General features: G+C 37.6%; 1 protein-coding gene, 1 long non-coding RNA gene and 1 other non-coding gene across 6 annotated transcripts; 2 read left to right on the top strand and 1 right to left on the bottom strand.

Moving 5' to 3' along the window:
* Nucleotides 1-48,628: 48,628 nt before the first annotated feature.
* ZNF385D (zinc finger protein 385D) lies at nucleotides 48,629-471,146 on the top strand. Of its 4 annotated transcripts, none has more exons than XM_061362716.1 (9): nucleotides 48,629-48,791; nucleotides 138,178-138,456; nucleotides 334,413-334,555; nucleotides 376,668-376,778; nucleotides 410,516-410,678; nucleotides 459,868-460,101; nucleotides 461,987-462,165; nucleotides 463,554-463,655; nucleotides 467,813-471,146. In XM_061362716.1, the coding sequence occupies exons 1-9, from the start codon at nucleotides 48,644-48,646 to the stop codon at nucleotides 468,044-468,046; spliced, it is 1,593 nt and encodes a 530-aa protein (XP_061218700.1). In that variant the 5' UTR covers nucleotides 48,629-48,643; the 3' UTR covers nucleotides 468,047-471,146. The 4 variants fall into 4 exon arrangements, with proteins under 4 accessions (XP_061218700.1, XP_061218701.1, XP_061218703.1 ...); XM_061362717.1 differs by lacking the exon at nucleotides 48,629-48,791 and adding an exon at nucleotides 49,018-49,198; XM_061362719.1 differs by lacking the exons at nucleotides 48,629-48,791; nucleotides 138,178-138,456 and adding an exon at nucleotides 219,757-219,981.
* A 22,567-nt stretch (nucleotides 471,147-493,713) lies between these two features.
* Nucleotides 493,714-500,559, bottom strand: LOC133217333 (uncharacterized). The gene is made up of 2 exons (XR_009726857.1): nucleotides 500,359-500,559; nucleotides 493,714-494,681 (listed from the first exon to the last, which is right to left on the bottom strand). It is a non-coding gene; the product is annotated as an uncharacterized LOC133217333 (long non-coding RNA).
* A 15,583-nt stretch (nucleotides 500,560-516,142) lies between these two features.
* Nucleotides 516,143-516,210, top strand: LOC133217336 (small nucleolar RNA SNORD77). Its single transcript, XR_009726858.1, has one exon. It is a non-coding gene; the product is annotated as a small nucleolar RNA SNORD77 (small nucleolar RNA).
* Nucleotides 516,211-576,716: the final 60,506 nt, after the last annotated feature.

A 576,716-nucleotide genomic window follows, 5' to 3' on the forward strand; every position in this document is an offset into this window, starting at 1 on the left:
AGCCCTTTTGCCTGAAGAAATATTTAAATTATCCAACTCTTTTTTTGGGAATGATCTCAGATTAGGAGGCATCCAGAAGAGGTTTCTTATGGAATTCAGGCAGCATTTACAGCCTGATTAATGCAGAAGTGGCTTACCCCTTCTGAGTCTTTCTGTAATGGTATTACAGTAGCACCTAGGGATCATAGCTCTGTCGGGTTGGTATTATACATATACTGCCCCTTTCCTAATGAGTAGGTGCTCAAATTAGAGAGCTGAAATTTTATCTTTCTTCCTGTTCAGGTTTTGTTGTATCCCTCACTGTCTTGTTCTGAGAGTGGAAGCAGGCTGTCTTGGTCTGTACTTCCTGACCCTTTTTTATGTGGCGTGAAAGTAGAAGATTTTTCGTAGTAATAACATAATCACACTAATACTCTCTGAGTTTTTCATAGCTTCAATAACTCCATGCATTAAAAAGAAAGCAAGGAGGAGGGCTAAAGCTCAGCACAGAGCTGGTGGTCTGGGAGGTTGGTGAATCCTGGTGATTGAGGTAGAGCTTTGGGGAAGGTCACATGGCTCTAACCTGGGATATGCTAAAAGCAATCAGTTCATTGAATAACAAACTCAGTCAAGGAAGCAAGTGAATATATATTAGAAAGTTTATCAACTGAATGCCATTTATTTTCTGTGTCCTTCTGAATTGCGTACTTTGTGAAATCCTGCTTTGATTTTGCAGGACTATTTGTTATGCAACCCTCTGGTTTCTTCCAGTGACTGCTAGTGATTTCATCTTATGCTGTATGAATTTTTAGTAATATACTGGGAATTTTCTTTTTTTTTTCTGTTCTTTAGTTCAGACTGAACAACTCGGAGTGTAGGCTTCCCTAGAGCTTCAGCCATATTATTCTCTTGTTTTTGCTGTTCCATCTCAGCCATAAATTGCATTTTCAGTCGTTTGCTAGCAGTGGGATGAGCTGTTCTTGTCCCTCTTCTTCCCTTCTTCCCACCAGAAGTCTGGTTTCTCTTGTTTGATTTAATATCTTTTCCACTGGTGAGAGTTTATCAGTTTCTTAAGCATTCTGTTATATTTTATTTGCCTTATTGTCTGTCTCACTATTTAATAAGTCTGGCGCAGTGCCTTCCCAATGGCATTCCTATGCCTCCTCTGTGTACAAGGTTTTCAGCAGTTAGTGTGTGTTTTCTTGTTGGTTTCAGTTTGTTTGGGCTGATGGGTTCTTCCCTGCTGTTTGACTGGCACATTGCAGTGATGGCTCTGTCACTTTTCTCCAGCCTGATTATGCGTTTGGTTGTCATATCCTTCCAGAGCTCCAACTATTTTCTAAATGTTAGTCGTGAAGATTTTCCAGTCTCCCCATTAGCTTTCTCACAGGGATGCAAAGTGATTTTTCCCAAGGGCATACTGAATTTTAGGCACTCTAGGCACATACGCACACACACATTTATTATAAAAGCCCTGTGATGTCAAAAACAAATCAATTGGTTATGACAGGGTGACTTCAGGAGTCTCACTGCTCTGCTGCCACAGCTGACCAAGAAATGGGCACTGAGACAGACTGATAACTATCTTATGTGTGCCTGAGATGGGCTTAAATGCTGCTTTTTTTGAAGTGGCACACAGAATGTGAGCCTCCTTAACATTATCGTGACAGCTGTTCCTAAACAAAAGTGACTGTGTACAGAAACACGGTATTATAGACCCACCTGAACACTGACTAATCGTATCCCCCACACCAAGAAGGAGGAACCAGGTTCTATGTAGCAAAACCAGAAATGATAAGCAAGAAAACAAAACTTCCCCAGCACCAAAATGTAAATTCCTGTTCGTGAAGCATTTGCATGCCTGCTTTTCCCACCAGCATGCTGTAGGGAGCAAGGTTTGGGAAGGTGAATGACAGGCAGAAATGATTATATGTTCTCCTTTGAAATCCATAGCAGAACCATATATCTTGAAATGCACAGTATATGAGTGTGATTTGTTTGGACCTGTGGCTCAGATTTCCTGGAGTGAATCTTGCATTATGATCATCCAGGTTCTGCCACACATCATCACGCTCAAATCCTTACTTTGTGAATATGGAAAACAACAGAGTAAGTCACATGGAGAAGTGATGCTATTTGTCTGAAGTGGAGCCCTCTGTAGCCCGGGCAAGTCACTAACCTCCTGCCAAGCTGGTGCAAGTCACATCTTGAGAGATGGATGTGCTGTTTGTGCAGTGAGTGTACTTACAAGTTGAGCTTTGCATGGTAGGTCAAAGCAAGGTGCTGTATGTGGAGGACAGGAAGCATCTGTAAAGGTATCTTTTCTGAGCTTTTTGATTAACAAGTGAATTGAATGCACTCATTTGATCAGTTTATTTCCTGGGCTGATATTTCTTCTTATTCTTATAACCCTTTGCACTTCTTGCTCTTCATTCCAGTGCCTAAACATTTCACTTTCATTTTCCACATAAAACTCCTAGGAGGTAAGGTTGTAGCTGCAACTGAGAAGCCTGGAGCTGGACCCAGCACTGCAGCTATCTTACCAATGTTTTCTGGGAGGGAAGGATCACATCCTTCAATCTCTTCACAGTAGTGCTCCTGATTCAGCCCAAGGTACTATTAACCTTCACTGGGCAATTACATTGTTCTGTTTTTAAGGAAAGTTTTAGTACATCCTATTTTAGCTCCTAAAATGCAAATGTTTTGTGATCTTAACTAAGAGAAGAGAGCAGCTTTTGACAAAAATATTTTTCTCAAAGATTTGGTCAGTGCATTTAAAGGAGTATTCTTAAAAACAGTAAAACTTTTAGGGAAGCCTGGCAGAACTACTTCAGCTTTGTTTCTTAATTTTCCACTTCTGGATTTGCTGATGCTTTAATTTTGATAGTTCTGGATACTTCACAGTGTCTTCATTTCACTAGAAAAGGGATAGGAAAAATGTTTTTCAGGCATCTGTTTAAAATAATATAAATGCTTTTTTCCCTCTTGTTGGGCAGCTAGAAATGTTAATATAGCTGCAGATTGCCAATGCCACTCCCTCTAGAGAACCTCTGTAATAGGTTTTTATTTCTTCCTTGCCTTAGCCTATTTGGATTTCAGTTTTTCCATTGCATAGCTTTGTTTCTACAGTAATAGCAGTTAGCTTATTAGTGGAATTGTCTTTTTTTTTTTTTTTTGTGGCTGCAAAGAAGACAATAGAACAAGGAGTTTCACTGCCAGCAACTTCCTCAATAATAGCTAGAAGCAATATGATTTTCTAGGTCATATAGGGTGGTAAACAGAGGTCTTCAAGAAGACATCTAGATTGCATTGCTGTGGGGTATGAAAGATAGATTCAAACAGGTAGGAAATGGAAGACAGGGGATTCCTACCAGATCAAGTATCTCTAAGAATGGACTTTGCCAGCCTGGGAAATCCATGGCTGCTTTATTCCAGTGTTAAATCTTTGTGTTGTCAGGGGGAAATATACCTATATATCAATGACGTAAACCTCAGTGATGTGCTTCTGAAGACTGGATCATGCACAAGGTTTCTTTTTAACCAAACTTCAAGGTGAATGGCAGACATGAATCTCCTATGCCTGAACTGTAAATTGAGCATATAAGTGAAAATGACCAAATTGAAGGTGAAAGGAGTCTTTGCAACACAATGCACTTCTGCTTTCCAATAGTGATCCAAACAAGGATTAGCACTGAATGTGAGGGCAGAAAAAAAAACCAAACACTTGGAAGTAAAATTTGGAATAAAAACAGTTCCTTAGAGATAATGGAAAATCTCTATTGAAGGAAGGCACTGATGATCAGAAAGGGAGAATAAAAAGAGGGACATGACAAGACATAAACGAAGGTTTCCAGGTGCCATGGTGGGGTGGCACAGGCAGCAACTATGCAAAGTGTTCCCAGACAGAAAGAGTTTCACTTGTTTTTTGAGTGGAAATTTTGAGATGACTGTTAGGTAGAGGCTACTCATCTGTGCATCCTTGGAGCAGCATGAGCTGCCATGGACTTAACCTCTACTGAACATCATAAGCTAAAGCATTAAAAGCAGAACACCTGCATCCTGTTCTCACCTCTGCCTCTAAGTTGCTTCTTAAGTTTGGTTAACTGACACAATTACAATTTCAAAGCTTGGCTTGCTTTTCTATGTTGTATAAGATAGACCCTTTACAAAGCTTGCTTCACTAAAGGTTGTACGTGCAAAGGGATATTATTACATAGTGTGCAGTGGGTAGAAATAATGTGGCTTAAAGTAATTGATTTGTATCTAAAGGATTCATGTGGGAGCTATTTTCAGTACTAATGTTAAGTAGGAACTTCAAAATATATGGACTGATCTTTTTCTATAATTCTTTCATTTGATTCTACTATTGTCAGAATCTTGACAGGCTATCAGTACTCTGTCCAGATTTCTATGAAAAATAACTGTGACATACAAGCATGGAAAGCCTGCTGGGAGGTGGAGGGCAGAGGCAACAAATCTTAAGTCTTTAAAATGTATGCATTGAATAATGCATTCCTATTGCATTGGGATTTCCACCCTTGTTTTAAAATTTCACTTGGTGATAAAAATTGCACCTAGCTGTAATACATTTAATACAATTTTAATAATAAAAAATTGTTATAAAGGTATATGGAATAAAATAGCAGAGGGTTGTAGGATGATATTAACACATTATGTCTTTCATATTGTTTGTTGGAATTGCCACTTGTAATCATAACCATACATTTCCAAAGCCCTACTTGGTTTGAAATAATTTACTGTTGCAAAATCAGTCATGAAAGTTCCTTGATCTCAAAGTTTGTCAGTTTAGAGAATGGAAAAAAATGCCTAGCAAACATAACTGTGCTTAAATGTTTTAGAATATAATAAATAAACTCTTAAATTTACAAGGGCAGATTCAAGAATATGTAAGGTCTATTTGTATAGCTATGACTGGATGCTTTGCACAGAGCAGGTTTGAAACATAGCTTTCTGAGAGTGAATTTCAGTGATTTATTCAAATTGGTTCTCATTCAGTAAAAGTGGTGAAAATTTTTATGTATTCAAATCTGGGCACTGTAAAGAGAATTTTCATGCTCTGACATTTGTAGTAGTCACAGTGCATGACTGCCATATTAAAAAAGAAGCTTACTTTGTATAACAAGGACTTCACAATTTAATCTGCATAGATTTTAAAGACTCATTTTGAATCTTTTATTAAGGAAAAATAAATAAAAGATTATTTTTCTTTAATAAAAGTCAGCCAGTAGTCATGGGTATCTTCACTGCATGCTCTCTTTTAGAAAAAGTATGCCCACACGGTACATAACCAAGACCAAAACGTAAGCTGACTCAAGGCTCACAATCTGACTACTGCTGAGCATGAAGATTTGTATTTCTTCACAGGTGGAAGATTCTAATTTCTCAAACTTAATTTCCCACTAAGTTTCAATTTTGACAGGATTAGTTTTGAGGATGCAGTTGTCTGGACACTTTTCAAAGGAAAAAGAATTAACTGCACTCAGAAGCACAAGTGTCTCATCAGTTTCTAGAATTTCCTGTTGAAGAACTACAAGAAGGTAAATTTGAGACATATGAGGACATAAATTTGAAGGGTGATAGTTATTGACAGCACTAGTCCTATCTGATCACACTGACTGTTCTTCCTATAAATGCTCTTGGGTTTAATCTCCACTGGCAGCCCAGCATGTGGAGTTTTTAGATGTGAATCTATTTGTCCAATGGTATCAGAGGAATAGCTCCTTTATTGCTAAATAGACTTGGGAAAAAATGAAAATGAGCATGTTCTAGCATAATGAATTCTTCTGGCTTCAGCTTCTAATCAAGACTTGGATTTGGGCGGTGTTTGCAAGTTGGTTGCATTCACACTTGCATTCATGTTGCTAGGGATAGGTAATCTTAATATGGCTTCCAACCCCTAATTTCTCTCTTGTGTTTGCCCCCTCACTGTTTTGTGGAAACTCATTAATTTACTTCCTTTCAGTTCTTAACTGTATAAGGAGCTTTATGAAGATCTAAGCTCTGGAGCACTTAGATTTTAGAACTTGTGCCATCCCTGTTTTTGACTAATCTTTTTAATACTCTTGCCTTCATTACGGCATCTGCTCTCAAGGCTTGGAAGGAGACAGTGCTTGGCACTGCATTTCAAATGCACAGAGTAAAAAGAAACTGAATAAATGATCTGTCATAGCTTGGATACTCTTATACTGGGGGGCGGGGGGTGGGGGAGGAGCACAGGGGAAAAAGGCTGTTCCATTGCATTTACCCGTAACAGGGTTTGACAATGCACACAGGGAAAGGACAGCTTAAAACTTGTATGCTTTAGTTATCTTTCTTCAGCCTCCTCATTTATCATTCCACTTAATTTTTTAAATATTTCATTGCATCGCAATAATATGTTTAAAATTCAGCTTGGCATGAAATGCATAAACTGTATTATTAATATCCCATTATTTTATGGTTATACAACAGCAGATTTGAATTGTCACTTTAAATCAGAGATAAGTCAAAGCAAAGATCTTAATAGGCTGCTTAGATCTGTATCTTCACTGAATGAAACAGTAATTTGGCAGTCTCTTCTGCTAAATGTAGTGAGATAGCTAGTTAGTGTGATATGCCCAGGCAAATATATTGTGTTGCAATGATGGAGACAATTCCCTGTGGCAATTACACTGGCAGTTGAGCTGATTCTTCTTGATACACTGATTCAGCGTGTTCTTAATGCTGAGGAGGGAAAATGTGTTTTAGAGGCTTCTAATATGAATTCTAGGAATTGGGCTGAATATCACTTGTCACCCAAGACAGTCTTTCCATGTTCTTATGATATTTATTCTTCTAGTCCATTAAAGTGCCTTTACCATGGAAAGTATCTAGCTAAAATTATATATAAATTGTATGGTATTGGTGAAAATGCTTAGTATTCACAAAAAGCTCCATATATTTAATAGGGAATAGTCCCCATACTTTATAAAGACACCTAAGTTCCATTATTTAGCACTGGTGTTTTTGACAACCAAATATTTTTCCAGATGTCTCACCATCAGCCCTTCTGTACCTCCAGAAAACAGCTACAATACATGTGTTGAGAAAGTGAGCAAACTGTAACACATGGGGTACTTTGAGCTCTCACGGGAACCACATACAAGAGGAATGTGTCTGTCTCATAATACAGAATCACTCTCTATCTCCAGGACTTTGGAGACTAAGGGACTGCAATATCTTGTACATGACCTTGCTTTTAATTTCAGGTGTTTGATTTAGATCACTATTTTGTTAATGTCTTCCAAAGAGAAAAAGTGCTGTTTATTAAAAAAAATAAAATCCATGTTATAAATAATGCGATGGTGTTATTAATGCCGTTAGGGAATATAAACACTTTTTTCAGGTCAGGTAGAATTGCTTACAACAGTAATTCTTCAGACACTACTAAATAAATCAAAATAAATAGAAAGTACCACTGCTGGTCTTCTATTTTCTGCTCAAAAGAGGATGTTTATAGTATGACATTAGCACTTATCCACCTCCTTTAGTTGCTGTCCATGTATGTCAGAAAAATCCAGCCTTCTAGACAGTGAAAGATAAAGATGGAAGGTGAAAAAGAAAGTTCTCTGTGCAAATAAAAGCCTTTTTTTTCCTGACTTATGTATTTTTCATTTACTTAGAGAAATATTTGTGTACTGTGTATGTTCCTGTATTTCAGTTGCTGTTTAAAATGTATTCAATACACATTTTTATTTTAGAAGTACAGTTCTTCCAACAGTATTGGAAAAAAAGCAAATCCCTTAGGAGTAGGCATTACAGAAGACTTGTGACCCTCCTGGGAGTAAAGCAGGAGTTAATACTTCAAATTAGAACTTGAACTTTAGTGAAACCAAAGGCTGTATTTCAAGAATTATAATATTGGAGAGAGGATGATGAATCCATGCTTATAAGTGTTCATATGTGACATGAGGAAAGATCTTACAGATACATACACAAAAAAGAATGGTTTAATGTTGTGTTTCTCTTGTTTCTTTTACTACTTGTGCTTTCACCAAACACTATCTCAGATCTCCCAAACACGATAATCATTTAAGTCTCGCTGTCAAATTAGGAGAACAGCAAGGCAGGGAATAAGTATCATTAAAGTGCTGCCTGTTAAAAGAAGCAATGTAAGCAGCCAGATGGTTGTACTCTAGTCTTAAGCAGTTGTCTTTGGAATTACAGACTTTTTGCTTGTAATATAAGTGCATGCTTTCAACCTCTTCAGATGGTAAAAATATTCAGTTCTACTGGTATACTGTGAAACACACTCAGCAATTGCATTTCTAAATTTTTCTGCATGAAGTACATTAGTGTTACTATTTTAACTGCCTTTGAAAGTGTCCTTAGGAGTCTCTTCTCGAGCAAAAGCCACTTTTTATCAGTGTGTCTGTGGGACACCATTTCATGATTCGTTTTGTACAAAAGGGACAACTCTGTGCCTTGCTTCATGGTACAATCATCCATAAAGCCACCACTCGGCTTTTTCAAGGAAACCTGCACGCTTTCACCCCTGGTGAAGTTCAGATGCATATCCTCATTTCACTCTTGAGGACTTCCCTGTTCTCTGCTGGCAAGCTACTCCAGAAAGCAACATCAAAAAAGAAAGGTACAAAAGGACAAAGGATGAACCCCTGTTCATGCATTCATTGCATTCATTTACCTTCAGTTTAAATACAGGATCTTATCCATCTCTGTAGATGTTATGTCTGTTTCCTTCTACAGACTTAATTACAGGAGAATTTATGTTCAGCTGTTTTGCTGCCTGAAAGCACTCCTGAAATATTCTTGGGTTTTTTGTGAAAGTTTCTGTCTCAATTTCAGCTGGCAAAGCAAGTGGTTTTTAATTTGGGGATTTCCTAAGATTTTGCCCAGGCTATCCACATATCTATGAAATACCAATGGTTTTGCAGTTCTGTGGCCCTATGGGACAGAGGGAGGTACAGCTACAGACATTAGAGAGTTCACAAAGCGAATCTTAATCTTGTTAGAGCTTTCTGGTGGATGATCTCCCTGCTTACTCCTAAGTACTGGTTCATCCGATGCTAAATGTGATCCTCATTTTCTAAAGGAAAGGCCTGTGAATGTACTACAGATGAGCCAGGGCTATATGGAGCCACATGATACCTAAGTTACTTTTCTGCAAGAGACTGTGATTGAAGCTGCATTTCTCTTTAACGTAGGGGTGGACCTGAGAAATGACACTTCCCTGTTGTAGAGATCTTTTTCATCATGCAGGCATTTAATTAACAGTGTTTCCATAACTGTAAAAATGAGTGAAATCTGGTTTTCTGTGGTTTGGGGGGGTTTTTAATTTGATTTTGTCATCTAAGGAGTATAAACTCCCCTTGGAGCTTTCCCTTAGTGGGAGCAGGTATGAGGAGTTTCTTTCTCATATGGGAATTTTAAGGGTTTCTCTATTTTTCATGAAGTTGGTAGGACCCATACTATCTTTCTGGTACTGATCTTTCAAATTCATTTCAGTCAGCAGGCTCAGCATTTATTGAGGGTGACAAATATGCAGGTTGGCACAAACAAGAAGCACTATCATAGTGGAAAAATCTAACAAGAAAGCTTGTGCAAACAGAACCTTTTTAAAGTTTTTTTTTAAGTTTCTTAATGCTAAAGATTTGGATGGGGAGAGGAGAAAAGCTGATAGCCCACTGACAAGTTGAAAATGTCACGCAGCACAATATGCTAGAGTCAGCATACTTGCTGACTTGCATGCTTGTAGAGAATGTCTGATGTGTTCCTTTCCTGGGAAACAGCATTTTAAAAAGTCACTATTTTGCTTCTGGTGTTACCCTGGCCATTAAGCAAGCTCATTTAATTTATTTATGCCTTATTTATAGTGTGTTTGAAGATAAGTTAATGGCCTATTGAATGCTTTGCATTTTAGCTGAGCACATAAATCTTTCCTAATGTTGGGGTATTCTAAGTATTTGAACTTTTTTTTATAGGACCTGAAGTAAACTCCAACTTTGGGGTTTTTTCAGTTGTTTTTTGAACATTAGGTTATGTATTTTAAGTGTTTAGGTATTTTTGCCTAATGAAGTTCTTAGGTATGTTTTTGGGATGTTGTATTCTTCATCTTACAAATGTAACAGTAATTAATAATAATCCAATAATTACGATGACCCTCAACTTTTGGTGAACTTCAGCTATAAGAAATATGAATAAATGTATGTTAACTGGAAAGGAGTTTTTTTAAGTCTGACTGTATATAATTTGTCAATGTAGTAGAAAATCAAATTTAATCTCTATATAATAAATTGAGCTGACATTCCACAAAAAGTTGCCATAGTAGTGACTTAGGCACTGACTCATTACAAAAGTGACTCAGTGACTGTTGCCAGTTTTCATTTGCAAAGACACCTCAGAACCTGCTCTTTTACTTGGAATCACCACTGGTTTGGCCTGGCTATTGAGTACATTTCAGTCTTGTTTCCTTCTCCATTCTCAGCATAAAGTTTCTTCTGCTTTTATGCATAAGGGGAACAGCTTATATGCAGAGTTAGCTTAGTCGGTTTTTTTATTATTATTGTTATCTTTTTTCTGTTCTCCCCCAAAACATCCTTTAAAATGCAGAGCTGGATGACTGGTGGCTCCAGGGCTGTCGCTACATTGCAGCCTTCCCTTCAGATCTACAATGCCAGAAACTCACTGCTATTTCAGCTAGTGTCATACAGGGGCAAACATGAATTAAAGTACAGAGATATCTCCATTATATTGTGCATACAAACTATAAAAGGCCGTTCTACAAATCTGGTTTTGCCATATGTATATTAGCTAAAAGTTTGCCCTGGGGCTCAGCTACAGAACTAGAAATGGCTTTTCCTCACTGGTTTTTTATTATATGCTATTTTTTTCTGCAGAAGAGTTCTTTAAGGCCAGTATTTTCAAAAACCTGATTTATTTGCCTATTATTTGGCTGTCCATCATAGGCCAGCAGTGCTCTCTAGCTCTGAAATATCAGTCCCAATTAAATGCAAATTGAAACACCAAAAATGTTAGCGACAGTTGAAATATAGGCTTTTAACTTTCTGGGGCTCAAGAGTTCAGACTCCTAATATTTTAACATGAGTCAGAAGGCTTCTGTGTGTCAAGTGGATAGGAGACTTCAATTCTGTAGTAGGTTTGGAAATGCCGGTGACTGCCAGCTTGCAGGGATGCATCAAAGTCTTTTGGGAAGTTGCCTCAGTTTTCACAAAGTTTATGTCCTTCAGGCATTGTGGTTTTTAGTCATGAGAGTCCCAGATAATCTTAAGTGACATTTTAGTAAAAACCGTGTCAGAGGATAGAAGTCTGAAAAGAGCTTCCAAAACAGGAAGCAAATGTAATTGTGCAAAATTCGCCAACTTGTGCTGTTTTTTTTATCTGGTTGGGAATTGGGGAGATATTGTGTGATGTTTTTGGTGAGCAATACTAAATTGGCATGACATGTCATTGCACAACTGAACTTTAAATAGCTATGGTGAATAACATGGTCAATTTCAACTTCTCTTTATGATACTCAGATTTCTCAGGGTGGTGTATAATTTTCTTAAATACACTTGTTGTTCATAGGTACTATTTCATTCCAAGTGCTATTATTTATTCTACAGACTGAATAATAAAAAAATTAAAAATCGTATTTGGAATTCTAGCCACATTCCTCAGGCATCAGACTGAGTACGTTATTTTCACTCTCTGAATGAATGAACATAGCTTTTTATTACTTTTTTTCCTCTTCCACTTGCAGAGTCCTCACAAATGAAATCCACACTCACATTCACCTTCTGATGTGCAACTTTACTGGCCTCAAGGCCTCTGGTAAGGAATTCTGGGAATGATGTCACCCTGTGATGAATTGTCCCCTACACCATGTAAAGTAATACCAGGCAGGTGGTGAGATTTATTGGTTATAAAGCTTTCATTAGCAAAGTAAACTTCATTTCTGCAAGGTGCTTCAATGCCTTGTGTGGGTGGCTCATTGTTTTCTCCTGCGTGGGACTTCAGAAATGTTACCCACCTGCAATGTGAAGCACTGTCATGTGCCAAATCCACTGTGCTATATAATACACTGTTATATACATATATGATTAACTCCAGTTTCTTGCAAAAATACTTACCTTTTCCAGTTGTATTAATATGCTCTTTTATATCTCTCCTTCTGCAGGATTGAAACACTTTACTGCCAAATGCTTCTTGTCTTTGATAACACTACTGAAATCTACTGAAGGAGGTTTTATGTTTTTGCAGTGGTTATATGCACATTTTAAATGAAATCAAGGCAACCTCCAAAGAAGATACCAGAAAAAAACCCTTCTCAGTCTTCTTCTCCCCCCTCCCCCCCCCCCCGCCAGCCTTTGTAATAGAATAAGTTTGTCTTTACATGGCTGCATCTTTAGCAGCACTCCTGAAATGATTTTTGGAAACAACATTCTCTGTAAATACTGCATTTGTCATCACAAGCCCTTGCCTCTGAGAAAGCTCACACAAAAAGCAGAGACTCATTGAAATCCTAAGGGGAGAAAATTCAAAAGGGGTTGGGTACAATCATTGTCTCCATTGTGCAATCACTGCTAATAAGAATTCAAGTTAAAATTCAAATGAATGCTTGCAGAAATGTTCACCCATCTCACACATTTTATATAAATATGAGATACATGTTATTTATATACACGATGTAAATAGCATTGGTTTCTTGGCTCTTTTAAAATGGCTCAAAGAAATGGAGTAATCGCTTCAGCTGATGAGGCTTTGCAACATGTAATTTACTATGGATCCCATCACTTTTGAATGTGTTGAGATTATGTTTGATGTATTATTGAAAATGTAACTCCTTCATCTGAATTTCTTCTCAACTCTCAAACAATGAGAACAGTCGCAACAAAGAGAGTAGGAAAAAGAGAGGGAATGAATGTCTTACAAAATAGACAGAATAGCTATCTAATAAACATGCTGGTAAAGAAGTATTTGGATAGGCTGAAGTTGTCCTTTCTTTGTTATACTTTTGTCTCTGTGTATTTTTGTCTCTCTTGCCTTTTGTCTTCTGCTGTACCTTCCTAGAGGTTTACAGGTATTTTTATACGTATATTACTGTTGAACTACTCAAGGGATTCATCTGCATGGAGAGTTATAACAGCCTTTTTTTTACCCCCCCCTCAGCCGTGGAGCATCCACAGTATGGATATCCTCAAGATTCTCTTTACCACCTCAGTGAATGCTGGGGAAGGGAGAGGTGAGTCTCTGCTGCTTTTTTACTCCAGGCTATTCAGAAGGGAAGCCTTTCTTGGGTCACTTCATGTGATCTCCACATGGGTCAGTTTTGTTTCACTGAAAGTGTGTGTTAACCCAACCATGATGAATACTCCCTTTATTACCTCTTACCACCTTGCTGAACTGGGTCAGCAATATTAAGTTACCCTTTCGCTAACAACATTAGGGCAGTTGTAAGAGCTGAGCTGGGATTTATATCACTAAACAAGATACGGTTTGTCTCATCATCTCTATGTTAGGATTGACTGGGGAATTCCTTTCAGGATGTAAAGATGGGCACTTCTTAGCCCACTGCAGTTGGTGTCACAGCTGGCAAAAACATCCCTGAGCTCAGGAGCAACATGATTTCACTCAGCAGAGTGAAAGTTACTTGCAGTTATCTTATGCTTATTTCTTTCTATCTGCCTGTTTGTCACTATTACCCCTAACAGGTATGAAGTTCCATCTTTTCCTCTGTGCTATAACATAATAAATAATTGTGAAAAGCTAGCAGATTTTATGTTATTGAACTAATTTATTGCATTATGCTGTCATGAGCAACGGCATCAGCAAAACCTTTAAAGTAATATTTGAAAAGAGCACAAATGAAGGTTCAGGAATCGCTTCCTAATAGTGCACTTGAAAAAGAGTGATTTTCCAACCAACATCTTCTCCCTGACAGACCATTAACGGCCTAGCAATCTGTGGCAGGAGTACAGCTCTGAGAATTATTATAGCTGCTCTTTTTTCTTTTTATTTTAAGTTTGCCCAAGGAACAAAACCAAGAATGTTAAGGGAAAACCCCAAAGAGAATGGATATTTATTTTTCTTTCCCACAAAACTAAACAAAACCCCAAAGCATATGTTGATTTTAGACTGAGTGGGATGTTTTCCTTTCAATACACAATTAAATACCACATTTAATTTTCAGTTGTACTTAGCTGTTTTTAAATAGGTAAGATGTTAAAGCAAAACATGTTAAGAAATTAGTACAGCATTAAAATGCTCATCAAATGTGTTTGTTGCTAGCCCCAAGGAGGGTGATAAATTCCACCCAAAGTCCCAAGTGCTGTTTCTTGACATTGCATTTTTCCACAAATGTAATCTAGTCTTAATGGACAGAGGCAAAATTCTTGTCTTTAGTATTCTGCATAGGCTCAGACAAAACATTTTCTCTGCAAAGTGCATTCCTATTAGTTACCTTACTCTGTTTCCCTTCTTGACCTCTGTTTTGTTTCACTCTTCTACAGCAGGCTGTCTGGAAAACCACGGTGTGTATTTGTACTTCATAGACTCTAATTAACTTAAGCCATAGTAAAGTAAATGGCTGCGATTAGATATTCCAAGTCTCTACCATACTGGGTTTTTTTCTTGCATAAAATGTTGTTATTATTTTATACCATACAATATATTAGCATCCATTCAAAGTTATAATTAGCTTTAAAAAAAGAGACTTTGGGAGAAAAATAAAAAGAAACTAAGAATCAGTGCACTAACTTACAACCAGATATCTTACTTATTTCTTCCCTTTTCTTTCCTAGCATAAATGCAACCATACTGTACTTCATTAGGGACTGTAGTGGTAGGACAAGGGGTAATGGGTTAAAACTTAAACAGGGGAAGTTTAGATTGGCTATAAGGAGGAAATTCTTTCCTGTTAGGGTAGTGAGGCACTTGGAATAGGTTGTCCAGGGAGGTTGTGAATGCTTCATCCCTGGCAGTGTTCAAGGCTAGGTTGGACAAGGCCTTGGGTAATATGGTTTAGAGCGAGGTGTCCCTGCCCATGGCAGGGGGGTTGGAACTAGATGATCTTGAGGTCCTTTCCAACCTAACTGTTCTATGATTCTATGATTCTATGTATTCAAGAAGGACTTTGAGATCTTCTTGTTAAGACACTCTTGTCTGAGCTTTTACATTTAGTCCATTTGCCTGTTGTAATTTAACCTCAGCTGGCAACTAAACCCACACACCCAGTGGAATGGGGAACTGAAAGAGTAAACTTGAGAAAACTCACAGTTTGAGATAAAGACAGTTTAACAGGTAAAGCAAAGGCTATGCACACAAGCCAAAACAAGGAATTCGTTCCCTGCTTCCCATTGGCAGGCAGGTGTTTAGCCATCTCCAGGAGAGCAGGGCTAACAGTTACTTGAGAAGACAAGTACAGTGTCTGTTCCCTGTCCTTTTTTCTCCAGCTTTATATACTGAGCATCACACCACATGGTCTGGGATATCCCTTGGGTCAGTCGGGTCAGCTGTCCTGGCTGTGTCCCCCCCCAACTTCTTGTGCATCCTCAGCGTGCTCCCTGGTGGGATGGTGTGAGAAGCAGAAAAGCCTTGACTCTGTGCAAGCACTGCTCATCAGTAACTAAAGCATCCCTGCGTTAACAATACTGCTTCAGCACAGATCAAAAACACAGCCCCATACTAGCTATTATGAAGAAAGTTAACTCTATTCCAGCCAAGTCCAGCAAATTACCTTGCATTGAGTGTGGTCATTTGGGTATAACTGAAATGTAACAGTCTACCATCCCAACAGCAACTTTCATTTATATGTGTTTACAGAAAGTAAGTTTTATCAGAAGTTTAGTTTTGTTTCATCATTCGATTATCTGGAAATGTTGATGGCTAGAGAGAGAGACAGGGAGGTCACAACTAGATTAAATATAGTGACCGTCTTTGGCATTTGTGAATAGTCTTCTATCATCAAACTCTAAACTTATTCTATCTGTAGTTCAGTACTTGTATTTTTTCTTTTCCACCTTCTTTCTCCCTCTGGGATATGGTAGTAAATGAAAAGGGCACATAGTTCTGCAAAATCCTTAGATCTGCCTTTCTTAAGGGGCCACAAAGGATGCTTATAGAATTCCAATTTTCCTTTGTTCCTGATAGAAAACCCTTCAGCTTTGTGTTCATGTCTATCACAATTAGTAACAAACTAAACCTCTCCATGGAATACTTAATTTTATCTAAATATGTCACATATTTATTAGTATAGCTGTAATTATATAGTTCTTACAGGGACAGGAAATGGAATACCTGTATAAGTCACTGAATATAGTAAGCAAGCAAGACAAAAGGGAAACCACAACCAAAGAGGATTCTCTGTGCCATCACTCTGAATTCAGTGCCTGCTAGGCAGCTGGATGCCCATTTTTAGAAAATCTTTTCTTCAGGCCCAAATACACATGCTCTCGTATGAACACTGGCAACCAGTACAAAATGTATCAAAATGTGAATTTACATCAGCATGCAGAAGCTCTTTCTTCAGGCTAAGCCCATCTTGAGAAATTCACAAGAGCAGAGAAGTTAGTGCAAAAGGTCTTTTCTGGTTTTTCTACTCTTTAATAATTAAAATAAATACTCCTGTGGGATGAAGCAGTGAGCAGCAGTAACAACTGATAAAAAGTGATATGGTTTGACTACATATGCCATCCCTTCCATACCTATTTTATTCTGCTAATCCTGCAGATGCAATAGAGTGGATTTTTACAGGGTGAAAAGACAGGGGGAATGGGTCTTTCTAAAGCGGGTTTGGCACCACTTTGGTACTTAGATGAAGGTCAGATATTCAGAATGGGCCATCAAGCATCTCCAACTATGACACTTGTGCACAGATTTTTCAAAGAAGTCAGCATCTTGTATGCAGAGTTTGTTCTGATAATCTTATTTGGTTTGGTGGCAAAGCTGAAGCTAAGCTCTTCTGAAAATCTGACTGCTGTAGCCAATTATGTTGACAGAAGCCCAGTTGGTGCATATTGAATTGTGGTTTGGAATGGTCAGAGAAATGGGAATTTTGTGTGTTTCATAGATTTTGAAATTAGTGTAAGAGAAAACTGAGCAGAACAAAGAGCTCATTGCAAACCTCTCTTGTGTATCCTTCTGGAAATCACACCCACAATGTTTAGTCAGTACATTCTTGTCTTCCAATGATAGGGAGACAAACTGAATGGCATTTCACTGTTTGGGTATAATCTTATTCCTTTGAAGAATCACATATAATTTGATATATAAAGAGTGGAAATTCTAAGTCACGAGTGAAATCCAACCCTACTAATATATTGTATATTTTACCATTAAGAATAGAACCAGTTTTGACACTAGTTTTACAAGCACTGGCAAAACAATTGATGTAAAATGAAGGAATGAAAGTTTGTTGCTTCACCAAAAAGTTAAGGATGTAACTATTTTAAAATATACTTTTGTGTTTCTCCAGCCACACTTTCATTTATATATCTGTATGAAGAACGCAGATACGTACCGTGACCAGCAGTACTTTTTCAATTGTGTTGCTTAAACCAAAATGCTACAGTATGTTATAGTGTATGTGTATGTACTTGGCTGCAGTAATTTAAAGAGCTTGAGATAAAGTTAATTCTTTCTCTGAATTCATTTAAGAACATAAGTGACATTCAAATTTACTCTCAGTCCCAGTCATCAAATAAGTTTTTAAAAATGACTGCCAAACATTTTTTTTGTTCGTTTTTTAATAATGATAAAGTAATTAATAAATTTTCTAGTGTCAGTGTTTACAAGACCAAAGTTTTGCAAAAAAAACCCCACCCTAATAATTCATCAAATTTAAAGATATATTGAAATAAAAAAAAAATATATGGAAATATAAACACCTATGCACACACACACATTCCAGAAATGGCATTTGAAAGACTTGCTGCTCTTTCCATCTATTTGCTTTTTGTTGTGGCCAAGCAAAATGTTTGCTGGAATGTTCAAGACCAGAATAAAGATGTTTGTGGGAAAGTCTACAACTCCATATAGGTAATGGTATGATCCACAACAATGACATGAAGGAGAGAAATGAATATACCTTTTATTTGTTTCAACACCTACCCCTTTTTTTGTACTCCAGGATCTTTCTGCACAAACCATAAATTCCAGGGTATATTCCTTAATACCATTTGGGTATGTGCTCATATGCTGGAGGCAAGTGTTAGAGGGAATATAACAGCATAAAAAGGTCCAGCCTTTTTTTTTTAACCAGAAATAAAGACAATACTGTCTAGGCTTTATCTGAAGTTCATTGGGGTTTGGTGGTTTTGTGTTGATTTGGGTTTTCTTGCTTTGGTTGCGTTTTGGGTTTGTTCTTCCCCCCCCCCCCCCCCCCCACTGTTTTATTTCATAGTGTAAGTTTCTAACTATAGACTCAGTCAAAGCCCCACATACATAAGTGGTATGTCAGTTTCTAGATAGTGTATGCTTCCACTGTGACCTATTTTCACGCAGCAAAGTCACTGGATTGATACTCATTCCTAAGTGCAGTATCAAACCAGCAGCAATTTTAAACTCTGAGAGGTGTCTCTTCAGGTGAATGGTTACATAGTAGTGTGTTCCCATTTTAGCCCCTTTATCATCTGGAATGTAGCAACAACTGGATGATAAATGCAGTGGTTTCATTTGAAGAATCCTGTGAAACACAGAGCAAAGTCTAAGTTGTTCATTGCTCTAAAAAAAAATGTGTGAGATTTTGGACAGCCTTGAGTGACATGGTCTAGTGTGAGGTGTCCCTGCCCATGGCAGGGGGGTTGGAGCTAGGTGATCTTAAGGTCCTTTCCAACCCAAATGATTCTACGATTCCATGTTTTTGTAGGTATCTAACTCACACCAAGCAGAGAGGCAGGAAGGATTTGGTTCTTGTGTCTTTCTCAGTAGTCTCTGTTTTCTCCTCGCAAATTTTGGTCCAAATCTAAGCTGCAAGTACGAATTTCAACAGGGAGATGCTGAATATGGCTTGTATGTCCTTATGGATACTGTTTGCAGTATACAGGAAAAGCTACAAAGTTTGTTGGAAAGATAAATTCTTAATAAACAAAACTTTTTCCTTTCCATCGCATTCACAGACTAACCCTCCTAATTTTCTCCTTTTACTATGCAAAGTGACCAGAAATTCTGATCAGATGATTTGCCTCAACCACTGCCAGTTATATTAAGCTAATTATTATGGATTTTATGCCTGTTTGCACCTTCACAGATAATTAAACAATATTAGAGTATTCATTACAAAAGGGATCAGACTGAGTTTGGATTGAGACTCTTGTACTCTTCTTCATGACTAGAGCTGTAGCAAAGATCCCATCTATACACACAACACAGTATTTTGGGAACTGAGATGTTTTTTCCACAGTGCTTTCTCAATAGCAACAAACAGACAGAAATTATAAATAGACAAATATGATTGGATTGTATCTGTCCAATCAGTCATGTTCAGTGGCTAAAAAAAAATTAATCCTCTGTCCAGAGGATTAAAAAACAACAACCAAGAGCAGTCTGAAAGAACTGTGAGTTATTGACTATGAGTTGCATTTATCTTTCCAGCAAGGACTAGAATAAATATTAAGTCAGTTCATAATATGAAGATAATTCTTTCTTTCCACTTGCAGAAATACATTTTTCAATAGTTATTTTAAAAAGGAACCCTTCTGGAATTGAAGTACATGCATTTTTTTTAATTGCCTCTTTTTTTCTTTCACTGGGATCATATTTTTCAGGCCATCTTTATTTCTCATCTTTTTCAAAATAATCATAATCAAACCTTGAAACTTTGTTAATATTCTGTAAACATTAATTTTATTATTCTCCAATCAAACTCTGACTGTTACATACCTTAGTGTGATGCAGAAACCACATAGCAAAGAACAAAGAGAATCTTTAGTATGAGAAGGCAGATTAAAACGATAGCGTTTTGCGTAAAAGATTTAAAAACTGAGCTCTCCTTCAAACTCATGAAATCTATATACAAGATTAAGAGCATTTTACAAAGCCAGGGAATGAAGTAGCCTGAGATGACTTTTAGATCCAGTAAGCACACTGTAAACATCCCTTGGTCATTATATGTTGGTAGAAGAAAGAATAAGCTGAAAACTCTGCTTAAAATGTGGGAAGGATATATATTTAAAAATCTTTTAGAGGTACTAGCAGATGTACTATGAAGAATGATGTCTGGATCAAACTCCTTGCTTCTAAACATTACCCAGTCAAATACAGCTGGCTCTAACAAATTCTGATAAATATTTTAATCTCAGTAAGAAAATGGATGCAGTGGTGTGCAAAATGAACTTATGAGTATCAATAAGATTTTTATGTGCTAATGTATTTTTCTGGAGTGTGGTGGACACAACAGGAAAGAGCCTGCCAGAGGTGTGTGAGCATGTGAGGCACAAAAGGGCTGGTGACAAAGTCAGATACAGCTTAGATGGTGAGGAGGAAGATAAATGCTGACATAAAAACAGAAGCATCTTCATTTGGATTTGCTTTTCCAGAAGGTAACTTGATAGCACTATGTGCTGAGGGGCAGTGCTGCTAGCAGGCTGTGGAAGGAATTGAGAGGGCAGTTGCAGCTGGACTGAAGCTGGACTGTGAAGTACAGGCCTGGATGCCTCACTAGTGTGGCATAGGGTTTTTTGGAGAAGTCACAAGATTTAAGTCTGACATGGATGGATGAGTCCAGAGATTATTCACAGATCCTGTTTAAAGTAAGATTGAAATATGCACCCTATTTTTTTTTCCTATAACATAACAAAAAGTGTGAAGGCAATCTGCATTTTCAGAGCAACCAAACCCTCTTGGCTATGCAGATTATTTTGAATATTGAAGTGTTTTTGCATTTAATGTTATTTCACTTTGTTCACAGTAGTTAAATAAACAGGTTTTTTTTGTTTAAAAATATTTATAGCAGTATACTAGTTGTTGTTTCAAATTTTTTAATGCTTCTGGTTTACTAACACATAAAAAAATAGATCTTTCTGCATGTATTGCTTTTTATATGGGTTCATCTTTTTAATTGTTTAAATAATTTATTCAACATATTTTGACATATGTATAAACTGTTCTTTGTTCTTTGTAATGTCTTACATGAATATACATATTCTAAGCTACCTGAATCCTCTTACCTTACAAATCAAATAGAACGAAGGGATTACGTTAGAGGGCAGTCATGTAAATAAAGCAAGTTTGAATCTGAATACAGTAGAAAATCTCATAACCCTTTCTGAAAGCCAAGGATATAACTGAATGATTTTTTGGCTATACTTAAGTACTTAAGTATTTTTAGAGAATTTTCCCATTAATTTTTGCAATACTCGTTTGGTTAAACACATATATATATATTTGGTTGTTTACTAAATGAAATAGTGTGTAAAGTATGTAAATGATACACACTTTTTTTTTACCTTGATCTTTACTTAAGCCTTTCTCTCCAAAGATAAATACTAAAATAGGTCACAGTATAAAAATAGTATAGTAAGCAACTTAAGGACTAGATTCTGTTTGCAAACTGAGTGGTATAAATCCACACTAACTCCACTGATTTGTGTTAATTAATTATTAATTAATTAATAACACTTGAACTGTGTTATTAATGATTGTGCATATACTGCAGATGAAATGCTAATTCCTCCAAGGTCCTAACAGCAAGGAGCAGAATTTAGCTGGCAAAAAAAATAGAGTGGAAGGAAATGCCTACCTTCTTTCACTCCATCTGCAAATTTCTACTTGCATCCTGCAATGCAGGAGTATCTGACCTTTCAAGCAGACAGATGCCAGGTCTTTTAGGTACCCAAGAGACATACATCTTCAGCTTCCCTCTGAGAGATAACAAAAACTGTGCCCATCATGGAGCTGCAGTGGCCCTCTATCCTATGACTGGCATAGAGCCTCCATATTCTGTTTCACCATATATTACTCTTTCGGTTACATGGATGGATAAGCACCTGTGTTGGAGATGCACAGATTCTGCAGCTGTATTATGTAGAAGTCTGGGCATGCTGCAAAGAGAGCGTTTGGTGAGCCCTTTGGATAGTCAATAAATACTAGAGCAGTTTAAATAACTTGTGCTGTTTTTTGATTCTCTCAGGTGTCCCTGAGTATCAAGTCATGCAGTATATAAAACATGCAGAAGAGGTCCAATAAAAGGGCTGCAATGGAAGGTGAGATCCTCGGACTGCACTAGTCCGAAGGATGAGGTGCCATAGGTAGTCCATGCTAGGCAGCTGTGCCTTGAGGCATAACCCTTACGGAGCTCTTATTTGTTAATCAAACTCTACTTCTTCCCCAGTAGGCCAATAATGTAATGAAAATCCCTGACTTTTAATGTTCTTTTTTATTTGCAACTAATGCCTTCTTCCAGGTTCAGTGCAAGTTTGATTACTTCTTAAGCCATTTATTAAATATAAGGAGCAAAAAACTAAGCCAAAATTTCAGGTTTAGTGATATTTGACAGCTGGAGAAACGCCAAGACTAGCAACTGCCAAGCAGAGGCAGTTCTGAATAGAAGTTTAAAACAAAAAATTGATTTCTGTCAGAAAATCTTTCATAAATCATTTGGTTTGGGGAAACTGAAGCAAAATATTTTTCTCACATCAACTTTGCCAAAATGTGGTCTACTCTTCAGAAATACTTTATCCTTAGAAAACTCAGATTCTTAAGGCTTTTGCATTTAATTGGCATCGAAATTAGGGAAAAAAGTCTAGTACCTAATTAATTTCTTCAAAAACCTGCCAGCTACAGAGCTTTATGAGCAAGCTCAGAGATAGCATAGGGTTTTTTCATCCTCCTATGAGAGGATGCATACTGCTGCGGCGTGCAGTTATTAAGCTTCATCCTCATTGCACAGGTATTCATAATGATACAATTTTCAATCATAGTTTTATGTAACATCACAGAACTTGATGCAGCTGTATTAATACATAGCAATTAAGAATCAAGCCCATCACACACCTCTTACATCTTTTAAGTACTGCTGAAGGAATCCTTCATATAGTTTGTCATCAACAGCAGCATGTGGGTAAGTTTGAATGAGTAATCAAACCTTCCTGATACTAATTCCAAAGTTAATGAAGAAGCAGTCAAAGTAGTAATGGGATGCATGTCAGACTAAGCAAAGCAGTCAGGATATATCTAAGTAGAAAAGCAAAATGATCATTTCATAAGAAATGGCAAAATGTGTGAAAGATTTTTGTGACAAGGAGTACACAAGAATGGGATAATTCAGATAAGCTTTTATTTTCTGCTAAAAAGAATCTCCCTGGTGTCTGCCTTCATTTATCCTTGTATTCTCCAAGTGTGTGTTTTTCACAATCTCTTTGTTGCTGTAATGCTGGTTGATTGAAATTCTCAATTTGTAGGTCTCCTTGAACATGTTTATTCAGGGAATGGGACTTGCACAAAACAATACACTTGTATGAGGCAATCCCATCGCATCAGCCTTCATTATCATTTTTAGATTGTCTAACTGGGATACGTTTCAGTGGTTGCTGTAGTTCCCATACTCGCACAAAATAGCCTCGATTGTTGCATGCCAAGCTTTGATACCACATTTGCCTTAGCTTTCCCATGATGTCTGAATTAGATGAGCATCCAGTGTGCTGCCACAACTGCAACTTTTCTCCACTAATACAATGGGATGTTTTGAGCACAGGAGCTGAGGTCTTTCTTTATATATGTGATACAGCTGTTGGTTTTGGTGGGACTTTTTTCCCTCAATGTATTTTTTAATTTAAATTAAGATGCCATCATTGCTATCGATTTCAAGCTCCTCAGTTTATGCACATGTACAGATTATTGCACTGGTCATTTTCAAAGGAGGATGAAGAGTGTCTGAGTTAGTTTCATATTTTCCACAGCTGGATGATGTGTCTATCCACTCCCCTCTCGGCCACATCACATGCCCGTAAATCTACCATGAGTAATTCTTCTTATGTGGAAACTAATTAACATTTTGAGAACAGATTGCTCGCATTGTCTTGATATTTTTTAAGCAACCAGATGCTTTAATTACTGTGTATACAGTTCTTTTTGCCTGTAGGTTGTTAGATAGCATCACCCGTCACTTTAATTAACAGCATAAAGTTCATTTAAATAGTAAAAGATGAACCAAATTTGTTTAGGAGCCTTTAAATGTAATAGGAATACCTATGCTGAAGGTAAAAACAAAACAAGTTTAATTCAAATCATTCATGCTAGAATATTTAATTAACTTATTTTTTACTGCTACTATTTTTCACGTGAAATTCTCCTACCTTTAATTATTATTCCTTTTTTATTATTCCTTAATTATTATATTCCTTTTGTTTAATTTTATCATGTATATACTAGTACTCTGTGTTGTTTTACTGCAAAATAGATCTAGATCTTCAATAATTACATTCCTGGTGAAAACTGTATTTATTGGTTCTTGTTCTACTATTGTCTACTTTGATTAGATGGTTACTAGTGCCCCATTTGTTCTGACTTTTCCCAAGAAGCTTAACAAACTGGATTTCTATTAAGAAAAAAGATCTCATTGTTAATTACTCTTTTGGTGACAAAAGGCAATAAGTGTTCTTTGAGATCTGGTTTAAAAAGATCCATATACAAAAGCAAAGGCAAGGAGAGTCAAGGCATCAAAACATGAAGACACATATAAGGAATCAGTAAATCATCTGGCTTTCCTCCTAGCCATTATTGGTCATTTTTCCATAGGCAGATTTACTTATGAACAATGTCAGTGTGACTGTATTGTAATCGTTCCTGTATATACTGTCAGCTATAGTGAAATGCAGCACCTTTAGGATGAGAGGGACTTGTTATATCAGACTTCCATCAGAAGCTTTCTGAGATCCAAACACACTGTGTCATTTTTTAATCATCAGTTTTGGTTATAGCACATTCCGAATAGCCAAGACAGATTTTCTCATGAGAGGTATTAAAGAAAAATAAGGAAGAGAGTATTCAATGGAATGTGTCATCAATTAAAATGCCAAACACATGCACAACGAAAGGATTTGATTTGAGGATGGTATTCACATAAAATCAAAAAATAAGATTACAGTCCTTTAAGTAAATGCTATGTTTAATTCATGACATTTGGTTGCACCTTTTTTTCCTTGTCATAGTCTATGACTATTCAAAATATTTTTTCCTACAACCCAGTAAGTTCTTTTCAATTTCATGATGATGAATGTTATAATCTGACCTAACTTTCAGTTCAGTATGTTGTATGGTGCACCGCTATGACTGAAATCATAAAGTGATAAAAACAATTACATTTGCAAGATATATCTTATTTGCTTGTTTTTTCATGGTTTTGTGGTTTTTTTTCCTGTACTTGGTGGACCACTAATAAATAAGAATAGCGGTATCAGTGACATTTGAAGTCTATGTGAACTGTTAATAAGTATTAGAGAAACATAATAAAATGGATACTTCCAGTAGGAAAATCTTGTTTTACCCCCTTCTCTGTCAAATCAGGAGAAAGTGTAACATTAATACCAAACAGGAAGTAAAGAAAAAAAAAACGGATTAGCAAGTGGAACTGAACTTGGGAGCTATCCAGGAGTTCAGCTGTCATACACAAGACTAGGTATGTGCCAGCCAAAAAAGAGAGACCTGTTTCTTGTTCTGTGTATTTGGTTGGTTGTTTTTCTCTATTTCAGGAACCTTTAAAACAAAGAAGCCAAAACCTCTGATATATTGTCTGTTTATGGGCTGACCTGTTTTTTTTTTCATGAGTAATGTCAATACCTATGATATACTGGCACTGGTTCAGTTCCAAAACCAGTCTCTACCTTGGGGATCAGTCAACTACAGACGGTTAAAGGAAGGCTTTCCTTTTTTTGTGATTGCTGGTAAACTTGGTTAAGTGTCAACACCCAAAATTCCCAATGTGGGGTTGCCAGACCATGCTAGTGGTCTGTGAATTAAACCACTACACCACATGATTAGGATGTCAGTTGCTGAGTTAGATAAGACAGTAGCATAAGGTTTAAGACATGTTAATTACCGACAGTGGACAACACAACCTTCTTACTGTTGTGTATGGGGAAAAGAAGTGGGAAATCATAACCAAGGACAGAGCTGCCTGAAGAAGAAGCTGGAACTAAGAATCAACAGGCAAATATGATAGAGGTCCAGACACCAGGGCTCAAGGCTGGGGAGATGGGAGACAAGTCCAGGGTAGGTGCAGATTTTTCAAGCAAAGGAAGACAAGAAGTTAACACAGGAATGACAAAGGGAGATAGAGGCAAAGATCACAGACTGTTTGAGTGGGCTGTGTTGCCAAGATGCTTGTTGTCGGGTCTCAGCACTGTTGTACGAAGTGGGAATTACAGACAAAAGGGCCTTCATCCAAGCTTCAGTCTCATCTGTTGCTTACTCATGCTGAGTCATCACCTAGCTTGTTCTACCTCCTAAACTAACACAGGCTTAAGCTTAACAGTAATTGAAAGGGTAAATGGCTGTAATTTTACAGTATCTTGTAATATTAATAAGCAGAAGCAAAACTCTCTCCACAGAGCATTTTTATGAGGTTCATTTTCATTAAAATTTTTATTATTCTTTTTTTTTTTTTTTTCCATGAAAGAGGCAGGAGCTTTAGCTGCAGAATATGCTATCTAGAAAGCAGATAGCTGGAGACCCTTACTTTTGACAAATTCAGGGTAGTCTGATGTGCCTAAAAGAAACTGAGCAGGATTGAAGAGGGGCAAATAGGAGTGGTTTGAAATTTACCTCATCTCTAAACAAGCTTCAGAGAAATCTTTCTGTCTTTGTAAATCAATTTTTACAAATTAGCCATTTCCAAAGAAGAATAAGCAGCCCTCTCACCCCCTCAAACCACAGATTTAAAACCAATTCTATCTCCATGCAGTTTCTACTAGGATAAAGTCAGTATCAGTCAAAATGCTGCTGGACTTAAATTCATTAGTGCCACTGCTGGCAGTCAGTACTGGGAAAACGCAAACTACTGTAATGCATTGCTGGAGAGTATTCTAAAGATGATGGGATTATTTGTCTTCTGCTAGATGTGAACATTTATCTGCGTGCAGTTTGATCAATTTGGATGGTACTACTGTCACAACCAAAACCCAATGATCTTTATGAAGCGCGGTTTTCTGAGCGATGATTGCCCTGTGTCATACTCACAGTATGGTATGTGCTCTAGAGGCTGACATTACTGTTTTGGACAAACAGATTAAAGATCTTGTTATCTAATACTTGTATTCTCAAGGGCAAATGGATGAATGAATGTTATTTTGGAGGCATACCTTACTTCTGTGTTGGTAAAGCAAACTAATATGAAAAATCTTGTATTGCATTGTTTTCCCCTTACTTCTTCTGCGAGTTGTAACATTCTCTTTTACAGTCAGATTATTTTCTTCAATACTGACTTCAGTGACTTTATATATATATGTACATGTGTGAACTACAAAGAAGGCTCTTATAATTAGGTTTTTTGATGATTTAGAAATTGAAAAATACAAACTGATTGGGAAAAGTACACAACATAGTTCATAGAAAGCAGTAGGTAAATTTACTGTTTTGCTGGGGTTTACATGTTTTAAGTAGAAGTAAAAGAAATGTCTTTTTAATTTCATGAATGGATGAAGAAAACTGCTGTGAGTCACAAAAAATTATTTGATCCAAAGGGCAGCAGGAGAAGCATGGCTGGCCATCATGTTTTTTTCTCAAGACTCTTCTGCTCCATCCTATGCATGTGTCACAGCCATTGATACAGATCTTAAGTACTATTTCAGCAGGTTTTAGAAAACAAAATGCAGGAATGAGAACATTCACTTTGAGATTCCTGACCCCTCCCATCCATTCACTGTTATCTCTGTGACATCTGCCTGTGAATTGCCCTACTGCAGCTCAGTTGAGTGTAAGACACATTCCTTCTTTTCCCAGTCTCAAGTTATCACTGTTTCTGCATAGCTGTAAACAACTGTCTCTGCCCAGCTGAGAGGCAACTGCTTTGAATTGCGGGTACGCGGTTTGCTATACCAAGTTTGATAGTTCTGTGGCTAGTGGGTTTGGGACAGAAGTCTCAAAAAAAAAACAAACAAGAAATGCTATGTGCTGTATTGCAATAGTGCAAACCTCCCTGCAGTTAGCTGTACCCTGCCACTGACCCTCAGTGGGCTCTGATGGACTGTGGGACTGGAGTGCAGGTTGCCAGATGTTATGTACATAAAAATAGCGACATTTTAGCCCATGGACCTCTGCCACCTGCCCCTAAGCTGTTCTGATCTTTTTCTGGGTTTTAAAATTGTCTGCGGATAAGTTAATGTACCTGTCATCTTGCCCCAGTGAGATTTGTGCCTAATCTTTCAGCGGTCTCTCCAGTAATGCTGCTCACATTTTACAGTTTTGATTCTCCCATATAGTAGATTTAGTTTTATTTTTCTGCAGATATTCCCCGGGGCCAAAACAGAAGGAAGGGGAAATCTTTGCTGTAAAAGTCTTATATTTATGAAGCTTATGATGACAGGGAGGGGGAAGATCCTTAAAAAATTGCTTCAGTTGGTTTCAAACCTTTGTTCACTTTTTAAAATGATCTGTGGAACACAGTTTTGTGTCTATAAAGCAAACAAAAAAAAATCTTCTGCTGTTGTTGTTAATAAAGCAGGTGGCTTATCTTTCAAAATCCCATTTTAGCCAGGCAGTGATTTTCAATGAAACCTGACATGTTCATTTTTGCCAGACTTAGCAGCCCCCAAGGCCTGTTGAAAGTCATCTGAAAAAAAAAGCCTCCTTAATAGATCAGTTTGCTGAAGCTGTAGCATGTCCTGTATTTATAGTGATTTAGTTCTTTTACAATTGTAATAGTTGAGCAGCAAGCTAACTCTGGTGAGTTATACAGCATTGAAGAATGATATACCTGGAAACCATTTAGTGAACACCTTTATATATTGGCAACTCTATTTTCATTTTTTTCCGTTTATTCTAGAGAAGTCACTTCAGTATCCAACATACAGACATCTTCAAAGTGGCACTGTTTCTGCATCTGGCTTCTGAAATGCCTATTTTATGTCTAAACTTTGGTACTCGGTGCAGCGTGCTTTTAGAGTTTTCTTGCATGTTTTTAAGTATAATCATCACAATGAGTTCAGTAACTCTGTCTTAATGTGGCTATTGTTCTCTGGCTTCAACAGAGAATTATAAGTTAATTTGATCTGGTTTTTTTTTTAATATATGTTAATATTGTATGAGAGGTTCCATCTCAGGCACACCACAACATGCTCTGGGGAGTTACACCATGATGCGATAATAAATGGTATATCTAGAGTGTCCATGTGGAGTAAGGAACTACTTCATTATGCCAACATCGTGATGAAATAATTTGCTCTTTCATGAATTAAGATAAACTGCGTTTTATAATTTCATTTGGCTTGTTCTGTGTCTGTTGGTTTCTCTGCAGATAAATGTTGACATTCTTCTCCAATGTATAGAGTTTTTTGATCTGATACTTCAGCTCTGTATAAGAAACCACCTACAGAATATATGCATTTGAACTAGCTGAGATCAAGACTAAGCCACCAGGCAACTTTCTTGTTCATATTGTTTTATTTGTCTATCTTGGTTTTGTTTGGCTTTATTTATTTATTTTATTTTTATTACATGCCAGCTGGAACAGCTGTTACCCTCTGGTTTCTTAGGGTATGTACACCTACCTACGTGGTAGTAAATTCTGGACTTTCAAATAGCTTTCTTTATATTCTCGATAATCAACCCAGGAGGATATATTCTTGTACTGCTTTTCATCCAAATTAGTTTTGAGCATGACAAAGACATAGGACTCTTTGAGGCAGATTTGGATTTACTGGAAGGTGAAGAGGCTGGAGCCTTCCTGCTCTTGGGTTGCCACTTGATGCAGACAGCCTGTGGGGGGGGGCTTCTTTGCAGCTCCCAAATTCAAACTGCAGTCAAACCCCTAACTTTACTTATATTTAACTATCTGAGACCTTCTGATCCCCAAAGTACTGCCACACACCTGAGGCTTCCTGTTTATTTATTTAGGTTTACAGTAATTGAACACACAAACATAGCTCTTATGTAAGGGCCATTGCTGATTACAAGTCCTCCTTACTCACAGCAAGGTAATTTACTGCCTGCAGGGCAGGACCCAGGTATTCCCAGCTTCCTGGGTACCTAAATGGCTCATTCCATTCCAGTGCTCATTCACTTGCTGGCCTTTCTCAAGACTGCTGGCAAAAGCACTTATCCAGCAAATGCTTACTCATGTAAGCAATAATACTCTAATTGGAAAGTAAGTGGGGTTTGGAGACATTAGGATTCTTTCTTTTTCTTTAAGTGAGTAAGCACTTGCAGGGCAAAACCCAAGGGCACCAGAAATGATGATAATTTTCTGCATAGTACATTCCCTATTTTTATCCTGAAGTCTGGATCTTTACATAACTTTCTATTAAACTGAGATCTTCCCTTCCTAGACCAGTCAGGAAGCCCAATGGGCAGACATTCTTATGCTTCAAAGCATTTTCTAATGACTCCCTTTTAAAATGAAATGAAACATTAGCCTGAATGATAACTGTGATCTGCCTCTAAGTTCCTTTTAAAGCACTAAATTATATCCTTCCAATGACTGTGTCTTTTCTTCTGTCCCTCTGAATCTCACTTCATGCTTATCAGCTAACTGCTTTAACAAATGTTGGCATTCAGGTTCATTATTTGTTTTAAAATGAGATTGTTTACAAATGTCTTCCCAACACATTACAGCTTATAGGAAATTGTGCTTTTTCATCTCCAAGGATGAAGATGACTGAAAACGTGCCCATGCAGGGGCAGCTTTCCACAAAGACTGAAAGGTAGTTGTCAAAGCAAAAAAAACCTCAACACTAATTCAGTGAGTGGAGGACTGTGGGTTACCCAGGCAGACATCAACTGGTATGCATATGCTTGACTTGCTGCTGCTTCTATTACCACTCTTCTCAATAGCACTCTGACTGCCTTTAAAATAAAGTCCTTTGTAAGAACACTTTCATCTCTCAAACTGTTCTTGTGATTTTACTCTTCTGCTATTTTCCTCTTTCAAGAGTTTATAAAGACTGTTTAACTAAAACTACAGAAACATTAAAGTAAAGAGTAAAGTTTTGTCAAAAATTCGACCTGAAGTAGGCAGGCACACTCCCAGGGATTTCAGCACTTACATTAAGGGTGACTTTAACTGCTTTCACTAAGGACTAGGCATAATGTTCAAACTGTAGCATTTACGGACACTAGGTGTTGGCCTGGGATCTAGAATAAAATTGCTTTTTTTTTTTTCCTAGTCTACTCAAGAATTATTTCACTCTATTTCCAGCTTTATTCCTTTGCAGAAGTAATAAAACCACTGATATAAAACATTCACTAGGTATAAATATATTTCCTGGTATTTGATCATTTTCCTACCTCAACAGCTTTTTAGGCATCATTCACCTGCAAACATTTTGATCCTCTTTTACCTGAATAGAAAAATTAAACCTCTAATACATGAACTCTTCTACATAAAATACCAACTGCAGGCAAATATGTGTTCAGTCGAATCATAAATTGCAAAGCAGGAGTTTATACCGAAGTAAACAAAGGTTCTAGTCCTATCTACATGGTACGCTAGGGAAGCATAGATTACCTCAGATAAAGAAGCAATGTTTTCTTTATACTTGTAGAAATACACTTCATAGGAGCTGCTTATCTAAGGTTTGGTGAGAACAGGTAACTTGGAGTGCCAGGTTGATGACTGGGCTTGGTGTGCTGACACTTTTTCTCCATCTAAAAAGACTTTTCTGGGGGCTCCTTCTGCTTTCACTTTTCTTAGATATGAAACAAGAAGGTGTTCAATATTGGTGGATCCTAAGTAATTCAAAATTTTCTTTTGTTGTTATTACTTTATTGCACATGTGTAGTTCCTCTTTCTCCTACCCAGATTGTATTCTATCCTGAGCTCTGCTGCTTTAAATGGGTATCTGAGGTATGAGGTGATGACATAAGGGTAAAGCATACCCTTACAGCTTAAATACTGTTTTCACATTATTTGAAAATTGTTAAATTGTGATGATAATAAAACTTTATTTATTCCAGGAAACTATAATCTCATCATAGTGTCAGAACTGAGAGGCTATTGTGGCATCTTTCAGACTTTGTTTTCGGTCTTCAGAAAACCAGAAATTTCTATGTGAATTATAACCTTTAAGAAAAGGTTTTAAAATCATTGTAAACCATAATATTTTTCATTTCCATTCTTCCTAAAGAATGCCAACATGAACCAAGGAAGATGTATTTCAATAATGTCCCAATTTGATTTTATCCTCTGACAGTGAAATACAGAGTTTTTCCCAAATTCATTCAGTTTCTTAAATCCCTGAACTATAAACCTATCTGTGAGCCCTGTGTGACTCCAAAATCATACTGTTTGGAGTGACAAAAGAAGCTGTGTTATAAAAGAGACCAGAAAAGTTTAAAGAGAAAAATAAATAGAGAAAAAATAGGTAAAAATGAGTTGTAGTAACACTCTCATATAGCAAAATTTTGAAGAGTAAGAAAAACAAAAGTTGCAGTCAGTGCTAGCAATATCCATCCAGAAAGAGGGACAGTATTTACTTGGCTTTAGTTTTGTCGATGTAAGAAATGCAACCTTGGTCTTCACTTGGTGAGTGGCAAAAATCCTATTGACACTGATAGGGCCAACATGTTGCTCAATGTTTTTCTGATGCAAGCCTCATATGAAAACGAACAAACTGACATTGCATTCAGTAAGAGTTTTGCCACTGATTTCACTGGCAACAGTGTTAGACCTTTTGCCTTTGGGCCTTGAGTCTGAAATCAATGAGATTTCTGCTTCAAATTAGGTCACATACTCCAAACCTAGTCCTGCAGTGGATTTTGTGTCTTGTAGCCTTTATTTATTATTTTGTTATGACTACATCAGAGTCAGATCCATAATCTAGCACAGAAGTGGAACAATTTTCAGTGTACACATTAAGGTGTGCACAGATGTTATGTTGTGTTACAGATTCAATCTATCTGAGCTCAGTTCAGCTATGATGAAGTTTCCATTGCTCTCAGTGAAACAAAAGTAGAAATAAATCTGTCCCCTTTTTTCTTTATCAGAATAAACCCAGGATTTTGTAAGTTAAAAGCTAAAAAGGAACATTTGTTTGATGCCACTTTTCAATTTTGTTTTGAAATAGTTTAACTAATGCAGATTAGTAATCTGTAGCCAAAATTGGTGTTAATAAAGTTGAGCATCTTGTTTGTTGGTTTAAATACTGAAATAAAAATGCTAGAAGCTAGTGATAATCTTGTAATAATGTGACATTTCAATGAGCATTTCAGTCTTGTTTACATGCAAAAACTTTGATGCAATAGAACTCTTTTCAAAGGAAAATATAGCCTAAAGGGTATGCATCATACTTCATTTTAAAAGCCCTAGGAGAACTTCCCACTGAGATTCTTACAAATTATGTTCTTTTTTTTCACAAAGCATCAGTGGAAAAGTACTAAAATGTTGGAATGTAAGAAAAATGTCAGCATTTCTAATGGTTATTCTTCTGTGCGTGTGTATGTGTACTCACAGACCCTGCGACGCCCAACAGCATAAGTTTACGTAATGGAAATTCTATATATATTCATTTGTGGAGTTGCAAGTTGAACATTCTTTACAGAAATAGGTAGCGTTTTAGTATTTTTGTTTTACTTTCAGTGCAATAATTGTCATTGCCATGTTGTTTGAAGACACAGTATGCATTATCAAGTACTTAAGTGGTGTGCTTGGCATTGTACATTAAGAGGATAATATTTAGTTCATTATGATAATTATGGGGGAAAACAAACCCCAGGGAACAGTAAACATCTAACTTGCAAACAAAGACCCACTGGGAAAGAGACTAGACCTGGATTTCCACACAAAAACTTTAAAAAATTGCTTACTGCATTTACATAGCTTGCTTAGGTTATTTATTTTAATTAATCAGTCAGTGCTTGTAGGTTGTTCCCCATTAGCAGGTGTAATTTTCATTTTTCTCTGGGCTCAACACATTTTGCTTTAGTCCTATCTTTTGTATTGCGAGTATATGACCGCTTTCACTTTTATTTTACAAGCAGTAGGAGAAGAGATTAAATTATCTCTGTGTTCTGTAAGGATATGCCATCTCTGAGCACTGAAGCTTGGTGCACATCTCCTGGAGTAGATGTGGATTTGAATAAATAAAGATATACAGTACAGCATTTTAGCAGTATACTTACTGGCACAAAAGCTGTTTGCAGAGTACTGCTGTACCACTTCCAGCCTTGATCCAGCTTCATGTGCTGCTAGGCTGGGTCTCACATTCCTTACTGCCACTGGGTGTAGTATATGTGAAGCCAGCTCAGCTCAGCTGTAGCTCATCTACCTACACAGAATCTATGTAAAAGATAGGAAGCTACCAAAACCATATAAAAATCTTGTTTTCTGTTGAAGAAAGCCATCTCCAATATCTATTTTCCATATTCTGTAGCAAAATTATCTTTGCAGAAGACCTGTACTAACTTCATTGTGCCCTATAGTATATTTAAAAACACATTCACGACATATAAGCCTTACATAAACCTATAAACACCTTAAATCAGAGAGATTCCTCTAAATGTATTTATCAAAAGGTTCTCTGTCTCTACCAGTGTATCTTAGAGAAGATTTCTCTTTCCTGAAAAACATGCTTCAATTAGATTAATGCATAGCTTTATATAAGCCATAGCTGGTTACCCCTTTTAGGAATATTCCAGGAGAGCTGTTGTTTGGATGGCTGTGTCTGTACTTGCTGCTCTGCTACACAAATGTTTTTCACATAGTACCCACTGAGGATTTTTCCAAAACTTACATATGCCAGTTTTTTGAGTGCCTGATAAATAAAAGACCTTCCTGGGATCTTGGACAAAACTCACTTCTGGGTGACTTAGTAGTAAGCCAATGCAAAAATGCCTGGAATTTGTGAAGTAAGGGAAGTGACCCAGGCCATGCTTAGACTGGGAAAAGCTAACAGTACTCTTATGCAAAAGGAAATCCCAATTACTATGCAAAAGGCATGCAGAGCTCCAGTTCGGGTCATGGAACAGTGCATTAAGCTCTACAAACCGTGGAAAACTGTACAAGGTAAGATAAAGGCTAGCATCAAGAAAAGGACAGAGGTATTGCAGCAGATAACATCACTATGCAGGAATTTTAAAGATTTTCTTGACACACATTATGAACCAAGAAGTTGACAAAATCCCCACTTCTGGGGCATAATCCCCAAGAAGAATAGCTAATATTGAAACTTATGTTTGGACTAACCACCTGAGGGAAAAGGTGCACAAGTCAGCTTTGCAAACAAAGTTATGTGAGAAGCACGGTGTGAATGTAGCTTCAGTTCCAGTTTGCAACGAATGTGTGTGCTTCAGTGGAATAGAAGAGTACATGATTTCTGAAAATGAGGAACAGTAGAGAAGAAATTTATCAATTATTTATTAATTTTATCTAGAGTCTCCAGCTCTCCGAGGACACTACTGCAGGAATCCCAAGAGACGTGGGATGAAAAGTAGAGAAAGGCTTTGGGAATTGAAACGGCTAGTAAAATCTGTAGTCATGAGGTACTGTGACAATGCAGATAATATGAACTCCTGGATGGCTTTTGCACATTCCGCAAAAATGTATATATTACAAGGACACTTATATAGGTCTGGACTGTGAATGGACATGGCAGAATGCAGAAACAGAGTATATTTGTACCACACAACTGAAAAGATGGAAGTATTCATTTTTTTGGCTAAGAAAGGAGTTTGTTCCTTCCATAGGGATGACCAAGGATATCAGTTCTTGCAATGTCATTAGGTATTCTATCAGTGGACATGAAAGGATGAGGTAAAACTTTCTTTTCTTACAGGAAGCTGTAAGAATTGCTATTTCCCTAGCTGGAAAGTGTACAGTTAATGACAGGTTGGGTCTATGACAACAAGAGCAGTAAAAAAGCATTATGTATTCAAGAGAAATTTAGGGGAAAATGTGTTAATGTGGTAATGAGATTCATGTGTGGCTGATATATCAAAGACAAATGTCAACTTATCTATTTGTTAATGAATCTATTAAAAGCTTTGTTTATACTTGGTGTTTTTTTCCTCAAGCAGTGTGGATTGTGCAAATACTTCATTAAATGTAGGAGTTGGAGCCAAGTAAACCCTTTTAAATCCAGAATCATGTCAATTAACACAATTTAACTGCATTTTTGATCCACCTCTAGTTTTTTACCATTTCATTTTACATTTTTGGATAAGACCAGAGGTGCATTGAGTAATTCTATGTGACTGAATGACTCTATACATCCTATTTTACTAATAAAAATACAATCTGTGCTCTCAAAATGGCACAGTACCATGGAATATAAGCCCAGCACAAGCACCAAAATCCAAAAGCTTAGTTAGAATGAGTCACTGAAGAAAAGTTGGCATGAACAGCCCAAGATTCCCAAGCTCAAGTGAGTTGTGAGGAGAGAAGAATCCTATTTAAATATGACAACCATTTTGTGTTGAAATATTTTCTAAGATGCGTTTTTCCTACTGCTGAACAGCTACTTTTCAGTACCAATAGTTCAAAGAAATTTGGCTTTCAGTTGAACTAATGAGGCATTATATGTCTAGTTGCAACCTATACGTGTAGGTTTGCCACTTGGACACAAAAATGTTTTGATTGGAGATATTTTTAGAGTATATAATAAGAAATGGAGTTTTATCTACAGCTAGTTTCATAACTCTAGGACAATGTTGTTATTAAGTATAACATGTAGTGCAAACAATTAGCTTGATTTTTTTTCTTTAAAGCAAAAATTTACTAAACTAAATGTGAAAATTGGCAGCAACTGTATCTTTTATTATTTTTTACTGACTAAGAATAACTGCATGAATTTTCAACTTGTGCTCATATGGTCTTTTCAAATAATGAAGGATCAAATGTTAACAAGATGAATTTAATCCTAGATTTTTGACAGCTGTGTCACTAGCACGTGGTCAAGCCTGAATGCAATTCTGTACGAAACAATTTTACAAGTTACAAGCTGGTAAAATGTTATGCATTAAAACCTAAAATTGTAAGTTTTTCCTTCTATTATCTTACTGGTGTACATCTCATTACCTTTGGAAGGCGCATGTGATATCTCTAAGTAATTAGATGAAGGACTTTGGCTATGAAAGTGTTTCTGGGATGGGGTAAAGGATCGATCATATGGTGCCATATGCCTTTGCAAATAGATAAACAATTTTTTTTCCCCTAAGATGAAAAATAATCCTTTTAAGGATTTAAAAAATAGTTACTGAGTATCAGTTGCTGAATATATTTAAATTTTAAGACTACAAGCATTTTTTTATTCATCATCTCAGTTGTTCTGATTCTCTCAAATTCTCTCAAATTCTCTCAAATAACAGAGTGTTTTTAATAGTAAAACCACAAATGTAAAGTTGTTTATATGTCAAATAGTGATTTTTTTTTTAATTTAAACTTTTTCATACCCTCCATAGCTTCTTATAAATCCATGGCATTTGAGCAATTCCAATATCTGTGAAAATCCAGAATTACCACTGAGCAAACAGAATTCCCTGCTGAAAAAAACATGTGATTGAGCACAATGTATTTCTCCAAAGAAACATTGAATTATTCAGTCCTTCTGAACAATGTTAAAATAGTAACTTCAACATAACCTCTCATTTGGTTTTCTCATTATGCTTGCTGAAGTTAATGGGACTATATGCATGCTTAAGCATATACTCTAGAGCTTTCTTTATAGGTTGTAGGTCAGAATGGCAAGGGGATAATATTTAATCAAGGAAACAAGTTTTAGTTCAAACTTCCACTGCACTCTAATAGTGAAGGAAATTATTTAAAATCTGCTGGCACCAAGTCTGTATTCACTATGATTTCAAAACCACAGGATGGTCTATTAAATTTTTCTGGCATGTGAAACTTGGAACATGAAAAATTAAGGGACTGTTCCTACAAATCCGTTGCTTGCAAGAATAAGTACTTACAGGGCTGAGCTGAAAAACCTGAGGTTCCTTCTGAGTTTTCACTGGAAGCCAAGCAAAATCAGGGACTTAGAGTGCAGGCATCCAGCTAGGCACTTAGGTTTTATCTGAGCTCAGACAGGATTCAGATCCAGTCGGTATGTCTGCTTAAAAACCCCTGAGAAAAACAATTTAGCAGGAACTCTTAGAAGCATGCCTAAGGAGTAATAATGAGGTGTCTGCCCCACAAATGTAGCTTAGGCCACTGTTTGAAACCTAATTGCAAATTAAAATATGGCTGAAAAGGGAAACCTCCCTTATAGCTGACAACCTAGTGGTTGAAATACGTCTCTAGAAAGTGACAAATTCTGGTTCAAATACCTTTTCTGCCATTTCAGAGTTAAATCCGTATCTATTTTAGGAGTGAACATTGGTCATCTTTACTGAAGACTCTTCCAAGGAAGCAGCACGTTTTCAGTGTTTCAGCTGACTGTGGGTCATAATTAATATAAGATACATAAATTTTTGTATTAAGAACAATCAACATATTTATGCCATAGGAGAAAAACAAGTTATCATCACTTATTCAGGAAAACCGGTGGGCATTTATTCTTTTGCTCCCTGGAGTATTTCTGTATTTTACTTTTAGCAGTCTCTAAAGAGTTTTGTGAACTGCCAGTTTTCTAACTCTGTAGAGCTGAATCCACCTGTAAAGCAGGTCTTCCCATAGACACACAGCACAAATTATTCTCTTTTAGGAGTTAAATATTTATAATTTAGACATGGTATTCCTTAATTTTGAGTGATTGTGCTATGTTTCAGATATCTGCTATGTATTAGATTGCATCCTTTGTCTTTACTGTGGCAAGTTAACAGACTCCAATAGAAATTAAGGTAAGCTGAGCTTTAGTCAAAACCAAGTTTTGCATCCTTTGATACTTGGATATAGAAAATATTAACACACTCCAAAGCATGGGAACACCACCTAATGATTCATTTGCCTTGGGTTTATCATATTCTTGCTAGGGTCTTCACATTTTTTTGTACAGAAAATTTCAACTATGTGTGGTTTAGAAAATGTGATTAAACTGTACAAAAGTAGGAAAGTTCTATCCTCTGAAACATTATTAAGTGTGACTCCAGTGTTTGCAGATCAATTTGGTGAACTTCCATCTTATTAGGACAAATAACACTTGCATTATTCAACGCGTGCATATGTTTGATCCTGCAGTTCTAACGGGAACATTTATTGAAATCAGTATTATCATTGAAAATGAAAATTTTACAGAATCAGACCAGTATTTTTGGACTTTAATCTAATGTTGGCCTAACTTTAGTATTATACTGTCCAAAATATTTTTGAGAATTATGGGTAAAGCTCCAAGCTTTTTTAAGTCAATTGACTTGATCAGGTGCAGAGGTTCACATAATCGTATTTTTTTCTATTGCAAATCAGGAAATTGTAGAGCAGAATATGACAACTTTTATAAAACATTTCCTTCTGTGTGAATGAATACTTAACACTGCTGCTTAAGAGTGGAAGAACTGACTATAGTGCCAGATGCACCTAAGTCTAAGAGGGTGTTGCATTGTTCTGAAGAACTGCTGAAGCTTTTAATATTCAGGCTTTTTATCTCTAGCCTCCTAAACCAGTGCTGTGCAGAGTGCTTCTAGAAGTGAAGAGGGACTATAGGTATGTGGGCTTGAATTATCAGTATTTCTTTCCTTTTCTGTGTGCAGCTGTGCTGAAATTTGTATTGAGTTTGGCTTCTGAAAACAAATGCATAGGCTCATATTCAGAAACAAAGTCTGGTGTATGTGCTTTACATCTTTGGTTTTGTCAAACCTAGCTTTTTATTCTTGTGCTGTGTTTTGAAGACTGGAGTGCCCTAGAATGATCTTTTGTGCCATTAAATGAAACTCATGCCATGGGGCTCCCATAGGGTAAAACCAACTGTCTTACACATTTTAACTCTCTAACTACCGATAGGAATCTTTGGGGTTGTTTTTTTTTTTTTTATATTAGCATGAGCCAATGAATGATTGAAATGGATAAGAACCACCAACTATTTAAGAAACAAGTAAGTTACACATGATGTATGTAACTCTATATCTATATAAAGAATGCCTTTGAGAGGCACAGGATTATGAAATCCTGAGAGGTTCAGTGTATTTATATTGAAAAATATGAGATGGAAATAGAAACAGAAGAAGGCAGATCTGAAGCACTCCTGTGTGTGTGGTGCTTTTCAGTTTTACTGTAGCTAGACAGAAAATGTAGAAAGACATGCATCATTATTAACAACTCTATTTGTGGTTTGTCAGTCTTTAAAAGTCAGGTAGTTCCATAGTACATATCTGATATATGGCATCTATTTCCATATCCCTTAGTCCCTGGCTGTTAAATCTTAACTTGAAAAAATGTATTGGGAACTCAGGAGGTGTCAAAAATTGAATTGTATTTTTATCTCTAGTCTATAGGAAAGGCAGAGTCTGGTTGTGGCAAGCTGAAGCAACCCTAGGGTGGAATGCTGCTTTTTCCTGGTCAGCAATGTGGCACTGGCTTCTGGGAGCAATGTGTTGTACAGCTCAGCTGTGCACTGGGTAAAATAGTAGCTGCTTCTTTCCTCCTGTCCCCATTTCCTGTCCAGGATGCAAATGTTGTTTTCTTTTTCTCTATTCACGCGGTACTGTGGAAATGTTTATTTTGACCAAGGCCGAAAGATTACATAGGTAAAGGCCAAAATCCATCTGCCTGGTGATAAAGCCCCTCCTGCTGCAGATACAGCTGTGAAGAAGTGCTGAGAACACCCCCCATTTCACATATGCCATCTGTAAGATGTGCCAATCAACTAGGCAGCACATGACCTGACATGCATCATAATTGTGAACATTACCAGCATCTGCTTCTCACTCCAGGATGAGATTATTTTTTCTGGTGTACATGAAGAAAAAACTTCTCACATGGAAAGGGAATACATTGGTTAGCCTCCTGCTTATGGTCTAAATGTCTCCCTTATACCTTTGAAGCCTTTTCTCCACAGGCCAAAAGAGCAGAATTGCAAAAATTCTGTTATTCAAGGCAAATAGGTTACAAAGAGGGTTAAGTAGTCTGTGCCATTGAATTTGTGATAGTTGTCTTTGGCTATGCTGGTTTTAGCACAGTAGCACATCAAAGAAGGAGGAGGCAGTGAGATGAAGGTGTGATGCAGTAATGTTGCAATAACCTAGGAACCCATCAGCATGTTCTGCTAGATGGTCAGGTCATAAGTGTCAATGTACTGGGATTCAGATACTGAATGTGACACAGCTGTGACCATCCCCTCGACTCTGAATGATCCCTGGACACTGCATGGATCCAAGATTAAAAGGAATAGAGAATAAACCCTGAAAAGAAATGGTTCCATTAGGGGCCAATGAAAGCAACAAAGAAACTTGAAGAAGGATGAAGGCAACGGAAATTTGAAGGAATGTTGCTATGTGATGACTACTGGGGAACCAGCCAAAGGAAAAAGAAATAATGTTAGTGATCAGGGATCTCCCATACACCTAACTCCAAAGGAATTTCCTTATTTTGGTTCCATATTCTTCATTGATGTTCCATAGAAGCACAGAAAATGTTTTCCTAAGGTTATATTGGAATGATTGTTAGATACCTACTTATACGTATTTTAAATATTAATGTAGCATCTCTTTCAATAATTAGGTCGCTATTCAAGCAGGGGGAAACAAAGGCCAAATGATGTAATTTTCTGTTTAAAATTAAAAAATCTCTCTTATTCCATGTGGCTTCACGCTAGCACGTTCTCATTTCCAGAATCACAGAAAACAACAGTTTTTGAGTAAAAGCCAGGGGAAAAGCCATATAGTATAGTTGTAGATTTAATAGGTGATAACACTTCCATAACTGTACGAGTTCAGTTACATTAACATGCTACTCAGAAAAGAGGTAGCATAGCCTGTGTTTGATGTGCTTTTAACCACAGCCGTTAGGGTTCAATCCCAGACATCATGTTCAAGCATAACTCCAGTGGAATAGAAAGTAAAACCTTGAATTATAGTAACAGAAACAAAGAACAAATAAACCATTTGCAGTTGCTAGTACCATAAAACCTGTGTGAGGTTTTCTGCAAACTCCTGCAACCTACCATATGCCAGAGGGATGCTACAGATGTTGTGGCTGTTGGCAGGTTGATGCAGAGCCAGGAGAGGTAATATTTCCTTCAGTACCTTCCTCTTGCAGCCCCTGGAAATAGGTTTTCTGTAGTTTCCTACAGACATTTTCCTAGACCAGATTCTATCACCAGTTACATCATGTAAAACGGACTTAAATTTATATAACTACTACTTTTTAAAGTAAAGCACAGCAAATACGTATCTGACACCGTGACAGGGAAACATATTTCTAACAGGGAACACTGAAAAAACAGGTTTTGCAGATCACATAAAATGTATGTCAAAAATGAAGAGATGGGAATTTTCTCTCAAACTGCTAAATTTATTTGATAAGGAATTTGGAAAAAATCAGGGACAATTTCTTTCATTTTGGAAGTAGAAATAAAGAACTCTAAACTTTTTATCATAGCTATTGCTTTGTTAAATTCTGTGGCTGGGGTAATTATAAACTGATTTAGCCCTTTATGACTGGCATTTTAATCTTCTCTCAAGCACCCCTGGGCATACTTTTTCTCTATATTTATTTAAAATCTAACTCTTCAGGGTATCCAGAGCAGAAGTGCTAGCAAATACCTGAAAGCAGTGAGCCCCCTCTTGGGGTCCTGTCTCTTGCATATCTTAAAGATTATCTGGCTTCTGATGCAGCTCTTGAGTAGCATTTCCATTTCATTAGATATTACGAGGAGCCAGGAGGCATCCATGCGATAATTTCATAGCTTTGGAAACAGAAACCTCTTTTACACTGTTTTTCAGTCAGCAAAACTTGACGTACCTAAAAAAGCAGTAACTATTCAGTTTTTCTTCATACTTACTTTTCATAGAATCATAGAATAGTTAGGGTTGGAAAGGACCTTAAGATCATCAAGTTCCAACCCCCCTGCCATGGGCAGGGACACCTCGCTCTAAACCATATTACCCAAGGCCTCGTCCAACCTAGCCTTGAACACTGCCAGGGATGAAGCATTCACAACCTCCCTGGACAACCTATTCCAGTGCCTCACTACCCTAACAGGAAAGAATTTCCTCCTTATATCCAATCTAAACTTCCCCTGTTTAAGTTTTAACCCATTACCCCTTGTCCTACCACTACAGTCCCTAATGAAGAGTCCATCCCCAGCATCCCTATATTCCCACTTCAGATACTGGAAGGCTGCTATGAGGTCTCCACACAGCCTTCTCTTCTCCAGGCTCAACAGCCCCAACTTTCTCAGCCGATCTTCATATGGGAGGTGCTCCAGTCCCCTGATCATCCCCGTGACCCTCCTCTGGACTTGTTCCAACAGTTCCATGTCCTTTCTATGTTGAGGACACCAGAACTGTACACAATACTCCAAGTGAGGTCTCATGAGAGCAGAATAAAGGGGCAGGATCACCTCCTTTGACCTGCTGGTCACGCTCCTTTTGATGCAGCCCAGGATACAGTTGGCTTTCTGGGCTCCAAGCGCACACTGAAGCCAGCTCATGTTCATTTTCTCATTGACCAACACCCCCGAGTCCTTCTCCACAGGGCTGCTCTCAATTTCTTCTCTGCCCAGCCTGTAGCTGTGCCTGGGATTGCTCCGACCCAGGTGTAGGACCTTGCACTTGGCATGGTTAAACTTCATGAGGTTGGCATCAGCCCACCTCACAAGCATGTCAAGGTCCCTGTGGATGGCATTCCTTCCCTGCAGCGTATCAACCGAACCACACAGCTTGGTGTCATCGGCAAAGTTGCTGAGGGCGCACTCAATCCCACTGTCCATGTCAGTGACAAAGATGTTAAACAAGACCTTTCCCAACACTGATCCCTGAGGGACACCACTCGTAACTGGTCTCCAGCCGGACATTGAGCCATTGACCACAACTGTTTGTGTGTGGCCATCCAGCCAGTTCTTTATCCATCGAGTGGTCCATTCATCAAATTGATGTCTCTCCAATTTAGAGACAAGGATGTCGTGTGAGACAGTGTCGAACGCTTTACACAAGTCCAGGTAGATGACATCAACTGCTTTACCATTATTATTTTCTTCAGGAGGCTCCCATTTTATTTGTGAGCTACTAAATGGCGGTACCTGGAAATGCATACTTATATCCCTCCAAATGTTTGCTCATTGGATTACTGAAGTACTTGTACGTGCAGTTTCCTCAGCCTGCTCTAAATTATGTAGTGAAATATTGGAATACGTTAAACATTAATACTAGGGTAAATCAACCTGAGATAATAAACCATGCAGTTTTTCAGCATATTGGATGAAAAGACAAAAATGCGCAGATAACTGTGTCTCACAACAACATCTCAGAGACAGAATTGTGATCCAAATGATTAAATTTGGATCCCTCTGATTAAATTTGAGTAAAAGTTTCAGCGGAATGTACTTTTGGCAGGACATTCAATATCTAATAGGATCATTTAAAATTTAGGCTTCTAGAATAGTAACTGAGATGCTTTAAGGTCAAGGCTTAGAGCTTTACATGTTTATCGCCCCTGGTGCATCTACCTAGAGCCGTCTATTCTTTGGGCTGACCCTCAATTGCTTTTTACAGTCAGCTGAATCAAACTCTGTGTGTCATGAAAAAGGTAGGTACAGTTTATGAATTGTATCATCTGTCCTATCAGCTGGAAATGTATCGTTCATTTCCACTTGCTGGAAAATGACTTTTCTGCTGTTAGGCACAATAACTGAAAGAACAGAGGTACATTGAAAGAACCACAGGCATGGGCATAAAGAACAGAAATGGTGCTTTTTAGTGTGACGTTGTTTCACAGTTACCTACCCTTTTCCCTAGTTTCTAGGAGTAGAACAATATTATACTCAGAAGAAAGATTCTGGGAAGTGAAGTATGCATTGAATTTTGGGACTATGTAACCTGACAATTAAATTTTGCAGATACAAAGATAAGTCACTATTTCTGCTTTATTCAACAGAAAATAGTGGCTGTCTTTTTTTTGTCAAGATTTCAGTACTGAGATCCAACTCCATTGCACATTCCTTTTTATGATGTGCATCTGTGCTTCTAAACTGACCCCCAGCTCTGTGAACGAATTAAAGACCAAGAAGCAAAGAATATGCCTTGTTTAAGGTTTTGCCTTGAAGTTTCCCTCAAACAGCCCCACCCGGTAGTACTCTCATGTTTTTGAGCTGGTGAGCATCCCTGCTGCTCAGCATGCAGGTGCCATATCTTTGCTGAACTTGATGAAAGTGTGTGCACAGCTGCTCCTAACATATAAAAGAAGGAAAACTCAGAAAGATTATACTGAGGGTTACAAAGTTGTAGTGTGGATGGAAGCTGCTATTACCAAGGCAAGAGCCACCATAGTCTAGAACCTGCTCTGTGCCTTCTCTTGTAGCTGGTACCAAAGCCACCTCATTGTTTTTCCAATTACTCCAGCACTGGGAAGCGTAAGAGGAATGTACACAGGCCAACCCAAAGCAATGCATGAATACAGCTGAGGTTGCCATGAAGGAGCAACCTGGGGCAGAGGTCCTGGCTTAGCTGCTTTATCACAGCTTTGCACCTGTGCAAAGCAGAGGAGGGCAGCTGCAGGCAGGTAAGTTAGTCCAGAAAAAGATGCTTGTCTGCTTTGTCTGGTTGGTACAAAATCACTTGCATATTTACGTAACACATTATAACCTGGAAGCATCTTCTGGACGGGCACAGGCTCCTATGTGGAATGTGAAACGATGCTCTGCAAGGAACCAGTGTCATTTTGTGAACTGCTTTTCCACCCCATCTATCTATCCTCTGTTTGCCCAGGTTAGAACATAGATATCATCAGTACCAAACGGCACTAAGAGAAAATTCTTGTCAGTGGTAAATTATGAGGTAAATTATGCTAGCAAGTTTTGTACTGGAAGGCAAGAAGGGACAGAACTGCCTTTGGACTTCTAGATTTGAGCTGGATTGTTATGCTGGACGGAGCTCAAGACTTACAAAATTGAGGTCGTGTCCTCAGACTGACAAGGCAGAAGGTACTGTGTATTCCCCTTTCCAAAGGAAGCAAGTGTAATAATTTCAGCACTGAGAAACGTTACTACTCAAAATTCTTAGGTAAAACAACAGATGCCTAACCAAAAAAGCAAGTATGGCAATGCTCCTATTTGTCAAGGTCTGAATAAGTCAGTTCATTATAAGCAAAATTTAGAACACGCATTCAAATTACCAGTCTGTTTAATGTGTCTATGCGAAGAACATGTTAAACAGAGAGATATGACATCCAAATACTCCTTTGCCAGTGGAAAAACAGCCCCAGGTTAATAAATGAAAACAGTTGTACATCTTTAACATTAGATGAGCAGGAAACATAAACAAGAATAAACAAAAATTAGCCTGCAACTTATAATGCTACCCTAAGGGAATAACAGTAAGATATGTAGAGGTATCACATAACATTTCAGTATCATCACTTTATGGTATCTGTACCTTTTTAGCAGAGGCTGCTCATATTCTCTATAACTCCTTCTGTTGGCATGTTATGAGTAAGTGTGATGGTCTGTTAAATCACAGGTACTACTCCCTGTAATGATATCTAAGAAGATTCTTATGTTTTTCACTGCTTAAAAAAATATTATTAAATGGTAAAATTATTTTTTCAAGAAGGGTTTGCAAATATGTTTTTTCAGCTGTAGAAGTTTCTGAAGAAATACCTCTTTGTGCAAAGACAAATTTAAGACTGTAAGGTCAGTATAAGTCTTTTCTGATTTTTCCTATTTATTAAGCTCATTCTGGAATATTAATCCTACATACAACTATTACAGACTTTTCCTTCTCCTCACTAATTCCTTGTTTAGATGTTATATTTTTATATAATTTGTAAATATTGCTCCATACAAAACTTTTTATACCCTGTTCTTAATTTGCATTCCAACTAATTGCTGTAGGAGTTTCATATTCTTTGCAAAAGGAGAGATATCTGCAGAAGTATTTTCTTTTGTTTTCCTTTCTTCCTCCTCCCCAGTGTAAATACTATTCTAAAAGTACATTTGCCAAAAGACTATTTGCTATAAAAAACATCCCCATGCAGAATAGCAGTGACATGATACACCACAAACCCACTTGTGTAGTCTTTATCAATGACAGCAGAAGCAGGATGAAGTGAAAGAAATAAATATGTGATTTAAATCAGCCATTTGTGTATTTATTTGAGATTCTTCAAGTGAAGATGAATAGCAGGTTTCTAAATGTGATATTATGTGGGTAAGCAAATGAGTCATTATTTGTATTACAGTGCAGTAGAGTTGGGCAAGAGCGACAGTACAAGAGGGAATAAGCAGTCATATCTAACTGTTTATTCTATTACATTCATCACCACGGGCTGTATCTGTACATGTCAGGTCAAGGGCAGTAATCCCTGTTCACATGAATCATTCTCAGTGCTAATGAAAACCATCCTTGATGCAGCGTGCTCAAACACCAACAGCTTCATTGGGTGACAAAATCAGACCTACTCACTTCTGCAAGTCAGAATTCACAGGTGAGGCAGAACGGCTAGGGGGAATTCAGGGTTTAGGATGGAGAACAGATTAGCAGAGCCTGTTGGAGGAGATCAGCACTGAAAATAAGGTGGATAACTTTCAACTGGAGAACAACAGTGCTGTTGCATCATAAGCTGTGTCTCCTTCCCACCTTGGCTGTTCCAGTTTCAAAGCCAGAGCCTCTGTCTCTCTCTCGCAAAAAAAGGCAACTTGGTTCTGAGTCAGTTTCCAAAGAGTAAGTTATAAAGTTATGGTAACAATGAATCATGATTACCTTTCTTCACAAGCTTCTTGGAGTCAGGGAAACAGAGATGGAATATAGTGGCACAGGAAGGAGGCTTTATTTTCCTTTTTTATTTTCCCTTTTCTTCTTTCAGTCAGGGCAAATTCTGCATACATTTTCCCTGTATTTCAAAGTGTCCAGATAAAAAGAAGAATATGCCTGGTCGAAGTGCTGATAGATATAGATACATATGTGGATGAAAAATTAAAAATCAACTGTGGAATACCCTTTCAGGGCTGTGGCGGTGATAGCTGTGATTTGAGGTACAGGTGGATTTATTACCAAGATTACAAACAAAAGCTATGCACATTATTTGTCCTTAGGAAATATACTGCTTTGGCAAATCCCTGGAATACAACTGCACTTCAAACTATCTTTTCTTGCCTGAAAATTGCCAATATTCCCTCTCTCTGTGCCTGTAACTTTTTACTCACAAACCCTAATTTTAGGAGGGCAACAAATTTCAGAGAATGTGATTTCTTACATTGCAACGATGTTTTCACAGAAATTGTGGAGGCCCCATGCCAAAGCAAGGGGTGGAGGCAATGGTGGGGGAGTCCCTGGGACTCTAGCGAGGAAGAAGGGGCTCGGCAGAGGTGAGGCGGGAGGCTGCTATCTCACCACACATGGGCTTGTGGGAAGTGGGAATCTCAGGTTGAGTTACTCATCGTTTTGGAGTCAGGAGTGTGCAGAACCAATGATTTTGATGGCAGGAGGTAACGTACACATGTTTTTCAGGGAAGGTGCTGTGGGAGGACTTGCCGGCGGGCAGGAGGAGGCTTATACCGAGGACTGTCATCTTCTAAGTGTGCAAGCCTTCTGGTGCCCGGAGCCCACCACCACCACCGCCGTTGCTGATGTTCTCCCTCTGCACGGTATGAGCAAGGGGCTGCCGCCGCCGCTCTACCCCTCCCCCGTAGGCGGCGGCGCTCGGACCGGACCGGGCAGGGGGCCAAGGGCAGTCCTACGGTTCCCGGTCCACGGCCGCGGGGTACGCGGGGCGGTGCTGCCCGGGGCTCCGCGCTGCCCGCCCTCGCTGATTGACACCGGGCCGGGCGGAGGCGGGCTCGCCGGGACCGCGCCGCTCCCGCCCGCCGCCGCCGCCGCCTTCGGGCAGCGGGTCCCGCGCTCCACCGCCGGGCTCGGCTGGGCGCGGGGCCGGGCCGGGTCCGCCGCGGTATGGCTGGCTCGCTGGGCAGGGGGGCGGCTTGCTGGCGGATGCGGAGCGCGGTGGGAGGCAGGAAAGAGAAGCCGCCGGGCGGCAAGCCCCAGCCGCGGCACGGTAAGGGGGGCGGCCGCGGCCGGGCTTGGCGGGGCTCACAGCGAAGATGGGACGGGGAGCACCGAGGTCCGAGCGGGTCACCCCCGAGGCTAACTTGCTTGTGACTTGTCTTAGCCGCTGCGCTCTGTTGGGGCAGGGGGATCCTCGTTTCCTTTCCCATACAGCGGGTTGCAAGGGTGGGGAGCTCCCTGCCTCCAAATTCCACCGAGCTGCCCCTCATGGGCTTTATTTACCACGTACCGGGGCTAGGGGAGAGGAAAAGGCTTCGCGTGCATTTTGGCATTTGCTTTGATAGCGGCTTTTTTGATTGTTGCAGAAAGCATTTGCAGCCTGGCAAACGCCAGTGAATCTGGGAAGAGTCCTCGAAATCTTTTTTGGCTTGCATCTGTCTGGTCTGAATGCTTGGGAAACACCGTTAAAAACACTGCTCTTGTCCCCGCTTTACTTGTTCGGGGAGACAGATGCTCTCTTCCAAGGCTATGATGTGCACAAACAGTTCTTTCAAAATCAGATCCTGACTTTGGAAACAGAAGGGAACGGTCTTGCGTGAACTGTTGAAAACAAGTGTTGAGGTTCATGACCTCTTCGTTGTGTGCAGATCGGTGAATGCGGTTACCCAGAGCTAAACCTGTCATGTATAGTTCCCTTACTGTGCCACTTGGCTGTCACTGTAGTCTGCTTTGACTGCTCGTGGATCCGGTCGCAAGTGTCTGGAAATCTCACTAGAATTTGTTCTGAGTGTTCCCTATTGGGAACACTGTAGGGAACAAATAGAGGAACTGTTTGTGTGAGTAAGTGGGTTTGCAGAAGTCTCCCACCTAGCCCCTCAAGGATAAAGTAACAGTTTAAGTTGTGTTTGAGTTCTGCTTGAATCTGTGCTTGTTTGTTGTTGGGTATGTTAGTTTCCAGAGTAACTTTCTGCCTTTTCCAGAGAAAATAATTCGGCTGAAGGAGTAATCTGCGCTCCTCACAAGTACGAAGGGTGCTCTAGTGCATGCAGCAGTCTTGACGACAAAGATGTTGGGATGATGGGAGCCTGGCGTTTTAGGTGACAGTGTTCTGAAAAAGGTGCTTGTTATGAAAATAATAACCCTGAGTGCCTGTCTGAAATGAGAGAAAACTAGAAGTCGCTTCTCCAACCCACTGTCACCCGGGTGTTTCTGAGCTAGAGTGCTTTTGCAGCCACACCTCCTCTTCTATTTTGCTTGTTTGTGCATCTTTCACAAGGCAAAGAGGAAACAGACTAAAAGTCAGAGCGAAGGTTTTGTCAGTGGATGTCAGAAAACCTCTAAAAGAAGTGACTGTGCAGAAAAGGAAGTATAATCCAGTTAGAGAATGGAGGTGGTTCTTTAATAGTTGCAAATATTTATCCTATGAATTCCAAGTGTGATGCTGGTAGTGGGGAATAACAGATGAACAAAAGAGTTGGTGGGATCCCTCTAGGTTATATCCCTGTTATTTGTGGGTGTTACGCAGTGGCTAGGAACATAGACCAAAATCCTGGATGCAGTGAAGTCGGTGAGAATTTTGCCACTGACCTGAGAAGAGCCGTGATTGAACCCACAGACTGCGTGGTGTGAGGTGTCCGGCCAAGTTGAAAACCTTTTCCTGATAGAGCTATGCAATTTTGGCAAAGTTTGTACCACTGCTGTATGCTACTGTGGTCAAAATATTATCAAAGTAGCTCTACCATAAATTAGTTAATTTAGGGAGATATTTTGTAACTGAGTTCTAATTTAGCTTAACAAAAAAGGTGTGGTGTGCTTCAGTCTCTCAGAGTTACTTCTTCCAAATGTTTTGTAAAGTGTCATATGTCACTAAATTCTTGTTTAACTAATTGCTGTAACAACATGGAACACTAAATTCAAATGCAGCGCATACAGTTTGCATCCCAATTAGTTTTCAACTGTACTTTAAGGATAATCATTCTGCTGTGCTGTCTTTGCAAGGTACACTGTCATTATTTATCAGGTCATTTATTATCCTTTAGGAGCTCCAAATGTAAGGCAAAACCAAAATTAGACCTAATTTGTACATTCCTAATACTGATTGTGTTCTACAGGGAGATTTTTGGGGAGAAAGAAAAAAAGTGTAGTATTACTTTAACATGCTTCTTAAATTTTCAAAGTTATGGAAACCCCTGTTTTCCAAGAATGGATTCAGGATTTACCTGAAATGAGATGAATTTCAACTTTTTTAGACAGTATTGATGATTTCATGCAGAAATGGGAAATTTACATAAAATGTTAAAGCTGTAGCATTAGAGGGTTTATAGGTAAGATAAACTTAAAAGTACAAATGTGCTGTGTGAGCTGTCAGCAATATTTAACTGGCAAGTAGACTTACAGGTTTGACTCATGCATGCATGCAATCATCAAAGTGAAGTGAGAACTGTTCACAAGAGAACTGAGAGTTATTGAAAGTATGGAACACTTCTGGGGAAGTAATGTTGTTCTTTCCTATTCTCTCTTTGCTGCAAAACCATTTCAGTGCACCACCAGCCTGTGTTGGTAAAATGTGCCATAGCCCTGTGTATCTGAATGGCACTGTTATGATTGACACCAGCTAAAGACCAGGCACAGTACTTCTGTGTATGTTTGGCTTCAGATACATTTATTTGGGCATCACTTCAGGATCTAAATTGGCAGAGTGCATACGGAGTTGGGAACACCTGAGCAAATCTGCCATTTAACTGAGTCAAGTTACAAATATTTGCCAGCTTTGACATTCTTCTCTTCACCTTTAATATGAGCAATTATGGAGACTATTCTATACTTTTCAAATATTTTAAATACACAATATGAAATTTTCCCTGTGATCTCATGTTCTGAAGTTCTTGGTTTACACTTTTTATAGTTTGTAAAGTACAAGCATTTCTATCCTTTGTGGTCTAGGCAGTAAACAAAGTCTTTGTCAGGATGCAAGCAAAAAGTCAAGATCCTGTTAAGATGATTAATAATAATGGTCTTGTAAAAAGCCTATTTTTAAACAATTTAATGTTGGGTTGGCATTGACACCTTACTTGTAAAGTCTCAAGAGCTTCAAAACCTAGGTGGAAGGCTACAGCCAGAATTCTCTAAGTGGAAGATGCTAATGAGTAGCATCATGGAAACAACAGTGTAAATCAAGTAGTATTTTACTGTGCTACTTAAGAAAACTTAGAAATATTGTATGAAAAAATCTCCCTTGAGGAGTGGATATAAAAAGTTTGTGACTAGAGTTTATGAAACACAAAGGTATTTTCAGTGGTGTCAAGTAATTGAAAACAACGGAGAGAAAGCTTTTTAAAGCTATGTGAAAGTTAGCAATAAAACGATCACCAGTGGAAAACAGAGCAAGTAAATAGTGCCGGATGAACACATGGGAGTGTGCGCATACAAAAGTGATATTTTAGACAGAAAATGATTACTTCTTAATTTATTTGATTTTTTTTTTTTTAAAGAAAATGTTATGAATTTAGGCTGGGGAGCAGAAGTCCTCTGTGCTGCAGCCAGCACAATGAAATCAGTTGGTATTGGGCCTGTACGTTGGATCATGCCCAGGTAGCCTGGATAAATGAATGTCAATTGTAGCAGCACAGCTCTGTTTTTCACCTGGGCCTGCTGACCAGTTTCATTCTTCACCTGTCTAGAGCTGTCACAGAACAGGACAAAAAAATGTTGTCTTGATTTCTGTTTGGTGTTTATTCCACTTGAGTGTAATGAAAAGGCTGTAATGCGGTAAGGACAAAAGTCAGCATATTATCTTTCTAGAGAAGTGGACTCCTCTGACTGTGTTGAACTGGTGGAAGAGCTACATACAGACCTGCACATTGTTTTCGTCTTGCATAAACTTAGATATATACATATATGCTAATTACTTCTGGTTGCTGCTGGACTAGACTAAATCCACACTTGATGGCAGGGAAATAAAGTTGTGCTTGAGTTTTTCGACTTTCAGATGTTCTTATCTTCTTACGTTTCTTCTTGAAACCTTCCAGAACGTACTTCAGTATTTTCTGTCAGCTTCTTCCTTTCTTTTCCCTTCTGTGTCTCCTGGGAAATAATGTTCTTGGTCATATTGAGGTAGTCATAACTAAATCTTCTGTTTTGTTTGAGGCATAGTTTTCAGTGCCTCACTTTTTACACTTGGCTTATTGTAGTATTTGTAAAAGTAACTGTCTGAAATTCATGTAGGCATTTTTTATATATCTATATATATGAATCTAAAAATAGAAGTTGTCTTCTTGAAGCAAATAAACCTCTTTTCTGTGATCAGCTGGAATAATCTGCAGGTAGACTTTAAATCTTAAAGCATTTTTATAGCCTCTATGTTCAGAAAGTGCGAACATTGATGCTATTTCTGCTTAGATCTACTAACACTTTGATGCCTCAGCCACTTTAGGGTCTCACTAGTCAGCGAGTGTGTGTTTGCCACGTGTAATGCAGATCTTGCTGTGAAGGCGTGGCTTTCAGGACAAATAATGGGTTAAGATAAAGGAGTAAAAGAGTTAGTTTACCAAATGTATTTTAACTTGCTTAGCCTTTTCTTTGATGCAAGTGCCAGCTTATACCTCTTAATCAGACTATATAAGTAAGAGGTACAACCTCTTAAAGAACTTTTAAGATTTTAGGACTTAAGTTCCATTCTGTGTATGAGTTGTGTTTGTTTGTTTGTTTGTTTGTTTTGTTTTTAAAATCAGTTCATCATCGTGTTACTCTAAAAAAAGATAATACCCTTCATGGCCAGTAATGGCTGCAATAAAACCAGTAGATACCTCTTACATGCCTGCATGTGCCTTTTCTCCCCTAGGTCACCAGAGAGGTTATTTATGATACTGATAAAGCCTAGCATTATAACTTGCACAATTAGAAGTAATCAGAGCTACTGAACCATGGTTTATTTTAAATTTGAATTTACCATAGAATGAGAAACTCACCATCTAGATCATCTCCAAATACAGTTTTATGATATTCATTTAAATCTAATTTTGGCACAGAAAAGTAGTTAAGAAGCCAAAGACTTCCCCTCCATAACCAGATTTATTTTTCCTGACCTTTTTATTTTTATTTTTTTTTAACAGAAGATTTGGAGAATTTTAAGCACACAGAGGTCATAAATCACTTTGTTGGGAAATGCAAGGTGTGCTTTAAAAGCTGCGGGTGGGGAGATCACTTTCCTGATTATTTGGTTCATGCTGTTTAAAATTGTGAAGCTGGGTGAAATGATTACTCTGACAGAACTATAGACAGTATCTCATTTTAGTACATTCTGAAGTATTTAATATTTTGAGTAGCCCTGGCTCAGGGGCATTTTATACTCGCATCTGGAAGTTTCCAGTGTTAGTATTCAGTTTAGTGTCTCTGCCTTTGTCTTTCCATTTAGCCTTGCCATGATACAACAATGAATCATCTTGTCCATTAACTAAAGTTGGAATGTCTGTTTATGTACTGAATTTGTTTCATCACATCACCATAATAATTGATTGGAACTGTGGCAACTCTGACTGCTTTCCCATATGTATTTGGGCTGGACTTTACCCAGTGCTGTTCTGAGCAGCAGAAGGATAAGCCATCCCAAAACCTGGAATGTCTTTATCCTTTTAGGATTCAACCTCTCTTTCTCATGAAATTGTAGGGCAGCATTTGCATATTTTCTCTGTGTATATGAAATTGGAGAGAGGCTGTAGTATCTCCAATCATACAAAATCATGGCAGAATTGCAATACACATACACGTATAACAGTTAAACCAGGAATATTGTTGCAGGTTTGCTTTGTTGTGTTGTGTTCTGTTGATGGATTTTAAATCAGTGCTAATTAAAATGTTGAAGCATTAAATGAAAAGTAAAACAAAACTATAGTGGCATTCTTTGATTAATAATGTTAATAGAGTGAACAAGTGTCACAGTGCAAACGAAGGGGCCATGTCTCAGGGAGGCTGCAAATTCCCACCTCTTGCCATGTGAGCGGGCTTGCAAATAGTGCTCTGGTTGCTAGTTACAGTGTTTTGAAAATAAATGTCCTTTTATTAACAAATTATTACACTGACTGTACCTTGACTCATTTAATAGCACTAAGCCTTATTTTGTGGTAGTATTATTGAAATGATTTTATTTCCATAAAAAAAACACAAACCAACTTTGTTGCATTTGGAAGGTAAATACTGAAGGATCTGCTAAATAAATAAAACTGAAATGTTGTGTAAAACATACTGTTCTTTTTAAGATGGCTTTGTGATCTTTGTACTGTGATGTCTAAGAATATTTTTGTGTGCTCTCTATGAACAGTCTTCATTAAGAGTTGTTGATGCTGCATTCGTGTGGAAAATACCAAAAAATAGAAACGAGGAGTAGGAATTAGTGGGTAGAACTTTCTCCTGAAGGCAGATTAAAGTGGAACTGTTAGTTTGTGATAACAAACCCAGGAGCCTGTGGAGGGAAGTGAGAAAAAAAGACTTGTTATTGTCAATGACTGCATTGAGCTTTGCTGTACAAACCATTCCAGTTTTTTGTTCAATACTTATCACTCTGAAGCTCTGAAACTGCAGAGCTGTCTAAACTGCTGGCATTTGTAGTGAGGGGGAGGAATGGGAGGTTGAGAAGAGATACTCTTTCTCCAGAAGCTGGATTGAGTAAATTTGCGTAGTATAACCAGGTGTCCTATCAATTTCATCTTTTTGGCTGATAGTCACTGTGGTTTCATGTGGGAGGTCATGGTTGCTCCTAGAAAAGAAGTGGGTGTGAGTAAAGTTTTTTAGGGGGTGAGAGGAGGTTCTGTAATAGGAAGCTGCATATAGAAAGATCAAGGTACCCTTGCGATGCATTTGTATCATCCAGGATTGCAAAACAGATGAGATGCTGTGTTCGGTGGTGGGCAGAATGTTTCTGGGCTTTTGCATCACTTTTTAATACAAGATATCCCAATAATAAAATCTTGACATTATTAGTATACAGCTTATAATGTTCCAGCGTGTGTTTGAGGGAATGAGAATCTTCAATTTTTGTTGAAATCAGAGGTGTGATTTTTTTGCTGTCTAGCTATTTGGAATTTCAAGAGAGATTCAGGTCTCAAATCCATTTAAAAACTGGAGGAACGTGCTTTTTAGAACACACGAAATGCTTTAGGGAAATACGGTCTTTTCCAGTCTGGATGACGTTGGACTTCTATAGATTCTCTGTGTCAGGCTGCTCCCATCCAGGTATTGATTTCAGTTAACATTTAAGTAGCCTGAGGGATGGTCAGTTGTTTGTGTTAATGGTACAGTTGGGTGCAGCCTAAATTGCTTCAAGCCTTTGGCCTACCAAGGCAAGTCCTAATGAATCAAAAATGACCTTACTGCTGGTTTTATTCTTTGTGCAACAGGGGACATCTTGTTATTTTTTACTGGGAAGTGGTAATGGTCTAATCAGTCCAGCAGCAATTTTCATTTATTTTTTATTTATTTCTGTATGTGTATAGTCTTTGTTCCCTGAATGTCCAGGATGAGGAGCTAGATGGGAAAAAGATCACCTTTCAGAAACTGTAGTGACTTGAGTGAGCTTCTGATCTTGGAATGACTTGATTCTGTGTGATCAAGCTATTTGCTGAATGCACTATATCAGTTGGTAAGCTTATTTTCTAGTTTTTTTAATTCTACTGTTTTGCCACTTGTTATGGGTACTGAAACAGACAAATGATCTCACAGAATGGTAATTAAGTGATACCTGAGAGTTTTTCAGAGTTCTGAATAGCTTTGTTCCATTGCAGGGACAGTAGATCTGGAGAGGCATCGTGCATCATGGCTAGCTTTATTTCCCCTCTCTTATTCCTGTAGCACCATGATGGCAAATTGATGGTAGAGAGACATTTTTACCCAATGGTTTTTGTATTCTGCAAACTGAAACTCTACTATTTCTAAGTGTAAAAGGGGAAAGTTGCCAAATTCTGTATTGCATTCTTTCTATGAGTGACAATAATATATGACTTTTTTGTTGTTGTTTTAGTCAAGATAAAATCTTTAGTTTTAGTGAGTTCTGATCATATTCAGCATATTTAATAGAAACCTGAGGAATGAATAAAATAATTGATGTTGGAAGGGTTCTAAGGAACATCTTTAGTCCAGTCTTCTGCTCTGTGTCAGCTGTGAGATCCAATCACTCTGCCAAGGGCTTTCTTCAATCCAGTCCTAAAACCATCCAGGAAAGGAGAATCTACAAAATCTGACAACTGGCTGCTTTTTCACAAGTCGAGATTCAAAATCGAGTCTGCAAACTGGAAAAATGGGAGTTCTAGACAATGGCCCCATCTTCCTAGAAATCAAGCCAAGAGTAAGCGGTGCCAAAATGATTCCACTGATAATCTGAAGTATCACTTGCAGAACACAGTGCAAAATGTCGCATTTTAGGATGTTCCAGAAAAAATAACATGGAAAGCTAACAATTTGCTTATATGGTTCTTGAATAAAGTGATAACTATTACTAGGCTTGCAATTGCTAATCAGAATCCACCTAGAAGAACAGTAACTTTCTAAGAGATACGGAAGTGTATGCCAGCTGTCTGGCCCTGAAGCTATCTGTCGTAAAAATCGAAGTGTGGATAAGATTTTCTGGCAAGAAGGGCCTTGGCAACTTGAGTAATTGAAATATTCCAGTGTAGTTATACAACAGAGATATCTGGTCATTATGATGGAGCTCTGTACCAGAGGCCATTTCACTAGGTTCTGTTAGCAGAAAACTTGTGTGCCTCACTGGCCATGAACCAAACATTCTGCATGTCAGTGGACTCTAATTCTTTAATTCTGAAGCCTGTCTCTGGCTTCTTTGGCAGAGTCTGTAACCCTGATGTTCCAGTTGGATGTGGTCTCACAGCCCTCTCTGGGTCCCACCATGGGGTAGTAACATGGCTGCCTGCTCAGAGGCTCCATGTACCAATGTGCATCACAGTGGGTGGGTTTCTCTGGAAGTCCCCTGTGTCTGTCTTGAGGAATCTGTGAAAGAAGCTGCAGTTACATTTTGTCTTTATGTCCTGGTATCTTCCAAGGAAGCACTTTATAATTTTTGGTATTAACAGCTATTGTCTTACATATCCTAATAATTTCACCTATTTGTTATATTTGATTAATGCTTGTGCAGTCATGTCATAAGATACATTGGATCATGGACACTGTCAATGCACTCAAGGTGAAAGCATTTTCTTTGCTTAGTATTTTAATAATATCATTCATTGAGTTCTGTGACCATTAAAGACTCAGTTTGAAATTTTTCTCCTGCTTGTGTTCTCCTCTCCAACTGTTTGTTGCTGTTATTATTATTTTAACCTGATATCTGATTTTATCTTTTTCCCTCTGCTCTTTGAAGGATTTGTTTTTAACAAGTACATGGGTAAGCGTTTCTCTCAGTACAGGTCTGATTCAGAAATCTTTATTCAGTGGTTTTCCTAGGACCGTACATTCCTAGTAATACTTCAGGTGTCAAAGTTAGGGGAACACGTGGTTTAGAAATGAATTCAGTAAATTCTTTTATGATCTTTCTAATGTAGGGAAAAATTAAGCACTGTATCTGCTATCAAAGTTGTGAAAATTTGGCAGTGGCTGATGATAATGGCAAGGTAGGCTTCCCCTATTCCTAATCTTTAACATGTTTCTTGAGAATTAACACCTGTCCTAAACCACTTGTATTTTTAAATGTGTCTATGTGCAAGTAGGTGTTTATGAAACCAATCTGTGTAGCAGAAGGAATTACAATGAACTAGTAGCTTTTTCAGGAATCTGTGTTCTCTGGCCATAACTTACTGAGCCTTGAATCTGGTGCATTGGAAATGTGCTGTGTGAAGGGTGATATGAAGTTTTCATTGTCAGAACAGCACCACACGGTGCATGTCTGTGTTACCTTGTTTTGTTTGTATGTTTTTGCTATAGAAGAAGATAGCAATAACAGCAGGCACTACTGAGGAGCATGGCTAGGAACTCTGCTGCCATCTGTGTTAGTGCTGTCTGTTCATGTTGTGTGCTAGTTTCCATATGTATAGTTTAGCACCTACTTTCTACAACCAGCCATTGGTAACATATCTGAAAACAGCTGTCATAATGAAAGTCAATGGCAAACAGTCATTTAAGATGTTAATTTACTTATTTTCAATATATATGCTCTTTTTACTTCCCTTTTTTATTTTTTATTTTTTATTTTTTACTTCCTATTACTGTAGACACATTTCGTGAGATACTGCTGCTCATTCCAAATTTAAACTCATCATTTCTGGCTTTGCACATTGTAATAACCTCCACAGCAACCACTGTGATGCCATAAACAGAGGATTTGACTTCAGGTGAAGAATGTAGGCAGTAAAAGCAGAAAAACCCATAAAGGAAAATGTGGGACGATGAGGAGGACAGGGAAAGTGATTATTCTGACTTTCTGGGTAGTGATTCCCATCCTTCCCCCACCAACTTTTTTTATCTTTATTGATAGCTGAGAGAAAATAAATTCTTTTAAAATGTCACAGTGGAACTTTCATTTCAGGCAGTATATTTGAAAAACTATGTAAGCAGTGGGGTCTTATTCTGCATAGGGTTTCTTTTTCTCTCTTTCCATTCATTAAAAAAAAAACAGTTTAGTAAATCTACCGTGGGAGGATAGTTTTGCTGCTGTACTTTTGCCGGGATGTGGCAAGAGAAATTGCATTTGCTGTTCAGAGGACGAAATTAAACTTGCTCTGTCCTGATGATCCACTACTCCTACACCCAGCACATTCCTAGGAAAGGCTTCTGCGTGCTATAGGAGACAGTGCCCTGAATGTGCTTGCACCTGCTCTTGTGCATGAAGAAGCAGGAATAGATTCGGGCCCACGTAGCTCTCAAATTAGAATTAGGTACTGTGTGGAGTGCCTGTGTGTGTGTGTCTGCCTCCTCTCTGAGGTGTCGCTTTTGGAAAGGGAGACTTCAAACATGTCACTTTGCTTATAGAGGTTGAGATTACTTGCCGTTCTGTAACATATTTATACACGCTCAGAAAGGTCAAGGGTCTATGGAGCATTGGGCAGTTGAGGGGTACCCATTTTCAACTTGCATCGTCTCATGTTCAGAATATAGTTGCTAAACTGTAAGATCAGTAAAAAGGAATTGGCAAATGCAGATTCCCATTGTGGCAACTGAAAGGGCAGGCTGTTATTTGTTTACTTGGGTGGCAGTGGGAAAGGCAGCTTATCCCCCACACTTCTTGAGTAATAAAATCTCGCTCTTCAACCACCCATCCAATAGAGATCATGTACATAAACCTCTATTTCTAGGTTTTTGTGCTGCTTTTATAGCCATCCACTCCTTTCTTCTGGGCTGTGGCTTCTCTGTAGCAGCTTCAGGTGGATAAATGCTCAAATGATCTTACGTGCTTACGTAGCACCTTAACTACATGCCTAAAAGATTGCACAGCAGTAAGTACTTTTCTTACAGATTAGAAACTGAATGCATGTCATGCCTATGGAGAAAAAGTTCTTCAATAACATCAGGGAAAACCCAAGGATCAACAAGGATCTCTGTTTTAATATAATACTGATCCTGTGTTCCATAAAGCTTGTTAATGTGGGGAGACTCCCACTATATATATGTATGTATATAAAGTTAGCTCTTTGTATTTGACGATTCCAGCAGTTTTCATTTACATTTCAAAGCCAGAGAGTGACTCAGAGCAGGCCTATCTGTAATTCCTATAGTTCCTCTGTGTGGATGGCTGTTTCTGTAAAACTGACACAGTATGGGCAGTTTCATCAATTTGATTTGTTCCATTTTCTCAGATGAGCCTTTAATCTCCTGCTTACCGATCCCTGATTTATAATCAGATTTGACAGTGATAGGATGGTGGTAAATATCATGATGTGAAAGTCTGTAACAAGATAGTGCTGTCATTTCTTCTCCTTGCTCCTCTGGTGAGGTGAAATTTTATTTGTGAAGTGTGGATAACTGAAGCTTAAACCTGCCAAGTTTCAGGCCATTTTCAGGTCCATCTGTTTACAAGTAATCCTTTTTTTTCCCTCTGGAAAAGGCAAGAAAAAGGGTTATTTGTTGACTTGCTTGGTAATGTTTTGGAAAGCAATTTTATGTCAAGTTGATTAATTATTCTGTTTTCCCATAGGTTGATAACATGCTGATTTCAAGTAAGACCTGAAATAATAGATATGTGATGTGTGCATAATCATTTTGGTTCCTGAATAAAGCCATTCCTGAATGGCTTTAATGCTGTTGATAAAAACCTTGCAGTTAAGGTTTTTAATAACCTTAAGTTTATGAATGAAAATATGATTAATAGCCGTATTAAGCAAAGCCTGTTCATATTTGGACTTGCTTTTTTTTTCCACTGTTTTGTATACATACGTTAGCTGCAAAATTTCTGCATCTATTTTGCTTCCCATCAAAATGGAAGCATCCTTTTTGCTTTTGAAGCCATCCTCTGCATAATCTTAAATCTCAAGTTTTGCCACAAATTAGTTTAGTAAGAAAGTAAGTAAGCTATTCAAAGTATAGAAGGTTAGGGGTATATGAAAAGTGAAATATATACCCAGGTTATGTTAAGCGTAATCTGGGCCTATGGAATAAAACAGTTTTGTCCAATCTATAAGATGGTAGCAATCATTTTCAATTTCAACAAAGAGGGTTTTTTTCTTCAATATTTTTACTTGGTTGTGTCTCCCCTATGCTTTTTATATTCTTATTTATAATTCTGGCATTATCCCATGGTAGCCTGTCTGCCACCAATCTTCCTGTTATCAATCTTGGGAGGCAAAAGACTTTAAATACACTACCATATATTCTCTCTTTCTCTCACTCTCCTTTTCATGATATGCTAATTTCCATGTCTTTGCTGTTCCAGAAATTCTTTCCCCTTTTTAGTCCACATAACCCCAGTTAAATCCAAGCATCACTGTCAAAAGCAAGGATTTAAATGTGATTTCCTTTCCTGCTTAGCCTCTTGCCTTTCATTTTTAGGATTTTGTGTTCCTGCAACCTGCCTGTTTGAAATTCCATCTGGTGTGCTACAGATTCTTCTATTAGATCAATATGAATTATTTGCTGTTGAGATATAGTGCGTAATTTGATTTTCTTAAAGTAATTTGTGGGGTTTTCCATGGGTGTGAAATTCTTCAGGATTTTTCTTAACAATTTTAGTAAGAGTCCAAATTGTCTGGAATTTGGAGCCTGATAAGCCCTAAATTCCATAGCTCCACATGCATCCCTAGGTCACAGTACTGTCACTTTCATTTATGTTTTCTCTGTTTTATGTTTGTTCTGTGCCACTAATTCCAGGAAGACCAAACAGTAAACTTTCTAGGTGTAATTATACAGATAGAACAGAAGAATTTTTCTGAGTGAACCATGCTCCTAACTATACACACCAAATCCAAACTGAAATCACAAGATCTACAGATGTACATAGAATCATAGAAAAGTTAGGGTTGGAAAGGACCTTAAGACCATCTAGTTCCAACCTGCCCTGCCATGGACAGGGGCACCTCAGACTAAACCATGCCACCGAAGGCTCTGTCCAGCCTGGCCTTGAACACTGCCAGGGATGGAGCATTCACAACTTCCTTGAGCAACCCATTCCAGTGCCTCACCACCCTCACGGTAAAGCACTTCCTCCTTATATCCAGTCTAAACTTCCCCTGTTTAACCCATTACCCCTTGTCCTATCACTGCAGTCCCTAATGAAGAGTCCCTCCTCAGCATCCTTATAGGCCCCCTTCAGATACTGGAAGGCTGCTACGAGGTCTCCATCATGTACATCACATAAGTGCTAGTGATGATTCTCCTCATTTGAAGCTGCTGTTTTCACTGATGTGGCTGTGGGATAATGACTTTGATGTTTTGAGTACATGTGACTTGCAGAACTCTGTGGAAGTAGCTGATGCAAAGTGAGAATCTGATTTGGGAGGTGCTCACACTTGCATGTGAGGGTCTACATTAGTGCTCTTCACTGGCAAATGGTAGGAATCCTTTTTTGTTGGGCCAGTGTTTCTGTTTCATCCATGTGTCTTTTGGCTATTCACTGGATATGCTATTACAGAACTTTGAGAGAGATACTGAAAAGTTGTATGCAGTAAATGAGCATTACAATTTCCTTATTAAGCTACTTTTCCCTTTGGCAAGCTTTTCAACTTCAGAGAGTCTATTTCTTCTCCTGCAATTAGAATTAATTTTGTATGTCTTAACAGCCAAGTTAGTTGGAGTAGGATTAAAACTCCACATATGGCAATCACTGAAGGTGAATACTTGGATTGAGCTGTGTCTACCAGCCTTCAATAGTGTCCAACTGACCATAGGGCGGAAGTGAACTCTGAAGTGTGAGGGAATTGCTGTTTGTGCCAGCATGTGAATTGACCTTTAATTATAATTATACATTTTGCAGCTTTAGGTGAAAGGTGGTAAAGACTGCATCAACTGAAAGTGAATTGCCTAGGGTTTTGGAGGTTTATTACTGAGAACAATAGAATCCCAATGAAAATATTAATTCTATATTATATATAATGTATTTATATTTAATATATATCAATTTATAAATTATATATTAATGTATAGGAATAGGGTGCTTGTTGTGTAAAAGAACATGCAAAGTTCTATATGAGAAGGGACACAGCATTGCCTGACTCTTTCAAACACTTACAGGGAGTTTTCTGGCAGTGAGTGAGGAGCTGGTTTTAATGACTTAAACATATAGGGACATGCAGGCAGTGTCTGCACAGTGGCTATTTGCATTTTAGAAATGGGAACAGGTATCCAAGGAATTTACAGAGGGAAGTTAGTAGGCTTTTGACTGTAGAGAAAGGTGTGTGTACTAGGGAAAGGTAGCATCTGTCCAAGTCTTCATGCATAGGGGTTGTATGTTGTTGGCACTTTTTGAAGTTGCTGATTAATAGCTTCTTGAGTAAACAGTTTAATTTTAAAAGTGTGGAATAGTTTTGAATGATGAAATATGAAATATTATAGCAGTCATAAGGAGAGCAGTAGTAAAGGGTATGGTTAAGAAGGAGACAAAACAGTAGAAGCAAAACAACAGAAGTCCCACAGAAGGTTTTAATTCTAGATAAAGGACATGGTACAGCTGAGCTTGCACAGTGTAGTAGGTTTAAAAAGAGATGTGGAGAAGATGCTATATTTAACTGGTTAAAGAAAGCAAAAAGGAGTGTAATATATGATGGTCAGCAGTAATGATCATTCCGGTATAGCAGCTGAAAAAAGGTATTTGACAAGTGTACTAATGACAGACAGAATAAAACAGCAGAGAGAGGCTTTTTTAATCTTTTTAATCCTGGCTCTTAATTGAAGCCAGGAAGCAAAGGAGAATACTGAACTGAAAGTCTTCTGGTATCTGTTCTTTCCCTATGGAAACTTGCAGTTCTCGAAGTAGAAATACAATTATTTTTGAGATATGTAATTCATACAGTGAAAAAGTTGCAGGTTTGTATGTTTGTGGAACTGACCTGATTTGTGGATGAGAAAAGTGAGGGCAGTTTTCCTATATAAAGATCAAATCTCTAGATTAGCTATTGGATTAACAATGAGGTACTTCATTTAGTAATGTTTTATCTAAGAGGACAGAAAATCTTAGACCTGCATCTTTCAATAAGAAAGTTAACATAGAGCAAATAGTGAATGAATAGTGTTTCCCAGTTCTCATCAAGCAACTGATCAGTTCAGGCTGAAAGGGGTGTATGTGTATTGGGGGGTTTCTTTCCTTTTTAATTTTTTTTTTCCTTTTCTCATTTTCCCATATGAGTCCAGAAATACAGATAGTTGGTCTGCACCTGCAACTTCTTGTTGTCTGTGAGTAGATACCACTAAGGATGTCTTTGGAGTTAGTATGATGTTTCGGAAGTTTCAGTGGAAATCGAAGCAGGCACTAGGGGCACTCTTGGATGTTGAAATTGTTGCTGGCAGTGTTGTGAGGAAAGGAAAATTCAAGTAAGAGGCAATAGAATATTGTGATATTGGACAGTAGTAACTCTTTGGGGCATGCCAGGCAGTGCTTGTGTCTAAATCAAAGGACGAAAGGGAAGGTACCTCTTGTGGGAAACTGAAAAGATCAAAGAAAATCCTGAGGGTGTCCATGGTTCTAAAACTGTGTGGAAACAGCAATGTTAGCTGCACTGTGATACTGCTGGAAAGACTGCACACAGTGGTAGTTGCTAGCAGAGTCTTTAGAGACACAAGAAACTACAGCGCAGTAAAATTGCTAGCAGAGCTACCTAAGAGACTGATAGTCAAGGTTAAAATGGCAGATCCCTAGCTGAGACTATGTGACCGCTCACATTACTTGAAAGTGAGACAGTACAGCGCAGGGACTCCAGTAAGTTAGAGGAAGTGGATCCTTTTATTGCCTGCAGCAGCCTTTTGCAGTCTGTGCCACTACCATGCAACTGGCAACACATGGAAGTAATTCATGCCGATCTTCTATGCCTATGCCTCAGCCTACTAATTCTGCTTTTCCTGTTTCCTAGTCCAGATTTCTTTCTCCGGGCAGTCTGAGGCTCCCTAACACTCTTGATTCCCCCCTGTATTTTCCTAGCCCTTCTTCTGTCTTCTAAGCCATTCATATCCAGTAATCTTTTCTGGATTTATGAGCAAACAATATGTTTCCCTAGCCTAATTTTCCCAGAAGTCTTTAGCCATGTTCCCCAAAAAATTCCAGCTAGGACAGACATGGAACTATGAAAAATAGCATTGCAATTAAAGTTAGGCAAAGTTCTAAGCAACGGAAGATGGGGTCTTCCGTACAGCAAATGATGGCAGTGTTAATGTGCAGTGCTATCAGTTCTTCCTGTAATGACAACTCTTGACATATATTGACATTAAAAACACATTGTCAAAAGTTTGAAGGAACAAATTATGCCCAGTGCCCATACCTCAAGAGTCATAGGAGGCATTTGAAAGAAAGGGACTGATGAGGATAGATGGAAATTAAAAATACACTTCTGTCTGATGCTGTTGCTTAATGTTCTTAGATATGGTAGTCAAGGATACTTTGATTAAGGGAAAAAATGCATTCTTTTTTGTCTTTAAAGGATTGTGTGTTTGCTAGTGCTTTGTGGGATTTGTGTAGATACTGTGCAGTACTAATTTTTAAAAGTTAAATTATCACATTGTGCAATTTGAAAAGAGAATTCAGATACAACACATGAACATGCACTGAATTTCCTTTTTGACACTGAGTAAATTCAATTGCAGAGAAATTCAGCATTGAATTGAGGAAGCCATGTTTTATGGTTTTATTTGGACCTCTGTCTTTAATTGAATAAACTACATTTTCTTAAAGCCTTTTTAGAAAATAGAGTTTCTTTGGAATAAGTTTTTATTTTAGTGGATAAGGTATTTCAATGTCATACACAATTGAAGTTGAAATACACATGTGTGTGTGTGTGTATATATATATATATATATATATATAAATATATATATATATGTATGTTGTTACATTTTTATTTCAGACTAATCCTTCCTGGTCGTAGAATAACTGTCTTCTAGAAATAGTTCCTATTTTCAGTGGGAAGTTTGTTTCCAGAATAACTGTTCCACTTCAGGCAGCCTTGTTCTTTCAGACTGAAATATCTTTACACCTGAATTACTTGATGATCTGCATGTCCTTTATTTCTTTTATGCCCTTCACCATTTCAGTGCTGATATTCAGCCAGTTTTGCCCCCTTGTATTTTAATTCATGTGAAGTTAATGTAGCTGGAATAACACAATTTTCAGATCACCATGCTTTGTTCTTTGTTCACAACTACAGTAGTCCAGGGCTCCTAGACCCTCTTCAGAGTGAGGAACAGTGTCCTGGCTATGTGAACACTGAAATGCAAAATTCTTGGCATATTTGGAAGCATGAATAGAGAAATGCAGAAAAGGACCAGGCCTGCTTCAAAAGAAACAAACAAGAAGGGAGCAAGCTAAGAAAGTGTCTTGGGAGGACTGTAGGAATAAAAGCTGTCTCGGTGCCTATATCCTTTGATGAAGTAGAGGGCTAAAAGTGGGCTGATGTGATGAATGTGCCGTGGTTCTGCATTGCCCTGAAACATTTGTCTCAGATGCAGCAAGTTCATTGTGTCCTAAAGGCAGATTTAAGTTGAGCATCTTCCCTTTCTGTTGCCTGGTGCTAAATGTGCCAAGCAGGGAGCTCAGTCATGCCAGTTATGCTTAGCCTCTGGCACGGTTAAAGGCATTCCCATAAGGATGGTGGAGAGAGTGGGCATCCTTTGTCCCCAGGCATGGAGAAGAACAAGCTTAGAATTTGTTCCCTGTTATTTTGTTCCCTGCACTTGCATGGAAAAGCAGACTGAAGTTTTCCAGGGATAAATGAAACAATAGCCTGCGCTGGGATAATTGACTAAGTTTGGAGTGGGTTGGAGCAAAAATGAAAATGGGCACCAGTGTGAGCTTGACCTTCACTGTGGCTACCCTTGCATCGGAGGTATCTCACAAAGGCTGAGTGGAGAATAGCTGAAGTTGCAGCCGAAGATGCTCTCTTAGGAAGTGTCCTGTTTTTCTGTTGGTCTAGCAGGATGAATTGATTCATGCAATGGTCAGATACATGCCAGGAAGGGAATGGGAGTGTATGGTTGGGGGGAAGATGAAGGACTGGCAGCCACATCTAGACTCACTTGGACTGCTTCAGGTATGCAACATTTGGCAACAAATCACGCTCCTGTAGCTGCAAACAGGGCAATAGCACTAGGCATTGTTCATGCCATGTTTTCTTTCCCCTGCCACTAGATCACCTGTTTTTTGCTCCTTTACATTTAAGCCTCTTGAAGGCATGCCTCAGGGCAACGTGCTGGTAATCTGTGGAGCTGTACATCGGAGTGGGTATTGCTGATGCTAATACCTACTCTTCCAATCCAGAACATGTCAGTTATTTTACAAAGGCTCAGTACAAAAAGGCTTTATGATCATCAGAGTGCTAGTAAGGTATGATAGGAATGTCATCAGATATCAAAAGGGAGGGAGAATACATGCACCGTTTATTGATGCTGATACAGAGGGAGACTTGTACTGGAACAATAGTTTTGTATAGAGTATCTTTAAAGCTGTCTTTAAACAGCTCAGGGTAGTGTGACCCTTATGGAGAAAAGTCTAAAATAGCTGTTGAGGATCTGAGACATCTCTGTAAGGAATGAAAGAGGGCAGAGGAGACGCGTGTCTGATCTCAAGCGTAAATGCTAGCAGAAGGCCAAGAAAGCAGATTTAACTGAGGGAAGTACCTGGAAAAGGCAGGGTCAAGCAAGACGGGCATCTGGGCAAAGGTGGAAATAAACAGCTCTTCAATAGACTATACTGTTGATGATGAACATCCCAAGACAACCAAGCACTATGTACTGTGATGAGAACAGGAGGCCAATTAGAGACCACTGAATGATCACATCTGTTTTGCAGCATTTTACCACATAGGAAAGGGAGGCTTTGCCTTCGTGATTTATAACCTATTGACACTAACTTATCAGCAGTCAGAACTCCAGTCATGTTCTGTTACAGCTGTATTGCAGTTTTATATTTTGTTGTTTATATCCAGTTAATAAACTTATTTTTTATCTTGAAAAACATGGTGAAATAATTTCTGAAATGCAGATTCCTCCCAATGACATAAATTCCTAATAATGTGTTTATGTAAAGACAAAACAATAAGGAATCATTTTTCCTGCCATCTACACTCTAGACTCCAACTGGGAACGTATGATGCAGCTCTGACCCAGATTCACTTACCATCTGGACTACCTTTTAGAAACACCCTTTTTAATTGTTAGTAGCATCTATAAAAGCTCTTTAGCTTTGCACCACACACCCCCCCCCCAGTCTGTTAAAGGGGATCTCAGATATAATTGCACAGATTACAGCAAAACACGGCAGACATACATGACACAAACAGCTGTTGCTTCCAAGCTTCCAGCCTTGTCACCCCCAGTTTACTTTCAGTCTTACAAGTACCTAGTTCTCTTTCACTGGAGTAAGCGTAGCTGAGTTTCCCAAGAGCCTGGCTAAATAATCTCACTGCTGCCTTCCTCCATGTTAATACATGGTATTTAGTCAAGCTATGAAGTGCCCTGGGGAAGACCAAGACCTCATTCCTCTCATTAGCCTCAGAAATTCATGGAGAAGGCTAGCAAATGCTGTTAGCGTTCAAACAAAACTAAAAATCTCAAGCGGTTGGTTGTTGTTTCCATGAGATCAGCTATGTGAATTGATGTATCAGAACAGAACTAGTTGGCTGGAGATCAATAGGAAGTGGTGAATTTCCAGATGGTAATGACCACAAAGTTAAGAAACAGCTCTCATGTTAATGGAGTAGCACTGAAAATATGAAGGCATTTTCCCAATGAGATTTTGTTACCACAGTCACAGATGGAGAATGTTAATTTAACCAACGAACCCTTTCTAGCTGACCAAGCCTCAAAGTATTGGTAATTGAAACTGATGTGGCCTATTGTGTACAAGGGGGTTAGACAAAATGTACAGGGGGGTTGTCAAAATGTACAGGGGGGTTGTCAAAATGTACAGGGGGGTACTGCTTAAGTCATAGCTGGTTTAACGAGCTCAGCAGATGTCTTATCAGACAAATACCAGAACAAAACCTCCTAGTGAGGAGAATGGGGGGTTGTACAAGGAGTACTGCTTAAATCATGGCTGGCTTGACAAGCCCAGCAGTTGCCTTATCAGGCAGTACTAAGATAAGGCTTCCTAGCGAAGGGAATAGCCCATTAAACCAGCTAGACATGGACCAGACCCATCCAGCTCCTAAAGAGCATGCGTGAGGACCAGAGGTAAAAAGTTCAAGCCTGAGGAAGACTCGTTTACTTCACCTTGAAGACCCCTACCCACAAGAGGAAGACTACTTACTTCATCTGAAGACCCCTGCCTAAGATCACCAGGAGGCACTGCGCATGCGTGGAGCGCCTTTTAGCTCATTACAATACGAAGCGGGGATAGAATATGAATATGTATAGGCATATTGTGCGACCTAATACCTATGTATGACTTTACAGGATAAATGTAAAAGGAAAACGGCACTGAGGTACGCATGCCTTTTGGAGGACCAATCCCCCGTGCGTCTTCAGCTGAATAAAGCATACCTACTTTACAACTTTAACCAAGTTGTGGAGTCTATTCCGCTATCAGTGACTGATGAAGCTGGTCTAGGAAAACTTTTCATTGCTATTCTCATAACCATTTCCTAGCTCATGAAACACAATGCAACTGCATAACAAAGATGAACATAATTTAATGACTGCTTAATAATGGTGAATATTAGGCTGTACATTGGTAAGCTGGTAAACAGTAGTCTGCAGATTTTGAAGAAATCTATCTTGTAAGGTAAAGAAAAGTCTTTTACAAATACCTGATGTATAACCTGTTTCACTGAATGTCTTAACACAGTTTACTTACCCTCCTTTTGCATTTTTTGCAATATATGAGATATGTATATATACGTATGTAACTTTTCAGTAACGTTATCCTTCTAAATTTTAGATGAACATGTGCAACTGTCTGCTTTTTAGAGAAAAGTGCATGGTTTTATGGTCAGGAGTTGTCAGAAAATTGGCACCTTTGAGTAAAAATTAGATAAAATTCAGAGAAAAATAATTTAAAATATTAACCTTGCATTTTTGTGCATTATAGCTGACTTCATTAGTTATAATCCTTCAGGTAATGAACAAAGGTGATTTGTATGTCTGATCAAGACCAGTGTGACTGGAATTTCGCATTCAAGAATTTTTTTTTTTTCCCTTGCAGCGTCCATAATGCAAGAATTGTTTGGTTTATATTTTTTTCTTTTTTCTTAATCTTTCAAAAGAGTAATTAAGGAATACAATAATCTCCTTGGGAAGGAAAAAAAAAAAAAGGTAAATGCACTACCCTATTTTAGATTGTTGGGTTTATTTAGGAAACTAAGAACTTTGATCTTCTGGACTTTATTCTGTCGGTATTTGGCATCTACCAAGGAGTGCATCCATTATTACCAGTAAATATGAAACACGTATGAGCTACAATGAGGTCACTGAAGAGAAACCAAAGAATTACAGATTCATTTTGCTCTCATTTAAAATGTGAACCCTAAAGTAAATCAAACATTAGGAACTGCCATTGTTTTTCAGGCTCATGAGGTAGAAATCACTGCTTTTTGCTTTCCTGTTGTACATGACATGATTTGCATGTTCATGACGCAGTCTGAGAGGAAAACAAAGTTAGTATTTCAGAACATCTGAAATGAACTAATGTTGTGATTTGTGCCAGATAGGTGCCTGAAGTAATTACAGTGTCAGTGCTTCCTAAGTAGGGTAATGATATGGACCTAAATCTGGTCAGTCTGGAGAAATCTACTTTGATGAACTTTCAAGTCTGTTTAGCTCAGACATATGTTGAAAGATAACCTAACGGGATGTTACTGCAATCTGTTTGTATTTCCCCAAGCTATTGAATATACCATTGCTATAATTATACCGATGATGGTCTGTACAAGTACTGAGACAAAAAGGCCAACGCCTATTGTTTTTATGCATAGTATGAAGCCTAAAGAAAGAATCACTTTCACCTTTGTATTGCGGTATGTTAAGAGCTAAACTTTCTTGGAAATCTTTGTTAAATTTATTTTTGTTCCAGTTAACATAAACTTCTGATCATTGATTTGGGTGTTGAAGGGAGCATAAAAAGAAACAACATAAACAGTTAAACAAGTCAGCTCCTTTCTTTCCCATTCCCCTGGCTTAGCTTAACCCAGACACGTATCCTTAACCCTTCCTAGTCTCAGCTTCCCTTATTTTCAGTGCAGGTTAGGTTCAGTATTCCCTGGATCCTTTGGTGAGATGAAGTGTGGGAAGTGGGGTCACGTACCATAATGGTATATTTCTGCCCTTCTCTGTTTTACTTTTTTCTCTGCCATTCTGTTTTTTAATGTCCTTGTTCTAGAGTGCCATGCACAAGCCAAAATCCCCCTGGGTGTGTCCCTGCCCTGACATGACCTCGCCACAACTGCACTCCCTCAGGGAATCTCCCTTTGGCATGGAGAACCTCCTTCCCAGGCCAAATCTCCACTTGCATTTACAGTGCCATCTCTCTCGTCCCTCATGGCTGCTACTGGCTCTCTTAAACCTCTCGTAAATCTGCACAAGAGTTTTGGGCACAATGGGCTGTTTATGCTGGTTTCGGAGCTGTCTGGAACTGGATGTCACCAGCTCAGAGCTGCCTTCCACACAGGGCACTGCTGCAGCCCTGTTACCAAAACCCTGCCCTGGGTGCCCGGTGCACAGCTGTAGTGCAGATTTTCCTAATCTTGTTTCCAAGTTTTAGTCTGCAAAAACCAGTGCACAGACAGACTTGAACCCACAGTACTGAATTAGGTTAGCTTTTGAAGGAAACGGTTACCTTCAAGGAAGGGCTGTTCGATGAATAGCACACAAAGAAACAAGACTTTGTAAAGAATCGTTTCTTAATTCTTGGTTTTGTGTCTTAGTCCTTGTGTTTCATTAACGTCGGAGTCACCTTTGACCTTAAATAATAAGAGACAGCTGTATTTACTCATGGACTCCTTCAAGATTACTTTTTAGAGGTAAGCAGTATACTCATTTACCTTAAGATGCAGAATGCTTCATGCCCTTATTCCTCCTTTGCTGCCTCTTAATATGTTATTTGCCATGCTGCTGAAATAGACATTTATCTCATTTGGATGGAATGATTTTTCAGTGAGTGGAGGCAACAGAAAGCCTCAGTGCCAGGGAACAGCCACTGTCTTACCTGTATGCTCATATCTTCAGCAGCTGATGGTCATCTCCTGGTCTCTGTAATCTGGCATTTCAGAAAGGGTACAGGTCTGGTTTGCTGACTCAAGATGCACAGCTCTTCTTAGTGCCCCACCTGAAACTTGACAGATGTATCCCAGCTGTGTCATCTAAAGAGCTCAGGACTCAACTAACTGATGCTGGGATTTATAGTTCATCTGTGTGAGCCCAGTAGTGTTGGTTCAGGTTGGGATCTGAAGGCTGAGAAGTGGAGCCCTGGTTAATACTTCCTGCATGTTTAAAAAGCTGTTTGAGTTTGTTTTCTAGGTGGTTGTATTCTAAAATTTATCTTCACTGTAAGGAGAAAAACTGGGATTTGCTGGGATTTGCATGTCTTTTTGGATCCCACGTATTGAGTTGAATGCTTCTGGACTGCAGCTTTTCTAACAGACATATCCTATTCATCTGAACAGAGCAGTTTATTATATAAATTGTCCAAGAACTGTTTTACTCAAAATGAGCTAGCATTCAGGCTTTACATAAGCTGAAGAAAGTATCCTTTTGCAAAGCTGCCTGCAAGTCAGTAGACCAAATTGTGTAAAAAGAGCTTGGTATTTCAATTTAGAATTACATTGAGGATGGAGGGGAAAAGGAGAGATCATTTTGTGCTGAAAGTTATGATTAGGACAAAAATAATTCTAGCATAATAGTCTCCCTTTGGAAAATGGGGTTTCCTTAAAGTCACCCTTCAGCTGAGCCTATCAGAGCTGTCAGTCACAAGAAGAGGCCATTAGACATGAACCTGTCCAGAAGGATTGTAGGTGCACAGACTTTCTGTTTGTATCTTCCATGCAATAAATACCACCACATGTTTTGATTTGATAAATATGAGAACAGTTTAGTCAGAAATGATGAAGCAGTGAATTTCTGAGGTAAGATTCTTGTGTGTGTGGGGAGTGGTGGTGAGTGTGCTACTTGTTCTGAATTCTGTGAAGAGCTTAGATGATATAATTTTTTCTGCCTTGTAACTCATCTGTAGTGTTGTTGAGTTTGGTTTCAGATGTGATGTATATGTGTGATATTGGACATTGCATAGTACTTACATGTTTTGGAGAATCTGTGACTTGACAAGACATCTGCTTATTGAGGTTAGGAGGTTAACTGTGTGTTTTACCCCAAGAGTTTTTCAGCAGTGAAACACTAGGGTCATCTTCATGAAAATAATTATAAATAATGCCAAAGCACTCGTATCTTATTGGAGTAGTATATATCCCAAGGTGATATTTTTAAAAGAGAAATCTCTTTCATATTTGTAATATTTTCTACACTAATTGACTTGGAGGCCTTTATAGTGCTAATTGAAAATGCCAAAAATCTAAATAATAGTATTAATGTACAATAGTTCTCTTTTTCTGTTTTACTACTATTTCTAAATTGCTTTCTTTCTGAATCTTTCTGAATGAAATGGTACTGAAATTGCAATTGCTATTTAGAGAGAGTGAAAAAAGCCAAGCTCAGAATATTTTTGTTGTCTGTGATGGATGCTTGACATCCAGTATTTTTGATATATATAAATAGATGGCAATTGCCACTTACCCATCCTATTTGATCTGACATGCTATCAAACTTGTTCTGGCTGCATGCAGCACAATTTCCACAGAATATGGTGATAGCTTTTGGATTTAGCTTTGAGGGCTTTTGTATTAGTTGCATTTTCTGATTTATTTTAGTAAATGTATTCAAGCCATTAGAAAACGAAGGCTCTCAGATTTATATGTATGTGATCTGAGGAGCAATAACACTTGTCAGTGTAAGGGTGGCCCTCAGCCAACAAAGACTCTTCCTTCGAAAGAGTAACTTGACCAGTGTATGTACTTCAGTTTCAAGAAAGAAGCAACCAAGTATGAGTAGTTGTTTTTTGGTGTGGGTTTGTTGTTGTAGTGGGTTTTTTTCTTTGTTTGTTTTTCCCTAGCTATTGTTACATTCTGTACTGCATATACAATATATCATAGGCAACTTTGACTTCTACAAAGGCAGATGGTTTCTTCTGAGAAGTTTCCCAACTTCCTTTCTTTACTTTCCCTCACTTTTATTTCCCTCAGTCTTCAGTCACTGTCCTGTTCCCTAGTATGTACAAACTCATCATAAGATGAAGACTGTCTTTGGAGTAACAGCCATAATGTACCTTTGTATCTACAGTCTGGCATGGACTGATTGTTTTTTGACAGTTAGATATGTGCAATTTTCAGCAGCCGGTATGTTTTATCCAGTACATTGAGTGCTATTGGAGTGGGCAAAATCAAATAGAGCTAGCACTATACCAGAATAAACTTACACAGGTTATGAGTAGTGGACAAAATAACTGAGAAAATCAACATTTTCTTAAAAAAGAAATAAAAAAAAATTGTCTTGATCCTCAAGATAAACTGCAAAAAAAAAAAAAACCCAAAAAAACCCCAAACCCAACCACCATTAAAAATGAACATCAGTGCTAAAAATAAAATTTCATTAGATATGGAGTGTAACAGTGACATTGGTGTTATGTCAGATTATCGTTTTTCCTGAGTAACGCCTCCTAACTCCCAGCTGTTCTCTAGGTGCTAAGTATTTATTCCTCATGCCTGGGTAATGTATTATGAGTTAATTGCTTCTATCCCTGCTTAAAGTTTTTTCCTGCTCAGTAAGAGTCTAGCTCCCCTTTTCTAATGATTGCCTAATTGCTCTGGAACCCAGCTAATTATATAAGCTAAGTGTTTCCAGAGTTTTACTTAGCTTGATGTTCCTCTGTTTTTCAAGTATGGTCAAAAAGCTTTTGTTTCCTTCAATATTTCTGTTTCTGCTGATGTGAGAGAAAGGTAGTATCTCTGCAAATGCTGCTTCAGCTCTTCTTAATGCACTCTTCTTGCTTGTCCTTGTCTCACCTGGTCAGTAGTTGGAGGTTGTAAAGGTTTTTGAAGGTTGTAAAGACAGATGAGTTGGGGAGAGATTAATTTCATTCATCCTTGAGGCACTTGAAACTTCATCGTGGGGGTCAAACTACTCAACTAGGCTTCCTCTGCAATAGAGAGGAATAGGCACAAGCAAAAGATATTTTTGTTCTTTTATTAAACGGGGGAGAAAAAACAAAGTTTTAACTTGAAAAGGTCCATTTAGTTCATGTTTCTACTTTTCGCTTCAAAAATGAGTGTTTCTGGAGCAGTGTTTCTGCCCAGATCTCCATGATACAGTCTGCATCTGATGACTTACCAAAAACCAAGATGAAGGAAAGGCCCACTGAGTTCTGTGGTACCATTCAGGTGAGTGCATTTAAGTGTAGGAAAGCAGTGACTAGAGAACTAATTACTCTTAAGGATTTAGGAATAGGATGCTGATATTTGTTAGTCTGCATGCAGAACAAAATGTCATTAAAATAGTAATTTTAATGTCTGCATTAGTTGCACTTTGTATCTGACTCTTTAATGCGCTATTATAGTGGACTTTACATACCAGTATTGTTTGCTTTAGTAGCTGACATGTAATTTTGGGTCAAAAATGCTGCACTTAACCTCCTATTATTAATCTTTGAGACTTTTGTATGCTTTCCAAAACTGAATTACGTTTGAATTCTGTGGTAAAGTGTTTTAACTAACCTCTTCCTCATCTGACATTTCAATGTGGCAGGTTTTTTTCTGTGCCTTGGAAAAAAATGACAAACCCAAAAGTTATATGCTAATGTTATTAATTATCATTATACTAAAATGAAGATCAAAGAACTTATACACAACTTGGAATATATTTTGTAATTATTGTAGTAGACAGTGGGTTTTTTTTCAAAACCAATACTCCAGGGTGTCTCCAATTTCTAAACTCAATTAAATGAACTACAGCTCTGTTTTAACAGGTTTGAAAGAGAGACCTGTTCACTCCTCTCTGCATATGATGTTTTTACCTGGAGCCTCAAGAAGACACTTGTGGAGATTAGAATTTGGGCAAGTTAGTTCTCAAAGGGAAAGAAAGAATATACTAAAATATGTCTGTGAAGATTCACTAAAGGTTGCTGAACTTTCTATATTGTGTATTAATATTTGTTTTCAAGTGCTGTGCATTTAAGCTGTGTATTGTTTTTTGGGAAAAAAAAAAGCTCCTGCTTTCCTGGTTATGGTTAGAATGTATTTTCTTGTACTACCAAAGCAAAAACTAAAGATGTAGTAGGTAAGTACCATCAGGAGGTAGAGGTAGGCAAATATGATGTACTTTTGGAAATGCTGCAGAGATTTGAGATGGTTTAGTTCTAAATTATTCAATTTCTAGGCTTGCTTTCCTAGGAATGCAAGTTCATCCATAGAGTAGATTGTAAGAGGCAGTAGCAATTACAAGTATTTTTTAGCGAATGAATATTAGAAGTTCTAAGAGAGTCATGAAACTAATTATACCTTTTTTAAAACATTATGTTTGAGCTACAAATGATTCTGAAATAGTTTTGAATACCTTTAAGTTCATACACTTTTCAAGTACAGAAATTAAATGTTTTGACCTGCAAACACACATCCTATGTGTATACACTGTGCAATTTGTACATAATACAGATCTGATTAATGGTGTAAGTTGATCAGCAAATTTAGTCCCAAACAGAAATATGTGTAATTTAGATGGAAAGTTGCAAATTTTCTTGTATCCTTGGTAAGAAGTAGAAAGGATTTAAGTGATAAATTTGTGTATCTGCTTTTAGCTGATAATCATTTGGAAACTTCAGTGAACTTAATCTGCCAGAGCTATTGTATTTGGAAGTTTATAGAATGCAAGACAAAAAAAATCTATTTCCTGTGACTGTACAATTTAATATAGGGTCATTAATGCTGTCTTTGTTCAGCATATTTTTTCCTCTTCTTTACAATGACATATCATTTTGTGCTTGCGTATTTTTCTTATATGGAAAACTGTTGGGTTTAGTTTCATATCTGATCTGGGAAATGGGAAAATCTTTTCACAAAAGTGTTTGTTTATCCACTTTTCCTACATGCCAGTCTAATAGGTGGTGCAGTTTGAATTGCTGTTATTTTATAGAAGGTCTTTAGAGAGAAGGATTTAAATCTTACGGTCTCATATTCACTTTTTCATTGAAATAAAAAGTAGATAGTTTTGATGGTCTGTTGCTAGTCATAACATTTAGATTAAATGCACTAGAAAATAATCATGCTTGAGATAGAGTGTCCATAGACAGCACATCATGTCGTTCTTTACAACTGTCCTTCCATTTATATTTGTTATTTATTCACCTTCCCCAGCAAGGTCAAGCAAGATGAACTATATTTGAGTCACTAAACGCTCTGGAAGGGGGTTAGTTCAGTGACAGTGCCTCTCTGTTCAACATAGCTGGATTTAAATTTGTTAAAATTCCACATCCTGCATAAAAGCATTTCATGGAAACTGGACAGTTGGACATGGATTTGTTTTGAAATTGTTAGTTTTGCAGTGACTAAGGATGCACTCAAAGATCCACAGTAAGATTTTCCATGTGTATTCCTTGGCAGTTGGTTAACAAAGTGAGATAACCTAGTATGTTAGGACAATTTCAAGGCCTGTGGAACTTAAAGTTAAAGGCCAAGTCATTTTTTGTGCCTCACAAATTGGTGCTTTCATTACCTCTTTGTGAGCAAAGGTTTTCTTCGTTATATTTGTAAGTTACTACTCTTTGTTGCTGGCCTGTAAAAATACTACTATAAAGCAAATAATGTAGACCGAATAGCTCTATGACAGCAGAATTAATAAATGATTCGAAAATCAATTTTTATGATTGATTGGTTGATTGCAGAAAATTAAGCAAAGATGACTTGTTGGCACTCAAGTCAAGTTAGATGATCTCTGTAGCCTTATAACTGCATGTGACTGAACAGTGAAAAGTAAACAAATCAGATCACTTGTAGTCAAAATTAAAATTCCCATTGTATAATGGGCTTTGAATGAGCACTAAAGAGAAAAAGCTGGAAGTAATGCAGTACTTGCTTACCTCTCTTGAAATATTTTCCAAGTCAGCTACCGGGGTAACTTGTGCTGCTCGCAATTCCATTGTCGTGTGATGTTCTGTTGTACTCTTATTCCCTATTTGCATTTTGTTAGCATATGTGGAAACCATAAAAATAGAAACATTTAAAAAAGCACTCAAGCCCATTGTCACAGCTTAGACTAATTACACTTACTCATTTAACATGGCTTTGAATTAATAGCCAGGTTTTATTTGGGTCATTAAATCAGGGACTTTCTTATAAAACACTTGCAAGTTTTAGCAGTTATTTTGAAATGATGTGCAAGATGGACAACTATTAAGATTGCTAATGTCCCTGTGCCACTACTGTGGACCAGAGAAGAGAAGAACATGCCTTTCATGTTCAGGGACAGAGAAAACTACATATATGTCAAATTTCTACTGTAGGTAACTGAGAGCCAGATATTCACATACAGGTACACAGGGTGTTACTTCTCTGTGACGTGTGGCCCCCTGGAATTGTGTGGCATGAATGACACTGCTTCTTTTCTCTTCCCACAGTATTACTTCGATCTCACCACATCCCATGATATTTCAAAGGCGTAAAGAGGTTTTGCCTGGTGCTGATTCGTTTATCATAACTGATTATTTCATCTTCTCATTTTCTCTTGGAACAGTGAACATTTTCCCCAACTTTATTTTTTTTAATATGAAGAGCTCAGAGCACTTTCTACATCCTCTTCTGTGTTTTGTTCTCATCGTGTCTTTCTTGTCTCAGACTGGTTTTACTGGCAGCCTGATGCAGTATAGTGAGGCTGTACTGTGGGTTTCCAGGCAGATGCTTGCTGAAATCAGTGGAAAATTGCAGCCCTCTGAGGCTGTCACATAGCTATTTCTGCTGCTGTGGCCTTCAGGCTTTTGCTTCTGGATGAGAGATCCCTGTGTGCATTTCTGCCAGTGGGCACACGGATGTCCTCTGCTACTCAGTGTGTGTTAGTGTGTTGGAGCTTACTCTACCAGAAGGTTTTGGCAGTACTGTCACTCGTCAGGTTGAGTGAATGCCTCTGTGAAACTTGGGCATGACAGTTACTTGGGGAAGAAGAAAGTAGTCTTTCATTCTCAAATGCTTTTTACGGTTAATAACATCTTAATAAACTTTATTGCACTCATTAACTTAAAAATAACCAAATTTCAGTAACATGTTGTGAAGCAGATAAACTATAAAACCTAGCCATTTTCTTGGGTACTATGAGGTAAGAGCTTTGCTGTTCCATTCAAACTTCAAGCTTTGTGAACAAGGCTACCCCTGTAATCGTAACAAGGTGACCTGAGAATCTTTAAGTTACCCAAAAGCTGCAACATGGTGAAAATCAGATTTTAAGTTAATATTAAATATTTCAGAACTTGTGATGGAGTCAGAATTTTCATAATTCACAGCAGTTCCATTTCCACTGAATGGACAGACTGATGTCAACTCTGTCTTTGAGTGTCATTTATTTTTTGTTCTGTTTTGTTTGTTTGTGAGGGTTTTTTGTTTGATTTTTGTTTCTGTTTGAGTTAATACAATAAAAAGGACAGAGGATTCTTTATGATTTATTTTTAAGTAGATACGATTTATTTTATTGTGTGCCAATTATGATGTTTTCCTTTTCTTTTAGCATTATTGAAGCCCATTGATAAATGATCAGATTCAAACCTGAAATGAAGCTGGTAGCTGAACAGGAGTTAGAGTTTATTCTCCAGCTGAACTCACTTGGACCTTTCCTTTGCCTCACTGTCTTTTCTCTCAGTCCACTGGGCTTTGGGGTGACAGCTTATCACATGGAGAGACTACTTTAGCTTTCTCTGTCACGAGCATTGTAGTTTCAAGCTGAGTGACACTTAAGACAGAATTTGAGTTTTTTTCAGTGCCAGAAACTGGTAGCTGCATATATTTATAATTATGCTGGTGATAAACAAGGATATATGGACACAGAGAAGTACTATTATAACTTCTGTTGGAAGGCGTAGGTGATGTATCCTTAGGCAGATTATATAGTATGAGAAAATACCAGTAAAATCTTAATTAGGTGTGGAGTCTGCTGTTACTCCTGTAAACACACAAATAAAGCCATATTTCTGTTCTGTAGTGTAGCTGTGATGATAACATATGGCCTTCAAGCCTTTAAATTTTTTTTTTTTTTCTGGAAACATTTATGAATCAATACTTAGTCCTTCTGGTAGGGAATAAAACAGCAATTAGGAGCATTCCCTCACCCATTGCCTTTTTTTTTTTCTGTCTCAGCACATAGGCATGTTATTGGTCTAGGTGGGATGAAAAGTGAGCAAGAGCTATTTAGAAAACCTCTTTCAAATACTGGACATGTACCCTATTATGTATTTTTCCTAATATAAAATGTCACTTGCATTAGAGGTTTTTATGTTATTCTGACACTTAGTAGATATATGAGTTTGAAATTAACTAAACTTTTCCCAGCATCCTGATGTGTCCATATTCTTCAGTATTACATAAGGTCTGCATTTTGGAATCCTCATGCATCGAAACACGTATATCTGTACCTAGAGGAAAAGATAGTGTTGTAGGTGCATGTAAATAAAGTGCTAGTATCTGAATATGAGTAATTCTATATCTTGCACTTGCAAGTAGTATGCTTTAGAAGAAATATTTTTCCTTGAAAACTCTGTTTGCATGGATAATTAAGGGGGGGAAAAAAAAGCATCATGGCTGCAGAAACCGTGGAAGGATTTACGTTTGTTCTCAGGTGTTCTTTTGTATTTGAGAACCTCACATGCTGGGCTTCTCTTCATGCTGGGGAAGGTGTGTTTGGGATGGGGGTAGGTGGGGATTCCAGATGAGGTTGTTCAGGGCAGTTACTGCCCGTGCAGGTGCACTTGGCATCCTGGCAGTCACATCAGTAAGAGCAGATAGTAGTTGAGATTAGTCTGCAACCTTTGACTCAGCAGAGTCTCCAAGTGGATCTTTCTCTTCCATCCAGGTATTAATTTTTTGTTAAATTGTATTAAAAATGAAATGTTTTGATAATTTGGTATTTCCCTTGTCTTGGTGTACCTAAAATTTTGTGAAGGTGAGTGATATGGATCTAAGGTATACGACAAAATGTGGTTGTGCAGCATGCTGTTTACAGAGTAGAAATTCTGTTGCAGAAGTTTATTTGTTTTAAATTGTAGGCTTTTAATTAAACAAGCAAAACGAGAATAAAGCCAGGCATTAATGCCGTTACCTATTTTGATATTGAATCCTATTTCAGGTTCCCTGCTTATTTCCAGGCTTTGAGTTGTTGAAGGTTTTCTGTTGATAATACCCAAATGCATCCTAGATACTAACAGGAGTAAACTTGGAGCTTTTGGTAAAAAACAGTGGGAGTTTGTAAACAGGAAGTTTTGGAAACAGGTTGTGAGTGTTAGAATAAGTCTATTAGCTGGATGTTTCTCCAGAAATGATCAATACTTGAAAGTCAGCAGTGCTGAGATTTACATTATTATCTTTAGCTGTTAGACTTTACAAGGTACTGTAATGACTGAAGCAGTTTATGAAGCAGTTTATATCATGTTGCCTCACCTAAAAATCCACTGTGCAGGCTGGAAGGGCTTACTCTCATTTGTCTGAATGGACAGGTGAGGGTTGAAATGGTAGTTGGCAAGGTGCATGGGAAGCTGCATGCGGGCAGACCAGCGCATGGGTAGCTTGAGAATACTCAGGAGATGACAGTCCTGGTCAGACACACCCTGATGCCTCAGCACCCTTTTCCAACCAGATTTGCATATCCCACATGCCCTTGGTTATCATGCTTGTAGTAGGCATGGTTAAAGCCCTTCCCAAATCTTTGCTCGCGAAACCAAGCCATCAATCAATCAATCAATACCAAGTTGCAGGCTGTCCCAATACTCTGAAGACTGAGTTGCCAAGCATTGCACTGGTTTTACGTCCAAGCATAGGGGTTGGAAGCCTAGCTCTGTTTTCCTAGGAAATAAGTTAATGAATAAAAAGGCAGCAGAGTAGTGAGGATGGTGTAGCAAAGCAAAATCTAGGTCGCAGAGTAACAAGAGAATGGTTATGGGAATGACACCTGCTTGTGTTTCTTTGAATGAAGTGGATTTCAGAAGGCAAGAAAATGTGGTTCCCATTGTTCCTCTTGTGCAAAGAGTTAATGATGTTTTAATGAGTTTTGGGTTTTTTCCTTAGTGTCACTTGCAACTCTTTGTTAAGTATTTTGGAAGATGATCTGAGGTTGTGTGGCTGACTGTAAGTGTACCCTGGTGCTTGTAGGGTTGCTTAATGTAAGCTCCAGCAGGTTTCCAGACTGGCTGTTGGAACTGCTGTAAGTTTAACAATTTTTGTTTATTAGAGTTGAAAAATGAGGCAGTAGGAAGCTACATCTCCTCCCCACAGGTGTGCTGCTTTATCCACTGGCATAGAGGGAGTGGGGGGAAAATTGTACCTTAAATGTGGTGTTCAAGATTACTAGACAGAAGCTCTAAAAAGTTAAAATTGGTATCCGGAGGCATGCTAATTGTCTTCTATTCTCCTGTTGAAACGTTCTCACAGTAGCTTAAAATAACATTAAGCGAGGCTCCTGAAAGACTTTTAAATGTGTAGTAGTAATTGTTTGAACTCCAAAAAACTAGGGGGAGATTACAGCAAAAGCCTGCTTTTTATAGCACAGTTGGATACCAAGGCTTTACTCTTGTATGTCTGCTCTGGTCTTTCCATTTACTCATAGAGTTAAGGTATTTACACAGCTGTGAAATAATTTTGAGGTGTATTTATTGAAGATCTTCTCTAAGGATAGCCTCCTGAGGTGGGAAACTTGTTTTCTTGAGAGCCCCAGTGAGATACCAGTTATCACGGGTTCCTTGAGCATCCTTCATCTCGACACAGTGCAGGCTATATAATACACTGAAGTCTGTTAAAGACAGTTTTGAATGGGAACCACATTTGGGCAGCTTTACACAGCAGGGGCAGCTGTTTTAAGGATGCTGAAGTTCACAGTTCTTAACATGACATCTGGGAGGTACTGCATCAAAGCCAGGCCAAGTACATTAAGCGTTAGGGGAAGTATCAGTAAGTGTGTAACCTGCTGTGGACCCTTTTAGAGAGTGCAACATATTTTCCACTCTGCAGCACTAACTGGAGATGTCCTTGTGTTTTATGAGTGCAGATACTGAAATTCTATTTGAGTGTTGTGTAATAGCACAAAGATAGTGGAGAAATCTTGCATTTGTTGCTTCCCATGAACTTTTTTAAGGCCTGCAGTCAATCTGAGTTTCACTATCTCACCAACTGTTCCAGCTTGCTTCAGAATTGTTATGTTCAGCACTTCCACAGCATTTTGCTTTAGTAATGAAACTAAAACTAATAAAACCCAGGCAAAATTCATAATGCAAAAGCTGTTACAGCCTCGTTATATACCACAGCAATAGTTCTGACAACAACTCTATTTGAAGAGTTCCAGATTTGTATTCCAATCTAGTACTGTATTTTCTATGACAAATCTATTAATTACAAGTATGCATTCATGTTCTTCACTAAAGATGATCTATTTATGCTGTCCTAGTGGTAAAGACTTCTGTATTTTGATACTGAAAATCGTGGATTCTTTTCCTTGAGTCACCAGTGAGGCTGTATAGCTAGCATACGTTTAAAAACTGATAAACACCATTTAGATGGCACTGACTTTTTTCTGTCTCTCTCTCTCTCAGCTTCCAAATACATGTTTCTCTTTGAAAAGTGAAATGTAATAATTTGGTGCTTAGAGAAACACCCAAGACAATGTAGAAGCTTGGTGTTCTGATAATTTGATGGTGATGTTAGCTGAAATTTTTCATATCCCTCATGCATAAAATTGTATATGAAACATAATTTGGAACCCTGTATATTATATCATTTGCAGAACAACAGATTTGTGATCAATTATGGATGTTATTGTAACAATTGAATACAAATATGGTGATTTTTTGTTATGGTACTAAGTAAACACTTCCTGCTTCCCCTGCCTTTCTTCTCTCCCTCCTCCCCCATATGGAAAGGATGGTACCACCCAAAATAGAGTCTAGTTAAGATGCATTTTATAAAGAGAAATTGGAAAAGAAAATGGTGTAATGCCATCGATTGTGATATTGGTGGTAACTGAAGGGCAAGTTTGAGGAAGCATTTGTTGTCTTAAGTAGCTCTGCTCATTAAGTTGGACCTAAATGGACTCCTTTGGATCTCTTTGGCAGGAGAGATACAAGAGTTGCTAATGGCTAATGCATGAATGTGTTTTATCCAATAGCTGATGCAGGGGATGATAAAGTTGATTGAAATATATTTGCTGGTTGTAGGCAGAGAAGAATTAATTACAAAGTTTAATTCTTATCTGAAAACTTATACCTTGGAATTTATAGCATGGCTAAAGTTAACTACAGTTTGCTTGAAAAATCGTATGACAAGTGGGAAACTATTAAAGTATGCTCATTTGGAAGCATTTACGAACCAAAATGTCAAATTCTTCTCTTATAGTTTTCTAACTGTACTGCAGAAATACAAAGGTTTAATGTAGACAGATACTGATTTCTCAAGTTTAAATTAAAAAAAACCAAAAAGAACAAGCCAACAACCCAAACCTCAAAAAACTTGAGCGTACACAATCTCTAGCCTTGCAATGGGATCACGGTGGGTACAATGTATTTTAAGTTTGTTATTGTTATATCTAGCTCGTAAACCAGCTTGAAGTAATTCCCACTGACTGCGATGGCTCTTTAGTTATGAGAGCATTGCTAATCAGCTGAAAGCTGTCCTCTTGCTGATTTCTGCCAAGAATTTGTCTTGACAACATCAGATGCTTTTTTCTTTTTTATTCTTTTCAATATATATTTTTGAGCCAGCAAAAACCTTATGAACCATCTTCTGTCATCTGTTGAAGAAACTCAGTTGGTATGACGCTGTGAGTGACTTGTTTACACCAGTAGCAGTAAAACAGTTGGCAGCTCTTGGAATGCTATTCTGTAGTAGTAGGTCATCTTACGGAAGAGAGGGTGTTAGCTAGTTGGGGGAACAGTGAGGGAAGTGTCTTTATTGAGCACAAATATCAGGCCTGCTTTGTTAAATACAGGGTATATTTTCAAGGAATTATTTTATAATTACCTTGATTAGATAAGAAAAAAAGTGCCTGGAACTAATCAAAGAGCTACAATTCATTGGTTTTATAATATTTTCTTTTCCCCCTTGGCATGCAGGTGCTTGGTTTGAGTGTGAGGATGGTGGTGCTTATCTTCTATGAGGTTTGATTAATATCTAACTCTTTGCATCATGGAAGGAGCTAATCAGTTATTCAATTGGCTAATTTGCTCTCAGTTTGATTAGGAATATACTAATCACTTAAATTCAATGTGAAATATGTTTAAGGTTTTTGACTTAAAGTTCCAACCATCTTTAAGGTGGAGAGGTGGGAGGATCTGCTTACTACTACCAGTTTGATGCAGCATTAAGTCTGTGGCAGCTGCAGCCTTTCCAAGAGTACCAGAGAGAAGAGAGAAAGCTCAGAAGCAGATGCTGCAGGACTTGCTGTTATGGGCTGCACTTGAACTTGTGTCCCTGGTGCCTGCTGTTTTTCCTAGTCAAGAGCTCATTTACCTAGTCAAGAGTGAAAGTGAGAAAGCAATATCACCCTTGCTCAGCTGATTACTTCTGTTCTCACTCTTGGGATATCAGTAGGATTTCCATTTTGTAGGTGTGATTTTTTTTTGTGTTTTGTTTTTTTGTTTGGTTGTTGGGTGTTTTTTGTTGTTGTTGTTTTTACATATCCTGACTGTGGAAAATCTTAATTTTAGTATTTAATTTTGCTTCATGACAGATATCACTGAGAAGGTGGCAATATGTGAAATACTGTCACCAGTGGTGTTGAGCTTTTTCTTTACACTGTTGACAGGTACTGCTACTTGGAGAAATGGGGCTGTTTCTCTTCATAGGAGAAGCCTTTGCTGGCCATCCTGTGTTTCCTTTTTCTGTTAATGGTAAAATGCTCTCTCCTAATCAAATTAAAACTTGCTTCCTCTGTTGTTTTTTCTCTTCACTTGATGAGAATTGGACAATGCTTGGCCACTGCTTTTGATATACATAGGTTTTCACTATGTTTGCTCATTTACTGATGCTCAGAGTGTGTTACAGAGCCTGGACTCTATTAAAGTGAATGGCAAGAGGAGATGTACTTGAGCCCTTGTAAACATAATAAAAGTCAGTTAGCTGCAGATATGCAGCTTTATTTATTAATAATGCTTTCTACTGTTACAAATCTGTAGGGATATCTCTGCTATGGCACAAAGGCTGTATTTAAATCCAGATAGGGAAGTAAACTAGAAATTAAGCTATTAAGTCTATATGCTTCCCATTTATGTTGTTGTGTAAATTAATGAAACCAAAGTCAGATGAGCCATCTACTGAAGACATAAGACACCAAACTGCATACCTCAGACAACTTGTTAAAATAAGAATATAATGGACTTTATTACATTAATTACTTTTTGGTTCAAGTTTAAAACCATAAACCAGCATTTTAATTATTATTTAATCGATATTTAATTTCCACTTAAACAATTTTATGCTTTCAGCTCTTAGATGGCTCATCTGTTCACTTGTCCATTGGCTGGCCATGTTTGCAGTGGTAATTGGCTGTATGTTGGTTCAAATAAGAATAAGGCATTTGTAGTTGGAGGCTGAAGGTGTAATAAGGATGGCAACAATATCTGTGAATGTGTTCCCTTTGTTTGTCTTTATATAATGAGTATGGGAATTGATGTATCCCCATCTGCTTCAGTAGATTTAATAGCAGCAGCAGCAAAAATCTTCTTTAAAACAGTGTTTGACTAAAAGCCAACACACGCTGGCCATGTGTTTATCAAAACAGTAAAAAGCCTGGGAGCTGAATGGTAAATATTGTGATCATTGTTTTTTGTATGTCACCTTCTAAAAGGCATTATGAATTTGGCTTGTGGATGATGGAAAAAAGTAATCTTAAAATGCAGGAACATGAATTCTGAAGTAACAATAGTCTTCAGCTGCCTCTGCCTGGAGTAGTTCAAGTTAAATGTTATTTGCAGGCCTTCTCTAGGGAGTGGGCATGCAGAATAGAAGGATACATTTTAATATTTGATGATCATTGAACAACCCTCATTTTTTTCCCACCTTTTGGTAGTATGTGTCTAGACAGAAGGGTAAGTGCAAATTTTACCTTGAACTGAGATTCAAAATGTCTGAGAGTGTTTGTATTTCATTCTCTATTTTAGTCAGATGACCCTCCTAAGTTGAATAGGGCAGACATAGAAAAGCATCACTTTTCCTAGTCAAGGGCTCCTTGACTTTACCTCCAGAAAAGTCTAATGACATTTCCAGAAGGAACCTGATCTTGTTCTGCTCTGTAACTGCAGAAGACTTTGCTAAGATGATGTTCATGACCTTTGATTATTTTTTGGCACAATATCCATGAGGGATTACATTCGTAAGTTGGAGCAAAGTTTAGATGCTTTGGTTTTATGACAGGCCAAAGGGGGTTTTGGGATCAGTGTGTCAAGACAAATCTAGAGAAAGAGAGACTATGGCTAAGCCAAGGCTGCTTCAAGGGCTGGCTGAGCAGTGTTCTGCTTGCAGAAAAAGTATATTGCCAAGCACCCCCCCCCGCCCCCCCCCCTTTGCTATGAATACATAAGATGATATTCCTCTGGGAATATTTGTTTGACTTCATGAATATTTAGTTTGCAGTGTGTTTTGAATGCATTGTTGCCATATTTCCATTTTAAATACTGCTGTTAACAAAAAAGAAAAGAGGATGGCATAATAAGGCAGGGGAGTGTGTGTCTTTATGTATGCTCAATTAGCCTTAGAAACTACTAATTTATGGCCAGATTGTGGCACTAATACTCACAGATGGAGTAGGATATTGTGGAAAGATTCTGCCCAAATGGCTGAGGCTGCAGGCACTTTCTCATTGGAAGGAAAGACAAGGAGAGGATATTCCCAGTGTGATCTGGTAGTGCCTGCAGTGTGGCAAGTCCTCTACCTTTTAACTGCAGTGTTACTAACCATGAAAAACCAACAGTACTCTGGTTCAGACCTTGTATTTCTTCAGCCTGTTCTGCCTGTCAGTAGGGGTGCAGGGTGCTGACGATTCTGATCTTTCCAAAGAGTGTAACAGCTGGGAATCAGACTTGTGCTGTCTCTTGTTACTCTTTCCATGGTATTTCCACAGAGAAAAAAAAAACAAAACAAAACAAACCCCAATGGAATTAAAAACTCCACAACCCTTAAAACCAAATCTGGGCACATCGCATGACTTTCTGGCAAGCACTCAAAAGAGTATTCTGCTTTGTGGCGTTTCTTTCACAGTAAATATGCAGTTGCCTATTGGTGCTCAAATGGCATGTGATAATGAATTTTCCCAGAGAAATGGCAATGCCATCACAGCCTTCTTAATAAAGGGATAGCTTTAGATAACCAGGAGCATATTACTCTTATGTAGAATTAAAAATATATTTCCTGTGGTGTTAGGCTCAAAAAAATGTGAGACTTTCATTAGGTTGTTAATAAATCTGCCTGCTCCTTCTGAAGAGCCAGAGACTGTGCTAATGGCGTTTAAAATGATGCTGACATCAGCCCAGTGTTTCTTGCCATGACTGAAAGAGCAAATAGTTGCCATTTAATTCTAATGCAGTGAGATAGCCTGGAGCTAAATAATACATTTTTGTTAGTAATTATTTAGTAGAATCCCAAAGTGAAAAATAAATTTACATATGACTTGTCTGTTGTTGAGTATCTTTCTCAAAGGGTATATGGGAAAACAGAAGGGAAAATAACTCCCAAGAGGATAGTCTGTTTGCATTATTTCAACTGTTAAAATTATCATAAGCCTTTAAATAAAAATGAAATCTAAATAAGTTACAAGTTTTAAACATTAAGGACTCCTGCATGCAATATTTAACAATATTCCATCAAAGATGCTACCTTTTCATGTGAACGTATGAAGACAAAACCACTTTCCTAGGTCCTTAGGTACAGAACTCCTGTGGTGGTTTTCATTAATATTCAAGTAATTGAACATATGCATTGAAGGCTGTGTGAAATTCCTCCTCTTCTCATTCAGTAAATTGAAAAAAAAAAAAAAAATTACTTACTAATCTTTGTGAATCAATTTTTATATCACTTTAAAATGCAGCACTGGTTGTGTTGGACCTGAAGGCAAAATGCAGTGAAGGTTTGTTTGCAGGTGATGTGAGCCCTACTCTGTGTTATCGTGAGTACTCCAGCCACCACTTCCAGTGTTAGCGTGCTGGAGACCTGTATTCAGTGTGACTCTGGAAAATCCTGAAAACAACTGTACTGATGAGTAAATAGCATTTATCTTTAACAGACTCCTTCAGTGGAAAGTGCTGTTCCTGATTTTTTTACGCTGTATTGCTCTTTATTTTATTTTTGCATCCCTGTGGTTTGGTTCCTCCAAGAATTGTGAAGTTTCTACTCTTGTCCCAGAACTGCAGTGCCTCATTGTCAAATGTTGATGCCACAGTATGTATTAAACAGGATAGCACAATATCACTTTTCTCTGACCCTTCTCACACGTACCGTGTTTCACTGGCTGATAAGCATATCTTACGAGGAAAGACTGGGAGAGCAGGGACTGTTCATAGAATCATAGAATGGTGTGGGTTGGAAGGGTCCTTAAGGATCGTCTAATTTCAACTGCCTTGCCACTGGTAGGGACACCTTTCACTAGACCACGTTGCTCAAAGGCCCATCCAGTCTGGCCTTATTTCAGGGATGAGGCAGCCACAACTTCTCTGGGCAACCTGTTATAGTGTCTCACCACCCTCATAGTGAAAAGTTTTTCCTTATATCTAATCTCAGTCTACCCTCTGTCAATTTAAAGCCATTCCCCCTTGTCTTGTCACTCCACGCCCTTGTATAAAGTCCCTCTCCAGCTTTCTTGTAGGTCCCCCTTAGGTACTGGAAGGTCTCCCTAGAGCCTTCCCTTCTTCAGGCTGAACAAGCCTGACTCTCTCATAGGACAGGTGCTCCAGCCCTTGGAACATCTCTGTGGCCCTCCTCTGGACTTGCTCCAGAAAGTCCTCATCCTTCTTGCACTGGAGGCCCCAGAGCTAAACAGAGTTGTTCAGCCTTGAAAAGAGAAGGCTTGAGGGGGATCTTATCGATATGTATATATAAGTGTGTAAAGAAGATGGAGGCAGGTTCTTTTCAGCGATGTCCAGTGATAGGACCAGAGGCAACAGACACAGGAGGCTCCACATCTGAGCATCAGGGATCTTTTTTTTTTTTCTGTGAGGGTGACCAGACACTGGCACGGGTTTCCTAGGGAGGTTGTGGAATCTTTTATCCTTGAAGGTATTCAGAAACTTCTGAGCATGGTCCTAGGCAGCTGACTGTAGGTGGCCCTGCTTCAGCAGGGGGATTGGACCAGGTAATCTCCAGAGGTCCCTTCCAGCCTCAGCTATTCTGTGATTCTGTGAGATGCTTGATCTGGTGTGTTGCAGCTTTGGCTTTATGGTTGTTTTTTGTTTGTGTTTGAGTTTCAGGCAAAAAAGAGAGGAAGGAAAAAAGGCAGCATTAAAACAAATCTGGCAGGCAGGCCTTGTTTAAGCAGATGGATTGAAAGAGAAGCATAGATAGTCCTTTGGGTTAGCTGAAGCTGTAGACCTTAGTCCTCTGAGAGTGGGGAAGAAGTTAAATCCAGGGCTTCCAAATGAGCTCATGGCCTAGTTTGTCTGATCTAGGCATACTCAGCAGTCGCTGACTGGTACTGGAGAGGCTGCACAGGGACCTCAAGAGTGGGAATACGCACTTGCCAGATCTGAGAGCTGCTGAAGCTGCAGTTGCCTCCAGCTCTTCCTCTGCACATTGACTGTAAATAAATGGGGAGACTAATTATACCCAGTCAGGGTGCAGACTGTCGGTCCCACCATCTCCTTCTTCACCTGCAGCCTACTGTCTGTTACGACTGAGTGGCTAGCTCTTGAATCTGAAGGAAGGCTTACATGAATGTTTTGTATGCTGCTTAGTTCCAGTGTAAATGAGCTTGTCTTTATAGAGACCTTTTTTATTCTTGGGTGCCTTAGTATGCAGCAATGATTGCTCTGTTTTCCCTTAGGAAAGGCGATGAGGATGCTTTTATCTTTCTGAGGCAATCTAATGTAAAGCAGATGAGAAGAATAACAGCAATTATACATGCTTCCTTTGATACCTATTATTTTTATTGCTGATGCTTAAAATTTACACACAGAATAATGTTTCTGTGACTTTGTGTTAAGACTTCTAAAGTTGAGTTTTCATTGGAGATTTTATATTAGTGAGAAGAGCTTTTAATGTGCCTTTGCTAATTTTTTGCAAACTGAACCACACCATTAAAATAGTCTGTTTACAGTGACAAGTGACGGTAAATCAGGTTGTAAAGGCTGCCAAGCTGAAGGTTTTGTTTTTAAATCTTGATTTGGAGTGGCTTATTCTGAGGTGAGTGTGTATGCAGGAGATGGTAGATTCAACCACTTTGAATCTAGCCCTGAACTATGATTCATAGTAATTAGATTATTAACATTTGCTACTAAAATACGTATAACTGTATTTAGCTGCCTTCAGTCTTAAGATGGCCCATTAGCAAGCAGGCAGACCCCAGAACGCTCCCGGAGGTTTCTGAAAAGATGTGGCATTTTATTGTAACACTGAGGAAAGGGGAAGCACAGCATGGTTCAGGCACCTGTAGGATTGTGGCAGTTGATTTTCTTTTAATTGGCTTGCCTTGGGATTGACTTGCTTTCCAAGAGAGTCACATTTGGAGAATAACAGAGCTCGATTGTCCTCAGGTAGTGGCCCTCAGCATAGAGTTGAAGACCTAGTGCTGTTCCCTACTTCATAGGGACAAGTCAGACTTCCAGGGAAAAACTGGGACAGCCCGAGGACTGTTTTACTGTTGCTTCACTAGCCAGCTGCAGTACTTGCTAGGTGTGAGGTGAAGGAATTATCTTTGTCCACTAAAACCCCAGACAACTTAATCCTCCTACACAGTAAAGATGAGAAACAATTCACTTGGGTTTGGTCCCCTGTAGTGAGGCTGCGTGTTACTGCTGACTTGGAAGCGTGGGCTTGCTGATGGTGTGCTGTCACAGGATTGAAATACATTGGCCTTCTCAGTCTGATCTTTACCAAAGGCCAGGAAGATCTGAAAATGGTTGTTCCTTGTCATGGCTAAATTATACGTTGCACAGAATACCTAAGGCTTACTGCTTTAGATATTTTGACTTCTTGACTTGTAAGCATTCAACACCTTGAATCTGTGTTTTTTTCTGAGTTAGGCTTTAATTCACAGAGTAATAAACTTTTTTAAATGGCATGTTACGGGGTTACCATCTAAGGCATGCTTCTCAAGTACATGATTTATGCAGAAGAGTGTTGTTTCTAATTGATTACATGCCTTTCCGCATGCTAGTAATGACTTCATAATTAGAGCAAATAAAAATACATTAGATTTCAACAAGTGGTAAATAGTGCTGCAGGATTAATGGTGATTTACACCAAAGGTGTTAAATCCTCTAAGGAAGTGGAACAAGTAGGTAAATTAATGATATTGAGTGACATCTAATAACTTGAGAAACTGAATTCTGAAAATAGATTAATATAATTATGAGTTTTATCCATGATATGCTGCTAAAAGCCAACGAACTATCAAAAAGAATTCTCTACTGTATAGTGGCATGCTTTCAAGTTATTTCTTTCAGTATGTCTGACAAGCTTTCTGCAGCTAGGCTGAAGTGGTGACTAACTGTGGAAGCCCTCAGCAGCCAACACCTTCCTCTCGAGGTACAGAAAGATGCCATCATTTATCACAGGCTGTACAATGGGTAATGGCTATAGTGAATGAAGTGGTGACCAGTTGCCTTCTCTAGCTGGATGGTGTCATCTCTTAAATGTCTCTGCATGGCATACTTCATGGAGCTGGGATCCTCAAGCTGCATGCAGGTGTATTGGTTTTTCAGGTGCTTGACTACTAGGAAAAGAATTGAAGCACTGGAATTCAGATAAATGGCAAAAAAGGAGTTGTTATTATAAATACCCTTGCTTTTTTATGTATATACTGCCAAACAGTAGAAGCCTGTAGAAACTGAAATATTAGTGTTTTATGCCTTATATGTAAGCTTCCAGTATTCTGCAGGTTTTTGCTGTTGTCATTTGAAGGCTGGTGCTAAAAGGGGAGGGGAATGAAATTATTTCTTAGGCTATTTTCCTTCAACATTTTTCCCCCTCTCCCAAATCTACATAAAGTTTTAGCTATTGTGTTTTGAGGTAGTGCAAGTGGAATCAGGTCAAGACAGCATTCTTAATGTGCGTCAAATCTCCCATCCCACCACAAGAAGAACAATCCTTCAAAATTCTAGGTCCAGACCTTTGTTTCAGGTGGTGTCAAAGTAATTGAGTGTATCTGTATGGAATTGTGTCACTGTTAAATGCAGGAGGTGTATTTGTGACATATTTCAAAGTATTTGCATTGGAAAATACTGGCACATCCAGATGTTTGCTCTATTTTGTTGCTTGTGCCTATGGGAAAATATGATCATGGTTAAATGGCAGATTCTGTTGTTTATCTAGTTCTAACTGGAAAAAATAAATGCATAGGCCTGCTACAGGGCTTTCTCTCTCTAGAATGGCATTTTCTGGCCATACATCTTGCTTGTGCCAAAGGACTCACTGGTGTCCAGAGTAACCCACAACATGACCTTGCCAACGCAGTATAACTCCTTAGTTAGGCTCCTTCAGCCTTGGTCACACAGCGTGGCTCCATTTTTCAGTTGAGGTAAGAGGTTGGAAATACAGCAACAGACCTGTCCAGTTATGTCTGTGTAGGGGGACTGAATGGCTCTTCTGTCTTGCTGGGTTCTGCAGTGTCCCCTCTAAAGACTCATATCACCTGGAGAGAGGTTGAGGGAGCTGGATGCTGCTGCAACTGCTGCCCACTTTCACAACCATCCAGCTAGTACTCACCTTCGGGTATCTGCCTGCTGCCTGCTGTGTTCCACTGTGATACCTTGTTGCAGGAGGTGTTTAAGAGGTCTGATGGAAACTGGAGACTGAAGATGAGAAGATGAGACAGGACAGACCATGTGTTCCAGAGTACCCACTCTAGTTGTTGCTTGGGAATGGGAAAGTGTTACTCAAATAATGTGTTTCCTCTCTTATGCTCAAGGGCACCCTAAAAAAAGAAGGCTGGGACTGTTCTGGAGCTATGGCTTGAAGCAGGATTATTGGGATAAAAATTTACTTCTCAGTGTTTAAGCTGTTTTCTGTTCCAACACCGTTTCTGGGCAGCTGAGATTTCAATCATTTTTAAATACATTTCATCAAGATGCCGTTGAGATGCTTCCTGAGATTTCCTGGTAATTTCATTAAGTAACTCTGCTGTTAGTTATGCCCACATTTTATTTGGATTGACTTTATTAAATGGCCTTTGACTTGGTATTTGAATAGAAAAAGCTGCTTGTGGCATTTGAAAATGTTCAGGTTTGGTTGTTTTGTTTGTGGGATGTTGTTGTTTTTTTTTTTAAGCATGTAATTAAGTTTTATGACCAAACTTGCAGTTATTTCTCCTCTATTTGAGTATGTGTACCTAGAACTGTGTTTGCCTTTTTAGCTCCATTATGTTTGTGTCCATACTTAAAATTCTCTGGAAGTTTTCTCAGGTATCTGGAATATAGCTGTTTTAAAAGGTTCGTTTCATAAAACTGAATTGTTTTTAAAGTGCATGTATGGATTTGCATAGTCAGCTCTCTGGAAGGGGTCTAATCTTTAGTGTTGTTCATGAACAGCGTCTTACACAATTTTGCCTTCTATTCTGATTTGGGGCTTTTAGACAAATAATTTAAATGCCAGATTTACAGTTATTAATGGCCAAGGTTAAGAAAATGAAAGTTTTATGTGCCTGACATTTTTGAACTCCCATGTTCTCAGCAAATCCCAAATCTACTGAGCAGACGTGGTGAAAGTGAGAAACCATTACAAATTAGATTAAAAAAAAGTTAGCATGCTTCAGGCAGGCTGATTATGTGGGCAGTTTTAATGGCTGTTTGATGGTAGGTATGGATTTTATTTCTCTGGCAAAAAGTTGCAGGTACTACAGCCTGGAGTGATTTTGAGCATCAGGATGGGAAATTCATACATTTTTTTGTTTATTTTATAGTGTATTTGGGGAAATAGCCATTAATTTATATTGAATGTTATGGAACAGAATTGAGGGGAAAAACAAATGCAAGTTTTCTGAAACTTCAACTTGTGAAAAATACAGCTAATACACATTTGTGGGAAACAGTAAGTGTGCCTTCTGGTTCTCTGTTTTTTAATACCTAATCTTTGAGGAAAAATGCCATCTTCACAATAAATAGGGAGAAACGGGGAAAAAAATAATCTTAATTTTAAAACTTCCTCTGACCCTTAGCTCATTGTGGAGAATACAGCCTCAACTGTATAATAGACTAATATTTAAATTTACATTGAGCAAAATGTCCTTAACCTTATAGATATTCTTGTGGTCTTGTCTTGAGAGTTGTCTTCCTCATGATTATTTCAGTCTTATTGGAAGATTCCAGACCTTCCTGTGTTTTGTAAAACTAAATTCTTCCAAATGTCCATATAAGACTTTTAAAGTTTCCCAAAGAGGAAGTAACTTTCTTTCACTTGGAGATTTCTGCTTTGTTTCTCAGCTGGTTTTGTCCGTATTTATGTAAATAGTAGCTTCTAAAGACAGACTCTTTTCAAAGCCTTGGCCTGTGGATAAAATCATTAGTACATTCTGAGAAGAATTCCAGAGTTTTCTTACCTTTTTATATATGTATCTACATGTAAAACATGTTTATATATATGTAATCTAACAACTCCTGCAATTATATATGTTTATAATATATATACAAAAGTTAGGAACAATATACATAAATTTAAGAAATTTATACCTAGACAACAAGGTAGACTTCTAATTACTTTAGATAGCATATAAAATATCAGAGAAATGTTACTATTTGGGCCTTTTTGTCTTGCTGTCCAAACAAAATAGACATGCATTTTGTTTGGGCAGCAAACAAAATGTTTTTGTACTTTTCCCGTGTATGTATTATAATATCACAGTATCACAGTATCACAGTATGTTAGAGATTGGAAGGGACCTCAGAAGATCATCTAGTCCAATCCCCCTGCCGGAGCAGGAACACCTAGGTAAGGTTACACAGGAATGTGTCCAGGCGGGTTTTGAATGTCTCCAGAGAAGGAGACTCCACAACCTCCCTGGGCAGCCTGTTCCAGTGTTCTGTCACCCTCACTGAGAAGAAGTTTCTTCTCAAGTTTAAGTGGAACCTCTTGTGTTCCAGTTTGTACCCACTGCCCCTTGTCCTATCATTGTTTGCCACTGAGAAGAGCTTGGCTCCATCCTCGTGACACTCCCCCTTTATATATTTATATACACTAATAAGGTCACCCCTCAATCTCCTCTTCTCCAAACTATAGAGACCCAGCTCCCTTAGTCTTTCCTCATAAGGGAGATGCTCCACTCCCTTAATCATCTTAGTTGCCCTGCGCTGGACTCTCTCCAGCAGGTCCCTGTCCTTCTTAAACTGAGGGGCCCAGAACTGGACACAATATTCCAGATGCGGTCTCACCAGGGCTGAGTAGAGGGGAAGGAGGACTTCTCTCGACCTACTAACCACCCCCCTTCTAATACACCCCAGGATGCCATTGGCCTTCTTGGCCACAAGGGCACAGTGTCGGCTCATGGTCACCCTGTTGTCCACCAGGACCCCCAGGTCCCTCTCCCCTACACTGCTCTCTAACAGGTCGTATGGCCTGCTTTCCCCTTGACTGCCCCTATTAAATACATTTTTCTTATCTTTTTTAAGTGCTATAGTCAGGAAAAATGCTAGATATTAAATCTGATAAAAGGTGAGACAGTATTTTTGTATTTGTATTTATTAAATATAAATATTTTAATTCCATTAATAGATCTGGAATTGAGAATGGTGCTGGAAATTTGGAGAAGGATAGCAGTGATGAGAGCAGCAGTCTGGAGATAAAATTTGATTTAGGAAATAGGTTTTACTATCCCTAACACAGAGCTTGAACCTATATTGATTATAGAAAGTTAGCAGTTTTGGATTTCTACATGGCCTGGTACCGTATTCGGAGTCCCTTGGTTGTCTGCCTATTGTTTTGAAGTACTGTCCTTGTATTAAAACCTTGCTCTGCTATCATCTTTACCCCGTTTTTCTGTTCTTCATCCTTTTGCTGAAAGCATCACTCTGTATAGTGCTAATTTGACTGTTAAGAATAAGCTACATTGCAATGTTTTTAGTACTTTGGTAATATATTATTTACGTATCCCTGACATAAGTACTGTGTGGAACTCCCTTATTGACACCTACACATCAGCATTCCTTCAGTCTTTCTGTGTTCATGCTGTCTGCATATTATGTGTTTAGGTAGTGTTACTGGTATGTGAATCAGGGATATTTTATGATGCAATGCATTGTCCCTCTATATTTATACTACATGTATTTTTTGAGTCTGTCTTCATATGCCCCCTCTTTCTTTATTCTTACAGAAAAATTTATTCATTATCTGTTATATCATTAACTATTACACTTTCCAGGAAAGTATCCTTGCAGTATTCTTGTATTATCCTTGTACAAAGTATCTCCTATAACTTGTTCATTAGTGGTCTTTCCTCTATTATTATTCCATGAAACTCTGCCAATAAAAAGAAATTCTGCATGTCTCACTCATGGGTATCATCATAAAATTAATCAAGATTAATCATATGAATGAGAAAAGAGAATATTTGACCTGCGTTACTCCATAAGTAAGTGAAAATCAGCCAGCTCTCAAATTTTAGTGTCTTCTTTTGGAACCATGAAGGTGTGTTCTTGTGGTGTTGTCTAAAGCTGTGTAGTGTCTTATCCTTTTAGAGCTGATTGTCCTATACTGGTGTTTAAAAAAGCCAAGCAATGTCAGGAATTACTAGGAAGAAGTAGAAAATAAACCAGAACATCATTATGACACTGAATGATTCCGTGGTGTGCCTGTGTGTTCAGTATTAGGGTCAGTTCTGGTCTCCATCTCTCAAAACACATGCAGTAGAAGTGGGGTAGATTCTAAAAAGGCAAGCAAGTATGATCAAGGGTATGCAATGACTTCTGTGCAAGGAGAGTGAATTGGCTTGGACTCTATCTCCCAAAAGAAGGAGCTTATTTTAGAACATTATAAAATTGTAAGTGGCATGGAGAAAATGAATAGGAGAGAAAGAAATATTCACTGTCATGTGTAAGAAAAGAACAAGAGGGAATAAATGAAACTAGCAAGAGCTGGCTTAAAGCGAACAAAAAGAACTACAGTTCAGTGCATAAGCTCCTTGCTGCACGAAGCTGTAGATAGTACCATTTGACATGGGCTTAAGGTATGATTGGAGAGTTTCAAAGAAAAGAAATCCATGAAGTACTCTTTTAAAACAAAAATAAAGCCCACACGAAAACAAACAATGAAGCAAACAAAAAGCACCCTCCAAAGAAACCCCCACAATTTTAACTTTGGAAATCCCCTAACTGCTGGAGACTAAGAGGATATTCAAGGTGTATGTGCTAGGTACTTGCTCTGTTTTGAAACTCTTCTATACGTCCAGTCAACTTCTGTTGTTTCAGACATGCTAGATGAATTTATATCCTCTCTTATACTCTTGTGATCTACAGTAGATTAGCAGATAGAAGAAAATTGCTTTTCCATAGGTTTTATTTTAAAATAATACTTTGTGGAGTGTTTGTGTATATGCATATCCAAAGATACCTAAAAATATGTCCATCAAAACCAAGTGTTACTCCACGCACTTTAGTTTAAAATCACATACCAGGATAGGGATTTGGTTTCCCAAATTCTGAACTTGTAACAGTGATAAAATTCTTTATACTCAAACGAAAACATGCAGAAATCTATTTGGGGCTTTGTGGCATTTGTTTTAAGGCTTTATGATTTAATTTTATAGAAGTATAATTTGAAGTAAAACCTGGATATTTGATGGTATATTTCAAAGACTATGTTCTTTGAAAACACAGGTGGTTCCACCTATTCCATTTGTATAACCCCTGCTTTTAAGTAACACTTTCTGGAAGAGCTTAATAATAGAATTTTGTATTTTCTTCTTTTTATGGCATGCTGTCACTAGACTCTAGCATTTACATTTCTTGTCTGGAAGACAAGAAAGCCTTATCTTTCAGATGCACCAGCAGCGTCATACAGGCATGTAGCAAGAAAACCCTGAAGATCTTACGGTTGTTTTCTTAAGAGCAGTGCTCAGAAAACCATTTTGGTGGTGCTGGAAATGTGCAGGTGTGAGCAACACAATTCAGGATGTCCTTGAAACTGGCCACTTTGCAGAACTTCAGTGCAAAGACCATTTATCAGGTAATCAGCCCAGAAGGTTGTGCAGCTAACATGGTCTCCCAGTCACCTTCCAGTGATAATAAAAGGTCATGAAAGCATTGTACTTTGTACATTGTGTACTGTGAAAAGTGGTAGGATTCTGCATGATTTATTGAAACAGTTGTATCGAAATCATCATTGCAAATTTTAAAAAAAGAGCACTGTCTCATTATATTTTAAGATAAAAATTTGTCAGTGGGTCCTGCTTGTGCATTTCAGTTATTTATAAATTCCCACTGTCTTGAGCTATGCACATAGAAATCATTTTTGCTACAAAAAGGACCAACCAATTCCTTCCCAAGAGGCTTTTGCATGGTAGAAAGCAAAATAAAAAGAAAAAAGAAACACTTACAATACACATCTGTGATATTGTGTAACTTAAATTTCTCTTGCTGCTTGACATTTACTTACCCAGAGTGTATCTCGGAGAATGGTTTGTCATTGTGGGGACATTTTTTTTTAATAAACATGAGTGTGCTAAATGCAAATAACTACATTAGTGTGACATTATTACTGGAGTTTACACACATAAAGCCAGGAATTTCAGAATAATGATTCCCACAAGTATCATAACTTGACTCATTTCTTACGTGAGGTGTACTGTGTTTCTGTTACGCTCTGTAAGCATTGTGTCTTGTTAAACACTGAATGTTGTTTCTGTGGTTGGACCACCACCTTTCTCATATACAGCTTTTGATTTTGCTAAGGTGGTAATTGTCTGTTATAATTTCCTCACCAGTAGTTTAATGTCAGTGAAATAAATACAATGAGAATCCAATGCCCTTCAGTCTGAAACCTCTCTTTCCTCAGAGATTATTTTAACCTGAATGGGACAGTGTCAGGGAGTGAAATCGTGCAGGAGTCCTGACTAAGGGAGGATCGCTCATCAGACCTTCAGTGCAGACTAAGCAGAATGAAATAATTTTGGCTTTTGTATGGTTTGTTGGGTTTTGGTTTTTTGTTTTTTTTTTTTTTTTTCTTAACCCCAGGGCATGTTTTGCCTGGGCATAGTTCACCTTTATGTAGGCAAGAATTATATCTACTATAACTGTTCTGTTAGATTGTTGCAGCATATTCCCGTAATGGGTTTTCAGTTGGCGCAGTGACATTATTTTCTTAGGTGAGATCAATTAACAAAACATGCAAATGCTCTGGAGTTAATTTAATTGAATCTAAATGAACAGTTACGCCAGATTATCTATATTGGCAGGAGGATATGAATCTTTTCCTGAGAAAAGCTGTGTCAGAAATCTTTTCAACCAGAATTACTACCAAATCTTTGAAATAGCAGTTTGAGTGTGTACATAGCTTGCTTGGGAGGAAACTGCAGGTTTGGGGAGAGAGGTATCAACATATTCAGAACTTTTTCTTAGAACAGTGGGAACTCTTTGGAAATCGGATACAGTCAGCACAAAGTGGGTGACTGCAGGAACAGCAGTTTCTTTATGCTTAAGTGTAATATGTGTTTTTCCTTACTTGGCTAAAGTAAATTAAAAAAATGCATTAAATGTACAAAACAAGGTATATTTGCACTCTTGTAGGGTTTGTTTTCAGAAATAAACATCCTTCTAATTGGCAAAGAACACAGTGTTGCTCTGTAATAAGAATGTCATTTTAAGGGCAGGCCCTACAAGACAAAAAATCCTTTAATGCTATTATTAGCAAGTCTTGTAGGTAGGAACAGAGGGCAGGATTGTCAGGCAGTCAGCAAGTGTCTGCAGGTGAATTGTTACAGCAGATACCTAGAAATCTGGCATCAGTTGTATAGATTAGCCCTACACCCTGCAGTATTTAGGCTGTTCAAGGTGGCATCTCCACAGGCTTTTCTGCAGGACAGCTGGCAAAGAAATGTTTTGTTTTCCTGTCTGAAACTAGCCATTCTTCATTGTTCTGCTTTTTGCCCTTTTTTAGTTTTAATGTCTATGAATACTGTAGGTTTTTGTGTATGCACTTGAAGCCAGTTTGCTCAGTTAATCAAATGTCTATTCAAATCTAATTGTCCTGGTACTTTGTGTACATGTATTTGTAAAAAATATCTGAGTGCCTGGTGAATGATGCTCTTTAATGTGTTTCACGTATGTCGAAAACAAACAAAAGGAACTTTTATTAGGCATCCTCCAAGTGAATTAATTCTTGCGCTAAGACATTTTACCCTACGAGTGATTTTTCTTTTAATGATTTATGGCAGTGACTTATATGGAAGTGACTTATTTGAAAGTTCTTTCACCTTAATGACTTCTGTTGGTGGAACAAAGCTCCAGCATCATCAGCATTCTGTGCCTAAACCTGCCATCTGCTGAGGAGCTGCCAGGTACATTAACTCTTGTCAACTTAACAGAGATTTGTTAGAAGAGAAGCTGCCTTCTTTTTAAGAAGTTCAGACTGAGTGTTGACACTTACTCTAAATACTGAATCTACAGGGATTTTCCTGGAGGTAATTTTGAGTGTTTATTAGTTGATTAAAGTAGTTCCCTGTGTCAGTTTCAGTCATGAATTGGCCTTATATGTGTTGGAGTCAGTTTATCACGATGATGGATATTATGGTGCAGCTGAGTGTTTTTCACATAAATTGGAAAGAATGGTTTGGTAATCCCCTTTTACAAGCTGTAACAAAATCCCTCAGAGTAGCTCTGGAAACATGTCCCTCTAATGCAGTAGCACTAAGCAGCTAAATGTTAAATACCATTTTCACCTTCTGTTTTTAAGGCAGGCTGTCAGCTGTGTCAGAACTGTTGTGTGACGCAAGCTCATTTCAATATAAACAGGCATTCTCAGATAATGAAATTTTAAGTGTGTCAAAGATGTAATGACTTGGATATTCATCTGTTTATTGACTAGAAACAGAAGCACTGATTGTAGCAAATAGTAAGTTATTTTGAATTTGTCATACTGAATGAAATGAGAAGTATGTTTCATTTATGAAAATATAATCACAGCAGTGATGAGGTCATGTGCCATACTCCAAGTACATTGTGCTTGGATTTTTAGCAAACAACAGGTCTGACTACTGCTTTTTGCCACCTTTGCCTCTTTTTCCTGTAAGCTCTTCCACATGTGTATGATTTGCCCTGAAAGACTAGGCTTCAACACTTCACTGAATTTGAGTTTCCTTTCTGAAAAGTTATCTATTTCACTGGGTTCTAAGTAATACTTTACTATTTTAATACACAAGTAGAAAGTGGGTTTACTAGTTTGATATGAGTGCAGGAATGTACCTTCAGCTTGGAAGCAAATAAAAAATATTTTTTCTTGTCTTCTGTATACATCTGTAAAATTAGTTACTTTGTGATTAAGTAATTAATTAAAAAAAGAATCGCATTTAAAAACAATGCATGGAAGTTGTGCTAGATTTTTGGACTTAGCATAGAGTGTGAATTCTAATTTCCAGGTGTTTCTCATCACACTTCTTTTATGAGCAGTTGCCATCAATTTAGAATCTGGAAAATTGACCATCTCATAATCATGTTTAATCTGCATTAACTTCATCAACAGTCTTACCTGCCAGATCTTGTTTAGTTAGATAAATTGATGGTTTTGCATAGCTTGATATGGTTTATCTGATGCATAATTTGGATAATTCATGAGTTTTCCTCCTTTTAATCTTGGAAAGCTGGTGATTGGAAGGGCACGTTGGAAAAGGCTTCTTTAGCATATAACTGCTAGATATCTGGCATGTTGATTTGCGTTTGTGTGCATATCGAGCCCCATGGTGTATAGAGGAAGTTTTCTGGAAAAGCAATCCTGGCTACTTCCTCCTCCTGGAATTTCCTATATTCTGGCTTTTCTGGGGCTTCGGTGTATGTTTTGTCCTTTCACAAGTGCAAGTTCTGATGTGCAGGGTTTAGAATTAGGAAAGGTAACCATCCATATCCTATGCATACTGGCCTTCTTCAGGGAAGCCTTTTTAATAATGTTTTGGGGTTTTACAGATAAACACAGAATTTCTGTGCCCTCATTTCTCTAATTTCTTGGTTTTGCCATTCTTCAAATTCCTGTTTGGCTTCTGTAAATTCATGATTGGCAACTCCAGAGATACATGATTAAGATTTTGCTTATCATATGAAGATGGAAAATAAAGCTATTTAGTTTTTCCACTGTTCTTGTTGGAAAATACAGAGTTCTTTAATTTTACATAGTATTAAAAGTTGCATTAATTCTGTCTTCTTTTTTTTTTTTTAATCTCTGTACATTTTGTGATTTGTACAGTCTGTAGCTCTTAAGGCTTTTTTTGTGTTTATTTTACTCTGAGGATTCCATGGGAGTTAGTATCAGAAAGGTCATTCAGGTTTTTACACTACCGTCACCTGAATATTGGATATTAGCAAATTTTGGGTTTACCATTTTCATATTTTCCGTTTATACATTTAAACATGAATGGTCTTTGCCAATTTTGATAGAAGGAAAGGTTGCAACTGTTCTGCAGAAAGTTTCAGAAGTAACAATCTTATTCTTAGATTTGAAGCTCTTTACGCGTTTCTGAGCAATAATCAAGAAGCAGTAGGTCGGAAGTTGATAGGGTGGTGGGAAGCCTTCAGAGGTTATAAAACCTTTTATCAAGAATTTATAATTTTGATAGATTTGCTTAGTAAAAATTGACAAACCAGATCCGTGGCATTCATGAAGGTTCTCCGTATTTCTGTGCTGACTTGTCCTCCAGCCCATATTGTAGACCTGAATCTTCTGCTGACTAAAACTTAATAACTGTATCTTTTTCAGTGAATATTTGGAAAAAAATTAGAGTTTTAAAAATGCATTAATTTATAGATATTTGCACAGTGAATTCCCAAATATTAATTTCATTTAAATGAGAGTTAAATATTCCATCTTTTCTGTATTGCAATACCAGCTACCTTAGAAAATCTTCTTTGTAATGGGCAATACATGGTTTAGACAAAGGAAATGCAGGCACAGAGAAACATTTACTGGTTAAAACTCTTAATGGCTAAAACTTAAATTTCATGTATACACTCTCACTCTTGTTTTCCTTTCCTTCCTCTTTTATCCCCTGCACGATCCCTGAATTACAAATTTTAATACAGTGCTGTGGAGCTGTTCTGGTGTGTGTGGGATTGTTTGTTTGTTTGGTTTGGTTTTTTTGTTTGGGTTTTTTTCCCCTTTTATTTTTAATGAATGTTTATATATGAAGGAAACGAGTATTCCTTTTGCAAGTCTTGGCCTTCTTTATTTGCAAATGGTGGTGGAGACCTACATATAGATGTATTTTAGAGGAGACTGATCCAAGGAGGTGCCTTTGAATCAGCTGCATTTTACATCTATGCCCGTTCCTCTTTATGCCAGCTTTGGGGTTGATGACCAGAGAAGGATGCCATAGTCATTCTGAATCTTTGAAATCATGATTATTTGAAATAGGATTAGGAAGAGGAAGAGAAGGGTCAAATTGAGAACTGCATCATTTTCTGTAGCTCAGTGCTTAAGATACATGAAACGTATTTACCTCTTTCTGTTCTTTTCTGGTGGCATTGCTTTCCCCTCAGATCAGTAATTTGCAGCCATTGCATGACCACACTTGGCAGTTTCATGTGTTGAACAGGATGCAGCAAAAAAGGGATTTCAAAATTGCCTTGAAAATTCAACCAAATTGAGTAAGTGATTGTATTGGTCAGACAGGTAATAGTGAAGCTGCTTTATTGAACTGGTTCTTACCTGTCTTCTCCCTCCTCTTTCCCCCGTTATCTTTTAGGATAAAGAGACTGAGTGCCATTCAATTGGTCTGGAATGGTTACAGTTGTGAGATAATATTGGCTCTTCAGTTTGTTTGCTAAGTAAGGCAGTACTGTACTTGGAGATGTGCTTTACCTATCTGTATCACTCAAATGGTGTGTGAGTGAAGAGGCGTGTAATTGATTTAGCAAGGACGCCCTTTCAAATGCAGCTATATATTTTTCATTAACAATAAATAAATTAAAAGGAATTAATTTTATTCTATATTGTATCATTCTCTTTAGCATTATAAGCTTACTTTCAGATTTATTTCTGAGTATGCAGATTTTTGCAGTGAAACAATATACTGGGGACCTACTCAATTTATATGTGCCTCTAGGAGGAACAGGTTTTTGAGACTTTATTTTGAAGCAAAACTTTTGCGAGTTTTTTGCCAAGATGTTTAAAGGTTTGATGTGATTCAGTCTGATTTACTAGACATATATTTAGATGTTCCCATTGTTTGCATTCTGCAACTAAAGCAGTTTATCACAAAAATCTGTCTTGGTGTTCTCAACGTAAGAAAGATAATCTTCCCAATTGCTCTCCCGACTTGTCAATGTGTGAAGTTTGAAAATGTTCTCAGACATGATATCTGGAGTAATGATATTTTATAAGACAGAAAGCCTGAGTTGTTGGCCAGAGAAAGAGTAATGCTTAACACATGCTGTTTGTGCAAGCATGTGACCATCTTGCAGTACTTCTCCCTTCCTTCCCTTCCCCAAGCCCTGAAGAAATGTGCAGAACTAATTGCAAAGTTTAATCCTTCAAAGACTGGGTCCAATTCTTGTATATATTAATGGTACCGTGTTAGAATGTAATTGGTTTGAACATAATAGTAGAGCAGTGTACTGTGAACATGGTATTTATTGGCCAAGTCTTTTGCAAAGTATTTTCTTTTTCTTTTTTGGAAAGAAAAAAAAAAAACCCAAACCAGAACCCCCCAACCCAACCAAACTCCAAACACATGGATTTTTCATCTCTCTATGTATACTACTTATATTTGTGGATCTCGGGGAATTCATAAACATTTTGGCCTTTTTTCTTTGCTTGTTTCAACTGAAGGATAGTACACGAGGATGATACCATGGATACTAAATTGGTTTTTATAATAAATCTGTGAAGACACAGTAACTGTTTTTTCCCAGCTCTTCTGTTATTATGGAGATGTTTTCCAAACCCAATTCTTTTGCTCATCCTAGAGGGTGGTTTGGCTCTTTTAAATCTGTATTTACTGCTTTATATAAAGTGAAGATACTTGGAATAGATTTTGATGCTTATCTCCTGCAACAGACCTCATAAGTCAACTTTTCAGGCTGACGTTACTTTGCTTGTTCAGCTTGAAGAAGAGAGGATGACCTCATTGCGGTCTAAACTTACTCATGGTGGCAGTGAAAGGCAAGGTGCTGATATCCTCTCTGATGACCAGTGACAGGACATGAGGAAACTCAATCAGGCTCTGTCAGTGGAAGTTTAAATGGGACATTAGGAAAAGGTTCTTCACTGAGAAAATGGTCGATCAGTGGAACAGGCTTCCCAGGGAAGTAGTCATGGCACCAAGCCTATCAGAGTTCAAGAGGTGTCTGGACAATGCCCTTAGTCATATGGTTTAGTTTTAAGTAGTCCTGTGAAGAGCAGGGAGTTGGACTTGGTGATCCCTATGGGTCCTTTCTGACCTGAGATAGTCTACAGTTCTATGATTCTAGTTTGTATAGAAATGGAGGGTGACAGCAGTCATTAGTATTCTGCTAATGACAAACTGGCAATACTGAGCATATTCTGAAGTAACATTTGCAAACTGAGAATCTAGGAAAGGACAGATAGGTTCATAAGAAAAGAAATTTTAGAAACACTGATCAGTATTAGCTTTTCTTTAAGAAAACAAGTCTGAAGTGTAAATGTAAAGTAAGGTAAATATTATCAATGAGTGCTTCTTTGCTCATTAAATCTGGAGAGAATTAATATTTTGGGCATTTTAATCTAAACTGATGTAGCTGCTCAGAGAAACTTTTTGACAGGAATTCTATTCCATGGTTGTTTATCATCCTTATTGTAGAACATCTATCTGCCTTAAATCTACTGTACTTGTCTGTGAAAATGTCACTGCAAATGGATTCTTCTTAATAGCTAGGATACCTGTAATTACTGTATCTAGCTTTAATATAAATGCTTTATGTACTCCGTGTGTCTTCTGCAGAGTAATGTGATTTATTGAAATGTACCAGTGTCTAAAAGCAGGTTTGAAAGTACATTTTACTCCATTTCCAAAGTACCTTATTTCCTAGTTATCTTCAGAGTCATTTCTCTGTGGTAAGTCCCTCAGAAAAACAGACTAGGGGCAGAATCACATAAATTTGGAACACTGGATGGGGTTCAATTATATTGATGTAAGTCCTGATAATCAAACGGACTACTATATAACTGCGAAGTGTTCTGCAGTTCAGAGAATCAGAGGATGTCTGAGGTTGGAAGGCTCCCCCTACAATTGGGTATTTATACAAATTGATAAGATCGCCCCCCTGAGCTTTCTGTTCTAGGTTTATTTTGTGTTCCCCTATTGTTCATCTGTGGGCACTTTTCATACACTTACGTTTTGGTGCTTTATAGCGGTATGTGGAGATCTCAACAGTTATTTTTGGAAACTTTCTCATGGGATATATTATGTAAATCTAAATCCTGAATTGACAGGTAACAACATGTTCACGTTGCTTTAAGCATAAATTGATGAATAGCAACAATGGATAAATAGTGACATTGGGTAAAAATACTGAAATGGTTCTAACTGAAAAAAAAAAAAGCCCAGAGCTTAAAGGAACTGTCTGGCTGTCAGAGATTGAACTTTAATCCTGAAATCACTTCCAGAAAACTGTTTCTGTTGTATTTACAGGAATGATATGATGATGAATGAGCCATATGATGGGTTCCTTTTAAATTACCAGATCAGTGGTAGCCCTGCCTACTTCCCACCAAGGTTCATTAGATCACTCTCTAAGTAAGTTAAAAGTCTTGAAGTGAAAAAAATGCCAAAGAGAAAGTTCTGCTGCCAGTTATTTGAGTGATCATATTCAGTTCAGGTTTGTACAGCTTCTTCGTCAGAAGCCTGTTCTGCCAAACTTGGAACTCATTTGTATAGAAAGCATAAGCAATAACAGAAGGGGATTTTTTTTTTTTTCTTGCACTCAAAGGATGTGTATCTGCCTACATTACCAAGAGCATCAGGAGTAGTTTCAAGGTCCCATCCTTAAAAGTACTGGAAAACGTTAAGAGAGTGAGAGTGGAAGAAGGGCATGGTACATAATATTAAAAAATGAATAGAAAATCTTAACGAGTATGAATTCTGTAGTGTCTGAGAGTCATTATTCTTGCTTCTGCTTTAGATTCATTTGAGCTTCATTGGAAGAGACTTTAACCTCCAGCCACTGTGCTCAACCAAGATGACCCCAGCTTTTTTTGCAGACATTCTAAGTAGTCGAGCAGAAGTATATGAATGTAGTTGTCGCCTTAGAGAATCTGTCACCAACCAAAATTGTAACTATAACTGCATACTATAGCAAGTACATTCTGAGTCTCTAGATAAAGCAAAATATAAAATAGCTTGTATTTTAACTTCATGCAATTCTTCAGTACTGCTTCCTTACATAAGTTGATAAGATATGCATACCTGACAGCTAGAATATTTTTTTCAGTATTGTGTATTTTTTATTTTGTAAATAAAATTTCACTTCATAAGTTAACCCTTTGTCCAGGAATACTTGTTCTCACGCAGCTGATAATAGTTGTTGCTGTCTAGAGAAACTCAAGATCAAACCTGTTAGAGCTGGCTTTATGTGTCTCTCAGTTAACTTGAGTCCCACTCAGACTGGATACAATACCTTGATGAGGAGTAGCTGGTTTGATGATGAGTAGCTGGTTTATTCATGTGCTGCAGTAAGTTCCTCTGTCAGAGGAGTTCACTGTTCTGCTGTGTAACATGTGCATCTTAAGTTCAATGCAACTTCAGTTAATACAATTTACAGCATAGGTGCTGCATAGGTGCTACATAGGTGATGCATTACAGCATCTATATAATCCAGCATGTATATGTATTGTATGCCAGACTCTTACTGATCAAGTTTTGCAAAAATGTTTCATTTATTTTTGCATAGCTTTCCTTCTCAGATTCAGAATGTGAAATAGTATTTTATAAGCTCAGCTTTTTTTTTTTTCATAGAAGTCTGGTCTTGGGTAAACCAAAACCAACTTCAGTTCCCATATTTTTTATTTTGCATGCTAACTATATTTAGGACATTAAATCTTCTGGGCAAATATACAGTCACCCAACAGTGATATGGCCCAGATAATCTACAAGTATGTACAAAAGAAAAGTGTTAAATTTAAAAACATAGACTAATAACTCAGCTGTCAAATTTAACCATAATCCCTGGTTCTCACTTTTCATGTCCTTTGAGATAGTTCAAATATGGTGCTTCTCTCACAGAGTACTGTAATGCACAGTGGAGAAAAGGGAATTCTCCATGGCTGGTGTGCAGCAGCCCCACGGTGCCTGTCACTCTCATGTTTTGCATTGATTTTTTTCATTTGTGCTTTTCTCCTCTTTTTTTTCATCCCATTCTGTTGCTGGAGTTGTCATGCTGAGTTTTTATGCTGTCCAATACCTTTATCACTGCTGAATGCCTGTGTATAGTTTTTGTACCCAGCTGTGGTGAAAGCATGTGCTATTAAGATGCAGAAGAAAGCTGAGGCTTCCTTGCTGAGGCAAACCCTTGAAAAAACCAGAAACTTTGTACAGAAAAGAGAATACGTTTTTGCAGTTGTTAAGAACTTTTTTTGGGGGGGTGGGATTGTGGTTTTTGCTTGCTTATTTGGGTTTTTTGGGGGGGCGGTTGTGTTTGACCTTCACCATCAGTCAGTATCTTCCTTCAGGAATCTGTTCCAGTGTCACAGTCCTAGAATGAGAGTACTGGGAGAGATTTTACTTCCATCCACCTTGTGAATGAGTTCTTATTTCCCAAATTCTGTCTGTGTTTACTGCAGTGCTAAGCTCATTTTTCACAAAAACATAACAAGGAAATATTAAGGATTTTTAAACAGATTATGAATATTGGTGAGTGTGACTGAATGCCAAGACAAAAGGGAGGTAAATCTGTTATGCAAATCTGAAGAATGAATGCAGTATCCTAGTGGTATGGCAGGAAGCGTTTATAAAACCGTATGTATTCAAGATACAGCCCATAATACAGCCTAGTTCTAGTGATCTCTGACAGAAGTATGAAGAAATGACACTTGAGTGACCCTGAGCTGGAGCAGAAATAGAAGAAAAAAACCTCTTACACTGTTATATGAGGAATTCCAACAAATTACTCTGGCCCCAGAGAAGAGCAAAATACTCTTTCTTAGCAGATGCCAGAAAAGATGTTTCTTACTTGACTATGGTTTAGCCTTTCATCTTAGAATGATAGTCTTTCAGACAGTACCATTCATTTATCGTGCTAATTATATGTTTAGCTTGATTTATTCTAACATTCAAATTCTTTAAAGCTTCAACCTAACTAGTTTTTACCCATCTTATATTTGTGTGGGTGATATTTGCATCCCTGTCTTATGGGATCTTCTTTACGGGGCTTTTTTCCACCTTGTCAATTTAATTTTGAATTTAATCTTTGCATCTGATGTGCCTTCCATTCCTTTGTGCTTGATGTAATTTGTCAGTTTAATAGGTATATACTGCATTCTATCATCTAGATGCTAATGAAACTAATGAATAATACTGGGCAGAAAACATCCCAGCACAGCCTGTTAACACATATTTCTCATTTGGAGAAATGACAGTTACAACTTGGTCACTGTTTTCTCATAACTTTAGCATTGATCTCGTAGAAGTTTTCATTTAGACAATTTTTTTCAAAATGGGAAAAAGAATGGAAAAATGGTATCAAGCAGCTTCAAGGTAAGTGTTAGTGTCTGTTTTTCCTCTCTCTGTGAGGCCGCTTACTGCCTGAAGAGGTGTTTTTACATGATTGGTTTTGACACTTTCATGTTGGCTGTTATTCAGCTTTTTGATAATTTTTAGGTACCAAGTTTTGATTATTCTGTGTTCTTCTGCAAGTTGAAATTAAACTAGATTGTATCTCCTTAGTTTTTCATCTTTTCCTTCTTCCTAGTTTTTAGAGGCAGACTTTGTATTTGCCTTTTTTTAGGTATCTTAAACTTTATCTGTCTTCTTTGAATTCTCAAAATTAACAACTCAGACTGTGTGTGGGGGGGTTGGGTTTTGGTGGTTTTATTTTTGTGTGTGTGTGTGTTTTTTTGTGTGTGGTTTGGTTTTTTTTGTTTGTTTTGCTTTGTTTAACAATTCTAGGTCAATAGACAACAGTCTTGTGGCATTACTACCCTAATATTGTTGTGTGCCAGTTGAATTATCATGATTCTCATTTTCCCCTCCTGCTATTATTAATGGGCATAATAACAAAGAATTGAAATGAAATGAAATGGCAGACATTTATTCCCTTGAAATTGTTGAAGGGACTAGCAGTGGTGGTAAATAGAGTTAATTGAATATGGGCAAGTTTGTTTATGGGAGAGCTCAGCCTCTAACGATTCATTCATCGTTGCTCAGTGAGTGAAGGACCATTTTGTGCTCTTGCTAACAAGGAGTTCTCAAATCAAGGCACAGACACTAGATTGTTGTAGTGTTATGAACATTACTAACTATATTTTCACTGTATAAATATTCTCTCCATATGGACTGAGGCTGAGTAAAGCTTATTTGTGCCTCCTATGTCATGGCAATGCAAATCACTATGGAGGACTCCTCACAGGTCTGTTTATTTTCTTTCAAGCCTACGTTGGTTGCTGGTGCAGGTATGAGCTGAAGACCCTCAAAGTGAAGTGTTTTTTTGGCTCAACTCCACAGTCCTTTCTGAGTGTTAAGGGCTCAGAGCAAGAGACGTGTTATAAAGAGACTAGTATCAGTATGTAAACTGCTCTCAGCACCTCTGCTTTGCATGCCTGCAAGTTTTTACTGCACCTGCACTAGTTTTCTTAGCTGGAAGTGATTCCTTGCTTTAGACAAGAACTTGTTTCACAAAGCCCTCTCTCATCGTAGGCTTTGTAGACTGCTGACTATATGCTCTGGGGACAAGCTCTGCTGTTTCCAAAGTCCTCATTAGAATGTCCCACTGTAGAAAGGACACTTGAAATTCAGGTTGCAAAGTATGTTAGGTTATTCTTTTCTTTCCAGTTGTTAATTTTTCCATGTGAACTAGGTCAATTATTAAAGCAAATGGGCAGAGTGTTTGTTAAACTAGGGAGATTCATTCAGTGTGCGGTACCATAATTCTTTGCTTTATTTCTGGTGTTTAACTTTTTCAGAACTGTTTTTATTAGGTTCCACAAAAGACAGTTTAAGTTGATACTTAGTATTTAATTTTTTCCTTGCCAAGCAAGTTCACAGGAAGCAATTGAGTTTCTTGTAAGTTAAAGGTGAGCTACTAAGGTGAGTCAAAACTCCATGACTACTGCAATTTATTAGATAAACCACACAGACTGTGTGAATCCAGGAACATACTATTGCATAAGGCCATGGTTTAATACTCTGATGAAACAGGCGCACTATACTGCTTCCTGTATATTGTGACAGGTTGAATGATGCCTATGCTATTTAAAGTTTCCTTTTAACACCTTGCTTCTATAAAAAAAAATAAATACATGCATGAATGCAGTATAAGTGTATGTCATGGTTTAACCCCAGCCAGACAGCTTGTTCACCCACTCCCCCCCCTTCTTGCCCTCCCCCTACTCCTGGAGGGACGGAGAGGAGAATCGAAAAGAATGCAACTCCCACGGGTTGAGATAAGAACAGTTTAGTAACTAAGGTATGACACAAATCACTACTGCTACCACCAGTAATAGTAATGATAAAGGAAATAACAAGGGAAGAGAATACGAGACCTCATCACTAGCCGACTGATAACTCACCCCCCCCCAGCCCGACCAAGCACCAACCGATACCTCCTCCAGCCCTGCAGTCCAATCTCCCTCCCGGGTAACTCCCAGTTACATCCTGGGCATGACATGCTGTGGTATGGAATACCTCTTTCGTCAGTTTGGGTCAGGTGTCCTGTCTCTGCTTCCTCCCAGCTTCCCTCCTCCCTGTCAGAGCATGAGGCTCACAAAGTCCTTGGCCAAACCAAAACATCAGTGTTTTCAGCTCCGTTCCCAGCCCGAAAGTCAAACCGCAGCACTGCACCAGCTACCAAGAAAGAGAAAAATGACTGCTACTGCTAAACCCAGGACAGTGTAGATTACTAAAAGCTCTTTTTTATGATATAAAGGAAAAAACCCAAACAAATAAAAACAACTACATTAAAATCTGTTACCTGTTTCTTGATAGCACAAACTAACAATCCTCAGTAATAACAAAACCTTTATTATGAATGTGCATTTCATTTCTGTGTTTACAAGTGGCATGCATGAGAATGCATGTATGAACAATAACTATTTTGGGTAAAGATCATAAAATCACAGAATGATTTGGGTTGGAAGGGACCTTAGAGATCATATAGTTCTCACCCTCTTGCCATGGGCAGGGACAACTTCCACTGGACCAGGTTACTCAAAGCATCATCTAACCTGACCTTGAGCATTGCCAGGGACTGGGACATGACCTTCTTTTCTTTTCGTATCTCAAACCATTTACTCTGCAGTGGTTAAAAAAGGATTAAGGTACTGCATGTAATCTTGAGGTGTAAGCCTATTTTATTAGACTATATTAAAAAGTGTAGAAAGCTACTCCCAGACACCTCCCTATATTTTAATGCAGGCAACTGCATTTTGCCCCCATAACTTCCTCTTGCAGTTTTGTTTAGAGACTGCCCACTTAGCTTTCTTTTCTCCATCTTAATAATGGATATGAAAATTTCTCAGTGAGCTGCTTTCAGTAGAACTATGAACATACTGCACTCTGCCTGTTAAGAAATCATTCTCCACAAATCAAAATGAAAGAAACTAGGAAATTGTAGTAAATTAGAATCACTTTACAGTTAAGAATAGGGCTGAAAAAGAAGCTTCTTTTTCTGATGTAGGACTATCTAACTACCCCTTGGAGGCACTAAGTTATTAACATGGTAATGATTTTTCTTTTAATTATGCTGACCAAGCTGTAGGCAGCACAAAAGTTGCCAGCAGTTGGCATTCAAAAGAGTTTTTGAATTACTAAGTGGAAAATTGAAGAGAAATTGCTATTTTACAGTAGAGTGGACCTTTGATTAAATGTTACATGCAATCACCAGTTTTCCCCAAAATGTGTGAAGTGCAACACACTTCAGAAGGTACTGTGCTAGTACAAATATTACTCCTTATGTGAATGTATTTTAAGGGAACATGGCTAATATTGTACTCTCTGGGTTGCTATTCCCACTTTTAACATCACTTCAGATCCTCTCAAAAGAGGAAGAGGAGTAAATAATTGCCAGAAGGAGGAACAGTGCAACCAAGAATATGGCTCAAGTGATTGTATTGATTTCAGTAGAATAATAGGGAACTCAAGAAAGGAAACAACCAACCAAACTCTTGTTTGTAGGAGAACTCAGCACATAGGCAGGATTATATTGCAACATACAGTTAAATATTCTTGAAGTTTAGTAACTTTCTTTTCTTCTGCGGCTTGCTTTTGTCACAGATTTAATATAATTTCATCCAGATTTATGATTTTAGGGAAGAACTATTCTTGGTTCTTTTCTTGATTCATTGGTAAATAATAAGTGGAGGTGTCTTCTAAAAAGGCAGATAAGGGCCTCTTGCTCTTTTGGATCTTTAAATCTATAATGCCAAGGCAGAGGACAAAATGCCTGTCCTTGAAACTTATTGCTAGAATACTCTTTGTGTTCGGTAAGATACATAAAACAAGTGTTATGGTTGCTGTTAAATGCTGACATTGAAGAGGTGATGTTTACTGGGATATATTGGATGTCTCTAAAATTTGAACAGTATGATTTAAATTTCCTTTGATCCTTTTTGTCAGCCTCTAATGTCGATTTAATGTGTTTTAAATCAAATTCCTGGATTCAGAGCAGACTCATTAAAGACTTTTATAATGAAATGTTAGAGCAAGTGAGTTGTGTTTCAACATGAAACAAGGCAAGTCTGAGCTAACCAAGGTTTGTGAACTTGGGCTGAATTGAATATATTCTCCTTAAAGCTTTTTTTTTTATTTTTTTTTATTTTCCTTTTATTTGGAAATAATTTGTAAATCAAACACTTGAAGTTGTGAACCCATAAAAATTAAAGATAAATGTATGCTGAACCCCAAACTCCTGAGTTTCAGTTTCTGAAGAGGATTGATGTTCAGCAGTTCTTGGATTTTCACCAATGCTTTGGAGGTTTTCACATATCCAGTAGAATTTGATTACTGAATTCTAGGTGGAAAATCAAATAAACTTTTGGAGGGTGCCCTTGTGCCTCAGTTGTTGTCTCTGGCCTGTATTTCTGTTATGAAAAAGCAGGAGTTAGAAAGCTGGCATGTCATATTATTCGCTGCTGATGTAAATTCATGTGGCTGTCTTCTCACCCTTCCCCATGAGATTTGGACTTTATGCCTGTGTTGTGAAACCTACATGTCATCCTCGTCTGTCAAGTAACTGCATTTGAAACAGCCTCTCTAGAAGCAGAGTTGCTATTTCTGTAGAAGATGATATTAAGTGCAGCAGTGGTATTGATTTATGCAGAGTCCAGATAACACACTCTGGAAATGCTGCATACAAATAAAATCAAGATGACCCTAATTCAAATTCTTCACTAGAATAGAAACAATGAAGAATCATTTATAGAAATAATTTTATTTCTGTTGAACACCTAAAGTAATTCAGATTGGGGGAAACTCCTGATTGTGGTGTTATTACTGGGTAGAGAGAGGGTAATTGTTTGCTCTGTGTATCTATTTGGGTGTGTGTTGGTCTTTGATAGACGATATTGACAACATTGTGAGCAGAGTTTAGTGTACAATGGGAATGACTGAGAGGAGGCTGGGGAATGATTAATCTGCCAACCTATCCACTCTTAGCTGCCTGCCCCGGAGCAGCATGTTGCACACTCGGTAAAGAGTGAAATGTATGGGAACAGTAGATTGTGAGTCCTTTTGTGTGGCTAATCACCTCTTTGTTCCAGCAGCAGTTTTGATTAGTCCGTGTGTGCAGTTGTTTTAGTTTTCAAATGTTAGGAATGTTTGTTTTTTTCCTTTATAGGGCTGCCTGAGCCTACAAAATCCTGATCTTAACTCTTGTTCCTGTAAAGGCCGCTTCGGTTTTCTACATTTTCTGTACTTGCACAAGTGGGATACATTTGTCCCTCAGTTGAGAAACAAATAGGTGATTTTTATGAGCATTTTCTATTAGCTTTCTATTTTTGTTCCATAATTGTCTTAGAAAAATATTTCCTGTCAAGTACTTACACTCTCTCTATTACTCAGCCTAACTTCTCACTTGTTGGCTCAGTTAATAGAGTGGTTGGGTTGGAAGGAACCTTGGAGCTCATCTAGTTCCAGCTCCCCTGCCATGGGCGGGGACATCTTCCACTAGACCAGGTGTTATACAAAGCCCCATCCAACCTGGCCTTGAACACTGACAGGGATGGGGTAGCCACAACTGTTCCAGTGCCTCACCATCCTCACAATAAAGAACTTCTTCCTAATATCTAATCTAAATCTACCCTCTGTCAGTTTAAAGCCATCGCCCCTTTTCTTATCACTACATGCCTTTGTAAAAGGTGCCCTTTATGCAGTATAATCCTTAAATATCTGAAAAGATACATTTAGCTACAGTTTAAAAAATTCTGACCCACACTGCTTTGGTAACAGCATTCAGCTGTTCTGGAGAATGTTATGTGTTCAAAGCACTCAACACATATTAGCAAATAATCAATTAAAGAACAAAGTATTCTTCCAGCAATGCAGAAGAATGTGCTTAGCACACATTACAGTGCCAATAAATGGATTCCAAATCTCTTTAGCAGATTTAGAGGATGCAATATACTGTTGTCTGTCTTAATCTGACTCAAAATTTTATGGCACAAAATGGGCAAAACCAAATGTAATTTCTTTTGAAGTCCATGTGACTACTGAGAAGTATTTGTATGTTTCTCTTATGTAATGATGTTCTTATGATTAACTATGTTTTAATTATTACTTAGTGATTGCTTTTTAAGAAATTGGAGAAATATCCATGTAAGTTAGACTAAAGTTAGAGCATACTAATTGCAGTTTTTTTGGTTTGATTTGATTTTAAGCTCAATTTGGGCATGATTTTGAGGTTCTTATTCCTTAAGAAGAGATGGTACAAAAAACAAACCATCATGTCAAAGGTTTGTTAATGGTCTAAAAATTTCACTTCAGCCTTTTGTGTTTAGGGTATGCTTAGGATTTGTTGTGCTTCCTATCCAGGAAGCACTAGATTAAAACGATCATGGACTTAACTGCTCTTTATATAGGATATTTGTGGTATTTTTTTCCAACTGAATTCCCAAATGGCAAGATACTGAATAATCTTCTAGTGTAATTTTCCTTTAAAGAGCATGCTAGGAATAGTGTCATGCTAACAAAAAATACTCTGATGTTCAAGTATAAAAAAAAAAGTTGTCAGTTTTCCTTAAAAGCACAATAATAAAGTTGGGTAGACAAGGAAGAGCAGCAGAGCAGAGCGGGGGTTCAAGGAAAGGAGGGAAATCATCCATTAGTATTAGAATCTGTGCTAGATTAGGAGCTCAGAAAGCATGAGTTCAAGTTTCACCTCCTACTTCACTTGGCTGCTGCATGGTTGACTGAAGTGTTTTTGTCCGGATACAGACAGGAATTGTACAAGGTTTACAGATACAGTATACGGCTTTCAAGAGTCACTGCTGGCAGGACTGAGTGTTGTTATGTAAGGTGTTAAGTGTTGTTCTGTACAGTATTTTCCTCAAGCTCCTACAGGTAATGAAAATAAAATAGTGCTTTTATTTTCCCAACTTCACTGCTATTTCCAGTGCTAAAATATTACAGTACTTCATAATGGTCTTTTATTCTAATAATGCATTTAATTTAAAGACACTTCTGCTAAATTTTGAGAGTTCAGGAACTGTTTTGTCTCTGTTGTATCTCTGTAGGTACTTTCTCTCTCTCATTTTTTTTTAGATGGTCCATATTTCCTTTAATATACTTTGAGAAAATAATACTTTTTGTAACGGGAATGAGAGGTCTTTGGGCTTCACAGTAATGCAGTTCTAGATTGCATGTTCTTTTCTGTGTCTTTCTTACTGATAAAGGATTTAAATAGTTATGAATACATCTTAATAAAACTGTTCCTTTTTAAAGGAATTATTTGTTTTGTGTGATAAAGTATTTCTGTGATGAAGAGTTCAGTGTAATGAGTCTGCTTTGAGAAAGAGGGTTGTACCTCGCAGTATGGAAGCAGTTGGGGCTGTTTGAGTAGTGGGTTAGGTGGTGGGACAGGACTGTTCTGCAGCCCTAGTAATCGGTCAGCTCCAGATCCAGCTGTTTGATATAAGGAACTGGGAGGAAGCATGAAATATAAGTGCTCTAGGAATAAAGCTATCTTAGTGGTATTTTGGGGGGGAATCTTTTGTGAGTGATTAGCAACATTCTGTTGGGGTAAACAAATGAGCATAGTGAAAGTGATGTAGAAGTAGAGGAACAAACGTGAAAGTGAGCATGGAAACAAATATGAGAAGCTAATAAGGTTTGATGTGTTGCATAACCAAGGACAAAACATTCGTTAAAGACGTGGACTGTACATATTCTGGCCACATTTAATGCAGAGTTGCTCATAAAGGAGAAATCAAAATCAAATTGAGTAACTGCAGGGAGACAGCCTATGGGACTGTGAAGAAAATGAGTTTTGACTTCATGAGTTTCTGAAAGGTCAGCCTTATGGTGCTCTCCTTTCTCTTTGTTCCTTGGCATAATCCTGAAGTGCAGTTCTAAGGTCTGAATGTCCCACAATTTACAGAGTTACTGTTACTAAAAAGGACACCAAACCATACCACACTAGTGTCTGCAGTGGCAAAGTGGGTTTCCTCTAGTTGCATTTCCCTTTATATATATATGTATATAAATATATGTATGATTTTTTTCCTTTGCCTTCACTGGTGAACCATTAGTAGAGAGGGTTCTTGTTTCATGTAGTGAAAACAGAAAGTCCTTGCATGCATGCTGAGAAATATGACTGGTTATGAAGGTAGTTAAACGTTATCAAGTGATTACCTCCAGGATCCTCTGATTTTCTTACTCCTGCAAATCAGTGGAGCCCAAAAGTTCATCAGAGGGTGAATTTGGCAAAATCAGTGTGAGAGGAGAGCTCAGGGATGAAATAGCTTTGTTCTGTTATACTCTTTTATGCCAGAATTTACCATGTTTGATCGTACATGTTGTCTGGGTTGGTGGTTTTCATGTCTATGGTGAGCAAGAGACTCCTGCAGGCAGAAATAAAAGGATCTTATGTCATCGTTTGTCAGTGCTAATCCCTTTGCTGACAAAATGCTCTCTTGAGTGAAGAACAACCTATGCTGTATTCACAGGTGTGATAAAATATTTTGCCATTGTGAAACTTATATCTAGGGTGTTGGCTGCTTGCTTTCATTTCATACTTTGACCCTTGGGTACTTGTTTTTTCTAGTAGGCTTGTTCTCAGAGAAAATCCAGCTTCCTTCTGATACCTCTTTCACTGGCTTAAATGGTGACAGCATGGGGAGTAGTAGCTGCTTTCTCTCTCACTTTAAACTCGTAAGTGTTGAACATGTGTTAGTAGGTGCTGTACCAATTGGCTGTCATATGAGCACATTCTTGTAGAGAGCAAAATTTGAAATACAGTGATTTAATGTTGCTTAAGCCAGAAGACCCAGAGGCTTTTGCTCTCCTTTCTCATTAAAATTTAAGCTTGTGCAAGGAATGTTGAAGAACTGTTGTCATATTTTTTTTGTGTGAAAAATACTGACTTTGGCCAAGCTCTTAAAGAGAAAATTTCCAGTGTTTTTGACCCCAGATGATTAGCTCAAATGGCCCTGTTGGTAGCTCTTTCAAAAACCTTGGATAGCTAAATCTGGATATATATTTACATATATATTTTATTTTTGTATACATAAGTACATGCAATAAATGATCGTTTCCTGTCCTTTTTGAAGCTACTTATTCCACAAAGAATAAATATTCAACAAGGGTTGAAGCTAGTTGCTAAGACAGAAATAAGTATGCTGTGTGGCAGATGATGTTTCAGAAAAGTCCATGTAGACTCCTAAGTGGTTGGTGGCCATTCAGAATGGTTAACTTCCTAAAGCCATGTGGTTAGTTATTTGTGTGTTATAGATTTTTGAATTCTTTAATACTGAAAAATTGTGTCTGTAACAAAATAGTAAAGATAGAAGTCATAGTGTGTTACAAGGGGAAAACCAACTGCTCCTTCTGCTTACTTCTGGGTAAATACTTTGCAACTCTAATGGACAAATTATTTTCTTTTTTTCTTTTTTATTTTTCTTAAATAAACACAGATCACTGCAAAAAGTCTTGATATAGTAAGAAGTGCCACTGCATTGGTTTGTGTGTGAATTCTTGCAATGAAAGTCTGAGTTTGTTGAACTCTGAGCAGTATGTGGAATGAGATTTAGTGAATGAAGAGCAGTAAGTGCCCTGATTAATAATCAAGGGATTTGTGGAAAGCAGTTGGTGACAGTGAGCGTGTGTTGGTTCCAGATATGTATATATTGTAGGAGCAAGGCGTGCTGAAGTGGAAAACACTGCTATGTGAGATAAGCCATGCCTGTTTGCTTCCTACCAGTGAGTGTTGATTGCAAATGACATCAGTGGGCCAGATTTAAGTAATGCTAAGTAAAAGAATGATGATTTTGTCTAACTTAGGGAAATGAGAGGTTGGATGGAATAGTCTCTTGTGTGCAGTGTCTTAGGGGAAGGTCACTTGTTCAGTTGTTTGGTTTTAGGCTGTGTTTTTGATGGCTTTACTTACTTGCAATATTTACTGTTCGGATGACTGTGACAAAATGAAAATGTGACAAAGATTTCAAATGCATTACCATCAAAATGAAACAAAAGTAAATGAATGTATATTGAAAGGTGTGGCTTTTCTGTTGTCCATAGCACAACAATTTTTCCTTCTATATTTTTCAGGAAAGAAACAAAGGTTTATGATAGAAGTAGTAATATGACATAATATTTACTTCTGTTACCTTACAGATCTTCTCAGGAAACTAAAACCAGCTGATTCATGAAATTAATAATGAATGTATTGTAGCCTTTTGAGTCATACAGTCAACAGTGACGTTTTAGCTCTTGTATCCTTTGTACTTTTTCATCATTAAATGTTTCCCTTTTCTGATTAGAAAAGCTTTGCAGTTCTGCAAAGCTTTTGTCATGTGAGAAGTTCTTAGTCATTCAGGTGATCCCATTAAAATTCACTGAGACTGCTAGTGTGAATAGCCGGGTAGGCTGGGTTTAAATTAATAAAGGTCTCATTTCTGTTCTAGAGTAGAGGTATATCAAACACTGAAAGTGCTTTAAGTGTTCTCTAACCCAGGCTATAAAAGATAGCATAAATTTGGAAAGTGACAGTTTCTATAATGCATGGCAAGAACAGCAGAAATAATGGTGACTACTGAGATGCTGAAATCACAGCATGAATTTTGAGGCAAAAGGAAAATAGGGATCTGATTGCTTTTCTTGCACCATTTGTATTCCAGTGTGCCACTGACTTCAGTGACTGTCACCCTGACTTGCACCTCAATAGAAGTATGTTTATCTTGCCATTTTATGAAAATGTATTCACTTAGATATCTGGTTTTTAATAGAAGGAGCCCCATGTTGTGTAAAGCTCTGTCAGTAGTTGGGGGTCACTACTATCCTTGTATTTAACACTTCTCTAACTTGTCTGAAAAGATGGTTTAGATTGAGGTCTTGTTTATGTCCAGTCAGGTGCAATATTTTAGACTATGAGGTTAATGAGAGAAGGTATTTTTGAGAAAAGTTTTGAAATACCAGGCCATTCAGTATTCTGTTAAGTGTTCTAATCTCTTGTCCTAAAATCATGTTTCAAAATTAGTTAATCCTGAAAATTTCATATATATTTTATTCAGTAGCCTTAAATGACCTTCAGTGCTAACGAGTGTTTAATGCCAAATAAAGCTGTCATTCTGAAAAGTGGTCAGCTAAGTCCCAGGGATTTTATAAACTTATCCTGTGTATAATAGAGTTTAAAAGCTGCTTCATCTGAATCAGCAAGGCTGAAGGAAGAAACTTCATAGTCTTACACAGAGCTTTAAATTCTACCATGCGTGACTTCTCAAAGGTTTTCAACAGCTTTAGCCTACCCTGACAGGTCGGGAGAGATTGCAGATGGCTGGTGGAGCTGGAAATGTTTTACAGACTCAGCAGCAGTACTTTTTGCAGATCACAGTGGCTGAGCAAGTGTTCAGGCTCCCCAAGAGCAGCAGTTCCGGGTCTGTGCTATGAGCACTTGCCGCAAAGTGCTGTACTGCTGCAAAGGTCTCCCAGAGAAAGATGGAGAGAACATGATTTCTGTGTGTTTTGTGGTGTTATTCCCAAACTTTCTGTGGTTCTTTTTCACCAGTGTATTTTTTTTTTTTTTTTTTTTTTTTTTTTAGGACAAAAATGACTTCCAGTCGTGTGAGGATGTTTCAGAAGTAAGCACTGATGCCTTTTAATTATTAGCAACCCATGGTGTAAAGCCTAATAAAAATAATATGGTGGTAGAATCCTGAAGGTGGTGGTCCAAGAAAACTTTGCACAGAAAGGATATATAAATATACATGCATGTTTTTTCTGTAAAACTGAAACACCTTTCTTAGTTTAGAAGCCCATTTTGTATTTCAGCAATGGTAAGACACCATCACTGACTAATGTGTTCAGAAATCTCCTGGGCCTGTCTGGTAATGTTCTAGATTTTGGAAGATATTGCTGGAATATATTGCAAAATCAGCAATTTCAAACAGGGGCTATTTTTACAAGCAAAGTGGGGCAGCAGTGCCTTCTCTGTAGCGCAGCCATGGGCTTGAAGTTTCTAGTTTGCCCATGTTTTCCTCTGTTTCCATATTTTCATTATTGAGCTGCATATGATGAAATTGTAAATAGGTATCATTTAAGAGGTCATGGCTTGATAAAAACTGACAGAAATAATTTCAAGCCCTCCCCTTATACCTTACCCTAAAACCTGTTTTAATGTGTGTAACTTGTAAAAAATATAAGCAAATTGTCCCCAGTCTTCCCTACCCTAATTTTCCATACATGAATTTAATAGAGGAATTAATTACACTCGTGGGGCAGTAATGCAAGGAAGAAGTTACTGCAATAAATATCTCATTGCTCAGTAGGTCCTCTTAGGTCGTGATAGGCTGTGATATATTTTCCTGGACGTATACTCACCCTGTGGGATGATGGCAATCATATATTGAAAACACATTTGCATTCACTAATAATGAATCACCTGAATTTATCCCAATAAAAAAATAAATCATCCCAGTTTCTCTTTTCAGTATTTAGATACCTTTTGCACATTTTTATTTTTGATGCATAAGCATTTTTATAATTGCATTACATCTGGGTGCTGTGATGAAAAGGTTATTAGAGATGTGACACAGACTTTTGTGTTAAAATAATTCCCCAGCTGTGAAAGTGAAGCTCTATGTTGGCCATGTGTGAATGTAACAAAAGAATTTAATTGCTGCTGTAGGATACTGTGTCATCCTAGGGGAACATGAAAAGGTACAGGTATCCCAATTTGTCCTGCAGAATTTTACTGATATATGTCAACGACAGTCTGGTTTGCTAGACATTTATCTCTGTATCCCTAATACTGATGAACAGATTGAAGTAGTTGACGTGAAAGAACATTATAGTAGTGTAAGTAGTATAAGTAATAGAGGAGCCAACCAGGAGCGGTGCCATGCTTGATCTCGTGCTCACCACAGCAGGGAAGGGCTGGTTGGAAATGTGACACTCCAGGGCAGCCTTGGTTACAGCAATCATGAGATGGTAGAGTTCAAGATCCTCAGGACAGTGAGTAGAGCGTGCAGCAAGCTCACTGCCCTGGACTTCAAGAGAGCAGACTTTGGCCTCTTCAGGAGCCTGCTTAGTAAGGTTCCATGGGATGGAGCCCTAGAGGACAGGGGGGCTCAAGACTCTTGGTTGGTCTTCAAGGACCACCTGCTACAAGCTCAGGAGTGTTGTGTCAGACTAGAAGGAAGTGCAGCAGGAGGGCCAGGAGACCTCCTTGGATGGGTAGGGAGCTGCTGAGGAAACTTTGAGGGGAAAAAAGAGGCTTATAAAAGGTGGAAGCAAGGACAGGTGGCCTGGGAAGAATACAAGGATGTTGTCCGGGAAGCTAGGGACCAGGTTAGGAAAGCTAAGGCCCAGTTAGAATTAAACTTGGCTAGGGATGTGAAAGTTAACAGGAAGGGCTTCTATAGGTACATTGTGAAAAAAAGACAAAACTAGCAACAACGTGGGCCCTCTCTGGAAGCTCTCGGGAGAACTGGCTACAATGGATTTGGAGAAGGCTGAGGTTCTGAATGACTTCTTTGCCTCCGTTTTCACTGGCAAAGGGTCTGACTGCACCACCCAAGTCATGGAAAGCAGACGCAGGGGCTGTGAGAATGAACACCTTAGGCCCGCTGTAAGAGAGGATCTGGTTTGAGACCATCTTAACCTAAACGTACACAAATCCGTGGGACCTGATGAAATCCATCTGTGGGTCCTGAAGGAGCTGGTAAATGAAGTTGGTAAGCCACTGTCCATCATATTTGAGAAATCATGGCAGTTGGGTGAAGTTCCTGACGACTGGAAAAAGGGAAATATAATCCCCATTTTCAAGAAGGGGAAAATGGATGACCTGGGGAATTACAGACCAGTCAGTCTCACATCTGTGCCTGGCAAAATCTTGGAGCAGGTTCTCCTGGAAGGCATGATAAGGCACATGAAAATCAACAAGGTGCTTGGTGACAGCCAACATGGCTTCACCAAGGGGAAATCCTGCCTGACCAATTAGGTGGCCCTCTGTGATGGGGCTACAGAACTGATGGACAGGGGTAGAGCAGTTGATGTCATCTACCTGGACTTGTGCAAAGCATTTGACACTGTCCCACACAACATCCTTGTCTCTAAATTGAAGAGACATTAATTTGGTGGATGGACCACTTGGATAAAGAACTGGCTGCATGGCCACACGCAAAGAGTTGTGGTCAATGGCTCAATGTCCAGCTGGAGACCTGTAACGAGTGGTGTCCCTCAGGGGTCAGTGTTGGGACCTGTCTTGTTCAACACCTTTGTCGCTGACACGGACAGTGGGATTGAGTGTGCCCTCAGCAAGTTTGCCGATGACACCAAGCTGTGTGGTTCAGTTAATACACTGGAGGGAAGGAATGCCATCCAGAGGGACCTCGACATGCTTGTGAGGTGGGCTGATGCCAACCTCATGAAGTTTAACCATGCCAAGTGCAAGGTCCTACACCTGGGTCGGAGCAATCCCAGGCACAGCTACAGGCTGGGCAGAGAAGAGATTGAGAGCAGCCCTGCGGAGAAGGACTTGGGGGTGCTGGTCGATGAGAAAATGAACATGAGCTGGCTTCAGTGTGCACTTGCAGCCCAGAAAGCCAACTGTATCCTGGTCTGCATCAAAAGGAGCATGACCAGCAGGTCGAAGGAGGTGATCCTGCCACTGTGTTCTGCTCTTATGAGACCTCACTTGGGGTATTTTGTGTAGTTCTGGTGTCCTCAACATAAAAAGGATGTGGAACTTTTGGAATAAGTCCAGAGGTGGGCCACGAGGATGATCAGGGAACTGGAGCACATCCCGTATGAAGATGGGCTGAGAAAGTTGGGGCTGTTGAGCCTGGAGAAGAGAAGGCTGCGTGGAGACCTCATAGCAGCCTTCCAGTATCTGAAGGGGGCCTATAAGGATGCTGGGGAGGGACTCTTCATTAGGGACTGTAGTGATAGGACAAAGGGTTAAAACTTAAATAGGGGAAGTTTTGACTGGATATAAGGAGGAAGTGCCTCACTGTGAGGCTGGTTAGGTACTGGAACGAGTTTCCCAAGAAAGTGGTAAATGCTCCCTCCCTGGCAGTGTTCAAGACCAGGTTGGACAGAGCCTTGAGTGCCATAGTTTAGTGTGAGGTGTCCCTTCCCATGGCAGCGGGGTTGGAACTAGATGACCTTAAGGTCCTTTCCAACCATAAGTATTCTATGATTCTAATATCAGCCTCTCATACAATAACAAAGAGATTGGCTGTCAAGGCATGAGAGAATAGCCTTGCAATATGTTTATACTTCTCAACTAAAAGTGCGCTGTCTACCACCCCAAAAAATAAAAAAACAGGCTGAAAGCTACCAGAAATTATGTTCTTGTTGCCATGAATGCAGAACTAAATGCATCCTCTTTGTGAAAGAGAATGCAATCTAAAGGTGCAAAACCAAGATAAATGACAGTAACTTTCCCCTGCTCTTACAAAAACATCTGCTAACCTTTCCAAACACAACAGACTCTTACCTTGATGTGTTTGCATTGCTAGGAAGATGATCTGCTCTCCATTAAATTCAACATTAAGCGGCCCAGTGTGTGTAATGAAGCAAGAAAATAATAATGATACAAAATCCTTTCAGTTGTAAATGCTGCCAAATCTACCTGAGTATTTATAATGAGCAGATAAACTGGAAAAAAAAATACTTTTGTGGAAGTATGAATGATAACATTCAAATCAAGCCCTAATTCATCAAGCTTTTTTTATCAAAGGTGTTTGCAAAAGTGCATTTACAAGGAAACAAAATGCTCATTTTTTTGTTTGATCTGGAAATCTCTTTTAATTGAACTAAAATTGAACTAAAATGAACTAGAAAGAGTTCTTTTGCTTTTCTAGGTTCTTCTGCTTTAAATGTCTTTTGTTTAAAAAACATCCACATAACTATTCCGTATAACAAAAGTATTAAAAAAACAAAAGGGAGATTGACTTCTAACTTTTAGCTGGTTTTATATGTGGTAAACATTGCTGTTTCCTAGTGCCTGAGAGGCTTTGAGAATTCAAATCATGAACTCTGGCAATCTTGAGAAGTTATCTTGCAAACTACAGGAAAATAATAACTACTGAAATTGTTTATATGGAAAAAAAGTGCAAACCCAAAATTTTGACATTCCTCTTGAAGGGAAAAGAAATTCTGAGTTTTAGTAATCCCTTGCTTGTGACCTTTTAATTTCCTTTTTTCCACCATGACTACATTTATTGCCAGTTTATTTTATTCAGTGTCTGAAGGCTGCGTTTGATATGCATAACAAAGACTGTAGGGGATGAACTATCTGTCTCAAAATTACCATTCTCTATTCTGCAATGTTTTTTTTGGGGGGAATGTTTTTTTTTTAAGCAGAATTCCCAGAGAGCTTGTTCATGTGACTTGCCTTTTAATTCTTTTTCTGATTCATTTTATAGATGTATTTTCATCAACATATTGCTGAAATACTTAGCCACAGAAGAATAAAAAAGTGATTTGTGTTTCTTAAGAGAGAACTTGTCAATAAAATAGAGACAAACACTGAAAGTTAATTCAGAAAATTACCTACTCGAATACAGTGGTTGCTAGTGGTTGTGTTGGAGTGTTAAGAGCAGAGCTCAGCTGTCTGCAAAAATGAGTTGCTCCGTATGCCCAAAAATCTGGTCATGCTCTTGCTTTCTGCTGAGATATAAAGATTTGGCTGGATGTTTAGTTACTAAGAAAATGAAAGATCTTTTAAGGTGGTACATGCCACTTAGAGGATATCTGGATGACTGGTTGTAGGCTGATTTCACATTAGGGAGTTGATCCAGAGAGGCTGAAAGAGGTGATTTTTACCTATGAAGTCAAAAGTAATATTCTTCTTTCAGAAATATTGTGACCACAGGACTAGGGAAGTGATGGTCCCCCTGTACTCAACACTGGTCATGCAAGTCTTGTGAGGAGTGGCTGAGGGAACTGGGGTTGTTTAGCCTGGAGAAAGGGAAACTCCTTACTGCTCCCTACAGCTACTTGAAAGGAAGATGTAGCAAGGTGGGTGTTAGTCTTTTTTCCCAAAGGAAAAACTGATAGGATAAGAAGAAATAGCCTCAAGTTGCACCAGCATAGGTTTAGACTGGCTTTCAGGAAACATTTAGGGTTGTCAAGCATTGGAATGGGCTGTCCAAGGAAGTGGCGGAGTCACCATTCCTGGAGGTATTTAAAAGATATGTAGATGTGGCTGGGTCATGGTTTAGTGGTAGACTTGGCAATGGTGGGTTAATATTTGGACTTGATGATCTTAAAGGTCTTTTCCAATGTAAATGATTCTGTGATTTTAATTGCAATACCTACAACAATTCTGTAGTTTTGTACAGGTTGTCATCTTTTTCCTTTGCACATCCTTTTTCCTTTGGACCCTACTATATGGTCTTACTTGTACATAGCTCAGAGTTAACTTGAAAAATCTGTTTTTTTTTCCTTTAATATCTGTGCTTACTTCCTGCCTTCTCAGAAATAATGCTTAACCCAAGATTTTGTTTAGTAGAGGCATTCTGAATTGCAAACAACGACTTCTGTGCCTTCCTTTTGGGCCAAGCCAACTCTGCTGTTGACTGGAATTTTGAGGCTGAGTGGAATTCCCAAATACGGAAAGCAAGAATATGGAAAAAAATAATACACTTCAGGGTGCGTAGCAACACCAAATTTTCTTGGTAGGCAGTGTTCATAACTTTGCTAGCTGTGCCTTTTGCCATTTTAACTACTGTCTTCTATACACCATTTGTACCACAAGATACCCCTGTTGGAGAGGAGGGTGAAGCAACGCAAGCAGCTTGCTTTACCTGTGTGGGAAAAGCATCCCTAAGGACCTGGGTACCAGATACATAGCTGGATACATGTCTTTATTTGGCCCTATTTTAGGCAGAAATCTTTGTCTTCACAAGGACCGTCTCTGAAAGCAGACTGAATAAAAAGCAAATGAGCGAGTTTTCATAGCTTGGCTTTGGCTGTAAGTCACCACAGTAGTGCTTCTCAGATTTTAGAAGCTGATGTTTGCAAATTAATTGCTTAGCCTTTAAATAGTTCCAAACCACCCAAAGTGCTCCATTATGTTAGTACAGGCTTGAGAAATAGATATGTATTACTAGCTAATTGAATAACATATGGTGTTGATTAGTGCTTAGCTCTTTATAGAACTCAATTAAAAAAATGACTGCAGTATATTTTGAGACTATGAGATGTCTGTTGGTTGCTTCTGGCATGAGGGAACTGCTGAACCAAGAAATGATGAACTTCTTCTGTTTAGTTCATCTATAAGTTCCTTTAGGAACTCGTGGTGCATGTGACTGTGATGGGAGATAGGCTAGAGTCTGTTCATTTGCAGCAGTAGTGAAATGCAGCCTTTCCTGAAAGATTTAAGTGCTCTCCTGACAAAACAAAACAAAAGCCCAGGCTTTTTTGTTTTCTCTGCTATTGCTTAAGGTATGCAAATATACAGTGACCCTGTTTCAAATGGATAAAGATCTACTCTTATAGGCTTCAGTTTGTAGAGATGCATTTCTTGGGAGGAATCCCAGGACACAGACATTAAGTTGAAAAGGCCTTCAACCTGAAATAACCTCAGTCTCCTCCCCCCTCATCCTTCTCCCTCCTTTCCCTTCCCCCAGCAATAAACATGTGGGAAAACCTGTCTTTATTTCTTTCACTTGATGCAATTTTTGCTCAAGAGATTATTTTCCTCTCAAACTTCACAAAAATTACTGGAGATGATGCTAATTACGATTTTCTTATTATTCACATAGATGATTGAAGTGGTGTAATAGCTCACAGCAGAGATCAGACTGGGAGGAGCTGGAAGAATACAGAAAAACAATAAACAGGAAAACAAGGTGTTTCTCTGTCTGACTTATCTTTTTTTTTTTTTTTTTTTCCCCTTCCTCATAAGCTACCTTTTCTACTGTATCTTTTGTGGATTTTTTGAAGAGAAAATTTCGTAAATAGTGGCTTCAAGCGTGACGTGTGCTTTTTGTGACGGCAACAAGAAATACTGACTTCTGTCTGCAGTTTTGTCACTGACAATTTAGCTCCTGGGTGTATGATCTGACAAACTCTTCCTTTACTGTTTAGAAGCAAGTGATGGTTATTCTTACAGTCCTAAAATTCTTAGTAGAAAAGCCTACAGACAGTGTAAAATTATCTAATGCATATATTTTCCAGGTTTTTGTCAACAGCTTTCATTGTATTGTATGCCATTTTGTATTTATTTTTTATCTGAAGGACAGCAAAATCTGAAAATCTCAGAACAAAGGAGGTCCTGAAAAATCAGTTATTTAAAAAATAAACCCTTTCCAGTCCCAGTAGGTTCCCATTCCCTCATACCTCTTCTGGCTGAAATGACGTTCATTCATCCATCCAGAGAAAACAGATGAGGCCTGCAGTGTATCCTGAAGGTTACTCAGGTCATTTGGGGGGGAGCTGCACTTCAGAGATGCAGTGCTTTTCACTGAGTGCCCTTTCACCGTTTCCACATTGTTGTCCTTCTCATTATGTGCTTGCAACTGCCACAGCAGCAATGTGTAAAGTAGAGCATTCATGACCTAAATTAGTCTGGGCTCAAAACCAGGAGCAGGTGCAACCCTCCTCAGAACCGTAAGGCTGCAGTGTCACCACCACGTCACCCAGTGATAATGGGGGTGGAAGAGGCAAAAGCTATTTTATTTTTGTGTTCATGATCCTTCCCCTGGGCTGTCCTGCCCCCTCCATCCATGTATGAAATAGATGGCAATATGTTCATTTTTAAGCTTCTCCCAGGTACAGGTGTCGAGAGCCTACTTTTTTTTTAATTCAGTGGGGTCAATATTGTGGTTATAAAAGCAAGTTAGTTGTTACTGGTTTCTTGTTAAAGGTGCCACAAGTACCCACTGCAGCAGGGATTTTTACAAAGCAGAAAAGGTAAATAGGGAGTCCTTAGTGTACAGACGCCAGTTTTGGGAAGGCTGCTGTCATATGGGGGCTCACAGTATGGAAGATATTCTTTAAAGGCTAATACAAAGGTCACCCTACTGCCATGGTTGTCACCAACCAGTCACATTCTATCACTTGACAGATACAGCAACATATTTATGAAGTTTGAAGAGATGTAAAGTTTCTAGTTATTGCCAGAAGGGTGTTTGTGTAGCGTGCCTGTAACATTCCCCCGAGATGTGAGAACTGACGAGGTGATAATTAAAGAGAAGATCATGATAAGTCATCGATCTTTTTTTTTTTTTTTCTCCTTTTTTTTTTTTCCTTAAACGTTGTGCTAGCAACAGTTTCTTTGAAAGCAGCTGGTATCTGTTGGTATCTGAAAATTGTGTTTCATTATTGCCTGCAAAAGTTCAGTCCTTTTAACATTTTCAGAGGCTATTATGGCAGGCAGAGTGAGATTCAGCCCATCTAACTTGAGATCTACAGCAGACATCTGCAAAGGAAGAGGAATATATGTGTCTAGGAAAAAAAAAACCCCACCTATGTTTATAATTTTAATCTATTTCACAGGGAGATGACTCTTTCCATAGGCCCTATAAGTGAGATTTACAGTGACTGCAGAGTTTAGGGGTGACTGAGATGAAAGCATCTATACCTCTGATTCCCACTTAAATGTCTTTCACAGTTTTGGAATGAAATATTAGTAATCCCTGAATATTGTAATTATGGGACTTTTCTCCTTTAATGCCTTGTCTGTATTTTTCTATCCTTCAGCTATTACAGGAATGTATTTGTTGTAGCAACCTGTTGGGCAGCACACAGGGAGATATTCCCTAAGATGTACTGTATCATTCGTCAATGGAAGGTGGTCTGCATTGAATACAACTGGCTTGCCTACATAATGGTCTCTTACTATTGGATTCATAAGTCTCTGTTGGTCTCTTAAATGTACCCAACATACTTGAATATTACATGAGCTGGGTCAAAGTCACAGTGACTGGGGCAGTTCTGTGCTTACAAGACAACCTGGAAACAGAACAGTTGTAATACAAATGAGCAAAGCTTCCTTTCAATATCCTTGAATAGAAAGCATGATATTGTCTTGCACTTCAGAAGGTAAGGATTGTTTCATGAGAAGGATGTAATTTCTAATCCCTTACATTCAAGCACATTTCAGAAGAGAAATCCCCAGCAGCCTCTATGTTAGCTATGCCAGCAAGCACCATAATTCGTAGTTGTGCTGCTTTTCCACAGGGGACAGTTTGCTACCTCACAAAGCTATAATGTCATGCAAAGTTCATTTTATTGGTAAGCATCATTGAGCCAAAATTGAGTTCACAATTCCAGAGAAAATAAATGTAAGCATTTATCCACAGTGGTGTTTCAATTGGCTTGAAATTTTGCAGTCTTCATCAGGGTTCCTAAAGGTTGAGAAGTTAGCTTTTTTTGCGGGGGGGAGTTGAGTGGGGGGAGAGAGGGTGGTGGAAGGGGAGGAGAGAAGAGAGGGAAAAGTTACCTGCAAAACTGATGGCTAAGATATGTAACCGTTATAGTCAAGATTAATTCTGTAATGTGGCAGCAGGGAAAGAGGGTTTTCATGTAATGCCTATTGATCAGACTGGTAAGATATAGATAGCAATTAAAAATTGCATTTTAAATTAAGTTTATAATGTTTTCTTCTAACCATTTTCCATGGAATTTTCCAATAGAATAAACTAAGCATTCTTTTCCTTACTCACCAATCAAAATTGCTGCATGAACATTTCAGTCGAAAAAATAAAGTATGCAGTAATGCAGGCACAAACTGAAAGTCTGCTGCTTTGCGAGAGTTAATCTGCAGCTGCATTAATTTAAACAGTGGTGGGTCTTTACAAGATTTCACAAACTTGATGTTTTTCTTCTTTTAAAATGCTAGTTGGAGTTGCAAATCATATTTAAAAAATATACCAGCAAGTTATACTCAGTAGGCTGTCTTCCCCTTTATCCTTTGCTGTCTTTATTTCCTTGTCCTTTAAGGAATATCAGATAGGAAGTACTCAATGTATTAAACTGCTGCTGTTTTTTCAAATTTTTTTGTCTTCATTTTTTGGATTTTTTTTTACCCAATCTGCATACTGAGTACTACTATGTAATGCTGTTTTACAGCACCAGATCAAGTAGTTCGTACAGGTCTGTACTATTTCACCTTAGTCCTTCAGTAATACCATTATATACTCAGAAATGCCTTTGTATCTGTAAAGGAAATGGTAGCAGACTGTAATGTAATATGTCTTCCTGAAACTTTTGTTTTCCTAATTGATACCTGGTCTGCAGTTATCATAAAATCATAGGGTAGTTTGGGTTGGAAATGATCTTAAGATCATTAAGTTCCACACCCCTGCTGTGGATGGGGATGCCTCACACTAGATCATGTCACCCAAGGCTCTGTCCAACCTGGCCTTGAACACCACCAGGGAGGGAGCATTTACCACTTCTTTGAGCAACCCATTCCAGTGCCTCACCACCCTTACAGTAAAGAACTTCTTCCTGAACTTTCCCTGTTTAAGTTTGAGCCCATTATCCCTTGTCCTATCACTGCAGTCCCTAATGAAGAGTCCCTCCCAGGCATACTTATAGGCCCACTTCAGATACTGGAAGGCTGCTATGAGGTCTCCACGCAGCCTTCTTCAGGCTGAACAGCCCCAACTTTCTCAGCCAGTCTTCATATGGGAGGTGTTCCAGTCCCCTGATCATCCTCATGGCCCTCCTCTGGACTTGTTCCAACAGTTCCATGTCTGTTTTATGTTGAGGACACCAGAACTGCACACAATACTCCAAGTGAGGTCTCATGAGAGCAGAGTAGAGGAGCAGGATCATGTCCTTCGACCTGCTGGTCACGCTCCTTTTGATGCAGCCCAGGATACAGTTGGCTTTCTGGGCTGCGAGTGCACACTGAAGCTGGCTCATGTTCATTTTCTCATCCACCAGCACCCCCAAGTCCTTCTCCACAGGGCTGCTCTGAATCTCTTCTTTGCCCAGCCTGTAGCTGTGCCTGGGATTGCTCCGACCCAGGTGTAGGACCTTGCACTTGGCATGGTTAAACTTCATGAGGTTGGCATCAGCCCACCTCACAAGCGTGTCAAGGCCCCTCTGGATGGCATTCCTTCCCTCCAGCCTATCTACTGAACCACACAGCTTGGTGTCATTGGCAAAGCTGCTGAAGGCGCACTCAATCCCACTGTCCATGTCACTGACAAAGATGTTGAATGGGATCTGTCCCAGCACTGGTTCCTGAGGGATACCACTTGTTACTGGTCTCCAGCCGGACTCCAAGCCATTGACCATGACTCTTTGTGTGCGGCCATGCAGCCAGTTCTTTATCCACCAAGTGGTCCATTTATCAAATTGATGTCTCTCCAATTTAGAGACAAGGATGTTGTCTGGGACAGTGTTGAACGCTTTGCACAAATCCAGGTAGATCACATCAGCTGCCTTTCTCCATCCATCAGTTCTGTAGCCCCATCATAGAAAGGCCATCAAATTGATCAGGTGTTATTTGCCCTTAATGAAGAATTATCCCCTTTCTCAAGATTTGGAGACATGTCAGAAGGCAAAAATGTGTTGCAGCTCTAATGCCATCATGGCTTACTAATGAAAGAGAAATCAAATCATAGATGCTCACTTTTTTTGTTTTCAAGGTGGAATTTCCCTTATTACTTTTTTGTGTCTCTGTTGACTGTGCATTTTATAATTGCTTTTTTTCTGGAACAAGATGCAAGACAGAAGTGTTCTATATTCCAAAAATAAGAATCTCATATATTATTAGTCTGTGTTGACTTGCATACTGGAGGGATGCAGTAACATGCTAGTATACTCTATTAGGCTGCCAGCTTATTTGTTTAAATGTTTCAAAAGGAATTAGATATGTGTACACATAGTGTATAAGATTTGTTTAATCTGCTAGATTACATTTGCTTACAAATTTTTACACCTTGGTTAGCAGACACCTTGTATTACAGTAATCTTGTGCCTATATGGCTAGCACTGTATGTCTAGAGGTATGTTTTACTTGTAATTTTAAATTTATACTGCTCTCTAGTGGAGAATAGTTTCAATGCAGAAGTATGTATGTATTAATGTACAGATGTCTATAAACTGGGATTTCTGAAAAGTTACTGTCATCCAGAGCAATTCAGTAAAACTAGTGCTGCTATCATGTTAGAATGTAATCCTTGTAATGCTTTAAAGACTAACATCTAAACTTAAAAATATTTCAGACACATATCTCCAGCAAACTCTGCTGCGTCCTCAGGAGAAACCTCCTCCTTCCATTAGGAGAAATATGCTACATATATACTTTAGAAAACCCTCAAGTTTTCCCCTAAGCTTCCAGTCCCATAGTGTTTTATGGAAGAGTTGTAATTTGTCTATAAAAGTTCCTATCATCTGTTGGTATAATAGGTTTGATTTTATTAAATAAATGCTTTTATGCTGCTTTTTTTTTTTCTTCTTTTTTCCCTCTCTAATTTTGCTTTGGAATGAATTCTTTAGCCTGCTTTCTCATCTCTTGCTGTGGGCAGTTAAAATCCTAGGTAAGAATTGACTACATGCAAAAAAATGGAATAGTAATACCGACTGAACTGGTTGAGTAAGGTTTTAATGTACAGCAAGTGTGGAGCTTTTACAGAACTGGGCCTCTGCTTGCTTTAAAGAAATAAGATTTGTTAGCATAAAAGAACACAATGATAGATAGCAGGAAAATCTGAAAACTGAGATTGGGACAGTTTTGAATATTGGTAGGTGTTAGATTTGCATCTTTAGATAAATTGATCTTTATGATTTGATTGGAAAGCAGTAAATGTGTTTAACTCCTTGGGAGGACTGACAAAATGTTCTGCTGATGAAATTCACAATATTTGAAGCTCTCTCAAGTGATTTGCAGTATTTTGGTGTAATCAGACCTAAATCTGAAGGCCTGTTTAGATTTATTTTTAGATACTGAACCTTGTCTGGATCTGGGATCAAATGAGTCTGTAGCCCATTTTCTTGTGTTGCTGCAATCATCATTTTTGTCTCTAGGTTGACTGATTTGTCAGGTAGAGATCAAATAGTATCATCATATTTAAGTCTGCAGCAATTTTGTCACTCAATGTACCGATTAGATTCTTTGGCTAGACCTTCGTTTATTCACTAAGTCTAGGAGAACAAGCAATTTAAAGTTTCATATGCTATATAAAGGTCTCATCAAGATGCTAAGTTGGTATAAGATTTTGCACTCTGTGAATAGCAAATTAGGCTTGCAATGCACAGAGTACTTCACCTGTTCCATTTCTGCTCACCTTTAATCACAGAAACTCATGTTTACATTGGCTTCACTTGAAGTTTTGCAGATGAGATTATCTTCTCATTTCTTGTAGTTGTTACTGTTTGTTATTAGCTGAATATAAACTAACTACCCATGAATTATAATCCTGGGAGGTTAAGATAAGAAACTAATAGAACATGTTTATTGTTTGTCTTTGAACTATTTTGAATGAGACAAGTTACGAGATGGTTAGATGGGCTTGAAAGCATTCATGGGAATTAGAGAGGGAGTGACTAGGGGTTGCTAAATACCTAATTAATAAACTCGGGAGTGGGGACTATGCATTTATGTTTTGCAGAATAAAATGTAAGGGGGTTATTTTTTCTTCTAGTAATTACAGCACACCAAAGTATGTAAATACGTGAAACCCTGACTAACTCTCTTGCTCCTCACTCCCCCTCCTCCCATTTTTTTTTATTTTTCTTTTTTTGTTTCCCCTCAAAGCATGGGTTTTCCATGGGCTGCAGCTTCCTCTATGGCATGTCTGCCTGCTCTGGTGTAGGGTTTTCCTTGGGGTGCAGGTTGGCTATATGCTTATTGAAGTATTCCGTGTGCTGCAGGGAGACAACCTGTGTCATCATAGCCTTCACTGTGAGCTGGAGAGCAATCTCTGCTCCAGTGCCTGGAGAACGTCCCTCCCCTTCTTTTCTGCTGTCTACAAGGCTGTTTCTCTCTCATGTTTTTGCTTGCAGATGTAGAAATCTTATGTATATTGTTTTGCGTTGCTCATCGCTTATCCCTCTTATGTCTTTTCCCCATAGAAAATATGAAGAAGCCCTGGAGCCCTGATTTACCAGCTGATAACCAATCGTACAATTCAGATTTCACGTCTGTCCCAGACAGAGACGGTGAGAAAGAGTTAGCACCTGATGGCACTGAAGAAAAGAAGGAGAGAGAAAAGAAACACACAAATTTCACTTTGTGTAACGTTTGTAACATTCAGCTGAACTCTGCTGCTCAGGCACAAATCCACTACAATGGCAAGTCCCATCAGAAGAGATTAAAACAGCTCAGCAATGGCAATCTCAAAGGTGATAATGGTAAGCATTAAAATATGTGTACCTTTTTGCCATTTTTTGTTGAGAGAATTGCAGCAATGTGCAGTAGAGTCTATGTATGTGAGTCTAAACGTTTCTTAAATTCAGACAACAAATTTTTTGAACTTAAGACAAAGGCTTCTGGTGACCTCAGGGTGCTTGGTGTCATCCCTAGCGTGAGCATCTGGCAAATAGCTAAAGGTATACTGTCTGTGTTGTTAGAAGTATTTTCGTTTTATGTTTTGCTTACGTGATGATGTTGATTCAGATTCTTTCTCATTTCATTTGCATTTTGATGGTTTTCAGCATAATCAGTGATATTCCATATTTCACGGTCGACTAGAAAGGTTATACTTGCTGGGGGTATGGTTGCTTTTGATGAATGTAAGGTGGTTGCAAAATAAATTGAAACAAATATATTAAACAGAACAAATATATTCCCAAACTCATTTAGCTTTAGTCTGATAATTCAGGTTGAACCCATAGCAAGCATATGTCTGTTCAAAGATCATAACTGAAATCAAACAGAGATGGAACAAAGGTTATTTTGGTTTTAACTGATTTTCTTGGCAGCTTTGGGAAAAGCATTTTATAGTAGGTTGCATGTTTTCCTGTCATCAGAGTGAGTTGTATGCCTCAAAGAAAAATGTTTGTGTCTGCATATACAAAAGTAGATAATAGAGGCAAATGATGGTCCCTGACAGGAAAAAACATTACTGGGTTATAACTTCCTCAATGTCATATGAGGTATAGTCAACTTTGCTACTCTATGGGTAGTTGTACTGTATTGCACTCTGCTTCTACGTACCGTGCCACATAAATAATGGTTTTAATATGATGTACTTAGGACTTTCAGTCTTTCTTCAGACCTCACACTTTGCTTAATATTTTGTGCCATGAGTTGCTTCTTGTCTTCAGAGGGATATGCAGAACATGAGTCCTTAGATAGGTATTTTAATAATCTGTGAGGAATAATGTAGGTATGTTACTGAAGTGTGTTGGATGTGAGTGCTTTCTGTGTAAGAGGTGTATTGCTCATTTCCTTAAAATAAAACAATGAAACAAAACCTCACTGAGCAGCATAAATTATTTTGTGCTTACATGGCAGGACTGTAACATGTGCCACTGTTCATAGCTCAGGCTTATGAGGAATACCACTGCTATTAGTAGGAGCTGTGAAAATGCATAGAGATTGATTTCCTAATTTATTAAAGGTGCAATATGGTTATCCACAAATGAGTTTGTTCTAACCAAATAAACAAAAAGTCTAATGTTAGTGTTATCTTCATTTAAGGTAAAATTTTATCATTATTTTTAGCACAATAATTTTGCTAATGGTAGAGTGTGTTTTTCTCCAGTTCATTTTTCTGCTTTTATCAATGGTAATGAAAGAATTAGTAATTAATCAGTGCTGATATTAGTGTCAGAGGGCTTCAGTCATGCTTCAACATTTCTATTCTGGCAGGGTTTTTTTTTTCCTTCTTAAAAGTATCCCTGCATCATGTGTACCTGCATCCATTTGTAGACTTTGTTTCAAGGTGCAGTTATTTTTTGGGGTTGCCTGAAACTTGAGGCTTTTCGAATCTGACAGATCTTTGAGTATAATCAAAAGTAGCACTTAACTGAGAGAGCTACGTAGGGAAGAGCATAAGGGAATGATATTCCCATGTTACTAGACTTTGATATTTCAGTTTTTTTAAACTGAACATTATCTGAAATAGACACTGATGTTAAATGTTTCTCGCTAGAAGTCAGAACTGTATTGCAGCTGAATGTCTGAGTAACCACCCCTCTCTGCACTTTGAACAGAGACCTTCTTAGAGATCCCTTTTGTAAGTCAAGTAGAAATTGGAACTTGACAGACCTTCCACAGTAAGTTTTCTCAAAACTGGTATTCATGAAATATGGGCAGCGTTTTTTGGACAAATGAACTTTCTGTTGATGAGACCCCAGGAAGCCCAGGCGACACACGACCATGATTAAAAAAAATTATGACTTGACCCTTTCAATTTATCGTGTGCACACAAATGGTGTTTTTTGAATGTCACTGAAGTAACTGTTAAACATGTATGATACAGTTTATTCAATATACCATCATTGGTTGTACATATGTCATTTATGAGAATGGTATTTCTTGTTTAGAGGTATGATCATCACAGAAGACAGCTGTTATGCTCAATGTCCAGGTTAATGGTCTAATACTTCTTGAGATTAAATTTTGCTGTAAATTAAAATTAAGTAAAGGCTCTGCTTTATCAGGTTATCTTCCAAGGCTTCATCATCAGTAGTTTTTCATTATATCTCATGTTGAATGAGTGAAGTGTTTGCACTATGCTCAAGAAAATCCCATTTCCAAATGCAGCAATTCATGGACTGTACTATGGGTTGTATATGCTTTTGAAAAATTGTGTGCTTGCTTGGAACTAACATGTGGAAAGGTTGGGAAAAACACTGGAATTGCGACTTACTGTTTTGCTTTATCTCTGAATTATTCCCATAAAGCAGGACAGGTTTGTGTGTTTCGTATCGCAAGGGCTAATAGAAATGCAGGACTGATTTGTATGGAGCAACAGCCCATGTTTAGTTCCAAAATAATTTGCAATGGAACAAAGGTGGGGTTCAGTTGTATTAGTATTTGACTGTGTAATTAATGCTGTCATCATCTTTGAACTGTGTGAAATAGTATTTACCTGCTAGAAGTAAATAACAGAGCATGCTACTATACTTGAATATCTCTGTGGAATTTCATGAGGTAAGTTACTTAAGCACAAAACCTATTAACATCTGCAAATTTGCAAATAAATAATGTTGCTTTTTACCCCACAATGCACATTTCTTTGCTCCTGTATTGGTATCTGTGCTGAATTTACACAATTCACCAGATTTGCTGTAGAAGGTTTTGCTAGTTGTTTATTTTTTAGCTTGGTAGCTGTATGATACCCACTTGGTTTCTTCCTGGGTGTAGAGCAGCCTCAGAGCAGCACACTTGGCAGACACAAAAATGATGTGAACCCATTGTTTCATGTGTCATTACTTGGTACAGTGATTTGTGATGACTTGACATGACATAGTGAGACATCAGCACTTCTATTACTGAACTGTGTGTGCTTGGGAATAACACAGTTTTCTCTGTTCCTTCTTCCTAATAGTAGCCTCTTATGTCACTTAAAAGGAATTCTTACACTTTTGTCATTACACTCTATAATGTAATCTTCTTAATGGTGATTTTTTGCTTTTCTGCTCTAATACATGCAGTAGCAAGGTGAGAAGGAAGTCAGTCAAGAACTTGAGTAAGTTTGAGGATTAAAAGAGGGCAAAATGAATTTTGTATCTGGTCTGCTGACATTGTACCACTTCTCACAAAACCAGGCTGGAAGCTGTGGGAAGAGGTGGTCTCTTGAGGGAAATGGTTTATTCTGACCAGTAGAAGCAAGACTTGTATTTCTACTGACAGAATGAAAAAATAACTCTGGATGTGAATGTGTGGCAGTACCAGAGAGAAAGCTGATATTTCTAAGACTTTTATGTAAACGAGAATTTCCCCTGTGCTTTCTATTCTGTAAATTGCTGAATCATTGTGAGTGAATGAGGCATGGTTAGGGCAAAACCTAAAGCTGCTTACCTCTGCAATACTTCCTACAATACAGTAGATAACAGGTGGAAAAACAATGGAGATGAGAAATGGCACAAAATTAATAGAAGTCCTTTCACTTTAAAAATTGGTTTCTGAAACATTATGCTTTTAAAACATAGGAGCCAGAGAGGCATTTGGCAGTAGTTTCTTTACCTAGCTCATTGAATTCATAGCCCAAAAGCTGTGCAGTTTAGCAAGTTTCATTTTCTTTTTTTTAAACTAAACCTGCCTACAACTTTCTTTTCAGTGAAATTTCATCTTAAAAAAATCTCATTGTGCTGTGAGCAAGGACAGTGAATGCATGAAAGAAAGGAAAAAAAAAATCAGAATTAAAAAATTCTTTTTATTTACTCCTTGCTAACTTCAAAAAGCAAAACTTAATTCAGCAGGAGATATTATTTAAGAATGAAGAATAATTTGCTACAATTATACTGACATGTACCCTAAAATACGAACAAAATTTGTTTCACACTATTATTTTTTTTAACTGCATTTGGTGGTTGAATGTAGTTTCCTACAACTCTTGAGATAAGAATTTCGTAGTATCAATGCTGTAATTTTTTTTTTTTGCACACTGATCATTGCAGGTATTTAATCTTTTACAATTTTTTTTTTTGTGTTTGTAAATCCTGACTTTTTACTGTCCTGTAGGTAGGAAATCCAGAATACTCACCTAAACCACTTGCAGAGCCTTCTCCTTGCACTTTTTTGTTGCTGGTTATTTTCTAGGTGTGTTGCTACACTTTACACTTCTGCTGTCAAGTTTTTTGGTCATGAAAACTGGCATCTTTGGGGCAGGTAGAATCTTACTTTAAGGTGGTAAATTACAGAGCTACAGCTTTCAGGGAAATGGTGTGACCTGCTTTTTTCATTGCATTAGTCCTCCTTTCAGGACAGAGGATTGGATAAGGCATTGAGTGATGGAGGAATCATCAGACAAAGTGTGTTTTCCTTCAGAAGAAGGGATTCTGTGTTTGTTTCCTGGGAAACAGGCATTGTCACATCAACTTGAGATGTCTCTGGAAATCATGTCTCTTGCAAAGTTTTTTATTTTATTTTATTTTATTTTATTTTTTTTTAATTTTTAATTTTCTGATGCCGAGCCTCATGGCCAGTGAACAGTAACTCCAATATGTGTTATCCTCTTGTTGTAAGCCCCTATTTGTGGGTTATAGATACCAGTATTTTGTAAAGAATCAGAGCAGGTTCCTTCAGGGCATTCTGTAATACTTCCCAAATATCCAAGCTGGAGATCCCTGGACAAGTAGGACTGGCTGAGGGCAGTGTGTTGTCACTTCCACTGCTCTCAGATGTAAATCTTATCATTCCAAAGCACTTGTTTGTTTTGATCATGTTCCTATTCCATTTAGTGAACACAGTTTCTGCTTTTAAGAGCACTTTTACAAGCAAGATATTCTTTTAAAGCACTACTTGTGTTTGCAGAATCTTTTTTTTTTATTATATTTGGAAATTTAATACCCACAATCTGACATTAAAGCTAATCACTAAGTTTTATCACGTGGTAAAATGGGTATCATTGAATGAATTAAGTTCAAGAAAGAGCCAGCTCACACCAACCACATGCATGATGTTCATTATTTCCCTTAATAAGTGCACTAGGATCCACTTGGCTTTGTGAAGACACAAAAAATGATGGGTGGTAATTGTAGACAAACTCTTTACACGTGTGCAAATATCCATTGCAGACTTACTATAGTTAGCTGACTGCTATCTATTGCAAATAAATAGAAAGCGATGTTACTAAATTTTAATACAGACCAATCATAGGTAAACCCTAGCATTGTATCAAGTTGTGAGGAGGCTGGGGAGAATGTTTGATGAGTACACCTGGAGTAACTTCTGTAATGCCATGAAGTCACAAAGGTCATTTATATTTTAGCAATCCTCAAAACATTATTATATATAAATCCATTATTTTGGATTTGGGGAGGAGAAATTCATCATATTTAAACAATTTTTCATGTAGTGTATCTGGTCTACCAAATAGCATGACAGTGAAAAATAATAATAATATAGGAACCTAGAAAAATGTGGTTAATTATGATTAGTTCTTCAGAAGCTGGGGGATAAGTGGAAATTTATGGCTAAATATGCTTAAGGTGGTATTGAAGTTCCTTATTGTTCATCAAGGGCACTTAAGAATATGCTTATGTCCTTTGTTGAAGTATGGTTTTTGTCTCAGCTGGCAAATTCCTTTCCTTTCCATCATTTTAGCTGACATCTGAATAAAACCTGCTGTGGCAGTTAATTATGAAACCATTTCAATTATGTGAAGAGTCGTAACCATCAAGAACATCTGCCTAGGATCTAAACAAACCTCTTAACTGTAGGTTGAAAAAGTTAAAGAGAATTTTTTTTTTTTCTATTTTTCTTCCTGAATGAAAGACTGCACAGGTTCACTTTTTATATCCCCAGCTGTTTATCTTTTGGATACTATCCCAAAGCAGGATGTTTAGAAAGTTGTCTTCATCAAAAGGACATGAATGTTTGTTCATGAGAGATTTCACAACTGTGTTATACAGCTGGAAGAAATAACTGGGTCCTTGCTTTGCTGCCTTCTAGCAAAAGTTTGTAATTGCTATGCTAAGACAATAGGGGCTGGGGTACTTAAAGGTTCCTTCAACATCACACAAAGGTTGCTGTTATATGCAGGTTAAAGGGTGAAAATCTTCACCCACTGTATGCCTGCTTGCTATGTACATTTTATCTTCTTTCATGCTTCCAGTTCTTATTCTATGCATTCCAAATGTTATTCGCTCATAGTTCACTTGTACTTTTTAGACATTTAAGTCTGCATGTCTTCAGGCCTTTATGTTTCTTCTAGATGTACAACACTTTTTCTTCTGTGTTGAAAAATGAATGCCCTTTTAGTCCTCAAATCTGTGCTTAAGATACACTTGCAAAAACCAGGAAATAATGTCATCTTGTTCTCTTTGCACTTCTGCCTAATACCAACATAGTTTCTTCTTAGGGCTTCAGGCTAGATCTATTTGTGTCAATTGGTTTGTCCCTCCATTTTAAAGTTAATACTGTTTTAGGTGTGTTGTCTTAATGTTTTCTGCTGTAGCATGAATATCGATAATCAATACTAAATGAGCTGTGTAAGGTTCAGTTACTCTGGGAGCAATCTGTGTCCGTCTGTGGTGCTTCTGAACTATGCTGAGATGTTGGTCTGCCATTCTTTGCTTCTCCCTGAGTGTGGCACCAGTCTCGTTTCTAAGAGCTGGCATTTGATCTCTTCTTACATGTACAGCTAATAAACTGTTGAAACCTTTTTTGCAGGATCTCCATTGAGTTCTGATTGTATCACGAGGTCCAATATAGATTATGATGACCATGGCTTTCTTCCAGACCTTCTCAGTAACTTGTCATCTTTTAGTATGATGGGATTTCTTTTTTCTTCTGCCTTGGCATCTGGTAGGCTACAAATCATCTACGAGTCATGACAACAGACTAAGTTTATCAACAATTCCCGGTATTAATTTCCTGAGAGCTAGCTTTTCCAATATTCAGTTATTTTCCTTTTTCCTCACTGAGGCTGCAGAAGGAAAATTTTGTATCTCTCGTATGACATGATTTTGTTTAATTTTTAGGATATTACATAATGTAAGGAGAATTTTTTTAAAGTATATCTGAGTAGAAGAAAAATAAAGTACTAGGGACACACATTTGGGTAATGATTTTTCTTATTTATAACTTTTTACTCCTTTGTTTGAAAATATACTGTTTTCCTTGTAGTCACCTCACTGAAAGCTTTAGTTAATTTTTTATCCTCTGACATATTTCACCATAGGAAGAACTATCTCAAGATTAGTGTTTTAAGACCATCTCCAATGAAATTAATTATAAACTCCTGTTGATTTTAAGAGAGGGAGGCACATTCCACACTCCTTTGAGGAATTAATTGATGAATTAATGTTATCACACGTTTATGCCAGTTCAGTTTACATCATCGAGGAAGCACCAATTCTAATCTGCAGTTCACACTATTACTATGGGAGTGAGTTAATTTGTATAATGTCTTTCCTTTGTTTCTCACATTAATGCTTATATGTTATCCTGGCATGAGTCCCCATGCAGACAGGATTGTAGATATGTAGACATCATCAAGAATTCCTCTCAGTTTTCCATATATATGAAATTAGAGAGCTGGAAAGATACACTAATTGTAAGCAAAGCAACTCCCTTTACTAAACTAATTCTATGTCCTGTAATCAAAATTAATTTCTTAAAACTCTTCTCTAGACACTTTATGTCAGGGTAATATGTCTTTGAATTAAACCTTCCTAGTGGGGATAGTATAAAAATTATTATATGGGGTATAACATGAATGTGTGACTTTTTCACTATAAAAGTAATACTGAGGCTTTAGGATCGTAATGACTTTTGGACTAGAACCAAAACCATGACATAATTTCCCTCTGTGCTGGATCCCATGATGTTGTAGAAGAAATGAGAAAGTTAACGAAAAATAATTTTCTGATCATTTTAAGAGCTTTAAGCAATTTCATTTGCAGTTAAGTACAGTGAAAGGAAAACTGGAAATGTCAAAATGACTGACTTGGGTATCTCTGAGTGCAGTTGGTTAGCAATTTTGTGAAAGATTATTCAGAAATGAAGTAGTAGTATTTTTCTTCTGTTGAATCTTTTCTATTTATAATTATTCTTGGGGACTCTTAAATCACCTTTCCACTTTTTTTGCCAAGAGAACCCCATCCTTACCTATGAGTCAAATTCTCATTCCATCACAGTAGAACTAGCAATACTGTTAAGAAGTGCATAAAAATTCCTCTTTCCACTTCCATTCCTGTCCTCAAATTTGGTAGAGTTTTGATTCTCTGCAGCTTATATTGTGAATAGATGTTTTCCCACTGGGGAAAGACAGAGCTTGTCTTTTTCTTGGTCCTCTGTTTTAACTATTTTGATAATATGTCCTAGGTGGTGTGGTTTTTTTTTTTAGTTGTTGTTGTTGCTTTGTGTGTGTGTGTTTTGCTTTTGTTTTGTTTTGTTTTGTTTTTTTCTGTGTTTTTATTTGATAATCAAATGGGAGAATAAACAGTCATTCCATGGTCATAGTTCTGGCTGCGCTTATCTCCATTTTTCTCACTTTTGACTCATTACTAGTCATAAAGCTTTGGTATCATAAAACCACTGATGTATAGTAAAACATGGATGGGTATGCATAGCTGCTTAATCTCAGTAAAATTCCGATTTCAATGCTGCCTTTTTCTCTTTTTGCTTTTGCAAAAATAGTACCTTTAATGTTTTTTTGTTTTCTTCCCTGGAAGAGGTAGCAAAACTCTACTGATAAAATGACAGCATTCTTCTTACCAAAGGCAGTTAAGTACTGTGGAGAAATGCAGTTGAGTTCAAATTGAAATACCACCAGAGGGATGTCCTCAATTAAATACTAATATGTGATACTCTGAAGTATTATTTTTATGTGGTGTAATAAAAATTAGATTTCTTTAAAAGAAGCAGCTAACTTTTTTTGGCGTATTCTCTGACCTCACACCCATAGGACATTATAGTCAAGCCTGTGGGAGTTTTTCTTGTGGAATCGCATACTGGGAAATTTTTCAGTGGTAAGCATAATATTACATTTTCAGTGGATCTATATGGGAAGAATACAAAATAAGGATGTCTGCAAAGAGGTAAATGCCACTCATGTCTTTAGAAAAGGCAAGAACTAGAAGCCAGCCAGTCAATTATCAGTGGCTGAGAAGTATATGGAGCAAGTCTTTATAAAAGCTATTTGAGGGTACATGAAGTAGAGGAAAGTGATTTGGAATATCCAGCACAGATTTACATGCAGACTTTATAGGACCAACTTCATTACTTTCTATGGTGAAGTGTGAATATTTTTGGACTGAAAGTTTTCATCATGGTCCATCATGGTCTCCCGTAGGATTGTTATAGCCAAATTGGTGAGATAGGGGTTGGATGAGTGGAGTACAAAGTAGATTAGAAAATCACCAACTATCAGTTTCAAACTGTCAACGATCAATATTTCACACTCATATAGACAGATGATTGGTTATGGCACTCCCGAAGAACTGATGTGAGGCCAATGCTGTTTAACATCTTCCTGAGTGACCTTGGTGATAAGATGCATTGAAGGCTTACCAACTCTGCAGATAACACTAAATATGGTAAAATCAGTGGTATGATAGTATACAAAGCTTGAAAAAAAAAAAAAATCATAGGAAGCTCAATAAGCTGAAGAGTGCCCCAGCAGTAACCTCATGAAGTTCAACAGATGCAAAGTCATGAGATCCTGTATCTGGAACAAGTCCTGCAACTACAGGCTGGGCACTGACTGGGTGAAGAGTAGCTTTCTGAAAAAGGACCTGGGTGTCCTTGTGGGCAACGAGTTGAACATGATACATGAGCTTTTGTGGAGAGGAAAGCTTGACTGCACACTGGGCTGCATTTGCAAAAGTGTGAATAGCAGTATGAGGGAAGTGATTACCATGTGCTCTGCGCTTTTGTGATCATATGTGGAGTACTGGGCACAGTTTTGGGCCCGAAGTGCAAGAGAGACGTCAACAAAAGGGAGTGAATCTAAGAGAGCATCGCTGAGGCAGTCAGATAGCTGAGCACATGTCTCATGAAGATAAGCTGACAATCTGGTTTTATTTACTGTGAAGAAAGAAGGGCTAATGGGGGATCCTGTTGCAGTCTTCAAATTTTTGAAGGGATTTTAAAGAGAAGATATGGATGTGAGCAGTGAAAGAGCAAGAAGGTATAGTCACAAGTTGCAGCAAGGGAAATTCTGGTTAGGTACAAAAGAGCATTTAGAACCTCACTGTAAAAATGGGTAAGCACTGGAATAAGGTACCCGGAATGGCTGTGGAAATTATTCTCTGGAGATTTTAAGAACTCAGCCTTGGAAGTCAGTTCTGCTTTGAGTAGGAGGTTGGGTAAAATGAATTCCAGAGATCCCTTTCCACCTGAATTATTCTAAGGTTCTGTAGGAAACACACTGGGAAAAAATCTGTTTTAAAGTTTCAGGGGTCTACTTTCTTAATTCTTATCTGGCAGGAGCAAGTTATATACAGCCAAAGGCTTGGATTTTTCTTCATAGCTGTGTGTTTAAAAATAAAAGACAAAGCTCTACTCTGAATGTCAACTTGCTGATGTTATGTGGCAGAAACAAAACAAAGTAAAATCTATATTCTTAGGAAGTCTTTGAGATGTAAAACAAACTCTTGAAGCCTTTTTTAGTATTTTTATTTTTCCATCAAATTGCCTGCAGCAGTCGGAACTGCTGTTGATGCATGTTGCAGTCTATCTAGTTAAAGGTTACAAAATTCTTGTCCTCTAAAAGGGGAAATCTAGGAACAAAGCTACTAGTATACGTAGACCTTGTTTTTCAGACCTTTCTTCTGTTGCTAGTGGTGAGAGAAGGAAGAGGCTAAAGAATGCAGTGAGTAACAACAGATACTGTGTTGTTCGATGATGTATTAAGACAGATTTGATCTTCGTGGCAGACCAATAGACGTTCAGACTTATTTCTCTTAAAAATGCATTAGCTTTTCGTGTAAACCATTGAAGATGTCAACAGTAGACCCTGCCAAAAAAAATTTGTAATGATCAAACAGCTTATTAAAAAAAAAATTCCAGCAATTAATATTGAATTTGTGTTTTCTGGGTTTTGTTTGTGTGGTATTTTGTTCTCACAGATCCCATCTCATCATGAAATTGTTATGATTAATTAAAAAGTAATTTTTTTTTTATGTGGGGGGAAACATGTACATGTTTCTTGAGAATTGTCATTGTAATCTAGTATCAAAACTACTACGCATCAGTAATGGCATATTCCCAATGGCTTAAAATCTTCAAATGTTTAAGGAAAAAACATTGTTGTAATAATTCATTATATTTTATTTGATTTCAACACTGAGTCTTTTGATGTCAGTGACCCTTGTCACAAACAGATGAAATATGCTTGAGAAAGCCAAAGGGAAGATCCTGGAACTGTCAAGCTTTGAAAAATGTATATTATTCAGAATTGCAGCACTGGCATTTAAAGACTGTGAAATAGTCTTTCAAGAACAGTGACAAGCCTCTCTGGTCTTATGAACTCTCAAATTAAAAGATGCTGGAAACAAACAATGCCCTTAGCTAAAAACCTTAACAATTAAATAAGTTTATAGCTGGCATAGAAGTCTTAGTACTACTTAACAAGGAAACATCTTAATTTTTCTGACACTTTATTCTTTTCAAGGAGAAAGGTTTTATTTCAACGAATTTACTCTTTGTGAGATTGGATGTATGTGTAAATAGCTATAAATTATTCTATGTGTTTTGGTACAGGCTGAAAATTTAGACTGATGATTAAACTTACATACCTGTAAATCTCTTTGCGGGGGTAGGGGGAGGAAATTATTAAATAACTTGTTTCTTTTGTGTTTCCTTTGATACTATACACAGACCATCTACAAAATCCATTGACCGCGTTGAGTACTAGAGAGGTTAAATTTGAGCATGTGTACTTCTGAGTACAGTGATTATATATTCATACGCACATATATGCACACACACAAATTATGGCACTGTTTTTTCTTAGTCTGCATACAAATATGCTAGCTCTTGGGCTAGTTTGGAAGAAAATTTTAGTGCTTTGCTCTACTCATCTGTGCCATCTCTATGTTAGGACAGTCAGTCCTGTGTGGTATTCACCAGCTAGTTAGTTTTTAAGCTTTGAAAAATGTAATGAATGATTTTTTTTGCTGAAGACCTTCAGTTATTTCTTTTCTTTTTGAAATAAATTTTCCGAAGAGTGTGTCTTTATTTTGTTGAATCAGAGGCCATATCAATGATGTTTTCAAGGGAACATCAGTAGGAATAAAGCTTCGCAGTCCTTAATGGCTCTGGAAACCTGAGTTGGGTTTCTTCTAATTCAGTTTTATTCACTGATGCTGCAAATATTATAGGCCAGGGAACCTGCTCTTATACAATATGACTAAAGTTTTTTTCCTAAGTTTTTTTTTTTTTTTCCACTGAATGCACTCAGTAAAGCCTCTTACACTTTTAGTGTTTGTATTATGACTGATGTAAACCGATACTTAACAAGAATAGTTTTTACTACTTTTGACAGATATCTAGGAGTATGGTATTTGTTGCTAGGATTACTGAAGCATCATATCTTTATGCAAGATTTTTTTTTTTCCCTCACTGGGAATATGAAGTAGTTACTGTTCAGTGCTATTAAGATATCCCTGGTATATTTTGGTAAAAAACATATCCCTTGCTTTAGCTATTCTTTTTAATTTCTTTGAATAATGATCTTCATAATATGGCTTTCTTCTTTTGCCAACTAACTGTGCGTATTTTGGTGTCATCCTAAAAAGCTTGAGTAATCAAGCTTAGCTGATCCCCAAAGTTACCTGGAAAGAGAGTTGTCACCATGTCTTACTGTTTGTGGATACCCCAAAGATTTCTGGTTAATGTGTTCTGACAGAGTTTCCCATGCTCTGCAGTTCATCTGCTATAGATGTTATGCCATTATAATGTGGTGACTGATGGAGCATGTGCAAACACAGAATGGCAGAACTGGTGAGTTTATAGTGCAGTTTCTGAAGACAAGGTGGGGGGGAATCAAATGATATCTGCTTCATCCTCTATATTCCTTTGATAATAAAGCATTTCACAACATTCTTGAGACCAAAGCAGACAGGAATATGTACACAAAGCACAGCATGGGTTTTTGAAACGTGCTCAGGTTATCTGTTTTGTGTACAAAGTGAGGTGCCTAAGGCTTCTTTTCTCTTGACATTGTGTAAGGTCAAAAACCACCCACTGTGATCCAAAGAAGCCCTACGGGAAAAGCAGGGTATTAGCCATACAGAGGGCAGTAATCAGGCCAACAGCAGCTTCCTACTAGCCCATTTTGCTGAAACAATATGTGAGGTCAGATTCATACTGTTTAATCTCATGGAAAACTTTAGAAGGGCTTGATTCCCATAGATAAGTGCTCTCTCTGATGGTAGAAGGCCTTGTGAACAATGGCGTGAACCCCATAATGAACTTTTATGTAGGGTAAAAGAGGATCAGTACCATGGCATGAGACTAATGATGGGATAGTAAGATTCAGATGGGGCTAGGTCAGTGCTCTTTCATGATTCGTTAGGAAAATGAGGCACAAAAATTAATTTTTATGGGATGGGATTAACTTGAAGAGGTAAAAACAAATAGAGAAAATTTATTAGAATGGGTAAATGAACAACTGTGGGGAAGACTATGGGATAGGTGAGGGAAGTGTTTGTCTTGTATGTCAAAGTAACTGAAAACCTAGCAAAACATGAAATATTTTTTCTTCCTGACCATCTTGAAGTCATTATAGAAATTGCCATTAACTTCCATAGAATTTATATTCCACTTTCATTTAAATGCCTGGTGCTTTTATTTTCTACTCAGATGGTGGGCTCCTTCTGGCAGGTGCCAGCAGGTTGGTGTAAATTACCCATCAGAGAGGGTGACGAGGTGTTTTACAGGCTTCCCAGGAAAGTGGTGGAATCACCATCCCTGGAGAGGTGGTCAAAACCCATGTAGATGATGCAGGTTCTTGGTGGACGTTTCTATCTTCTAAAATAACTGATTGAGCTGCGAAGTTCTCTTATGTCTTTTGGGGGTTTCAACCCGCATTTCTAAAGCATCTTACTATTTTAAATCCAAATATTAAGTGGTTGCCCTGGAATGAATAAATGTATCAAACATTCCATTTTGCCTGTGGAAAAAAACATGCTGCAAGTGAAAGTACAACCTTATGAAGTTTAACCACAACAAGTGCAAGGTCCTACACCTGGGTCGGAGCAATACCAGGCACAGCTACAGGTTGGGCAAAGAAGAGATTCAGAGCAGCCCTGCGGAGAAGGACTTGGGGGTGCTGGTCGATGAGAAAATGAACATGAGCCAGCTTCAGTGTGGGCTTGCAGCCCAGAAAGCCAACTGTATCCTGGGCTGCATCAAAAGGAGCATGACCAGCAGGTCGAAGGAGGTGATCCTGCCCCTCTGCCCTGCTCTCGTGAGACCTCACCTGGAGTATTGTGTGCAGTTCTGGTGTCCTCAACATAAAAAGGACATGGAACTGTTGGAGCAAGTCTAGAGGAGGGCCATGAGGATGATCAGGGGACTGGAGCACCTCCCGTATGAAGAGCGGCTGAAAAAGTTGGGGCTGTTCAGCCTGGAGAAGAGAAGGCTGCGTGGAGACCTCATAGCAGCCTTCCAGTTTATGAAGGGGGCTTATAAGGGTGCTGGGGAGGGACTCTTTGTTAGGAACTGTAGTGATAGGACAAGGGGTAACGGGTTAAAACTTAAATGGGGGGAAGTTTAGATTGGATATAAGGAAGAAATTCTTTCCTGTTAGGGTGATGAGGCACTGGAATGGGTTGCCCAAGGAAGTTGTGAATGCTTCATCCCTGGCAACATTCAAGTCCAGATTGGACAGAGCCTTTGGTGACCTGGTTTAGAGCGAGGTGTCCCTGCCCATGGCAGGAGGGTTGTAACGAGATGATCTTAAGGTCCTTTCCAACCCTAACTATTCTATGATTCTATAATCTGTTTATATTCCAACTTGTTCTTGCATAAAAAAAACATTAACTTCAGTGTGTACAATAACAAGAGCATGATGTGTAGAATGACAATATTATGAAGGAATAAAAAGATACGAATTCTTTGTAGTATGCTACCATTTTCATTCCTCCTTCCTGTCTCCTTTGCCACTCAGACATTTTCTAACAAATTCAGTTAAATAATTCCATCAGAATCTCCCTTTCAGCTTTATTTTTAACTCCCCTAGTAATATTGAAGTGTCAGCAGCCACCAAATTTTCATGGTGTTTACAAAATTGCTGAGAAGTTTACAGGGTTTTTTTTTCTATTAATTTTCCTTTGTGAAGTCCAAAATAACAAGTTTTTATTGTTCAACAGTTGATAGCATCTAAAACCTAGTACTCCCACAGGTATATTAGATCCTAAACTCCTTGGCTTTTTACAATTAGAAAGAAGAATAATGCTGGTGGATATTTCATTTATCTGGCAATTCACTGGTGTCTGAAGCTGCTACTGCCAAACTCTGGAAGCATTTGTCCTCAGTAAATATTTGATCTGTAATTCTTAAAATGCCTTTGGGAGGTGAGATCAGATGTGTAAGAATGTGACTGTGTTTATTTTTTACATGAATCCTGCTGGTAGAATCCTTAGGGATTTGCTGTATTAAAGATATTTATGAGAAAATTGCTCTTGGCTACAGTTTGAAAGGGAGCAATGTAGGACAGGGTATGCAAACTGGGGACTGATCATAGAGAATGGGTAGAGTCTCCTAGATCTAGAGTCCCTTTCTGATACCTAGCACTCAAGCAAATTACGTGAATGTGCAAAAATCTGCAGTCACATTTCCACTTCAACGATTTGCTTGTGTATTACAGTGTCTGAATGTTCATAAGTGACAAAGTATTAGTGCAATTAGTCATGCAGTACATGCACTCAGTATATGCTGTTGTCCATACTTCAGATAAGCCCCTGGCGTGGGCTTATTTGAAGAGCAAGATCTTCAGGCATCAGACTGTTGTATTTGGCCTTTGGTGTGAAACAGATGTTTGCCATTTGTGCGCATGAATACTTCTGTGTTCTTGCAGTCTTCCTGCTTTAAAGGGTAGTACTGGGCAAGAAGATGGTAAGTAAAATCTGGCAAGTTTGTCATAGCAGTTCAGCAGCATGTCTGTGTTGACATTTCCCATGAGTATTAGGTAGTAAAACTGATGAAGCAAGCAGAAAAAGAGGAGTTACAGAATCAAGTATGTGAAGTTTCTTTTGCTAAGGATGTATTTTTCCAGTAAGAAGGAGGAGCTACTTGCCCTCCATTCACTAAGAGATCTCAAGCAATGCAGAAAACTGTTGGACTTGCTTTCAAAGGTCTTCCAAGCTAAAAAGATTCTGTGAACTAGCTGAGGTCTATATAAAAGAATTATTACTAAATCTAACATTTATGTCAATTTTGCTGACCAGAATAGTTGCATACTCTATTAGTAATATACATTTGTTGATTTATAAAAATATATATGCATGTGTGCATACGCATACAGAAGGTTTTAATTAGTTGCTCAGTGTATAAATCTCTGCCCCTTTAAATTTGCTGACTGAAAGATGAAGAATTCCTGCCCTTTGAATGTTCAGCTTTCACAGAGGTTACAGTAAATCTCTTAATCTCCCAAGCACTTATTCTCCGCTGGGTTTTTCACAGGCATTTATCTACAGGACATTCATTTCCAATATGTATTTAAATCCAGGAATAACTATGTGGGCTTTGAGCTATCTGCTTTCATGCACTTGTAATGGCCTTTACCACAGGAACTATGGATGAGCTGAAAGAAAAAATAGGTTCAAGCGCAGTCATATTTGGCTTCCATTTCAGCTTAAACTGAGTCTCTATTTATTCTTGGTGAAGAGGGCATTAAAGAAAACAATTATTTGAGGGTGAGGGAAGGGGAGGAAGGGTGCACAATAAAGGATTCATTCTGGCTTTTAGGAGAACACCGGAGTATCAGGTTTTCATGCTTATATAATGGGACGTAGTTGGATCTATTGGCAGAATTGGGTATGAGGATTTGAAACATATCTTCACACCCAATGCCCCTGAAACAAAATCTGTTAGCATTTTTTTTCTTGTTCCTTACAGGAACTATAGACCAGATTCTTAGATGTAAATGGTCATAACCTCTCATTGTCCTGTAAATACACAGCAACTCACAGTAGCATGCTTTCCCATTACATAGTAAATTATTTGTAGCTAATATGCAAAATGGCCCACTTTTTTGTAATAGAAACTTCATATCAAATTAATTTTATGCTGTGAAAGAAAATGCTGTGTTCTTTAAGTAGTTACAAAGAAGCTGCATCTTGAACTTCTGTCATTTTCTCTGCTGTGCATCACAGAATTTGTTTCAGTTTCATTAAAAGTGTACTTAGGGAAGGCAAGTGGAGGAAATTGAAAGAAACTGTGCAGAGGATGCTTTTAGTTCTGTATTTCCAGCCTGTGTAAAATAACCTGAATTTGACAACTATCTTAAATTGTATCAAAAAATGCGTGTGCTATTGCCAAAGAATATAAATCATAGAATCATATAAAACATAGAATAGTTGTTGGAAAGGACCTTAAGATTATCTAGTTCAAACTCCCCTGCCCTTAAACAGGAGTTTATTCATATTCTTCTGTTGTTCTTTTTTATTTTCCCATCTTGATTTCCTCTCCGGCATCATTCTCCCTTGTAACTGTTCTCTTTCTCCATTCTTCAAGACTTTCACAAATCAGAATTGCAGGATCATTAGGGTTGGAAGGGACCTGTGGAGATCATTCAGTCCAGCCCCCTTCCAGAACAGGGCCACCCAGAGCAAGTTACACAGGAACGTGTCCAGGTGGGTTTTGAATGTCTCCAGAGAGGGAGACTCCACAACCCCCCTGGGCAGCCTGTTCCAGGGCTCTGCCACCCTCAATGTAAAGAAGTTCTTCCTCATGTTGAGGTGAAACTTCTGTGGTTTAGTTTATGGCCATTGCTCTTCATCCTGCCGCGGGGCACCAGTGAAAAGTATAAAGACTTGGAACACTGTTCATTATTTTCTGGTAAATATGCGTAACTTGAGATTTTACCTTTGAAAATGTTCTTACTAGGGAGTGTATAGAGTGATGATGAGCTGTTCAGTAGAAGACAGATTTTTGTATTTCGAAATTGCATGTCTTGGTCTCATGCAGTCCTAGTACTACAAATAAAAATAAATGGGCTAATTATACAGTGATGCTTATTAAACTCTTGAGAAATTCAGTTAGTCCCTCTTTTCTAGTGCTGGAAAAGTCCAACGCAGATGTAAATGTCTGGAGGGATGCTTATTAGGAAGAAAATTCAGGTCAAATTTTGTGAGATGCTGGTTAAGCTTGGACCAAGGAATACCTCAAGGGGAAGTGATGGACTTACACCAGTATCTTGACCTCTCAGGGTGACAGGAAAAAGGAATTGGAAAGGAGGAAGCTAGTCCAGGAAATTGTACTAGTACCAGTTTGAGGTTTAACTTCATAAATTACTGATGTGCATAACCTAAAGAACAGATCATACTTGATCTAATTAAGTCCTATCCAGCTATTTAATAAATAAATGCCTGACCAAATTTACTTAAAACTCTCTGGTGCTAAGAAGAGAATAGCAATAAGCCTGAAACTTGCTTTTTATCTATTTTTCCTCCTTAAGGGATCAAAGCCTTGGCCAACAGTTCTAAACATGTCTCTGATTCAGTAAATTTATACCATGTTGTCTGTTTTCTTACCACATTAAGCAGACACTTGTAAGAGAATGCACAGTATTTCTTTGACCAGGAAAGTATTACCTAATATCACTGCACCTGTTAGATTATTTAAGAAAGAAGCTGTTAAATTGGCCTGTGTGCAACAACCTATCCTTGCACCCCAGATTCCTAGCTAAAAAACTAAAAAAAATTCAAGCTGAAAAAAAGTAATTTAAACATTGGATTACTTTGAAGTGGGAGATTTTAAAACTGGAAATCTGTTCTTTAATAAATTAGTGGTCAATGACTTCTTTTCAAAACCAATGAGTTGTTTGGTCACACCAAGTTCTTGTTTGCTGTAGATTGTTGCACATTGCTGATGAATGTATATGCTTCCTAGCAGTAACATTTCTTAGAAAAGTTGACTATAGCAATAAAGAGAAATTGTCTGTGAAAGAAACTTGCTTGAAACACCATTTAACTTGCAAGCCATAGAGGTTTATGCTGACTGATGGCACATTTAATGATCATGATCATGCGGACCAGAGCCAAGAGAATTCTCCTGTTCAACTTACTGAATTTGTTCTTCATTTCTTAGGACTCTGGATGTTACAACCCTTCCTTTATCTTTCAGTTTTGCAAAGTAAATTTAAGGAAGCAAGATAAAGCCATGCTCTTCAGAATTTGAAACCTAAAAAACTGACTTCTGTTTCTCTTATTGGAAAGCTCATAGATTGAAATGCAAGTTTCTCTTTGTCACTTAGAGATATGGCATTTGAGATTAATTAATTTTCCCAACATTTAATAACTGCATTTTAAATGAGGCCTGTCTTTATGGTTAATTACTGGGAATTTATGGCTGTCTTGACATTTCTAATATACCGCTGATTACAGTGGAATCACTTGCAAACTTGCATACATTTTAAGTTGTTTGCTTATGAGCTGTTTATTCATCCACTTTCATGGGAAATTGCTATAGCAGAGGGGATTGCTGGTACTCAGTATGCTGCTGTATGAATTAGTTTACGTCAGGTTCTCATCTGGCAAATTATCTAATAGTCTAGCAGGCATTTTCATCTACCTGTAATAATGATGGAGAAATTCAGTAGTGTAATAACACTTGTATCCAACCCAAATATAGGTGCGGGGTACGAGACATAGAAGTTTCCTGACTTGTCCAAAATCTTGCAGGGAGTTTCTGGCAACTAGAACTAAAATGAAAAATATCTGATTTATGTTCCAGTTTTGGCTCACCTTTCTTCTGATATTTACAGTCCCAAGCTGACAGGTCTCCACTTACTGGTCTCCAGATTTTCAAAACCTGTGGTACATCTCTTTATGCCCAGCTCTCTGACTGGAATCAAATATATATTTAATTGTAATATTTCTTTTAGAAAATATTAAAGACTTATTTTAGTTCAAGGATTTTTATCCTTTAATAAGTTCCCTCTGATAGTAGTTTCTAAATCTGTGGCTTGTAATACAACGTAAACTTTGATGGTAGCAGGTCTGAGAAGAAAGCAAATTCTGCAGAGAATTATGCTTACATGGATATACTTCTAGGACTGAAAATGGAGTATTCAGCTATGTTTTTTTTCCCCCAAACTTTGACAAAGGAGTGGTTTGTGAGGATACCTGCATGCCTGCTGAAGCTTATTTTTCTGTGAATTTTAGTTTGAGGATTTTCTTACTCATTTGTAAAAAAATACCCCCAAAAAACAGAAAAAACCCCAACCAAAACCCCAGACCCCCTCCCCCGCTGACAAAAAACAACCCAAAACACCAACAAACAAAACTCCACCAAATCAAACAACACCCCACAGAGCTCCCAGAAAACAAATAAACCCCAAACCAAACTTAAGAACTCTTTTTAGTGGGGAAAATGGAATCATTTTAAATCCTTTTAGGACATTAAATAACTTACAGCATAAATGATATGCTGTGTACATTATGTAAAGCATAATAACATAACAAGTACCTCCACCAAGTACAAAATGGAAATTTGCAGTGACACCAGCTCCCCTCATAATGCTTAATTTATAAGTAGTAAAGATGGGGTCATGAAGTGGAAGTTGCACAAGTTTTCAATACTAGCCAAATTCATAAATTATTTTGCTACTCTGAAATATAGTTGAACTCCTTAGGTGCTGAGGGGTACATGCCAAGAAATTATGGTCAAACACTCAGGCTTATGCCAGTGAGCTGTAGTTCCCCTTGCTTCCATCAACCATACGGACCTTTACTGTCTGAGGGTCTTCTGTTATTTCACATGGGCTTCTGTGACTATCACTGTCTTTTTGTTGTTTGTTCATATTGTCACTTTTGCATAGCCCATTTAACTGTAATGGATGGATGGATTTAAAAACCATCTGCAGCTACTATTAATATCACTCTTCAGTGCGTGTATTTCCACAAGGATTTGGTAACAGCTGTTTGAGCAGAACACTTTTTGATTTGCTTCCTTTGAATCTAATTTTACAGTACCATTTCCATTTTTATTTGACTTAGGTAATACTTGTCTATCAGAAAACGTCAATCATAAGATTTTAGGAAAGTATTTTCCAAATGTCCGATAAGGTATTTGAACTTAAAAAGAAAGCACACATTGCGTGCCAGTAATTTAAAATCAAAACTGTTTATTTTACTGTTATTTCTGACAGTAGGTTATTGGAAGTTTTCTGTGTTTCTGTAAAGCTCATTTGTTTTACTTTAATTGTATGTGTGTTCTTCTGGCAAATCAAAGAAATTATTCACTGTAAAGGCTGTACTCAGCATATATTTATTGAAAAATTTAAGATTACTGTTATATTTTAATGACTTCAGTGGTCATATATTATGCGTACAACTTGATTACTGCTTCATGTGTGTTTTACATCTGGGTAGTAGAAAAGCTTTCTGATTAAATAAAAGGTTATACAAACTTGAAACATATGTAGCTTTTAATCAGGCCAGGAAAGCTGAGGCCCAGTTAGAATTGAGTCTGGCCAGGGATGTCAAGGATAACAGAAAGGGCTTCTATAGGTATGTTGCCAATAAAAGACAGACTAGGGATAATGTGGTACCTCTCCAGAATGAAACAGGAGAACTGGCTACCCTGGATTTGCAGAAGGCTGAGGTTCTTAATGATTTCTTTGTCTCAGTCTTCATTGGCAAGTGGTCTGTCTGTGCCACTCAAGTCTTGGAAGACAAATGCGGGGACTGGGAGAATGAAGACCTTAGGCCCACTGTAGGAGAGGATCAGGTTTGAGATCATCTTAGGAACCTGAATGCGCACAGGTCCATGGGACCTGTTGAAATCCATCAGTGGGTCCTGAAGGAGCTGGCAAATAAAGTCGCTAAGCCGCTGGCCATCATATTTGAAAAATCATGGCAGCCAGGTGAAGTTCCCGATGACTGGAAAATGGGAAATATAACCCCCATTTTCAAGAAGGGGAAAATGTATGGTGAGGCACTGGAACAGGTTGCCTAAAGAAGTGGTAAATGCTCCATCGCTGGCAGTGTTCAAGGCCAGACTGGACAGAGCCTTGAGCATCAGGATCTAGTGTGAAGTGTCCCTGTCCATGGCAGTGGGTTTGGAACTAGATGAGCTTAAGGTCCTTTCCAACCCTAACTGTTCTGTGATTCTGTGATTAGAGTTTATTGCTGCAGATAATACCTCCACAGAGACGAAAAGGAAATACTTTGCCCTACATAAATTCTTCTGTTCTGCAGGAAATTCCTTCAGTTAATGTGGTTAAAGTTTGGGATATAATGGAAAGAGACAGTTGTGAAATAGTGGTAACAATGAGCTTTTAACCAGAAGAAGGAGTAAACCAGGTTAAAAATAGATTTTACTATAGTCTTCAGAACCACAGGACACAAAGAAATGAAAAGACTGTGAAAGTTAAGATATTTTCAACAGCTACTTTGGTTGCACAAGTGTCATTCTTGTTTGACTGAAGCAGGCTTGCCATGTTCTAGATGATGTAAAAGTGCTTGGTTTCCATTGGGAACAAGTAACAATGATGTTTTATATTCTCTTTTACCAGGTTATGGTTTTAGATAATCAGTGTATTTTCTATTTATATTGTAGTAAGGAATAATACAAAATTTTCAATTAAAACCCTTCATTTGGTGATGATTATGCAAGCTGAATTAGTTCTTGCTGTTACAGACTGATGGTAAGTGAAGCATTTAGTGCTAGGAAATAGAATCCCAACTTTTCTTGGCTCTCTAAGGATGGTTTGGCAGGTCCCTCTATAGGGTTATTGATCCTTCTTCCTTTGTGACTCACTACCTGGTCAGGCTATTATTTACAGGTTATCTGATACTTATAGTATTTTTGTTTTGGCATTCAGGAACTTACAAAGGGTTCACTGCTTTGAAATGTCTTCATCTTGAAGGGCAAGAAATGTGCAAGATCACTTTCTGAATAGGCTTTCCAAGTATGTCTTTAGTGCGGGATTGTGCTGTGCGTCTTCTACCCTGCAGTCTAAGGTAAATCATGGACTTGGAGAAAAGCTACAAGTGTCTGATACCTTTAATGGGGATTCCGTTTTGAGAGCAGAATATAGCACTGAGTGCATTTTCTCTGAAAATGCATGTGATGATGACATTGCTGGGATCATTTTCCATTTGAGGTTTCTATATTATCCTGAGAGCTGGATTTTTCTTGTTGCCTTCATCATGTTCACTGGGTAGGATTAGTTTTAAGTCAGTATTAGTAATTTGGGTGTACAAATCTAAAATCTCTGAACAAATTGGACATTTCAGGCCAATTGATGTGTGACAAGCCAGTGATTTCCAAAAGTAATACTCTGTGCTGTATATTCTGGTGAATGCTTTACATTTCAGCACTACAAACAGAATTTGGGGGGGAAGCGAATGCTGTTTTACAGACAATTTTTGTAGGATACAGCCATGACTCTGATAAAGCATTGTACTGCTTAAGCTGAGGAAACTGCCCTAGCTGGTTTTCCATTGACATTGGAAATAAAGCTTCTGTATTTAGTACCTTTTTTTTTTTAATTCACAGATTTTATTTTTATTTATTTTTAAATACTAGTCAAAAGACAAAATAATGCAAGTACTTCTTCTGAAGCAGTATTGTCTGTTTTCACCATAGGTGAGCTTGTATCTCTCTGAAAACCAAAGAGCTATTGCAGCAGGATACCTTGTTGAACGAACTATCCGATGTTGTCACTTCTCTTATCATAATAATCATAGCTTCAGCTAGTGAACAACACCACTGAAACAAGAGTTGATTTTTTTTCTAGACTTTATATCATTGCTTGTATCAGACGCTAGGTTGCAGTGCTGCTTCTAGCCTGACCTGAATTTCTTGGTGATTTACAGCTGTTATTATATTAAGGTACCAGCCAGATTACATGAAAATGAAATATGGTTCTAACTGTTTGGGTTTTTTTGACAGGTGAAGTGCTTAACAGTTCTGTATACTAGTCCTATCATTTGGAAGGATCAAAAGAAGCTCAGTAGTCTGAAATTTAACATTATGTCCCATTGAGGGTAAAGTAATCTGTTTTCATGTCACCTAAAACCAACTGATCTATGTCAAAACAGGAGAGAATAATTCCAGGTTTTTGTGCAGAACATACAGGGAAGGATTGTTGACGTCTTGTTTTAAATTTAAATGTGCTTAAGTAATTGATAGCTGTTTATCAATATAAATTAAAAAAAAAGAAAAAGAATTTGCTCCAGTACTTGCAGCAGCACTCTAATTGTGGAAGAGGAGATGAATTTCTGGAGTAAAAGGTAACAGCTTAAAAATGCTGTCATGGCTATCTCTAGCTTTACATAGCTAAAATGCTAAGCCACTCCAGAGAGAGCCTTTGATGACCCATATGCTAATACTTCATGGCCAGCATTACTCCTTATTATCAAGAAATCTAATAACCTTCCTTGGCAGAGGTTGCCATCTTCTCATGTCACCAGTGATCTCTACCAGCAGTTCTGAGTGGGTAGGTTTATTGGAGACCCATGTGTTTTTCCACTGTTCCACAAAGATCTGCCCTGCATGACTTCATTTGGAGTGTGCTTTTGGGAACATCGTATTATTACTTGCCTCACCAAATTTCAAGGATGACTTAAGACTAAATATCACAGTTGAAGTGTTTTTATTTTGTTCACTAGCAATGACTTTCGTGTGACAGCTGCTCTAAGGGTTGTGGAAATAGATGCGTAAACACATAGGAGAATTTATCTCTCTGTAGTCATAAATCAGTCTTCTGGCAGGATTCATTCATGGTTTAGTTTGTTGTTCCTGCTATAGACCTATAACCCCTTGTTAATATTTCTGTCATTGTTTTAAGAAATGGCTTTTCTGAAATGTCGGCAACATTTATATTTTTACTATGCTGTTATATCCCTCTTAATACATTTGGGATCTACCTTCTGTGATTCTCAAAAGCATGCGTTCAAGAGCTATATTTTTGTGTGTAGTGAACAAAATTGTGAATGTCAGAATTCCCAGAGGCGGCACTTCAGTTTGAAAACCAAAACCAAAATAACACCCTACCCCAAAACCAGCAAAAGGTCCTTATCTGGGGAGTTTAAACTAGTTATCTACAGACATTTCCTGAGTATTTTTTTCATCTACCGCTGCAATCCATGTAAGATACATTACCTAAAAGGAAGCAGGCTGAAGAACTGAACTTGGAGACTGATTTTGAAAGGTAAGATGACCTCCCTGTTGAACTAGCTTGCCTGGTTTCTTTTCAGAACATTTTTAATATGAAGAACATGTGAAGTGTAGGTCATGTTTTACGAGAAGTTACTTGATACTTTTTTTCCATGGAACACTTGAAAGGTTTTGCCGGAGTATCGCTTGCTCTGTGCTAATGTTATGCTGTGGCATAAAGAATGATTTTATATGTTTACTTTGTACGTTTACTTTGAGTGCTTCCAGTAGGTGATGAAAGATTTTAATTTTGGGGGAATATGGTTTTCTGTGAAATTCAGTTTTTCAGTAACATCAAGGACACATTAAGGGAATCTCTATTGTGTCTGGAAAGCTGTACAAATTGCAGTCTTCTGGATGTCGTTTTTTGTAACCTAGAGTCAAAGTCAATTTCTGTTTCTCAACTAAGTTTTACACATAGTTAAGTGTAGGTTGACCAGCATCTGACATAAATGTTACCATTCTCTTTATCTTCATCTCCAATTTTAATTAAATGCAGGTGCAAGACTTAACAATTGTTCCCACACAACAAATCCACATGTCACTTCAGAAACGTTTGATGTCTGTTGCGGTTTCCTGTCTTTTTGTGAGAAATGTTTTCCTTAGGAATTAGTGTCTTACGGAGAACCAGTGGAGCTCCAGTATTTGCTGCAGGTTGCAATCCATTGTCCAGCGCTAGAAATCTAATCTCTCTGTAACTGCTGCTTCTGAGTAAATATTTAAGTGACAGATTCTTAAAGAGCAGAACTCATACTACTTGGGATAGAATATATTCTGGATCTTTTCCCTTTCATAATTTTCTACCTGTTCTCCATAATCTGCAACTTTCAAATCTAGTAGGGTTCCTCAGGATTTCGTGGATTTATTTTTGAAGAGCAAATCAAAGATCCTCAGATCAAATGAATGAAATCTCAGACATGTACTGAGTTTTTCTGTATGTGGAAATTAATTTAACCTACAGTGCTTTACATAATTTCATATGAATTATATTTTTGATATATGAATGGGAATTCTTTGTTTTGTGTTTTGTCTTTAAACATGTATGGCAAAGAATTCTCATAATACTTTTTAATGAATTAGAAATATTTCTGCTAAACCTGGCTACCCTTAATGTACTTTTCACTAGACTAAAAAGGGTTATTTATCCTATGTGAAATTTAACCACATATTATGAGCCTGGTTCCAAAAATGGTTAATTTTCACAAAAGTGAGAAAAAGATCTTGCAGTTAATGAGTCTAGTTTTGGCTTCTGAATATAGAATTATATTAAAGTCTTCATTTTAACTTCTTCAGTACTTTTTACTTATTGCATATTTAACTCCCCGCCTTGCATTTGAATGCAGAAAACAAAATGAGTGTATAGAAATACTTAAAAAAAATAAGTATGCCTGAGCATTAGTTGCATTTTCCCCATCTGAAGTCTGAGACAGGAAATTCTTTACAAGCATTAAAATTCTTTTTCTTTAGTATAGTAATAATTCAGATTGTTGCACAGCACACTTTTTAATTTGAACTTTTTACTATTAAGGTAATAGTTCAGTTTTCCTATACCGTATGAACTTGTAGGAAATATCTTGAAATGAAATATAACATCAAGAGCTTTCTGTCTGTGAGAAAACAGGTTTAGAGGTGAGAGTTACCCTCTGTTTTCAACTGGTTCTAGGAATGAAGACTGTTGACTTTTGGTCAAAACTGTAAATACTGTATTCCTGGTTTTGACAAAATTGCTAAATGTTGCAGTATTTATCATTTTATGTGTACGCACATTTATATATATGTATATATGTATAAATGGAATATATGTGTTAATCTAACTCTGTAATGTGTCATGTAATACGCCATAAGAGAAATTATCACATTGAATATCTGTACCTGAATTTGCATGCATTAAATGCTGCCAGTATTCTAAGTTGTGAACAAAATATCCTGTACCTTTGCAGCACTCTGGCCGTCCTTTCACAGCCTCCTTAAAAGACTTACTTAAATTGAGTCAAATCCCTGAGGTTCTGTCTTTAACCAGTGGAGTAATTTGATCTATTTCTGTTATCACGTCAGAAACTTTTAATTTAAAAAAAACCCCAACAAACCAGAGTTCTAAAAATATTTCCAATGCTGCATATAATGAGATTTGCTTTAAATATTCTGCATTGAAAATATGAGCCAAATAATTGACTTGTAATTGAACAGCAGATCACTTCTTCCCTATCTGCAGTGCCACCCAATTGTTCTTGTTTTTCTAATAATACAGATTGCAGGTATAACTGTGAATAACAGAAATGTGCTTTCTCTGTTGCATTTCTCTTGAAGGTTTCGGACTTCGCTAAGATCCAGAATAGTTGTTTCATAACGTATTTTGTTTGATTTTCAGTGTATAATTATGTTAGTATTTTTCTTTCATTTTGTTAAATGCTTTAGTACTTCTAAACCTTTTGTAACTGAATTTAGTTCTTTGTAGAAACTGCGTGCTTCCAAACTCCGACGCTCCTATTCCAAGATCTTACAAAACTGTTATTTCATTATAGCCAAAACTGCAGTTAAATGCTTTTACTTGATGTTTATAAAAGGTGACCCCATTCTGTTGATGTCCTGGTGGTTCATGACAGGTCGACATATGCAGTCTAAGGAAGAGGCTAAACCATTGTTTTTCTTCTACTTCAAGTTTATAAGATTTTATACAAGTATAGATTCAGTCTATAATAGTCTTCTAGGCTTATTATTAACCCTTTAATTTTATTTACAGCCATTAGGCCTTTACATGAAAGCTTTGACTGTGTTTGGTAATTTTTAGATTATTGCTTATTTTCCTCATGCACAGATCTAAAAAATTCTAGTTAACAGATTTTTTCCCACTGGATAACATAGTATTTATGCAACTGGGTATGTTTCTTGCCGGTTGTAACTATTTGCAGGATTTTGATTATAATCTGCTTTCCCGTTAGGTTTGTTAGTCCTTTTAATACTTTAAGAAGATGAATTTTAAACAGAAAAATTTATTTCTCCAAAATAATTGTAGCTGTATAACTTTCTGCTGGAAGAGTTACTGTAGTATCTTCCAGCAAGGAACACATCCTGGATGTGTTCTGTTGTTTTATGCTACCCATGAATATAAAATGGAGGAGACGTGAAACAGCTGGGTCTTGATTGAAAACACTCCTAGTAGAGGGTAGAATAGCTTGAGAAAGTTGTCGTAATTAATTTGATACTGAAATATCTGAGGGAAAGATTTGGTCATGGATCGCAACCCCAGAACAGCTTTCAAACACTGCCTTTACCTAAAGTTCTGTAGGTTCAGTAATGACTGTGGTTGCAAAGTTGAACACTTATAGTAATGAATGAAGTCACTTGGCTGGCAGTCAGCGGCTTTTTATGGCATCTTCCCTTGTTGTGGCATTTTTTGTGACCTGTTAAGTCAGAGATGAAATGATGTGATCCCACGTTTGGTAGTGCCACTCTCTCTTGTTAGGTGTTTAGTATCCATGAGAGGGCACTATAGCATGTATTACAGATGTGTGGAGAAGAGATGCATGGGGAGGCTAAGATAGGCAGCATGTCTTGAAAGACAGATGAAGATAAATCTGCTAAGTGTTTTATGCTGTTAAATTGAAAAACCAAGGCGAGCTACTTTTATTTCTGTAGAAATATGAACAAGTTTAAAATATGCCGAGACCTCACTGTAATTTAATACTAATACGCTCTATGCAACAATTAGCAAGAGAAGATAGTACAGGTTTTTGAAATATTGCTTGTTTTGTATTGCTGGATACTGAAATTATTTAGGAATGTATATTTAACTAATGTATGTCATGATTGGAATGATAGTGAAATGAATGCACCAAATACTCTTGCCTCCTTTTATTTTTCCTGGCTCATTGTCAGCAGAATAAAATAATAATTGTCACTTTTCCTTGTTCTTTCTGAATCCATGCAAACTTAAAATGCAAAAGCTAAGAATCTGACACTGTAAATTTAAATTATGTTAGCATCTGCAGAACTAGATTTTCAGTTTTCCTACATGAGCAAATTAAACCTAATAACATGCCCTCAGCCCCCGAGGGACTGCCATAGCAGCACCAGGCACAAGTAATTTCCATACTGCAGAGCATGAAAGAGTTCTGCTGAGGTGAAATTGAAGCCTGTACCAGGATTTTTTCCTGATGATTACCTGTATCAACTCTCCAGAGAGTACGTTTAAATGCTGAAGCTTAAAGGCTTCCATGTTTTTGAGAGCTGGGAGGCTATCTAACATCAGAGTGTTATTTGTGCACCAGCCCAACTGTTTCAATTACCAATTTATCGCTGGGGAGCAGTAATGGATTTTTAAAGTTTGAAGATAGATCTGAGCTCTTACTCTCAAAAAGAAAACTCAAGATTCCATTAGGAAGATAGTGTAGATGCTGAGCAGCTACATGATTTAACCCTACTGTTTTAGTAGCGCTTATTAATATGCTTTTATAAATCCTGTTAGAGCTGCAATATTGCCCATTCTGCTCACACTGCAATATGGAACTGAAGTCTGTGTGAAAATACTCAAATTGTGTTATTACTCCTATTAGTTTAATGTAATAAAATTACTTTATCCCTACCCTCAGACTCATGGTCCTTTGGCAGACTTAGTAAACAGTTGTGAAAGCCCAAGAATCACATTGTCACCTCTTGAGAGATGAAACATAATATATGTGTTTGTAGTGCATAGTGCCACTCTCGCTCTGTTCCACGATGCACCTAGACAGGCAGTTAATTTTCTGCATGTGCTTACATTAATTTGGGAAGAGCAGGAAGCATTTAAGGTAATTGTCTGAAAAATCTGAAATAATATGTTACTGCATATCAGTGTAATGGGATATATTATTTTGGTATTTTTGTAAATAGCTAATTTGTATTAACTGCCATTAGGAAGTATATTCTTCTAGAGCTCTTTTTCTAACCCTGAGTGCTCCAGATTTACAGCCTGTTTCAAAGGCATCTAAAATATGCCAGTCACAGGAGTTTCATGCGTTGTTTCAAAACTGGAATTTTATAATCCAATATGGAGTGCTCAGGACAAGATAGTTACGTTTACATCCATCATAGTGTGTATCTTACAGCTGGGACACCTGCTCCCCCTGCTCCCTGTGCATGACCAGTGGGAGTTGCTGGAGGAGCCCAGCCTAGGTGTAATGCCAGCCTTGCAGTGCAGGCGTGCTCAGATGTTCTTTTAGTCACCTCCCTGTAGGTTTGAACAACTTCTTTCTTTTTCTTCTTCCTTAATTCTAGGTACAGTTTAGTGAGGGTTGGAGAGGTGTTTTTTCATTTATTTTGTAGGGTGTTTTTTTTTGTTTTGTTTCTTCCAAATAAGGTCTCCATGTCAGATTTCCTTTTGATTTCTATGGACTGGTATTACATTGGGAATACAAAAGAACAGCTGACTGTGACTGGTTTGCTCTAAGAGCTGGATTTCTCTGTAGCCTATCAAATAGCTCTGTTGAGGAGGGTTACCCAAGAGGTGTTTTGTTAGTGCTGCTGCAGGGCTTTTTAAATTATGAGACAGTGTTCTCAGGAATACTGATAAATTTCAGTGACAACTTCAGTAAATCAGAAAAGCCATTTTCAGCTGTTCTTTTAAAGCTGGTGCCTTATTCTTTGTGGGGTTTGGCCATACAAAAGACTCTCTCAGAAGGAAAAAGGTGACTGTCATTTCACAATTCAGAGCATTAAAAGAAATAATAATTTAAGGTTTTGTATCGCTGCTTAATACATTTTAAGAAATATTAGATTAGAATGGTTTATGAAGCTATAATTCCAGCATATCAGTAATTGAGGGTGGGGAAGTGGGATGAATTCTTCAGTATGTTTCTAATACGCATCATGAATCATTTTGTCTAGCTTGTCATCCAGAACTTCAGCTTCAGAGCAGCCTGTTGACAACAGTTCATGTGTTTGAGCCATGTGGCTTAGCAGTATGTGCCAGAGATATTTTTTTTAAAGGTGAAAGATATTTTGCATTTATTTATTTTCATTTTAAGCATGAAGGGATTTGATGTCATAACTGCTTAATTCTGGTTGAAGAAAATGGAGTGCCCCTAATGGGACATTAGGAATTTATGGTATGGTGTTGAAACCAAGATCGTGACTAGCACCACTTCACACCCCGTCTGTGGAAGCAGTTACGTCTGCGGAAGGTCACATCTTTGCCTCCCATCAAGATTTTTGTATAATGCAGAATGTCATTTGTGTTTTTAAAATCAGTATAAAATGTTGACCGTCCTTGGAGTGTGACGGCTACTTTAAAAATTAATATTGTAATTCCTATTTTAGAAACAATTTTGTCCACAGTTGCAGACTCCCTGAATCATACTACTCGGATATCAAATAGTTTATGTGTGTACTTGTGTACTTCAGTTGGTTGAACTGGAAGTATTTTATAGTGCTACATAACGTTTATTTCACTCAGGTAATCTCGTCATGGTCTGCTGTATGTGTCCTCGTTGCAGGTGACAGGAGATATTGGTAAAAAAAATAATTCCTGGATTCAGTGTCAGACACAGTCAGTTATGCTACGTAATGAAATCCCTAATTTCCCCCAGTTAAATGGCTTAATCTTTTTTTTTGTAATTGAAATAATAAAAATAATCATAGGGATGAAATCATGTCTCACTTAACTAAAACTGGACTTCAGTTATTCAAGTTTGAGTTCCTACATGCATGTCTGGAACATGAGGAAGAACTTGTTTGCTGTGAGGGTGGCTGAGCATTGGAATAGGTTGCCCAGAGAGGCTCCTTCCCTGGAGATATTCAAGAGCCATCTGTACACAGTCCTGAGTTATGTGCCCTAGGTGACCTTGATTGAGCAGGGATGTCCAACTAGATAATTTCTGGTGGTCCCTCCCACTCTCAATCATTATGTGATTCTGTGTGATTTATGGCAACAGCAAGTGGAAACTGCTCTATGGCCTAACAGAAATAAAGCCATAAGACTGCCAGTGAAGTGTGATGCACTGTGAGTTTGGGGGTCCTGCCATAACCCACTGGTGAGTCCAACAGCTGAAGTGATACAGAGGACAAAAGCATTACATCACCTTGCGGTGAAAGGGTATCTGAATTGACTTAGGTTTATTCCCAGCATTTTCCTCTTTAGAAAAAAACTCCAGAGAGTGAATGTAACAGCCCTAAAACCTCACGCAGAAGCTATCAGCCCTAAAACCTGGATACAGAAGAGAACTTGTTTGCTGACTTTTTTTTTTTTTTGAGAGAAAATAAAACCAAAATATTCCTTAACTAATTTTTGAGGATATAATTGCTGGTGTGGTTGGTTGTTTTGTTTGGTTTTTTTTTTTGTTTGTTGTTTTTTCGTATTTAGTTCTTTCTGATTTATTTGAATCTTCCATGGTCTTTGCATTAACATTTGCCAAGTAGAGTAAAGCTAAGAAGAACTGTTATAACTAAATACCTGATAAATAAGAATCATTCAGACTGGAACAAACCCATAAATTCTTGTCTCCAGGCAGAAAATAGTCATCCCCTTTAATCTGGTGCTAAGGGACTCTACTCTTGAACGAGAAAGCTGATACCCCATGAAAAAGATATCTGCATGTTTGCTTCTGTTATTGGCTAGAATGGATGACTATGAATGATCTATTTTTTTTCCAAGTTTGATTGCTCTGTGTAAGATTCTTAGTTTGAAGCCTGCTTTCATTGCTTATAATGACATGTCAGAGTGTAAGTAGCTCCTCACTTAACTGTAACACCAGGAATAATTATCAGCTTAGGTCAGGCATAAATTCTGCAGGGTCTAATTTTACATTTGGTTCTAGTGTTTCTTTTTAACTCAATGTATGCCTGTCTGTAAACACTAATTTCAGCTAACTAGTGATGTTGAAGTTATGCAGTCATTCTATAAGCACAGGGAGTTATCGATATAATCCCATGGCAGTTGATCTATTATAAAAATATAACTAAAGCTGTCATTTATACCTGAATTTGTGTGATACAGGGGGAATGTGAGGGATTGTAGGGCTACCATTAAAACATGGAAAAGAGTAATTTACAACAGCAGTGCTGTAACAGCAGTGATAGCTCATGATTCTCAGTGTAAAAAAAGTACATAGATTCAGTCAAAAGAACTAAACATGATAGTATGCAGGATGGGTAAGAAGCAATCTAGTGCAGGCATTCTTCAAAGTGGCTCATGCTGTCATAGCAAGAAGTACTTGGCACTGTTGAAAGCTCTGACTGTTTCTAGAGCTTTGACATGCTGTAGAATAATAATTTGTAATGTGTACCAGCTCCTAGGTCAGCCTGAGGAGTTCATAAAAGCCAGCGGCTGACAACTTACACCTTGCACTTGTGCCTCATTGGCATTAATTCTATGACAATAATTCTTAATTGCAAGAGCTGTGTTTTTTTGGTTTTTTTTCCCTTCTTTTCCACAGGGCCTTTGCCTCATTCAGTGCATTATGGTAAGCAACTAAACCTTCTTACTATATTTTCCCTTTTTACTTGACAGTATTTTAAAGTTAACATGCTTAACAATACAGCTCAGACATTTTTAAACTCCAAACTTAATAAGGATATCAAGATTAAAACACATCTAGTTTTGACGTTTAACTGATTTCAATGTGTGCCATAACACATTTTGTTGCATCTGAAAACTTACAGTAGGAATGAGGAAATTATGAAATATGGGCTCAGTTCATTTCACTGGCTTCTGAAAGGCAAATAGTATTTCACTGTGGTCAATTTGCAGTGTGAAAATATTAAGCGGATCTTGGGTGCAATGATTTTTCAGCTGTTATGACAACAAAACTATTTTAGTGTTAACTCTGACCCAGATATAGCTTAGAAATTAAAGATATCATGAAGAAGGCATAATGGGCTTGATGGGGCACCAGATACCCTGCTGTTGATTTCTTTAAGCTTTGTTGCACGTTCTGCTTACAGTTGATAAGGCAGGAGGTGATACGTGGCTGATTTTTCAGCAGCAGCAGATGGAAGACACCAGCAGTAATTGGAACAGGTTAAGCAGAGAACATGTACATGCTTGTACATGTTCTGTGTGGCTGTAGAGGCTTGTAAATCCTGGAGGCTTCCGCAGCTTATTCCCACATTTACAGTTAAGAAACCACAGGAAGCTGCTGAGAGCTGCTGCTCTTCCATGGAGAGCTGGGAAAGCTGAGGAGGCTGCAGGCATATTTGTGTTCATTACTAGTCTCTACAGACCTCCTAGTTTGGGCTACCCTTCTGCATTGACTGGCTTCAGTATCCCGTGCTATTAATAGGACACAGCCCTCTACTAATAAACTGCAATAATCTTAAAGAAGAGGTGGCATCTAGAGGGCCATGAAGTGCATTGTATTTTAGAGTTGTTAACCTTGCCTTCATTTCTGTTCCTCACTGTCCTCTGTCTTGTATCCCCACATTCTCTTCAAGGCAGATGCTTCTGCTTTGTGATGCAGAAATAAGAGAAACAGGTAGAAAGGGATCAATTATATTAAATCCAATGCAAAAGAGTTGTTTGTTTTTTTAAAAATCTGAAGAATTTTTCAAGGAAATTTATGTTATTTCCTGTGGTTTACATTTCCCACTTGGCAAGGAACATGAAAAATAAATGTAATTTGTAGAATTAAACTGGTAGTAGTACAGTACAATAGACTGCACTTCAGGCCTGATTATTAGTGTATTTGTAAGGTTGCTCTCATTTGAAGCTTAAGGGTTACATCTATAGTTTCATAGCCAGCTATCTAGTAACAGCTTAGCACGTGAACAACAGGAGCCAAAAATCTGTATGATTGCTTTAGTACCTGATTACATTATCTTTGTTACAACTTCCCTGAACAATAAATTCCATGCTCCCAAGAGGTGTCAGATTGGCAGCTCTGGAGTCTTACCTACTACAAGAGAACATTTCTAGCAGCAGGAGTTTGAAATCTCTCTTGCTGGCCCAACACTCAGAGGAGTAGGATTCAGCGCAGAATGTAAGGATTCAGTTTTGTCCTCAAACCATTTAAGACTTAGTTTCTCTGCAGAGGTTAGCAAGCTCTTGCACTGCATAGGGAAGGCACAGCTCCACGAAAGGTGTTAATGTCATATGAAGGAAGAGCCCCAGATTACTGTTGTGCACATGACTGCTGACTGTGGAGCAGAGTTAGAGACCATCCAGGAGCTGTGCCTGCATCCCAACCTGTGCTGCCTTCCCAGACCATGCGGAAATGGATCATTCAGCTTCTCGCTTGCGGAGGGATTCCCCATGCAGTGTTGTCAGGATTTGGGGAGCAAGGGGGAGAATGAATGGGGAACAGAATAAAGAAGAGTCATCCATTGTTTTCTTGTGCATGCTGGCACTCTTGTGCTTTTAGTAGTGTGGAGAGGAAGGCAAAATCTTCCTGTAGGTGGCTAACTGCAACCTTTACTGGGCTTGCCTTGGTTTTAAGAATGAGCATTTGTATTCTTAGGTGCATGTGTGAGGGAGTGTGTGTAACTTCTTTCTTATGTTAGTTCTTAATGATGGAAAAGTGTTAGCAATTTTGGCCTAGAATCTTCTGCTAGTTTTTATGTCTTTTAGTGTTTTTTTTCAGGGTTATGTGTTTTACTCACTCTCAATCTTCGTTTTTTTTTGTACAGTTTGTTCATTATGCTTTCATCCTAAATAGCATGACAGCCTCTGAGTGTGGTAAGCTGTGAATATGAATTATGCTGGTGCAGTCTTTGATATCAGTTGTCTCCTGATCCATCAGCATTATTGCAGATGAAGATTGTTTTCAGAGAAGGCTGAGAGATTGTCCTGACTTGATGGGTGTCCTTGGATCACCTGGGACTTGTGCTTTGACCAGCCTGTGCTTCTGCATAGTCTGCTGCTGTACTTCTGGAGTTTAGCAGTGGGTTTCAGATTTATATCCATCCAAGCAAGATAATACAGAAAAGTGAAGGAAGGACATAACATTTCCATCAGTGATTTTATCTGAGCAGTTGAAGTTTGAAAGAAGTTCAGAAGAACCTTTAAGATTACTCTTTTAACCGTAAATAACTGAGAGATGTGCAGATAATGGGGTTTTCAGATAAAGCTCAGATGGACTGAAATGTATTAAGTTCTGTGATAGTCCTAGAGAAAAATTGGTGAAAAGTGCTGTTTAGAACAGGATTTGATAAAACTCTGAAAAACATATTAAAGCATTAATCTTATATTGGCAGAATGGGATAGATGATTACTGCTGATAGGTTATTATTTATTGGATCTACATATGCAGTATGTGAAGGAATTTTTATAAAATCTGATTTTGCATTTTCTCTGTTGGATTTTATTGAATGGTAGTTTCTACTGAAATAGTGCCTTAACAAGCACATCCCAGCATCCTTGGCTTTTCAACCTGAGATTTATTAGCACTGCATTAGTGCCCAAGGTTGTCTCTATTAAAAACTTGGTGTTTGGGAGAATGGAGAGCCAGCAGATTTTAATCATAAATTAGTTTTGTGATTTGGCTCCAATCAAGAAAAAAACCAATCTTTTTTGTTTGTTTTTTTTTCTGAAATGATGGCTTTTCTATAAAGATGGTCTGTTTCTCCCAGACCTATAGCAACTCCAGAGGGCTTGTCAGCATTAGCACAGCTTGGTTAGAAACAGCCAACAGGATGTGGAATATTTGTACAGCCTTTTAATTCCACAAGGGAGTAGACACATTTGCTGTTTTAGATGCAAATACAAAAGATACATAACCTTTTTTGGGTAGTTGATTTTAGGTTTATGTTACAATGCAGTATTGTCATAATGTAATACAGGAATTTTTAAAGATGTGCATTGCTTGTAACATGTTAGAATTATCTCTGTGTAAGTTTCAGGTTGAAATTTGGCTTGTCCACTGGCTTCTTGAGGAAGAATTCATGAGCAATTCTAGGAGAAAACCAGTAGAGAAAAGTAACTGTTGAGATTTTAATAGCTCCATGGTAGCAGCATCTGGGAGTAGGAAAGTAAATTTTTCAGAGAAAGTGTCCTTGCTGAGAAGAAGCAATCTGAAGTGTTTCGATGTATAGATTTTTCATCATATTCCACTGTTAAGTTGGAACAATTCTCCCTCACTGTTAAATGATACAACTCTCAGCACAGCACTAGTTCTTGCAGTTTCGCTTTGCTGTGTACAACTTTGATTTTTTTGCTGAATTTTGCAAATACTAAGGAAATTCTATGGGGGACAAAAATTGGTGCAAGCATAGTGGCAGTGGGGAGTACCTTGAAGTACCAGCATAATTTTTAGAAAGCAAAGAAATAGCATTTACTTTGGGGTGGCACTGGTTAGCTTGCTCACTTTTCTACCCCTTGGGCCAAGGGTTTATCTGCTAGTTTCAATGTACTTGAAGAGGAGCTTACTGCTCCAGGTAAAGGGAATTAAAATTGTGAGCATATCTAAATGCTCTGGGTGTTTATGTTGAAGAAGTCTGTTGCATTGGAGAAGCTCAGACATTATAATTTTGCTTAGAGAAGGAAACCTGAGCTTTATGCGAAACTGGAACAGTAATAAGCAAAATGGAGTTCAGAAAAGTGTAGTTTTGCTCTCTGTCTTTCAGATATAGTGGAGGAAAATTTAGTTTGTGTACCTGAAGTCAAGAGTGAGGTCATTCAGTGTCTGAACAACAAAAATTTGAAAGGGAGAATATCATACCAAGAATTTGTGTATATTTTTTTACTGAATTCTGCTAAGGCTCGTTATAACTGGCATCCTTCTCAAATTTATGGAGAGGAAAAAAAAATAATCACTTTTCCAAAGCAAAAAAGGGGAAGTGATTGCTTCCTCCCTTACATCTCCCCCCCCCAGCCATTTTCAAGTGGATGCCTTGACTGCAGAAACCTGCTGTTTGTACGAAGTAAATGTTTGAGCACTAAGTAATTTTGTTTCTGGCCAGTGTTGTTAAATATTTTTCAGCTATACATAAGAGTTTTGTGTGATTTATCCCTAAATAATGTTTTTTTATTTGTTGAGTACATTTTTATTTTTCATGTGAGAGGGGTCTGGTTCAGTACATAAAGTACTTTGTCAGGATTATCTGATGCTCTGAGCTCCTTGCAGTCCATAAATATTCAAACTTGCATCGTGTAAGTGAGATCAGAAAGTGGTATCTCCTCGTTTTCTCAGGTAGGAGAGTGAGGCACAAAGAAATTGAGGCCTACCTCCTCAAAGGGATCCCACTATTCAGATCCTGCTGGTTTCACAGGGAGATAGGCACTTAAGTATGTTTCTGAAACTGGCTATCTGGCTTACTGAGAACTCACAAGAGGTCCATGGTAGACTACTGTTATAAACCTCAGTCTTATAAATCTTGATCTGTTACCTGACCTGCCTGCCTCCCTCCCTCCTTCCCTCCCTCCCTTCCTTCCTTCCTTTTAGGGAAGTTTAAATGTTTTTCTTTCATCTGATCTTTCTCAGAGAAAAAGGCAAAAGAAAGGCTTCAGTAGTATCTCGAGCACAGGGGGAAATAGGGAGAAAAGAAGTTAATTCATATTCCTCTTTAAAGCTTAATCTAATTCTGACTCAGTCATCAAACTGATCATTTTCTGCTAAAGTGTATGCCTGAATACTGCAGACCCATCTTTGACAGAGCTTGTTTGACTTAAGTGTCATGGCAATGCTTTGCCAGCCTTTAATATGCTGAGTATTTCTGTGACCATGAAGCAACCTTCTATAAATACGTTTCAGCAGTTGTATATGGCTGTCTGAAGAAGTCTGTCTGTAAAGATCTATTTGCAAGTGTCCTTTTACCCCCCCTGTTTTGGTTTTTTTTTTATCTAACAAGCAGCTTTCAAAGGCTGTTTATATTTTTGGCAGAGCTGTGAGCTTTCTCTCAGGGCTACTCACATTTCAGAGAACAGGTGACTTGCATACTTGTTGTTTATAAATTACAAGTAAACTACATTGTCAGTACAATGTATATTTAAAGCATCTTAGCTAATCATATTGCTAACAGTTTCCAGATGGTTTTAACATGCTCTGAATTTCTGGTTGGTGTTTTCAGGGGTCATTTCTTTGTTTTGGTTTGGGTGTTGGTGTGTTTTCTTTTTTCCCTTTTTCTCTCCCTGCCCCCCACTTGGAGACCTCAAGATAAGTCTAGATACGTTTAAAATGATGTTTTCAAACAAAGCTTCTCTTTTTCTGAGCTCGGTTGTACTTTGTATGTATTCTCTGAAGGGGGTAATTCTCCTATATTTGCTTAAAATCACTAATCATTTTCTGTTAGAAAGGAGAACACGCAAGGATTGCTGACAAATGGTACATGCGGGAACACATAGGAAATCACAAAGCATCTTATCAGTCCAAGAAAATGAACTCCTTATCTCTTGGCTGATTGAACACCATAGGACTATTTCAGGAATTTTTTTGTTTGTTTGTTTTAACTTCTGAATGAGTTGTATAGAAACTTTTGGGATGTGGTGTAATGATCTGCACTTCTTTTGTGACTCAGTGACTGAAAGAACTTGCCTTGTGATCTCCAGGGCTTAATTCCCTGTTGGAATCATCTGCTTGACTGTTGAAATTATGCCAGTGGATAATTCTGCCTCTGATATTCCAGGAAACAGAAAAATGGATGCTGAAAACTGCTAATATCCCTGGTCTGTGACCAAATACCCCATACTTATAAGGGTGGGGGAAACATCTTTTTTTTTTTTTTAAGGAGTGGTGTGTCTAGCTCCAAGATCAGGCAAACTATATTTTTGTATTCATGTACCAGTCAAAACTTATTTCATGAAATAATGAAGGTTATCTGAGCACTGTCATGTCTGTAACACTAAGTATTAGAAACCAGGAAGCCAAACAACACAATTAAATAGAAATAAAAGAGAAGGTGCTAACACTAGAGCAAATGTAAAAACCAGCACTTCATACAGTCACCTGAGAATTCAGATGCTGCAGTCTCCTCCAGCTCCAGAACTCTTGTTTTCCCCTTTTGTTGTCCAGCCGTACATTGGTTTTCTTCCTTGCCCAGCCTCTCTGACCATCTGACCCCTGTCATATGGTATCGGCTCCTTTCCATACTGTGATTAACTGCACTGCTTTTGATCTGATCACACTCAAGTCACATTCTACCTGGCAAGGTCTGTGAGGGAAATGCCATCACTGTGCGTGGCATGGGTGTTTAGGGGAAAGCCCTCTACAATTCCACCCTCTTACCAGTTACCAGGAAACCCAAGCTTGGCATGGGGTGATTCCTCATATGCCTTGCCCTCTATTGAGACTTTAGCAACAGAAGCCAAAACAGGCAGGAGCAGTCCAGTAGCCCTGGCAGTTTCTTCTCTGGATGGCAGTGATTCTTTTTGGCAGATGGCTCTGCCTGAGAGGTTTCAGTCAACTTTCAAGGCTTTTTTTGTAGCTCTTCTCCCTTTCTACAGTTTCAGAGGATGGGAACAGGATGAGAGGCAGTGAGAACACAAACTGCATCTGAGGGTGTCACAAGGGCATAAGGCGCTCAGGCCATGTAGGAATATAATCTCAAAGCAGAAACACACATTGGTTCTGTGTGCGCTAACACTTAACTGTGGTACAGTCAGGAGAGATCAGTATCGCAGAGGTCCCCAGACTCACAGTTTGTTCGGAATTGCTTTTGTTTCCTGTTCAGAACTAGACCGCCTTAAACCATGAAGATAATAATTATTATCCTGCTATTTGCGCCATAGCTGAGATACCAATGCCTAATGGAAAAGAGTGTGGTCACAGCACTAGATTTTAAGATTACTGTAATGGAAGTTATCAATGGCTGAAGAAACTTGGTAAGGAAAAAACAGTATTCTTTCTATCAAGAAGATTTTTCATTTGTAGACTGTCAAAATACCCAAAATAGCATCAGCATTTTCAGTGTTCAAGTTTAGGCAATGCGTAACAAACGTATTGATGAGGGTGTTAATAATACATAAAAAGTCCCTAAGTAGCCACTGATGACATACATCGTAAACATTTGAGCATTTTATAATTGCATTCCTTAATCACATAAAAATACACATGATAGAAAGGAATGTCTCTCAAGGCCTTTATACAGAGAAGCATGATTAAGGTGTGTTTTTAAAAGTGTGCAAATAGTGTATGGCCTGAAAAGATAAACCACATGATGGAAAAAGTAATTTTCAACTATCTCTGGGCACAATCTGCTCACAATAAATAAATGAATGCATCAAACTGGTTATAGGTAACAAATCCCAGACAGACAAATCCAGGTATCCCCAAATTCTGTTTAGAACATTGTTTTTACATGAGAGGGTCAGGGAGTTACTCATAGATACCTGCATGAACAGATTTAAAGCAAGTTGGTCAGTCTGATGTTCTGTTCTGTCTCCGAAGCACACATGTACTTGGTGCCTTCTGTGCATTAACCTTACAATATGGGCTTCATCAAAAGGAGCGTGACCAGCAGGTCAAAGGAGGTGATCCTCCCCCTTTATTCTGCTCTTGTGAGACCTCACTTGGAGTATTGTGTGCAGTTGCGGTGTCCTCAACATAAAAAGGACATGGATCTGTTGGAACAAGTCCAGAGGAGGGCCACGAGGATGATCAGGGGACTGGAGCACCTCCCATATGAAGATTGGCTGAGAAAGTTGGGGCTGTTCAGCCTGGAGAAGAGAAGGCTGCGTGGAGACCTCATAGCAGCCTTCCAGTATCTGAAGGGGGCCTATAGGGATGCTGGGGAGGGACTCTTTATTAGGGACTGTAGTGATAGGACAAGGGGTAATGGGTTAAAACTTAAACAGGGGAAGTTTAGATTGGATATAAGGAGGAAATTCTTTCCTGTTAGGGTGATGAGGCACTGGAATAGGTTGCCCAGGGAGGTTGTGAGTGCTCCATCCCTGGCAGTGTTCAAGGCCAGGTTGGACGAGGCCTTGAGTAATATGGTTTAGAGCGAGGTGTTCCTGCCCATGGCAGGGGGGTTGGAACTTGATGATGTTAAGGTCCTTTCCAACCCTAACTATTCTATGATTCTATGATACATTGTCAAAGTCTGTCTGCAAGCGCTTTTCCTTTGTCTCATTAAGATTGCTTCTGGAACTTAATTGGTGAGCATGTGCAAAACAAGGTGTGACATTCATTCCTGAAATAATAAGCAAATCTTGTGTTTCTTGTATCCATATACCCTTACGGGATTATGTGGCTCCACAAGTTACCTAGAGTCTGTAACCTGTCTTGTATTTTTTTTGTTGCTGTCACATCATTTAGACTCTCCTTGAAGCATGCACCACCATATTTTGTTGTATGTGTATATATTTTTAGTGGAAAGGCACCTTGACCCACCTGTGATCTGTAGTCTGGGTAGCTATTATGTAAATTTTAGCCTTTAATAACCTTGAATAATTGCTTTTCAGTAATATTGATTGGCAGCAGTTATCTGTGATACAGTAGGTTTATGTTCTGAGAAAAGGAGGAGACTCACTTGAGACAAATCATCGAAAGTGACCTCTTGATTTGTGGAATACACACAAAACAGCAAATCCAGCTTGTTGCTGAGGTGCAGTGATAAGACTTGCCATCCTTGCCCTGCTGTTTGCTTAGCCAGGGCTGGAGTTGAAGTGCCCTGAAATATGTGTGATTGTTTTTATAAGCCTTACTTTAGCCTTTAGTGTATTTATTGATCTTAAATGGAAGTAACATTTTCTTAAAGAGATTTCAAAATCTACAGTGAAAGATACACATTTAACTGCAGTGTAAATATCTCTTGATTTACTCAGTGCATTTCAGATCCTATATAAGTGTGTTTTCTCCTTGTACTTACTAGGGTCATCTTGCCCTGGCCTGTGCTGAGCTCTGTTACACCTCTGTGAATCTTTATAGTTCAGTATATTTTTTTTTCAAAGCTTATGTGCTGTACGACTGAGCTGTTGAAAAGAACAAAAGCGTTCTGAAACTGTTCAGCAAGTGAATCCAGACTGTGCCGCTTTCCAGCAACTGCTTAGTTCAGCACAGCGTTTAACTTAGCCTCCAAGAGTTCCCCTGAGCCTCAAATCAGCATCAAACTGAAAAGCAGCATGGTCAGGATGGCACACTGTTTCCCACAGCTTCAGAACATTTATTTTCTTTTCAACTTATCCTCCAAGCAATTGAGTCTCTAAATTGGCATCACACTACGTGACATGCTTAGGAGGGTACATCACTAATAGCATTAAATTGCTGATTTCTCTTAAAAGAAATACAACACAGAAAGGAACCAGACAAAAATACAAAAGTTTTCTGATGTTAATGGAGCCTACAGATGAGAAGGGTGGAAATAACTGCTTGTACAGTCATTATCAGCTTTGGCTTTCTTTCAAGTACCACACTTCTTTGGAAGTAGTTACGGCTTGTGGCTTCTGGGGAAATTGTTTATGTTTTGTGAAAGCAAAAGGGTAGAAATGGTCTGATTGAAAACCATTTAATACAGTATGCCTGAACAGTGCCATGAGATTCAGTTTCTGCCTCTCTCATGTCTGTGGTTTGGGATGGAAACCTTAGTAGCTATGAGAAACAGATCATTGTGGTCGTTTCCATGGCTGTCTTCTGGACCTGCTCTTTTACAAATGTGTTAGTTTTCATTAGTCACAACACTTCTGCAACAGTTTCTGGTAAATCCCTTGACTTTCAAAAAAAAGTGGTGTTTGTGGGAAAGTTGCAAAATGCTAGCAGCAGTTTTACGGGGAAGCCCCCCCCCCCCCCCCAAAGACTACAATAATATCATCTGACCTTTGCAACCTGAAAACCTCATTAGTTCTATGCTAATATACATGTATCTGAATCATCATTAAAAACAAACTGAAGCTGTCAAATCAAATCATCTAAATTATGCTTTAGTATCTTCCTTTATTTCAGTTAGTTGGGATTTTTTCAGTGTTATCTTTCATGGTTTTGAAAAATGGTTGTACAAAGAGTTTTTTTGTTGGTACAAATTGATAGGATTCTGCAGTATTTTCCTAATACTCCTCTTTTTGTCAGTTACTTTGCTTATTTGTGTGCTGTCACAGAAAAGTAGTCTTTGTGTTTTGAGACAGAACAGAAGATGTCTTGTGTGCAGATAGCTGCTTGTACTTTTTGCAGGCATTTCACACTGTTTTTTCCTGCTGTGTCCATTGCTGGCAACAGATTCAGTGCTGAGATAATCTGACTTCAATTGCCAAAGTGCTTTATTTTATCTGGTATCCAAATTTTTAGTGCGTCTTTTGCAGCCATGCCAGAAAATAGATGTGACAGCATTTGGATTTGGCAAAATAATAAAGAGTCTGTAAACTCTTTTTTTTTTTTTCCCCCATATAGAAATGAAACTTTAAAAGAGATGAATTATGCTGAGTGAAAAAGATTCTTAGTGTATGTTAGTTATTTTGCTAATGACTTTGTACAGGAAAAGAGGGGTTGCTTTTGCAAATGGGACTGAAGTGTTCTTTGTCTGAAAGAAAGCAAGTGTATAGGGAAACTTATCAAAGCACATATACTCTTCCATCCTCTTAACACTTTGCAGTTTAGGGACTGCCGTTGGAGCCAGAGGTAGTTTCTGTGTGTTTAGCACTTGTCAGAGGATTATTTATTTTTCCTGTTGGTCTGTTCGGTCTCTCTTTGAACCCATGTAATCCTTAACCATCCACAACATTTATAGGCCAGAAATTTCACCAGCCTAGCTGCACATTGTATGAGGAACCATTTTGTTTCTTTCAGTCTTGCAGCTTGCTTCCTTTGAAATGTCCTAATACTTGCATTGGAAGAAGCAGTGAACAGTTGGACTTCTATCACGCTATCTTAGAAAGAACAAGCTTTCCTCATACTGTATCGTACGTTGTACTTGGGTACTTGGGGTGGCAAAAGAGCTAAATATCTTAATCCTTTATAATTATAGATTTCATTGCAATATCTCTATGAATTAGGGTGCTATTAAGTAGGAGCATGGAGAGGCTATCTTTCAGATTTTCAGCTGTCTAGAGATACACAGATAATAATGCAACAGGAATTCCAAAGTACACAATTGTCTAATTCTATCATCTTCTCCTTTTAGTTCCCTATATACTGTTTGTCTTAATGGATTATAGAGTATCTTGCTGAAAATTGAACAGGTATGCTGTACTGCAGCAGAAAGTGAAAACGTACCTTTAGGATGTCAGATTGGAATCTGCAATAGTGGATCATCATCTGTCTTGGATATAGAAAGGGGTTTTTGTTGACTTCTATAGGAACAACATAGATCCAATTCGAGCCAGAAACAGTCCCCTGCATTTGTAGCCCTCAGGACTGGTTTCTCAGGGTACCTCCAGCATAACTGAAGTGACATCTGTACCCTGCAATAGCTAAGGAGCTCTCAGGCACAATACTTGATTGCGGTTCTCCATGCTCTTGAACTGTGATTCACTATGCAGTCCCACATAAGATGTCTTACCACCCACTGTAAGCATGAAAGAGCAAGATGAGGAGCTGAGGGCACCTCAGGGAGGGAGGAACACCCAGCATGTGTGCTGGAGAAAGTACCTTGTCGTTTACTGCAGGGCGAGGGCATTACCTCCCATCTGGGGCAACAGACTGGCTACTCCTTGCCACCTGGTCAGTGCATTGCTGCAGGAAGTAACAGTTGAGGATCAGCAACTGGTCCACAGTACTCCTGAGATCACAATCCTTTTCAAACTTCAGATCCCCTAAATGTACCATAGAGAGTGGCTGTGTCATTTTCATTCTGTCCCTGATAGGTGGGGGAAGCTGATGTTGCTATAGTTTGATGCATCCAATTATTATAAGATACTGTACTAAAATGGCTATTTCTTGGTATAAGTCTGTGGCATCAGGTAAAAGAACACCAGAATGAGTAAGGTCTAAGCTGTTGTAATCCAACAAAAAACTTCTGTACTGAAGTTTAAATAGTGCTCTATTTGGTATGTATTTTGCAGTCCCTTGTGAGTTTGTTTTATAATGACAATTCTGTCAGTCCTTTGAAGAGTTTCCTTAAGAATCTATCCAATTCTTATAATGGTGATAATATTTTATTGATTTAAATGAAAACCAGAAAAAAATAGCCCTGTGTATTGCAGTAGGGCTAAAAATACCCGCTTTCTAGAAGATAGAATGCTCATATATAGTTTATATTCTTTTAATTGGAACGTTATTCTATGTATAGCTCATCTCTTACGTTAGTTCTATAGGGACTTTCCATTTTCAAAAATACTTTTAGAATGTCCATCTGTCTGTCCTTTTTCTTAGATAACTACTGTAATGAGCATTGTATGACAATTTGAGATGTTTTGCAGCTACCTGTAGCTGTCTATGTCCCTTCTAGTCTGAATAGTTCTGAATTTTGTTTCTGATGTATTTTAAATTTGACTCATCTGCTTTCTATATTAAGCAGGAAAATAATAAATAGGTTGTTTAAAAAAAAAACTTGCACTCATACAAGTTCTAGCAGAAGCTATTTTATTTTTTGACATATAAAGTTTTTACAAGGTCAAAATAGCTCTTATTAAAGACATTATCATTGAGTGGTGTTGCCTGAATATTGACTGTTGTAAAAACATTTTAAAAATCATGTTATGCTAAAGAAGTTTCGTATGCAAAAGGTACAAAACCTTTTGCACTGCATGGGTAAATGTCTACTTGAGGTAGAATGAATGTAGGCTTAACTTGTTTACGCATGTGAGAACGCTCTTGACATAGAAAAGAGGAGGTACACTAAGAATTCAAAAGGAAGGAATTAATTAGGAAATTGCCTACCAGGGATGGTGTGTTATATATGAAGCCTCAATTTCCCAGATTCTCAATTTTGGTACCTTAGTAAAATGCTAAATTATGTTTTCTACTTCAGTGTTTTGGTTAGGTGGTAGATACACATGGATGGATTCCCACCATTGTGTCCAATAGAGCAGAAACTAACAGAAAGGTTTCACAGGCTGATATGGAGAAGAGTGCTTACAGAGCACACAGAGTCCCCTAAGTATTGCAGGCTGGGGAAGGACGCTGACGTTGTACCAAATATGCTGAAAGGAGCTTTTTTCTTCTGCTCTAGTGTTCTTTCTGTAGAAGTTGTCAAGTGTCAAAATGAGGATTATGCTACATTAAAAGAGCTGTTCAAAAGGGGAGGCTGCAAGACAGGCCAATGAGAGACTGTCCAATGAGGGGCTGTTATAATTGTTAAATTTATCTAGTAGTTTCAGTAAGATGAACTTAGTTTTCTTTTTAAAACTGTTTACCATTACATTATCAGTATATTTTTTAAATAATACTGATTTTTCAGAAGTCTGTTCGTTGTTTCAGTGTCACTGCTGGTCACTGACTCCTTAAAAGAAAAGCTGCAAATATGTTTCCATTTCGGTCTGTTGTGAAAGGACAGTCAGTATAATATACAGCGCAGTGTACTGGAGCATGAGGTCTGAAAGTAATGGAATTTCAGTATTCATCTCCCAAAAGCTGACACTACAGTTTTGAGGATTGGTGAAGAGTATGAAATTTTCTAAGATTAGAAAAGGCATCTCTAACTGAGAGAATAGAGGAAGAATATAGTAACCAACCCTCCAGCTACAATCCACAGCAATTTAAATTTGTGGAACAAGCACTTTCTCATGCATGCAACGGTACTCTTGACATAGAAATTAAAAGGTTTATGAAGAATTTCAGAGAGGAGAATAATTAGGAAATAGCCTGAGCTAATTCTTCTTGGTATGTATTTTTTTGAAGAGAACAGTCAGTTTCTAATAAATGCTAAACCATTGAGAGAGACACTATTTAACTGCATTTGAACTATTTTAATTTGCTCTGCGTGTGTGTGTCGCATTAGATGTTTGCTTGCGTCCTTGGTCTTGGGCAGTCTAAAGCCATAAAAATCAGGAGATATTTTTCTCTGACAAGTATACCATGAACACTTCTCCAAGGCATTTCAGCCTCCGTGACTGGTCTTTCAAACTGAGTTTCTCTAATTTGTCAGAGTATGCTGCTGAAAGAAAATGTCAAGCACGATTCTCTTTTGAGGTTCACAACTGTCATGTAATATTAATTTTTCAACAGTATATAAGGACACTACTGTTGAATTTTAGGGGTGATCATTTTGATACAACATTCTGCTGCCATAGCCAACAAACGTTAACATGTGGAAGGTCTTCTTTTCTTTCACGGGAACAAGAAATAACTAGGGCTGTCTCTGCTGAGCCACTGCATTGAAGGGAGTAGAGGTCTGGGGTATTATATTGTGTTCTAAAAGCAACTTTTATTTTTCACAGAATCACAGAATTATTTAGGTTGGAAAAGACCTTTAAGATCAGAAAGTCCACTGCAAACCTGACACTGTGAAGTCCACCACTAAACCATGTCCCTCAGTGCCACATTTATTGGGTTCGTATGGCATGATTTTGGCAGCAGGGGAGCTAGAGATGGCTCCTGTGAGAAGCTTCTAGAAGCTTCTACTGTGTCTGAGAGCCAATGCCAGCTTCAGGACAGACCTGTCACTGGCCGAGTCCATCAGTGGTGGCCCCAGGGAAAACAGGGCTCATCACATCTAACAGTTAAGTGGGAAGACAAATGGCAACACTCCAAATATCCTCCCCTTCCTTCTTCCCCCATCTTTATATGTTGAGCATGGCACCATATGGTATGGAACATCCCTTTGGTCCCTTGGGGTAAGCTCTCCTAGCTGTGTCCCCTTCCAACCTCTTGTGAGCCCCCAGCCCGCTTGCTGGTGGAATGCTGTGAGAGACAAAAAAGGCCTTGGCTCTGTGCAAGCACTGCTCAATAACAAAAACTCCCATGTGTTATCAACAGTGTTTCCAGCACAAATCTAAAACAGAGCCCCATACCAGCTACCATGAAGAAAATTAACTCTATCCCAGCCAAAACCACTGCATCCTGTCCCTGTGTGCCACTGTGGGGAATGAGGTACTAAAAATAGGTAGTACATTTGATCCTGAGAAGGGAGGGGTGAGGGGAAGGTGTTTTAAGATTTTGGGTTCATTTCTCATTACCCTACTCTGATTTGACTGGCAGTAAATTAATTTCCTGAGTTAAGTCTGTTTTGCTTCTGACAGTAATTGGTGAGTGAGCTCCCTGTCCTTATCTTGACCCACAAGCCTTTCATTATATTTTCTCTTCCCTGTCCAGCTGAGGGAAGAGGAGTCATATAGAGTAGCTTGGTGGCATCTGGCATCCAACCAAGGTCAACCCACCACATGCATCCAAATTATTTCAGAATTCATGCATTCCACACTAACTTTTTGAACAGATTAATAAAGGCAATCTTCAAACATCACTCAGCTATGTAAAAGGTTTCCAAACAAGAATAATCATCAAGCCATATTGGGTTCTGTCTAATTTCAATTTATTTGTTTATGTGAAAAATTGTAGAAAAACTTGTCTTCAGTTGAAAGGAACATCTTGAAAGTCTTTTGAAACTTTGTAGATTTTTAATCTCATTTTCATTAATTTAGTTTTCCAGAGAACAATCCTGAGAATGATTCTGTAGCCTGGTGGTGAGGTCACTCATTCCCACCTTGTAGTCACTGTACATGTAAACCATTTTAACAAGTTTGTTTTAATGGTCTAGACTGAGAGAGTGCCTCTCTCACAGCAGACTGTATGTAGTTCAGTGTTTATGGAACACTGAACTACAGTCTTGAACTACAGTTTATGTATGGAACTACAGAACTGGCAGTCTTGATTGACGACCCAACTTCAGGATTTCTTTGAACTAATATTTCTGACATCCCCAGATGCTGCCCTATCAGAGATGTGTCTGAACACCAGATATCAGGTATGAGCATTATTTTTCTTCCCATATTTTGGTGATTCACAGGTAGGTCTATGAAGCCAATGCCAGAAAACTGGAATATTGTGGTGTCATGGTTTAAGCCCAGCCAGTAACTCAGAACCATGCACTGCATTGGCTCACTGCTCCCCACTTCTTCCTCCCCCAGCTTCCGGAGGGATGGGGAGGAGAATCTAAAGAATGTAACTCCCACAGGTTGAGGTAAGAACAGTCCAGTAACTAAGGTATAACACAAACCACTACTGCTACCACCAATGATAATAATGATGGTAAGGGAAATAACAAGGGAAGAGAATACAACTGCTCACCACGCGCTGACCGATAACCCGCCCGATCCAAGCAGTGATCTAGCCCTTCTGGGTAACTGCCTCTAGTTTATATACTGGGCATGACGTGCTATGGTATGGAATACCTCTTTGGTTAGTTCGGGTCACGTGTCCTGTCTCTGCTTCCTCCTGGCTTCCCCTCCTCCCTGGCAGAGCATGAGGCTCACAAAGTCCTTGGTCAGAGTAAACATTGCTGAGCAGCAAGTAAAATCATCGGTGTTATCAGCGCTGTTCCCAGGCTGAAAGTCAAAAACACAGCACTGCACCAGCTACTAAGAAGGAGAAAAATGACTGCTGCTGCTGAACCCAGGACATGTGGTTTGGAGGAGAAGTTAATCCCTTATACTTCAGATATTAATTTTTACCTCTGTAGCCATCTGAACTATTGAATAATTGTTATCTTGATGTGAATTGTTCATTAATGGAAGGCTGTCCAGCTGTGAAGGTATGGTGCACAAGTTTTCTGAAATACAGTTTATTTCTGGCTGACATATGCTGGGCACTTAGAAATAGAAGTACCTAAAATCTCTAATAGTTTTTTTTTAATTCTTTCATGCTTGATATATCTTGGAATTCTTCATGGTGTTGAAATATGTATTAACAGGTCTTCATCTGTGCAGAAATGCACAGTGGCGCATTACTTTGAGGTTAGATGGTTCAACCCAGTGTTGTTCATTCCTTGAGCAAAACATGGAGAGGTGCCTGCTGCACTGGGCAGGAACTTGTCCCCATTGGCCCTAGTCTCTTACTTCATTGTGTTCAACCAGGCAGGGAATCCTCTGTATCATGCCTTCTGTCTGCCTGTCTGGCCTGTCTCAGGAAAGGTAGAGTGCGTTTCCAATAGTATTTCTGCATCTCTGATAATCCTAAACCTACTCATCTCCTCACCAAGTGCTGTCACTAATGGCTTCTTTCATACGTGTGGGAGGGCTTAGCCATCATTGCTTCTGGCCTTGCCCACGTCTCATCAACTGCAGTTATATCTTTCTGGTTCCCCTGGTTTAGGAAACCCTGCTGTGCACTGCACTAGAGCATTCCAATGCTGATCATGTCGGCAGGTGAGGCACTCGCTTCAGAAACTGGCAGTCTTTAAAGTCCTTTGGAAAACTGAAATACGTATTTGTGGTGAAACCTGAGTTTTAATTTAAAACCAATTTACTAAACCTATAAGGCTTGTTTGACCTTCAGGAGAAGGAAAAGACAGTTTGGTCTTGTAAAGTCTTAGAAGAAGATATGAAAACCAACTTTGATAGTGTTGCAAATTCTAAAACTATGACTAAGGAGATAGGAAATGGTATTAACTGTCCTGTACCATTGCTCAGATGAGCTAAAATAAACTGTCATATTACGTGACCTATAAGTGGTATTAGTCATTTTATTACCTTCTTGCTATCCACTTGAGCTCTAGCCCTTTATTAAAGATTGTTTACAGAAGTTATTGAATGCCACTGGTTTTATTTCTAAAGTACTGACAGGATGGCATTAATGTCCCTTAAACATAAAAGGAAAGAATGAGATGAATTGTAAAATCATGATCTAAGTGCAAGAGGAAGTAAGACAAATATAAACCAAGCTTGTACGTTCTTCCTTGCCAGGAGTCTCTTTATATGCCAACACGTCTGCTGTTACTTTAACAGCTTCTATCAAGTAAATTGCGAAGGAAAAACATTAAAAGAGTAATTCAGTGCACAAAAAATGCTTCTTCAGAGTCACATTAGGCACAGCCTTTGTGTACGTTTTTTGCTTTCATAATGTATTTGCTACTTTGATGGATGTTAAGCTTATAAGGATGCTAAATGGGGATGGAATATTTTTGATTATGGGCATCATTGATCTTGATTAAACACTGGGTATGACTTGGATATAGTGATGCAGCCTATGTTTTTTATTTCCTTTTATTAATAGTTTCTTTGTCTTCAGGGCTTGTGCTTTGTCCCCTGTTCTGCTGTTAATATAAACATGGTGACTCTCTAAAACCTTTTTAATTTTAGATTTTGAAAGATGTGTGTAAAAGAAAATAGCTTTAGTAAGCAGGAAAGGTCAGAAGCACAGAAAACGTTCCATTTCTTTTTAATTGTCATAAAGAATACATGCAGCTTGAAAGATACTTCCACCTATGGTTTGTGTGTAATTTTGTAGCTAACAGTCTCTATTTGGATCAGGCAGATTGGCATAAAGGTGTATATCCTGGCCATTTGTGGCTCAAATGAGTTTGAGATTACCCATTTAACAATATCTAGCAGGTTAGTCAATTTGTAACACCATTCTTTATAGGTGAGTAATAGTGATTACTGATTTTGGTACACTTTTTTGATAGGGGGGCTGTGTTTGAATGTTCTTACCCATTTCAAAATAGTCCAACTAAAAACTACATGGAATTAACAATTTGTCTATACTCGGTCTCACCTCAGATAAATTTACTGTAACTAGAGTGGTACAAAAACAGTTTATAAAGTAGGAATTCTAAGATTATAGTTAACAACGGATTTTTAGTCTGTTGCTAAACTAATAGGGTTTTCTTTTGTTTCATAAAAAAGTCTGATAATGTGCTTCCTTTAAATTCAGTTTACTACTAGGTCATTGAATTCCCCCAAACTGTGACAAATAAAAATATTTATGTGTGATTTGGTGAAGACTCTTCTAGTCTGCCTGTTGTACAGCTGCTGTGAAAATACTTGCTTAATCAAAAGATTTACTTGCCCTTGGGTACAATATCTCATGAGTTGTGTTTCATTACTAGTGTAAGTATTTTCTGCTGCTGGAACATCTGCTGCATGTTTGGAAAGGTGTAGGAAAATTCACTATACAGATAATAGATAATAAAGCCATTGAGCTTGAGATAATTGCTTGTGCTAAACTAAATTTCTTTTGCTGCAGGCCATATCCTCAGATCTTTGACCCATCTTTCTGAGTGATTAAATCAATTTTTTGCCAGTGCTATACTGAATTTTAGTAACTGTTGCTATTTCTTGATAGCTGATGGTTTGTGTTGGCCCTATTTGTTATTATTGTTTGCTGCTAAAATGTAAATCTAACTATACTTATGTTTATTGTAAGTAGCCAGTGCTTTTACACATTCTTGGTGCATAAAGTAGCTCTGTTTGGTCTTCATCTGTTTTCCTTCATGAATTTTACACAGATAGGTGCCAGTTCTCTAAAATTATATTTAGTCTTCTCTAAAAATTCAGTAAATTTTCAGGACAGAGAGTATAAGTTTATTAATATATATTTTATTGTTTATTAACTTATTTTTATTAACAAGCTGTTTGCCTTCCCTCTGCACAACTCAAAAATTATTGGTCTTGTGGTAACTGAAACACTTTTGGAATACCAAATGCAATTATTTAGAATCAGTGATAAAATTAGTGGTAATTAAGTGCTTAGTACTTCCTATGTCTTTTCAGGAATCCCGAGCAACTTATTGTGGCTGAAGAATATCTTAAGGCCCTGTAGAGCAAATTAAGTTCAACGGACTGAACTGGGGAGAGAGTTTGTTAATTTTTCACTAAATGGTCTGTGCTGACAATGAATATTGTAGTGATAGTAAGTTTGCAAGATCAGTTTGCTTTAATTAGACTTCAGTGTTGATTCCTGCAGGGTTTCTGAGAAGGCTTCTGAGAAAAGGAGAAAGCGAGAGCAGAGCAATCCTGTGGGGAAGGATAAGTATTTGTTAGAAAAAAGCAAGATTTATTAGAAAAGGACTCCTTGTACCCCATAGCAATATTACTCATGATTTTGTTCACTGAAATATTGAATTGATATGAGTATTTTCAGTTTTGTTTCTTCCCTGGGGTATTTAACTGACTTTTCTGCTTTCATCAGGATTGTCCATCCCTATATGCTGAACACTTTCCTTAGCTGATGGTGGCTCCCAGACCTTTCCAGGGATTTTCCGGCTTTATCTGTGAAGGCTGATAATTATTTTAATAACAAGTGCTAGCTCAGTAATGTTTAGCCACTCAGGCCTCCTCCCTCATTATTTTTCTTTCCTGGGGGCAACTGATCTGAAAACAACCTATGTTCTCACCCGAGGTTTAAGGATAAGACAATTATTTCAGATCAGTTATCTTTCCTGCTGTCTTCCTTGATTCCAGGTATGGTGAGCTTACCTGAAGTTTGCTAGCACAGCTGATATAAATGGCTTGCCTACTTGCAGTCTACTTTGAATCCAGCTTGTTGTCCCGCTTGCATGAGGCAAACAGAAAAGATGAGCAGGGGTTTTAATTACATGTACATTTCAATATTGTGTTCTAAATATTGTTAGTAGCTTCATTGCTTGCCCTATTCTAAGTCATGTGCTGCCAGAAGTTCTCACTTCTGTCTGTTCTCAGTTCTCAGCAGGAAGCTTTCAAGCTGAGCCCAGGAGCCCTGGCACACACAGGACATTCCCAGTCTGTGTTTATTACTGTCATAGCCACAGGGGACCATAGCTATGGACTACACTAGTCTTTGCCCCAAGAAACTTACAAAGAAGTGGTGAAGTTACTTTAGAGAAGCTTCTTATTAACTAAAACCTCAAAAGACAGGGAAAAAAAACCCAGACTTATAAAGATCTCTACTGTCACTTCTTGGGTAAACTGAATGGGCTGTTGTTCATTATTGAGGGTCAAACAGTGTACTTGGTTAAACATTGCAGAGATTCATACTACATAATAAAACTGGTTTCAGTGGCTTATGGGGACATTTTCCAGTATAATTTTATTAAATGGTATGTTATTTTTTAATGGAAAAACAGAGTTTGAAAAAGCAGCACTTTAACCCCCCCTTCTCTGGTGTGTACTAGATCTCTCCTGAAGTATTATTAGTGTCAGCAACAGCAGCATTGGTAATGTATTTAGATAACTGTTGCAATGAGGTGTAGTAGATCCCACAAATACAGCACTGGACAAGAAGAAGAGGCTGCTCTCTCCGTCCCTGACAGGGGCAGTTTTGGTAATGCGAGTTCATGGCACAGGGCACTAGATGACCCTTAAAGGTCCCTTTCAACCCATATTATTTTGTGGTTCTAAGAAGAAAGTGTCAGAAGATGGAGTGCTACTGACGTCAATCTGTAGTTTAGCAAGGTAGGCATGTCTGAGACTGCCTGCTTTTTTATAGTCATTTTAGTACTTTGATAGCATTTCCTAGAAGTCCTTTAGGGTGAGAAAAATGGACACTTGTAAGAAAACTATCTAAAAGTCTACTTCAGTGCAAACCACTGAAACCTATGCCACAAAACAGTGTCTCATTGCTGGAAAATGTTGTGTCAGGTAGGTGTGATGGGATTCTCCTGGCTAGATATACAGAGAAGAAATCTGTCCCTGAGCTCCCTTCTCTTTTTGAAGGTACAAAAAGGTCAGTACAGAGTCTGATCAGTACAGTCAGCATAGTCAAAAGTATAATTTACCTCTTTCAAAAGACAGGTCTAAAATAGTTTAATAAGCTATGTAATCATCCTTAGGCTATGGAAGGATATGACTGATGGTGACAGTCATATATATGTACAAATAATATATGTATATTTTATATACATATAATTTTTAGATGTGTAAAGTTAGTGAAACCTGTGGAAAACTAACAGTGAAAGAAAATTGTGTTCTATATTGCCATTTAGCAAGACAATCTGAAATCATGGAGGAAGGAATCTACAGAAATCAAACTAAGCTGGCGATTAAGTACCACACAGCTGCTTTCTAACTTCCCTTCACCCATGGGATGGGGAGGAGAATCGGAAAAATACCCTTGTGTGTTGAGATAAGAACAGTTTAATAATTGAAATTAATAATAATAATAGTAGTACTAGAAATGGAGATACATGTAAATACGTGGTCTCAAATATATTTATGTATGTATATATATTTATTAAAGAAAACATTCAAAGTTCATTTTGGATTTTGTGTAGTACCTCAGAGAATTCTGATCAAAAAGCAGCTGCTTTCATCCTTCAAGTTCTGACTGCCTCCACAGGCAGAGTAAAAAGGGGACTCAGCACAACACCGCTGGGCACAGGGAACTCCTCCATGACCCACTTAACAGCATGCTACTCTGCAGGCTGAGGAACAAAGAGAACACCCCTAGAAAATCATGGAGAATCCTCCTCGTAAGATAAATTCAAGGTTCAGTTTGTGGCTCAGCAGATGAATATCCGGCGTATTTTAGTTATTCAAGTGGAGTTCAAACAGGAATTTGAAAGCTGAGCCTGTTAGATCTGACAAGGTGCATATTTCTAAAGCAGCAGATGAAGGAAACAGTCATTATATGGTGATGAGGATCAAGTATTTTTCCTCCAGCATTACATGGGAAATCATAGCATATGAGCAGCCATAAAGGTTAAAAAAAAAAAAAAAAAAAAAATAAGAAATTACCATTGAATGATTGAATGTGATAGAAGTAAGGCATGAAAGAAAGGTAGAAAGTGGGTCTCTGATGATCAAAAAACTGACTAAGAACTGATCTTTATGATCATAAGGGATTACAGCAAAGCTGCTGGAGGAAACATTACTGCACTGATCAAGAGTACGGGTGACTACTTAATTTTTTTATTTTAGTTGCCAAAAGATAGGGTTTCAGGTTGACGACATGTTTATGAATTTGCATGGACTTTGGCATATGCCTCTGGCTGAAAAGCAGTGAACAGTTCTCTTCTGTAATTGTAAGTAGTTATTGAAGCTGTAAGGGAGAACTATTTGATTGAGAAAACAAAGCTTCCCCACCTCCTAATATAGTTACCATAACAGAAATAAAAATAAAAATGTGAATGTTTTGGTTTTGAACTGGATCAGGCACTTGGTACAACCTGAAACAGTTTTATGTCAGCTTTTAATTTCATCCAAAAGATTGCCTAATGTACACTGCTTCAAAGCATTTTTCTCCTGAGTTTTCTGTTCAGCCTTTTGCTGACTTAACAGTCTTTGATGACTTTAAAGAGCAGATTTGGAAAGGATGTAGGGTAAGTTTAGATTAGACATCAGGAATAAATTCTTTACTATCAGGGTGATGAGACATTGACGCAGGGTGCCCACAGAAGCTGTGGCTGCCCCATACCTGGCAGTGTTCAAAGCCAGGTTGGACAGGGCCTGGGGCAACCTGGTATGGTGTAAGGTGCCCCTGACTGTGACAGGGGTTTAGAACTGGGTGATCTTAAAGGTTCCTTCCAACCCAAACCATTCTATGATTCTATGTCTTAGATTTTAAATACTTAGATGTTGTTTGTTTAGGAGGGGTGTAATGTAATTTAATGTTCAAGCTGGTGGTTAATTTTCAGCCCTAAATTATAGAAGTAATCCCAACATTGGCCAGAAACTGAGAGCAAAAAAAGTTATTCCCATCTTTATTATATTTCTTTATTATAATATTTATTATTTTTTCATTATATTATATATAATAATACTATATTATTATATTATTGCATATTATATTTCTTTATTTTTTATTTTTTCTTTATTACCTTCATGGATCTGGACCTTAAATTCTTATTCTTTCCCTGCAACAATGCTACAGTGCTTTTGAGTTTCATCTATCCCATGTTCCAGCAAAGCAGTGCTAGACCAGTGTTTGTTTTTTGCATAAATGCATACATATGCTTTTTCCTGCATCTACCACATACTGAGCATGTTGTTTTGTAAGTCTTTATAATGAGTTACCAAGTACTATTTTTGGTGCTAACAGGTTGCCGCTAAATTGAAACATGATCCACGGTAAATTAAAACTGTTAATCTTAATTTAACTTCTGTTTGAGGTCTCAAGTGTAAATTTCAGAGGCATTTATGTTTATTAAAATCAAGATCCAACAGTAGAAAAATTAATTATGGGATATTAGCCAGTTAAAATGCACAAAATCATAAAGTGGGTCTCTCCATCTCACTCCAGAGGCTGCACAGCCTTTTTCTGCACAGATCTTGGTCTTTCAGGAGTCAAATAGTCTTATGGCAAGAAGTGCTGAGTTCTTGTGATTTGGGTAAGGGCAGGCAAGCCAGATTTTATATGGACTGAGCAGTTTTCAATTGAGTTCTAACCAGGAACATTCCCATTTTACTCACACTTTAGGTTGAACTTGACAGACATTGCAAAGAATGAAAATGAATGCTCTTAACTTCTGTATAGGGGTTGAAGGGTTTTGAAATGTGAAAATGACTAACCAAGTTGTAAGAATTAGAATCTAAATTTAATTGATGTCTGCACTATTTTCGTATATATTTCAAATTTCTGTGAATGAACATATGAATTTATATTCATATGTAAATGTGAATAGGTATATGCTCTGTACAGCTTCTTGAGGAGGTGAAGTGAAGAAGGAGGTGCTGATCTTTTTTTCCTCTGGGATAGAATAATGTGATACATGGGAACAGTGAAAGCTGTGCTGGACGGGGGGAGGGTAACACTGGACCATGGGAAGCATCTAACTTTCAAGAGGGTGGTCAGATACTGGAACAGGCTTCCTAGAGAGGTGAACAATGTTCCAGGCCTGACCTGGATTTTGCTGGCTACCTCCAAGCTCACAGAGGCAGGCAGACAATGGCTTGGTTTGAATGTAAAAAGAGGTTCATGGAAGAAAATTAGAGAGCTCTTCGCATTGCAATGGACAATTTTCTGGTTTTGAATGTATAGCAACTAAATATAAGCAGGGCTGGGCCTGGCCCATTCCATTCTGTTCGTGCTGGTTTTTATGCCTTTATATTTGTAGATATAGCACGTATATCTACAAGTAAAGACCTTCAGGATTGAAATGAGTGGTTGTCAGGAGTTTGGTTTCTTGGCTGAATAATATGTTAGATATCAAGCCATAAGTCCATTTATTGACTTTTCCAGTAAAGAAGTAAATCAGCAAGGTTTTTATAGCATTTGCAATAATTGAACTTGAGTGGCTTTCAGCAGAAGAAAATAGCAAGCAGATTGTCTAAGTATTAAGATAACCTGAAATGTTTAGATTGGACTGTTTCTAGTGCAGTACTATTGGGATCTCAGCAGTCTGCTTTACAGTGCAGAAAACATGTTGGATTTACTTTGGATATACTTGGATCAGAAACAAAGAACTATGTAAATCTTTTCTTAGTCTACAGGTAACCGGTAACTGTATTATGTACGTTGTGTAATTACACACACACACACAAAATTGGTTTCACTGTGGATTTTGTACAAGACTATATGAAAGATACATACAACACAATGAGAACATACTTTGCCAGATGTAGAGCTCTACAGAAGATGGGTGCTCCAGAGTACTCTGCTTCATGACAGTATTCAAAGCTTTTTGTGATTATTGCAATGCATTGGTTTATTTTATAAAGCACTTGAAGCTTCATATATTTGAAGAGATGAATCGTGACAGAAGTGTGAATAAATAAATTTTCATTTTGTCAGGTCTTTGGAAATATGGTTGCTATAGTGTATTGATTTTATTTCAGTGTTTAAGTACTGAATGTAATGTCTTTGGAAGTGTAATCTATATATTGCTTCTGCATTATGGCTTGTTCCATCTTTGGCATGCAATTTATCAGTGTCTTGATAGAAAAATGATTGCAAGTTGAGTCATAGGCAGGTATGGAAATAATTATTTGCAGTTTTGTTTCTTAACCAGTTTTTGTCAATATTTTTACTTAAAAAAAGAACGGCAATAAAATTTGCCTGTTGTTCTCTTCCAAGCTAACAGACAGTGAAAAACACTAGCAAAAGGTTATGCAAAGCAGTTTTCAACGTATCTGACACAAATCTTCTGAACCACTTAAAAATAGGTAGGTTTTCGTTGTGGCATGAGTAAAAGGTACGTAAAGTAGAAGTGTGTGTTACTCTCATAGCTCCACACTGACGAATGATAAAATGTAATATACGGTGGTGGTCTGTTTTTATTCTGTTGTTCTAGAGATCACATTTCCAGTGGAGGCAGAAAAGCTTTATCTGGAGAAATTGAGAGCAACCTGCCTTGTATTTTTTCACAGAGGGAGAATTGTTGTTCTTCTAGCAGTAATGTGAATTTATTCCTCTGTTTCCTTTGCTCTTAATACAGATGCCTAGTATGAAGTGTTACATCCCAGGTCAAGTAAGTAATCTGATCTGAAACACTTTCTTCTTGCCAAAATGAGAATAGGAGGGACTTGTGGTTTAGGTTGACATGAACTGAAGCTTCCTTATTTTTGCCCAATAACTTAAAAAAAACTCATATATTTGGGTCAACTCTTTATATGCCAACAAACACAAGGATTTATTTTTAACTCACTTAGGTTAATTATTGGCCTGTAATAGTGTAGTGATGTCATGTTGCTGAATATATGTATGAGAGTGCACTTTATTCTAGCTGGCCAGTGCTTCCTCTGCTGTTCTGGTATGTTTTCCTTTCTGGATCACCATATCCATTCAGAGAGTTTATGAATAAATTTTCTCCCTGTCCTACACTTTTTATTTTTTATATATTTTTATTATCAGAACCAAAAAGATTCTGATAGGAAAAATCACTTTAGGCTGTCCAGCTATGATATTGGTCAGTCTGAGTTCAGATGTATTGTTGTAAGATTATAATGAATGCTTCTGAAATGTTTACTCCAAATCACTTACTTCCAAAAAAAAGGGATACAATGAATTTCACTTTTTATTTTCCCCCAAACTGCTTGCTTATTTCTGAAGTAGAAATACTGATGGATTCTAGGTAACTTTTGTACAGGAATTTTGAAGCTGCTCCTTGTAAAATTCCTACTAGTAAGTCACTTACTCTAAGATCTTGGGAAAGGACAGGAGAAACCTGACACTGCTGGACATCTTGTGAGTCCATCTGCTTCATTTCTTGCTGAAAAGGTCTGTATGGTAGTACTTGAGAGGTACTGTTTTATTTTCAGTGTAGTAACTATGGCTGAACTGAAAATCCTAAAAGCAAAGTTAAAACCAAGATCACCAAGGAAGAATTCTTGCTTGTAATAATACAGATTATGATAATTTAAATACATGTCAATGAATTGAAAAGATAGAAGTAGGAGTATGAGTCTGTATATTTCCCCTGACAACAGTATCAATGATCCATTCATACAGTACCAAAGGAAAATATTTTCTAACAAGTACAATGAAAGAGGTGGAAGTATGAAGTGCAACTTGTCATCTGCATGGACTTTTGAAAAATACATCTTTAGACTTTAATATTTTATTTATAATCAGGATTAATGGTTTTGTTGACAATATACTGTCTAACAATAAGAAGCATCAAGAAAGAATGGCATATTCCACGCAGCATAACTGTTTGCTTGCAGTGGGGTCTCTAATACCAGGCTTCAGCATCACTAAGTGATCATGCATGTTACAGTTTGTCAGGTGTTCTGGCAACATATGTGGCAAGATGAATAGTTGAATGTTAAAAACCTTTTCCTCGTTGTTCTTTTAGATAGGAAACATTTTATACTTTATTTATTTTTCAGTAAGTGAGAGATACTCTGTGCATTTGCAAAGTACATATCTATATTTAATCATTGAATCAGTTAGGTTGGAAAAGACCTTCAAGATCATCACGTCCAGCCATTATCACAGGACTGCCAAGTCCACCACTAAACCATGTCACTAAGGGCTTTGTCTGCTCGTTTCTTTGAACACTTCCAGGGATAATGTGTGTATACATGCTTATGTATCTATATACATAAATGTACAAGTGAGAGCCATCCCTTATTTACAGGAGCTAGGAAAATATTACCTGTTTTTTATGTGTTTTTCCAAATATGAACCCTGTTCAACAAATTTGCAGTTCTTGTAATGTTTTTCTCTTACGGAGATGGAGATAGATTTTATGTCTTTTTTCTGCAGTCTGTCAAAAAAGCCGATTTAAAAAAAGAGCTTCTCTTTCCTAAATGCCTGTTTTCCACACCAATTAGTTGAGTGAATGTTACTTTTTTAATGTCTTCCAGTGAAATTGAGGAAAGAGGCAAAGGCATTGCTATCTCCTTGTCTGGGTTGGAGCTAACATCTATACCTGGACACCAGGTGGAGGTTCTGACCTAACCTTTATCCTCTTGAAAATCAGTGACCACTTCTTTACTTTGAAGTTTAAAAAAAAGTGAACTCATAGGACTGTTTTCCTTGTGGGACTTCACCCTTGGGCCAGATTTGGTCCATGGTATACAATGAAAAAAACTGCTTAGACTGCTGAAGAGACAGAGTAGGTTATCTCGCTCAGATCTAGTGAAATGTGAATAATTTTACAAGAGGAATGAAGGCAGAAGGAGGCTAAGTAAGTTCCAAAATATTTCAAACATTGATTCATGGACTTGTATCTGAGTATGTTCCTGTTTTCTGACTGTCCTTTTTCTTTCTTGTCTTTCTTCTGAGATCATCATTCTAAAATGGTGCAGTACCTAAAGAATTGCCAAAGCCTGAACGTAACTTTTCTTTATTTCTTACTTTCTGGAGGGCTGAGAAGCGTAACCGATTGGAAAGAAAGTATGGAAAAATGTCTTTCATGCCTTGAAATTAATTTTCCTACACTTGGGGAAGGTTTCTGTGCAGGGGACTGTCCTGTTCTTCCCCTGTCCATTTCTCACTGGAGAGGTAGCCAGCTGCTTTGAGCATCTTAATGTTGGACATTGTGCTAACGGCAGTTTTGGATTGATGATGAGCATTTTCCCTCATTGCAGATCAGCTTGTGCACTTGAATTTTTTCCTCAACTTTTCTTTGCAGCCCAGGGAACTGGGGGAGAGATTACAGTCCCCTGACAATATTGTTCCATCTTTTGGTGCTTCTTTAAAGGCCTTATTCAGTTGTTGTTCTATACCCAAGTAAGTCAGAAATGAAAGTGAACTGACAGATGACATTTCCTAAGAGAGTAGGTAACTCTCCTATACTTCGGTCATTAGCCAAAGACAGCACTGTACTCAGAGGCATTTGCCTAAACTTTGTGTTGATTATTAGCACTGCCTTAGCAAGTTGAATAGGGAGATGGATGTTGATGGCAATCTGTGTCATAGTTTTCACAGCACTGTCAAGTAGTATGGTTTACAAAAGGAGAGTGAGCTGCTTGAGATGAACTGCTGTCAGACTGCTTCTATTGCAGTCATATATGAAGGCGTGCTTTCATGTGTGCAAGTCATGTGAAGACATGACACAGTGTTGACAGACTTAATATATTCATGCATTGGCAGAATGAAGACAATCCATATGGGGCATGATAATTTACAATATTTTTGTAGTAATTCAGGGGGTTAAACTGATAAAATTCAGATGTAAGAAGCAGTAGATTGTGTCTTCTTGGTGCTTGTGTTTATTTTTTTTTTTAAGGAAGTAATATCTGTGCAACATTCTTTTGTGAAGAGTCATTGACTCAAATTATTTCCTCACTAGACTATTCTGTCAAAGCTGAGCATCACTACTGTCAAGTACTTTTTCTCCGAGCTTTCTCATTATTATGAACATTCAGCATCAATGCAGTCTCATTAACAGCTGAATTAAAATCTACACAAAAAAGGTTTTAATTAAGTAAGCTGAGCTATAGGAGCCTAGACAAAGGTGAACAGTAGTTGTCTTTTGTATCTGAAGGATCACGGATGTAGCCTACCCTGTCTTTTCTCATTTGAGTTGTGTCAGAAATGAAAAGTTGAATTACCTGGATAGTACAGAGCTACACTGGAATAGCTCAGTGAGTAACCTGTTTTAAATCTGGAGAGAACCTCAACCCTGTAACTCGCAATTCCTCTGCAATGCTCACTTCAGGCTTCATCTTTGTTTTAAAAGGTTGATTTTCTCATCTGTATGAAAGCAGTCAAACCATAAAAGTGGTGGGTTCTAACAGGATGATAATTCTGCTGTAGTCTTTCTTGCACTGCCATTATTGTTTTCTTTCTTATGTTTTTACCACTGTAAACTAATTGTCAGATTTTCAGTGTTCACATGTGCCGGTTTTGGAGATTTCCACTACCATAAATGCCAATCACTGTATTTGTAGATACCAGTGAAAAAATAATCTCAAACTATTCTCACCAGTAAATGTTTTCAGTTATTGTAATTATCGAGCTGTATTTTTGGTAACATTATTTTTTTATGCCACTTATTAATGTCATTCAGTGCAGCACAGTGGTATTAAAGTGTGGGGTACATTGTAATGGTGCAAACTCTTGCATTCACAAGATATAGCAGTGTGCTTTGATAATTGGTTTAAGAGAGTGGGACATTTGGTGTCTGCAAAACTGGCCAGAACAAGCCACAGCTCTTTTGACAGACGCCTTTTTTTGACGCAATTTGGTCTTTCAAGTTGAAGAATGTTTCTACTAGCTGGTGTCACTAGAGCATATGACAAACAAAACAGAGAGTTGAATTACAACTGTAATACTTGCGTATCTCCTTTTCTTCTTGTAATATTGTTTAATCCATTCTTTAACAAAGTTTAGCTGTTATAAAATAACTGCCTTTTCCAAATTGTTTTCCCACTGCGATGCTCTGTCTTGTTAGATGTTTTCTGCTTACGTGTGCTTGTTTTATGGGTATGGATGGACAAAATGGAATCTATCATAAATTATAACAGTTACCAGTGAGAATAAATCAAATCTTGAAAAATAATTCATCGTGCTCCTGGGAACAATTTGGATGTGATTCACTGCTGAAATCTGTGTTAAACAAAGTAGCATGACTGCACTGGTAATTAAATCTTTCTTAGTGTGAGTTTGGAACAGAAATACTTTATTTAACATATTTTTGTGTCTTTTAAACTTTTGTAGAGTGTTCCCTTCACGCACCAGACAAATATTTTCCTTTTTAATTAAAAAAACAAAAGGGTCTGATTCATTGGAAATTGATGCCATATGTTAAAAAAAACACCAAGTCATCTGTTTATGTCTGTCTTGTTTGTATTGTGTCCAGGAATCATGGTTTTAACTTGCTCTCTTTCCTCTTGTGCTTAGCTGTTACTCCCATGGGGACTAGAAAGTCTCATAAAGTCTTAATAGCCCCAGAGACAAAAGGTCAGATCTGGCCTTGTACATATCAATCTACCACTCTTGGAATTAGTGACAGTTTGCAACTACGTGGGATTTGGCATAAAGGGTATAACCCATTCTTATCTATAATGAAAGAGTGATATTGAGATTGTGAAATGAAGTATTTAAAAGACTAGGAAATGATGGACTTAATATGGCTTTGATGTTATTGGAATGATGTTTGAATTTTTGTTTTAAATTAAGGGATGACCTTAAGTATGGTCCTGATTAGAGAGGCTTTCATTGAATTGTGAGGTCTGTATTCCCATTTTTGAGCCATCCACAAGAAAGACATTGTTAGCTGCAGTTCAGAGTGGCATATATGCCTGTTCTTAGTGCTAAGCAGGGAGTACTACTTGAGTAGGCATTCTCAGGAAACAGGAAACAAGCTAGAATATTGTCATATGTTATTGAAGGTACTTCTCTTGGGTGAAAAACGAAGTAGGAAAGAGCTATCAGATATTTTCCCTCTATACTGTCAATTAACATTCATAGTGGTACTTAGGGATTCATATTTTCACCATTATGGCTGACTCAGAGCCTGTACTGAATTATCCTATTAATTTCTATTAATTTCTTTCGGCTTTGTTTTAAATAAAGTTCCGTGATTTTTCTGTAAAAGTCTAAAGCAAAAACTAAATGAGTATTTCTGAGTTAAAAACATTATTACCTTAGAAAAATTACTATATTCTTAAAGTTCACTTTCTTGCTTTGCTGATACTACTTCAGAGAGGCTTTCACAATTAGGGTTGCCAAAGTAATTGTAGACGCCCAGTTTAGATACACAAAATGTCAAAAGTGTAGATCTCTAAAGGACACTCTCTCTGGATCATATTGCTACATACATTTTAGATGTCATCCTAGTAACTAATGTATATAAATGTGTATGTTTGCTATAATCTTTTAATGTAGTGGTAAACCATTATATGTGTGGTATAAATGTGGCTGTCAGTACTTTATTTAAAATCTGCATAATATGATCCATGTAACATCCCATATTTTTTGGCATATGCATGTGTCTTTATGTTTACATGCATGTACACATACCATGTTTTATGTATTTTTGATGAAAACCATGAAATGATGTTCCTATAACATTTAATGAGGATTATGGGGATTATACTTCCAAGTTAAACAACCCCACAACCACGTAAGTGTATTAGTTACTATGACAACCTCCTAAAAATACCTATGCAGTTTTAAAAAAGGACAAAGCAGTCTCCAAAAAATGTAATTGTAGTATATGATTGAAATCATACACAATTATATATGTCATTATAAGTCATTAATAAAAAAATGTTGTTTTAAATAAGGAATTGTTTGCATAACATCAAAATTCCTGAGTTTGACATGCAGGAATCATGTCAAGCATGAAGCATAACAGGGAGTTTTACTTGTCAGAATTCAAGCAGGCTTATGAGGAAAAGCTCACGAAGGTATATGTTGAAGCTCAATGTGCACCACAGCAACCTGGTGTTGTAGGATCCAGTGCTGTCTGTGGGAGAAGGGAGGCACCAAAAATACAAGTGGTTATATGCCAAATGCCTTCCTACTCTTTAATCGAGCTTAACGTCCTCTCCAGATCTTGTAAAGAAAAGAGGATTGCCAGTAAATAAATGTGAAAACTGTCACTGAGCCATGAAGGATATTTGGTCTGAAAGCCATGACTGATCCATGTTTTAAGCAAAGCCTGAGCCTTGCTCCGGAAGTCAGTGTATTTTTTCACTAACTGACAGTCAGATACCTTTGGAAGGTTTTTTGCAACTTTGCAGAGTTGTGACACATTAGGGCTATTTCCAAAACACATGGAGTGGTGCATAGAGTTGAATGACTCAAAGATTCAAGGTAACTTGCATTAATAAAAAAGATTTGCTATTTGTGACTATTGATAATGCATAATAATAATATGGTCACAATTCTTGGGAAAATAGTTTGCTCTGTGGCTGCTGAGGTCACGGTTCATAGTTTTAGTAAGTCATATTCCACCTATAGACATGGTTCAAAAAACATTAAGACTTTTTTTGTGAGAAATCAATAAATTGGCATTTGAAGGTGTATGCACTGGAGCACATTGGGAAATTATAAAAATTTAGTTCTCAAAAATAAGTTCTCAAAATAAGAAGGTAAAGACTATAGTTTTATTCACAATGAGAAAAGATCTGAGCAGCCATGTGAGCATGTTTTGTTTAGCTTTACCACGTGTGTGCAATAGCATTATCTTCTGAAAGCTGAGCTGGGTGACCTGTAAAAACTGTACTGAGGAGTTGGAGTTCTGCTTATGGCTAGTGAATGACTTTTAATATTAAACCATTTTGTCAGAACAACTGGGTGCTTTGTTCACCAAAATTATTTTCTCAACTGGCTGATGTTCAGGAGTAACTTTCTCAGTGTAATTTAGAGATCATCCATTTTCTTCCTTTTACAATTTAAAATGCATAAAATAAGATTACTGTCATTATAATTCTTGCCAACCAAAGGATCTTTTCATTTCATCAAATTACCACACATTAACTCTTTGCTGATTAGGAAGTAGAATACAGGCCATTTGCTTTTTAAGGTGTGTAATTTAAAAAGAAAACCAGAACAGCCCTCAGCTGCATGATGGCAGGGGAGAAATTAGTTGAGAGAGTGAACTAACTGTATTATTTATTTTTAGAAACAGTTTGAAAGAGATCGTAATTTGTCATCCTGGAGTGATAAAACTCTGAAAAATGTTTAGCATTTCTTTAAGCTGATGTGCTTTTCAGCTGCTTTAGGGAGAATATCACATGCTAATTTTTAATCTTTTGCTCAGCCTCTTTGTTGAAGAGTTGGTGGCTTCAATCTCATTAAAATGTGTGGCCTGGTTTTAGGAAATAAGGGGAAAATGTAGAAGGCAAATAGAACAAAAGAAAATTAGAGATGAGAAGTCCTTGGCAATTTCTTGTTCAGAGAGGGTATTAGACATGAGAGAACGGTTATCTGGCAAGGTTGAGACAGTTTTGTTTAGCTCTGATGAGTTACGACCTACCTCAATTACAAAAGTTAAAGTAAGGCTTTCTTGTAATTATTTAGGCTTTAATATAGTCAGAATTAAAAATTATTTTGCAGGCAGTTCTTTTGAGAAGAAAATTAGTAATACAAATATATTTTTTATAAACAAGGTAGCTCAGGAGTCATGATCAGAATAGTTAGGAGAATATTCCAAGAAGAAAATAGGCTCTCGGAGATATGGGAAATCTGCAGATTAGATTGCACCAAATAAAAGAGATCTAAAACCACTTAGTGACATAAGCTAATGTTGTTTCACTCATGAATGCTGACAGTTTCAGAACTTACGGCAGTATAGTATTACAACGGTCGTGTTGACAATTACATTGTGAAGGCAAACCTAAGTATTTCCACTGAAATGTTTGCAGTCCTTTTACTGTCATTTTATGGTGAGTGAAAAATAGTATTTATTGTAACTAGAATGAAAGATATAATGATCTACAAAAATCAGTAGTTTATATATGCAGCAGTTTATGTCTTTCAAAGGGTGGGAAATAATTTCTTACAAAAATAAGGTTGATATATAATGCTCTTTGAAATATTTTTAAAAATTATATTGATTTTGAAGCCTTTTACAGCCTCAAGTCATGCAGTCCATTTGCTTAATGGAAGGCAAAGGAGGTCCCCTTATACAGTCGTAAAAAGAGATGTATGTTATTGTTCCTTAAAAAAAAGGTACAAAGCAGCTGATAATTTAAAACCTTAAAAAGCCCATAGTCAGCATATCTGCCACTTGAGAAAAAAAAAAAAAGGATTTAAAAAAACCCAAACTTTAATTAAACTGCGTGTTAATGCAAAAAGAAAGTAAAATCATGACACCATATTTTCTCAGAAAAACTTGGGTTTCTTTTCCCTCTTTAAACTGCCTGACTTCTTTAGTGCCTTTGGTAATTTACATGAAATTTCCTCCTTCTCTTTTGTATTATACTAGACATACTTTCCTGATCTTTTTTATTGTTATATTTTCTGTGAAAGAACAGAAAAAAAAATAGTACTATCAAAAGTGAAAGACACTTTGGTTTTGTTATTGTAAAGGAATGAATCAGTCTTATCAAATGTGCCATATAAGTGGCTCTATTTTTTTTCTTCCAATGACAACTTATTATAATTTAAGTAATACCTAAACCAAAATATTTCAGCTGCAGAACTAAGTGTTCCAGAACTTCACTGTTTGTTCTGCTGTCCACCAACTACCTTCAGTGAATTAGGACGGAGTGCAAAATAGCCCATTAATATGACACTATTTATAGCAAAGTAATGGGAATCTATGTATAATCGCTCTTTTGCAAATAATTGAGTCATCCTTACAGCTGCAAGTAAGTACAAGTTTGCCAGAAAACTCCACTAAATTCAAGAATAGCTTTTTGAAAATTTATCTCCCGCTTTTAAATAGTACATGCAAAGGCTGGTAATTCGAACTGTAAAGAAAGCAGCTGACATTTGTATACTAATATATGCTTTTAAAGTAGTCACAGGTTAGCAACATTAATATCTTCAGCCAACATAAATGGGAATTGAAATGTGTGACCAGCAGTTCGAAGGAGGTGATCCTGCCCCTTTATTCTGCTCTCGTGAGACCTCACTTGGAGTATTGTGTGCAGTTCTGGTGTCCTCAACATAAAAAGGACATGGATCTGTTGGAACAAGTCCAGAGGAGGGCCACGAGAATGATCAGGGAACTGGAGCACCTCCCATATGAAGATTGGCTGAGAAAGTTGGGGCTGTTCAGCCTGGAGAAGAGAAGGCTGCGTGGAGACCTCATAGCAGCCTTTCAGTATCTGAAGGGGGCCTATAGGGATGCTGGGGATGGACTCTTTATTAGGGACTGTAGTGACAGGACAAGGGGTAATGGGTTAAAACTTAAACAGGGGAAGTTTAGATTGGATATAAGGAGGAAATTCTTTCCTGTTAGGGTGGTGAGGCACTGGAACAGGTTGCCCAAGGAGGTTGTGAATGCTGCATCCCTGGCAGTGTTCAAGGCCAGGTTGGACAGAGCCTTGGGTGATATGGTTTAGAGCGAGGTGTCCCTGCCCATGGCAGGGGGGTTGGAAGTTGATGATGTTAAGGTCCTTTCCAACCCTAACTAGTCTATGATTCTATGATTTAATTGTAACTTTAATGGTAAAAACTGGGGATGGTTAAGTCCAACATATGCAATGAACCAGAGGGAGAAATTTATAGTCGTATTTACTGGGCTTTTGATATAATTAGTTTGCCATAGTCTTTGCCAAAACTCAGTCACTTACAGAAAGGTGGAATCCTACATCGTACAATACTTAATGATTTTTGTGAACTGTATGAGCTCTAATAAATGCTGCACTCTCTATATATAAATTTAGATTTGCCTTATAAGCTTTTATGGAAAAGTCTATACCTACCCTGGACACAGGTACATAAAGCACTAGAGGAAAAGAAAGTAAATCTTAGTATGATAACTTAGAACACAGGATGTACTTACATTTTCATAATTACACAGGATTGTTTTACAGGGAATGTTATAAATTTTAACTGAAAATTGTTATAATATAGCACTATCGGTGCTTTAATGATTTTTGTCTGTATTGTTATTCTTGACTATCAAGTCTTTCACAGTTTACCTAGATTGAGTAATTAGTATTCAGTCCACCAAATGAAACTATTTGCTAGATAGTTTCATGTTATTTGATGTGACATATTGGTTTAAAAGGGATGCTCAGGGACTAATGTTGTGTTTCTTTAAGGGGATTATTTTTCCACACTGAAAGTTGATAAATCTCAGTTTGCTTCCTAAGCTTAGGTCACAAATATTTGTTGAATATAAGCATGCACCACACACAGAGAAACAGATCTAAATCAATATTTAAAACAGTGTTGCAGCGAGATAGATATACTAAGTGACCTAAAAGTTAGGGAGTTCTTGTTGAAATCAAAACTTACAATAGTCAACAGAAGCTTGTAATTTTATTATTTACATATAATAGTGTCCACAGGGGTCTAGCACTGCATGGCGTGAAAAAGTTTTCACTTTTTTGCAAATACATTGCACATCAAAAAGGGGATACACAAGCTAAAGATGCTAAGTCTGATGCCCTATAGGTCCTTTGGTCCAGAGCTTTTATTGTCTCCTGAGAAATTGAAGTAATGATCCATCAAGTGGGATCAGGAGGAAGGGAGTTTGGAGGATACTGGGAGACAAGCTCTTTTGCTGTAAGTATCCTTGAAGAAATTAAAGTCCTGTGCCAAAAGCATTGCATCCTAGGATTGTTTAAATAAAAATAACACTGGTGCATTTAAGGCAGAAGTTGAAATTATGGTATAGTTAATAAATCATTAAAGGTACAGTGAGCTTCTGTCCTTTTTTGTGCCTTTACAGTAACCTGAGCCTAAATCATCTCTCCAATAGAACTGAACCATGTGAACCTACGTGCTTCTTGGAACTGTCTTCCCCCTAGCCCCCCAACCATTCACTATATTTTCTTGCCCGTTTGCTGCATATTCTTTGAGACTCTACGTCATTATGATTTCTGTCTCTAAAGATTCTAAGTCCTGGCCTTTATTGCTGTCCCTACATGTGTTCCTTATTGTCTTCTGATATAGTATTATAATCCTTTCATCTCCAGTTACAGATATTAATGCCCCTTCCTTCAACTGATGTACATTTTTCACTGCTTTAATAATGAAACTGCTTTCTTATTCTCGTTCCTGTTCACGTTCTTAATCTTTTTAGTAATTAGAGTTTTTTTAGTAATGAGATATGCTTACACTCTATCTGCTTTTGGCTGTTATTTGCCTCTTCATTTGCAAAAGTTCTACTCACCTTGAATGCCTCTGTCCATTTTAGACTTGCATCTGCATGTTATTATATGAAGTGTTTCAGCTTAAAGTGTCATCTCAGAGTTACATTTACTCTATCCTCCTCCGTCTCTCTTCTCAGTACCTTTTGGAGTTCTGAAAGAAGTTGGCTACCAAGGGGATGTCTAAGTTGGACAGTATATTGGAGATAGGCAGGCTTGTTTATAAAAGTTGCATTTTTTTTTCTAAAGAACAGTTGAACATTCCAACACTAGTAAGCCATCAAAATGAGCATTATCTGTGTCACTGTGCTATCTGATCGCAGTTAGTTTGGTTCTTCCTACTCCCGTGCTGTCATACTGGTCCCCCTCCATGTCTTGCTGATGCTGTGTTTTAAATGATAACGTATCTTTTGTAGGATGGGAACTGTCTTTATTTACAGACTTAATCCGAACAGGCCCACAGCTTTGGTAAAGACATTGGATGGTACAGCAATATAGATAATATTTGCAGTTAAAGTGAAGATCCTAAACTAGCTTCTTAGAAGGAAGAATATTGCACAGCCAGGGCTTTTGTACTTCTCCTTTCTACCACGTGACAGAGTCAGTCCTGCAAGGTTATGAGCATTCTGTACCCTATTGGAATCCTTATAGCACTTTGCAGGACTCTTCACCAGAACAGAGACAGGAGTCTTGTTTTTATCTCCTTCTTCAGGTAAACTTGCAAGGTCTGAAAATTGTATTGTAACAGACTTGCTATGTTGAAAGTGGAGTGATTTTTGCATAAGAGGGCTTGGAATCTTTGTGGCATTGATGAGGGAAGATGGGGGGGGGGGATAGTCTTTCCATTTAAAAAAAATACTCGAGAATAAATTTTAGATGGCACGTGTGCATAAAAAAATTACAATATAACGCAGACTGGTAGATTACAGTGCATCTTGTTAAGGCTTCAGTACTTAACTTCTAGGAGTAAGTTTGAATTAGAACTGAAAAGATAAAAATCTGAAGGTATTTTCATCAGGTACCTGAAGGGTCATTTGTGATGTTCTGACTAAACCAACAAATGCTTTTTCTGGTATGAGTAGCAGCGAAAGGAAGAATATGTTCCTGCTTAATAGTTTGACTGATTTCATCACAGAAAGTGACAAGAGCCAAGCCAGAAAAGGGAGGCACTCATTGTTATTTAAGCAGAAACAGTGAAGGCAATGTAGCTTAGCTAAAAGAAAGCAAGCACTTTAATTTACAATAAATTTGCAACACTGAGTTCATGTCATGTTTTTGCCAAATTGGCAGAGGATATTAAACTCTTTTTCTGAAGGACAAAATCCTCAATACTGTTGTTTCTTAAATGCTCTTTAGGGTAGAATATTTTTAAATCTAGTAAGGCTGCTTTGACACTCAGTTGCAGGATTTTTATTTTGTCTAACTAGGATTTGCATAATCATGGCAACATAAAAAACATAGGAAATATAAAATTGCACCTTTTGAAATAAGTACATCTGGTGGAGGAGATAAAAATATAAGATGGCTTAATGTTACCATTACCTTATCAAATGCTGTTAGTGTTAATGACAACATTCATAGTTTATATTTATCGTTCAAGTGCTAGGCAGTACGAGATAAATTAGATAGACTGCCTTTAACCTTGTGGACCAGCTGAGGTTATGAAACAGTGCAGATGACCGTAGATAATATAATGGAAAGAACTTCTGATGTGATTCTGTGTATTGTGATTGCCAGAACAGGAGGTCACCTCCTGACTTGCTCCTCCTGCTTTAAAGGGGAAAAAAAATGATTTCAGCCATTTACTAGGGAAAAAAAGAATTTCCTATATTTTATTTAGTTTTGTTTGCATTTGGCCAAAATATTATTCTTGCATTATGTGCTATCTTATATTCTGCCGTGTAAATCAGGAACTTGCTCACCTGCAGTGATTGAAAGGAAAGCTCTTTTGTGCACTTAGATGCAGAAATAAGGGTATCACCCACTTTGTCACGTACTGTGATAAGTATGTGAGCTGGGGCATGCATTACAAAGAGCTTCCTTTTGTTTGTAAGCACCACAGAATGTAATTTTGCATGAGTATCAGAAGAGTCCACATAAAGCTAACTGACCAGTCTAAATGTTTTTTGCTATATGCACAGCGTATACATTGCAGTGTGCCCAAGTGTGTAAAGGCTGAGTTGTATCTTGCAGTTTTGCTAAAGTGGTATTTTAAGCATAAATAACCAGCATTGTAAGAGTTCCTTTTTTGAGAACCAATTTGTTAGAGAAACTTAAGACTTGACAAATTATAACTGCAGCTGGTGTATAGTGAAGCTGCTAAATACATTTCCTGTTTAAAATAAAAAATAAAAATATCTTTTTTAATTTTATTTTTAACCTCAATAAGTACTTTATTATTTTAGCAAGTTACAAATATAAGTACTTAAATGATATGACTGCCAATTTAACTTGACTTTCAGACTGTTCACTCTTCCGTAATGAACAGTGTTATTCTGGACAATCCCCAAGACAAACAGAACCATGTGAGCACTGGATGAAGAACACGAATTCTGTTTCATAGATAAAATCAGAATGTAAAATTTTTTGTATAAATTAGAATGAAATTAGAGTCCAAAGTAAATTCCATAGAAAATCAGTGAGCATTCCAACTTCCCTGTAGTCATGAGCTTTAGTAATGTTTCAGTTGGAGAAGATACCTGTGAAGTCAGCACAAAAAGCTTTAGAATCTTCTAGCATTTCTTTTTGTGGTACTACTCTGCACATAGGTCACAACAGCTCTTGCACACCTGTCAGTGTTCATGGCTTTGGGAAATGATAGTTTGTGCTTGGTTTTAGTTTTGAAAGCAGAATAGCTCATAAAAATACGATTTTCATTAGTTTTACCTTAAAAGCAGTATTATTTATACTACTTTTTCACTTTGGTAGTTCTTCCTGTGAAATAACATGGTTACCATGCATTTGGAAACAATTAGTGCAGTACTGTAGGTTGCTATGACATTTCCGTATATACAGTGCTCCAAATGCTCATGGAATGATACGAAAATGCTGACTTTCACGCATTTTCAACTGTTAATGTTGTGTTTGTCACTGTACATACTAGGATCTAGCTATAAAATTCCCAGGAGGTCTACAGTTGTTAATCTTGATGTCTTATCAGCTTGTTCTCTGTGGATATTAACATGGGTATTAATATTCAGGGTTTCCCACGTATTCCACCATTATCTCAACCTATCTGATAATTTAAATGCATATTTACGGTAATGCAAAACTAAACACACTGTATAAATATCTGATGTTATTTGCTTCAGTAAACTATTTTCACTCCAGATAATTTGAGATTTTTATCAAAAATACCAAAATAGCCCGATAACATTGCTTAATCCCAGAATAACACTGTTTTCAAATTCCGGTTGAATCCATGTTCTGACATGTATCCATGTTCATGACACTAACTGGCAGCAACAGACTCAAACAGCTTTAGAGATACTTTTTTTCTATTAGATAGAAATAACAAGTAAATTGGTACCACACAGTCTTGCATATTCTACTAAACAAATATAGTAAGTCAACATAGTTTGACAGTTGCTTTGGGCCAGTTGGGTAGCTGATTTGCAGAAAGTAAAGGAAGTGAAAGGAAGGATGCAATCCTATTGCTATTAAAGTCAATGGCAAAGCCTACATGCATTTTGGACGTGAAAGATATTTAAAAGGATGTTTCTATATGGACAGAGATTTTAGAATGGAGTTTTCTTTTTCATTAGGCATGATCTATTTGAAGGTTAAGGAGCCTATTTTCTTTTGGTAACAGGCCGTGATTAAATTAATTTCTTGTTGCTGTTAAGAGAATCAGCATTAGGAGGGGTTAAGCTGTGTTCTGTTCTTTCATGTGCATTAATGGCTATTGTGCAGGCATCATGGTTGTTATTCTTTGTAACTGAAAGCCTGATCTTGTCCATAGATTCTTTTAATATTTGAACATGGAATTCCTCTTTCTATATTTTTCTTTTTCCTGTTTATTTTCCCATTTTTCTTCTTCTAGAGCTTTTACATTTTTGAGGAATAAGAAAGTTTGTATGATACCATGTATAACAAATTTAAAATTCTGAGCAACAGGTCCAATCAGAACCTTAGGATTATGTCTGTGAAATTTGCATAGTGGAGGAAAATTACATATTCACAGAATAGTTACTGAAAAATACCCCACAGTGATTATGCATATCCTTGCTCTTTGATTGGCTAATGATAGGTTTCAGGCAATCACAGTAAAGGAAATAGCACATAGTCAGACATCTATAGTCAATCAGAATGCAAGGAAGCAGATAAATTTTGAGGAAAGAGCAGAATTATTTCAGTAGAGTAACAGCCCTTTAGAGCAGAAGTGATTGATTTGTCTTTTCCGAAACTTAAAAAAAAAATCGTATTTCAAGAATAAGAAAGCATGGAGAATACCAGTGTAAATGTTAGGCCAAACTGTACATTAGAGTTTGGGGATTTAGGAAAAAGATATGCCATCCTTGCCAACTACTGCATCTACATGGCCATTATAACAGAAGTACAGGTTTTAATTTTGCTATTAAAGTGTAAGACATACATTTAGAGGCTTTGAGATTAAATTTTATGATTGGACCTTCTCATGATGAAGAAACCATTTCCCGTTGATCTGTTTATTTTTCCTGAACACCCTTTTATTTTTTCTGAAATTGTAACTGTCCATTCCAGCTGAGCAGCTAGGCAATAAGGCAATATACTAGTATTTTAAAGGTTAATTGATATTGCTACTTTCATTCAATGGCCTTCTGTAGATAAGATGAAGGAAATCGTGTGCTATAACAGTTGCTCTAGTATAGTTTTCAGGTTGCTAAAAACTGAGGGCTTCATTATCTAGTCTGTAGCTAAAAGGCAGGCTGTTTTTATTGAGCCTTATAGGTGTAAAAAGTTCAATTAGTAAGTGCATTCCAAGAAATGTATGGCAGACTGATGCAATTTGAAGGCTAATACCCATACAGGAATTGCCTGGAAACTGTTAGTATTCATACTGTGTCACATGGAAGTTGATTTGAAATTGCAGAATGATGTCATTTGTTACTTCCTTGAAATCTTCACTGGAGAACCTAGGTTGGTTTATCCCAAGACTTTTCTCATTTACTTCTTTAGGCTCTTCTTTAATTTTGTTAAACGCTGACAACCAAAATACTGACTGTTCTATGCATACAAAAGTGTTTTAATTCATCCCCTTCAAGGTTCATCTTGGAAAATAGTTTTCTGGCTCTAACTGCTGGTAAGTTATTTGCAATTTAAAAGCCAGAAAGGCCTTTTTATTAAGTTCTATCAACAACCTACATAGTGATGCTGGCTGTGAAGGGATTTTTGTATTACTGTGGATAATTCATTAGGGACTGTAGTGATAGGACAAGGGGTGACTGGTTAAAACTTAAACAGGGGAAGTTTAGATTGGATATAAGGAAGAAGTTCTTTACTGTTAGGGTGGTGAGGCACTGGAATGAGTTGCCCAAGGAATGCTCCATCCCTGGCAGTGTTCAAGGCCAGGTTGGACAGAGCCTTGGGTGACATGGTTTAGTGTGAGGTGTCCCTGCCATGGCAGGAGGGTTGGAACGAGATGATCTTAAGGTCCTTTCCAACCCTAACTGTTCTATGATTCTGTGAAATAGGCAAAGCAAAACAAAGAATTGATTCCCACTGGCAGGCATATGTTCATCCATCTCCAGAAAAGGCCTTGGCTCTGTGTAAGCATTGCAGAGCAATAACTAAAAAATCCCTGTGTTTTCAACACAGTTTTCAGCACAAATGCAAAACACAGCCCCATATCAGCAGCTGCTGAAGAAAATTAACTCTATCCCAGCCAAAATCAGCACACAAAATAAGGATTCTAGATATACTGAGAATTCATCATCAAATTTGTTGGCACAGTATTTAGTAATCCAACAGGATCAGCATACATCAACTACAGAAGACTAAAGCATCCTTTCAGTACTACTTTTCACTATCTCATTATTTTGCTGTGAGTCTCACGAAGTGTACTATCTTTTCTAATGTCCAGGTGCTGAACTCTTGGGTTGTAACCTTGTAATGACAGCTAAAATAATACTAAGAAAAAAAGTTTTAGGTCTTACAGTGTGCAAAGAAAACGTTTAAAAAAAGAATACAATTTGCCAGGAGGCAAATAGAAGTAACTTTTGTGGTTTTATACTATTTCCTGTTCTTGGTGGGGTTTTTTTTTTGTTTGTTTGGTTTTTTTTTTTTGTTTGTTTGGTTTTTTTTGTGGTCTCCCCTCCCCTTCTCTTCCCTCTTTCTCTCTCTCTCTTTCTCTCTCTCTCTTTCTCTCTTTCTATTTCTTTCCTCCTTTCACCCAGGGTCCTTATGGGTCCTTTCTCAAACACCAGAACCAGTCAGAGTTTAGTGCTAAGTGCTAATATTCAGAGAAGGTTCTAAATCTTCCTACTGCAAAGAGTTGGGGGAAGCATGGCCACTAGAAACATGGAGCTTAGTCCAAGTAAAAACATCCTCTTGTTCTTCTTTCAAGCCTTGTTCCATTAGGTGGAATATTCTCAGGACTCCCTGCTCCTACTGGTATGTCTTGTACTGCTGTTGGTTACACTAGAAAACTTCCTTCACTTCCAAACCAAAGCTTCATCCAGATTAAGTCCAGTTAAGTGGCATAAAATGGTGACAGAATTTATATTTTAAATTTTTGTGTCTCTTTATTTTAGATTGATGTTTTCTTATAAACATTTGGATTATCGTATGTTGTAGATTTAATTGTAGATAGCATATCAGGCTAGCATGATTGATTTCTTTTTTAGATTTCCTTCAACATTTTTATTTGCAGATGTCTCCAGTAAATATGCGTTCTGTAGATAGATTGTTCATCATGAGGAGAAACATAGAAAATAACTCAAAGGGCAAGTTGTGTCATTGTAGTGCCACGGAAATATGGTTGCAAATAACTTGCTTCGAAGAGCTTAAGTGGCTTGGATAGCTTGGAGTAAATTGCTATTTTAATAGTGCAAAGGTGCTGGAATCTGCTCCCTAGCACGTTCCACTGTAGTATACAGAATAGTTCAACTTCCTTTTCAGTGAGCTCTGCCACTCATGCCCTGCTATGAAGACATTAGACAACGACTGAAACTTAATTACTCTTTGAGTGGCACTCAAATGGCTGTGATTTATGATGGAAGGTTTTCCTATTTGTAGTCCATCAGTTGTTAATAGAAATATTCTTGCCCTGGCCTTGTATTGACCAATATTTGGGTAAGAATTATTGTTATTTCGTGTCAGAGAATTCCTGTGGGCCAGAAAAAGTCCCCTTTTTCACCTTGGCTAAAAACTAGGTAATGCCACTGCCCTTGCATGTTGGGGAAATCCATTCCTCTCTATTTCTGAGTTTTATTATATGTAACATAAGTAATTCACTAAAAATGAAAAATTCAGGAATGACATCAACATTTTGCAAGATAATAGTTATAGTAAAGAACCATGCAGAGAATTTAAAGTTAGAAAAATATCCTTCATAACCCAATTTTTGCTCCTTCTCTGAATATTCCTAAAACCATGGTAAGGCACTATGGCAAGTAAAGGCACAGGCCTGTTCTGTAGGCATGAACAGAAATGGAAATTGTGAACAGTACCATGAATATTTGAACAGACAAATTCAATTAGTGCCAACAGAAAAGAATGTCAGTGTTACGAGAATAGCTGAAAGTCATGCACAGCAGGAGAAGCAAACACAATTAAGGTGGACGAGCATCTAGAGTAACACTAGGGGACTTTTTTGGTGTATTTTATGGTAAGATGTGGGAAAAAAATGGACTATTCTTGTCAAGATTATCTTTGGTTCAGAACCCATCATGTTAGCCACATTTCTGTAAGCTCTGCTTATTCTGCCATTATAAAATTATTTTGGACTAGAAAGGTTAGAAATCTTCATTGGTAATGGATGGGCTCAGAAATTGGAATGCAATCAAAATATAAGTACCTTTGAAAAGAGAAAATGAATGTTAGTTCCTAGAGTAGGAATTATTATTAACAAGCTGGAAGTTGTTAATAATATGTAAGCTGTACATTAATTCATTTTTATAGTGAAGTTATTTATACTTTCTTTTTGTGACTACACAGAGCCTTTATTTCAATGATTAGTAAGTGAAGACTTGTCATTCATAAAGGAAGTCCTCATGCATTGCAACTACTGTTTAACCTGTTTAAAAAAGTTGTTATTGCATAGTTCAGGAGAAGATCAAATGCTGAATATTTCTATGCAGTAAAATGCCGAAGACAAATGCAAGTTCCATGTTTTTTTTTTTTTTTTATCAGCTATCTACAGTGATTATAACGTTATTGAAAAAAAAATTGAAAGTAATACAGATTTACCATTGTTATTCTTGTTTATCTCCTAAAGTAGCCATTAAAATCAAATGTTGCCTGGCTATTGTCATGTTCTCCCCCTGCTGTTTATGATAGCTTTAGAAGAAAATCCTCTATATTTTATCATTTAAAGCTCCTTTACATATAAGTTTACCTACAACAAAGGCAGGAGAGTAATTTTAATTAAATGTGAAATCTTAGATGCTACTTGCAGCTCATAATAAAGCCTGAGAAAAAAGCCCACTGTTTACTGTGTAGTATTCTAGATGCTAAATGTGTGTTTGAATGTGGAAGGGAAAAGCAGAGCTCTTCTCTTCTTCAATGACACTAAACCCAGGGGCTCCAGTTCGCTGCAACCAACCCCCTCGTAGAAAGCAATGTGAAAAGCTGCAGATTAACTGTATTTAGATGCACTGGTTTGATGTAACATCAGCTTGCTTGAATTGATGTCCTGTGACAAGCCTTCCTTTGCAAAACCTTTAGAAGCAAGTTGTTTCTTTGTCTACTGTTTTAAGCTTGGCTACAGCCTCTGCTAGATTCTGCATTGTTTCTTGCATACCATTTTTTGGACAAAGTCGAATCATCATCTCTGAAGGACTACCCAAAGGGTATACACCAAATTGCTAGTGGTTTATTCAGCTTTGACACTTCCCAGTGTGATCCTTACTGCCTTTTGTAAACAAGCAGGCAAGGGAAAGGCTCCAGAGACTTTCTTCTATTCATTTCTGTAATAGTTTTCTTGCCACGGGAGGCTTAAGAAGATTTGTACTGCCTGCTTTCTTTTCATTAGCAGTGAGTGCAATGCTGTTGGGTAAGTTAATGTGTGAGACTATAAAAAGCACAGGAATTGGAAAAAAAAAAAGTGTATTTTCTCATTGATCTATTTTTAATGTTATTTTTCTTGATTTATTCTGTATGGAGTGCAAAGAAAAATAAAATAACATGTAACAGTTGAAGTACGTTCGGTTGTTCTCAGCCAGCCAGAGAATTAGAATAAGCTGTAGTCTGTTTCTTGAATGCAATGCTATGCTTCACTGGGTTTTGGCAGCAGCATGTTAAAATTCTTGTTATTAGACTGACAAAGAAACCAGACTGAATTTTCAACACAGTCATACCTCGTCATGAAATGTAATAATATTTAATGATTTCTTTGTATTCCTGTATGCAACAAACTGCCTCAATCTTTGAGCCTTACTTTGACCTCTGTATTGCACTAACCTTTTATAGTTAAATTACCTTTATTTGCCTTTAAATTATTTCCTCTGTATTTCATTCTGAATGTTTACTTTAATGAAAACTGAGCACATTTGTTGAGAAAACCCCAGTTTGGCAAATGCATTTATACTTTCCATACAATAGCTGTTTTCATCAGATTAAAATTTGACTCTGTAGAAGCACTTCAGCAGTCAGTTTTGTGTGCTGTGACAGTTAATGTGTAAATCTACATCTGTATGTATACACATAATAGCATTTAAAAAATTACTAATATACCATCATTATTGTTATAATTTTCCCCAAATCTCTGGGCTCATAAAATTTGATGCAAACAATGCAGAATAGGTAATGAATATAAATTATCCTTAAGAGAATAGTCCATTTAGAGGGGGATTTATACAGTTTAAAATTCCTATCTTATGGACTGGTGGATAACTCATGCAGGACAGTATTTGTTAAGAAGAATGAAACTGATGATAAACGCTCATAGTCCTTTAAAGACTACTGGATGCTGCATCTCTGAACTTTTTAATTATGCTGCTTTTCCTTTGTCTCCCAACACACAATTAAATTTCTCTTCTGGATTATAAGGAATACAGTAATGATTTAGGAAAAATGCTGGTACTCATCTGAAACAATTCTTTTTTAAGGGTAAGGACCTCTTCTCTGCCTGGTAGACCAGATGTTCAAGATTGATAAAGCATTTTTTTAGTGAAATATGTGGGGGTTTTTAAATGCCAAGTTTTATTGTTTTTTTTTTTCCAGACACTTATAGTATATTCCTAGATGTTTTGAAGTATTCAAGCAGAGGTAACTGTTGGTAGATGTAACTCAGCACTATTTCATATTTATAGAAATCACATTGCCTCCAGCCATACTTGTCAGCAGCTTGGCTCTTTTGATTCCCAGTTGCCTGAGAAATGTAGCTTGAAGCATTGTCAGTATGTGATATCATTAATCAAGAAACCAGTTATAATCTGTTTTATTTCTATTTGCATACCCATGACTATAAATTACCAGTCACAGTTACTCAGCCCTCAGAACACTATAGTCACTGCTTGATGGTTTACTTGTATTCTATTTGTGTAGTTTTACTAAGAGACATGACTCACTAGAAGCTAGCATAGATTGTAGCCTAAAAATGGCCGTTACTCATTAGAAGTTGTGCAGAGAAGTAAAGCTCCCTAGTAAAAGTTGTATAGGGGAGTAAATGCTTCTTAGACAAGCATTTGCCTCTTGGGTGGAAGTATAATTTTGTAAGATGCAGTTCTTTTTTGCCCAGAAAGTATGACTTTTCCCTTACTGGTATTTATTTTTGCTAGCTACAATAGCTCAGTAATGATTTGGAGAAGAGAGCTTGTGAAATCTAGAAGTCTGCTTGGTTGTGGTGCAGGGGCAGTTTCAGTTTGCTGACCAAGTTTTATCAGATAACTCCAAAATCTTGTTCCCTGGCGTAATAATCAAAACATAGCATGTATGAGCAAACATACATACATACAAGCAGCACATGAACAGATTTTAATGAATTTAACAAGATTAATCTTTTGCCCTCCTTACGAAATGTGCATTAGGGCTATTGCAGCTATTGACTTCATTTTTCTTTTCCCACTTCCTTGTATTGTGTGCACTAATCTATCTTTATTAAAAGTTTTATCTTATGGTAGCCATGGGATAAAATTATTGCATCGCTGAAGTCAGTATCAACATTTAGCACCTGAATACAGTCAGTTTATCACCATATTGTATTTATACAGTACTCAGACTGCAGGGTGGAAGGCAGAGGATGAAGGGAGAATTGCTATAGTGATCCAAGCTTGAAGTTTTATAGCCATATGCTGCAGAAGTGGATAGTGCCATAGAGGTGGCATAATTCTGTTTCATTTCACCTTCCTCTACCTTTCAAATATTTTGTAAAGCATTTAACTTAAAAAATGCAATGTAGTGCTTTAAGAATGCCATTTGTAAACTAATAAGGGTGATAGGTGTATTTCTGCTGCTGCAAGCAGTTGTGTGAGCTTTTTTTTTCTTTTTAAAGGTCCTTGCTATGTACAGGTTTTTTATGAGACATTTTCTTATTATAGAAAAAAACCCCACCACGTTTGCATAGCCTTTCAGCAGAATATAACTCGTAATAATCTTTTGTAGAGACTGTTTTTAACAGTCTCTAAGGACTTTGATCAGTGTTCTTTATTCACTCAAACTCCCATTGAATTCAGTAGGCATTTTCATGATTAAAACCACCCAGAAAATAATGTTGAATACAGTTCATTTATTCAAATGCAAGCAAATCTTTCAGGCTGTATTTTATAACAGTCTGGTTATTACACACAGGAGAAGCCTAAGCTCTCATGCATTATTTGGGTGCCCAAAAGATGGGATCTACTCTTTTAGAGCTATTTGTTATTTTGACAGTGTGGCTCCAAGCTACATTGTGCTAGAGAAACCCTTAATATTACATAACAAATAATGAAATATTGTTGCTTCAGTGCCTCTCTTCACATGATTAAAAGAGATTAACTTTGTTTAACATCATATTAGTTGCTTATGGTATACCTGCTGATGAATCCTGATGTTGATTTTTGAAATATGCATATTGGATTTTTCTTCTCATTATGATACAGTCCTCATTATAGCACATTGAACTTAAAGCTAGTCATCTTGTCATATGGTATGACACCTTTTAAGGGGAAGAATGATCAGGAAATTGTCAAGTAGCTTGGGATAGAGTTTCTAATGTTCCTTGTGTTAATTAGATGACTCCCAAGGGGACAGGGGGTCCAGAGAGGACAGTTAGAGGACTGTACAAACTCCCAGAAAGGGAATCAGGAAACCTTAATGTACCACCATGTGACTCGAAAGAGAAGAATGAACAGTTCTGAAAAACGACAGAGGTATGGGATATTGAAGGAGACTTTGTGACATGGAAAGCTTGCTTGAATCCTGTCAGACATTGAAGATGGCTTGTGGAGTCCATTAATAAAGAGGAAAATCATGTAAGATTATAGCCCAAAGGAGGGATGATGTATGAAAAACGCTTTCCAGAGATGTGAAAGCGGTCTCCCAGAGGGAAGAGCTGGCTCAAAAGGAGCTGGAGTAGAGGTAGGGATCCAAACGTATTGGAGGAGAAAGAGTTTGAGTACACTTTATTAAATCCCCAAGAAGATGTTTTGGGCTGTGATTTGAAAATTCCTTGGTAAGCTATAGCATCAGCTGAAGGTCCAGAAGGCCTCTGCAGAACTGTCTATGCCATTAGGGAGCATTACAGGGTAGAAAGATGCAGATGGATTTCAGTTCTTTCTTCTCTCCAGGCTAATGAGAAGTGAGCCATCTTCAGTCTGAAAGTGGTGTGCCTGTGTTAGTGTGTGCTGTCACCAGCTAACTTTTTTGTGTCATGCCATGGCAAATGGGAGTCACAGGTTCCGGACTGGACCACATGAGCTTGCTCAGATTTCAGACTTCTATCAAGAACTGTATACTGTCTGCTGGTTACTCATGCAAGAGCTGCCTTTCTTGACTTAGATAATTCAATTAGGAAATTGTCTTGTAAGGAAGAGATGATAAATGATGATCAGATGATTGCTCTGTTAATAAGGAAGCAATGTAGGTTTCTGAAAGGTATGTAAATAGGATGATGAGGAATGCAAATTAAAGGTACAATTTTTTTTCATTGTTCAAAACCATATAATTTTCTAGGTTATGAAAACTTGAAAAAGTTTTCAATGAATGGGACAGGATTTGTTCGTTATTGCCTTTGAAGTTATCAAATGTATGAATGGAATTTGCTGTATAAAGAGAAATTTCATCAAGGAATTTTCTGTGCCATATGAGAGAAATGTAGTGGAAACTATAACTAAAGGCATTATATCTGTGATGCTTGTTAAGTTGTATATTATTGTATTGAAGAGAAGGAGTTGTTTTAGTTATATTAGTGTGCTTTGGGCATTTTGCCTGTTGCAATGAGAAGAGAATGCTGAGAAAAGTAAAGTTATTCCAGTATATTTATTGGGATGCTAACTTCATCTTTGAGAGTAGGAAAGTACAACTCCATTTTATGCAACTTAAGCTGTTCCCAATAATGGAATAACTAGCTCTTCATCTACACTGAGGGTTCTGTTTCAGAGCTCAACCTGATCTACTGTTGTCTGTTTAAGACAAAAGATATTTATTGCTTTTATGAACAGGCCTAAGCTTTCCAGGATTTACTTTGAAGTCCAGCTGAAGACTATTCTCTCTCTAGATGTTTTCCCTATCTTTTCTGTTTCCCTACCCTTATTTCCTGATGCTTTTTCCTGGCTTCTTTTCCTTCCTCTAGAGCTGCGTGTATGAACAGTTGTTACACATTCTCCTCATGCCTTGCCATGTGCTGGGGACAGCACAAGTAACTCTACATAGTTTTTAGACTTAACATATGAGATCAGGCTCTTCTCATATGTGCTCTACCACATGACAGAAATAGTGGAAGTAAAAATGGGAATGAAAAGGATAACTATGTGGTTTTAAAAGAGGAAATGCTAATCAGCACCAAAATCAAAGCCAAAATGGATCTCTTTCGTGAACCTGAGTACTTTACATGAGATTTAAAGATCATATATGTGTGTGTATATATATCTCACATAACATACATATATATAAATATATGTATAGTGTGTGGTTTAGATACATATTAAACAAAAACAATTGCTGGCTAAGAGTAACTATGCTCACATGAGTAAAGTTCCATAGAGAACTTTTCTTTGTAGAAAACCAGTACAGTTAGGTCTGACATATCTTGATAGCTGGTTTCATGGGAACTGTTGAGAACTTTAATTCAAAGCAATATTATGTGGAAATGCATTACAGCCCTAGCTGCATTCCCAGATCAACAGACACTTCTCTCACAGGCCTACTTGAAAGATTTTTAGCAAGGTGTTTATCTGTGATAAGTCTTTATTGCTTCTGATGTGGAAGGTCCTTGGTGACCAGCCAGAGAATCTTTATCTGTGTCATTTGTCGTATTCAGGCGTCTTTCACAACTGCTGTGTTGAACTCTGCAGATTTACATTGTTCAGGCTTGATAAGTGCTTCACTGATCAGTTTTCTTTCCATGAAGAGGGAATGCAGTAGAATAATACAATCTATGTTACTTTGACTTATGCAGACTGAGAGCAATGCAACACAATGCACCTATTTTTTGTGAAATTTCCACAGCCTGGTGCTGAACAGGTATGTTTTATGGTCCATTTGGCATGCTCTGTGTATCTGTTCATAGTAGAACTGATATCCTTTTTATCAAAGTCCATCTTTCATGTCATTATGTAGCATTTTATTTTATGTTTTTTGTCAAGCAGAGAACTGGAATGGTATCCATTAGCACAAAAGTCATTTTAGCCTTCCTGTGATTAGACTGACTTGGTTCAGCACCTCTTGGATGAAACAGCTATATAAATCTTTAACCTCTGTAGAAGTACCCTTTAAATCAGTAAGAATAAATGAAAAAGGATTAATGTCTTCTAATCACTTGATAATGCTTCTGTTCATGAGGTTGGCAAGTGTTTGTGACCAGTCAAGCAGTTAACAAACATCTGTGGCAATTCACATCTTTAATATACATTTACTTGGTTTTAGCTAGTCTCTCTTCATTGACTTTTCAGCACAAAAAGAGTAACTGTTTAAAGGGGGCAAGGGGATTTTTTGTATCTGCCATCTTAGGCACCTATCTTCCTGTACAGCATAATAGGTATTTAATTGTTGGATCTGGATTCCAGGTCAATGTCAAGTTTACTTACTGTCTTTAAACAGTGTCTTGCAGTAGGAAAGAATCACCTGGTTTATATCAAACTATTTTACTGCCCACGATCCTTGGGGCTACAGAAGATAAGGCTGATGCATTGGAGGGCTGTTACGTTCTCACAGTTCTGAGGTAGATAGAATTACAGAATCCCAAGGGTTGGAAGGGACCTCAAAAGATCACCTAGTCCAACCCCCCCTGCAAGAGCAGGGTAACCTAGAGTACATCACACAGGAACTTGTCCAGGCGGGCCTTGGATATCTCCAATGTGGGAGACTCCACAACCCCCCTGGGCAACCTGTTCCAGTGCTCTGTCACTCTCACAGTAAAGAAGTTTTTCCTGATGTTCACATGGAACCTCCTATGCTCCAGTTTACACCCGCTGCCCTTGTCCTATCACTGGACATCACTGAAAAAAACCTAGCTCCATCATCCTGACACTCACCCTTTACATCTTTGTAAACGTTGATGAGGTCACCCCTCAGTCTTCTCTTCTCCGAGTTAAAGAGACCCAGCTCCCTCAGCCTCTCCTCATAAGGGAGGCGTTCCACTCCCTTAATCATCTTTGTGGCTCTGTGCTGGACTCTTTCAAGCAATTCCCTGTCCTTCTTGAAATACGTTGTAGCTGTAACAGAGGAAGACAGAAAAGTTTCCTTGCATGTTCTAAATTTTCTTCTGGGCTTTGAAGAATGAAACAGTCTGGTGAAAAAAACATATGAGAACTTTCTTGGCTGAGAGAAGGATGACCTTTTGTATGAGCAAGTAGGCTCACTGGGGTTGGGAATGGCAGCTGGAGAATCTGCTCCAAAGAAAACTAAGACAAGCAGCTATCTTGCCCTCAGTACAGATTTCTGGCAGTGTTGCCATTCTTGAAGGAATCCGTTTTTATTAGGTGCCAGGTATATTAATTAGCATTCACTTACTCTTTAATCAAGCCATTATCTTTTTGATACAGCAGAAGTACTTCTACTACATAGACATCTTGTTGTTATAGTCTCCTAGCAACAGAAACTTTTCTTAGGCTGACATTTGCTGTCTCAAGAGTTCTGTAGTTCTGTGTCCAAATTGCTTTGAATAGCCTTAATTTTCCACAGAGTTCCTAAAATTTAATCAATCTTATCTTTTGTTAGTTTGATTTTCTAACAAAGGCATCTGATTAAGTTATTTCCTGAGCCTTGGTTACAGTATCATCCCAAATGTGAGTATTTTAGGTCATACCACAAAAGAAAAAAAAAGTTCTCAACCCGTTCTGGCTGCATCTTGAATGGGTTATATTACTAGGATATATTCATAGAATCATGGTATGATTTGGGTTGGAAGGGACCTTACAGGTCATCTAGTTCATCTAGTTCAAATCTCTCTGCCATGGGCAGGGTATCCGCAGCTTCTCTGGGCAGCCCGTTCCAGTGTCTTATTGTGTCTCAGGCATCCTCAGAATCAGTGATCTTGAATAGAACTTCTGCAGTTACTCTTTTAACTAACACAGAGCCTCTGCAGTTATTGTTTGTCATATGGGTGCTCTGCTTCACATCTAAATAGATAAATTCAGAGGGAAAATTTAGGAGCAAAAAAGTCACAAAGTCTTTGTTTATGCAAAATAAATGCATATCAGTGGAGAATGGCAGCAATTATTCATCCAGGTCATAGATGGGGAGGACCTCTGGATGTATTGCATCAAGCAGTCCACTGAATACTCTGCAGGCTTATTGTCACCTTGTTTGCTCTGAGACTGGCTCCCATGTATCTGCCTGGAATTATCTGAAAGTGCTGGCATCAACAATTATGTGTATGCGGCAAGTATACATAGTGTACACAGTAGAGTTGTCCTGCACCCTAATGTCCTGGTCATGTGTCCTGTGGTTATGTCCAGGACTGACTTGTGGTAGCCAGATTGCAGGATCAGGTTTTCAAAGCTACCTGATATTTGGAAATTCTGTCAAATGTATGTTCTAGGATCACTATTTCAGGAAGAGAAAAGCTTGAGTATAGGAGAAATCAGGTGCATGCTGAATTTGGACAGAACATCCCCATGTTGATCTCTGAGTTACCTCAATTCATTGTGATCAGTACAGCCATTGAATGGTACTTACCTTCCTTGTTTACATCTGGCCACTAATGATCTTTATGCAGTCGTACACCTTCAATTAGTTCTACAAGATTTCTGTTGTTCTTACCTGTGGAACTACCTGTGGGTTACCGAGGAGTATGTACTCCCAAAGAGCAGATCCCTTAGTTCCTGTCACTTTATACACATGCAAATAAGAATTTAATGTAGTACTGGAGGCAGAGGAGTTGTACATCTGCAAATAGGACTTACCTTTTGTTTACCATGGCATAGAGAGGAGTGATTTTTTTACCTGTTCCTTGTTAAATTTCTAGTTTCTCAATGAAAAACAAATTATTTGAATCTTGGCTCTTGACAGTTTTATCAGGAAGCAGTAAATTATGTATTTCCTCCTCAAGCATTGGTACAAATTTTTTTTAGGGAAGTATGTGAATATAATGTGTGGATTCATATGAAATTATTGTGTGTTGGTTTTTGTTTTTTGGGTTTTTTGTTTGTTTGTTTGTTTGTTTGTTTGAATAGACATTCTACCTCCTCGATCTCTGGTTTGACTTTTTTTCATCCAAGTGCCATATGGTCTACTGCTTCCTTAGGATTCTGATACCACTCTGGCACTTGGGAGCACCTAGTCCTGGTTATAACCCATGCAGCTCACTTTATTGCATTTTAAGACATACTGCACGCACAGTAACAGTCTGTTTCTTAGTTATGTATGTTGCATAAACACCAGGTTTTTATATATGAAAATGCAATATGTTCTGTATGTAATATGGTTAAAATAATACTCTGTGGCTTTCTGAATCAAAATGTTTTGAAGTAAATGGGAAGCCAGCTATCTGTACAGATGGGAACTTGGGAGCAAGATGGTTTCAGGATACTTGACAGTTACTAGCTTGGGGAAACTCCTCACAAATAAAATATCACTATCTTCTGAATAAAACATTTAAAAATTGAAAATCCCTTTTTTTTTTTAGCTACAATAAGGATACCCAAACCTGGAACAGCTGTGATATTTTTCTTTGAATGTGAATCACAAATTCCTATGTCACTTTTTGAGTTGATCTGCTTATGTGACCCTTTATATTATAAAGATCATGCCTTTCAGCTTGTAGACATTATCCTATTACACTATTCGGGAAAAAAGGTAATAAAGCTTAAAAATACCAAGAAGCAGTCACAATTAGAGTTATGGAAGCTTATGGATATGGAAGCTTATCCCCCCAAGAAAGACGGAGTGTTGGCTACATTTTTTTTGTATAATTTTTTTCCCCTTCAAAATCTGTTTCTTGTCTTGACTAGAAGAGCTCTGTTCAAGCTTCCTGTGAAGAAAGCCATGACATAAAATCTTCAGTTTCTCTGGAACATGAAGTGTGGGCATTTCCCTTTATCTGTATCAACTTTGCATGTTGAGTCAATCACTTTCTCATTTCCTCTACTTTAAAAATATCATTGTAATTCATAATGAAGATCATATTGGTAGAACTGTGATATTATTGGGTTTGTAAATTTCTTGTACCTCTGAATTTCACATCTTTAAAAAACATTAATTCACATAAAACTTCATGTCAGCTTTATGAAGCTGATCAACATTTTCTGCAAGAAAAAACATGTTTCGAATTTAAAGGAGGTTTATTTGAAAAAATAGTTTCTCAAAATAAACTTCTTTACTGTGTTTTGTAAAATAGGATTCTATTGCTGTCTTAGCACTCCTAATAGTTATATCTATAGAAACATTCTTCATGAGAGTATTACGAAAGAAGGCCGGTTTATGTACTAGAAGATAATCTGCCTGTCTTTTCTTGGAAAAAAGTGGCTTGTGTTTCCATATTTTTATTTCATTTTTAAAATGCATGGTTAATATTTCTATTTTTATTACTTGTAGGTATATACTTTGCCAGAGAAATAGAAGTGTTCCTTTTACTCTTGTGATTACATTAAAAACTTAAATAGCATTTCAAATTTGAAAGCATATGATTTGCTTTAATTTGGTGCCCTGAATTTTGTATTCTGCTGGTTAAGCAACAGACCTACAATTATCTGACAGAGGCTGCCTTCTTGACATTTTCCAGCTTATTTTTCATCTTCAAGTAGAGCTACGTATTTTGCATAAGCTTTAGATAATCATGTAAACTAGTTGCATCACTGAAGTATTTTTATTTCAAATTCAAATACACTGAGGGTTGCATACATGAGCTTAAAATAGTTTTTGCAGATCTTCTAATCTAATGTCTATCTGATTTAAATTGTTCTTGAATCTCTTTCCCTCACCTTCCCTGTCAAGGCAAAATCTATTTAAATTTAAATGTACAAAAATATGTGAGCCGCTTATAATACATCTGTAGAAATTTAAATATTGTTATATTGTATGATATTTAATCCATATTTTTTTCCTTTACCATATGTACTGTATTCTCACTCTCAAGTTACATGAATTGTTAGGTATATTGTGAACAGTTCTTGTAGGGCAAAGCAATGGGACTCTTCCAAACAGTTACTTATTTGTACAAGTTTTGAAAGGTTTGGTGTCCTGGATGGTTAGAGTTTCTGGTACAGTTTTTGCTGAAAACACCAGGTATACTCTAAAATTACTCCTTCTGAAGGGTTAATGTTAGCTGTTAGCGAATAAGCTGTTTTTTTTTAAGATCCTGGTGAGTAGCAGAGCTGCTCTCAGTTTTCTTATGGGATCAAAATACAGATCTACTGAACTGTCAGGTATAAAAAATGGTAGCTCTATATCATACTTAATTCATCTCAGGCCAAAGCACTGACATAAAATATAGTGCTCTAGGTTGTGCATGCAGAGAACATTTTACAGATGCGTATTTGTCTCTTTCCTTCAGCTGTCAGCTCAGATACATCATCATATATCATTATCACTTCTAGCAGTGACACTGGAACATCTTCAGCAGTAGTATGCTTACTGTGCACATATAAATATAATTCATGGTAGTTACTTCCCAATGGAATATCCCAAAGGCAGAGGCACCTCATTTCAGGATTAAAATACCTTACTACCTTCTTGTATCATAAATAAGCCAAATTTGTATTGGTGCTTAACTTGTTCAACCCATGTACTCTCCTTGTTGTGAGAGTGCAAAGGTGTCCTCATACTGCACTGAGAGCTAAAGATAAAGAAGAGGTAAAGGTATCCTTTGGACATAAATACCCTTTGGAAAAAGCTGTGCAAAATTAGCATCAAGGGAAACATATACCCAGGGAATTTAAATTCTCAGGTTAGGTCAATTTCATATCTTGCAAGATGAAGAAAAGAAAAACAAAACAAAAAAATACCAAAGTTTTCAAAATTGTACACTTCTTAATTTTCTGAAAGACTAAAAGGCACTGAAAGACAGGTTTTGGAAGGTATCTGGGTACCCAAAAATCCAAATAGCTACCTGTGGGTTACAAAGGACACCTAGCTGCTTTACCTGTACAGAAGTTGCCTTTCAGTTTTTCAGGCATCTAACTTAGCTCCTTTTGTTAATTCTACAGTGTTTATCAGCATTTTGGAGCACCTATTAAAATTAAAATGCAATTTTAAGATTTTGCTTTCAATCTCCCAGTATGAAACTCCTGTATGATCCTGCTAATCTGTCTGAAAATCTGGTTCCTGTTTCAGTCATTGAACTGCTGGGAAAATTGTACTCCATTTGATACAGGCTCTAAGCGTACTCCAGCATACTCAAGTGTAATGTTCTCTGCACTTGAACTGTCCTTGAGCATATGGAAGTTTGAATGTCTTTTATAATTTCAAAATGATCCGTGCTAGTTGTTGGTACTACAGGAGAATGCTTTTTGTAGAGCAGGTACAGCTGTCACAAGAGTTGTGAATGATTTAATATTCATCTTTTAATCGTTCCTATTATTGCTAGCTTACAGGGGGTTGTTTGATTTGGTTTAGAGATAATGTCCAATTGTCCAATGGATATCCAAATAAAACCATCAGATTAATTTCCTATGAAATACTGAGCAGTAGTTAAATAACAAATACTTTGTAATGGTAATAGTAATTGTCATTGGTAACAAAAGTATAAATGAAAATTTAATCATACAAAATGCATGTATGTTAAGTGTAGCCATTCAAATAGCGGCAGACAGCTGTAATCTTAATTCCTAGATTTTTCTGTGACTGAATAAAACTTGACAATCTGTAAACACTGTAGAAACCAGAAAGGAAAAAACGTTCTAGATAAAGATATGCTTATTTTCCATAAAATCTTTTATTATCCATGTGAAAGTTCCTAAGGAGTACAAGATTAGCTGAACAGGAGAAAATGAAGAGAGAATTGCACCTTATGGGTGTGAAAACATAGCTCCACAAGTCTTTTCTTTGTTTTAGTCAAAGAATAAAGATTAGACCTGTAAAATTTGAAGGTTTCCTAGTGATTCCACCACTTCCCTGGGCACCCTGTTGCAGTGCCTGACTTCACTTTAAGTGAAGAGATTTTTCCTAATACAGTCTAAACTGGATATGGAATCATAATCCAGTTATGTGGAGATCTCTGTGCTTAGCTACCTGTTGAGTTACACATTTGGTTGGTGGAAATAATTTTATTATAAATAAATTATTTTAGTTCTAAATCCAAATCCAAATGAGTTAATCTTTTTGTGGAAGATACTATCCTTGGGAGAAGGATATTCTTTCTGTACTGTTTAACAGATATGAAGGTCAGGGATTAAAGCTCAGCAGAATGACAGCCCCATTTTTGAACATAAAATTCAGTTTTTTTCATTAATATCCCTGTCTCCTAATTCAACTTTTTAAAAAGTATAAAAAGGGAACTAAAACCCTAATGAAATGTTTTAAGTGGTTAAAATAATACTCATGGTGGCTTACTTCAAAAGTAATTTTGGTGGTTTTACTTAATTTAGTCTTTTCCTGAATAAATGCAGCAGAGTAAACTGGTAAATAACAATCTAGTACCAACAATATCCAGCTTGTCTTGGAACCCTAACTAATGCGACAAAGCAGCTGTGCTGCAAATTGCAAGGAAATGAATCAAGGATAGTATGGGAAGCTTTGTTTATTTTTTCTCTGTAAGTTCTTGCTTGTGTGGTGCATACCTGACCTTACTATTATTTTGCCAGTCACCTTGTATTTCACTGAATCCTAATGTGTATAGATGGAAAGTGTATTTGTCTTAAGCTGTGAGAATTTCAGGACAGATGGATGAACAGAGAACATCACTTGAATTCTTTTAATCCCATCTGGTTAGTAAATACTAGCAGGACAGAAGGAACATATGTTGCTTTAGCTTGCCCTGTGTCTTGCCAGAAAACACATTAGGCTGGCATGGTGCAGGGGTACATGCATCCAGTGTTGGAGAGACAGTGTAGATTTTCATAGGTGTGAGAAGTTCTCACTAATAGCAGAGGAAAATTTAACAGTCCTACCAAAATCCTAGGCAATTGGTGATCTCTGGAGCTGATATATGTGGGACACACAGAGTATGACTTCTGACATCATATTGCCAACGAGTAAGTACATCCAGACACTTGTTTAATAACTAACTTCACATCAGTTCTTTTTCCTCACCTGCATCTGAAGTAGGAAGAAAACTTTGTCGGGATTGGTAGAAGAAAAAACCATGGGTTAAACTGTGTGAGGCAAGTTTTGTTCTAGGCTACTGCTGCCCTTCACACCAGAGAAGTTCTCTGACAAACTGGAACTGAAAATAAACAGAAAGAACATGTTCCTGAAGGAAGGTGAAGGATAAAGCCAGTGCTTGAACTGCCTTATTAATTACCTGCTTTTCCCCCATCTTCTTTCCAAGGGTCAAATCAGCACAGATGTGTTGCAGCTCCCATGCAGCTGGGTGCCTGTGGGTACTCAGCCTCATGCCACAAGAAAGACATGACTTGCTGACCTACACTAATGACACAAGGGTGGTGAGATTGACCTTTCTGTACCCACTCGTAAGTAAATTTGTGCCCAAAGGTGAAGAAAGCTTAGCAAGGGTGTATAGAGGGTTAGTGAGAGACTACTGTCAATCTTTACTAGGCACATTAGATTACAAAGAAAATATGTGAGAGGTCAGCTCAAGGTAGCTATTCCATAAGAATGTGATTTGATTAAGACCAGGCTATGGCCTAGCTAGATGGAGCAAGAGGTGGTGTGGAGACCATTAATTTAAATGGGAGCACAATCTTTTGCCAGCCTGCAATCTTCATCACTTATAGTTTGTGATTTCATTATTAAAGCGAGCTGTTTGGTGAAGCTCACAGGCAGAATTTCTATCCATTATTAGATAGCTAGCACTTTATCTTTGCTTCTTGTTTAAATATAAGCTTGTTTATTAGCTGTCAAGCAGCTGTGTACTCAAGTATATAAATAGCATTAGGAAAAAAGGCATTTAAGTTTTAAAATCGAAATTTACTTTCTACGTAAAAATAAATTTTCTTTGAAGATTGTTGGTATTCAGCAGATTAAACTGTTTCATTTTTGCCAGTTTTTCACTTTACTACCTTTTTAACAGCAAGATAAAATATCCATTGAAACTACAATTATAATGAAATGGCACAATATAAATAGACGACTTTCATCATAACGCACTGGTTTTAGAAATGTTCGTAATTTAAACAACTATGTTCCTTGACTTCTTGCCAATTAAGTTTAGTCATCTAGGGACTGTGAATGTTAATGAGAAAGCTCAACGGTCTTTTACAGATACGATCTGTTGGCAGGAACACAGTCAAACAAGGAAAGTTTTAATCTTTTCCCCTTATTTTTTAAGTATCATAAAAAAGATAAGAGAAAAAATTTAAGTGGCAGAGGAAGCAAAATCACTGTACAGAAAATGGTTTATAGCTTTGTGCAGATTGAATGTATAAAGAAAAAATCTTTACTTACTATCGCTTGAAATCAGTGTGATAGGCTTAAAAGATACAAGGCATGCTATACAGACCCATGAAAAAAAATAAAATTAGAAGCAAACTGTAGGCAATAGCTGTTACTCTCTGATTATTCAGATTGTTCTAATGAACATTTTCACAAAAATTTTGGATCCAGAATCATAAGGAAAAAAGTAAATAGGAGTGGCATAAGATACTTCAGATATTAAACTGCAGTCCCTGTACCTATCTTTCAGTGGCCAAAGCAGAACGCCCCTGGGGATTAGAATTAGATTAGCTAAATGACTAACAGCTGTTTTACAGGCATGAGACTAGATAAAGCAACCAAGCTATAAATCTGTGCAAACTGCATGAAAGGCTGCATAATGCAAATTGATTAGTTTAGGACTTGCATTAATGTGGCTGTGAATAAAAATAACTGACCAACAAATCGTGTCCTAATTTTAACAGCTACTGAAGAGAAAAAACTTAACAGATGGGTCATTATGAGGTATGAGGCTACAATGAATTTACATTGTGATCAAAGGAAAAAAACAACCTAAGCTACTAATCCCCATGAAGTAAGAGTTCTAATCTCTATGCAGAAAGACAAATATTTGAGGTTTTAACTTGGATTGATAAGGGGCTTTCATGAAATACCAATGCCCTTTGCATTTTGTAAAGATGAAAAATACAAAGACCTTTTGATTTACATTCAAAGATAGAATATGTGATGTGGAACACATCTCACTAGATAGTTAATAAACTATTGAAATGTAGCGTACATTATTAGGACTGATTAGTTTTCTGCTGTTTCAGATTATAACATTTTAAATTAAGAATGGTAGAAGCATTGAATTAGATATGTGCATTTCTTAAACCTACAGAACCTGATGGTAAATCTGTTACATAATATTTCTTGTATATTCAAAATTCTATGTCTTTTATTCAGTTGATTTTTGTCACGTTAAAATTAATACTGTATAATGAATGCTTTGTTTGTATGACATTTGTGAGTTGTAAAATTTTATGTCATATCTAGTCAAGAGGTGGTAAGCATGGGATGGCAAAACCACAGTAATATCAGTGACCTATATTCTTTCTTTAACTGCTATGGCTTTACTTCATCTTACTCTTTATTTATGGACTACTACATTAATATTAATGTGGATTTGTTCTGTGCCATATACTAAAAGAAAGTGAAGTTTCATCAAAATGTAAGGCTTTTGGCTGTGACTTCCTTGTATGAAGTGACGAGTTCTCAAAGCTTTGGGCGTTGAGTAGTATGCCTTTGTGATGTTTTTGCAGAGACATAGAAAATTATTCTGCCTATTTTTAGAGTCAGCCAGAAGTCACCTAGCCTTAATTTGCATAAAATCAAAGCCCAGGGTGATAGGCGAGGTGTACTGAATCAGGTGCTATTGCAGCCATACATCTTCTGGCTAGGTAGAGCAGAAGCAGAATAAATTAATTTACGCTGTTTCCCTGCTCTGTTCCCTAAGTTCCCACAGCCACAGAGTGTGTAGGTACTTATCTTACCTACATGCACTGAGAATCCACTATCGAAGAGTTTTTCTGCCTCTACCCCTGCATTGCCTGACATGTTTTATGTCTTTCTAATACAGATCACTATTGTAATAGAGCATGCGTAATCCCAGTTCTAAAGCCAATCCACTATGTCTGTATAAATGCTCACCTGACTTAAATAAGACTACCCTCAGTGATAACAGTAGTTACTGGTCTATAGAGAGTCCTGGTCTCTCTGATCCAGCAGGCACTGATTAATACAGTATTTCAGTTGTTTCAGTGTGAAGAAGAACAAAATTGTATTTTGGCTTCCAAAATTTTACTTGAACAACTGAAAACATATACAGTTTGCATTACTTTGGATTTCTTTCCCTGCTTCTGTGACACAGGAAGTTTTTTGATTGTAACTCATGAATGAAAAATGCCACAACCTCAGTAACTGTTATTGAGGATGGCAATTAAAATTATTGTACACCAAAACTTATCCTAACCTGTTGGTTTGAGTATTTGTGTACAGTACTCCTGTTGAGGAGAAAAACATAGACTAGTTAGTGTGGGAAAGGATCTTAAGATCATCAAGTTCCAGCCCCCTGCCATGGTCAGGGGCGCCTCACACTAAACCATGTCACACAAGGCTCTGTCCAACCCAGCCTTGGACACTGCCAGGGGTGGAGCATTCACAACTTCCCTGGGCAACCCATTCCAGTGCCTCATCACCCTAACAGTAAAGCACTTCCTCTTTATATCCAGTCTAAACTTCTGCTGTTTAACCCGTTACCCCTTGTCCTATCACTACAGTCCCTAATGAAGAGTCCCTCTGCAGCATCCCTATAGGCCCCCTTCAGATACTGGAAGGCTGCTATGAGGTCTCCATGCAGCCTTCTCTTCTCCAGGCTGAACAGCCCCAACTTTCTCACCCTATCTTCATACAGGAGGTGCTCCAGTCCCCTGATCATCCTTGTGGCCCTCCCCTGGAATTATTCCAACAGTTTCATGTCCTTTTGATGTTGAGGACACCAGAGCTGCACACAATACTCCAAGTGAGGTCTCACAAGAGCAGAGTAAAGGGGCAGGATCACCTCCTTCGACCTGCTGGTCACGCTCCTTTTGATGCAGCCCAGGATGCGGTTGGCTTTCTGGGCTTCAAGCACACTGAAGCCAGCTCGTGTTCATTTTCTCATTAACCAGCACCCCCAAGTCCTTCTCCGCAGGGCTGCTCTGAATCTCTTCTCTGCCCAACCTGTAGCTGTGCCTGGGATTGCTCCGACCCAGGTGTAGGACCTTGCACTTGGCATGGTTAAACTTTATTAGGTTGGCATCAGCCCACCTCACAAGCGTGTCAAGGTCCCTCTGGATGGCATTCCTTCCCTCCAGCATATCAACCAAATCACACAGCTTGGTGTCATCGGCAAACCTGCTGAGGGCGCACTCAATCCCACTGTCCGTGTCAGCGACGAAGATGTTGAACGGAATCTGTCCCAACACTGATCCCTGAGGGACACCACTCGTTACTGGTCTCCAGCTGGACATTGAACCATTGACCGTGACTCTTTGTGTGCGGCCATCCAGCCAGCTCTTTATCCACCGAGTGGTCCATTCATCAAATTGATGTCTCTCCAATTTAGAGACAAGGATGTTGTGTGGGACAGTGTTTAGCACTTTGTGTAAGTCCAGGTAGATGACGTCACCTGCTCTACCGCTGTCCATCAGTTCTGTAGCCCCATCATTGAAGGCCGCCAGATTGATCAGGCAGGATTTCCCCTTAGTGAAGCCATGCTGCCTGTCACCAAGCACCTTGTTGTTTTTCATGTCCCTTAGCATGCCTTCCAGGAGAATCTGCTCGAAGATTTTGCCAGGCACAGAGGTGAGACAGACTGGTCTGTAATTCCCCGGGTCATCTATTTTCCCCTTCTTGAAAATGGGGGTTATATTTCCCTTTTTCCAGTTGTCAGGAACTTCACCTGACTGCCATGATTTTTCAAATATGATGAACAATGGCTTAGCAACTTCATTTGCCAGCTCCTTCAGGACCTGTGGATAGATTTCATCAGTTCCCATGGACTTGTGTATGTTGATGTTCTTAAGATAGTCTCGAACCAGTTTCTCTGCTACAGTAGGCCTAGGGTCTTCAATCTCAGAGGCAGTCCTTCAACTTTAACGCTCACAGTCAACCTAGTCTTCCATTTCTTAGAGGAGAGCTTAAGCCATCGGTATGCTAGGTAACAGCTGTGTATGTGAGTTCGTGTTCACTGTATTTTGTGAAGTAAATGAAGCAATTCAAGAATTCAGTACATATTAATGAAGATATTCATACAGGTAAAACTGAATTTTGGCACAGAGTTCATCCACTTTGGCATCTACTGATAAAAACAAACACAAGTGGCAAAACCTCAACCCCCTCTGAAGCAACCTCAAAGAAGAAAAAATACAAATAGAGGATTTGTGCAAATGAAATATTGTATTTTGTTCTGAAGCATAGACTGTACATTTATTACATTATTGTATCGTGTATACCAAATAATGTTAGAAACCTTAAAGTGTTGTAGCCTTTTAATATTTTACATTACTTCACTCACTGATTTTCTGTAGGAAATGGCACAGGTAGCTATATCTCCTAGACTGTTTTCCCCCTTCTTTCTTAAGAATCAGTGATTTTTTTTTATTATTATTTTTTTATTTCTGGTCACATTAACTCACTGGCTGTTGTAGCTGTGTATCATCAGTGCTTTCTTCCTGGTTAAGCCTTCTGACCAAGCCTTCTGACCAAGCTATAGAAAACCAATATAAAAATACAAGAAACGTAATCCCATTGCAGCACTCCATATCCTGAGCCATTAAAGCACTAAGCATTCAGGCCATGTTACAAAGAAATTGAAAGTGGACTTAAAGGAAGTTATTTCCTAAATACAAGATCCCTTTACACCAGTCCTTCTTTCAAGGGCAGGTTAATGGAGTCTCAGCAGCAGGGTGAGATTTAAAGTGATAGGTGGTATTTCACCCCTAGCAAAGGGAGCTAAGGAGAAAAGTCTGATGTTATTGCCAAGTATTTCAGAAGTGTGCTCTTCTTAAATGTTGTATTGTGCTGAAGTTTAGTTTGACTTGGTATTGGGAACTCAATCAAGGTATCGTGGGAAGGTTGCAGCAAAATACATACATGCATATGCACTGCTTTTTAACATTCTTCTTTACTTAATACTAGATCAAAAAGAGTACCTTAGTGGTGACCATAGAGCTTCAGTGACAGTGTGCTAATTGGAAAATGAAAAAGTAGAGTATGTCCCCTGCAGAAGGTGAGGGAAGACAGAAACAGATAAATCAAGTGTGTTTTTACTGGAGGAGATAGGATGAAGCCAATCCTCCCTTTCTGTTTTTCCTTTGTTTATTCTTCTACAGACTGTAACTGTCTTACATGTTATTTTCAAAGTGTGGGGGATATTTTACGTATGTCAGATACAAATTCTTTTTTCTCTTTTTACTGTCCTAAAACCAGTCCTAGCCAACTGCCAAGGCTGCTTCTTTTGGTGATCCGTAGCAGACCATTTGTGATTTGTAGTCTAGGGGCCTCTGGTGTCTTCCCATGCCTTTGTTCTCTAGGCTTCTGATGCTGTTTGGGCTTGCTGTCTTGATGGCCCTTGCTACTCTTTAATCTCCTGTGCCTTGTCTATGATATGCAGGAAAAACATCACTGTGTATCTTCTGTTAGTTCTTGGTGTAAAATTGTCCCAAGGCTTGCAGAAGCTTCCAGTTGCTTGTGGTTCTAAGGTAAGGTATAAAACAGCAATGGTACCTTATCTTCGTCAATCTCCCAAAGTTTCCAAAGGCCTTTCATCTTTCTTCTTGATTGTGCATCATGCACATGGCAACTTGGAGCTATCCATTAAAAACATTTTGAAATCTTACTTTGTATGTGAGGGATTGTTCAGCAGTTGTATTTGCTGCTGGTATCTGGGGTCAGCTCTGCCTTTGTGACAAAGTTTGAGAGGCTGGTCCAATAAATGCCAGCTCTTGTATCTGTGTCCTTTTTTGTTGAAAAAGGTGATATTTTAGCATTGACTTCAAAGGGTGATGAGTTGGTTACTGGACATATCCTGCTGGGCAAAGGCCAAGAAGAAATTCCAATGAAAGAGGGCGGCATAAAAGGTGTTCCTGCTGATTGCATGATATATTCATTCAGTACATATGAGTAGCTTAATACAGCTGTGCCTGTGCCTCAGATGCCTGTTACCAAAATGCTAACACTCCCAAGTCACACAATACTAATTTAAGGTCAATGAGACAGTGGTTACAGAGTCTCTGAGATCCCTCCCATGCATGTGCGGTCTCATGTTCTCTGTTAGGATGCCCACAAATTCATCTCTCTGAGTCATCTATATCTGTGCATTAAAGTAGAAAAAACTTCATTGAAGTGATGCTGAAGGTATGAAAATAATATTTTGTAAAAGTAACTGATAGGAAATGGGAGTTGTGAATAAATGAGAGGTTCTGTTCTATGTCAAAACATGCATCATATTCTGACAGAGCGGAGAAATTGATACACTAGGTTGTGTTGAAATATGATACCATTTACATTGTTTCCTTGTGCATACCTATTTATAAAATTGAGACAACTTCACAGACAGAATACACATACATTTTATGAGCAGCAAATGCCAATTTAGGTCCTTTTCTCTCTTAGAAGATAGCTTAATTGTTTCAAATAATCCAGTAGAGCAATCCAAGTCACAATTCAGGTGACATTATTTCCCAAGGAATGCTGGAACGCTTGAATTTATGATTCCTGAGATTTCAGCCAGATTAGCTCTATATGTGATGTGCTTTACTTGCATGTATTTAGGTGATTCTCTTCTCATGAATCTGTTCTACAGATATTACAGTATGGCACTGTGGCCATGATTATTTTTTTTAATATTTTTTTCAAGCTGGTGGTTTCATGGAGAGAGGATAAATTGCATTTTTTTTTTTTTTTTAATTTTTCACAGAACAGAGGTTAAAAAATATATTACTGTTTGTTTTTACAGGAAAAAAAAGCCAAGCAAAACAATCAAACCATCAAAACTGGTTAAATGTAATTGCTTCTTCCACTGGGTCATTTCAGATCTTTTCATCTGGAATGCTGGCACCTGAATCAGCATTTTGCTTCATAGTAGGCATAGTATAGACTATAAAATTAAAGCAAGCTGTGCATTCAAGATTCCTATTTCCTTGTGTAAAAAGTAAAACTTCCACATGATGTCCTCTCAAAGGAGAGAACTGCTTGGAGAGCCAACATAATTGTAACAGGCTAGCATTACTTTTCATGATTTACTGATTTCACTTATACTGGAGTCTTGCTATGAGTTGTAATGACTATCTGTCCTTTATTTTTATAATCATAGAGTCATAGAATAGTTAGGGTTGAAAAGGACCTTAAGATCATCTAGTTCCAACCTTCCTGCTCATAGAATAGTTTGGGTTGGAAGGGACCATTAAAGGGCATTTAGTCTAACCCTCAGTAATGAGCATCAGAATCTAGTAGTTCTTCTGAGCAGAGGTTATCTTCAAGCGCAAAGTCCTTCCACAAAAGCAAACTATGCAACATGTTTAAAGTTAAGTATATGTGGTTTGCTAGTTTGTGGCTTAGCAACTTTGTGGTTCCAAGCAGCTGTTTACCAAAAGGACTTATCTCAGTCACTCTCTTTGCTAGGTATGCAACATTTTATAGCAGAGAGAACAGTAAGTAGTGTGGAATGAAATGAAAAGCAAACTGTAGTCATGCTGGAGTGAAGTTTGTAAATGAAAGTATTTCATAGTGAGCAAATTGGGAGGTAAAAGTAGCCAGTTGTCTCTGGAATTAGGCAAAGCGAAGAACACTCATATGAATTAGTCATAGTGTCTTGGACTGATACAGCTTTAAAAGTGTATCTTGCATTCTGGGATAGGCAGGAAAAGAGCAAATCTTGGCCAAAATTGGAAGATATGTCTTCCTAAGGAATTAATTTTATCAATTTGTAATGCATCCTTCTGAGCTGCCAATCATACTTTGTAGGCTTTGACACTACATAGAATTTAGGAAAGAAAGGGCAAAAAAAAAAAAAAACCCAAACCAAAACAAAAACCAACAAACTGGTAAAATATGGGGTATATAAATTTCCCATATTATGTAAGTTTTTCTTTCAGAGGTCTAGCTGGACTTAAAAACGTGAGGTCTTTGGAGGGAACAGTTTGTTTTGAAACTTAAAATGTTGAAAAGTTTCATTTGCAACCTGTCGATTTTGTGTGGCATTTAATAAAGTAATTAAAAGTGCTGTCAATATCTGATATTTGGAAAAAAAAAAAGCATAAATAAAAATCCCATCCCCAAAGGGATTTGATCTCTTAGCCTTAAATGTGTGTGGCTGTTATTTGTTTATCAGGCTGTACAATTAAGTACAAGTACATAAACAAGTGTGAAGAGTTTTGAATGTTAAAATTACCACTGGAGGGAGCCCATATTCCATAAATGCTGTAGAAAAAAAAAGAAAAGGATTATAATTTTAAGAGGAAAAAATAGTGCACTTTTATAATACATTTTTCCCGGTGCTGACTTTGCATGTGTGCAGAATTTCTGATATACTTACTATACTGTTTATTTTTATTTCTTCCACATGATGTGGAAATTAAAGGTCAGAAGTCAGAGTTGCCTGCTTGGGATACAGCTTTTTCCAAACAGACACTTTGTAAAAAAAAGTATAATAACTGCCTTATTTTTAACACTGGAATAAATAGGTACACCACTAGAAAGTCACATGAGTGTAGCTCCAGATTTGCAGTCTTTGAATTTCTTGGTCTTTAAGTCTTTGACTATCATTAAGTTTCGTTTTTCATAGCAATAATAATCTTCTAAGATAGGTGGACTTGCCAGTCTGATTTTTCATCTTCTAAGGCCTCTGACTTTTTAAATATGATCTGGAGTTAATCTGTTCTAAAGTGGGGTTCAAATGTCTAAAAAAGTTACCAGTGTAATGCTGTTTGTCATCATCTTATAACAACCAGTTGACAGGCAAGAAGCTATTAAAGCTTTCTTCTCCCTTGTGGGTTATTTGAATTGTCATTCTCCATTTTTGCAGCCTGTGTACTCAAACCAATTTGTGATAACACGACCAGAAAGCTAAATTCAGTAAAGAGTTCATGCTGACATTGTTATTCCACTCAAGAGGCCCAGCAGGGAGAAATGCTGCTATAATTCAGATAACATGATGAAATGAGATCTTGTATCACAAAGACTTTGGTGGATGAAGAAACATAAACATCTCCTCTTTTTATATAAATTAGATGAAGATGTGGGGTCATACTGAAGTCGCATCTACTATTTTTATTTAGCTTTTTACAGCCAGTTCAGCTGAATTGAGGGTTGGGGAGACAATTAAATTACAATATGTTCACTCAACACGTATTTTAAGAATTTAGATTTACTTTGGCAGGTAGCTTTTATTTAGAATATTTGAAGTACGTCAGAAGAAAAGCATGCAATATGAGTTATATTAATCACAGTGGATACTTTTAAAGTAAATTAGCTAAGCCTGGAAGAGTTTTAAGTTTCTATAATTAAAGTGATATTGATTTGCTGTATATTTTAGAGAATCATTTTTTTGGAACATGCCACAGGGCAGAATATTCTTGCTCTTAGCAGTGAAACCATAGACACTAACAGCAGTTTATAGTGGAAAAGCTAATTTCCTACCTACTTTTTTAGCATTTTATTTCAAACATTTTGCATCTTGATATTTGAAATGGGATGTTCCTTTTCAGTTTGGTTTTATTTTTATGTAAATGCAGTGTAGCCTTGCTAGAATTATGGTTTGTGGATTTGCATGCACCTTAGTAACTGAATTTAACTTGCATGTTATATGTTACTAAACGTGCCTCAGGAATAACTGTATTTACGTGATAGTGCAGCAAATCAACTTAAATGAAAATGAATTTGTTGAAGAGATTAAAGAGGAGTTTACTACCTTGTAAAGCTGTATTGAACTGAGGTCAGAGATATGTGTTTTAGAAGTTACCATTCTGTACTGACAAATTTCAGGACTGTTTTTCTTTAAGAGTTTGTTCTGACAAGTCCTAGGCAAATGATTTTAGTCATTCTTGCTAGTTTGTACTGAAAAAAAACCCAACATGTACTCAGATGAATATCTGCAAATTTTAATGAAAATCGGCAAAAGCAGCAGATAAAGATTAACAATTTTAATTAAACCCAAATAAAGTTAGTATAAGTGTTGACATGGAGAGTTTCTGAATGTTTCGCTGGTTTCAAGATAAACAATGGTTTCAGAGTGTTTTTTTTTTTTTTTGTTTGCACAGTTAGAGGCTTTGCTGCCTAAAATGTTCCATTAACCACAAGGGAATTCCATTTTCAAATGGCTTTGTGACCTTTTCTTCAGTATCAGGTACATTTATCCTCAGAACAGCTCTTCAGTGAAATGTAAAATACAGTAAATAAAATATCTGGCTTCTGTAGTGTTCTTTCGATGTAGACATTTCAAACAGTTCAACCATTGTTTCTTAAGCAAAGCTAGAGAAAGCCCAAATAAAAACAGTATTTCTGTAATCCTGGTCTAGCTTAATTTATTAGACTGCATATCTGCATATCACCATTTCTGCATCCTCACATACTGTGGAAAATCACAGGTTAAATCTGCTTAATATCTCTAAACCCTCTTTTTTTTTTTTTTTATTAAAGCAAATCTGCATTATTCCTCTATCTCAGCAGTGGTTTTAGTCTTCCTTCCTTAGTGGTTGCATAGGAAATTACTATTAGCAGTGTTTTCAATATTGTTTATATCTTTTCTTCATGAGTATCAAATATCAGTTCCAAATTAAAGGGGAAAAAAGGAAAAAAATATAAAATGGATGAGATCTGAGAAAGCAGGTGGTATTCCATAAACTGTTATTTTTTCATCAGGAGATACAAGAGAGGCCTTTGTGACCTTGAGCCCTACCTTGGTGTTCCAAGAGGTTTTCCTTCTTGAGCTAATGACTCTGTCTCTCTGTCTCTGGAAATTTGATATGAAAATCTTCCTCTGTTTTCTTGAATAACTTGTGGAGTAAAACAAGGAAAGAATTGAGCATGACATTTTAGAAGAAAGCTCATACCAAAGACTGTTTCTAAAAAAAAAATCAAACTTTTATTTGTCTGAGCTGGAGGAGAAAGAAAGATGAAAAAAAAGAACGAAAACCAGATTTAATTGAAGACACTTTTTCATGCAGGGGAACACGAAAGTTGCAAGGGGGGAATGACAACACATGGCTGTGTATTCTAAATACCATGAAATCACGGTAGACGCCTGCTAATTAGTTAAGTCACTTGAAGAGAAAGACTAAATTTCTACCCTACCTAAGCTAAAAGAACAAATTCACTTCCATGTTTGTCTTTACGGTTGATATATCATTGAGAAGTTGTGATTTTGCATACTGTAAAAGACCAAACAGTTCTCTTCAGCAGGTTTCTATCTACCCATTATTACTGCTTTCTTTTAGGCCCAGACTTTTTTTGCTGATCCCAGACATTCTTTAAAGATAAAGGTCTAAAGCAGAATGGTATCCCTTCCCCTGTACTTTAGGTTGTTTTTTTTGTATGCTAGCACAAGCTAGAGGCAACAGAAACAAAAATGAAAAGCACACCTAAGTGCTGGATACTTACAAACGTGGAAAATTATTTGTAGCCCCAAATGTTGTTAAATAAATTAAATAAAAAAAAAAATTACAAAGCCACCCAAATTTTCAGGATGAAACAAAGAGTTTATGCATATATCATAGCAATCCATTCCTTTGCACTTGGGTGCAGATTAAAGCAAGGCTGAATTTGGCTGCACAAGGGAAGAATGTGTTTTTCAAAATTCACCCAATTGTATTGCAGTGACTTTCTGAACCCTAGCCATATGCGAGGTCTCTGCTGCTGAGTGGTAAGATGCTTAATCTTCTCGTAAGATGTCGTGCCTGACACAAGATTAAATGTGCACATAAAAGCTTTTGGTTTATTGTGAATTGCAGCACTTCATATGTAACATAAAATTCAGACTTGAACCCAGTATGTTTTGGGGACTTTTTTTAAGATGTAGAAGAGTTAGTATAAATTCATTGTCCTAATTTGAACATAATGTGTATTTTAAAAAATTTGCTTAGGCCCTGTACTAAGTGCTTTGGCAAGCGTATCTCAAAGTGAAATTTGATAAAGAGGACAGTGCAGTGCCTTCTTTGGGAGGACATCTAAGTGACCTGAAATTGTTGAGTAGAATATATAAGTGGCAGGAAATATTTTTGAAATCACAATGAAAAGTTCCCTTGGTTTTGTTGTCGGTTGTATCAGTGAGTCATAAATAGGCAAGTTATAACCTCTTTGTGTCTGAATTTTGTAATATTATTGTAAATATCTAATTCACAGATTGAGCTAAATTAGTATTTGGAAATGTATTACAGTCTTTTAATTGAACTGTTTCTAAAATTATAAAGTATTAAATTATGTGAAAATGCAGCTTTTTAAAGTAGGATTGAGAATGTGGTCTTTTGTTTTTAAATTGCAACAGGGGAAAATAAACAATTTAAAAGTTATGTAACAAAAGAACGAAGTGGAAACCCAAATTATGCAGCCAGCTGCAGGGCATATTTTAATGACGATCATTGAACTATTTTTATAGGTTTTGAATCTTTTAGAAAGCCAATTGTTACTTACAAGCTGGCCTTATTAAGTGACAAAGGATGGCTGTGGCTTTGGTATCTAGATAATGAAGCAAAATGAACAAATTGTGGGTTAGAGATTTAGGTAGTTATATGAGCTGTTCTTTGTGACAGTATAAAGGAAATAAATAGAGCTTTCTGTTTTAAAGAAATCAAGGAAATTAAAGGGTCAAAATAAGGTGTTAGATATGTAAATTCATATAAATACTCCTATTTAAAAATAGCAATAAGATAATAAAAACTTCTAAGGACACGGGTCTTTAAAAGGACTGTGGTTTAAATAACAGCTATAAGGCTTGCTTATTAGCAGACTAACAGCTGTTCCTTTCCTTCAAAAACTATCTGTTGATTTGTTTCACAGTATCACAGTATCACAGTTAGAGATTGGAAGGGACCTCAAAAGATCATCTAGTCCAATCCCCCTGCCGGAGCAGGAACACCTAGATAACGCTACACAAGAATGTGTCCAGGTGGGTTTTGAATGTCTCCAGAGAAGGAGACTCCACAACCTCCCTGGGCAGCCTGTTCCAGTGTTCTGTCACCCTCACTGAGAAGAAGTTTCTTCTCAAGTTTAAGTGGAACCTCTTGTGTTCCAGTTTGTACCCATTGCCCCTTGTCCTATCGTTGCTTGCCACTGAGAAGAGCCTGGCTCCATCCTCGTGACACTCCCCCTTTATATATTTATATACACTAATAAGGTCACCCCTCAGTCTCCTCTTCTCCAAACTATAGAGACCCAGCTCCCTTAGTCTTTCCTCATAAGGGAGATGCTCCACTCCCTTAATCATCTTAGTTGCCCTGCACTGGACTCTCTCCAGCAGGTCCCTGTCCTTCTTAAACTGAGGGGCCCAGAACTGGACACAATATTCCAGATGCGGTCTCACCAGGGCAGAGTAGAGGGGAAGGAGGACCTCTCTCGAACAACTAACCACCCCCCTTCTAATACACCCCAGGATGCCATTGGCCTTCTTGGCCACAAGGGCACAGTGTCGGCTCATGGTCACCCTGTCGTCCACCAGGACCCCCAGGTCCCTCTCCCCTACACTGCTCTCTAACAGGTCGTTCCCCAACCTATACTGGAACCTGGGGTTGTTCCTGCCCAGATGCAGGACTCTACACTTTCCCTTGTTATATTTCATCAAGTTATTCCCTGCCCAACTCTCCAGCCTGTCCAGGTCTCGCTGGATGGCAGCACGGTCTTCTGGCGTGTCAGCCACCCCTCCCAGCTTAGTGTCATCAGCAAACTTGCTGATAGTACACTCAATTTCCTCATCTAAATCATTGATGAATATATTAAATAATACTGGTCCCAGTACCGACCCTTGAGGCACTCCACTAGATGCAGGCCTCCAACTAGACTCCGCCCCATCGACTACAACTCTCTGGCTTCTCTCCTTCAGCCAGTTCACAGTCCACCTCACTACCCGATCATCCAGACCACACTTCCTCAATTTATCTGTGAGGATGCTGTGGGAGACTGTGTCAAACGCTTTGCTGTTTCTCTGGCACTGTGACACAGATTAATTGTAATAAACATATCTCTGTTTCCTGAGGTCTTCATTAAGAACACCAAAGACCACTAAAGAATCACCAAAGCTAAACGGGTTTTAATTTGTCTCTGAATAGGCCTGTGTCTTAGTGGTTAGGGGAGCCCTCTCATCCTTTCACGCATACAGGGATGTTCTGCAGCTTGCTGTAATCTGTGGCCTACAGAAGTGGTGCAGAATGGTAGGGGCAGAAGTCAGTCGCAGCCTTCTGTCCACAGACTCACTCAAAATATAATTCTCATCTTAACAATGCTTAGCTAGGTTTTAGGAATATTGAATTAGAGACTAGAAATGTGTTTTGTGACTATAAAGGGGTGATATTGCTAATTTAGAGTGTCTGATTTAGTTATGTGGCTACTATAAAACATCATACAAACAAGAATGCTAAGGATTTGGTTTTATGGATTTTTTAGAAAGTCTGCTCAGTTTGGAAACCTTATTTATGTTCCAGCGCTTGCTCATCTGGGTCCCACTAGACTGCCCATTACACACTGTCTAGCAAGTAACATAAGAAATAATTCTGCTCTGGACAGAAAAGGTGTCACCTTCCTTTTGCTTATTTATTCACGCTAGCTATTGTATACTAACATCAAATTTTGTGTAGTCTGGTGGAGAGTTGGACCAGGGAACTGGTCTGGCAGAAAATTAACAGATTTTTTTAGTTTCCAGTTTTATAAATGCACTAATCCATCTTGGAGATAGATGTGAGGAATGTGAGCACCAGAGCAGGGAAGGCAGTCGGGTTTAGTACTGAGATTGCCTCATTTTGTAGAAATGTGGGGGTTTTTTTGGGTTAAAGTAACTTGCTTTGCTTAGAACCAGAGCAGAGAGGATAAGTACAGGAAGTTAAAGAAAGCAGAGTTCCTATGTGGAAAAAATACTGTGGAGAGCATTCCCCCCTCCCCCCCCCCCTCCCCCCCGCATTTATTAAAAAAAAGGACTAAAGCAGTTGATGTTAAAGTGGGTTTACTTTCACTGCAGTAACGGTCCATTTGGAGGAAGATTGAAAAAAGTTTCACCAAAACTGAAAAATGTTAAAACACACACATTTGAGCTTTTATCACTGCAAATAGTTCTAACTGCTGTGCTTTTAAAAATTTCATGATTTATTCTTCTGGAAGAAGCATCATCATTTTCTGTAGTTTCTCTGTAATTTTAGAGTCTTCACACAATTAAGCTTTGGTGGATTTCCTCAGAGTAAGGGTTCTCTCTTGAAATTCCGCATTTCTCCTTTCAAGCTTTTTAATTAAAAGTAGAATGCAGAAAGTTTGAGTGTTTGCAATAAGCAGTATAGTAACTATGAGGTCCTTTGGCACACACTGTAGGCAGGAGTTCATAATTTGTATGCTTCTGGGTGGGATAATGTTTGATACTGGGGCAGCAACAATAAGAAGTCTTTAAGAAAAGTTCTAAAGTGACATAGGTGGTGACTTGAGATGTCAGGAGAATGAGTTTGCTAACACATTTGGTCTACCTAAGTAGCAACACAATGAAGAGATATTGCAAATGTGAGAAGGTAGAAGTAAACCACAAAATATGTAATTTCTTAAAACGCAAAATAACGTGTCTGCATTAAGAAGCATCAGAGGATTTAAAGGTAATTTAATATCTTCTCCCATAGCCCAGTCTTTGCAGTGTCATGTCGTTAAGCAGTAAGATGGAATTTTTGCAGGAAAGATATCTTGTGTTTTCAAATCAGTGACATAAATCTAACCATATGGATTAGGAAGTCATCCTTATCTACTTACAGTCTAATCTGCTGATGATACATGGTGTGTTCTGTTGTCATTTCTTTAATATGGTAGGAGATGAAGAACTCATCAGTCATTTCCAGATTACCTTCAATAACATTTTCAGAATACTCTTTTAATGGTGATAATTTTTAATAGAAAATTGTGTAGAACTGCCTGACATGGATGGTGAAAGTCCAATGAACAAAAAAATAAAAGGCAACTGTTATAACAAGAGCTTATTGCTGTCTCTTACTCCAGTCTTATTCCTCATGATTAGTCCTTAGTCTTCACATATCAGAAAAATCCATGTCTGGAATTTCTGCAGATCAATGGAAGCACACACATTTGAATAATAAAGAATTACTGATAATGGATTTCAAGTATCAAATATAAGCAAATGTTCATACTAATGTATTTGAAAAATATGACCACGTAAATACGAACTCTTGGCAATAAATGCTGATAATTTATGCATAACTTTTGGGCTTGTGCAATTTCTTTTCTTATATTTTAAATTGGTTAATGCATCACGTGTTGTGTGATATGCCCGTTGATGTTCCTGATGCAGCTGGTTTACACTGGTTTGTACATGTTAAACTTTTTCATTGCACCGCTGCCATACATTTTTTAATAGAGTGAGTTGGTAGTATGATATATTTGGGGAATCATTTCTTTATTACTCTCTTAATAGTATGGAAACAGACTAAAGAGATGATCTGAGGAGAGAGATTTTGTGTTCCTTTCACTAGTTCTTCTCATTCATCTCCTTTGTAGGTAGAGTATTACTCATGTAAAACCATGGAAAAATATATAAGGTTTTCTTACATAAAGATAGCCTTTTTAAAATTAAAGCAGAGATGCATTACAGTGGTGGCTACTGAAGTATTTTTAATTTAGAAGGTAAAATCTGAGAGCTTTTTATAGAATTAAGTTCTATATAATGACTAATTACTAATAAACTAAATAACATTAACTCAGGGTGTTGTGACTAGTTCAGATTCTTGAGTATTAAATAAGAATAAAAGCCGTTCCCTCTGCCTCAGCTTTGTACTACATTAATGTATGGCTTTTGATTCAAAACAGCTATAGTCACTGTGAAGACAGCAGCAGCTTCAAAGGTAGCAAGAGAGCTAGAAATAGAAGCGCAAAGATAGCAATAAACTGATCCCTTGTGTTTTCTCATAAGTATACATTCTGTCACTTAGATAACTTTATATTCAGTCAGGGATAATTTATGAAAATAAACTATTCAATGTCAAGAAAAGTGTATTCATTGAAGTCATAGGGCTTGGCAGACAGCAAAATGGTCTTTTTTCTATATCTGTGATGTCTTTTTTTTTTTAACCTGATAAGGAGCAAATTATTTCATCAGATGACTGTCTTCTTAGTGTCACTTTTGGTAAGCCAAATGTGAAGGTTTTGACATGTTTTAAAACTCTTGATATATTTGTATGTAAAAAGAAAGAGAAAAAAGGCAAAAGAGAAAAAAGGGAAAAGAAAAAAAAAAAGGAAAAAAGAGAGGTTATCTCTCGGAATGAAAACCTGGCAACCCAATTTTCAGAGTATACTGATGGCATATCTAAATGCAATTAGGAGACAGTAGAAATGACCATGCAGAGGCTAACCAGTTTCTTCGCTTCTTTGTATTTAAAGGAAAGCAGTCAAAAGCTGGGGTTATTTTTAACACTCTGAGATTGGGTTTTAGGCTGTGTTTTGAAAAGTAAGATGGTTACCTTTTTTAATACAATATAACATAGTTTATTATGTAGTGTGGTGTTTCATTTTAGAAATACCCAGAACTACACATCACTGAAGAGTTCTCTCTCATTTTTTGTGTTGTACTTTGGAAAGAAGCAGGTTCACACGTATCAGTAAAATCAGCATCCAGGGCATATCACTTTTACTTCTCTCATTTATGTCTTTACATTTATTGTGTGTTTACATTCATAAAAATAACGAAATCTTGGCAGCACATTAAAAAAATAATTGCTAATAGTTTGATTATTCATAATGAGAACATCAATGAACAGTGCTAGCCAGCTGTAAAACCTGTATGGTCTTACAAGAAGATACTTTCTAGTGCATGTGTGTTTGGTGCAAAAAAAGAACATCAGGAATTTAGCTGATCTCAAGCATGTGCCAGAAGTCTGTTTTACAAGCTGGTCTGCAGGGCTGAGAGTTCAGATTTGAAATAGGCATGGGGATTACCAAGCTTAACCCCTTGTACTTTGGCTGAAGGAAATATAATGAGACTGTCTCAGGATCTCACTGCAGTGCTTTTAAGAACCTACAATTGCGTAGATTTCTCTAGTTTGCTGTGTTTCAGTGTCTAATTGCCATAACCATTAGAAAGATTTTCCTGGTATTAATTCTAGGGTTTTGTTGTTTGTTTTTTTTTATTTTGCTGCAGACAAAAATGATGATTCTTCTCCTGGTTTTGTAGACTGACATGGGGAAACAGCTCTGACATGGGGAAGGAGCTGATGACTTTCTATGAGGAAGACATATATGGACATGTCTTTCCAAAATAATTTGTTTTCAAATTATAAAAATCTTAATTCCTTATACGTTTTCCCAGTAGATCTAGTTGTAGACTTCATTTTTCAATGAAGAAGCCCATGGGTAGAAAGCCAAGTTGACAGATTTCATTCCAGTCATCACGATTTGCATTGTGAATAAATCCACGAATAAGGTTTGTCTTTTTTTTTAAGATCTGCATTCAGATAATGCTCACTGCAAAACTGCAGTGACAACTGAGCTTTTCATGCTTGGTACTTGTGCATTTGTCTTCTCCAGATTTATTGCTCTCTTCAGCTGAACTTTTGCTGAAGGCTTTGTTCATTGCAGAACATGTCTTAAGCTTGCCAAAATCATTTGGAACTTTGACCTTATTCTCCAGATACCTACCCTACAGGAGAGGTTGCAGTTTCTCCTGATTTGAAGCTTTTGACATGGTAAATGTATCTATTTCCTTATTCCCTTGGTGAAATTTGCCAGTGGGAGCTGTTTCAAGACACCTTTTTTATATGACTGTCAGACACTGGTAATTAGCTTTTTGGTGCAATTTCATTTTTTAGCATTTGCCCTTATCTTATGTAAGTGGCCTGTAAACTTAGGTTCCTTAGCTTGAGTATGCTTACAGTGGAGGCTACTGAAGCCTGGTGGAAGTTTCTGATCCAGTGCAACAGTATAGATTCAGATGTTAGCTACTGGAAGCAGAGAAGGTTGCTATCTCAAACTAATGCTGATAAAGCCATTCAGTACCACTGTTTCTGCCTCCCTTCTACATGTTTTATGCAATTTGTAGCACATCTTGCTGATATATTTGTCATGTATTCTTCTGTTGTGGTAGTTCTAAAAAGTATTTTCACTGAATTAACATCTCATAGACCAAAGCTTTAATATTAACAGAGGTTCTCTATAATGGGCTGCAATTACTTTATACTATTAGTAGGACATCTTGAGCTCTCTCTGGATTTGCCTCGCAGCTTTCAGTTATGAATCATATCTCACTTTCAGATGGAGTTTTTTCTTTGATGGTCAGAGTGATGTCTAGGGTGCTCATGCCCTGCGATATGCTTTTGTCATTAGTATGATAATTTATGGCATATTGTAAACCTTTAAAACTATTTTTTAAAGGGTTCTACATGCAGCTTTTATTTTTATTTTTTGTCTGAGGAAGGGGCAATGACATTTAATTAACAATTTAGGGAAAGCTGTTGACTTGAACCATTGCAGTTGTTTCATCATGTTGGCACCCTGAAAACATGTACTGAAGTTTGGAAGTGGAACTGTGGCTTCTTTTGCTGGCAAAAGAAAAGGAAAATACTTACAATATAGATAGTTGCATATATAGGGGGTCAAAAGAATCAAAAGGCAGAAAAACATAATGCTGACATTTGCCAAATTGCATTCCTCGGGAGGTTTTGGTATTTTTTTAATTAAAGTGAAAGACAAAATTTTGAACACCATCTTGGAAGCTGTGTCAGAAGGTTGTTGCTAGTCACAGGTGAATGAGGTTAAAGTTTTGCTTCCTTTATTCTCAACAGGTTTCTTTGACCAAGGAAGTGCAATAAAAGATGTGTTCAATCAATATGGAAAGAAAGATATTTATTGCTCAGGTATTGCATATTAAGTTCTACGATTTTTATAGTAAGGAGGTATCCACAGCTTACGCAGGGCAGATATTGGATCTGTTTTTTTTTTTTTTTTTGTTGTTGTTGTTTATTTTGCCTTTTCTCTGCTTTTGGCCTGTAAATATTTTTTTCCCAATATTTACCGGTTGAGGGAGAAGCCACACTGCAGTATTTTTTCACTGAAATTGCAGGGAAAACGGTTTCAGCAGCTCTCTCCCTGATTCCCAGCCATCTGGAGGCACCCAGCTGCCAGTTCCCCACCCCTCCAGCTGCCTCCAGAGCTGTGCTGGATTTAGCAGAGGTGTGGTACTGTGGTTGAGACAGGCAGCTGAGGAGGATGGCTTTGCAAATGCCTTGTGTGGTTTTGGAAAGCTGCACAAGAACAGTCCTTTCCAAGACTAGCTTTTACACCTGGAAATATTCTGACTAAAATAGAATGTTCAGCAGTAGTATGTTCTGTGTTATATTTATTCTTATATTATGAATCTCATTAAAAGCTATGTGTGATGTTCAGGATGCAGGCAGGAGTGTAATACTAACAGTAGAGACCTCTGCTGCAGAAAAACTTGGAACTTTCTAAATGAGCATTTTCTGGTCATAAACAACCACCAAAGGCAATCAGATCTACAGCTGGAAGGATTATTGGCCATGAGTGATTATGTGTTCTTTAGCAGAGAACACATACTTGGTTCTTGAGCATTTTTCTTTTCAATTGAGTTAATGACAAGCTCAATTAAAGAGAATTGTATGCTTGTACCTTGATTGAGGACTGGAAATGAGGATGTAGTATCAGCACAAAGGTACTTGTCTGAAGTGGTTCAGAAAATGGGAAGTTGGAAACTAGGGGTAGTTATTTGGTTGTGATTTTGGTGGTGACTCTTGAGACTGGGAATTAGATGAGGAACCACAGAGTTTGCTGAGTATGTCAGTGAAAGTATTAGGCAAAGGAGACTGAGGAAGTTAAAGGCTAACATGGATTTTGCTGTTTTAAGTTTGGATAATGCCCTTTTATTTTTTTTTCTGTAGGCTGTTCTTTGTAGTTTAATTATTGTTATAATACCACTGCTCCTCAATTATATCTTTCTTCCTTCCCCTGCCTTCCTGGCTGTGATATGTCAGCTGCACTCCCTTCCTGTATTGCTTTGATTGCCATGCTGCTAGATCTGAATAGAACTGTTCTGTGATTTTTCCAAATCTCCCTTTACCACCAGAAAGCTAATTTTCTGGAAAAATCCAGTGTACTGTAGCTACCTGTGCTTCCACAACATGTCTTTTCCTTCATCACCATTTTCTGTTTACAGTCCCTTGTTCACCTCATCTTTCAAACAACTCCTGATGCATGAAATCATGCATCCTGATGCATCATGCATCCTGATGCATGAAATGTGGAAATGAGCAAAGTCTGAAATGGATAGAAAAACTCTAATTAGAAATTAATGGCAGTGGGAGATGGATGAGTAGAAGAAGTAGTAAGTGCAGGGAACTTTTTCACAGCTCTGCTCCTTAGCAGCTTTCACCAAAGCATCTTTGTAATACTCCTTTGTGGGTTCATGTAGAGAAACACTGCTGAGATCTGGGCAAGCAGAGGACAAAAAAGCATCTAAGGTCAAAAATCATTGGCATAAGAAGCTTAAAGCTAAGAAGGTAGTATCAAATGATGGAAATAATTGGGTAGTTTCTTCAGCTTCTCTTTAGAAAATGAAGCTCTTCTCTGTGTTTAAAATTTGCAAGAGCTCTCTGCCTGAAAATATTTGTCTGGCTGTCTGGAATTTCTAGACTGTGGTTCATTAGCTATTGAGGCTGAGAAAAACACTGACATTTTAATGAAAATGTTTTAAAAGGTGTATTTGATTTTTATGTGTTTCCTAAGCATGAAGGGAAACACCGTAATAAGCATATATTACAGAAGATCGATCTGTGTTCTATCATGTTGAATATTAAATCAAAATTCAGTCTTCAAAGTTTGAAAAAGAAATTGTATGAGGCTCAACGTGACCTTATATATGATGCTACCATCAGTGCCTTTATGATAAATTGCCAAAAGCGATAATCTGTATCTGTAATCAGATATGACCACAGTGTCTGCAGAGTTAGTTTTCTGCTTATGCAGAGGTCTTCATTCAATTAATCAAAAAAAGTGGATTTAAAAGCAGAATGCAATCTGTTAAGATGCAAGACCTGGCAAGTTTTGTGTTTCTCAGTAGTATAAAATCTGAATTGCGTTAGTTCTTGATGGAATTAAACTTTTCCCTAGATGTCCGTGATATTACTGATTTTTTTCAAGAGGCACTGAAAGCTGGCGAGGGGATAAAAGAGGAAAATGTTTTTAAATACTTGACTTTAAAGTACAAAAGCATGTCTGTCTCTCTGTGAGTATTAAATGGATGCTTGCATACTGTTAGCTACTGGAATTGGCAAGCACTCGTCTCTGAGTTTCATGTTTTTAACCAGGATTTTAAGCTTATGAATTAGTTATAGAAGGGAAGAGTAGGAATTTTCAGATTAAGCTTCAGAGCTGTCTCTGTCTCAATCTGGAGAGAAACCTGGGAGACATGTTTTCATCCAAGAATGTTTGGTTTTATTTGTCTGAGGAAGAAACTGAGACAAGTAGCATGCTAAATAAGTAAATACATAGTCACTAGGATGGTAAGAAGCGCAGATTTGCTATATAAATTTGGTAATGAGTAGGATGGTTGTAAAGGTGAATCAGGCAGGGCTGGTGAGATTTCTGGGGCTCACCCCAGCAGTTCTGCTATGTGGGAATAAGCGAACAAGAAGAAGGGTCAGCCCAAAATCTAGAAATATACATGTTCTTTATCATGTTTCAATTTCTGTTGAAGTCAGTAAAGTGACTACTTTTCTCCTGATGTCCTTGACTGAGACAACTTTGGATCATATGCCTTAAAATACATTAGATCCCTGCTACAACAGATCTCTGATCTGCTTTTCTTGTAATTACGTTTTACAAAGAAGTCATACATTTATTGCTGCTTTGATTTCTAGCAGGAACCTAATAACAATTTGATTTTGGAAGGTTTTGAACAAGTTATCGTAGATCACACAGCACTTGAGAATTTACATTTAGTTTTACTTAATTGTGTGTTGAACAGAAAAAGTATCATTTGAAATCTTTTCAAAAAAGGAGTGCTCTTTTGTGTTCAGCCTAGCACTTAATATTATTAATTGATGTATGAAGTACAGACTGGCACAGATTCTTGCCTTCCTTGAGTTTTAACTACCCATGATGGATAATACAATAAACAAACCTGTCTGGCTGTTGAGCATTTTAAATGCTTCATTAAAAAAGTAGTTATCTTCCTGTTTGAAATGACGCCATGTTTATTTTAACAATATTGATTAATTAGCTTTCTGTTTAATGATACATATGCAAGGTAGAGGACATCTGGCTGTGTATAGTACAAAGTACTCATCGAAGTGAGGCTTGAATTGAGTGCAGCAGGTCCCTGCCTCTGCAACTTAAACATGTATCTAAATACCTGCAAGTACAGAGCTTCGCAGGCAAAACAGAGGGGGAATACGGGAAAATGTTGATATTTTGCATGGAGGAAAGTGAGAGTGAGACAGCACTTTTAGAGGCAGGAATCATTATTTTGCAGAACACCACCACCAAAACCCAGAGCCAACAAAAATTAGTTAGGGCAGGTATGTGAGATTGCTTTGAGCTTCTTGTAGATAACTCTAGTAATTCAAGAAAAAATTACTTCATGTTTTACCAAAAAAAAAAAAAAAAAAAAAGGTCAAACTGAATTGGCTATCACGAACTGTAAATAATTTGCTTCTTGGGAAGGTGTGCCTACCTTTTTTGCATGTGTTAAAGCAATTTAGGATTTCATGGTATGCAAAATCATTTGTAGGAGGAACTTGTGGATTAGAAACAGTGAAGATCAACAGCTACTTTTCAGTTGATATGTTTTAAATTGTTGAAAATTACTTTAGAACAGGGCTGATGAAGGGTGAAGCTATCTGTGTGCATTGCTATTTTTTGTATGGACCCTTGTAGAAATAGACTTATGCACAAGCAGTGGTCTTTAAATGGAATGATCTCTTTCCATTGCCATAATCTTGTCCTTCTGAGTTTGTATAAATGTGCTTCCTTCATTGCTACGCATCACACAGAAGGTGCTAAAAATAACTGTTTAATTTTTTTTTTAGTGCATACTGAAACAGATAAAAATATAAGGTATATTTTGGTTTTATGTAAATTGTGCTGGGCTGATAATACTATTTTTAATGTCATTTGTTTCAGCGCACCCAGCGAAAACTGAGGACCTTAAATACCACCCACACAACTAGTCTCTGATGCCTGCAAGGAGTTGTTTTCCTTAAGTGTCTATCCAACATATGGATAACATTTTCCTTCTATGGCAAAAACAGTTAAAGTAGGATAGAGCTATAGGAACATCATATTATGATGTAGATTCAATTAATTTTCTTGCTATCTTCCTGTAACTTGCATAGCACCTTGAGACACTGATGATCTTCCCTTTTTATTAGCCATTAAACTTTTCATACTGTGCTATGTTTCCCTTTGTTTTAAAACTCTTGCCTGGCTTGGAAATTTAATATGAAGGACTTTGTCCTGGCCAGTCACTCTTAAGTTTTGATAACAATGGGAAAAGTTTCTTTTGCTGGGCTGAATCATTCTTTTGGCAAAGAAATCACAAGCATTCAAGCTTCAGCTTCTACAGACATATATGGTGCTATGATAATAGTGCATGGAAAAAAACGAATACTAGAGTTACTGCTCTGTAGCTTTGCTAGGTGCATGCCTGAATAGGAATTATCCCATTTGTACAGAACTTTGTTGAGTAAAATTGTGTCAAGTCTTTTTTTTTTCTTATCAGGTTACCATATATACAGGTCTACCTGTATTCTGTTCTCTTTTTAGCCAGCAGAACTGCAAAGAACTGACGTTGAGAATGACTACTACCATCTTAAAGACTGTGAAACAGGTTTTTCATGGGAGATGGGAACAAAACTGAGCTTACAGGCACTGCATAGTAAATTAAAAGGAAGTCTTGCTTTTTATCCCTTTCTGATGGCTCTGTAATTCCTCTGTTTCCTTGCCAAAATTAATTTTCTAGTAATTTAACTCCAAAGATCTTGGCACGCTTTGGATTTATTTATTTATTTATTGTTTTTTGACAAATAAATTCCTCCCAGCTTTCCCAGCTTTTTGATCATGATCTCTGCCATTGACAAATTGACACTTTATGTTCCTGCAGCTGCTTTGGGTGTTTTTAATGCATTTCAAGATCAGCAGCATGGAGGCAATACATTTTAGTTTCTGATCTTCCACCAGATGTTAATCCTGTTCTGCTGAAACTGATATTAGTTAAATGTAAACGAGTCTACAGCCTGCCATTGTGTGTCTTGTAAGCTAACATTTAATATACATGGTAGTTAAATAGAGAAGAGTTTTCTCCAGACGGAAAGACTCTATGACTAAATAATTGCCAGGGCCTAATACCCATGTTATACTGTTGATTCTTTAGAGATAGGCCCAACTTCAGATCCCGTTCCAGTGAGATCCAGTGATATTATTACTCATGTCCTCTGGTGAAAATGAGAGAAGATCCAAATTCTAGATCCCTAATATGGAAAAGTGGGTAGATAAAGTATTGGAGCATGCTTACTTTAGGGGGAAGATATATAGGGTGGGAATGAAGTACTTAATTCTGAGTTGCATGGGATCAGATCTGGGGCATGGCCAACTGGAGAAGAGAAGAGTAGTGGAGAAGAAAGTGAGAAATTTCTGGAATGCAGCCATGTGGGAATAAGGATGTAGGGAAAGACTGCAATGGAGAACAATCAAAACATGGGTTAAACATTGCCTCATGTGACTACGTACTAATCAGAGTTGGATTATTAATCAGATATTATCTGGAGCAAGGATACCTGGGGCACATCATAGAGGTGAAGTCACTGCACACTTATGAACAGTTATTTATTGCTCCACAGCCATCTGGAAGGTAAGAGGGGCAACACTACTGAGAGGTTGTATTTTTGTAATCTTAGTATTTAAAATAGAACTAGGAGATCACAGAATCACAGAATCCCAAGGGTTGGAAGGGACTTCAAGAGATCATCTGGTCCAACCCCCCTGCAAGAGCAGGGTAACCTAGAGTACATCACACAGGAACTTGTTCAGGTGGGCCTTGAATATATCCAATGTGGGAGACTCCACAACCCCCCTGGGCAACCTGTTCCAGTGCTCTGTCACTCTCACAGTAAAAAAGTTCTTCCTGATGTTAATGTGGAACCTTCTATGCTCCAGTTGACACCCATTGCCCCTTGTCCTATCACTGTATATCACTGAAAAAAGCCTAGCTCCATCATCCTGACACCCACCCGTTACATATTTGTAAACACTGATGAAGTCACCCCTCAGTCTCCTCTTCTCCAAGCTGAAGAGACACAGCTCCTTCAGCCTCTCCTCATAAGGGAGGTGTTCCACTCCCTTAATCATCTTTGTGGCTCTGCTCTGGACTCTTTCAAGCAATTCCCTGTCCTTCTTGAACTGAGGGGCCCAGAACTGGACGCAATATTCCAGATGCGGCCTAACCAAGGCAGAGTAGAGGGGGAGGAGAACCTCTCTTGACCTACTAACCACACACTTTCTAATGCACCCTAGGATGCCATTTGCCTTCTCGGCCACAAGGGCACATTGCTGGCTCATGTTCATCCTCCTATCCACCAGGACCCCCAGGTCCCTTTCCCCTTCGCTACTTTCCAGCAGGTCAGTCCCCAGCCTGTACTGGTACATGGGGTTGTTCTTCCCCAGATGCAAGACTCTACACTTGCCCTTGTTGAATTTCATCAAATTTCTCCCTGCCCAGCTCTCCAGCCTGTCCAGGTCTCGCTGAATGGCAACACAGCCTTCTGGTGTGTCAGCCATTCCTCCCAGTTTAGTGTCATCAGCAAACTTCCTGAGAGTACACTCGGTTCCCTCATCCAGGTCGTTGATGAAAATATTAAATAGCACTAGTCACAGACCTCCAGCTAGATTCTGCACCATTGACCACAACTCTCTGCCTTCTTCCTTCCAACCAGTTCTTGATCCACCTCACTACCTGATCGTCAAGCCCACACTTCCTTAGCTTATCTATGAGAATGCTGTGGGAGACAGTATCAAATGCCTTACTGAAATCAAGAAAAACCACATCTACTGCTCTACCATCATCCCTCCACCTAGTCACTTCCTCATAGAAGGCTATAAGGTTGGGGGGTGTGCCCTTTTTTTTTTGTTTTGCTTTGTTTTGTTTGGTTGCTTTTTTCTTTTGGACTTCAGTGCAATTGTTCCTTGTATGGCCAAAGTAAACAGTAGCTGTTTCCTATTTCCTATAGAAACACGGAAGCAACCATACTAACTCCTTGCTGCACTCTTCATTTTCAGTAATGCTTGAGACAATGTTGTCAACCCATGAAGCTTTTTTTGAAATGTCTTTTTAATACATTTTACCTGGAAGTAAGGTTGTGGAAAGAACAAACATAAAGAGCAGCTGCTTCAGGATATGGCAGAGTAATCTTCAGGAATACAATATCCTCACTCAATATTCTTTGAAGAGTAAGAGAAGTAGATTGAAAATATTTCTTTTTTAAACATTTTCCTATCATTGACGCTGGGACTGCATATATCCCTTTTCTTAGTGACAAAACATACTGTGTTTTTGATTTGCTCCTTGAAGAGATACTTGGGGTCTAGATCTGCTGTTGTGGTTTTTGGCTGGACACCACAGATGTTTATAATATATATTTAGCATATTTTGCACTGCCACCACCTCATTTTTGTTTATTATTATTAGCTCCTTAACTTCCCTTGGGGAAAGGCAAAAGAAGATGCAGATGAATTGAAGGTATAGTTGTATTACCTGTCTGTTACAGATGTCTTTCTAGAAAAAGTGTGTTTGCTTTTCTGTTCTGCAGCACTATATGGAATTACTTTCCAGTCTAACTAGAACATGTATTGTGAATATACAGTGTCCCACTGTATTAGCTATGCATTATGCATGAGTTTGCTTTGCAAAGTTCCCTTACATTAGAAACAATATACAATTACACATTGCTTCAAGTGATGTAACAGGGGAATGAGGGCAATGAAAAGAATTTATTTGGAATAACTTTGTTTCTTAAAGTATTTGTTTACAGTGTGAATTTCAATAATTAATGTACGGATTGAAACATTTTGCTTATCTTCTTCTTCCAGCAGTAGGGTCAGCACCTATAGCTACACAGAAGGAAGCCAGAAAAGCTTCCAGATGCAAAGCTGACAAATACAGTGTTTCATCTGCAGCCTCAGCATATGCTGCAAAACTCCATACGTTACTGCACTAACAGGAATGTGTTTGTTTTTCCTGGACAGTTCACCAGTGTGCTGTTCAGACTATCTGTTTCTCCTGAATGTCATTTTTTCCTTTTGGTATTACAGAATGTATATCCCAAAACCTTTGTGTAGCATTTAATGTAATAGGAATTGTCCCTATTTCCTTTCCTGTTATCAAGCTTGTTTATCTTCAGGAGTCAGCTTAGCCATTTGTGAGCTAAAATCTCCTTGTTTCTCTGTAGCAGATTCCTTACTAGCTCTGTTGCCAATGTTGGTGTTACAGTGTATTCACTCTAAAACTGTGAGCTTTAAAGTGTAGAGACTTGATAGTGCTGTGCTATTTTTATGGCTTTCACAAATATAAGCAGGAATACACACACTTGTCTCTTCTTCTTCTAGGACAGTAAAACAGGAGAAGATTCTTCAGTTAACCCATTTTATACATTACTGACAGGAAGAATAAAATCCAGTGTCTGTTAAAGCAATGGAAAAGCTCTTTTTATGGATGACTCTTCTAAAATTTTGAATATACACAAAGAAGCAAGCAAATGCTTTGGAAGCGTGGAAGTTTTAAATTTACATTACTTTCTCGTGCATTATTGACATTGATTTAAAAAGAAGATCATGGCAGATTTGCCATAAGTAGGCTATCAATTTTATTTGTATGAGTAAACACTGAAGTGGCATGAAAACTTCTACTTGGAGAATGCAAGGGGAAGATGATTAGAATAATCTATTCCCTAAGAGGAAAACATGAAAGATATTTGTGCTAAACCAGAAAGGTCTGAAGGATGCAGGGAGGCACCTACTCCTAAAAGAAGGTTAGTTGAGACCTATATTTCATTCTAAATTTATTAGGGCTCAAAAAACATGAACCCATTACCCCTGTTTCCAGAAATTGTTAGGTAATGCCCACATAGTAAACCAAAGAAACTGCACACTTTGCCTTGCTGTGTTTTAACTGACCCATGGTATTTAATTGATTTATACCTGGAATTACTCAACTTTGAGTAACCCAGTTTTCATAAGTAAAAGGGATTAATAAATGCAAGAGGGAAAAATGAGAGATTAAGAAACAGATGTAGGACTCATTCATTATAAAATATAGTTAAAACTATCTGATAAATTATTAAGGTGAAAATACATAAATCCAAAATAATATAAATAATTCAGACCCAATCTACTTACTCTGTCTCAGGTGAAAGGAAACTGTTTATGTTTGTTAACAGGAAGCATGTTTTTGAAAAAAATACATTTAAGTGAATAATCTTATCTCATTATATGGCAGTCAGCTGAAGTTCCTGATGACTGGAAAAAGGGAAATATAACCTCAATTTTCAAGAAGGGGAAAATGGATGACCTAGGGAATTACAGACCAGTCAGTCTCACCTCTGTGCCTGTCAAAATCTTTGAGCAGATTCTCCTGGAAGGCATGCTAAGGCACATGAAAAACAACAAGGTGCTTGGTGACAGGCAGCATGGCTTCACTAAGGGGAAATCCTGCCTGACCAATTTGGTGGCCTTCTATGGTGGGGCTACAGAACTGATGGACAGGGGTAGAGCAGGTGATGTCATCTACCTGGACTTGTGTAAGGCATTCGACACTGTCCCACATGACATTCTTGTCTCTAAATTGGAGAGACATCAATTTGATGGATGGACAACTCGTTGGATACAGAACTTGCTGGGTGGCCGCACGCAAAGAGTTGTGCTCAATGGCTCAATGTCCAGCTGGAGACCAGTTACGAGTAGTGTCCCTCAGGGATCAGTGTTGGGACAGATTCCGTTCAACATCTTTGTCAGTGACATGGACAGTGGGATTGAGTGCGCCCTCAGCAAGTTTGCCGATGACACCAAGTTGTGTGGTTGGGTTGATACGCTGCAGGGAAGGAATGCCATCCAGAGGGACCTTGACACGCTTGTGAGGTGGGCTGATGCCAACCTCATGAAGTTTAACCATGCCAAATGCAAGGGGGTTGGAACGAGGTGATGTTAAGGTTTTTTCGAACCCTAACTATTCTATGATTCTATGATTTTTCTCCTCAACAGGAGTGCTGTACACAAATACTCAAACCAACAGGTTGGGGTAAGTTTTGGTGTACAGTAATGTTAATTGCCATCCTCCATAACAATTACTGAGGTTGTGCCATTTTTTATTCATGAGTTACAATCAAAAACTAAAAACTTCTTCCTATGTCAAAGAAGCAGTGAAAGAAATCCATGCCTGGGGGTTGGAACTAAATGATCTTAAGCTCCTTTCCAACCCTAACTATTCTATGGTTATTTGGGTGGACTGCTAGTGTGTGTGTAGGTTTCTAAGATCAAGCTGTACTGCTACGCTAATTAAAGATTCACCAAACATATGCACAGGTAAGCACACCTGTAGTCTACTTATGGCCTCTTATGTTCTGTATGTCCCAGTCAGTAAAAATGCTTCCTAGTAAGGTTTGCATTGTTACCCCCGTTTTCTCCTCCACCACAGAAGACCTGAAATGGCACAAGGAATGAGAAATGTCTGCTTGCAGGAAGCACAGTTTAAAGCCTGCCGATTTTTTATTCTGTCCTGTAGGGCTTTGCTCTATCTGGAGACTTATATTTAAGTATCTTTTTAGTGTGTATGAATATTTGTATCAATTTGTCTTAAGAGATGGGAAAGGAAAGGGTTTTTCAATGTTAACTAAAGAATAACTTTGTCCTAAGAGGCATAACAGATCAAAAGATTTGTTGCACCTAATAGACCAACTCTTGCATGCAATTGTTTATATGTATGCATGTGCAAATGTGACCACTTACACAATGTACACACAACACATCTTAACAAAACTTTGGTATATATAGACAGTATTCTGTTAGTTTATGCAAAAAATATTCAGGCACTTGGCTTGCTTTGGTTCTCTTCTTAATTTTAAGGGATTATCTTTACTCCAGTGACATTTTCTCTTGAGGAATGCTTTCATATATTTCAAGCAGACATAAACTGAAATGATAATGCTCACGTTTCATTTTGGAAACTGCTGTCAGGGTCTGACATTGCTTTTACTTGTGCCATAATTTCATGAATTTGTGACAGGATTGTGAAATCAACAGAGTTTTGAGATTGTTAGTGTCTTGGAATGTTTGGATGCACCCAGAATGAGAAACCAGTTTTTCATTTAGACCATACTATACCACATTGAAATGTGGCTGGTTGAAGAAACATCTATGCACATTGTACCTTACATAAGTCAAATATCCTAATTTTCTGGTTTCAGTTTTGATCTCTAATATAAAGCTTGGGTTTTCTTCATTTGCTAGGGGGTTTAAGGTGGGTGTGGTTATTCTTGGGAGCTAAAACTCCTAAATCATTTTATCATTGTCTTCAGGATCCCGTATGTCATATGAAGATGACAATGGAATTTGTATGCTAACTACAGTGTATTGAAATGTTAGAAGATTGTGTTTTGGGGTTTTTTGTAAGTTCTTCTATCACAGTTATAATACATTACATTTACAGACTTTTGCAGGTTTATTAGAATACGTTTTCTGGATGAGAAGAAACGTGTCAGTCTACGGAAGCTGAGAAATTTTTAGGTGAACAGTTAAGTCAGTGCATGTTTTCAGGGATAATTAGTAGTTGCAGTTACCACTTGCACTCAGTAGAGATTTTAAGCATTGGAATAATTTAAAACACAGTCTAATTAATCCTGGCCACGCTGCTGTGAGGCAGATAACAAATGCCATACTGTACAACCATGGTAGAGCTGATAAACTGAGGCACAAATATGCAAAGTTTGTAGTTAAGCCAGGATTATCACATACTAGATCTGAATTCTAGTCAGTCATGTGCTTTAACCACTAGCACTCGTGAATTAACAAAGAGTTTGCATCTCAGAAAAGAAGTAAAATCCTTATTATCAGAGATTTTCACATTTTTCCTGTTAAGTAACTTGATATGAGCATAATGTTCTGGGGCTCAGGTCATTCACCAGTCTTTCTAATGCATATGTATTTACTTAAAGGCAGAGATAGACATAAAACTCTGATGTGGCACATGTAGCGTTTTCATTTCATTATAATGTGATCCCAATACCGTACAAAGTTACATTTGCTTAGTAAAGACTCCTTTTATGCAGTGGGCTTTTGAGCTGAAAGAACCACTTTTGAAATAAAAATAATAAAAGAATAAAATAGCAGCCTGACTTGTTAGATGCACTGTATGTGGGCTTTTATGTCTTGAGTTCATGATATATCAGAGCAATTACATTTATTATCGTCCATTACACAAGAAGTAGTATCTTTGTCTAAAGAGACTGTCAGTCACAGCTTAAATCTCTGTATGCTTATTTTTCATCACCGACAGTTAAATTCTGTTTCAGTTAGAAACTTTTCCAGTCAAAGAAACCCAGCACCTAGAAATTTGCCTCGGTTAACCAGAGGAAGTGTGTAGCTGTGTTTTAGAGTTAAGATCATTGTACAGGTTGCATGTGAGTACCCTTACTACATTAGAGATGATTATATGGTACAAGAAAAAATTAACAAGTATAAAGCAAGATCAAAAAATACTTGATACACTTTTAAGACAAATTGCATTAAAGGATCATATCTTATATAAAAATTAGGTCCTTTAGGAAGACATTAGTTGAAGTAAGTATTTTAACCGGTATATTCCTACATACAGTGTATTTAGTTTAATAAAAATAGTAGCAGTTGCTGGCTTTCTTACATCTCTGTGACGTATTTTGACAATATTTTGAGATTTCTACTTCTCTACCAATCTATAGTTATGCCATTTCTGTTTTTTTAAATAGTCAGCTTGGACTTGTTTAACTGCAACCATTTGGAAATTTTATTTAGGATCTTCTTTTTGTCAACAAAATATTATCATTTTTTATGATAATAGATGAAAAGAAAGAATACAAGTCTTTGTGACTGACACAAGCTGTCAACAGCTGCCTTTTTGTGCAGCAAGAGCTGGTTTTTTGCATGTGCATACACAACCATAGATGCATATATGTATAGATAATTCTGAACAGTGGTCAGGATTTCACAGGGAAGTGCATTGGTATCTAAGAAATAAGGTGTTCTAGGATTAAAATGCCCTAAAACATAAATCACTTAAATGTGGGTGTACTGTCAGCTGATTCCACAGCCATGCAAACAGTTGTATCCTTCTGTTAAGCTTTGCAAGCGGTACTGTGTTTTAGATAGGGATCATAGTGGAGTTAAGAAAAATGTGTGTGATAATCAGTATTACTTCTTGGCTGGAAAGATAATAATATTGCTCTCATTGCATCTTACATTGGAAAAGGACCCTATTAAACCTTTACTGAAAGGTGAAGGGAAATAATTCATCCTGGGCTTGGAAATGACTATTTTTTTCCGTCCTAGCTACTAAAACAGTAATGTGAAAGTCTGCATGGGAAGCCCAAGCAACTGGAAAGCTTTTCCCTTAAGCATGTCCGCGGTCCTGTCAAGCCAGCTATTTCCCACTCTCATTGGCAAATTTGATGTCAGGTTTTGTTTACTCCTTAGGTATTAAGTTTCAGATAGGGTTTCTGTTCTCTTAATTTTGTATGCACACACCTGCATGAAAATCTATATGTGCATTATGTACATATATTTATAAAAAATTATGGGCCAAAACATATTATATGCTGCAGTATGTGAAATAATGCAGCAATGCTTGCACTTTTCAAAGTTGTTTTTAGAAAAGGATAAGATACTGTGCTAAAAAGTGGAAAACTGATTTAATGTTCCTGCTTACCTGCATTAAGCTCATTTGTGTACGTCTGATATTTTAGTTCATGTTACGCTTAGGTCTTTACTCCGTGTCCTGCCTGATAGTACTCTCCTGGTTGGACTAAACAGGCCTTTGTTTTGAAAGTTGTATGTTTTGAAGATCTGTAATTTTCTTAGCAGTAAGCTCCCTTTCGTTGCAGCAGGAGGAGGACTGGGAGCCTCTGTTTCTCTATCTAGAGAGAGTGTATTTGGAGAATAAGAGGAAAAAGAAAACTCAGGGCCAGAATAGGACATCACCTGTAATAATATTCAAAACAACGCCTTCCTAATGCATACATTTTCCTGGGAAATCTTGGTGGTCCAGTGGAAAAAACTACAAAATCTGTGAGAAAACCTAGCTTTGCTTTGGTGTGCATAACAGATTTCCTAATGCAGATGGAAAGAACCTGGAGAAATTATATCTTGCTGTTGTCCAGATCACTATTCAAAGAAGAGATTTTAGCTTAAAATATGTTTCTTAGCTCTTAAATTTCCTTTACTTTCTTTAAAGTCCCTACATTTTTTTTTCCCACACACATTGTATTTACTTCGTAATAAGGAGAACAAACAAAAAATGAGGTTCTAGCTTTTTATTCAGACAAGAAAGAAGTTCTATTAAAATGTTTTTTTTATTTAAAAAATAGTTTATGCGAATGAGCTTATATTTTTGGAAAGTGCTTTCCCTATGTTCAGGATTGCATTCTGTAATTCAGTCAAAATGGAGTAATTTAAAAGAATCAATTTTCTGCACTCGCTGCTTCTTTCTGTTTTATTTTTTTCTCCTGAATATGTTATGTTCTGTAAGAAAGACACAAAGACTTTGCTTTGAGTATTTTTATGCATTAACATAATGGCTGATTTGGACCAGCTTTCTGCATAATAAAGAAAAAAAAGGCCAAACCCTGGTGTTAATTTCACAAATGTTAAATATTGATCTATTAAACTATTTATGAGGAATTGTATTCCTGCTGTTCATTACTGTGTTTTTTAAAATGCACCTTTAAAAAAGGCAGAAACCCCTCACAATATTACATGCCCACCTAAGTGTTTTTTCTTACAAACTATACAAGCTTGTTTATATCATCAGAGTTAATGTAAGGGGACTTATTTTAGTTATTATTTTATTTATCTGTATTATTAATCTCTAGTTACTTAAATAGATTTTATGCTAGAGATATATTTGGTGCAGATCCTCCAAAAGTACATGTGGATATTTTTATAACTAGCTTAGAGGGAACACAGAGTTTCTTTGAAGACTGAAAGCAGAACTGTCTTTAAAGGGATGAGGACTGTAAGGGAGGGGAGCAAATACCTTAATAAAATCTGAAAAGCACATTCCTGTTCTGTCATGCCATAGCAAAATATTTGCCAGTTTTTAGCAAAGCTGATAAGAACAGGGGAGTGGGAGAAAAAAGTTAGGAACTCAAACAAATACAGACTGTGAATGATTTGACTAGAACATTTATAAATAAAGAAATTTTTTGGGCATGAGTGAAATTCAAACACAAAAAAAATGACGAATTTTGCCTAAGTGGTGTAATGACAGATCAACATAGCTGGCCTGAAGGTCGTTTTGACACTTGAATAGCAAATATTTTCCATGCAGGAGGGCCAGACATTTAATGTGTGTCAGAACAGTGCAGATTTTACTGGAGAAAGTGGTGGTAGCACTGATTTCCATCATTTTTCCAAGAAACTTTATTGAAGATAAACTTGGCTTTTTTACTTGGTAAATTTAACAGATTAGCAGATAAAATCTATATTATCACAGACAGAAAAAAATCCCCTAGATAGATATCACAGGCTTCTAGAAAACAAAGTTATATAAATATATTCATATGCATATATGTACATAAATATACCAGCATTAGATACTTACACACAATTAGATGCAATTCCCTGTGCCTGGTGCATAACTACTAATTGGCTAATCAAAAAGATTTCTAAACTCCTTGTTCAGTAAAGATTACCTGGATGATAATTAGCATTTATTCTTTTCTTACTTTGGGCAATTTAGTTTTAAATCCAAGGAAAAAAGGGATGATTTTTTTCCATAAAGTTTCCAGCACTTCTTAATTTAGCTAGTATGTATCCGTATCTGTCATTAAAGAGTCAGAATATAGGAGAAAGTAATTAGGAAAAATAATTAATACTTTAAAAGGTAAAAATGAAAAGAACACTTAGGTACTGTGAAGATCATATTTAGGACAGACTACCTAAAGAATTCCTAGTTTTATTTAAACCAGTTTTCTAATCCCCTGCTAGGCCAATTCATATATAATATGGTAAAAGGACATGGGTTCTATTTTTGGGTCTGCAATCATATTTTAAATGAATCATATTATTCCCCTGTCTCATTTTCCACTTTTCTAAATAGGGATAATAAGATGTATCTGCCTTGGCAGTACATTAAAGACAGTATAAAGCTCCAAATTAGTAATTCTTATTAACACATGCATTTGCACACCTAAGCAAAGGGATCCCATTCTGCTGATGAACATAAAACAGGAGACTGGCCAAGGGTCACAGAACTGAAATCTTACCCTTTGCGCTGAAAAGTTAAAAAGCACAGATTTGCGCATATTTGCAATGTATTTGAGAGAGAGAAATTAATTTATTTCAAAGTAGTGTTCTGGCACCCTGAGGAAATAGAACACAACGAAGGTGCTAGCATGTTCATGGAAACCCTTACTTGGAAAGCTGATGTTTTAGGCAGCCATGTTACAGGATGAGTCCAACTCGGAAGATCCAGAAGTGCTTCTGGCTCTTGGGTGCTGCTGTGGGCAGTAGCTGTTCTGACTTATTAAATGTAACTTGGGCATGCATTATTGTCCCCTTTATGTGCTGTGGTTCACATGAGAAGGAAATCCACAGGTACATTACCCAAAGAGATGCTGCAGGTGTGGGCCCAGTCTCAGTGGTCCAGGAATATGAGCATTTTACACTTGCCAGCAGTTAACAGACAGCCCAGAAAAGTACTGCTCAGGTTACAGTAATGTCCCACATTTATCATAGTGATATGTATAACAACTAATAGAAACAGCGTAATGCTGTAATATGATTATTGACAAAGAAGTATTTACAGTATTAAGCAGAATAAAATTTTAGGCTTAATGTTGGTTTGTTTTTTTGTTGGTTTGGTTTTGTGTTTTTTTACAGAAAGAAGCTAGAAGGCTTGCTTTTGATTGCATGAATTTCTATAGTGTTTTTAACAGAACCATTTATATATTGTGGGAATACATGGGAACTGGAAAATCAAAGGGAGGAAAGCTATTAATCAGCTTGCTAATGTGTTTTCCTTATCAGGCTGAAAAGAGTGCTAAGAACAGGCAGGTAGCATACATTATGAAAAAGAGATGGACTGTCAGATATGGCTTTGTGAGGTAAATCTGTGCAGTGGGAGAGATTTAACTTTTCCCTTTATATAAAATTTGCAATTCCATAAATAACATGATTAAGAAAATACTCTTGTGTGAATAGTGACCTGGTATAAATTTCTGAATTTACTTCTTGTTTCCCATGTGACATTAGGCAGGTAACTCAAATCTCTTGTATCATCAGTATGTGTATACCTCAGGATTAACCTTTTCTGCCAGTTCATTACCCATATAAAAATACAGGATTTCATCCTCCTTTCATGTGTCATGTCATCTGCCTCCAAACAATTGCAGTTGCTTGCTGTAAGCATCCAGGTGATTAAAGCAATCCAGAACCTCAGCACTATGGGGTCTAGTATGAGGAACCTGTTCTCTCTGTGTTTTAACCACTAACTAATTTTGTGTGGTGCCTTTAAACACTGCTGTAACATAAATAACAATAATTGTATTGATAAGCTTGACCTTCTTACTATTATTTCTAATGTGACTATTCTTTAGGTCAATTTAATGTTAACAACCACTTAACTTTGACAGTTATATAGTTTTGGAAAATTATTTTGCATCTAGTCATCTTAAGCTTTGATTTGGAGTGCAGATAAAACTGAAGTGCCAGAAGGGGATTCTGTCCCAGTATAACAGCATAGCTGTGGTTTAACTAGTTACCTTTTATTAGTGACTGTCCACTATATGGTTTGCCAGATGTACTGTGAGAGTAGAAAAGATGCCATTTGACAATGACTGGGATGCAATACATACAATGAATGCTTGGCTAAAATTTTTTTTTTTTTTTTTTACCGTGCATCATTAGGTATTTTAAGTAATTAATGACTGCACAATAGAATGACAAGTTGATTCCAGCTTTGATGTACACCCCTATTCAACTTGCATAAGTTGACTTTAAATAAAGAAAGCAACAGTGTGCCATAGGGGACTGACAAGACTGATTTCTGTTCTGCTTTGGGGCACATAGTGAGATAATCTAGTTTAGGTCATATATTGCCATTTGCTTCATCTGCATTTTGCAGCATACTCTTTGGAAAGAGGCCATCTGTGGATCTAGCGATTTCTGTTGTAATCCTATTACTGAATTTGGTTTCACATATAGAGTCTTCTGGTTCACCTCTGGGGTATTGGAATTGCCTGTGCACATGATCTCCCTTCAGTCAGAAAGTTCGTCTTTATACAGAAGTGATTGCATTGATCTCTAAAGGAGGTCTGTTGCAAAAGCAAGTGAATTAAAGCTAAGTGCATATGGACAAGCTAAACATACAAAATATAGCAATGGCACTGGAGAATTTATTACAACATCTGTCTTTATTTTTATTTTATAAATTATTAAAAATTGTATTTTTGTTTCCTGTTATGTCAGATTTGATCATCTTTACATAGAGATGGTTCTGCAACAGGCTTATAAATTCCATGGACTGTGAGGCCACTGTAATTTATTATGATGGACAGACTGTCTTTCAGAATACACATGTGACATGTAGGATAATTATGTTCTTGTATCTTCTTTACCTGAAAAACCTATAAATTGAAAGGACATTCAAATAATTAAAAAAAAGATAAAATATTAGTGAGTGCCCAAGTTCCATCAAAAGTAATAAATTAAAAGAGAACATACAGTAAGTACTTCAAACTGGCTTTAATAAATTTGATTCAGCACTTATCTTGAATTCCTAACGGTCTATTAATTTCTTTCAAAGAAAACATATATGAATACACTAAAGGTCTGCACAGAAAAACTAAATTATTAGTACTCTGTTGGAAGCTATAATTTTACTAATAATTGCTTTGAACCTATATAGTAATTTTTATTCTAATGCTGTAGAAGAATTTGCTAGTCATCTATGTTGATGCAGAAAGAGAGATACTACTTATTTTACACTGTGAGATAACCTTTGCTGGTTTGTTAGAAAAAGCAAGTAGCGATGATATGAAGCTTTTTAGAGATGTGAGCATCCTTGAGCCAGATGTTTAAAATGGCCAAAGCATCAAACATAGTTATATTTATATACCCAACTATTTCACTTAACCCTGAGGTGAAATTTTCAGATTATTTGCAATCTGCAGCTAACTTCAAGGTGGTATCTTGTGAAGAGCTGGTGGAATAATAGAATTAATTACTGACTAGTATAATGGAAATCAGAATGTGTGATCTTATTCTTAGCTGTGTCCCATATCTACCAGAAACAGTTGGCAAGGACGCAGGGGAGGAACATGTTACAGGTACTGAGTTCTTTTACCTTGACCTCTCCTATAGTTCAGAACATACTCAGGAGAGCTTTAAACTGAATTGGCTGGGTGCTGTACCTTGATACTTGGCACATGCAGTGCCATTGCTGGGTGCCATTGTGGGGTGGTGGTGGGAGAAGTTCTGTCAGTCTTTCATGCCTGAGGAATTTCCACTTTGCTGCTGCCGAAGCTATTGATGTTATAGCTGGTGCTTTAGCTGGAGCAAAGGAACTGTAGGCATGGGGAAAAACTTGGTCCCATGTCCAAGCAAATAATTACTCATAATCTCTGCTCTTGAGTGCAAGCCAGGAGAAGATGGTGGATGCATGCAAGAAACGAGTCTCACAGCTTATCCTGAGTAAGCACATGGCAGTAAGCTTCCAGGCTCCCACTGATATTAATAGCTGAGCTATAAAAATGACTTTCAGTTTAAATCCAGGCTCCCCTATTGATTTCTAGCTTGATTTTTACATGAACATCCTATCTCTCTCTTATCAGCTTCATGCAGCTCTAGGTGGTTTGGCACTTTGTGATGTTCTTGACATTGTTCAGAGAGATGTTAAGTTAAAGCTGAACAGCTTCCTTGACCTGAAATTTAAACAGGAATGTGACAGTCCTGGAATTTTACTTAAGACTCAGAAATATGCCTTCAAAAGTACCTGAAAACTGCCTTTTGAGAAGCATTTCAGACAAGCACATTGTTAGCATTAACTGTTTAATAATTTGGAGCAAATATTAACTGGTCAGTATTTTCATAGACACTCTTAAGTAGAGAACAAAAATTATTTAGGAAGGAGATTTTTACACTAATCTGAAGTCCATGGGAAGCTTTTCTTCCCCTGCCCCACCCTATTTCTTTTCACAGGAACACATTAATTGATGTGGGTGCCTTTTACACATGATGGAATGAATAAACCATAGTTTTAACAGGCATTCTGTCTAAATTAGCATCAGTTGTGTGGTTTTGTGCTTCCTAAAAGAAGCACTGATGATGGGGTTAGAAGAAATACTGGATGATGAGGATGTGGTCCTGTTAAGGCAGGATTACCACCCCTCCCTCCCCCCCCCCCAGTTTCTCGGCAGAGGTTTAATAGGGACTGGTAGTGGTTGGACATGTTACAGAGAGCAGAGAATGAATGATAAACCTATTATTTTTAGTCATAATTGAAGTGCTTTGCTGCAACAAGTCACTGTCCAAAGGCTGCAGTTACTGTTACAAGTTTGTATCCCTTTTTTTGTAAAGGGTTATTGCTTGTTTTCCAGCTGACAGATGAAATTGGCCAGGAACTGAAAACTAAAAATAGGAAAATATATCAAGAAAAAGAACATACAAGCTTTTAAGACCTTTGAAATGGCAGTATAGGGGAGTTTTCTGAGGAATGGGCTGGGGAAATGACTGTAAATTGTAAAGAACTATCTTGTGTGGTAATGTCTCCTTTCCCTGCAGTTGCTGTTTTGAGGTTGTATTTGAACCCACCATAGACTCCTTTCTAATCCTTTAGGTCACAGTAACTCTGTAGTTAGGACTTTACTTTTAGGAGGCTATATAGAGCCTTCATTGATCTACCTTCAGGTCTTATAAATTACTGCCTTGTGATCACATTTCCTACTGAATAGAGCAGAAAAGTTTCCTATTCATGGTTGGAGTGTGTCAAATCAGATGAAGATCTATATTAAGTTTCCTGGATGATAGTCAATGCTTTATATATATGCCACCACAAAAAGCTCTTCTGACCTTAACAGTGATGAAAAATATTTGTTTGGAGTTTGTGTATGTAGTGGATTGGGGTTTTTTTAGTTTTTCCTTTGGAATTTAAAGGTGGATTGCCAGGACATGCAGGGAGGAAACACCTGAATTAAACACATGGAGAATCTGAGAAAAAACTCCAAGCAACAAACCTAGTCTTGCCTTGATGAGCTAATTACTCTTAGTTGGTTTGCAGAGCTTTTAGGGGAAGGGAGTAAGGGAGTAAGAGGTGGGTAAAAGTGATGTAAGAATTTCCTAACTGATTACAGCAATTTCACACTTTGCTGTAATCAGATACTGGCTGATACTAAGAAGTCTTGTGCCATTACCATATTGCAGGATTTACAAGAAAGTCTGTGAGATAGCTATGTGCAAATGAAGAGAGCTTATAATATGAAATAAATGCAAACAAATTGGGTGTGGAAAACAGTATAACACATCATGAGATACAAAATAAAAGTGGTAAGGTTTTATTTATTTGACTTGGGCATAATTTTTTCTTTTTTAGTTGATAATATGAACTCATCAACATACAGGTGTGTGTCTGCCTACATAAATGGTGAATAATTTGGTATAAATACATTCTTTCTATACTAGAAGTAGTTCATTGTTATACTTTGGGTATTTTTTGTATCTGTTGATTTATAGATGGGCATTTTTTGTGTATATTAATATAGTACATAATGAAGGCTAATTCAAATAGCATTATGTTTAGGTGGTTGTGAATTCTTAAGTAGCTTTTTTAGCTTGTGAAGAAGAATTGTGTGGGTCCAGCTGTTGTGGCAGTTACAGTCTCTAGGGACTCTTTGCACAAATAAACAGACTGGATTCTTAATTCAGTAGAGAGCAAGCACAGCAAGAGAAGCACTCTGATGATCCAGTTCATTGTATCCCTGTTGCTAAGCAAGAAAGGCTTTTGTACCAGTTGGAACATTTTCAGGCTCTGTGGCTGCATTCCTAGATGAGTTGCAATAATTAAATGTGAAAGCAGTGATTGCCAGCGGTGCTTGCCAATTCCAGTTTTACAAAAATGGGCAAAACCATCTGATCAGCCCTAGACAGAAACAGAAATTTGTTTGACCTATAATTATGTGCCAAACCAATGGTGGTGTAAGTTTAAAGACACAAAAGCATAACAGTCCTCCTAAGCTACGGATTGTCTTACTATTCCAAGAAGAAATAGTAGGAAATACTGTACTTTTTGGTAGGAAATACCCTGGAAGGGGGAAAGTGATTCTCCAGTAATAACAGCCTCTTTCTTATCAACCTATTTCAAGGCTCCTTGAACTTCTGATTTTGATGGGCACTGAGTAAATTCTTTTCATGTAATAGATAAGCTTGGGTGTTATCTGTACTCTGCTGGTTTTCTGGTTTGTGTTGTCTCATCAGCTTTTTTAGCCACCTCTGACTGAATAAGAAGGGAGAGAGAACTGAACTGTTTGCTGCTTTTCAGTTGATGGGGCAGAGAAGTGGCAGTAATGAACTTCTGGGTTTCATGTGAGTGAAAAGGCCTATACAGTTGTTGGATGGACCCTGTGGAAGTAACACAGAGCTGTTGGTGGTTCTTGTTGCTAAATGCTGTAGAAAGGTCTGATAATAGGAGCACTGGTACCACTTGGAGAATAAACCAAGGTCTGTTAAAGATGTGGAGGGTTAGTTAAAAAAGGACAAATATGTTTCTCCAACATAAGAAGATAAAAAAAAAAAAAAAGGTGAGAATTTAGCGGGCAACTTTGTTGGTACTAGAGTTTTTGTTTATTTAAGTATTTTTAAGTTTTCAAAATTTCACAGTTTCTGGGTAATTTCTCTGATCTTCTGTCCTGCACATAAGCTTGTTTCACAAGTGATAGAAGACTAAGTGAGAAAAGAGGTGGGACAGCATGCCTCCTTATTTAATTCTACCTCAATTAGGTAGAATTCCTTAGAGCTCCTTGCTAACTTGCCTACAAGAGGCAAGATGTATTGAATTTTTTTTGCAGCTCTTATATTGACATGAGCCTCTGGGTAGGAAGCAGTTGAAATCCAAGTTTCTCCCATCATGAAATGAGACAAAAATGGTAGGTATTCAGAAATGGTGAGTTGTTGGTTTTTTTTTCCCCATTGAATAATAAATTTGCATTAAACCGTGTAAACAGCTTTTGTGACTATAGATACATTTTCCTCTTTTATGGATAAGGCCAAAAAGATGAGAGTTAAGACAAAAAAGATGAGAGTTCAAGCCATAATTCAATACTGGGGCTGGATGCTTGCCTTGAAAGATGATGAATTCTCAGCATGAAAGACATGCTTTGCTATGTGTTTTCAGAAGAAGGTACATAAAAGTAATTTGTGAGGTCTCTAATATCCAATAATTATTTTCCTTTATACAGGTCAGTCTGTTGTAAGTTTTAGGTTGAATACAAAATTTGAAGTAAGTCTAAAGTTATTTTTATTTTATTTTTAGTTTTACTATTTGTATGGTTAGTAGCATAAGGCTCTGTCAGTTTGTTAGACTAAGTCAAGTAAGAACTTGTGTTGGGCATGGTAGTTAAGGAGCAGGCATCAAAACAACACAAAGCAGCTCTGATGAATGGTACAGGAAAATGTCCTGCTTATTCTTCCTTTGGCTATAAATAGCTTCAGCCACTACTTTGAATTTACCAGTAGTGCTAACTTATTTCTTCTTAATAGCTAGTTCATTTTTCACCTGATTGATTGTTGGATTTTTTTGCTGAACCCTTACCCTTCAGCAACAGCTGTCATTGCAACACATTTTGCTTGTTTTAATGATGGCTTGTATCAAGAGTTACTTTGTATCTTATTTCAAGATGAAAGTTGTGTTTTATCATGTAAGCAAAACAATTAAAAATACATGGAGAGGAAGAGCTGTGAATAATGCACATGTATAAATAGTTTACGTATGACAGAATGATACATGATGCTTATGGTACAAATGTGTTATCTCCCATCTTGTTGCTACTGTATTATTTCATTGTAGCTTAAATGTGTAATGTAACATTATTTACTTTTTTGTGTTGTTGAGCTAATGTTTCACTGGGCAGTAGATCCCTTTCATAAAAGCTGGAGTTTTTGCTCTTGGGTGATCTGATGTGAAATCCCTTTAGCATTTCAGCTGCTATATGTAAGTTCCATGAAGAAGCAGTATAGATTAAATATGTGTCAAGGAATGCAAAGTGATCAGTACTAACATGGAAGGATGAAAGACTGGAGAGTATTTCTATGAACACATTCAAAATGCTCTGTGGTTGATGTCTCCTCAAACGAGGATGCTTGGTCATTTATCCATTGAACCTATCCCAAGATTTTTGCTATTCACAGTTATTATTTTGAATAGACTATCACTACTTTTTATGGAGAAAGCTTGCAGGTAAATGCTCTCCTGTGTGAGGACATGGACCAAAGTCTCACTTTTTTGGGCTTCCTGACTTGTTATTTCAAGGATGAGCAGCCATTTGGCTGAGTTGGAAGGAGCTGCATCTCATCTTGGTTGCTTAAGCATCTACTCTTTTACCTGTGGTTTTAGTCTAGTTTTTTGACTTTGCAGTGCAAACGTATGCGCAAGCTTCCGTACTCATGTACACTGAGGAGCTCCTTATCTTGGGTGCAGGAGGGCCCTGGCTCCCACTTGAGAGGCTGCATCTCCCATAGCGATTTGCTCTCAGCTCCACTGGAGGAGTTGAAAACAACAGGAGAGGAGTGCTTGAGGAGCACATGAGTTAGCAGGAAGGACCTTGTGAAACTTCAGGAATATACTCCCATGATTCCTGCCCAGTACTGCTGCCTTAAAAGTGGGCAAAAATTAAGCTTCAGGCAGACACCCTGGATGTGGGACAGTGTTGGCACAAAATAGTTACTATGTGATGAAAGGAATAAACAGTATTTTGTAACAGCCCTCCTGTGGAGACAGGTCCTGACACTGCCCTAGGAAGGACTGCAATACAAACAAGTACTGAATCAAGAGATATTTCACAACGTTAGTAGGTGGGGGTTTTTTGAAACTCACGTTGGGAAACAAACATTTATGAATAGTCACTTCATAAATGCATTCATGATGAATATTCATCTGCTGTACAGAGGAGTTTCTGACTGGGATTTGACTTGCATGCACGTACTAGGACAAATTTTCTACCACAGGCAATTACAATCATTTAAAGCAAGACATGATGAGAATAAAGAGTAGAAAGAGCAGTTGTAGTTGCCTTAATGATTCTGTTTCATCTAAGAAATGATTTATTCAATTTGCAAGAACATCTGCCTTTTTTTTTCTGATTTCAAGATAAATAATATAGAAGGTTATAATATTTGATTTAAAAATATCCATTATATCTACTATTTTATAAGTGTAATTCATGTTGAAAGGGACCTCATGAGGTCTCTAGTCCAACCTGTGTCTGAAATCGGGGTCAGCTGTGAGATCTGACTGAGCTGGTCAAAGCTTTATTTGGTCCTTGAGAACCTCCAAGGATGGTCATTGCATATATTTATTGTGCATATTTGTTTTTAACAATGGAAGAAAACATTCAGTCTTGTGCTGAAAATGAATGAGACACTGAAGTTACTGTGGGATGAATCTGAGTTTTCAGGAGCAGGGTAATAACGTCCAGCATGTGTTTTTATGCTGGTGTAAGCAGGAGGCAGTCTCTCAGTAGAAAGAGGGGTGTTCCCTTGCTGCTAATCCAGGCAAAAATGTGAATTGTGGGCACCTGCCATCAAAAAGTAACTCATATTGCTGTTGGTCTACTTCATTAAGATTTGGTTTTATTTTTGTACCAGTTTTCACTGGAATTTGCCCTTTTATCGTCACTTGGAGTGAAGCAGTTGAACCATTCCAAGTGTTTATCTCAGTTCAAATCTAAGTGTTTTGGTTGTTTTTTTTTTCCTTTTGGTACTTCCACAAAGTAAGGTAGTGAAGGATTTCTGTGCAGAATTGTGGTAATTTCTGTCAAGGCTTCCCTTTATGGCAACATGCCTTGACCTGCTCTGTCTCACCGTCGTGGCAATGACAGGTTACTGAGGGTAGATAGCTGCTTAGGCCAGAATCATGCTAAAGCCCTGCATTAAATAGGTTTGGTTAGAATAGATTTCATGTTCTTTCCATCCCAGCTGCACTTCAGGTCAGTGATTACCTGTAGTTAGACATGAATGTCAGCAAAGTGGAAAGCCAGTTTTTTCTGTCTTTGGGAAAACTGTGGCAGAGACTTTGTGTTAACTCTCACTCTCCTCACTTAGTTTTAACAGCACTGTAATCATGTTCCTCAAAGTCATGTCCTATGGTGTGATTCCAGTACTACAAAGAGGCTGTTCTGATCATCTGGTGTTACATCCACACCATAGTCACAGTTAGACACTGGGAAAATTACAGTTATGGAAGATGCACTTACTCTCCCTCTGCTTCTGTTCCTACACAGGCATATCCTTCCTTTTTTAATTAAATGTCAGGGGAAACTCTCATCTGTGATATCAAGAGGGAGAGTTTTGAGCCTTACAAGGATTAGAAAGGCAGGAAGAAAACTTGGCTGTAGGCAAGTGAATTGTTATTCCTTTACATTTTTTTTTATTATGGAGCAAGAAATCTAAACATAAATGTGTTATCCTGCATGAATAACTTTTGTTGACTCAACCAATTTTATGTATTGTTTAGAGAAAATTGGAATTTATGCCTCCTGGGCAATTAGCAACACATTACCCCACCTTTTACTGCGTTTGTGTTTTTTATCTTGAATAATTCACATGCTACTTACAGTTCTAGTCTCTTGGCTCCTAGTCAGTGCTTGCTTCTGGTTTTTATTTCCTTCCAAATTTCAGTCATACAGGTTAAAAAACAGCAAACTGTATGGGACCTAACCGGATACATGTTAATGTGGCATGAACTTGGACTGACCACAGGAAAAAGCATTTGTGATTAAATACTAGGGTTTTACTCACCAATTTGAAATTGTTAAAATAAAATGATAGAATATTATCTACAGTGGCATGAATTTCCAGCCTCTATGATATTGTATTATTTCATCTTTCTGTATTTGCAAATGCATTTTTCATAGTGTTATAAACAAAAGCATCTAAGATTGAAGGCCCAAGCAAGTTTTAAAAAGAGCTTGCCTATAATATTTGCAGTCAAGAAGATAAGAGTGTGGGGTTTCCACACTGATTTTATAACCTGCCTCTCTGCCAGGATAGCATGTGAAGTACTAATCAAACAAGGTATGCTGTGTTTTCTCAAAAGTGACTAAGCTTCCATTGCTAATCATTGCAATACCTGAAAGTTGCAACAGTTTTATGATAAACGTGGGTTTTTTTTATAACACGTTTTGCTTCGGTTTAGTGAGATCTTGTGATTTGGCTAAGAGAGCAGTCTTGAGAGAGGTAGTGGTAGCAGCTTAAGTAATCATCGCCATAAACTCATACAATTCAATGTTAGCTTTATTTTGCCTTCATTGTTTAATGAGGTATAGGATGTAACTACCAAAGCAATAAATATTATGTTTATTTCATAAATTATTATATCATAATTTTCATGATATGACTGTAATTCCTTGTGTGCTTTATTTGTCTGTACTGCCTATGAAGCCTAGTACCTTAGCCTGAGTCAAGCCAGTCAGGATATATAAACAGTATGTTGTTTCTGCCAACTACACTTGTAGCTTCAAGTGCTTTGCATTATTTATTGGAAAGTGTCTGTTGCTTAAACACTGCCTTTGACTATGTGCTTTTTAAGTGACAGGAAGTCTACCAGTTTGGATACATTTAGTGAAAAGCCCTTCCCATAAATTTTAAGCTGTGACAATAGGAAACAGTGTCAGAAATGGTAGTGAATCGAGTTCTGTATGGAAGTGGTAATTGAATCTTCTAAACAAATGGTTGCATCCCTGTCTGTGCTTTGACTTTCATTTCTCACCACTGCCGTTTATGCAGTGAGCATGTAACATGATTGTGTCATCCTCAGCTGTTTAGGCAATCTAAAAAATTCATAAGAAAAGGACTGACAGTACTCCTAATTTAAAACACATGATTATTTATTCTGGATACAATAGTCTTGAATGTTATAGATTATATAGATTATTCCATGTGTTATATATCCATAGATATATAGATTATTCCATGTGTTATTTAATAAGAGGCTTCAGCAGACCAACTAAGATCCAGATTTCAAAAGCCTTGAAGAACCTACAGGTTTATGTTAGTATTATTAGTAGTGTGTTAGGATTTCTACTTAGTATTTAATTTCCTAAGGAGCCCTGCCAAAATGCTGAGAACTGCAGAGACACAAGTCTTCAGGCATTTAATTTCTGGCTCCTGCACTGAGTTCTCTGTATAGTAAGGGGAATGTCTGATGGCGGTTTTCAATTTTGCAACTCCTGCATATGGACCACCATTCAAGCTCTGTGTTAGCTGGACAAAGGTTGACAAAGCCACCCTAGAGTAGGAAATGTGAAATACTTCCAGCAGAGGTTCCCTGAAGTTCCTACAGTCTCAGATTTGCTGACACTTCATGGTGGTCGATACTTCTGCAAGCAGAGTGTCAGCATATTTTTCCTCACAATGAGTAAAATATTTTACAGTATTTTTATATACTGAGTATTTCACTGAGGCTGTTTCAGAAGAGCAGTCACAATCCTTAGTCATACAAGATATAGACTTGAGAACCTCCAGGAAAACTGAAAGACATTGTATCCTCCAAGGAATTTCTTAGTATTAGTTCGACCCAGTATAAAGAAAATGATAGGTTTAGCCTTTCTTTTGTACAGATAGTAGTGGCTACTCTTAATAGCTGATAGTTTGATGGAGAAGAGCAAGTTGCAGTTTTTTTATAACACACCTAATATAGGCAGCCTTTTGTTTCTATTTTTAACATTAAGAAAAATTCTATAGATATCCAAAGGCAGATGACAAGTTAAGGAAAGAGGAGGGATCAAATGGAAAGGTAGCTATAAACAACCCCTGGAATTAATTAGCTGTCAGGGCCCCAGACCATACCTATTGATGAACGTTTTATGAACTAAATAAAACAATGATTTTTCTCCCAACTGGCTACTATAGAGAGTATGCATAAGACTTGTAGTTACATCTTGTTGATTCTTTCTTACTTTCTAATTTCATTCTACTTTAACAGTTAAAGCCCTTGGGATCCTTTGAGTATCCTTTGGGTATACTGTCTTCAGCTGCCCGAGAACATAAGGAGAGGTTAGCTGGGACAAGAGATACAATATGTTATGTTTGGGAAAGAACAATAGCAAATCCTATACCTCTTTCCCTTGTGAGCAAAGAAAGTAAAGTAACTCTGTAACAGATCCTGCCACTGGAAGGCTTTTTTATGTGGCATGTCTGGTTCATCTCATTTTAGCATTATCAAAGGGATGGAGCTACACCTGGAAAGGGAGGCTTTCCTCAGGGCTTTATTAAAAAAAAAAAAAAAAAAAAAAAAGAACTCTCAAACTAATTCTTGCAGCTTGATGGGAAGCATATTGTGGTTCCTGAGACTTTCAGACTCATTTGCAAGCTGTTGTGGGTTTTTCTGCCCACAGACTTTGCTTCTCGGGAAACAGTGGACTCAGTTAATGTGTCTGGGGTTTCTCAGTTGAACAGCATTAATTTTTCACACTAGTGAAATTTTAAGGTTTAAAAAAACATATATTGTGAGTTCAGGCAAAGCAGAAGTTTACATTATTGACTACCAAATTTGGCGGAAAACCCAAACAAACAAGAAAAAACCACAAACAAACCCTCCCCCAAAAAAAAAACAAAAAAACCCAAAAAGCTTTAACATGAGGGAGTTAAATAAACAGTGTAGCCTTAATTTCCTTTGCATTGCTTAGGACTGTCGAGGTAAATCTCGGCCTTAGGCCAAGGGGGATAATTGAAATGGTAGACACCTCTTTGTGGGATGCTAAACCTCACAGTGGGAGTCTGAAGCCAGTTGTGTAAGGAAGGTGCTCATTCTTGTCCCAGGCTGCTCTGAGCAGCAATCACAATGAGAATTTTCTGTCCATTTGTCAGAGGTGGGAGTCCCCCTGCTCTCACCTTTTGGCATTTGTAACCTCTCTAATGCTGCTTATCAGAGGATGTGCAGCTCTTCCCTTTTGCTGATTTCTCTCAGATTACGGCCGTGCCTCATTAGTCCATTTCTTTAGCTACACTGGCTTCCCCGGGTCAACTTTCCAAGACTGCTATCAGTCTTCTAAAATCAATAAGAGCATTGATTGTACAACTGTTCTCTTAATTTTACAGTCTCTACCATGCCCATAGCTTTTCACAGAAATCATGCAGGGTATGAGCAATCCAGGCATTCAGCTTAGCATTATATATAAGTTTTAACTTCATAACTTTTGTTACTTGCATATCTGAATATGTCCATATGAAACACTGATGTTTCTAGTCTAGGGGGCCTGTTTCTAATGCCATTACTTTGCCTTGTGCCTTTCAGTTGTGATGGCTAACACACATTAGGTCTGTTTACATAGTTCAAATCTGAGTAGAATAGCAGAATTTCATTTGAAAAAAAGAAACTCTTTATAGATGTTAGGAAATTATGAACTTTCAGGTTTTGTAAGTGATAATATCTAAAGAAAACTTCTCCTGAATGTCTGGAATGCAGCAGTTTCAAGAGCAGCTCAGGTAGTCATGTCAACAACTTACCATGCTTGGTGTCCGAGGATCAAAATATCCAAATTAGTATTTTTCTTTAAGCTGACTCTTTCATATAGGAAGACTCCTTTAGCAAGAAGTTACATGTATTTTCTCTCTGTTCATATGTGAAATTGCTGTAACAGAGGATAGATTGTCATCCACGTGAGCTCTATTTTCCTGTTTTGTAGAAGTATATTAAACCCATTCCTGATGTTCTTGAAGCATTAAGGTATTTTCTGTTTTGGGCCTATTGCTAAATGCCATATAGTTTGGAAAAGTGGAACTCAAGAAAGAAATTTTTCCAGATGCTGGAGATCATAATATTTGTTAGTTGAGTCTAATGAACGTTCAGGTCATACCCCTTGTGTATTTGGAAGTATGAGAATAAGCACTATTTTTCCTTTAAAAAGTAACAAAAGCAAAACTGTTAAGAGTTTTTCTTGTTGTAGATTCATGGGTAATAGTACATGGAGTTCAATTTATATTTCAACTGTATAGGTACAGTTGCTTTTAGCTTTTATGTTAAAAATATAACCGAGTAAACAAAACTTCATCTGGAAAAAAACACGAATGGGACTCTTTTCTGATAATAAAAGTCAGCAAAGCATAGCCTGATTCCTCGTGATAGGGACAAATATATTGGCACTAATGCGCTTAAAAGGCAACTGTTAGTTTTTAATGACCATAAGAGATTTACTCTTTTAGCATAGCTACTATAATAATAATAATCATACATAAAGGAGTACTTCACGCAAATTCAGGAAATTATATTCAGAGATTTAGCTAGGGAATTCGGTTCTGGTTTGAAAGATAACATTCATTTATATATACAAACAAAAAGCCCACAAACCTTCATTAGCATACTTTTATTCTGCAGACAGTGAAAAGCTTTGATGCCCCCCAAATTACATAGATGTAACTTAGTTTTAAGAGTTATCAAGCCCTAAAGATATAAACAGCCTTATTATTCTGTCGCAGCTAGCGCAATACTGTCCCAGAACACTGCTATCACACAATTGGAAGCATTATAAAAGGGTATTTTCCCCCTCCACACTAGTGTACCAGATTAGTTTGATTCATAGATAACTGACTGAAAGTGGTTGTATGATTTTAAGATATCTAGTGAAGTGCAGACTTCGACATTAAAGGACTAAAATGATTGTAATGGACAGACAATGTTTTCTGTAAAGTGCAACTTCTGATTCATAATGTAGTGCCAATGGAATATTAGTCAAGTAATTTTAAGGAATAAGAAAAAGGATCAGACCAAATGTGTTACTTTGATGGTGGAGGCAATTTTCACTTGCTCACATCTATAAACATCTGTGCATATATATGTATATAAAAGCATAGGGCCACTGGTGACTGAAACCAGTGGAGTTGCACTTAATGAAAAACTGGCATAAAGAAGCAGGTGTTTGGGCTCTTAATTTAGAAGAGCTCATCTGGGTGTCACCAACAAGTATCAATAGGAGGGGTCATGGCTGCAAGATTCATAGCACTTTGAGAATTTCTCATAACTTGGAATTAATCTCTCCCTTTTCTCCAAAGATACTCATGGCATACTGTATAAAAATTAGTATCAAACAGCAGAGATAAATATCATTACAACAGCAGTGGCATTGATCTTTAATGACTGTTTCAACTTGGCTGAATTAGGCACTAAGAAATCCACTGTTAACTTTGTTTTAGCTCTGCCTGCCTTTTGCTTGAAAGTTTGTATTAATCACTGTGAGTGTATCAGATAAAAATGAAGAAACTGGAGAAACAGTGTTGAAAGTAACTGTCATTCTCTGGAAAACTGGTTCAAAGGAACTTAGTGGCAACTTTATAGTTGAGAAATTTTCACAAGTAGTACTTTTTGTCTTTACTTAAAATAAAAAAAGCCTCAAACTAACCTAGTACTACTATACTCTAAAAAGCCACTGTCTGTTAATACCCAAACTGTACTAAGTGATAATGTTCTTATGCCAGACTGATAAACACCTGTACAAAAGATACAGATTGCTAGCTAAATTAGTCTAGTAATCCTGATAAACCCATAGTGAGGTCTATAATGTCTGCTAGGGGCAGAAAAGTATTCTGTAAAACTTGCCTACAATCTATATTTTCAGTCTATGCATGTCAATCAAATTTTTTCAGGAATGGCTTTAGCTTCTCTGATAGAGAGAATGGCCTGGAAAATTTCTTCCAAATCCATGTCCCCGAATCTAACTTTAGGCAGGGTAAAATATGGTGCTTCCTAGGTTAAGGCTTTGAAGCTGGCTGGGGCTTTCATGGTGGCCCTAGGTTGGAGGTGAAATTAAAGAAGTGTTTGATCTGATTCTTCTTTTTCTTATTTATACTGTTTCCTTCTAAAGGAAGAGCAGAAAGAGCATGTTTAAAATTAATGGTGGTTGTATATAAACAGCAACAGAAGAGCTGCCAGAAATTCTTGTGGCTCATAATGCAGCAACCACTTTGGATTATATTCTTTAATCCTTATCACATGGTTAAGACACATCCCTAAAGTGGCTCTAAAATGGTTTGCATAATCTGGCTCAGCAACATCACATGGGAACACAAAGGTGATTTTTAAATGCAAGATGGTTGCAGATGGCTTAGACTTACACACAAACTGTATTTGTATTAAATTCTGTGTGTGGTCTTATGAATAGAAGAGCATTGCTTAGAAAGCTAATGAACTTCAATGTGTAGTCATGTAGGCAGAGTACAAGTGATTATATACTTACACAAGAAATTCCAGTATAGGGAAAAATTGCTTCTTTTGATGGCCACATATTTTATCCTTAGTAACTTCTTCTGTCTGAAGGATATAGATTAAATCTTAAGAATGTATGAGGTAGTTGATGTATATGAGGCATCAAATGATTCTGTCAGAGAGCTGACTGTTGATAAAGTATGGCAACCAATGGCTTGGCAACAGTACTTGCAAACTTCTTTGTAATCAATACTGTATTAATCATTTAGTTTCTGCCAATTTAAAAGAGATCCTTTCAAGGACTGCATCCAGCACAGTGAAATGTGATGTAGCATCAGGATTACTGTTGCACTGGGAATGAGAAGTAAAACCAGGAAGTTTTAAATCAGCCTCCTAGAGCGAATATGGCGTTTTGTCTACCTGGGTGTAATTTATGCAAGGTAAACTGAACATATGGGAACATTCTGTTAGACACCTTTCCTCAAACAGAAGGATAAAGGCCACATTGTCAGCCTTGGTCACCACTGTGATGGCAAGTTGTACCTGGTAGGAGATGATTCAACAGAGGCAGTAGGTGTTATTCAGAAGGTTTGAGCTTTATTTTTCTGATCCAAATTTCTAAAGGATACTTTGCTGATGTTATATTATCACACTTACATACAGAGGGTCTGGTCACAGCTGAAAATCTGAAATTCAGTGCCATGACTAGTTTCCAAATATGTGAGGTATTCAACAGAAACACGAAACTTAGACGTTGAGTGTCATTTTGTGTTTGCCCTCAGCTTCACGCTGTAGGCATTACAAGTAAGGACCAAGGCCAACACTGCCAAAGAATTTTATGGTTATTTAGTCAGTAACTGTCTCTAGGTGCAAAGAGCATTGCTCCATTGATATAAGCCACCTGTGCATTTTTGTAGCTGTTAACAAAAGTTAAGTGGTCAAGCTCCTGAAATAAGTGGGATCTAGTCTTTCATGATTTCATGTGTACTTACATGTCATATACTTTTAAAATGATATACCCCTGCTTATTGTTGGGAGCACTTTTAGACAGACAGATGCCCAAAAGCAAGTCAGTGGCATAGTTTTTGTGGCACATTCTGACAGCAAACTGTGAAATTCTGGTTTTCTTTTTCAAGTAAATTTGCTTACTCTATGGCATATCTTCTGTAAGATTACCTGATGGGGGGGAGGAGGAGGAAACAAACAAAAAACCCCAAACCAAAACCACCCTATAATCCATTTTTTAATGTAACTTAAGTACAAAACTTAAAAAGAAGTTTATTTTCATTTATTTTCATTTTATTTTTCATGCTGTGGAAATCAATGACAATGGTAAGAGTTCCAGTTTTCCTTTAAATTGGTTGAAACCCATAGAAGGTTTCAGGAATTGTCTTATAAATTATCAAACACTTCATGAAAGAACTCAAATCCCAAAGGCATACAGAATACTTGAATGTCAATATTTGCGATGGGATTTGTTTATAAACATACTGATATGTTTGTTCATCTGTATACTCCACATCTGAGAAAGGTTCCAAAACTGTCTGGCCTATACTGCTGGAAATGTAGTAGAATCCAAAATTGTGTAAAAAGCGCCCTTTTTGGCCAAGCCCATATCCCTTTTTCGGCACACGTGCCAGAGCAGATGTGGTGTGCAGCTGAACACTATTTACTGCATGGGAACATCCAGCTGATCAAAATTTCCACACTGGAACGGCAATAATCTTTCATTTCTGTTGTTTATGTGAGATCTACCCTACCAGTGAATCTGATTTAGCGTAGTCATTGAAGGGGAGATTTATTATCTTTAGAAAATAAGCTAAGATATGAATAGGGTGCTGTTACTTACAGCAGTACACTTTGGAGCCAGACCTTGACAAGTGGTGGTGTTATTAAGGAAGACTTTTCATGGCAATGTTTTTGCTTAGGCTTGCTGGATGTTTACAGAACAGTTGGCCATGGATACTGCATGCTGGGAATACTGTCTTACTCATTTGCTAATACCAAGCTGTGAAGTGAGATTTTTCACATACTGATCTGGTTTCCTAAAGTTTAAGAATTAAAAAGGATATGGAAATCTTCATGCCTTTGTTAGATGTATATATTTTTTCATTAGATAGATGATGAAAATGTATGTAATATTTACTTGTGATCTTCCTAATTGGAATTGGTCTTTCATGCATTTCAAGATCTTAATTCAAGCGCAGGTGGAAGGCAGACTTGGCTTGATTGACTATAAAATGCTTCCACATTATGTGTATTCTCTGAAATAATAAATGTGAAAGAAAAAAAACATCGTTTGTGTCTGGAAATGCAGTTATCACTGCCATAAGTGGGGGGGGGGGAGGGAAGTCTGAAGAGACAGAAATCAGGAGGTGAAGGACAAAGGAAGCTCTCAAAGATGCTGAAAAACTCTACAAACCAAACAAAAAAACCACAAAACCAAAACATATACTGAATGAGTCAAATTAGGCAGTAAATGCATCGTAATATGTAGAGAAAAAACATCAATCACAGATAACAAGCCACATAACTATTCCTTCTGTGAAAAAATTTAACTAAGGTAACATCGCTATATTCCAGGGTGTACACTAAAGTACTGTGTCTGGGGGAGAGAAGCGTGTGGATGCATTTCCTCATTTTATAATTGTTATAAAAGAAAATATTTATGCTCTCAAAAACCTGTTAATTTATTTCTTTCCTTAAATGTTGTATAGTTACATACTCCAGTCAAGGGTCTGTGAAAAATAAATATAATGCACTATGTTGAAAATGGATTCTTGAGAAAGATCAATAAATGCTGTATGCGGCAGAATGAAGTTATCAAAATGCAAATGTTTTAAACAATAGAATTTAACAATTGCCAAGATAAGCTATTCCCTCAAAGCACACTGAAGATATTTCCCAGTTTACATAATGTAATTAAATTCAAGCCTGAAGAATTCAAATTTGTCCCAAAGACATTATTGGCAATGTGATTTAATGTGGTGATAAGGATGAAAGTGTAGCATGTTTGAAGGCCACAAGAGTATTATGAAATTACATTTGAAAGCTGACAATTGTTTGCAAGCATTTTCTTTGAAAACTACTCAATAGTGACATAATGAACAGAAGACCTTTTCCATTATTAGCAGCACTGCCTCCTCCTGATACAAGTTCACCCCTGTGTAACTTCCACAGTCTCACTGAAGCTATACAAGGAGAAAATTACCCAGTTTTGTCTTGGGGCAGGTGGGGCGAACTACAAAAAAAAACAACCCCCCAAACGTAAGTGAACACAGTGTAAGGAAAATGTGAGTCAGTGCATTCTTACAACATAGTAAACCATTTAGTTTATATTCTTTCAGCAATATGAGAGATGAGTACAGGTTTTATGTACACTGCTTTCTCACAGTTGGATTTATTGTTTATATGATGGGAGACAGTGTGAGCTGAGTGTTGCCCTGGAGTCAAGAGCTTCAGGGGCTCAGCCTTTTCTCTGTCTCTAGCTAATCTCTCTAATTATATTTTAAAACCACATTTCATCTGCAAACCAGGGATATACTGTTTCCCGTCTTATAAGATCAGCTAGTTAAAATGCAACAGCTCTTGGAAAAAATATTAATATTATATCATAAATGTTCATGTCCTTTGATCCTTTTGTATTATGAGTGCCTCAAATCTGCTAAATTAGGACCTCATTTGTCAGGGTACAGACAGATTAATTCTGTGAAGCATATCTTGGCACTGGTGGTGGGGACGTTTCAAAAGGTGTTTTGCTGTTGATGAGCAAGAGTCATTTAGCTTTGCTGAACTGAAAGTCTTTAGCTAGCATTAAAAATGGAGAGAACTCTTTGGTTTGCAATGCTTCCTACTGGAAGAGCTTTACAGTCAAACCACCTGTCTTGAAATGATTTATTTGTTCCTTGACAACTTCATGGTGTGACCCCTGATTGACAGTGAAGTGGTGTTTATAGTATTTAGCCAGTCATCAGAAATGACTAATTATGCCTCCCTTGGAATGTACATGCTTTGATGACTCATGTAATATGCTCTAATTATCTCACAATTTGGTATCTCTGATACATTTAAAAATATGTACAGATGTAGTAGTAGTACTTAACATCTGCCTTTCTTAAAGTTCCATAAATTAAAGATTTTGTAGTTTTTATTTAAAAACTGTTGCAGCTCCTGTGGTGCCCCATTCAGAAGTAATGGGTGATTCTTGTTCAGTCAGTTGCTCTTGCATTCGTCATTTTACAAAATCTTCTAGCAGGCTTGAATGCATGTAAGTCAAGGAAAAAAGATCAAAGACTAATCCATTAGTAGTCTTTCATATCTGACCTTTCTTTAGAAAATATTCTGTGAAAACCCTGAAATGACCCTTTACAAAAGGGTAAAAGACTGTAGCAGAAAAATCATGAAATACGTAGCATGTGACAGCAGGATCAAACCACTGGTTCATCTGCTTCTCCACTGGAAAAAAACAGATTAAGTAGTGATATAACATATACAGAACAATCTGTTTCTTGAAGTTTGCTATTTTTATGTTGCTAGAAAGAAAAAAACCCACCATATAATGAAACCCTGAAAGTACTCATCATAAAATACTACTTGAAATCACCTAACTATGCTCTTCTGTGATTATTGTTGCCTTAAACTTATATAAATCTTTTTTTAATTAAAAATTATCTAACTTCGAAGAAAAGTCAATAAATAAATAATACTTAAACCCTAAAACAAACAACTTAACAGGGTATTGTGCCTCCCTCCACTAGTATCTAAGAATAACACATGCACCACACTTTATTATTTATGAAAATACACAAAACCTATTAGCAGGAATCTATTCACCAATTTTATGGTTGAGTTTTTCAGTTGAGAATTGTGTTTTAACAGTGTTCTTATATTTTTACCTTGGGGGGCAGGGGGGAACAAAACATTAGACTTAGTCTAAGTACCTTACCTGGATGTTGGGGAGAGATTTAACTGTTTGCTTTGATTCAGACCAAGATATTTTCTTTGATCTTAGCTATCCTTCATGACCCACTGACACAGGAGAGGTATTCTGAAGATCATGTTTTATTATTTGTCCTAGGGAAGTCTTTATTTGTAGAGCTAAACATTCATAACATAAGACAGGAATTGATAATATCAGAAGTTTATTAAAGCACTCACCAAGTGTCTAGGAGACAGTAATCTAAATTTCTGTAATAAATGGATGAGGACAGGTGATAGGAGGTAAAGCATGTGCTTTGGAACTGTGGATATTAATCCTTGAGTAAGGGGGATGAGCCTTGCATAGCCTGAGGATTGCTGGTTAACCTCCAGCTGGGACTAATCTGCTCATCCTTCATGTGGCTCCAATGGACTTATACCCAATGGAAGACCCTCTCCAGTGACCTTGACTAAAACCATGGTTAGTTCTTATGCATTGGTTGTGATGTTCAACAAGGATGGCGGGAGGGGGAAAGAGGTTTCTAACCTGAGTAGAACAGTTATGACGCCCAGAAGACAGAGGTGTAATCAGTCATGACAAATTCTGATGTCCAGCAGCAATGAATAGGAACCCACTAGGACTTTACTAAGGACAATTCCTAACACTAATCATATTGTAACCTGTTAGATTTGGCTATTATATTCAACCATTTCTAATCAAATGTCTCTGGGATACTGCATAGAAAGTAAAAAATAATACAATGGAATGCAAATTTTATCCCTCCTAATTCTAAAATTTGATTGCCCTGATTTCCAATGATGAAAAAAAGATCACTGTGTTGAGCAAGGATGAAAAAGAGAAAAGGGGAAGCAGGAATCCCAATGTGACTATTTACCTGTGCAGCAAGCTAATTATGCATCTGAGAAAGCATCTAGCATTGTCATGTTACACTGCATGCATAGGTGTGTGCATATGGCTGAATATAAATAGGTGTGTATATGAGCATGTATGCATTCTTTATGCAACATTGCACTACTAGTGCACAGTACTTCCTGAATTTGTTCTTAGGCATTGGTTTTAAGAGATGTAAATAAAGATGAAGCATGGCCCAGTGGATTTTAATGTATAGACAGTTACTCTTGGTAAAAATAATTATTTGATTAAATGCTCTGGTGGACGGTGATCAAGGAAGGAAGTGGTAGATAAGTAATAAAAATACATCAGTACAAAAAGTATCAACAGCTTATAGAACATGATAAATTATACTTAGTGGGATAGAACAGGCACTGCAGGCTTTTTGCATGAAATGGTATTACCAAGGACTCTTATTTCTTACAATATTTTCTATGAAAGCTGTTTTGTAAGTGATACAGTTTCTATTGCACAAAACTGAACTGCCAAATCACTGCAGGCCATAGATGAGCTAGAAGTCACTTTTACATTGCAGTCAAGTCTGTCTGAGCAGTCAGAACATAAACGTTGATGAAATGACAGTGAGTTCTTTACATACAGAGAAAGGAGAGGATCTGCAAGTGAAGTGAGTGTAGCAGTCCAGCATACCATCATGCATCTTCATGAAAAACTCATCTTCTTTCTGCTATCTGCAGATCATTCCCCAGCGCTAGGCAGAGATACAGACATCTCTACAGCCAGCTTTTCCTCCTTTAACACCAGCCAGATGAGACTGTGTTGGCATAACATAGTCCCTCTTGTCCAAGATGAGTTCATAGACTGTCAGTATGCTTGGAACAGTTGTCTCTTATCTACAGAGTCTGGAGAGATACAGCTGGAGCTTTCAAACCTAGTTGAAATTCTTTCAGTTGTCAGTACCTTGTAGGATTATGAAGTTAAGCTATAATCTACACCTTCATCTGTGGTATACTGTTCATCTATATAGTGCAGACAAGAAAAAGTTCTTTGAGGTAAGGTCTGATATTTTCTGTCTCTACATCCACAAAAAGGCACCTACAGTAACTAGACTTATTTTTAGAGCTACTGAGTGGCCAACTGACTAAAAATCAAATCACTGAATTATCTAAAACCAGCAGCAGTACTCTGTTAAAGCTGTCATGTCACAAAACTATCCATTTCTTAATTATTTTGGCATAAATACAGTTGTATTGAGATGGGCTCTGAAAAGTGCATATTGAAGAGAGAGCTTGTCTTTGGGATGCAGTCTTCATTCAGCTGTGGGCAACAGAATTACTTATAGGCTGCTATTATGGCAAGGGGTTCTAAAATCTGATAATTAAATTCAGAGGTATGCCAGATCAAAAAGAAACTGTACAGGAAAAAGATGTAACAAGAAAGTCAGGAACAGTAGGGTTTTTTCTGTACATGCCATTCTGAATTAGAATAGCAGGAGGCTCTCTTAATAAGATCAAAAGGTGAGAATAGAGATGAAAACTCTCCTTTTACTGTTAATTATTAAAAATCAAGTAGGAATGTATTTGAACACTATTGTCAGAGTCCTAAACAGCAGTACCTTTCTCCCCTCCCTCCCTTCTAGGGGAAAAGTACTGTAGCCTTTGAAATTTAAGAGACATAAATTAATTCTGGGTGATCTTCAACATTTTTTTTCTTTTTCAGTATTAACACTAAATGGCTATGTCATCTAACAGCCACTTGTGACATGTTCCCATTTTCTTTCTTATAGATAAGCATAAATAGTATAAATTAATCCACAGGGATTGTAGTGGAACATGGTTACTGTAGGATGCCAGCTTGGTCGTTCAAGAATAGTGCTGTATGTTTTTGAGACAGGCATTTTTGATCGGTGTTGGGTTTTGTTTGTTTGCTTGTACTTTGCAGTTGTTGGTCTTGTTTGGTTTGGGGTTTGAGGTTTGGTGTTTTTTTTTTCATAAAATGGAATATTAATGCACTGTGTGGTCACATAGGAGCCCAGGCTTTTTTCTCAAGCTTGTGTTATAGTTAATTCCTTGGGAGATAATTCAATTCTTCTTGTATAAATTTCATGCTGGTTTCACTTGCAGGTGTTGTTCATGTTCTGTTCTAAATTGCTGCTTAGTGCTGCTGAGCGCAGTTGGTAGTTGCTGTGATGACCCCAGATGGAGCTGAATTTCAATGGGTATGAGTGATCTGCAGGGGTCCCAGGTCTTTTGAGAGGTTTGGAAGCCTTGGCTGCGGTCCAGTTTGCATTTCTCAGAGCACATATGTTAGGTACGTGTGTATAGGTATCTGTGAGTGAGTTGGGTGTTTAAACTCCCCTTCTGATTAGTGAAATTCTAGTCAGTATAGTTAATGGAGGTTGGAGAGAGACTTGGCCAACCAAAGTTGGTGTCTGTATCCAGATGTGGTGCGTAATTCTTCTTTGTTGACTGCATCAATTTGATCTGTTGACTCTGATGGGAATTTAGACATTGAGCTCACAGGTAGGCATATACATATACACCTAAAAACATTGGTGTCAGTCTGAGTGAAACCCCACCTATAGTGAGATCTACTATGGAAAAAAAATGAATATCACTGATACCGACAATTTTTTTTGTTGCCTGTTTCTTTGCATGAGTAAAATGCTTACACATTGACACATGAATCAAATTCAGCCTTGGTGTGAATAAAAACAGTACACATTTTTCAAAACTGTCTCATGGAAAGTTGAACACTACTGTAACTTGCATCTTTTTATACCCTCAAATTAATGCTTTGTCTGCTGCCATTTTGTCCTCCTCCCCTTTTGCATGGCAGTTTCTGATAGATTGCAACTTGCTCACCTTTCACTAGCATTTCCTTTGATAGAAACGTTTTGGATATTAAACTTGGATGTTAAAGGGGAATTCAAACGCAGCATGTTGATGTTCTGTGAGATTAGTTAAGCTGTTTTATAGTCACTGGAAATGAAATTTCTCCTGACTACTTTTAAGTGGCTAAAAGTGCATTGTCTAACCAAAGTTAAACGTTGATATTTCTTTCCACTGTGGATCAGTGGAAAGAAATACTTCTAGAGAGGAAATGATCTTCCTCCTCTCAGATAACAGTTTACCATGGGACGAGTTACCCCATGAGACACCCGTAGCACTGGCTAGTTTAGTCAAGGTGCCTCCTTTTATGTCAGTTACAGCTGGATGTGTCTTAAGCTCCTGCCTGTTCTTGGTTCCAGACATGATGCTGGCATCTTGCAGATGCTTTGGGTGCTGCTGCAAAGTAGCTCAGCTTTCCAAAGCAGGAGAGAAGCCATAGTGCTGTGCAACTGCGAGTGTTTGTGTCCCTTCCTGGCTTAGGTCTCTGCTGCAGTTTTGCTCCTATCAATCCAGTATAAAACCCAAGGTGTTCTGCACCCACTCGCTTATCTGTCTGAACCGCTGGTACTGCTCCAGCTACCCCAGCTCCCACGACTGGCACAAATGCTTCCTGATGAACTTCCACAATCCAAGCTTGAATCAGAGCAAAACTTCTCCAAACACTTCTTTTTGGACTTCTGATAAAAACTTCCTGTTTCTCCCCATATAGACAAGCTCCCAGGCTTTTGGTCTGCTTTACAGTTTTCCCCGTTACCCTGAGGACACCAGGCTCTTATTCCAGTATTCACTCTCAGATCTGGCCTTTCAAATTCACTGCACCTGCGCTTCAGCTCATTCTGTTCAGGGACCCTTGTAGGTCCCTGGGACTGCATCTGCTGGCATTTGCCTCTTGCAGTTATATATTGAAATCATAGCTCGGTGCCTTTGTAATCACTGGGAAATGTAAAATTATGCTGCACTGCTTTTTTGTTTGTTAGTTTTTCTTAAACAGCTCTATACAGCATCAAGAAAATAAAGGAGTATTGTTTCATGTCTGTATCGAGATTTTTTCATTTAGGGACTCAAGGGTGTGAACACTGATTTGATTATATTCTATAGGAGCAAACAGGATGCAGATAAAATCTTTTACATATTTTGTGTTTCAAGTTGTTTTATTTCTTAAAGGAAGAGGAGGAGCAGAATTGATTGGGAAAAAATATAGAAAGGCTTGGAAAGAAAACTGACACTTCTTCATACAACTAGGGGCCACCAGATCACCAAAAAAAGGTCATTTCATGTTCAGAAAATTGGAACGTTTTGGCTAGAAGTCTGTTCTGGTTCAGCCACAAAATAAGGACAGCAAATGGAAATCAAAAAGCAGCTTGGAACAAAATCATAAGAGGGGAAGTGGATACTATCTATAAAAATTAAAAGCAAGAAGTATGGAAAATTTATAGGGAAAGCCAAAAATAGGAAATGAAAGATCTGTGGTTGGCAAGGCAAAAGACAATAAATAAAGTTTTTAGTCTAGTAAGAACAAAAATCCTAATATTATAAGCCACTAGATGGAGATAGTAAGATTGTTACAAGTGATTTGAAAGAGATGTAAGTGTTAAAGAAATATTTTTATTCGTTTTTTTGAAAAATGCTTGGTACTGTCCTCATGCCATGGGTGTGCTGAGGCACTTTGCAAAATGCATCAAAGAAAGGCAGGAAGATGTCGAGCAGGAGTTACTTGCACTAAAGTCAGTTTAGAATCAGTAGGTTTGCTGAGGAGATCCCCATTTTATTGATGCACCTTCTTGAAAGAAAAACTAACCAAACCCCAAACTGCCCAACCAAAAAAGAAACACCAAACAAAAACCAAGCAAACAAAAACTTCCACCCCCAACACCCCTGCCTAAAAAAAACCCAGACCACCCATGTGAAACCACAGGGGAATACGGCAGTGCTAATGATTTGATGGTTCTGAAATTTAACTGACACATATGTAATAATCACATTGCTATAATTTATAAGCAAAATGGAAAGGTCTCTAAGTAATAATGCAATAAATATTAGTTATTTTAGTTTAACCAAATATAAACAGACAGAACAGGCTGTATAAATAGGCGATTTCACTGTAATATCTGGGTTTGTTACTTGAGACTTGTTGTTTGATTGATAAAGATGATTTTAGAAATAATAGATGTGCATAGTTATGGCCACTGATTTCTTTTAAACAAATGCACCATACAGCATACAGCATGCACACACCTGATTAAGAAGGGATTATTGACAGGTCCTTTACATATCAAATTTAGCTAATTCATGATGGTACAATCAGAAATGCAAAATTCAGGTTGAACTTACAAACGGATTACATCCTGTAAATCACAGTGCAAAAAATAAAAGAAAATAGAGTGTACAAGCTGTACAGAATTTTTCAATCCCACATCTACATTTATGAGTTTAAATTTATATACCATAAATTTATAAATTTGGAAAATACAATACCTGGGTATGGTAATGACTCTTGAAATGTATGTCTCAAAATTGCAGAGAGTGTGAGAAAGATGGATAAAAAAAGTCAAACACTTAATTTTTTCACCTCGCCAAAGGTAGTGATGGATTGCCTACATGTGATCTACTCAAAACCCACACATTATTTAGACAAATTGTACTAAACACAGTACAGAAATAAAATAAGGGAAAGAGGAACAAAGGATAGACTATGTGTGTTGGAATTGATGTTATCACCAGTTCCGATTTTCATTCTTTGAGTGAAAAAAATAATAGGGTTTGTGTGTGTGTGTGTGTGTGTGTGTGTGTGTGTGTGTGTGTGTGAAAATATCTTTGATGTGGACTCAGACAAGCTTATCAGTCTTGTTTGCCTTTAAGACCATCTTTCTCTTTAAAATTTGTATTAATATATGTACTCAAGCTTCTGCACCGGTTTTGTGCTCATCTATATTAATTATCTCAAATCTTGTCACATGCTTAGGAGCCAAAGATGGCAGGAGTGGGCACTTAGTAAAACAATAAGCAGCAAGAGTGCTTAAAATGTCAGTTTGGTTTTATGCTTGCAGCATTCTGTTTTTCCGTGTAATAACTACCCATATTCATGGAAAGAAAATTCAGAGAAGTATGACCTTTCAGTTGCCATGTGTCATCTGTTCTCAAACTATAAAATGCAAGAATAGCTTTAAGCTTACAAAAATGCATATGGTTGCTATTTATATTTCTTACACCTTGTATGTAGAAAATCCCTGTTGCTTAAAAACAACAGTGCTGCAGTTACTGTTATTGAACTGATAAAGTCTGCATGGCAAAGATTTGTAAAGGCTCTCAAAATCAAAGGTGGGTCTTTGTTTACCTCTTGAAAATGCTTTTATAGGAGGTTCTGGTTAGCCATTTCCAATAGAGAATGGAACAGTAGATCAGATAGCAGCTAAACTAATGAAAAGCATCATGGAAGTGACAGGAAGATTAATTAAGTTCCTCCAGTTGTATTCACGTGTGGCAGTACAGAGTTCCTTTGGGTACTGCTGCAGTTAAATGGTGACAAATATTGAAGATTTCCAGAAGTGACATTTCTGAGTCAAGGGTAAAAAAAACATTTGGTAGTTTTAGCCAGTGGAGAATGTGCAAAACCAAAGATGAGCCTCTATGGTTAGTCAAAATATACAAATGTAACTTGCTCCTTCCCTTCTTATCCTTTAACATAACCTCAAGAGATTAGTAACGAATCACAAAATCTGCATTATTGTGTAGTCTTAAACTACTCCAGATGGCTTAAAAAATAAAAACAAACCAAATTTCTGGCTGATGTACTTAGTATATTTGAGTTGAGGCACAAAAATATGTGCTCTTGGAAACACTTTCAGTTACTTTTGGAGCCTTACAAAGCTGTGGCTTGTTTGCTGTTTTTAATTTCTGCACTGCAGTTACTATAGTACTAATAGGAATGAATTATCAGCAAGACATAAATTTCCAAATTCTGTAGAAGTTCTAGTGCTACTTTCAAGAATCTTTCAGGTTTGGGATGCTTTTGGCAAATTAGTAGATAAACTGTAATTTAAATTGCTTCATCCACTTTATTTTCAGAAACAACTGTTAGCACAGTGCATTTTTATTCTTAATAGCTGTCTATGTATAGTAGATAAAATTTATTTTATGAAAATCTGGAAACATTTCAAGTGTGTGAGATATTTTAGCCTACTACACATGATGCATAAGCTTAAAATGTTGTGTCACTAGCATATTTTGTTGCCTACTGTTATATTTCTGCCAGCAGAGTCCCTTGATATGCTTCTGTATTTGCAAGGAAAGGTTTGTGGTCAGCCTCACTAATTGAAATTCATCAAAGCCAACTGGTAAAAGTCCGGGTATAAATCTAATATTAGTTGCCTCCTGGGAGAGTTCAAAACTGGAAGAGAGTTTTCCAGGAATCCTAGGGAATTAACTGGATGCATTAATATTAAATATTAATTGGTCTCGGCAAAAGACATGCCTGAGAGTGGTTTTAATACTTGCAGTAGAGGCATCGTGTAAATCAGTGGATAGATAAAAATGAGTAGAAAGCATAGATATCACAGCTAGTTCATGAAGTGGCCTTCTGGCTCTAGACCAAGCCAGGGGTGTGGGGTATCCTGTAGCTTTCCCAGCTCTGGAGAAATGGAGGGTATATGTTGCACTTCTGGGACATTTGTAATCTCAGCTTGCTTTTTGTTTATTCTGAGGAGGTAATGCCTTGTGGAGTAGTCTGCGTTTTGAAAATCTGTCCTCTGTGACAAACCCTCTACTAAAGTGGGGTTGTCAAGGTAAGAAAGAGCAGAGGAAATCGAGGTGGAGATGATAGTAGGAAGAAAAGAAGTTTGGAAGGAGAGAGGATTTTGGGGAGTACAAGCTACTTCTATTATTAGAAATAAAGGTGTGAGGTAGCTGTTTTAGTAGAAGGTATTTTTTTCATGTTATATTTATGGCGTTGCTGAATTGTAGTGGTTTGGGGTTTGTTTTTTTTTTTTTTATAGGTGAATCATGCATGAAAATATGTTAATTTTGCAGTTGACTTGCATGTGTAGCAAAGCTAAATGCTGGTTAGCCTGTGCTGGCTTGTTGATGACTGGGAGTTTTCACCGTTGGCTGATGTCATGCGCTCATTTGTTCATTTATTTTGCATGATCCTGCATGCCCAGACCAGGTCTACTCAGCTCTCCAGACACACATCTTTGCTGCTCCTGAATTCCCCACGGTTGTGTTCAGCAGACTCCTCAGTGTTTGAATTAAAACACCAACCATTTGGGATTGAAATTACTAACCTAATCCTCACTTTCACTGGCAGTGGCAATATCTGATGCTGGGAATAAAATTTATTCTTTGTCCCTTGCTTGACACTCCTTTTTGGAGTTTATTAGTGTAGCATGTGTGCAAATGAAAGTAGAATTTGGCATGGAATATGTAAATTTGGGCTCTGACTGTGTTCAAGGAGATGCTACCATTTTTCCTTCTCCCTTGTATGTGTTTGATAGTTGAAATGCAAAGAAATTAAAGAAAACTTGTTGTTTTAGTTTCTTTTTGACTGCTTTGATTGTATGCTTATTGTAAGAATGCAAATAAGATGCAAAAAGGGAGGAGATAGTCCTGATTGCTTTGCATCCTAAAGGGAAAAACAAAATTGAAAGTAACATTCAGAACCAAGTAGTGGAGAATACATAGATCTACATGGCACTTTGCTGTTTACACTGGCCATCAGACCCCGCTAAATTGGTACAGGTATTGTAGCAGAGCAGCCAGCTCAAGAAAGCATGTTTATGACTACTAGTGTACCCCTACACAGATATGCACTGTCTGTACCCAGACTCTCAGCTGTCAATGGCACAGATCAAGCATATTAGCTTGGAGGAAAAGACTTGAGGTAGCCTACATCTTTCAGGGTGTGACTCCTGATAGAATGATCTCAAGCTTTTCTGTGATAAGGTAAATGCAGCCTAAGAGGCAAATGCTGTGCCTGGCCGCAGTCTGCCCTGATGGACACCACGCGGTGCCTCTGCGAAAGCACTGTGGAGCTAGCAAAGGAGCTGAAGGATTTTGTAGCGAATTGATTCTCTGAGCTTTTACCCTCGGTATGGGGAAGGGAGGGAATGTTTGTGCTGCAGAAGGCTCCTAGTAGTAGCTTATACCTACTGCTCAGAAGATGGCTGAGCTGGGATATTTTTAAACCAGCCTTGGAGGGTGGTATTGTCTCCAATAGCAAGGTCTCCTTCCCTATGCAGTAGAAGTGAATAAGCATTGTAATAATGAAATAAAGGAAGGTGCCACAAATACCCTCTGTTACTTGCTGTCCAAACCCTCTAGTTAAAATACCAGCCATCGTTTCTAAAGAACTTCTTTTTTCCCCCAGGGGTTTCTAGGTGATATTTCATCACTGCAATTTAGGAATTGCTCAACTTAAGTTTCTGTTGGGCAGTGTGAACCACAAAAGAAGTCTTGATCTTCATCCTTCGTGTACTGTGGCCTGAAGGCATGCTTCTGCACTGTGTGCTTTTTTGGTGGTGAAGCTGTTTATTTTGCAGTTGATCTCATTTCAGGTATGCCTCTTCATAGGGGCAGTTGGAATAAGAAAGGGCACTGAGAAAGGCTAGGCATCAGAAACAGAGAGCTGTGGGACTTTCAGTGAGGGACAGGACTGAAATTCATGCCCCAGTTCCCCCCCAGCAGTGTTTAATCTTGGTGACTTTCATACAGGTAGCATGAAACCTCATGAGAGCAATGCTGCGGAGGAATCCTGCAGAGACATGCGTAGCGGTGATGTATGTCAGGGCCCTTAATTCTTCTGCTGCAAGTGGAGCGTTCATTGGCTGCTGTGCTGGTGGCATAATTTTGCCCTAAGTGATTGGACCTCGTGAAATAATAGTTATTGCGTGGAGCTTTTACAAATAAGAAGTGGAGCTTTAAATGAATTATACCCATCATCCTCTTTCCTGCAGAATAAAAGCATTCATCCCATTAGAACCTATTATAATGACATAAATGCTTTGGCATACTGTCCATTATTTTTTTACCTTTATCTAGTTTAAGTGTATTATCAGTGATACACGCCAGACTGACAGCAGGAAACCAATGTCCTGTATAGACTCATAGAAAAGACATAATACGTGAATAAATACAAACTGCATCTTCTTCACCACACTGCCACACCAGTGTGTGTCAGATCCATCCCAAGGCACTGCGCCCGGAAGGTGGAGAGTATTTATTTATTTCTTTGGTCAGTCTCCCTCTGAAGCTGCTATGAGTTCATATAGCAGCAGAAACTGTGCAGGGACCTATTTACAACAAACTTAGGACCACTTCATTTGTCACAGCACAATAAAATAGCTACCATCTGCTAATGACTTATCAACCTGGGCCAGAAAGGAACTGGAGACCTGGAGGGTGAAAGGTTGTAAACTCCATTACAAATCCTTGCTGTCATACGTCTCCCATCCTTGCGCTTTGTTGTTCATGCAAAGAAATCGCAGTTTAAAAAAATCAGTTTGGCTCTACTGAAATTGAGCTACCTATTTGTCAGTTGCTTTTTAAAAATAGAGGCAGACTGAGGTTTATCCAATATTTGGATTGAAATCATTTATTTAAATGGAATTATTGACTTATTAAAAAAAGAAGAATAGTCCCTGGTGACATGATGTTGCAAAGTGCAAAGCATCTTTACCTTCTACTGAAGTTGGGGAATTGGGGCACTTCGGGCTTCTCCTGGAGCCTGCCCTTCAAAGAAAAATAACAATATACGCTTTGTCTTTCCCATCTATTATGCAATTGAGCATGTTATGTCACTAAGTGGAATTGCTGCCAAAAAAAAAAAAAAGGGGGGGGGAAGAGAGACGGCAAAAGATTACATGCCATTTCAGAAGGGTTTTTTGTGTGTTTTTCCCTAAACCAGAGTTAGGTTAACTGGCATTTTAGAGCATATTGTTGCTAGCCCGTTAAGGAAAGGATCTGTTTGTAGTACTCTTAGCCCTGATGTCACAGGCAGAGCAAGGACATCAGAAGGAGGAGTCAGATTACAGTAAGAATGGGCAGTGCAGCATGCAGCCGGAGTAAACGCTAAATCAGACAGGGATTGTACCAGGGATAAGACTGCCTGCAAAGCGCTCATCCTGAGGAGGCACACTGCTCACTCACGCTTCTTGTGCTGGGAAATTTCCACAATGTAGAATGAAAAAGCTCCGTTTTACATGTCAGCCCTGCGCGGGAGCTAATGCTGAATACACAGTGGTGGGATCCTGACTGCATGATTAATGAGAAACATAATGTATTTTGGTAAGTGTTAACTATGATGTAATTCTGCTTCTGCTCACATTATCAATAGGAGTGATTATTATAAATTTCAGATTCAAGAACATTTCGTGCTGGCACGCACCTAAAACTGACAACTGGGGAATCCTGTCGGCTTTGCAGTTTGAAAGGATTCCATTGTCTGAGAAATTTTCTGTTTGAGTGGGATACAGCATAGTTTTAGCAGCTTGAAAAATAAGCCAGATAAGATGAACTCATACTCAGCTTGTTTTAAATGAACTTGTGTTTCATCTCCTGAGAGGGGATGAGAAATGGTTGTGAGGCATGGGAAGTTTTAGGCAAACTTAATGTAATGGACAAGCTGCTACCGCACTGTCTGTGGTGGGGAGGCACAATAAGCCTTGGTATTTCATTCAGCTTTTAGTTTGAAGAATTTGGAGATGCAAAGGCAAAACAATCCTGTATTTGCAGTGGTGTGTTTGCCAAGTACTCTGCATTATGCAGATCACCGGTGTGGAGCTGGCTCCTAGCATACCACAAAATGCATGTTATTTTAAGCCTTTAGAGGTTTTGGAGCTGTTAAATATTTGTGCAGAGTTTAGTTTTGGTGCTTGCTGGAAATCTTCCTTAGGCTTACAGCTGAGCTGACTGCGTACCCTAAAAACATGCTGGAGCATAGAGCTATGTCTAAGCAATGTAGTGCTGGTGCTGCAGAACTGAGCTGGGAGGTACAATTGCGATATAATGCTGCAAGTTAGTGCTGCTAAATAGCAAGAAAAAGAAATAGGAAATTGGGTTATGTGATGGAAAAATACTATTCCTGACTACTTGAAATCTCAGCGAGCCTCAGTGTTAATTTATAGCTGTATAATGCTTCGAATGAACACGGAGCAGAGAGTTGGAGGATTTCTGGGACATTCAGCAGCTTTCCCAGTTTCATTAAATATTGAATCAGGAGTTCTCTTCAAACTTTAACAGGTTAACTTCTGTAATATTCTGAGCCCTGGCGCAAGAGTACTGTGCTTTCTGACATGCTATGTATTATTTTCTTATTTTCATAAAATAAAAAAATATTTGAGGAGGTGTGTGTGTGTGTGTGGGGGGGGGTGTGAAACCCATCGGTTATTAACGCAGATTGATTTTGTCTGTCCTAACAGAAAAAATACACATTGGCTGTGTTGTCAGAACTGTTCAGAGTCCCTTTCAAAGATAAATGTGCAATGTTTTAGCTTTGCTATGTTTTGCAAAGACTGAGGAACAAAAGAGAAGCATTCTGGTATAGGGTTTGAGTATTTGGATGAAGTCTCTTCACTATTTTTTAATGGTGGCATTAGGTTAATTTCTTATTTGTTTCTTTTGGGTTATTTTTCTCCCTTGAGTATCATTGCAAGCACAAGATGGATTTCTTTTTTACAGTCAGTTGCCTGCGTACTAGGATTAGAAGTTACAGTTTCCTGAAGTTACACAGGTTAGGGTATTAGGAATATGCTGGCTGTGTGGTACTTAATTCTATCTTTTTTTCTGTATATAATTTGCAGAACCATGTAACAATGATCAAATTTATTTTGGTGTTACTCCTTTGAAAAAAATACAAACCACTGTTCTACATGCATATTTGTTTTCTGGTGCAACACAGGTTTTTAACTGGAACAAACTGGATTGTGTTTCCTTTCTGCTCTGTAGGAAATTTCACTTCTGAGAGTAGAGTTGAAAGTTTCTGCTAGGCAGGTTCTCAGTCTGCTTTGTTCAGTCTGAGGCTTCCTTTAATCTGAAGTTTCAAACAAATGTTCTTTTTTCTGTCTTATGCACAACAAAGCATGCGTTAATGGGGATGATGTTTACCTGTGGTTGTTCTGGGTGTTTTCCTGCTCTGTCTGTGAGAAGTCAGAACATCTGTAATCTCACCTGTCTGTGTTGTAACACTGCACAAAGCAGTATGGCACACAGCCGGGTGAAAGCTTGATTGTGTACATCACGCACCTATTTTGACTTAAAATTGCTATAGACATCATGTAGACAATATCAGGATTTCGTATTTTCTGAGGAAAAAGAAATAATTTCCTTTTAGTGAAGAATTCTGTGTTTTGTTTTTTTCTTTTCTCGGGATATTCTACTGTTAGGCTACCAGAAGTACAGGAAGGAAAGGAAAAAAGCATTTCTGCATGTTTGTATGCATCTTGCATGATTTTCTGTGCATTCTTGTTTAATTGCCGCTGATACAAGGTGGCATAATGGGAACACACATGTACAGGGTTAAGATTGAAATAAATACTGAATAAATTACCACGGACCTAACCCTCCGAAAGTGTGATTACTATAGAGCATGAGTTAATGGGTGAAGTGAGGTTCTTAACAATCAAAGGGAAAAGTTGTTAAATTAAGGAACCAGCATAGTGTTTATTGCTTTCTTTAAGTCTTCAAGAAGATTTTGGGCTGAGCTATTCTACTATTCTACTACATTTAATATGTATATTCTAATATTTGAGCTGAGCCTTCAAATAACTAAACTTATTGTGACCCTTGTAATTGCACAAGCCTTTCTTTTATATTGCACCAGAATTTTGATGGAATGGTTTTAATAACTATTAATTTTCACTCACTGTGCTGTGCTTTAGAATTTGTTGTTTGGTCACCGTGGATACATTTGTTACTTATTGAGTTGGCTTTGTATTCATCATTTCAAGTTGAACGGAAATATGGAATGGTAATAATAATAATAAAAATCCTACAAAATGATGTAGTATGTTTATAGAGTAAGCCAAAAGCCAATGAAAATAGTGAATTTTTGTTAAGTGTTCTAATATGTTGGCATTTTGCACTTAGGCATGCCTATCCAAAGCAACTTTTGCTTGCATTTATCATTGAGTTAATAATTTAGCATAAGATAAATCAGTTGCAACCAATCTCAGCAGCTCTGAGAAGAGAAACAGTGGGTGGCTGTCAGTGCCACAGTGCTGATGTTGCACGCTTATAAAGGGACCTCCTGTAGTCCTGCTCAACACGAGGGTTCTTCTGTGGCCTATGGTCACAGCTGGACGCTGCCACTTCTACCTTAAAAGGTCCTGTGGGGCTGCCTTGGCTCGGCCACCTCACCATCATCATGGTTTCCTTGGCCTGGCAGTGTGGGCGGCTCATGGGAGCTGGCTCGTCCTGCGAGCCTGATGGCCGCGGCGGCCGTCCCTCAGGCTGGGCAGTCTGGTCGCTCAGGTGGAAAGCATTCTTTGCTTTTCCGGAGGGGAAGGGGGGAGAGCTTCTGGTGTGTGCTGTGCACCGGCGCCACACTTGGCGGTCAGCAAACTGGAGGAAACGCTGCAGTGATATTGCAGTTATGGGACAGTGATCACTGGTCCTCAGCGCTCGGCAAACCCTGACTGGAATCAAGAGCAAAGCCAGTCCTCCACCCCCACCGCCAAAAATATCATTCACGCGCCCCCATATCTTCCTGTTACTGTAAAGAAGCTCAGCTAAAAAAAAAAAAAAAAACACCAAAATTAAAATTTACAATGAAAAGGAGAATAAAAGGCAAAACCTCTTACTTTCTTTTTTCCTCCTTTCCACCCCGTGAACCTGTTACTGTTATCAGTATCCTCTGTTCTCAATGTTTCCATTCATATTATAGAAGAAATCTGAAATATCGGGATGAAAATATCCTATGGGATAAAATAATAGAACCGTTAAGGGGAAACAACAAACAATCTTTGCCTGAATATGCCATCATGTTTCTGTTTGCGTGATGGCTGTTTTCATTTTCGGTGGTGGTTTTTGTCAGTCAGCATTGTAGAGTGTAGTAATTCATCTGCATACGTACTACTATTCTGAGTATCACTTTATATTTTTGGAACATTTTCTTGTAGAAAAACTTCATGCTGGATGAGTCACGAAAGGAAAAATAACACCACACCCCTCCACCCCCCAAATCTCACTGCCTCTATAAAGAAAACACACGTTGTGCAAGCCAACCAACCAACCAACAAAACCTGTTTCAGCAGTTTCAGTGAAAATATTTAGTTGTCACCGGTTTGTTTTTACATTATATTTCCCTAGGCTAGACACTGTGGAGGCCTTTTGTAGCATTTCTGTTCGTCTTCGTTTAAGGCAGGATGAATCGGTGATGATAAGTCTGTGCTTTTAAAATGTTTTGGGAAACACAGATACTGGGTTATTAACTGTGTTTTATCACCAGCCGTCTGCAATAAGAACGTGTGGTTAATATATAATGGATGCTGTATGTGACAGAAGAATTCATCTGAGCAAGACAATATATAGGATCTTGAAATCTGTGTGAGTCTGTTGTTTACACTAGGAATATAACAGCCTCCTGGGCAGTGAAGTTCATATCTTGAAGCACTGAATAATCATTAATGCATGTATACATAATAATAATTTTAAAAAATCCTGTTTGAACTTACAGAAACTGCTCTGTGGTAGATGGTAGCCTTTTACATTCTATTACAGAAACTGTTCATTTAAAATACCTCTAAATATATCTAGTATGTTGCCATAAAGGGTGATTTCACCATATCACACACACAAAAAGCCTCGTTTCCAGCCCTAAACATTCTATGATTCTACAATTCCCAGTGTTACCCTTCTTGAGGGTAGCACAATTGCTCCAAAACCAAAATTAGAATTAATGATTTCTTGCTTCATTAGAGAAGATTAGATCACAGTTGCTTCAGCTGAAGGTCTCTGTATGTGTGTGTGTGTATGTGTGTGTGTGCACGAGTGTGCACATGCAAGTGTGCATGTGACTGTGTCTGTACATATTTTAAATGGGGTGACTGTAGAATTTGATCTTGTATCCCTTCTTAGCAAATCTCTTGCCTCTGTTAAGAAATTAAATGTTGAGTAGAAACCAGGTTTTTTAAATTTTCTTTACAATGTCATACCCTTATCCTTTTCATATTTTTATGAAGTATTTTAATAGGACCCTTTGAGCATGGAATTATCTGAGAGTCATGCGGCTTCTACATCTCTGTAACTGTATGCAGATATCCTTCCATATTGTTTTGATTTTTTTTTTTTTAAGTAACCTAGTGGCAACTCTAGAAATTTTGTAGTTACAAAAATATTAAACAGGCTACAGGACTCCTTTTGAAGCTTTTGCCTCTCATTGCTCTAAAGAAAATGGTGGTACTTGCGAAAGAAGAAATATATTTGGACTTGATAAAGGAAATATTTCAATTCGCATTAGATCGTGACAAGTTCTTGAAATGCAATAAATGTCATAAGGGCTTCAGTTTTAAAGAAGGGTTATTATATGTAATATACTGCAGAGATTACTTTTGTAACTGAAATTGCATAGATGATTGGTTGCCTAGAAATTCCAAAGCCTGAAGTGTCTGAGGTCGTACTTGAATCAAATTGCTGCATTTGAAAGTGGGAAGAAGCTTTGCTCTGTTGTAGAGCTAAGTTGCTGCATGGCACAGCCAAGTCCTGTAGGTCAGCCTGTATTCACAGTGATTTTAGCAACATATTCTGCAAAGTCTACATGGGGGTGAGAAAACTAGTATGTGAAGCTGCATTATTGTCATGCTCATATATTTAGACCTCCTGCCCATTTTGTTAACCGCTTCTTTCAGTTTCTCAGTCTCATGCTCATCAACACATTCCCCTCAAACAACTTTGGTTTTGCTTTGTATATGTGCACCATAAAGAGTTATTTCAATCATAAGAATGGTGTGACAACCTAAAGTTGGTAAGGGTCTGAATCAAATGTGAAATGTGCAACTGTAATTTGAGATAGAAGTTGTAGGGGAGATTTTTATGAAAGTTTGATTACTGTATCCGCCTTGCGTCTTGTTAACATTATGATAATAGAGTTCTGTCTTTTTTGATGCTTAAAATTATATTAATTGAAAACTTTAGGTTTGGAAAAAAAAAAGGTAAGACATCTTGAGTCCTTATCTAGAGCATTTAAACAAAAGCACTTGTTCTCTCTCAGGTTTCTGGGTTCCCCTCCCCTTCTCCCATTTCTGCATTGGCAAAGGTCACACTGTTTTAATAAGTTGGAGTTATATTAGTCTTTTTTTTTTTTAATACTTCAGCTAGCTGGCTGAACCAGTTGTTTGGAAATGAGGAAAATTCTTTCATCACTGTGGGATCAGGTCCTGTCTCTATTACCCAGCCAACTAATTTACTCTGTTTTATAGTCCCTGCAGATTTCAGAATTTAAAGCCATAATGTACCACTTGCTTTTCAAGTAAAGCTTGAAAAGCTCCTGGGGTTTGGTAATGTATAGTATCTTCATCTCTGAAGCAGTTACAGGAGACAGATAGAAAAATGAGATTGACTGGGAGTGTCTGCTAACTTTGGATACGGCTATTTGAAATTTTAGCATATATTTGGGATCTCAAATGTGTTTGGCTTATATTGGTAATTTTTATACTTTATATTGTTTATGTGTTCTGTTTATTGCAATGCAATCTGGTAGTCTCTTCCCCAATTCTCTCCTTCAGAAAACAAGATTAAGCCTAAAAAGTAGGTGTATGTTAGAAAACTTTCTCTGAATATTAAAACTGCTTTGTTAAGAACAAAGGAAGAAAACTAGGTTTAATTTACTCTTTGATTACTACTTCATAGTGGTTGTCTTGTTTATTTACTTTTATGGTGTAATTGAAAAAGCAGATGGACAGTACAGTTTATTCAAATGAAAGCCATGAAAACTTTCTCTTTTTTTTTTCTGTTGTTGACCTTGTTTACTCAATTTGTTCACTGTGAAGTGTAGTACGTTATGAAGATGGAGGGAGATAATGGATGTGTTTTCCAATGCTGTTGCCCATTGTTGTACTAGGGATCAATAGCAAGTGAAAGTAAAAAAACATGCAAACTATGCAATTGGGGGGGCGGGGGGGGAATAATAAAGAGGAGGAGATGGTGAGGAAGGGAGGAAGAAGCCAGTCCTGGAAATATCAGTGCTCTTCTTGCTAAGCCAAGTCATTTTTCAGAAGCAACCTGGGGGTCTACTGTTTCTATATTGCAATGTTTGTTAACAAATAAGGTTTCGTTTGCTGGTATTTACCTGTGATAGCAAATCCACTCTCCTCCTGTCAAAACCAACCACGTATCAGGAGCGTTTAGTTGCCAGATATGTGACTATTACATAGCAAGCACACCACTCCTTTTTTTTTTTCTATTATTACTGGTAAGTGATGCTGCTTTAGCAGCAAATTTTTCAACAGTGGAAGCTGAGTGAGCTTGTCTGCTCTTAGGTAGTGTAGGAAAAAATAATATCTTTGCTTCAACTGTTCATGCAGCATCTGTTATTTTTAGTAGCCATTTTCATTTCTTTAAGAAGGAAACACTGACAGGGATATATCAAACTTTACCTAATCTCTTACTTAACTTTGCAATTCCTGTTTGTAAAGGATAAATTCTAACAGGTCAAGTCAAAAAGGCTATAAAATGTTGTGTATGCATATGTAAAGATATACTTAAATCCTTTCCCTTTTTGTCTCCCTCTTTGACTGAGGGCATGACAGCCACATAAATATGGGTGCTGTAAAGCCATTTTAATGCATTAGTTCTAGTATCCCTACATGCTTTTAGTGCTTAAGACATGATGTAATCATTTACAAACATTTGTCTCGCCAATCCTGACCACAGTCTGTCTACCTTGTAAAACTGCCTGTTTAGTCCTCCTCTCCACATACAGTGCTAGGGTGGCACTAACTTCCAAGTAACACAAGTAATTTCTGTTTGCTTAAATCTTAGTAGCACCGAGTATTTGGACATTGCATTGGCCCACATGGTATTATTATTTTCTTGCCTTTATTTCCTAAGAAGGGTTCTGAATTAACTCTTTGCAATTGGGTTGAAGTAAAGATTTTCAGCACATTCATAAATTCTCAGTGGTTTTTCTTTTTTTATTTTTTTTACATCCTTTCCAGTATTCTTAAAGAACATTGAAAATACCTTCTTCCATAGGTACAGCTGACGAACCTACTCAATGTTAATTAGCAGCCCACCATTTCAGTTCCTGTGGGTTCAGTAGCAGCTGGACATATGTCATTGCTTTGGATGTGTTGTATAGAAAGCACAATGCCTGGCAGAAATACCTACATATGGTCAGATCCATGTATATGAGGCAAGTATCCTTCATATCAGCTCTACACACTCCAGCATTGCATGTAATAGATTACCTTACCAATACATGCAAGTTTACAACGTACAAAGAATCAGTGGTCTTAAAGAGGGATATTATGACACAAAAATAGCCCACAGAGATAGGTTACTTCACATGAATGAACTTACTGAATGTAATAAACACTGAAAGACTGAAAAAAACCTCAAAGCAACATTTAATGTCTAACAGTGCTGATACCATCAAAATGTGGTTTTGATGCCTTAGTGTGTATATAAATTCTGCTGGCAGAGAAAGGCAGGCAGGCACAGGTAAAGCACTGTGGCATGCTGGCAGCACCACCCTGCACAAGCAGTCCTCTGTTTTGCCTGTACTGACTACCTTGAAGCAAAAATGTCATCACATGCTACCATCAGCACACAGGGAAGAAAATCTATTTAAATAGCCTGAAATAAACTGTGTGAAGGCAATGACTAAATGATGCTATGTGTAACTGTGGACATCCAGACAACTCTACAGATTTTTAGGAAGATAATACAGATGTTTAGAATGTTAATTTCTTTTTATTGCTTATTATCCTCTGTCCAGATTTGTTTTTCCTCTTCAGTTAAACATATCCAAAATAATCAACACAGTGAAGTAAAGCAGCACAGAACTAGGTAGGCAGTCTTTGTTGATACTTAGCATTGAAAGAACATTAACGATTAATACACCTGAAATATCCCTCAGCTTATACACATCACATGACCATTGCTAGAATAAGCTTTTTTCGCATTTCTAGTATGCAGATTTCTCCATGGCAGTACCTACAAAGATAAAAATTGCATGATATATTCTTGTAATCTTTTTAAAGGACTTTTTTATGTTAAAAGCTGTGCCAGAAAATTTTCAGTAATACAAAGCTCACTTAAAATTCATCTGGAGACAGAAATAGTGCCATCTGACCTTGGTATATATTCAAATGAATTATGAATGGTTTATATCAAATATCTCTTTGAGAGACCCCAGCTGAGCTAATATCTTCCAAATCACAGATAAGAAGAAACAATGATCATTCTAAGTTATTAGCCCTTTTTAGGAAGCTTACAGTAATAGATGGCTAATGTTAAAGAAGGTTTAAAATAATAGGTAGTAAATCTTTTAAGGAATCTTTCCAAGGTGCTTGCAATAGATATAGCTCCACTTTTGCAGGTTCTGCTGTCTGTGTAGCCAACTTCAGTTCTAGGAAATAATGTATGGAGGTGGTTTTGCTGGTATATTGGTTGAGGTAATAGTGAACAGTCTGTCTGAAAAAAGTTGGGCAGGTTTTGAACTCTGTTGATATAATGCATGTATGGCGACTGCTGGCAGGTACACAAAAAAAAAAGGTCTTGCAAGTTCAAGAATCTTTCAGTAAAAATTGAGCTTTCCTCACTGATACTGTTTTTACTGAGTCTGATATGGTTTTGATTGTGAAGAATTTTTCAGAAAGTAATTATTATTTGTGCTGAACTGTAGAAAGTGTCGGACTGTGTTAATAGATTTGCTTGAACTCAATTTCATTTGTTGTACCAAACATGCTGAGAAACTTCTATGGCCCCACAGTGAAGCAAGAGGTTCAACTGTGCTGGAAATATTAAATCAGACCTAGTCTAATTAAGGTAACTGTCAAATAATTTGTAACAGTTTTGTTTAGTATCTCCAGTAATTTCAGATTTGAATTAAATGCTTGTTAAAAGCTTAAATTGATCATCAGTGGTATAGTTGAACCATTTCAGGAGCAGTTCTGGGGCTGGAGGACGTTGGCATGCCCAGCAGCACAGCCAGCATGTGTTTGTTCCTCACCCACCGTCTAGAAATACAGGAGGAAGAGCTGATCCATTTAGGTTGCAGTTCCCACTCAAACAGTTGTTCCCTGTCTCATAGCCAGAAAAGGTGCTGAATGTGATGGAAAAATGAGCTTGGACAGTTGGATAACTTGAACTGCATTGGCCTTGCAATTCCCCTTGTGTGAGGAGCTCCACTTACAGGAACATGCATCTGCAGGAGGAAGCATGCTGCCACAGGTTTCCCCATGGTAGGAACTAGATGATCTTAAGGTCCTTTTCAACCCTAACTACTCTATGATTCTATGCTAGAGAAGCTCTGCACACCTGTTGGGGAAGACTCCATCAGTTCCCTTGTCCACCTGAGCTTTGATGGTTTCCATTGGAGGGCTCAGAAATTACCAGGCACTGAAAGCTGTGCAGATTTTCTTTTTTTCAGGAAGTGGTTTAAAACCACCAACCTCTTTTCTAGAAGGTATAAAGCAGCTTTCAGCTGAAAAAAAAAAAAAAAAGAAAAAAAAAAAGTCATTATTACTCTTAACAATTTCCATTACCAAGTCATCAGTGCCAGTAATGACAATGGTCAGTTAAGTCAAGTGAGCTATTTAGTTCTACACATCCGTAAATCCACATCAATTCGCATTATTAAAAAAAAAAAACAAACAAGCAAACCCCCAAAAAAATTAAAGCCACCATGACTGTCCTTTTAAGTTTACATTTGCAAGGAGTTTATCTATTTGGAGGGGGAGTTTCAAGCTTTCTGATTACGTACAGGCTGTGTAGAATATCTCTTAACTCACTGTAGTCTATTTAAGTTCTGTTTGGTTTCAAGGGGGCAACCACTCAAGTGATTTGTTGAACTGGGATGCCTTTTTGTCTCATTAAGGCACATTATTGGCAGTATCATTAAAGAGATCAGGACAGTTCAATGAATAGTTTAGTAGTTTATGGTGACTCTCCTCCAGTTAACAGACTTTAGTTAAGCAGAACAGCAGCACTAAGGAAAAGCTGAGATTTGTTTTCCCCTCCCTCAAGCAGAGTTGGCTTAGCATTTTCCTTAGAGGATCATCTCATGCAGGTCTATTGAAGTTTATGACCACAAGTCATACCAAGCTATCATTTCTGTGGGTTTGTAGCTCAGCCAGAGAAAGCTGCATGTGGGAGAAGCTCATTCCTAGTCTGCAAGTTTCTAGTCTGCAAAATTCTGATTTTAGCAGTTCTAGTTGTGTGCCTGGAGCTCCTGAATGGACATGTATTAAAATCGTAGATGGATAAGAATTCCTAGTAACAAGCTTAATTTGTAATTAGGATGTCAGTTTGACTTCTGAATATGTCATTTTGGAAAGACCAAATAACATTATGCTTTTATAATAAATAGCAGACTGGAAATTTATAGTGAATTTAGGGTGAAAGAGAGAAAATCTTGTACTAAATCATGTCTAGTCAGAGGTCATTGGCTATGAAGAGCAATCACTTAAGAAAATATTCTCAAAAATAGATTTCCATGGAAAAAAAAAGGTTTCTAGTCCCCTCAAGCATGTTTGGGCACCCACTGCCTTCCATGTTTTTTTCAGTGTGCATTAGCCCTTCTAAGAAATAGCTTATGCCACTTTTTCCTAGCTTTCAATGGGGGGAAAGACTCCTGAAATCATGTGAGTTGGCAAGCTTAACACCGAAGTGCTTTCCAGTTCGGGGCTTTAAAAAAAAATTAAAAAATAAAAATTGGGCTAAAATCACCTTGCTTACATCTGCAGGAGGAGTTGTAGGGAAACACTGAAGGATGTATTGCTGCAAGAAAGATGGTCTTATGGGATCCAAGTTCTCAGCTTATACTTCTGAAAGCAAGTAGCCTGTTCACTTCAAGATGTCAGACACTGAATTATACTCACTTTCTTAGTCTCTTTTTGCTGTTCTTAGGTCTCCACCAATCTTGGTAGTCTGAGTCTACTAATTTAGTAGCATGACCAGGTTTGTCCTTAGTAATGCTCGACAAAACTTAAACAGTCCACAGTGGCACAGTGTGAACTCTGCATTCCTTCCTTTTGTTTCCCTGCTGCAATGTTATTCTACAAGCAACTTAATCACTTCATAACAGTTCTGTTAATACAGTTGATACTTGACCCTGGGACACAGAGATACATTTTACTTTTAATGCTTTTGGAAGCGCAGATACTCATGTAGCTGAATATCTGAGTCATTTGATGTAGTCTGTTAACTGAAATGGTAGGTTAAGTGAGGAAAAAAAATGTGATTATCTTTAATTTTTTTTCATTTTCTACATGTGGTAGTAACAGAATCTACATAACAACACCCAACAGCTGTGTGTGCTCTAGGTCTTCTTAACACCTTTTAACTAGAATTTAGCTGTCCAAAGAGCCTAATAAAGAAATCATAGCATGTCCCATTAAAATTCTACTATTATCCAGATAAGATTACCACATATTGTCCCCAACTCCAAGCAAAACAGAATAGCCAGAAATACAGGTTTGCAGTCTTCTCAGATGCTAAATCAGATCATTTTGTAATGCATAAGTGAAGGTAACAGCTTTATGATGCTACAGACACCCAGTGTCTGAGTTTGAAGAGCAGAAAGTGTAAAGTTCCAAGCCTAATGCAGATACTTAGACAGAAGAACTGTGCTGGCATCAGTGGTTTGGGGCTGAAGAAGGGTGTGCAGATCTTCCATCTTGTCATGACTGGGCCCACATCCACTGAAATCTTCTCAGCATTTCAGGTTAACACACCCAAAACACCCTGTTGTGGATCAAGTGATTTATGTGTTTATGTTTAGTTGCAACTGCAGGTCCGTAAAATTGGCTTGTGCGTGGGCTTTGGAATGCAACTCTTATATAGGCAAGTTGTGTTTGGTTTCATGTTTCTTGGAGGCTTGCATGCAAAATTGCCCTATTGCTTGAATTGGTACCTCTAATTAAACAGATTCATGTGCTTTAGTAGTTGTCCTTTAGTATTACAGCTCAAACTAATGCCCAGTGCAACTCTTCTTAAATGACTGGAATTGTAGGGAGATAGGCCTCTCTTTCCAGTGACTTACAGCAAGTTTCTGAGTGTTTCATAATGGCATTTCTAGATCTAAGAAGTATGTACTTGTCTCTGGAATAATCCTATTCTTTTTTTAAATGTGTGATGTCAGAAAATAAAGATGGAAATCTTAGTGCATCTTTGGCAATACACATAGAGTATCTTAACTTTCATCTTATGTTTACAGTTTCATCTTTGGTTTCTGTTCTTAGGTGGTGCATCTTGGTGGTTTGTAAGTTGCTTTGTTTTTCAAAAAAGTATTGAAGTAGAAAAAAATATTCTGGATTATGCAAACAAATTTTCTTCTATATATGGTGATGTAGGTCAAGTATTTAGGGGCTTGATTCATCCTTCAAATTAAACACTCTTGGTAAAATTTTAATTCCTTTTTAGTAGAATAGAATTGTCTTTGTTTAAAACTCATTGTTATGGAACGTTTTAAATGTTTAGTTGGATGGAGTCATTCAAATAAGAGATAGACCCTACTTCTGCATGCATGAATTAAAAAAGAATTAACTTTTCTGATGTCATTCCACTGATGGGAGGAATTGGAGTAGTTAAATATATGCAGAAGTATTTGCAGGATTGAAGTTTGTCTGTGGCTTAGCAAATCCTTGCATTTCTATAGCAATCTGACAATAGGTTGGCTCACTTCACTGGTTTAATATAATTTAATTTTCTTGGAAATGTGTTGTAAGATTACCTCTTATGGAAAGCAAAGATGATTACAGTATGTGAGTCTTCATCCACTACTTAGCAGTAGAGCGGGAGGATGGCAGAAGAGATCCAACTTGTCAACACATGGTTCCATTGAAGGCTCTTTGCGCTTTCCTTACCATGTTAGCTTCTCAGATATTGTAAGGTTATTCTCATCAGATTAATATACCAAATCTGTTAAAATCCAAAGGTGGTAGGTTTTGGAGAGGGTATTTTGCTCTTCTCCAGTAATAAAAACATATTGAGAAATCACTGGAAGAATTTGGTATACAATTCGATTAAATAAATGTCTGTGGCCTAAATTTTGGGGAGTACTTTTCTATTTTAATGTGAAAAAATAGTAGGAATATGTGAAATAATGTGACACAAAGAAATCAAATGATGATTATAACTTCACTCCAAATAGTAAAAGCAAAGCAATGCAATGACTTTATAAGGATCAGAGCAAATACTTCCATATATAGCATACTCAACAGCATCTGAATTGTAATAGATGGACTTAACATTAGGAGGCTGCATGATTCTGATCCTTCTCATCTGCATGGATTATCAGAAAAGTCTGCACAGGAATTTTTCTCCTTGGTTCTGTGTTCTATCATATGGTTAAAGGCTTGGTAGCAATGCCTTTCAAAAATCACATTTAGTATCTCCCAAATAACTCTGTTACACAGGAGAACCAAAGTTAGTTCTGTTTTGCTCTTTCTAGCAGAGTGAGGCTTAAAAATAAAATAAAACATGTCAACCAAGACAATTTTTTTTTTCCCCTCTATCGAGTGACAGTTTTATTATGTTATGCCCAAGGCTTGGTTTTTTTTCAAGTACCTTAGTAACAAGATAGATAAAAGATATTCTTTGGCTGGAATGAGCAGAAATGTTTGAAGTGTGTTGTTTTCGTTTCGAGATATATTTACAGTTAGTTCAAGGAATGCTGAATTCTAAACTATGAATAACTGTGAAGGCAAAATTGGTGAATATCTGACCTGAGTTTGTGATGCACACAAAGTGAAATTTTAATAGCTATGTAGGGCCATAAGTAGGTAATCTGAGCAGTGTGATTGCATGAGCAAGAAGGGACCTCCCTACAAAGTTATTTAAAACTTTGTAACTCTCTCCAATGTTTAGTTCCTAGGACATGGGCTGTAACATTTTAAGATGCCTTGATAGAGGACCAGAACATAGCCAGGCTGATAGGACAGGCCAGGAAAGGTACTTGAGCTGTTATCATATTCCTGTTTCTTTACAGAGGGCTTCAGTCTGTTTCTGAGGTACGTAAAAATGCAGATGAATAGCATTTGTCCCTTAACCTATCCCTTGCCATCACTAGCCAGCAGTGAAATCTGAATGTATAAGTATGCAGACCCTTTCTTGCCACTTTTTTTTACACCACTGCAGAGTGGGGTTTTTTTTTTTGTTTGGACTGGTTTTTGTTTTGTGTGGTTTTGTTTTATTGTTGGGGGGGGGGGGCTTGCTTTTCTTTTAGAAATTCTCCCATGTAAAATGGTAACCAGTGATACACAAGGTGCTGTCCTGCTGCCTTTTGTTTACAGCTACAAGCTGTGTGGTCCACTCTGAAAACCTTATGTCAAAATCTGTGTCAGAACCTATAAAATTTCTTTGCTTTTTTGTCAAGGAAAAGGTTCTGAATGCAATGAATAATCATGGATTTATTATGGAATAAATTTCTGTATGCTCGATAGTAACATGTTTTTAAGGAACACCTGGATAGGATACAGAAAAGCTAAGAAATCTTTATTAATTTTATATAGCTTAAAGAAATATTAATATAGTGTTGGCTTAGGTTTGTATTTTTTGGCCAATAGTTCTTCACTTCACTGAAAACACTTACGTGTATGTGTGTAAATGTAACAGGATTGTAATCAATAGAATTGCCCATCAACAAGCACAATTTATATTAGCCAGGGGCAGGGATTCCCATTCATTAAATCTGTGGAGGACAAGCCTTTGTTTGTTTCTGTGGATGTAGCCTGAAGCATCCAACATGTCATAGATTAGATAAATTCAGTCTGGCATGCCTCTGTTTCTGGAAAATAGGACAAAATTTTGTCCTTTGTGTCTTGTTTGCAAAAGCAGTGGTGCTTTTCCCCCACCTATAGAGAAAGAAAGGAGATTATTTTCTTTGCTTGAAAAACTTTTTTAAATTATAGGCATGTTTTACATAGAGAGGTAATAAAATGGACCTGCCAGCTTTTTCACAAGTATCAAGAGGACAGTCAACCTACTAACTGCCACGTCTTCCAGTTCTCAAAGCATTTGCCTACATTAGCTCCATCAGGTGTAAGCTTGCCAAAATTAAAGTTTCCGTAGCCCTTATTTATAACCAGCCATTTTGTTAGAACTTCTCCACTGAAAAAGAATGTATTAACTTTCCCAGAAAGATACTAGCCCTGTGGTCAAGGGACTTTTGTGGGCTGCTGCAAACCCAAGCTGAATTCTGTGGTGAAATGAATACACATTTACACAAACATAAACTGCTCCTAAAAGAGATTATTGTGCAAGTATCCCGAGTTTAGTCAACAGTCCAGCTATTAGGACATTTCCCTGAGGCATTAGACTTAGAGCAGGCTTCAATGCAGGCCTTTGATTAAAATACAGACCTTGGTTTCTTTCACTTTTTGAAACTTTTATAAGGATCCTAAGATTTGCTTCCAAAATAAGTAGATGTTAGAGTGTGGCTTACATCCAGATCTTCAGAGAAGGCAAATTCTTATGGAACTTCGCAACACAGGAATAAAATTAAACTTTACAGTGTTTTCTCCCTCTCTTCTATTCACAAGGAATGGCATAAGCTGAAATGTCATAGAAGTATGGTTACGATTAGTTATCTGTAACTTTGTGATTGCAGGGACATGTGCAACACCAAAGCCTGATTCGAGGGAGATTGGAATTCTTATTTCATAGTGGCATCAAGCATGGTTTCAAAATGGTCCTCTTATGACAGAGAACAGAGGCAGCTTTATAGAAGTGAATTCAAGGTTGTCTGATTTGTCATGGGTTTCTCTGCTGCAGGAGGGTCATGGCTGGAATATATTAGTGAGAATGGAGGTAACCTGCTTGTACAACGGAGCATTTAGGTGTTCAGAGAGTTAGTCAAATGTTATTGCAAGCCCTCATGCCTTTGGAACTTACACTTTCTTTCTTTTTTTATTTTTTTCACTTTTTTTTGTTATTGACAGCTCAAAGTGTTATTTAAAGGTGAATTTTTGTGGATTCTTAGCAAGAACCAGATTTTAATGGCTCTGAGCTCTGGTTCTTGAGCCTGCCACCATAGATACCGTGAGTTCACTGTGCCATAAAGCATTTGCAGGACCTCCTTTCATTGGCAGTCTTTCTTGCTCTAATTTGTAGGGAGTTTGAGTCAACTCTGACCTCACAGCATTAGTATATATGGGCCAATGCTCTTACCAAACTGTATAAAATATGTTCATGTGATCTTTCTCATAGATAGGAAAGCCAGTGTTTTCTTCACTAGCCCTAATAAAACATTTTTATATCTATCTGTTAAATTTCATCATGGTGTGGGGTTTTTTTTGCTTACCCTTTTTGAATATAGAGACTTACTGGTTTATGGAGTAGCTATTTTCTTGATTGTAACTGTGTCTGTGAAAGCATAATCCCACAGTTTTTTGGAAGGAAATAAAAACACTTAGTCATCAGGATATACTGTGAACTAAAACTTAGAAACTGTTTTCCAGCATATCATATGACAAATATTTATCTCTGTTTAAAAAGAAAAAGAAAATCATTTGACTTGCACAAGAGCAGTGTGTGATTGCAATAAATAGTTTTTGGCAATGTTGTTAGTATTTTCCAGATACAGTACAGTCACACAATCACTACTTTTAAAGTATGTTACAACATGTCCTATTTAAACTTTATTAAAACTAAATCTGTGTCTGGGTGTATAATTTCCATAAAACATCTGTTTAATTGATTCTGTCCAAGGTTTAGGTTTCTCCCATTGATTTCCAACATCTCATTCTTTTATTTACATTCTTGTTCTGTCTGCTGCCTTCTTGCTTCCTTTAGCTTCCCTTCCTTTCCTCTCCACTTTTCCCCCTCCCAAATTTGATGCAAACTCCTTGCCCTTAACATATTCATGAGGGGTTTAAGTTTTATCAGCACCTGCTCTCCTTTCATGGTTGACCCCTTGCTGAACTCAAAAATCTACTGCAGTCCAGAACTGCTCATCATTTGCATCCCTAGTCTCTGTCAGACAGATGAAGAATGACCAATGTGTTGATCTGTACAATAAAGCAAAGGTTCCAAGAAAGGCAGTGATGATCTGCAAATTTCTAGTGAATTAAATGACTGATCTCTTCATGCTGGAAGGCTGCTAGCTTGTTAGTGTGCATGGTTTTTTTGTCTTATGGGCATGTCCAACTTCCTATATTGCAATCACTGCAGTTAACCTTCAGTTTTGGGCAGTGTGGCACCAAAGCAACATCTGAATTCATGTCTCTATAAGAGTGTGATATAAGCTGAATTCAGCTGCTTAATGCTGAAGGGAGTGACTCTGATCTTCAAATATTCAGGTGGTACTTAACTGGAGACAGGAAGATTTTCTCCCTCCCCAGAGTGCAACTGGCCCTTCCCTCCCCACCCCACCTCCCTGTTTATGTTTTTCTTTTGTAATTGCCTGCTGATGAAAATCCAGAGATTAGTCATTGCTGGACACAGTGCATGTGTGCTTTGAGGTGGCATACAGTTCTGTTCTAGTAAGGTTTAAACTTAACAGTTAACGAAGCATAACTCTTCCCCTGTGTCTGTGGGGACAACAGACTGCCAAGAACTGCCTGGTGTTTCTTTGCTTCTCAGTACAAAGCATGGGTTGCCTGCTAGGGTAACTTCAATTTTTCATCAGCTTCTTTTTCCCAGTCTTGCTCACAGATAGAGCCTCAGGCTTTTGATTTCCCCCCTCACCCTCCCCAAACAGCTCTATCTCCTGAGGGCTGAGCTGGTTTCGTTTCGTTGAAGTTATATGAAAAGTTATATGGGATTTAGAGACAATTAGGGCACATGATCTAATAGTTGGGGTTCGGGGTTCCTGAGAAAGAGTAGTATGAAAGATATCAGTGTTTGCTGGTTTGGTCTACTTTTCTTCAGGTATTTCAGAGTGAGAAATCAGGTATTGGTGGGAAAAGTTCCTAAACCAAATAACTTGAAGTATTTTTAATTCAGGAATGCATATGGGAAAAATGATATGATGTATAATTTATCTCAACAAGTATCTTTAAAACCACCATGAGCTAAATAGGGCTTTATGTTCAGGAGATTGTCTTTTAAAACCCACCTCTTTCTGCTGTGGCTCTGGCTGTGCTCACTATCCATTTGTAAATCCTGTACTTTGGGTTCCACTCTACTTTTCAGTGTTCAACACAAAATGATACTTTACTGTCACCTACCTATGAAAGAACATAATCTAATAGCTCTAAACATATACATGGGATTTTTGTGAATCAAAAATTCTGATATTATGGTAATTTCTGGTGCATTGTGTAAGCATTCACATCTTTATGCACAGGAAATAAAAATGAAATAATGTGGTTCTATTTCAGTACGAATGCATTTTTCACTTTTGTTATGTATATATACAAAATATGTATATTGTGTATAGCTATGTATACAAAACCTGTGAGGTTAATCCCAAGGGAAATCCTGTCCCAGTCCATGCAACACTGGCAGAGATTCACAGGGAGATATTTTCATGCCCATTGCTGTGTGCTACCTGTGAGACCAACAACCAAGCTGATCTACATAATGGTAGACTTTACATTACTCTTCTGACTATGCACCTCTTTCCCTCCTTCGCTTCTCCCCTCCCTGTGATGCTAGCTTTGACCTGGGCAGACTTTGCTCCTTTGGCTTTTATTCTGCCATCCTTCTCCTAACTTAATCACTTCCCAAGTGGTCTACCTATTATTCAATACAACAGCAGATTTTACAGCTATCTGAAGAGTGAAGGGATGCTCTGGTAACATGCAATAAGTATTGGAATTAAGTTCCACTTAAAATGTGCAAAAATGAATTCCAGTGAATTATTAATAGAATTTGTTGAAGTTGAGCTTTCTCAGCGCTAAATGAAAGATGCATTGCTGCACAGTGCTATCCTCATAGAGTTTATTAGTAGAATGTGTCCATTTCATGCTATTAGTTATATATTTGTCTCAGTTGTATGCTTGTTTCATTTCAAGTAAAGACATCAAAGTTAATTGTTATTTCTTTTCCAAGCATGCTTTTGAAAAATGTCATTTTTTTAATTGTTAATATATACATCATAAAAATGAAAAATTCTTTGAAAATCTGTTTGCAATACAGCATTCTTCTGATTAACAACCCTTGGAAATCTGTGCTCATTATACTGTAAACATGACCTTTATAAAAACATCAGAAAAATCAAACTGCAGAATTTGACAGGTCAAGAATATTTTAAATGTCAGAAAGTGTAAAGCTTTAAAATTAATGTGATTTTTAGAATACTTGGCTGGTGCTTGTATTTTTGCTTTATTTCATTTATTCATTGGGAGGCGGGGGAGGTTGTTGAGTCTTCACAATTAGGATCTATTGGGAAGCTGTGCCCTTAATGCTGTTCAGCAGCTTCCTCCATGTCATTCAATTCTTAGATCCATTCAAGATGGATCCATTCAAGATCCATTCTGTAACAAGATTTTTGCTGAGCTTGTAGCTGGTTAGATCTGGTAGGGTCTAGTAGAAATCTAGTAGAGGCCCCTAAGCACATAATCTGACCCACTGGTTAGGAGACATCCGTGATGTGCTAGTCAGTAATAGTGCAGTCAGTGTAGCACTGTAAGAAAATTTCTTTACTTGCTGAAAGATGTAGAGAAGCCCTGTATATGCAGTTATGGGAACGTGTGCATTTGTAACACTGTGTCCTTCCTCTGACTTCATTGAATTTCAGTGCTTCTCTGAAAACACTCATGCTTCCCACACAACTCAAGATACACCTCAGCTTGAGTCTGTAAATGTTTCTGCCGCAGACTGGGAATCATACTGTGGGTAGCTGCTTTATATGGGAATAACTACCCAAGATGAAGACATTATGGTAATGAGAAGGAAAGGGAAAGCTGTTTTATCTTTCATATGTTCATTGTTTTCTGGCCTGGCATTAGTGCTTGGGGGTAGGGATGCCTCTATGAATTTCTAGCTCAATCAAGGTAAGGCAGGCTTTTAACTTCCTTGGACTCACTTTCTTACTAAAGAAAGTAGAAATCTATGTAAAACATGAGCAGTAGGGGAAAGTACATCAGAACATAGAGGTGGGAATGCATAGTTTGCCAAAGAAAAGAGAATTATCAGTGTAGATAATTGGTCCACTCATCTACCATCTGGCATTTATGGTGGGGAAGGAAGAACAGGTTTTGGCATTGTCTTTCCTACAATGAAATCTCTCAAGTCTGAGTGAAAATGCATTCAGTTCTCTACTAGACTATTAGGGAAGGCTGTTGCAGTGCTCAGAGCATTAAGTTTAGGGACCTAGGGCTCAAATTCATTCACCTGCCACAGATTCCTGTATGAGCTGTGAACAGGTGAAATACACTGTCTGCCCTAGGTTCCTAGCTGAAAAATGGGGATAGTCTCTTGCCATATAGGAATGCTCTGAGAATTAATACCAGAATTCCATGGAGTAATATAAAGCTGCTGGGTATTTTAAAACTGTTTTTTTGTTTTGCAAGGCAAATGGAAATGAAACTCTCATCCATCCTCAGGAGGAAGGAGAGGAGGTTCATGGGCGTTTTGCTTGTTTATCTTCTCCGAATCCATGACACTGGTGGTCTTGGGCTTTCTGATTATCTGGTAGCTACAATGGCTGGTACTTGATATGGGCAGCTGGTAATAAGCAAGGCAGCCAAGTTAGACAATTTCTTGTTGTTTCCTTCTACTGGAAACAGCCAGAACTTTACAGAAAGTGGAACATACGTTTTGGATCATTTAGTTTTCAGTGATCCAACGGCTTCCAATAGGGGAAAAAAAATCATCCAGATTTGTCTGACCAAGTGGAAAAAAACCTCAAAGGATTCTGAAGAGCTCAATTAGGTAGGTCATGTTCCTAAAATAAAAGCTTAGTTGGTGCCCTTGTGCAATTTATAATCCATAGATGATGCTTGTAGTGAATTAGTGGAATTCATTGTCAGGCAGTGTTAAGTACTGGAGTTCAGATCATGGGTTATTTTCAGTAGATTTTATGTAATAAAAAAAGAAATAATATTTTATTTAGTAAAGTGTTTCTTGTGGGCCATAGCATATTCTTGATATGAGGAGAAGGGGATAATATTTTATGGGATTTGTGGAGGCTCTGACATTAGCATCCTTCTGGACTGAAGTAGGTAGGGTCTTCACCACTGTGCACTTTGTTCATGTTCAGAGAGACTGGACTTTATTGTCTGTAACCTGGGCCCACCTGTCTGGTAATACAGGAGCAGGAGGGAAGAAGGTAGTGAAAAGGGAGCAACAAGATTGTCTTCTGAAAGTAAGGGCAACAATGAAAGAATATAATAGATACCAGTGTGTTCATGCAAATTTACATAGTGTGTATGCTGAAAAATGTACTCTGTAAATAAATAGTGCATTATTGATCTGTGCCAAACTGAAAGAGTTCTAGTTTGGATTAAAAAAAAAAAAGGGGGAGATGGAGCAGGAAAGGGGTTTGAAAATATTTGAAAATATTTTTGTAATGAGTGATTTTGAATTGTTTGGATTCAGATGTTTGAAATTCGTCAATATCTAAATAATAAAAGTGGTCAAGTATCCAAGTGCAAACTATAGGATTTAATTTTGGGTGAAAGAAATGTTTCAGCTGACCCGATGATTTTTATTTTTCCCCCCTAATTGTCTTTATTTTTTGGTTTGGGCAGTGAACTGAAAAATCAATTACACTCAGATCTCCACAGCTGAGACAGTGTTGCATTCATCCTCTTCAAAGAGACTGGCCACTGTTAACATTACTAACAGCAAAACTTACCAAAGGAAAACTTGTATTGCCACACAGTGTACTTGATCCTCCAGCTGTCTCAGGAGAGGCAGAAGGATCAAAGCTGGTGTGGTTGGAACCCCATTTTGAGGGTGTTTCTTTTCTAGTGGGTGTAAAATATTTAATGCAGTTTGTTTTCTTCTTTCTTTTCTAAAATTAAGAGGGATTGTGTGAAACAATATGTTTAAATGTGGATGTCCTCATTTTTTTAAATACTTTCAGGATTACTTATTGGGATATTTGTTATAATGAAAATGCTCTCCAAAATAAAGTCTGTGAACCATACAGGTGTTGAAAGCACTTTGTTTTAAGATCCTCATTAAAAAAAAAGAATCAAAAAACAATGAAAAACCGCACATGCACACAAACCAAACACAACAAAAAACCTTACAAGGAACGGATTTCCTGAGCAATAAATTCTCAACAGACATCATGTGTTTGTTCTCACATGACCTCTTTTCAGTCCATATGGAATACTATGTAGCCTATTAAACATTTAAAAGTGTATCTGTTTATGTACATAAAAGGTACAGATTGCCTGTTAGCTACCTTCTGTATTCTGAGTTCATATTTTAGTTGAGTACTATAATAACTACTAATAAGTAGTTCGGTGATAAGGCAGATCTTACTACTTATTACAAAACTGAACGTACCTTTAAAGTCACAATTCAACAGTTTTTAAGAAAAGTATCTGTTGCAAAAATGAAGACTATCATATAATGATAAAAGGGAGTACCCTAGCAACTATAACTCATGACAAATTACATTAAGCTAATTCCTAAAAGCCAGATCTACAATTCATGTCACATTGTCTTTTTTTTTTTTTTTTTTATATCCCAGAGCAGGTTATTCTTTTTGTCTTTGGATATCTTTAATTTTTCCATTCTGTCAAATTCTCTATAGACCTAAGTGTAATATCTAATATTTTAGCTAAAGAATGTTCATTATTTATCATGGCTAGCCTACTGTTCTTAAATGTTTATGTCTTTATTGCCTTTCTGAAAAAAAAAACAAACCCTCTGAAATATACCTTTTATTTGGCCCACTGGCAAACTAAATTCATAATGAAATAAAAGTTCTAGCTGATACTGAGTTACCCAAATGTAAGATTCTTTGCATTTATGAGATAGAACATATCCCTTCTTTTTTATACTTTAAAATAGCCTGAATTTTCTTGAAAATTTTTCTAGGGAAAATAAATTTGTTTGGCTCAGGTTCTATCCTAATATATCTTAAGGATATATTGTAATGCTTACTGGGTGTGAACTGCCAAATATTATGATCCTATATAAAAAAGTATTACTGATACTTTTTTAAGTTATCTTTTTAAGTTACCTAGAAGTTAACTTTTAAGTTGGAAACCAGTGATGCGTTCCCAGCTTACTCCACTGAGTCATACCAGCTGAAAGGTTCTCCGAGCTGCTGCCAAGGCAGAATGTGTATATTGTTTTGACCTCAAGTAAGCTGTACTGGGAGAGGCATGAGATGGGGTGGAAAACTTGGGAATTATCTGTATCTTGGAGAAACCAAATTATGATACTGAAAACAGACTCCAGGATGTAAGGGAAATTGAACATTACTTTAGGTTGTCTCTGATGTATTTAAAAAGGCTTGTATTTAGATGTGGCCAGAAGGAAAGGATTGCAAAGTAATGAAGGAATCAAAATGGAATTCTGCAGAGATTTGTTTTTTTACTCAGAGTTTATGGTGGTAATAGTTAGTGATGGAAGAACTGCAAAAGATTTAGATTAATGGAGTATTAGTTTAGAGTGCCTGCCCAGTTCACATACCTCCAAGTTCCAAATGCATTTTAAAAAAAAATATCTATATTGTTTGTGTCTGCAAAATTTGGGCTGGATATTTCCTAAGGAGAGACTATTTGATAATAGAGCTGGTGATTCTTTATCTGGAAACTAAACCTGCAGTTGAGTTTAAAGATTTGGGAATGAGTGTGCATGAGGAAATACTGTGCAGGGGAAGATGCAGCATATCTTTCTCTATAGCCAAGTCACAAAATATAGCAATAAGTGGTTGCCAAATTGTTGAGTTGTGTGTTAGGGGACCTGAGGGACAAGGATGTTAACTTCCTCCAGAAACACTAAGAAAACTTGTTATATATTATCCTGTATATAAAAACTACTCTGCTTTCTTATGTCTGTTTATTTGCATGGGAGACTTTCTTATCAGAAAATGCTGTTTCATTAAAAGCAAAAAATTCTCACAGAAGGTGTTATTTTTTTGTAAGGAATTCTGACAGAAATGTCCTTAAGGCCAAAACATCAGCATTTTTAAAGAAATCTGGTTTCTTCTTTTTGGAATTACTTCTGATTTTAAAATGTATTCTCATTTCCATAGTGAAATGTGGTCTCTGAAGTCAAAACTGGGGATGAGGGGAAAACAATATTTATTTATATTCCAACTCAAAAAAAAAAAAAAAAAGATCCTTGATTGTGGAATGAAGAGTTTGTGGCTGAACCTGCATGAATCATCTCTTCATCTGACTGTTCATGTTGTCTTTCCTTGGTTCTGGATACAGGCAATGAAGGTGTTGTAGTGATGAAGTTCATGTCTTTATATCATACCAGGTTTCTGAAGAACTGCCTGGACAGGCTATGCAACAAAGAGGATGAACCTCATGTTGCACACATGGCTTTGTACCACATAGGCTGTCTGTGCTCAGAGCATAATGCTGTATTGCAAAACAAATTACCTAGTGGTAGGGCAAAATGTCTAGTCCCAACTGGAGATACAGAAGTGCATCCATGTGTAAAAATGCAACTTGATTGACACTAGGGGAGTTCTCAAAAACTGTCTCAATGAGATATAGGAAGGGGCAAAGGTCATACCCAGTGCCTCTGGCCAAGAGTTTATCTTGTCTGTGATTTAAATTGCCTGAAAACTGAAGAAATGAATGATTACTTAAGTCTCAGTTAAAATGCTGAGATAATGAAGCTTCTGCATTGTATTATATTATTAGTATATTTCCTAAAAAAAAATTAATTTCCCAAATATCTACAACATTGATCTCGCATTTAACATCTGAATGTGCTGCAAAAATTCTTCCTCTTTAGAAAGAAATTAGACTGTAACATCACTAATTTGTGATACTGGAATTAGTAAATATGTTAGTATCCTCCTATTTTAGGTAATTGTAGCATGCTACTCATATAATGTAACTTCAGGCCTGTACTGGCCTACATTTTGTAGAGACAGTTATATATCTTAAGGCAGGCCATGCATGCACCTAGGTTTGGCAAGGATGTACATGTGAACTTCAAGTTCAGAGCATCAAGCACAGGCTGTGGACAAAGTCTGTCAGGGGTGTGGGTTGTTATCCTATCTTTATTGGTCAAAGTGGAATTCCAGACCTTGCTGGTTGGAAGACTGCAAAAAGGCTGGCAGTGAATCTTCATTGTATGTTGCTCAGCATCGTTGCATCTGCACAGGGAAAGCTGTGAAGGTCTTGCTGTAGAAGCTTATCATACATAACACCAAAACAGTCATAAGCAATCCTCATGATCACTCAACTCGATCCAGTGTTAATAATAATACTAGATAACTAAAAAAGATGTATGTTATGCTATAGTAATTTTCTAAGCATGCTGTTGTCACACATAGCACCACTTATTTTCAATGTAAATTCCCCTTTATTGGGTTTAGTGCATCCCTCTTACTTTACCTTCAGTTTGACTTTCTTGGTTATCATATTTCATCCTATCATCATTTCCACCCTTTATATTGCCATCTTTATGATAAGAATTTATCTATGTGTGCCTTTCAAGAACCTTTCCCTGCAGGATTCTACCCCTCCCCATCTCTCTGCTAATGTATTAGATGGGGAGTAGTTAGCGTTGACATTCCCAAATGTTGTCAGAAAGGTATTTTCAGTTAAGCTGAGTCACAAAAACAGTTGCCATTGCTTTCAGGTTTTCTGTTGCCAATTCTAGACTACATCTCTGCTCATGTTCAATGGAAAGAAGTGCTAATTTTTGCAGCCATAAACGTTAGAGAATTTCTTTCAAGCAAAAGCTCAGATTTCATGATACCTATCACATGCTGCATCGTGCAGGGACATGTCTGACACTATTGCAAAAACAGAGAGCAGCTGTGCTCCTGAACATACTAATTTTCTGTGCCACTCTAGCCAGGACTGTGGTAGATTTTAAACTCCGTTCCAGGGGCTGTGAGTTCCAGCCAAGGTCCTGCAGAGCTGGCTGAATTTTTCCATTTAAAGTGTGTTCTTGTCCCCACATGACTTTGTGCAGCCCTGGCTGGCAGTGGCAGGTGTGTGAGCGCCTAGCCATGCCACAGGGAAGGATCACAGAATGGAAATATTTCATCCTTCATAGCGTGGTATCCTAGGGGAGTATGGGGTAGCACTGCTGATGCTCTAGGTAATCCAAACCTATGAGTCTTTCCTCCATAGCATGGAGGTGATACACTCAGTGAGCTGTGTCCCCAAGCACAGATGATATTTCTCAGTCTAGTTTGCATTTTCATCTGTGAGTTGTAGGATATTTAACCTGCTTCAGATTCTTCGCTATTACCAGGCAAATGCTCATCTTGGCATTTCTGTGATTCTGTACAATCTCAGATGCAACTCAGAGACTTACTGAGGTTTATATTAGTAGGAGTGATTTCTTCCCTTCATTATATATGAGAGAAAAAAATATTTCAGGCATCTAAAAAAATTACTTCATTGGTCTTTCCTATTCAGAGGGAATAAGATTGGTATGTTCCACACTACCCTATCATCACTCTGACCTGTTCAGTTTATTTTTATGCTGGTTTTGTAATAATCCCATGGGAATGTAGCAATTGCCAATCCAATCGCAATTATTAAATACTTCATTCTATGATGGTGAGCTGTGAAAAGCAGAGCTGCTTGTTCTCTGCTTTTCTATTGCTCATATCCTTAGCTGCTGCATTCAGAAAGTGATTTGCTACACTTTCAAATTGAGGAAAACGTAAAAATTAGTCCAAAAATAGCAGTTACTCTATGGCAAAACCTAACGTGAGTTTGGAGTGAACCCTCATCCAATACCTTTAGTTTACTAGTTGATAATGTTTTCCTTTGAGTGATTTTTAGTGAAATTTTTCACACAGGACCTGAAATTTGGCAAAAAACAGTCTGAAAATTTGGCTCCAGCTGATTTTATACCTAGAAGCAGAACTGTGGATGATCTGTACAACTGTTTAATTAAATCCTGTGCTGTTAGCCCTCATTTAGACATATTTAATGGCAAACCTTGTTAGCAGATTTGCTGGCCAAATACAGAGAGATTCTGTATATCATTCTGACTGTATCTGGTCTTTTAAAGAATGTATGCAGTTTGTCTAATGAAGTGCCTGTATGCATGAAAGGAAAAGAAAAAGATTCCGGCTCTCTTCCCTCTGTTGGTCTGTCTGCCTGTGTCTCTGTTCAGTCAGTAGGGTAAAACTCTCCTTTTTTATTTTTGTTTTTAAATGTTTCTTGTATTCTTACAAGGAGGTTTTTACAGTCTGCTGCCTGCCTCTCAGTTTAGAAGAACACTGACATATTTTAACAGTTTCCTAGGATCCAAGTAGTCTTTAATTAACAGGGAATTGATGTTTTGGAGTGCAACCAAAACATGGGAGACATTGGAAGCAAGAGAACAGTCTTGGATCTTTCCAGTTTCTAGCTAGCTGTGGCAAGGAACAAACAAATAAATAAAACAGGGTCCACTGCAAACAGGTAGTGACTTATTGGTATGCAAGAGGATTTCTTCATTTGCATCGTGTTCCCACAGAGCTAATGGTTGGTACCATTAGCCAGCAGGAACTTTCTGCTGCACAGAGCTTGAATCAGCTCCGTCCCTTGCAAGAGCAGAAAATGTTTATCGGTACCTTCCCATAAGCAGGATTGTTGCTGCTGAAACTGTTCTGAATTTAGATTTGTATTGATCAGTTGTTGAGGCAGCAAGGTATGTTGTGTTTGTGAGGTTTAGGTTGACTCTGAAGCTGTAAGGCTTTGGAGGGTTCAGCAATAGGGTTGGGATGAAACACTGAAATCATAGGAGAATGAGACTAGCTGAAGTTGTAAAAGGAAGTCAGACATACACTGAACTATATTATTCCAGATAATCCAGGGAGGGAAATGGTTTATTAGTCAATTTTAAATAATAGTAGACTGCTACCTGAGGCAATTACTGGCAAAAAATTATAACTGTCACTGAGGCAACTGTGCTGTTTTTCAGTAATGGCGTAATTTGTGGTGAAATAAAAATGTATTTGTTTAATCCAGTATTGACTTTTTATTGTTGGTTTTTGGGGTTGGCTTTTTTCTTCTTCCCCTTAATCACGGTACTTGCTGAATGCTTCTCTCTCTTTCTACACATAGGTGGTACATGCCAGAGCCCTGCTCTTCCAGCCCTAGTGCGTCCTCCTGCTCCACCTTTGCAGCCGTCGCTGGATATTAAACCATTTCTTCCATTTCCTCTGGACACTGCTGCAGCAGTCAATCTCTTCCCCAATTTCAATGCAGTAAGTACACTCCTAACAGTTACTGTCTACCTCAGTGAGCCACAGTTTCCATGGAAGACTCAAGAGGGCACAAAGTAGAATTTTATGTACTCAATTAAACCTGGGATATTGTCTCCTTTACTGAGGGCCAAATAGCTCTTTCAGATACACTGCTAGGCCATAAATTAAAACCTAGCTGAGTGTTAGTCAGAAGTAATATAGAAGGAAAAAATTATATGATCCCAAGTGACATTCAGCAAAGTTGCAGGCCATATTCAGTCCCAGGGCTTGTGAGTTTCTCACTTTAATTTAAGATGGGCAAAGTTTTGTTAGCTTACAATTTGCTGCATCTCTCAGAGAGTGAAACTCTCAGGCTGATGTCATTCTGCATCTCATCTGCAACAAGCTTCCTGAGAAATACTTAAAATATATAAATTGGAGGGGCTACAAAAGATAAGACCATTGGCACAATTAAAATAAGAATGAGAACAGCATTAGCTGGTATATAGGCTATTCACTGGCCAACAATCCAGTGTATTTTTTCAGGTTAGGTTGTGTTGGTCTCATGCTTTAGGTTAAGACAAGGTTAGTTATTTCTTTAATATTTTTTTTATTTAGTCATACTGTGATTACAGAAATCTTATTTGTCCCTAAGTATTTTCATTATTTTACTGACATTTGTCATGAATGTCTCAATTTTCCTGTTTCTGTCTGAGATATTTAATGCTTTAAAAAAAAAGTTTTTTTTTTTATTTTGTTTTTATGCTTATTTTGACTTGATAGAATTATGCCCGTTTTTAATTTGAGGGTACTCTAGGAAGTCCTTTTCCTTATGTACATATACTAGATATAAGAAAAAAAAAGAAGTGTGCGATTACCTACTTTGAGAGACAGAGAGGGGTGGAATTTGCCATGCCAAAACAATTCTAATTAACATGTAATTACAGTAATTGCAAGTAGCAAAAGAACATGCCCATTCTAAAAGCAAATTTTAGTAATCAATAGCAAATTTCCATAATTAAATGTTCAATTATTTGCCTTTTATGGATGTTCATTTTACTTTCAAGTAATTAAAATGAACTAATTGTAAAAAGTATTTATGCAGTCTTAAATTCGGGCAATTAACAGCATCAATAGAGATCAGAGAAACTATAAGCTGCAAGTCTTAAAATGCTCAGAAACAATGTCAAAGAATTATTATAAAGAAACTATAAAATTTTAAACTTTATATAGGTCTGCAGAAGAGTTTCAAATAGCAGTGGTTTTAATCAAGTTACTGATAACAGACTTGTTCAGAATGTTTTAGGGGAGGGGTTTTCACCAGTTTTGCTTTGTGATCACTGTTTATATTTAATGCAGTAGGCCAGCTGAATTTTTAGAAATTGCCTATTAGATTTATGGAGGTTTCCTTTCAGGGTTTTCCATAGTTTAGAGTCATTTGATTGTTTTGCTAATTGTTTAACTCTGCTTAATTCAAATGCAATTTTAATGATGGATTTTAATAAATAGTTGCTAAGCTTGTGTTCTTCCATAGACTTCCTGAGCTTGTGTTCTTCCATAGATTTGCTGTTTGTTTTTTTTTTTCTTACAATGACTGATTTTATACTGCAGGCATTTTTGGGGAGGGGGGGAGGAATAGAAGGTGTGCTCATATTAATTTGTAAGTAAGAAAGTAAAGATTGACTCCTTCCAAACCCTGTTTTTCCTGAACATCATCTTAATAGTATATCATTTGGTATAAGCACTGTAGTTGGATTTTACGGACTTCTTCCCTCTTCAGTTTTTCAGTAAACTGAGCCTATGTTTCAAGAGTGAGACTAGCAGCCCCTTTTTAACAGCACTCTGAACTTCATTCCCATGCAAAGAACTGCTTCCTGTGATGTGTGGCCATCTGTCAAATCCACCTTTGATGAATATGTCAGTTCTGAATGTGAGGATGCTATAATCAGAGCTGCTGTCACCTTCCTTGCTGCTCATAGTCTTTGCCTTGCAATGTGACCTTTGCCTTCTTGTCATCTGTGCTGACATGCAGCATCATCCTCCGTGTTCCCATTTTCATTCTGAATGGTGCATTATTGAATGCTGCTATGTTTAGCTCATATGCCAGAACTGGTTAATGGCATCCTCCAAACATGTAGGCTAGCTGAGAAGTTCTGCGTGTTTCCAGTTCTTTCCAAGCTGACAAATCTTTTGGGTACACATCAGCTGCTGCTGAGTATTATCAGCCTAAGGAGAAGGTAATGTCTGACACAGGCTTCAAGTATGTGAATGTGAGACAGAAAACAAGTATTTAACCCAAAAATTATCTTTGTAAATAGGCATGCTCATGAACAATTGTAGCTGTTGATAATACTGTATATTCACTGACAGTCCTACACAGTGTCAGCAGAAAAGCATTTCTGTTCTATGGCTAAACCAAAGTCAAGCAGGTGATCAGTAAAAGAACATCTGAACTGGACATTCTTTTAATGATTTGCTTGACTCTTGATTGGGACATCAAGGTCATAGATTGTGTCTTAGGAAATGGATTTCTGAAAACTTCTTGACCCTCTCACAATTCCACAGGAACTGATGAGTTTGTAGCATGTTCAGACTATTTCCCAAGAGACTAGAAAAGTCCAGAGTTTTGGCCATTTACTGGCCATAAGAGCCTTCACTTGAGAGGAGCATGACCAAGGAGAAACTTCAGTAAAATTTCAGTCATGTTTCAGAGAAAAAAAGAGTGGTCTCTCTTTATGGCAATCTGAACTCAAGAATCTGGTTCTGATAGGCATGAATGTCTGAGCTAATCAGGCTAAGGTCACAAAAGATAATGGAAGAAAATGGGCAATCTCTCTTTTTTTTGTCTTTTTTATGTGGAGAAAAATACAGAAGTTTGGTTGCAATGCAGGCAACCTATATGTCTACTTTGGCATGAGGTGAGTGAACTCTGAAAGTTCCCATTCATCTCCTTTTGGACAGGGTTTTGATGAACCATTTCTAGTGGAAGGTGTCTCTGTCCATAGCAGGGCATTGGAACTAGATGATCTTTAAGGTCCCTCCCAACCCAAACCGTTCTGTGATTCTGTGCTGTCTGTTCACTATAATGAAGGACCAGCTCAGCTGCATCTGCATTTAGTTAGATGAATCCCACATTTGGGACAGGTCATAAGCTATTCACAGCTGATATATTAAATTCCACTCAGAAATCAGATGACAGAAGTGCTGACATTGAATGTTTACAGAGGAATTGCTCCAATTTATCAAGCAGCTAAGCTTTTAATTTTATCTAAGGACAAGTTTAAGGGAATTTGGGCATTCAGGTGAACTGTATAGAAATACCAGGAGAGGTGAAAGCAAAGTAACTTAACCAGTGGAGAATTTCAAGCATATACAAAAGAACTAACAAAACCAAATACTGATCTTAAGTATCAAAAATAATAATGCTAAGGTGTTGCATTTTGTAACAATTTTTACACTGCATTTCAGTTCATTACAAACATAAGGTTATTACTGATGATTTTGCTGTAAAGCAAGCTCAGTTTTTGCTGGCCGCCTTTGAAGAAAACAGCACCAATTTCAGAGAATACAAGAGATAACATGTGGTGTGCAAATCTTTATCAGTAAAATCTTTGGACACTGAGGAGAGGTAGAAATAAAAGGAGTAACCTAAGAAATGCTGGGAAAATAACGTGAACCTTTGAACCATTCCACTTGAGGAAGAACTTTTTATATAAGAAAGTATAAAGCAAACATAGCCATTAGCAATCTGGTTAGCTGAACATTTGTAGGTGCTAAACTCTTAAATTCTGAAGCAAATGGGTACCCTCAAGTCCTATATAAAAAGAAATTTTCACAACACAGCTGTTTAAACTGAAAACAGCCCAGTGGCACAGGCCCTGAAAAATCACAAGTTCACTGCAAGTTTATCTGGTATAAAAAGATGAATCAAGTGTATGGGACTCAAACGGCTAAATTTTATGAATGAAAGAAACTACAACTATAAAAAATGCTTAATGTAGCCTTTTAAAATATGATTTGAAGATTGTCAGAGGAATAGAAAAATAAATTGTCTATTCCGAAAAATGTTTGGGATTATTTAGCAAACATTTGGTATTCTTTCTGCTTTTTCATCTTCAGACTGAGGTGCTCTAAGTCTGCGTGCTTCTGAGAACTGGTTCTTGGAGAAACAAAGCTTTAGCAGTTGTACTGAATACGTGCTGCTCCGTGGGTGCATGTGAATGTGCATATGTAGTGTTTCTGTTCATAAGCCAGTGGTTGGTTGCAAAGAAATTTCACAAAGCATCGAAGTCTAGAAGTTAATTAACTTGTAGGAAAACATTTGCATTTATATGAGTCCCTGGGCTAAAAGGAAATGCTTCATTTTGCTAAACATCAGTGTCAGCCCTAAGTGATCCTCCCATAGAAAAAAACCTCAGATCTCTTTCACGGTCTCTAAATCCCATCATCCTCAAAGCACAGGTGTATCAGAAGCCAGGTTTTGCTTATTTTTGAAGCTCTCAGAATTACATATTTCATCTTCCTGAGAGACAGAATTTAGTTTACAAATCCGGGACTTTTGCTGTTACTAGGCGGAAAATCAGACGGTGCATTCCACTCCTTGTCCATTTATTCTTTGAAGGGTATGCTGACCATTTTTCTGAAAGAAATCTTAAAAATATATTACACTTTGTAAACTGTAGGATGAGCATAATCTCTGTTGGAAAAAGTCCACAATGTTGAAGATATGAGTAAGTGCTTGCAAGCGGAAATGAGGATGTTGCTTGAAAAGCTCCATCCTAACTCCACATTAATGCCTGATCTCCCCTCGTTGCCAGTGAAAAGTTTCCCAAGTTTCCAAGGAATTATCCTTTGGAAAGAAACATGATAAAAATATAGACTAGAAATGTATGACTTGGAAGAGCAGTGGCAATGTCAGAACTGTACTAAACTGAGCTATTACTCTACATACATTTCTTTTTCACGATCCTCCTGTAGTAATCCTTGTTCAGTCCCCTGATTTTTACTGTTTGCTTGCTTGACACCAGTAGCCCCAGGTGCAATATTGAAGTCTCAGTTTTTCACCTTCCCCCAGTAGAGGTTTGTCATAGGAGAGGGAGGTAACAGGGGCCATTGCCTAAAGGTTAGGGCTCCAGCAGAAGCTTGGCTTAGGGTACCAATGTAGTACTCCTTGCTTCCCAAAAACCAGCCTGTGCAACGTGCTAGCAGCTTCCAGGGTAGCACAAAGGCTGCATTCTCCATTTACAGAGGCAAAGCTTGTGTTTGTAGGTGTTGGTAGCAGGAAATGATGGCTGGCTTGTTTCACTGGAAGCTGCTTTTCTGCCTGCTCTGGTCTTGCTGTCAGGCTCTGCTGGGCCTGCTGATAACCACTGAGCTAGCTCACACGGAGTTCGTGGTTGGTTGGGGAATGCATTCTTCTCCCATTGTGTCCAGACAACTGAAAGAAACCATGTAGAAAACCTGTTTGCTGACAAGTATTTCTGGGAAGGTTATGCCAGGAAATGCAGAGAAAAACTTGTCAAAAAGCTGCCAGAAGACATTTTGAAAAACTTTTCCTTAGGCTCTTGTCCCAGATAGTTTTTTACTTAGAAGAGAGATACATGCTGCAGAAATGGTGTGCCAATTTTCTGGATGTTATGAATAAAATGTAACTTTTGATAGTGAAGCGTGGAGGAGGAAACTGAAATACATGTTAGTTTTTCTAAACATTAGCAGCCTGAAATTCACAAACTAAACCCAGTGATTTTTTGTGTCTCTACACAATGATTTTGTTCTCTGTTTTCTGACTTAATTGAGCAGAGGAGCATAACGAGACTACCTTTCCTTATCATATACAATCCTTTAAAGTTCAGTAGTGATGACATGATGTCAGAATGCTTTGTTTCTAGAAGAGGATTGTCGGTTACAGCACAATGGCCTCAGTTTCATGCGAATCAAAGTGGAATACTGCCTATATAGAAGAACTTGGCAGTAAAAATACAGTCTGTGCTGATTTTAATGTTATTTCCATGAGAAGGACCTTTATCAGGTGGAGAACTGTACTGCAGCAAATTGTTAATTTATCAAAGGGAATTATTGCTTCTGGGGGTATTCCTTGCATGGCTGCTCATTCACACATGTCTAGAAACAGAGGGTTTGGCTTGTTCTTTTCCTTTCCATAGCACTGCAATTGAGCTGTAAGAGAGCTCTACTCTTCTTTATGGTCTATATCTCTAGTGCTGTTTAGCTGAATAATTTTCAAAATAGGGAAGACTGCAAAAATAATGCTTGGGTTCAGGAATTCTTTATTATAGTAACATTTTCATCACTGGCCAGGACATACAATTAAGAAGTCTGCAGGGGAAGAAGAGGGATTAGAGAATGAGCAAACACAAGAAAATTCTGGCAATTAAGATGTTTTTATTTGGTGCTTGCAAAACAGGAATGAATGAATGAATCAGTATGAAATATTCAGTTATTTGAATTGGCCAGATTTATTTGCTGTACATATAAATCCTTAATCTACACCCTGGGCTCTGTTTGAAATAACAGTAAATCTCTGATTCTCTGCTGCAGAGGAAGTGTTCACAGCTCAGGAGACATGGTGAAATTAAGCTCTTCATCTTTTTTCCAGTTTTGAGTCATTTCTGGGTGGATGCAGATCTCCAGGAATACTCTGTCTGCCTGTTCTTATATATGGTCTATGCTCTTTGTCACAGACAGGGAACAGAGCTCATATTCAGACTTTGTATAAATGAATGTTCCTGCAACCCTCAGGTAACTTTCCCATGGTTGCCTGTCATTGTATGACTGTTGCTTTTCCACTGAAGAGTGGCTGGGGAGTAATGTCTCAGCTCCCTAGGAGTTGTCTCCAGAATGATTGCTTTTATTTATTTTGGACTTGATGCATTGTAAAGGATCATCTTACTAAATCTAGCCTTAATCCCTTTGCAACCTCCTTTGCAATCTCCTCCAAAAATTTTTGGCCTCTGCTTGCAATTTACAGCTGGGACTCCTTCAAGTTTCAACCCAGGTATCAACAAAAGCTTGTTTCTTATGTTTCTCTTAGCATTACCTTATATTTTAGCAGCACCTTTTGCCCTGGTTTTGGAATTGCTTTTATTGGGCCCATGGCAGTGGGGTTGGACTAGATGATCCTTAAAAGTCCTTTCCAACCCAACCCTTCCTCTGATTCCTCACAACTTACTTGGACATTTTTTGGATTATGTTCCAATTAGGGAATTAGCACTCTCCTATGCTTATGATGAGCAGCTATCACCCCTTTCCACATAGAATACTGCAGCCTTGGTAGCTTAGAGGAGTTCACTCATGGGCACAAATGTGTAGATACAATAAAAAAATCCATTATAAAGTTTTATTTTTATTTAAATTAAATTTGTACCAAGGGTGCTCCAACCTTCTGTGATAGGTTTTAGTATAAATCCAGGTTTCTAGGATGCACATTCTCCTGGGGAAGCAAATGTTAAGATTATCTCAAAATAGCCTCAGTTTATGTCATTTCACCTTGCTGAACATTGTAATACCTATCCTTGAATTCATCTCTGTAATTGTAATGTAGTTGTAAACCGACCATACCTGTTTCCCAGTTGCTGCCCAGTTTTATGTGTGCCTTGGGCAAATCTGTTTTGATTTATCCTGAAGACGTATTTCCAGTATGTATATATGGAACACATCATATATGTTGAGCCTTCTCCAGCTACCATCTCTGTTGGAATTCAGCTCTGTGGCCTTATTCAAGGTCCTCACAGATGTCTTTCTGGTGGTCATTTGGCAACTGCCACCTGCAGATTGTATTTACTTTGTGGGCATGGGTAGGATGTTCTTCACTCATGCTGAGCACATAGCATGTGCACTTCCACCATCTCTCTGATAGCACACAGCTTCTTTAGGAATTTTCTAGCAGTATTTCACTCTCCAGTCAGTCAGCACCTTACAGCTGAAGAACAGACATTTTTGCTGTTTCTTTTGCCATGTGAGAATGGGTGGACTTCTAACTAGCCTCCACTAATTTTTATGTCCATAATTAACCAAAAAGGTCTGAGGCAGAAGCATCCTGTTTGTATAAGCTCATGACTACACCATTAGATAAATGATTCATCTCATGCCTCTCCCAATATAGCTTACTTAAGGTCAAAACAATATGCGCATTCTGCCTTGACAGGAGCTCGGAGAACCTTTCAGTTGGTATAGAATAATAGAATCATAGAATAGTTAGGGTTGGAAAGGACCTTAAGATCATTCAGTTTCAACCCCACTGCCATGGGCTAGGACACCTCACACTAGACCATGTCACCCAAGGCTTTGTGCAGCCTGGCCTTGAACATTGCCAGGGACGGAACATTTACCACTTCTCTGGGCAACCCATTCCAGTGCCCTATCAAGTGTGGGGCTTGGGCTAAGGTTTTTGTCTCACTGTACTTTATGGCAATGACTTGTAATACGGGCGGGACAGACGTGGCCGTGGACTGGTCCCTGGCCGTCCGGCTGCTCCTCACTGTCCTGGCCCTCGCCCTCGCCTCCGTCTGCGTGAGGCTCTGGGGAGCCGAGGAGGAGCGGCCCAGGGAGCCGAGGGCTGCAGAAGCGGCCCGGGAGAGCGGCCCCGGGGACCAAGCGGGAGCGGGGCTGGAGGCCGGCAGGGAGCGGCTGCCGGTGGAGGGGGTCGGGGCGGTAGAGGAGCGGAAGGAGGCGGCTGCCGAGCAGCGGGAGAAGGCGGCGGAGGAGCCGAGCCCCGCAGAGGAGCCGAGCCCCGCGGCCGAGCCCAGCCCCGCGACGGCCGAGAACATTCCCCGGAAGCCTCCCGCCGAGCCCCAGGAGGACGCAGGAGACCCCGCAGCATTTCCCAGCAAGGCAGAGGAGGAAGAGCTGGACTCAGGAAAAGAGAAGCTGGTGGTGGGAGAGCCGGCAAGCACAGCAGCTACACCAGCCCCAGTGACAAGTACAGCAGCATCGTTTGAGAGTTCTGAAGGTTTTGAATGGCCTTTGTGTACCCTTGATACCTGCCTGCTGACTGTGATGGTGTTCACCATGTTGGCACACATACAGAGTGTGTTTTACCTGCCACCATTCTGTCTGATCTCAAAAGTTAAGCAGAGTCAGGTTTGGGTCTTGTCTGGGGTTAGACAACAATATGGGAGGACCAAGAGGTTTCCCCCAAGACTGGACGGTCATGAGTGGCAGGGCATGTGGGGCAGTATGGGCAAGTATCTAGTCCACTGGGCCCCTCCAGTGCTTTGGAAGCATTGGAGATGGAAGGACAGTGAATTATTTTGAGCCTGGTGGGCCCATGAACCTTAAGGCCAACAGAGCAGAGATGCAACATCGAGATGGACTCATGATCGAGGGGTGGACTTAGCAACGGACATTATTGCCCAGGTTATTCACAAGTGTGAACAGTGCACACAGCCTCTCCTGTTCTGAAAGACTCTTACAAGAGATGGAGCCTGGCATTATGGACCAGATAGACTCAGCAGCTTTATAGGGACTGGCCCATGCACTGGTGAGAGTGAACTTAGATAAGAGTGATGGTATATTGAAAATGTGGGCTCTGAGCATGACGTGAATGGTATGGAATAAGGGGTGGATAATGTCCTGGGTTTAGCAGTAGCAGTCATTTTTCTCTTTCTTGGTAGCTGGTGCAGTGCTGTGTTTTGACTTTCAGCTGGGAACAGAGCTGAAAAACAATGATGTTTTGGTTTGGCCAAGGATTTTGTGAGCCTCGTGCTCCGCCAGGGAGGAGGAAAGCCGGGAGGAAGCAGGGACAGGACACCTGACCCAAACTGACCAAAGAGGTATTCCATACCACAGCATGTCATGCCCAGGGGGGAACGGGGAGTTACCCGGAAGGGGCTAGAGTGGACTGCAGGGTTGGAGGAGGTATCGGTCGGTGCTTGGTCGGGCCTGGGGGGAGCAAGTTATCGGTCGCCTGGTGATGGGGTGTTGTATTCTCTTCCCTTGTTATTTTCTTTATCATTATTATTACTGGTGGTAGCAGTAGTGATTTGTGTTATACCTTAGTTACTAAACTGTTCTTATCTCAACCCGTGGGAGTTGCATTCTTTCTGATTCTCCTCTCCGTCCCTCCAGGAGTAAGGGGAGGGCAAGAAAGGGGGGGAAGTGGGTAACAAGCTGTCTGGGTGGGGTTAAACCACGACACTCACCACGCTCACAGTAAAGAACTTCCTCCTTATATCCAATCTAAACTTCCCCTGTTTAAGTTTTAACCCGTTACCCCTTGTCCTATCACTACAGTCCCTAACGAACGAAGAGTCCCTCTCAGCATCCTTGTAGGCCCCTTTCAGATACTAGAAGGCTGCTGTGAGGTCTCCACGCAGCCTTCTCTTCTCCAGGCTGAACAGCCCCAACTTTCTCAGCCTGTCTTTGTATGGAAGGTTCTTGAGCCCCTGATTATGAAGGCATTTTTGTGAGCAGTGTTGTTGGTGCCACATGATCTCTAGATGAGGAGCTGCATGTACCTAAAAATGATGCATAGCAAGCTTTGTTTTATGTGTTTTTGGTTTTGTTTTGGTTTTACTTGTTATTGTTAATACAATCAATTGAATCTAAATATCTCACATGCTTGCTTGTGTAACTTGACAGTTACTAATACCAGAACAGTAGACTTTCTGAGCTATCTCATACTGCCTTACACATTTGCTGAAGGGCAGTGCACAGTGCACTGACAGGTAACTTGCTGTTGGAAAGTCAGTGTCCAAGGCAAAAGCAATAGCACAGCTTTTACTGGCTGGGGACTGAGGGTCCGTTAGGCTTTTGCTTTACATGCAAAACATTCTCATAAGGGAAATAAAATTAAATAATCTTCAGATTTGTTAAACCTTGATGCATGGAGTTACTTAAAACTAAATCTTATAAAGCATTTTGTAAAGCATTTTAAATAATGTTTTAATCAGTTGTTGTTTATACCTTTTGTCTTAATAGCACTCCGTTGAAAAAGATCAATGATTATTTTATTCTGCAAAGACTATAAAACTTTAATGGGTTGCATAATAAGTATAACTCATAAAATCTACAGTTTAAATATAGACAGTTATTGACCTGCTTTGAAAAAGATGCAATTAAAGTGAAAACTTTAAAGCAATTATTTGACTACTGTAGTGTGATGAGGAAAAAAAGTCATAAAATTCTGAAATCAGTATTATTTCTGTTGATGAGACAGACATTTGGAAAGATTTAAAATAAGGCACGCATCTTTCGTAGCCTTAGGCATGTTTGTGCTGCTAATCTCGCTGAATGACTATTTACTAAAGTTTCTTACACAACCTGCAGTTCATTCTTCTTAAGAATTTCAAATGTTGAAAAAAGCATGGGTTTGCATGACAGGTAATTTTATACACAGTAAATACATTCCTAAGCACAATTACCTCGTTAATTGCTTACTCATAGCATGCAGTAACAGTGCTGTGTTATTGAAGAATTTGTCCTAAACCAGACTCCCTTTTATCCTTATGGTAATGAAAAGATTTGGGACTCAGTCTTTGCCATTCCTTTTAGTCACAGTAGTTTGAGCTGGTAAATGGCACATGCTGAAGAATTTATTTATCTGGAGTCATTGATGCAGTCTCTGATGGGATATTTCTGTCATGTCCATGTCCTATCTAATTTATTTTATCCCAACCTATTTTTTTTTTTTTAATAAGGGAAGAAAATCCCCAAAGGTTGTATATTGGACTTGTACAGTAGAACTGAATATAGAACTCCAGATTCTCATGCAGCTACTATTTTTCCTGGCATCTTTCCTTTGCCTCTGAATGCTTGAAGTGACACTGTGTAAATATCCATACAGATTAAATTAGTAATCAGAATAATTCATAAAAATAGTACATAAGCTCATATCTCTCAGGAAGTCAGTGTTTCTCTTTTAAATACATTGGGGTATATAAAATAGAGGCATATCAAATTCTTAACTATATAAAAGAGTACAAATCAGCGGTTTCCTATCAAACATTATATTTTGTCCAGAATTAATGTTTTATGATATCATGAATAGAATGTTTTAGATTACTTATTACACTCATATAGTATTTTTATCATAATTTTTTTTAATTGTGTCTTTTTATTACACAACAAAAGCAATCATGTTTAGAATTAAATGTAAACTGTCTAAACAACTCACAACAGAAGGCTAAATAGTCTATAACTCAATGAAAATGTCAGATAAAAAGAAAGACGTGTAGGAAATATATTCTTAATTAGAGTTAGAGGTGGTGTAAAGGCTGCTGGAAAGCTGACCAACAGAAGTTTCTTTCATTGATTTCTTACTGTGAAACTGCTGGGATGTTTTAATGGCACAGAGAGCAAGCGTAAAGATTGGGGGCCATGGCAAGACTTCCTGCAGTTGAACAAAATGAACCCTCTGAAGAGAATATCTGAAGAAAATGTTAGGGGATTTGTATTAGTTTTAAGTTATTTCTGGGACATGTGTCAAGAAGCCAGAAAAGGTGTAAAGCTGCAGCCTTTACTTCCTTTATTTCTGTACACTTTCCCCTAGGCTTATCTGTAGTCTGTCATGTCCGTGCTTTGTTTACACTACAGGGAACTGTGTCCATCAGACAAAGGTACCAATTTTGGATCCTTAAACAGTACAGGCTAATTACAGAGCTGTGTTTTTTTAAATTTTTGTTTGACAGTCCACACTCAGAGAAGTCAGGTAGCTGATCGGATGTACCTATGCAACTTTAGTTTCAGCAGGTAGGGCAATAAGATTATAACAAGATAACAAAAGCCAGGACTAGGCCAAAGCATTGTCTTTTCCTATAGCTTTTCTCTGACAGCTTATCGAAAAGCAGAAGAGTATAAAACAGATAAAGCCACACTTGCCAGACTATGCCTCGAGTGAGGTATGTTTTAGGAAGTTCTTAAGCCAAATGTGTTGCCTTGGGATGTGATAGCCTTCCATGAGTTAACATGCTGAACTGGATGGAACTGGCAGGAGAGTTTGTTTTAACTGCTAATGAATTTGAGTTTCCTCATCCCCTTCTCTAGACGGTGCCTAATATATCCAAGTAAGGGAGATATATGGGGCATCCAGAGTAGTACAAATAGATGGGACTATATGAACTATGACTTGGTCATAAGCAGTAGAAGTCTAAGGAAGATTTTTAAGGTGCTGTGATTGGGGGAGCTGGAAGTCGATGGAGAAATGTCCATCACCTTGCTGGCATTTTGTATTTGAAATGTACTGATTTGCTAGCAGATCCAACCCATTACATTATTGGTGTTCCTAGAACTCGGATGACAAACATAAATCACAGGCGTGATGCCAGAGTTAATTATAGCATCACCTTCCCAAATGGCAGTATCATCTCTGGGAAGCAGCAAAAGCTATTGTTGACAGTAGGAAGTACGCAAGAGATTGCTGTCTGGGAGAGAAGCAGCAGCATGGAGACTGCCAGTGAAAGGGCTGGAAAATACTAGATACATGGTATAGGGCTGGGAAGAGAGGCAGGAGGAAGAGCAGAAGGGTTTCAAAAAGAGAGACTTGGAAATAGCTCAGAACAGGTATTTGAAAGATGCATTTGCTTCACGCACAGAGGCCCAAAAAGGTAATGGCGGAAATATTGCAAAGCAAGTTAAAATATCCAGTTTCTACTCAGGAGTCTTTATGGCTTTGTTCCTGGCAGGAATTGTTCCTTTCCTTTTTAGTTGCATATTTTTTTCCCAATAAATTAATATTTCCTGAAACATTTAGAAGCAAGTTTGTTCTCTTTAAATCTATCTTTCTTATTTTCACTTTACAGTAGCTGTATCTGCTTGAAACCTACTTATGTTTTCTATTCTAAATTTGAAAGAGAAATTACCTTGGTACTTATTGAAAATATGTCTCAAACTGAACTAAAACAAACACAAAATCAGAAAGGGTATGTGCTTCTGAAATGAGAGAATCCTTTAAGAGGAAACCCTCAGGTACTATAAAATGTCATAGCTGCATAGCTGTTCACTCTGTTCCTCAGTAAGGATTCCCTGATGAAGGGGAATTGTTCTTAAATTTCTGTGCACAAAGATGATAGCATATAATTTTGGTCTTAAGCACCTTTCTTTTCCATTAAGCCAAGCCATAAATAAAGGTAAAGTCTGCCTCAGCAAATACTGTGTATGCACGTCTGCTCTGTAGCATCCTAAAAAAAAAAATGAAAAATCCTGTCTTTTCAAACAGGCTTTCTAAAATGTGAAAAAATGTCTGTTTCAGATGACACTGAATTGCAGGAGAACTGTGGATCTGCAAATTAGCTTTTATTTCGTTTGCTAGGACCCCAACATTCATTTGATTGCAGAAAGTTGTATTTCATTTGGAATTATTTCCTTTAGCTGGTTTCTTCACAAGGCACTGCAACCTCAAAAATACAGAACATGCAGTATATAAAACTCTCATCCCTACTTACACATTTCTGTGATTTAGTTGCTATCTCTGTTTCATACTAGTTGGAGTTACAGTAAAACACTGTAATAATTTATCTGTTTCTTAAAACAGCATTTCTGTGCACTGGAACACACCAGGAGAAAGGTTGTGAAGTACTTCAAGTTCAGTAATTAAGCATCTTAAATGTTCGTTAAGCTTTTCAGTAAAACCCAAGATTAATCAGTAAAGCAAAAAGACACTTAATACTGCAATAATGTATTATTTAGTATTCTTTTAAATAAGAGGAGGATTAACAATCATCTGGTTTGGTCTTTAGCTATCATTAACAATGTTTAAGTCTTCAACCTAAGCAAGGATTTAAGATGATTATGCAAGCAGCAGATCTTTTAGATGGCTACAGCTGTTGGTAAGTATGCATTATTACCGGCTTCTGAGCTGTGCTAAAAAATTGTCTTGCTAGGCTTTTGTCACATAACAGTATAAAAAGTCACTGATTTCAGTTAGCTGTTTCTAGCTGTTCATTATACAGAATGAGGAGAAACTCCAAGTCTTAAAAGAAATTTTGTTGAGGAAGCACACTGTTGCTGATAGAGATAATTCCTAAAGGAATTGGCAGTTTCACTGGATAAAAGTTACAGATAGCACCAGACAGGTATTTTTTTTAATTGAGAGGTTCTGTACGACAACAGGAGCTTATGTGGACTCATCACAAGCTTAGGAATTAATTTGAATGCTGTTTGTAGCTAGCCCAAAACTCTGGATGATGAAATAGCCATGCACTGTTTTCATTTTTAATTTCTCATGTCTGAGCCTGAAGTAGCCTTTTTGATGTATTTCTTCCTGAGACCACTAATACTGAAGCACGTAGAACAAAAGAAAATCTGTTCAAGTTACTCTAATGAGTTTGAAATCCAAAAGTTCAAGTTGAAATTATAATCTTTCGAAACATATCCTCAGGCCTTATTTCACCTCATTTATCCGTCATTATTTTTACACATGAGATGTCAATTATGAGTAACATTAATTTGACTTTACCATCCATCAGTTCTGTTACAAGGTAATCACTAACAGCCCGTCTTTCACTTCTGCTCATTCAAATGATTGCTAGCTGGACCTTCCTTTTAAGTCTCCATGAAGAATTTTATTAAATAAATACTGCTAAAATATCAGTAGGTAACCTCTTAACCAGGTCTTTGCCTATTGGTAATTTGTTTGATTCTCAGCTGAGTCCTTCATTTGGAGCATGTCCAGCTTGCTTCTGCATCTTTTGGCACAGACAGCCTAAGCAGGTTGGCAGAGATCAGTAACTTCAGCAAAATGGGTCTTGACTAGTTCTGCAGATTGCTCATCCCCATTAGCTAATGACAATTCCCAGGGCCTAGTCAAGCTTATTCTGACTTTGGTAAAGTAATTTTTCTCTTTTAATGCTCTGATTTACTTCCTATTTCAGTAATAGGGACCGATAGTGCATTCATACCCTCAAGGCTCTGTTTTCATGCTCTGGTTAGTGTTTTGAAAATAAGACTAATATTCACAGAAGGCTTGGAAAATGTGATGTGCCTGAAGAATCTGACAAGGAACAAAGATTTACACATATCTGCCCTATGAAAGTTTTTAATGCTTCTATCCTGTGTGCGTAAGTTACAACTCCCTGATGCCTTCCTCCGAACTCTGCAAAATGTTTAGCAGTGTTGGGTTATCGGGATTTGTCAGTGATGACTGCTTGATACCATCACCTAATTTCTGTTTTCATGTGAATATCTATCACAGATATGCTTAAGGCAAATTTTTTTTATACCTAAGGGCATTTTTTTCATTGTTTCATCGAGAGAAAAAAAGATATTACTAGTAAATCCTACTGTTATTGTATAATCTGCCCTTGGGTTACCTCATTGGTCCATCTCTAGACAAGCATGTGAAAATACTGCATAGCAGTATGCATTTTTAGGTTGTTAAAATGTTCTTTCTGCTCACCCTGGCTGTACAGCAGAGCAGAATGGGACCGCTTCCCTGACAAAGGGGTAAAGGCTCTGGGCATGGAAGATGTGCTGGGTTCCCCCTGCCTCTCTGGGCATTTGTTGTCTGTAGATCAACAACAGAGAGCCTGCTTCTCACTGTGAGGGTGGTGAGACACTGGCACAAGTTGTCCAATGAAGCTGTGGCTGCCCCATCGCTGGAAGCATTCACAGCTAGGTTGGACAGGGCTTGGAGCAACCTGGTCTAATGGAAGGTGTCCCTGCCCATGGCAAGGGGGTTGGAATTATATGATGTTTAAGGACCCTTCCAACCTAAGCCATTCTATAATTTAAACAAAAAATGTAAATTAACAATTAATGTAAATTGATCTGTGAAGACAAATGGCTTAATCCAATTGTGTACTAGACCTCAAAATCACATTTTATATAATGGTTTAAAAAGGAAGGTGGTAGACCTCTATAAACTTAATGGTAGAAAGGACAAGCAATTAGACTACCATAGACTTATTTGACATTTACTTGGAAAAACTAGAGGTAGAGTAAATGTTGAAACAATTTTCCAATATTTTATTTATTTTAACTTAGAAATTTTCATTCATTAAATAAAATTATTCATTATAATGATGTCAGTTAAAAGATCAGTGTTGAAAATTAGTATATTTAAATATATTAGTAAGATCTGGGATATTTAACTTGAGGCCATTCCAATCAAAAGAAAGGAAAAAATCTGGCTTTTGGTTCTCTCATTTCTACAGGCCTGACAATTCAAGCGTGTGTCAAAGTATGCCCCTAAGCCTAGGAAGGTAATAACTAAATTATATTATGATATTTCTTGCAGAAATTTAAGTTAGAGTAGGTGAGATGAATCTGATGTAAATTGACATCTGAAAGCAAAGTGTCCAATCTGAAATAACCATTCAGCTCCTTCCAGAGTTCAGTGTGGAAAGATGGGTAGCCAGAGAAAGCATCTTATCCCATCTGAGGTGCTTATCTGGCATGGCTTTAACTATCTGCACGAGGTACTTGTCTTACGTAGATTTTATACCAACTGTGCTTTCTTAAAATGCTACACCTGAAGTAGTCAAATGACACAGGAAATTCCATTTATAACTTAGGAACAATTTTTTCACAATGAGTGCAACAAAACACTATACTGATTTCCCCAGGGAAGCCATGGACTCTCCATCTCAGGAGATACCCAGACTTTCACTAGACAAAATCCTGTGTGAGGGCCTGCACAAGGCTGCCAGTTAGTGCTGCCCTGAGAACTAAGGAGCTGGAGCAGATGATGTCCAGAAATGTTTTCTTAAACTAAATCATTCTGTGAATTGTAAACACCTGCAGTAAAGCAGAGAGACTAAGACTTGTGTTTAAAGGAGATAAGAAACTATAAAAGGGAGGTGGTGAAGAAACAAAGCTGGAAGGATTGTGTCCAGGCTGAAATGCTGCTGAATATTGCAGCTCAAGCAATGCAAGGTTGATAGGGTCAAGTAATATTGTGTTAGATCAACAAGCTAGCTTCAAGTGCACAGCTTCAGTGGATGTTTTTTTGTTTGCTTTATTTCTTTCCCCTTCAGCTTTTGCTGGAATACAGAAATCAAACAGAAAGAGTAAAGGATGAGATTAGAAGTAGAGAAGGTATGTGGAAGGTACTGTGTGATGTTATAAGATAGATCTTTGGTTAAGGTACACTTTTCCTAAGTTTGTGATCATTGCATTATTGCGTTTACTCCAGAGAGCTCAAATTAGATTTCCAGTGCTCATAGTCTTGGTTCATCTCTGGCTAACTCTTCATAAATTAATGTGGGAGGATAGGGAGTAGGAGTAAAGAAAGATACCAAACACAGAGGTTGAACTGTGCTATACTGTGCTATACTGGCTCACATCTAAAGGTTGGCTCTCAAAGTTGTGAATCTAGAAACAGTGACTAGGTTCCATCCAGGCTCGGATGTATGGGTGGCTTAGTAACAGAGGCTGTTCAAAAGCTGTTGGTGTCTGTGTATGGGGAGGGATGGTAGAAATTTGTGGGTTTTATTAAACTGTGACATCATTCCCTAATGGATATTTATAAATCATCTTTTCATCAAGATGAGGCCTCTTCTTAGTAATTGAAGTTACATTCCATCATTAAATTAAGGAATAGTAATTTCCGAGTGTTTGGTGCCTTGAAAGCAAAAGAAGTTAATACTGCTTATATACACTATTTCAAACTTCATACAGTTGCTTGAGCAGAACATATGCTGGTTGAGTGCTTCAATTAGACAGTGAGATGTTCAGTTTGGAAAATTCACACTGTGAGGGAGAAGCTCACAATTAGAGCTTAGAGTCTGGTCTGCATTCTGCTTGCCAAAACATCTGCTGCAAAGTGATGTCTTCTTTTGACATTGCATGAAATTAAATTCCTTTGATTAACTTTTTCCTGCAGTTTAATAACATTACTATTAAAATTCAGCAGGTTTGGCTTCTGTGTATGTGTGTGGGCATGCATTCTTGTTATTTTCCTTCAGTAGTAAAGTCAGGATGTGGTGTTCTAACCACAGATAGACTATTCCCATCTGATAGCGTTACCTACTCATTGTGTAGGCTGTTGTAATGTGCTAACCCTTTAATTCCTCTGAGTACCCAGCAACATGCTGCTTAAAGGCTAATGCACACGGGTAGGGAGTAGAAGCTGCTGCAGTGGGCACTGTATAGTTCCTCCTTTTTTAGATATTCATACACATAAAAAATTAAATTTGTCATGGTGTGAGTTTAGCGGGGCTGTATAAATTCAAGCAACAAACTGTTCAGTCTTTCGTTAGATTTGCAGTTAAGAAATTTACTCTTCTTTCTATTCCAAAGTACACAGACAGCAAGAAATAGCTGAGGACTTCAGGACAACAACATTCTTGTAATATTATGTGCTGCAAAGAGATGGGGATAAACTTCTTTATGCTGGCTGCAAAACCAACTTGTTGCAAACAAGAGTCGATCCGAGTTTCTGAACATCTCAGTCATCAATTATTTTGTCCTTCTGCATCCTGTGTACCTCATTTTCTCTTTGGTGGGTTAACTGAGGTGCAAAGACACTGGTATTTACTTCAGGTCCTACAGGAGATAAGTGGATGAGCATGAGATTGACCTGAATTCTTCTAAACCATACTTTTTTTTTTTTTTCCTAAAAAATACTGGGTAGTATCAGCTTACTGCAGACTCATTTCTGCAGCAGGACGAGGTAGCTGTCATTTCCTTTCACACCAAGACTTTGGTATGAAATGGCGATCTGAAAATCAGTCATTATCACACCCTCGAATGTAGCACCTATTATTTTAACCTGATTTACTGTTTATCTCCCTTGCTCAGAGATACCAAATTTTCTCACATAGTTTGGAAATGGCTTAATGGTTTAGATGCATGAACTATGTCTTTCATAGTCATTTCCAAATAGTGATGTTGACTGTAACTGATTAGATCTGATTGATGTATTTTAAGTTTTAAAAGATAAGCAGAATCTCTTAACAAATAGGATAATTTTGAGTACACTTGTGGGGAGGGGACTAAAGGAAAGTATGATATCTTATTTCATTGCACATATTTGCTTTAATCTGTACTGGTTATAACATTATAGGGTTTTGTGTGTGTCCATCATAGCTCCTTAGTATTACTGAAGCCTCAAATAGAATCAGAGAAATAGAATCACAAAGCCATATGTCATTGCTGAAACAAGGCTTTGTTAAGTGCTAGTAGTGTTATTTCAAGCAAGGATATATTCAAATGAAAATCAAATTGCTTATCAATCTCAGAGGCAGTGTATAAATCCTGTAAGAACTACTTCACCTTTCCCACTCCAAAGTATTTCTGGAGTTTAAGGCATGGTCAGTTGGGCAGACACTCTAGCTGAGTCTCAAAGTAAACTTTTGATAACACACATGTATTACAAGAAAATTATTTCATTACTAGTACAAAAAAAATCAAAAAGGTGTTATAAATTTGCGTTGTTTTGAAGTAGGACATTCAGCAAACTGTATTTATTTTGCATTTGAGCTACTACCATTATGCAACTCATGGAGTATGCTAGTCCTTGAGGCAAGTATCACATCATCTTTGAAATGTGAATACCTGAAATGGCTGAATGAACAGGAGCTGGCACATAAACCTATCAGACAAAAAAAGGTTGATGGCTTCTTGTCCTTAACTTAGACATGTTGTCCAGGAGTTCCAGAATGAATTCTGATCTAAGATTTATTAACTTGATTTATTTTATATCCATTTTCTTTAAAAAGAAAACCTGAACTCCCTCCAAATTGAAATAACTGCAGGCATTGCTGGATGACAGAACAGCATGCGAGTTATGTTATTACTGAGTTATCCCCTTCCTAATCAGGTTACCTAAGTGGGAAGGGATGGAGTAATGCTTATCTCTTAAATTTTTCATTAGGAGGAAACTAGGGAAGGTGATTGTGATGAAAGCCTCTTTGGAAAAGGAGTGCATTGCAAGGAACTGTGTCAAGAACAGCAAACAGGAGAATGAAGGAACAGACAATTCTAATCCTAAGGCAATTTCTCCACTTTCTCAAAGAACTTTAAAAACAAAGCCTTACATGTCCAAAGCCTTAAATGTCTTCTATCAACCTATGCATTTATTACTGTGCATATGAGGTACTGTACCTCTGAGCTACTGGTTTCCCATGTTTTTTGCATAATAGTATATAAGCTCTAGTATTATGCTTTCCTGCTTATGAATCTCACAGGAGAATGCCCGTTTTTCTTTTTAATAACTGTATATCATCATATGCCATCATTCAGTTCCTCATCTTCAAGGTTTTCTTCAAGACTCCTCGTCATCAGTGTCCTACTCTTTATGTAATTAAAACTCTGTATCTAGTAAGAACAAGTTCAGGATATGTAAAACCCCTGAATTCTGGCTTGTCAGTGGTATCCTCACTGACAAACAGAAGAGAGGTAAGTCCTAATAATGAAGTTCAAGATGGGGAGTCAGAAGGTATGGGGAAAATTCCACATCTCTCAAAACTGTTTTTTGTGTTTATACTGACATACGCATATCCTCTTTAGTCATATTTTTTCCTGTATATCTGTGGCCTAAAGTGCTATCTGCTGCTGAAGAATAGAAGCTCTTTCTTCAGTTTCTGTAGGAGTGATTGGTCTCCCACAGTAGCTAAACTGGACTTCTGTCATTCAGCAGTGTAAACACTGGATGGCAAAGAAGAGCAACTGTCAGCAGAAAATGTGACTAAAGCAGATTTTAAACACAGTGGACAGTATGTTGTTGCCACTTCTTTCTAGGTAACTCCACACTGATATAGTAGCATCAGTGAGTTAAGTTTGCTCTCTTGTCATTTAAATGTGGTTATGAACTTTTCCCTGTTTATGAAAAAATTTTTCTTTAAAGAAAAGAAGAAAAAGCACCAACAAAAATCAATCATGCTTTGGAACAGCTATTTTCACATATGGCTGTGGAGAAGCTATGTTGGTTTGTAGGAACTTTGTATTTGCGTAAGATTATCGCTTGGTATTATTCTGACTGGAGGATGAAATCAAACAAGGCTTCAAGGAAGGAATACGTATTGAAGAAAAGAATGAAAGATGTGCACCTTATCTCTAGAAATTATATTGAGGCTTCTTATAGAAAAATTATGAGCTTGTCACCAGAAAATACTGATGTATCCGTTGCCATCTGAGTTAGCAGGCTTATATTTTGCAGGCCAGAGTCTTAAGCAGGAGAATATTTAAGCCATTAAAAATTCCTGCCTAGGGAGACAAAGCAAGTGAACAACAAGTGAATACTAAGGCACACTAGGAAAGTGTTGGAGGAAGGTTCTTCTCTCCTGGCTCATTGTCCGGGTTTTTACGGGGGTTGAGTTAATTTTCTTCATATATCTGGTACAATGCTGTGTTTTGAAATTAGGATGAAAATAATATGATAATGCACTGATGTTTTAGTTGTTGCTGAGCAGAGCTTAACTAAGTCAAGAAATTTTCAGCTTCTCATACTGCCCTGCCAGTAAGTAGGCTGAGGGTGCACAGGAAGCTGGGAAAGGACACAGCAAGGGAAGTTGACCCTAACTGACCAAAGGGATATCCCATACCATACGGTGTCATGTCAGCATTAAAAGTGGAGAGAGTTTGGCAGGATGCTGTGGCCTAGCAAATCAGTGACAAGGCTGGCGTCAGTCAGAGGGTGATGAGCAATGGCACTGTGCATCCCTTGTTTTGTATATTCTTTTATCATTATTATTTTCTCTTCCTTTTATGTTCTATTATACTGTCTTTAGCTCAACCCACGAGTTTTACCTTTTTTCCGATTCTTTGGTGTTTAGCTGCCTACTGGGTTAAACCACAACACTCAGCAATACCTGTTGCTTCCAAACAGGTAACTGAGTTATCCCAAGAAGCACCGAGATAATTCTAACAGGCAGATCTACAGACCTTGGGTAGGCTTAACCTTTCTCTTTAATTATTTGCACCTCTTAACAAAGGTGTTCCTGTGAGGAACTGTTGAAGGCCCCTTACCAGCTTCTGTCACGGGCACCTGAAAGCACTTTTATAGATGGTTACTTCCCATAAGTGTAGTGTAACAGCATCATCAGCACTGAGATTCAGTTTGTTTGGTTAGGCCACTGACATCTGCACAAAGTGCAAGCCAAGGCTCTTGTCACCTAAGAGGTATATTTATGGAACAGAGTAATTGTAACAGTCCCCAGAAAATGAGTCGGAACATTGGGTGTTGTAGTGGATATGAGGTGGAGCAAAATGCAGGAGATGGGGGAGTCTTCTGTGAAAATTGCTTACTGAGAGACTGGGGGATAGGTCACAAGCTTACCTTTGTGCCACTGCATTAGCTGTCAACACATATATTGTGAAAATATGTCTTTTCAAAGAAGTAAACTAATAGAAGCTTCATAAAATAAACAGCTTCCCTGGTTTGGTAATAGGAACAACTGAGGCAAAGATGAGTAAGTGGTTAAGTAGCAGGTCTGAGATTAAACTTCTATATAACCTGAAGAATTGCTTCCTTTACAGGACTTTGTTTGGGCTTATTGAGCATTGGGAATTGTTACACCAGTCCGTTCCAGTGCTTAGCTTCCATAGCCTAACATAATAAAGTCTACTCAGCAGATTTGTTATTAAATTACGAAACCAGAATTAGTTGAATCTTGCAGCTTCTGCAATTACATCTATATTTTGTAACATCATACAAAAACCTTTGTTAATTAATTTTGACAAATGCAAGTTAGCTGCAAAATGACAGTGTCATAGTATGTTGTACAAATTGATAATGCCTTAAGATTAATAAGTTTTAAAAATTAGATGTTTATGACAATGTTTCTAGGGCCATGAGGTCTTTGAAAGCATCATATTCTGTGTTTCTCATGTAACTCTCATGTTTCACATTGTTTGAAAAGTGGCTTACAAGCTAGACAAAAGGAATAATGGATATTCTTATGCAGAACAATATGTCAACAAATGTCTAATATCAGAATCATAGAATGGCTTGGATTGGAAGGGACCTTAAAAATAATCTGGTTCCAACCCTGCTGCCACTAAACCAGGTTGCTCAAAGTAAAAATGATGTAGACTACTTTTAGCATATCAACTACCTAAAAGCTTGCTTTTCACACTGTACATATTACATATTCATCACCTAGTCCAGTTCTTGGTAGAGTTCTCTGTAAAAGATAGCAGTCAGATAAAGCACCAAAGATAGGATGTTATATTGCTGTTAATTCAGTATGGACTTCAGGCCCTAATTCTTCAAAGCATTTAAGCATGAATTTACACTTCAAAGGAATGCAGGATGACCTGTTACCCAGCGACTTTTGGTGAATTATCACACTGCATTATAAATTACTAAAAGGCAGAACTCTATCGTGCAGAATGGTCAGTCCAGCTCTCTTGCTAACATAATGTTCATTATTAAAAGCAAGTAACCGAATAGATTGAACAATACTACCATGTAATTTTCTTACGCAGATTCCTTTTGCATTACAAAAATATTTGTCTTTAACATGGTGTTTGAAGATATGTTTGCATGTTTTACCATTTGGTTTTGAATTTAGGTCAGTAAATACCCTCTCTGGAAACAAACTTGTTTTCCTTTATGTAAAGTTCAGAGCAAAAGTGTGTTGCTAAAGATGTTTATAAATTTCTAAAATGAGGGGTTACATGAAAAAGCATACCAAAGCTTTCAGCATAGAAACACTACTAGGCCCTGCAATAACATCTGATGCACTAGCAAGAGAGCACCAGGGAAAAGCTCCAAAATGTGTTGTGAGGGTTTTTTTTTTTTTACTAAATATGCTTTGTAATCAGAAGCATTAAAGGCAATTTTTTAAAAAGCATTGATTAGAATAAAAATTAAAGATGGTATTTTTAGTTATATTGCAAATGTGCCAGACTGAAAATGGAAATATTGGACACCTACTTAACATTTACTGCACTGCAGTCAGATCCATCCTGGCAGGGTTTATCTGCTATCTCAGTCAATTCTCTCAGAAAAATGAAATTATGTATTTCTCTTTGTGCTCTCAAAGCAGCAAATTCACTAGGTCTGTTGTATTTTTTTATATTGGGTTTACAGACTTTTCCTTCTTTTCTCTGCAAGCTTATCAACATTTGTAAGTCAGTATTTGTTTCTAACAAGCTTCTCTTGACCTACTGCTTAAAATTCTACAGTCCAGACAGGTAATTCTGAATGTGACTGTATTTTCATTTGGAAGGTCATGCTAGAGTGACAGAGGGAGGAGATGATATTCACAATACAGCATGTTAAAATACTTAGTGCTTATTCCTGTAGCACTAGAATGGAATTCTTACCAATGTATAACATATTTTTATAGCAGTATAATTAATTTTCTGAAGGGGTCAGGGGCTTTTTTTTCCCTATGTGGTAAATTATGCTAAGTCTTTGTGAGTTAATTAAAAATCTTATCTGTTAATTATCTACAGTGAGTGCAAAATAGCTGTTCGTGTAAGTTCTGAAGTTAGGATTTTATTCTTTTTATCACTGGTATCTTACTGGCTAAGTTAGAAAAACATGCAAATGTCCTAAATGTTGCTTTACAACTGAATTGGAATACATTAAATTGCAGATAGTGTCAGTTGCCACGTTTATATTATAAACTGAACATTCATTGTGACTCACAAAGGGAAAAGGTATGAAACAGGGTATGCCATTATTATTTGTTATATTTCACTTATATAAATACCAATGATAATAATATTACCATTTTCGGTAGTAATATAGCATGTCATAGTTGTATACCATTTCTGGTCAGGGTCTGGAAAGATAAAAATCATCCTAACTCTGTGATGTTTACTATGTATAATACCATAATCAGTAGTCTGAAGGATTAACTCTAAGCTGGATTTTTGTAAGTATAGAATGGTTAATGTTTTTTGTTCTCTTGCTGTAAACTAACCTCTTGTTATTAGTTTAAAATCACTAACTACTACTGCCTGTAGTGAGGGGAATATTTTTCAGATGCAACAGTCACCATTTGATTTTGATTGAAGCCACAACTCGCTTACGTGAGTGCCTCTTCCTAGTGGGGGGAGAGTATTTTGACGGGTTTGCTTTTTTTTTGCTTTTTTTTAATGTATGTGTTGGGCTTTGTTTTGGTTTGGGGGTTTTGTTTTTTTTTGTGTTTGTTGTGGGTTTGGCTTGGGCGTTGGGTTTTTGGTTGGTGTTTTTTTTTCAAAAAGAATTCAGGCATATAATAGCTTCTAAAACTCTGGTGTTCATTGCAACATTTATTCTCTACTGTTAGTTCCTGGTATGTGAAGTGATGGTGCATGGATTTACAGGCAAGAATATAAGGAGGATTTCAAAAAAGACACTAAATAATTATGAAGTGCTTTTTATGTCATAAAGTCAAAACTAAGAGAGGGTCAAATTAAGTTAATGGTAAAGATTTGGAAGCAACACTTTTAAAACTAGTGCGAGTACTGAATGCATAAAATCAATAATCAAGTTGGGACTTGTATGTTAGAAGCAGCAAATGTGTTACATTCTCTACAAAGATAACAGACAGTGTTCATTTTTCTTATTAGCTAATTTAACCACCATGTTTACAGTGCTGCTTCTGCTTAGTCCTTCCATTATTAGCTGAAGTCGACATTTCCCACAAAAGTTCATCCTTGGTAGTAATAATTTGCTGCCATATAAAATAAATGACTTAACATAAAAGATTTTACTGATTGCAGTCCCAATTGGCACTTTCTTGTTCTCTGTCGAAATGAGCACAGCACAATGTCTGTTACAGCTGCACGACTACCCTGTGACCACAGTGTGTTGCAAGTTTTAACATTATTGCTTCTGTATGTATTTTCCCCTTATAAATTATTCTTTGCTGAAGAATATTAATTAGTAACTGGTAGATATAAAGATTGCCAGGGACAGCCCATTAATTCCATTTACCTTAATGGCACTTAGATCATAGCTTGCAGTACAGCTGTATTCAGACTGGATTATAAATGTAATTTTTCGCATCATTAACTACCCTGATTAATCTTAGACAGCAAAAGAATAATTATAGAAACATCGGACTCGCGATGTGCCACTTTAAAGTTGTAGCTTTGCTTTTTTATATTGACATCATTGCAAACAACATAGGTTTTGAAAATTTAGACTGGGAAACAGTTTTTCTCCTTTTAATAATTGATTTGTGCCTTGTACTAGTCATTTCTCATTTCTGCTTCTACTTGGATTTTTTGAGGCTTTACTGTGTTTGTGATTTGCTGGGTTTTTAAGTGCTTTTAGTAACTTTCTGCCTTTGACTGGTGCAATTACTGGATATTTGCATAGTAATTGACTACCATTAGCAAAGTTCATTCTGCTCAGAGTATTAAGGAAAACACATATAGTCTGTGTTTGATTTCTGTGGAGGCTCACAGATGAGAAACTTACTTTATGGTCATCATGAATATCTGACAAATGATTCACTGTTTTGGTTCAAACAAGAATACCAGCCTCAGACAGGAACATATTGGTTGAGGTGCTGATCTTCCAGAGAGCAGCTGGGATATGACATGTTCTACTTGAATTCATGTTTAATGTTAACAGTTGGGAAGCCTGACCTGCCCAGTATCATAAAGGCTTTTACTGTGTGAGGTTTTTTGCCTTGTTTTTCTTTGGTCTTAAGCAGGAAAAGGTGATGTACCCCTGCAATGGTTGTGTGCCTTTGGTGTAGTATCTTTTTGATGTTACATATATGTACCCTGACAAGTGCATAATGCTACTTAAAGTGTTAAACTTCCAGTTGCCTTTAATAATAAGGCAAGGAGTGGCAGAGAATTTGCACTGGTAACGACATTTCAATAATAATAAATCTGAAAAGAAAACTGAAAGTAGTTACTTGGATTGCACTGTCTCAGAAATGGCATTAATAAACAGCTACTGGATGATTCTCAAGAACACACTGGATTTTTTAAGATCCATTGACACTGCTGCATGATGCAGATAGCTGTGTGGCTCCTCGTATGGAGTGTGAATTGAAGATACTTTGAAGGGGAAAAGGAAAAGAGAACTCTCCAATGTTTCATTCAAATTGATGTTGCACGGGTACTTCTTTAATAGCACAGATTTCTCATGTGTGGCAGATATGATTCCATTTCAGTATAACAAACTACACCATTTTTAATTGTTTTGAGCCTCCTCATTTACTCTCAAGCTGTAGACAGATCCAATACAGAGGCAATCTGCTGCACAAATTACAAGTGTACATGGGTAAAGTCTTCTCAGTAGTGCCTGAAAAGGCAGCAGCAGTCATAAGAAGGCACAAGAAAAGAAGGATAGACGTTAACCCATGGGTGCTGAGGAAGCTGGTGGAGGTCATTGCTAGGCCACTCTCCATCATCTTTGGTAAGTCATGGGAAACGGGAGAGGTGCCTGAGGATTGGAGGATGGCAAATGTCACACCAGTCTATAAGAAGGGCAAGAAGGAGGACCCGGGTAATTATAGACCGGTCAGCCTTACCTCTGTCCCTGGAAAGGTGATGGAACAACTTATTCTTGACTCCATTTCTAAGCATATCGAGGATGAGGGGGTTATTAAGAACAGCCAACATGGTTTTATGAGGGGGAAGTCATGTTTGACCAACCTTATAGCCTTCTATGAGGAAGTGACTAGGTCGAGGGATGATGGTAGAGCAGTAGATATGGTTTTTCTTGATTTCAGTAAGGCATTTGATACTGTCTCCCACAGCATTCTCATAGATAAGCTGAGGAAGTGTGGGCTTGACGATCAGGTAGTGAGGTGGATCAAGAACTGGTTGGAAGGAAGAAGGCAGAGAGTTGTGGTCAATGGTGCAGAATCTAGCTGGAGGTCTGTGACTAGTGGAGTGCCTCAGCGGTCGGTGCTGGGACCAGTGCTGTTTAATATTTTCATCAACGACCTGGATGAGGGAACCGAGTGTACTCTCAGCAAGTTCGCTGATGACACTAAAGTGGGAGGAATGGCTGACACACCAGAAGGCTGTGTTGCCATTCAGCAAGACCTGGACAGGCTGGAGAGTTGGGCGGGGAGAAATTTGATGAAATTCAACAAGGGCAAGTGTACAGTCTTGCATCTGGGGAAGAACAACCCCATGTACCAGTACAGGTTGGGGACTGACCTGCTGGCAAGTAGCGAAGGGGGAAGGGACCTGGGGGTCCTGTTGGGTAGGAGGATGAACATGAGCCAGCAATGTGCCCTTGTGGCCGAGAAGGCAAATGGCATCCTGGGGTGCATTAGAAAGTGTGTGGTTAGTAGGTCAAGAGAGTTTCTCCTCCCCCTCTATTCTGCCTTGGTTAGGCCGCATCTGGAATATTGCATCCAGTTCTGGGCCCCTCAGTTCAAGAAGGACAGGGAACTGCTTGAAAGAGCCCAGCGCAGAGCCACAAAGATGATTAAGGGAGTGGAACACCTCCCTTATGAGGAGAGGCTGAAGGAGCTGTGTCTCTTCAGCTTGGAGAAGAGGAGACTGAGGGGTGACTTCATCAGTGTTTACAAATATGTAACGGGTGGGTGTCAGGATGATGGAGTTAGGCTTTTTTCAGTGATATCCAGTGATAGGACAAGGGGCAATGGGTGTCAACTGGAGCATAGAAGGTTCCACATTAACATCAGGAAGAACTTCTTTACTGTGAGAGTGACAGAGCACTGGAACAGGTTGCCCAGGGGGGTTGTGGAGTCTCCCACATTGGAGATATTCAAGGCCCACCTGGACAAGTTCCTGTGTGATGTACTCTAGGTTACCCTGCTCTTGCAGGGGGGTTGGACCAGATGATCTCTCGAGGTTCCTTCCAACCCTTGGGATTCTGTGATTCTGTGGGATTCTGTGATGCACTGAAGTTCACAGCTGTGTTTAAAGGAAAAGTAATTTTTAGTTATCCTATCCCATAGCAGAGCTATTTGTGGCTGCAGCTGCTCCTGAAAGCCACCAGGGTAAAAGCTTCCCACCCATTTGATCAGACTGTCTTTTGAAACAAGAACCAAGAGCCACATGAAGTGTGGTGAGGGGTTAGCCTCTGCACTAGGGAAAGAAAGCAATGGGTTCAACTCTGCACTCAGGCACAAACTTCTGTGGTGGCCTTGAACCATCACTTGCTCTCAGTTCCTGTCTGTAAGTCAAAACTAATATTTCCTGGCCTTTTAAGTCTGTCACAAAGATCCTGATCATTAATGATTAATCCTGGAACATGAATGTGTGCAGTGTGTATGAAGATCTGGACATAATTGTCAAAGCTGAGATCCAAGGTCAAGTATTGGTTTGAACTTCTTCCATCAGCATGTCAAGCAGGAATAAGTCCTGGTAGATAGGGTTCACCTCTAATATTACTTCAGTATAAAGCTAAAAGAGCTTTATAGGAGCAGGAGGAATGACATTTTCATTGGTGATATTGTTTTTAAAATCCTGCATAATTAAATGGATACGAAATAAAACCAGCCTTAGGGCTGAGAGACCTGCAGACATCTAAGAAGACAGAAGCAAGCCCTCTGAGGTTTGCACTGCACTTTTGGTGTCATCTTAGTTTTTTTCTTTCATTAGTTGCTGCTGTCTTATCAGGTCCCTCTTACCTATTCTGTGTTGTAGATATCTCCAGGGCAGAGCTTTTACTATAAAAACAGAGACAATGCACCCACTGGTATTCATAAGCATCAAATTATACATAAAAAATGAATCCTTCAAAATCAGAGCTGGGTTGTTTGTGCATTGTAGTTTCTTTTCTGAAAAGATATGCTAGCAGTGCAAGATGTCTAAGTACTTGGCTTACAAGCAACAGCTAGACAGTTCACAGGCATTAAAATTGCCTGTATTCACATCCGTAGGTACTTGTGAGAGGTACTCCAGACACAGATGATTTTGAATCAGTTATACACCTGTGCTGTCTAGTGCTAAGGCATAAGGCTGTGAATGAGAACAAGTGGATTTGCCAAAAGTTCTAGTACAGCTGTTTTCATATGTTAATTACCTACATGCAAGTGGTCTTTGTAAAGCACTGTGAAATACTCAGATAAGACTTCCTATTGTGTTTAAGTTCATAATATACATTAAGTCATTTTCAACCTGTTTAATTCAAAATGCCGAACAGCACCCTAAGCTTCCCTGAATGTTAAGTGATACTGCCCTTGTGGCTGGGGACAAACTGAAGTGATGGAAGAACTCGCAAGATGACTTGCCTGCAGTAATTCAGTGTCTAGATGCTTTGTCCCTTCCTTTTTACCTAAATTCTTGTTCCCATCTGCATGTACTAGTTCATTTGGGATTCCACTCTGGACTGGGGTGGAGGGGACACAGAACCTCCCTTCTTACCCACTGGATTGTAGCCTGAGGCTCAATCCCCCCCCTGGCCAATGAACCTGACTCCTTGGGTGTCTCAGGAGCTGTATATACATCACCAGTGTAATTGGAGATAATCTAGGATAAGGGCATCCAATTTTAGTTTACTTGACCTAAAATCACGGAGAGACCAATAACAACAGGAAGTAACTTTAAACAATCAGAGAATTCATGAAAAGTAATGGACTAGTGCCAAGCCAAATTACTAGTATAGAAAGAAAGCATGTCACAATCTGCTGTGACAATGAAGTACTGAATTAATTCCCCCTTCTCATATTGTCCTTTCAATACAGGGAAAAAAAAACCCAAACCAACCAGAAAACCAAAACCCACCACACCCCACCACCCCACCCCCAAAAAAAAAAGTTTTTTGTCTTTTTAGTTGTATGAAAATTTATTTCTGGTAGTGGAATTCTGGAAGGAGTGGAGATTGCTATTCTAAGCCTGTTTTCAAATATCTTGAACTTTTTGGCTAGATTTCTATAAGCACATAAAAATAGCAACAAGTTTTCTTCCATTGTTTCATTTAGTTCTGGTTTGATCTATAGAAAGCTCAGAAGTCACGGTCAGAACGGTACATCCCTGGCAATACTTTTTTCTAAATTTTAATTCTGATGTATCATTCAGATGAAACTTCAAATATGAAATTGCATGGAAATGTACGCTGTTAACTTTTCATCTTTTTCCAAATGATATAAAAACATACTGGGTATTATTTAATGCACCACATTTCAGAGATGGGTAGGAAGGGATTAAAGCACTTCAAGCAGTGAATGAGCCATAACTATATTCTGCACAGCTGTTCAGTGCATTCAGGATCACACTAATGATTCAGTCAATAAGACTGACAGGAGACTTGAAATGGCACTCAGTGGCGATCTGTAGAGAATTACGCAAAACTATACAGTCCTAATGTGGGTACCCAGTGCAGGTATAGGTATGTTTTTTTCATCACAAGATAATGCAATTTTAGTTTTGTGCGATGAAGAAATTGTGCAGTGTTTCAACTGGTAGGAAGATGATTTAGTAATGTAGTAATATCCATTTGTTCTAAATTATTTCTTGTCTGTCTTTTCCTACTTTCTGCATCATAAAGAGCCTGAAAGGTAAATCAGGTTGTTCTTAATTATGCAATTACAAATACCTTATTAAAATGCAAGCCACCTTCTGACAACCTATTTCTCTCATCTTTCTGGCATCTTGCTCAGCTTAGTACCAAATTCTAATATTGTCTATGTTTACGTAGTTACTAAACACAGCAAGGTTCGTTTTCAGTCTTACTTAAGTTCTCAAACTATATCAAGATAATTTATTAATTTTTCTTCTCCATTTTCCAATTTCATAGTTCTCTTAGTGGAAGTGAGTTTCCTGATAGCACAGTCCTGTCCTTGTTCAGGCAGGTTTTAAAGCCAGTGATGCTGTGGAGGAAGTAAGCAGGTTAATGTCTTCTTCTATGGACTGTTGCCTATGAACTGAGCAAAGTTAAAATGTTTTTTGCATACAAGGAGATATAATGATCTTAGTGATCTGTATGAGGGCTGTGAATATAGCTGTACTGTATTCATATTTAACCGTAACCTATTAAAAAGGTATATTTAGATGCACTTGTAAACTATAGCACTTCAGTTCCCATATGTGAAGTGTCTGTGGAACGTTATTTTTCTGTATTGACTGCTGGTGATGAAATTAAATAAAATGATCTTGAATCTCAAGATGTGAGGCAATATGATGACATTTGGTCATATAATTTTATTTCTTTGAATTTTCTTAAGAAGGACAGTAGAACATTTCTTATGAGAAGGCAGCAGAGATGATTTATGTGGTTTTATTTCAGTGCTGACCTAAGACAAAAAAAAGAAAAAAAGAGGAGAAAAAAAGCATCTGTGGTCAAATAATTATACCAGCAAGTATCTACACTTGCACCTGAACTGAAGTGTTTCTGCTAGATTTTGAAGACAGACACCCATTTGAGAACCAGGAGAGAATTTTCTAATTACTCTATTGCTGTGATAAAAATATTCTGTCCCTATAACATTTTATTTTTTTTCCTTTCATGACATCAGGTATGGATGAAATGATGCCTTGATGACCCTTTTAGTCGCTTATTCTCTGGTTCTACAAATATGGGTTGAGAACTGTAACTTCTCCCACTGTTAAGTCTTAACCCACTAGAACAATTTTTGAAATGTTTGAAAAGTACAGATTTGTTAGAGTGTTTTAATAGTGTCTGAAGGATATCTTGGGCTTTTTCAGGTAAGGATGTGTCATTCTAAGTATTCCAGTTATACTCTACACCTTAGTTCTTAATGGTTTCTTTGGAGTCACTAGGATAAAAATGGTTAATAAGAAGAATTTTTAAAATGGGCTAAAATAGCAGCATGATCAGAAAATTAGCATTTCAGATTTAATTTCCCACTCATTAAACACACATATACACAGTCACTTCTCGGAAACACACGTAGTAGTTTGCAGAAACCATTTTGGACTCCTGTAAGCAATTCACTTGTAAGAGTGAAACAAGTGCCTCTGCCAGTTCTCTGTCTGGCACACATCCTGCTTTTATTGTTGTTGTGATTAGAGAGACTTACTATTATTAAATACCAATTATAACATTTGGTCCAGTTTTCTGAAATTCATTCACATGTGAATGGGAATTTGTTGCATAACCCTCATTATGCCTGCCAACCTTTTGTTCCAATCTCTTTTCTTAAGTGCAAAACATCAAAATGCCCTTAGCTTTTTTTAATGTGTTCTTTTTCTCATAAGCTTATTTTTGCTTTGCTCTTGGTTGAAGCTGAAGAAACAAATGGCATTTGTGAACCTTAAATTTTTATCTTTATTGGTATCTTTAGAGATATCTTTAGAGAGACTATAACATTTATCTCTTTTTGCTTTAAGCAATTGTTTTGCATTTGATCATGTTTTTACCATCTGCCACTGCTCATTTAAGTGAATAGCTAAAAAGAAACAGCCCACCCCTTCTTTCCACCCCACTTTGGTAATACTTACTAGAAATGGAGTAATTCTTCCACTTTCAATGTGGTGTGTTTCATGTTAGTCTGTTTTTATGCTGGAGTTGTATTGAGTGTTGTCCACTGGATAACTGAGCAATATGTCAAACATGCTGTATTTGGTTGCTTTTCATCTTGTGTCCTTTGGGAGAATCTTTTAGGTCTGGTAGAATTGTGCGTGCTCTTTGGATCAGCACTGGGGATCGATCATGGGTTTGTAATTTGGAAGATTATTATCCACTGTGCCTTCGCTGTGTTTGCTGAAAAAAAAATGGAAAACATATTTTGCAAGAAGTGGGACTGAAGAAAAAAAAAGGGCCATCCTACCCAGAAAACCAGTTGAACACCACCCTCGAGAGTTCCAAGAGATACAAGGGAAGTTTCTTAAAGTGAACTTCATAGCAACTTAGACAACTTTTCTCAGACAACTTTATGGCTTGTGTGTCCAACTTGCAGTCGTAAGGCTGTGTTTAGTCTGTGTTGCACCTTCACAGATTAATCTGAAGTCAGGAGCTGTGTGGTGCTCATATGAAAGGCAATATAACAGTAAGTACCATTAGGTAAATTCAGTTGGGTAACTGCAACTAGCATATATTTTTGTTCTTCATTTCTGAGAAAATACTATATTTTATCTAATAAAGAAATTTTGAAAATAAGTTAGTTATACTTGTGAGTTACTTGCATCCTGTGTCAGTGAAGACTGTAGGAGAGCGAATGGATAGGCCGATAATTCCCATTGAGAGCAAGGTTTCAGCTTTATGTGGTAAACGAGGTCTAGGGCTATTCATTGAACCCCTTGGACAAAACACAACATTGAACAGTTGCCCATTAAGTGGGCATTGTCCATCTTCAGAGCAGAACAAAGCCAGAATCTCTCAGGAAAAATACATGAACATGTTTTTAAAATGTTAATTCATAAAGGTGTCAAATTAAGGCTTATGGGTATTTCATGTTTTTAAAGGCTTGATCTGCAACCTTAATGTTCTTCTAGCACGGTGTGTTTTTGTATTTAGCATGCATACACACACATACACAGATTTGTTCCAGTTTGACAGTCCTTCACATGCTGTTTAGTGTGTTTGATTAGCATAATCACTGTCTGATTATTTCTCACTAGCTCGCATATGCAAATTCTTGTCTTTTGACTGACAACCATTATTAGACAATCAGAGTATGAGGATTTGCATAATCTCTATGTGGTTACAGTATTTGTGTGCAGTACCACTGTGAATGCAAATCTTTTTGCACTGGCTGGTTGCTGTATATTCAAGAAGTTTGCCAGAAATACTACTGCTGCCTCAGCATCTCATTGCCAAGGAAATATCTACAAGAACAAAAACGAAAGCAAGAGAAATACTAGAGTCACATGAGAAAGTTGACAGCTGCTAAAATTAAATAGCTCCATAGGTAAAAAATATATAGATAAAGAAACAGATAAATGGAAAGATGAATGCTTACAGTCTTATAATATTTCAGCGAGAGAATAAAAAGTATACTTTGGGAATACATTCTGAAGTACTATTCAAATTACATAAACCACTTACATTGTTTGGGAAGTGACTGCAGTTTTTAATCGATACCACTTTTTTAAGAAAAAGTAATTATTCTGTAAATATTACACATTATTGTAGGTGTTTCACATATTTTTTATATATTATTTTATATTTAACTCCATTGAGCAATATTTCTGATTTATGTACATGAAAAGCATAAGTCTAGTTCTACCCTATTTCACTGATAAGAACAGAAATGGTAGACAGTAACAAAAGATGTGTAATGATGAGTTCAATTCACTGCATAATTATTCACCATAATTACTAGGGCAATACTGAATAAATTAGCTATAAAAGGATAAACCATGCATGGTAGCACATCTAGAACATGTATTTTAACTGTTTGACATCATATTGTTCTACTTGTCCATGAAACCAAAATATTGTTGAACATTTGTGCGTGTGTGTGTTTAATTATGCTTACTAAGCTCTTCCCATCATTCCTTTTGAATTGTGTTCTTTGGTTATTTCGCAAGATTCTAATTCACAGATAATGAGATGTTGGAGAAAAAACCTTGACTGCCAGCCTTAACAATGGGACGTATTTCTTATGGAAGTACAGAATGTCAAATATTCTTAGGATCAAATCACTGAGCTGTTGTTGAACTGTTCTGTTTCTGACCAGAATACTAAGAATGTGTCAGGTAGATTGGCAATTTTAAGTCTGATATTTCTTGAAAGCATCACATCTACTACGTGTGATGCTGAGATTTAGTTTTAGCATGCACAGTTAATAAAAAGTTTCAGGAGGCTTGAGATTTATGTACACACACAGAAATGAACTGCAGTATGTGACACCCAGTAATTTCAATACTTCCTGAAAATTATAGACCTGTTGCATGTGCTTTGTCCAGCTCGAATCTGCAGTTGCAACAGATGTCAAGTATCTCCTGGAGAAGAAGGAGCTACCACTTAGCTGAACAGTGCCCATAATATGGGCACTCTCTACGGGCAACATAAGGTTGACTGTCTAGCAGTTCTCAAAAATACCAGTTTCTGCATAAGTAATAATATAACAATGGGCTATAATAAATATAATGTTGCTGCATCTGTACAGTTTGCCAGCATGATTGCAGGTGAAATGATTGTGAATTATTGATGCTACTGAGATCAGAGAAGAACTGCTCAGTTTTCAACTGGAAATAGTCAAATTATACTTGAGAATATATCTGGTTCAGAAAGTCTCCCACGTATAAATGACAGCTGTTTTACATGATTGAGGAGCTTTCCTATAACTTTAGTAACTGCTTTTCTGTGTTTCTAATAGTATGTCACAATTATAATGCAATAGGCAGTTTTATGTTTGAGCTGTTCGGCATTGAGACTGCATCTACCATGCGTTTTTTAAAAAGGATTAAATTCACCCGTAAGTGTAAACTGATACAGCATTTTATTCTTTTTTGCTTGGTAAGGGCACTGTGTATGTGGTTGGCACAGGATTTACACTGTTTCCAATGCTATTATTAGTTTCGCTGTTTGTTGGTATATAAGAGAATGGTTGAAAGGAGCCCACACTGAGTTATCTTTAGTTCTTACCAATTTTATCAGTAAGATATTCATGTAAGTCTCAACTTATATGTGAGAATATGTATGCCTTGACTGCAAGTAAAATAATATCACAGTGTACTTGTTTGACTTAATTTTTGTACTTACAATTAAATATGTTTGTAGAAATGCAGATTCTACAGTAAGAAATCATACTCAGAATATCATTCCTTTAATGTTATTTTCATTGTAACATTGCATTGTGTTAATATCTGGATTTTAAGAAGTCCTGAGAGGTGTTGCTAGGTTTGTCACTAAATTCACTTACCTATTCAAGTAATGGACATCAGTGTTTTGGTAGGTAATTTTTTTGTAAATTACCACTAAAATGGTCTACAGCAATTTTTTCCTGAGAGCTTCAGTGACCTGACATGTTTTTCTGCTTACTTAGCATAGGATCATAGTGACTTGAGTCAGTCTTTTGCAGCTAATTTCTTTGGCTTTGAGGTAAAAATACATACTTTCTGACTTGGTTTTTTTAGGCCTATCATATGTACTGAGCAGGCTCTAGGCATGAACATTATCTTCATCATTTGGCTTAGGTGCTTTTATTTATACATTTTAGTGCTATTCCATTAGTTTACTGGCAAATTCAAGCATTTGAAATGCACATGCTTGTCATGCCCCTTTGTTTTAATACACAATTTAAAAATGCCCAAAAAAACAAGCTTCCTTTAGTTTATATCCTTTAGTGATTTGAGCTTTCATGGATCAAACTTGTAATCTCTCCTTTGCTTTTCTTGTTGTTTTTAACTCAGGCATGCTATTAAGCCTCTGGGATAAGAGGTCACGTAAAAAGGACTAATAAAAATTATATATATTTAACACTTTTTGACATTCAGGAAGAGCTATGCGTTCAGTTTCAACATAAAAAAGCTCTTTACAAAAAAAAAAACCCAAAAAAAAAAAACAACACAAAATACCCACACCAAAAAACAAAAACTAAAATAACACTTTATTCTGTAGAAATTATGCAAAATTTACATTTCCCAAGGATCAAATTCCTCTCTAGGTAAAATTTGCCAGGTTGAGTTCTGCCTTCTGCAGATATTTAATAGAAGTTAATGAGGAGACTTGACTACAGAAGGCCTTCAAGGACAGCAGCTACAGTGATTCTGGAAAAGTTGCCAAGGCAGGTAGGATAACATGGGCTCTCCTGTGTAATTTTCTAGGTGATTTTGTCGTAGTCGTTTCATCCAGAAAAGATCATGCAATAGCCACTCTTTTCACCTGCAGCCCACAAAACAGAGATCTCTTTCATGCAGTATGGTAAGCACAAGAACAAAGACAACTTATGATCATTGGTATGCCAAGGCTGAATTTGAAACAAGCAAGCAAAACCAATTGAGAGTGATAAGGTCAAATCTGACAGTGGAGTAAGGGGCCAATTTCTGCCATGCCTTTGGTTTAAGTCTGCGTTTTGCTGAAGTATGGTGAGCTCCTGAAGATCTTGAGAAGGGAATACAGTGCTTGATCAAAGAAAGTGAATAATGTCATGCTGCCACAGATTTCAGCTTGAATAATTAAAACATAGGCAATAGTATGGTAGTTCATTTTATATATTGAAAGCAAAAATTAACTGAATTATATATGAAACCTTTCATATTTGTCTTCATTGCCCAAACTGACAGTTACCTTGTGGGTTGCAGTGAATTTTGAGCCATGTGCTGTCTTTTGACCACAAGGAAAAGTGTGGCACAGCCTGTGTTACATAGTAAGATGTACCTAGTCCTGGATAGTAGAAAAGCAAAAGATCATGAGCAAGTCAAACACTGGGAAGCTCACCCTCTTTTTGTTGTAACTTACAGTGCAGACACATTGGCGATGGGAAGGGACATTCTGCATAACTTGGTCTTCTGCATAGCTTTGACAGCTGAATCTTTCATGTGAATTGCAAACTGCTCTGTCCTTCACTGTAAATGGGAGTAAATTAAATCAGTTGCATCTAAGTAATAAAATAAAACTCCAGTGATTGTAATATAGCACTAGTAATGAGTAAAGAGCAGATTTTATCAAAGTTTATCATGATAACTTATTTTGAAAGCAAATACCACTTACATAAGTTGAAATACAATTTATGTGTATAATTACTAGCATTCAGTGAGCCTAAAAGTGCTTGGAGATTCTGTTAAGTATCTCACCACTTGCTGATTATCTCAGCTATGTGATATTATGTCCCTCTTTATACTTCCCTGCAATCCTTGCTCTCTATTTTCTGGCAATCAGCTGCCTCTCTTTGTTCCTCTGACTCTCAGCAGGGCTCCTCTCTGTCATCCAGTGTCTGTGAGATCTGAGTGCTTATCATGCTGCAGCTAGCTACCCTGTTGCCTCTCTCAAATTTCCTGCACAAAACTTCTGGAGGTTTGTCTGGTGCATTTGGATGTTTATTTGAAATTTATGGATTGGTGGGGTTTCCCAAATGAAATTTCCAGGAACAAATAATAATGCCAAATACCACTACAGCATACTGCCCTAACTTCATTAGAATTGGGGGTTGTTTGAAGTTTTAATTCTCCTTTTCAGTATCAAAGACCCAACTGGCAGAGAAGAGAGTCTTACTTTGAAGCAGCTTTTCTTAATCAAGTTGGAAGCTATCCAGAACACTTCTTCATTTAGAGCTGCAAACACAATTCATCCAGTTCACAGTAAGGCCACGTAGCTATATATCTAGAAGTCTGCATCTTTAGAAAGGGAAAGGGAAGTGTGCAGATGGGTTTCTGTATCAGCGGATAAAAGAGAAAATCTGTGGGGTAATTAGGAAAGAAACTCCCCATTTTTCAATGAGATAAAAATGAAATTGTATACAGAATAAACCAATTGTTCTACAAATTCATGATTTTTCTCAATTCTGAAAAAAATTACTTGTCTCTTTTTAAATATGTGAGCATCAGTTCCCCCAGAAATTCAACCTCATTGAAAGCTAAAATTCCTACTCTGAAGGGTGGGTAAATCCCACTCAAAAAACTAATTGTTCCATTTGATGAACTGTGGTGGTAATTTTCATATGACCCTCAGAGAGCTTCTTTGTTGGCTTTCTTGACTTGTGGCACATGTGAGATAATGTGAAAGAGCTCAACATGTTAATACTAAGGCTGAGCAAATACTATCTCACAACAGTGGTTAATGTGAAGGAAAACACACCAATCAAAGAATGCACAATTTCTTGTTACGATATGCTGACTTATTCCTATATCCAAGCTTAAGGTCTCCGTAAGTATTTTAAACATGCAGTGGCAAAAGGAACAGTGCCTAAAGTAGGCTAAATTTCTCCAAACTTCAGCAGTTAAATGATATGAGTTAAGACCAGGATATGTATTAATGTTGAAAATTGCAGAATACACATCTATTGGTTCTGCTGGCATAAGAAGTCCCCTCTTGAGTAGCAAAGCAGTTGAAAAAAGAAGAGCTGTTAATATCTGTTTACTTTCTTATGCAATGGAGTTCTTTCTGGCTTTTCCAAGATCATGTTACCAAGTAAAATAAGTGCCTTGATATATGTTTTGATCACTGCAGAAAGTCTTACACAGCATGTTGTAGTGTTTCAAAGCTTGATAAACATAACTGTTATTTTGGGGTTATGTTACACTGGCATCCCTAGTCTCCAGGTAGGACTGGTGTTTTGTGAAATGTATGAGGTATTTTACTTTCACATCAAATTGAAGAGGATGTCTAAACTGAGCATTTCTTCCAAACCTTTCTCTAAAGATCTGACATTTTCCTTATTTTCCTTGTTCCCATTTGTTGGGGGTTTTTTGTTGTGTTGTTTGTTTGTTTGTTTTTACCAATATGAATTTCTTTTCAACAGGAATTAGTTTAATGACCTATTTCATATCTGACGCTGAACAGCTGTCAGGTGATGAAATTTTCTGTAGTGATCTGTTCTGGATTCACTGCAGTAGAGGCCGTGACTGTCTACCATTGCAGTTTTCATGAATATTTGATTACTCTAAGGAAAAGGTCTGATTCTTTATTTATCAAATAACCCTTTGCTAACAGACTAGGAAAAAGTGAATCATGGGGACATGAGCATAGAAAAAAATATTTTTTCTTAAGAAACATACAAATTATTAGATTTAAAAAATAGCTATAAAATGCTTCTTTTGAAGAAAAAATATAAGCAATATTGACAAATGAATTTGGGGAACTTGATTTCAATGCTCCATGTAAAAAAAGTATCTTGAGTAGCTTTTTTGAAATTCTCTGCCAAAATGGTACATTTCTTTTATGGGATCCTCACTTGCAGACACTGCCAGATCAGCATTCTGTTAGAGGTTGATTCTGAATTCATCCTCAAAGTTGAGTTTATTCAAAATAGTTTCTTCTAGATGGCTCTGAAAATAGTCTTTGGAGGATTTGTATATTTCATAGGTTGTGTAGAAGTTGGTTTATGGAAAAAATTAATTTATTGGTTCCTAGGATTATTTTTATTTTCATAATACTGAGCTATTGTATTGTTCCATAATTATTTGTATATAATACTCCCTCACATTTGCATTGATCCTTTTTTAAAATTTATTTTAAATATTCTTGTTTCATTTAGTGAGCTTTTCTATGATATAAAAAAACCACAAGAAATTGGTGTTTTGATAGGTAAACTTGCTAAACATTTACACCTTTTACCTTTCTTCATTAAATGGAAATTGGTACATATAGAGTTGGACTAAGATAGGTATTTCAAGATAGCTAATGACACTTTTCTTTGTTCTTTTTTGTATTCTTCGTAAAACTGCAGGAAGAAAAAATACTAATTTTTGAAGTATGACATAATGCAGAATCTGTTTTGAGTCTATAGATACCGTAGCATACAGTGGAACAGCAAAAGCTTTCATTTTTCTCTTTCTTCTCTCTTTACAGATGGACCCAATTCAAAAAGCTGTAATAAATCATACGTTTGGGGTTCCTCTTCCTCATCGAAGAAAGCAAATCATATCATGCAACATTTGCCAGCTGAGATTTAATTCTGATGTAAGTTGATCATTTTGTATCAGATTAGAAATGTGTACTTATCTTCTAGGATGTGCAATAATTTGCATAAATTGAAACTAAATGAAACGTTGTGATTTCAGTTTGTGGCTCTGCAGATGAAAAGGCTGTAGGATGCTTCAGATAAACACAATTATTTGCTAATGTTTATACACCCGGCCAGATTTTCCCTGCGGATATATCCCTGCAAACTCATCAATTTCCGTTGTGCTGCACAGAGTCTAAATAGGAAAATGGACTGATCCGTTGCTGCTAATAAGGCTGAAATATTTCCTGGGTCCTAATTCTTCTGCCAGTCCTGGTTACATTTGCCTCCCTTTTCAGCCTGCAAATGTTAGAAATTATTCAGATATACTTAAGAGTCCTTGTGAATCGACCTTCCTTTTTCTACTGTTATAGCAGTATCTATATTTAAAATATATTTATTTATATATATTTGATATATTTATATTTAATATAATTACATATTTATATAACAGATATAGCAATATCTGTTTAGCCAGAATTGAATTTTAATGTTCCTGTCCTGCCAGTAAAAGCTATCAAAACCCCATACTACTCCTCCAGCAGTGAAACAGAGCAAGCTGAACTGGAGATGGTCTGTAATACACAGAGGAAATCCATCACCTATAATTACCCAAGGAAGCTGTACTGTTGTGCTCCTTGTGAAGAAATACTTGTTCTGTCACAGAAGGGCCTCTTAGAAATGACTCCTTTATTTCCTTCTTCAGTATCACTATGTGTACAGACAAAACCTGACATAGTACAATATGTATTCTTCTGCTACTCTAGTCCCTCCAGGAAGTTTCTTGACATAGACATTGCTGGTGAAAATTTATCTTCCCTTACCAAATGTCTTTCATTTACTACCTGTTTAACTAATATAGATAAGGTCATTACTTCTGACAGAATAAAAATGTTTGAATTTAGAGTGATGTCTAACCCAAAAACATCCATAAGGTTATTTTCTCATGCTGATCATATGAAGAAGTGAAATAATTCTTGTGTGCTGCTTCTTCTTTGTAGGCATATGGACAGATTATATCTATTTTAAGTTTATTAATTAGTTATTAATACAATGACTTGTCAAATACTTAAATTGAATGTTGAAGCCTTCTTTTAAAGCTTTACTACCAGGATATGAAAATAATGCAATTCTCTTCATTGCCCTGAGCCTTATATTCCTTAGAAATAATTCTAACAAGATACCAGTCACAGTTTCCAGACCAGTCAGTATCAGGTCCTTATTTTCACTGATGACTCCAAGTTTTCTAGTTCATGGACTGAATGGACACCAAGGAAGGGTAATGCATACTCTGGAGCTGCTGTCCCCCTCACAGATAAAAACAGAAGAGTCAAATTAGGCTCTTCCATTTGGAAACCAAATGCTGGAGTCAGAACTGTGAATACTGACCCGTTCATGTGGAGGGAACGATAGAGGCTTCTGGGTCAGAATGGATCTCACTGACTGAGCAGCCCAGCTCATCACTTACAGTTCTCATCTTTGTCTTGGGAAAAAGCATGTCACACGGAATCATACATAGTTTATAGCTTGCAAGAGACATCAAACACTTCAATGTTACACACCAAAGTGAAACATATCCTTTCAAAGAGGGTATACTATTTGTTAGTCTGCAGAAAGATCCAGACAAAAGCGAGGATGAACATGACATTAAAATTAGTCATTAGCAGATACACAGCTCGGATTGACACACAGAGTGGAAATTTTTTGAGCTGACAGGAGATAGGCATTTTCCAGAATAAAATGTTTGAAATAATTCTGCAGAAAAGCAAATATCACATCAGTGGATCCTGATACTTCTTACTCAGAGGTTTGGTATGCGCCCATACTGATCTTTTTCTGCTGCTCTTAGAGAAAATTCCAAAGAAGAAAGGGCGAAGAAGCAGTGTCCATTTTCAGAGCCTTCTATGGTGTCAAAAAATTTTAGAGGAAATCTATTAATTTAGTCTCTTCACACCAAACTCTTGGATGAAAAGCTGTTAAGCAGATATTTAGTTGTCCCTTCACACCTTCAAGTGATAAAGGTTTGAACTTCAATTTGCCAGTACTATTTGGTGGAAAGTTGTTTTAACACTCCCTTCACAGTATCACAGTATCACAGTATGCTAGAGATTTGAAGGGACCTCATAAGATTGTCTAGTCCAATCCCCCTGCCAGAGCAGGAATACCTAGATAAGGTTACACAGGAACGTGTCCAGGCGGGTTTTGAGTGTCTCCAGAGAAGGAGACTCCACAACCTCCCTGGGCAGCCTGTTCCAGTGTTCTGTCACCCTCACTGAGAAGAAGTTTCTTCTCAAGTTTAAGTGGAACCTCTTGTGTTCCAGTTTGTACCCATTGCCCCTTGTCCTATCATTGTTTGCCACTGAGAAGAGCCTGGCTCCATCCTCGTGACACTCCCCCTTTATATATTTATATACACTAATAAGGTCACCCCTCAATCTTCTCTTCTCCAAAATATAGAGAGCCAGCTCCCTCAGTCTTTCCTCATAAGGGAGATGCTCCACTCCCTTAATCATCTTAGTTGCCCTGCACTGGACTCTCTCCAGCAGGTCCCTGTCCTTCTTGAACTGAGGGGAAAACCTTCTCTCAACGTAGATCAATATGGCTAACTTTATGGAACTGGGAGACCTTCTTGCTGAGAATATTTCTGTTTCCACTTTTAATATTCACCTAATTTTCAAAGCAATACCAGTGATGCTGATTGATAGAGAGACTGTGATCCAAAAGCTGCCCACTGATGAACCTGGGACAATTGCTCTCCCCCTTTTCCCTACCCCACAGAGGAGATCTGAGGATATCTTTATGATGGTCTCTTCTCCTTCCAGTGCATATAGTTATCACTGCTGTAAATCACAAAGTGCTCTGCTGAGGCTTTTCAAGAAATAATAAGTCAGAGTTCCACTGCAGTTTAGAAATGCTTTTCTGCAGTGTGAGGGGAATAAGAAGCGTTCCTCCTTTGCTTGAGTAATTCTGATTGTTCACCAGTTTTTAAAGTAAAAATGTAATAAACTGAAGATTTCATGTTGAGACTCAAAGTAAAGATTGCTTTGAAGAAAAAGAGCTACTAGCTGTCATTTTTTATTACTATATGAACAAGCACACACATTGTAATTTTTTTCTATTATTATGAAGTTTAAATTTACTGAATCTTCCTGCCTTTCACTTTCATCATATTTTATTTAACATGATTTAAAACCATAGCAACAATAAACAGATTTTCTGTTTAGAAACCCAAGGCTTTGTGGCTGTTCTACCAATATGTCTTTATTTTTAGATGCTGGAGATAGGATTTATCCAAGAGTAATGAATAGAAATTCCATTTACCTACTGCACGACAGTATTATGAAAATGTTTACAATAAAACTGGTCTGTGAGATTTTTCATTTTTGCAGAGAATACAGAATTTTCTCCCATTTGATACAGATTTCTTTCAGGACAGAAAAGTTTTTTCTGATTGCATGGTATCAAAATAACGTTTCAAAGAAAAATGAGAAAATGCAATGCATAGTCTAAAATCGTTTAGCTTCTTTCTAAAGGGGTTATCTATAAATCTTCATGACAGCTGTGTGTTCAGTATTTCTTTTTAAAGAAAAGGGAGGAATAAGCAAGTAACCAAAGCCTCTCCATGCTGAGAAAAAACATTAGAACAGCAGAAGTAGGTTCTGTGGAGTCCATTTCAAGCAGTAATTTATTTTTGTTTTGTTTTGTTTTTTTTTTTGAAAGAGATTTATTTGTAACATTGACATTCTGCATTCAATACAGGGCAAAGCATTTAGGTATGTGCCTAGCTGCAAGCGTGCATGTTGCCACTTAGGCTTTGGCAGCTGCTGATAGCTATTGCACCAGTTCAGAAGAACTGTTAGATTTATGCTTTGTAGCAAACATTAAACATCTGCTAAAAGCACCCTGTAAAATGAAGTCCAGCTGACTCCAGTAGGACAGCTCATGTGCTTACAGGTAGCAGTAAGAGTAAATTATATGCTGTAATGAGCAATCAGTAAAACAAACAAACAAACTCCAAACAAGAAACCAAAACAACCCCAAGGCTTGGAAACAATTTTTAAACATTTTTTATGACCTGTCTAGACTATTTGATCTTCCTTTGCTCACATTTCTAATTTCATTATTTGATAAGGGTAGTGACAATCTCTGTTAACAGGGTCATTCTCGCAAAGACATTCTCTCTCTTCCCTCTTGTTTAATGCAGATAGCTGAATGATAATCCAGCTTGCCTTTAGAGAAAGTTTGAGCAGCATTTTTATGTACTCACAGGATTTGAATTCCATTATGATACACTGTAAGATATTTCTAGGTGTATTAGCCAGAAATTATTGTTTCACTTAAATAGCAACGCTAGTAATATTCTCCTGAAAATCATGAGCTGAATGCTGATCGTGGAGTCCTTATTTGTTGTTTTTTCACCTTGTTTTTCACCATATCTATAAAGCCAAGAGTACTGCTGACTTGATACATAGTTAAGTGTGTGAAGTTGGAAGGATTCAAAAAGTGCTCTTCCAGTAAAAGAATAGTGAAATATTTTTTTGGAGGGTAAGGATGCAATATAGAGCCAAAGTATTTTACTATGACTCTAAGTTTCATGCAGAAAGAAGCAGGACCAGAGGACTTATATCCTATTTAGGTTATGCTTGGTATCTAGAACAAATGTTTTAAGCATCAATTTGTAAGCACCTAGGGGATAGTACAGTGCCAAGAAGCAGGCAACATGAATTTGTCAGGAACAAATCATGTGAAACCAATCTCATTTTCTCCTTTGACAGAGTAATTGGTCTAATGGATAGGGAATAAATATATGTGATATATTTTGGCTTTAGTAAGGGCTGATACAGTCCTGTGTGACAGTCAAGTAAGTAGGGAATATGGGCCAGTTGAAATTATTAAAAGTTGGTTGCACAACAGATTGGAAAACTGTACTGAGAGTAGTTGCTGATGGTTTCCTGTCAAAACAAAAGATCACTACAAGTCAGGATCTGCAGGTGTCCTGTACTTGCTGCTACTCTAAATTTTCATTAGCATGCACCTGACAGACTAGAAAGTACATATACCAGGTTTGCGGACGGCACCTATATGGAGGGTGGCTGCACTTGGTGGTAGGTGTCAAGTTCAGGGTTGCAGTCCAAAATTATCTTCACCAGTTGTAGAAAATAGTCTGGAATCCCAACAAGTACAGTAAAAAAGCATTAATAATTGTGCTTAGACTGGAAAAATTAAATGGTGCAAGTAATAAAATGAGAAATGGCTGCCTTAAGGGCCAAAAAGGAATTACAGTGAATCACAATCCAAATATACATCAACAATTGCTAATAGGGAAAGAAAAGAAAAACAAAACCACCCACGTAATCCTATGATTTTATTTTTTTTTTCCCAAGGAGTGTTGCATTTATCTATACCCAGGTAAGTATTCCACAGTATTTGAAATTGGCAATGCCTCAGGTGGAGAATTATTTACAGCAGTGGTCATTACACTTTAGCAAAAGCATTGTTAGCTGCACAATTTAGAAGACATTCAATAGTAGGATTAGGAAAAGTAGAAAATACTGGGTAGATGTACAGTGGAAAAGACAAGGGAAATATAGTAGGTTTTTCAGTATATGAAAAGGGGTTAATAAGAGAACAGTGACAGATCTTTGTGTTCCTTGGTTTTGATAGAATAAATCTGATTAATTTTTCAGATTAATTTGATTCAAGATTTTTTATTTTTTAAATATTTGGTGAAACAATTCTAGCTGTAATGGTAGTGAAGTGTTGGAAGGAAACACGTAAAGGACATTTGCCAGCAGAGGGTCTTAAATTAGACACCTGTTTCTGAGAATGGACAGGAAACACAGAGCACAGGCCCTGAGCTGAGAGACATTACATGACCTCCTGCTCGACTAATTTACAAACCTGGTAATCCTCTGATTTGGAAGAGATTTTGTTTCTTGTCCATACCAACTGATGGTCACACCTGGCCTGCGGCCTCTGTTTGCAGAGAGAACTTTCAAAAGTTGGTCCATTAAGAACCAAGAGAGGCTGATACAGCTAACTGCTTGAAGTTGTTTAGTATTTCCCCATTCTGATTTCAAATCTGTTATTTTTCAACTTTCAGAGATATGTTTAAATGGTATTTGAAGTCATGTGTGTTATTTGCCTCACTCACTGTTTTTGTGTGTGGCACATGTACTTATCCTTTGCATGTTTTATTGTGTCTCCAATTATGGGTTAGATTTAGATTTCCAATTAACCTTTAGATTTAGAACCTTGCTTTGGTATGAACTCAACAATTTCTGCTTGAACTGTAATTCACAGCTTTCTTAATCAAATTCACTTATTGCAGGTATTGCCATCAAGCACATTTATCTATTATCTTTAGGCAATTTTACTTCTGGTGTTTCCGAACCAATGCATCTGTGTTCTGTGAAGTTATCAGCCTGATTCTTTAAGGAGATTCTCTTGTGCAAACATTTACAGAAGCTCAGCATCCCCTTGAATTCAGTCTTATTTTATGAGGGTATGGTATTAATTATTAATTGCCATATTTGTACTTCACCACAAATAAAACTTTGTGAAGGATTAACTTATTTATATATATATGAAAAATTATACTTATTTCTATATAGATATGAAAAATGTTCATATATATGATTTATATAGTTATATATCTCCATTTCATATATATATACACAGACACGTGTGCACACTACTTCTATATAATAATTCACCATCTTTCCTGTACTATCGACTTCAGTGTAAGGAGAAAAAAAATCTGATTTCAGTTGCACATGCCATTCATGTGAGATAAGAATGAGAGTTCGGATGGAAATTCACTCGTAGGTTTACATTTTTCCAAAGATATTGGCTTATAGTAGTCACTGGAAGAAATATCAGGTAATCACAGAACATGATTAGTCAAGAGCTTTCCATGAGATACGTGACATTTGCCTCAAAATATTATGAAAACCCTAAAGAATTACTAACAAAATAATTTAAAATATGTGGGTTTTGTTGACTTTTTTTTTTTTTTTTGCATTCAAAAAGTCTAATCAAACAGCACACAATATTTTGCATTTACATTGCATACATGAGAAATTTGAAAACAGCCTAGGGTTTTTTTCCCCAGTTGAGTATTCAGTGCAGTGTTATTATAGGCTTAGCCTGAACATTTTAGAAGCATTACTTGCTATTTCCTAGACCACAGTTTTAAAGGCTACAGTATGAATTGAAGCCAGGTCCTGCGCAGCTTTGATCTTTCCCATGCTAGAGAATTAAAACTTGGTTGTGAGTAACCTTTTTTCATGTAGGAAATAAGTAATTTAATTTACAAATTACAAATTCAAGAATACTTTGTTGAACACAGTCACAAATTTTCATATAACCTGTAGTTTCTTAAAGCTTCTATTAAGCATTTATAAAATGCTTAATAAAAAGTAAAAATAATTTCCTTTATTGTATAAAGTATTTTGTCCATAATTTTCACCTTCTATGAAGTACTTTTATGCGCTGATACTACCTAGAAGCAGAAATTATTCATATCTGACACAGCACCCTGTTTAGCTTCAGAGTGCTTTTGGGGGTGTGGAAACAAGTCCCCTGATTGATAGCCTAAGGGTTTGAATATTTCCTTGCCTCTTAAGCTTTGCCTACGAACTAAGTGTTTTGGGTGATCCTCGCAACTGCTCTAAGTGGTCTCTCAGTGGTCCACAAACTATGGAGCTCTACACAAACTCTTCATTAATCCTTGTACCTATCTCCTCTCTTGTAGTGCAAGTTATCTATTCTGTCTTGAAAACCTGTACTGTTGCAGAACCTGGCCCGGCCCAGAGACTGTATCAGGCACACAGAGGCAGTCACTGGGGATAAAAAGGTGGTAGGAAAGAAGGACAGTTTTAAGGTTTTTGAACTTTAAGAAAGCATGCTCTTAATGTCAGTGGATTACTCGGTCTGTTACTGATGGGGAGCGATGGAGTGCCTCGGTGTCTTCTATATTCATGCTGCAAGACTTTCTTCTAAAAATTCATTCTTCATTCACATCAGCAGTGGTATTTGGAAAAAGAGTTTCTAAATCACACATTGGAACAGTCTTCCCAGGGAAGTGGTGGAGTCACCATCCCTGGAGGTATTTAAAAGGCATATATATGTGGCACTGGGGGACATGGATTAGTGGTGGACTTGGCAGTGCGAGGTCAGTGGTTGGACTCAATGTTGTTAAAGGTCTTTTCCAACCCAAATGATTCTATTCTATAAATTGAGAAGAAAATAGTAGCTTTCGGCTACCTGGTCCCTGCACAAGCAGAGGTTATAGAGAAATGTTCAATATCTGTGTCAACTGAACATCAGAATCATTATAGGAACATGGTCCTACAGCAACTGTCATTCAACTGATCAGCAGCTGTTGCTGTATTAGGACTTAAAGATTTTGTAAACTAGATTTTTTTATTCACCTTTGTCAAGTCTTATTTCCTACCTCTGCTCATCCTACCAGGTTATTTCATTTTCAGAGCTTTCACTTTTTTTTTTTTTTTTGATAAAACAAGTCAATTGTGCAGAAGGTTTTGATGTCTCTTGAAAATTGTTTGCTAGAAATGATCTGTGAATAGGCAATGACTGTCTCTGATAGTCTTGTTTATAATTTTCAGAAGATTAATGACCAGTATTCTGACTGTGGAATACAAAGACAAATTGGTTTAAAAGGTTTCTGCTTTTGGCACTGAAGTGAATGGTTGCAGCATTTGCCCTTTCGTAGCCAATTTTTAACTTCTACTTGGGCATAGATGATCTCAGAACTGCAAAGAGCAGAAGAGGGAAAGGCAGAGGTGAGAGTAGTTAATCAGAGCAAAAGTCGGAAATAAAAGCAACTTCCCTTCTGTGTTTGAACACATCCATGCTTGTTGCTATTAGAAATTTATTCCTTCTCTCAGAAATTATTACATTAGAATATAAGAACGTACCAGAAAACATTTTACTGGGGAGCGGGAAGCAAACCTAAATGATCTGATAGGCCCTAGATTTTCCAATATCTGCTGTCAGTGTCCTGAGAGTGCTTAATGTGGATTTGCTGTCACTCAACAGGATGACTTCCAGGTAAGTTACAGATGTATTTCCAGTGGTTGTAATGAATTGAATCTTGTAGATACAATAGCGTCAGAAAGATTTCATGCCTGGAGGAGGGTGGAGAAACATGAGAATTAAATTCAAATGCCAGAGTTGGACAGGTAGTGGTTAATTACTTTGGTAGTAGAATTTCTTTGAAGTGTTTGGCTGGAATTACGAAAATGAAGACAATGCTTAGTTGTTTGAACTGTACATTGAAAAATGCCATTTTATACCCAAGGTAATTGCTATTGGCAGGGAAAAACATGGACAATAGAAGAAGTATTGACAGTATAAAAGGGGACAAAAGTGTCTCTTCCAATTCACTCATGTTCCATTCATGGAAAAGACTGCCCATTTCAACTGCAAGGAGAGAAACCTCTGCTTTATCGCTTCTTGCCATATAGTTGTTTGTATTTGAGGTAGTTTTTTCTGTCAGCTTCATCAGTCAACATGGGAATTAAATCAGTCCACTCTAATAAACAGTTCAAATTTATGAACAATTGTGATGGGGATTCTACAGAAACCACTTTCCCTAAGTGAATCATCACACAGAAGGAAAGATAAATTGGATCTTTGCTGTGCAGACTTCATCTAGCTTTCTTTTATCTGTTGTATCATAGAATAGTTAGGGTTAGAAAGGACCTTAAGATCATCTGCTTCCAAGCCCCCTGCCTTGGGCAGGGGCACCTCACACTCAACCATGTCACCCAAGGCTCTGTCCAACCTGGCCTTGAACACCGCCAGCTATGGAGCATTCACAACTTCCCTGGGAAGCCCATTCCAGTGCCTCACCACCCTAACAGGAAAGAATTTCTTGTATCCAATCTAAATTTCCCCTGTTTCAGTTTTAACCCATTACCCCTTGTCCTATCACTAGAGTCCCTACTGAAAAGTCCCTCCCCATCATCCCTATAGTCCTCCTTCAGACACTGGAAGGCTGCTATGAGGTCTCCACGCAGCCTTCTCTTCTCCAGGCTGAACAGCCCCAACTTTCTCAGCCTATCTTCCTATGGGAGGTGCTTCAGTCCTCTGCTGATCCTTGTGGCCCTCCTCTGGACTTGTTCCAACAGTTCCATGTCCTTTTTATGTTGAGGACACCAGAACTGTACACAATACTCCAAGTGAGTCTCATGAGAGCAGAGTAAAGGGGCAGGATCACCTCCTTCGACCTGCTGGTCACATTCCTTCTGATGCAGCCCAGGATACGGTTGGCTTTCTGGGCTGCAAGCACACACTGAAGCTGGCTCATGTTCATTTTCTCATTAACCAGCACCCCCAAGTCCTCTGCAGGGCTGCTCTCAATCTCTTCTCTGCCCAGCCTGTAGCTGTGCCAGGGATTGCTCCGACCCAGGTGTAGGACATTGTACTTGGCATGGTTAAACTTCATGAGGTTGGCATCAGCCCACCTCACAAGCGTGTCAAGGTCCCTCTGGATGGCATTCCTTCCCTCCAGCGTTATCAACCGAACCACACAGCTTGGTGTCATCGGCAAACTTGCTGAGAGTGCACTCAATCCCACTGTCCGTATCAGCGACAAAGATGTTAAACGAGACCGGACCCAACACCAATCCCTGAGGGACACCACACGTCTCCAGGTGGACACTGAGCCATTGACCACAACTCTTTGTGTGCAGCCATCCAGCCAGTTCTTTATCCACCGAGTGGTCCGTCTATCAAGTTGATGTCTCCCCAGTTTAGAAACCAGGATGTCATGCGGGACAGTGTTGAACCCTTTGCACAAGTCCAGGTAGATGACATCAGTGGCTCTACCGCTGTCCATCAGTTCCGTAGCCCCATCATAGAAGGCCACCAAATTGGTCAGGCAGGATTTCCCCTTAGTGAAGCCATGCTGGCTGTCACCAAGCACCTTGTTGTTTTTCATGTGTCTTAGCATGCCTTCCAAGAGAATCTGCTCCAAGATTTTGCCAGGCACAGAGGTGAGACTGGCTGTTCTGTAGTTCCCTGAGTCATCCATTTTCCCCTTCTTGAAAATGGGGATTATATTACTCTTTTTCCAGTTGTCGGGAACTTCACCTGACTGCCATGAGTTTTCAAATATGATGGCCAGTGGCTTAGCAACTTCATTTGCCAGCTCCTTCAGGACCCACGGATGGATTTCATCAGGTCTCATGGACTTGTGTACATTCAGGTTAAGATGGTCTCGAACCAGATCCTCTCCTACAAGTGCGCCCAAGCTTCATTCTCACAGTCCCTGCATCTGCCTTCCAAGACTTGAGTGGTATGGTCAGAGCATGTACCAGTGAAGACTGAGGCAAAGAAGTCATTAATAACCTCAGCCTTCTCCAAATCCAGGGTAGCCTATTCTTCTTTATAGATTTATTTTAAAAAATAATTTATTCAGTAGAGAATCGGAAATTCTGGATTATTAATGATAGGTGCAGATAACAGATTTCACTATAAAAAATTGCAATATATTGTCTAGTTTCAGTCACCAGCCAGTGACTCCTGGCTTACTTTCTTAGGCACTGATAAAGAAGAACTGGCAGAATAGGAACAGGCAGGGCTATATGTCAGTCTGGTCGGCAGAAAGAGCACATAGTGAAGAAAACGTGCAGTTTTGTGTGATGTAGAAAGATCTCCATCAAAGTGAGTTAGATTATGTATATTGTGGAGTTCATTAAAAAAAATAATAAATCCTAATTTCTTCTAAAGTGCATTGAATGTAAAGTTGCATTTTTACTTAGCTTTAGTTGGTTATACTGTATTCCAACAGCCATAAAACCTTTTCAAGTTATTTTACACGATCTCTGGACAGTTGGGGTATTTTTTTTTTTCCACTTCATGGTACAGTAAAATCCCACTCCCTTGGGTAGCTGTTATACATTCTTTTTTGGTGCTGTATTTGTTCAGCCACCTCTTGTAGCAAACATAGTATTTCCTTTTGAAAGAATTAATATCAAACATAACTGCCCCTGATGTAAACGGATTGCTCTTCAGAACTTCCAGGCCTAACTTTTTCAGCTCCTTCCTTCTTTTATCACTCCTCTCACTATCTTTTACAGTCCCTGGATATAATACTATTCTGTGTACATAACTCACATCAGAGCTAACAGCTGGAAGTCTGATCCTCTGAAGGAGTGGAAGTGCAACCCAACTTGTGCTTTTCAAATCTTTATATTTTATAAAAAAGTGCATATTCGAACTATACTTTTGAGGGTGTATTGACCCCACTCATGCTTTTTTTTTTTTTTTTTTTTTTTTAATCTCAATTGAAAATGAAGTCTTTAAAGGTTTAAAATGGCCAAAGGGGACTTACTTCTTCTCAGGAAAGAATGCAATACGGCACTTACACCTAATTCCCGCATGGCCTTTAAAATCCTTGATTAGGAATTCAAAATATATTCAAACTGAGGCAGTACTCTACTGGCAGACCTTGCATGTTCTTTCATATACACATAGTGTTTGATGCATTGATCTCAAACTATGATTTTAAAAATACAAGGGTTTATTCTGTTTGGGGTTAATATAGGTCTCATTGTGTCACGGTGGAATAGCTATAGATACAGGTGCACAGTATATCTACTGAATTCATTTATGTTAGCTCTTTTTGGAAGGGCATAAATGTTTCATTTTATTCATTAGAACAGAGGTTTTAGAAGGTAGTTTCTGAACAGGTTTTATCCTTTCCCAGCATAGACTATTTTCTCTGCATCAGTAGACTTGTCATGATAATCAACTTTTTTGTCCCAACCATCAATCACTCCTGATTACAGCTGGGTAGAAGTTCTCTTCTGTTGATCAGCCCATCAGTGCACATAATGTTACACCTGGAGACAAGTGAAAATCACCCCTCAATGGGAGAATCAGTTGCCTTCAAGCTTTTTGTCTGAAGTATTTTAATTTACATTTAGTCTTGTTGCAATTGTCTCTACTTGCTTTATTATTTCTTTGAAAAAATAATATCAGTTGTTCTGTCCTGATTAGAAGAAGAATGCTTTTCTATTTCAAATAACATTTTATGTTGTGATTTTTTTCACTTCATTTTACAAATATTTCAATAATTACTTCTATATAAATAAAAATTAAATGGTTATCTGGTACTTCACTAGGAGAAATTTAGCATATGCTAGCCTAAAATTTTTGCAAAATCTATTTTGCTGGCATTTAATCAGATACTTGGCTAGGGTAATATTTATCTTTAGTATTCAATTTATATGAAATGGCTGCACAGCAAAATTCACAGCAATGAAATTATTAAAAATCAAAGGTATCTTTCTTTACAGGAAATACGGTGTATAATTTGATCATAACTAAATAGCACACTTCTGAAAATGAGATGAGGGTGTTCTTTGTATTTAAAGCCAAGCATCCTTCGTTCCTTGTAATAAAAAATTTTTCAGTTATCACAAGGATGATGAAATTTCAGCTTCACTAAACCCTTTATATTTTCCTAATATCTTAAATATGACTTTTCATTAGCTGAGTAACCAAATGTATTTTAATTGTACTGTTCTTTTTCCTACCACAGTCACTTGTCTTTTAGGCATCTTTTTAAATTATCATTGTCACAAGTTTATACTTTCACAATATCAAAAAATCACAGCATACAAGACGACTGTAAACCTTCAAAGTCTAACGGATGAAGTGTAAATGAAGAAGAAAGTAGAATGTGAGAGTATGGGGTAATAAAAATTTGATTAGCAATCATGTTTTTACGTAAAAGGTTTAATTAGCAGCAGCTCATTTTCCTATTCCTGCTGGCCATTTTCAGGACAGTGATATATTGCTTTTTTGCAGTGAGCCATGCCTCCAAATAGAAAGTGTTATGTTTTCATTAGATGCAGACACTTGAACATTATTATCACTCACCTCAGTCTACATAGCAATACAAAACATGTCCAAATGTCATAATTTAATGGGCCAGTGATATATACAGTAATTTTAAAACTATGGGATGTTTGCTCAGATGCTTTGTTTTGTTTCTTTTTAAATTGATGATAAAGGCACCAATTTGCAAATCAAATAATCACTCAAACAGACTCACTCTTTATGTTCTACCTGCTTGAATACCTTGTTTGCCAAATACAGGATTTCATCACTTCTCTAGAAGTGTTAACTTGTTTATGGTTTAGCAATTAAGTGTTAACTCCAAAGTGTTAACCTGTTTATGGTTTAGAATTAGTGTGAGTATATTGCATAGTTTTTATTTTACAGGGTAGATCGATCTGCATTATCTTCCTAGACTCTTTCCACTTATTTTAATGCCATAACAGAAAATTTTCCTTTGTTAGTGAAAAACCGTCAAATCTCTGTTCAGTAATACTATACTAGTCAAATACTAGCCAATAGCCTACTAAAAGGTACCTGTTGTTGCTTGTCAGTTTATTCTCTAACATGATTTTCATACCAGAATCGTAGGTAGTGATAAATGATTACAATAAAATCAGTTTATAACTTAAACACTTTCTGAGAATCAGCAGTGAGTAACAGTTTCAGAAGGTGCCATGAAACATGGAGTATGTGGTAATAACACCTTGCACACTGAACAAATGAAGGTTTTTACTGCATTTAGCTGTATTTTATTCTATATAATACCTACTGGCAAAGGATTTTTGCTTCTAAAATTAGTTTACATGTTTGTGTCTCATTAGTGATTGAAAAGGCTGTAAGATTGAAACTTCCTTCAAAGAGATAAGAGTTGGATTAGTGCTCACCACTCAGTCATTTCTTTCTTGTAGGGCTGATTACATTTGCCAAAAGGATTAAGTAGTTAAAGCACATTTCAACTCAGGGCACAAGTTCTCTGCTGCTTCCAAGAAGAATCTAATATATTATTTTGCATTGTCTGCACTAATAGAAGGAATTGAAGAGGAATTTGTGTTGAGTGGAAAATGTGCCCTTCACAGTTGACGGAAGTTTGTTACAACATTGTCAAGGCTAACAAGATGAGAAAGATGATTTCTTGGACTCACGTCATGAGAGAACAAATACAGAGTTTTCATTGGTGTTTGTCACCATGTTTGCTCTTTAGAGGTTGAAAACAAGTATAATTTCTGATGGTAGGAAGCTGAATTTTGTATGAATTTTACAGATTCTACACAGCCTTTGAATTGCCAGCACTGGTAGCCTAATGATCAAAAGCAAAATCCTTTGTTGAAAAGGATCTTGCCTAAGCTATAGAATCAAGTTTTAAATTTGTTTATTCTCTCTCCAGATCCTGTAGAAAGTGAGTGAAATTAATCAAGATCAATTTGATCTTTTAAGAAAATTAACACTAACGAAAAATAAGCCTTTGCTCTGATGACTCTTACTAACTGGTTTTTTGTGTCATCTAACCATTTTGAGGATTAATTCAGTTGTAGCTGTGATCTCTGTTGTAGACATTAGTCCATGCTACTTCAAATCACAACCAACAGCAAGGTCCCAAGAGAAAATAATCTCAGCATTTCTGTCATGTGACTTGCTGAGTGTCTATTGATACAGATAAACAACCATTGATCATGAAATACACTGGAAATCTTTTCTCAGGAAGCATGTTACCGGTATGGTCTGAATTATTCTGCAATAATGATCTTAAAAATAGTAGAGATACTATTTAATGGGCAATTTACTTAGAAGCTGGAGAATATTATGCCTCATTTATACAAGGAGCCTACAGCTAAATATCTGTGAAGTATACAGTGCTTTATTTTCTAATATTTTAGCTTATTTTCTAACAAATCAGAAAAGAAACAAGAATATATGGTAGGGAGAGCAGCAGGGGATCAGTGAATGAATTAATGGAAGAATACTTTCTGAAACCCTTATTTAAGCTTTCTTGAAAGAGGGAAGGTTTGACAACCAGTAGACATGATTCAACTTATTAGGTAACATGTCAGGACATTTGAAGTCAAGCCTGTAAAAAATGTCTGAGGGTAAATAAGAATAAATGTATTTTCTGAGTTCGTAATTTATGGAATAAATGGCTCAAGTAGGTGTGTTTTTCTAAAGCATGCAAGAGGAAGAAGGAGCTATGTAAAAGAGACAAATAAACAATACTGAATAACAGGTGTGATGATGCAGAGTAGGAGATCAATATGTGGAAAGAAAGGAGCCTCTGAGTCTGTCATAGTTCATAATTAAATTTGGGTTATCATGACAGAAAAGAGATGAATTGAGAAGTGGAAAATTTCAGGTGGCAGAGTAAACAGTGAAGAAAAATTAGAGCCATCAAGGAGCTATTAATGCTGAATGATCATAAAGATGCTCTTTGAAAGCAAAGGAAACATCCCAAAGAGAATGTGTCTAAGTCCAGAGATTCTGTCTTGAAGACAGAATCATGGAATACATTTGGCTTGTGCAAGTCTTGTTTTACAGCTGGGAGGAGTTTTGTCATCCAGGCGTTCGCCAGCTGAGGTTATTTAGGATTCAGATCTTCTCTATAGTCAGCCTTAATAATTTTTTATTATTTCCCCCCCGACTGATTACCTACATAAAAGTGAAGATATCTGAAGCCTATTGATTAGTGTTTTTGTGGTATTTGCAGAATGGAATATTGACATAAGCACCTTTAGAATAGCTGCTTTAAACCTGGATTTTTTAAATTGACAGAGATTACATGTTGTCCCACTCAGAAAATCTACTTTATCCAAAAGATGTTGATTTCCATATTCCCTGAATGGGAAAACAAAGGCTGAAGACATTTGTCTACTTTTCCCATCAATGTGCTACCGTCCACCACCACCATCATCTTCATGAAACCAGCTTCGTGGCTTATTACAGCTGATCCTGACATGAAACAGGTATCAGAGTAGTAAGAGATTAATTCCCAGTGAAGAGGTATAGCCACTTACAATAATTGGACTGTGAATTTTATTCAAGCCTTGAAACATTTGTTGCTGCTGTTAGAAGAATCTGTCATTTTGCAGACATGACTCCTTTTCTTTTTCTATAAAAAGAGGTCCCACCAATACTGAATATGCATTTTTAATTGGGTATTTATATTCGTAACAAGCTGATTGGTTTGAACTGTACCTAAGAAGACAGGACTTTGCTCGCTTGGGGGGGCTAGTAGAGGCTCATTGCGTTTCAGTACGCTATTTGTAGAAACAAGGAAAATTGCATTTAGGACAAAATGGGGGCCTTTATTATTTCACTGCAAGCTGTTCTTGTATGTGCAAAAGTGCATTTTCAAACTTAAGTGATGGGTTGGCCCTTGAGGCCCTTTGGCTGGGGAGAGGCATAACTTTCATAATTCTCTTTTCTCAGCACCACAAAAGATAAATCAACAGGGTGATGACCTTATCATTAGTATCAAATCTTGAGTGGTTTTCTGAAATTCTTGCACTGTAGATAACCACATACAAATCTTTGTGACGAGGCCATCCTTAATGTCTGTCTGTTTAATGAACAGTAGTGGACTCCACCCTTTTTGAGGGATGGGAGTTCTGTAAATGGAGAGAATAAGAAGGGACTCTACAGCCATGTGAAACAAAGATTTACGCAGACAATAAATTCTGTTTCTGGCTCCTGTGGTAGTATGTTATGTGGTTAAAAGACACATGGCCTATGATGTGACCTATCTGATCAGGTAAAGAAGTTAGGGGCTATCTCCTACAAAACATCAGGGTGTCTCAGACCTGTATTCCTGAACCTGTAGAAGTCATAGGCTTACTGAAAGGCATGTTTGCACATGACTGAATGAATGGTTCAGCTACAGGTTTAATCCATCTTTAGCAGACAACTGCTTCTGCTCCTACCACATTTGGACTAGCATACATTTTGGCTTAGCCTGAAAGCTCCCACTTAAATTCCTGGCCAGTTTTCTGCCTGCAGAAACCTGTTAGATTGACCATGTGTAAGCCCGAAGGTGCTAATACGTCTTAAAACTCTCAGCTGGAAGTAATATCTGTTTTGTATTTGGAATACAGTAAGAGGTATGTTTTAGGAGACTGGAGAGCAAAGACATTGAGGGTGAAACTGTATCTGCAAGGTGAAATTGAAGAAGCAGTGAATCAAAGATTATAGCCTCAACCCTCTTAAAAGAGAAGAATTACAGACCAGTCAGTCTCACCTCTGTGCCTGGCAAAATCTTGGAGCAGATTCTCCTGGAAGGCACGCTAAGGCACATGAAAAACAACAAGGTGCTTGGTTCACTAAGGGGAAATTCTGCCTGACCAATTTGGTGACCTTCTATGATGGGTCTACAGAACTGACGGACAGCGGTAGAGCCATTGATGTCATCTACCTGGATTTGTGCAAAGGGTTCAACACTGTCCCGCACGACATCCTGGTTTCTAAACTGGGGAGACATCAACTTGATGGAGGGACCACTCGGTGGATAAAGAACTGGCTGGATGGCCGCACACAAAGAGTTGTGGTCAATGGCTCAATGTCCACTGAAGACCAGTGGAGTGGTGTCCCTCAGGGATTGGTGTTGGGTCCGGTCTTGTTTAACATCTTTGTCGCTGACATGGACAGTGGGATTGAGTGCACTCTCAGCAAGTTTGCCGATGACACCAAGCTGTGTGGTTCGGTTGATACGCTGGAGGGAAGGAATGCCATCCAGAGGGACCTTGACACGCTTGTGAGGTGGGCTGATGCCAACCTCATGAAGTTTAACCATGCCAAGTGCAAGGTCCTACACCTGGGTCGGAGCAATCCCAGGCACAGCTACAGGCTGGGCAGAGAAGAGATTGAGAGCAGCCCTGCAGAGAAGGACTTTGGGGTGCTGGTCGATGAGAAAATGAACATGAGCCAGCAGTCTGCGCTCACAGTCCAGAAAGCCAACCGTATCCTGGGCTGCATCAAAAGGAGTGTGACCAGCAGGTCGAAGGAGGTGATCCTGCCCCTTTACTCTGCTTTCATGAGACCTCACTTGGAGTATTGTGTGCAGTTCTGGTGTCCTCAACATAAAAAGGACATGGAACTGTTGGAACAAGTCCAGAGAAGGGCCACGAGGATGCTCAGGGAACTGGAGCACCTCCCATAGGAAGATAGGTTGAGAAAGTTGGGGCTGTTCAGCCTGGAGAAGAGAAGGCTGCGTGGAGACCTCATAGAAACCTTTCAGTATCTGAGGGGAACCCATAAGGATGCCAGGGAGGAACCCTTCATTAGGGACTGTAATGATAGGACAAAGGGTAACGGATTAAAACTTAAACAGGGGAAGTTTAGATTGGATACAAGGAGGAAATTCTTTCCTGTTAGGGTGGTGAGGCACTGGAATGGGTTGCCCAGGGAGGCTGTGAATGCTGCATACCTGGTGGTGTTCAAGGCCAGGTTGGATGAGGACTTGGGTGATATGGTTTAGAGCGAGGTGTCCCTGCCCATGGCAGGGGGGTTGGAACTTGATGAACTTAAGTTCCTTTTCAACCCTAACTATTCTATGATTCTAGGAGTAGAAGTTAAATCATATCCAAACTTGGTAGGACTCTGGATGCTAAAGCCAGTTATCCTGAGCCTGGCCTAGTTGTCATATTTCTCTGTAAATGGCTTTGCAAAAGTCTTGCAAGCTGTTAGATGTTACACACTGCATATGACATTCATGCATCTGTCATGATGGCCTTTGTGATCTCATTTGCAAAGTGAGACTTGCAGTTCAATTGTCATCAGTAGGGCTCTGGATGTTACCCGAGATTGTACTCTCACGTCTTCTTTGGGGTAGTCACAGTGTTGTACATTTCAAAATGCTTATTACTCAGTAAATGTGTGCATCATTAAGTGGTGATAAATTCTGCAGATTTGGCTGGCAGGTTAGGTGGAACACACTGGAGCACTTCAGCCAGAGCTGGGAATGGAGGCCTCATGCGGCTCCGGGGAGAATGGCGCTCACAGGCAGAGGGGTGACATGGTTACAGCCATTAGGGCCACCCTGAACTCTGAAAGCCGGGAAGATGCGCAGGGAAAATTAACTGTCTCAGGAAAGGTAATTTGTCTCGGTTAGACTTACATGACCCACTGGCAGTATTTATCATAACGTGATAGGTCACAGCAACCTACACCTGCAAGTACTTTCTTATTCAACCACGACATTTGTAGTTTGCTGTTACCCTTCCGTATCCATTGTTAGGTCATGCACCCTTAATGTTCTTTTTAGGTAGGGTCCTTGATTTTTTGGTCTGTCTGAGATTCATTCATATTGGAATAAATGTCATTCTTAAAATTATTCATAGCATAAAGCACTGTATTTGGGAGATATATTGAATTATTCTATGTAATTTTGATTACATTTTGGGTGTATTTTTATTATGGATGGACTCACGTATAATTTGGCCCCAGCATCAAAAATAGGAAATTATTCTAAAATGGAAAGATAGTCCCAGAGATTCAGTTGAGATTGGGAGTTCTAAGGGTTATCTGCTGCCTTCTGAAGTTTTATTCTTTAGATAGCATTATGTAGTCTTTCTGATATATGCTGTGGCTTTATATCTGCCCATAAACTGCTGCACAGATTATTTGGTACACAGTAAAAAACTCAGGACAATGGATTATATCTCTCTCACAAAATGTGAGAGTCTTTGTTAGCTTTATAGCTGGATGTCTGCTGGATATATATATATATACACCAAATGTACTCAACTTTGGAAACCTTTCCATCTAATATAGTATTTCTTGGGAGATGGCAGGTTGCCTGTGATACATGTGTATAGCCATATAAATATTTATATACACACGCATAAGTTTCACAAACAGGTTTGCTGAAATAAAAAAAACCCAAAACAAACAAAAAAAAAACACACAGGAAAATATTCCTGTGCAGGTGACTCAAATGGTGTGGTTGTCTCTAGCAATGTTAAGTAGAAGCTGGTAAAGAAAGAACAGAGAAACAAACCAAGTCATTTCTATTTGCATGGAATTGTTCTGGATGTTCTCAATTTTCGTTCTGTAGATATTTTTTAGAGTGTATGGATGGATGACATACCAGTAGCACCTGAGTATGAGTATGTATCACCAAGCAAGATGATGCGGAGTTACCCAAGCATGCTATTCTGAGGGTAGACAAGTAATATATTCCAAGTTGAATATTACATGGTTCTGTGCTGAAAGCATAAGCATGGTTTTTCTTTGTTTCTTTTTTTTTTTTTTCTCAACTGAAGTGTTGCTGTGGTGCTGTACATTTTGTTTTCTTGGCTCAGTCAAAGGCTGTCCATCCATCTTTAAATTCTTTCCACTGGGTCTAGGTGGAGCTTCACACTTGCTTTCAAGCCTTTTCCAGGTTGAAATAAATGTCAGCATTTCTATTGACTTAAGTGGTGCCAGGATTTCACCCACACAATCTGAACTTAACATGCTTGGGTTTTTTCTTGTTGGGTTGTTTGGGGGGTTGTTTTGATTTGTTTTGTTTTTTCTCTCAGTAAGTTGGTCCTTGCAGTTTCCAAAGGGCAATGAAAACAGCATGGTTCATTGTTTCTAGACTTTGGTCTATAATGAATCTATGGGAGGGAATATTAAAACAGTTGTAAAGCTCCTGCCACAATGTTGTTTCTTTACAAGAAAAGTAATGAAGTATATTAGTTATGCTCAAAAAATAATTTCTGAATCAATTTGCAAAAATTTGATCAATAATATGAATGTTAGGAAGGTAGCAGAACCATTCAGGATTATAATAAATGACTAAGAAAGTTCTTTTGCAACACGGCTTCTAGAGTAATTTGCTAACTTCCTATCATGGGTGTTTTCAACATAGATTTCAATGGAGCTTGGACTGTTGAAGCAAATAGCTCATTCTTGAAGATCTTTTGTTGTTTTTAACACATTGAATTAGCTCATTACTGCTGAATATGTGGTGGAAAATGGCATCTGTTTATACTGCAATAATATAAAAATTACTTACCAGTAACAGAATAAGGAGCAATTTGCAAAAGCTAATCATATTTGTGCACTTGTCTGCAAAAAGTATATTGTTAATACACACCCAAGGGAAATAGCACTTACTGGTTTATGCAATTTAATAGTAGTATTAAGCATAATATATTAAAGAATTTTTTTTAGGACTCAGTTTTAAAAGTCATAAGGATACAAACACAAAAGGCATAGCCGTCCCATACTGTTCCTTCACCTGTACTTAATGACAGTTGAACTCCAGAAAGCATCTTGAAACTCAGAGTGCTCAAATCAGTGTCAAACTGTCCATACACCTCAAATGTACAGTACCAGCTTAGAAACCTGCTAGGAGTTTTCATTAATGAGAGTTCTGTATTCATTTAGCTAGAGGTTTTCATCTGGATGTCCTCCATAATGTAAGATTGGGGTGATGCAAAGCATACTGAGGCATGCTGAGAATTATCACAGCAGAAAGGTCATAAGCGTGAACTGAGAGCTATTCACGATTTCAGTTCATCATTGAAGGTGAAGATAAAGATTCTTCTTTTCATTTTATTCAGAGAGGATTCAGAAATCTCTACAACTTTTTACAAAAACCAGTTTTCCAGAAGTAACATTGTAGGGGCCAGAGCAGCCAAGTTAATTTTTTAACCAAAACTCTTATGTGCGAATTTGCAGTGTTTCTCCCCTGACATTTTAGTTTTCTTCAGAACTTTAGATAGGAATGCTTTGTTCTGAACTCTTATCTCAATACAAAATTTATAAGGAGCTTCAGTCTCTTGTTTAAGAATTGTATATTTCTGTACATTTGCTTTTGGAAATATCAACCGTTTAATTATTTTTAAAGGCTAGAAGGAAGAGGAATCTTGAATACTCTTATTATTTGCCGATGAGGTATTATTTTAATACCTCATTAGTTCTGATGGTGTGATTTTTTCTTGGTTAATGATGTCATCAAGTGTCCATGGATAAAGTTTCATAAAAAGCAAACTAAAAGAAAAAGTCTTCTGTTTCACACAAGTGTTGTCTGAATTAGACAGCATTTCTTCAGGTGTTAAGGTCATGTCTGCAAGGTTAAATTAACCTTCTTTATTAAACTATAGTACTTCTTAATCACTTCAGGAGCATTCCAAAATTTGGAGAACATGGGTGGAAAACTCTTAAGTTTTACTGACTTAATTGTACTCATTTACATTTATCAGATCTCTGTAATTCTTAATTCTGAGATGTAAGTCTGGGTTCTTTTCATTTCATATGAGTTACAGTTACCACAGATGGGAATCAGAGGAATAACAAAAAAAAGAACAGCATAAGAAGAGTAAAGAGCAATAAATAAGTATAAATATGTTAATAAATATTTTGCATAGATATGAAGGGATTTGCCTCCTCCAAGGAGTTTGGAGTCTTGGCATTAGATTTCAGTACCATTTGGAACTTTCACTTTTTCAATAATCTCTGACCAGACAAATATAAGATACTAAATGATTTCTTAGGTTTTAAACTCAGAAAGGGCTCTTACAGCTGTCTAGTTTGATCTTTTTTATGTTACACAAGATCAGTTTTGAACCAGAAAACCTGTGCTCGACTAAAGATGAGAAATGTAAAACACAATGTGACTGAAACTGAAATACAGACCACCTCTTAAGCACTTGCCTTAGAATCATAGAATCAACTAGGTTGGAAAATACCTCGGAGATCATCAGTTCCAACCATTACCCATGACTGCCAAGACCACCACTAAACCATACCACAGAGGGCTTCATCTACACAGTTTTTGAAAGCTTCCAGGGACAATGGTTCCACCACTTCTGTGGGAAGCCTCTTCCAATACCTTATCACCCCCTCTGTGAAGAAGTTTTTCCAAATATCCAATCTAAACCTCACCTGGTACAACTTGAGGCCTTTACCTCTTAGCTTATAACACTTAATCATATAAAATATGCTGTTGATTTCAGCAGGGCTGCTCTTATCCAGCAGGGTTTATAGAATTGCAGCCAGTTTCTTGTAGCTTCAGTATTTTGTTTTGGTCAATGAAAGAAAATGGATTTTCAGATTTCAGTGTAATTTGAAGTAGAGGGAATGAAGGTTTATAAGAAGAAGAGAAAATACAGCAACTGCAGTGTAAATAGTAAGTAGTGTAGAACATTCTCATTAAGTTTTGTGTAATGTTTTGTATCCCTAACTGGCTTACACACAGGAGTAGTGGGTAACTTAAAGGAGTGAAAGATGCTGATCTGTCAGCTTTTTACTGGAAGTTATTTTTGCCTGTTCTGGATTGATGATAGTACAACAATCTACTTGTGTTAGTAAATAACCGCCGTTTTTCAGTCTGCATAGATTTTGGAACAACTGAATCTATCCGCATGTATGTACTACTTCAAGAACAAATAATTGACTTTATAACTGTCATTGCAATTAGGTCTGTGGGCACTATGTATATCTAAAGGTTATTCAAAATACTAAGGCTCTGGCCCTTCAGTAGCTGATAGAACTTGTGTAATGGCAAACTTTCTAGGTATACACAGCACTGCATGGACTTCACTGAGGCTCTGAGTGTGTTCACAGCATCACCCAAGAGTGACTGAAGGCAAGGCAAAAGGAACAATATTATGTAAAAGAATAAATATAACTGTATTATAGACTGATCTTCAAGTTTTCCTGTGTTTTACAAACCTTTGTTTCTTCTGATTATTTTGCTTGTTTTTCTCAAAATATTTTTTTCTTACTAATAGTTCAGATAAAATTATTTTAATGCATATTTACTTCCATGCTATGCCACTAGCTTTTATGACCACTTAGGCATTTATTTTTTTATTAATTCCATATATAAAACATATTTGGTTTGGATTTTGCTTGTTGGCTGTTTTTTGGTCTTTGTTTTTGTTTGTTTGGGGTTTTAAAATTCATTTTACTTTTCTTTTTGCTCTGTTATTTTCATGTAACATGTATCTCCTCCCAAAGAGAGAAGTCCTGTGTCCTACCCTTATAGGACTTTTTAAGCAAATCACTGGCATAGGACTCAAGATCTTAGAGATACAAAATTTGTCTAAATGAGTCAGGAACTAGTGGGCTGAGAGTACTTTTATTCCAGAAAAACCACACTGCCTCTCTATGGATGTTTCTGTACCTGGAAGGCTTGGATTCCTTTTAGAATATGAGGAGAATGAAAGAACTTGTAAAATCTTCCATCTTCGTCCCAGACTTAAACTGTAAATCTTTGTATAGCTGTGACAACTCTTCACAGTAGAAAACTTCACACAATATTTACATATATTTACAACCTTCTACAAGAAGGCTGAAGATTTGACCTGGGAAGCATCTAGCTATAGTCAAGTCCACATAAAGCAGAGCTCAGGAAATCTGAGTATTTATGTTACTTATTTGTGGGGTTTGAATTTCTACTTATGGGTAGGAGCTGAGATAAAGGACATAGGACAGATTTGTACAAAAATAGCTACTGAAATTTAAATTAAAAATCCAAAATTAAAGGTTTGTGTAACTCTATATTTGTGAAAAAGAATCAGAAAGTTGAATCTACATTTTTCTGAAGACAGACTTGAAATTGGAAAACTTTTAATAACTTTAGTATTAAAACCAGTAATTCTAATAAAAGTATTAAGACTGTGCTTAAGAGCATGGTGAAAATATCTCCATGTACTCTCTTTTGTGGTTTTCTACATGCAAGTTGTGTTAACTTGTTTGTAATTTCAAATACAGAGTTCAAATAGTACTGAACTGATAGGAATTTAAATATTCACCTTTTGAACTTCTCCTGTTTTCTGTAAAATTTCTTATAGTGTCTTTGTGCCTCACCACTACTCTCTGATGCTTTTGGTTCAGCCAAAAAAATCTGCAAATCAGAATTCAGTGACATTGCTATAATGAATGTAAACATACCAAAATGGTTTCCTTGGCAGCAGAAACCAGGTGAAAACACTCAGATGAACTACGCTAAACCCACCCACTCAACTTTCTCTATTCAGTTCACAAGCTGTATCCTGAGGGAGTCAAGTGTTTTATGCTCACTCAGCGTAAAGTTTCTAAATGAACTGAGGCTCTGGGCAGGTAAGTGTATGTGTACACCCTTGACTGCCATTAGCTGTTGTGAACTGTGACAAACTGAGGTTCAAAAAAAAGGTATTGGCTACATATCCACTACTGTCATTACTTTTTAGATGACAGCAGAAAATACTGAACTTTTCAACACTAGAAAATTACTGTCTTTAAAACAGTTATTTTAAATTCAACAGCATCCTATTGATTTTAAGTAAACCTTGTTTGTGTATAACCTGAACATTGAATTATATTCACATTATTAAACTCATTATTAAGAAAATCACAACCCTCTTGAGGTTATTTTCTTCATTGTTTCATAGATAAATGTATGCCAGCTTTCACTTTTAGTATAGCCATTGTTGCCATACTATTCAAAAGGTGTTAATTAAAACAGTGAATAGAAGATGTGCATCTATTGCTATTGGAGGGAAGCTGGGGTACATTTGTACAAAATTATAATGGCATATACAATTTGCTCAAGTTCTCAGCCCAAAATATGTCGGTTCCAAATTCAAAACTGCAAGCATATATATTATATTTACTAAACTGAATTAATACATGGTTTATTTTATCATGTGTAGCACATAACAGTGTGTACGGATTGACTTGTCTCACTCTGAGGTTAATCTGAGATGAATCACTTGGCTAATCTAAATGATAAAAAATAAACAAGTTTAATATTTTCTTGGAATCCTGACTACAGTCAGATATACCGTGGGGAAAATAAATGATGCTGCCATTTAATACAATAAAGATGGCATTAAATGTTAGTTTTGTTGATACCAGTTTGCAAAAGAGAATGTTTCATCCCCATGATCAGAAGAGCTCCCTAAAATGCAGGCATTATTACCATGGAAGCCAGCATGTAAGAATTTCTAGCAACTAGAATTCATAACCTTGTCAAAATGAGTTAAGAACTGATTTGCCCAATTGCTGATTAACAATATAACTGAATAACAATGAAAATGATAAAATATATGATAAAGTAAATAATCTGTTTATTGAATTTCAACATGCAATGAACTTTTGTTGTGCAGTATAAAGTACTGGTGTCCTTAAAAGAAAAATGCCAGGTATGGGAAGAGTTTACTTGAGCTATCTTGCCTTCGCTATATATATTTTGACACTGTGTATGCCTACTTAGAATGAAGAGTGAAGTATGTTATACCTAGGCAAGTTTTGTAGTTGCTTAGATCATTTTAGATAATGCCATACTTAGTGGCAGCCTACAGCACAAACCAGATGTGTGGTCATAAAGATGCTGCAATATGGGACAAGAAACATCAACTAGAAAATTTTGACTTTGTGCATCTGACCAAGATAAAATAGCTTTTCCTTTCCATAATGCAAAATATGCCACTTCTTTCCATAATGAAAATGAAATTGATTTTACTATAGGATGGATGAGTTTGCCATAAGAATGGGGTGAATGCGAATCTCTCACAATGTGATGCAGACTCCTGCCAGGTACAGTCTCTCACCATTATATAAATGGCTCTGGAAGAAGCCCAGGCATGGGGAGTTGAATGGAGCAGCTTTGTGAATGCAAAGGACCTAGTGAGCTCAGAAGGCGCCCATTGTCTCTGATCCTCGAGTCTCAGTGATCCTTGAGTTCATGAGTGTATTGAATAAATGTTTTTTGAAGGAGAAGAGGAAACAGAAAGTTTTGCTTTACATGAAAAGAGAAAATTGAATACTTGGGAATTGATATGCTGGGACATTTAATGTGTTCTGACACAATAATGGAGACATTTCTGCAGAAAGGTCCTTTTTTGGTATTTGCTCTGTTATTGTGTATTTGGCTCTAGGGAAGGGGGCAAATTGATCAGTCACAGTTTTGGGGGCAAAAGCCTTCTCTCAGAGCATATCTGAAAGAAGTAATATTACACTCATCCTTGGTATTTTATACCACAGTTACATCTCGGTGCATAATGTAATTAGACCTCTGTTTCTGTATTACACAATAGTGTTGATGATAGAGTTGCACAAAAAATTGAAATGACACATTTGAGAAGATAAAGTTAAGCATAGCAGAAGGAAGATATGATGACAGGCAACATTTATCTGTACTGTAATTGACTGCAGATTGAGTTTGTATGTATCAGACAGAAATCAGGATTCTCTTCTTATTCAATATGAAGCATGTCATTGTGTTGACATTACCTTTAAAAATTGCATTACATGTCTTCACTTAATCTTCTGCGAAGTTTTGTTTGTCTCTTGTATTGTGAGTCTGTGATGCTCTGGTGAAGTTCATGAAATTTCTCTGTTTTCTAGAAAGGAAGAATAGGACTTGTTAGTCCTTAATTCCCTGTGTGTACCCACTGGGCAAACAAAACAGGCCTACTAAGAAATTATTTTTTAAAAATTAAAATACCCTCAAATAAAAGGTTACCTACTAAACAGAGTAAATACATCTCAGTGCAAGCAACTGTATAATCCTCATATCATCTGGCATGGCTCACAATAAAAGCCCTGCCTTAAGCAGAACCAACTGCTGGGCATCTCAAGGCTGTTAGACTTTCTCTCAGTGAACTTCTCCAGTTTACTTACTGGAGAAGTTCCATAAAGATCAGATCAGGTTATGTAAATAGCACATGCCTGGTAGTCTACAGATGTCTCAGCTGCATACTGCAGCCTTCCCTGAGCAGTGCTGTCATCACTGGCTTGCAAGGCTTTGGAATCATTAGAAGTAAGTATGATGCTTGTTCCGAAAATAAAACATGTCTTTTGATTTTTACCACTTTCTTCTGTGCTTAGAACATCTGTAAAAATGTATTTGAAGTACTTACTGACAGCCCAACTTCAGAGGTTGAGACAATGTGTAGCGTAGGTATCTCATAAACAATTTCATTTCATCAAGGATAGAAGCCTTCTGGCTTGCGCAGTTGTGGATGATAGATTTCCATGTGTGCTCAGCTCACTGACAGTGTTAGTTTGAACCTGGAAACTTACTGGTTTTAGAGCTTTTTAGTCTGGAGGTTCCTGACATTGTTTGCTGATGTGTTAGCAAAAATTGCTACTACTTTACGGGGAATAACAGCAGAGGTGATGGTAGTATCCAGTAGCTGGTAGGAAAGAAAGACATGATGTGATCTACTGAAATCTCAGATAGACAAAAAAAGGACTTTTCAGCCCCCTCATTTGTGGCTTTCTAAGGGTGCAGACAGAATGCAGCCTTGCTACTAACTGGTCAGATGACAGCATGGAGTAGAGCATTCTCCATCATGAACGTCTGTCAAAACGCATTGTAAGATGAGAAAGACATGGTGCAGGATAGTTGGACTGAATATTTGTGAAGAAGACTTGGTGGAAAATATTCACAACACTTTATAAAAATGTTCTTTGACCTGGCTTTCACTATGAAGGTATTGCCTAGAAGGAATACATGAGGCAGGAAAACCATCTCTAAGACTGTAATATGAGGTGGATCAGGAGAGATAAGGGAAAGATAGAAGATGCAGTGCTGTGAAGCTGACAACTCTCTGAATAGGAAGAGAACTCTTTGTCTCCATGTGAAAAATGAAGTGCAGTGTTTTTGTTGGGCCAATGCCTAAAAATGTGACAAGACATATGATTCGGTGAAGTACCTTAGGCAGGCAGGCAAAGACTTCCATGTGGTTGTAAGCACATACTATCTGGATTGTTTAAAATATTTCACCTTTCTCATCATACTTTATATATTGCAATTTGTTTGGTAATATCATGTCCTTATGGTAATTGTGGTACAGTATTGCACTTGAGCTGAGTTTTGACATTATGGGATATAGAAATCTTTATGGTATGCATATGTGTGTTTGTAACATATAGAGATATATATATACACCCAATAAATTATTATATAGACAAATGCGTTTTTTATATTCTAACAATTTGGGAAGGTTACAAAATATAAGGATTAGAAAAGTCCGTAATTATTCAAGATAGATACGTGGAATCAGTGGAAGGAAATTACGTTTTGCAAAAGAGATGCTTTATTTGACTTATACCACTCAAATAAGCAGGACTACATTACAAATAACCTTGAAAAGTGATTTTCTGTTTAGACATCTTGTCATTTCCTTGAAGTAATTCCCATAGACCAAAGTTTGTTTACATGTAATTTACAGGATCAGAGACCTCAAAATTTAGTTAAGGATCCTCAGTTTTCATCTTCAAATATGAAGTAATGTACCTTTTGGTTTCTTGTTAGACATCTTTTTCAAGAATAGATATATTTTTTAAAGTCACTCTAATATTGAACCAGCAATAACTGACATACTCCTCATGCTACTACAGGGGCTGGGTCACATATTTAGCTGACAGTGACTTGTCTTCATAGTGCTAGGGTTAATTCTTTGTATCAAACTTGGAAACTATGAATTGAGAAGCAAACTTGGAAACTATGATGAAAGAAGAAAGTAAGCTCTTTCTGAAGGTATTCTTCTAATGTGTTCTTTTATAATCATGAAGAGAAACAGAATTTAATATTAGAGGGGGGTAGGATGGCTGATTACATCTATAGAAATAAGGAATTTTTTCTTTAGGATTGTCCAGTATCTCTTTAATCTGATTTTACATCAAGCAGTTGTTTCTCAAAGGGGACTGTTTTCCATCAAGATGAGCAATTATAAGTCAGTACCCCTCTTCAAAACATGGAAAGGGGAACCTTCCTTTGATTCCCATTGGTTTCTATAGATGTAGGGTTTCACCTGTAACCTCTGTCCGTGAACTCATCTGAGCACAACTTCTAGCATAGCTAAGGTAAGGTAATATATGTATGTATTATCTACTTGTGTTTTGCAACTGTTGGACTCCCTCTCGCCTTTCTGAAGGGATACAGTCTCTTCACTCAGTTAAGCACCATGGTGGGCACCAAATAATAAGGCTAGCGACTTTTATTATTTCTCAATATTTCTTAATTCTGAATGAAAGTTGGGAATAACTGCATTTTATAATCTGTTATTTATGTACTTAACCTACAAGTAAATACTGGTTAAGCAATGAGTTTTATAAGTTAGAAGTAAATGCCATTTGAGCAATGAGGGTAATTTTAGTTCTCTGATGGCTGCAAGAAATGATTCAATGAGATACCATACTTTATACTGCTGTGCTGAAAAAGGTATTTATGAGCATTTTTTCCATTTCCTCCTACAAGGGAAGATAATGACAGACGTTTGGTTGTATTTTGGGGGGTTGTTTTGGGTTTTTTTTAGGGTTCCAATTCAGTTGTAGAAGTTCAGCACAAGCTTATTTGGAGCTGCTTAAATGCTTAAGAGCAATCTGTGTGCTCTTACATGAAACTACCATTAACATGCTAGCTGTAGTTATAATGAAACAAGCTCAGACAGATTCATGTCCCCACAGAGGAGAGAGATTTAAATGTTGAAATAAAAAAGGCTTAAACATCATCTCTAAGTATAGGCTGGGTAAACTGTCAGCACTCTGTGGAAAGTGAGTAATGGACAATTCTGCATAGCAGCCATTTTTCTTGTAAATTTGAGCAATGGGTTTTCTACTATGGAGCAATTTCATTCATATATTTCAGAACATTGAAAAGGTCACCAATTTCTACATAGACCCTCATTGTATAAGCCTTGTACATCCAAGATTACTTGAGTTGAGGTGTGTGAAGTTGTAGCTGCAAGAATTGGAAGGGAAGTATGGATGCAAGAGGCATAAACCTGGGGTGCTTCACCAACCATTTTGTGAATAAAGTTGAGCTATGTATCAAACTAATATGAACATTCAGTATTAAGGACGATGTTCTGACTACCTTTTTTATACTTGAAGAATTACACTGTTACGGAGAAGAGGTGCAGTCAGATTCTGGAGCTGACTGATAATTAAATTTTACTAGAAACTGTAAAAATATTTGACATAATAGCAACATGAGGCTGTACTGTATAATGTCATTTTTAATGCGTCATCGTAATTTGACACTGGTCTTTCAGTTTAACAGTAATTAAAATCTCTTGATTGTTTCTATTTGGCTTACAGTATGTCTAATGTTATGTGTTGGGAGCTGTGAAAGGTGCATAATTGTGCTGTTTCTGTTCAGGTTGTATCTAGTTAATAACTTCACTGTCCAGTGTTCTTTCAATAAGGGTACCTAATACAATATTTACATTATTTTAGGTATAGAGAAACTGGCTTTTCAACCAAACTGAATGATGCATCTCAATAAACAAGAGCATATGCATGTGTGAAAATCTATGCATGTGTACATTGGTTTAGACAAGTTCTCTCGCTTCTTCCCTAATCACCTTGAGCTTCTCAAATCTCAGGCATCTGGAAGGAATCATGGCTTTCATGAAAGCTGGAAGTCATAAATCTCAAGATGCATTAATATGCACTCTTATTTGACACTCAGAACTTCCTGTCACTCCCAAATTCAGCATATTAAATAACATTAAATGAAGGTCTAATGACTAACAGATGCCAGATAATACAGGTTTTTTCTGCTCACGAGTGGCTTAGTGAGTCAAGTAGCTGTCATTTTATTCCTTTGATCCTTTGAGTTTGTAGCCAGTAAATTATATACGTGTTTTTTTCTTATTATTATTCTACACCAGAAAGCATTTACCTTTCCTTTATGTTCTAAGTATCTGCTATTCTGTTTAATGCCAGAAGCAAAGTGTTGACCTTTTGGGGTCCTTGGGCTGATCCAGCATAGTTGCTTTTCATTTCTGCAGTTCTGTAATAGCTAGATTTTGACTATTTTTCTATAATCTTAATTTCTCATTCAAGTAAGAAAGCTGTTACTTTCAAAAACTTGAAGCTCAGAAAAAAAAAAAGGAATTTTTGAGGTTGTTAAACTTATTAACTGGAAGACTTTCTTTTAAGATTTTAAATAATGATAAGAAATAAACTCTGAATATTTATACTAATGCCAGTGGGTTTTGTATAAAGTTAAATCTTTACTATTATTAAAATACATTTTCGACATAACTTAAATTCAGGAAAGTTGGTATTAACTCTTAGAATAATAAGGATACTTTCCAAGTAATACATAAATCTTAATAGCAATATACATACGAATCTATTTTAGCTTAACAATATCAAGTAGCCAAAATACATTTTGGACTGTGACAGGATTTGTGTGAGCTTTCTCCTTTGAAAGGATGCTCTTGGCTTTGAATTTCAAATGTTTTTTGTGGCAGGTGAACAAAAGTAATCCTTTTATTTTTTATTTTTATTTTTTTTTTAAGAAAGCCGGCTAATTGCATCTCTGCCTCACATTCAGTTAAGTCGTTGGTGATGGGCTTTCAAGAGAGCATTTTATGTTCTGCTTCCTTTTGTTTGGGCTTTGGTTTTGGTTTGGGTTCTTTTGGTTTATTTTTACTATCAGTCTTTGCTGAGAAGTTCCTGATACCACTGTTAAGAGTAAACTGTTCTTTGAGGAAAACTTTGACTAAATCTCTAGTTTGAAATAGAAACTGGAAAAGTGCAAAGGTAATGGGAGGAGTGCCTTCTTCCCTGTTGCCTGAGTTATTTTATTTTATTTTTTTTAATGTGAAAGCAAAAGAAGTCTTGACAGAAAAACTAATGGTAGCATGGTAGACTAAAACAACTTTATTTTGGTAAAATACTGTTATGCAGCAATGCTATATTTATCTATTTGGGGTGGCTTGAGTATTTTTGCCATTGTTTTTCAAGCATCATTCTAAATATGATTTTCTGTTTGGTCACTACTTGGATAATGTGAATGGTACCCATTATTGAAAGGTAGTCTGTATTTGTACTAATACAGAGAATGCCAGTTTAGAAATGAGCCTGATTGCATGGTTCATTTTGTTCTCCTTTGTAGAGCCAGGCTGCGGCCCACTACAAAGGCACTAAACATGCCAAGAAGCTCAAAGCACTGGAAGCCATGAAAAATAAGCAGAAATCTGTTACTACCAAGGACAGCGCAAAGACTACCTTCACTTCCATCACTACCAATACCATCAATACCAGCTCTGACAAAACAGGTTAAGCGACAATCTTTGTTGGTTTTGTTTAGCTTTTTGGTTTGGTTTCATTTCGTTTCATTTTTCTTTCTTGTTTAATTCCATGTCTGTTTGGTTATGTGCTTGCCACATTGATTCATGCTCAATCCATCTTTCTGTGTGATATTGATTTGTTTTAGTTCTTTCAACAGGCTGGTGAGAATATGATAGTCATGACTGATTTCTCTCAGTGAAAAGAGGCTTATCATTCTTTTAGGCCAGAATGCAATACTGACTTCATTAATTTTTATAGTGGCCAATCTATTACATATCTACTGATCTAAACCTCCTAGTCTGTATGCAGTATCTCTCCATAAATAATTACATATGGCACATTTCTTTTGACCAGAAGCAAGTAGTAAATTGCACTACTTGTGTCTAGCAGCCTCTTAAAAATCATTGAGTAAACCCCTAATTTTCATAAATTTTGAACATTGCATTATTTTTTTTAAATGGCTATTGCATGGTTTTGAGTTGGAAAATAGCTGCATAACCTCTATTCCACACAATCAGGTAAGTGCTATTGTTGCCTTTTATTCTGCTTAAATGAGTCTTCAGACTGCAAAAATATTCTTTAAATTATTGTGTGGGTGAAAGGTACTCCTTTGCAAATAAAATCTATGTGAGTATTTGGTAAAGTCAACAGGATTTGATCAAGCTCACAGCTTAAATATGTGGCTACTGTACTGGAAATTTCAAAGCAAGGTTGTAAGTTCACTGAAGGGTACTTTAGTATGTGACAAGGTACAACTGCTCTTGTGGCTGAAGGGATACAGTTGCATATTTAGTCATAATCAACCCTCCTTCTCCAAACAAACCAAAACCAGTCATGGCAAAAAAGTCAGAGCTGTGAAACAACAGAACTTTTCTACTGGTGCTGGAAAATACTCATTTGGAACTACTTCTGATGAGTAAGTTTAGCATTGTAAATAGACATGCACTAACCAATTACAGTATAACAAAAAAGTAACTTGCAGACATGTGTAGTACTTTCCATAAGATATGTCTTAGCTATATTAGTTATAGACAGATTCTTCTATGTCTATCTGTCTATCTAAATAGCTTTGTTCTAGTACTTTATTATAGGTAGCATATGTTTTTGTGGAGATTTATATCCTAATTACAATGGGATGGCTTTAAAAACCAATTGGTACATTGTTTTCATCTTTGTTGCAAAAAAAAAATAAATCCTGAGTACTTTTGTTTATATGATGAAAAAAAAGTAAGTGAAGCATGGGAGAATGGGAACAATGTCAAAAATTATGAAAATATGCATGTTTCTAAACTTACAAATACTTTTAAAAAGTTTCTCCTGCTGTTGCCTGTTAGCATGTTCAGTGCAGAAAGGGTGATGTTGGATGGAAACAGTGATTAATTGTTCACGAAACATGATCTAGTGGTTGGAGAAAATAACAGAAGAGAAAAGAGGTCTTTCTAAGCTTTAAAATGTATTATTCAAAAACTTTTATCTTATGCTGTGTAAGTTTGAAGGTTTTTCCAAGGTGCCTTAAAGCCAGTCTCAGTCTTTCCATCGAGTTTTGATTTAGATCCCTGACAAGATGTATGAACTGTCTTGTATCCAAGGTCAGTAGTACAAACCAGTTTTTGTATCAGGATAAATAAGAAAACATAAAAAAATCTAACAAAAGCAATGGCCTATGCAGGAGTTTCCTCAGATTTACACATTGTTTGTGGCTTTCTGGATTAATTTCATAGAATGTGTGTATGCATATGTGTATATATGTATTCTATGTTAGATATATTGACCTTCATGGCATTCTAAAAGACACATATTAATTAACAAATAGCCAAAATCTGACAATTTCACAAAATACTGAGAAATCAAACTGTTTGGCAAAAGCCCTATTCAATGGGTGATGTTCAAAAAAAGGTAGACAGTTCAATCCAAATACAGTTATTACAGGTCAGCATTGATATGAGTGACAATAGAATGCCATCCTTAGTGTAAATTATCCTTTGTAGATTCAAGCCCGTACGCATAGCAGGAAGGGGGGGGGGGAATTTGGGTAGCCAAAAGGATGAAATTTTCTGTTAAACATGACATGTTAAAAATTTCATAAATCAGATTTTCTTTACAGTTGTTCTGTGTCTTGTGTTTCTTGATAGAACTTAAAGGGCAAAATCATTTCTGAAATCCAGAAGAACATCAGAATGTCATGCACTGTGTGAATTTGCACATTTGTAAATGATCACTGTAAAAGTTAAATATTCTGATAGTCATATGAAGCTCTCAGGTAACAGTCATACTAATGATTATAATTCATTAATTTTTCATAACTAGAAATAAATTCCTTAAGTTAGTAAATCCTTGCATTTAGGATAGTTTGGTACAGAAGTGTTTTTATACAGTATTTTAAAACTTACAACTGAAGATTAATACTTGATCCCAAATGCATTGAGGATAGGGTCATGTTCTTATCGCCTCCAATATATCATGTACAGCACTGGTTAAATGGTGAATTGCATGTCAGTCACAGCACATTGCTCAGGACTTCAGTTCACTGGTTCTGTGTGCCCTTAGCAGTTTCAGCAAACAAAATGTCATCAGGAAGTCTGTGGTCCTATGCAATGATGATTATGAAAAAAAGACCACACAGTATACAAACTGATTCAAGAGTTAAAGCAGTGATTTCTTATGGTGCTTATTCTGGAACTATTTTGTTAGACATGGTGTCAGCAAGTGTTACTGCAGTAAATAATGGAGACAGCACAACCTACAGGGTAAGCAGACTACTTAAAACCTTTCGTGATTCCTGGTGAATCATGTGATAAGGAGAAAACATGAAATATGGGGTCATTTTGCTCATTCTGGGAAAATTGCTATTTATTTTTTTACCCCTTTAAACAAACTTTAAGAATTATTAGAACACTTGAACTTACGAAGAGTTCATAACTCATGAAGAGTTATGCTTTCAGCCACATAGTGGACAATGCCATTCCTAACATGTGGAAGCTTTGGTACAAATTCTATTATTCAACATCATTTCTGGTCAGCAGATGAAACTTGCTCCTGAAGTAACAATTTCTGTCCAACTGTGACGATTTTAAAATGGTGAGCAGGTGGAGGTATAAAAATGGAAGGCAGAAAGGAGAAGGAAATTGGGAATGATGTACCAAGTCAGGGTAACCTTTGAAAGAGGAAGAAAGGAAGATGGCATGAAATTGAGAGGTTTGGGAAGAGATGTAGTTTGGAAGCCACAAATACCGCAGGTTCACAGAATTTCTGAGGTTTTGTGAAGGCACCACAAAGGGACATCTGGAAATTGGCAAGGCCACCCCTACAGGTCAGAGCAGAGTCAGCTACAGCAGGATGCTCAATATCTCTTACAGTTTAGTTTTGAACAGCTTCACAACTTTTGCTGGGCAGCAATTCTAGTGCTTGACCACCCTCAAGGTAAAGAAGAGTAAAGAATTTTTTGTTTAAGTGAGAACTAAGAAACTGTAAGAAAAAATACAAATAAGCTCAAAGAAATGAACTAAAACAGGAATGAGTAAAACTCATTCAAATCATTAAATTCTGCTAATGCATGGCTTTAATATGTTTGCGCTGGTTTCCAATCAGGCAAATAACATTGAATTTATGTAACATGCACTACGGTTATGAAATGTATTTTACATGCAATTAAACAATTAAAGTTAAAAGAATTAAATGGCTGGGAACTGACAGAAGTGCAAGACTTGTTCTCTTGCATTCTAAATTCTTGTTTCTTTATGTCTTTCTGTTGAAACATGGCAAATTCTGAGTTTTTATTTCAGATCTGGTTTATTCTTTTTAAGTGTACTTCATGCCCTGTTATATACTGTCCTTCTCCTAGGATGGTTTCCTGAAGGCTAGTGAGGCCTCTAACTTCAAACATGGGTGGATAGAGATCATTTAGCCTTGTAAGGCCTTCCATCTAAGAGAAGGACACTCTAACCAAACCTACGACCTGAGGAGTTTGCTGTCACCGTCCAAGCTCGCTAGGCCCTGGCAGATAAACCTCAGGTGTAAAGTAAAACATCCACTGTGCAGGCCCAAAGGGTTTACCCACACTTGCAAAGCCCTGTAGCGACAGGCAAGGGATGAAACAGCAGGTGATAAGGTGCACTGGAAGCCACAGACACAGCCCTGCATGCAGGCAGTTCAGGACATTGGTCGCTCGAGATTGACCAAGGAGGTGACAGTCTTGTTCGGCAACATCCTGAATGACCAAGCGGCCTTTTTTCAAGTAGTCCGACACTGGCCTTTTTAGTTATCAGCACACTTGTAGTAAGCATGGGTAAAGCCCTTCCCAAATCTTCGTTCGCAAAGTCAAGCCATCATCGTCATCATATACTGTGTTGTCTTTCTTTATTGAGCCTTTTCTAATACCTCCATAGTACATTTTGTCACCCTTCCAATCTTTAACTATGCTTCTGTGGGGCGACTGAAGAGTTTACAGATACAGGGAGTAAAGGCTAATGCAGATCTTTTGCCCTAACATCAGCTTACACTGGAGCTGCAATTGGTCTGCAGATATGTAAGGAGTGGTGAATAATGTGTTGTACAGTATGCAGGATGTCTTATGCCATTACTGAGATGGAGAATTCAGCTTTAAATTAAAAGAGTGTTTTAACAAAATTAACTCAACTGAGCTGCTTGGGCTTTTCATCTGTGCTTTTGGTTTTGTTGAATATATGAAAGAGAAGGGCAGAGGTTATGAAACGTGGTATTCATTGAGAGCCTACGTGGAATTTCTTCGACCAGCTATAGACATATATATTGATGCTAATTGCACTGGCTTTTCTTTACTGTGAGAGGAAATCGTGTCAGTGAAGTCTAGGGCACATTTCATCTTATTCTGAAGTAAACATCTATAATAAATACGATGAATCGTGAAAACCTGAAAAAAAAAAAAAAAGTATAAAGCAATGCCTGTGGTGACTAGATGAGCCATGAATTTCTACACTGGTACCTAAAGTAGCTAGAGACCAATTTCAACCTCAGTTACCAAATTGCCCTTTCCTTCAGTGTGTTCAATTTTTTTTCCATATGTGTTGATTCGTTTCAACTGAATCATGAGTTGCTCTATAAGAATTTGTTGCTCAGTGTTCAAAATAGGAATTGTATTAATTAATTTGGAATGATTGCATAACAAATTACATTAGTTTTCTCTGTCAAGTGGAAATTTTAATAGGCTTTGGAATAGTTTTTAGATTTCCCACTGATGAGAACTTTCTTTTTTTGTTTGTTTGTTTGTTTGTTTAAAATAGGTGAACCTTTTTCTCATCTATTTATTTTGTTTAGTCATGGAAAGAAAATTACTGCTTAATAAAGGTAGACTGCTGGAGTAGGTATGGTTTAGCATTAAAATACATTATATTCAACTATAGGTGTTGAAGTTAACACTTCCCATTAGACCAGTGTGTCTCTTTCAGGTCTCTAGTAAGGAGTCCATGGACTCTTCACTAATAGTCAGTGTGTGCTCCTTTATTTAGGATTCAAAACTTCTGCTCTACATTGCAGGCAAAAGGTTTTAAATGCATTGCTCAAATGAAAACTTAGTTATAGGAATCTTTATAGAAGGGTAACATATATTGATTGCTACTACAACAGTTTCATTTAAAAAATATGAAGAAATATTCTCTGAATATATTTATATGAATATATTTCTATGTGTTTGCAATATTTGCCCTTCCCTGTTAAAGACAGGTAATTAAATGTTGTCTTCTCCAATATCATGGATTAGCACACCTTGCTGGCTTTGTTTTATCACTTAGATTCTCAACGCCATGTGTACATTAGCTCTGTACATACATGTATTTGTGCAGTTCCTGGTTCAGCTCCAGAACCTATAACTGAAAGGAAATCCCATTTGAAAATGAAAATTAGTTTCCTGTTATCTCTGCTTTCCTTTTATTTCCACTTTCATTTTGTCTCCCTTACGTTCAGGTTTTGAGCTTTAATTTGTCTATTTGTTTATTTATTTGCTATAAGCATACATTTTGTTAATGGCTAGGCTTTAAGTTGTATGAGGGTTTCTGTATACTTAGAGTTATTGTATTGTTTCTAGTGTTGCTTGGTATAGCTGCATTATTTTATCATCCACTCTTATTTTGTTTAATCGTTTGTTCTTAATGACAAACCACCTTAACTTTCCCTTTCTTCAGGAAATCTGAGGAAGATATGCTGCTGTATACATTATAGTTAATTAAAAGTGACACTGCCTGTTTATTACCATTTTTATAGATAGCAGATTTTCTTGTAATCTTTTATAACTAAAAGAAATTCTGTTTCTAATCATGATACAAATGTCAACTGTATTTAAAATTCAAAATAGTATTTAATAGTATTCAAAGTCTGATAGTGGATGCAGAAACAATTTACTGTATGATCCTAGTGTGCAATTTGTTGGTACAGTTTATGCTGTGGATACCCTTGTATATATAATTATTATATTAAGGGCGTTTAAGAAGAAAACTAAGAGCAGTCTGTTTTTATAATTTAGATGTTTTGTTTCCATATGCTTTGTTATATCATAAAGTGTGCTTTTATTTTGGCAAGTGATTTCTTCAGATCATTTCAGCATTGCTTAGGGCACAGCAGAATTAACAGACTAATTCTGGGTATAGGTTTGTGACATTCTGGATGTAAATGGATTTCCTTTACACATCAGAACAGAACAATGACCTTGAAGCTTGAATTTGTTAGGATTTTTATTTCACATTAACTCATCTGAGATATTTTGGGTGGACTGTTCCAAAATTGCAAGTGTGAAATAATTGCTCAGTAATTAGCACAACACAGATGGATTTCAGAGCCAGCTATAGGACTTCGTGGCTTAGTTCCCAATTACCCCATTCTGAAAGTTCAACTTTTTTAACTTCATTTAATGAAAAACCTTTAAAAGAAACTATGGTCTGAAAAAGATGTTCTCATTTTATGATTCTTTTCTCATTTACTTGAAAATTGGAGATTACCGATTCACAGCTATCCATTCTCTTAATCACATGCTTGGGAAATTCAGCCCAAACCAGTAAAATTTAACCGTGCGACAAAATCTTTCTCTTTAAATCATCTATGCTTTGAGTTTTCTGTACTTCAGACAGTCTGTTCCTAACTGCAGCACAAAATGTTATCAGCATTCCACAGACTGTTGTACCAATTTTGCATTAGAGCTCAATGGTAATTTGGAAGACAATAGCTTCTCTTTTGATCTCTGTGTAGAACTAGGGGTTTTTCTTTCTTTCAGAGTGTAACTAAATGGCAATATAAAAATTACAGTAATTTATGTGTGCCTCAATTGATCATGAATGTTCAGTAAAATCCTTCTTTGCTTGCATCTATGTATGTTGAAAGCATCGTCATATGAACACCATGTGTTTCCTATGCACCCAGCTGCTTTTGATTGGGATTGCCTTGACAACAATTTTATGCTTGAATAATCCTGCAGATAGAAACTGCTGTCAGTCACAACTTCTGATCAGCCTATTGGATCAGTATGGAAGTCCAATATGAACAGTGGTATTGTTTCTAGGTCTAAAAAGCATTTTCGATTGAAACATTAAATAGGGCCTTTCATAGTATCTCAAGATGTCAGCTTGGTAGCTGCATCCCCACAGTTGTAACTGCTAGCAACTTTGGAAGTAATCTGTTTATCAGATACTCATTTAAAGGTTATTCTCCAGTATTGCTCTAAAAACTGGATCAAGCACTATAGCATGTACCTGCTTAATGACTCATCCTTCGTGGTGTGTTTTGCTGTTTTGTTGTTATGTTGGGGATGGCATTGGTACTAGCTCATAGGACAGGTCTGAAGGCTCCACAATTCCTAGTCACTGTGATTTAAAAAAAAAATGAAGTAATGCAGTCCTTGATCCTTTTTCAAGTTTTTATTATAAAACATCAGTCTCAGAAGTTTGTTACTATTGTAAAATAGTTTATTTTGTCAGTTTATGGTCTAATATGGAATGGAGCAAAAACTTCTTGATCCAGTGCTCTCAGATAGGTAGTCAGGTTTTGTGAGTCTGGAATTTTTTAAATGAGGAGGCAACAGAAAAGTAGGTAGGTCTTCATTTCAGTGATCCATGTTTCTTCAAGCTGACATCGTATTGTCTGGACAGTGTAGAAATAGGAAGTAGTTTCTTGTTATCTGTTTGAGGATCGGTTTAGCTTTGTGTGGGACATTTCTAATGCAAAGGCAACTTCGTCTCCAAAGATGCTTTACAGCTTGCTTAGATTATTTTCTTTTGTTGTTCATGTCATGTTCTTGCCATGCCTAAATGGAGAAAGGAGAGCGATGTTAAGAATGTGAGTAAATTTACTGTGCTGTTACAGTACCATTCAGAGTCATGTAAAGACAACTGGAGCTGGAACAGTTGTATTAATGAACATAAGGGTATCTGCTTTACCCAGACCATTTCATTGGCCATTCATGTTACAAGAACTCAGCATAGCAGAAATAGTAATTTCTATAAACTACTTACATCTAGTAAGTGTTCTCAGAAACAGGCCAAAACTACTTACTATTCAAAACTACTGTAAGAACATTAAGAACAATTTTATTTTGCAAGTTATATTTATTCTATCTTCCATTTAGTGTTCCACATTGTTCAACAATGTATTTAAGTATTAGAGGACAGTGATTTCTTTCCTTAGCTGGAGAATTCTCATAGATTAAATTCTTTGGTACTGTGTCATTCCTTTGCTAAAATGTGTCTTCCACTTAGTGTATTAATGGAGTTAGGCTTTGCAAATATTCATTTTGTGTTTGTTCCCAGCCAAACAATGATAACACAAACTATAATATCAGGCAGGACCAAATACTTTCTCAGTTCCTACCATTGTCCGCCTTCTTACACCTAAAAAAGAAAAAAATAATAAAAAAAAAATATTGTGTTTTTTAAGGTTTGCTGGCACTGCAGTTGTCACATAAATAAGCCTAAACTCATCTTAACCTTAATAAGTTATTTTCAGTATCAGCAAACATCAACTTATAGTGAGACAAAGCATAGCTGTGACTGCAGTATCTGAGGACAAAAGTAAACACGCAATTGGTCTTCATGACTTGAATTCTGTGCTTCTTAGACTTTAGTTTTCCATGTACTAAATGGCTTGCTTTAGGTAATTTAGGCAGGTCACACCTATAACTTCAGAATAGGTATGCTAGGAGTCTCTTATTCTCAAAATCCGTATAGTTTTTCAAATATCTTGAAGAATTATTGTGTATTTATAATTTAATTTTTGTGCATTCTGTACTCCATCATGATACATGAAATAGCAGTCTTCCAGTATTAAAACTCTTGTTTTATGGAATTACTATCAAAGGAACTAGAACAGTTTATGTAAATTATGTAAACTGAGAATATTATTATAGGAAACAAATGAATACAAGATTAAATATCATCATGGAAATTAAAAAGGCAGCTTAAAGAGTAACAGTAACCATGAAAATATGTCTGATAGATTTGATTTGAGAAGGGAAAAAAACAGCTTACTTGTGTAAATTTGATTATAATGATGTTTAAAGCTTTCCATGCTAATGGTAACATTAAGTGTATTTAACCACAAGTACGAAATTAGACCTCAGATCAGGAAAAGTTGCTTTTTTAAAAAAAAAGAATTTTATTTTATTTTTTTAAGAAAAGCAGATAAAGACCTTTCTGGATAAACTGTTTTGGTTTTCTGTACTTTGTAGACACTGTAGAAAATCCAGAGGATTAGAAGAAACTTAATGTTGTGTCAGTATTCACAAAAGGTAAACAGGATGAAATAAGTATTTATAGGCCTATCAGCTTGACACCAGTCTTGGGAAAGATAAAGCAACAGCTGACAGGGGACCTGAGTACTGAAGTAAATATACAGTTGTATAAATGACAATATGAATTGATAGAAAGTTAGACCTTCCTACCTAAAATTGCTTTTATGAGATTACATATTTGATTGGTAAAGGATTAAGCATGCTAATGCTTTGTGTTTGCACAGCTATAGAATGTGGAGAAATTAAAAATTATCTAAGCTATTGGAATGATACAGAATGAATATGGAACATATTAAGTGGGCTTACGCCTGCTAATTACAGGCCTTGGAATGCAATCCACAGTATGAGGCACAAGTCGGTGTAGAAATTTTCCAGTGAAATCCTTTTGGAGTAGTGTCTTAACTTCAGTCAAATCTTACATCATCAGTTGCCTGCAAAGAATTGTGAATTCTTTGCTAATTGGGAATCAAACAAAAACTGGAGTTCTGGGCAAGTAATAAAGATGAGCTGGAGATTCATTGAATCAAATGTTTTTAATACAACAAAATGTGTTGTTCTTGGGAGAGAATAATAATTTATTGAAAAGTTGTCAGACTACATGTAAAGATGAAGATGACTTGGGAGTTCATGGTTAAATATCAGGACCAGGAACTAAGGATGTTTCCAGAAAGCCTTGTGAAAAAGTTGTTTTTTTTTAAGGATAATGGAGGAATGTAAAGAGTTTTGTTTCTTTTAGTAGTTTAAATTAACTCTATTATCTATTTTATTTACAAAGAATATCATAAAATTGAGTGGAAACATACAACTATTTAGGAAGGGTTTAATAGCAAACGACCAAATGGGATAGATGCATTCAAGTTCATTATTTACTTTATCAAAGGGAACGTGAGCAGTATTTTGATTACAGTCTATAAAAAATTTGCATTAAAACAACAATCTAATAGTAAAACATCACCTAGTAGTTGGGAAGTGTAGCAATATCCAAAGACTTCCAAGTTAAAAATAGCTTCATTCCACAATCGAGACAAAACATGTTTACACTGAGAAGGTTTATAATATATACAAAATCTCATGTGGGATTCTTATAATCATTTGACAAAATCTATTGATTTGACTCAGGAATTAACAATGAAATTCCTCTGGACAATGTTCAATATTGCATCAGAGAAAACTGTGGACATACTGTATTTTTCTGGTTTCAAATACACGTTTTTTTCTTCCTGACTCCTCCCAGAAAAACATTGGAGACTGCAGAACTTGTGTATTATACATTTCAGGTTTTCTTTAATGAAGGCCTTTATGTGACAAGTTTAATTAAGTGCTTAAATTTAAATATGAGAGCAATTCTTTGATTTCAGTCAAACAACATGCATTTTCAAAGCTGAAGGATTGATTCTTGAAGCATGTCCTACCTAGGTCGTAATATTTTATCTCTGTGTTTTGTGCAGGACTGGACAAGTGAATAGTGCTTGATTATATGAAGGCCTAGAAAATTACAATTGCTGGTATAGATTTGCCTGGATATACAAAGGCTTTATGGTGCAAAGCTGCCTATACCCAGTCTCAGTGTCCTTAATTATGTCACAAAACTGACTCCAGATAATTAAAGATGGTTTATTTCTCTGGAAAAGTGACTTCCTTCTGTTATTATACCTGCTGTAGTGTTTTTGTTCTCTGTCACTACCAGAATTTGAATTAAGTGAGAATTAAAATTCATGTTTTAATTACCCAGTTGTATACTTTCAGCCATTATTTCTACTTCTTTCAGTCAGAACATGGTAGTTTCCACGTGCTTGTTCAGCCTCTGATTAGTTTTAAACCCTACAGTACATTTTAGAAGATTCAGAAGGATCTGCTTATTGAATCTACTAGGTCTGTACTGATTAAAGAATAGACAGTAGCATTACTTTTAGTAACCCATGTTTTCAGCTAAGCATTACAGAGAATGCAAATTTTAAAAATTATACTATTTTTAATCACGCTTTTCCGTTATCTCATTTCTGCTTGCACATAGCCGTTTTCTTATATTAGAGCACTCCAATGCATTTTGTAGTTCATTCACCTTATCAGAGGAGTCCTGAGACAGCTGCCATGCAGTTTTAATCTGTTCTTTAGATACATTTTACTTTTTACTATTCCTGGTTCATTTTCTGCTCTGCTGATTTAATAGCTGCAAGATTCTAGCATCATTTTAGCAGATCCATGTGAAAGTTGCCTCAACATATTGCCCACTTTAGCCATCGAGTCAAATTTGCTTGCGGTACTTGTCCTTAATAAACAGACGCTTCTCAGTAGGAAAAGATGGTTACACTTTTCCTGCTTTCAAGTATAAGGAAATATAACAGCAGCCATTAATGGAAGTACAAACAGAGCCTGAAATACATTGCAGATCTTGCCTAGCAACCTCGTCATGCTTTTCCTGCACATGCTTCCTAGTTGTTAGTTCCTTGTTACAGCTCCAGACGCAAGGTAAGGGGAATTGGTGTGTTATCTCCCTCATAGAGTATGTCTAGTGTGAGCTTCAGCAGCACAATGTAATAGATCATTAGCTGGGGGGGGAACACCTCTAATGTGTGTGCATGCATAGGAGTGACAATGCTCACAGTGCCTGCGAGCATGCTACTTGGTGAAAACTTCTGTACAAAATCAATAGCATGGATGGCAATGTCTCACAATGTGAATCAGCTCTTTTATTTCAAACTGCTAAGAACTGGAAACTTTTGACCCAGTAACAATTGCCTTTGTGGCAATAAGCTTATGACTGACACTTCCCTCATGCAAACACACACACACTAATCCATCTACAAGAATATTTTCTGGAAGCACAAGCCAGATAGCTGCTTTTGTTTAAATGTAGATACATTCATGCACATTACCTAGATACCTGGATCGTCAGATACTGATTTATGAAGATGAAGAGGGGAACTAAAAGGGCTCTCATTTCTCCTGATCTTTTCTCACCAGCTGATGATCTTTCTCATCAGGTTTTCCAGCCAGAGGTACTTGTGTCATGAGTCCTGCAGCTGTTACTCCAGGTATCAACAGTGAGCATGGTAGTTGCAATTCTGAGTGGAGAAGGTGAATTATGCCCATTATGAGCAGAAGAACAACATGGAAACTAATGGAGTAGACATAAATTTTATACTGACAAAACTGCTGCCCTGTTGGATCTGGGGTCCAACCTCTGTTTGTATGGGGGTTGCGTCTCCTTTTCATGTTTTTTTGGCAGATAACTGAATGCCTTTTTGAGTCAAAGTCAGGGCACTCATTGAAGGCTGAGGAAATTGTTTAAAAGGCAAATAACTTTCTGAATATTCACACTACAAAATGGTACTTAACTAACGTGTTTGACTAAATTTAACGGAAAATCACCCAGCCAGCTTCTGCAAATTTAAACCTTTAATCGTGACTTTGTTGTTGTTGAGAAATTTTCATGTTTCGCTGCGCAAGTGTGAAGTTCTTGTTTATAGTTCTGTTTTTTCTATGCCAGGGGATTCTTCAAGCTGTCCACTGTGATAGCTGTTCATAAATACTGAGTTGCTACTGGGCGGCCTTTTACTTTTCCAATGGTTTGTCTAGCTCCAAGTCAAGGTCCCTGCTTGCCCCCTATCACAGCTGTGAAGATGGCTTCGTGACTTATGTCAAGCTTTCCACAATTGCTAGCTAGCTTTAAACAAAGGAAGAAGATAAATGGAGTTTTAAATTGGCCCACTCCTACTAATTAGCATTAATGGTTGTGTTACATTTTTGTCCATCAGTAATAGTCTAGGAGAACCACCTGTGACTGGAAATCTGTCTCATTGTTTCCTTCAGGTAATAGTCTTTCTAGTACTTTAAAGAGATTTTTAAAAATGCAGAACTTCTTTCCAGGACACTTTTAATAAACACTTGAAATGAGAATACTAGGGGGAAAAAACTAATTATGCAAAAGGGGAGCGGGGGATGGGAATAAAAATCCAAGTGTTGCACATACTAATCTGGTTCATCCAGAACAGGTCAAAACAACAACCCACAAGCAAACAAGTAGGGAGTCCAAAAAAAACTCAAACACAAAACCTAAACCAGAAAGCTGGAAAGAACTGTTTCTTTTCTGCTCTTGCACAGAGCTGTGCTCCATTAAACTTCGTGCTTTTCTCTTCCTCAGATACTATAGATACTGTTTCTAATCAAGATGGCTGTCATTATGGAACTCACAAGATATATTGCTGACATTTCCAACCTTACATATTTGGGAGTGCATTTATCTTCCTTTAGTAGTGTGTCATCATACTCAGAGCTGCAACTATTGTGTGCACACTTGTTTTGTGGTTGGTGGGGAGAGCTTTCCAGTGGCTGAGCCCACCCTTTTATCTACTGAGTCCTGCAGAACAAGTTTGAACAACATGCTTATCTTTTTCAAGGTCATTACTACATTTACTGCATGTTTGAGCAGTCTCTGAATTGAGAGACAAGATGTGTTATTTTACCAAGGTAAGGAAGTTCTGTGGTACATTTGATGTGGGGGTTTCTTATTGGCTTGTTTTGTTTAGTTTAGCTTTAAAATATTTCTCTGATTATATGAACTGAGCTGTGCTTTGGCAACCTATTGTTTGGGGCTTTTTACTCAGATGGAAATTATAAGAAATAACATTCCATGGAGGGGAAGAGGGATGGTATTGGAACGAGATGATGTTTAAGATCCCTTCCAACGCAACCTGTTTATGATTCTCTAATTCAAATAACATTTATTATTTGGAACATTTCTTTAACCTATTAGCTAGAGGCTAGTGAAGCATCAGTGTGATACAGACAAGATTCCTCTCTTGGGTCTCTAAGGGAATGAATAATTCTGATGATAGAGAAGCATAGGACTTCATTAGCAGTACAGTTGTGTACAGCTTCTTTTGTTGTTTTCATGCTTCAATTATGGCAAAAACCTGCTTGTTTTCCAGGTCAGACCTGCTTATGGATGTTAAACACACCGTTTCCATGAAGACTTTTAGGGTTTAGCTAGGGTACTGTAGCTACCTGTCTGTCTAGTATTTGTATTTCTTTGTTTGGCATATTCCACAATAAATTTTAGTCCAAAATCAATCTGAGGCACTTGATTTGTGCCATACCCTCTGCCAAGCCATGAACATTTCTGTCTCCATAGAGGAAGGGACTGTTGCTTCCCTGGGGAGGTTTGCTTACCAGGCCTTCCAGATCACAACATTAGCAACTTCAATAGAAGGAAAATATAACTGATACAACATAGCAAAGTGAATTATCTGCTTTAAAATTATGTGAACAAAACATGCTTGTTTCCCTCTATTCAGTCCAGTCAGGTAAGCTTACATAAGGCTATGAACATGCTTTTCTGTGTGCAATGAACATACTACCCTTCACTTTTTGCATTTCAAAAATTGCACTACAGTTAAAAATATTTATTGTTTGAATAAACAATATTTATTGTTTGAATAAACTACCTGTTTGCCATTGATACCAGGAATGAGAAATGCTCTCTCTGAATACTTAAGATGACTGAGGGCCTGGCTTTCTAGAAAGTAGAGTCTAGAATACGCTAAGTATGAGCATGACAAAACATTTATCTCGAGAACTTTAACATCTCACTTAGACTATTAAAATAAATCATATGTCTTAGAATGTTCAAGAAATTGAGACAATTGGTTATAGTGTGCTTAATTTAAAATTTTTAGCAACTCTTTGCCTGAGGACAAATAGACTTGTATTATGACACGTGGTAGCACCTGTTTTCCAGCAACTTGTTTTTCAGTGTTTTGTTCTGAGTGAATTAATTAACATATTTATATTCTTTCAAATATTTATTTATTAAAATAGTATCATGTCCACTGTGAGGGTGGTGAGGCACTGGCACAGTTTGCCCAGAGAAGCTGTGGCTGACCTGTCCCTGGAAGTAATCAGTGCTAGGTTGGATGGTACTTGGAGCAACCTGGTCTTGTGGAAGGTGTCCCTGCCATGGCAGGGCAGTTGGAACTACATGATTTTTAAGGTGTCTTCCAATCCAAACCACTCTCTGATTCTGTGAAGCTGAGATGTAGTTATTATATAATTGCTGATAAATGCTGGGTCATGGATTCTACCCTCTGTACATCGCTCATCAGAGTGATTTTATTGTCTGTTTATGTTGCAAAATTTTAATGTAATTTGTGATAGTACTTATGTATCCTCTGAAACTTCAGACCCTATTTCTTCAGGCAAATCTTACTACACCTGTGTAGTGCTGTAGTAAACCTGGCAGCCAGGTTTATTATACTTGATATTTGTAAACATTCTGACTGTGATCTTAGAATACATAGGGCTAATGAATTTTCATGAACAAGTCCTCTCCTAAGGAGGAAGATTTTGTTTACTGTTTCATAAAATAGAGATCACAACTAAGGGAAGTTATTTACTTCTGTTTAAAATATCCCACCACAAAACACCATAACAATTTTTGTATCTTAAAATTTCTGAAAGGACTGAACTGGTTCAATTTTTCATGTGGTCCGTCAGGCCACTAAGATCAGGAGTGATTCTGACTGATGTGTAGTTATCAAAACTTACATTAGTGAAGGGCTGGATCAAGATAAAAAAAAAAGGTAAATTCAAACAAAAAAAGAAAATCTTTGTATTTAAGTAACAGCAATTATTGGAGGTTCTGCTTGTATTAATATTGTCTGAGCGCATTATAAAGCATTTGTCATAGCTAATGCATTCCTGTCAAATCAAGCAATATTAAAAGAGCTCTTTTATAATGAATATTAGTAAAAGAGACAGCCGTAAGTGAAGTAAATTATAGAGACATGTAAATGTAGTATTAACTGCTACAGCAAAGTTGTCTTCTACTGTAAATCAATTTCTTCCTATAATGTTAGTAAAAAATTAGTCCACTTGGTAGTCATCTGCAAGTTGCTAAGTGTTGGTGTGAGTTTTCAAGTACTTTTCTCATGTGTCTAGCTCTAAATTAAAAGTCATATTCAGGAAAATGAGTTTACAGTCTGTGCTCTCAGCTTATCGACTGCTCTGTAGGTTCTCCACAGTTGTCAAATTCTTGTTCACACATCAGAACATCTGTCTTCTATGCAGCCATCTATGGTGATTTAGGCAGGTTAGCAAATAAGTAAAAGAATTATGCCTCCACATCAGAAATAAGATGCATGAATTTAAGTTTTAGCTGTCTTTTTTAATCCAGTTTTTTTAAATGTCAGTGGAGTTTTGGGGGGTTTTGTTTATTTGGTTTTGGTGTTTTTTTTGTAATTCAAGGGTTTTTTGTTTTGCCCTTCAATGTAAACATACACATCTGCATTTGTGTTAGTGTTTTTGCATTGATCTCAATTTTGATGTGTCCTGGTTTGGACTGGGAAGTGAAAGTAGGATTTAAGGATTATGTGCACCAAGTTAGGCTTCGTAGTTTTTCCACTATATTGGTTTCATTTGTTTTGGGGTTTTTTTATTTGGTTGTTTTAGGGTTTTTGTGCCTTTGTTTGTTTGGGTTTTGTTAGCATTAATTAGCAACTGACATCCAAACCATACCGTTACAGGAAGATATTTTAGAGAGAAATTATGATTGTTATGTGTGGTCATTATTTGGAATTTCTTACCCTAATGCCAAAACTCGATTCAGAATCTTAATGAATACATGATCACTACAAAGACTGCTTCAATTAAGGTATAATAAAACTAAAATACCGTTCCTTATTTGTAGTGGTTTAAGTTGGAAATCAAAGATATTTTTCTTATTGTTAATGGGTGAACACAATCACACTCTGGGAGTTTTGAAAACAATTGCCACATGTTATTTTTGTTGTTGACATCATTGTCATTATTGTGCTTAGATTGCTAATCTTTTATAAAACGGAAAAATGGAAACTCTCTAAGATAAATGGTATTAATTATTTTGAAATGGTTGTAGTATTTTGATTCTATGTAATGCTATGTCTGAGGAGCATTGAATAGAAACAGATCTGTAGACTATTTTCCAGATGAGCTAGTATGGAGCAAAGGTACCGTAGAATTTGATAATGTAATGAATTTCTGTCTAGTCACAAGTCTTAGATATTTGAAGGGTGGAATTTCAGCACCTGAGTCTGAAAACCTTAAATTCTCAAAGCTTGTGCTCATCTTTTGTCTACGTTTCTGAGTCATCTCAGTTTTAGCATTTAAGTTCCCCTCACTGGCATACCTAGAGTCACCCTTTCTTTCTCATATTTCACAGAATTCAGCAATTAAGAATTCATCAGAACATTTGCAATTAATGTTGATATATGCTTTTATATCATATCTGATATTTAGCTTATGAAATGGTAAGAGTGTAACAGTCAAACAGACTCTTAGAAATAGGTCAACAGCCACTTACAGTTGTGCAACTGTTCTAATTTATCTACACATATAAATCCCAATAAAGATTTTTAGGTCAGTCACTTTTCAAGATCACCTTGGTCCATGTACCATTACCTCTCAAATGTGAAACATGTATTTTAAAGTCAAGCAAAGCTGAAAAACATAATACATTACAACAAGCTGTTTACATCTTTCAATCCTTCATCAAAAGACAGATCTTCAACATAATCAGGGTTTTTTTTAAAGGAAATAGCTATAAGCAAGGTGAAGAAGCTATAAGCACAGTTTATATTTTGCATACAGAAAGTTACGCTCTGTATACAGCTATGTCTACAGACAATTATTAATCAGAACAATATGTTAATTTTATAACATCTTCAGTCAGCTGAAGACAGAAAACAGTCTGAGTCCTGTGGAAATTCTTACAGATTTCAGGATTTTTTTTTTTTTATATGAAAAGGATATTTAAGAAGGATATTTAATGCTTTTTACTGTATTTTATTCAGATTTTTTGTCTTTTTTTATTTTAAAGGCAAGTTAATTCAGCTAAAAACTACTAGGTTTGTAGTTATTGTTTACAAATTAATGTATAACTATAAATTATTATTTGTTGGAATTGCTGCTTTTGAATAATTTGATATTTTTTAATAGACTAGAACGTAAAAGAATAGGAATAGGTAAGTCAAGATTTTAGCAGTGTAGGTGTGTGTCACCTGTTTTTCTTATTGCCCTAAGGAAGGCTAAAAAAATAAAAAAGTAGTTCCGAATTTTCTAGGTAAGATTCTACCCTCTCTCTTTTCATTATCTTAACTCTACTTAAGAGCAAACCTCTTATTAACAGAAAATCCATGAGTTTCACTAGTGATGTGGGAAAGCATTGTCACATCTATTGGATGTTTTTGAATTTCAGTATATTGCATAGACCATATTTGTCCTGTGAGCAAATAATTTCTGTTACTGTTCTTTGCCCAGCATGTCATAAAGTACTCAGTGAATTTTAACTGAAGGTGAATTTACTAGTCCTTTCAATCAAAAAAGTTGATAATGATGTTTGTTTCTGAACAGAATTTATAGTTGGAGAGGGAAATGTATTTATGTTTCCTAAACAATAACTATATTAGTTGGATTTTAGCCTTGAAGGTGGAAGGAGAAGTGAAGGGCAATGACTAATTGACGGTGATTGATGTCCTGGTCAGCTAAGGTCCATCTAAGCTGAAACTTAAAAGTTTAATGCCACCTTCAATCCATGTAGCACTTGAATTACTTACTTTTCAAAAACAAAGGAAGAAGAAAAAAAACATTAATACGCAAATCAAGCCTGTCTCATACTTGGACTTGAATTCATCTCGCCTAGCATTAGGCAATTCGTTCCCTTTGTGGAAAGATGTTTTTATAGTCAATGGAATTGAATCAGCTCTTGTAGAGAGTATTTTATCTCACTTTAATACAGTTCTTCAAAAGAGATCACATCAGTTGTCTATCCCTTTCTAGAGCCTAGTGGTGAATGTTCATGTGTAGACTAGGTATATCTCCCCTACATAGCAAGTTGTGGGTTTGGTTTTGTTCAGTGAACATTAATGATATTTAAACATCTTTCTGTCTCTTAGTTTAAGGCATTCCCACACTATTACATTGTCCTTAGTAACTGTATTACTTTAGGCTGAGGTACAAATAAGAACCAAACTTGAGCTTCTCTCTGTCTGATTCCCACCTCTTTTTTATTCCTGAGCTTCATAATTAATTCCAGATGTCTACACATTCTAACTGTCACTAGCTTTAATGTTGAGAGCATGCTGCCAGTCAAGACACCAGGTTCTGGCTCCTTGTGCCTCTTGAGCTTCTCAGCTTGATACATAATACACATTACCATAAGACACTTTCTAAGCATGTTTTATCAACACTAGGTATGCTAATGTTTACTCTAAGTGAAACTCCAGACAAGGTAGCTCTCAACTGGTCTCTGTTTCCTTCAGATTAGGGATAGTAAAAGTAATATAATGGCCATGTTTTAATAGCATATTCCCCATCTCCACTCTCAGTGCTTCACAGGGGCCCGTTTAAAGCATCTGTTTCCCTCCCAGGCTACTTGTGTACACATGCAACATTTTCATCTATTATCTTTAGCTTGACCTAAGAAGTACTGGGCACTCTCAGCTAAGCCAAAAGCAACAGTTTTTCTTGCAGACTGTGTAGAAGAGTAATCTTTGAATAGCTGCAGGAACTTTCAGACTCTTAATCTTACTCATACTGTTCCTGTTTACCATTTGGTGGCTTAAAATGTTAAAAGTGGAAAGCAGTAAGTGTTTTTGTATTTGGTAGGAACTTTGAGAAGAACACTCAGGGTCAAGAAGTTGTTTATGATTTTCACTATACAGCTTGTTACAGGCAAAAACATCACAGAGAAAGAACGTAAGCAGAATGTACAGTTTTAAGTATCTCCATCTTGTGTGTGTCTTTGAGTGTGGACATGTACAAGTGGAGGTGGCAGTTTCCTAAGAACTCATAAACATACCTGTCTTAATGAAAAGTTATCTGTGCATTAGTTGGACTTACTGATACACTATGGAAATGATTACAGCTCCTGTCACTCTTTGCTGCATAATTTTATCGATTACAGGAAAAAGGTTACTTCAAGACATTGTTCAACACTAGAAAATACTTTTTTATGTGAGATATATACAAAAGAACTCCTGAACATCCTCTACTTACCCTCCCTCCTCCTCCCTTTTTTCTCATAGAGTGGTTCCTTGGGAACTTGATTAACACTTCCATATTAAAGATATTCCCTTCCATTCTTAGTCATTTTTATTTACACTATTTTGTAGTTATTGTTGATATTGATTTTCATTTTCTTGGTTAGGAGTATCTTTAGCTTATTTTAACAGTGAAATCTACTTTTTTACATTCTTTGACTGCTTTTGATTGCATATTTCAAGAGAAAAAAAAAAAAGAAAATTTTCCATCTGACAAAAAGAGCTGGTTTTTTGGGTTTTTTTAAATCAAGAAATTATAAATACACTTCAGTGAAAGTGAAACTGTTCTTAACAAAAAGCTCTTAGGTGAATAACAGTGACAAGTTCAGAAATCATCCCGTGTTTGTGCGTTCAAATCCATGGAGGCTGCCATTAATATCCATTCAGATAGATTTATATACAGATTCAGATTTATATACAGATTTCAGGTTCAGATTTATATACACAGTAAGTGTAAAGAAATAAAGAAAATAAAACTGAGATAGAAATATGAATTTATCCATTTCAGTCTCACCTGTCTAAAGACATGCAGAAATAGAAAAGTTAACATCTGAATATATGCATTTTTTATTCCAATATTCTTGTTCCAGAGTCCTCTAAATGAAAGAAAAGTATCTAGCATTGACCTGTAGCTTTTTTTTTCCTTTGTTTTTCTCCTCAGTATTCATTAACACAATATCTTTTCCATTTCAATTGGAATTTATTTCATATAACTGAGTATATTGGCTTTAACATTCTAAACTATTAGCGCTCATTCAAGGAATTCAAAATGTCATCAGTATGTTATGACAGTTATGACATTCATAATGTTTTTTTTCCTAAAATGGACAATAATGACTTCACAGATTGAATGCATTCTCTCTGTGCGTTTGCATTTGTTAACTAGGTGATCATTCCAACCCAAACCATTCTGTGAAATAATAATTCAGCTTTCATCTCCTAGCCAAGGGGGAAAGAGCATTCCTAGCAAGTACTAATTGATTATTCTTATGTCTCTGTGATTTTCATGCTGAAAGTTGCCTAGCACACCATGTAAATATTGCCAAGGATAAGTTATTTCAATAATTCTACCAGGACTAAAAAGTCTGCGGGGAAATTCAGCCATGTAGATTTTAGGCCACAGGAGGAAAATTCTCCTAACATTAATTAAAACTCTTGGTGTTTAAACTTGCATGTTGAAAAAGGAACAAACAAAAACTAACAGCAGTTCTTGGGAGGTCTCTAGTCATTTAGAAGAGTATGCATTAAAGATCAATAGAGAGTAGGAAAATACGATTTTTTGTGTGAGGTTATCCAGGAAAGTTCTAGTGACCCACCACCTGGAGAGGAAAAAAAAAGAAAACAAACAAAAAATGTACAAACCAAATGAACACAAAGTAGTTGTACCAGAAATAAGATATAGTGCAATCTTTTGTCAAAGGAGTATTATTGGGGGTGCAATACAAGATATTTTACTTCAAATTCAGTGTGCTGTTTCACATATTTTAAGCATGTCACTTTTATACTCTCTGCCCAAGGTGACAATGAGATTCCTTTACAAAAAAAAAAAGATTAAAATCAATTTTCTTTTTTCCTTTAAATATTCATTCGGCGGCCTGTAATTCCTGCTTTTCTTCTAAGACCCACAGACAAGTTGAATCTGCACACACAAAAAAAGAAAGTCTTCAACAGTAAGACTAAATTCTAGACTGCCTCTTTCATGGAAGTAAATGTTTGATTCTGGAAGTCACAGTTCTGATTCTGAACCATATTTCACACTGTATTTGTCAATACTATATTCACTGTTATCTCCTAAGGCAGCTGGTTTAAAAATGAATTATTTATTTCACTGGGACACCAGGGACACCTGTCCTTATTAGGGCTTAAGGTTGGTTTTTTTTTAGTGAAAGCTACAGATTTAGAATTCATTGACAGCATGACATCTCTTAAATGGGCAAGGCACTGGAGAGCAAAGGTCCTAGAAAGTAAAATATGATGTGCTTTGCAATTTTCCATCCAGTAATTTGAATAGAAGGAATTAAGTAATTTTAATGTGACTACATAGTACACATGGTGCAGTGTCCAAAGGGCAAGTTAGCAGCTCCTAGTAATTAAAGAGCAAATTATTAAAAGGAGTAGTGTGGATTCCTATATTTTTATCAGCAGCTGAAGGAAGGAATCCAGCAACAAAAGAGAAACATACATTCAGGACCTTATTTCTGTCCCTTCTCTGACCAGCAGTAGGTCTAGGGTACAGAGAGAACCCAAAGGGTGCTCAGATATTCCTGCTCTTCCAGTTTCACTTCTTCCTTTACACAGACATGTGGCATTACTAATGGTCTCATATGCATCATGGTTAACTTCATTAACTGTCACTGGACTATTGAAAATCTTTTCTGGAGAAGGCATTTTGCAATGATAGCTGACTATGGTCTCAGCTATCTCACTTAACAAAAGGGCAGTGAACACAGTTTCTGTCTCCTTTTTAAAGGTGGATTGGGCACAGGTGTCATAGAAAGGCTATAGGAAATATTTCTATCAGAGCTTTTGTTCATTGTACGTTCATACATCCTATCCCCCTTTTGCATTCACTGCTCCAGCTCTTACTGCTGCCATGCCTTATTCTTGTCCTCAATGTGTCAGTCAGAGATGGATCTATTTGGACTACAATGCAATATTAACTCTGCATAGTTACAAATGAGATTTTAAAAAGCTAAATATAGAAAATATGAAAACTATTTTTAAGATTCAAAATCCACAGTTATATCTTTTCATAAACTGTCTTTTATTCTTTGTATGTTATGTGTGTTACTAGTTTTGACTTCTTCTGGTTTTATATTTACACTTCAAAAATCAGTATAAGAATTAAATTATCCACATACATAGTTACGAAGTAGGAAGTAATTGTACCCATGCAAGAGGAATTAATTACTTAATATAATATTCCTTTTCAATAAATAAGTTCCATGGTTCTGTGATTTACTCTGTGCTTTCATGAAAAAAGCGAGTACACTTTCTAGGCTGACAGGAGGAAATATTTGTCATCCTTTTTTCTTTTTTTTTTTTTTGACACTTGTGTTTAAACTAAACAGGTAATTAAAATGAAGCTTCGTATCATAGAATGCATTTATTGGACAATAGCCTTTTAAGTACCAGAATTTTCATTCCTCACATATTTTTGTTCCAGATACCATTGTCACCAAAATTATACCCCATACCAGCTTTGAAAACTAGTCTCCAGTCATTTCTATGTCCTTCCTCTGCCTTTTCAAGTGCAAAATTACATCATTAGTTATAGATATGGAAAAACATCTAACACTTTCTCTGAGTCTTCATTGTATTGATTGACTGAACTCTTTCCATCTTAGGTCACTTATGTAGCCTAAAATAATTTTCAGCACAAGGAGACAATTAATCAACTACCTGCTCTGGGACAGTAGTTGTTATATTAGTTGTGCACCGAAATCATAACTCTTTCATTTATACCATCACATACATGCATACAAAACAAACCAGGTAGATATGGCCAACCCTGTAACAACAAAGACCTCATTTTATTTAAAAGGAATTTATGGAAGGCCTCTAATATAGGAGAATGAAATTTAATTCTGAAGAATCATTTGATTATGAAACTGCAGTGGGCGAATGTAATGTGTGTCTTCAAGCAGATTATTGTGAAACAATGGAGCAGTAGATTTAGAATAGCCAGAGTATACACTAAAAGGCATATCCTGTCAAACACAGATGAAGAGTAATATCAGCATATGACAGTACACAATCAAGGAATCAAACTCAGTATAACACATAAGTGAAGATAAAAGAGCAAACAGAGCACTGTTATTGTTGAAGAGGAGGATAGAATGTAATGTGGGGAAAATTATTTTAGTGCTCCTAGGGGCTTTTAAGATTATGTTTGCACAGCTGTATGCAATTTTGAGCACATGTATAATCTGAGACCTTAAAAAGACAGAGAGATTTAAAAGGTTCACAGGATGCTAAACTAGCATGAGTCATGTTCAGAGGGCTCACATATGCAGAAAGCCTGGCAAAACTGAAGCTAAACTAAGAAAGCTGTTTAGGCAAAGTTATTTTTTTCAGTTTTCCAGGATGCTGCAGATAGTGAGCACTAAAGCACATTAAATTTTTTAACAGGGTTGTGGTAAAAGAGCTAAATACCAGATGATGAAAGTTAAAATGTAATGCTTGGCTAGCTTGTACCATCAGAATAGAATAGATAGTGATAAATATGGCTTGATTGGTTTCCAAGTTAGTTCATGAAGAATACTTAAACTACAAAGCTGCATGAATTATTTTCATTTTTGGGGAGATGAGAAAAATGGTCTGAAAATATAAAAAGCTCTGAAATTGTTCCAAGTTGTCATGTACATGTGTAGGCATATAAATATCTTGTTATCTATGTTGTCTATAAAAAGCTAAAGGCTGCTTCGGGTTTTTATCATTATTCAGTGGGTGAAGCACTGGCCAGTCACACAGAGTTATCATTGTGAAAAGTTTGTAGAAAATATCAGTCTGCATGGCTAATGTATGCTGGTACAGCAGTACATTTAACAGATGTGTATAAGGGGGCAATGTTTTGTTGATGTAGCTGATTTCATTCAGGAAGCATGTATCAGGACTAGGGACCAATGCTGATAGCCCCAAAGGGGCTTTGAGGTAGGAACCTCTCATACTAGCTGGGTTGCTGAAAGGAGTGACCATTTTTGGCTGTGCTCTTGGTGTGTGTGAGGCCTGCTCTGAGCGCGTGCCTCTCAGAGCGAGTATTTTGAGGTGGAAATGCCAAATTCAGGAATTCAAAAAGGCTGTTAGAGAATGGACTCACCACAATAGCAGGCAACCCAGCTTGGCATGTGTAATAACAGAATTTCTTTCTCCTAAATGATTTTAGCAATCAAATTGAAGTCTCTCAGGAAGAGTTACGTTTTTTTGTCATTTGCTTGCTTTAATGCCCAAACTGCAGCTGAATTGTAATTTCAGTGATCAGGCCCCATTGGTGTTTAATTCTATAGACAGTATTTTCACCATTTCACCAGGACTGTCTTCAGTGTAATATCAGGGCACCCACGCAGAGCCAGGAACTCAAGGAACTTGTCCCTTCTGGGGTTAGAAGAGATAGACGTCCGGTGACACCCTGTTATTGTCAGGCTTTTGTGTTTTTACTTGGTTGATGGAAAATAGCCTTACATTAGGATGCAGTGGAACATAACAGCAATAGCTGAAATCAGATGTAAGGGAATAAACAGTAAATGTAGGGAAGAACTCCTTGATTATTGGTTAGTATTTGGTTAGTAATTTGATGTTCCAGACAGGGTCATTCTTATTTCTGTTCATTTGCAATACTCATCCCTCCTTGCTCCTTGCAAGTGCTCCATCTCTGCCTGCCCATTCTGAAATTGTAGTATTCCACCAGCTCCTCATTTCTCGTTAGGATCAGATAGGTTTAAAAAGCCCACTTCTGGAGGATGCCCTCTTTGATGGCCTTTTGTTGTCTTGCTAGTGATGTCAGATAGGATTACTTGTTCTAGTTTCTGTCAGCGGTCCTAAATTGAAATCCTTCTTTATAGACTGTAAAACAATTGTGCTCTTGCACTGACTAATTTAAAACTACAGTCTTGAGTTTGGGTTCTTGTTTGGGTTTGTTTTGTTTGGGGTTAATATGTTGGGTTGGTTTTGGGTTTGGTTTTATTTTGCAGGTTTGGGGATTTTTTTCGTTTGAACAACATTTTTAAATATTTATGCAGACAAATCTTTTTCTTTATAGAAGCAGATGTACCTCAGGCGACCAAGGGGGGAAATTAATGCTGTGGTTAGACAAAAGGCTCTCTTGAAAGAGCTTCAAAAAGTGAGGTTTGATGTTTTTAAAACTGTTTGTCTGGCAATTTAGCTAGTTTGAAACAAAAAGATGTGTCTCTTTGCACAGTTAAGGACATAAGCAAGCTTCTAGGCACAATATGATTAACTTCCCCAGGAATACTCCCTACTGAAATGGTGGTGGTTTGGCATTTTTGTTTATTTGTTTCCCTTTGAAGCTACTGTTGGAGACAGAATGTTGACCTCAGTGGACCACTGGTTGCTTTCAAGTGCTATAAATTTCCTGTTTATACCACAGCGGTGATTCAAGGATCTTAAATGCATTATTGCTTGACTGTCCTGTATTTTAGACTACATATTTTTGTGGAGAAATTTCATTATTCCATATTTGAGAGAAGGGAAGTAGGTATCTCTAGCTGTGGTTCTTCGGGGATTTTTTTGGCAAACTATTGCTTTTTGAAGATCTGAAGAGGTTTGAATAGTATACATGGATCTGGGCATGAGAGATAAGTGGACAAAGAAAGGGATGAGGTGAACAAAAGTGCATGATAAATGCCTGTCCTTTTAATTTATTACGTGGGCCCCAGTCATGTAATGGTCTTTATCTATGATGGAATACCAGCATAATGCTTAAATTACAGGACTTTCTCATAACCCATTTCCTGTTTATTTCAGAGTGAGTATATTTATTTCTTAATATGAGGTTTATATGAGTTGTGGGATTTTTAATTTCAATACTGATCTAATTATGAAAGTGTAGAAGAGCCCAGTTCTCACATTAGTTCCTGAATTCCAGGAAAGGTATTTGGAAACTCAGTCATACACTGCAATTCAAAATATTAAAAAGTCTATTTTTATTTCTCTTCTCTATTGCATGGTTTTTATAATCTACTTCATACTCTTGCACATTTGCATACTTGAATTTACATCTTTTAATACCTGTTGGGCAAGTGTAACTTGCCATTTCCTCTTTTTATAATACAGACATTTTCTGAGTGATTTCTGGACATTTCAAGTAATTGCTACATTTTAAAAAATTGATTACTTCCCTGTCATACATCTGATGTTCCTCAGTGTACGCTTTTGCACTTTGCTAAGTGTTAATCAGAAACTAAAAATCTATGGATAACCAGACACAAGGGAAGACATAATTACCCAGCAAAAAGTGACTTCACTATAGTGGTTCAATGCTTTCAGAACAATTAAATTATACTAAGAATTGGGGGGGGCTGCTAATAGTTTCAGCTATGCAGTAATTTTTAATCACAGTGCGCCATATTAAGAAGTTAACAGTAGTGAAGTAATAGTATTAGTGTCTCCAAAAATCCAATGATTTAGCAATCCAGAATGATTAAAATACCATTCTTACAGGACCAACATCATGCTTAGAAAATAAGGGGTGGCTTTAACAATTATGGGTGGCAGACTGTGGGTATCAAAAACAAAAAGAAAATTTAATGAGTGTTTAAGAGATGTTCATTAAGCCTCTCTCTTGTCAAAATGAACATGTTGGGGAGTGCTCTTTCTTCCACCTGAAAATATTTATGGTGAAATTCTCACTTGTGCTTCTCAGTGAGGTAGCAAAGCCCAACTGCATCACATTACCAGAGGGCTGATGCAGAGCAGCGCTGGCTGCTCTACGGTGCAGCAATTGTGCTGTATGTAGTCCCTCCCTTCCAGAGGGCTCCACCACCTGAATCCTTAATATCTATAGGGGGGCTCTTCTGTCGTTTACCAAAAAGGCACTGTGAAATTACTGCTGCGTGGCAGACCTGCTACCTGCTGCAAGCACTTGTATGTTGCTGATGAACAACATTACAAGAAGAGATTAACTTTTATGTTCATTACCAAATGGTTTAAACTGCCAAAGGTCTAGTTTGTAATAGCAAGCTGAGAGCTAAATATTTCACCCAGTCAGACACCAAACAAAAGCAAATTTTAAAGGAGTTTGTCAAGAAAATATTTATGTGTTGACCGTTTTGCCCCCCTCATTCGTTGCTCTCTTTCAATATTGACATTATCTTTCATTTGCATAGTTTAAATGGAAAGCAAATTTCACATACAGCATGCAGTAAATCTCTGGCAATGTGTAAATCAAAGGAACAGCGTATATGTCAGTTGTTTTAATTTTGTAGTCAATAGGGCTGTTTGCTAGCACAACTGTGGAGTGTGCATCCAGCAAAGTAGAATGGATGTCTTCCACAGAGATGTCTGAAGGCTATCTGAACTTAGAGCAGGTTTTTTTGGTGATGGCAAAGAAAGAAGATGATAGATGTGATTTTGACAGAATGACAGCTGACGCTACAGTGAAAGGTTCATGGGAATTAGTGATAAATCTTCCATAAAATCATCTAGTTACAAAAATAAAGCACTCTGTTCATTGTGCTCCTTTTATTATTTCAGACTGTGAAACAGCTGATACAGGATTTAATTCTATATACACAGAGAGAATTTTTTTTTATTATATTTTAAAATTGGATTCATTTTCATTTAAATATGTACTTGTAATGTGCTCAGTGTAGTCATTTGCAGCAAAATAAAATAAATATTTTTACAAAATTATTTTCATTTAAAGTGTATAATCTTTAACCTTCTCTTTAGTTGTATGTATTAGGGCATGTTTGTCACCTCAGACCCCCAAAATTTAAGGACCTCATGGAAAAAGCCATAGAGCCTGAATTCTGGCTGATCCTCCAGCTGTGATATGCATCCCACTGGGAATATGAGATAATATCAGAACTGTGTAAATCTTTCAGGCAACCCAGGTTACTTCAAAAGGTTTGGAACATAGTTTGGATTTGATATGCTTGTTGAGACAGTCTCATTTTAGTCTAGGACAGATACTCTAAATCTCTTCACAATGAAGAGATGATGCTTTGTTTTAAAATTATAGGAACAGTTCTGCAATACCATATATATTATTACAGGAACAGGTGTAGTATGGGCAGGTAATAAAAATGAATATTTCACACACTTCTGTAGGAAACTGTCATTTTTTTTAGAAGTATTTTTAATAAATTCTCTTGATTCATGGACATCTTTTATATCAGTTTATATTCTTTTAAATTAATTGTATTAGCCTATAAGAAGTTTATATAAATTGTTTTAGCTTCTGAGTTTCGGCCTCCTTGGCTATGATTATTCAACTGCAATCCCTGAAAAAAAAAATGTAATCTGATGAAAGAAAGCAAATTCTGGGCAGTTATTTTCCAGTCAGTAATTCATGATTGCTGGAAAGTGCAATGTTCAATCAAACACTTCTAGGCTAAGAACATGGCCACATTATTTTGGCCAGATTAACATTTTAAGTACATGCACCATCAAAAGCCTGTGCCCAGTAAGCCATATTTTAGCACACATGCAGGATTTGAATGCATTTTTTATTTTAAATTGAGCCAATTTGATTCCAGACCCACTGGCAGTTCAGTGTAATATCTGACCACTCTCTCATTCAAAAGTGCAGAGAAATAATTAATGTCTTTACTTCTCTGTAAGTGATTGAAATACCCATGCATGGGTAATGTAGGCTAAATAGCATCTCGCGCAATGCTGAGATTAGATGAGAGCAGTTAGAGTTAGCTTGGTCTCTTCAGTCAATCACTAATACAGGTAGGTAGATGCTGTAATGGAAAGTTGTTAGTTGGTTCTGAAGTTAAAATCATTTTGCCAGAAGATGAACGTAACAGGTACTCTGGTACAAAAAAAAGACATGCCTCCAGTAAAAGCATGTGCTCGAAGTATGTATTTGGCATGTTCGTTATTATTAGCATGCTCTGAATCTCCTTGAACACTGATTAGTTTATGTTCTCCTGTCCAGATATGTGTGAGACCACATGAGCCTCAAAGTATGATTTTTGTAAATGTATTGGGGTGAAAAGGCTGCTGTTCATAGGGGTTTTGAATATATTTAATAAGAAGCAAGTTAGCATGTGCAAACCGTTACTTATAATGTTCTCGAATGATCCATGAAATCCCTTCACTGGGTCTGGAGGAGAAACACTGTCACTATCTTAAGAGTTGCACTTGTGAAGAAGAGCTTGACATCTGTTACCCATTAAGGTGGAAGTGGAGAGAGCATCTGAGGCTGCATGCCTGATAAGAGGTAAAGGTTTCAGTTGGACAACATTCTTGCCAAAAGATACTGGAACATCTGCCTCAAAGGGGCTGGAATTTTGAGGGTATGGTTAGTGATGTATTATTTGGCCATCATTCTGAAAAAAAAAAAACACCCAAAAATAAACCAGCACCCCCCCCCCAGACAAAAAACCAAAACCAAACAAACCTCAATTTAAGCCACCCAGTTAGAAAGAAACAAAATTATTAATTGCCCTGTTGTGAGAGACAGTAATTTATTGACAGATTAATGGCTAATCAGGGAGTCAACTTTTCTCTTTCAGTGCATTAAATCAGCGTCAACAAGTCCATTAGGTTGCTTCTTGGGTAACAAAGGAGTAAGTTCCCCTGTTCTAAGCAGAGGAGAATCAGTACTTGAGATGAGAACTGGTAATTAAGCCAAATTTGGTGTCTAGATAGAATAATTGATGTATTCAGTGAGGAAGAAGTGTAATCTGGAGGAAAATTGTTTCAGGTGGTTGCTACCATCAAAGAATTTCTGTTTCTTTAATGATCCATTAATGACTGGTTTTTATTCTACCTTCAGACATCTGAGAAATATATTTATAGACCATAAACCACTTCTGGCTTTTCTTTTATTTGGTACTGATGCAGGACAGAAGTTTCTAAAACTGCGATAGACCAATTCCATGTTAACTTTACAGCATTTATCTGATAGAAAATGTTTGTCTCAGTTATTTCATGAAACAGCTGTTATTTTGTCTAAATAATTCAAATTACTGAGAATCTGTTGGTTTTTTTTAAAGTGTTCCAAAATAGGCATATTTCTGGTTGAATTTGCAAATGTGCCTTGAATTGTGAAAGAAACTATCATACTTACCTTATACTCAAATATTTACCAACTTCTTCATATTATCCATAAAAATTCTATATAGAAAAGTGTTTGTATATTCATAGGTGAAGGTTGTTAATGATGCTGATTTCTTTGTCAGACAGATCATTCTGACACTACATGAAATACATGTCATTATCAAATCATCCAAGAACATTGTACTGTGTCTGAGTGTTGCTTAAAAAGGAAGTGAAGTTGTGACTTACGTGACTTACTTCTGTGTTTGAAACTCATGAACATAGAGGAGAGGATTGGGAGAGGGTTTTATTTTTTAACTTAGTGGCAATCTTATATTTTTCAAAATGGAGTTCTTGTATTTTGCATTTCTCAGGGGACACAATAGTGAGCAGCATTTTGACTCTGTCAGTGTGCAATATTCCTTCCCTGAATAGTGAAGATAAACATGTGACGCAAACATCTTCTGTCATACAAATGTATGTATTTTTTAAGCCTGTGATCAAAAGCTTTCCATCAAAAAGAGAAAATTGTTCTCTAGTCTTTGTTTCCTTGCCTGTTGAACGCTAACAGCTCTGGGCTTCTGTACAGATTGCTTTCTAGGAGATTTCTTTGTCTTATTCCATGCCGGTTTGGTATCTGCTTTTTTATTTAACTTCTATTCTTGGAACAGCTGTCTCTTCACATGTGCTAGATAACCCACATATCTTTTGCTTCTTAAAATCTCCATAAAGCCTGCTTCTTTTAAACAGCCTTTCAGATTTTTTCTTACATACTCTCACAGCACACCTACTTCCACATGTTATTAATATTCTCAGGTGTCAGCATAAAACCTACAAAGACTTGGACACAGGCTTGGTAGTATAAATTAGTTGTGCAAATTAAGGTCTAAACCTGTTAGAACAATGGTTTATTTTCTTTTTTCCTTACGCTGCATACAGGTATGTGAAGTGTTAGTATTTTAATCATTCTGATTATATCATGTATACTTGCTAGGCAAGTCAATGAGTAAAAAAGCCTTAGAAGTTTTTATTCAGACTTCATACTTTGGGTGCAGGTACAGCAGCAGAGCCCAAACTTTATAATTCATCCATAAGAAATCTCCTGTTGCCCAACAACTCTTAAAAATTAAACAAAAAAAAAAAAATAAAACCTTAAGAGAAAGTGGGCTCAACACATTTCTGTCAAGAAGCTCAGAGTTCAGTATATCGCTTAAAATATGCTAGGAGATCCCTCTGTCACTGAATGCTGAACTGGCTCACCAGCTCTGCAGCACTGGGAAAAATCAAAACCAAACCACTTTGTTCAATGCCTGGTGCAGAAAGAGGCTGATATTCCAAACTGCACCATACCTGTGTGCTATTTTTGTCAATAGAGTGGTTTACAAGACCATGGTCAATACTTCAGTCTGAAAAATCATGAGTCAAATATTGTTGGTATTACTACTACTACTGTTACAACAGTTTGATACTTTGTCCTAAATTTGGTTAAAAGTTCAGAGATATACAAATATAGAAAGGTTAATTTTTGCTGTCATGTATGTGAAAAGGAGTGCTCAAAATAAAGTAGTGATTCAGAGAGAAAATCAGGTAACTAATCCTTTCGTATAAAACCAGGCAACAATGTAGTTGTTTAAAACAGCAACAAAATGGTGTTTTCTTCATGGAGGTAAACAAGGTAAACAATTTAGTATTTCACAGAGTAAGTAGTGAGGTGTGTCCTTGACAGATGAATTCACAAATTGAGCTGCTGTATACTACTTACTAACACATTTTATTACAGACTTTTTAACATCAACATGGTACATGTTCAAAATGCTAAAAGTGCACCTTAACAGGAGGTGAAAATCACTGTCAGTGGCTGAAAACTGTCTTCCTTGCACAATAAAATGAACTGGGGAGGCGATAAAGATTCTTTTGTAATATAAAAACATTGTGGTGTGTGTGCATGTGCATGTATTTCATTGTGTATAAAATAATGCAGCACCCTGATTATCCTGCAACTGTGCAGCTGGTGTGGGCAAGCATAAAAACGTAATTCAATGCTAAGGACCTATAGAGCTCTTAGTGATAGGGATTTACTAAAGTGAAATTGTAGCTAAACAATTTTTTCTGTGAACTCTGTAAGGTTTCTGTTTGGAACTCATAAGAGTAATCCTAGATGAAACCTGGGGCTTTTCACCTTGAATTTCCTTGAATTTATTTGGTCTGGCAGATCTGGATTTCAATCCAGTCATGTTTACATAGAAGAGGAGGAAGAACTGATGAAATGCTAAAGGGTTTTCTGTCTCCCGTTAATGCCATGCGTCCAAGAGGAACATTATGTGATATAGGGGTGATTATTCAATTCTTCTTGTCATCTGGATGAAAAATAACTTTGACTCAAAGTGGCCCTTATATCCCTGTACCTCTATTATTGTAGAGGTCTGTTCCAGAATTGTAAGAGGTCTCATGTAACTGCCATAACTTCCAGAAAAATAGTTTTCATTAAGATCTCGTTGACTCTCTAGACATTTTGGTCTGGAGTAGAAGATGTAGAAGATGGAATAGGAGACTGTCACTTTGGGCTGCAATTCCGTAAGAACTATTTGCAAGGTTTTATTATCATTATCTGATCTGCACTGATGAATGAGTTTTCATAGAAATTCACATATTGCACATGCAAGCCAATTTATGTTCCACACATGAAAAATGATAAAATTGTTTCCAGAATGGATAAGTATATTGCACAGTTATTAATGAATTTTTAAGATACCTGCACAATAGGTTGGACTGTTGGCTTTCCAGGTTGATATTCCAGATGCAAAACTGTCTACTTCATAGATGAATTATTGTTTCATACAACCCAGTACATAAAACATCAACCTACACTTCAATTCTACTCTGTTCTCCATTTCCTAGTAGAGAGGCAGTTGGTATTAAAGGATCATCTGTGCATAAAGCTCAAGCTAGTCATCCATTGGTCCCAGCAGAACCCTTGTGTAAACGACATGAACAGAAACATGGACAACAAAGTGCAAGCCTGACATTCAGGGTAAATTGAGTGAGAATTTTGCAAATTTGACAGGTGATTTAACAGCAGCTGCTGATACTAGTGATATAAGCCAGTGTAGTGCAAGACTTTGGTCATAAAGCAGCAGCCTGTGAATTACTGAGCTCTTGGGCTGGGGAAGAAGAAGAAAATCTGGAAGGAAGAAGCATTAAAAGCTTTAAAGTTCAAATGGAAAAAAGCAGTGTATATATATAGACAAGATTAATGGAAAATTTTTAAAGTTTGAGTAGATAAACTTTTGAGCTGAATATGTTTCCAGTTTATAAGAACATTGCTGAGATATTTTTCATAATTGCCAAACGCATTTGATTTACTGTTTCTGATGCAAACATTGCCTCTAGGAAGCTTGAAACAGCAAAAAATATTTACCATTTGTTCCCCTCCATCGTGCATGCAGATTGTTTTTTTTATTGTATGGATGCTGGCATTATTTATTTTCTTTTTTTAGAAAAAACATCATTGAAGCATTTGTTTTGGAAAAAACACATATAAAGAACTACATGGACTTTGCTACCAGGTATGAGAAATTATATTTAAGAAAAGTAGGTCACAATTTAGGCCTAAAGGTGTTGTCATCCTCCCTTAAATTCAGCTGGGTAGTTCTAGTAATTATAATCTGATGTACAAAAATATGTGAAAAGATAAAAACACACTATTTTTGTAGAAGGGATGTTTTTGAAAATTTTCCATAGATTTATTGTTGCAAGAACTATTTATCTGGGACCATTTTTGGTGATACATACAGCAAAATTCTGATTTGTGGTCTCAACCTGGATTTGAACAAACAAGCAGGGTAACCAGGACTCTGGTACTGCAAATTCAGCCCATGGTGACTGGCGAGTTTCATCACTCCTAGTGATTGCTTTGGGGAGGACTTGATTATGTCGTGTCTTAGACCAGTAGTACCACTTGCAAACTTAGCAGGATAGCTGCAGTAACCTAAATCAGCAAAAGTGAGATTATACTTCTCTGGTTTTAGTGGTTACTGTTGATAAGAATTAAGGAATATTTTAGGTCAGAAAATGTTGTCAAGGGATAACTTGGTAGTCAGAGATACAGTGTAATAAGCTTGCAAGAGACCTTCACCTATGTGTAATGGAATGAGAAGCCCAGAGTTTTATTTATAAGCTATATCTTTGAGGGAAATATTCTAGATGGGTGTGCTCTATAAAACCTAGCAGGCTTAATTTCAAAGATTTTTTTTTAAAAAACACTGATTATCATAATATTTTGCTAAAACTTGTTTTCCCTGGGTTGTCAATTGTTATATGGCATTTTTTCAGTATCCCCATAGAGTAAAGAGGTCTTCATTGGACTCATCTCATTTGGCACTGTAGCAGCTGCACATTTGGACTGATTAAAAGTATTAATAAATTTGGAAAAAAGAATTGATAATCAGCTACCCATCTGCAGATTTCTTGGCATTAAGCACAGATAGGTTAGATCTGCAATTCCCCTGTCCACATTGTCTATCCTTTTTAATTCTGCCCTATCTGCTGACATTTGAAACAGCTGTTGCAGCTGAAGTCATAAAAAGAATGATGTTACCAAGCATGGATACTTTCCAGTCCAATCATATTTATTTGTAGAATTAGTGAAAAACTTAAGTCTGCAGAGACATACATTGATCAGTTGACTAAGTTATAACTAATGCATTAGAAAAAAATGCTTCCTAACTCTCAGGTTCATTCACTGAATGATTTAAAGGTATGTCTGCTTCTTCAGAGGGAAATGATCCATCCACAAGCCTTGCTTATGTGGTTGCAATGAACCTAGAAATGTAAAGTGGGAAGCAAACCATGCAACAAAAGAAATTTGAAGGTTGAAATCAGTATACACAGTTTTTGCAAAGCCAGGCAAGTTCTCTGTTTATAGTTTAATACCTAAATAATGTCAGTCTCATGTGCAACCACAAAATTACCTAATATGGGGCTGAAATGTCAGTTATCATGGACTATGTCTTTAGATCCCAAAAGAACAAAGATTAGAAGGCATTTTAATCCAGTTCATCTTTCCGGCGTCACTAAGTCCTGATGTCAATGAAGTGTAAGAGGTCATAGCCTGATGAAGACAATGTTGATTACATACTGAAATGAACAATAAGTGGATTTTAAGTGGTTGGTTGCTTGCTTAGTATATGAGGCTTTTTATTGACTTTTCCAACAAGTAGAAAAGTAGAAAGACAAGACATAAAAGGGCACACAAAAATGTATAACAAATGTTATGGGGGGGGGGAAAGAAAGGCAAGAAAAAAAACACACTAGAATTTATTTCCCTTTAAAAAAAAAAAAAAAAAACACTTGAAAATTCCAGTTAAAAAGAAGGAAAAGTACATAGGAAGTCATCTTGGTTGCTTGCTTTTAAGAGCTCTGTTTTGACTTTTCTACCTTTACTTGGTTTCAGACTGTCTTTGTAAGTGCAATGAATAGTTTGCACCTTAAAACAGTACTTAAAATATAGCCCTAAAATGTGAAGGGTGTAAAAAGCAGTCATGTATTTGAGGTCTGCTTATATTTAATAAGCATTGAATACTTTGCTCTCATAGCTAATGGTGGTCCCACTCTACCTTGAATTTTAGTCTCACCATGGATAGTCTTCTTTATACTGTATTTCTAAGAGTTCTTTCACCATCTCAAAGCTGCATCTTCTACTGAATGCTGTAGCATTTTAAGTGTTGGAGTATCACCTCTACTGTGAAGTGTAGACTAAGGATAAAAGGAATGAAGGGTTTTGCTTTGATGTGAATTGTGTGAAGATTATTACACTGCTTACGTACAGGAACTTCACCTTAATCTGTTACAGCAATGTCTGAAAGCTATAAGAACAAGTTTATAAAAACATAGTTTTGGAGCACTACTTCTTGTCTCCGAGGTGTGATGTTTATGACTGACTTACAGTTTTTGCTATTGGTTTCATGGGAGCAGAAGCCTAGATTTGATGCTTTGGGCATTTTTTCCCTCTTCATTTTCATCTCACAAAAGCAAATCTTACAGTTTTACAAGTGCATTAATTTTTCTCATGGTCATGGATTGAGACATCTAATCATGTCTCAAGTTTCACTTGATCTCCAGTTCAGAGGCTTTGAGAAGGAGGAACCAGTATTTTTTGGTCAATTTACAGTCCTTCTCTTCCACTAACCAAAATAAATTTTAAAAATCTATATAGGTATATCCCTCAAGACTGTAGCTGAAGTACCACTATAATCAATTGGCTTACAAGGTCACAACAGATGCAGTTTTACTGAAGGAGAGCTAAGCATTCTCTCTACCAGCCTGCCAAGTGGCTAATGGATAAGCATTACGTAGGGAAACTGTTTGTGCAAGTGTTGGCCAAATTCATTATGCTGGGAATTAATCATTTCCAGTTTTTATAGATAAAATCACTGACATTCTCTAAAAGGCCAGAACCTGCATTACGTAGTGTGTGTTGCTGTTTCAGAGACTGGCATATTTGAAGTTTTGTTTCAGAAGAGCTGTGCACAACCTTTGTTGAGTTTTCTAAAATGCTGTGGTGAAAAGTGGTCCTAAGTAAGTGATGCAAAGCTGAGTGAAGGTGTGGCTGTGGACTGGTGATCTGATTTTTGCAAATGTGTGATACTTTGTACTTCCATGTTCATGTAAAAAATACTTGGATGGCTGACAGGCTGTTGAGGTATGCAAATTTCACTTTTTCACCTAGGCACTGTGGAAACATGAATATGAAAAATACATTCAGTTAGTCATAAAATAGCTACAAATATGGGCAACTTTCAAATATCTGTGCTTCTGTTGCTGTTTTCATGGACTCTTATTCATATATTTTTCTGTTATAGTGTACGTGGAAGAGAAATTTAACTATATGACAATGAAAACTAAGGAACTAGTAATAAAGTATATTATGCTCCTAAAGAAAACTTTTATTTTCTTTCTTTCTCTCTTTTAAGACCGAATGCTGGGTCTGAATGATGTCAGATCTAATCATCTCTGAATCACTGTCGTGTACAAGAAAGGAAAAAAAAAAGTACAGAGGGAGCTAGGGTATGATCTTGTAAGTGGTGTAGTATTTGCAGCCACATTTAGAAGGGAAGCTGAAGCCACTTTTGTTGCTACTGTGTTGCGTTGTTAGGGGAAGAATAGCATACAAAGGAAAATGTGGCACATGTAGGGAATGACAATTTGGGTTTACCAAAGAAATTGATAAAAAACTGTAATTATGCTCATTAATATCCTCCCCTACTGGAAAACAGAATGTGAAAAGACCAACCATTACAGAACTAGCACAAACAGTTTGTAATTATTAGCAGCCCTACTCCTGTTGCACAGGGCTGTTTTCTTTAAATGCACCTCCATGACATTTCTTCTGAATAGATTGTCTATGACTGACTGCCTGAGAATCATACCACTTAAAATGTAGCGTTTCCTCAACATGACAGAACTTTTGTCTTTGCAAGTACTGTCCAAACAATACAACAAATTAACTATGTCACTATGAGTATTAGCACGTCACTTTTAGCTTTCCAGATGTCATCAGCCTTTAATGTCAGCCTTACAAGCAAATGTATAAGAAAAGGCCAAAGCATAGAAGGAATTAAATGCCTCATCCAGGAACCTCCATATGTTTGCAAAAGCTAGTCTTGGGCTACAATTTTGATGCTTCATTAGTATGCTGTTGCTTTCTGCTTCTGTCACTGCAACCTAAGAGCAGCCTTTCTTTATTAAGGTCTCTTCTGCTAGCTTTGTGTCTTAAAATACAAACCCATCATCATTTTATGTGTAATTGGTTGAATCAAATAATATATTTGATTCCATAAGCTTTGAAACTCGGAGTATCTATATATTGTGCCATTATGAAATACATTTGTGATTTGCACTGTTACTTGTTTGCGGAAGACTTTATATGATTCACCAGAACAGCTTTGGGCTAGGAAGGCATCACTTCTTCCATTTTGCATATGTAGACAGCTCGGCTAATAAAAAGCAAAGCACTGATAACCTCTCTGCTGGTATGTGTATGATGTCAGGGAATGCCACTGGAAGAGACAAAAACAGTTGTTTCAAGTTCTTCTGACAAAGAGAAAATTTGATGAGAGGGAATTCACTAAATTAATAAAGCAGGCAGGTTTCTCTTGCTCTTTGCCTAATTCCAGGACTATCTATCCACCTAAAGCACATCCACTGTGCTTTACTTGTCTTTTCTGCCACCTAACATAATTAATCTAATAGTTCAGTTGGTTGCAGGCTGCCTGAAAGTAGAAGACTGACACATGATAGCCAACAGAGACTGCTAGTGTTGCACAAAATAATTCTTTTATTTAAAAAAAATAATAAAAAGCAAGACAAAACTGTAAACCATGCCAAGAACTGTGATGACAGCAAGTTATTTAGAAATTGTTGGTCTGGATTGTCTGCGCAACTCTGTAAACATCATTCAATGCCTTTACTTGTAATGATGACACAGCGTATTTCATAAGCCCTTTCTTTCAACCTAGAAGCAACCTGTGGTGGGTTTGAGAGGGGAAGGAGTAGAGGGGATGTGAGTAATTGTAGAAACATTTATTTTAGATTATGGAGCCTGCTGGAGATTTAAAAGCAACTTAAATAGATGGTCATAGTAACTGCAGATGTGAGTAGTAATAGATGCTTTCACAGATTCTAGAAACTGCAAAAGATTTCCTTTCACTGGCACCCACTTGGAAAAAATCCAAGGAAGAAACCCCTGTAAAAGCATTGTACTGAAGAGGACTACTAAAAGTCTAAATAGGATAGCAGAAAAATCAAAACACTTACATACTAATGATTAAGGTTAATAACACTACCATCTCCTGTTCTGTGCTCTCATCAATTCCTTGTGAAATTTGTTCCTCCAAAATTTGGGTGTTTGGGCAGGTGGTTGTAGAGAAAGCCATTGCTGATCAATCCACAGAACACTTCTGCTACAGCCTCTACTTCTGGTGTACTCCAAGAGAGATGTCTGAAAGAAAGTGTGTCTTCTCAGGGCTCTCCTTGCCTTAACTAAACTGAAAAAAGTTACACAGTTACAACAGATGCTATAACAGTTTCTGACAATTCTTGTATTAGACAGGACATTAGTTTATTGCCAAAAGCAAATTCACTAGCTCAGTGCTCTCCAGTAAAGGAAGTAAGCTGCTGTAAAGGGTATAGTTTGAATTATTACTGGAATTAGGAGAATGCCATGAGGTATTAGACTTGTGGGAGTGGCCAGAAGTCAGAGTTCTCTGAAATTCTGAGTTGGATTCGAGTTGTTTTAATATATTTCTAGGTTCTAGGACTATAATTTTTTTTTTTTAACTTAGAGTTTAGATGAAGGTTTTAAAGAGGACAGTCAGCTTGCTTCTAATGAAAAAAAATCAACTCCCTACTTAAAATGGAGAGTGTTCCTATGCAATCTGCAGTGAAGTTCACTCATTCTTTCCTTGTTCCATTTGATTAATGAAAGCAATGTATTTTCTCTCCTTCTGCCAGTGATTAATACTTCTCAGCACTCCTTTGTTTTTGGTGGCAGATTGCTGGGGGAAAGATTCCACAGTGAATTGGTTTTGATATCAAGTTTTGAATAGGGTTTGCCAGCCTGCTTGTTCTGTGAAAAATACTTCTCAGTCTCCAGTAGTGTATACCCTGGACCATGTCTGCTCTATTTCTCTGTTAAAGAGAAAGGAGTATAAGGAGTAGAGCCCTTTTCAAAGCTCACTTCCATCACTGCAGCTGAAACAGAACAGCTTGGCTGCTGCTTCCTTTCCCATATCAGCAGGGTAGGCGTGTGAGGGCAGCAGGAGTAGTAGGCAGAGACTGACTGAATCAGTTAAGTACTAGCCTTGGTAAGGGCAATTCATTCTTCTAGGTATGTGGCCTGAGTCAAAGCCTTAATGGGTGTTTGGGTGGCGAGGTATTCTTTTAAAGCCATTACTGTCAGTGACAGACAAAAGCTGATCCCTGAATTCTCCATGGGGAAGTACTGCCTCCAGTACTGACTACAGATAATTCGGTTACCTAGACCTTGGTGGTGAGGCAGGGCCTATTTTTAAGTAATATTTTGGACTGCCCACACTAGTGATTTACACAGTGCCAAGGATGTTTCTGGACACGGGAATACAATCATCCATTCATTTCCACTGCTAGAGCTGTCTTTGGATGACTTCTGGCCAAAGTCGAATCTCCCAGATCGCCTTGAGCATAGTCTGGAGTTCAGTATGAGCCAAAGAGCAACAGGCAGTTCACATGCAGCTGGCCTGTTTTGGAGGATAAAAGAGTTTAATCATACAGGTGGGGACTGCTGTGCACATGTTGGCCTCCATGCTGCCGAAAGGTACATTGAAGGCAAATTCATTTTGATCTAGTATATTTTACAGAAACTTTTTCTTTAGTGGGCTCTAAGCTTTTAAGGACTCATTTTCAATTCCTTGGGTTTCTGCCCATGGTAAAAGCCTCTGATGCATTGTTTCTGCTCATGCATTAGGGTGAACTACAGATACATTTTTGATTGTGTTTGCTTTCACTTAAAAGTTGGGAAATGTGTATTGAAGCAAGTGCAGATGTAAAACTGGTGGCAGTTTGCCAGCATAGCCTTTGATGTTGCCAAGCATGAGACATCTACGCATAGGACAATCCAGCTTTCCTTCTATATATGTGATCAAACCACCATGTGCGTGTTTTATTCCTTATCTTAAAACAGTGTTTTACATTGCAGCCTCCAAAATAAAAATTTAACTATCGAAGTGGAATCCAGCACCCTCCTTTAAGTTAGAGTCAAAATAGAAAATGTGTTATTTTATTAGGGCCGCTGAGACCACAGTCTGCAAAAATCCTCTTTGCTCTTGACTGTGAGCTTCACCCTTTAAACAAACACTTTGTCCTGGTTTCAAATTCAATTTTTCACAACACAAGTCTTATTAATTAGATGGCAAGAGTAGCTACAGCCAGTGACCTGTTCTTCTCCTGCAGCTCCTTGTGTGGGGACTCTCACTCGTAGCTGATGAAAGCTATTTTACTTCTGCCTGGCTGAGGAGAAATCTATATAATAGAAAGGACAACTCCGTGCCCAAACACAGCTGTCACCAAGAGTTACTTAAAATAACTTGAAAAATAAATGGTTTCTCCTCATTGTCTCCTTTTTGTTTTTGTCAGCTACATTTGCCTGAGAACCCAAAACTCAGACACAGTGTGACATTTCCCTACCTTCCGCCTTCCCTTTCCACAGGTCTTTTACCCCCAGCTGTTGCTGTTGCTGCCAGCTCTGTTCAATTAACCTCAACAGGAATGCAGTCATCCCTCTGCAGTTCATCCTGTTCAGGATTAATGAACTGTGCTTTAAACCAAGGGAACTGCTAGTAAAAATGAGGTGTAATTTCATTAGAAAATTGTGTACTGCTAATTAATGAAGAAGGTCATTTTAGGACTTGGCAGAATTGAGCTTAACTGGGAAAAAAAAATCTACAGAGCAAAAATATGTTAAGTTTGCTGCTTTCTCTTCACTCTTGTTCTCTCTATGGACACTTTTTGTCACCAAACATCCTGTTTTCTGTCTCACTCCCATCAGGTCACCACTAAGGTGTGTCACCAGGAAGCATGGTATAAAGTCAGCGGTAAAACCACTGGTGGAACTGCTTGTTTCTTCATACTTTGTTTCTGAGTGATAAATGTGTATAATGTAATTTATTTATGTGTTAAAAAAAAAAAAAAAAAAAAAAAAAGGACTGGTCAAAATACTGAGGTCATTGCTTCTCCAGTTATGAACCAAGAAAATTCATGGTATTTTATTTTCATGCTGTTCCTGGAAAGTTTGCAGTCCTTCAGTTTCCCAGTAGTGCTTGTTCTGTACATTAGAGCAAAAGTTTGGGCCATACCCCAGATACATTCAGCTTTTCACTTTCTGCATATCAAAAGCAATCTTGATGGACACCTAGACAAGGCACAGTGACAAGGAAGTTTAGAATAGTAAGTGACTGAAGATACAGGGTAGTGACAGGGGAAGGGAGCGAAAACAGGTGAATGGCTGGTGTTTAAAGATCAGAAAAGGCAGCATGTAAAAATTTCCAAATTCTGTTTCTGTTTGATCATACATGACTTTATTTATTAACTTCAGAGCTCTTGGCTTTTCCATTGTAGCCTATTAATCAGTACCCATCCTGTAAAAGATCAGGTAAATATCAAGATTTCCAATATTTCAGGTTGTTACTGAAGGAGGTCTTATTATTAAGTAAACTGTCGGTCAGGTACTTTAATCCTTTATACCAAAAAGCCTGTATGTATGATATTTAACTCTCTAAACCATATTGTTGTAAGGAGATTTTTCTTACAAAAAATTTCCATGGATCCTCCCAAATTCTAAAAATATACTTCTGACTCTCCAAGTAAAAGATAATCCATTCTGGGAAGTATGTATCTATAAAAAATAGATTGAATCCAGGCTTTGAATATAAAACAAAGTCTAATGTCTGGAATTTTCATAATATGAAATTGAGAGAATTTTCTGTGCGATATATTGTAATGGGCTAAATATCCACTAACCACAAAATATGCAGGTTTGTATTCTGTGCATATAAAGGAGGAGGAGCTGATACATTTGAGTCAAAGATCCTCAAAGTATTTTGTTTAAGAGCCAGAGCCAGCCGATGTGCTAGCACACGTGCTTGTGTTTTAGCATGTAAGTACAGAAAGTAAGCCAAGCACTAAAAGAAAAAAAAAAAAAAGAAAAATCATTTGCAGTTATTTTGGGGATGGTACTTTGTTTTTTATGTACTCCATTGTTGTGTTTATAGATTCAAAAGAAATCACATCTTATCTTCAAATGTAATTAACAGAGAGGCCATGGAAAATGGGATTTTCAAAGAAGCCCAAGGAAACTAAGGACCCGGTTCTTAGTAGGCAGTAAAATAATATGCCAAGTGTCCTTTGGACACACCAGTGTCAAGCACCCATATGGGCCATTCTGTTACTTGATGTGGGTTTGTTACAAGCGAGTCAGAAGTTCTGGTGAGACGATTTGCAATACTAAGACATTTTATAATATAATGAAATATTTCATATCAAGTTTTGTTTGTTATGAAAAAGAATGTGCCTTCTAGTTTGTGCAGGGGGTGGGTTGTTTGAGTTGGGGTTTTATGTCTTGTTTGTTGTTTTTTTCTTTTTTCCTGGACAGCATTATGGGCCAAATGCTCAATCCTTTTATTTCAAAGGCAAAGTTTGATTTAAATGAGACCAGAATGTGTGGGTGTGTGCTAAATCAGATATTTTTAAATGCATGCCACTAGAGATTGCGGAATTGAAAACACATTCATAAATAGTTGTTATTTCTCTGAAGTCAGATCACTTTTCTGTCTATGGGTCTATTTATGGTTTCAGGATAAGAAATTCTGACGCATAGTAGGAGGAACTGATGAGTAAAACTTTCACATAGAAGAAAAACATGAGTTGTAATTTTCTATTTCTTCAACATAAAGAAAATTTGTGAGTCCTGTAGCTGGGATATAAAATTAACCTTGCTTATTTAGGAGGACCTTAATCGTACACTTTCAGTTTTACACTTGAACTGTGGTATCTGTAGTACCCGAAGGAGGCAGTTCTCACAGAATGTTTTTCATTTGGCTTTATCTTATTGTTAAAATATTCCTTTGATTTTGCCAGTGACCAATATTATGTCTTAATGGTATTTATTTATTATTTTTATTCTGTGGCTATATTAAGAGCAGGAACACAAACGGATTATTTTGAATCCTGACGTGTTCACTTTTTTTGCTGCTGGAGTCCAGTTCCATACAATATTAGCAAACAGCTTCTATGCCAAAGCCAAGCAGTGACAGTTGCAATAATGAGTATTTGCTGCAGGCCACTGGTATGAAAATAGCACAGTGCTGCAAGCCTGCGTCACCAGAAACAAATCTTCCCTTTGACCGTGACTGAATTCCCAGCTTGATTTTAGATCATTTATTATTGAAATAGCTCTTAAAGCACTGTCATAATATAATGTTAAAAAGTGCTGATTCAGCCTTCAAGGCATCAATTCAAATGCCTTCCTGTTCCTTTTTGGTAGTTTTGTTGTTGATTTGGTTTATGGGTTGTGGGTTTTTTAATCCTTTATACCTTTAATGCTGTGCCCTGTATTTAGGGCACTGAAATGTGTACAGGCAGCAATACTGTAATATATTCGAAGAGACTCATGCTGGTTAGGTTAGAAGTTCTGGTGAGAAGAGGATTTGAATTTCCTCTTTGACAGCTATTAGAATGTTTTCTCTTAATTCCTGCAGATAATTCTAAAGTTTATATGAGGAGAAGCAGCTTTAAATCCGTGGTGGCTTTTATATGACGAACTTAGGTTATTTTCTTGTCCATGTTTTGAGTCATTAATGCATTCACATTAGTGGAATATATAATGTATTTATGCAGGACACCTTTTGAAAGTGCAGAATGTATACACTGCGCTTTGATTATTTTTTTAGTTGAAGAATATGAAGAGTTTAACATTTTTAGTTTAATTTCTATATACAATGCTGCTTTCATGCATGCATCTCAAAATACCTGCAAAAGGACTAAAAAAATAGATTGTATTTTCTTTTCACTTTAAAATAATTGCATAGGGAAATAATAGATGACATAGATAAAGGAGGTCAGATATTTGAAACAGAATAAAATCTGCAGCTATTTAAGTTTTTGTTGGTTTTCATTGCCTCAGGTTTTCCCTGCTTGGGGCAGAATACAGACCCTTGCACTGTAAAGCTGTTAAATGGTGATTTACGTATGATGTACATATCTAATTTCCTGCAAGATTAGAATGAGCACCAAAGCTGCCATCAGTCCTGAGAGAATGTTAATGTCTTTCCCTTTCCCTGGTGCCATCAACACTCTGCCTTCCTTTTCACCAGGAAGGTACATTAGCTGAACCTACTATTCTATGATAGAACCAAGATGGACAAACTGAAGTTCTAAGGCTGGTGTTATGTACTGCTGGGATTGGGATTTTGAGGAAAATAATTTCACTGTGGCAACTTTCAACTGAAAGAAAGCCAACACTAACTTTCAGATTCTTTGGGATGGGAAAGGAGTGACTAGTTAAATGTATAATTTTGTGGGCAGATCTTCAAATGCTTCTACAAAAACTTTAATGTTTCAAAACAGGTTGTGTGTTCTTGAAACATTATTGTTGGTCTGTAAAAAAATAATAAATAAGAACAGAATGTTCAGCAAGTAATACTATTCCTTCTGCACCAGTATTTGACATGGCCGGTACTTCCAGGATATAACCACCTCCAGACTCATTCTCAGGAAAAAAATGAGGTGTTAAGCAGGATCTTATTTTTGTTATATGCTTTAATGCCTGGCAGTATGTAGAATATTCACATGACAAACTCTGCTTTCTTGGTTTTATGAATAATAATTGTTAAAAAAACATTTAAAAATGAAATGGGAAAATATGTACAAACACTACAAAATATACAATGTATAGAAATTAATAGGTCTTGAAGGGTCAAATCCACACTGACTGAAAGGGAATCATACCTAGGTTGATTGCTCCTGCAGATATTTGGTCAGTCAGTTTCAAGTGCTCCAGTAGGCAGTATTTCCAGATCTCTGCAGGTAGGCTATTCTCAAGCTTTAATATTAGAACAGATTTCCTGATGTCTAATCTAAGGCTCTCTTGATGTAATCCAATAGTCTGTGTCCTATTAGGAAGGATCAGGGAAAAGAGTTTATTCTCTTATTTTTAGCTACCTTCTACAGATCTAAAAAATGTTTTAATTGTTTACCCTACATCTTCCATATTCACAGTCCATGTTTTCTAAACATCTAATCTGTTTTGGCTTCCTCTCCCTCTTGTTGGTTTTCATTTATATTGCTGCTGGATTAACAACAAAGCAGGTAATTTTTCATTTTTGACTTGGCAGTCCACGGACTGGACACAGGGCCTTTTAAGTGCTGATTAGAGGAGAAGAAAATACTCATATAACTTTCACTTTGGACTTCCAGTATGTGGGAGGACCTGTTTTGTAACATAATGATAGGAGAGATCTCTGTTCATCTTGTTACCTGCTCCTGAAAGCTTTTTCTTATAAACAAAGAAAACAACACAAAATCAAACAAACAAGTCCTCAAAAGGTAGTTTTGGGGATGTTGTTCTTCATCTTGTTTTAATAGATCAGATTAATCCTACTGAGTGTGGACTCCTGCAGTTGTCTTTGCTGAAAAGTATGTCATTTTCTAGACTGTTTCTCAGAATTCTTTTGAATCATGTCTCTGTGTTTGTGGTTGCTCCCAGTTTGCTATTGTCTGCTAAGGTGTTTGGTATGTTCTTCATTAATGAAGTTGTTGAACAATCTGAAACACATCTCTGCAGCATTAGCCAGTTGTGTCCCTCCTGCACCACAGCACATACTGAGATCTGTCAGCAAAAGAACTATTATTATTTTGCCTATTCTTATAAATTGCAGTGAATAAAGCACAGTACAAGTAGAGCACCACTAACACCAAGGGATGTATGAAAGAAAATTAGCTGTCTATGTTGGAACATACCCAGTTCCAGGGATATCTCAGTTAAGTAGCTATGATTTCTTACAGGAGAAACTGCTACTCAGTAGGACTTAATATGACAAAATACAACAGTGCAAAGCTAGAACAGTTCCTGTCATTATTCTCATTTTCCTGTCCCTTACTTTCTGTCTTCTCCAGTGGCTCATTGCTGTATTTTGCTGTCTTCTATCCTACTAAGCACTTAACTACCATATGAAACTGCCATATGCAAATTTCATCTATGCATTATTCAAACCACAATATCACTGTGTATTTTCTCTCTCTTGAATTTGAAAACTACAGAAAAAGCACAAGTTCTTAGATGGAAGCACTAGGTTTGCAAAGAGGTTTAGGTTTATAATATGCTGCCAGTTTTTCCAAACATACCGCTGATTGAAAAAAAATGAAATCTTATTAGTGTTTGTGTAAGTCTCAGAATAGAATTTTGCATATTTAATTACTGTTATTAGTATTTATTGTTATTATGTAATGGGTAACAATAATAGATGGATAAATGTATACTCTGTGTTATTCATTACATACAATTTTATATTAGTTTTAGCTAATATCAGGTGAAGCATCAATTTAACATTTTATTTTATCAGATATCAGGAACAGACAATTATTTTAATATTAGTTTTAGTACAGAATGGTAAAACCTTAGCTTGGCTACTCATAATCAGCATAAGTATGGCAGCTTATGCATCTGAAGTGCTGCATATAAATTTTAACCGACTATTGTAATGGTAAATTACACAACCTCCTCTAGTGGATTATCTTTCAGTTGCACAGTGCAGTTTTAATGACCTGTCTTTTCAATTTATGAATTCTGTATTTACTGGGTGTTAGCACAAGGCAAGAGACAGAATATGTCTCATTTCGATACATGGGAGTACTGTATTTTGTAACCACACAAAATACAAAGAATAAGGTCAGATTTAGTTCTTTACCATTAGTCAAACCATCACCAGCACAGTCTGACTCTCTGTACAGTTGCAGCATTAGGATGAAAACAAGCAAATGCCAAAGGTCAAAACCCCTTTTTTTGCGTTTTCTTCCATCTCCTCTCTTTGCCCACAGACGTTACCACAGGGACACCAGCAATATCAACAACAACAACCGTGGAAATCCGGAAGAGCAGTGTTATGACAACTGAGATCACCTCTAAAGTGGAGAAAGTCCCCACAACAGCCACTAGCAGCACCACATGCCCTTCCGTGGAGACTGAGGAAGAAAAAGCAAAAAGACTGCTGTACTGTTCACTATGCAAAGTCGCTGTCAACTCTGCCTCGCAGCTGGAGGCGCACAACAGTGGTGAGATGGAGCAGTGCTTGCTTTTCTCCATTTTTTCCTTCTGTCTCAAGAGCTGTGCAATTATCTTCCCCTGAATAGATTAGATCTCTTGCAGCAGGGGACAAAGAGGTGGCAGAAAACTGGCAATTACAAGGAATTCATTAACTATTAAAGAATAAAAATGACAGGCAAAGAGTCTTTCATAAAGGGGAAAGAAAGGGATTTTATTGCATGCAAGTTACCCATTTTCTTACATCTTAGCTTTTGCAGCTTCCAAACCTTATAGACCTAAATGACAGCTCATGCTTCATTACCTTTGGTGTTCAGAGTTTGCATAGTTTTGTTTGTGCCAGCTAGCAAACTGAGTATGAATGCTATTAGTTTTGTTTGAAATCTAACAAATTAAGGCTGAAAAAGGGAGCTTCAGTTGGAGTCCAATAATGAGAGTTAGAATTCTTAGCTCCATATTGTCTGTTAATAACCTGTTAAAACTATGTATATTTTCCCTTTGTTTTCATCAACTGATAGCAAGTACTGTATGAGAGTTTCTTAATTTCCAAACATTTTCATATTGTTAGAGCTAGTAGCTTCAATAATCGCCAGTAGTAGCAAGCCATGATTCACATTCACTATTTTAAGCATCTCATTGATTGGCTGTGTGGTAAGCAGAGTTAAAAGATCTTGGAATTCAATATGGTGGCAATGACCACCTATAACCATCCTACAGAAAATCTCCTGATTTTGAATGTCAGGGGTTACCTACCAGCAGGTTAAATAGATTTAAGAGACAGACAGAGAGCCTAAGGTTTGAAACATAGAGACATTGATCATATACCTGCAGCAAAATGATCGGTGGTTTCATGATGTAATAAAATAGGAATTAACTTTGGCATGTCTGAAGAATCCACTTAAATTAAAAAGGAAATGATAATTTGTTGGTATTCACGAGAAACAAAGCCTAGTCAGTTTTGAATGCTGTGTTTGGTGTATGCCAGGTCTTCAACTGGTGAAAATTCAGCTTTATAAAGCTATTTAACTTCACGTAAGGGTTAGACTCAACATTTTTCTGATCAAGATGAGAGTCAAAACATTATTCTTAATATTGAAACACAACTTTCCAAGTTTTTGTTGTCTATGCTGATAAGCTGTGTGTGTGCTCACACACATGCATGCTTGTTAAAAGTGCACATGTGAGTGCATATGGCAATTACCCATGGAACACTAATTCTGTACACAGAACAGTCTGCCTGTGTGGAAGTCAACAGTATAAGAGATTGTTCAGTCTGAATAAAGGTAACGCTACAGAACACTTGTTTTCTATCCAATTTTTATTTTAATAAAAAATGCAAGTGCAATTTTCTCACGTGTACGTTTCTCACACATTTCGGTTTCTGTCCAGGCCATTGAAGATCCATAGATTGCTGCCAAAAACCTCTGCCCCTTTTTGATTTGAAGGCTAATTAATTAATTACTGATTTAAGTGTAAGATACATGAGACATACTGTTTATCAATCCATTCAGGAGGACAACAAATGAAATCCAACTACATCTTTAACAGCTAAATTACTCCTTTTGCAGCTACAGTTCAGGTTTTATTAGCAGTAGGAGTTAATGAGAAAAGTCACACCCATTTAACTTCACATCAGGATACCTGATTGTGCCACTACTTACTGGTGTGGCTGCTTTGTTCTAGTGCATTACCTACAGTTATGTAGTTTAATAATGAAATATCAGATCTTAAATATTGTTACTTTGGTATGAATCAGATACAGACAAACACAGGCATATTCCAAGAACAGCATGTGGTAGCAAGCCGAGGATCATATGATTTTCTTTTAAAAAGAAAATAAAACAATGCAACCAAATTGCCAAAGTTGTTTCTGTTTCCCGTTTCTAATGTCTCCAGGGACTAAGCACAAAACTATGCTGGAAGCTCGGAATGGAAGTGGAACCATAAAAGCCTTTCCCCGGGCAGGCGTAAAAGGCAAAGGACCTGTGAATAAAGGAAACACAGGCCTTCAGAACAAAACATTTCACTGTGAAATATGTGATGTGCACGTAAACTCTGAGACACAACTGAAACAGGTACTCAGCTAGCTTGCAGAGTGTGAATCCTTGGCTGTTCTTTGTTTTCATGATAAAGTACCAACACAGTCAGCATGTGTCAGTCTAACAATTTGCATCCAAATGGAGCTTACAGATTTTGCCCTTTGTATTTGGTTGTCATGCTGTATATTTGGTTTGGATATGATTTTCCCTTACACAGAATATGTTTTCTCAAAAGCTTTTTGATTACTTGATGATCTCAAAAGGTCTTTTCCAACCTAGTTGGTTTTATGGTTCTATAATTCTACATATATTTCTGTAAAGAGTTATAGAAGCTGTAAGCTGCAACATGTTACAACTGTCTTTAGACTACTGTAATTGTCATGAGCTAATAAACCCTGCCATTTAGTGTACTGCATGATATTGGACTTGACAAAGATGTGGAGGTGGGTGCAGGCAGCACTTTCACAGAACACTGCATAACCTGCTTAGAAATGCAGGCTGGAGAGGATTTGTACTATTTTTTTATCAGTGTTACTCTAACTGAGAAGCATGACCTCTAAATTGCAATTACACTAAATTATGTTCAGTCATTCTTCAGATGAACAAAGCCTTTGTTCTGAAAAACAGTTTAATTCCATATGCCTTTTGGAATTAAACTTGGGGAACTTTACAAGAATGAAGATAAATTCACTAACGGACAACAGCAATACTTGTCTTCTGCTTTCAGGAAGAAAAAAAAAAAAAGCAAGCCCAGTTCTTTTGTCTTTTTTTTGTGAGAACTGTTGAGAATGGAAATCAAAGAATATAGTACTGAAAAAGGTCCTTTACATCTAATACTGCAATAAAGTCTATGTAGCAGGATTTTTGTAAAATCTCATAGTTTTCATGAAGAAGATAGTGCATTTTGTGGGGTTTTTTTCACTGTCACTTAGTTTGGTATGTAACCATCTTTCAGCTGAAATCTTAGAAAGATCTTCAGATTCCTTAAGGATTTAAACAATTTTGAGACCTTCCCCCCTGACCCGCTTCCAATAGAGGATACTCTACTATCTAATATTCTTCCAAAATTTCTGTCAGCAGTGGATTGAATTTGATGGGTGCTTTATAAATGGGGAGGAATTTTTCAAAGGCTTCTGTCTTTTTGACCTGATTCAGGTCCTGTTGAAGTTAGCAAAGGTGATAAAATAATTGACTACAGGGGAAGCAGAGCTGAACTTAGCACTGTTAAAAATCAGAATTCCAGTATGTGATACACAAAGGATCATTCAAATTGGAATAGACCCTGTTTCCATTTGTTATTGAATTAGTCAAAGTAATGCTGCTGCAGTAGCCTTCAGTGTTGAAACACCCTTATGAAAAGCAAAATCTGAAATGATCTATTAAACAACTATCACTCTTTCCCCCTCCCAAATGTATTTTAACAGCACATAAGCAGTAGAAGGCACAAAGACAGAGCTGCTGGGAAGCCACCTAAACCTAAATACAGCCCTTACAACAAACTCCAGAAGGGAACACATCCTCTAGGGGTAAGTCAAAAACTTTTATGGTTATTTGGGTTGGGGGACTATTTTATTTTATTTTATTTTTCTTTTATTTTCACCAGGGTGAGTAGGGGTTTTAGAAAATGTAGGTGGAAACATGATTAAAATGAGAGGAATAGTGTCAGCAATGGGAGTATACAAGTGTATGAGCCCATGGAAGCCCACAAGGGACTTTTTATATACTCTAATGGATGTTGACTACAACCTGTGGGTCCTCAGTTTTGTAGCTAGAACTGAGTAACCCCAGGAAAGAAGCTTGTTTCAAAGGTAATTAAAGAGCAAGAGATGAAAGAAACACCCAGATATCAAACAGGATTTTTCCAGTTTTCACAAAGGACAATAGTGATGAAATGGCTAAATAATACTCTATAAAACATGAAACCTTTCTTCTATTTAGAAAAATTATTCAGATAACAATTAAAATAATTGAAAAAATCCATCTCTCATTTCATTCCACTCAGTTTCAGGATAGTTTTGGTGACATTTTTGACTGCCAGGATAAACTATCTGTAACACAGTTTTTACTAGTTTCAATAGCTGAGAAAAATGGTTACTTTTTAATAAAAAACCCTCTAGGATTCTGCCATCAGTTAAGAAACAGTTTATATTGTGAGTGGGTTAGTGAAACATCTGACATGTATCTCCATCAGATAAAACTGCATGATTGTTTTGTGTGCTCTGGTGTTTCATAAGGGTTTATAGATGGTTTTGACAGAGGGAGGATGTTGAATCCTTGGCCTCATGGAGATTAGCTCTTTATGCTGTGACCATCTTCTTTAATGCTGTTAGAATATGGAGCTTTGTTTCTGTGAAAACCCAGTTCTCTTTAAGTTAAAGCTCTTTTCTTGACAACAGAAGTCTTTGTTGGGACCACCCTCATGAGTATATATCCATGCATGATTCGGTTGGGTAGGAGCTTTCCTAAATGTTGTAGTGTAACACAGTACCTCATTCTGGTAGATCCACTGGTAGAGATATAGGCTCATAGGATTTTCCAGTAATCCACCAGGAAGACCAAGGTCTCCAGTACATATAATCTATGCTGAAAGGACTAGAAAATATGTATGAGGTAAGTAGGAGAATAAATCACTAAAGCCTCTCTGACAGGGTTATTATTCCTTTAGGAAATCCATTGTTTCCTAGGGGATGAAAATAACTATTACATTACTGTTGCTGTTGTGCAAAGTTCTCTATTTACAAATTTTTGTAATGGTGGTTTCTGAGAACTCCAGCCAGGATCATTTAGTTGCTGCATAGACAAATAAAGGCAATGTATCCTTTTCTTGCTTCCTCACTCCCAACTGCTCACAATGTACAAGTCAGGCTAGAGGTGAGCAAAGAGATGGAGGGGACTTAAGAAGGAGAGAATGAGTCAGTAATAAATGACCAGATCTGTGTAGTAGAATGGAGACCACACTTAGAAAAGATGACAGCAGTTATCTATTTAGTCTTTTTGGTTTTGAATAGAAAAAATACCAAAATTGCTGTCATTTGAAATGCAGAACGGCACACCAACAAGCCAAAAATGTGCTAATTTAACTTTGAATGTAAATGGGTTTTATGAGCTCTAGATTTTTCTTTGCTCCCCATTAATTTTTCAAGTTATTTACTGTCCCTGAGTTTGCTTCATTGAAAATGAAACAGATAGTGGCTACTTTAATTTTGCTTTTGACTTTCCTGTTAACTAATACTTGCAGGATATTGTATATGCTAAAATTACTAGTTTTGCAGCTATGGTGAAATCAGAGCCGTGTTGATAAATTAACTACAGAGCTATCTAACTTAATTAGAAGGTTTTGATTCCTTCAAGAATGGGAAAATAGTCCTAGCCTTTTAATATAAACATAAGTCACATAAAATCTTTGTTCTTCATGACAAAAAAAGATGTGTGAACATCACCAAATTTTCTTCCACAGAAGTTAGGAAAAGGATATACTAGATTTTCATAGCTGTTCTAGACCAAAACCTTTCCATTGCCACGTTTTCAGTATCATCTGTACTGCTTTGCCTGGCCTGGTTTTGTGTGCTTCAGAGGAAACTTTATGAATTCCCATAGAATTTAAGAAATTTCCAAGAGTGTAAGAAATCTTGTAATACTGGGACTTACGTGATATTTCTTCAAGACACAAATGTCCAGCATGTATAGAACACTACAGTAGAGAGAAAAAGTTTATCAGACATTTGATGGTCCAAACTTTCTGCAACAAAATAACTCTTAGGAAAAGCATCCTTCACTGGAAATTCTAGACCTCAGTCGGAGTCCTGTTGTTTTGGGGTGGGTTTTTCTGTACTTTGTACACAGGATTTTTAGTGGTTTTTTCTGTGTGTTCTAAACAGTATTTACTAAAAATTGTAAGGAAGGAGGAAAAAGTCACATGCTCAGCAGGGAAGAATACAGCTTGGATCAGTGGGTGTCACACCGATCAAGGAAAAGATCAGATCATTGCTTTTCATATGCACCATGAGGAATTTTGTATCTAACATGCATTATATCCTCCTTTAAGAGAAAAACAGAATCTGGTCCCCTATGAGTATGTCTCTCAGAGCTTTAAAAAGACCTTGAGGACAGCAGAGTTGCCAGTGGGTATTAGGAAAAGTGAAAATCCTGAATCCATCTGGCTGGTAAAGAACCACAGGCTTTTTAGAATATGGCAATAGTGTAATGATGAAACTGGCTGGTGGTTTATGTCGGAGTATTCCTGGCCTTACTTTCTGATACTGGCGAGTTGAAAATATCAGATTGACAGAGTTCAAGCTAATTATTTGAAAGTCTCTTTCCATTCAAGGACGAGAAATTGTTTCCCTGTGAGTGAGAAGTGTCCATACTTACAGTGATATGTACTGTGGTATGGTATATATATATTCATATTCTCTATATGCAATACCACATATTCAGGTTTATGTTCTTTGCAAACCTCAGGTTTGGCCTCAGGTCATGCCAGGACACAGACCCACTAAAAGTCTATCACAGCCAATGGGAACATTTCCTTGCCAGTGGATGAGGTTTCTATTCCTATCTCAGAATTATAAAACCAGAACAACAAAGGTATTCAGGCTCCTGGCATCTCATTAGAAACTTGAAGTCCCACTGAAATCTGCAGAAATCTATATAGACTACTCTGATGTTCATTTGTATGCATACCAAATGTAAATTCTCTTAAATAATAATGGACCTCTGTGAATATATTCAATCAGTCTGGGAAAAGCATCAGGAGTTGTTGGGTTTTCTTCTGTCTTTTTGGGAACTAAATGAGTTGTATTTGGTAATTGCACAAGACTTATGATTTACATGTTTTTAAAGGAGAAGCCTCAGTGACAGTAATAAAAATACCATGTTTTGGCATGTGATGTAGGGAAAATTCTTTTCATGACAACATGTAAAATATCTGCCACTTTTTCCCAGTCCTTGTAAGAGTGAACAGTATCTTAGTAAAAAATTTTGAAGAGGCAGCTAGATTACATAGGGCAGGACCCATAGAATTCACCACCTATTTGAACCTGTGAAACATAGATTTTCATAACTGTTGCAAAGCAAACTTTGTTTTTTTTATTTGCTTGTTCTCGGAAACAGGACCTAATAAATAGGAGCTAGCTGGAGATCTTAAGTAGAACTTGCATCCTAATGGTAAAAACAAAAGTCAGCCCAGGGAATAGGATACGTTTTCATTCTGCTCTGTTCTCTATCGTAAAGCTGTCCAGATGGGGGTCTTTTAATTGATGGGTAATTCTTCTTTATTTAATTCTTGTATGGTACGTGCAGCATTACTTTGGTGCAGATTGCCCAGCCCCTATTTTATTTAGCAGGAGGTGTCCCCGCTCATGGCAGGGGGGTTGGAACTAGATGGTCTTAAGGTCCTTTCCAACCCTAACTATTCTATGATTCTATTTAGGTTTTCTTTGTTTCCTAATCTCATGTTAAATTGCAAGCCTCAGCAATAAGGTGTGAACATTGAAACTGTCTGTCCCCAACCAAATCCTGCTCACCCTTGTCCAATCTGTAAGATCGTATCTTCTGTCACAAGCCACTATGAGGCCTCTCTTGCCTGATTTTGCACTTACCATCTTAAGTCAAGCTCCCTGTGGTGTTCCTAATATGAACAAATTATGTCTCTCTGTTTGTTTGTTTTCTCTGTTCCCCACAGGTAAAATTAGTATTTTCAAAGGAACCTTCAAAGCCAATGGCTCCACGGATCCTACCAAACCCGCTAGCAGCTGCAGCAGCAGCTGCTGCTGTGGCTGTGAATTCCCCCTTCAGTCTTCGCACAGCCCCAGCAGCCACCCTTTTCCAGACTTCAGCACTTCCTCCAGCACTCCTACGACCAGCTCCGGGGCCTATACGGACCACTCATACTCCTGTGCTGTTTGCTCCTTACTGAACTCCAAACAGGAATTAATTGTACTGCAATAATTTTTTCAAAACAAACAAACAAACAAAACAAAAAGAAAATCAAGAACATTGAACTATGCAGTGTTTATTTATAGTTTAAAGTATATATGAAGAGCCAGGACTTTTGATAGAGAACTGAACAAATTCTAAAAAGGGGAATGGGCAGTATTTTCTCCAGATGAGAACATTCCTCTTGAGTATTGATCGTTTTAGAACTGATCTCCAGCATTGACTTGTAGTGACATATAAAACTTATGAAGCCTTTGACTGTGCTTTTTGGCACATATTTCCCTGCAATGTCTTTCCTGCTTTATGAAACAACTTACAAATTTGTCTAAAGGGCATTAACTGGTTCCAATGTACATAAAATACTTTATTCTGTAGATTAAAGAAGAAGGAAAAAAAAAAAAAGAAACACTGTGAATAGTAGTACCCTTACCAATCCTCCTGCCAAATCAGCAGTTAATAGGTATTTATCTGAACAAAATTAGATATAATAGATGTCTTGTAAAACAGTAGTATTGTGTCTCTATCTATGCCACTAGGTTTCTAACTGAGTTGCAAAAGACAAAATGAAAAAATTATGTCACTTTGGTAAGTAGTCAAAAATGATGACAATAATGTGGAGCTGTACCTGGTGAGCAGAAATCACTTTCCTCACCCAGAGGAGAATGGGCATGAAGATAATCTATGATTAGGGCAAAGTAAATGGTAAAGAAGATTTAGTGAGAGAAAAAAAAAATATCCAGATGCTGTACACAGAATAGGTCAAAATTCTATTTAACTGAGAATGTATGTGTACAGTGTGTACTGTGTGTGTATATTCAAACGTTTAATACCTACAGGATGGATCAATGTTGAAGGCATGCCAGTGGACAGCTAAAACTACACTCTTGTCCTGAAACAGGCCTGATACCTTAGTGTTGAGCAGACAGAAGACACAAATGGGTTGCGCAAAGTCATAACTAGCAAATGAAAAGCAGGAAAGAAATCCTGGCCTTATTTAAGTCAGTATAAAGTTCCTTCTGACTGCAGTGTGGCCAGAATTTCTTTCCAAGAATGGCACATATTCCTTTTATATCACACCAGTGGGAGTGTCTATAGATCCAGGTAACATTTTTTGCAACAGGCTTAGTCATAGAAGCAGTTTTATTCTCTTGTTTTATTTCCTACTGATGTGATATAAAATGTCTTAATATACCTATAAAATGTAAACAGCAACATGTGAGATACATATTACAAGATAACTGCACATTGTGGGTTTGGAACAAATACAACCTTTAGGATCTGAAGGGACCCTTGAATTATGTAGCTGACCTTTATATAAGGACAGTTTAAAGCCTTATACATTTATTGTGAGGCTTAAAGGGGTTGACTGTGTCCCTTTAAATTGAGATTTATCAGGGGTATATATAGATATATTGTATATATGTTAGAGTAAGAAAAATAACTTATAAACAGAAAATCTACTATATAAAATAATTATATAACCATTGAGTTTCACATGTGGGTCATTAAGTGGTAAGTAACAAACAGCAGAGAAAAAATAGACTTCTTGAATCTGATTCTTGCTGCCTGCTTTTTCCCATAGGGAGCTGAAAAGTATCTATTAATATTATGGAGTGCGCTGCTGAGTGGCTGCAACTGCGCTGCAACCACTCTGATGTGTAGCTATGTGAAATACCTACCATACAGTTAGGAAGAATAAAATTTAAAAACATAATTTAAGTTTAGATGTGGAAATTATTTGAAAGATTTTATTAAAAGGTAGTAATGCAAAATATTGACCATGTGGTTGCTATAAGATGCTGCCTGTGGTTAATGTGGACAGTTGGGAGATACAGAGGATGGGAATATACAGCACTTTTGACTTGCAGTTCATCAGTGAGCCTTCCATATACATTGATATTTGCCATTTTTTAAACCTCTCTGCATTTAGATTTTATAAAAAAATATATAAAAAGAGAGAAAGAAGAGGTTCCATGGATGTCTGTGTCCAAAGAATTCCAAAGAGATGCATTTATTTATCTACAAGTGTTAAAATAAGTTCTATATTATGTATTTGTATTTCATCCAGTTCATTTGCAAACATTTGTGCCTTGAAACGAAATGGGCTTTTGTTTATATCTAATTCACTCCTATGTAGCCATGAAGAAGATGTGATGGTGATTTCAGGGCTAATTACTACCTGGATTGCTTTGGCCAAATTTCCAAAACAAGAACAGTATGAGTAAGTTCCTGAAGCCAAGTTTAGGCACCTACATAACTAGGGGCTGACATTTAAAAGGGCTCCCTAACTCTACAGCTCCCAGTAAAGAGGCAGTAAACAAACCAGCCTTCAAAACCTGCACCTAGCACGCAATTAAGAAAATGCCTCATTTTATTTGGGTACATAAATGTAATGTAGTAATGTTCAACTCCTCTTTGCAAAATCTTGGCCTTGATCTTTTAAGCCTGCTTTCAATCTTCCATCTTTTTGCAGAAGTTGTAGTGCCATTGCCAGCTGTGTTCATATCCCTCCTTGAATAGAGCACCACTTTTCAAGCTGTGCTCCATGAGCCACCATTTATCTACAGGCCTTTTGTAATAGCCTGTGTAAGTAAGAGCTCGCTAAACAGAGGAGGACCAGCATTTTGGGAAGGCAGAATATCTGGGCAGGTGATCTTTTCCCCATGAAAAAATACACAGATGGGAAAAGGGGAGACCCTCAAATATCCTGTAGGCTCTTATGCGTGGCCTTCTGGTGCATGGACACCTGCTGTACATCCTGCCATGTTGTTAAAATGCCATCAAAATCAACAGGCTGATCCTTGCCAAAATGTGGCCTGTGGCATGTATGGAGGCACAGTACCAAGGTCAGAGTCAATACAAGTTCTGCTAGAAATAAAGAGCATCATTCCAACTACTTAAGTCAGCTAATTTGCAATGACACGTTCCATTTACTTGGACCTCTTTTGTCACAGTGCTCTATGGAACAAGTTTTTGTTCACACAAGTCTCTTAAATTTCAGCTGTAAACAACAGAGTCAATTCTTTTTATGTCTCTTACTCGCTACCTAATAAAGGATAAAGCCTAAATGTTAGAATGCATAGTGGATTTTCTGTGCCTTGCTGTTTCACCCTGCTCTTGGTCAGTAACAAGTCAACATACCTGGGATGTCAGCACAACTGTATTAATTATGTATATATATATGTCAAGGAAAATATTGGTACAGCAATCTGATTGGGCAAGGGGAGCTTCCCATAAAGGATACGTCCACAGCATACAAAGGAGCTGACAAAAGAGCTATCAAACAGAAGACACTTTACATTTACTTGTCAATGCATCCTATATAGAGAGCACTATAAAAATATGTCATCATATTGCATACTACAGTAATACTCCAGGGCCAGAAGGAAGCCTAAAGCACAAGGAAACAGATCATTTCATTGAAGACACAGTCACTCACTGGAATAACAGTGTGAAATCAGCCTGCAGGGAAATGGCTGGGTATGAACTGAAAAAAACAAATAGGTTCAGGGATGTTTTATTCAATTCTATACAAAGTGTTAAAGAATGACTATGCTGTTCTGACCCAAAGAGACGGTATTTTTGTGGGAGGGATATATATATATATATATAATATTTTTTGCTATCTGCATTTTTCCAACTATCTCTGGCTTCAAACCTTTGCTCTAAAGGATCATCATTGCTCTGAACCATGAAATTAGTTACATTCTTGAAAGCTGCTGTAAAAGCTGATGTGAGAGGTCAGTAAGCAAATGGTCTAAATATGGTGATCTAAAATAAATAATAAAAATGAACTGGCCATGTCAAGGAATATTGTATTTGAAAAGTATACATCTTTATTTTAAGATAAAATTATACAAAATTAAGAATAGCTAAATAAAGTTAATATAACTAGAAGAATTACATCTGTCATTTTAATACTGGAATATTCCAATTGGCTTTGTATTTTAAAAGATGAAAAGACTTTTTAGATGCTGAATCAATACAAGGATGCCACGAGTAAATTTAATGTCTCACAGTCATTATCTTCCAGTTACACCAGGAATACCATAACTGCGTGGACCTGCCCTTAGTCACTTATATAGAGTATTGGCCTGATATTCCCTGAAAGCTGAAATAATGCTGCTTAAGAGCCCTTGCTTCTGCCTTCTGCTCCCAGTAAAGACATAGTTTTTAGGGTCTTCTCAAAGCATCTTGGGAAATTTTACTTTAAAACCTCTCTCTTTTTGCAAAAATAAATGTCATTTTGTGGACATAAGACCAACACTGAACAGGTTTCTTCACAATTACAACGTTCTTGTGGCTAAACACGAAGCAAAAATAGCCAGATTATTTTGCTGCACAAATCGCTCTGGAAACAGGTGAAGTCAGAAGCCTAAACTACTTTATAAGGTGTATGTTCTTTTTATTAACATAGGTGTCAGAATCTCCATTTTTAAAATTGACTTCAGCATAGCTCAAGCTTCAGGGCTCTGAGCACCTTAAGCTCACAAGAAAATTACTTTGAGCTTCTTATTTACGTAGATGCATGTGAAAATGTGAGGCTGTGCTATGTAAAACATTACGGATTCTTTTTTACATCACATCTTCCCCTGTTCTCATTGTTTATCTGTGAGTGCCATTATTTCAGTGCTTGTGAATCATACAGAAGCTTCTGTGCTGAGATTCAGTACGTGACTGAAAAAAATAGTAACAATGATAAATCTTACCTTAAAGTAGTTGAAATCTCAAACACACAATTAAGGGTTTAGCCAAGAACAAGAGTTTTATGGCCTCTCACACCTACAGGTTTATTAAAATTCAAGACCATTTAGGACTAAACCTATCTGAAGGAGGGTTATTACAGAGCCTGACCTGAAATGTCAGGAGCTGAAAGAGGCTGCACTCCAGACCGAAATTAAGAATACTCTGAAACCATAATGGTTTTAAACCCAGGACTCCTGAAAGCAGTTGCAAAGATCTTTGACTTCAGTAGAAGCAATTTTTTTCCCTGAGTGCCTGAGGCCTTGTGCAGTCATGCTGTGTTCTGCAATTAGATGTCATTCAACTCTGATTCTGTATTGATGTATTGATATGTTGATAAATAAAGAAACTTGGCTCAGCCTAAAATGTGATTAGTGGCTGCCAAGTTCTTGTGATCAGCTTCATGCTGGCATGATGCTTGGATGGTGAAGTAAGAAGAGTCAAAAGAGTCAATGTAAAGAAACTAATCTGATGCTTTTTCCTCATGCAATGTTCTTGTATGGAATTTGTGAGTCATTAACAAGCTGGGACATTCAGGAGTTCCTGGATTTTTATCCAGGAACTTCAAGGTCCCTATTTCTTAATAGGGACCTTGAAGGTCATGAGATCTTAACATTAAAAATAATTTTGATGAGAAAGATGAGAAAAAAAGTAAGACTTTCTTTGGCTTAGGTACTTTGTAGCAATGGTCTTCACACTTGTCACTGTCAGCACACTGACATTCATGCTGTTCACAGCAGGAACTGATTATTTTACACCCATAATTAGAAGCAAGTATAGTTATTAATATTCATTGCACAGGTATTGGAAACTCAGTTGCAGGACACAAGAATTTTGCTTGGAAATCCATGCATTCATATCTGTTCATACCAGCCAAGATACCACAGCATCTCAACACCTGAGTCTCCACAAAGGATATACATATTTTTTATTTGTTATCATTATTATTTGATTTGTCTCCTATGTTTCTTTATTCATAGTTTCATCTCTCATATGAGTGAACAGAACCCATAAGTTTTAAGTATGCACTTAAGAAGCTGGTATTCATCAAGAGTCAATAAACTGGATAAAAAAAAAAAATAAAGCAACAGCACCATAGTAATAGAAATATATTATGAATAGAGAGCATGTGTATACTACAGTGCTCTTTATCTAATCTAGTCAGAGTTTTATGACACACACAGTTCTTTATTCTTTTATAGTTGCTGAAATGTTATTTTGGGATTCTTCAAAGGTTTAATTAAATCTAAATGTTATTTCTTATGTTCAGAAGCAATAGCTATGTATTTCTGAGAGCAGAGGCAATAGAAAAAAGGGTAAAAATCATAAACCATTTTCTCACCACAAGTGCCTGCAGGATTTGGTAACAATTTCAACCCTCTCTATTTGCAGCTGATGGCTGGTGTTTGCCATAGGGACAGTTCTCATTGACATGTATCAGGTGAAAACTGTCCACTCAAAACACAGTCTGACAAGTGCAGATATTCTTTTGGGAAACAACAAAGTGGGAGATGATAGCATATGGGCAAAGCTATGCCTTCGTAACAACCTGTTATAACTTTCTCAAAACTGCCTAGTGGCTCCATGGGAAGAGGCACCTACCCCACAGGTTCCTAATGTGACCATTCTGTCATATTTATAACATAGAGGATATCCACTTGAAGAAAATCTCCAAGTGCTTCAGCTTGGGGGATGATGCCCCCCCCCAGGTGTAGTCTTTCTTTCAGATACATTTTCACTGTAGTCTTGTCCGTGGCATATTGCCAGTCAAAATGCCACCTCAGTCTGTTTTGTTCATCAGAATAAAACCATGAAGGTATTTTTTGTACACAGAAGGAGCACCAAAGAACAAAAAATAAAAACGTGATGAGCCTCGAGTTAGGTCACATTTTTCTGTACATCCTGCAGTTGCCCAACCCCTACCAAGTTGCTGAAACGTGGGTGCCAATCAAACAGAAAAAAAGCCTGTTTCTGTCTTCTACTGATTTTAGTTTTAGAAAGGAGATGGAAACAGCTGTAGCTTTTTATCTAATGATTTACACACTAAAACCATGATGCAGTCGATCAGAAAAATGCCTACACATACATTTCCTCTCTATATATACACAGCTCCTACTTCCCTCTCATCTCCCTTCTGAATTGGAGGTTTTGTGACTCCTCCAGCAGGATGGGACACTGCAAAGAGCATTTAAAAGGAAACAAACCCCAAAACAAAACACACTCACTTATAGGGTGTATAATATGGGTATATAATATAGTAGCCTTTTATTCCTTCAGTGGTATAACCCAACCAAGAATGTGTTTGAAGTCCTGCACTGAGCACCTCATTACAGTATTGGCTGCTTTAAATAGTGAACACTGAAACTAACCTTGTTGGCTTTGCTACAGTTAAGCCTTCTCACTGTCTGTATAAGATTCTCTGTACTCCTCTGGGGTATTTTACATAGCAAGTGAATCCTTGGAAGAAAAACTAAAGCTATTTTCGTCTCCTTTTCAAAGCTATGAAAAGCAGTAGGGAAAAAAAAATAAATGTTTTATTGATATCTACATTCCAGCTAATTGTCAGGAGCTTTGCAGCTGCATGCATTAAATACTTCAGAAGCATTTCAGTTCTGCTCCATGAAACAGGATGCAATGGATTACTATTCCATGCAAAAGGTCCTTAATCCAGAGTAGTATGCAAATCATCTGCTCTATGCCACCAACTCACTAAACACCTTAAACTTCAGTAGCAAAGCCTCAAAACCTGCAAGGACCCACTGAAAGCACTGGAGATGAAGAGCACGTGTTATATGATATGGTGTCAAAGAACTACCAGGAGGACATCCAGGTAAGTCAAAAGCTGCATTATATTAAGGCAAGAGAGTGACAATTCTGGCAATTAAATGTAGGGAAGTTCCTTCTGAACTCAAATGTGAGAACAAATTTAACTCCCAACAAGTGCACTGCAACAACTGGGAACTGAAGGAGTTTGGTGGTATCCTGGAACCCTATATTTCCAGCTGTGGAAAATCTCCGTCATTGCAGTAAAAGACCTCAAACCAGAGACCAAGTTATTCCTAGGCCTTTTAGATAACCAGCATAAGCCCTTCATTTACTAATACAATGCACATTTAAATTAGTGGGTACTAAGAATACTGAAGGCTTCACAAAAACTAGCCCTGATTCATTCACACTTCAAAAACACTGTAAATTTAGGTGACATTTTTATATGTCCAGAAAATAAAATTTAGCAGTTTGTAATGGTAGTTTTGACTGATAAATAGTCAATATAATTTCTCTAATTAAAAAAAAAAAGTGGTGAGAGGCAACTGGGGTAATTATACCTTGCTATTTAAAACACCTGATAGTTGCCTGAGGGTTTTTTAAAGGGTCACAGTTATCACATAACTATGTGGGGAAGGGAATGTGTTAGAAAATAATTGTGGTTTCTTAGAGGTAAGTTAAATGAGACAAAGTTATCAGTATTTTGGTATTTTTTAATACTTAGGTTAGAGTAATTGCTCTAGATTAGGTTGTGCTTTTACGATAGTGACCCATAAAAGTTATTAAGTTGGTACAATGAGTATTCAGACAGCTACTTTGAGAGAAGCTAACTGAAGTGAAGGCTGCAAGGATTATAGCATTAGGAGTATTATTAGGGTCAGGAGATAAGGTAGAAAGCTGTTACTCAGGAGCCATTGTAGGTTGTATCTGGTTTTACTGGTGATTTACACACAGAAAAAAAACATGTGCCCTTAAAGTTCTTTGATAACACACATTGAGAGCTATCATCAACATAGAGAGGAGCATGATATTTTCCAGAAAAAATAAAGTAACCTTGAGAACTAATATAATAGAAAGGAGCTCTAACTCAATAGGAAAGAGAGGGACAATCATGTATTTAGAATCTAAATAACAAGTAGCTCCAAGAACTCAGCAGCTGGAAATAGCTGAAAAGGAACATAACTCAGAGGTATTACCATTGGTGACAATGAGTTACAAATTTGATACAGCTGTTAACAAAAGAAAAAAGAGGCAAAAATTATATTCTATATTATTCCATCGCAAAATAAAAGAAAATATATTTTTTTAACTTCAGTAAGTCATGATGAAGAGCAACTAAGTCTTTTTAGGTTGAGGGAAACATACAGGAGAAAACAATATAATTGCATTTATATGCTTAGAATAAGGAGTTGAAGGATGAGGGAGAGAGGGATCCAACAGCTCCTTACAAATCCTGGGATGGTAACCATAAGGAAGACAGCATGTTCCAGTGTGTAAGCACATGGATAGTTTGCTATAAACTTACCTGTGAAAACTAGCTGGAAATTGGAAGATATTTCAAATGTTAAAACACAGAAAAGGTGTCAAAAAGGCTCTAAGCAGGCACAAATCCTCAGGTGAGCTCTGTTCTCATGAAGAATGAGGTTCCGTGCTGTGGTAGTAGCTAACAAAGCATTTGGAGCCAGTGATAGAATCATAGAATACTTAGGGTTGGAAAGAACCTGAAGATCATCCACACTCAGCAGATCTGTGCTGTTTTCTTTCTGTACATACTTAGTGTGTTGCTCCAAAAGATGCCAATGACTTTACTTCATGACTTGGTGAGTCAGGGAGACAAATATAAGAATTATGGAGGTTGGCATTTCATAGGAGAAAGACTTCAGAATCTTGCCCAGGGTCTATTTCACCTACCTGTTCACATGACAATAGCCAGTTAGAAAATTAGATGTTCCAAATCTGAGCATAGGTAAATACATTTGGCAGTGGCCTTTTGGACACTGCTTGTCAGCTGCAACAGTCTGTCACATTATTGCTAAAATAGGTTTCAGTATAGTTCTCCTAGACAATCTCATGTCAAAAATACATCTATCATGATCAGTTGCTAAGCATAGTTCATGCTTTTAAAAATGCTGACAGATCAGGGAAAATATTTAACAGTACTGAAAGCAAAAAATATGTCTAGTTCACTGAAATAATGAAAATATGCAGAATTAAGCAAGGCTGTACTTTAGAAGAGCTAGACCTTTTCAATGTTGCTTGTCTTTTACCTTGGGCAAGGACTGACTTTGGACTTTGTGGCGGAGCATCCCAAAGGGAGAAAGAGGCCTGCAACAGAGTCCTTGCAGCAAAAAAAGAGGCTGAAGTCAAAGTGCAAGGCTTCTTGGTTCCTCTCTCATTTCAGATCCCTCACAGAGGCTGCTGAATCCTGTGAGTTGTGTTCTTCAGTGTATGAGCGCCAGTAATGATGTGTGGTTGTGCGTTTGCTAGGGAGCTATTCAGTTAAACTGGAGCTCCTAAAGTTCAGCAATAAAATACTGGCCTTATTGCAGTTCCTGGATGGGTTATGGGATGTCTGAATCTTAGCACTTTGCATTCAGTTCAGGCTTTAGGTAATAATTAGGTAAATAATTTGCCACTTGACATCTGCCTGTCTTTTATTTTAAAAATGTTCCTCCTTCCAAAAGTCACAGAATTACTCCATTCAGGAGGGGCTGAATATAAACTTCATGCTTTGGCACACTGCAGCTACGTTTCTACTCTCCATTCTAATGCTTATTTCGCTATCAGGCAAAATGGGGGAGAAAATCAAAACATACCAACCAACCAACCTCCTGCCAAAAGGACCCTGAGAACTTATGAGTTAAAAGTCAGTGATATACTCAGTATGTTATTAGTTGTTTTGGAATATTCTTTCATGTAAAGTGTTTTCCAAAATATTTTAGAGAATTAAAAGCTTTTTGTGACTACAACAGAAAAGCATGATCCAAAACGTTTTGGCTGAAAAGGGAAGCCTTCTGTTTTCCTTATAACTGAGGCCAAAACAATTTTAATTTCTGGCTTCTTAAGTAAAGTTAAATACAGTTTAGTCTGAGTTTCTCATCAAACAAATATTGCAACACTTGTAGATTTGCAGTTTAGTCCATTGTTGTATCTTTAAGCATCCTTAGTATGAGAGCAGTTAAGTTCAAAGTCCTCATAGATTATGCCATCTGTTAATGGAAATCTGTATTTCAGAGCTATGCAGAGTGTGGTTGAAAATTTCATCATTTTATTATAACTTGACCACTGTTTATTTTTTTCACGGAATTGGTGCTTAGATGGTCTCTGTGATTGTAAAATAGAATTTAATTTTATGACGAAATAAAGGTCTTAAAAGTCATTTTCATTACACCCTGCCATATGCTGAGAAGCTTTTGCTTTCAGGAGAGAATAAAGAGACTGATTGTCTGAGATACAGTAGTTAAGTTCATTTGTTTGTTCCACTTCTTTCTGGAGAGCAGAACTTCTGTTAGGACCTAGGTAAAGTTTCAATGTGTTAAATCTGTTCTCTTACCCCTGGTTTATCAGTAGATGAGTTGATTCCTTCATCACCATCCATAGTGTAGACACATGCATCTCAATGGTTATTAAATGCATATTTAGGGACTTGATACAGCTGTTCTCTATTAAAAGTCCACTGTAGTATGAGATGATGTGTGTCTTCGATGTGCTTATTTTCCCCACAGGTTGCAAAGGGAGCATTGGACAATAGATGAGGTAGACATCTATGCTATATGGGTCTGAAATTGATGGAAAAGTTAGGCAAATATTAGATGTCAGAAATTAATCTACTAAGAAGCAAGTTGCTCTTTAGTTCAGATGCCGGACAGCCAAGGGGAAGTCCAGCATGCAGTAGAGCACAATGACAAAACTGAGTCTCCCATATGCAAGATGTGTGAAAAAAAATATAATAAAAAATTGTTGTTAGTCATTTTGTTTCAATCTCAGAAGTGAAGAATTTTTGCAGTGGAGTTTTACTACATCAAGCACATTAACAGAACGGGTTTGAATTGGGGATTTTTAATATTTTTTTTTGGTGAAGCTTTGGGTTGTTTTCGAGTTTTTGAAGTGTTTGTTTGTTTTTAAGCAAAACTTAACATGTTGGAAGCTCTCAAGGGAACCACTGTTTTTTTTTAAGAGTAGAAAGGGTGGGATCATTCACAGGGCCAGTGGAGCTGGACGCCAAGGGTGCAGCAAGGCAGCCAGGCAGGGGACTCTCCAACAAGGGGCTAGACCCACAGCAAGGTGAGCAGGACCGATCTGGTGGCAGTGACCAGGTAAGCTGAGAGTCCAGGACTATCCAGGCCAGGAGCATCAAGGCAGTCAGGATGAAAAAGGTGCAATGCCAGGCGCAGGCAGACCTACAGCTTCACTTGGGCATCCTCCAAGGAAAGAGCCTTATTCAAATGCAGCTCCCAGGCCAGGGGACAGAGGGCCTCAGAACCCTGTCAATATTACCACATACTTTGTAAAGAGTAGAAGAGATGATTTTTACTCTAGAAGTCACAGACTAAAAGGAAGTCAAAGGGCAGGAAAGGAAATGGAGGCACTGAGCTTTATGTATGATCACAAAGAAGGACGGAGTAAAGGTAGTTGATTGAGCAATTCTCCCTATAACCAGCAGTTAGGTGAAACACCAGTATTTGCACCATGAGATCATCATGCTCTATCATAGAAGCTGAAGTCTGCAGTGAACACAGAATCTCAATGAGGACAGCAGGAATAAATCTTAAGTATAAATCGCAATGTGCACGTAAAAGTTTTTTGTGAACAGTAGCATGCTTTTCGTGCTTCCAACGCCATCAAGTCAAACCTAGGGTGAACTCTGTTTCGTTAGCCTCTCAGAAAAAAAATCCTGAGTTGAGAAAACACAATTGTTTAGCAATTCATAAGAAGTCAAGTGTTTCCTTTCACTGCACAGAGCTGTTTGTTGGATAGAAATACTAACTTTTAATTTTAGGGGGGTGGTGGGTGTGTCCTTTTATAAAGGCTGAGGGTTGATTTGAAAGCTCAGCACTAGCTCCTTAGCAAGTCTAAATCAGCATAGCCTCATTGGTTTTCAAGGCCTATAGCAATTTTTGGTGGCTTAGTTTGGAATACAAGTGTTATTGTCAAACCATAATCAGGGAGATGGCTGTTGTGAAAAAAGTTTATATTCTGCATTAAATTTGCTGTCTTACCAGACAGACCATAGCTGGAAAATCTTCCATGAGAACTTCTATTTCTACTTGTTCTCTTCTTTAATGCCAAGCCACTACAGATGCAGTACCGTAGTCATGGAAAAACCCTTTTGTCTCCCAAATAAAGTAACCATTAATAGTTGCATATTATCCTGACAGAAACTGTAAATAGCTTACTATTTTATAGACTCAGCATCTACCAATTGTCTCAGGTTTTTGCTTGACTGAAGTGTGGTGGATGGAAACTTTCCCATTCAGAGCCCCCTGGACACTAATAGGTTAAATATCTGCACATGGCCAAAGCACAGATTTGTGCATCCCAGGACTGCTGAGCAAGAAACTGTTCTTATAGCATAAAGATCCTCCTGTAGCTGTCAAAGAGCCTGAAGTGCTATGCCTGTGTGCTCTTACCTTCACCTCTTCCCAGTCTCTGTTACACTTCATGGTATATCATGGGTTAACACAGATAATAGTTGAGACACTGATGGTGAATGAAGAAATAGAGCATGAATTGAAAAAATGGATCTCTTGCAAAAGTGGGTTGTTGGTTTGGTTTGCAGGGGGAGAGAGGGTTGCGGTTCTGTGTAGTGAAGTCAACATACGAATCCAACTTTGTGTGCTGACCATTCCTGGTGTTGGACAATTATTCAAGGGCAGCATCTGTTTCTATAAGTGGATTCTGAAGAACTGCTGTGTTTGATTAAAGCAGAATAAGATCTGGTCTAAGAACCTATCTATCTAGTGATTGAACTGTCATGAAACTGATGAGTAAACATCGGTTACTGGGCTTAAATGATACACTGACTAGCAGGCTCAGCCCAGTATAAATGATTGTTTTGCCCAAATGCTATTTCCCCTACAAAGTACCTGGGAATAAAATGTTGACATTCATAATTGCATCTCTCCCTCCCTGCCTACTGAAGAATTTATCACACTCTTCTGACTATAGTTCCCTACCAGGTTCCTAAGCCAGATTTTCCTAGTCTTATGACACTGGCTTCTTTCACCCTCTCCCAAAATCACAGAGCTAAAGACTGTGCTGGTGCTGACACTGCTTAAGATAAACTTAGTTGCTGGCATTGCCCTTGGTGTGGCAAAAGACACAAGCAATAGGAGGGAAAAATTAGTTTGTAGGACAGATAATGTCTAATTAAAACCCTGCCTAGAGAAAAGCAGCTAAAATTGCAGTATCTCTGCTCCCAGCAAGGTGAAGTCATTATTGATTCCTAAGAAAGATACTAGGCTTTAAAATTTAGATGTTATAAGACTTGTGTTGTAGATATGTGGTTGGGAGCGGAGGTCAGTTCCCTTTGCAAAACCCTTTTCTTGTCCAGTAGACAGGCAGCTGACCAAGCTGCTCAGCAGGAAGCCCCTAAAATATATGTGCAGTCTTAGTTAACAGTGTGTGGTTACAGTTTCTTCCTGCTCTCTCTTGGGTATTTTATTCCTTTATATTGGCATTCTGAAATCTGGAAAAGCATTGTGCATAGATTTAGCATTGAGATTAGGCGTCAACATTGTCAATACCTGTGTTGTGGGGCAAGATTTTTTACAGGAGGGAAATGCAGGTACTTGTATTATTCATGCATTTCTTGAGCTAGAGAGAAGGAATTTTGTGGAACAAAATGTTTTCTAATTCTACTCAAAATTCTATTCCAGTGTTATGTTTAATATTTAGCTCCTTCTGTGGGTTCCACTCTTATTGGCCTAGCTGCTAAAATCTCCAGAGGCTTCAACAGTGGCCCACACTGTGCTCTTCATGTACCGTTAGAGAGCAGGGGGAGTGACCACAATGTGAAAGATCACAGATCTTCTTCCCAAGGGTGTTCAAAAATGAGCCTAGAGGGGCTGGCACATGTGGATGTGTAATTAGTCTCTGCCACTGGAAATGTACGCAGGGTCAGAGAAACGATTGGAGAACTCTTGTTTTTATCCCGCTTGGCTCACAAATCACTTAACTGTTAGCAACATGCAAATGTAAAGCAAAGATATGCAACACAGCAAATGATTTAATGCCGATAAACTCAGCAAAGTACATACAGGGAAGGATCAGGGGATAGTTAGACTTGTTCATTACCCATTTATTTAGAAGAATATCCTTCTGTTTGATATAGACCTGTCCTAACCACATCATACTTTAGTTGTAGTGTCCCTAGAATTAATATATTTCTCTAGTTTCCTTTCCTCATTATTTTCCACTGTTCATCTTATGTTCCTCTGTTTAACTGTGTTACCAGAAGCTTGTCTAGTTCCACTTGTTTCTGCAAAGTAGTATCAGTCTATCACTAAAAACTGGTCCAAACTACCTTACTTGGTGAAATACCAGAGAAGAAAAAGATATTTCAATATTTGGTCAGGTATTTGGTCTGTAGGCCAGTCATGGGTTTTCTGCTTTCAAATAGTGGCACGGATTTATAAACTGCAAGGTTGTGCCATTTCACAACGTGTACTAAATTTGCTGCAGAGACTCAAATCCTTATTTATTACCACCAAGCCCTTTTTATCCCCCTGTTCAGTACTTTCCCAATCTGCACATACATATAACGTTCAATCTCACTGGCCACTGTGAAACTCTCCAGGTAAATAGTTCAATCACAATGTTACAGACCCTCTCACAACCCCCACATCCTCTGGCCTCCAACTGAGATTCCAGAACTACATCCTGGCCCATCCTCCTGTCCTCCAACTCATCACCCCGAGGCTTGTCAAGCACAAAGCCTCAGAGCTCATTCCCAAACTCTTTTTCATGCAAATCTTATCACGTTCACTCCCCATATAAGGGTACTTTCGAGATAAACAAGTAGCAACAACCCACTTAAAGAGATTGAAGCCTGCTATGGTCCTCATCATCTTAGTTACATGTACCTTGGCCTACTGCAGTAGTTATCACAACACAACTGCTGTTATCCCTTAAGGTATCAGAAACTGATACATTGCTCCAAACAGTGTCTTCAGGCATAACTTAGTCATACTTCTTCCTGATACACATAACCACTGCAAAATTAAAACCCTCTTAAATTTCCACTTAACTCTAAAGATGCCAAAGGCAGTTCCAGATATTCAATCATCAAATCACAAAATAATTTTCATTAGACCACTGGAGCTCATCAAGCCCAACCTGAAAGCACAGCTAACCTTCAAAGTTACATTAGGTTGTTCAGGGCTTTGTCTAGCTGAGATTTTAAAATCTACAGAGTTAGAATGTCCACAGCACCTCTAGACACCCTGGTTCAGAGCTTAACCACTGTTACTTTTTTTTTACCTATATATCTATTTAAAATCTCTTACTGGCAGAATATATTGCCTCTTTACATTTTACTAAACACTACTCTAGGAAGAGTCCTGCTTTACCTTGCCTCTAAGTAGGCAGCAATTAATTCCACTCCATCTTAGCCTTTTCTCCTCACCAAATTTACCCCCTTGTAAATTGTGTGCTTTATACCCTTAACCAGCGCTGAGACTTGTTGAACCTCATGCAGTTGGCCTTGATCCAGCCTGTCCAGATCCTTCTGCAGAGCCTTCCTACCCTCAAGCAGGTCAAGACTTCTGCCTAAATTGATGCCTGCAAATGTACTGAGTACTCTATCCTTTTATCCAGATCATTGATAAAATCATCAAACAGAACTGGCCCCAGTACTGAGCTCTGGGGAATACCACTTGTGACTGGCCACTAACTGTATTTAGCTCTTTGGCCTTGGCCATCCAGTCTTTTTTTTTTACCCAGTGAAGTATACGCCGGTCCTAGCCATGAGCAGCCAGTTTCTCCAGGAGAATGCTGTGGAAAATGGTGTTAAAGGCTTTTCTAAAGTCTAGATAAAAACCCTCTACCCTCAATTTCAGCTTTTTTGTTCCCGGATGAATTTTAGTTACTGTGCATCATGCAAAGAGCTGCTAGAAATCTGTTTTCCAAACTCTGTAAATCAGTAACCTATATACCCTCCCAAACTGAGACAACATTCCCTTTGTCCTCTTTTATTCTTGGTTTAGAAACTGTGGTGGGTGTTGGTGTTTTGTTGGTCTTTTGATTTTGTGTTTTTTTAACATTACTCCCTTGAAAAGAAACTATATCAAAAATGTGTAGAGACACATGAACTTGTTGCCAGACTTTGGGAATACATCTGTGTCAGCATAAAAAGATGTTGTCTTTGTTGACATAATGTGTAATACTAAAATGAATCAGAACAAGTTTTGCCTAATTAGTAGCATCACTCTAGGAAGAGCTGCCATAATTTAATTGTGAGATTTTATTAGTACATAAAAGATTACTTTAAAATGTTTAGTCTGGAGTTAATTTCAGAGTGGGTGCTCGGAAGGTGCTTCGTATAGTACTGCATGTCACAGCCATGCTATGAAATAGAAGTACACAGTGGTGAGCAGCATGAATCTGAGACTATAGTTAGTATGTCATTAATGTGGCCATTAAGTTTTCATGTTAAGATTTATTATGCTGTCATTACAGCACTTTTCTTTTTGATGTATCAAACCACTACTACAGTACATATTTGTTGACATCTCATCTGTTTTAGGGAGGCAAATGATTACAAGTTACCAAGGAAACTAATAAGCAGTATTCAAGGAATAGGCTGCACAATTCTTTTTGCTAGATAGCAAGTCACTGTTGTTTTAATTTCAATTAAATTACACCTACTTCTCATGCTGATAACAAAAACAAACCATGTACCATTTCAAAAAGAATTTGCATAACCATATCCATTTACCAAATGGAAATGAACATTGCTTTGTACCTTATACAGATGGAAGATATAGAAAGATGTAATTTGTTGAAGGTTTGTGTACTTTATATGTGAACTACTGTAACTTATGAGTTTGTAGAAAACCTTCTCTTCCATTAAGTCTGCAAAACTACAAAACCAGACTTTAGCATCTGAAGGAGTTTTAAAACTGGGATATTCAAATTTGGTTTTGTACGTTTCATTGCCTGTGCAGTTTCATACAAAATTATTCATTCTGAGTGGCTGGTTTTGTGCTGTTCTGTGGAACAGGAAGTTTGGCATAAAGCAGATCAGTGGGGTTGAAATGGATTTAGGCTGGAGACTCAAATAAAAGAGGTCACCCACCTGTCCTGGGTTTAGCAGCAGCAGTCATTTTTCTCTTTCTTGGTAGCTGGTGCAGTGCTGTGTTTTGACTTTCAGCTGGGAACAGAGCTGAAAAACAATGATGTTTTGGTTTGGCCAAGGACTTTGTGGGCCTCATGCTCTGCCAGGGAGGAGGGAAGCTGGGAGGAAGCAGAGACAGGAAGGACACCTGACCCAAACTGACCAAAGATGTATTCCATACCACAGCACGTCATGCCCAGGATGTAACTGGGGAGGGACCCGGAAGGGGCTAGAGTGGACTGCAGGGTTGGAGGAGGTATCGGTCGGTGCTTCGTCGGGCTGGGGGGAGCAAGTTATCGGTCACCTGGTGATGGGGTGTTGTATTCTCTTCCCTTGTTATTTCCTTTATCATTACTATTATTGGTGGCAGCAGTAGTGATTTGTGTTATACCTTAGTTACTAAACTGTTCTTATCTCAACCCGTGGGAGTTGCATTCTTTCTGATTCTCCTCTCCGTCCCTCCGAGAATAGGGGAGGGCAGGAAGGGGGGGGAGTGAGTGAGTGAAAGCTGGCTGGCATTGGTTAAACCACGACACCACCCCATCTCCCAATCAGATTACAATGATGAGCTGCACAATGCCATGAGTGAAAAATCAAATAATTTCTTTTTTTTTTTTGAAAGCAAGAGGGGATCCTTGGGGACTATATCTTTAAAGCCATGGTAGCTGTTGTTAAGAATTGTTGTGGGTATTTACTGTGGAGCTAAAAATAGGGACATTTGTTCAGGGAACTGGCATTTGGGCAAAGGACCATTAATTTTTAAAGTAAGGTTGAATACTATTTGTTACTCTTTTCTGTTCTGTTCTCCTGAGCCTGACATATTCTGGAGGGTTTGGTTTATTGAGTTGTACCACATCCCCCAACCTTTCCCATGTTTGTAAGCTTCTACTCTCTATTGGTCCACCAAAATATCTGCAAGGCAGCTGGAGAATAAAGTAAATGCTGCTGTTGCCTACACACTGCTTAAATTGTCTGCCAGTGGGCATGGTAGGTTGAGAGGGCATGCTTAGCTAAGTCCCGGGAGAGACAGGCTGCTGAGCAGGACATGCCTACAGCTGACAGAGTAGAAGGTGGAAAAAAGCCAGGGGTTTGAAGAGATAATATTAGCAAACATTGCTACCATGATGATTTGTTAGGTAACTTCTTTTTCCTCACTTGTTGGATTTTCTCTCAGTAATATTAGGACTGCCTTCCCTGTACATTTGTTCATTAGAGCTTATGCAGAACAGATACATGTGTGCTATAACTAGACCAGACCATCCCACATTGTTTTCTTTGTGAGTGCCATAAAAGGGCTATTCTTAACTCCTCATATCAAGCTGAAATGAAAGTAAACATGAGTGTTACTTGATACTGATAACTTTCAAAAACATCATATTAGCTGGCTAGTGTATCTTAGTGCCTGTGATAGGTAGGTCAGACAAGATGGTCACTGCTCCTTAAGCTTTAAAATCCCTGAAATTGTGGGAGATGTGAGGGCATCAACTGAAAGCCTCTTTAGCTTGTTTCTCTGGACAGCATTTCTTCAGAAGTGTTTTTGGCAGTGTGTTTTTGGGGGGGAATGTTTGACAAGTTCTGTAATGAAATCCAGTAATTGCCTGTGGCAAAATTAGATCAACAAATTGCATAAACTGCTGGTGGAAACAAGGAGTTATCCACCTCCTATCAGAAACTATTGAATTTTCAGTTGATAGAAATACACCAGGGTAATTCAGAGTACTGTTTTCAGTTAATGGTGTGGTGATACCATGCCTCCCTCTCCCATCTTTCTGACAATATGCTGATATGAAGGCTTGGTGATCATACTGGAAGCAGTACAGTAACAACTGCACAAACAAATGTATCCTGTGAGCCCCCATTCAGGCAAAGGATCCAAACTGTGGTTTTGAGCCATGAAACCCACTGTAAATGTAGTTTTTTAAGCCAAAGCAAAAATGCTTTGACAGGTTCAAATATTTCTTTTTATATCTAAACCTGTAAATGTGTATATAAACAGATTCATATATATATGTATATATGTCCATATGTATATATGTCCCTATGTGAAAAATTTGCAACAATACAGCAAGTCTCCTGTGCTGGTGTGAGTGAAGCAGTGGCAAACACTTGGATAAGCAGTGCATGAAGTGGACAAGAATGGACAGGTGCAAAGAAAAAAATAGGAGTGGTATGTAGAAAACCAGACTAATCCAATTCTCTTTTGGTCTTCTGAACTCCAGTTCTGCTTCTCCAAGCCATACGATACAAGTAGTTTTCATTGATCCTGTCTATAGTCTTTATTTCCCACAGGCTTGACTTCAATACCTGAAGCTGATTTTGTAAAAGTCCTCAAAACTTCTTGGGACACCGTGGAGGGGAAAAACTTCATGAGTACTTTTTCTATCATACTTCCACCAGAAGGTTTAAACCTGCTGAAAATTGGCTGCACAGAAAAATTAGAAAATAATTCTGAAGTTTCAGATACAACAATAAAAATTTTGCTTGTGTTTACAAATATGAAACCTTAATTTAGTTTGGCACATTTATGGAGACTGAAAACTGAAATCTACGATGATATTACCTGTCAAATATTCTATAAATCTGGAAGGTAGGTTACAGCCACACTGATCACTTTGCTGTGCTAGTTAATAAAGTATGCAAATATGCTAGTTATATGAAAGCACGTGCTTCATGATTTACAAAGATGAAATAATGTTAAATTCAGAAGAGTATTTACTGCAGAAGAAAATGTCATCTTAAGAGAGAAATTGTTGCAACAAATAAATACAATAATTGAATGTTTAAGGAATTGGAAATGAAATTGAAGTGAATGAGACTGTGAACAAAAAAAAATATCATTCTGTAGCATCTTGTAAAAAGTAACTACGATTAAAATTATCACCGATAGTATATTCAAAAAACAATTATGAAAAGACAACATGGAAATACATTCTCTAAAAGTATTAATCAAAGACAGCAGTTACAGGATCAATCCTGTTGCAGCCCATCAATCAAACTTCAGACAAAGGAAGAAAGCAGTGTTAAGTTTAGATTCAAATTAATGAATTAAATTATATAGTAACTCAGACAACTATTTCTGGATTTGTATAAGTAGACTGCAGTCCATAATTTTTCCCTGTGGAATAAAGATGAGAATTTTAAAGGATTTCTCCTGACTAAGTGCACTTTACATAAATGCATAATGCAAAAGTATAAGCTGCAGAGAAATGTTATGGTTATATGCAAAGTTTAAATTATGTGATATTTAAAGTATAGCTCAGAATATGCATATATGGAATACAGTTTATTTATTTATTGGACCCAGATCAAAACCAAATTGCTTTCATGGCAGCTGCTTTCACAGAAATGCCGTAAGGGTCAAGGGGGTTATGTCTTGGAAGGGGGTCTGCCCTCATGGGCGTGAACTGTTCTCTAGCTCTCAAAAACACAAGCCAGTCAATTAAAGAAAGGAGTTAAAAAAACAACCAACCATCAAAAAACCACACACAAGGCAATTAAATGAAAATGGAAATTGTGATTGGAGGCATGAAACTATTCAGTATACAAAGAGAAAGGAAATGATAATCATCAAGATCTTGCATTAAGTGGCTGGACTGGGCAATACTTGGAACAGAATTGCTCGAGCTTTCACATGAGTTTCTACAGTACTGTCAGAAAAGTGTTAAGGGCATGCTGAGGGGAATAAATGAAATATTTGTTTTCTTAATGAGCATCAAGGGTCCCTCTATCTTCTATTTGATATTATTCTGTCCAGGCTACATGAAATTAAATCACAGGTGGAAAGCTGCAGAATAACAGTGGTGATGATAAGGTGATATCAGAGACTGGCAGTAGCTTGTGGGAAACAACAGGGAAGCTAAGGACTGGCAGACTACCTACTAGCAGCAGAATATGTTTGCTCATGAATGGATGTTTACTTGTCCCAGGCTGCAACACGGGATCAAAATGGATTCTAAAATTAGAAAATTTCTAGTCTAAGGCAAGGCCTGAGGGGGTTTTAGCAATTGCTACGGTGTTGCTGGGAGATGACACAATTAGAAATGCTAAAGGATGAAAAAGAAATGTAGGAAAGTCAGTCTGCTCATTCATGAAGTAAGGACAACTTCTCATAGAAAACTTTAACATTCAGGTAAATAAATATTACTTTAACCATTTAGGGCTAAACGTTTAAAAAGTACCACTACACTGAACTGGAAAATTCCCTGGCAGCCTCACAGAGCCACTTTTGAGTCAATAGTCTCACATGAAGTCCTCCAGGCTCCTGAAACAACACCCATTGCATTTCTCTTTGCATCTGCCTGAAAGGAGAGGAAAACAGCAAAGGTCCTTTAAAGCCAATGAGGTAAAGGCCTTGTCCCACTTCTCTAGGCACAGAGGTGTTGCATATACCTGTTATAATTTCTCTGAATGTGCAAAATAGTTTGTTAAAGCACAGTGTACATGCTAAGGTTATTTACACAAGGTAAGGAAGGATGGTCTGATCTGTGATTCTGCATTAGGCAAATGCATTGAGGCAGTCTCTACACTGTAATCTGGTATAGGTGCGGGATAATTGTTAGAAACAGAACCACTTTTCTGTCATGCTGTTGAACTGTCACTAACCTGTCTTAGACACACTTAGTCTGTGGCTTTAACCCTTCAAGTAATAAACCTTGCTGGGCACCTTCTACTTTTGGAACACGTTACAGGGAACCACAAAGGAGTCTTGATCAGCCATTTTGCATTTGCTTTAAAGGGAAGGAACATAATATGAGCCACTAATCTTGGCTAATGAAAAAAGAAAATTGGAGTTTTGTAGTCCGGTCTGGGAATGGTAAGATCACATTTTACACAGAGCTCAAGATTTCATGTCCCATGTCCCCAGCCCTCACTGACGCATATTTAAAAAGATTAGTAATACAAATACATGTTGGATTACAAGGGAACTATATAAGAAGGCAGACAAATAAATTTGTCAGATGTCACACGAATCGAAGAATAAACCCAAAACCTACTTTCAAGAAATAGTAGGCAGTAGCTATGGCCTGCTACTTGACTTGGAAGGAAAAAGTAGGTGGGAACTTGATAAGACTGTGGTAGGTTCTATAAGGGAAGACCCAATCAAATTTTTAATAATCTTTCCTAATAGCCTACTATTTATAACAAGCAAAGAATCCTTGCAAAATTAAAAGCATATTGAAAAGATGATCCCACAGAGCATCAACTGCTGCTCTGTAATAGAAATGACTAGAAGAGAATCCTTTAAGAAATATTATCCTGTCATAAATTTACCCTTTATTTCCTTGAAGCAGTGCTAGTTGTACATGCTATCTTACAGAGTCAAGTCTTGCAGCCAAATTCATTAGCATGTATATGGGTGGCAAACTGTTTTTAAATAATGGAAGACTAGAGATAAATCACTGTCATTAGTGCAGAAGGCAAGGTCTAGTGTGGGACCATGCACTTGCTCAGCACTCAGTATAAAGTTAATAATGTTTCTTAAGGTTTTCTATATTCAACTTCATTAATCTAGACAAGGTCTAGATACAGCAGTGGCAGAATTAATAATTTCAGTTCAAATCCCTGAAACTGACAGAAAAGGATCTATGCACCAGCTGGCTTCTATTCACCCTTGCAGAAGTATATTCTTTTAAAAACACATTTTGGTTTGAATCTCAGTGCTTGTAAAAGGTTGAGATATTCAGATTGAGACACTAACCTTTACTTTTCTTCCTTAGGTGAAATAGAACACATGACCATGCAGTCATCCAGACACATCGTGTGCCCCCCCCCCAAATGTAAATAATACAAGTGCTTCAGTGATATAAGGATAAAAGTCAGTCTTGCAATTCTCTATGTGAAGAGGTCATGTCTGGGACTTTGGTAAAACCTCCCTGGGAGTTTTCTAAAAGACCCTGAATTACTCTTTTTGACAAAGCAATTAAACTATGAAAAGCAGAGGAAATCACCCAGTACAGACTGAAATTTGTAGAGAATGGAAGGCATTTTTACCCTGTCATTATGATTGAGAACAGAACAAAATCCTCCCAAAAGGACCTGCAGCAGAAAGGATGGCAGAGTTCAAAACAGCATTTAATGTGGCACTTCCACTACAGAACAGCACAAGTCCAGTGTTTGGATTTCAAGCTGCGACTGCAGTGCTGGCAGCATGACCAAAACCCCAGGTCACCCCTCCAACCTAGCTTCTCTGCCCATGATACCAATGATGCCTTTCTCTGTCCCACTTAATCTCTCTCCTATTTAATCCCAAGGGAGCAAGGAAGGCCTGTGGCCTGTTGATTTAAGTATTTATGTGACAAGTTTGCACTTCATTAGCTGTGGACCTACTTTCCCTCTTCTGCCTAGTACTGGAAGTTTAAGCTATTATAAAAGAGCCGAATGGTAAGAAACCACAACCCAGGTGTGTTTTACCAGATTAACTTTCTCTGTCTTTACTGGGATTATGTTTGATTGTGACAGCATGCATTAAATGTCATCTGAAAAAGTTTTCTGGACCACGTCCCTGGGACACTAAGCAGAACAATGAGGTTCTGGATCCTGATTAAGCCTGTGACAGGTGAGGAACCGAAATCTGCTTGGGGAGGGGCTGCGCACAGACAGAAATGGAGCTCTGGCTTGGGAGAGCCTGTAGAGCAGGTTGAGATGCCTCTGCAGGAAAAGGACAGCTCAATGCTGACTGTTCAGGGATTACAACACACATGTTGGACTGCACATGTATGAATTTTGCCCAAGTTCAGTTTCAGCACAGCTGAATAGCTGATGTAGATGACCTAATAGCTAATAGACCTAGGTCTGTGTGCTGAATTATGACCTGCTTGGTCATAATTGGTTATGACTAGCCAAATGCTTCCAGTGCTTATTCACATGATGCCTTTAAGACCAAAGAACATATGGGGTTACAGTAACATTCATGACAATTGTGCACACATAGTGATTGGTGATTTTCACTTTATGAAAAGTATACATATATAAAACATGTTCTCACTGGCCCCATAAAAAAACAGTATGCAGCTTTTACAAGCAGACTAATAGGTTGTGTCATTTTTGGACAGCAGCAAAGCATTCAGCATGTTAGATGCTGTTAATTACTTTGTTTTAAATACCTTATAATACATAAAGCCCCCGCAATTTCCCCTCTCATTTCTCCTGCACTCTGTAGCATCTCTGTGCTGACAACTTGTTGGGGAGCAGCAGGGCAGGCTGCTGTGCCAAGGGAGGGGAACTAAGCTAAGCACAGTCATGCAGGATAGGGGGTGGCCACCAGGCTCAGCTGAGAGCCCGTACTACCCAGCTGGGTTAAGGTCCAGGTCTAGACTGTTATGTTCCTGCCCAGCTGAGATGCTACTGCAACCGTAGCTCTGGCTGGGACTGAGGGTGAGAGCCTTCACTTACAAGTGCCCCACAAGAAAGTTGTAGGAGGGCATTCTTTGCTGGAGCTGCCTCTAGCTTCTCTCATTACAGCTTCCTTTAAGGCCTCCAGCTGTGCAGTTTGGACTCTGGCCCCAAGCCCAGGCAGCTGAAACCCTGGGTGTGAGGGATGGCTGGTGTCCCCCCACTGCAGCAAAAGCAGATGGGAGATTCCTGCCTACACTCTCTGCTTTTATTCACGAGGGAAGACCTCTGCCCCACAGCTCTTTGCAAACTACACTAAAAGTGAAATTTGTTGGGTTTCTTTTCCTTTTCTTTTCTTTTTTTTTTTGTTTGGTTTGGTTTTTTTGGTAGGGTTTTTTCAGGGTTTTTTGGTGGGTAGTTGGTTTTTTTTTTGTTTGTTTATTTATTTGTTTTGGTTTTTTGGGGGGTGGTTTTGTTTTTTTTTTGGTAGCATGAAAAATATGCCTCTTCTGCTGCTGTTTGCATAGTTGGTGCTTCAAGGGAAAATGCAGTTTTAGCAGCCCTGATTCCACATGCAGGACAGGTGACTGGAGAGTTTATAGTAAACTTTACTAAATGATAGGTATGCTAGATCAGGAACAGCTGACTACAGAGCTCTAAAAGTGCCTGCCAGGTGCTTAATGGTCAGACCCACCCAGTGATGTCTGAGCATTGGCTACTATGTGGATGCCACAAGGTCTACCACTGTCCTCTGTGGTGCCCAGTGCTCAAGGTGGGTGCAAATGAGGAGAGTGGCTTCCTGGTGCAGCCCTGGATGGCCAACTTTCGGGTGCTGTTGAGCTCTGTGCAATAAAGTATGAAGCACCGATGATTCCTTTTAAGTTGAGGCACTTCTGTACATTCTTTATCATGTTTCTTGACTTTCCATGAGAAAACCCTGTAAAATTTAAGTACTGATCACAATGAAATCCAAGGTGATTAGTCACTCAGTATCAGTTAACCTGATATGGTATCTAAAATGAACATTTTTATTCAAGGATTTGTCTAGCTTCTAATTGAACAGGTATGACTGGGATAGATTTAGATAACGTGTGGAGCTGTCCCACAATTACATAAAGAACTTTGGCAAATGTGGTTTTTTTCCCCTTTTGTTTGGTAAGTGATATAAACCCAGAGGTGAATGAGGTAGTGCCATTGGTCAACAGAATTGGATCTATCTTTGTACTAAAAGACTTCTTAGACTTGTAGAGATTTGTGGTCCTCTTGACAGTCAGCGAGAGAATGTGCAGGTTTAGTTTTGAGACATTCCAGACAAAGGTTTTCCTGACAAATGATTCTCTCGTGAGGCTTTTGACATGTAATTCAAACCATCCCTACAGCATGTATACTGCACCCTGAAGTACAGTATCCTGGTGAGCAGGTTTTGAAAAAGAGACAGCTGCTGGAAAAAAAAAGCAGGCATCATTCCCACAGCAGGGATAAAAATGAATAAAAGAGAAATCTTTATGACTGATGAGGTATAATAGCTTATGTACTTTCATTAGAAGGGAAGACAGGAGAGCTCTGCTTATACCAGTCACATGGAAGTACTCAACTCAGAGGGCAAAAACTCTTTCAGCTAGAGCTTAGGTTGAAAGTATGTGAGCAAGAAAGGCTGTTTTATGGGGCTTGAAACAAATTCTGATTACTAAAAAGAAAGTGTGACAATCACATATATGAAGGAGGGATGCTTTGAGGGTCTAAATGTGGTCCTGAGTACTGTTATCATGTCTGAGTGTTGCTATGTTGTACACTGGGGGAATTAGATGGAGTGTCTCACTCTGAGTGTTACAGAGGTATATATTTAAGAGGCTCTGGTTTACATCAGTTAGGACCAGTCTGTGTTTTATTCAGCACTTCAAGACAGATAAACCCCAGACATTGAAGCAGGTGTCTGTCAGATGCCCTTAGTGACTCTGAATAACGCAGGAGCTGGCCAACGAGTGTATAAATGTCTCAATTTTCCTCAAATTACTTCCTCAATAATACATATGTCACAGTAATCCTTTCCTTGGGATTCTCCCTCAAACTAAGAACCTTAACAGCTGATCTACCCTAGAGAGTTACAGAAATAACAAGGGGAGGAGAAAGGGATTTACTTATCTTAGGTTCCACGTCATTCCTAGTGTGGCTTAAATAAATTTTGTATAATGAGGCTTTTCACGCGTTACATATGCATTAAAATCCCTAGCATGGCTAAAACTTGTTAGACACCCAAGTGTGTTAATCCAGGGCATGTCAGGGTGCCTTAATTATCCAAAGAGTTAAAAAAAATCTCTGAGCACAGGGAGTAGTGGTGAGCACATCAGGAACCAAAGTAGTTACATTCCAGATACTTGCCTTTGTCATGTCTCTAGGTACATACTCTGTAGTCACTTGTTATATGGAGGCCTGTCCACAGGCTTTGTTCTGGGTTTCACCTAGCAATTCCTGTATTCATACACTCAGACTACAAGCAAACAGCTTCAACAGTTGTGTAAAAAGTCCTAGCATGGCTACACATCCCCAGACTATGCTCTTTGAGCATTCTTTAGCATCTCAGTAAGAGGTGCTGGCCTTTCTGTACTTTTATCTAGATATGATTTGTCATTTACTTACATATTATTTAACTTGAGAAGCTCGTTCACCTAAAAAAAAAATCCCTAAAAAACAAAAAGAGAGAAACTTGGCTCTATAGATGTTCCCTTAATGTTTTGTTGTTTTTACATTTCCTGCTGTTTCATAAGGAGAAATTAAGCATAGAAATATTAAAACTAACCCTCCATTGTGATCTTTAAATAATACCAGATGTTATGAAGTTCACTTTTTTTTTTAATTATTTTTTATTTATTTTTCCCCTGTGTTGCTTGGCATGTTCGTTTCTATTGGATGATGATTGTACAAAAGGTGGGGAGCTGAGCAGCGTGCACAGACTGGAGCCAGAAACTGGCGAGACCTGAGTGCAGGGACTTGCCAAGTTTCCTGCTTCCCCACTAGGAAGAACTGCACTTCCCAAGCCTCAGGCATCCAGAGGGGAATTTTCTGGCTCTTTAGAGCAAGTATAATGATGAATGATACATTCCCTTTTTTTCCCTCTTTCTCCTTCATCTAAACTGCAAATGAAATCAAACTGTGCTTTTCTCTGAAACTATGAGAGTGTGTTAAAAAGGCAGACAAGAAACCCATTGAATTTAGAGGAACCCTACAGAAAAGAAATGTCAGTGATTGCGAAGCAACAATCCAAACAAGAAAACAAAACTTCTCTAACTACCTGCAGCTCTGAAAATAAAGTTTTTAATAACCCCAAACTGTATGATATTTTGTCATATGTTTCTTACTTCTACCTCCAGATATGCACCTGAATAAGTATAAGATTCATTCTTTTCCAAAACTCCATGGTTTCTTGCGAGCATTTGGTATATTCTGTCAGATAAATAGATTCCTGAAGTTGATAATGGTGGAAGTTATCCTGCTATTTCTTCACAGAACTCCCTTAATAACAAATGTCAAGTACTGTTCATAATGGTTCCATTCAAGAGAAGTATTCAAGAAAAGCTAGTGAGAAATTGTCTGTCTGTCTGCTCAAATCTTTGAAAAACCCTGAAGATTTAGTATAAAGAGTTGTAGTGAAAAGTGTCAGCTGAATGAGGGATAAAAGAAAGTCATCCGTCCCTTTGAGCATGTCATGTGAAGGACATTGGGGAGCACTACAGAACAAAACATGGCTGATAATCCAATCCATGGGTTTTCTAATGGATTCTTATGGATTTCTTTTTTTTTTTTTAAATGGAAATTGACTTTGCCCTGTGTGTGCTGTATACATACACTCAATAACAAAAGACATGTTCACAGCAATGAATCTGAATTATATATTTGAATGTACATAATAGGAAATGAGTTTGAGTTCCTGCTCTGATCTTTGCATGTGGAGCTGAGCTAATGAAAGCTGTGCCACTGAAAACTGTTAGGAGACAGACCTGTTTGTTAGTTTTACTTATCTATCTAGAGTGGAACTTCAGTGCTGTGAAGTCTCAGCAGGGGCACTACAAGCACCACTTATTTCCTCCCTACCTGTAGGTAACTGGCGCCATGGTGTTGCAAGAAGGAGCTTCAGCAGTCTGCAGGGTGCTAACTAAATGCAGCAAAGTAATGAGCTTTTGATACCAAGAGTTTCTTTTTTGTACATGTTGCCATAAGAGTGGGAAGAGACTGAAGAGGTTTTGTGGCTGTATGGAAAGTAAGAAAGGAGATGACTATTCAGAATTAGGTCCATGCATGCAGAAAGCACATGCTGAGGATAAAATGCAGGACAAATTATCTTATGTATGTATACAAAAAGGTGGTAAAAATAATATATTCTCTGGCACAGTTTATATAAGAAACAGAGAAAGTTTCTCTGCAATCTGCAGCAGAGACAGATTATAAGGCACATGTGACAGCTTGTAATATGTGAACGGTTTTCACATGAGCTTTATTCTCACAGATGCTCACCCACAGAAGGATGAAAGAGGCAGTATCCATGAAGCAATCTTTGTTAAGGTCTGATCTCACAAATCATTGCAAAACAAAGCTGGATGAATGGGAAAAGCCAGTAGATTATTTCAGTACAAGCTGTCAATAAAAGCTTCCTCAAGAAGGATTCATATAATGAAGCAAACTGTTAGTGGTCACTGGAACTTGGAAGCTGGAGGTAAATTAGGTGGGATACTTAGATAAACCTGAGAATCTTAAAGAATTGTTTAGAAATATTACACTGGCAATTGGTGGCTTTTGTTGATTGCATTCAGTGATTATATTGAAAATGGAGGTGAGGGAAGCATTAACAGTGATGACAGCAAATATTTAGACCCACCCACAGAGCCCAAAAAAATAAAACCAGGTTAAATCAGTGTGACATAATGGCTGGATTATGAAATAGATGTTCTCACAAGTAAAAGCAGCAGACTTTCTCAATGTTTGGAAAACTGAAATACAGGGAAAAGACCTGCAATGCACCCTGATGTTATTATTAGGTAGGGATAATAGAAATAACACTTTCAAATGTGCTGATAAGGTGGACTGATCATGTATGATTAATCTGTTGGTTGGATGTGTTTTTTTACATTTCTAGTCAATCATCTAACCAAATGTGCTGGTTTGGACTAGAGTTAATTAGCTGATTGACTAGAGGCACAACTAATGAACTCTGCTTATTTCTGATGTTGCTCTTTCATGCAGTTTGAAAAATCATTTCTGAAAAAAGTTTGCAGAGTTTATACTGTCTTTTGAAGATCTTTGTTCCTGTCAATAGTTCCAGTAAAGTGTGATGTGGGGCAAGGCAAGTATTTGTGGAAACTGCGGAAATTGTGGAAAATCAGGAAATTGGGAAATATTGTTACTGTTACTGTTCTTCTAAAAAGGTGATCTATCTTATTGCTCAACAATACTGAAAGCTACTTGGAGCAGAATTAACATAGTAAACTACAAAAGATACAGTGGTCTGCAGACATCACTGGATTTCTTTAGGATTAAGATCTATTCACAGTAAATTTGAGGAACAAAGATTCCATTTATATATGATTGATATGTTTCTGTACCTTTACCTATTAGGAACTAGAATTTAGATGACATATTGGGATTTCGCAGTAATATGGTATGTTGTGAAAGGTCAGCTTGTTACCACACTATGATTGTTACAGACACCTGCTAGCAATGAGTAGCAACTACCGAGGAAAAAAATAACCAAACAAAAAAGATTTCTCTAAGTTTCCTCTCCAGGTAGGAAGGAGGCCTTGATAAGTTTAAACTAAAAGTAAAAACAAATGGAAAAAAACTTTTTTTTTTTTTTCACAGATGTCAGGCAGGCGAAATCCCCTTTGAATGGATGACAAATAACATAGACTTGAGTCCAAAATGACACCCCTATTCATGTCTTCACACAGTTTTAGACACAAAAAGAGATCATTCACATATCAGAACTCAATCTGTGAGGACAAAGGAAGTCATTACCACCTCAGGCAAAATTAGGTTTTGTTCTGGCTTCCATCTGAATATTGGCTATATACTTGATGATGGCTCTCTCTCCCAGAACACATTTCACTATTTAAAGAAGAATTTTACTCATGTTCCTTAGTTGTAACTGCCATCATTCCATAAATACCACTCTTCAGATGATAGTCTATCTCTAGGTACCATCTCTAAAGCCTAGCATAAAAAAAGAATATTCTTAAAGGCAAACAGATTTGTGCAAGCTTAAACCCAGGCCAATTCTTCATAAACACCAAATAAAACAAAGTAACTGCTTTGTTCACAGTGAAATTACAATGTAAAGATCAGCTAGAAATAGCTGTAGTATATAGAAAGTATTTGCTTGCTGTGACAGGCAGTGTCTCAGACTACTAATTGCTGAATTCAACAGCCATCAATATTTGTGTAAATGTAAGGGGGAACATTTTTAAACACTGAAAGGAGAAATTTTCAGAAGCACATACAGATAGTTCCTCCTGCATCTAAGGGAAGCCTGGGAGTAGCACAAAGCTGCTACTGTGGAACTTTCATAAGCAGAAAAGGTGGGTTTATGGAGGAATGGAAATGGAGATTGATATTTCATGATGAGTGGGACATCACAGGAACATATTTCGGTGGAATGGAAGAGAGATATATGGAGAAATGCAAAACAGAGAATGACAAACCACAGTTTGTATATATCCAGAATTATTGCTTGCTATTCAGTCAAAACATATGCAGAACATGTATTTAGACTTGGCAGCTCCTGAATCCTAAAGAATTGATATAGTTAGTGAGATTCTTCCAATTAAAAATATTCCCTACACTTACAGTGTTCAACCGGAATGGGAGAGGGACAGTTTCATGGCCTATAAGATCATGAAACTGATACTTTAGACATTTTTTTGAACAAGCATAGGCAAAGTAAGGTTCAATAGAGACAGAAGTTTCAGCTATGTGGTAAGAGCTTAAATATGGAAAGAGATACAGTGTCTTGGAGATGTTTGGCGCAAAGATTCTCCACAATATCTTACTCTCTACGTTGGATTTGATGGGTGGACTGTTTGGTGGATGAGAAATTGCCCCACTATGCTGCTCTGGTGAGACCTCACCTGGAGTACTGTGACCAGCTCCGGAGTCCTCAATACAGGAGATATATGGACCTGCTGGAGAGGGTCTAGAGGAGGGTCACAAAAATGATCAGAGGGATAGAACACTCTCCTGTGAGGAAAGGCTGGGAGAGCTGGGTTTGTTCAACCTGAAGAAGACTCCAGGGAGACCTTATTGTGGTCTTTCAGTACTTAAAGGGGCCTATAAGAAAAATAGGAAGAGAATTTTTAGCAGGCTTGCTGTGATAGGATAAGGAGTAATGTTTTTTTGCAGAGGGTGATAAAATATCACCACATGTTGCTCACACAGGTGGTGGATGCACCATCCCTGGAGACATTCAAGACCAGGCTGGATGTGGTTCTGAGCAACCTGATCTAGTTGAATGTCCCTGCTCACTGCAGGGGGTTAGACTAGATGGCCTTTGAAGGTCCTTTCCAACCCAAACTAATCTATGATTCTAACTTGAAGGTTATGTCCGTGCTATAGGCCTAAAGGTAACAGTGGGAAAGCAAAACTGTTGGCACCATCACCACCACCACAAACAACAACAAAAAAAGAAATTTAAATAGAAAAAAAGCAGACAACTGAAAAATTGAAAGTAGAGTTGGTGAGAAAAAAGAAAAATATGTAAAGAAAATCTCATTAGAATTTCCCAACTCACTGTCTCACAAGTTAGTCTTTGCAGATCTTGCTCTAGAACACAGCCAGGGCTTCAGTACTTCCCATTATGATTTCTATCAATTTACTGTCCTAATTTCAGTGTGCTGGGCTAATTAATGAGGTCAGACTGTGAGGTTGAAGCCACTGTGTATGATGAGGGTTATTTGGATTTGCAAATATTTTATCTATCTATCTGATATATTGTGCGTTTTTTCCCTAGATATGTTTCAAGTATATTTTGTAAAACAAGAAGAAATGGATTATGAACAAAGAAACATTTTACTCCAACTGTGTTGGAGGAGGTAAGAATAAGAAGGGAATTAGCTAAATATAAATATTTATAAAACATTCTTTAGCAATATTAGCCTGCAGGCTTTCTTTGAAATCTGTCACAAAACTCAGAATAGAATAGCAAAGATACAGGATGAAGTCCAGCTATTAAATATTTCCTCTGATATTTTTTTTAGTCTCATATTTATTTTTTAATACATTTTCCTGCTTTTAATTAAGACCTCAAGGGAAAGAAATGTGTTTTAATTTATGGTAATGAGTTTCAGTCCCTGGTCTTTTTTTTTTTCTTTTCTGGTATTATAGTCACAAGACTTATTTTGCTAAGTTATGAAGAAGAGGAAAAGATCTACTAAAGCTGCTGTGCCAGGAAGAAACAGCAACAGAAAAAAAAAAAAAAAAACAACAAGGAATAAAAGATTTTGTAGGTAAAATTCATTGCAAAATGCATGATGAGATAGTCAAGGTTCCCTATGCCTATGGCCTTTGCACCATTTCAAACAGTACCTCTTAGAGAAATTCTGAGCTCTTTAAAGAACCTCAAAGTGAAGGTTACAAGTGGTCCCCTAGTCCTGCTTTACCAAAGAACTTCTATGGGGGTGTCCAAATTCCAAGTGGCATTCCAGTTCATGTTTAAGATACAGACGTGCACCCAGATGTGTGAATTTGTGTCCCATGGGAAGGTTCTTCCAGCTGGAAAACCTCAGGAATGACAGTTCTGGCCTTGAAAAATGGAGGTGCAGGTTCAAGGTCAGCCTTGACGCCGTGACATAACACAAGTTAGGGCCAGTCCTAGTCTCTCTTATTTATTTATCTAATTTTTTATTATTATTTTCTTTTTTATTTATTTTTACCAGAAGTGTTATTGAGGAATTAGGAAGACTTTCTTAACACAGGTATTGCTGAACTGGATTTAGTTGCTGAGGCAAAGGAGCAGCTGGACTTGATGGAGTGTCATTTGTGAGTAGGAAACAACATTTTATTAATCAAAAAAAAAAAAAGGAAAAAAAAAGAGAAAGCCTTTACTTCCCTTGATAATTGTGGATTTGAAGACATGTTTATATAGGGTTTTTCTTCTTAATCTGGCTACAGTGATGACATGAATTTATTTTAATTCCTAGTGCTCTATATTCAACAGTGGTTTCCAGTCTGCAGCTCACACAAACTTGAGTGCAGGCTAGTTCTGAGTATGCTGCAAGAGGTAAATTAAGAACAAAACAATTCTCAGAATTGTAGTAACTTTGTATTCACCATCTAAATTCTACCTCCTCCTGGAATCTTTTTAACTGTCCATGAACAAAAAAGAAGAGAAAAAAATGCTGAAAATTGCTTCTCTCAACAAAAGCAAGACTAAATGTCAGTTCATGTTTGTTGGCTTTTAATTTTTCTTGCTTTACAACTTTAGCATCATACAGGAGAAGAACAGTAACTTATTGCTAGGCAGCGATGTATCATAAGGTTAAAGCAATATTATGTATGCTATTACAGGCATTACAACCTGCTGTTGTATCTCTAGCAAGAATGAAAAAGGATTATGCTGATCTTTTACTTATGTAAAAATATTAGGAATATTTATTAATTTCTTGTAGGTGTAATTTCCATTAAATATTATTTTATATTTTTCTGACCCATTCTTGAAAATAATGTTGAGCTTTCTACACATCAAAGAAATATGACAATAACAGACTACTGTGACCTTCCTGATCAAATTAAAGTTTGTGTTAACATTCAGTATCCTAGTTAGGATTCAGTTCTGAAAATAAACTTATGGAACATACAACCTGTTACAGAGTTAAAGAATTTACCTGCTGAAATGTATTTAGTGCAGGGACTGATTTCTTTTGTATTTTTCATAAGGTTGAGTTGAAAGTCAGTGCTATATAAGCACAATTTTAAAAACTTCTGTTTGTGACTTTAAATATGTTTAATTCAGTTCTTTACTGCGGCCAGGTCAGGAGTTTGCTCTTCTTGATGATTAAAGGGAAATGTGTTTCTACCTTTTTAATTCTGACTTTTATTGAATTCGTAACAGTTTCCTTTGTCCAGTACCAGTTACAAAGATGTAATCTTGATCTCATTTGTATAGTGCTTTTTGTTCCCACATTCCAGAGCCATAAAATTAATTTTAATATTTAATTAAAAAACTTGCTAAGTCAACTGATTATTAAATAGATGTGCGTGTACAAGTAACAGCATTGAATATATTATGCCATTGATCTGCTATAATTATGTCTTCTTTCATCAGTGAAGTTGAGTTACCTCAGATCTGGCTATGGCTCATGAAAATTACATGGCTACAACAAGATTACTTTTTGTGAAGGTAATGTAATAAAAACAAATGGTGGACACCTGATTTGCTGCCTTGTATTCACTGCTGTTGATTGCTAAAGAGATGAATCTGAGTCATTGGTTGATTTTAACTAAGTACATATGAACATTTAGAATATCACATGAAGATATTTGTATAAATATTTAATATAAATCTCTCTGTTGTAACTTCTTTTGCTTCTAGCTATTGACTGCACAACCATTGTAATTTGCACTTTTGTCATTTTTGGGCAGTGATATTTAAGCTCACTGTAGGGAAGAAAACATTAGAGCCAGGTTCCACAAAACTGTTTCCCAGTCCCTCGCAGCATGACCCATCTCTGCTGGGTGCAATGGCAGCCGTATTTCTTCCTGAGGAAGTCTGAGGTTTGATGTTTACTCTGTGAAGCCCCACACACCCTTAGCAGTAGCAGTCAGTCCCCTGGGAAACAAAATTTGCCTTTTTTGTTTCTCCTCTTCTTTTTTTTTTTTTTTTTTGGGTAGAACTTGGGTCTGACAGGTTTTAACAGAGCTATTTGGCTGACATTATGGTCCTATGTTGCTAATGTACACCTCTCAATATCTGTGTGAAGTGTTGGGCAGGTGCTTCTTGAAACAGTGAAAATCCAATTTCTGTAAATATTTCCAGGGTATTATCAAAGCTGTAATGGCTGAAATAACTAGAGTTCCTATAGCTAGTTCAAGCTAGAAGGTAAAATCTTTCTGGATTGGATGCTCAGGAGCAGAGGGATTTGCTAATTAGATTTAATTGTGTCAGCCTGCAGTGCCTGATAAAATTGAAATCAAATACTTTGTTGGCATGATGAGCTATGTAAAGTAGTGCCAAAGTGTAAAAGAAAAGAAACAGACCCTCAGATGCTCTGCTTCTGGCTGGAGGTACTGCCTGCCCAGGGTTAGTCTGCTCTGTGACTGGGGATTTTATCCTCTGTCTCAATTTATCTCTATTGTTACACACTCATTTGACTCCAAGTTTCTTCACAGCAAACTACTGTTGCTGCTTTGTGTGCTTATCTCTAAAAGGGTGACTGTTCCTACCAGTAACATTGTCCCTGGCTGTATGTGGTTAAAATTGGATAAACGAGAGATTGTGGTGCTGGAGAATGACTGAGACAGGAGAAATGTGCCTAAAGTGGGCAGATATTTAAGCTGAAGAGAGGGCAGCTACTAAGGACTGTTAGGAACAGAAATTGATATATTTTTTTTCATTTTTGGCAGTTTAAAAAATATAGGTTGATAGTTTAGATTTCCTCAGGCAGATAAAATAGCTTTCAATAAGAAGCACAGAGGCTGGTGACAAGACAGTGGTAGTCTAGAGTGATGGAGTGAGCTGCTGGTGAAATGGAAGGTATTTTGCATAATCAGTGAATCTTGCAAAACACCAGCCTTGCAGTGTAACATTGCTAGGAATAAGTCTGCTGGAGAGAGGTGAGGTAATGTGAGGAGTCTGAGGAAAGTCAAATTACCTGTCTGAGAATGTATATGAGCATGGTGCTCATGAATATTCTAGTCTATTATCAAAGCAGGTGCTAAGCTGTATCTGCTTGAGAAGGAGGTTGAATCCTCTTTTCCTGACATGATGCCCTACCTAGGAAATGTTCCTGGCCTCTGTGCTGAGGTATAGATCTATTATCAGCACCTCCTTCATACAAGCTCTGTCTGTACCAAGTCTGACACCAGGATACTGGAGAGCTGGGATGCAACTCTGGCTGTGCTGTGAGCGTACAGCTTAGCTTTGGGTACTTCAATGCCCTGTGCTTCTTTCTCCCTTCCTCAGTCTCTTCCAAAAATACAGGTAGGCACAGGTGATCCTCTTCTGTTTCTATGGACTCTGGCACAAAGTACGTGAACTGGGGCTTTGAAACCCTACTGTAGTCAACATAATGTTATTTTGTTACTTTTTGTCAGGTGTCGGTTGAGAAGTCATGCAATTTTGGATGAAGGCATATGTTTAACATGTCTTTCCCACACCTCTAATGATAAAAAGAAGTGGCTGAGCACACCCTGGTTAAGAGTATATGTAAGGGATAGGAAAGGTGCAGAGAAGACTTGGAGATAGATGGCTCTGACCATCTAAGCTACCGCGAGTTTACCATATCCATTGTCATGGTGATTGACGGTATACATGTCCTTGCCTACGAGGGACAGACAGCAAGATGAAATACGTTAGTTTCAAGCCTCTTCCAGCATGATAATGCTGTTGTGTGTCTAAGCCACTTGCTGTTTTTCAATTATAACTTTGGGGTTGTTTTTTTCATCCTTTGGAAGAAAAACAAATATCACAGAGTATCCTGCTGGTTTGACTGTTCTATAAGTGAACCTTCCTTTGCACTGCCCTGCTCATTACTAGAATTAGTCTCAGCAAAAATATTTAGTATTTATGTGTTGGAAAGCTGTGTGTTAAAGAGGGGTGGAAGGGTTCATCATTAAGAGAGCAAATCTGAAAAGGGTTTTCCAATAGCGTAGAGTAGGAATGTGGAGAGCACAGTGCAGGTTATTGTCAGCAGAAGAAAGGACCACAGTTCCAAGGTATGATGCTTGTAGCAGACTGCCTATAATTTTTGGCAGCAGTAAAGTGACAACCCTGGTCTCCTGTACTAATAATAATTTAATCATGCCCCAAAACTTTTCCAGGCTTCTTTGCAAAACCTGCGCTCCACGTTCCTGTGGCTAGGTAGCAATTGATGCTTAGCTAGTTGATGGAAAACTGCCTTACTTGTGAGAGCACAAGTTAAGCATCCTGCTGGCTTTCATGGAATTTATTGGATGCCCACCTCTTTTTTTAGAAAATGTATGTGAACTAAGTCATTTAAGTGCTTTGAAAAACCTACTCTTAATCTTAATGCCGTGAAACTATGAGTGCAAAGATGCTTATGAGGTTACTTTGAGTAAAGCCTTTGGCACTGTTCACTACAGCAGTAAAATTCAGTGAGAAAGTGTTGAAATTGTGTCAAAGGAAATTGTTCAGCAGGGAACTTGAGACTGTAAAAATAACTATATATTGCTGCCTTGTGAAATGTTAATAGACAATTTGGGGAAAAAAAACCAACAACAAACAAGAAAACCCCACAAAACCTTGGGCCTTGTAGTTCCAGATGTTGAAAAAAATAAATAAATTACAAAATGTCACATTGTTTTCCTTGTGGTACAGTGAAGGATGGGACAGAAATACAAACACAATAGAGGATGGAAGGCAGCTCATAAAGAAACACTTGCACTTAGCAATCAGGAAGACAGTGCTAAAGGGGGCTCATGGAATTATTCTACATTACAACTGAAAATACTAGGAGAAAAAAAAATGTTATATGAGATAAAGCAGAGGACATTGTAAAGTCCAGTGACAAGTTCATGCAAATTAAACCCATTTGCCATGTCTTGCAAAAATAAGTGTTCCTTACACAACAGAGAGTTGCTCTAGGAACCAGTTATCAGTGTTACTCAAGCAGTGTCTCATGAGCATACTGAAAAACACAGAAAAGGTGAAGTATAGCCTAATATAAATGTTTCCTCTGCTTGGCTCATTTTGATGTTAATTGTGCAGGCCTGCAGCTCTCTTTGGGTGAAATTTCTCTTTCTGCAGAGCAGAAACACTTATGTTACAATTAAAACCCTATTTTTGGTGCACAAGTGAGATTTCCATGGTGCTGACCCAGACCCAGTGTTGAGGTAATTTCCGTGTTATTACTTTTTCAATCCTTTGTCTGCAGTAGGTTATGCCATGTTCTCAGCAAGTATTTATGTGAGGAACATGGTTTAAGGCAGCATATAATTTCTGAAATAGAGGGCAAAAGAAAGGATACAGAGATTTTCCTGTGGCTATTGTTACTGTTCATCCTTGCTACCTGGTTCTCTGTAACATGGCAGTTGCACAAAACATATTCTACTAATGAAAAACGTAGGTTTGAAAACTTTTTCTTTTTTTTTATTTTGTTAAGATTGACCTTCCAAGTCAGAACAAGGTCAGTATAGTTAGTTTAAATGCATGAGAAGGGTTAATCTGAAATTGCCCCTTCTGGATAAACTTTTGTCTTCACTGCTGTTTTCTTTAAATACTTCCATCTGCATAACTACTGTAATAGCTATCCTAATTTTCAGCCAATGGCCAGGACAACATGAAACTTTACTCCGGGCCAGTTTGATTCTCAGTTTTACATTTGACTTCAGTGGAAGCTAACGCACACTTCAAAAATTTTAGTAGAATACAAAGGTTTCTGGTAACCACAGTGGTGTTAGTTTATAATCCCTACTAAAATCCTTTTCTTGTAAATCCAACAAATTAACAAAATGTTTCTTAGAAATTATTTTGGGTTTGCATGAACAGAAAGAACAGAGCAGAGAGCCTACAGTCTTTTGAAATGATACTGTAATTTGGTGTACAAGATCATGTCACAGTTGCTGACAAGCTGAACACCACATATTTGCTTCAGGAAGTGCACCCATGTTGAAATGAAGTTTATGTTCTTAGTCATTATAGGAGAGGATGAAAAGGAAACTACCTCAGTGTTTTTAGTGAGGATAATATAATGGATTTTTAAAATCAATTGCACTGAGAGTAATGGAGTGAGGCTTCCCACACCATTACTCTGCAGACATTCCTTTTGCCTGCTCCTCCTACTGCTCACAGGATCTGATTTTGTTGGTTCACTCCTTGCATCACTTCTTTGGAAAGGTGATTTTACAAAAATATATTTTCCCTTCAGGAATGCTGTTGTGAGCTTTCTTTTCAAGGAGGTGGAGGACACCAGTGAAAATTAGCAGCTAAAAGAACAAAACCAAACTAAACCATTACCACTATTTTTTTAATAATGATCTAATATGAGGGTGAGAGCAGTGTTTAATGGCTTAGGAGCTGGGTGTCCCAAATTTTGTTCCTAGCTCTAATAAGGCTCTGATCATGACATAAAAAAACATGTTGTTTTTAATGTCAGGGAATGCATTGACTGCTTTGAATTCTATGTTGTGAGTGAGAAGGCTGAATGTTTGTGGGGGAAAGCCGACTGAGCAGATATCCTGGTAGGTGTCTGTTACAGACCACCTAGCCAGGATGAAACTATGGATGAAGTGTTCTTCAAACAACTGGGAGAAGTTTCACTATCGCTTGCCCTTCTTCTCATGGGAAACTTCAGCCTTCCAGATGTCTGCTGGAAGTACAACGCAGCAATGAGGAAACAATCCTGGAGATTTCTGAGGGGTGTGGAAGATAATGTCCTAACCCAGCTGGTTAGTGAACCAGCTAAGGGAGATGCCTAGATAGATTTGTTGTTCGCAAACAGAGAAGCACTGCTGAGTGATGTGATGGCTGGAGGCCATCTTGGGCAAAGTGATTGTAAAATGATTGAATAGTCAATCCTTGGAGAACTCAGAAAGAAGGTCAGCAGAACTTCTACCTTAGACTTCTGGAGGGCTGACTTTGGCCTGTTTAGGCCTGTTGGCAGAATTCCTTGGGAAACATTACTGAAGAACACAGGGTCCAGGAAGGCTGGACACTCTTGAAGAATGAAATCCTTAAGGTGCAGGAGCAGGTGGTACCTATGTGGTGAAAATCAAACTGGGAAGAAAAGCAGCCTGGCTGAACAGGGAGATCGAACTGGAACCCATGGGGACAAAAAAGAAAGAGTTTATCACCTGTGGATGAAGGGACTGTAGCCCCATGTAAAGTACAAGGATGTTGCTGGGTTATGTAGACAGAAAGTTAGAAAGGCGAAAGTACAGATGGAACTAAATCTGGCCACTGCCATAAAAGACAATAAAAATTACTTTTACAAATATATTAGCAATAAAAAGGGCCAAGAAGAACCTCCACCTCTACTGGATACTGTGGGAAACCTCGTGACTGAGGATGAGGACAAGGCTGAGGTACTTAATGTTGCCATTGCTTCAGTCTTTAATAGTCACACCAGCCATCCTCAGGGTACTTAGTTCCCTGAGTTGGATGGCAGAGGTGGGGAACTGAATGAAGTCTCGATAATTCAGAAAGAATTGGTTAACAACCTCCTGTTCCACTTAGATGTACGCGAGTCTATGGATGGGTTCCACCCAAGAGTGCTGAAAGAGCTGGCAGAGGAGCTTGCTGCGCCACTCTCCATCCTCTATCAGCAGTCCTGGTCTAGCGGGCAGGTCCCAGAGGACTGGAGGTTGGCCAGCATGACACCTCTTTACAAAAGGTCAGGGAGGAAGACCCTGGAAACTACAGGCCTGTCAGCCTGACCCCAGTGCCAGGGAAAGTCATGGAGCAGATTATCCTAAGTGAGATCACACAGCATGTGCAGGAAAACAGAGCGATCAGGACTACTCAGCATGGGTTCATGAAGGCAGGTCCTGCTTGACCAACCTGATCTGCTTCCACAACAAGGTGACCTGCCTGGTTGATGAGGGGGAGGCTGTGGACATTGTCTATTTAGACTTTAGTAAAGCATTTGACACTGTCTCCCACAGCGTTCTCCTGGAGAAACTGACTGCTTATGGCCTGGATAGGTGTATTCTTTTCTGGGTTGGAAACTGGCTGAATGGCTGAGCCCAAAGAGTGGTGGTGAGTGGTGTCACACCCAGTTGGCGACCAGTGGCGTGCTTCACGGCTTGATGTTAGGGCCAGTGTTGTTTAACATATTCACTGATGGTCTGGATGAGGAGATTGAATAATCAGTAAATCCTCAGTAAATTTGAGGATGACACCAAGTTTACTGGGAGTTGATCTGCTGAGTGATGGGGAGGCTCTGCAGAGGGATCTGGACAGGCTGGATCAATTGGTTGCGGCCAATAGTATGAGGTTTAACTAGGCTCAGTGTCGGATCCTGCATTTGGGCCACAACAACCCCATGCGATGCTACAGGCTTAGGGAAGAGTGGCTGGAAAGCTGTTCAGCAGAATAGGACCTGGGGGTACTGACTGAAAGAGCTGAACAAGAACCAGCTTGTGCCCAGGCAGCCAAGAAGGGCAACAGCATCCTGGCTTGCATCAGTAATAGTGTGGCAGCAGGGCCAGGGCAGAGATCATCCCCCTCTAGCGGGCACTGATGAGGCTGCACCTCAAATCCTGTGTTCAGTTCTGGGCCCTTCACTACAAGAGAGGCATTGAGGTGCTGGAGTGGGCCCAGAGAAAGGTAGTGATCTGGTGAAGGGCCTGGAGCACAGGTGTGATGATGAATGGCTGAGCGAACTAGAAGGTTTAGTCTGGAGAAGAAAGGCTCAGGGGGGACCTTACCGCTGTCTACAACTACCTGAAAGGAGGTTGCACTGAGATGGGGGTCAGTCTCTTCTCCCAGGAAACAAGTGATAGGACAAGAGGCAATGACCTCAAGCTGTGCCTTGGGAGGTTTAGACTGGATATTATGAAAAATTCTTCAGGCATTGGAACAGGCTGCCTAGGGTAGTGGTGGAATCACTGTCCCTGGAAGTGTTCAAAAACCATGCAGATGAGGCCTTCAGTGGTATTGCTTAGTGGTGGGCTTAGCAGTCCTGGGGTAAAGGTTGGACTTGATGATCTTAGTGGTCTTCCAACGTAGTTGATTCTGTGAGTCATGATTCTGTGATTCTTTTATTTTCCTGCCTTCTGGATGTTGTGTTTACTTGGGCTCTAAATCTCCTGTGCGCTCTTTGTGCAATGCATGGTGTGCTCAGTGCAAAAAGGTCATCAATCCACCTGGTATTTTGAAGTTCTAAGGTTGGAGGTGGCTACAGTTATGACTTAATGTCACTTCCATGAGCTAAAGCCTGCGTTTCATGATGCTGCACCTACTCTAATAACTATCGATTCTAGGAATAAATAAGTAATATATTCAGTCTTTCACTGCTGCCAGTCTGAAGTATAATGAATGACTGCAGGGGGTAAAAAGAGAAGGGGAAGGGAATGAATAGCATCAGAGATGACTAAGGTATGGTCCTAGCTTCCCTCTGGAGATTCAGCTAATCACCTACACACAGTAACCTGACTCTCTCCAGAGCACATCATCTACCTTTACACTGGCCTATTTAGGCTGACATGCATTCCCCTGAGATAGGCTTCCAGATAGAGTTAGGACTGTGGAAGGTTTGTCAGTATCAGCTGCTTTGGCACATTTTGTGAATTTTATGGTACAGGAAAGGCTTTGCAACAGTGGCTGCACCCTGATAGTCCAAGTCTGATTGTAGACTATATTTGTACTGTTAAATGCCTTGGGAATTGCAGTCCAATTTTTGTCCCTCATCATAAGTGGGGAGGGAGAATGTGTCTATTAGTCCCAGAACAGGCACAAAGACATATTTGGAACAAATGAATGTCAAAGGACATCTCTGAGTACTTCAATACAGCCAGAGTGAGTATTTGTAAGTGGTCAGTTCAGCCCAGAATATCAACGCTATTTGCATGGGACTTATTGATTTAAATTATTTTCAGTGTTTTTCCTTTGACTAAAATATTGATCTTAAGCTAATTACCTATTACTAAAGGTGACTGTAAAGCTGAAGTTGTGCATTTGGGAAAGGGACTTAAATGTGACCAGGAGTTCATGCCTTATAACTGAAGTTTAATTAGAAACAGAATAAGATTGTCACAGGTCTAAAACTTTAAATGCACTTTTACTGTTAGAAGCCTTTAATAATAGAAATAAAGAAGACAAAATTGTTTTTAATTCAAATATCTGCTCAAGTGAAAATATATATATATATAATTCCAAAGCAACCGACAAACAGCCTTTTTGTTTTCTGTTACTTTCAGTGTTATACAGATTCCAGCTAATGTATTTGAAATTGATAATTAATACAGATTGGTAAGAAAGGAATAGTAGCTTCTCCTTGCATGTACATCTCTGTGATATGGCCTATGTGATTTTTTGATTCTAATTTATTGCTTCATGAAAAACATGATGGAGCCCATGACACCGGGAGCAAAACATCCAGGAAAAGCATAGCAGACCCAAAGAGTCTTTAGCTAAAGAGCAAAGTACACTGTCAGAGCTTAATGCAGAACTGTGCCCAGTGCTTCCCACAGAGCAAAATTCAACTAAAATAAATAATTAATGGTATTGGACTTTGGTTTAGAAAACTATGTCTGCCCTAGTCTGTTAGTGGCATTCTACAGTGAGTAATAATGAAGGGACAGGCTTTCTAATTCAGTAGCATTTCTCCAGTTAGAAGTGGTGAGGGATGAATTTGTCACATATAGTGTAACAAGAAGCCACACTAATGAGCTCTCTGTATCTGTGCTGTCTGTGTGCGGGAGGATTAAGAGAATTATAGTCCTAGAATGCCAGTATGCAACACTCCAGTTTTCTCAGTGCTCAATCCAAAGATGTTGGGTGCTATCCAACCTGAATTTTGCCTTCCTCTTCTTTTACCATAGAAGGGTAACTCTTACCCATAGTGCCATACATTTGCAATAAGCGAGATACCGTTTTCTGACTACAATCTTATGGTCTTCCAGAACTTCTTACACAACAGCACAGAAGAGATTTTTGGAAGAGTTGGACAGATGAGGGCTCTTTAAAGAAAACCTCTGAGGGAACATTTCTTCTTGCTGAGGCTGGCAGTGTGCAGTGTCAGCAGCGTCAGCAGCTGAAAGAGGCCCAATCCAAAGTAAATTGAAATTACCATGAAATCACTGAATCCGTGATGTTTGACGCTAGATAGCCAAAGCTGTTCAGTTATATTAATTTACATTAATTCCCTGTAATAACTGACAAACTAATTTAAAGCTGAATATAGTGTATAATGATTAATAGGACTATTGCAGGCACTTTGACCTAAAAAACATATAAATGCTAATAGTGACGTATAAGGGCTTTTTGGTCCTACATGACATTCAGAAAAGATGTGGTAAGTGCTGAAGAAGATCACTGTGAACAGTTATATCTGGAAGGAACTGAGTCATGTCGCTGCCCTTAATGTCTTGGTCAGAGGATCATTCTTGGAGGCAGATGCATTTAGCACCATTGTGACAGCCATGTGATCCACAACCTTGGCTGCATAAGACCTAAATTTGGAAAGACTGACTGCTTTTGAACCGTGTATGAAAAGAAGCAGACTTGGGGTGTTCCCAGGATTGTCTTCTTGCTAACACCCTCCCCTGAGAGGCCTATTCACAGGCTTTGGGTGGGCTCAGAACAAGGGCAACCTGTATTAGTGAGGCCAGTAAAGCCCTTCTATATTTTTGTTAGCAGCAAGTTGTTTAGGAGCTTTCTGTGCCATGATTTGTCAAAGAACTCAAACTGCTTAGTCTTCTTATGGACATTTTCTTGACCTATCAATCAGGGGGGCTCTGGGAATAGAAGAGCAGTGATTCTTAACAGAAGAACAGAAAATGGAGCAATAAGGAAAGGTAAGCCAACTTCTTTGTTTGATTTCTTTTGTGAAATGAGACAAAAGGAGAGAGAAAAAGATATTGATCAATCTAGACTAGGAGAGTGAATAGTCTGACACAATGCATTTTCAACTCATTTCCTTGAAGAAGAGATTCTGGTGCTGCCATTTTCCCTGTTTTATAAAATATCCCTATGCTGTTTGATGTCAGTTTGGAATGCTCTTACATTTACCCCTTTTGACCATGATGCACAGTATGAAATGGGCTAAAGATAAGAAACAGCACTTTAAGAACCAAGTTACTTCTGCCTCCTCTCTTGTTTCTGGCATCTCTGTTGCTTAAGTTTGTTATTTTCCTTGTTCTTCAGATTTCCAGAATCTCCTATTTCTTTTTTTCCTGCCAGCTCTTACAGAGATGGAGAAATGAGTAGCATAGAATGATATTCATTAGATAGACTTCACAGTTATTGAAATAAAAAAAGGAGAGTCCAGCAAAGAGGTAAGTTTATGGAGACTTGTATTCCAGTCTGCTTTGCTAGAGACTTTATGGATGACCTGCATTTAGCTTAGCTGCATCTGAATTGTACGAAAACAGAGATGGAGAGTATGTCTCTACTTTTTGGAGATCTTATGAGGCTAAACACAAGCGTGTGGTGTTCAGTACTTTGAGAACAGGAGTTACATAAGTACTCTGGATAGGTGTATTAATCATGTATCTCTGATTGCATCTCCTGAACAATCTGTCTCACCAGGACTCAGCTGATACCAAGCAGCTTTTAGCATCTATCACAGTAAATACAAACCCCAGAAACATTTTCTTTGAGATATCTTTGAGAAACAGAGTTTACATGAACTGAATTTATGGTTAAAATATAGTGTTTTATTGCTCACAAAAATTGGATGGGCTCAACACAGGTCTTGATAATGCAATAATAAATATCAGCATTTGGCAACTCACAGATACAAATGTGAAGGTACTATTGATTTTCCTTATTTATTTTGGCATACAGTCCATGTCCTAAGGTGTCGACATGATTAAAAAAAAGCAAGGCAGATTTGAGAACAGTTTCCTATGTTTAATGCAGAAAGGACAGCAAAACATGTATTTTGCCATCAAAAACTACCTTGTCTTATTTTAATCTAGCAGGTTACCTAGTTAGCTCCCATCACAATTATCTTCTGAGACACAGTGCTATCAGGAGGGCTTAGTGGAACATTCAGTTTAGTGAGTGCTGCACTATCAAAGTTTTGTTTACCTTTTAAAAATGGTCTTGTTTTTCATTCGCATTCTATTGTACACAAGCACAGATGCAGTGTACACAATGCATTGCAATTAACAGAGAAAAGTCTGAAGAAGGCTGAACACAGTCTTACAGCCTAAATCCATCCTGACTGGCTCAGAAGGGAAATGTGGGTACTGCTACACTCTTTGGGAAAAACTTTGCTTTGATTAGCCTTATTGGTCACTGAGGATCCTTTTTAATTCTAATGAAATACAGCTGCAGGTGCCTTTTATCTGTATATAAATAAGAAGCTTGTTAATGCTGAAAATTCCTGAGGGACTAGCTTGTGTGCTCAGGGTTTCTCTTTGATACCTAAAGCAACAATAAATAATTATTTATGTCCTATGTGCAGGAAGAGAACAGAATGTCTGCACTCATTGAATGTATCTGACATAAATTTCCATGCTGAAAATGTCTCTTTTGCATCTGTTTCCTAAATTTGGACTAGTTAAATTCATGAGCCAAACTTGGCCTTTTTAAAAGCCTTGGTGCGTAATGTAATTCCCTGAGGTATTTTTTCCAGAGGTTTCTCATGCAAATCAGGGGCACTCCATTTTGAACTGCTGACTAAATATTACAGTGTGGATGCACTTAAGTCTTCAGATTCAATTACTAGAAACAACCACTTTACCTGTAACTACTTTTATGGCCTTTATCTCTAACAAGACTAAGTTGATTCACTTGAAGTTTTAGATGTTGCTTTTTAATGTAGCACTAGAATTTTTCCAAAGAGTTTCAGACAAAAAATGTAAGATATCCATGGGTAGAGTAAATATAACTCCTTTCACTTTTGAAAGATATATTTAAATGCTTTCTTGGTTTATATGTCCTCAATGAACTTCTACTTAATGGAACAGGCCATTGCAGGTTTTGAGCAGATGATAAAAATAATAGAAGAACACATACACTGTATCAGAACATCATGACAGCATAATCAGAAATACATTTTGCAGTATATAGAATAATCAGAAATGCATTTTGCAGCATATAGACTGGTTAAATGTTTTACAATCTATCAGATATTGCTTACAACTGGAAAGAACTTTGCTTCACTCATTATTCAGTAGATAAATCAGTCATACCGTGTTCTGAAACTCTTTTAAGGAAACATTTACAAGAGTGAAAATGCAGCGGTTTCATATATCATTTAAAGACTGTAACAACTGTAATTGGCACTGCCATGTATGTAACATCAGAAACATTTTATTAAAACTATTAAAAAAATAGGAAAATATTATTTCATTCTGTATGGGTTAAGACTTGTTATATCTGTAAAAAGTAAAGTTTTTTTTTTATTTTCTGCATGGTATAGATTGCTGTAGTCAGCAAAGATATTTCATTAATTTTATTGCAGTAGTTAAGGGAAAAGAAATTACGATTAAATGGAGGAAATCTTATCATAAGTCGTAAACTTTTCCACTGAAACTCTTTTTACTCAGGATGTGTAAAAGTCCAAAACTGTAACTTCTCATAGAAAAACCTCAGTTTCAATACAAATGAGAAAGCAAAGAAAGAATACTGTAATAGACAGAAGACACCAGCCTGGATGCAGAAAACAAGTTCCTGAGGTGAATGATGAGAGAATTCAACCATATTGTTCAAACCATTCAGTGAAGCACCATGTCTGGGAGAATTTTACTGTTCTGCTTACTCTTATTTGTGATTTAAGTTAAGGACTCTGAAAGTGATGTTTTTCTTCCTCTTGGAGGTAAAGAGACATATGGTAAATCTGGAAGTGTTACAAAACAATAATATGAGCAACTACTTTTATTTTACTTCAGTGGCTTGAAAAAAACTGGCAAAATATTTTCAAATACTGTTTTATTACTAAATGCAATTGATTCTATACCTCTCTTGGGGAAAGATTTTGCCTGGCAAAATTTTGCAACAGATTCTCCTGAAAGGCATACTAAGGCAAATGAAAAACAACAAGATACTTGGTGACAGACAGCAGGGCTTCACTAAGGGGAAATCCTGCCTGACCAATTTGGTGTCCTTCTATGATGGGGCTACAGAACTGATGGACAGCGGTAGAGCAGTTGATGTCATCTACCTGGACTTGTGCAAAGCGTTCGGCACTTTCCCGCGTGATATCCTTGTCTCTAAATTGGAGAGTCATCAATTTGATAGGTGGACCACTCAGTGGATAAAGAACTGGCTGGATGGCTGCACACAAAGAGTTGTGGTTAATGGCTCAATGTCCAGGTGGAGACCAGTAACGAGTGGTGTCCCTCAGGGATCGGTGTTGGGACAGGTTTTGCTCAGCGTCTTTGTCAGCGACATGGGCAATGGGATTGAGTGTGCCCTCAGCAAGTTTGCCGATGACACCAAGCTGTGTGGTTCAGTTGATACGCTGGAGGGAAGGAATGCCATCCAGAGGGACCTTGACACGCTTGTGAGGTGGGCTGATGCCAACCTCATGAAGTTTAACCATGCCAAGTGCAAGGTCCTACACCTGGGTCGGGGCAATCCCAGACACAGCTACAGGTTGGGCAGAGAAGAGATTCAGAGGAGCCCTGTGGAGAAGGATCTGGGGGTGCTAGTTGATGAGAAAATGAACATGAGCCAGCAGTGTGCGCTTGCAGCCCAGAAAGCCAACCGTATCCTGTGCTGCATCAAAAGGAGGTGATCCTGCCCCTCTACTCTGCTCTCGTGAGACCTCACTTGGAGTATTGTGTGTAGTTCTGGTGTCCTCAACATAAAAAGGACATGGAACTGTTGGAACAAGTCCAGAGGAGGGCCACGAGAATGATCAGGGGACTGGAACACCTTCTGTATGACGACAGGTTGAGAGAGTTGAAGGCTGCTCAGCCTGGAGAAGAGAAGGCTGCATGGAGACCTCATAGCAGCCTTCCAGTATCTGAAGGGGCCTATAGGGATGCTGGGGAGGGACTCTTCATTAGGGACTGTAGTGACAGGACAAGGGGTAATGGGTTAAAACAAACAGGGGAAGTTTAGATTGGATATAAGGAGGAAATTCTTTCCTGTTAGGGTGGTGAGGCACTGGAATGGGTTGCCCAGGGAAGTTGTGAATGCTCTATCCCTGGCAGTGCTCAAGACCAGGTTGGACGAGGCCTTGGGTGAGATGGTTTAGTGTGAGGTGTCCCTGCCCATGGCAGGGGAGCTGGAACTAAATGATCTTAAGGTCCTTTCCAACCCTAACTATTCTATGATTTTATCATTCTATAAAAGGGAAATTATGGGGGAGAAAATGTGGTGTGAGTACATAAAACCAGGTAATACTGAACTGTTTGCCTGAAACACTGTAACTTTCCTCACTGGATGTCAACAGAGTCCTTAGATGAGCAAGGGAAGAGGATAGGGATCACTCTTTCATAGCCTTTCAAATTAACCAGATCACTTGAGTCACTGTGCTTCGTACTTGTTACAAATTAGCCCTGCTTGCACACTTTACTAGCCTTATACAGAGCATGTCCAATGGTGCCTTGAGTTTCATTTCAATGACAATCTTGCATGGTTATGACATTCCATTTGTCTACAACCAGTTTCCTGAGATAAGGCCTGAGATTGTCACATGAAATAGAACGTCTGTGGGCAAACCTACAAAAAAAAATAATTGTTCACTTCACCCTTTTTTGTCTGACTTAGTTTCTTTGATGCTAACTAAAACCAATAATGATGTCACTTCAACACCAACTATGTTTTTATGCCTCAGCAGGTAATTGGAAATGTCTTGTACAAGTTGAACTTCATCAGCTGAAAACACTGCCTCCTGGGTCAACTTTGAGAAATGGTGGCTTAAATGGCACTTTCAAATGAACACTTCTTTCCTATGTTGCATAGACAATGAAACCAAGAAAAGTGAGAGCTGATCCATTTTTCTTCCCATGCATTGTAAAAAGAACTTCTTCCATTGCTGCAGGTGGACACACCAATATGAACCCTTCCCCTTCCAGGTGTCTGAGACAGCCTAATGGCTTAATTCAGGCTACAGGCCATTTCTTAGGGGCAAGAAAAGGAAGAGAAATTGCCTTACAGCTTTGAAAGTGTTGTAAGTATTATGCTGGGGGAAATCCTCAAGACTAAAAATATGTAGAAGGACAACAATATATACTAATCCAGTAGAGGAACAGTACCTTTATAGTATGAGTTAAGAATCCTGAGTTTTGGTATAATGAACATACATATATATATATATGTATATATATAAAGGGATCTTGTAATAATTCAAATGCATTTTTGTAAAAACAATAACTTTTTGCTATTCACTAGAATGTCATACACAAAAATATGAAAGCAAGTGTAAAAGTTTACAACTCTACTCCCTACTCATAAAGCAGAACATAAACGAATTCATTCATCTACTTTTCATGAATGTTTGTGTGACGACCAAGGACATTTTTACAGGTTTCCATGCAATCTGTGAGTGTGAGTCAGTTGATGCCTGAGTTTGACTGGTTTAGTTCTTTTCAAAAGGTAGTTAGCTCTAATTCTGTTTTAAATAAAAATGAAAAGATGAATTTTGCAATAAATAGTTGGAATATTAAAGGCAAAAAGGGAGATACAACTGGCATTCAAGCTAAAAAGACTTCAGCCTTTGAAATGCAAACTCTGGCAAGGAGCAATCACAACAGTGGGATTAGCAACTGGATTAATGTTTTAGCTGTCTTTTGTTCATTTGATCTTATTGTATTCTGATTACAAGAGATGATGAGAAATGTTGCTTATTTGTGTGTAGTTCCCTATTTAATTTAAAAGGACATAAAGGAATTTTCTTCTATTTTATTGAGAGAACTTTCGGTAATTTCCTCAAGGAGAAATCAAATTAAGTCTGCCCAGGCAATGAATTCACAAAATGAAGATTACAAATATATCTGGGGAAACATGAGAGTGGACAGACCACTCTGCACAGGGTTTCAGCATGCTCAGCATCCAAATAGTCTCAGGATATAGAAGTCATTTTGATGAAGGACTCAGACCAAAATGAAACCTAGAAGAATAGAGTGTTTCTGTGTGCTGACATTTTCAAGAGTTCCAGCAAGTTACCACTCCTCCTAGAAGAACACTTTGCTGGGTATTTTTAACCCTGCTAAATATGGTGTTATGCTAGGCTACAATGGGCTGAGTAAAAACTCCCATTTGTCCTTTTCACTCAGTCAAAGAATCCTGGAAGATAGAAGATTATACAGTGATCTTCTATGTATTAAATTTAAAGAGTGTTAAGAGCCTAAATTGTATTTAGGTTGCAAACACCTTCAGGCAGGGATGATGTTCCTGTTTTTTAATTGCATGGCCCAAAATCTGTGGGATCTCAATATCTGTTGCGAACTTTGTGCTATTGAAGCTCTCGCTCTTAACTCAATTACAACAAAGATTCATTCAAGCATCATTTTTTTCCATGCTTCCTCCATCTTAGAATCCATTACGAGGTATTCTAACATGGATTTCAATTTTTTGTTTAAAAGCCTTTATAATACTGTATTAAGCAAGGTTTAATTCAAGACATTTTTTCATTGATTTTTAAATACGTGCCTAAACCTTACTGACCTCAGGAGTTGCAATGGAGGTTCATGGTACACAGGGAACACAAATGCAGAAGGCATGCTGTGTAACTGAAATCCAAATTTAAAAACAATACATGAAAAAGAGAATAGAACTATAAAACTAAAGAAAATAATCAAATAATTGTGGAACTGAGATGCCAGGGTTCATATATGTAATTTGATTATGTTTTCTGCATCAACAATGTGGAAAAGTGCTGCCTAGGGAACTGTATTTTACTTATAGAAAAGGTAAAATGTTCCACTGAGTATTTCAATATTCAAAACTTTTTACATATAGACGGCGATTTTAACATTAATCTAAGAAATAGCTTTTGAGAAATACCCTTTTTCATATAGTTCCTGGATTTTGATTGAATGTTAATATTTTCATAGATGAAACACCTATTTAATCCTTCTACTCCCAGGAAGCATCAGCTTTTTTTTTGATAGATATTTGGTATGCCCATCTTAGTAACCTACAATAATGGAATCACCACACTTTTCCCAGGCAATGTGTTTCAGGGTTTCACTATCCCTTACCATTTAGAAAGTCTTTGATAATGACTAACCTGGACTTCCTTTGGTGAATTTAAGTCTGTTACTTCCTGTTTATCCATGAAGAGCAGATTATTACCAGCTCCTTGCAGGAGCTTTTAAAGCATTTGAAGTCTGCTCATCGACTCTTCTCTTTTATAAACTAAACATTCTAATTAAAGAGGCTGAAATGGATTAGTGCTAAAATCAACCGTCAAAAATAATAATCCACTGAAAACCTAAATAGTAATTTATAACGATACTTCATATAAAAAGAACTGATTACAGGCTATTTAAAATAATTTTCTTTGATGTTTTGCCTGGCATGAAAACCCATCAGGAATGTTCAGTTTAAATGTCTTTGTCATTGAGAAATTTTTATTTTTAAAATTTAAAACTTTTCTTCCAAAGCATGTCTAGTTTGAATATTTTCGAAAAGGAGGTACAGCCTCAACAAAAAGCTATATACTATTTACCATCCAGCCCTGAAGATCCATGATATAATATTATTACCTCGAGTACTGTTAAACTGAGGTCAGGATCCTTGCTGTGAATGATTTGGGACATGAACTTTAGCACCTTGTAATGCAGGTGAGCATTCTAAGCTTTTGCTGGTGTTTTTCCTGAGCTGGGCAAACACGCTCTTTCTTTTGATTTTTCACTTTGGCAGGAGGTTTTGTCCTTGTCACCACGAAACATTAAATGTTTTCTGGATGAGAACACTGCCTTTCCATTTCAGACTGACAGCTCAACTACACATGACACAAGGAAGAGCCTTTTATGGAGCCATCAAGTGAAATCAGAGAAGAAGCAAACAACATAAAACTGTTCCGTGTTTCTGACATTTTGCATGTCATTGAAGAGGAACAGATGCACAAAGCTATTTAAGTGCTGTAACAGGGGAGTAAGACCTTGCCTAGCTTTTTCAGTCTTGCTGGACATGGTAGTACTCCCCTTAAGCAGAGACCCAAAACGCAGAAGGCGTGGGTAACTTCTTGGGGGCCAAGAGACATGGGCAACTTCCATACTGGCAGAGCATAGAGTCATAGAATCATAGAATAGTTAGCGTTGGAAAGGACTTTAAAATCATCAAGTTCCACCCCCCTGCCATGGGCAGGGCCAGCTCACTCTAAACCATATCACCCAAGGCCTCGTCCAACCTGGTCTTGAACACTGCCAGGGATGGAGAATTCACAGCCTCCCTGGGCAACCCATTCCAGTGCTTCACCACCTAACAGGAAATAATTTCTCCTTATATCCAATCTAAACTTCCCCTGTTTAAGTTTTAACCCATTACCCCTTGTCCTATCACTACAGTCCCTAATGAAGAGTCCGTCCCAAGCATCCCTATACACCCCCTTCAGCATGGGCTGTGCCAGTCACAGGCAGGTCCAAGATCAAGGTCAGTGAGACACATAGCTTAAGTCAAGAACAGAGGGCCTGAGCTTAACTGCAGGTCGCAAACGAAGAGGAACTCTGAGAAGTCAGACCACCTTACAGAAAAGCTGCAAAAAACTGAGAGCGTGCTTTATTACAGGTGTGAGGATTGGGTAGCTGCACATAACAAACCTTTCTCTACCAAAAAAAAAAAAAAAATGTTATTAGAGAGATTTGGTTTGCTGTGAGATTTCTGGGAAAACATGCATCCAAATAGTAAACCCAGGAAAATAACCATAACATTGACTTGCTTTTTCTAGGACTAGACTCACGGCTTCAGTCTCTGACAAGAAATTTGATTAAATACTCGGAATATGTTGTAATGCTAAATTATGACACCTCAGCCAGAATATCAATCACTTATAGCAATGGAATGAAGAGAAATTAAAAGAGATGCAGGTGGTGAGCTTATTTTGGCTAAACCTTTTCTCCCACTACTGCTGTGATGCTGCCCTAAAATGATCATCTTTCCTTCTTTTACTTGTTTTCTTCTTCCTAGTCTTTTGGAGTCCCGTTCTATTTTTAGTCAGGTCTTTTCAAGTAACACTGCTTCTAAAGAATACAAAGTGTTACATACACATCCTCCGCAAGAGAAACGTGGCAGGTCGTTGGGTGGTTTTGGGTTTTTGTTTCTTTTGGTGGGTTTTTTACAGAGGAGCCCAAAACCAAACGCTTGTGAATGGTTCCTGGATTTACATTCCTCCTAACTTTTAATCTTGTTTTTAATTTCTACCAGGTCAAAGAGGAAGTTCTGGTGTTCTTAGATCTTGTGTGCTGCAAACCTGATCCACATGTAGGCAAAGGAGAATTGGTTTGTGCATCTCTTTGCACAGACATGGGTTTTGCAGGAAAGGTATTGAATCCAAGACCGCTTTAGCGCATGAGAAATCTCTGAATCCACTGTGTCTTTTGCTGGTCATCATTTTATTGGTTGTCAACATAACAGGGAAGAATTCTGAAAGTAATTGTGAACAAGCTTCCAAATGCAGCTCAGAGAGGAGAGGTGTACTGAGACTTGCAGTTTCTGTTTTGCCAAAGCTGTGGCAAAGTGGAGTTGCCCTATATCACAGAATGTAAAAGTTAGTAAGATGAGCAGTGGAATGCATTGTTCTGAGTCACTTAATATTTTAATTTTCATTTTGTAGCAAGACCAAGGACAGCACTGCATATGTGCTGAAAATATTTCAGACTTTGCAAGAAGCCTGGGAGACCACTAGCAGGAGGAAATACAGAAGGGTGAAGTGCTTGGTCAGTTTGCCTGGGGTTTGACTTGGAGACTATGGTAGCTATTTCTAACAAATTTTTAATTAACAACCATATAAATTTTATTACCAGGATTGAAATAACTGCTCTTTGAAAGAAGTAGCCAAAGAAGTGGTTTGTACAGCCATAGCTTGTTGTTTTCATCACCCTGTGCATTTTGCTTGCAGGGTGGTTGCTTGTGGCTGTATATTAAATGCATGGGTAAAAGTACTTACATTTCCATGCCACTCATGGGCAGCTGAGATATCATAATTCAGTACTGTATCAAACACACTATCAATTTTTTGGTTAAAAGGTAGCCTAATGAGGTCTTTTGAAAAATAACACAGCAGTGATTCAGATTAGCTCACTGTCCACAGTATGAGTGAGATGAGTACAAGCATTCCTGCTTCGATGATTGAAGGTGAATAGACATTCACAGCCAGCCATAGTCAGAAACAATTTGGAAGATGAAAAAGTCTTAGTCTCTGTTGAAACCAACTTGCTTGTAAGGGCAAGATTTTTGAGCCACCTTTTAGTGGTGACAATTATTAAGTTGCTTTGCTTGTGACTGTTTTCTTTCCTTTTTTCCATGGTGTAATGAAGCTCTGGTGCAAACCAAGCAGGCTTTTTTCCTCAAGTAAAAGCAAGCTACTACAAGAAGGGGAGTAATTTATTAATACTTTTGTCACTTTAGTCTGAGCCCTAATTAGAATGAATATCTGTTTCAGAATGACTTTATGATTTAGATTCCTCACACATTTCACTTCAAGGTAGAAAAATCTGCTTTGCATTTTGAAAGATACAACATATCCCTCATTTTTTTAATTCGTTTGTGGTGTCAATTATGGTGTGTACATATACATATAGAGAGGAAACACATATAAAAAATCTTGGCACTAAATCAATTTCCATCTGCATTGTAAACTAAAGCCTATGTAAAAATAGTACCACAATAAAACAATAATCTTATATCAAAGTCACAAGGGAATATGATCAAGGGAAAAGATATAAAGAAGATTCGCCTTACATTTGCCATGACAGAAAGAAAGTGCCATGTTTTTTTATAAGGTGTTATACAGGGTAGACTGCTCAAAAATCTGCCCCTTTAGCAAAAGCAAAAATTTGTCATTCCAAATCACTACTATAAACCAGCTGGTCTGGTACATACCATGCCTCCAGCAATGACCTGTGTTGAATTGGAAAAGTAAACAAGCAACCTTGTCAATTCTGCAGAATGCAGAATAGAGAGCAGTGTAGGGGAGAGGGACCTGGGGGTCCTGGTGGACGACAGGGTGACCATGAGCCGACACTGTGCCCTTGTGGCCAAGAGGGCCAATGGCATCCTGGGTTGTATTAGAAGGGGGGTGGTTAGTAGGTCGAGAGAGGTCCTCCTTCCCCTCTACTCTGCCCTGGTGAGACCTCATCTGGAATATTGTGTCCAGTTCTGGGCCCCTCAGTTTAAAAAGGACAGGGACCTGCTGGAGAGAGTCCAGCGCAGGGCAACTAAGATGATTAAGGGAGTGGAGCATCTCCCTTATGAGGAAAGACTGAGGGAGCTGGGTCTCTATAGTTTGGAGAAGAGGAGATTGAGGGGTGACCTTATTAGTGTATATAAATATATAAAGGGGGAGTGTCACGAGGATGGAGCCAGGCTCTTCTCAGTGGCAAACAATGAAAGGACAAGGGGTAATGGGTACAAATTGGAGCACAAGAGGTTCCACTTAAACCTGAGAAGAAACTTCTTCTCAGTGAGGGTGACAGAACACTGGAACAGGCTGCCCAGGGAGGTTGTGGAATCTCCTTCTTTGGAGACATTCAAAACCCGCCTGGACACGTTCCTGTGTAACCTTATCTAGGTGTTCCTGCTCCGGCAGGGGGATTGGACTAGATGATCTTTTGAGGTCCCTTCCAATCTCTAACCTACTGTGATACTGTGATACTACTCAGGAGTCCACAAAAACTTTTCTCCTGCAAGAAGTAGCTGATACGCTATTGCTGGTTGCTGGTGTTACTGTACTGCAGCTTCAGGTGTGCATCAAGGCTGAGTACCAGTTTACCAGCTGCTTGTTCAAATCATTAGCAGAATCTTATCAACCTATTTCACGGGTTGTTTTAATGTATAATTTTTTCTCTTTCTTTTCCTTTTCTTCTAAAGACAGATTTATTAACATGTTGAAATACTTGGCTTGGGTGGGGTTTTTTACCTCATAGAAGTGCAGACATCTGGTAGTCACTCAAGTTTAAAATAATTCTGTCATCATCTATCATATAAGAAAATTAAATATTGAATTTTTGGTAATTACACTTAAAACTATATTTTTAACCTTTGTTATGTTGTTTTATGGTAGCAGGGGACAAAGAGATGAAAGGCTGCAGTTGAAAACTGTCTTAAGAGTCTCGTGCAAAAGCAATCAAAGTGAAACAAAATAGTTTACATTTACTGGGATGGAATTTGACTCTGCTGTATTTTTAGGCTACTTTCTATATATGTTTCTGCATGTTTTTACGAGCTGTGTGTTTGCCTCTGAATGTTTGTCCTTGAATGTTGCATTAACTGAACTACTCAAAGTCATTGCAGTGAATTTGATGAGAAAAAGAATATAGCAGCTAAAATACCATTTAGACTTCCTTTTTTTTGGCATGTGTTTGCTGTTAGTTGTAAGTTGAAGACTTCAAAAGTGTCACAAAGAGGGGTTTTCTATTCTTCCTGTAAGGGCCCTTCTCTCTAACTGGTGGAAGAAGTAAGTTGAGTACTGGTGTGCTCCATTGAAGACGTAATCTGAGTGAAAAAAGGGGTCTTGCAATACCAGAACAAAATTTTCTTTCTTCCTTTCTTTCTATTGGTTTTAAAAGCTAATGTAAAGCTCAAGCCCCTGTAGACTTCCCTGCATTTGAAGTGAGGTTTGTTGAGTGCAGTTCCACACTTGACATTGGAACAGTACTAATAATACCTAGTGGAAGAGCAGACTGTAGCCATCAGCTGCATTTTCTGTTTTTATTTGTCAGAACTTTTATCATGAACTACATGATTCACCTTTGACAATTTAGGTTTTTGGGTTTTTTCCAGCGAAACCCCATTTTTCTGAAGTGTACAAGACACTATTTGTAATCAACTTTCCAACTATACAACAACGTATCACATAGAAATAAAGATCAGAGAGCAAGAGGAATATAGGTAACATGTTTCTCTTCAGACTGAATTTATTGTAAGGTCTCCACTGAAAATGCTGTGCCATGTTACACCTTTTTTTTTTTCTTCATGATGTAAAATGCTAATATCATGAATGAAAGCTTTGCAAATTATTTTTTTGTAATATGACATCTTTGTCTTATGGAAAAGGCCTTATGCTAATAGACCTATGTTCATGAGAATTAATTTTTAGCTATTTTGTCTGATATCTATATTATGAACCTTGCTGAATGTAAGCAACAAGAAACAGGCCAGGACAGTGGTCACATTTAAACAAAATCTGTCAGTGATTTATGGGTCGGATTTAGAACTATCATTGCTACAAGTACTTGTGTGAAAAAGAGGTGATATAAATTGCTGCATCTGATCAAAGACTTTAAAGCTAATAAACTGGCTTCTGGGTAAGTTGCCAAAATTAACTTTCATTAGATGATCCAGGGGTAAAACATGGAAAGGGGACAAGAAAATTATAGTGACTGATATGTTTGCAGAGATATGGTAGAGATAAAGCACAAAGAGAAGGAGCTTACTGTGTTTTCATGTTTTGCTTTTCTAAAGATCTCCAAGGAAAAATCACAGAGAACAAAGCTGTTTGCTACAGCTTATTCAAGTCTTCACCCCAAAAGATGCTGGGTGTGCCATTGTATTGTACAGACCTCCTATTAGAAAGAGAACTTTCTCTGGGAAACTTTCTTTGAAAAAAAATGTGGAGAAACTTGGAACAAAGAAGTCAGGGCTTACTTTTCGTAGGACGTTTTCATCATACACTTGTATTTATAAATTTTGAGGGACTTCCATGTAGTTTATTTTCCCTCTGCACATACATGTCTTTGAACTTTTTGAAGACGACAGAATTGCATCACTCTACTTCTAAAAGATCTTGTTCTTTGTGTTTAATAAACAAATTGACCCCCCAAAGTCAAGAATGTTGAAAGCTTTGGGAAATGAACAAAATACCAAAGCTAGGTCTCATAAAATCACAATTAAGAGTGAAATAGGATTAGAATGGAATGACATTTCTTAATGCTGCTCTCAGTTCGCCCTCCACCTGCTACATGATCTCTAATTTGTGCATTGTCCACTGTCCCAGAAAATCATGTTTCAAAATTTTACACATATATCCCCATATGCTTCCTCTCAAGCATGCCTAAACCTTTTTGACATCTTTCTCCATTTGACATCCTTTCTCCATTTTCTGTGAGGAAGTTGTATAAAAATTTTAAAAAATTGTATTGCAGCACTGCTACCTGTTTTGTGTAACATAAACTGAATAAACAGGACTCTTTTACAGCAGTTAGTGGAGAGTTGTTTCTTGCAGATCTCCCATTGTTTTCACAAGTCTTGTTTTTAACTTCAGGTTAATGAAAGAACACACACTTTTATTAGGTGAAATGGTTGTGCAGAAACCTGTCAAAAGTTGCCGAAAATGTCTGGCAGTGTTTGCAGAGACTCTGAAATAATAAGTCTGGGTGCAAACTGCCATAATGGTTCCAAGATACTGGCGATACTCCTTTAAATATTTACACTATTCTGACAAATTTGAAGCTCCATGTAAATATTTTATGAATGCTATGGCTTAACAGGATTGTTGTGGTGTTTCCTTCATGAATCTACAGAGCACGTTTGTCAGGACATTGGCTCTGTAAACAGTGTATATTATAATCCTGACGTTCATTTCTTAGAAACATTTCAGATCATTGCAGTTCCATCAATCTATAAGTGAACTTGTGACATTCTTGCAGGCTGACTCACTTGGTTTAAGCAGGACCAGCAAACAGAGCAGAAAACAGAAAACTTGGATTAAAATAAAAGGAGAAGCCTTCAACGAAAAAGGCTAAAGGGCAAGTTTGGGGATGTAGACAGGAATCCAGACTCAAGAGATAAGCTAGAGCTGTAAGTTGTGAATTATTTAATGTTATGTAAACATTTACAGTGTCAGTATCTGTAGCTGAGATGATAGTTGCCCTTTGCTACATTTCTTTCCAGATAATCAATGGAGAGTTATAGGCAGTTTTGGAGTACAATAAAGATGACCAATTCTAGACGTCGGCTTTGCTCTGAAAGTAGACTTCCTGTGACTATAAAAAGATCTTGAATAGATTATCTCAGATGTAAACAATGTGGACATTCACATCTCATTAACTGAATCTCATCTATACACAGCTATACTTTTGCTCTACCTTTTCCCTGCTGTTAAGATGAAACAGTATTTTGTTTCAAAGATACTTTTTGGATCCCTGAATCTACAAATACTCACAACCCCAAAACTAAAGACCCTCAGACATTAATTATGGTCAGGCCTGATGAGTGGTTAAGGTTTCTAATCAGGCACTTGGAATAAGATTAAGCAAATTGCATCCTTGCTGAGAGGTGAATATGTTAGAAGCAACACATCCTGATCCAGAGGAACAGAAAAGAAAAGCACCCAAGCAACTACTTACTCTGCACCTATGGCAAGTATTAACTATTTAATTTCTCACTGACCCCTTGTGGATGCCTGCATTAATTCATAGAATAAAAAGATAATTTAAGTGGGAAGGGTCTGCTGAGCATCTCCTGTTACAGCACCTGCTCAAAGCGATGCTGGCTTGGAGCAGGTTACTCAGGGCCTTGCCCAGTTTCATCCTGTATATTTCCAGAGAAGGAGAAGCTATGTCCTCTCTGAGCAACTGTTGCAATATTTTATCATCCTTGTGGTGACAAAAAATGTCCTTATATCTAATCAGAATTTGCAGCTCTGTTGTTGCCTTTCATCCCATCAGTGTGTAGGTCCAGATCGTCTGATTGCTTTCTCTAATTCTTCCACTAGGAGACTGCTCCTTAACCTTCTGCTCTTGAGGTACACTCTAAGTTCTCTTAGCTTCTTTTCATATGACACATGCTCCAGTCCCCAGATAATATTGGTAGCCTGCAGTGCCTTGCTCCAGTGTTGCAGTATCTTTATTGTCAGAAGTTAATTGAAAACTAGATACAGCACCCCAGATGTAGTCTGATAAGTGATGAATAGCAGAGAAGGCTCACTTCCCAGGACCTGCTGGCAACAATTTTGCTAATGCAGCCGAGGGTGTCATTGCCTTTTGTTGCTGTGAGGACACATGGCTGGCTGATATTCAGGTTGTTGCCCATCAGGCCTCCCATGGTCCTTTTCTGCAGAGCTACATTCCAGCTGGTCAGCCCCAGCCCATACCTTCAAGGAGGTTTTCCATCCCAGGTGAGGACTTGGCATTCATTTTTGTTGAACTTTTATTGACATTCAAGGGGTTCCTGTCAGCCCATATCTCCATCCTAGCACATTCCCTCAGTGGCCCTGCACTCCACCTGATTTGGTAGTGACCACAGACTTGCTGAGAGTGAACTGTCTGTTGTGCAGGTCACTAATAAATACATTGAGTATTATTTGTCCCAGTATTGATCCTTGAGGGATGTCATGAGTAACCAGCCACAGTCTGGCGTTTGATCATAGTTTTTGCAGCCTAGCAGTCCAGTCACATTTCCACCTAAATTACAGTCCACTCACCAAACCATATCTTTCCAGTTTGGCCTGATAATGTTGAGAGGCTTACTAAAATCAACGTAACATCTATAGCAGGAGCCTACTAAAGATGTCATATGTGTTGGTTTGTCATCTGATTGTTGCCCATAAGCTTGTGCCTGGTGTCTCGTGAGTTCCCAGACACATCTCCCTGCATTCAACCAAATTCTTTGCAAAAAAATGCTTCTTTTCTTCACTGCCTGTCCTTTCTAATGGCTCCTCTTAACTTGTTCCAGCTCTCCTGCTGCACAAACTACCCCACTGCATCTATGTAATCCAAATGAGCTCATAATTCTGCAGCTGTGCATGGTGTTCTCATTCTTCCATTTCTTTTCCTGTGCTGTATGCATTTGGCTCAGATACTTGAGGGACTCCCCAGTAAAACTCTTCCACGGGGAAAGTGTGAAGGCCTCCTCCATCAGGTCTTTACTCACTTCAGCCCATGTGTCACTTCTCATCAGGCTTTGGTTAACATCCAGCACTAAATGCTTGAGGACCTCATTGCTAGATTAGCAAGCTTATTGGGAGGGTTGCTCTTATGCCATTTCATCAGATAGATCCTCCTTCTCCAGCTGGACTTACCTTAAAGAGACATAAATTCTGAAGATCCACACTAGATTTTCTGAAGTAGGGGAAAATATGCAATGGGAAGGGCTAGCAAGTAGGCGAACTAGAAACACATGGATAGGTAAATGTTTGTTAACACATGGCTGGATAGTATTTTCCTGACGTGATTGAGTTATTTAAATTTTGGGAGATGTTTACCTAAGATTAGATCAGTTAGTAGAAGGACTTAGCGGTCTCTGAAATCTTGTAGAGATGCATTTTGTCTTATTCTGTTTTCCATCTTCTGCTGCTTTTCCTGGTTCATTTTTCTCTATTTCTTCTTCAAACAGATGTATTAGAAAAACAAGAGCTAAACCTAATGGGATTTGAAAACTCTCCAGTATGTCTACTTCTGAATCAAAATATGATTACAAGAACCAAGAGTGTTTTGTGGCTAACAAACTGCTGTGAAATAGATCAACATATAAGCTTTCTCTCTGTTTTATCAAGTATCCAACTACCTGGTGACAAAGGTTATTTCTGTTTTAAAGAAGTTTTTTATCGTTCACGTTGGCAGTCTAGAGCATAGCTGACCAGAATGGCATTTATTTTTCATTCTGCTTGATACTTATAGTAATCATATGAAACTGTGAAATGTCATGACCAAGTTAGGCCAAATGAGAAGAGCTGTGCCTGGATCTGCTTCCTCCTGATATGTGTCTGTGACAGGTTTCAGTTTGCAAGGAAACATCATTCTACCGAAAATGTGCTCATCTCCCCTGTAGACAGGGAAGGTAGACATTTTCTTCACAGAAACTGCTGTTTCTTCTCTCTCTGTTGACTTTGGGGATGAATCATCAGCAAATGCTGGGATTGGAATTTGGGCAGAATGACTGCAATGTTTTATAAAGTCTGACTTGGTTTTACAGAGACTGGAAGATTATTACACGACCTCATACAACCAACGTTTTTTTATACGTATATCTCATGGGACAGTTGTTTTCCTGTTTATTTCTTAGACACAGCATAATAAAAGATGAAAAGATTATCATGTGAAAAAGTGTACCAATCCCACACAGCTTTGCTTTTTACTCCAAGGCAAGGTAACATCTATCTGTTTTGCTCACACTGAGCAACTGCCAAAAAATTCTAGCTGGGAGCATGTCATGCACAATTAAATGACCTTCTCTGTTATTATCCACTGCTATGTATGTAGTATACTCAGCATCTAAGGCAGAAGAGATCAGACCTGTACTGAGTCTCTCAACAAGAGGCAGATAAATCTGCATGTCACTGGGACACATGATACTGACTTGCTCTTAGAACGGCAAGAAAAAAAAAGCGCATATGGAAAGTCTCAATGACCAAGTCCTGCTTAGAATTCACAAGCTGTAAAAAATAGTAAGTGTATTCTCAGCTTACAGACATGCACATCTCTAACACTTTTCACAAAAATCACAACCCAAATTACATGGCTTAGTAGTGAATCAAATTTAACTGGAAGATTGTTCCTAGAAGTTTGCCTGTAATCCCTCAAAATAAAAGAGATAATAGGAAATTATATAATCATATTTCTCTCATAGAATATTAGACCAACTCTTGTCAGCCCAGCCTGGTAATATTTGAAAAAGTATTCAAGCAGTCCTAAACTCTAAAAGCATTTTGAGACTTGTTCTTCTGTATTAACCAACAACTTTGTGTCCAACTATTTTTTTCTTCTTCTTTTATTTTGTTGAAATATATTTTCCCTCTGCTCTCTTATTTTGTCCAAGTAGATAGATATAGATGCACAAAAGCCAGAGGAAATCAATGGGAGTTTAAGAGAAATTTGATTGCTGAGACCAGAGAGAATACAGCTTAAGGCTGACCTCCAAAACTCTTTCAGAATGGGTTGTCTAATGGAAATATTATCTATTAGTGTTTCTGTCCCTTTCATTATCTAATATGAATCTGTTGAAGATTGTGAGCAATTTAAGGTAGGTAATGATGCAATTTACACTTTCTGTCAAGCGTAATTGACCTGGAATTTGACAGTGTCCTTTGGATGTTACTACAGAACAAAAAATATTGTTGTCCACCTTGTTTCTGACCCTTTTAGTTTTGAAAATAATGGCCTGAGAGGAAATGAAAAAAAGTTTTTCAAATCTTCTCCAAGAAAATACACTTAATTGCAAAGAGGGTTTGATGTAGTCTATTTCTGATATGACTTATTCTAGTTTTTTTACTTGTATAAATCAAGAATGCAAAGTCTAGAAGAATACATTTGGGGCCTGGAGTGTTCGGGAATTTTTTTGTTGGGTTTTGTTTTGTTGGGCTTTTTTCCCCTGCTGCTTTTCAAATGGCTGTCTAATTGAGCACAGCTGTGCAGTAGCACAAAACTAACCAGGAAATGAGCGTTTTGATAATTTCACATTTCTAAAGCACCTCTTAAACATCTCATGTGAAAATAGCAGCCGCAGTACCTTTAGAGATCAACAACACTGAGCCAAATTTATCATACTAAGCTGTCTCCTGCAGGCATTTAAAAAAAAAAAATCCACTTTCAAGACAAATCAGTAAATGTTCCCTCAACTGAAACTGTCTTGTAACATAAACAAAATGTGTGTGCAGAATAGAGACAAACTTTTCCAGGCTGCTCCAAGAATGAATTCTTGCCTTTTCACTAGTCTACTGCCAGTGAAGACTTCATATTTTTTACTTCATAACAATGATCTCTACTTCAGTTTTCCATTTGGGACTGTGGCCAATGGAAAAGTATATAGACTTATGAAATACTCTGAAGTAATTCATAATATGTTGCTTTTTGTGAACATCCTGTTTGTGATATCAGGCTTCATCTTTACATGTTAAAGGGCTGATTCCTCAATAAGCCATATCCTCAGAGGATATAAAATAGTCTGACTAAGTGCACTGATATAAGTTTGTTGAGTCATTTATTTCTAAAAAAAGATTAATTTAGAAATTGCTTTTCTTTCTGATTCATATTCAAAACTAGAAAGGAGGACATCAATTCCTGGATGTAGATTTTAAGCAGGGTCAGAAATGAATCACATGAATAACTTGTGTGGTCCCAAACTTCCTATGCCTGATTCTTAGCTGAACTCTAGCCCCGAGTTGAGCCGCAATTGTCTGGTACAGAAATCCATATTTGATCTTGATGTGAACAATCTCCTCCAAACATCTTGATTCTCTCTACCCTAATTTTTTTGTTCAGTGATGTTTCTCACATGCCACAAGTCATCCAGAGCATTGTCACAAAAAGTAGGTACTGGAATACGAAGACAGTTCTCCATGCTTTCATCAGGAGTCAAATAGCTACTTTGGCATTCTGGTTTTCCCTCTCTCTGTAAGTATAGTCAGATATCACTTGTAAGGAACTTTGAATGCATTCAGGTTTCCATAAGCTGACATCTGCAGAGATTTAAATCACACTATGCTTTTGACTAATCTATTATACTTACACATTTCTTATTTACTTTGATTGAAGTTATACAAATAAATATTGGCTTTCTGGACTGATTTTGAGTGTTATAGAGATAAATCAGGTCAAGAGTTCCTTTAACTACTGACTGACACAAGCATTGCTCTGGGTAAGCCACTAAATATGCTGCTACATTTTTATTTGATGTATTCCAAAAAAATACAGCTCTGAAATTTGAATGTGCTTTTTAGTACACAACATCTAAGAAACAAGAATAATGTCACTGGTGTGAAAAAGAATGTTCTTTCAGTACAACACGTTTTTGCTTACCTCACTGTATGTCATCTACAACTGTGTTTTAAATACTCTTTGTGCTTTGTTTTATTTCTGGTTCAGTGGTCTGAATGAGAAAATTTATTTTAAGAAAAGTATGATGTCTCTATAGGAAGGCTTAATTTTTTTACCCTTTCAGTTATTCAGACTTGATTGGTATGGCTCTGTCTCCAACACTGTTTTTGAAGTAGTAGTAAGGGCCTGGATATGACTATGAATAGCAGCTTCCTGGGATGGCCATGAACTTTTTAACCAAAAGTAGAAAGGCTGAACTGAAAGTAACCTGTGAATGCAAAGTGAACCGTTACAATTGTTTTCCCCATGTAAGTTGTAGAGTTTTCTCTCATGACATTGTATCCCAGAAAATCATATTTCACAAATAAGTAAACAGGAACATGTGAAAATTTTAAAAATAATAATAAAAAAACCTTTGCCAATGTTGATGCTTCTCAAGGACAACAACTTTTTTTCTTTTAAATGAAACTTCTGTTTCCTATGAGAAAATTTCATTTACATGTAGTGTCAGCTAAAAATCAAAATTTTATAATCTTTCATTACGTTTACAACCTGAAAGTTAAGATTTTATTTTTCAGTAAAGAAAACCAGCATAAAATTCCTTATAATACATTTATGCTTTATTTAACAGCTCTCCAAAGTCACTGACACCATTAGGATTTTCATGATGACCACCCTTAAACTCATTTTAGATTGAATTGGGCAATAACTTTCACTGTGGCATGACCTTCTTAGCAGCACTTATTGCCTGAGCAGCAACAGACAGTCTTTCTCTGGAAATTTCAAGATTCATAAGATGCCTCAACTTTAATTAACAAATTTAATTAATATATGGTGGTTTGAATTGCTTCTGTTTCCTCTAATCTTGTGCATGGGATGTCTTAAAACTTGTTGCTTGGACCCAAGAGAGTTTCCCTGCAGAGGGGCTATTGGGCCAGGCAAACAATTATAGTTATGGAAGGTTCTTGTATGTCTCAAAGCAGAATCCAAATTAATCATTATCTTTTAATACAGTTCACTTTTCTGCTGTGAATACTTTATAAAGCAGTCAGTCAGTCATGTCCCATAATGCCTACACAGTCTAGGGATTAGGAAAAACCTAACCCAAGGTTTTGGTCTGGTTTTGGTTTTTGCTGGGTTTATCATGTACACATTTTTGTACATAAACCAGCACATGCTTTCTTAATTTTTTTGTCAGTTTTAAAGAACACTTTTCCCCTTAAAAATTCCTCTCCTTCATCTACTGCACATGACCTGAGTGCTATAATAAAATATTCTTGCACTTCAGACATTGAGATTGTTGTGCATTGCAGCGGCCACCAGACTGAAAAAAATAGGAATGGGATAATAAAATGAAATTTTAAAGAAATCTTTTTATTTTGGAGACTGCAAAAAGGAGTAGTGGGATTACAAACTACTTCTTAGAGCAGGTAAATCAGGTTAAGAAATTGTTTTTAACTATTAGGATGTTTGTGCTTATGGCAGTGAAATAATTAAGTCAAAGAGGGGGTGGCAATTGAATTAATACTGTTTAAGACTAGTATAGTATTTCAAAGCTCTTAAAAGAATTAATTGAGTTCAGTGTGTAACTCCCAAGAAATTATTTCCACAGCATTACAGCCTTTCCTTCTGCTCTCAACTATCCACAGAAAAATTTTACCTCTCTTAGTCATTTATTGCTCATGTTCTTGTGAACATCTTTGTACCAATAGTATTAAAATATATCTATGTATCAAATACCCTGTAACAGAAATTAACGGTGATGTTGATCATGGGGTAGTGCTTCTATTCTATGAGTGATAGCCACAGGGAGACTTTGGAGATGTCTTTGCAACTTTGAATCCATGAGAAAGAAATATCAAATAAGCAGGGTTTGGTTTTTTGTTTGTGGGGTGATTTTTTTCTGGGTTTTTCTTTTTTTGTTTGTTTGCTTGTTTTGTTTTGTTTTATTTCTGGTTTATGTGTTTTCCCTCTAATCTTCTTCTTTCCCTTGTCATGAGTTTTCACAAACATTAATTCTCATTTGTGTGCTTCTGGGTGGCCAGAATGTATGGGGGTTTTGGTGATTTCACACTTAGTTATTTGATGGTGTTTTGAATAGATGGTGCCAAATTAATTCATGGCAATATTAATTTACTCTCTCTTTTGGCAGTATGCATGCTGCCTGGACTCCCACACATCCCAGTGTTCAGGTTTATGCTCTTTTCTCTTGATTTAGTCTGATACACCAACCATACGACTTTGCAGACACAACTAGAGTGCTTCTCTGATTTTTTAAGCCAGCTACAGCCTCAGGTAACTACGTTATACAAATGGCTTCTTTTTGCCTCTCCTAGGCCAGCCTGCTGTCAAGACTGAAACAGCACAAAATCACTGTGTCTCCAGGGCAGCTGTGTGGTATAGCAGGATACACAAGATACACAAGCAGTGGACTGCCTTCATTAGGACTCCTTGAGCTTGGAGGGAATTTGCAGGTTCAACACAAAGACCATGAAGTCAGAAGTGGAATGAGGGGAAAGGGAGGTGAAAAAAAGTTAGCTGCATAGCTTGCATATCTAAGTGATGAATGAGTCCTCACAATAATTCTTACAGTTCTTAGTGATTGGTCTCTGATGTTGCAAAAGTGACAGGATTGCCGATGAACAGAGAAATTAATCATGGGGAAGACATCGTTTATGGAGATCTGTACTAAGAAGGAAAGTCGATAAGTGTTTAGGTGGTTCTTTTGGGATCACCTACCTTTAACTCATGCTAGTTTCCATTTGCCTTCTTAATGTAAGGAAGAGTAGAAATGCTAGAATCACTGTATTCCTGATTAAACGATTGACCCAAGGTCATACAAAACTCAAAAGTAAATACATTACTGGAACCATCAGAGGTGTTGATTCTGCCATACAGGTGAAATAAAATAGTTTGTCAGTAAAGAATATGGCTGCTAAACTGTTCCCAGTACTGTTCTCCTTTAAACAGTCCTAGTCCTTGGAAAGGAACAGAGCTAGCAATGACTGTGACAACCCTGAGATGCAGCAAAGCAGGCCTTAGCATTGACTAAGTTACATGAAGGAGCACTGGGAGATACTGTGGTGCAAATTCCAACATGGGGTTTGTGGATGATAGGGATATGTGCAGAAAATATCAGAGTTGTGTTTTTCTTAAGGATAGATAATTACTCAAGGCATTGCTGTGTAAAGTTCAACCTTACAAATAAGGGTAAAGCAAAAAATTCACTTCATATCTTCCAAGAAAACATACCTCTCTTTTATTTTAAAGTCTCTGGGTAGTAAAAGTTAATCTCCTAAAGACACACTTGATTTCTTCCTTGATTTCTGACTAATTGCAAATTATACTTAATCCAGTTACAAGAGTAGTACCATTTACCATCCAGTTTCTACTTTTCAAGTAGGAATTGTTGATAACACATTTACAATTGTTAAGTTCACATATACAAGCTCTCTGTAAGCATGTAATCCCTATCCTTTTGTCTGGTGTCATATTCACCCCACCACTGTCCCCCTGGTCCCTAAGGTTAATGGAAACAGTATGGTCTTTCTTGAGAAGGAGGAGGAGGAAAAGAGGATTTCTGGGGAACTGTCAATGTCCTGAAATCTCTGGGAAGACTATGAAATAGACAGTGAGGAGCTTCCTCCTCACTCCAGGTCTGCAATTTTTTATACACTAACAGACTCCATACTGTGGTCTTCTTTCCATTGGTCCTCAGATGTACAGCAGAATGTACTTTCTATGGTGTGTTTTATAAAAGTTAAGACACTTGTCCTTTATTTTTTTTCGTTATTCTTAAAACCAGTTTAACATTAACAATTTTCCAAGGTTTCAATCTTTTGATGATTAATAATTGAGAACTGATTAATTATTTACAGTCCTCTGAATTGGTCTTGTTCCCACACTTGCAAGGACTCTACTATCATTCTATGCTACACTCCTCTGCAGCACATCATTATTCTAGGGTCGCAGGTACTTTTTTGTGCACTGAGTAACTGCTGGTTTTGACCACTGATTAATTACAAAATATATCAGAACTATTATAGCAATAGACATTGCAGCACACAGTCATAAAAAGTTGAACTAAGGCTACAAAAATATGTTGTAGTTGCTTAGTAGCTAGAAAATAGCTGTTAGCTAAACAAGCTAAAACAAAGATCCAGGCAGGTCAAGACAAATCAAGACTGACGAGTCTTATTTCTGAGGCTTTGCAGCATTAATACAAAGCCTGTGGCCTGTCATTAGCAGTGGTAATAATACCATTTGGATCATGAGGCTACAACACCCAAACACATAAATAAATATGCAGACATAAACATACCTATATACATTTGCACCTTAATGCAGGGAGTACATGAACTCATGAAGCATTCTTACAGTCCCTGCTGCCAGTTGACTGCAATCAATCAATAAGCTACAAGGATTTTCACCCAGTCAGAATTTTCAGTTGAAGAAAATTATAGAAATTTGGGTTTCTTACATACATTCAGATTACAATGAAAAAAACCCCAACTATGGTTTTGTGGGTCATGGTCTTCTGTGTCTAATAGGTGTGTTGGACTGCAGACCTTTTAAAATCAGATGCAAGCCTTAAACTGTTTGATATATTTTATAAAAGATCTTTTATAATTTTTTTTCCACACACTGATAAAGTGGTTATTTTCTGGTCCAAATCGTAAGTCTGACAGTATTAAGGTTGAATAGATATGCAATTATATTTTTAAGAGGAAGAATTAAACCTCATCTTAAATTTTTAATGTCTGTGGATTACGTTGTATATAGCAAAAAAATGGCTATAAATTGGGTTCATCATAAAAAATGTTTTATGGTATATGAAAAGGGAATATTTCTCTCTGGAAAAGAACACCTCCAATTAGTTAAGCCAGAGATGAATGAAACCACTAGATGGAAGAGGCTGAAATAGACTTGTAGTCCACACCCAACTGCAAGAACAAAAATAATCATCTGCCAAAAATATCTTTAAAATAGGAGCGAATGTACTTTCTGGCTTAAAAGGACAGTTTATTTTGCATTATTGGGCTTTTTTCCACCCTTCTTAATTTTAATCTGGAGACATACAAATGCAAATCTGTTTTTCCTCAGTTTTGCTGGGTTAAGGAATGACTGATCAATTCTTGAATGGCTTAACTAATAAGTTTGGCTGATAAAAGTAATAGCATTGATACAATATAGTTGGAGTAACCCACAGGCATAATATCAGAGAATGTTTTCTATTTAAGAAATAGAAAGACATATAATCAGCATAGTAGATTGACTGAGAACTTGCTGCCAGTTTTTAAAGTATAGTTAGTTGTAGGTGAGGAATCCCAGTGGAATGAGTATGTTTCTTTTGGGGTATCTTAGATACCACTCCTGGGCCTTGTTGATTTAATTTCAAAATCAGCAATCTTGAAGAAAATATAGAATAAATATAAACAAAGTCCATAAATTACACAGATATGGTGGAGGTGGTAAACAATGATAAGTAATAGGCTGCTTGGTTGTCCGAAACCAAGTGTTACATGACAGTGAAATGCAGCGTCACGTCATAAAATTGAGAAACATAAACTATAAATACAGAAGAGAATTACACATTTCAAAGCAGGAATGATGCAAAGGACTCTGTGGATGGGGGGGGGGAGGTGTTGATGGTAGTTCACCCTCTAATCAGAAAAGCTCAATGATGAATAGTAATCAGTAAGCTGAACGCACTAGGGAATATTGTATAGAAAGGAAATTATATCACCATCCCATGGTGTATAGTCCTCCAGTTGAGAGTGAAACAAAGGATGGTAAGTTAGAGAAAGCTGAAGAAAAAAGATGATGAATTAAAGAGGAAGACAAATCTTAGAGACAGACTCATCAGGTTATTCTTTGACTTAACATAAGAAAGGAAAGGTTAACGGGTGTCACTCTTCAAATCTTTAAGTGCCTTGAAGTCTAGAAAGTGGTAAACCAGTAAAAAGAGACTTCTTCCACCTGGCTGGCAAAAATGTGACAAGATTTAAGATTCTTAAATCTTATGATTTAAGATCTTAAGATTTAAGAACCTGAATGTGCAAAGCCCATGGGACCTGATGAAATCCATCCGTGGGCCCTGAAGGAGCTGCCAAATGAAGTTGCTAAGCCACTGCCCATAATATTTGAAAAATCATGGCAGTCAAGTGAAGTTCCTGATGACTGGAAAAAGGGAAATATAAGCCCCATTTTCAAGAAGGGGAAAACAGATGACTCGATCAATTACGGACCAGTCAGTCTCACCTCTGTGCATGGCAAAATCTTGGAGCAGATTCTCCTGGAAGGCATACTAAGGCACATGAAAAACAACAAGGTGCTTGGTGACAGCCAGCATGGCTTCACTAAGGGGAAATCCTGCCTGACCAATTTGGTAGCCTTCTATGATGGACAGTGGTAGAGCATTTGATATCATCTACTTGGACTTGTGCAAAACATTCAACAATTTCCCTCATGACATCTTGGTCTCTAAATTGGAGAGACATCAATTTGATGGATGGACCACTTGGTGGATAAAGAACTGGCTGGATGGCCGCACACAAAGAGTTGTGGTCAATGGCCCAATGCCCGGCTGGAGACCAATAACAAGTGGTGTCCCTCAGGGATTGGTGTTGGGACCGGTCTTGTTCAGCATCTTCGTCGCTGACATGGACAGTGGGATTGAGTGCACCCGCAACAAGTTTGCCAATGACACCAAGCTGTGTGGTTCAGTTGATACACTGGAGGGAAGGAATGCCATCCAGAAGGACCTTGACACGCTTGTGAGGTGGGCTGATGCCAACCTCATGAAGTTTAACCACGCCAAGTGCAAGGTCCTACACCTGGGTCGGAGCAATCCCTGGCACAGCTGCAGGTTGGGCATAGAAGAGATTCAGAGTAGCCCTGCGGAGAAGGACTTGGGGATGCTGGTCGATGAGAAAATGAACATGAGCTGGCTTCAGTGTGAACTCGCAGCCCAGAAAGCCAAGAAAGCCAACAGTATCCTGGGCTGCATCAAGAGGAGCATGACCAACAGGTTGAAGGAGGTGATCCTGCCCCTGTGTTCTGCTCTTATGAGACCTCACCTGGAGTATTGTGTGCAGTTCTGGTGTCCTCAACATAAAAAGGCCATGGAACTGTTGGAACAAGTCCAGAGGAGGGCCACGAGGGTGATCAGGGGACTGGAGCATCTCCTGTATGAAGACCGGCTGAGAAAGTTGGGGCTGTTCAGCCTGGAGAAGAGAAGGCTGCATGGAGACCTCATAGCAGCCTTCCAGTATCTGAAGGGGGCCTATAAGGATGATAGGGAGGGACTCTTCATTAGGGACTATAGTGATAGGACAAGGGGTAACGGGTTAAAACTTAAACAGAGGAAGTTTAGATTTCATATAAGGAGGAAGTTTTTCACTGTGAGGGTGATGGGGCACTGGAACGGGTTGCCCAGGGAAGTATTCAAAACCAGACTGTTGCAATTGGTGGTTGAACATTATGAATAAAATCACCCTCTAACCTATGCTGAAGAGGAGTATGGGAAACTTACTAAAGACACAAATATTAAGTGCACTGTTTGAGTAAATATATAAGAAGGTATTGGTTTTGTCCATCCATAACTCTTCAAAATCCTATCCAAGGATTTTATATTTTTAACTAGAAGTAGATCAGAATAAATTTGGATCTCATTGTCCTTCCTAAGATAAATAACCTACTTCTTAAGTCTGAAATATGTTAACATCTCTGATCTGTGACTCTCTTCTTGAACAAACAGGAAAATCTCATCTCACATTATGTCACTGAATTCCTTTTTTCCAGCTGATGATGGTTTCACTTTAGAGGCTATGTCTGTACTCCAAAAGCCAGCTTTGAGAAGGAGAAGATAATTTCTTCTTTTGGAATAAATTGTGTTTTATTCTTCATCCATTTCCAAATTCTACTGACAGTCTTGTTTCAAAAAATGCATAGTTTTGGCCAGAGAAGCATCCAAAATCCAGTCACAGAGAGATCATAGGCTTGTCCCTCACACTTGGACCCTAAATCTACCTCTTTTTTTCTCTTCATGTTATGCTCTCTCACTTTCAAATGAGGACGTGGCATGCATATCAACATCTCCTATGAGACCTAGTGGTTCACTGCTAATTTGGTCTTTGAAACATTTTTCCTATTTCTTGTATTAAAGAATGAAAAACAGGTTTATGACTAAAAGCTACTAAGCTTATGAATCCTCTTGCCTGATGACATCTGTTTAGGTGTTTCTTCTATTTTACAGAGTGTATATGTATATGCATGTGTATATGGCTGTGTAGGATTCTTCTATTAACCAATTACTGTTTTGCATATCAATGATATATTAAATAATTTAAATAATAAGAATTGTTCAGTATGTGGTACGAACATCTTTTACCATGCCTTGCCTACAGTCTTCTGACAGCATGGTTAATACTTTTCAAAGCATAGAAATATACTCTTTTAATGTTTAAGAAATAGCATAACTTTAAAAGATGGAATCATGTGAAGCTAACAAAAATCTCAGAATTTCGTGATTTGGAGAACTAGACATGAAGTCCTATACATAGAATAAGGAAGGTAGATACCTAGGGCAAATAATGCTGGTTACATATGAAACACAAAGGACTGTATTTCTAAACCAAATAAACAGGTCAGATAATGTGTTTGAAATTGTGAATAATCAATTTAACTTAACTCCATGATACATCGCAGAGCCTTAAAGAGGAATTGCGTATTTGTGCCAGTAAGGAAAGTAGCATAAGGACTCTTCTGTGAATCCACAGAAATTTTGGATCTATGACCACTTGTATACAATCAAGATAAGTAAAGTTATGTGATTGTTCTCCTTTATTTATATATTGCTTTGACCTTCATTGGAGTTATATTGATCTAGTGGAAACAAATATAATAAGAAATTGGAGATGATTCAGAAAGCAACTAGACTGATATAAGTATTATTAAAAGCATAAATTGTATATTAAGTGATAAAGTGTAACCCAGCCAGTATGATTAAAATAAATTAGTTTGAAATAGACAAAGATATAAGCAAAGGTTCTTATTCTTAGTCCTTTTTCTGAAGTCAAAGAGAATTGAGCAACAGATGAACAGGAAAGGTGCTTGCACCATTTCCAGTAATGAGTCATAAAATTTTGCCAATGCCAGACTCTTTCCTCTTCTCTGTTTCTGTACATCATCGACAAAAGATACAAACAGAAATAGGCAATTTTGAGTGTGATTTAAACCAAACCTCAAAGTCACAAGGTCTTTTAACTGAAATGTTTATTCTTACCACCTCATGGAACTTAATGATTTTGCTGTACTCTTCCTGACATGTTTCCCCCAAAAGCAGTATACTGACATGTTACAAAGAAGACTTGGTTCAAACAATAGATGTTTGGATATTTCTGCATGTTTTCAATATGTTTCCCTGACATGTTCTCCACTGAAATATATAAATAAACAAAAGAGTGTCTTTCTTCAAAATACATATGCTATCTTTTGTACTCTGTTGCTCAGGTTCTGCTGGCTCTGATGTAATTCATTAAAGATCTGTAACTTAACATTAATTTCAGGTTGAATTTCTGGAAGTTTTCAATAGGCATATGCCAATCAAGACAAATTGGGGTGATGGTACTCCCTTAGTGAGCAGCTTTCTGAGTAAATTTATTCATAGTAAGAGATAATGTCTGGACCAAGGTCAGGAAATCTAAATCTCCACAGAAATAGCTGTGTGCAGACAGTCAAGGAAATAATTATATCTGAATTAAAAAAAAAAAAAAAGAAAAGAAAGGGGCTGAAGTCAATAATGATTTCAGTTCTGTAACCTAGAGAATTATTGCAGGCCCAGATAATGCTGAAACTCATTAAAGACCTAAAGGATTTCACCCCCATCTGAATTTCTGTTAAAAAATAACAATAGTGATGTAGCAAATATGTCCTGAAGTTCAACACTGTGTACTTACTAGGTCCAAGAATGTTGTAACTGTGTGGCCATAAAGGTAAGAAGTGCCAATAAGACAGACAGCAGTGTGGGTATCAACCAGTACGGCTTGCCTAGGGAGCCAAAGGATATAATGGAGCTGAAATGTATGTGTTCAATGGGCACAAAGCATTTGAGTTCATTTTACATAAGTACATACACACACAGAACATTTACTACCGAAAGATTTCTAAATGCTGTACAAAGACAGTGCTTACCTCATCAGCTTGTGCAGTGCCCAGGAGCTGTGGTTACTAGGCTTCTGGTAAGAAGAGCAGAAGGGTTTTGAAGGACTCCCTTCATTTCTGAGAAAGAGCACCCATCCACTGCCTCCACCATTGCAAACCAACAAACAAAAATCCAAAACTAAGCCTAGGAGGATTTGATTTTGAAACTTTTTCAGAGTCTTAACTAAAAAGAAACTGAGATGAAGACAGTAAAAGTACAGCTTAATTTGTAAAGGAAGCAATCAGTACAAATGAAGAGCAGATAAAAAGAAATTACCATCATAAGGGAGCAGACAGAAATGAAGACATAAAAATTCCTGGAATGTCTCCAGCGGAGTTTGGTTCTTGTGTTATTTTACTTATTGGAGACAATTAGGAGAGATTTGTTCATTGTTATGTCCCTTAGATTAGATTAGAAGACTTAAAAGTTTTCGTGCTTTGGCCTTTTCCTGTCCTTGGGGGAAAAGATCCCTCTGAGAATGCTAATGATGGCTAGAGTCTATAAAAGGTTTCAAATTAGCTGTTTGCTCTCTGCCTACTCCCCTCTACTTTCCCCTTATCTTTTCTCCAGTATGTTTGCTTCTGTACCTGTACAATTTCATCTGGGAAACTGACAGTATGTAAGAAATCATGAATTCTCATGCAACACCATTAACACCTTGATTTCTGGTAATATTCATACCTCAATTTGCAATAGGAGGTGGAAATAGGTAGTCTATAAAGGAAGTAGAAATGCCTTTTAACAGCAACTAAATCATATTGACTGTCCTGTTACACCCACACATCACTAAGTGCTCTCAAAGGCTGTAATCTGCAATGACAAAGATGGAAAATAGACCATTTGCTTGAAGAATTGAAGTGGCCTTGACTTATGCTGGCAACGTTGTCTCAACAGTTAAATCAGCAACAGCAAATCAGTACCAAAGATAAAGGCAGCTGTCCTGCATTTATACCACACAGTAAAATTTCCTGCAGGGACCTTCACTGAAGAGACCAAGGGTTTATGAACACTCAGGTTCATTTGCAGAAAATGTTCCCTAAAGGGCAAGTTACCAGTTGTGAGTTACCATTTACTTCAGAAGTGAAAGCCAGGATTCTTCAACTTGGGGAAAGATTGATGGAAAAGGAGTGTCCCAAGAATTTTCAGAATTAGGTGAAGGATATTCCTAATGCAGCAGGAACACCTTGAAACTAATATGAGCTCAGATTAACAACCAGCAGTGTGACAGAGCCAGGTCCGGAATCATGAGCTGTAGGTATTCAATGCCAGAGATCAGGCAAGGGAATACTGCGTCAGCTGCTAACTGCACATGCTGAGGTATTAGAGGAAAGTGAATCACTGCAGTAGCTTAGCCAGGACAAAAGGAAGGAATAGCAAGGACTTCAGCATCAGCAGAATTATGACATTCTCTTACAATTTTAGTTAATTTAAGCATGGAAAAGAAAGAGAGAAAAGACAGCTCTCATGATGTATTACACAGCCCAGAATCTTAACAATAAGGAAGTCTTGTCGTCCCTCACTCCAAGGCACTTTAAATTTCTTTGGAGACTTTTTAGATGATGTTTGCTTTTAATATAAGGCTAATCTTGAAAAGCTGTTAATTGCATAACAGTGATATAATACCTTAATGCAGTGAAAATCTGACAGCCGCCAAGACTCCTGACCTCACTGCAGCAATAGCTTCGCCAGTAGTGTTTAATGTTTCAGATGTGACCTGAGCAGCAAGGAGCTGTCCTTCTGACCCCATCCCATTTCTCAATGCTGCCCAGCAGAGCTCAATCTGTCTTGCTTGAGGTTTGCTGTATTTTGGCCCTTGGCAAGTCTTCTCTGCAGGCTCCTGAGATCAGTAAGGCATCAGGCTTGACTGAACCGCACAACCAGGATATCTTCAATATAACCTGGGTTCCACAGGGGAAATATAACCATTTTGTACTTAGCTACAGGTAATCCTGCCTCAGACTTAGCTGGTCATCTTTGAGCCTCTGAAGGTATAAATTCCACCTGACTAACTTACAAAAGCTTTGTGAAACAACATAGACTGGCATTGCTGTGTTTGTCTTTAAGGAACTCTACAAGAGCAGGATTTCAGCAAAACAATCAGAAATAGCTTTATATTCCTTCAATTCATCCCAGAAGCTACAGGAACTATTTTTTGCTGTTTTGAAAGCATGTAGTAGCTTTGTTCAGCTACCTATAACAAAATACTGATTTTTCCTCTTCTGTTTTTGTTGGTTTTGTTTGTTTGTTTGTTTGTTTTTTATAGACATGGCAAAGTAAAACAGCATTGAAAGACTCATTTAAAGCACATACTCAAGAGGCAGCTATGTGTTGTTTGGGTTTTAACACATCTTCTGGTCTATTCAGTCTGCCTTGGTCTGTTCTTTCAGTAAGAATTTTGAGAGCTGCCTGTGTAAGTGATGAGACTTATGCACTTCTTGTGGCTTCAATCCAAAATACTATCAAAACACTGATGAAATGGCTTGTAGTCATTTAATATCAATGCATTCATAGGAGAGAAAGATAAAGTATACGGTAGGAAAATACCAAAATTGTTTTTTTCAGATAAAGAACTCAGTCCTTGTCCCTATCATGTCCTTTATGTCCTTTTCAGTTGGTACAAAGCAACAGAAGAAATATCAGAAAATCTAGTTGCCAGGGATATCTCCAATTACAACCTTCAGATGCATTAAGTAGCAATATGTCACACACATTTTCTCAGCCCTCCTCCAGTCCTGGGCTTTGGCAGCTGGGGTACAATAGCTTTAGCTGCTGCTTCTCTCAGGAGAACTCTTGACAGCTAGCGTCACCTTTACGTGTCATTTCAAATTGAACAAAGTTTTATCTATGTGGCAATTTCCACTTTAGTTGCCAACATGTAAAGAAAGTTAAAAGACGGTGACAGTCTCACAGAATTAGGTCTCCATTTGCATATGGATTTTTAATTCCCTCTGCTGTTACTGCCTATTTCTGATTCTTTATGAAGGTGCAAAGGAGATCATACCAATGCACTTCTCTCTTTCAGAGTAAGTTTTTAGCAACAGAAAAACTGTAGAGGAAAAAAACCATACTAAGAAACACCATATATAAATAAAAATAGATTAAAATACTGGTTTAGGTTCTATGGACTTGACAGTGGATACTGGACTGCTGTGCATACTTCTGTATGTAATGGCCAACTGAATCTAATCTGATACAGCAAGTAAGCCTAGTTGCAGGACATACCCTGCTGTCCTAATAACATACAGAGATACTAATAGAGTTTCCACTTGTGAAATTGCTTTTTGAAAAAGCATATGGTTCAATTTGGCTCTACAGCTTTTATTCCTTTAAGTGTCAGCAATTTGCTAAAAATATTATTATTAGTTATAATTTATTTATTACCTCCCTCAAAAATTCTTAACAATATTTTTTGAACTCTGGCATTACATTTAGATACACTACTGAGCCTAGAAATTAATGAAACTGTGTCATAATAAGTTGGATGTATGCTTCCTGTGGTTTTAATATAGCAGCAATGTCATTATTTTGTCTTATAACTTTAAAGGAAAATTGGCCTCTTTGCTATATCACAGAGCACATATAAAGACGCAGTCAATATGTTTTATGCAATAATACATATAGATATTATGTTCAATATGTTTTATGCAATAGTACATATAGACATTATATGCAAAGGGTGTTCAATGTGCAGTGTCAAATCAGCAAATGTTGGGAGCTGCCAGAATTCAGGTGTCCAAATGAAGCAATGTTTTGGCAGGGAAGGTTCCTCTGTCCTGGTCTAATCTTATGCTTACATACGGGAAAGAAAATGGTAAATTCTTTTCTTGAAGCTTTCTGTTCTGCTTGCTATGTACCCTGGACATTTTTCATGATCACACTGTTAAAGACTGAATAATTATATTAAAATCAGGGAAAGAATTTTGTTCCAAACAGAAGTTTTACTCTAGCATTTCTGAACTCATGTGTGCTACTTCCCAAGATTGATCCTTTATCTTTTTAAAAAAAGAGCTTCCTATGTTAAAATTCTTACACCCACAACAGGTCTCCTAATCACCTGAACTAAAAAGTAGTTAATAGTAGTAGGGACTGACTGTTTTCTATGAGCAAGTCCCTGTGGAAGGGTACACTGTCCTGAGCACTTCCACTGAGCCTGCAGGCTGACAGAAAGCCAGCTTTTTTCCCTCCAGAAATGGAACATCTGCATGAGAATATTGCTAAACGCTCTTTTGCTCAGATATCCAGGCCAGTCCAGAAGCCCTCAGCACACACTGGTGCAATATGTGCTTTATAGACACCTACAGACTTCTGGGAACCCAGGAGAGGGAGACGACCTAAATGTCTGGGCACTGGGGTACACAACCACAACAGGGCCAGCCGGTGAATTTGGGGAATCAAGAATTTTTTATTTAATCTTTATCTTTAAGGGAAGCAATTTGAGAATTTCACAGGCAGCAAATCATATTCATATATATCTGCCATGAAGTCTGACTATAGTATAGTGCCGTTAATGGAAATGGTAAAATTAATAATGAAGATAAAAGTCACGAGTCTTTCATATCTGTATGTTATTCATCATCTGCATTTGGAACAAGACAGGCTGATCTGTTTGCACTATAGGAAAAACTTGAAGCTAGGATTCCTGCTCCCTCCTGGCACCCAGATCTCACAGTGCTTTAAGGAGACTGCAGCAAAAGGGGAAACTAACCTTGTCAACCAAGGAGAAGATTGAGGAGATGGAAGACAGCTAGTCCTTGCTGGAACAGCATCAATTCCCCCCTTCCTCAATGGCTCACAAAGGTTTTGTTATAAAAAGGTAAAGTTTTACATCTTTTGCACATTGATCATAATTATAGCGTGTGGAGTAAACAGAGCTGCGATATACTGAATCTGATCTCAGTGTGACTCCAAGCTGGGAAAGAGCCCACTGCAGCTGTTCCACTGCATTAGAGCCATCAGCTTCACCTCATTAGGAGAAGCATTCACCTTCCTATGAGATCCCTGCTGCACAACCTCCTGCCCTACCCCTGAGACAGACATGGTAAGAGCAGTGTCACTTAACCCTTTGTGTTCCCAGCTACACATAAATGAAGGGAACAGAAAGCCACAGAAACAGCAAGAAGAACAGCTTCTTGGCAGTACTGGTGTCTGGCCACAAGAAAAAAATATCACTTTATATACAAAGATATTCATGCTGCCACTGTGTTACCTCACTGACTGACAGACCAGCATCTGGTGGAACACTATGTGGTACAGCAGCAAACACTGAGCAGTCAATTTGTTCCACAAAATGTATAAAGAAAGAGACAATGTAAAACAAAGAATAAATTCAATTGTTTAGTCACCTTAGAGCAATCTAATATAGACTCAGACTAAAATCTATTTTGTGTTTTGTGAGGAAACAGGAGAGCATCCAGTGACTCCTTGTATTTAATTAGATACCTTTTTCAACAGTCATATTTGATTTTCTTTATGGTACTGAGCTTTTGTTAACAATTTCCTTTTGCAAATACGTACAAACCTAGTAAGTGTACAATACCAACTTTAGGTGTATGAATTGCTCTGAACCTTTAAACAGTCTACTTAAAAATCTTCAAGAATTGCAGTCAGAAGCATGTGCGTATGCTCATGCATAAAGCTGAGTTCTGTTGTACACCTCAGTGCTGCTAGAAATCAAATATTGTATTTGAAAATGCCTGAGATCATACAAAATGCGACTGGTTTGCAGCAAATGTGGAATCCTTTGTAGAGTTCAGTGTTTGGATTGCTTTTGTGTTTGTTTTTTTTTTGTTTTTCTTGGGGGAGGTGTGGTGTGGGTTTTTTGGTTTGTGTGTGTGTGTGTGTCTGGGGGGGTGTTATTTTTTGTAATTTTATTTTTAAACAATATTTGACTTCTTTTATAAACTTTACTGGGCTAGTGTTTATAGACTGGTAGAACTGCCTTTACTCTTAAAATACTTTATTGCTTTGGAGACTATTTGTGGAAAAAAGTAATATAATCAGGGTCTGACTCTCTTTTCATGTTACACAAGCTTTGCTAAGGAAGAACCCCCCGGACTCCAAAGTCACTCTGTTAAGGAAATGAGACTCTTCAAAAGGTTCTGGGCTTCCCTGGTGTTCAGTTCATTCACTTCTTTTGAACATGAACATGTTCTAGCAAAATAAACATATGTTTTGATGTCCCATCTTCACAAAAGGGCAGAGAAGGAAGATTGTGGAGGAAATCAGGTGATAGACTTCCCCAGGTTCTTGTATCTCTGAACATATGCCACCCACATTAGGTCTGAGAGCAAAAAAGGTAGAAGCCTGTCCTCTTTCTCCACAGGGCAATACTGGAGCTTTGATCTCTTGCCCATATCTAGCTGGAGCAAGGATCTGCACCTCACAAATATTCCTTGCAGCTGTAAAAACACAGCAGGAAATCTCTTTCCTATTGCCAAGCCTTCATCTCCTGGGGAACAAGGATGCCACTGGAAGAGGGACTACTGCGGGCTGCAAGAGTGGTTATGTTGCACAGTTACTGGGAGGTAATGGGCTCAGTTGGAACCAGAGCACAGGACTGGGTCTGTCCAGGCTCATAATTTCTACAAGACAATTGATAAACTGCATAGAAGAATCAAGTAGTCATGGGTCTGTGTGTGACTTGCAGAGCAGCGAAAAATTATGTGTATTTTAGACCATGATTTAGAAGTAAAAGCTAAAAGAAAAGCTGGGAGTGTGAGAAAAAGTTTCTTACAATCTTATCAGAGGGGAAAGTCTTATTACGTAAGATTTTATTCAAGCTCTTGTTGTTTTGGGTCTTTTACTAGTGGTCATGGACTCAGCATATACTGTCTGGTCTGTGATATCAGAAAGGAATATACTCCCTTCTCACCTATCCCCTGAGAATGGACAGTGGAGGGGAAATAGGTGGATGTTTGCTCAGATCCCACAGAAGAAATTTTAAATGAATTTGCCACAGCTTTCTCTGAGCTCTGAAACTGGTCCCTTTGTCAAAAAAGATCAGGAGCACAGCCCAACCCAACAATGGGGCTGCTTTGTAGGGTAAGTCAGGCATTCTAAATGCTTTCTGTTCCTTTTGTTATGATATTATGAAAATCAGACAGTATCCAAAAGTCAGTTTCCATAGTGAAGAAGTGTCTGGTAAAACAGAAGAAATCAGAACAACCAAGAGAGATAGTCAAGCATGAACTTGGGTAATGAAGGCTACATCTCCATCCATGTTTTCATCTGGTGCAGCAGCATGCAGATACTCCATGTTAATTCCCTTTGGAAACCTGTTTTGGCATGTACTAGATAAATTCCTTCTAAAACACAAACTGGATGTTCCAATCTATACTAAATATTTTCCAACCCTTCACAAATGTTTTCCTACCCTTATGTGTCTCCATTGCTTGTAAAAGAAACCTATGGAGTTTTGATTTGTTTACTTAGTATTCAAGCTAAAAGACATTTGGACAGTTTTGATGATGCAGGTAGAAGAATTTTTTTTCTTGACCAAAATAAAACCCCAGAACTTCACTGACCAAAAATACAGCAACCTCAGCACCAACTGATTCATTCTGTTTGGGCCAGACTGCTTGCTAGTGTGGACACACTGTGAGTGAGCCACCAGCAGGCTTTCCTCACAGCAACAGAATTTGATGCTATTAATGTAATATATGCCCCTTCTTACACACATTTTTCCATGGTGATGCCTAATGAAGTAGACCATTCTTGACAGCAAGAATGCATGTGAACATGTCGGAAAACACCATATGCACTTTATGCTACATGAGGGGATACAGTACAAGGTAACATTTTTGGAAAAGGAATTTTAAGGGATGTGGCGATAACACAGACCATCTGTGTATTCACTTTTTTTTCTGTGGAAAACATGAAATTAACAAACAAGAAAAGGTTATCTGGCATAACATGTCTGCTTTTTTTGGTTTACCTTAATCCCGCTTTCCTGTCTTTTTGCGCTATAGCTTCACTCCTTTTGTGCTCAAGAAGGAAATCCGAGGCTCTCTTGAACTCATTTACACTTCTCAGCTTCAGCCTTTTCTTCAGTTATTTGTTCCATATGTTCAGAGCCCTTTCAATGAAACAGCTCTTCCTGAGTTTTCTTGTTTTAAGTCAAAGTTTTGACTTCACTATGTGATTAATTTTGCAAATTAACATTTCTGAGTTTTGTAAATATAAAGTATTTTATATTAACCAATACCATGAGTTGTTTGGTTGGTTTTTTTTTTTTTGTTTTTATTAAAGCAGGAGAAATATATTGAATGATGCATAATCTTAATAACAATTTTAGCTTGGTTTTCGGTTTTGTTTTTTTTTTTTATTCAAAGGAGGGCAGTGAAGAACTAAAAACACAAAGTTCTGACATTTTTACAAATACCTATAATTTTCTGAATTACCATGTATCAGAGTCATCATGAGGAAAGTTAGATTTCTAAAATCAGATTTTTAAGTCTGGGCTCATCACAGTGAGCTCTCTTGGCTAATGGACACAACAGTTTATAGGACCCACTGTGGACTTATTTTACTGGAAACTAACTCCCCTATAGGTGCTTATGTGTCTCCATTGCTTGCAAAAGAAACCTATGGAGTCGTACTCAGAGTTAGATACCTAACTCTACATGACTTAATTACAGCTGATGAATTCCACACCATGTGTCCACTGCTCCACAATAAATATAAGATAACTTGAAATAATGGGACTGAGACGTGTAGGTTTTCATTGTGACTCCCCATTCATTACCTTACCCACTGGACCACTAAACCAGGAAATACTCCTGCAAAAACAACAGCAACTGAAGAAGCTTCAGTTTCAGTTTTATTAAATATTGCTGAAGAAATCAGGTGTGTGAGTTCTCCCTGCTGGGTAACATGGTGAATCTAAATCTGAAGATGTGCAGCCACTGACTGGGAAATGTGGTTGTCAAGAAGAACAAGCAGCTGTTAGCTCATAAACATTTTGAGGACACTAAAAAGAAGCTATGATTCCTCAGAACATTCTGTGACTGCTTGAGGGGCTCAGATACTGAGCTCTGTGTGGGATGAACAGTTTTGCTCGGAATGTCAGACTCAGGGCAAGACATGACTGTTAGCAAAGGATGTAGAAGACAGGAAAAGCAAAAGGGCAAACTGCCCTTCTCTATATGCTGTTGTAGCTAGTGATTTGGGGGGCCCAAAATTTCATTAGAAAGTAAGAATTGTTGAGCTATCACTCAACATTGCCTTTTCTTCTGTGTAGGAAACCTCTAAATGCAGAAGGAGACTGGGGAGAAGCAGCATTTTACTGTCACAGTAAGTACTGAGCACCTCCCAGGTTCATAACCAATACTTTGTTCCAAATAGTTCTGTATTTGACATTTTCTGTCCTTAACATTATTCTGTCAGTGCTACTAATAATTTTGCTCATTTATGTCTGAATTCTGGGAAAAAACGTGATAAATAAAGAAAACTTATGTGACCATTTCCACTGAATACAATAACTTTGCTTTTGCAAAGGATTTAGGAATATATTTATTGTGACTCTATATACATACGTATGCACCTCTGCTGTCCCAGGAGAGTGATTGATTCATTTGTAATGATCAGTGGGTGGCTGGATGTAGACCAGTTGGTCTGATTGTTGCCATGCTGCCTCTCAGTCACTTTGGCAAAACACCTCACTAGGGCAGGATGGAGCTTTGGCTCAGTCTAATCCTACATTTTCACTGCATTTTCCACAGCTGCCTTATGAGAAGAGTTTTGTTCTCTCAGTATGCTCAGCACTGTAAGCTAGAAAGGTGATAGCAAACTGTATCATTCTCATGAGTGTGATCCAGCTCTTCCTTATGCTCTGCAGTGTCATTTCGGTCCAGAATAGACAGATATTGAACAGTGCTGGAGAAATATTTACAGGACTGGCTTAAAATTTATGTTAAGTAACGTACTATAAAATATGCATTTTAATATTAGGTCTATTTACCATGTAGGCCAAGAAATAATACAAAAAATAAAACAAACCCCAAAATGTTCATTTATACATTTGGAGTATGCCAAAATACAGGACTTTTCATGTCCAAAAGCATGGATGCCCTTGGGAAAGGAACTCGGTAAAAGTGCATAAATCAAAATGAGAGGCCATTATTGCAGAAAAAAGTGGTGAGAAACACTGTGCATACAACTGGGACAGTTCTTGGCAGGTATTATATCTAATAACAATGCTTTCAGTTGAGAAATGTAAGGTTTAGGCTATTGGCCCTGCACACTACATCTAACAAGTGATATATTATTAAATGAGATTTCTGTTTTATTGGACTGTAAAGTTTGCTCAGAAAACACTTCAAACTGAGCATGCTTCCTCTTCTTGCTTGCGACTAGCTTTAGCTTCATATGTTATGGCCAATACATGGAGGCCAATATTTAATATGTCACTTTGATTCTTTTATAGAGAGGGGAAACTATATGTAATTTACATGGAATCTTAGTTTCTGCTGCAAGTTTAAAAAAAAAATACAAAAAGAAAGATATTATCTTAGATTGCTTTGACTGGGGTATTTTTTGTATGTTTGCCAGATTGCAGCAAGGCATATGTGCTATGGGGAGAAAAGCTTCACAGCTTGAAAAAAGGCAGCATTTGAGTGGGTTTTATTCCCCCCCTCAGAAGTAAACAGTTTTCACAATTAACCCCACTGCTCTGTTTATACATCAAGTAAAATGTGGAGAGTACACACAGTTGTTCTCATTAATTTTTGATAAGCAATAGCAACTTAAAAGTTACTCCATGGTTTATGCATTACCAGGTCTCTAATTCAATGGAAAACATATGCAGAAACAGATTTTCAGTCTTGCTATATGACAAAAGAGGTGGGAAGCCATAGAATAAATATGCTCTGATTTATCTGTTGTATTGGAGTTCTCTCTTTCATGGTGTTCTTTGATAATATGGACCCATAAAACAGATCATGCTTCTAAACTGTTTCTTCCATTTGATACTGATCAGCACATATGCTACAAGGTGGAGAAACCCAGTAGGAAAAAATGTATATAAAATATTCCACTGCTACCTTATGGCTATAGCAACAAACAAACCCTCACATCATATCTTGGCATTCAATATGCTGTTATAGCTAAGAATTTGCAAACATTAAGGACTTTTCTAGGAAATGCCTTGCCTGCAACAATTTGTCAAATATATATGGCTTTACACTGAATGTAATGCAATGACTGTAGTAATTTAAATTATTCTTTAACTGGATGTTTTGTATTTTTTATTTTTATTTCAAGAGAGAGAAGCACATCATTTGGCTACTCTCATTAGGTAATTTTAAGGTATTGAAATTTACAGCTATCATCTTTTAAAGTGACACTGATGTCATAAAAACCTGTGGGTAATGAAGTAATATGCAGGTAATAAGCTGAAGCCTAGATATGTAATGCTGTGCACCTAAAGATAGATGTTCTTTCCATCTTTATTTTATTGCTAAATAAGTGAGATGATTTAAAAAAATAAGACCATGATGTACTCAGTGGTCATAAAAATCAGACCAATTATTTGTCATTTAATTGCTTTGAAGCTTATGTTAGGTTGCATGTTTCTAAAAATGAGACTAATGGAAAAATTAAAGTCATCTGGGAAGCCTGAAGTAGAAAGACAGAATATTATCTAGACATGTGGTGTACCTACATCTCCACCTAATTTTTATTAGCCTCACAGAAGTAAAACCTATTAATAGTAAATAATGATTTACTAGTCCATTCCACTCCACCAGTCTTCAACATATACATACACAGTGTTGTCTTGTGCAAAACTGACATTTGCCAAAACCTGCCAGATGCAATATCTGAGTAACTATCCATTTTTTCCCTTCAGATCAGTCAAGTCTGAACAGAAATGATCAAGGAGTGGCAAATATTGCTAAATCATGTGTTTTTCCAAGTGCATGCTAGTCTCACAAGTGCTGTCCCTTGACTGTGCTCTTGTCCTCATGACTGTTAATAGAACCTGCCCCCAGTGCAGTTTGCATGGGTGTAAAATCCTCCCAGCCTTTCAAGTTTTGTACCTTTGGCCCTCTACTCAGCATCTGCTGACGAGAGTGGCAAAATTAATGAGACAGTACCAGAATTGAAGTTTAACTATTAGATGCTGAGAACAGGGAGACCATTATGGATGAAGAATAGAGGGGTAACAAGTACAGAGATGATACTCCGCTGACTTCTCCCAAACCACGCAGCCAAAGTTTCCAGCCAGCAGGGGGCGGCCGTTTACATGAGGTTCTAGTGTGAGCCAGATTATTCACTTTGCCCATACAAAGCTGGAATGAAGTAGAGCTTCAATAGATGGCTTGGTTCTAAATAGATGGCTGCACTAAATGAAGATCAAGTAAATAACGTTTTTTAGTTCAACTCTAATGGTTAAAAGCCCCACTGTGACTTAAATTTTCCAGGAAAACAAACAGGGGCAAAGACAGCATTGGTTGTAATCATGAAGAAAGTTTTCCAGCAAAAAGAAAATTAAATCAGAAATTTATTTCTCATAATAGTGGTTTCTGAAGTAATAGAGGTTTTACACTGTTTTCAGTTAAGCTGAAGCAAAAGTCACAATGCAGCTATTGCAGACCCTGGAAGAGTACCAAAGACCACACAAAAGTGAAAGATGACTGGTATGTTTCAAAACAAACTGTGGGAAGATGTGAATATATAAAAAAGTTACTGGGAAAAGAAAAGAAAAAGCATCCTACAGTTAGGGAACTGGTAAGAGACTTATGCAGGATCTGAAACCAAAACTTTGATAAAGACTCTTAGAAGAGTAAAAGCTAGACTTTGATGAAGCATTTACATTTGTTCATGTGCATGTCAGCACTGACTGTCTTTAAAGTAGGCAGATAGTGCTCTGACAGGCTGCACACAATGGCAAATTCAAAATACCACAACAGAACAGAGACAGAAAGATCTGAGAAATTCAAAGATGGCATCCAGAAAACCCTGTCCAAAGAGCTCGACACACAAACCGTGACAACTTCTGACATCTGGGAAGCAATGCAAAATTACATCACTTTGCTAGAACACAGTGAGCAGCCAAGTCAAAACAAAGACATTGGCACCAGCACTGCTACTTCAGCAGGATTACACACAGAAAAATCAGATGGTATTGCAGTAAGTGAGGACTGATCTCTGAACCTGAAACAACTCATGCATCCATAACTTCAAATTGTAGACCAAAATGGTTCATAAAATGGGGCCCTAACACTGAAAAGAAAACAGTGGGGAACAGATAGGAAACTAATTTGCCTTAAAACCCCCAAGTAACCAACCAAACAAAAAACATTTAGACACACATATTTTCTCTCCCTCCTGTCCTATTCCCCCGATAAAATGCAACATTTGAAAATGGAATTTTGGAAGGGATATAGAGACTTCAAATATGCACTCCAGTCTCTGGACAGGGAAGCAAAGTTGAAAGATGGAATACCAATATCAGTCCAGTAAAGTCTTGTTTTATCTCAGATGAAATCTGCATTAGTGATTTCTAGAGGTGAAGTTCAATGTCAAACACAAAAGAAAACACCTAAAGTGATGAGCCAAAGATGTCAGGGACAGTGCTTTCTGAAACTTTATTAGCACTCTAAGGGGTTGTTGGAACTAGGTGAGATTTTTTGTAGGAACACCTCAGGTTTTAAAGGAAAATACACGAAAAAGAGCACATGAAGCTTAGGTAGAGTTAAAAGGAAAGAGAAGGGCCAAGATATTTCAGCATTTCGTCAGAGGAACATTAAGAAACCTTTTATTTCATATGCAAAACTGCAGGTCAAGTCAATGGAGGAAGAACATTTTGGAAGTAAATTTGGAATAGCTTAATTTATTTTGCCTGCAAAAAAATTGTCCTGGACTAGGATTCTTATTTTTACTATATGACCTTACTAAAAAAGTAACATATCTTAATACATGCTTATGTGTAACATATTAACTTCTCCTATGTTACAGACTTTATGTAATATTGAACATTTTTCAGTGGGTCTAAGCCGTCTGCAATGAAGTGCAAACTTGAAATATTGCAGCTTCACAAAGTGATTACTGATAAAGGCTTCTGAATCAGTCTAATGCACCATACAGTTAAAACACAAAATAGTTTTACTAGTGCCAGATGGCACATACCCTTGATATTTAGCTTCAGTTTAAAAGTCAAAGCAAGAACTGCTGCACTCCTGGACATTTCTGTCAGAATCACCAGGAATTTCTAACAGACAAAAAAAAAAAAAAAAAAAAGAGAAACAAATTAAGAAGAAAATATCAACATGATTTGGTGTCTCAAGAGCTACCATCACATCCAGAAAATTGTGCAATGCCTATCCATAATCACAAGTATGATTTACAATTGTCAGGGATGTTGCAAGATGTGGCTCATGCTCACTTTAGGTTAACTCTTTTGGCAGACATAAGTTAGGAAGCCATTTTCAAGTCTTAGACAACAGGAATATGTGTCATTTGCCCAGGAAGGTCTGGGATGGGCAAAACCAAGAGCATCAACAGGCAGACAGATGGCCATCCATCACAACTAGGCTAAGATGTTCGGTGTTTTCTGATGGCAAAGCTGCTTGTATTTCAGGATACATGCACATTCCCCTCAGAGTCTAACCAACCACCTTTAGGCAGTGTTAACACATTAATTGCAATATTTGGAATACTGTGTAGGACTAACAATATTAAACTTTATAAGTGGCACAGGGTGTTCATAGAATAATATGCAATAAGGAAAAGGTTTCTCCATAAAAACTTTCTACTAGCAGCTCTGCTTTCACAGAGTTGCATTGTTGGCCCTAACTTCAGCCATTTGAATTTCACTCTTCGTGATTTTTAATTTAAATAAAACCCAGTCATCTGCTGCCATCTTGTTTATAGCAAGAACTTACTAAGTGCTTAGATAATAGCTCAGTAGGAGATCCTTTGGTTAAATGTACTTTATATACACATGGGTAGGTCTCCTTCAAGCTCCACAATTTAATTTACTCCACACTACAGTAATCCAATCTGATCCTCATTCAGTTACGGTGCTTGTCAGCATAGCACTGACAACATTTCCATGTTTTTCAGAACTCCTGCTAAGCTACTCACATAATGCCTTACAGATTTACTGAGGCTGCCTTTTTCAATATGACCTGAGTGACTGTACTTGTGGGAATGCTTGAAAAAATTATAAACTTTGCACATTTTTCTGTTTCATTCTAACTGTATTTGTGAAAATCGTTCTTTCTTGATTATTTAATTCCTAAGGTATTTGGAAAGGAAGGATTTATTTAAGATTACACATCTTTGTTATGGTAATGTTGTTGCTTTTATTTATGAAAGCTGTGAAGAAACACTCGGGCAACAGATAAAATTGTTCATGCATTTATCTTTGATTTTTTAATCTATTGATAGATACCAGGTTGTTTACTAGTAGTCATATATCATAGGACTGCCCATCATTTCTGTTAAAAAGTAGAATAGGACCCTGTGGCACCAGTAATATAAATTTTACACTTTGTTTTCAAGGATTGTATATGCTTTAGCTTCTCATTAAGGCTTGCATGGGTCTTGATAGTGAATTTGCTTCACCTGTCCTGCCATCTTCATCGGTCTTATATATATATTTCCAGCCCACAAAACACTGTTGCCATATTTATTCAATTATTCAGATCAATGCAATCCATTTTCTATAATTGCACATGTAATTATGAAGTTCAAAGAGTGCATTAGTCTTCCTAAAGGAATACATTCTTTTAAGCTGTGACAGTGATGTCCTTTTGGTAGTTTTTTGTCGTGTTAGGAGATTGCATGTAACATACAAAACATATAGCTAAACTGTGCTCCCTCTTGGAGTCCATTATCACAGAGACAAAGAAAAAATGCCATTATTAGGCAACACATGTTGTATGTATGTTTTGTGGGGAGCTGCATTAACCTTATATTTGAATCATCAATATGATGTATGTGTATGAGTGGGAGGGGAACCAGATGAAGGTAAAACTCAACAGCTCTTCCTTTGTCAACTCAGAACAACTTATTTGGGAAAAAATTGAAATATTACAGTCAGGGAATGTTGACACATATGGTAACCACAAGGTTAAAGAACATGAGATAACATATTTTGTCAGGGTTTGCTAAGCAGCTTTTTCAGGAGAGTTTCTTCTCTTTCTGAACAGCTCATGGTCTCTTCACTCTCATTTCAGTTAAGAAAGACAATTACTTCAGTGACTGAATGGAGACATTGGTAGTTGAATTATGGGAAGCAGTTTGTCCATCCTGTAAGATTTTATGAGATTTAAACATTTTTCACAAAGTCAAAACCTAAAATTTCACCCTGGGACAATGTAAATGTTTTGTTACAAATAAACATTATAAAAATGTATTATTTTGTGCAATTCTTCATTTTCACATTTTAAAATGTTATGTGTTTTGAAGCAGATACCCAAATTCATTGATATCAAATTATAACTTATAACTTTTAAAATCTAGAAATATCAAGCCTGCATTCAACTTGATGGGGTTTTGGGGGGGGCTTGTGTTTTGTTTTGTTTTGTTTTTACTTTAATGTTTTTTCACATTGAGTTTGGTTTTAGATATCTTATCAATACACCCTCAGAGGATAAACAAAAAATAAATTACAAATAAATAATTTACAAGGAAATAGATCACACAAACTATTGTAAAACATATATAGCCCCCATCTTGAAAAAATTCGCAAAGCAATTGAAGTCATGAAGAATGCTAGAGCTCCTGGATCCAGCAGAGACATTTAAATTTGGAGACATGAATCATACTTAAATATGTAGCTAATTATACAAATTTTTTAGTGACATATGGAAAACTGAATGGTAATTATAACTCATTACTATCTACATCAGTAAAGGCAACAATTCAGATTTGGCAGTTACCTCTCACATCAGCATGCATGGTGTTGGCAGCCTAAGCAAACAAGATGAACTCAAGAGTTCATCAGTGGCTCCACAACTCCATCAGCTGTAGACTATTGAAGCAGTTGAGTGATCTGAGTCACAAAGTATGGCTGATGGACTATTTGTAGTTAGTAGCCTCAGAATAAATAGAACTGGATTTCTAATGCTGTCCGTAGTCCATGTGTGAAAACATTAAATGTTGTCAGTAGAACTGGAGTCTGGCTATTGCTGTCTAATCTGTAATTCCCATACATTCCCTAATCTAATCCAGTTATAAATTACATTCATGTGACCAAATGTCAATCTCTATGGTGTAGAATAAACCACTGGAGGGCAGAGTGATGTCTACCTAACCTGCTATAGACATCAATGTAAAGACATGATGAATAATCTTTTGGCTTCATCGACTACATTTGCTGGACAAAATTCTGCTGTTTAAGAAACCATAAAATGTACTTTTACAGTGTCTGTCTTTGGTCATCATACACAAAATTTTTGTATGCCTGTCATGTTACCTGTGACATGAAACATAATTGTGTGACAGCTCAGCTGCTATGCTCTATTAATGGGATCCCAACATGAGATCTCAGTTCTGTCATCCAGGTACATTAGTAGTTATTTGGAAACCTGATGAACCTGGCAGATGTGACAGAAATCCATGAGGTGTGATCTTTTATGTGCTGAAGAATATATTTTAAAGAGTTTACAGGGGACAACATGGCTAAGGCAGTTAATTTGGGAAAGAGATACCCACAAAACCATGATGACAAAAAAACAAATCAAGAATATATATAGGAAACTGCAAGAAGAATCAAGCAAAATTGGCAGCATAATATTGCAAACTATCAACTCGATCATACGCATGGAACAGAAGACAGTAAAATGCCTAAGTCATTGCTGCCATGATCAACTAAGAAAAAGAACACAGAATCAAAGGGAACATGTGAAGCCTAAATAAAAATAATACAAAATGGGAGTCAGTACCTTGGAAATGGCAGCAGATAGCCCCCACCAGCACAAAACCATCAAACTTGCAGGAGCTCATATTGAAAAAACAATTTCCAGACAAAGTGGTGAAACCTGGTTTTCAGCTGGGAAGGATCTGTGGAGGGGAAAAAAAACAAACAACACAATAGATTTTGTGTGAGTTTTTCCTGTGTTTGCATACTAGCTCAACAGAAGGTTAGGGGATCAGTATAGTAGAAACAAGAATGTTACAGATTAATCATTACTGAGACAATACAAGGTAAATGGATTGAGTGGTCATGTGTTGGATTACAGACAAAACAGCAATTATCTTGTAAAGGATTTTTTTAACTTTCCCCAATATAGGGCCTTTGTGTTTAGCCTGAGTCACTGTATGCCCATCTCTGAAAGCTTTGTCTAACCCATGGAATTCCCACCGCAGGCTACCATGAAGGATGCACAGACCCACCTGAATTTTAAACAGCATTATGCTGTTAGTCAAAAGAAATTTCAGAATAATTACGGTTGGAAAGGACCTTAAAAGATCATCTAGTTTCAGCCCTACTGCCACAGGCAGATACGGGAGGTGAAGGTCATAGGATTTGCATGAGAAACACTCTGGGAACAAGCTGTGAGGCTTTGTAAATAAGCAAGCCTCGGGGCCATAAGCCAGGATCTCATTGTAACAAGGAATTTCAGTTGAAGGCCAGAGGACGTGGGGGATGTGAGAAGTGAAGCAAGAAGGTGAAACTGTCATTGGGAGAATAGCGCATGAGCATTGTGGTTGGATTATTTAGCTGGGGATTTTTAAAGAAACCAATGATGTTGAACTTGGCTCGCTCGTGCAGGTTGGGAATATACCACACAAGGGGATAAAATGTCTTGACTGCAATGAAGTTGACTCTTGGTCTCAGTCTCAGTATCCACACAGACCTTGGTCCGTGTCTCAATACACCACAGGCAGGGACACCTTCCACTAGACCAGGTTGCTCAAAGCCCTGTCCAAACTGGCCTTGAACAATTCCAAGGATGGGGTAGCCACAGCTTCTCTGGTCAACCTGTGCCAGGGCCTCACCACCCTCAGTGAAGAAGTCTTTCTTAATAAATCTAAATCTACCCTTTAAGCTTAAAGCCATTGTACGTTGTCCTATCACTACAAGCCCTTGTAAAAAGTCCCTGTCCAGATTTCTTGTGGGTCCTCTTTAGCTACTGGAAAGCTGCTCTGAGGTCCCCCATATCTTTCTATTCTCCAGGCTGAACAAGCTCAAGTCTCTCAGCCTGTCTACCAGAGTGTTACAAGTTGTAACAAGCTTATATGAGACTTGCAGTTGTAATTTTTCACGCTTTCATGTTGTCTGCAACACAGAATCATAAAAAAAAAAAAAAAAAAAGTCAGTAAGGTTTACAAAGTTTAAAGAAACTAAAGTAAAGAGAGCTTTAAAAAAGCAGCAAAGGTTTCAGCAGCTTTACAGATTCCAGTGTCCTCTGATTACATATATAGCTGATGAGGAATACACCGGGGTTTATTAATCGGCTATTTTTAGTCATATGTTAAAGTCATAGTAGCCACACTGCCAATGGTTGCAGCAAATAATGTAAGCAGCAAGTCTGGGGTTCAATAAACCCTACTTTTCTGGGGAGTCAGCCACATATTTGAAACACTTCTGACCTATTCTGTTTGGTCTAAGCTTTTGGGTCCACACCATATCCTGCTTGTTTTTCAAGCAAGATACTTTCCTGTACGTGGACGTTCTGTGTTATGGATGGTTATTAATAACAGATCACTAATCTCTGGAGCTCAACGATTATTTCAACCCAGAATACCCACTTTGCCCTTCAAGAGCCCCTCTTTCTCTCAATAATAAACATCCAAAATAACAGCATAGTTGAGTGACATGCAAAGGAATTATTTATGTAATGGAGACATCTTGTTCTCATAAATTATTGAATAAGAAATTGCTGAAAACCTGTTGAGTTTTCCTAGGGCTGTGCTGACTTTCTCTTTATCAACTTGATATATGATTTATGACAGTAGAAGCATCAAGGAAAAAAAATAGATAAGAGAACGTGGCTTGCATGATAATAAAGAAACTTCAGTGAAGCCAATATTTAGAACTTATAAATTAGGTCAAGCTATTCTGAGTTTTGTTGTTGCTGTTTATCTTTTCAATGTTTCAAACATAGTATTTCCCCAGGCTGGTATATGTATAAAAAAAAGAGAGAACTATTGAAAGCCAGCCTTTTTCTATACTTGTTTGGTGATTCAGCATGCTAAAGGATTATGTTGGACTCCATGTTGATGTTCTTCTTTCACTCTTATTTCTCCTCAGTTTCATCCACAGAAATGCTGTCTGCAAGCTATCACCTTTGAGCCTAAAGCAATGATATGATACCAAGTTCCAGGCTAAGCAAAACCAAAAGTAGCTCTCTGAATGCATGAACATTGGAACACCAGCATTTGGAACTGTGCAAATAAAATTTAAAACACTACAGTATTAGAAGAGTGGCATGACCTTTAAAATTTGACATATTCAATATTTATAAACCCTCTCGCATGCAGTGTTCAGAACACTATTTTATCTTGTGGCGATATTGCACCAATGTCCTTCCATACGCTTGCTTATTTGGCTTCAAAGGAAAATTACCGCCCTAATGCATGATATAAAATACTTGTGTTGTGTAACTGATACAACAGAAACCAACTATATTCATGACTGAAAGTAAGTTCTAAAGGAGCAAACGAAACCTCACAATTTAGAAGAAACTTCAAATTTTAAAAGCACAACTTTGTGACCTCAGGTGGGGTATTTCCTATTGGCAAAAATAACTTGGAGACAAGTGAGTGATATTGACCAGACTTTTCAAGTTATTTGTCCTTGCTGGACATCTATCTGGAACTCTATGTTTCTGTATATTACTGCAAGATGAATTGTACTTTTTAAATACAGTTGCAATATACATGGAAAAATGTCACCTATGTTTTCAAGTCTGCAGAGGTGAGAAGCAAATAAATAGCTTGTCCTATGGTTCCACTTGTACTTGGAGCTGAGATGGCTGAAGTTTAGTGTGGACACAAACCCAGTAAAGCGATGGAGGGCTGTAGATAACAAGGGTCTATAAAGATAATGGATTTCTTAGAGGATCATAGCTGAGAAAATCCTCACAATTAATTGCAAAAGCTCATAGCCTAACTTTAACCACCTACTGTTAGACAGCAGAAAAGCAGGCCTAAAGAAGATGTAGGGGCTCTGGAGGAAGCAGTTTATTTTGGGACATTTTTTTCTGTGTAGAGAAATACAAATAAAAAAAAATTGCATATGCTACACCAACCTTATATTGGATTTACTGCTGAACAATTTTGCACAGGGCAGACAGAGTAAATGTTGGGACATTTCAAACTGAATGCATAGTTACCGACATTGTACTGCACATAAAGATATATGGCTTGGAGAAAAGGAATCCAAAACACTCGGGTTTTATTTCATTATTATAAGATAACTGCATTACTTTATAATCAGTAAATATAAAAAACAATTAAGGCTTTGAATATAGGTATTTTTATACAGTAAGATCAACAATTAGCTGAGTGAATCTAACCCCTACACACAATCCAGCAGCTGTAGGAAACACAAAAATGAGACTCTTCTGCATCTACAAAGAGAAGCCCTCACTTTCCCAAACGCTGTTTCCTGCATTGCCATTTGTGTGATGGCCAGTAACACTGCCGGGTATCTGGATTATTTAGTGAGCCCTAGGGGCAGGTGGAACTTCCTGTTGGCCTGTTTACCAAGTGATAAGGACAGCATTGCCAAGGAAGAAGCTGCATTCAGTAGCAGCTTTTAATCTGGAGCAAGGGGAACAAAGAGAGGGTCTGCAAAGCCTTACAGTTTACAGTTTGGGAAGTGCCAGAAGCCAGGCAGAAATGAAATATATGAGAAATTTAACAGAAAAGGGAGGGAAGTCAGGAGCTGCCTTTGAGTCTTAGCAAAAAAGAGTCAGTGTGCAAGATAAAAATTAGGAAAAAAAAAAAAAAGGTGAACTGAGAAATGAAGCGGAACTGATGATTGCGGTTATTTTGTCCAATTTAGACAGCAGTCCATTTATCTGGAAAAGTTGGAAGGGAACTGTTTTAAGCTACATAAAGTGCTCTGGCCTCCTCAGCAGGGCTGGGCAGGGTGAAGGTAGTGTATTTTGTTTCTGTCCTTCTGCCTACTTGTGGGAAACTAAACTATTAAGAGGCATGAGATAATCAGAACTACTTATAGTGCTAAAATGTGCAAAAGCTGGGCCAGGTCTCAAACAGTAAATGAAACAAATCAGTTTCTGTGGCTCAGACTGATTGCTGAACAGAAGTGAAACGGTACCCTGAAGGGAAAAATAAAGCAGTTGAATAACTTACTATTTCAGTCTGAAGCTTATAGGTAAACAACATCCTGACACTGAGGTCATACCAGACAACAAAAATGCTACAAGAAATCAAGCTTGCTGTAGCAAGGCATGGTAAATCAGAGTCCACAGCGGAACAGCAAGGAGCTGGGTAGGTTGTAGCTTGCAACACAAGTCAAAACAGTGTGAACATTTGGAAAATGGGGTGCACTGTCTTACCCTGTAGGTTTGCAGCGCCATCCTCAAAGTCTTGTCAAGAAGGAATCTCTGTTGGGGAAGTTTCAGAGCAAACTAATTGTAGAAAGGTTTAACATCTAAGGAAGCCAGAAGCCAGAGCAGTCAGAGAGGCTCTTGTCTCCAGGATTTACATACCCTGAATGAATACCTGGAAAATAAATGAGCAGTGAGGTAGGCCAGTTTGTTTGGAGTTCAGAGTAATAAGCAGAAATACCCAGAGTCTTTGATCAGTTTGATAAAGAAGTGGCACAGCCCTATGCTTTTCTGCAGGTTCATGCTGTTTTCCAGAACTAGGGCCCTACTTGACTTAAGTCAAAGGATTTTTAGTTTCATGGAGCAAAACGGACATTCTGAAGGATACAGCTGTATTACTGCAGTTTTCCTGAAGGGAAATGATGCATCTAAGACTGTGGTAAAATAACAGTAAGCACAGCATCTAGCTGTAAATGGGGCTTTTTTGTGCTACAGTGATGAATGGAAATACCTGTACAACAGTACCAAATTCCTGCTAACTTCAGCAGCAGCAGTACTGATTATTGATTAAGAAAATAAAATAATTGATAGATTAAAAAGAATGATTTATTTGGTAACTTGCGCCATGAATCTAATGGAAAAATATTTTTCAGTGCATTGCTTCTTGATTTTCTATAGCTCTTGGCTTTGATAATTTAATTTTCTCCTATACATGAAAAGAGAACATGAAAAGTGACTTAATATACAGATTTGTGTTGTCCACCCTATATTCAATTTTGCATAGAAAATTTTGATGCTGCAGTAAGTGATTGCTACAAAAAGCCCTTCATGAGGTAAGTATATATGAGAAACCATTTGAAGCATATTTACTGTTTTAGCAAGAAATTGTTAGTTACATTTTTCTAGTCCTTTATAGTTGCATTGTTTAATTTACTTAAAGTAAGAGCTAGTATAAAATACAGTAAGACAGTACAATGAAGTTATAGCATGTTGCTTTTTAATTAATAATCTTATAAAATATGAATTAGCATGGTTAGCAACTCACTTGAAATCTAATTAACTTGCCTTAGCTATCTCGTTAGATGCCTGCAATACTAAAATACTTTTTACAAGGTTAACATATCAATAAGATTGCTATTATGCATTTTTGCTCATTTAATTATATTGCAAAAGTTAGTTTGTCCTTAGATGAACATTAAACATTCAATGAGCTGTCCTTTAGCAAATCATTTGATTGCTGACATATGAAATATAATTTAATTCCAAATTATAATTATGTACTTTTAGGCTCAATGTTCATTTCTCATTTTAGTGTCATAGTATATAAAGACTCTTAAATACCTTTTAGATGTTTTTAAAGAAGGAAGCATATGGTTGAAGAAGAAGAGACATTTTGTTCACTTTCTTATCTTGGAGAGAAAACTAAGGACTCTGCTTTTCTAGCTCCGTATTTAGTGACAACCAGGTCTGCAAGTACAGGTGGAGTGAATCACTCATTATTAAGGAGAGGCTGGGAATACTAATCTCTTACTCCATTAAAGCACAAGCAATTATAGTTCATCTTGTTCCCGGAAATCTTTTCACATAACCTTTGTAAGAACCACTGAGAGTAATTAAACTGTGCTTACTGGAGAGCTGAAAGTGTTTTTAAGACATGAAACATATTCTTATGTAAACACCTGGCATCTTCATATGCGATATGTGTCTTTGAAATAGTGAAGTATCATATGTGTTATCTTCAAAAAGTAATAATTTTAAGGAGTTAAATGAGCAAGCATTGTACTAAGGTGATTGTTACCTTCTCCTTCACCCCCTGTGAGACTGATTACAAGGGGTATTCTGCTGTCTCACTGAAAGTTAACAAGTTTTATGTAGCTCCAAGGTCAGAAATAGTAGAATTCATAAATCAAAATTTTACCTTTCCATGGAATTCCTAGAGTTGAAAAATTTTCATATTAGAGAGAGGTACCTCACCGTACATATACTTCTCACATGTTTTAATTGGTTCTTTCAGGGACATCCTGAACATTACTACAAATAAAAGTGTGCTCTAGGACACAGTCATTAACTGTATGTAATCAGCAGGAAAAGAAACCTAGAAGAACTTATCTTTATGTTTTAATGAAGCTGTGCTTAGTTTCCTACAAGAAATGAGAGGAATCCTTTAGTGAATACTACCACCGTCTATGATTTTGTAGTAGATTAAATTGGTTATCTGATTTACATAGCTTCTTTGATTTTGTTGCATATTTTTTGTCTCATGGATCATTCATTAATAAATTTTCAGACCTATATTTCCTATGGTAATTTTGCCCCCAGTCACACCTGTAAAATTTATATTTGCAGCTTACATGTGCTAACTTATAATATGGCTATGCACATGAACAAGAAATAAATGAGTTAACTTCTCCATAATTTTATTTTTTTTTTTTTTTTGCATGCTTCTGTTTAGGTTTTCAGTAAGAAACTGTGCCTCTAGTTTAATGAAGTATGTTATTATTTAAATGGTTCCAGAGTACTTATTTAATAAGAATAATAATTTAAAGCAGAATGGATTTTCCATTAGAGAGGACATGTTTTTATAACTCCTTATAATAGTTATTTTCTGTTTTCAGAATCAATCTCAAGGATTTCTGTATCTTACAGGAAAAACACATAGACAATAAAGAATATTGTTATTCTCAAATTCTATTTCAGGGGCTTGCAAAACTAAAGTGTACAGAAAATTACTGGAGGTGTTTTTTTTTTTTTTTTTTTGCTTTTCCATAAGTAACTGTGAATTGTGAGGAACAAGATAAAAGTAAGCTCATAAACTATGAATCTTCAGTATTACTGCATAGTAAAATGGTTATACATAATTCTGTGTAGTTTATCTGGAGAACCTGATCAAGATATACTGCAAAATGAAATAGATCATGCTTAAAAATTTAGGAGATGATATGGGGACACACTGCCTACATTTTCCTGTAGCACCAATTTCCACACAGACAGAAATGGGTGCTGGTTGACTGTGTCATTGCCATAGTTCTGAGCAAGTCACAAGGGTATATGTTCCAGTTAATATTTTTGTTTTAAGTCACGCATTATGTATGAGTATAGTACTAATTTCACTAGGAGAAAGGATTGCCCTTTTGAAAAGTAGGCTTAGCCCTAAACCAACTAAATTTTAATAGAAGTCATGGACGAAGATCTGTATGACAGCCGTAACTGATGACTGGATCCTCCCTATCATCCAAACCCTATGGTGTAGCAATTCAGTAAGGTAGTGATATGTTAATCATGTTGATGTTCTTAGGAATATTATTTTAGTTAGGACAGATGGATCTTTTTCTCCTACATAGATAAAGACTGTGAACTCTAAGGATTTCTCATTTCTGCATTTCAGAACAAGGGAACTGAAAGGACACATTCCCCAGTAAGTAGATCACACTCATGAGTAATTCACAGCTAGCATGAGTATACACATTTTTCTTTCACAGTGGTAAATAAATGTAATAAAAAAAGATGACTGGGTAAATAAAAAGTAGAGTTAGAAGCAGCCCAAAATATAGAAAATCTTAGTCCAAACCAATCTTAACTTGGCCCCAAAAGTGCAGTTTTATTTCACATGATCGAGTCTGCATTTACAGATATTTCTCTAGTTCAGAATGTTTTGCATCTGAAAAAGGAGGACTACACATATAAAGCAGAGGTAAGCATGGTGTGGATGTGGCTCAAAATATGAGACAACGTATGGATCCTTCAGGAGGGAATTAAGCCAGGGTTCTGAAGGTACCCTATGTACTCGATGAGCCGAAAGGTGGCTTATATTTCTGTTCTGATCAGCAAAATATAATTTCCTATGGCTTCATCTCATTTACCAATGTGTTTCCAGTTAATCTTTGACTTTGTATTGCAGGTAAGCACAGTTAACTCAACATGTTAAAATCTTATTGTGCTCTCTGAGCCGTATTTATGTGTTTCATTGCAACTCCTCTAAGATACAACAATTAAATAAATTAGTCTTGAAGATCCACAATTATGTTTCAGGTCCAAATGTGATCTAGGATTTCATTAAGCATAAACAGTCTGTAAAGATGCCTTATAAATGTGCGAGTATCTGATCCTATTTGTAGAAGTAAGTATGTTTCTAACCAAATAATTCTAAATATGTATGTAATTTTTCTTAGGTAGACCTAAGAAACTTGATCCTCATTATATGGAAAGAATGTACACGTACATTCTAGAGAATAGTTACACCCCCTTTGAGCATAAATTTTCAAGTGATGACATAAAGAACATTTCATTATCTGTTCCATAATTAAGAGTAGCAAATATAAGTGGTATGAAGATATACTTTCCCATCTGTCTTTAGTCATTCTTTCATGTTTGTTCCACAGGACATGTCATTTTCTTAATACTTTGGTTTCTTCATTTTTTAAAGTCCACAAACTAAACCAGACGTGTTTCTTGTATTATTTTCTAGACATCATGATCAGAGTACTTAAGACTGTGGCAAGTGCTTACATTTATGATAAACAGATTTTCAGAATTATTTTTAGAAAGGCAAAGGAAGAAAATAATAAGATGTGGCCTCTCTGGCAATCAAAATCTCATTTGACTAAAGAAGGGGAAAAGCAGCTGTTTTGTGAATAGCCTTCATATGTTCCCCTTTTGATTTAAACTATGTGCTGGTTTTGAAGTGTGTTCTTACAGTGAAACCCATAGAAAAAACCCCAACAACAAACCCTTAAAAAAAAGATTCCCTTATCTCTGGTCCACATAACCTTAAAAACAAAAGAAAGTAAGTGATTAATTAGCGAGTACAGTCTCCTCAATTTGTTCAAGAAAGTTATTCCTTACAGGTAGCCCTGCCTAAGGCTAATTTACAAGGTACTGATCCCATATGATACAAATGAAGGGGTAAAAATTTTATCTTAAAGATATTGTGGGCTCACATCCTGTAATGATGGGTAGCATTTGTACAAGAAGCCTACTTAACTTCATTAAGGGTGATGGTGAAAGTAGTTGGTCACAGTTACGTGCATGATAGATTATATGATCATGCATATAACAGCCTGTCTGCCTACCTACTTCTCTGGTACTCATCTCCAAGTTTTAATTTTTGTATATTCTCAAAAATTCTACCCTTATCAATTATAGCTCTGTAAATTAATGAGTTAAAACTGCCAGTAAAAGCTATGCGTAGGTGTTGGTCCTTTTGGGTAAGCAATCATCTTTGTAATTATTTATTAAGTGATTGCTGCACAGCTCTCTTGATCTGAAAAGAGGTTAGATTCTAAAAGAAAAAAATGTTAAAGATGGCTGGTACTTTAAAAAGCATACTAATCACATAAGCACAACATGCCACAGCACAGGGAAAAACTGAGAAATACAGTATGTGTCCACCTGGTTTCAGTTGTGTTTCTTCACTGGCTTCCACACAAGATGGGAGCAAACAGTAGAAATTAGGTCCCACTGTGTAGAGAATTGTAAAGGAATATTTCAAGCTGTTAGAGACAATATCAGAAAGGCCAAATTACAAAAAGGATGCTTCTAGCAAGATATGTCGGGAATAACAAGGACCACATTAGAAGTGCTGTAATAGTAGGAAGTAAAGAGTGAGAAGAAAGTGTTGACCTACTCCTTCTGTGAAACAAGTAAGCTAATTGCAGGTGATACTGAGAAGAACAAAATGTTACAATCTTTTTTGAGGCAGTTTTCCCTAAAAAGGTCAATTTATTATTTGAGAATTAGTGCAGCTGATGGGAGAGGAAATCATAGAATCATAGAATAGTAAGGGCTGAAAAGGACCTTAAGAGCAAGATCTTCATTTAGAACAGGGAAGACAACATTTAGAGATTATCAGGATACTTATGGGTTTGTCAGATCTCTGAGTACAACCTCCTCCCCACCAGGAAAAAGTACCTGGTCCTGTGCCCAAGTCTGCCCTGCTCCCCATTGTAAAACCACTGGGGTATGAGAACTGCCAGAGGAAGAATGGGTAACTTAAAAAGCAACAAAACAAACAAAAACACCCCCACAACTCCAATCAAAAACACTGTTTCCTTTAGAGAAGAAAGCAGAGGAGCATGAGAATCACAGATTAGTCATATTTTGATTCATTTTCCTGCAAAAATTTGAAGCAAATAACTGAAATCTATTTAAAGATGGAAAATAAGAAGGAGCTAAATAAAAACTAGGATGGATTTGTGGTATATAATCATATCAAATTTTCCTCTTTGGCAGATTAATAGATCTTGCTGATGGGAAAAGAACAGTAGCTTTCTTGGGGTTTGCTGCCATCAATAAGGCTTTGATACCATCTCAAGCTATGAAAACAGCTTAAAAAAAGTCTTTGAAATTTGCACAACACGAGTTAGACAACAGTATGCAAGGAGTACTTATCTATCAATTATCTATGAAAATAAAAGGAAATTATCAGATAGGACTGCGGAATTAAACTGCATCCACTTCTATCCAATACTTTCACTAATGAAGTGATGTAACAGAAAATAGCGTTAAATTTCAAGACAATCTCTGACTGGGACTGCAAGTGAATCGGAGGACAAAATTAGAATGCAACAGGGTAACTTTTGATAAATTCCAGAAATAGGTTGAGAATTTAGGGTGAAAAATCAATAAAGAAGTGTGTGATGAAAATCAGTTGCACAATAAAGGACATGAGAAAAAACAGTCAAGCACCAATTTTTTAAATTATCTAGATTTAAAGGATAGCACAAAATGTATCAAGAAGGTATTGCGCTTATAAAAAAAAAAGTTATCTACAAGAAACCTGGACAAATCCTAGTTTTTAATTTTGCTTTAGGAAGGCTTTGGTATGCAACTTGGGGACTACACTTCAAAAAAGATGTTCAGCAGTTAAGACAAGCCTGACCGATACCAATAAGAATGTTCTGATATAAAAAATTTGATCCCTTAAGAAAATACTTGGGTAATTTATTTGAAAAGTTTTAAGAATAGAAATTGTATTTTTTCAAGTGTATAAAAGTCTACTACATAGAAGTCAACATCTGTTTTAAACAATGAGGGAAACTGGAGTTTCTAAAGCCTTGTACTGAACTCAAAGTAATACCAAATACAAACAAAAGGCTTATTCTTAGATGTTCTTCTAAAAATGTCCATCTGAAATAAAGTTTGTCTCAGTGATGACAAAGAAGATACCTAGGAATTTCAACATCAGGTGACCAAGCCATTTAATCTCTTTACACCCTACAAACGGTAGTTATTGTCCAAGTCCATATGTGTGTGTACATACATATAGATGTATACACATGCGCATGTATGTACACAGCTTATATGTACAACTGTACACTTTATGTTTGTATATATGTATCGTAAATATGACATACATACCAAGGCAGACATTCATGTACATACACTCAGTATTGTCCAAAACACAATTCAGAGTACTTAAATTGTCTTTTCCCCCAGTGCTTAAAGGATACACAAAGAACATCACCTGTAATTTAGGCAACTATATTTTATGGTGTAACTATTTCTCCCTCCCCCCAATATATATCACTAAAATTATCTGCAAGCAAATATGAACATACATAAGGCAATGAACAATTTTTAATGCAAAATTACATTTGAATCTTTATTAATAGTAGAATAATCCTATTCAGCATTCATTAATGTTTTTGAGACAGGTGTGGTAGGTTTTTCCTCTATAGTAAATAAGTTTGGTGGGAAATCACAGGTCCCTGTGCAACATATGAATTAATCACAAAAAAAATTCAATGTCAAATTTGGTCTAAAGCCTGTCACAATTGCTAAGGACAATAGTTCTTTTGCTTTTTCAAAAGAGGAATCCTGCTTTCCTATTAAAATTATATTTTATCATTTAGCACATCATTAGGTAGATTGTTATAAAGGCTTTTTCTTTCATATTCAATACACAGAACTTATTACAGGACACTGGTGCATCTGTCTTTGCAATCAGTCTGTCAAATCAACTTTCCAACGACTTAAAATATTCTGAATTTCTTTTTCTGGCTGTACACATTCATGAAGGCTGGCTCACTGACCTACCAGTCACTGAAGAATTCAGACTTAACATGTACATTGTAAACTAAACTCCTCTGTTTTGCTGTAAAACTACACTGTCCAAAAAAATTACCATTTCTGGCAGTCAAATGTATTAGGAGACTGATATGTTAATTAAGCATGTTAAAACAACAAGGAAAAAAAAATATGAGCCTCGGGAACCCGGAGGAATGTATGTTTCTTAGTGGAGCTTAGGAGTATTTCCCATTGTGTCCATGTGGTTTATGTGTAAAAGCATTCAAAACTCAAATCAGTTGTCATTTACAATTTTTTGCCAAAAGAAATAATGGCTGCTGAAACATTTATTTTCCAGATTATTGAACATTTTCTCACACACAAAAATCAGAAAATGATATATTTGGAAATGTTGGAAAGTTTAATTTCAAGTCAGTTAAAGATCATTTTCAGTTGTCATCATGTTTCCTAGGAAATGTAATTCAGTGTTACAGATTCAGTATACCCTCTAACCAACATATACAAACTTAAATCAGAGGGAAACCGCATTGTTTCATGGAAGAGATAATCCAGAAAAAGCTGGCTGTAGAAGGGAAAGAGGGATTGATATAACACAGCAGTTTAAGTAGACAAATGTAAAATTTAGCTTAACTCAAAATGGGATTGTTTGACAAATGAAAATGTAAAGGATTAAAATGTCATTGAAATCTACATTTCATTAGAAAATTTTCTAGACATAAATTTATTATCAAGATTCCTGTGGAAAACTGTAATTTCATAGTAATCGAAGAATGTTCTGAAAAAAAAAATCCAACTAATTATTCAATAATTTTGAAGGGGAAAAAATTATAACAGGATCTGCCTAAGATTAACCTTAAATTGTCTTAACAATAGAAGTAAGGTGACAAGGTAAGATGATGAACGAAATAGACTTTGAAATCTAAAATCCATGGTTAAAGACAATTGTAATTCTACCCTGAGAACTGTCCAAAGTGAAGTTTCTTTAAAATTATCAGTGATCCAGCTTGGACATTTTTCCAACAACGGAAAATATTAAACCAGATGAACTGAGGAGCAGAGTCACTGATTGCAACATAGT

Source organism: Neopsephotus bourkii, unplaced genomic scaffold (assembly GCF_033783945.1).
Source record: "Neopsephotus bourkii isolate Nb327-2 ecotype Australia unplaced genomic scaffold, CSIRO-AGI_Nbou_v1 NB_1132, whole genome shotgun sequence".
In the NCBI taxonomy this organism is placed as follows: Eukaryota; Metazoa; Chordata; class Aves; order Psittaciformes; family Psittacidae; genus Neopsephotus; species Neopsephotus bourkii.

Excerpts from the sequence above, each read along its gene's own strand:
- ZNF385D (XM_061362716.1), top strand. The coding sequence starts at position 48,644 with ATGTTTTTCAGGGAAGGTGCTGTGGGAGGACTTGCCGGCGGGCAGGAG. Across the intron at positions 460,102-461,986 it reads GCTGGAGGCGCACAACAGTG|GGACTAAGCACAAAACTATG; the intron begins GTGAGATGGAGC and ends TAATGTCTCCAG. Across the intron at positions 463,656-467,812 it reads AGGGAACACATCCTCTAGGG|GTAAAATTAGTATTTTCAAA; the intron begins GTAAGTCAAAAA and ends TGTTCCCCACAG.